General features: G+C 43.5%; 1 protein-coding gene across 1 annotated transcript; it reads right to left on the reverse strand.

Annotated features, from left to right (window-relative positions):
- Positions 1-196,249: 196,249 nt before the first annotated feature.
- Positions 196,250-484,175, reverse strand: XKR4 (XK related 4). The gene is made up of 3 exons (XM_040433401.1): positions 483,391-484,175; positions 286,291-286,490; positions 196,250-199,050 (listed from the first exon to the last, which is right to left on the reverse strand). The coding sequence occupies exons 1-3, from the start codon at positions 484,074-484,076 to the stop codon at positions 198,104-198,106; spliced, it is 1,833 nt and encodes a 610-aa protein (XP_040289335.1). The 5' UTR covers positions 484,077-484,175; the 3' UTR covers positions 196,250-198,103.
- Between the last annotated feature and the right edge of the window lie 3,412 nt (positions 484,176-487,587).

Consider the following 487,587-nt stretch of genomic DNA (forward strand, 5'->3'; position numbering starts at 1 on the left):
AAAGAAGACTGGGCCAAAATTCCTCCAGAACAACTTGAGAGACTGGTATGATTGTACAGAAAATTATTCCTTTAAGGTATTGCTGCTAAAGGTGATTCTACAAGCTATTGATTGGGGTGCACTTAGTTTATCACACAAGGACCCGATTTTTTTAAAATTATGTCCTGATGTGTAAAACCATAAAATTCGAAGAGGGTGAACTAAGCCAGTTTTCCTTTGCACCAGTTTTGATTAATCTCCCCCTATTTATATGTTTACTACAGAAGTGCAGCACAAAAACTGTGTATATCTATATACAGTGCCTTAAGTAGTATTCATACTTCATGAAGTTTTCCGCATTTTTTCATGTTACACCCATGACTAGGGATGAGCGAATCGACTTGGGATGAAACATCCAAAGTCTATTCTCATAATACTTTGTTTGAATACTGTATGGAACGAGCGCTCCGTACAGTATTAGAATGCATTGGCTCAGATGAGCCAAGGTACCACGAGTTCGGGAAATGTTTTTTTTTTACAGTAGAAATTAATTTATGACATTAATATGCAAAGTCTCGCGAGACTTCGCGAAGTACTAACTTCGGCTCATCTGAGCCAATACATTCTAATACTGTCTGGAGCGCCATATTCTTTTGCATTGTGCCGAACTTTGACCCATGACACATCCATCAGGTGGGACAGGACAGCCAATTGAGTCGTTTGAGCACATGGACACACCCCCGCCCTATAACAGAACCCGATCTGGCTGCCATATTACATTCTGTATTTTGTCAGTGTAGGGAGAGGTTGTCTTGTGGAGCAGGGACAGGCTGTTAGGGACACCAAATGCTAGGTAATAGGGCCACAAAAGTCCTTTTATATAGGTGTGCTATCGATAGGTGTGATATACAGAGGGGTGTGATATACTTATAATATACTTTCTAACATGGAAAGTATATTACAGGGGATTTGTACTGTGCAGCAGTTGTGTTCGGTTTTGCTGCGATACCGCAGCTATATAAAGGGACAAGCGCTATTGGAACAACTAATTGCAACGGATGTGATATACCAGTTGCTCCTCAAAAAAACTGATTGAGGCAGGGGTGTGATATACCTATAATATACTTTCTATATAGTGCATTTGAACTGTTCAGCAGTTGTGTGCGGTTCTGCTGCAATACCTCAGCTATATAGAGGGACAAGCGCTATTGGAACAACTAATTGCAACGGGTGTGATATACCAGTTGCCCCCTAAAAAAATTATTGAGGCAGGGGTGTGATATACCTATACTATACTTTCTATATAGTGCATTTGAACTGTGCAGCAGTTGTGTACGGTTCTGCTGCGATACCGCAGCTATATAGAGGGACAAACGCTATTGGAACAACTAATTGCAACGGGTGTGATATACCAGTTGCCCCCCCAAAAACTGATTGAGGCGGGGTGTGATATACCTATAATATACTTTCTATATAGTGCATTTGAACTGTGCAGCAGTTCTGTGCGGTTCTGCTGCAATACCGCAGCTATATAGAGGGACAAACTCTATTGGAACAACTAATTGAAACGGGTGTGATATACCAGTTGCCCCCCAAAAAAACTGATTCAGGTGTGTGTTATACCTGCTTCCACAAAAGACTGATTAAGGGGTTAGATATACAGTCAGGTCCATAAATATTGGGACATCGACACAATTCTAAATTTTTTGGCTCTATACACCACCACAATGGATTTGAAAGGAAACGAACAAGATGTACTTTAACTGCAGACTGTCAGCTTTAATTTGAGGGTAATTACATCCAAATCAGGTGAACGGTGTAGGAATTACAACAGTTTGCATATGTGCCTCCCACTTGTTAAGGGGCCAAAAGTAATGGGACAGAATAATAATCATAAATCAAACTTTCACTTTTTAATACTTGGTTGCAAATCCTTTGCAGTCAATTACAGCCTGAAGTCTGGAATGCATAGACATCACCAGACGCTGGTTTTCATCCCTGGTGATGCTCTGCCAGGCCTCTACTGCAACTGTCTTCCGTTCCTGCTTGTTCTTGGGGCATTTTCCCTTTAGTTTTGTCTTCAGCAAGTGAAATGCATGCTCAATCGGATTCAGGTCAGGTGATTGACTTGGCCATTGCATAACATTCTACTTCTTTCCCTTAAAAAACTCTTTGGTTGCTTTTGCAGTATGCTTTGGGTCATTGTCCATCTGCACTGTGAAGCGCCGTCCAATGAGTTCTGAAGCATTTGGCTGAATATGAGCAGATAATATTGCCCGAAACACTTCAGAATTCATCCTGCTGCTTTTGTCAGCAGTCACATCATCAATAAATATAAGAGAACCAGTTCCATTGGCAGCCATACATGCCCACGCCATGACACTACCACCCCCATGCTTCACTGATGAGGTGGTATGCTTAGGATCATGAGAAGTTCCTTTCCTTCTCCATACTCTTCTCTTCCCATCACTCTGGTACAAGTTGATCTTGGTCTCATCTGTCCATAGGATGTTGTTCCAGAACTGTGAAGGCTTTTTTAGATGTCGTTTGGCAAACTCTAATCTGACCTTCCTGTTTTTGAGGCTCACTAATGGTTTACATCTTGTGGTGAACCCTCTGTATTCACTCTGGTGAAGTCTTCTCTTGATTGTTGACTTTGACACACACACACCTACCTCCTGGAGAGTGTTCTTGATCTGGCCAACTGTTGTGAAGTGTGTTTTCTTCACCAGGGAAAGAATTCTTCGGTCATCCACCACAGTTGTTTTCCGTTGTCTTCATTCAGGGTCTTTTGGTGTTGCTGAGCTCACCGGTGCATTCCTTCTTTTTAAGAATGTTCCAAACAGTTGTTTTGGCCACGCCTAATGTTTTTGCTTTCTCTCTGATGGGTTTGTTTTAATTTTTCAGCCTAATGATGGCTTGCTTCACTGATAGTGACAGCTCTTTGGATCTCACCTTGAGAGTTGACAGCAACAGATTCCAAATGCAAATAGCACACTTGAAATGAATTTTGGACCTTTTATCTGCTCATTGTAATTGGGATAATGAGGGAATAACACACACCTGGCCATGGAACAGCTAAGAAGACAATTGTCCCATTACTTTTGGTTCCTTAACAAGTGGGAGGCACATATGCAAACTGTTGTAATTCCTACACTGTTCATCTGATTTGGCTGTAAATACCCTCAAATTAAAGCTGACAGTCTGCAGTTAAAGCACATCTTGTTTGTTTCATTTCAAAACCATTGTGGTGGTGTATAGAGCCAAAAATGTTAGAATTGTGTCCAGGTCCCAATATTTATGGACCTGACTGTACCTGCTTCCACCAAATATTGATTGAGACCTCCAATATACCTGCTTCCACAAATACTGCTCTTCTCTAGGGACTTAGGCACAGGGTCATTTTGAAAATGACAGGCAGAGGAAGAGGCAGGCTGTTCCGCAGGGGTGGTAGGGGTCGGGCAGGTTCACCAGGCCTGAGCCTAGGTGGGAAGTTGGAGAAGGCGCATGCAATTACTTCAAAGGACGCACCAGAGTTGGTTGAGTGGCTCACTAACCCTTCTGCTTCTGCACCCTCCTCATCCTCTGTATCTGCACCCTCCTCACTCTTAGCTGTGTGAACCCCCAAATCCACCACCACCATAGCCCCTCCACATTAGTTAGAGGAATTATTTTCCATCCATTCCCAGACCTTAGCGATGCGCAGCCATTCTTGAGATCGGATGAGGAAGAGGAGGAAGAGGAGGTAGCAACGGCCGCCACCCAGCGGTCTGACGACAGTACCCAGATCAGCCCAAGGAGCGAGGTCCCTGCTGTTGCTACCTACTATGAGATCGCTAATGTCAGTGGTGGTTAAGGTGAGGATGATGACGTGTCGATGGACGTCACGTGGGTGTCCACAAGAGAGGAAGAAGAGGGGAGTTCAGAGGCAGAAACGGAGCAATAGAGAGTGAGGAGAAGGAGGAGATGCAGGCACAGCTCGCAGTGCACAGGAGGCAAAAAGCAGACTGCAAATGTATCTGGAGCTAGCCATCCACCATGCACAGTCACTTCTGGCGCTTCCAGGACGCTGGCACATGGCTCCTGACAATAGTGTTACCATCTACAGCCTTTGCTGTCAACGCATAAGTCGCGGTAAGCCCAACACTCACCTAGGGACTACCGCCTTAATACGGCACCTGGCCTCCCATCACCGAGCCAATGGGAGCAACGCAGTCAGAACCCACAAAGCCACACTCCTGGCGCTCCACGTCCTGCCTCTTCTCCTTCTCCTCTCTCCTCCCATTTGTCCTCCACTCCACCTTCCACCGTGCCATCGCCGCGTTCACCTGGCATAAGGCAGGCTTCCGTGGCCCAAATGCTCGAGCGTAAAAAGATGATGACGCCGGATAAGCCTCTTGTCCAACGGCTGATCGCTGGCTTGTCGGAACTGCTAGCCTTCCAACTACTGCCATATAAACTGGTGGACTCGGAGACCTTTAGAAAATGTGTGGCCATTGGCACACCGCAATGGAAGGTCCCTGGAAGGAATATTTCTCCCAGAAGGGCATCCCAGAGCTGCCACAGACACGTGACCATACATCTGACCAGACACGTGGTCTAGCAAACACGGGCAGGGAAGGTACATAACTTTTACTGCCCACTTGGTTAACATTCTGACAGCCGTCAAGTTCTTTTGTGTCAGGTGAATGCCTAATTTTTGGGGCCTGTACTTCAGTGGCCTACAGTTCTATTTTTATCCAGTGACCACCTAATTTACCTCCAGCCACAGAATCACAAGTTATTTTGTGTCAGGTGAATGCCTAATTTTTTAGGCCAGTACTGGCCGACAGTTCTATTTTTATCCAGTGACCGCCTAATGTACCTCCAACCACATCATCACAAGTTCTTTTCTGTCAAGTGAATGCTTAATTTTTTGGGCCTGTACTGGCCGACAGTAAAATTTTTAGCCAGTGACCGCCTAATGTATCTCCAGCCATATAATCACAAGTTCTTTTATGTCAGGTGAATGTCTAATTTTTGGGGCCCGTACTCCCGTGGCCTAAAATAAACATTTTCTAGGCTCCAGCAGGGCACATTTTTGAGAGTTTCGCTTTAATATGCATAAAAATTGGCCCCTGATTAAAATACATATTTTTTGTGGGGATTTTTGCCCCTCTGGTACAGTATGTCACTGTCCATGTTGTGGGACTATTTGTGTACTTCTAGTAAGTGTTTGCTGGCTGCAAATATGACCTGAAGGTTTTTCAGGTTTGCCTACCATTAAAGTGAATGGGGCCCGCCGCGAACGCGCGGTTCGCGAATATTTGATCGCAAATGCGTGTTTGCGAATCGTTCTGGCCAATGTTAGTCCACCACTACCCACGACCTTCAATTTATTTTATTGGGATTTTATGTGATGGATCAACACAAAGTAGCAAGTTTGTGTGAAGTGAAAAGAAAATGGTACATGGTTTTCAAGATTTTTTATAAATAAAAATCTAGAAAGTGTGGCATACATTTGTATTCAGCCTCCCTGCGTCAGTACTTTGTAGGACCACCTTTCTGTGCAATTACAGCTGCAAGTCTTTTTAGGGTTGTACTTAGAGTTTTGCACATCTAGAGGCTGAAAATTTTGCCTGTTCTTCTTTGCAAAATAGCTCAAGTTCTGTCAGATTGAATAAAGATGGTCTGTGAACAGCAATTTTCTAGTCTTGCCACAGATTCTCAATGTGATTTAGGTCTGGACTTTGACTGGGCCATTCTAACACATCAATATACTTTGGTCTAAATTATTTCATTGTAGCTCTGGCTGTATGTTTAGGGTCGTTCTGGAAGGTAAACCTCTGCCCGATCTAAAATATTTTGCAGCCTCTAACAGGTTTTCCTCCAGGATTGCCAATTATTTAGCTCCATCCATGTTCCTATCAACTCTGACCAGCTTCCCTGTCCCTGTTGAAGAAAAGCATCCCAATGGCATGATGCCGCCACCACCATGTTTCATGGTTAGGATGGTGTATTCAGGGTGATGTGCGGTGTTAGTTTTCCACCAACTTTGGTCTCATCTGACCAGAGCACCTTCACATGTTTGCTGTGTCCCCTACAGGGTTACCAACCAGAATTTTTCTTTTTTGCGGACAACATATTAAAAAATCACAGATTTTTTACAGACAAATTGGAAAAAAGTAATTTATGATAAATATTATAAGTGATGCATGTCTATAACTCAATATACTGATAAGAACTCTTTACCAGTATTTACTGTAAACTATAAAATTATGATAATTACCACCAAAATAATCTAGTCAAGTACCGCCAGCCTCAAAAAAATCATGGACAGGTCTGTTTTTTTTCCCCATCTCCACAGGGAAAAAATCATCTATTTTTACAGACTGTCCAGAAATTTCTGGATGTTTGGCAACCCTGGTCCCCTAAATGGCTTGTGGTAAACAAGACTTCTTATGGTTTTCTTTCAAAAATGTTTTTCTTCTTGCCACTCTTCTGTAAAGGCCAGATTTATGGAGTACTCGACTAATATTTGTCTTGTGGACAGATTCTCCCACCTGAGCTGTGGATCTCTGCAGCTCCTCCAGAGTGACCATAGGTCTCTTGGCTGCTTCTCTAATTAGTGCTCTCCTTGCCTGGGCTATCAGTTTAGACAGATGGCCATGTCTTAGTAGATTTGCAGTTGTGCCACACTTGAACAGTGCTCCATGACATTTTATGCTTGGGATATTGTCTTATAACCTAACCCTGCTTTAAACTTCTCCACAACTTTAACCCTGACCTGTCTGGTGTGTTCCTTGGTTTTCATGATGCTGTTTGATCAATAATGTTCTCTAACAAACCTCTGAGACCTTCACAGAACAGCTGTAGTTATACTGAGAATAAATTAAACACAAGTGGATGCAATTTACCAAGTAGGTGTCACGGCTGAGGATGGGGAAAACCCTCAGCCGTGCGATGCCAGGAGATGTTAGTGGCTGCTCGGCCAGGACAACAGAATAAGGGAGCAGGTCACCTCCTAATGCATCCCTAATCTGACCCTAACTCCTAGCTGCATGAGCCGACCTTGAAGGTAGGAGGGCTCATGCTCAGGAACCTCGGATCCCTACTCACCCTCCGCCGATCCCTGAACTAGGAGCTGGGTAGACCACCTGTTCCTCCTGGATGCGGAGAAACAGGTGGTCTACCCAGCTCCTAGTTCAGGGATCGGCGGAGGGTGAGTAGGGATCCGAGGTTCCTGAGCATGAGCCCTCCTACCTTCAAGGTCGGCTCATGCAGCTAGGAGTTAGGGTCAGATTAGGGATGCATTAGGAGGTGACCTGCTCCCTTATTCTGTTGTCCTGGCCAAGCAGCCACTAACATCTCCTGGCATCACACGGCTGAGGGTTTTCCCCATCCTCAGCCATGACAGTATGACCACAATGGCTCCTCACGAGGCGGTTCCCTCGAAAGAGGGTGCAGCATGCTTCGCCATACGTTTGTGGGGTGCATGCGCGTTCTCCGGAGGGAGAGTGTTTTGGGGGTTTCGCCGCTGACGGCACGGTGAGTGGCTTTTCCCCGCCATTCCTTCACCGTTGTCTGTCTTGGCGTCCCCTTACCTTTATTTTCTGCACTGTTTGTTTGGTGTGCGGTTGCACACCTTCGAAAGAGGGTGCAGCATGCAGCGCCATCTGCTTTTGGCCTGCATGCGCATTCTCCGGAGGGAGAGCGTTGTGGGGATCCCCGTTAACGGCGCGGTTGGTGGCTTATTCCCCGCCACCTTACCTTCCGTGTTGGTGATCCCTCGTCCCTCTCCATGTTCCTATCTCTGGTCGTCTGCTGGCAGCATTCCGTTTGTGTTCCGGCTGTGTGCTGGTTGGAAGTGTCTGCTGGCAGCGACTGGAGTGGGGACGTGAGTGGAGAGTGGACGCAGTGTTAGTGCGCTCTCCCCGGGCTGTTTCTTTGCTGGTCTCCGGTTCCTGTGTGTTGCTCCGGAGCCTGGCAGTCGGCTCCTGGTTCCTGTGTGTTGCTCCAGGGGCCGGCAGCAGTCCTGGGGAGACGCATATTCGGACACTGATTCCCCTTCTCCTATCCCCTTGTATGGGTTCCTCTCTAGTTTTCCCTTTTTTTTGGTGGGGGAGGCTTTGAGGGGTGGGAGTGTCACGACCATGGTTATGGTCGTGACTCCTGATCCGCATGCTGTTGCCTACGGTTTGGTTTTGGTCAATCACATGGTGAGGGCGGCTGGATTGTTGCCTCACGTGTGGTTGCCGCTGGCAACATGTTTGTGCTTTGCAGCTTGCTGCAAGCTGCATGCGGTTACACCTGGCAACCTGCGTTTGTAGGTGTGCCTTTTTATATATCTGGTGTGCACGAAGTTTGGATGTGTGCACTGGGATGGTTTCCCTTCACTTGTGGCTGCCCGAGGTAACGTGGTGTTTTCTGTACATGTGGTGGCGGTGTCTCGGCCTTCTGGCTGACTCCCAGGACACGGTTGCCACTCATGTCGTTGCCTGCGGTAACAGCTGCAGAGTGATAAGGGTTTGTTCACTTCTCCTGTATGTGGCTGTTCTCCCTTCCCTGGTGTGAGAAGGGTTAATTCCCTTCTGTGTGTGTGAACACTGGGTGTGTCTGTGTAGGTGTGGCTACATGGGCTATAAAGCCTCAGTTGAGACCTGATGTCTGAGGGGTACTCCAGCCTTGTTTGTAAGCTGGAGGCACCCTCCTGGTCCCTTATTCTATCTGCCAGTGAGGGCCACCCTTGTGGTCATAAATTGTGATACACGATGTTATGAAGATGTGTTTGTGTTATGCTTATTTATTGCAGCGTATGGTTTCCTGGGTTCCTGTGTGGTGTGTGCTCTGTCTCTTGTGTTGTTGTGGACAGCAGCATTTATACTTGGGTTCCAGGCTCTGTGTCTGTGGCAGGTAGGTGTGGTACTAGTTGCACTTACCTGCCATTGCCATATGTCTGTTTCTGTTCCCTTTGCAGCCCGGCCAGTTTAGACTCCTGTTTCTCCGCATCCAGGAGGAACAGGTGGTCTACCCAGCTCCTAGTTCAGGGATCGGCGGAGGGTGAGTAGGGATCCGAGGTTCCTGAGCATGAGCCCTCCTACCTTCAAGGTTGGCTCATGCAGCTAGGAGTTAGGGTCAGATTAGGGATGCATTAGGAGGTGACCTGCTCCCTTATTCTGTTGTCCTGGCCGAGCAGCCACTAACATCTCCTGGCATCGCACGGCTGAGGGTTTTCCCCATCCTCAGCCGTGACAGTAGGTGACTTCTTAAGACAATTGGTCATTCTTGATTTTATTTAGAGATATCAGTACAGGGAGCTTAATAAAAATGCAGGCCACACTTTTTAGATTTTTATTTTTTTTAAATTTTGAAAACCATGTATCATTTTCTTTTCACTTCACACATACTTGCTACTTTGTGTTGGTCCATCACATAAATTCACAATAAAATACATTTAAGTTTGTGGGTATAATGTCAAAAAATTTAGTAAAGGGGTATGAATACTTTCTCAAGGCACTATATCTATAAATATATATACACACCGTATTTTTCAACCCCCATGAGATGCATTTTCCCCCCAAAAGTGGGGGTAAAATGTCCCTGCATCTTATGGGGTGAATACAAATGAGTGCTTCCATTATGGAAGCGCTCATTAGTACCGGAGGGCCGGGAAGCGGTAACGGCTCAGTACTCACCACTTCCTGGTCCTCTGGTGTCAGCTGTGCTGTGACTGCGCACAGCGCGAGGGCGCTCTGTGACCTCACGCTGTGCGTGTCGGTTCACAGCACAGACAACGGAAGGAAGAGCAGGAGGAGCGCTGAAGGTGAGGAGCAGCGGAGTCCGAGCAGGAGAGGTAAGTATTTTTTTTATTTTAATTGCTGTGAGGCTGTGGGCTGATCTGAGGACTTGAGGCAGGGGGCTCAGAGACCTCAAAATAGCTAATGTCTACTAAATTGCATCTAGAGGACTAAGTTAATGATTTTCATAGCTTACAATTACTGGTGGGTTGCCAGAAAGACATAATAGGGTATTGTAAGATGAAATTTTAGAGAGGATGGGGCCCATATTCAGTTCCTGCAAAGGGGTCGTCTGCTGTCTGTGTCTGACCCTGCTGTAGGGGATATACAGTACAGACCAAAAGTTTGGACACACCTTCTCATTCAAAGAGTTTTCTTTATTTTCATGACTATGAAAATCGTAGATTCACACCGAAGGCATCAAAACTATGAATTAACCGATGTGGAATTATATACATAACAAACAAGTGTGAAACAACTGAAAATATGTCATATTCTAGGTTCTTCAAAGTAGCCATCTTCTGCTTTGATTACTGCTTTGCACACTCTTGGCATTCTCTTGATGAGCTTTAAGAGGTTGTCCCCTGAAATGGTTTTCACTTCACAGGTGTGCCCTGTCAGGTTTAATAAGTGGGATTTCTTGCCTTATAAATGGGGTTGGGACCATCAGTTGCGTTGAGGAGAAGTCAGGTGGATACACAGCTAATAGTCCTACTGAATAGACTGTTAGAATTGGTATTATGGCAAGAAAAAAGCAGCTAAGTAAAGAAAAACGAGTGGCCATCATTACTTTAAGAAATGAAGGTCAGTCAGTGAGCCGAAAAATTGGGAAGACTTTGAAAGTAAGGGCTATTTGACCATGAAGGAGAGTGATGGGGTGCTGCGCCAGATGACCTGGCCTCCACAGTCACCGGACCTGAACCCAATCGAGATGGTTTAGGGTGAGCTGGACCGCAGAGTGAAGGCAAAAGGGCCAACAAGTGCTAAGCATCTCTGGGAACTCCTTCAAGACTGTTGGAAGACCATTTCAGGGGACTACCTCTTGAAGCTCATCAAGAGAATGCCAAGAGTGTGCAAAGCAGTAATCAAAGCAAAAGGTGGCTACTTTGAAGAACCTAGAATATGACATATTTTCAGTTGTTTCACACTTGTTTGTTATGTATATAATTCCACATGTGTTAATTCATAGTTTTGATGCCTTCATAGTCATGAAAATAAAGAAAACTCTTTGAATGAGAAGGTGTGTCCAAACTTTTGGTCTGTACTGTATATACCACATATTGTTCATATAGTGACTACAAGCCCTCCATCTATCCTATACTTACATAGACTTTCTTCCTATGTAGGGCAATGTTGTAGACAAGTTCTAAAATTATGGGGATACTGTTGCTCAGGATCATAACTATAAGGGGGTATAGAGGCAGTATTCACCCCAACCCTAGTGCCTATGCCACATAAGAAGACACCCTCGGCACTGTGGCTGATTCTGTAGTGGGAAGTGGGATTGGCTCATTGTGGAGTCAGAAGGTATGATAACATTGTGTTATATGGAAACTATGTGCTACTTGAACTATTTGTACAAGTATGCACATTATATGTCCTCTTTCCCATCTTCAAGGAACCACAAGATTGAACCAGTGGTTCCTAAATAGGTTATCCGAGATATTTTAATTGATGACCTGGCAAAGCTGCGGGAAGGCTATGGAGCTACTGCAAGCGCCGGTACATTCTCAAACAGCTTATCGGCGGGTGTCCCAGGTATCCTCAGGATAGGTCATCAGTTAAAATATCTCAGAAAACCCCTTTAACACTAAGCCCATTCCTAATATTCCCATAATTTTGTTCAGCTTTATACTGGGTTGTGACATGATGTTTTACTTTATTTCTCCTCGATCAATTTTATCTAGGCATAAAAGTACTTCAGAACTCACATATCAGTATATTATATTTTCCTCCTTTTTGACAGGAATATTTCTCTTACATGGGGATACATGGAAAGTATAACTACAGGCAAGGATTTGACTCACTAAAGAAGCAGTTTAATCAGATAGACAGTCTTTTGCTACTAGTGCCATTTAAGACTAAAACATACCGTTCAGAATTCACATTTAATTTTTGACTGCTAATAAAGTCTTTAGGTTTTGAACTCTGTCAACTAAATTACTATTGCTTAGTAATAACATTTATTATATCTTGTAAAGCTCAATACACTTGCAATAGAGAAAACCTCATAGACAAACAAATCAAAGCTAAACAAAATGGTTTCATATACTGCAGAACTACATTACCACCAATAAAGTAAATTTTTCAGGTTTAAGGAGAAGTTGGGGGAATTTTTTGTGAGTTTTTTTTTTTTAAAACATACTTTATTTTGTTTTCCAAATATATCAATAAGGCAAAAAAACAATCATTACATGTCCAATATGCGACATAGATATGAAGTTATACAAATTCTTCACGGTTTTAATAACACATAGTAAGATTTAAGGTAAGTACATTTAAAGACATTGATAATGATTATTCCGGTACATTCACAACAAACATCCCTGAACTTACCATTTCCCCCCCAGATGCTGATGCTGACACCTTTTCTCATCGAAGGAGTTTTGCTTTCCCAACATCGGTATACATACCCACAACAGACATAACCCTCCCTTTCCCTCCCGACCCATCCAGTCACCACGAGGCTCGCAGACGGAACCCTCCCCCAGCCCGACATCTTCGGCGAACGCTTCTTCCCCCCGACCATCCGATGATGGCAGCTCGACTCACCGGAGCCCTCAGGGTTCACCTCAGCACACAGAAACGGGTGAGAGCATGATGATTGGCAATAAGGGGGTTGGATCGGGGCGAGAGGTGCCTGCTTCAAGCAGCCGTGCGGGACAGAGTTCCCCTACTACGAGCCCGGCAAAGCAGAGGCCCAGGCTACAGGACCCGGCTGCAGAGGTCCACGAGACCAGCGAAGCCCAGGACCTTCCTTGCACTGGGACCCTTAAAGAGGTGCTTCTTAAGTTCCCAACGGACGACAGGCCAGAGTCCAGTGTTCTACTTAAGGACATGTTTTTAGCCTTGAACCACTCGGTCACCTCCCATATGTCACAGTTATTAAAGCCTCTATAACGGGACGTTACAGACCTGAAAAATAGAGTACACCATGTCGAACATAAGATAGGCGAATTTGCAGAATCGCACAATAGCCTCATAGATTCGTATGATGTACAGTCTGAAGAAATCGCATACCTCAAAGCGAAAGTGGCAGATTTAGAGGACCGTTCCCGCAGGAACAACCTGAAACTGCGGGGTGTACCAGAATCAGTTCCAGCATCGGATCTGCAGGCTTATATTAAAAGAAAAAATGTGGGGGATTGAGTCAGCACAACCTGTATGTAGGTGCACATCACTATGGCGAAATACATATACAAACGGAAAATACAAATGTGATAACACTCTGCATCCAGCATTCTGCCCTGCCTCCATGCTGGATGAGGCATTGGTGTACATTTTGGCCAAAGCGTAATAAGCCACTCACCACGTCAAGGTCGCCTCTATTGAGTGGTCCCTAACACTAGTTCCTACCTGTTCATGGGCCATGACAGCCACACAAAGTCCAGGGAATGCAGGTCAGCATGCACGCCAAGCACACTCTGCTTTTAACCCCGTCCGGTGCCATTACAGCTTTCATCGGATCCAGGGATGCAAGTACCAACATGCACGCTGAGCCCACCATATACTTCTCCTGGAGCCAAATGGCTACTGGTAGGTTCTATATAAGCAGACTCAGTTTTATGTTTCAAATGCTTTATTGAAAAGTAAAGTACCATCGAGTAAAAGCATCTTGACATAGCAATGTGGTATACATTTTAAATATACATAACATGTAAAAAAAATAAAATAGTAAGAACAATATCAATCGTCAAATGGAGATCTTATAGTGCAAAAGCGTTTGACATACGAACACATATAGTCAACATATTTAGAATATCCTTATACAATATTGCCATCATTATAATGATAGGCTTCGTTGTATGTTAGCGGAGTAGGAGGATGAAACCCAGGGTTCCCAAAGTTTTTCAAATGCTTCAAAAGTATCCATACGAATGGCTGAAAGCTTTTCATACAACAGAATCCTATTAATTCTATCTAAGACTGCTTGATAGCTTAATAAACTAGTCTTCCACTTGTACGCTATATGGATTCTGGCAGCCATTAAGATATAATGAGACAGCCTAAACTTGGCAAATGTCAACCAAGGGGGTTTATCTCCTAAGAGGCAATAAATGGGGTTTGGTAGTTACAATCTAGAACTGATGAAAGCAATCTACATACTTTAGACCATAATAACTGGACATGAGGGCACGTCCACCAGATATGATAGACTGTTCCGTTCTCAGCACATCCCCTAAAGCATAGTGGTGATACCTCTGGATAAATGTGGTGTAACCTATAAGGAACTAAATGAGTTCTATGAAGAACTTTCACAGAGGTTTCTGCCAGTGTGGTTTGCCAAGAACTTTTGGTTATAGTGTGGGAACGAAAGAACCAATCTGAAAGAGGGTATTGCAGACTCAGTTTTATACTGACTTTAAAACCAGCCTCCAGGACAGATTGACTGGTCAGGTGTGCATGACTCCAAGGAGATCGCCACGCCTCCAATATATACTACAAAGAAAAAATGTGGGGGATTGAGTCAGCACAACCTGTATGTAGGTGCACATCACTATGGCGAAATACATATACAAACGGAAAATACAAATGTGATAGCACTCTGCATCCAGCATTCTGCCCTGCAGAGTGCTATCACATTTGTATTTTCCGTTTGTATATGTATTTCGCCATAGTGATGTGCACCTACATACAGGTTGTGCTGACTCAATCCCCCACATTTTTTCTTTGTAGTATATATTGGAGGCGTGGCGATCTCCTTGGAGTCATGCACACCTGACCAGTCAATCTGTCCTGGAGGCTGGTTTTAAAGTCAGTATAAAACTGAGTCTGCTTATATAGAACCTACCAGTAGCCATTTGGCTCCAGGAGAAGTATATGGTGGGCTCAGCGTGCATGTTGGTACTTGCATCCCTGGATCCGATGAAAGCTGTAATGGCACCGGACGGGGTTAAAAGCAGAGTGTGCTTGGCGTGCATGCTGACCTGCATTCCCTGGACTTTGTGTGGCTGTCATGGCCCATGAACAGGTAGGAACTAGTGTTAGGGACCACTCAATAGAGGCGACCTTGACGTGGTGAGTGGCTTATTACGCTTTGGCCAAAATGTACACCAATGCCTCATCCAGCATGGAGGCAGGGCAGAATGGTGGATGCAGAGTGCTATCACATTTGTATTTTCCGTTTATATTAAAAGGCTAATTACAATTCTCCTACCTAACAGCACCGAACAAGACCTCATTATAGATCTGGCGCACAGAATTGCTAAACCGAAACATCTTCCTGATGATACACCTCGGGACGTTTTAGCCCGCATCCATTTTTTCCACATTAAAGAGGAAACCCTGATGGCAGCAAGGAAAGTTGATACCTTACCGGATCCGTACCAACAGGTGAAGCTGTTTGCGGATTTATCCATAGCAACCCTTCAGCTACGTCGCACGCTTGCGCCCATCACTGTGGCGCTGCAATCACATTCCATCTTATACAGGTGGGGATATCCAGTAAAGCTGCTAGTCCAGAAAAACGGGGTGCTAACTGTTATCCGCTCGGTGGAAGAAGGGAAAGTTGTGCTAGCCAACTGGAACATTTCAGTGGATGATGTCCCTCCGGTAAACCAACATCAGCGATTACCAGATGAAGGAGAGTGGCACCGGGTTGAAAGTCGTCGCCAGAAGAAACATCGCTGAGAGGTTCTTCACATACCCTGCTTTCAGCAGGAGCGGGGACATGTTCTACCTGTTAGGATTCTCCAGGTGGTAGGCATGACTGTTTTCCCCCAAAAAGAATCACAAGGAGTTTTGAGTTTTAACCCTTGTGCTACCTCATTCCTGCCCCATTATTTGGGCAGTAAGTTTTGGTTTATTAGGTTATTGTTTTTATCCTTTTATTACTATCTTATTTTTCCTAGGTCGGGTCATTTTTTCACATTACAGCTGAATGTTTTGCAATTGATGTTGTATGGTTCCCTCCATATTATCCGGGCATCTTTTTATAAGCATATTCTTACGTACCAAGATGGTGCTTAAGCTAGTCTCATTAAATGTCCGAGGCTTGAACAGCCCATATAAGAGGCGGATGATGTGGAGGGAAGCCCTCTTGACTAAATGTGATATATTTTGCGCACAGGAGACACACATTGTTGCAGCAGATAAAGAGAGGTTGAGACACCCAGCTTTCCCGACAATAATCCAATCTCATGGCTTGAGTAAAAAACGTGGTGTGATGTTAGCGATTAAAAATTCAGTTGCTCATAAGGAGAAAAAAACGGTGGTAGATGAAGGGGGTCGTTACATTATTCATGTATGCTGTATTAATAATATCCCTTACACACTGGTGGGAATATATGCCCCGAATGTTCTGCCCCTGAGGTTTTTGAATAGAGTTTTCAAAAAAGTTCAGTCCTTGAAAGAAGGCAGAGTTATAATTTGTGCAGACTTCAACATGGTTCTTGATCCGCTCCAAGACTCCTCCTCTGTCACAAGAAATAGCCCCGCCTCTCTTGCTTCGTCACTATTGGCTAACTCCTTGTTTGATATATGGCGTATTCACCATGCATCGGAGAAGGATTTTTCCTATTATTCGCCTGCACATAAATCCTACTCCCGCATTGATTTGATCTTAGTTGACAGAACCTCCTTGGAGGCATCTAAAGGTTCCTCCATAGGGACAATTACTTGGTCGGATCATGCCCCAGTATCTGTGGAATTGGCAGAATAATTCATTTCCCCTCCGAACCCTTTGTGGAGGGCTAATGAATTTATACTAGCTAATGACAAATATCATCTAGAGGTATCAGCTGCACTAGTAGAGTACTTCAAATTTAATGCTAACTCGGGACCAGACCCCTCGATAGTATGGACGGCCCATAAGGCATACATAAGAGGAATATTATTGAAAATAGGACATATACATAAGAAATTGAGAGAGAAACACCAGACCGACCTCATAGCACAAATTCAGTCTACAGAAACACAAAACAAGTCCTCTCCCTCAGTTGAACTCTCTGATAAGCTCAGACTCCTTAGACTTCATTCCTATGAGCTCTCGCTCAAAAAGACAAAGGCCAGGTATTATTCGCAGGCTACTAAGGCAGGGAAATTGTTGGCAAGCAGGGTAAAAGCAAGAGCCCTAAAATCAAAAATCCCATTCTTATGGGATTCCTCTAAGTCACACAAATTGTATGACCCAAAAACCATAGCTAATAGATTTATGTCTTATTACTCGCAACTATATAACTTGAAGGAAGAATCAGGTTTTATCCCCGCCTCCCCAGATGATATTGATAATTTTCTGAACACCTTAGCAATCCCCTCCTTAGATGAAGTTCATAAGGCCTCCCTCTCTGATCCTATCTCGCAAGAAGAGATCTCCAAAGTAATTAAAGGTCTGCCACATAACAAAAGCCCAGGGCCAGATGGTCTCCCAAACTCGTATTATAAACTATTCGTGGATAGTCTACTTCCTCATTTACATGCAGCCCTGTCTCGTGCCATGACAACCGGGAAAATGCCTAAAGAAATGCTGGAGGTGGTCATTGTTACTTTGCCCAAGCCAGGGAAGGAACCTTCAATTCCACAGAACTTCCGTCCTATCTCTTTGCTTAATACAGATCTGAAAATCTATGCAAAGATTTTAGCTCCCCACTCTGATAGGCCCAGATCAAGTAGGGTTTGTGAAAGGGCGTCAGATTACAGACAATTCCAGGAGAATATTGAATCTAGTTGATTTCGTGAACCGTACAAGAATCCCGATGGTATTGGTCACATTGGATGCCGAGAAGGCTTTCGACCGAGTTAACTGGTCGTTTGTCTTCTCGGTACTCCATAAAATGGGCTTCCCGGAGCCTATATTGCAAGCCATTTGAGTTCTGTACTCTAGCCCCTCGGCTCGTGTATTGGCTAATGGAGTGTTGTCTGATCCGTTTGCGCTGTCTAATGGCACGAGGCAGGGTTGCCCCCTATCACCACTGATATTCATATTATCCCTGGAACCCTTGGCACAGGCAATCCGCCAAGAGACAGAGGTGGCAGAGGTTAGTATTGGGGACAGGCAGCACTGTATATCCATGTATGCGGATGACATAATTTTATCATTAACAAATCCTAGGGTGTCTTTGATGAAAGTTATGAACATCATACGTTCTTACGGAGCCCTTTCATACTACAAAATAAATGAAAGTAAATCCCAGGCCCTCCCACTAGGGATCTCAGACACTATATTATCCCAAATGAAAAAATAATTTGCTTTAGATTGGCAAGAGTCTTCAGTTCAATATTTAGGTTTCAAAGTAACAGCCACTCCCCAAGAATTGTATAAGGCAAACTTCCCTCCTCTTCTGCAATCACTCCAACCTGAGCTTACCCATATGGCCAAGTCAGAGTTATCCTGGTTGGGACGTATCGCGGCGTTTCAACAACATACACTCCCGAAATTATTATATCTGTTCCGTACTATCCCCATTCTAGTTCCGGTGTCCTTTTTTAACTCAGCTAACAAAATGCTAAATGGATTCATCTGGAATAAGACTAGGCCGAGAATAGCGAGAAGTATTATGTATAGGCATAAAAAATCGGGGGGTTTAGGATTGCCCAATATTTATGATTATTTCCTAGCCTCTAGGATCAACCAACTTAAGGAGTGGTGGAAAGAAGATGAGGAGAAACATTGGGTGCATATTGAGCAGTCATAAATCCCAGGACGGAATTTGCGGGCCCTCCTCATGGCTGCACTACATGAAAGCTATTTGGGCATTCAACCTGCATATTATGTCTCCACTTCCATGGCTTTATGGAAAACATATCATGATAAAAGTACATCCACATCGATATCATTGGCGCACATTACCCCAATAGAATCTCTCCAATGCTTTTCCACTGATCTTAACTTGAGAGGATGGAAAGACAGAGGGATTAAAACAGTAGCAGACCTTGTGTCAGGATCAGCCTTAAAATCGTTTGACATTATCATGCAAATCTTTAATATTCCTCCTATAGAAGTCTTCTCGTATCTTAAAATTAGACATATTTTAGGGAATAACCCGGCCTTCAGTCTTAGAGGTCATACCCAGCTATTAATTAGATGGTCTGCAGCAAATTCAGTATACTCCGGAATCAGATTCCTATATATGTATTTAGGGGACAAGGACAAGTTTCTCAAAACGGCTCCACTATTGGCTTGGGAGGCTGATTTGAAGAAATCATTCACTCTAATACAATGGAAAGCTGCAAATAAAATCGCTACCTCAACCCTTAAATGCTCCTCACATCTGGAAGCTTACATTAAAACTACACTTAGATGGTACTTTACCCCAGTTAGGCTACATGTGTTTTTTCCCAATGTGAGTGTGCATTGTTGGAGGGGTTGTAGTTGTAAGGGGACATTACTACACATCCTGTGGTCCTGCCCGAGGATTTATGCTCTTTGGAAGCAGGTATTTACCAGGATCTCTGGGATCGTGGGTCATCAGATCTCTCCAGACCCAGCTCTAGCCTTACTTCTTATAGACTTAGACAAATTCTTGTCCAAATACAGGGTCATTGTAACCCATTTATTGATTGCTACCAAACTAGCAATCACAAGAAATTGGAAAAGTGATAACATCCCCGATATGCGTGAGATTATCGGAATGGTAGATACGACTAGATCATATGAGTATATGCTAGCGCATCAGACCTTCCAAGTGAAGCGTCACAATCAGGCATGGGAACCCTGGAGGGGTCTTGGCCCGGCGATATCAGAGAGATTGGGGATAGGTTAGTCTTTCTCAAAAGGAAGTGATGGCGATAAGGTTCTGATTAGCCGAACTCTGTGGGAGTAAGCTGAATTATGATACATTTAGTGTGCACATGTATTTTGATGTGACTGGAAGACTCGACTCTGAGTTTGTTTTGTTTTAATTTTTTGTATTATTTGCTGTTTTATATTATTTGCTGTTTCATTTATTTATTTACTTTATAGATCCATTCGAAATGGATATCCTCTCCAATATGACAATGGTTTGCAACGATTTTGTTTTCCCTTTCCTTTAAAGAAAATGTGGAGTTACTTGCTTGAATCTCATTGTAAGGTCTGGCAAATGTATATTTGTATTTTGAGCAAATACTCTGACAATAAATTTTTTTTATTGAAAGATAAAATGTGGTGTTGATGATTTCAACCAATTTTGCAATAAACATCTTTTTGCTGCTAATATGCTTATATGCGTTATTTGCGTGATATGTGTATTTCCTGGTTGATAGTGGAATAACATTAACTCCGGTGATAATGGAATCTTAGTCTTCAGTATGTCCTCAGACCATTTTATGAAAGTTTTCCAGTAAGAGACTGACTGCAGGCATACTCATAGTCCATGATATAGGTTTGTATTACTAGTGTTGCACTTTTTTGGGGGAGTTTTTATAATTCTTACCTACTGTATAATCAGCAGTCACTGCTGTCTTTTGTAGGTTTCTGAGTAGTAAAATATCGGACAGAATGTACTAGACTGTTGCACAGTAACTAGAGTGCATCTAAAATTTGGAAATTTAACCCAAATTTTTTCAAAAAGTTCTGATTGCACCAAACCCGAATTTTGTGTCATTTGGGAGAATGAAGGTGAGAGAGGGAGAGAGAGACTTTTCCACACATTCAGAGCACTTTCAGAATAAATTTGACCCAAAACAAATTGGACGGTCAAGTTGGCTGAATCGGACCTGAGTCAAATTTTCTGAAATCGCCCATCTCTAATGGTAAAAAATATTTTAAGCCCTGTGTATTCTGCTGTTGTCTCTGAATTTCCTCCAGGCTGAATCCTGTAGATGACGTAAGACTATTGTCAACCAATCATATTGGCCCCTGCTATGGTGTGGAGTGTGACATGAATGCTTCTGCACAAGGCACAGTCTGCAACCTCTTCTATGTATTTACCTGCTGTAACGGGGTGCCGAAGGCACACTCGGTCTCCCATCAGCCACAGACCTGCTGCTTAGCTTCGGGAGCGAGGATCTGTGTTTGACCTCATTCCCAGGGCGGCTTTGCTAGCTGGGAGGCTCCCTGCTCCTAGGTCTGCCTTGAGCGCCGAGCTGATCACTCGGTGCTCGACTGGTCGGTCTGTCGGTCATGTGACGCTGGCTACGTCACATGACCCTCACTCCCCAATATAAATACAGGCAGCCTGCTGGCCACAGGTTGCCTGTTAATTTAGGTTCCTGGCAGTTGTTGGATACCTGTGTACTTACCTGATCCTGTTCCCTGACGATCCTTTGCCTGCTCTTCCTGTACTGCGCATCCTTCCTGGTATATTGACCTCGGCTTCCACCTGACTATTCTTTGCGGACTCCTTTGGTACTTCTAGACTCTCCTGGTATTTATGACCCCGGCTTCTCCTGACCTTTCTTTGCTTATCCCTCTGTACTGCATTGTCCTCTTGGTTTTGACCCGGTCCGTTCACTATCCGTTATTTGTCTTGTCTGTCCTTCCCGCACGTATTCTAAGTTAGGGACTGCCGTCCAGTTGTCCCCTGTCATCAGGACTCGTGAGGCAAGTAGGCACGGCCAGGGGTGAGGGTGGAGCGCAGTGGTCACTATCCTCCCCCCTGTGTGTGTGTGTACGTGACCGTTACAGATTAACAGGCACAATAACCACTGTATAATCAATCCTCTGGTGACCTTGACTGACCATGTCTCTAATATGACGCAGATGGTGCAGGAGCTAGGGGAAAAACTCAGTTCTTTTGAGTTAGGGCAAGGTGCTTCCACTCCTCAGGCCTCCAGTCCGCATTTTGAGCCCCAGATTAAGCTCCCAGAACCCTTTTCTGGAGACCGGAAGAAGTTTCTCTCTTTTAAGGAGAGTTGCAGACTTTACTTCCGTTTGCGCCCCGTGTCCTCTGGCCCCGAGATTCAACGCGTGGGCATTATCATTTCCCGACTACAGGGTGATTCCCAGGACTGGGCGTTCTCTTTACCTGCTGGCGCCAGTTGTTTAACTTCTGTGGAGGGGTTCTTTCAGGCCCTGGGTACCCTCTATGATGAACCAGAGCCGAGACGGCTCTAAAGGCACTGGTTCATGGCAATCTACCTGCGGAGGATTATTGCACCCAATTCAGAAGGTGGTGTGTCCCCTCAGGATGCAACGAACCAGCCCTGAAGAGTCAGTTCAGGTCAGGTCTGTCTGATAATTTAAAGAATCTTCTGGTCAGTTATCAACTTCCAGAGACCTTAGAGGAGATGATGACCCTTGTTGTCCGACTTGACCGACGGGTTAGAGAGGAACAACAGTTCTCTTCCCAGATGGTGGTCCAGCCAGAGGCCTATCCCAGAGACAATGCTGAGGTCTCCACCGAGGAACCCATGCAGGTTGGCATGACCCGAGGGAATCTTCGCCGCAGACATGGAGAATGCCTTTACTGTGGAGATCCTGACCATTGGATCAACCAGTGTCCTAAGAAGGTCCTCTACGTCAAGTCTCCTAAGGCAAGGCAACCTAAAGACCAGGTACACCCTGATTTTTCTAAATGTAAGCCGGGTAAAGCCTTTATTGATTCTGCCTCAGAGGCCAGCTTTATTGACTCTGAGTACGCTGTAAGATTGGGTATTCCAATGTTTGCTTTACCAACTCCTATCCATGTCATGGCTATTGATGCTACTCCTCTTATTGGTTGTACGGTGAGCTCATGTACCTCAGAGATTTCTCTAACCGTGGGTGTGTGCCACTCAGAGAGATGTTCCCTTTTAGTCCTGCAGAACCTACCGGCTGAGGTGGTACTAGGGTTGCCTTGGCTCCGTCTACATAACCCCACTATAGATTGGTCCAAGGGGGAGTTGGTGAGATGGGGGCCTAAGTGTGACTCGTGCTTGTCCGTGGTACAGGCTGGGGTCTCAGTAAAGTCTGATACTTTACCCACTGTTAGGGAATATTCTCATGTATTCTCAACACCAACCCCGGAGGTTCTATTTCCCCCATAGACCTTATGATTGTACTATAGAGCTAGTAGAGGGGGCCAAGTTTCCTAAGGGGCGAATTTATAATCTTTCTAAGCCCGAATGCAAGGCCATGGAAGATTATATTAAGGAGAGCCTTGGTAAAGGACATATTAGACCTTCTGTCTCTCCTATGGGGGCGGGGTTTTTCTTTGTTAAGAAAAAAGATGGTGGTCTTAGGCCATGTATCGATTACCGGAGATTAAATAAAATCACTGTCCAGAATAGATACTCCCTCCCATTGATTCCGGATTTATTTAACCAGGTTCTGGGGGCAACCTGGTTTTCCAAGATTGACCTGAAAGGGGCATACAATCTAATCCGAATCAAGGAGGGAGACGAATGGAAGACGGCGTTAAATACTCCGGCAGGACACTTTGAATATCAGGTGATGCCTTTTGGACTCAGCAATGCCCCAGCTGTGTTCCAAAACTTCATGAATGACATTCTTAGGGAGTTCTTAGGTAAATTTGTTATTGTCTATCTTGACGACATTTTGATATTCTCTCCTGACTTCGAATCCCATGTGTCTCATGTTAAACAAGTATTAGAGATGTTGAGGGCAGAGCGTAGCAGTATGACGTAGCGGTGCAGCTACGTGGGCGCACCGCGCGTCCGCATGGGTACCGCCCCTTTACCCACCAGCCTCATCCTGGCGTCCTCTTCTCCCTGTTCTCTCCAGCGCGGCATGAGAAATGATACATTGGTGCTGCGCCGGAGTTGTCTGCAGCTGCCGCGATACTGGCAATACAGGGGACCTGCCTTAGGGGTGTTGAACCGGGTAGCGTGCAGTGCAAGGTGACCGAGTGAAGACCAAGGAGTGCTCCACGCATGTCGTTGGATAGAAGTCCCGTTATGGAATGACGAGAGACCCTCGCGCAGACTCGGTCCACTATTGCCTAAACCAGCAATCTGTACAGCTCATCAAACCTGGCCCCCTGAAAGCGCCCGAAGCCTGGATATACCAGGGGATCAACTGAGACCGCTGTATGCTGAGACTGCACACCTGAGACCGCACACTCTCCCCCGGCCGGTTAGCTGAAAATTGGTGAGACCGCTCCTTTTTGGTTTATTCACTGCCACCCCACTAACTAACCTATTTTACTAACCTTGCGTGGAAAGGGGGTTGCTGACCGGCTGCGGGCGTTGGTCGCTACATCAGTTGAGGTCGCATCTTTGGCGTGTCCCGTGGATGTGGCGCTGTGGGGATACCCTATAGCACCGCTGGAGGAATTGTTGGCCGAAATGTGAGGGCTTTTCTTCCTGGCTTGGTGGTGTGTGCGAGTTATGTGCCATGAGGGCCCCCCTCTTCAATCCCATCATCCCCTCTCTGCTATTAGCATATATATCGGCTATTTAGATGGGAAACTAAAATCATCACCATAGATCTGGAGCTCCAGGGGACTACTGTCCCCCAAACCCCCGCACCCCTATACCAAGCAAACAGGAAGATTATCACCATGATTAACTCTCATGCCCCACTTCCCAGACAAGAGGGCTGAAGACTGGCGGGACAGTGCTTGTCTGTGAGCGATATTGACACTTCAAGGGAGTATACAACTCACTGACTCCGTTAAATTGGTGGGTTAAACAGGCGCGGCACCAGATGAGGATCGCTACTTGACCGTTGCCCCCACCTGCATTAATTGCCGTGGGTGAATACTCATCATTTGACACTATCATGCTGTGCACGCAGTTACTGGACAGAGTACCGGTGCTCACCGGCCTATGTTGCATTTATATCTGTTTTTGATACTTGCATGTGTCTGTGGTTTTGGGGCTGTGGCCCGGCCAGGAGGGAGAGGCGATTTTTACCACAGGCCGGTGCAAGCATACCCCCTCCCTGACCGGTCTGGAAAAAACAATTCAAGGTGTATAAATAACCTCACTAAATTTACCAACTGATTGCAGTATGTCCTATTGGTGCGCAACGTTAGTTGGACAAAGAGTGGGAGACCCATATTTCGGGCTGTCTATGTTGGTAACATAATTTTGGGGTGATATTGTGATCTCTGCTGTCTTTTTCCCCTTATCCCTCTCTTATTATTAACACACTGTTGGCCTCTTTAGGTTAGAATTGATTATAACATGCCTCCTAAATATAGTAGGAAATCTGTGGGCACGGGATCTCCAAAAGCGGGTGGTGGAAGTAGTCCACAGGCTAGAATGGACAAATATCTGAAATCGCCCCCACCCAAGCATAGAGGGGGGGAAAAAAATGCCAGAGCCGGTGGAGTCGCAGGGGGACCTGCCGATACAGACGGAACAGTACACGAGACCTGATGTGGGTAGATTAGACACTATAGACAACAAGTTGGTGGACATATTGACGGTAGTACAGACCACTAACCAATCCGTCACAGACATTTCCACCATGGTAAAGACACTACAGGCGGAGTTAACTCTGATTAGAGACGATATGAATAAAATTAGGGCTAGTATTAAATATGTAGAAACAGGTCTATCGGAGGTTCAAACAGAACAGCGACAGATGATCACAAGAATAGATGACTTGGATAAGGAAAATAAACGGATCAATGCGAGATTAACAGATATGGAGGATAGAGCACGTCGGAACAACTTGAGAGTGGTGGGCTTCCCTGAGGGTATAGAGGGGGGGAACCCCGTGGAGTTCATACAAAAGTGGTTGACCGAGACGTTGGGAGCCCGAGGGGACGCCCCCGCGCTCTGCGTGGAGAGAGCGCACAGAATTCCCTTTAAAAAGCCTCCACCGGGTGGCCCTCCTCGATCCCTCCTGATCAGAATACTATCCTCGAGTGACAGAGACTGGGTGCTCGGCTTGGAGGGGGTGGGAACTGGCCAGGCTGCGGCTGCCTTTGGGGGGCGGCGGACGACTCCTTTATAGCTCCATAACATGATGAATGATAAAATAATAACATGGAATGTTCGTGGTTTGGGAGATAGAACAAAACGGGTTGTGGTCTTTGACCTGATTATTCGACATCTCCCAGCAATAGTCGCTTTATTGGAAACACATGCCACACCAGAGATCCCAGAATATCTAATAAAGAAATAGGCGGGGCATCAGTTCCACTCCGGATTCTCGACATACTCTCGAGGGATTAGTGTATACGTACATCAGAGCATTGATTTTATCCTCTTGGATCAGTCGATTGATAGAGACGGGAGATTCATTTTTCTTCATGCCCGATGGAATGGTAGAAAGTGTGTTTTAGCTTTCTTGTATATTCCCCCACCATTTGCAATGACAGTCCTTAACCAGTTGACGATTTTTATGTATAATAGAGAGCGGTGCCCGGTATTAATATGTGGTGACTTTAACTGCGTACTGGACCCCGCGCTGGATAGAATATCTACTGTGGGGAAAAGTGGGCAGGGAAAGAACTCCCTATTTCAAGGGTTCTGTGAGGAGATAGGACTAAAAGACGTCTGGCGATGGCTTTACGGTAACAAACAGGTGTTCTCCTGTTTTAGCAAAACATATAGTGCTCTGTCCAGAATTGATATTGCTTTGGCCAATAGCGAGATGCTTGACTCCATCTTAAAAATGAAATATGAGATTCACGGAATCTCTGACCACTCACCGATCTTACTGGTTATGAAGATTGGGCAACAATCTGTTATTGCTAGACCGTTTAGATTGAACGAGCACTGGTTAACCATACTAAACGATACCGAAGGGATTGATAAGGAACTCACACAATTCTGGCAAGAAAACATTGGTACAACGCATATCCACTTTGTGTGGGATGCCATGAAGGCATTTATGCGTGGGTTATATTATAGCAGAATTAAAAAAAACAAAAAACGAGTTCCTTAAAGAGGAAAAAAGCCTGGAAGTAAATAACGCATATCTGGAGGGTAGGATTCGAACAAATAATGACGTGAACATACGTGCTAAGTTAAAATCTCAGTGTACCTGTGTACTTACCTGATCCTGTTCCCTGACGATCCTTTGCCTGCTCCTCCTGTACTGCGCATCCTTCCTGGTATATTGACCTCGGCTTCCACCTGACTATTCTTTGTGGACTCCTTTGGTACTTCTAGACTCTCCTGGTATTTATGACCCCGGCTTCTCCTGACCTTTCTTTGCTTATCCCTCTGTACTGCATTGTCCTCTTGGTTTGACCCAGTCCGTTCACTATCCGTTATTTGTCTTGTCTGTCCTTCCCGCACGTTTACTAAGTTAGGGACTGCCGTCCAGTTGTCCCCTGTCATCAGGACTCGTGAGGCAAGTAGGCAGGGCCAGGGGTGAGGGTGGAGCGCAGTGGTCACTATCCTCCCCCCTGTATGTGTGTGTACGTGACCGTTACACCTGCACCTTAGACCAGAATCTGTGGTTCTGCAGTGTTCTGCTGACAGTTTCAAATTTTGAAAATAATGGTAGCTTTTCATGGTTCCAATATGTGATACCTAGGTAAGGCATTATGGGACATAAAGTTACCAAGGCTATTGTAGTGAGATCTACAATCAAGGTGGTAGAGAGAAGCTGGAATGCTATATATTACAATTAAGAAAAAATATAAAATAATTATTTGTGGGTATTTTGGGTTCAAACTCTACACCAATTTGTTAATAGAATTTGGTTGGAAATGGTTTGTAAACAATAATTATATACTGTTTTATAAAGATAAATTAGAAATAAACCCAAAGGCCAGTGTTTGAAGGTTAAAATGCAACATTCTTTGGAACCATTACATTTGGTGACGTTTCAGCATATTATCTCCTAAACATTTTGTATGCATCGATATTTCAATACCTTCATCCTGGAAGTGAAGGTATATGAGATTCTTGGTGAAACACGGAGCTATGATAAAAGAAAATATAACATCAATTTCATGTACTTTGCAAAAGATGAAGATAAGGCCATCAAAGGAAATATTTACTTCTCATTTTAAATATATGAAAATAAACCTACCGGTAGTTTTCACTATTCTGTGCCTCTTTCCAGCCTACAGTTTATGTATGCATTTTAAAATTATACTGAGAGCACAATATGTAAAGGATTTGGATGTTTAGCACAATTCTTCACACTAAGTAAGAGCAGGAGTTGGTTAATTTGCAAAAGTGAGAACTGTGAACAAAAACTTTTGTAAAGGGGTTCAGTGCATTCGAATTAGTGTAAAGGCAATAGAAGAGTAAATGTGTTATATATCTTTGTAATATAAACTATTTTACCTCTGAATGCATGTGGTGTTGGCTTATAGGGGTGTAGAGGTAGCAGTCATAATCAGGACCCTATTCCTGGGGTCCCAGATATGTCTCTGTTACATGCTATGTGCACGTTAACCAACTGTAGTGAGATGCAAGAGCTTTAATTTACTCCTTTACTTTTCTAACAGCTGATGTTATCAGTAGGATTGAATTTTTAACAGTTAAATATTTAAATTGTAAGAGCATCAGGGGATTTAAAGGCTACAGACACCTCTGACATGTTTACCTTGAGTAACAAAAGTTGCACAAAGTTTCGGTCATCAATCTTCATTCCGTTATTCATTTTCAGACCCCCTGATATTCAGTTTGCAACATGCTTCTTGTTTCAAGCTCTTCTCGTGTGGGTGTATCCCTCTTAGTAATACATACTGTGTGAGAGGTGTGTGTGTCCAGGATGCTGCTGTCTTCATTAGCTCTTAGCTTCAGTCCCGATTTCTCTTCCTTAAAGGGTTTCTGTCATGAGAAATAACGTTATTGTAGCTGACTGACGGCAATGTGCTAATGTCAGCAGTACATAACAGTATGCTTTATAGACGTTTAAAATATGCTAATGAGACTCTAGGTGCTATTAGGGCGTTGATTCAGCACCTAGAGGCTCGGTCTACGCACCGTTTGGCACGCCCAGGTCCAGTTGGTTGACTTTCGAGTTCTCCTCAGTGTCCCATAAATCCTGCACCTGCGTCATCCCATTTGGTATTCGGCGCAGGCGCAGTGAGTAAAGGACGCGCTCCTGCTGTCGGCTTCCTTCCTTTGGAGCAGGCGCAGTGAGGAAGCTGGCAGCAGGAGTGCGTCCTTCACTCACTGCGCCTGCGCCGAATACTAAACAGGATGGCGTGGGATTTACGGGTCACTGAGGAGAACTTGAAAGTCAATTAACTGGACCTGGGCATGCCAAAGGGTATGTAAACCGAGCCTCTAGGTGCTGAAGCGATGCATATTTTAAAAGTCTTTATTTTAAGAGAACGGCGGCAGGCAGGGAGTTATCAAGCGTACTGTTATCTACTGCTGACATTAGCACATCGCTAATGTCAGTCAGCTACATAACTTTATTTCTCATGACAGAAACCCTTTAACCCCTTATGGACCGGGTTCATTTTCACCTTAAGGACCAGGCCATTTTTTTGCAAATCTGACCAGTGTCACTTTAAGTGGTGATAACTTTAAAACGCTTTGACTTATCCAGGCCATTCTGAGATAGTTTTTTTTGTCACATATTGTACTTCATGACACTGGTAAAATGGAGTAAAAAAAATTCATTTTTATTTATAAATATGGAAAAATTTGCAAATATCCAAGTTTCAATTTCTCTACTTCTATAATACATAGTAATACCTACAAAAATAGTTATTACTTTACATTCCCCATATGTCTACTTCATGTTTGGATCATTTTGGGAATGACATTTTATTTTTTGGGGATGTTACAATGCTTAGAAGTTTACAAGCAAAACTTTGTGAGGCTTACATAATAGAAACCACCCAAAAATGACCCCATTCTAGAAACTACACCCCTCAAGGTATTCAAAACTGATTTTAAAAACTTTGTTAACCCTTTAGGTGTTCCACAAGAATTAATGGAAAATAGAGATACAATTTCAAAATTTCACTTTTTTGGCAGATTTTCCATTTTAATAATTTTTTTCCAGTTACAAAGCAAGGGATAACAGCCAAACAAAACTCAATATTTATGGCTCTGATTCTGTAGTTTACAGAAACACCCCATATGTGGTCGTAAACCGCTGTACAGGCACACGGCAGGGCGCAGAAGGAAAGGAATGCCATACTGTTTTTGGAAGGCAGATTTGGCTGGACTGGTTTTTTGACACCATGTCCCATTTGAAGCCCCCCTGATGCACCCCTAGAGTAGAAACTCCAAAAATGTGACCCCATTTTAGAAACTACGGGATAGGGTGGCAGTTTTGTTGGTACTATTTTAGGGTACATATGATTTTTGGTTGCTCTATATTACACTTTTTGTGAGGCAAGGTAACAAGAAATAGCTGTTTTGGCACCGTTTATATTTTTTGTTATTTACAACATTCATCTGACAGGTTAGATCATGTGATATTTTTATAGACCAGGTTGTCACGGACGCGGCGATACCTAATATGTATACTTTTTTTTATTTATGTAAGTTTTACACAATGATTTATTTTTTTAAACAAAAAAAATCATGTTTTAGTGTTTCCATAGTCTGAGAGCCATAGTTTTTTCAGTTTTTGGGCGATTATCTTGGGTAGGTTATGATTTTTGCGGGATGAGATGATGGTTTGATTGGCACTATTTTGGGGTGCGTATGACTTTTTGATCGCTTGCTATTACACTTTTTTTTTTTTTTTTACGATATTCACCTGAAGGGTTAGGTCATGTGATATTTTTATAGAGCCAGTCAATACGGATTCGGCGATACCTAATATGTATAATTTTTTTTATTTATGTACGTTTTACACAATAATATTTTTGAAACAAAAGAAAAATCATGTTTTAGTGTCTCCATATTCTGAGAGCCATAGTTTTTTCAGTTTTTGGGCGATTATCTTATGTAGGGTCTCATTTTTTGCGGGGTGAGTTGACTGTTTGATTGGCACTATTTTGGGGTGTATATGACTTTTTGATCACTTGCTATTACACTTTTTGTGATGGAAGGTGACAAAAAATGGTTTATTTAGCACAGTTTTTATTTTTTATTTTTTACGGTGTTCATCTGAGGGGTTAGGTCATGTGATATTTTTATAGAGCCGATCGATACGGACATGGTGATACCTAATATGTATACTTTTTTTTTATTTATGTAAGTTTTACACAATAACAGCTTTTTTAAAACAAAAAAAATTATGTTTTAGTGTCTCCATATTCTGAGCCATAGTTTTTAAATTTTTTGGGCGATTGTCTCAGTTAGGGGCTCATTTTTTGTGGGATGAGGTGACGGTTAGATTGGTCCTATTTTGGTGGGCATACGCCTTTTTGATCGCTTGCTATTACACTTTTTGTGATGGAAGGTGACAAAAAATTGTTTATTTAGCACAGTTTTTATTTTTTATTTTTTACGGTGTTCATCTGAGGGGTTAGGTCATGTGATATGTTTATAGAGCCTGTCGATACGGACGCGGCGATACCTAATATGTCTACCCCCCCTATTTTTTACCAATTTTTTTAAACTTTATTTGGGGAAAAGGATGTTTTTGTTTATTTTTACTTCACTTTAAAATTCACTTTATTTTTTGTCCCACTTTGGGACTTCAACTTTTGGGGGTCTAATCCTTTACAATGCATTCCAATACTTCTGTATTGGAATGCATTGGCTGTATGAGTAATACAGTGAGTATTACCCATACAGCTTCCGGCCTATGAGATCCAGGGGGCTGGATCTCACAGGCTCATCACCGGAAGGCAGCGCGATGCCTTCCTTAGGCATCGCGCTGCCTTCCATGCCATCGGGTCCCCCCTATAGCCGCATGGGGACCCGATGGCACCACGGACCGCCGCCACAACATAAAAAGCCGCAAACCGCAGGTCTGAATTGACCTGCGGTTTGCGGCGATCGCCGACACGAGGGGGTCACAGGATCCCCCTGGGCATTGATCACCGCCCGCTGGGCCGCGGTGATCGGAAATATACATGACGTACCGGTACGTCATGTGTCCTTAAGTACCGGGACAACATGCCGTACCGGTATGTCATGTGTCCTGAAGAGGTTAAGATACAATATTGTGAGCAAAATTCTGGCACAAAGTAAGTCAACTAATAGGTGGTATAAACAAACTAGGTCTAGATTAAACAAAATATTAATGGTTGTTTGAGGGATGTTCAGCCATGAATGAACCTGGGCACGCAAATCATCAAGGTCCGCTTCTGGCAGTCCAGAGACACTGCAGGCTATGGTAGCATGTTTAGGCCTCACAGACTGCTCATAATATCACTAGCAACATGTGGCTTGGCACTGTCCTGTTGAAATACGTCTCGCACTTTGAAGAAATGGCTTGACGAGGGTATTGGTTATCCATGTTCGCCTCAACCATTACTTTCATACCCACCTTACTCACCTCTAACCACCATTACACTTCCCCACCCCAGAGCCCTAATCCCAATAAAACTCGGACCACCAATTGGAAATGTAATGGCCACAGCAGCCGTTTATTAAATAACATTTACAACCATAACATAACATAATACAGTAAAACCCCAATGGGGGGAGGTCCTTGAAGCCCCAAAACATCGAGCTGTCAAACCGGGGTGAGCCATTCTTGCCTCCAGTCGTACCGCCCAGCTCAAAGGCACCATCGAATGACCCCCCCTCGATTCACCACAACCGCTCGGTCCACCTGGGAGTCCAGCCCCCACCGTGGGGCCCCCCCAATTGTCCTCAGATTCCACCGTGCCCAACTCCAAGGACCCCCCCACCGCCACAAGCCGCCGTGACAAAAAACCCACTCCCCACAAAAAATCCCAGCACCACAACCCCGATCCCCTCCATTCCAAACTGGCCAAAAAAGGGGAAGGGTGGGTGGGAGCTTTTTCTCTCTACCTAAAATGGCCCCTAGCCTTCCTCTTCCCTTCCTATTTAACCCCTTAACTCCACCCCCTCACACCACCTAACCTATCCTAACCTTTCTCCCTGCCAAAGCCCCCTCCCTCTCCCCTAGCCCGACCACTCCCCCCCCCCCAGCTCACTAAACCAAACCCCCGTCATGGGGGCCTCCCCTAAAGGGGGCTCCGCCCCCCCTCAGTCCGGCCACTGCTTGACGAGGGTATTGGTTATCCATGTTCGCCTCAACCATTACTTTCATACCCACCTTACTCACCTCTAACCACCATTACACTTCCCCACCCCAGAGCCCTAATCCCAATAAAACTCGGACCACCAATTGGAAATGTAATGGCCACAGCAGCCGTTTATTAAATAACATTTACAACCATAACATAACATAATACAGTAAAACCCCAATGGGGGGAGGTCCTTGAAGCCCCAAAACATCGAGCTGTCAAACCGGGGTGAGTCATTCTTGCCTCCAGCCGTACCGCCCAGCTCAAAGGCACCATCGAATGACCCCCCCTCGATTCACCACAACCGCTCGGTCCACCTGGGAGTCCAGCCCCCACCGTGGGGCCCCCCCAATTGTCCTCAGATTCCACCGCGCCCAACTCCAAGGACCCCCCCCCCACCGCCACCAACGACCGGACTTGACCACCTCAACTCCGGGCGTTCCTCCACAACCTCAGGGCCACCTCAATGCCTTCCTGCAACACCAAACTCCACATATCCAGCCCCACCGCATTCAAATGCACTCCGTCCGATCTCCAAAAAGCCCCCGTTCCAGCCTCCAAATCCCTATGCCTGACTACCACCGCCCCGTTCCTAGCCATAAAACGCCCCACTGCCCTGTTCACCTTTATCCTCGCCTTATTCACCGCATCCACAGACCTAGCCTCCCTCCACACCTGCCGGGGAACAATATCCGACCATACGGTCACCATATTCGGAAATAACGACCACAACCGTAAGAAATCCCACTTGATCTCCCTAATCAACTCCCGGATAGGCTTCGCCGCCAAATCATTGCCCCCCACATGTACCACCAACACCTCCGGTGCCCTATCCATTCTCACGAACCTATGAATTTCAGGCAGCACCCCTTTCCAAACCATACCCCGCCTCCCAATCCGCCTTACCACCGCAGACTCCCTGTCAAATCCTAGCTGTTGACCGTCCGGCCGAACCGCTGCCCGGACGGCCCCCCAGAAGACATAGGAATGCCCCACAATCCACACCAGAGCGGGCGCCGTATCTGTAACGAGAGAACAAAAAGAACAATACCGCAGCTTTGCACAAACACGATAAACCTAACACCAACCAACCCTCCTCACTTTACAAGCGATCCAAACGCACATAAGATTTAAACCTCGCCGATTCCAAACGGCCAATCCTCTTAATAACGTCTTCACCCATACCCCATCTAGCCGCTTCTGTCGCTGCCCCGATTCTAAAGGAGTGGCTAGAATACCCCACCTTATCCACCCCCACCCAGCTCAAACACCTCGAAAAAATAGCAGAAAACTAAAAGCGAGACAAAAAGGTGCCATCCGCATGAACCAACAACGGGGACCCATCCCCACCCCTTATCCCATAATCCCGCAAACATTGAACCGGGCACATGTCACAATCCTCCACCCGGAAAAGCACCACCTTCTTCCCTTTATCCAACGTATCCGTCTTTGACCGCCGTATAATAAACTCTACCCTATCATCAAACAACCCAACATCCCTCCTCAAAAGTCCCCCAACCCGACTCACCGACGGACAAACCAACTCCCCCACCCGCATAGCCCCAAAAAAGGCCAGCGAGAAAGCCAACCGAAACAACCTCGTTTCCCCCTCTGACCGACAAACCGTCCGCAACTGCCCCCCCAACTTAAGCAACAACCCAAACGAGACTGGCCTCCTCCCATCCACCCCAGCACCCATCCTCCTCTAACCTTTTAATGCCTGCACCACCAAAAATGACTGTCACATCCACCATCCACCGAGCCTTAAAACCAAAAGCCAACCCGGCCATGTAACTGTTTATCTTGCTAACCGACCAACCCTGCTCCCTACCATGACCCAAAAACATTAGCAAAACCAACTCCGGCTCCTCAATCCCTCCTCCCAAAGCGGCACACCAGTCCTCCCAAACCCTCCAAGCCCCCATATACGTATCCCACGTACCCGGAGCTAATGACGCCCGAATAAGCCCCATCACTGCTCCTCCAGCAGCTTCCACAGGCAACCCGGACACTCCAATCCAACCGCCTCCGCCTCCGGAGCCAACTGCCGAAAACGATTCCACTGCGAACGAGAAAGGGCGTCAGCAATACAATTGTCAACCCCTGGCACATGCACCGCTACAACCCAAGCATTAAGTGACAAGCACTCTAACACTAACCACTGCAGCAGCCGCACCACCAATGGCGACGATGCCGACAGCCCATTTATCGCTTGAACCACCCCCAAGTTGTCGCAGTGAAAACGAACCTTTCTGTCCCGGAACCGCTCTCCCACAACACAACCGCCAGCACAATAGGGAACAACTCCAACAAAGCCAGATTCTTCACCCAGCCCCGTTCCACCCAAACAGCTGGCCACACTCCAGCGCACCATTGACCTCCACAAAAAAAACCAAAACCTGAACCCCCCGCCGCATCCGTGAATAACTCAAAATCAAACGCCTCAACAATTCCCCCCATAAACGGCGAGCGACCGTTGTACTGGTCCAGAAAAGAACTCCAAACCTGCAAGTCCGCCCGCAGCTCCCTACCCAACCGAATATAATGATGCGGAGCCACCACCCCCCCGGTTGCCTGCGCCAACCGCCTACAGAACACTCGTCCCATGGACATTATCCGGCAAGCGAAATTAAGCTTCCCCAACAGCGACTGAAGCTCCCTCAACTGCAACTTTTTTGCCCGAATCGCCCTAGCCACCAAACCTTTCAGATCTACCAGCTTATCGCCCGGCAACCGACACTCCATCCTCACCGAGTCAATCACTATGCCAAGGAAACTCCATTCTGTTACCGGCCCCACCGTCTTACCTTCCGCCAGCGGGACCCCAAACCTCTCAAAAACCGAGCTCAACGTTGCCAACAATAATGCGCAAACCGGCGACCCCGCGGGGCCTATACACAAAAAATCATCCAGGTAATGAATTAGCGATTCACAACCCGACGAGTCCACAACTGCCCACTCCAAAAACGAGCTGAAAGTTTCAAAGTAAGCGCACGACAACGAACACTCCATGGGTAAACACCGATCCACAAAGAACCCCCCATCCCAAAAACATCCCAACAAATGCTGACATTCCGGATGAACCGGCAACAACCTAAACGCCGCCTCAATATCCGTTTTTGCCATCAACGCTCCCGCCCCAAAACGCCTCACCCAACCGACCGCCGCGTCAAACGATGTATATACTACAGAACAAACCGCCGGGTCAATACCATCATTGACCGAGGAGCCCCTCGGTAACGACAGATGATGAATCAGGCGAAACTTATTTGCCTCTTTCTTAGGTACAACCCCCAGCGGTGACACCCGCAAATTGTAAACCGGTGGCTCTAAAAACGGACCCGCCATCCGCCCCAGCATCACCTAATTCCCCAACTTCTCCCCCACCACCTCCGGATGCTCCCTAGCAGACCGCAAATTCTTCCTGAGCAACACCGCCTCACCCGGAACAAACGGAATTCGAAAACCTTCCGCAAAACCCAAAACCAACAAACCCGCCGCCTCCCTATTGGGGTACCTATCTAAGTACGGTTGCATCCTTTCCAGCCGAACCAGCGTCACCCCCTTTTCCAAAACCATCACCCCCTCTCTGCTTGCCTCCCTTAAAACACCGCGCTGCCCCGTGATTCCCTCCACAGCCTGAGCATTCGTGCTTAAATTTACATTTAGGCCCGAACCTACAGGTGCCTTCATTGAAGGCAAAACACAGTCCCCTCGCTGAGGCAACCGCTGTATTGCCCGACCCCCCACTACTACCTTCCCTATGAAAGGGCTGCCCCGAACGCACTGGGGCCGTAACATTCAGCTATAAGGCAATATCCTTATGGTCCCACTGCATCTCAGGGCGAACCGCCTTCCTCTGCCGGAACTGTTCATCGTACCGCAACCACGCCACTCCCCCATACACCCGATACGCTTCCCCGATTGCGTCCAAATAACAGAACAACCCCGAACAAGCCTCCGGGGTCTTCTCCCCAAACACACTCGCCAATATCGCGAACGCCTGCAACCAGTTTGCAAACGTCCTCGGTATTAACCTATACCGGCACTTCTCCTCCTCCTCCCGCTTACCATCTTCCCTTCGCACCCTATCCAGATTGAAGCGTTCCAAAGGAAGCAAGGAAAATATCTCCACATATTCCCCCTTCCAAATCCTCTCCCTCACCTCCGACTTCAAATGCGCCCCCAACGGACCCTCAAAGCAAACATAAACCTCCCCTTTTGCCTTATCATCAACCCGAACAGAATCCTCCTCCCCCTCCGTTCCCGCCTGCGTCTGTACTGACACCCCCACACACGGCAACCCCCGCTGCGGCTCCACCGACGACCCTGCGCTCGCAGCCAAACCTTGCACGCCCCAGGCCTGTAACGGCGTCCCCCCACTCAACTCCCAACTAGCAACCAACCCCGCCAGACCCCCCAACAATTGCCCCAGCCCCTTACTCAACTCTAACTGGAAGACACCCCCCATCCCAGCTCCCACACCCTGCACTACCTGCGCAAGTGGACCCCATGCAATCTCACCTGGCTGCCTGGGCGCTGTGTTCCCGTCAGCCGCAAGTCCTGACTCCTGAAGATCCCTCCTCTGCGTCACGCTGTCGCCGTCTCTCTGTCCCCTGGACCCGCTGGGACCAGGGACGTCCTCTCCCGGATAGACCATGCCGCTGGAACCTTCATCCTCACCCTGCCTCCTGGCAGGGCAGGAACGCGCGTTGCAACAGGATCCCTCCACGGTCCGGACCTCCTCACATCTCCTGGGCTCAGTCGACTCCTGTCCCCTGGCTCTATGCAAACCAGGGACGCCGGGGTTAACGATGTCATCATAACTGCTCCTGGGGGCGGAGCCTCTCGTGCTGCTTGCAACCTGGGGCCTGCTGCTACCACCGGATCCACATGCAGCAGTCCCGCGCTGAATGCCTGACCTCCCACGCCGAGGGGCCGCCCCTGTGCCAGGAGTTACAGGGGCGCCCTCAGTACCCGGTCCCGCTCCCACGCCGTCGCCGCTTGCAGGAGTGGATGGCTGGGCCCGGCCACCCACAAGGCTCCGCCTATAGTGAGGATTCCTCCCACGCCGGGGCCTAGAGGAAGCTGGTGTCGGCGGCACCCGACGTGGAGGGTCCCGGGAGGGGCTCCTAATACGGCGCTGAGCCTGAGGGGGGGAAGTCGATGGGGAAAGGCGCGCCGGCGGCCTGGCCCGCCGCGGCCGTAACATAGGTGAGTGAGGCAAGACGGACACCTCACTTGGCCCCCCCAGCAGCAGCTGGATCTGCTCCTGAGTCCACGCTGGGCCTCTCACCTCAGCCGCTGCCTGCAACTCGCCGATCATGGCCTCCAGACGCTCCATCTCTCCGGTGATGTACCAGCTTTTTCTCTCTACCTAAAATGGCCCCTAGTCTTCCTCTTCCCTTCCTATTTAACCCCTTAACTCCACCCCCTCACACCACCTAACCTATCCTAACCTTTCTCCCTGCCAAAGCCCCCTCCCTCTCCCCTAGCCCGACCCCCCCCCCCCCCAGCTCACTAAACCAAACCCCCGTCATGGGGGCCTCCCCTAAGGGGGCTCCGCCTCCCCTCAGTCCGGCCACTGCTGTATCATGGTTCCACAACCAAATCAATATACCACCAAGCTGTTAGTGTACCTGAAATGAAGACCAGAAGGTTCTGGGTACTGTACATTATGCCATCATACACCATAATCCAAGCGGTGGTGTGCAGTCAATGAAACACCTGTAGCTGGACTTTTTGCTTGTAGCCCAATGTAATGCAAACACCTTCTGATGGTTTGTGTAGACACTGTTTGCCACATTAGGATTGGGATGTAAAGTCCTATTTCACTTGCAGTATAGAATGGATCACTATGTGCTATTCTTCAAATTAGATGATCAGTCCACGCAGAGGTTCACCTCTGTGCACCTCTTGCTGTTATTCCAGTTCGTCATTGTTCTCTCCACCACCGGAACATGCAACGTTGCCTCGCCCCCACTTCAATACAAGAGGTTAACAAATAATTGACAATACTGGCGGAATAAGGGTTAAACACCAAGACTGTCACATAGGCGTTAGATAAAGTCAGGTAGTTTAGGGTGAGGCCGAGAAAAAACACGAGGAGAGGAGGAAACGAGGCACACAAGGGGTCCCGAGCAGGGGGGGACAGCCGGGATGGGTCTCACCAGTTGAGCGTCTCCTCAGGGTCTTCCAGTCTGGTTTCACCCTCCGCAAAAAACTCCAGGAGAGTCCCACAGGCGGACAAGAAATAGGGAGGGAGATCAGAGGGGGAAGAGAACAATCCACCAACGACCCAAATCAAAAAACAGCATGAGGAGTCCAACGGAACTTCGGCGTCTCTGCAGGCATGGAAGGAAGGAAACAAGTCGGAGCGAAGTCTCCACAGAGCAGCAGGAGGGAAAACGCGGCAGGCACCAGGCTGACAGGAATAGAGGAGATTGGAGCGCTTTCACCTCCCAGGCAGGGGAGCGGAGCAACAATCCTCCTGTCCCGCTGCCGTCACATAGCGGGAAATACAAACGGGGAGTCAGCGCCAGCGTCTCCAGGATCCACAGCCATCTCGGAGACAGCTGACACGGAGGTAAGCCGGTGAGAGAGGAGGGAGAGCGCAACGCTACGCTCACGTCATCACGTTTTGTGAACGCCGAAGTATTTTTGGTTTGCATTTTTGGGCACGGTTGTATGTCATTTATTAAACCAGCTAAATTCAAACCTGTGGTTCACGACAAAATGGAGGCTGTTGTGAAGGCCCTCATGGAGGCTAATTTGCAGCAGCGAGAGACCAACCTGCAGCAGCGAGAGACTAACAAGCAGCGGCAAGTGACCAACCAGTTGCTGCTAAAACACATTATGGCTTTGCAAACAGCAGGAGCAACCCCAAGCGTCCATGATGCCCGGAAAGCAGTCCGTGCAGCGATCCCTAAAATTACACCCACAGCTGACATTGAGACCTACCTGGCGATGTATGAGAAAGTGGCCACCATGGAAAGGCTGCCCCAGGACCAGTGGGCTGAGGTCGTTGCTCCTTTCCTGGCGTCAGAATCTCAGCAGGTGTATTTCGATTTGCTGAACAATCAAGCGGCCGACTACCCAAAGGTATAGGGGGAGATTTTGGCAAGACTGGTGGTGAATGTGCTGGTCCAGGCCCAGCGGGTGCTTTAGTGGGAGTTCAACCCGGCTGAGCCCGTGAGAACCCAGTATTATAACCTGCTCAACCTGTTGCAAGAGTGGCTACAACCTGACGTGCTGAACCCCACTGCTATGCTGGACCGGTTGTTAGCAGACAGGTTCCGGAGGGCTCTGCCACCCCCTCTCCAGCAATGGATTGGCCAGGTCTCTCCAGGTAATGCGCTGGAGATGGTCGACCTGGTGGAGCGCTATGAGGCTACCCGGAACTTACAGGGGGTTCTTTTGGGAGGGAGGCACTCAAATCCCGTATCCCTCCACCCCGGACCCGGCGACTGGTGCCCACTAAACCTGCCCCGGATGTAACCCCTGTGGACCCCGCTCCAATAATCTGCTTGCGGTGTCGGGAGCCTGGCCATGTTCGAGCAGACTGTCCACAGCAGGGGGAACCCATGGACACGAACTATGGCTTCTGTCATTAATTGTATGGCAGGAAACTGTGTGCCGTGGGTGCTCCGGAGTCTATGAACCACCTGTGCCAGGTGGAGGTGGGAGACACTCCAGCGGAGGCTCTGTTGGACTCATGGAGTCTGGTGACCCTGGTACGCTCCGCTGAGTACACCGGCCGTAAGGTCGGAGTCATGTGTATACATGGAGACTTAAAAGACTACCCCACTGCTATGGTGTCTCTGTCCACGGTTTCCGGCAGGTGGACCCACGAGGTGGCTATCACAACCAACCTTCACTATGAACTTATAATAGGGAGAGACTTCCCGGGATTCCTGGCACTGTGGCCAGCTACGAGAGTGACTGATACCCATGTGACAGGGGTAACCATAGAAGAGTGGCCCGGCTCAGGGGGGAGACCCGAACCCTGGGAACCTGAGTCCGAAGGGCCAGCGGTAGGGGTGACCGCCACTTCGGTGGAAGAGGGGGAAACCACCCCGCTAAGTGTAATGGTGGGAGACATGGAGAACTTGCCGCCGGGGCCTGAGCTGGCAGACCTCCATGTCTCCGGGGATAATTTTGCTACTGCACAACACCGGGATCCAACCTTATCCCGATCCTGGGAAAATGTACTAATAATAGATGATGAACCACAAAAACCAGGGGCAGAGTTGGTGTTCCCCCGTTTTGTGGTTCATCAGGATATGTTGTATCGGGTAAATCAGCTGCGAGGTGAATCTATTGAAAAGTTGCTGTTGCCCCAGGCTTATCGCAAACTCGTGTTAGAGTTAGCCCACCAGCATGTTCTCGGGGGTCATCTGGGAATGCAGAAAACACAGGACCGGATACTACAACGGTTTTACTGGCCCAGTGTGTTTAAAGAAGTGGAAGAGTTCTGTAAGTCTTGCCCGACCTGCCAGGCAACTAGCCCCCAGCACCTTTTTCGCAGTCCCTTGGTACCTCTCCCGATCATCAAGGTACCATTTGAGCGAATCGCTATGAACCTAGTAGGCCCATTACCAAAGTCCGCTAGGGGACACCAACACATCTTGTTTGTCCTTGATTACGCCACTCGGTACCCGGAGGCAGTGCCCCTGTGACATACATCGGTGAGACTTTTACTGTAGCTAAAGAGCTAATGGAAATGTAATCCCGAGTGGGGCTACCTAAAGAGGTCCTAATTGACCAGGGGACCCCTTTTATGTCCAAGGTTATGAGGGAACTCTGTAAGTTACTGTGTATTAAACAGTTATGGACGTCCGTGTACCATCCACAAACGGATGGACTGGTTGAAAGGTTTAACAAAACTCTAAAAACCATGTTAAAAAGGGTGGTGTGCAAAGATGGAAAGGATTGGGACCTTCTTCTGCCCTATCTCATGCTCGCAGTGCGAGAGGTGCCCCAGGCCTCTACTGGGTTCTCGCCCTTCGAACTGCTATATGGCAGACATCCTCGTGGTTTGTTGGACGTAGCCAAAGAGGCGTGGGAACAACAACCCACTCCACATAAAAGCGTCCTTGAATATGTTACCAAGATGCAACAGCGGATAGAGACCGTTTTTCCTCTTGTCAGGGTGCATATGGAGGCCGCTCAGTGAGCCCAGAGTCGGATCTATAATCGGAAGGCCCGGGTCCGGATCTTTAACCCGGGTGATTGGGTTTTGGTTCTGGTGCCGACCATGGACAGTAAGTTCCTAGCCAGGTGGCAGGGGCCCTACGAGGTACGTGAAAAAATTGGAGACGTAAATTACAAGGTACACCAGCCGGGGAGGCCAAAGCCGGAGCAGGTTTACCATGTTAATTTACTAAAACCTTGGAAGGATAGGGAAACCTGTACGGAAGACAGCTCGCGACCGGGTTTTCTAGGGGAAGAGGTTCCGGCTCCTCTGTCTGATGCAAGGGCAGCAGTTGCCACAATAAAAATTGCTGACAGCCTCTCCTCTAAACAGGCTCAGGAGACCAGGGAGTTTGTTAGTCGGAACACAGATGTGTTCTCGTTCCTCCCTGGACGCACTTCCGTAATCCAACATGACATTGTCACTGAGCCTCAGGCAAAAGTCCGCTTAAAGGGAACCTGTCATCAACTTTATGCTGACCTCACTGAGGGCAACATAAGTTAGTGACAGAAATGCTGATTTCAGTGGTGTGTCACACATCAGCTAAAAGTGAGTGGTTGCTGAGAACCAGCATTATAATCATTGCAGCTCAGGCCTGGAAAAGAGTCAAATCTACCTGAGAAGAGTCATGGTTATTCCTAATCTCCTGCTCTCTCACCCATCTGATGATGATTGGCAGTTCTCTCCTAGAGAGAAAGGGAGAAAACTAGGTAGAAGACTGTCAGTCAGCAGGTGGGCAGGAGAGCAGGAATTCATGAATAACCATGACTCTTCTCAGGTGGCCATGACTCTTTTCCAGGCCCAGTCTGCAATGATTGTGATGTTGGTTCTCGGCAGCCACTTACTTTTAACTAATAAATGACAGACCGCCGAAATAATCTCATCTGTCTCTACTTTATTCTGCCGTTAGTATGGACATCATAAAGTTCATGACAGGTTCCCTTTAAAGCCATAACGGGTGCCCGAGGCTCGGTGAAAAGCCATCTCGGAGGAAGTGCAGCTCATGCTGCGGCTAGATGTCATTGAGGAATCTAAAAGTGAGTGGGCCAGTCCTATAGTCTTAATTCCTAAGCCAGACGGGACGTTACGATTTTGTAACGATTTTAGGAAGTTGAACAAAATATCTAAATTCGATGCATATCCCATGCCTCGGGTAGATGAACTAATTGAAATGTTAGGCCAAGCCAGGTGTTTTTCTGTTTTGGACCTCACCAAAGGGTACTGGCAGGTATCCTTGACGGAGGCTGCCAAAGAGAAAACTGCCTTTGTCACACCAGAAGGGCTGTACCAATATAAGGTGTTACCCTTTGGCCTGCATGGCGCCCCCGCCACTTTTCAACGTCTAATGGATATTATACTTCGTCCACATCGGCGGTACCTCGGCTTACCTGGACGATATTATCATTCACAGTACCGACTGGGAAAGTCACCTGCCCAAAGTACAGGCCGTAGTGGACTCCCTTCAAAAGGCTGGACTAACAGCTAACCCAAAGAAATGTGCGATAGGGTTAGAGGAGACTAAATACCTGGGGGTATGTAATTGGGCGCGGAGTCAACAAACCCCAAGTAGACAAAATAGAGGTGATACAGAATTGGCTCCGACCTACCACCTCTAGACAAGTAAAGTCATTCCTGGGAATGGTGGGCTATTATATGAGGTTTGTCCCCCATTTTGCCACTTTAGCGGCTCCGTTGACAGGGCTCTTAAAGGGATGGAAGTCCGTGATAGTCCACTGGAATGACCAGGCGGAAGAGGCTTTCTCCGCTTTGAAGTCGGCCCTGTGTGGGTCCCCGGTTTTGGTGACGCCCGACTTCAAGAGGGAATTTGTGGTACAGACCGATGGCTCCGAAATAGGTCTCGGTGCGGTACTGTCTCAGGAAGTCAACGGGGAGGAGCATCCCATTATCTTCCTCAGCCGTAAGCTCACTCCAGCGGAGACCCGGTACAGTATAGTGGAGAGAGAGAGAGTGCCTGGCCATAAAGTGGGCACTCGAGTCTCTCCGCTATTATCTGCTGGGGAGGAAGTTCCGTCTGGTGACCGACCACTCCCCTCTCAAGTGGATGACCCAGGCCAAGGAGAGGAATGCTCGGGTCACCAGGTGGTCCTTGTCTCTGCGAAACTTTAAGTTCACAGTAGAACACAGGGCAGGCCGGTTACAGGGAAACGCAGATGCCCTATCCCGAGTACACTGTCTGGTGTGTGTTTACCCCCTCAGGGTTGAACAAAGGGGGGAGGTATTTAGGAAGGCGCAGGGGTCAGTCATTGATGGAAGGTACGTGTCACCGAGGTTCCTGGCCTCAGTTCTTACCGGTAATTTTGTGTGTCAGCGGCAGCTAGTGCTCGCTGACACTGTTGTACTTAGTATCGCTGTAAAGCCAATCCAGGCCGGTTCTTATTGGGAGCAGCCAAAGAGCAGGGTGGGTGACTGGTCCCCACGTCCAGGTCAGGTTTTGGGCTGGGGTTTAAAAACCCAGCCAGCAGCTCAGCTGGGTGTGGTGTGAGTCTCCAAGTGATACTGGAGCTGTGGAGACCCGCCACGCTGCCAGGCTGAGAGCCGCATGAGAGCAGCCTGCTGTGACCTGCCAGGTGATTTGTAGAATCTTGCTGTGTGAAATAACACCAAGACCCTGTAAAGTGTTGTTTTTCCTTTTCTGCTTGTTTTGGTGTGAATAAACACTGAACTTTTGTTATATAAAAAAAAGGAGAAAAGAAAAGAAATGAATCGCACATCCAGCTGCTATGCTTTGATCTCATGCTGAATGAGGCATTAGTGTACATTTTGATCAAAAAGCATAAGCCCACTCACCACGCCAAGGTTGCCTCTATGAGTGGGTCTTAACCTAAAATTGGCGCTGCGCTGCACGGCGACCACCGACGCTGTGGCGCCATCCCGGCCGGCGGCGGGACCCAGCAGCCAAACAGCACCCCTGCTGCCTGACTATGCCATACCTAGCACTGGGCCCCACCAACCAGCCAGAAAAACAGCACAGTGGCCCCCGTGCAGCACCGCACCATGTGAACAGTTGTCAAAGCTCACCTTACCTGAAGCTCTCAGGAACTCCAACTGAGAGCATGGTAGGTTAATTTAACCCCTACTGCAGAATACTTAGCTAATTAAAATCACCTGGCCCAACTTGTTACCCTGCCTACCAGAGCAAATCCCTACATTACCCTCACACTGCACACGCGCGGATTTTAAAATCTCCTTACCCTCACTACACAGCGCGCTTGAGGGTAAGGAGACTTTACAATCCGCCCGTGCGCAGTGTGAGGGTAAGGAGATCTGACGGTCTTTTGTCTTGTTAAATCTCCTCACCCTCACACTGCGCATGCGCGGATTGTAAAGTCTCCTTACCCTCAAGCACGCTGTGTAGTGAGGGTAAGGAGATTGTGTCCGTGCGCGCATCCATGACCCTGCCCTGGTATTGCGCTTGCACGGAGGGGCCGTGCCCTGGTACTGCACTTGCGCGGAGGCGCACACCCCCAGAAGTCACGTGGGGTAAGGGAATCTGACGAATTAAGGTTTTCTGACAGAACACCGGCATTCGTCAGGGACATTATCTACATTTAGCTTTCACAAGCATTTTAACTAAAGCACATACTCCAAACCAATTGACTTGAGTTACAGTATCTTTGTTTCATAAATTAAGGAAAATGTAATATTTTGGTTGTGTCAGACACGCCCCCAAAAGGAAGCGACGGCGAAACGTAAGTCGGGGTGGTGTGTCTCCTGATCGCTGGTTGGTATCCCCACATGTGTCCATTCATGTGTATGTTATTAGGCTGCTCAGGAGTAATATTGCGTTGGGGACTTGCTGTTAGCACTCCCGGTCGGGGGTGTAGGCACTTGTCTCCATTACACAGTTAGGCCCCTTTCACACAGGCGAGATTTCCGGGGCGGGTACAATGCGTGAGATGAACGCATTGCACCCGCACTGAATCCGGACCTATTCATTTCTATGGGGTTGTGCAGATGAGCGGTGATTTTCACGCATCACTTGTGCGTTGCGTGAAAATCGCAGCATGCTCCTCTTTGTGCTTTGTGAATGGGGCTGCGTGAAGATAGCAATCATCCGCAAGCAAGTGCGGATGCGGTGCGATTTTCACGCATGGTTTCTAGGAGACGATCGGGATGGGGACCCAATCATTATTATTTTCCCTTATAACATGGTTATAAGGGAAAATAATAGCATTCTTAATACAGAATGCATAGTACAATAGGGCTGGAGGGTTCAAAAAAATTTCATAAAAATGTAACTCACCTTAATCCACTTGTTCGCGCAACCCGGCTTCTCTTCTGTCTTCATCTTTGCTGTGCACAGGAAAAGGACCTTTGGTGACGCCACTACGCTCATCACATGGTCCGTCACATGATCCATCACCATGGTAAAAGATCATGTGATGGACCATGTGATGAGCCCAGTGACGCCATCAATGGTCCTATTCCTCAAAGAAGAAGACAGAAGAGAAGCCGGGCTGCGCGAACAAGTGGATTAAGGTGAGTTAAATTATTATTATTATTTTTTTAACCCCTCCAGCCCTATTGTACTATGCATTCTGTATTAAGAATGCTATTATTTTCCCTTATAACCATGTTATAAGGGAAAATAATACAATCTACACAACACCGAACCCAAACCCGAACTTCTGTGAAGAAGTTCGGGTTTGGGTACCAAACATGCCGATTTTTCTCATGTGCGTGCAAAACGCATTAGGCTACTTTCACACTAGCGTTCGGGTGTACGCTCGTGAGCTCCGTTTGAAGGGGCTCACGAGCGGCCCTGAACGCATCCGTCTGGCCCTAATGCATTCTCAGTGGAGGCGGATCCACTGAGAATGCATCCGCCTGCCAGCGCTCAGCCTCCGCTCCGCTCAGTGAGCGGACACCTGAACGCTGCTTGCAGCGTTCGGGTGTCCGCCTGGCCGTGCGGAGGCGAGCGGATCCATCCAGACTTATAATGGAAGTCAATGGGGACGGATCCGCTTGAAGATGACACTATATGGCTCAATCTTCAAGCGGATCCGTCCCCCATTGACTTTCAATGTAAAGTCTGAACGGATCCGCTCAGGCTACTTTCAGACTTAGAAATTTTTCTAAGTTATAATGCAGACGGATCCGTTCTGAACGGATGCAAACGTCTGCATTATAGGAGCGGACCCGCTCTGAACGCTAGTGTGAAAGTAGCCTTACAATGTTTTGCACTCGCACGGAAAAATCGCGCCTTTTCCCACGACGAACCCGCATCTTATCCGGGCCAAAAACATGACGCCCGTGTAAAAGAGGCCTTAGGCATTGTGCCCTCTGAGATGGATTGTTATTGATGGATGCTGGGTGGGTGTAGGACTTGGGCAGTGTTTGTTACTTAACCATGATGGTTATAATTTGTTGTTATTGCCTTTGTGTCCTTACCATTTCCGTGTAATCGGGGGACACATTTTTCCATATTCTCTCCTGCATAATCTGTTCTTTATGGGTTTTATTATGTCTACAATGTAATCATGGTATATAATAAAATTTTATATTTTGAATATGTGTGCTCTCAAATTCGTGTTTGCTGTATTATCACACATTATTGGCAGCGATTTGTTTAATGTTGAAGTTGTATGCCAAGATAACTATTTATTGCACGTACTACCAGTCTCGGACTGGCCCACAGGGTTACAGGTAAATCCCCCGGTGGGACCCTAATCTCCCACCCCCTGCACAAGTAGCACATAACACAGTAGACTTACTGCACTACATATATTCAATATACAGCACCTTAACCGGCCTGTGTTCATATAAAAAAAACTTGATAGATTATTAAAGAAACTCCCCAGTTTATTATTATAGACACAATCAGAGCTGAGATGACTTCTAGGTACAGGGGAAATCTGCCAGTATCTTCTTTTCCCCAGGACCTACATTCTCAAAATTTCTGCATCTTGCTGCTGTGTGTGCAGGCAATATTTCAATGTATGATGGGCCCCCAAAATAAATTTTACTGTTGGGCTTGTAACACCCCAGAGTGGTGTTACCACTTCTGCACCTTGCTACTGTCTTTATTGGTCTAACCTAATGTCATCTTATGCAGTTAATCCAGGTCCCCCACACTGTGCATTTCTAATGTTATGCAACTGTTCATGTAATGTGCCTGGTTCACCAGCAGGTGGCAGCAAACATGGCAGAGCTTCCATTCCATTCTAACTCCCCCTCTGGAGAGAGGTGGGTAAATCCTACTTTCTGCAGGAAGGGTGGGGACCAGAGTTTGTGAGTTCTAGCTTACCCCCTGCCAAGGGAGGATGTGCTGGGCACATCTCTGCTAGACATGCCCAACCCAAGCCAGCCAAAGCACCCTCAGCTCTGCTGGCCATGGAGGCCAAAGAATAAAGCCTCAGGAGTCAGGAGTATAGTTCCCTGGCATAACTTAAGAGACAGACTACAAAGAAAGAAAGTGCAGCAGACAGAAGAGTCTGAGTTATATAGCCAGCCTGTCAGTACAGCAGAGCCAGAGAGAAACAAGTGTAGCAGAGTTGAGTTTGCCTGCCAAGTTTTAATGCTAAAGACTGCTGGGACCAAGATAAAGCTTGAAGATTGTCTTGGATGAACATTTACTCAAGTAAAGCTGCTGTTCAACTTTATATAAGGTCTGGACTTGATTCTTTCTTCAATCCCTCAATTATTCCCACTATTTATTGCTTCAGAGCCAAGGCCTGGGGTCCTGCCCTATCCAAGTAGGAGCACCGTGACACATAAAGGGACATTTTAGGCCGCACTATACCAGCATTTCCTACGTCTGGGACGCGTTATATAGAGAGCCCTAGGGGGAGGCGCCCGTTGAAGGCCCTAGGCGCCCTAGTCCGACACTTCATACTATGATACTGTGTATGTCTCGTAAAGTAATCGTGCTTTTGTAGATTCTAAGCTCTTGGGCAGCATGGTGGCTCAGTGGTTAGCCCTGGTGCCTTGCAGTGCGGGGGTCCTGGGTTCAAATCTGACCAAGTTTATATGTTCTCACTGTGTTTGCGTGGATTTCCTCCCACACTCAATAGACATACTGATAAGGACCTTAGATTGTGAGCCCCATTGGGGACAGCGTGATACTAATGCCTGTACAGCACTATGGAATATAGTAGCACTATGTAAAATAAATAAAATATTAATCTGGGGGCAGGTCCTCTCCCCCTCTGTACCAGTCTGTTAATAGTTTCTTGTTCATTGTATTTGTATATTATGCTTGTGTAACCCCCCTCTTGATGTACAGCGCCATGGCTTTAAAATAAATAATGCTGAATAATGATGATGATAGTAAATATTACATGTATAGTTCTATGTATTTTCTTTGGTAGACAATCTAAATCTTTTTGCCTTGCACAGAATTGATCAGGATAGTATGTAACGGATGGATTATCATTGATCTCTTTAGAGCACCCTATAAGCCTTATGTGCAATTTATCAAGCAGAACGTCTTTACTCTTGTGCCTGCTAAATAGAACAAAACTAAAGTGCCTGACGATAATTACATTTCCGTAAAGGTTAATGCATTTCTAACGTGCTTCTGTACAGGTCACAGCCAACCAGAGAGGAGTTGGTATATACACTGTGCACACTATATGGCCATTCACTTAAATGCCATAACAGATACTGTTTCAATGGGGTTGTCCTTGTGCGCAGGAGAATAAAAAACTGCTATGTAAAGAGAAGATCTTTAAGGGGTATTCCAATTTCAGCAAATAAAGTTTATGCTATGTTTAATGAAATGTTTTACAATGTTATTATGTCCTTTCTGTGTCCATTCTCCATATTTTCAAGATCTCAGCTTGCAGTCATTGAATAGGAACTTTTATTGCTTACTTCCTCTCCTGGTCATGTGATGGGCACAGGTGCATGGATCATTACAAGACATAACTCTACTGTATCAGGTACAAGCAATGGGAGCTGCTCTTATTGTGGCTCCCTGTTCTGACTTACACTGCGTGCAGAATTATTAGGCAAATGAGTATTTTGACCACATCATCCTCTTTATGCATGTTGTCTTACTCCAAGCTGTATAGGCTCGAAAGCCTACTACCAATTAAGCATATTAGGTGATGTGCATTTCTGTAATGAGAAGGGGTGTGGTCTAATGACATCAACACCCTATATTAGGTGTGCATAATTATTAGGCAACTTCCTTTCCTTTGGCAAAATGGGTCAAAAGAAGGACTTGACAGGCTCAGAAAAGTCAAAAATAGTGAGATATCTTGCAGAGGGATGCAGCACTCTTAAAATTGCAAAGCTTCTGAAGCGTGATCATCGAACAATCAAGCGTTTCATTCAAAATAGTCAACAGGGTCGCAAGAAGCGTGTGGAAAAACCAAGGCGCAAAATAACTGCCCATGAACTGAGAAAAGTCAAGCGTGCAGCTGCCAAGATGCCACTTGCCACCAGTTTGGCCATATTTCAGAGCGGCAACATCACTGGAGTGCCCAAAAGCACAAGGTGTGCAATACTCAGAGACATGGCCAAGGTAAGAAAGGCTGAAAGACGACCACCACTGAACAAGACACACAAGCTGAAACGTCAAGACTGGGCCAAGAAATATCTCAAAACTGATTTTTCTAAGGTTTTATGGACTGATGAAATGAGAGTGAGTCTTGATGGGCCAGATGGATGGGCCCGTGGCTGGATTGGTAAAGGGCAGAGAGCTCCAGTCCGACTCAGACGCCAGCAAGGTGGAGGTGGAGTACTGGTTTGGGCTGGTATCATCAAAGATGAGCTTGTGGGGCCTTTTCAGGTTGAGGACGGAGTCAAGCTTAACTCCCAGTCCTACTGCCAGTTTCTGGAAGACACCTTCTTCAAGCAGTTGTACAGGAAGAAGTCTGCATCCTTCAAGAAAAACATGATTTTCATGCAGGACAATGCTCCATCACACGCGTCCAAGTACTCCACAGCGTGGCTGGCAAGAAAGGGTATAAAAGAAGAAAATCTAATGACATGGCCTCCTTGTTCACCTGATCTAAACCCCATTGAGAACCTGTGGTCCATCATCAAATGTGAGATTTACAAGGAGGGAAAACAGTACACCTCTCTGAACAGTGTCTGGGAGGCTGTGGTTGCTGCTGCACGCAATGTTGATGGTGAACAGATCAAAACACTGACAGAATCCATGGATGGCAGGCTTTTGAGTGTCCTTGCAAAGAAAGGTGGCTATATTGGTCACTGATTTGTTTTTGTTTTGTTTTTGAATGTCAGAAATGTATATTTGTGAATGTTGAGATGTTATATTGGTTTCACTGGTAAAAATAAATAATTGAAATGGGTATATATTTGTTTTTTGTTAAGTTGCCTAATAATTATGCACAGTAATAGTCACCTGCACACACAGATATCCCCCTAAAATAGCTAAAACTAAAAACAAACTAAAAACTACTTCCAAAAATATTCAGCTTTGATATTAATGAGTTTTTTGGGTTCATTGAGAACATGGTTGTTGTTCAATAATAAAATTAATTCTCAAAAATACAACTTGCCTAATAATTCTGCACTCCCTGTATAGAGGGTGGTCCTGAGTGGAGGATCCCCATATAGGCAGGGGTTGTACCCCTTTAAAAAGAGTACAATACTATGAACAATTGGGCATCAGAGAATGGGACTGGGATAGGACACACCTTCCTTTCCCAATTCGGCAAAGCGGTATACCGAGTAGTTGGGCATTTAGGGTGCATCTAAGGGTTGTAATACTGCAGTGATGCCTTAGTGTGTTAATTGCAATGACCTTCAATATAGGCAGATCACGCGACTGCTCGGGGGATTGGAAGGGGGGGGGGGGCTAACATGTGTGAAAACATTGCAGTTTCACATCACCACCACTACAAAGAGATTATTATAGCTGCTATAGTAGATGTATAAGTTCCTATTCACTGAGCTCCCCCTAGTGGTGGCTTGCATTGTAATAGAAGAAAAGCAGGAGATTTATCAATGTACTTGATTTTTATGGTGTAAATACATTGAGAAATAGGGTGATTTAAAAAGAAAACAAAAATTCATCAGGAATCTAGGGTGTTGCACATGTTCTGCATTCCCTGGGGTTGATTGATGCACATACACTGGGAAACTAGGTGCAGGGGTCCCATACTAAGTTTTGCTATGGGGCCCTATGAGATCTGTGTACACAAAGGGCCCCTGTGCAAGAATGTCTGGGCCCCCTCCCTTCAAAGGCAACCGATCTACACAAATCATATTCCAAACACATCAGGTCCTCACCAGACACTTAGGACATATGTTGAACACACATTAGTCACATGCCACACATACATTGCACATGTATACCACTCACATTCTGCACCTGCTGTACAAATGCCACATATACATTAGATATTTGCTGCACACAAATCTACACGTCACTCACATTAGAAATGTGGCACACATCACTCACACATTACATACATATCACTCACTACACACACTTGTCACTCACACATTACATACTTGCCACACACATACGTCAGTCAAAGTGCATATTTCTCTCATACACTAGTGAATATATATATAGTATATACTCATTTCACACACAAGACCACCCAAAAGCATCCGTTACCTTGCAGTAGTACCTACCTGCATTCTTTTGCAGTAAAGACACTGGCATAGTTTAATCAGCCCCGATACTGTAAGGCACCGCCCACCAGCCATACCGGCCATGCCCATTTCTTAGGTTAGGCCATGCCTCCATGTGGCTAGAAGGAAAATCTCCTAGGGATCACTGTGAGCATTTACTGCTCCCTCTCTGAACCTGCTGCATAGGCGGTATGTCCACCCCTGGATTAATCAACGTTCAGAATGTGGACAGCTCATCTAAGACAAGATAGATTAGCCTCATTCAGATGACTCTTTCAGAAAGTGACTTAAAGAACCAGGAAAAGGTCTCATAAATAGCTTGGTAAATCTTTACATCCCAAGAATGGATAAACGCGATCAATAATTTTACTTGATGCTAAAAGCTAATCAGTCATTTATAAAGGGCCCAAGCAAATAAAATATCTTAAATTTGACAACTATGGGGACATTTATTAAGTCTGCTATGCCAGTTTTGTGGCGTAAAAATGTCACAAGAGCAAAATTTGGTGCATATTTTTGTGACATATGGTCAAATTTTGTGATATTTGGTGGCCGTCTCCACATTTAGAAGTGGAGTGAAAAGTAGGTCAGGATTTCAGATGGGACACCTGTAAGTCTCATTTATGATGTGTGACTTTTTAAAAAGTAACATCTCCATGCCAGGCAATCCCCTGGTGTACTTTTACAGACATAGGCGTACACCACATGGCACTTACACCAAATACACTGCTCAAAAAAATTAAGGGAACACAAAAATAACACATCCTAGATCTGAATTAATTAAATATTCTTCTGAAATACTTTGTTCTTTACATAGTTGAATGTGCTGACAACAAAATCACACAAAAATTAAAAAATTTAAATCAAATTGGAGTCACACTCAAAATTAAAGTGGAAAAACACACTACACGCTGATCCAACTTTGATGTAATGTCCTTAAAACAAGTCAAAATAAAGCTCAGTAGTGTGTGTGGCCTCCACGTGCCTGTATGACCTCCCTACAACGCCTGTGCATGCTCCTGATGAGGTGGCCGACGGTCTCCTGAGGGATCTCCTCCCAGACCTGGACTAAAGCATCTGCCAACTCCTGGACAGTCTGGTGGAAAGAGCGAGACATGATGTCCCAGATGTGCTCAATTGGATTCAGGTCTGGGGAACGGGCGGGCCAGTCCATAGCATCAATGCCTTTGTCTTGCAGGAACTGCTAACACACTCCAGCCACATGAGGTCTAGCATTGTCTTGCATTAGGAGGAACCAAGGGCCAACCGCACCAGCATATGGTCTCACAAGGGGTCTGAGGATCTCATCTCGGTACCTAATGGCAGTCAGGCTACCTCTGGCGAGCACATGGAGGGCTGTGCGGCCCTCCAAAGAAATGCCACCCCACACCATTACTGACCCAATGCCAAACCGGTCATGCTGGAGGATGTTGCAGGCAGCAGAACGTTCTCCACGGCGTCTCAAGACTCTGTCACGTCTGTCACATGTGCTCAGTGTGAACCTGCTTTCATCTGTGAAGAGCACAGGGCGCCAGTGGCGAATTTGCCAATCTTGGTGTTCTCTGGCAAATGCCAAACGTCCTGCACGGTGTTGGGCTGTAAGCACAACCCCCACCTGTGGACGTCGGGCCCTCATATCACCCTCATGGAGTCTGTTTCTGACCGTTTGAGCAGACACATGCACATTTGTGGCCTGCTGGAGGTCATTTTGCAGGGCTCTGGCAGTGCTCCTCCTGTTCCTCCTTGCACAAAGGCAGAGGTAGCGGTCCTGCTGCTGGGTTGTTGCCCTCCTACGGCCTCCTCCACATCTCCTGATGTACTGGCCTGTCTCCTGGTAGCACCTCCATGCTCTGGACACTACGCTGACAGACACAGCAAACCTTCTTGCCACAGCTCGCATTGATGTGCCATCCTGGATAAGCTGCACTACCTGAGCCACTTGTGTGGGTTGCAGACTCCGTCTCATGCTACCACTAGAGTGAAAGCACCGCCAGCATTCAAAAGTGACCAAAACATCAGCCAGGAAGCATAGGAACTGAGAAGTGGTCTGTGGTGACCACCTGCAGAACCACTCCTTTATTGGGGGTGTCTTGCTAACTGCCTATAATTTCCACCTGTTGTCTATCCCATTTGCACAACAGCATGTGAAATTGATTGTCACTCAGTGTTGCTTCCTAAGTGGACAGTTTGTTTTCATAGAAGTGTGATTGACTTGGAGTTACATTGTGTTGTTTAAGTGTTCCCTTTATTTTTTGAGCAGTGTATATTATTTCTGTGTGCCACTTCATAAATTGCCCGATCCCCTAGACTGCCCGATCCCCTGAGGATGCCATGTATATGGCGAAACATGTCGGGGGGCAGCGTTTAAGATTTTAGGCTACAGCAGACCGAGATAGAGTGTGCAAGCTACTGAGTAGCGAGCAGGTAGCATAGCAAGTGACTGCGCCGCCATCAGAAGGTAGCATAGCAAGTGACTGCGCCGCTATCAGATTATAAATCGAACGAACTAATGAAAGCAGATAGGTAGCAGGCAGCCAGCGCAGCAAATGCACAACTACTAACACAAAAAAAGTTAGAATGTCACAATACAGTGTCCAAAGGCACTAACACTGTATAGCCTGCTGGCAATGTAGCAAGCAACTGCTACAAAACTAGCAGACACAAAGTATCTACTCAAGTAGACAGCATAATAAATAGCTAGCCAATTAAAGCAACAGTTGCTATTGCCAAACGGCTGTTATTAGAGAAAATACACCTAGCCAAGCACACCAAAGGTCCACTGCAGAGAGTTTTAAATTAATTTAAGTAGGTTAGTTATAAGTTTTCACCATTTATTAAATGTAGGCATAATAAAAGTTAATTTTTACAAAATAAATATCACAAAACAGAAAATGCACACGTCAAGAGCAGGCAACCAGTAGTCTCTGACTAAATGTAAAATACAATAATAAGTGCCTCTACGTGTGCAGGGTATACACAAGTGTAATATTGACCACTTCATAAATTTAGCACAACTTCACAAAGCAAAGACAGACTGAAAACTGACACCAAAACCACAGCAAATGATAAATTACCCCTTGAGGCCTCATGCACACAACGTGCCATTTTAAAAAACGGAAGCCGCGCGTGTGCCTTCCGCAATTTGCGGAACGGAACAGGCGGCCGTCAATATAATGCCTATTCTTGTCTGCAAAGCGCGGACAAGAATAGAACATGTTATATTTTTTTAGCGGGGCCGCGGAACAGAGCAACGGATGCGGACAGCACACGGAGTGCTGTCCGCATCTTTTGCGGCCCCATTGAAGTGAATGGGTCCGCATCCGAGCCGGCAAAACGGCGGCTCGGATGCGGACCCAAACAACGGTCGTGTGCATGAGGCCTTAGTCGTTGCTTTTAGTAGATTGTAAAATACTTTCGCACAGAAAACAAAAACCAGCTAGCTAAAGCCACTAGTATTGAAAAAAAGTCTATTTTATCTGAAGGGCTCCAATAGTAGGACATGGCCATCATGGAGGGTCCAATCATTGTCTAGACCTTTTGTAGCCGTAGATAAAGAGACTGTTTCTACAGAGAATCGGAGAAGAACTCTTTTCTCAGGAGCTGTATACGATTAATGTCAGCTTCAAATGACTAAAGAAGTCACCACCGGTTTGCAAGATTAAAATGCCAGCTAATTTCATTACATTCATATCATTCTGAGCTGAGCCTGACAAAAACAAGATGTTTCCTAAGCAAAGTGCACAAAGCAAAAAAGTAATCATGAGAACTGACAGGGAGAGCTGTAAAATCCAGGGCTTATATGTAATAGTTATATAGAGATGTACATTTGTGTCTGGGACTTGCACAGCTCATCAATTCCATGTCTTACTCTCAAGACATAATGTGAAATATTGTAATAACCAGGGTCTGTCCTTCTCACCAATGTCCTACATATACCTTTTTAGTTCTAAATCCTTATTTAAGGTGCACAGGGTTGTAGTTAAAGTCTCAATGGCCCTCAGCGTGGCCTCCAACCCTCTCCCCCTGAGCAACTTCTTCTAACGATGCCAGATGTGGCCCACCCCTAACTTTCAGCTGCATCACTGGTTCTCATAAGTGACCCATTGATGCACCACTGGCGAGTCAGTCAGCGTTAGTGTGGTAAGGGAGCCTCCGGCTAAGGTATGACCTTACAGCTACAGCTCAGAGCACTAATACTGTGAACTGTAATTTGAAGAGAAGTGCAGTCATAACAATCTGTACAATCTGTGGTTTTTGATTAAAATTTGAGAGATTTTGCCACATGCTTTTTGACCTATTGCCACATGTAAGGGGAAGCTAAGGCACGCTGTTCAATCTACTCCATTACTTTATTGGGGCTTTGGTGTTCTTCTAGCTTCCAAAAAAAAAAAATGGAAACTTTTTTTTGGCCACTGGAAAGAAGTCATCCATTTTCAGACTGTCCAGGAATTTATGGATGATGGCAACTCTTGTACATAAAGCCCTTTACATTTAGTCTACTACAAAAGTCCTATTAGCCGGAAATATAGTTCTTGTTCTCTGATGTATATATATACATTTAGATATATGTACGGTGCCTTCTCTAGTGTCGTGTTTATTCCATGGTAGACCAAGTTATGTTAGGTGAAGGACAGGAAGCTAACAATATGTGCAAATCACAAACTGGTGATGTCAGGTGACAATGGTTTCATTTTTGGTGTTCCACAATTGGTGCTTGGCTGATATCTTTGCACCCTTTCCAGGGCACTTACCATGAATGAAAACAGAGGTGGAGATGACAGAGCTATCTATAGCTAACAAAGGCAGTTTTTACATTCAAGCTTCTGCCATCCACCACAGCATTATACTTAGGTGCTGTAATAGTGAACAAAGTAAGTTATTCTTGATGTAGTCACAGTAGTTCCAATGACATCATCTTTGTAGAATCATTAGTGTTCACTGGTCGGTATTAGGGGCCATGGGTTTCTATCCAACCATGGCAAAATTGCATCTGTTTGCATAGTCCCTCTGTTTGTGTGGGTAGTTCTGCATTATCACACACCATAAAAAACAAAGTTTACCCTACTGTGTATGTGGGCACAACCCTAAGATTGCCTTGCAGCATTAAAATTATGCCTGCATCTGTAACATCCCAGAGTATATCACTAAAACTCTTTCTCCCCGCTGCATCATGTTAGGTGTATATGTATTGTCATCCTGTGTAATCTAACAATGCATTTTCTATAATGTGCATTATCCAGGCCTGTGTTATGTATTTTGCTGTAATTCAAATGTACACCAGCAGGTGGCAGCAATATGTTTAGGAGTCCAAAGCCAGTTTAGTATCTCTAGCCTGGAATAGTCCATTCCAGTCTAGTCTCCCCTGTGTGAGCAGAAGTGGGATGTTCCCATGTCCTGTCTCATGAGGAGGAGAAGGAAGTTAGTTAGTGTGTACCAGCCCCCTCCTTGGGGAAGGCTGTGTTAGTAGGAGCTCCCAGAAACAGGGATCCCAACCTAGGATCCAGACTCGGCTGAGGCCCAGGATCACTCCTCCCAGCCTGAGTCATCAACCTCAGTGCTGGTTGACAAAGCAAGCAGCCACCTCCAGATCTCCAGATCTCCAGGAAGCCATTACCTGCGAGCAGAACTGTGAGTGTTTAATCTAAAGACCAGGAGAAGCCAAATTCCTCCTTCAGCTAGTCAGGCCCATAGCAAGCAGACCACAGACAGAGCAGAAGATAGATGCCTGCCAGATCCTTTAGGCATATGACAAGAATGTGAGTGGCCCACAATGAAAGAGTGTGGGGAAATATCCTTATAAAATATAACCTTTATATGATATACATTAAAATATACACCTGAAGATGCATCACAATACAAAACATATAGTCAAGGGGTTCTGGGTGGATACCCCACTGCTGGTAGAGAAAAAAGACAAAACTTAGCACTGATACGCATAGGTGAATGCTAACAGTATAACCCAACCAACACAAGTATAACATGTATTGGGGTTCCAGGACGGATACCCCACTTCTGGTAGGACAAGAATATAAGATGTAACTGCTGCGCCGGTGTGGACACAGACAGTCTTACCTGACCGACCAGATGACTAGGATCAGCGTGGTAGGGGAGTCAGGCCTGACGGAAGGGAGTGTAGACAGGAAAAACAGTCATGAGAGTATGGATGCTGTGCCCTATATCACCCTATATACTTGGTAGGATTGGGGCCTGCTCCCATGCTGCCTGTCTACACAGAGCACTCGCCCTGAAAAGAGCGACCCCGTCCGGATACCTGTCCCTAGTTATGGACCTGAACCCTAGTCTAGTGAACAAACATAAAAAACACAAAGCGACTACAGGCCTCCCGACGTGGCACGTTTCTGTCGTGTCGACTCCTCAGGGGGATAAAATGCATGTAGAGACAAAACGAAAAATATACCGTCTATGACCGCAAGTAGCAGTCAAACATATGCTGCAGTTGGACGGTTACATGAAAGACTAGACCCAAGGTTCAGAGTCAAAGTCTAGGGGCAGGCATCCATGGTGCAGGATTGCCATGCTACAGAGGAATAAATGCTTCTCTGCTCCTTGGTGTGTAAGGATCTGGTGGTCCTCACTAAAGGTAGTATCCCTAATGTTAAGGGGGTTCATCAACCTATACCAGCCACACTGACACATACCTTCATGGTGTTTAAATAGATCCCCAGCGCGCCTCTTCCAGGGAGACCGCCCTGTCAGCATCGGCGTCGGCGTGTGACGTCACGCGCATGCGCCGTGACGCACCAGACGCCGCCGCCGGCACCACATGATTACGGCGACCAATCGGATCAGGAGGCGGAGGGAGAAAGCGGTTACCACGGAGAACATGTCAACACAAGGTAACCTCACAGTACGTCCCACGATGGAGGCGTCCGTGACAACGCTACAAAGCAAGATCGTAGCAAATTGAAACTGACATTTCTTGCAGGTTCGCAGCAACAAGAACTAGATAGAAAGAGCTGGACACAATATCAGGTTGTTTTGGAAAATTGTGAATTAGTAGTATGTCTCCTATATGTGCATCCCTTCCAGAGGAATAGGATGCCACCATAGGATTGAGCATTACTATTGTTGAGGAGTAAGCTTAACCAATATCTATATAAAGCACCCATAGTCCAGCCTTTCATTCAGGCCCAGGGGTGCAGATGTTTTAAGGTGGAATATCCATCGGGATTCTTGCTGAAGCAGACATTTGTCCCAGTTGCCCCCTCTCACAGGCGGTTTGACCACATCAAAACCGAGGAACTTCAGAGAGGCTCTACCATTGTGCACAGTATGGACGTGTTTAGAGATTGGGGTATCTCTTTTGTGTGAGATGTCCCCCAAGTGCTCCCCTATCCGCCTCCTGAATTCCCGTATCGTTTTACCTACATATTCAATCCCACATTCACACTGGATCCGATATATGACCCCTCTGGATTTACAGTTAATGAAATGCGGGATTGAATATGTCTTGCCTGTGACATTGCTCACAAATGACTTGCTAACCTGTATGCGTTTGCACGCTATACAATTTCCACATCTATAACAACCCACAGTTCTACATCGCAACCAGGTGGTCTTGGTGCGATCGGGTGCATAGTGACTATGCACTAGCTTATCACGTATGTTCGGCCCCCTACGATAGGTTATTTGTGGTTGGTCACCTAAAACGTCTTTTAAGTCAGGGTCCATTTTGAGGACTTGCCAATGGCGCCCCAAAATCTGCCTGACTTGTTTAGACCCCCTATCGAAATTGGTGATGATTCTCATGACCTTAGTGGGTGGAGTGGATAGTTGATTGGAAGTGAGCAGTGAGCATCTTGGTCGGGACAGGGCTTTCTGGAATGCCGATCTCAACACAAAGTCGGGGTATCCCCTGGACAAAAATCTCGTCCTCAGATCAGCTGCTTGGCGAATAAAATCATGCTTGTCTGAGCAGTTGCGTCTCAAACGCAAGTACTGACCTCTAGGAATTCCACTCCTGAGTGGGAGAGGATGGTTACTCTCCCACCTCAGGAGGGAATTCGTAGAGGTGGCCTTCCTATAGATCGACGTGTCCAGTTCACCCTTCGCGTTCCTGGAGATTTTAATATCCAGGAATGGCAAAGTCGTGGGGTGCGACTCACAGGTGAAGTGCATGCCAATATTGTTCTGATTGAGATGCTGGACGAAGGCTTCAAAGGTCCCCTGATCTCCATTCCAGAGTATGAAGATGTCATCGATGTATCGCGCCCACAAGCCAATTTCATAAGTGTCAAGAGCCTCGTCTTCCTTGAAAACGATGGTCTCCTCCCACCAGCCCAGGAATAGATTAGCGTACGATGGGGCGCAGGGACTCCCCATCGCAGTACCCCTGAGCTGGTGGTAGGTCCTCCCATCAAAGGTGAAGAAATTACGTGTTAACGTAAACTCAAGAAGACGCAGGACAAATTGGCTGTGGGCGCGATACTGACATCCCCGTGACCGAAGGAAATGTTCTACTGCCCTGAGGCCCAAATTATGTGGTATCGAGGAATAAAGGGCCTCAACGTCAATACTGGAAAGGAGACAGGTCTCCTCCAATGTCAGACCCTCCAAACGCTTAAGGAGGTCGGTGGTATCTCTGACATGGGAGGGGAGAGCCGTGACAAACGGTGCCAATATCCGGTCGATGTAAATACCCAGATTCTGGTTAAGATTGTCCACCCCCGAAACAATGGGTCTCCCCTTCAGAGGACTAACCCCCTTATGCACTTTGGGGAGACTGTAAAATGTAGATTTACGGGGATGCAGGGGAAAGAGAAAAGCAAATTCCTCAGCATTAATGATATTGGTAGCTTTCGCTTCATCCAAAATAATTTTAAGTTCACGCCTATATCCCTCGGTGGGGTCATTATACAGAACTTCATACGTCCCTGTGTCTGATAGTATATTCCTACACATATTCTCATATTGCGCCGCGTCCATGACCACGACATTCCCCCCCTTGTCAGCGGGTTTGATGACTATGTGGTGGTCATCAGCTAATGAAGAAATAGCAGTGGTCACGGACTCGGCGCAGTTGGAATGATGCGTGGACACTCTGAGGTCCTCTAGATCCCTGGTGACCATGTTTAGGAATACATCTATACAAGACACTTCGTTCGCAGTGGGTGGCATCTTGGTACTTTTCACTTTTAGATTAGTAAATGGACCGTTACCCTTGGTAGTGTCCTCATTGGAGTTCAAGGACTGTAGTAGTTGTACATCCTTAAGTAAGTCAGTAGGAATCCCCAATTCAAGACATTGGCGACGGTCCATTAATCTAAAGTGTTTATGCCACCTTAACTTGCGAATAAACAAATTAATATCTTTGACAGATGCAAATCTGTCAAATTTTGGGGTGGGTACAAACGTCAGGCCTAGTTCTAGGGCTTTAGTCTCATCGATACTGAGGACACGTGATGAAAGGTTTAAGACTTGTGGTCCCAAAGCTAATTCGGAGGTTTCTGTGTGCGACTGCGTAGCGGATATTCCATAGTTTGATTGAACTGGCCTAAAAAACGGTTATCCTGGCCTCTGTATGAGCCACGACCTTTACCCTTCCTGTACCTGCCCCTATTGGGGTGTTGACTCACTTTAGGGACAGTTTCTCTCTCCGAATCGGAGTGGTCAGTTTCAGTAGAAGATCTCTCAGAATTGCTTGGTACAGTATCTTTTCTTGTGTTACCAAGAGAGGAATATATACGGTTTTCTTTAAAATCTGAGAGATCTCTAATAAACTGCCGGTGTTTCCTTTCTTTTAGGTGATATTGATATTTTTCTAGGGTAAGTTGGAGCTGCTTTTCTTTGTTCTGGAATTCCGCTTCCTGTGAAAAAGTCTGTACAACCTCCGTGTATTCTATCAATTTCTGACTAAGGGTGGCTAGATTAGCTCTCTCCTCATCCAGCAGAAGCCTCATAAGCCTGAGGGAACTATTTGTGGCTTCCTGCTCCCACTTAGTTAAGAAGCCGGGATGTTGTCGTAGACGAGCCGCTGGGAGGAGAGAGATACGCAGCCCCCTTGGGACAATATTATTTTTAATGTAATTGTCCAGACTTTGCACCTCCCACCAGGACGTAATCTGTTCTTTGTAGACCTGGGTAAGATCTACAAAGGCGGTTTGAAAGGATGGTAAGTACTTTTTCTGATTGAACTGTTTATCAGAGAATATATCCTTGGCCTCATGTAACCAGTTCTCTGCATCAAATCCTGTCGTTAGGAATCCTGCCATATCAGTGGGGATGATAGATATCTGATTGAGACTATTTGTGACAACAATCCCATTGATATTTCAAGATTTCAAAGCTGTGAGTGGCCCACAATGAAAGAGTGTGGGGAAATATCCTTATAAAATATAACCTTTATATGATATACATTAAAATATACACCTGAAGATGCATCACAATACAAAACATATAGTCAAGGGGTTCTGGGTGGATACCCCACTGCTGGTAGAGAAAAAAGACAAAACTTAGCACTGATACGCATAGGTGAATGCTAACAGTATAACCCAACCAACACAAGTATAACATGTATTGGGGTTCCAGGACGGATACCCCACTTCTGGTAGGACAAGAATATAAGATGTAATTGCTGCGCCGGTGTGGACACAGACAGTCTTACCTGACCGACCAGATGACTAGGATCAGCGTGGTAGGGGAGTCAGGCCTGACGGAAGGGAGTGTAGACAGGAAAAACAGTCATGAGAGTATGGATGCTGTGCCCTATATCACCCTATATACTTGGTAGGATTGGGGCCTGCTCCCATGCTGCCTGTCTACACAGAGCACTCGCCCTGAAAAGAGCGACCCCGTCCGGATACCTGTCCCTAGTTATGGACCTGAACCCTAGTCTAGTGAACAAACATAAAAAACACAAAGCGACTACAGGCCTCCCGACGTGGCACGTTTCTGTCGTGTCGACTCCTCAGGGGGATAAAATGCATGTAGAGACAAAACGAAAAATATACCGTCTATGACCGCAAGTAGCAGTCAAACATATGCTGCAGTTGGACGGTTACATGAAAGACTAGACCCAAGGTTCAGAGTCAAAGTCTAGGGGCAGGCATCCATGGTGCAGGATTGCCATGCTACAGAGGAATAAATGCTTCTCTGCTCCTTGGTGTGTAAGGATCTGGTGGTCCTCACTAAAGGTAGTATCCCTAATGTTAAGGGGGTTCATCAACCTATACCAGCCACACTGACACATACCTTCATGGTGTTTAAATAGATCCCCAGCGCGCCTCTTCCAGGGAGACCGCCCTGTCAGCATCGGCGTCGGCGTGTGACGTCACGCGCATGCGCCGTGACGCACCAGACGCCGCCGCCGGCACCACATGATTACGGCGACCAATCGGATCAGGAGGCGGAGGGAGAAAGCGGTTACCACGGAGAACATGTCAACACAAGGTAACCTCACAGTACGTCCCACGATGGAGGCGTCCGTGACAACGCTACAAAGCAAGATCGTAGCAAATTGAAACTGACATTTCTTGCAGGTTCGCAGCAACAAGAACTAGATAGAAAGAGCTGGACACAATATCAGGTTGTTTTGGAAAATTGTGAATTAGTAGTATGTCTCCTATATGTGCATCCCTTCCAGAGGAATAGGATGCCACCATAGGATTGAGCATTACTATTGTTGAGGAGTAAGCTTAACCAATATCTATATAAAGCACCCATAGTCCAGCCTTTCATTCAGGCCCAGGGGTGCAGATGTTTTAAGGTGGAATATCCATCGGGATTCTTGCTGAAGCAGACATTTGTCCCAGTTGCCCCCTCTCACAGGCGGTTTGACCACATCAAAACCGAGGAACTTCAGAGAGGCTCTACCATTGTGCACAGTATGGACGTGTTTAGAGATTGGGGTATCTCTTTTGTGTGAGATGTCCCCCAAGTGCTCCCCTATCCGCCTCCTGAATTCCCGTATCGTTTTACCTACATATTCAATCCCACATTCACACTGGATCCGATATATGACCCCTCTGGATTTACAGTTAATGAAATGCGGGATTGAATATGTCTTGCCTGTGACATTGCTCACAAATGACTTGCTAACCTGTATGCGTTTGCACGCTATACAATTTCCACATCTATAACAACCCACAGTTCTACATCGCAACCAGGTGGTCTTGGTGCGATCGGGTGCATAGTGACTATGCACTAGCTTATCACGTATGTTCGGCCCCCTACGATAGGTTATTTGTGGTTGGTCACCTAAAACGTCTTTTAAGTCAGGGTCCATTTTGAGGACTTGCCAATGGCGCCCCAAAATCTGCCTGACTTGTTTAGACCCCCTATCGAAATTGGTGATGATTCTCATGACCTTAGTGGGTGGAGTGGATAGTTGATTGGAAGTGAGCAGTGAGCATCTTGGTCGGGACAGGGCTTTCTGGAATGCCGATCTCAACACAAAGTCGGGGTATCCCCTGGACAAAAATCTCGTCCTCAGATCATCTGCTTGGCGAATAAAATCATGCTTGTCTGAGCAGTTGCGTCTCAAACGCAAGTACTGACCTCTAGGAATTCCACTCCTGAGTGGGAGAGGATGGTTACTCTCCCACCTCAGGAGGGAATTCGTAGAGGTGGCCTTCCTATAGATCGACGTGTCCAGTTCACCCTTCGCGTTCCTGGAGATTTTAATATCCAGGAATGGCAAAGTCGTGGGGTGCGACTCACAGGTGAAGTGCATGCCAATATTGTTCTGATTGAGATGCTGGACGAAGGCTTCAAAGGTCCCCTGATCTCCATTCCAGAGTATGAAGATGTCATCGATGTATCGCGCCCACAAGCCAATTTCATAAGTGTCAAGAGCCTCGTCTTCCTTGAAAACGATGGTCTCCTCCCACCAGCCCAGGAATAGATTAGCGTACGATGGGGCGCAGGGACTCCCCATCGCAGTACCCCTAAGCTGGTGGTAGGTCCTCCCATCAAAGGTGAAGAAATTACGTGTTAACGTAAACTCAAGAAGACGCAGGACAAATTGGCTGTGGGCGCGATACTGACATCCCCGTGACCGAAGGAAATGTTCTACTGCCCTGAGGCCCAAATTATGTGGTATCGAGGAATAAAGGGCCTCAACGTCAATACTGGAAAGGAGACAGGTCTCCTCCAATGTCAGACCCTCCAAACGCTTAAGGAGGTCGGTGGTATCTCTGACATGGGAGGGGAGAGCCGTGACAAACGGTGCCAATATCCGGTCGATGTAAATACCCAGATTCTGGTTAAGATTGTCCACCCCCGAAACAATGGGTCTCCCCTTCAGAGGACTAACCCCCTTATGCACTTTGGGGAGACTGTAAAATGTAGATTTACGGGGATGCAGGGGAAAGAGAAAAGCAAATTCCTCAGCATTAATGATATTGGTAGCTTTCGCTTCATCCAAAATAATTTTAAGTTCACGCCTATATCCCTCGGTGGGGTCATTATACAGAACTTCATACGTCCCTGTGTCTGATAGTATATTCCTACACATATTCTCATATTGCGCCGCGTCCATGACCACGACATTCCCCCCCTTGTCAGCGGGTTTGATGACTATGTGGTGGTCATCAGCTAATGAAGAAATAGCAGTGGTCACGGACTCGGCGCAGTTGGAATGATGCGTGGACACTCTGAGGTCCTCTAGATCCCTGGTGACCATGTTTAGGAATACATCTATACAAGACACTTCGTTCGCAGTGGGTGGCATCTTGGTACTTTTCACTTTTAGATTAGTAAATGGACCGTTACCCTTGGTAGTGTCCTCATTGGAGTTCAAGGACTGTAGTAGTTGTACATCCTTAAGTAAGTCAGTAGGAATCCCCAATTCAAGACATTGGCGACGGTCCATTAATCTAAAGTGTTTATGCCACCTTAACTTGCGAATAAACAAATTAATATCTTTGACAGATGCAAATCTGTCAAATTTTGGGGTGGGTACAAACGTCAGGCCTAGTTCTAGGGCTTTAGTCTCATCGATACTGAGGACACGTGATGAAAGGTTTAAGACTTGTGGTCCCAAAGCTAATTCGGAGGTTTCTGTGTGCGACTGCGTAGCGGATATTCCATAGTTTGATTGAACTGGCCTAAAAAACGGTTATCCTGGCCTCTGTATGAGCCACGACCTTTACCCTTCCTGTACCTGCCCCTATTGGGGTGTTGACTCACTTTAGGGACAGTTTCTCTCTCCGAATCGGAGTGGTCAGTTTCAGTAGAAGATCTCTCAGAATTGCTTGGTACAGTATCTCTTCTTGTGTTACCAAGAGAGGAATATATACGGTTTTCTTTAAAATCTGAGAGATCTCTAATAAACTGCCGGTGTTTCCTTTCTTTTAGGTGATATTGATATTTTTCTAGGGTAAGTTGGAGCTGCTTTTCTTTGTTCTGGAATTCCGCTTCCTGTGAAAAAGTCTGTACAACCTCCGTGTATTCTATCAATTTCTGACTAAGGGTGGCTAGATTAGCTCTCTCCTCATCCAGCAGAAGCCTCATAAGCCTGAGGGAACTATTTGTGGCTTCCTGCTCCCACTTAGTTAAGAAGCCGGGATGTTGTCGTAGACGAGCCGCTGGGAGGAGAGAGATACGCAGCCCCCTTGGGACAATATTATTTTTAATGTAATTGTCCAGACTTTGCACCTCCCACCAGGACGTAATCTGTTCTTTGTAGACCTGGGTAAGATCTACAAAGGCGGTTTGAAAGGATGGTAAGTACTTTTTCTGATTGAACTGTTTATCAGAGAATATATCCTTGGCCTCATGTAACCAGTTCTCTGCATCAAATCCTGTCGTTAGGAATCCTGCCATATCAGTGGGGATGATAGATATCTGATTGAGACTATTTGTGACAACAATCCCATTGATATTTCAAGATTTCAAAGCTGTGAGTGGCCCACAATGAAAGAGTGTGGGGAAATATCCTTATAAAATATAACCTTTATATGATATACATTAAAATATACACCTGAAGATGCATCACAATACAAAACATATAGTCAAGGGGTTCTGGGTGGATACCCCACTGCTGGTAGAGAAAAAAGACAAAACTTAGCACTGATACGCATAGGTGAATGCTAACAGTATAACCCAACCAACACAAGTATAACATGTATTGGGGTTCCAGGACGGATACCCCACTTCTGGTAGGACAAGAATATAAGATGTAACTGCTGCGCCGGTGTGGACACAGACAGTCTTACCTGACCGACCAGATGACTAGGATCAGCGTGGTAGGGGAGTCAGGCCTGACGGAAGGGAGTGTAGACAGGAAAAACAGTCATGAGAGTATGGATGCTGTGCCCTATATCACCCTATATACTTGGTAGGATTGGGGCCTGCTCCCATGCTGCCTGTCTACACAGAGCACTCGCCCTGAAAAGAGCGACCCCGTCCGGATACCTGTCCCTAGTTATGGACCTGAACCCTAGTCTAGTGAACAAACATAAAAAACACAAAGCGACTACAGGCCTCCCGACGTGGCACGTTTCTGTCGTGTCGACTCCTCAGGGGGATAAAATGCATGTAGAGACAAAACGAAAAATATACCGTCTATGACCGCAAGTAGCAGTCAAACATATGCTGCAGTTGGACGGTTACATGAAAGACTAGACCCAAGGTTCAGAGTCAAAGTCTAGGGGCAGGCATCCATGGTGCAGGATTGCCATGCTACAGAGGAATAAATGCTTCTCTGCTCCTTGGTGTGTAAGGATCTGGTGGTCCTCACTAAAGGTAGTATCCCTAATGTTAAGGGGGTTCATCAACCTATACCAGCCACACTGACACATACCTTCATGGTGTTTAAATAGATCCCCAGCGCGCCTCTTCCAGGGAGACCGCCCTGTCAGCATCGGCGTCGGCGTGTGACGTCACGCGCATGCGCCGTGACGCACCAGACGCCGCCGCCGGCACCACATGATTACGGCGACCAATCGGATCAGGAGGCGGAGGGAGAAAGCGGTTACCACGGAGAACATGTCAACACAAGGTAACCTCACAGTACGTCCCACGATGGAGGCGTCCGTGACAACGCTACAAAGCAAGATCGTAGCAAATTGAAACTGACATTTCTTGCAGGTTCGCAGCAACAAGAACTAGATAGAAAGAGCTGGACACAATATCAGGTTGTTTTGGAAAATTGTGAATTAGTAGTATGTCTCCTATATGTGCATCCCTTCCAGAGGAATAGGATGCCACCATAGGATTGAGCATTACTATTGTTGAGGAGTAAGCTTAACCAATATCTATATAAAGCACCCATAGTCCAGCCTTTCATTCAGGCCCAGGGGTGCAGATGTTTTAAGGTGGAATATCCATCGGGATTCTTGCTGAAGCAGACATTTGTCCCAGTTGCCCCCTCTCACAGGCGGTTTGACCACATCAAAACCGAGGAACTTCAGAGAGGCTCTACCATTGTGCACAGTATGGACGTGTTTAGAGATTGGGGTATCTCTTTTGTGTGAGATGTCCCCCAAGTGCTCCCCTATCCGCCTCCTGAATTCCCGTATCGTTTTACCTACATATTCAATCCCACATTCACACTGGATCCGATATATGACCCCTCTGGATTTACAGTTAATGAAATGCGGGATTGAATATGTCTTGCCTGTGACATTGCTCACAAATGACTTGCTAACCTGTATGCGTTTGCACGCTATACAATTTCCACATCTATAACAACCCACAGTTCTACATCGCAACCAGGTGGTCTTGGTGCGATCGGGTGCATAGTGACTATGCACTAGCTTATCACGTATGTTCGGCCCCCTACGATAGGTTATTTGTGGTTGGTCACCTAAAACGTCTTTTAAGTCAGGGTCCATTTTGAGGACTTGCCAATGGCGCCCCAAAATCTGCCTGACTTGTTTAGACCCCCTATCGAAATTGGTGATGATTCTCATGACCTTAGTGGGTGGAGTGGATAGTTGATTGGAAGTGAGCAGTGAGCATCTTGGTCGGGACAGGGCTTTCTGGAATGCCGATCTCAACACAAAGTCGGGGTATCCCCTGGACAAAAATCTCGTCCTCAGATCAGCTGCTTGGCGAATAAAATCATGCTTGTCTGAGCAGTTGCGTCTCAAACGCAAGTACTGACCTCTAGGAATTCCACTCCTGAGTGGGAGAGGATGGTTACTCTCCCACCTCAGGAGGGAATTCGTAGAGGTGGCCTTCCTATAGATCGACGTGTCCAGTTCACCCTTCGCGTTCCTGGAGATTTTAATATCCAGGAATGGCAAAGTCGTGGGGTGCGACTCACAGGTGAAGTGCATGCCAATATTGTTCTGATTGAGATGCTGGACGAAGGCTTCAAAGGTCCCCTGATCTCCATTCCAGAGTATGAAGATGTCATCGATGTATCGCGCCCACAAGCCAATTTCATAAGTGTCAAGAGCCTCGTCTTCCTTGAAAACGATGGTCTCCTCCCACCAGCCCAGGAATAGATTAGCGTACGATGGGGCGCAGGGACTCCCCATCGCAGTACCCCTGAGCTGGTGGTAGGTCCTCCCATCAAAGGTGAAGAAATTACGTGTTAACGTAAACTCAAGAAGACGCAGGACAAATTGGCTGTGGGCGCGATACTGACATCCCCGTGACCGAAGGAAATGTTCTACTGCCCTGAGGCCCAAATTATGTGGTATCGAGGAATAAAGGGCCTCAACGTCAATACTGGAAAGGAGACAGGTCTCCTCCAATGTCAGACCCTCCAAACGCTTAAGGAGGTCGGTGGTATCTCTGACATGGGAGGGGAGAGCCGTGACAAACGGTGCCAATATCCGGTCGATGTAAATACCCAGATTCTGGTTAAGATTGTCCACCCCCGAAACAATGGGTCTCCCCTTCAGAGGACTAACCCCCTTATGCACTTTGGGGAGACTGTAAAATGTAGATTTACGGGGATGCAGGGGAAAGAGAAAAGCAAATTCCTCAGCATTAATGATATTGGTAGCTTTCGCTTCATCCAAAATAATTTTAAGTTCACGCCTATATCCCTCGGTGGGGTCATTATACAGAACTTCATACGTCCCTGTGTCTGATAGTATATTCCTACACATATTCTCATATTGCGCCGCGTCCATGACCACGACATTCCCCCCCTTGTCAGCGGGTTTGATGACTATGTGGTGGTCATCAGCTAATGAAGAAATAGCAGTGGTCACGGACTCGGCGCAGTTGGAATGATGCGTGGACACTCTGAGGTCCTCTAGATCCCTGGTGACCATGTTTAGGAATACATCTATACAAGACACTTCGTTCGCAGTGGGTGGCATCTTGGTACTTTTCACTTTTAGATTAGTAAATGGACCGTTACCCTTGGTAGTGTCCTCATTGGAGTTCAAGGACTGTAGTAGTTGTACATCCTTAAGTAAGTCAGTAGGAATCCCCAATTCAAGACATTGGCGACGGTCCATTAATCTAAAGTGTTTATGCCACCTTAACTTGCGAATAAACAAATTAATATCTTTGACAGATGCAAATCTGTCAAATTTTGGGGTGGGTACAAACGTCAGGCCTAGTTCTAGGGCTTTAGTCTCATCGATACTGAGGACACGTGATGAAAGGTTTAAGACTTGTGGTCCCAAAGCTAATTCGGAGGTTTCTGTGTGCGACTGCGTAGCGGATATTCCATAGTTTGATTGAACTGGCCTAAAAAACGGTTATCCTGGCCTCTGTATGAGCCACGACCTTTACCCTTCCTGTACCTGCCCCTATTGGGGTGTTGACTCACTTTAGGGACAGTTTCTCTCTCCGAATCGGAGTGGTCAGTTTCAGTAGAAGATCTCTCAGAATTGCTTGGTACAGTATCTCTTCTTGTGTTACCAAGAGAGGAATATATACGGTTTTCTTTAAAATCTGAGAGATCTCTAATAAACTGCCGGTGTTTCCTTTCTTTTAGGTGATATTGATATTTTTCTAGGGTAAGTTGGAGCTGCTTTTCTTTGTTCTGGAATTCCGCTTCCTGTGAAAAAGTCTGTACAACCTCCGTGTATTCTATCAATTTCTGACTAAGGGTGGCTAGATTAGCTCTCTCCTCATCCAGCAGAAGCCTCATAAGCCTGAGGGAACTATTTGTGGCTTCCTGCTCCCACTTAGTTAAGAAGCCGGGATGTTGTCGTAGACGAGCCGCTGGGAGGAGAGAGATACGCAGCCCCCTTGGGACAATATTATTTTTAATGTAATTGTCCAGACTTTGCACCTCCCACCAGGACGTAATCTGTTCTTTGTAGACCTGGGTAAGATCTACAAAGGCGGTTTGAAAGGATGGTAAGTACTTTTTCTGATTGAACTGTTTATCAGAGAATATATCCTTGGCCTCATGTAACCAGTTCTCTGCATCAAATCCTGTCGTTAGGAATCCTGCCATATCAGTGGGGATGATAGATATCTGATTGAGACTATTTGTGACAACAATCCCATTGATATTTCAAGATTTCAAAGCTGTGAGTGGCCCACAATGAAAGAGTGTGGGGAAATATCCTTATAAAATATAACCTTTATATGATATACATTAAAATATACACCTGAAGATGCATCACTCCTCCCAGCCTGAGTCATCAACCTCAGTGCTGGTTGACAAAGCAAGCAACCACCTCCAGATCTCCAGATCTCCAGGAAGCCATTACCTGCGAGCAGAACTGTGAGTGTTTAATCTAAAGACCAGGAGAAGCCAAATTCCTCCTTCAGCTAGTCAGGCCCATAGCAAGCAGACCACAGACAGAGCAGAAGATAGATACCTGCCAGATCCTTTAGGCATATGACAAGAAGCAGAATATATATAGATTCCTGCCACATATTGCCAATACCTGCTGGGACCCAAGACTATTGCTGTATCTTGTATGGATTCAAAGCTGCATTAAGTAAAGACAAGTTGGATTATATTTCCTGTCTGGATTGCATTTATTCCTCAATTACTCCTACTGACCACACTCAATTTTATTGCAAGTGAGCCAGGATCCAGGAGTCCAGCCGTACCAAGGTAGGAGACACCGTTGACACTACAATACCTACTATGCAGAGACATTTTCGCCCTCTGGCATTCCTCACCTGGTATGTGAGTTATAACATCTTAAAGGGCCCTGCTACAGTCCCTGCGCAAGCTGCAATTGGCGTCACAAACTACTACACATATATCCTGAACCACTGCATAGCTGACCCACTGCACCAGTGTCCTGCTCATTGCATTAAAGTGGCGTCACGAACAGGATACGGATTGAATTGTGTGTCCATCCCTAACAACAGAACCGGATCCAATTTTGTGTCCAAACGGACCTAATCGCATGTTTCACAGTATTATCAGGGCTGAAGATTGTGCAAAAACTGTAAAAATGGATCTTCTTACTTTTATTGCTGGACCAGAAAATGCTGAACTGTGCGCGTCGGCACTACAAGGGTTAATCGGCCATGTTTCCCTCATGGCGCAGCAGCTCATCCATGATTTCCAAGATGGCGAAGATAGCGAATCCACACCCCCTCAAGAGTGCGAAACTATCGAATACGCCCCCCAGAAGCAGGAAAACTCAGCAACTCCCCCTCAAAGGCGCGAAGATGTCGAATACGCCCCTCTGGAAGCGGGAAAAATAGAGACTGCCCCCAGTGAACTTTCTATTGCGAGCCGAGGGGATAAAGACTCCTCCCTCTGGGCTACACCCCAATAACTGGCAGTCTGCTGGATTGACGAGGTTGTCAAGATGGCATTTCCCCAACCCAAGTGGAGCCAGATGGCGTTCGGAGATGAGCCAGTCTACTCAGAGCACCCACCGGAGATCCATGCATCTCAAGTCACAAAGAAGAGTGGGCCCTCTGTATTTGGTACCATCCCGGAGGCTGTGGATTCCTCCCTGACCAAGACAGCCATGCCACCTACCTTGCCCAGCATCCCGGAGGTTCCGGAAAAGGCCGCTGCTGATGTCCCGGTGACTGATGTCAAGAGCCCGGATTTATAGAGTTCCCGGAGGCCGTGGATCCCTCCGCCAAGTCCAGCACCCCCGCGGAAGAAGATGTGCCTATAAAGATGGAGGTCGACGTCAAGCCAGTGCCCGCGGAGGACGTCGCTGACGCAGTAACCATCACCGCTGACGAGTCGCTGTCCGAGACAAGGATGGCACCCCCAGATGGCACCCAGGAGGCACCAGAACCGGACGCGAACCACAGGTAGGAGCTGCCGCGCTCCCTGAGGCCCAGGCCCGGTCCGTGTCCGCCCCTGCACCGCGTCCAGAGACCCCAGCACCTGTCACCAGGCCTAGGCCTGCACCGCCACAACCACCTACTGGTGCGGCGGAGGTGGCTGGTGATTCCACTCCGCCGCCCAGCTACGACAAGTTACGGAGCTTGAACCCCGATGTCCCACATGAGATAACTGCTTTTGCCCAGACCGCCTGGGAATACAAATCAGCGGTCGAGGAATGGGTGAAGCAGGTCATTGACGATCCCCAACCAGGAGACCCCAAGCTAACCAGAAGAACCGGGACTGTATTGTGGTTCTCTGTAGAACGAGGGGTGGGCTTCGTACAAGACAGCTATTCCGGTACCGAGGTCTTTGTGGGCCGACGGTCCGTTAAGAGGCACTACCTGCCTCAGGCCAGAGACAACCTCTATGCGAGGGACCAAATAGTGTATACCCCCATGCGGTCCATGCAAGGACTCTTTGCGGCCGGTGTTACATTGTTGGACAAACCGCTCACCCCAGAGACCTGGCAGGAGGATCCAGGCTCTGCGGGCAGGACCAGATGTCTCCAGGAAGCCCCGGATGGCCGCCTGCAATTTAAAGAAAAGCCTCAACCTGTACCACTGATACCCGATTTGTCACCACCACCAACCCTGAGGGTGGGGCAGATAAATAATTCTGTCTTGAACTTCAACCCCAAGATCCAGCCCTACCTCGGTCCACCATATTTGCTGCCCTGGAAGCAGCCCCAGGCAACTGCTTCCGTCCATCCTGAGCCCCTGCAGCCAGAAGTTCTCCCACCTCCTATACCGGCTGGAGATCCCGGGCTACGGCGAGTGACCGCCGCATTTTCTAAATTGACTGCGCTACAAGTCCCAGCAGGTACCAGTAGAGGGCAATGGCGCACTACGACCAATGCAACCCTAAGCTATCATCAGAGGCAGGAACAACCTCTGATGAGGTTCAGCAGCTCCAGCAGCGATGAGGAGCTGGATACCTTCCTGTAAGGTGTCCCCCTGATAGAGAAAAAAAAAAACCTTCAGTGACATTGTTCGGGAGCCACGCCATGGACTGAATTCCTGATGGGGGAGGACCTGTTTGGCCTTTGTGTGCAATGTTAATGTTTTATGTTCCAGGTTGCCAGTGTTGTCCTCATCCAGATGGTCATGTCAGTTAGGACTTCCCCCATCAGCACTTAACCCCCTCATGTCCAAGTTAACTGTTTTATCCCCTTTCTCAGGTTACCTGATAGCCTGCTGCTATTATATGACATTTTGACCCTTTGGATTACAATTAACTTTTAACCCTGTGGATTACAATGGACTTTTTATCAGTTTCCAGAGGATTCTACTACAAGCACTTCCAGGAATAAGGACTCAAGTTATTGTTGAGCCTATCCTTGCCTTAATAAATTGCACTTTATTCTATGGAATGTTTGCAACATAAAAGCTTCCACCTAATTTTCATGCCATTTAATAATTTTGCACTATTGTACCAGTTTACAAGTTTGTAACGTTCAAGATAACCTGCCCATTGTGTGTATTAACCTTCTAGGTGCCGCAATGTGAATGTATGCACTGTTTGTCATGATTGCCCTTAACCATTGCACTTAACAAAAATGTAGCAACTTACTTAAAGTGTGCCTTTTTACAGCTCTTGTTCTCTCCCCCCTTTATGCGGACTGTCTTCATACGGACGCTAAATACTAATGGCCTACACCCGGTGATGTATACCCATAGGTACCCAGGGTAGGACCAAGTGGTAAGTCCAGGCAGATCCAGTAACTTCCCAGGTACCCCTGCTGCTTCGGGAATCGTTAGAAGCCCTAGGCTGCTCCTGCTCCTTCCCGCTTGTTAAATGTTCAGGATTGCTCCCATCCTGAGGTGCCTTATTTCCTCGAGCGCACGGGATTAAAGGCCCTCCTCCTGTGACCTCCCCTTCTGAGCCTTTTGCCTAAGGTATGGTACCTCAAGCCTTAGAGCCACATATTTTAGCTTCCTCTTAGTCATCATAGTGATCGTGCTACAAGCCAAATTTCTTCAGGCTATGGTGCAGGGAAGGGAATACAGGATAAAGCCACCCTTTCATTTGCGGGCATTCCATTACATAATGGTGGGATTACGGAGTAAAGACACCCCCATGCTTTCTTTGATGTCAACAGCGCTAAAGACATACAAAGTCAGTCAGTAAAGGTTTTGATTTGTGCAGTATTTAGATTAGCTGGTTATACCAAGAGAAGGAAACTGTGTGTTGGACACCTTACTCTAGCGGGCAGGAACCTCGAGAAAGCCGTTTTATGTTTTGTCTATGTATGTTATTATATGTAATTCACGCAGCACTTTGTATTTATTGGGTACCCAGAGCTGATTCCTCCACCCTCCTAAGCATACGCCGAGGACGGCTTCACTTAAAGTAAGCGGGTATGTAACATCCCAGAGTATGTCACTAAAACTCTTTCTCCCCGCTGCATCATGTTAGGTGTATATGTATTGTCATTCTGTGTAATCTAACAATGCATTTTCTATAATGTGCATTATCCAGGCCTGTGTTATGTATTTTGCTGTAATTCAAATGTACACCAGCAGGTGGCAGCAATATGTTTAGCAGTCCAAAGCCAGTTTAGTATCTCTAGCCTGGAATAGTCCATTCCAGTCCAGTCTCCCCTGTGTGAGCAGAAGTGGGATGTTCCCATGTCCTGTCTCATGAGGAGGAGAAGGATGTTAGTTAGTGTGTACCAGTCCCCTCCTTGGGGAAGGCTGTGTTAGTAGGAGCTCCCAGAAACAGGGATCCCAACCTAGGATCCAGACTCGGCTGAGGCCCAGGATCACTCCTCCCAACCTGAGTCATCAACCTCAGTGCTGGTTGACAAAGCAAGCAGCCACCTCCAGATCTACAGATTTCCAGGAAGCCATTCCCTGCGAGCAGAACTGTGAGTGTTTAATCCAAAGACCAGGAGAAGCCAAATTCCTCCTTCAGCTAGTCAGGCCCATAGCAAGCAGACCACAGACAGAGCAGAAGATAGATACCTGCCAGATCCTTTAGGCATATGACAAGAAGCAGAATATATATAGATTCCTGCCACATATTGCCAATACCTGCTGTGACCCAAGACTATTGCTGTATCTTGTATGGATTCAAAGCTGCATTAAGTAAAGACAAGTTGGATTATATTTCCTGTCTGGATTACATTTATTCCTCAATTACTCCTACTGACCACACTCAATTTTATTGCAAGTGAGCCAGGATCCAGGAGTCCAGCCGTACCAAGGTAGGAGACACCGTTGACACTACAATACCTACTATACAGAGACATTGGAGAAATAGAAAGAATGCTCCAGCACCGCGATGGATAATGTGAAAATCCCGGTCTTTATTTCACCAAAATTCAGGTAGATACAGCAATCAAAACACTGGTACCCACCGGTTCCCAAGATCTACGCGTTTCGAACATTCATGTTCTTAGTCATGATCCTAAGTGTCTCACATGTTCCCAGCTAAAATACTATCCACCTCCATCATCTCCGCCCCCCAAGGAGGGGTATAGAGAGGTAGGGCGGGCAGCAAAATCAGCCAGGTCCATGTGAGACACCTGTGCAAGCCCAATCACATGTTACATAATTACATCCCCAATAGTGTTACAGACAAACATTACAAAATACATGAAAGAAGTTAAATATGTATATATGACTAACATAAAATCCCCTATAATCTCTCTCCCCACAAATTGTCAGAGTAATGCTCTTATTTCATACAGATCGCATTGTACGTATAACAGTAATATGATGAGAAAAGATAAAAAATGAGAATAAAAATAAAAATAAAAATAAATGACGAAGCAAATTTCATAGTAATATATTCATCCATTTCTTGTTTGCATCGTATTTTCTTGTGGTTCTGTATATCCGTATATTGGTTTCATCATTCACCTGATGTGTCAGCGTGGGATAGTTGCGTTATCTCCGCCACATTTGGAAATCGCATAGTGTGAAATGGGACTATGCTGAAAAAACCCATCAGACAAGATGCGGTCTAAAGTTAGTTATACAATATAGCTGCAATACACCATATATTCAGATATAATTTATTTAACAAATATACCATAGTCAGCAGTCGACAATTGTTATTCAGCATGATTTTTTTGAATATAATTGTACTCTACACACATTATGATATACAAAATATCCTCGGAATTAAGACGTACATATTCACAGTTACCTTTCTTTACTATTTCAGATTAAATTAAGTCTTCTTAATGCGGCAGTGAAATTAATCCAAAACATATCTATGATTGCAAACTATTGGCCGGTATTGTTCCTGCACATGTGGTTTATAGATTATTATATGTCTAAATATACTATTCACATATACTGGAGATCCATATACAGGATACAAAAACACACCATATTCATCATCCCTATGTACCACTGTTAGAGGATGGACAGAGTTTTTACATTTCGCAGTGCATAGACGGCAAGTGTGAATACCATAAAGCGCACATGTGTTTATATTGTATATGCTATTCACATGCACCAAGGATCATGCAAGATACAGAATATTCCACAATCTTCATCCTTATGTTTCAATGTTGAAAAGTGGACAGGGTTTATACACTACGCAATGTATAACCGGTAAATGTGAATACCATATATCGCATATGCGCTTTAGGCGGATCAAGTCTTTTCAGCACATGAACTTACATCAACTGATGAGAGCGGTGTTAATTCTCAGCTGCAGGAATTGGAGAGACTTTTAACACATGAGATTAAAATCTGGTGGGACCATACGACCCTGATAAAATATGTGGAAAAAGCAATGATACCACGGGGTCTGAGATTGAAGAAGGTCCCAACCACTGTTTTTTCCGACTCATTTGTCTCCAGCTGGAACAAAATACTAAGCACCTGCTCATTACAATTGATGTCCCTAATTATTGAGCATGAAGGTGAAAGACTTGTCAATATACATACAGAGATTGATATATGTAAAGATGCCCTGGGCAAATATAAATCATCTGAAGATTTTTACAAAAGAGAAGAGGAAATCATGATGTCCATTAAAACTATGGAGGATAGTATAATGGATATGAAACATCGTAAATTCCAAAGGGACCTCCATGACTACAAAAATAATCAAGTGTATGAATGGGGAAGAAGAGACAACCCGTACAGTACACCCAAATCCATTCTTAAAAAGAAATATAATAACAAAAAATATGCAAAGAACAAGAAAGTGAATAAACAGGATTTTCCACGTAGATTGAGTTTCAGCAATTCGGAACTAGAGACCTCAGAATCCTGCGAATCAGTGGGGGAAGAAGATAAAGGAGATTCATGCATCCAGAACCTACATCAGGTGAAACCCTCCTATTATCAAAGAAACAGAAATAACCTGGACAGTCAAAAAACGACACAGAAGGGGGGGCCGCAAACACAAAAAGACCCCATCAGATGTCCACCCGTTTACAGAACAAATGAGTGCAAGACATGGTAAAAATGTACAAATTTTGGACGTTGTGAACCTGTCTAGTCAGGAATTAACTATTGAACAGAAAGATGTACTTTCTCTAGGTTTAAACTTTGTACCTGTAAAATAACATATTAACACTTTTTTTTAGCAGGCTAGGGTTATTTCAAGGACCATGAGAGGTCAGCACTTGTGTTGAATGTCAATTTTTGACAGGTTGAGACGACAATAGCATTTGGGAAGATTAGGAATCCTCCTCCTCAGCATATTATTATTAGCTTTACAAATAAGGTATACTTAGAAAACCATGATGTAAGGGATTTTACTAGCTAACCATATATGTCTGTTAGAATGGTAAATTTAGGATACAATGTAACTCAATGGAGAGTTGGACTATAAAGAAGGCTTCATTCTTTGACTAGAGCAGAGCATTCTTTGACCAGACACCTGTTGCTCTCACACACACACACACACACAGACTTACACATACACGTTACTTTGGGGAAATAAGCTTTTTCACTTATTTTAATTGTTTAATTGCTTGCTTGTAACCTTTCAAGACTTATTGCTGTGCTATATTTTTCTCTTTCTAAACTTTGTAACTTTCTTTTTATGAGAATTAAATCCTTCTAATTTTTATCTTTCATCACGAACTTTGCACATTTTGTTGGGCTCCTTCTAAAGCATTTCTTGAAAAATAGAGAAATGCTGGACGTTATTCTACATTGGCGAGCCAGCGGATTTTTGTTGAATTCCTTCAGTTTGTAAAGAGGTGGGCCCAAGAGAGTAATTATTATTATTACAAGCTTCAGGAAAACAACAACAACGAACCCATAGAAGAAGAAAAGAGCCACACATCTGTTGCAAGTGTCACTTCCCAGACGTAATACAGACGAAGGTCTTTGAGGAAAGAATTTACTACACAGAGATCCTTCCATTGACTGTGGGAAGAAGACGTAAGAAGGGGACACTACAAAGAGATCCTTCCATTGACTGTGGGAAGAAGACGTAAGAAGGAGACATCACACGGTACCTGAGTAAGTAATGGAATTTCTTAATTCTTATGCAGATAAAAGTAAATTGGAGTTTAAAGTTGTAAGTAGTCATACTAATGCACAATTATGGGCAAGTTTATATAGTCAATGTGAAGAAGAAAACATAAGAATTGACAAAAAGTTGTTGTGTATGGATAAGTTGCTGAAGAAGCTCAGGAATGTATTACATATGGTGAAAATATTCAACACATTAGTTCTTGAAGACAGGCAGCCACAGACTCAGACACATAGTATATGTGTGAATAATAAGGACACACATGATACAGACACACAGGAACACATAGAAGAGGATGATTTTAATGATTGTCCAAAGTGTCAAATTTTGGCACAACACATTGAAGATCTGGAAGATCAGATGGAAACTAGGACACAGCTCATATCAAAATTATGCCATCGTACGAAAAAAGTTTCTATTATTACAAAAAGTGGCATAGATACGGGTGCGTCCTACATTCCAGACACTAGTCCAGCTGATGCAAATGAAGATATAGAGGCTGAGGAAGTCAGGAGGAGGAAATTACATGACAGGGCAGCCAAGTTAAATTTAAAAATACATGATCAGTTAATAAAAATTTGTAAAGATATCCCAGCTTATACTGAGAAGATGGATGCATTTCACAATGCGGATATCTTTGAATCTAATACTGATAAGTTCAATCTAAATAATGAACAGAAAAACAAAGTATTTAAATTATGGCTTCCCTCACATATGGCAAGGAGATTAGAGACGACACCAAGAGTAAATGATGAGCACGAAATAATACATAGTTCCACAGCAGATCGATTGAGGCAACTACTTTTATTTACTACTGGAGAATCTACTCCTACATTTGAAATCCTTGACATGTTAAAGCTCACTTTACAGGATGATCCATTTGCATTCTTGATAAAATTTGAACAGGCGTATAGAATGGTCATGGAAATTGAGGATGATTCTGAACCCACTGCAATGATAAAGTCATTTGTAAAACGGTTCAAATATCTTGATCCAGTCTCCAGGGAGTAAACACTAGGAAAGCCTACGTTACAGGAAGCGGCAACATTTATTGATCAAATAAGGAGATCGATAAAACAAAGTAGTATATGGGTCAAAGTTGCTGCAGTCCAAAAAAAGGATGAAAATCAGGTAACAAATTCAAATCGTCCTAAATCAAACCCTCCCATGAAAAGAGACCAATATAAACAGAAAGGAAAGGTGTCATTTCAAAGAGGACAAGTTACTTGTTATTATTGTGGAAAAATAGGACATTTAAAATGGCAATGTAGGAAATTCCTATATGAGACACAGAATGCAGGGAAAGAAAATGGTTTTGTGCCAACTCCTCCTCCAGAGCAGGATCAGTCACAATCACCATATGCACCTTTAATAAGACAAATTAGAGAATTAACATTGAATAATTCGTACAAGGGGAAATCTTATGGTAATAAAATTGAGGAGACAGCTGGTTTGTTACCTTCCCCTTGACTAGGACGAACTATGACCTCTCGTCCTTTGGAATTAGTAGCTCCAGTTTCATTAGATGACTGTGGGAGACCTTTTGTAAGGGGATCTTTACAGGGCAATGAGGTGACATTTCTCATTGACACAGGAGCTCAATTAAGTGTGACTAATCAGGATTTGCCTCTAACTCCAAATGCACCTGTTTGTACAATTGTTGGTTTTAGTGGAAAGAGCGGAACTAAAGCAACTTTAGCACAGAATTTTAAGTTGGCAATACCAGGCTATCTGAAAACTAAAATAGACATTTGGCATAGTACTAATTCTGAAAACATCATAGGAACTGACCTAATGAAAAAATGGGGTTGGGTCATTGACTTAGGAAATAAGGTGATCTGGAAAGATGTTGATGGATCTAAACCTGTAGTCATTGATCCCACTGAATACAGTCATGTTGGTACTGTTTGCCTAACCGAAGTTGTTTCTTCTGAACATTTGTGGCCAGAAACTGGTGATGATGAAGTTCTAAAAGGAATTGTACAATGGAATCCTTCTTTGTGAGCACAATTCAGGAATGATGTGGGCACAATGAAAGATATATTAGTCAATGTGGAGGGGAGAGACCCTCCTCCCCAAAAGCAGTACAAATTGCCACCTGAATCAATTGGTCCCATGTCTAAAATCATACAGGAACTGCTTGATCAAGGTGTCATTAGAAAAGCTAATTCAGTAACAAACAATCCACTGTGGTGTACTGTGAAGCCTGATGGTTCATACCGAATGTTATTGGACCTAAGATTGCTGAATAAGTATACCCCAAATGTGGCACCCATTGTTGCAGATACTCATGACATAATGGCACGACTGAATGCTAAGGCAAAGTTTTTCTCTGTTTTAGACATCAGTAATGGTTTTTTCAGCATTCCTCTTGCAAAGAGCTGTCAATACAAGTTTGCATTTTGTTTCATGGATGAACAATATGTATTTTGCAGATTACCTCAAGGAGCACATTTATCATCTAGCATATTTCATCAGGCAGTTGCAAAAGTATTGTCCAAATTTTCAAGACCCGATTGTCTGTTGCAATATGTTGATGATATTCTTTTAGCCACTGAGGATAGAGAGTTGCATTTGTCTCTCTTAGCAGAATTATTTTCGTTGATGTATGAAGCAGGTTTGAAATTGAACACCAAGAAAGTCAATCTGTTGCAAAATGAAGTGAGATATCTTGGAGTGTTAATCAGTCATGGAAAGAGACAGCCGCTTCAAGAAATGGTTGAGGCTATTGCTTCTCTTCCCATTCCAACATCACACAAGGCTCTGAGACATTTCTTGGGTCTGGTAAACTTTTCCAGAGAATTCATAGAAGGCTTTGCAGAAAAAGCTAAACCTCTTTATGATCTCTTAAAAATAATGATGATGACTCTTTTGGACCATGGGAAGAGGAACAACAGAAGGCATTTGAACTTCTAAAGAGAGATATGCAAAAGTCTCCAGCATTGTCAACAGCTATGACTCAGGCACCTTTTGCTTTGCAGGTTCACACCTCAGACACGGCTGTGTCAGCAGTACTCTTGCAGTTGCAAGGGGGAGAATGGCGGATTTTGGGCTATTTCTCTAAGCTTCTCACACCTGTGGAAAAAGGGTTTGAAATTTGTGCAAAACATTTGGTGGGTGTTTATTTTGCTGTTAAGGCAACAGAACACATTGTTGGATTTAACAAAATCATTCTGCAGACTCCTCACTCCACACTAAAACTTCTCCTTGAGAAAAACCTCCCAGGTGTGTCAAATCAAAGATTTGCACATTGGTTGTTGTCCTTATCATCAAAACAAATTGAGATTGATCACAAGGCCAAGTATGTACTTCCTCAATTAATGCAGTATGAAGGGAAAACTCATGAATGTTCAGAAACATTTTATGAATCATATCCTAGCTTGTTTAGGAAAGATGCAGAGAACAGTGATGAACCAGTATTTGTTGATGGTTCAAGATATTGTTCAGGGGGAAAGTATTATACAGGTTATGCTATCTGGTATCCTGATAGAGGATATGCAGTTCAGCATAGACTGCCAGGACATTATTCAGCTCAGAGAGCAGAGTTAGAAGCAGTCAAGACTGTACTGACAATTGATGAGAAAGAAAACAAGAATCCATTGGTCATTTATAGTGACAGCTCATATGTCGTGAGATCACTGACAGACTATTTACCAGTGTGGGAGAGGAGAGGATTTGTAGATTCCTCTAACAAGGTCCTGGTTCATAGTGATACACTCAAGGACATATTCAAAATAGCTTCAAAAAATCCTAATAGCTATGCTATAGTCAAAGTCCCAGCACATAAGAAAGGCGATCATGAGTTAGTTATTGGAAACAACACTGTAGACACATTGGCTAAGGAAGCAGCTATGACAGGAGAGTTGAAGGAAGAAATTGAATCTTTGAAAGCTTTACCAGTGAGGAAAACAGACACGCATTTTCCTTCTTTTGCAGAAGAACAAGCGAAGGATTCGTCCCTTGCAGCTTCTCAGGTTGATCCAAAACCTCCCTTTGTTTGTGAAAACGGGGTTTTGTGTCATGACTGTCAGGGGGAATTGCGTCCTGTTGTCCCAAAACATTTACAAATGGAATTCACCAAATACAATCATGAGAGTTTAGGTCATTTGGGTCAGGAAAAATTGTTAGGAGTTCTCAAAGAGAAATTTTATTGGGACAAAATGGAGAAGACTGTCCAAGATGTTGTTCAGTCATGTCTCATTTGTGCTCAAGTCAACCCACGACCTAAAGGACAAAAACCTCCACTTTTACGAATTGCACCTGCTGATGGTCCTTGGTCTACATTACAGATAGACTACATTGGTCCTCTACCTTCAGGTAAACATGGACTCAGGTATGCATTAGTGGTGGTGGATGTATTTTCAAAATGGGTAGAGATCTTACCTGTCAGGAAAGATGATGCTCTGTCTACAGCGAGGGCATTGGTAAATCATGTGTTTTGTACTTGGGGGATCCCAAGAATGATTACCTCTGACAGAGGAAGTCATTTTACAGGAAAAATCATGCGGACAGTTCGTGCTATTTTAGGATTACAGCAACAGTTCCATGTATCATATCACCCACAATCTGCAGGCATTGTGGAAAGAATGAACCGAACAATTAAGACAAGAATTGCAAAAATGTTATTAGACAAAGGAAATACATGGGTTGATGCAGTACCCTTTGTTCTTATGAGTATAAGAGGAACCGTTTCTTCTACAACACAGTATACTCCATTTGAATTAATGACGGGAAGAACAATGCCATTAATATTCCCAAACAAACCATTCTTGTCTACACCTCAAGAAGATGCAATAGCAAGGTCCAAGTGGTTACAGTTATTGCAGGAGAATTTAAGTACAATTCTTCCATATGCTGCATCTAAAATGCAACGCATGATACCACCTCACTCTTCTAAATTTGTAAAAGGTGCTTTTGTAATGATTAAGACCTTCAGGAAGAGTGGACCTTGGGAAAGCAATTGGGAAGGTCCCTTCGAAATAATTGACACTAAGGGAAAAGTAATGATTTTGGTTCAAAGAGCACCAAATGCTTCAAAGAATACTCGCAGACAACAAAAACTGTGGGTACATGTTGATCAGTGTAAATTGTATGTACCAAAATAATGATACTGCTTTTCTTCACAGGGAATGAAACTCTTTACGTTATACACAATCCACAACAAACAAGGATGTCTTCGGAAAAGCTGTTTCATGATGGGAATGTCATTGTTGATGATGATATTTACAACTGCTACGTTCGCAGAATTCCTTGATGATAAAAAGAATAATCATGACAAAGAGACTTCAATCCTTGCACGAAGAAGAAGAGGATTTCGTCTTGAGGATTTTCTAGAAGAACAAATTCACGACAATTCCAGAGACATTTCCGGAAGTCTTTGTATGGGTTTTGGTGCTAGCTGTTGTATTGAAATACACTTCAGACATGATACACACATTGAATTACATGTAACAGCAGGACCCAAACCAAAGTTCACACAATTACAAGGAACATTCATACATAACAATAGAACTGGTTCATGGCAATGTACATCAATAGATGTATTATACTGGAGTATTGTGATAAAAGGAAATGAGCCAGCTACATGGTCCGGAGATCTCACAAATGATAAGATAGCATTAGGAAAAGTGGGAAAATCTCGAGAGGAAATTTGGTTTCAAACCCAGAACTATGTAAAAATAATGGATCCATCAATTCTTCCCATAACAGGAAAGGTTGATGAAGATTGGGTGAAAAATTGGAGATTCCAAATAATTAGGGAACCTGTTGTAGTTAACATAACCATTAACTTCATAGGAACAAATGTTATTAATCATGTATGGAAATCCAAATAGAATATTCTACGAATTTAAAAATAATGGCTCAGGCTTTACAAAGTGGAATTACTCCACTTGGTTTATTGGAAAATTTACCTATGGAATATAATTATAGTATGAGACACATAGATTTATGGGTAAATAAGTGGTTAGGATGTAATAAGAACACATGTATAGCTACCTCATTGATTCCAGTAGCTGGAAGAGAACAAATGGTAGTTCCAGTAACTGTTTTAGGAGTTCCCGTGAGTGAAACACAGTTGATTTTTTATCAATTGCAATATACGGAATTTGCATATGATGGTTCTCATATAGAACAATTGGATCTTTCTTCATGTTTACACTTTGTTTCTAAAATAATCTGTTTACCGGAACAAGATAAGGAGATTTATCATTCTTGTTTCCATAATCAAACTTCTTGCCATGCACGGATTGAGAATGTATACTCAATTCATGATTTGGTAACTCAAGTTGGTCCAAACAAAGTTTGTGTACAAGTGATGTCTGAGAAAGAAAAGGTTGTAGCATTCTTTTCTTCTTGTGTACATCACGAGAATTTAACCAAGGGTTTATATTGTTTGGAAGGAGACTGGAGAGCAATCTCTATGAATTTAGGAAGACTCAATATTTCTTCCATAAATACAACCCAATTGAAAATCCTTCCAATGAAATTTAATCTCACTCAAATTGACAAATTTCCGTGGGGTGAGTGGACAAAAGAAATTAAAAAAGATAAAGGTCTTTTAAAAATATTAAGTGAACAAATAAAAGAAGCAGAAATTGCATTTAATCATAAACAAGGACAATTATCAGAAATAGAACATGAATGGAATATCATGTCTGGAACATCTTGGTGGGGAAAATTGAAGAAATCTGTAAATATGTGGTCAAAATCTTCTACACAAACAGCAGTTGAGAATACGTTATCCCATCCTATTATTATTATATTTATTATTATATTTTTGTGTATTATATATCAAGTTTTTGTTATGTATAGGATTAAGAAAACATATAGTAATATAAAGAAGGAAATTAACAAAGGAGATAACATTTTGAAAGAAATGTTAAAAAGAACTCAGTATACCAATTCTATATGGAATACTGAATCAAAAATTGATCAAACAACCAAGAGCTATAACATGGTCAATGAGTGAATGTGATACGAATGAGATACGAATGATGAGTAATTGCGTTAGATTAGGAGGTTATGATTGAAGATTTATATTTCAAATCATAATCAGGGGGAAATGTAAAATAACATATTAACACTTTTTTTTAGCAGGCTAGGGTTATTTCAAGGACCATGAGAGTTCAGCACTTGTGTTGAATGTCAATTTTTGACAGGTTGAGACGACAATAGCATTTGGGAAGATTAGGAATCCTCCTCCTCAGCATATTATTATTAGCTTTACAAATAAGGTATACTTAGAAAACCATGATGTAAGGGATTTTACTAGCTAACCATATATGTCTGTTAGAATGGTAAATTTAGGATACAATGTAACTCAATGGAGAGTTAGACTATAAAGAAGGCTTCATTCTTTGACTAGAGCAGAGCATTCTTTGACCAGACACCTGTTGCTCTCACACACACACACACACACACAGACTCACACATACACGTTACTTTGGGGAAATAAGCTTTTTCACTTATTTTAATTGTTTAATTGCTTGCTTGTAACCTTTCAAGACTTATTGCTGTGCTATATTTTTCTCTTTCTAAACTTTGTAACTTTCTTTTTATGAGAATTAAATCCTTCTAATTTTTATCTTTCATCACGAACTTTGCACATTTTGTTGGGCTCCTTCTAAAGCATTTCTTGAAAAATAGAGAAATGCTGGACGTTATTCTACAGTACCCAGTACTAACTTTGACCCTTTTTCAACCATTTTGCAGGTCAACAAATTTGTTAGGAACCTCACATTGAGAAGATGTTTTCATGACTCCCCCTTGCCACAGGGAGATCCGGCTATTAACAGATATAGACCAATTCATGACAACCTTTATAGTGATCTGTCGTTCAAAGAACAACAGTCTCTTTTATGTCTTACGGATCTCCACATGACTAACGGGGAGCCTTGTGAACAAATTACACAACATAACTTTGTGACCTCCAATAGGAATTATTATCCTATTAAATTTCGCACAAATAGCATGGATATATTTCAAGAGGCAGTTGAAGGGGAATTACTTAAGGTGCAGGGTACGGTTTTTACAGCTAGAGAATGTAACTTGAATATTATACAGAAAACTGCATTAAAACAGTTGGAGAACAAAAAAGACCTCATGTTCAAGATGGCGGACAAAGGAGGTTCTGTGGTGGTACTTGACAAAGAAAGTTATCACTCCCAGATGCTTGGGGTCTTGTCTGATACCACCACTTACAATATTCTTAGGGGCAACCCTCTTGTAATTTACAAACAAAAATTGTCCCTCATCTTGAATAAGGGTCTGGAGAAGGGTCATATAACACAAAAACAGGTGGATTTTTTAAATGTACAACATCCTATAACTCCTATAATCCATGCCCTCCCAAAGATACACAAAGGGGTTAATCCCCCTCCCCTACGGCCTATAGTCTCAGGCATTGGATCTCTGAATGAGAAATTAAGTGAATGGCTGGATTCAGTGCTGCAGCCTCTGGTGAAAAGATTACCTGCGATCTGCAGCGTCAGTGTTTTGCGGTCCGGACCGCAAAACACTACAGACGTCAGAATGGACCCTAAGACGCCCAAACATAACTGCTCCTTCACAGGTATGATTGTACAAAGAAGCATAGCCATTATGTAAATTATTTTTTAAACTCAGGTACATTTTAAGGAAGTGTTTTCCCACAAACCCAGGGCTTTGTGCCATCTTTCATAACCGCTTCTGGCTTCATAGATGGACCCTCCCTATCCCATTCTATGCCAAGCCTCTATTTGGACTATTCAAATATGGATGCGATGCACACAGTAGGAACCTTTTCTTACATAAGACTAATCTTGTTTTGTCACTGAATATATGCCTTAAAGGGGTATTCTGGTTATATGAAGTTTTCACGAAAGAGTGGACAAAGAAATAGTGCACTACAATGGTGAATGCAATTGACAATACACTCACCTAAAGAATTATTAGCAACACCTGTTCTATTTCTCATTAATGCAATTATCTAGTCAACCAATCACATGGCAGTTGCTTCAATGCATTTAGGGGGGTGGTCCTGGTCAAGACAATCTCCTGAACTCCAAACTGAATGTCAGAATGGGAAAGAAAGGTGATTTAAGCAATTTTGAGCGTGGCATGGTTGTTGGTGCCAGATGGGCCGGTCTGAGTATTTCACAATCTGCTCAGTTACTGGGATTTTCACGCACAACCATTTCTAGGGTTTACAAAGAATGGTGTGAAAAGGGAAAAACATCCAGTATGCGGCAGTCCTGTTTGCAAAAATGCCTTGTGGATGCTAGAGGTCAGAGGAGAATGGGCCGACTGATTCAAGCTGATAGAAGATCAATGTTGACTGAAATAACCACTCGTTACAACCGAGGTATGCAGCAAAGAATTTGTGAAGCCACAACACACACAACCTTGAGGCGGATGGGCTACTACAGCAGAAGAACCCACCGGGTACCACTCATCTCCACTACAAATAGGAAAAAGAGGCTACAATTTGCACAAGCTCACCAAAATTGGACTGTTGAAGACTGGAAAAATGTTGCCTGGTCTGATGAGTCTCGATTTCTGTTGAGACATTCAAATGGTAGAGTCCGAATTTGGCGTAAACAGAATGAGAACATGTATCCATCCTCTGATGGCTACTTCCAGCAGGATAATGCACCATGTCACAAAGCTCGAATCATTTCAAATTGGTTTCTTGAACATGACAATGAGTTCACTGTACTAAAATGACCCCCACAGTCACCAGATCTCAACCCAATAGAGCATCTTTGGGATGTGGTGGAACGGGAGCTTCGTGCCCTGGATGTGCATCCCTCAAATCTCCATCAAATGCAAGATGCTATCCTATCAATATGGGCCAACATTTCTAAAGAATGCTATCAGCACCTTGTTGAATCAATGCCATGTAGAATTAAGGCAGTTCTGAAGGCAAAAGGGGGTCCAACACCGTATTAGTATGGTGTTCCTAATAATTCTTTAGGTGAGTGTATATGTCTAAACCCTCACACTGATATTAAAATTAGATTTTCACCAATATATTCTTATATCAATAACATACCGGAGCCCGCGCACCTCGTCAAAGTCTCTCAAAGGACCTAACGCTAACCTACCTATGCCATTTGGGCAATTATTGATAGGGGCATAGAGTCCGACACACAGCCAACTAACCCCCAGTTACCTCCAGTGTGAAATCACACATACCTTGGGAGGAGGCTGTGAGTCCCACCTATCACTGATTCATGTGATGCAGGCCAAACAGGTGTACCTGAGTGTTACCCATAGATCAAAATCAGGCATATTCAGACCTAAAGTTGCCACACCTCCAGTCATACATATATAAACAAATTCACAGAATAAAGTGGTCTTACAAAGCAGGAGATGCTCCAAACCCCCTATGCTGTAGCTCACTTCTATCCGGGGGAGCATATCCTGCACATGTGATCCGTTGCTAATGGCAATCCCCATTTCGAGGTGCGCGGGCTCCGGTATGTTCTTGATATAAAAATATATTGGTGAAAATCTCTTTTAATATCAGTGTGAGGGTTTAGCCATATATTGTCAATTGCATTCACCATTGTAGTGCACTATTTCTTTGTCCACTCTTTTTTTTTATTTAATTGTTTACATCCGCACATTAGGCTATCCTGTTCAGGATGTCCTTTTAGTAAATGTGGTCCACTGCGGGCATCCCCCATTGTATGCAGAACAAAATTGCTGGGGATTGCTGTTAGCAGCGGGCCACATGTGTAGGATTTGCTCCCCCGGTTAAGAATGCGCAACAGCATTTGGGGTTTGAGCATTTTTCTGCCTTTCTAGACCACTCTTTTGTGTAGGATGTCTTTTGTGGCATATGTGATTCGTTGCGGGCATCCTCCAAATGGGGATTGCCGTTAGCAACGGATCACATGTGCAGGATATGCTCCCCCAGATAGAAGTGCGCTACAGCATAGGGGGTTTGGAGCATCTCCTGCCTTGTAAGACCACTTTATTCTGTGAATTTGTTTATATCAAGTTATCCCCTATTCACATAATAACTATTAGATAGGTGGGAGTCTGACTGCTGGGACCCCCAAGATCACTAGAACAGGGGCGCCGTACCCTCCAAAAGGAGCAGCAGGTTGAGCAGGCACACTGCTCTTCCAATTACCTCTGTGGGACTGCTGGAGACAGCTGAGTACAGTCCCAGTGGGGGTCTGACAGATGGGCCCCTTCTGATCATTAGAATAAGGCCCTCATACCCCGAAAACAGAGCAGCAGTTTGAGCATGCCCACTGGTGCTCCATTCACCTCTATGGGATTGCTGTGGGATACTATGGGAGTGTTTAGCTTTTTCCGCTAGTCTGATAAAGATACTTGGAGCGGCAGTGCGGATGCTTAATTGGCAGTTCCATTGATTTCAGGGGTCCTGGCGTAGTAAGAAGCCCTGGTTCTTCTTATCTTTAGTTGTATTTAGTCTAGACCTCCACAGATCAAACATCGATGGCCATTAATATTTTATTATATTATATTAAAAATTCATTGCTGATTAATTTCACTACATAACTCTATATGAGGTCTCTGTTTTTGTACTTTTATAATATATACTCATTGACAAAAAAAAATTATGCAAGAGAAGGAGTTGTTGGAATTAAGTAAAACTTTCTATGTGTAAATGTAATGATGATATACAGTATCTCATAAAAGTGAGTCCACCCCTCACATTTTTGTCAATATTTTATTATATCTTTTCATGGGACAACACTGAAGATTTGACACTTTGATACAATGTAAAGTAGTCAGTGTACAGCTTGTATATCAGTGTAAATTTGGTGCGCCCTCAAAATAACTCAACACATAGCCATTAATTTCTAAACTGCTGGCAACAAAAGTACACCCCTAAGTGAAAACGGCCAAATTGTGCCATATGTGTCAATATATTGTGTGGTCACTATTATTTTCCAGCACTGCCTTAACTCTCTTGGGCATGGAGTTCGCTAGAGCTTCACAGGTTGCCACTGGAATCCTCTTCCACTCCTCCAAGACAACATCATGGAGCTTGTGGATGTTAGAGACCTTGCACTACTCCACCTTCCATTTGAGGATGCCCCACAGATGCTCAATAGGGTTTAGGTCTGGAGACATGCTTGGTCAGTCCAGCACCTTTACCCTCAGTTTCTTATACATGGCAGTGGTCGTCTTGGAGGTGTGTTTGGGGTCATTTTTATGTTGGAATACTGCCCTGCGCCCAGTTTCTGAAGGGAGGGGATCATGCTCTGCTTCAGTATATAACAGGACATGTTGAGATTCATGGTTCCCTCAATGAACTGTAGCTCCCCATAGCCAGCAGCACTCATGCAGCCCCAAACCATGACACTGCCACCACCATGCTTTACTGTAGGCAAGACACACTTGTCTTTGTACTCCTCACCTGGTTGCCGCCACACACGCTTGACACCATCTGAACCAAATAAGTTTATCATGGTCTCATGAGACCACAGGACATCGTTCCAGTAATCCATATCTTTAGTCTGATCTTATTCAGAAAACTGTTTGTGGGCTTTCTTGTGCATCCTCTTTAGAAGAGGCTTCCTTCTGGGACGACAGCCATGCAGACCAATTTGATGCAGTGTGCGGCGTATGGTCTGAGCACTGACAGGCTGACCCCCCACCCCTTTAACCTCTGCAGCAATGCTGGCAGCACTCATACGTCTTTTTTGAAAAGAAGACCTCTGGATATGACGCTGAGCACGTGTATTCAGCTTCTTTGGTTGACCATGGTGAGACGTGTTGTGAGTGGAACCTGTCTTGTTAAGCCGCTGTATGGTCTTGGCCACCGCGCTGCAGCTCAGTTTCAGGGTGTTGGCAATCTTCTTATAGCCTAGGCCATCTTTATGTAGAGTAACAATTCTTTTTTTCAGATTCTCAGAGTTCTTTGCAATGAGGAGCCATGTTGAACTTCCAGTGATCAGTGAGTGCGAGAGCGATAATACCAAATTTAACACGCCTGCTCCCCATTCACACCTGAGACCTTGTAACACTAATGAGTCACATGACACCGAAGAGGGAGAATGGTTAATTGGGCACAATTTGTCAGTTTTCACTTAGGGGTCTACTCACTTTTGTTGCCAGCGGTTTGAACATTAACCCCTTAGTGACCACCCATACGTGTTTTTACGGCGGTCACTAAGGGGCCTTGGGCTGGAGCGCCGCCTTTTTACGGCGACACTTCAGCCCAAGTTAGCGCTAAAATTATGCGCTGTAGCTCCATGCCCACAGCTAATGGAGGTAGCTGAGGGCTCGGGGCAGTGATCAGAGACCGTGACAAGCGGTCTCTGATCACGTGATCGCTGTGATACCATGTATCACGGCGATCACTGAAAAATTTCTCCCTCCTCTCATTTAAGAGAGGAGGGAGAAAACCTCCGGTGCAGTGATCGGGACCCCAGGCTTCCCCATAAGGGAAAGCTAGGTCCCGATCCTCACCCGCCGCCTCAAGAAAGATGGCGGTGGCGGCCCGATCGGGTTCCGCAGCACCCCGATTGGGGCAATATGGCCCCCAATGCATTTAATAAAGGGCAGGAGCCCCCCCCCCCCCCGTAAAAAACAACAAAAAACAAAATGGCGCAGACATGCGCACTGGTTACTGTGCTGAAGATCTGCCTTCAGCACAGTAATCATCAAGGACCAATAATAATGGTCCCTGATCATGTGGTCTCCATGATAAACCTATCATGGAGACCACATCCATTATTTTTACTAAACACAGCCAGGACATGGGCTGTGTTTCTTTCTCCCCTCAGTGCAGTTGTTATGTGAGGAGAGAGCGAGATCAGACTTCTGTCCTGGCTGTGCGATTTGTGCGATTTACTGTGAAAAAAAATATTTCAGTGGGTGTCCGCCATTAGGCGTCCGTCAGTGACGGTCAATTATTTTCATTATGGACCCTGTGACCCTCACTTTTACTGGCGGTCAGTGGGTGTCTGTCAGTGGGTGTCTGTCAGTGGGCGTCCGTCATTAGGCGTCCGTCATTAGGTGTCTATTAGTGACGGTCAATTATTTTCATTAGGGACCCTGAGTCTGTCTGTTACTGGCGGTCAGTGGGTGTCCATGAGTGGGTGTCCGTCATTTGTCTATTAGGGACGGTCAGTTATTTTCATTTTTTTCTGAGCTTTTTAGAAAAAAAAAAAATATATAAATGGCCCAGAGATTATTCAGTGCAGAGCAGGCATATGAATTTCTCTGCTCTGACCACTCTAAATCCGACACCGCTTCAGAGGCGGAAATAACTTCAGATAGTGGGGACTCTAGTTCCGCTTCCATCCCCAGACCCCATAGCCCTATGGTGGTAGAAGTCGCCACCTCATCTTATTCTCCAGTGGTCCCGTCCCTTCTACTACGTGGGTTCCTGCCACTTAATTTTCCCCCCAAGTACCCAATTTTTTTCTACTCCCCAAATTTATGTGGACGTCACCAGTTTTACCCCTTATGATTTTTATCATTTATTTGTGGACGATAAAGTTCTGGAATTAATTGTGCAGCAAACTAATCTATACGCCACACAGTTTGCTGTACAAAAGGCCCCTTGTATCTGAAATTTAAAAAAAATTGGGGCTTACCCTGGACATGGGCATTGTAAAAAACCATCTGTCCGATCGTATTGGGTTGCGAGTACTGTCCACTCAACCCCTGTGTTTGCAGCAATTATGTCCCGAAACCGCTATGAAGCCCTAATGCGGTTTATGCATTTTTCGGACAATTCCCAAGTCCCCCCTAAGAACTGACTCAGCCTACGACCGCTTAAATAAATTGAGACCCCTTATTTCCCTCCTTACAGATTTATTCTTTCAATTATATACCCCTGAAAAAAATCATTCCGTCGATGAATCCCTTATTAGTTTTAAAGGCCGCCTTTCCTTCCGTCAGTTTATTTCCTCCAAACGTGCCAGATATGGGGTAAACTTATATAAGGTGTGCGAGAGCACAACCGGCTACACCTGCGGTATGTCTGTATTTGAGAGCAGAGACTCCCAACTTAACCCCCCAGGCTGCCCCGAAAATATTGGGACATCGGGAAAAATTGTGTGGAATCTATTGGCGCCATTCCTGCACAAAGGGTACCACGTGTACACCGATAATTTTTACACTAGTATACCCCTTTATAAATCCCTCTATGCTGCAAACACAGGGGCTTGTGGGAACAGTCCTTAAAAATAGAGTGGGATACCCACAACCGTTGGTGTCCAAGCATTTGGAGAAAGGAGCATCCTTCGCCCTTGCAAGTGACCAGCTGCTTGCAGTGAAGTGGAAGGACAGGAAGGATGTCTACATGCTCACCACCGTGCACGGAGTAGCAGTTACGGAGAGGGGGGCTACTGCTGACAGCACAAACCGGTCTGTGTGACAGACTACAATAAATTTATTGGAGGTGTAGACCTCTCTGACCAAGCGCTTCAACCCTACCTGGTGAAGTGAAAAAAGAGGGCCTGGTATAAAAAGGTAGCAATCTACCTCATTCAGATTGCTACCTATAATAGTTTTGTTTTATTTAAAAAGGCCCAAGGAACCCTCAACTTCTTTGAGTTCCAGAAGGTGGTTGAGAGTCTCCTGTTTGAGTCCCCGGCACCTGGGTAAGCCTTTGAATCTGAGGATGTTCGAAGGCTTTCAGAATGCCACTTCCCTCACCCCGTCCCTGCCACTACCAGCAAGACATATCCTCAGAAACATTGCCCAGTGTGTAGCAAACACGGAAGGAGGAGGGACACCCGAATTTACTGTCCCATTTGCCCATCACAACCAGGCCTCTGCAATTACCCGTTTTGAAACGTACCATACAGTTGCTAATTATTAATTTTATTTAATACAAAAAAGGGTGGGTGGGGGGGTGTTTTCAGGAAGTCAGTTTATTCTCATTTTCTGTTTAGTTTGTGGGCTTTCCAGGGAGGGATCCTTTTGGGATGGGTTGTGGAGCTAATTATTTTTCCCCTCACTCATGACGGCACCCCATGCGACCAGGGACCTCCCATCCGGGACAGGAAACCTGAGAAGATAAAAGGTTCACACCCCCACCAAGCACCAGTTAAGGTTTCCTGTCCTCCGGATAGGAGGTTCCTGGGAAGATTGAAGATGATTCTCACCTGCAGCTGGGGGGAGGCCCAGGTTCTGATCCGGTGTGCAGCCTTCCCCAGGCGGCTGAAATCTCTCTGAGAGCTGCTGCCTAAAGCCTGCCTTCCCCTGCATTCCGGTGTCGATCCCGAGGGAGCCGCTGTGGCGTGCTCAGGCGGCTTCCCTCATGCTGTATGGCGTTTTGCCCAGTTCCTGCCGGGCGTCGGTGGAGGCGTCTGTGCATGCGCGCACCTCCGGTGCGCGGTTTAAGGGGACGGGGCTTATACCCGGAAGCCAGGAAAAGCGCCGGGATAGCCTAGGCGCGTCTTTTAAATATAAATGGGGCTGCGGGGGAATTCAGCCAGCTGATGTAGCACACAGTGCTTTACTGAAGAGGCTCCATTCCTCCAGAGATGACAGAGCCAGCAGATGGACGCGCCGAACCCCTGGAACCCTCGAGGCCCGCTAGTCCGGTACCGGTCCTGAGGAGTGGGGACAAAGATCTGTTTGGTGAGATTGATCCTTTTTTATTAATGGGGTGTTGTTTGACTTGTTTTAGGTTGCAAAGACCCCCAAAAAATGCGGCTTCAAAAACAAAGCATAAAGAGTTTGCGGGATGTAGAGTGGCCCTAGCATCTTCTTATTCTAAGCCGTTATGCATGCCGTGTATTGATAAACTGGTGGCGGAGGAGTCTCAGAGCCTCTCCAGAAATATGAGGTCCTTAATATGATCCGAGGTCAGGGCCTCCTTAAAATCATTTAATAAGGGCCGCCCTAGGTCACCAGACAAGTCCCCGGATGTTAGGGATTCTGATGTAGACCTCTCGGACGTGGAAGAAAGGAAAGCGGGTCAGTTATTTTCTAACGACGCTACATCATCAGAAGATGAGGAGGCAGGTAGTTGCCTATTTCCACCTGAGGACACTCAACACCTACTTAAAGCTGTCAGAGCGACAATGCAACTTGAGGATGTGAAACAGCCTAAGTCAATAGCAGACCTAGCTTTTCAGGGATTAGGCCCCAGGAAACACAGGGTCTTCTTCACCATTCACGAAAATCTTCAAGCGTTAATTAAAAAGGAATGGAAAAATCCTGACAGGAAATTTTTTATCCCAAATTCAGTTAAAAGAAAATATCCCTTTGAAGAAAAAGTAAAAGCTATTTGGGACAAGGCCCCTACAGTAGACGCCCCGGTAGCAAAGATCGCCAAGAAATCTGCATTGCCATTTGATGATTTGGGTAGCCTGTCAGACCCATTAGATAAAAAAGCTGATATTTATTTAAAACGGGCGTGGGAATCGACCTCTGCTTGCCTGAGACCAGCAGTCGCAGCCTCCTGGGTTTCAAGATCACTGCATATCTGGTTAGATCAGTTAGAGCAGCATCTCAGGGAAAAAAAAGCCAAGAGAGGATCTTTTAGCTTCCCTTCCTACTTATGCTAAAGCCGCTGACTTCTCAGCAGATGCCTCCACAGATATGATTAGATTTTCGGCCAGATCGTCCGCCATGTCTAATGCGGCAAGGAGAGCTATCTGGCTGAAGTCCTGGAAAGCGGATCACGGCTCAAAGGCCAGACTCTGCTCCATCCCTTGTGAAGGTGACAGACTTTTTGGGTCATCTCTTGACGACCTACTTGAAAGAGCCTCAGATAAAAAGAAGGGCTTTCCGGTTCCCCAACGCCCCCCCTTTTTTCGTAAATACCAGAGTAAAAAACAGAGGGGTAGACAGTACGATAGAAGGGAAAGGGATAGATTTCCTAAGAAATCCGGAGGTTTCCTTTTTAAGCCCCAGGACCCAAGATCTAAGGACAAGCAATGACGCCGAGTCCCAGGTGGGGGGAAGATTATCTCTTTTTCTCCCAGCCTGGAAAACGGTAACCAAAAACGGTTGGATCCTGGGGGGGATTGGAGAAGGTTTCCACCTGGAATTTCTTACCCTTCCCCGGGATTCATTCGTTCAAACAGACTGCCCCAAAGACCAGATCAAAAGACAGGCCCTAGAGTCAGAGATCTTACTTCTTCTGCGCAAGGGGGTGGTAGTCCCGGTTCCACAGGCAGAGAGGTGCAAGGGATTTTACTCTCCTCTTTTTTTAGTGAGGAAACCCAATGGCTCCTTCCGAGTAATCCTAAATGTAAAGAAACTAAACAAGTTTCTCAAATACAAGAAGTTTCGTATGGAGACCATAAGATCAACCATAGAGCTTCTATCAAGAGATTGCTGGATGGCGACTCTGGACTTAGAGGACGCATATTACCATGTGCCAATTCATGCGTCCTCCCAAAAATTTTTAAGAACGGCAGTCTGGGTTCAGGTAGAGTGTCTACACCTGCAGTACAAAGCCCTGCCATTTGGGGTTTCGCAAGCCCCCAGAATCTTTACGAAAGTGATTGCGGAGGTGGCTTCCTTTCTAAGATTGTAAGGGGTTCCGTTACTGCCATATCTAGACAATTTCCTGTTTATTTCCCAAACAAAAGAAAAATTAAACCAAAACATCAGTGTTTCCTGCTCCCTGTTAAAGAACCTGGGCTGGAAAATAAATTGGGAAAAGTCTTGCCTGTCACCATCTCAGACCTGTGTGTTTTTAGGCATCCTCTTAGAATCCCGGGTAGAAAAACCGTTCCTTCCATCTACCAAGATAATTTCCATCAGGGAACACGTTTGGGATCTCTTCAGGTCTTACCTCTGCTCTTTCAGAAAGGCGATGGCAGTACTGGGCCACCTGACAGCAACAATTCCGGCGGTCCCATATGCGCAGGCCCATACGAGAAAACTACAGTCCTGCATCCTTCATCAATGGGACGGTTGCCAACACAGTCGTTAGATCGGACCTTCCATTTATCCTCGGAAGCAAGGATGTCTCTCCTTTGGTGGACAGTGCCAGAGAATCTTTCGGCAGGAGTACCCTGTTCCTTTTAGGATCAGATACTAATAACTAAGGATGCCAGCCCATGGGGGTGGGGGGCTCACTCCAAGAACAAAGGCTGGCAGGGGAGGTGGGATTTGAACACCAGGAAAGCCACCTCAAACTTCAAAGAGCTAAAGGCAGTGGAAATGGCGTTAAAATCAGTAGTTCTGGGCATATCCCACAAGAAAATAATCCTATACTCGGACAACTCAACAACAGTCACATATGTCAACCATCAAGGGGGAACTAGGGTACCCTCGCTGGCAAGACTTTGTGAGCAGATTTTCAAGCTGGCAGAACAGAAACATCTGTTACTGTCGGCAGTCCACATAAAAGGGAAGGAGAAAATAGTAGCCGATTTTCTGAGCTGCGTCCAGCTAAAAAAAGGAGATTGGTGTCTAAACCCAGAGGTATTCTCCCAGTTAGCTAAAAAATTTGGCCTCCCACGGTAGATCTCTTTGCCTCCAGGAAGAACAAAAAAGTAGAGAGATTCTTCTCCCTGAACCGTTCAGACAATCCAACAGCCCTAGATGGATTGGCGCAGGATTGGTCACAGGAGCAAGGTTATGCCTTCCCTCCTTTTTCCCTAATTCCGCAAGTCCTAAAGGAAGTCCAGAAGGAAAAAGCTACAATTACCCTGATTGCCCCAGTATGGCCGAAAAGATCCTGGTACTCCAACCTGCTAAACTTAGCGATAGCCCACCCTGGATTCTGCCTCCTCGGGAGGATCTATTGTATCAAGGCCCGATTCTGCATCCCAATCCAAAAATCTTGCACCTGGCAGTGTGGAGACTAAAAGGGGGATCTGGTTAAGTCGAGGTTTTTCCCAGTCGGTACTTTACCACCATTTTGGGTAGTAGGAAATCCACTACGGCTAGGAAATACAATAAGATCTGGAAAGTCTTCTCCTCTTTCCTAGGTATTAGTCCTGACCCTTTCTCTCCTCCAGATGTTTCAAAGGTCCTAGACTTTTTACAAGCTGGTCTGGAAAAAGGGCTTAAGGCTTCCACCCTGAGAGTTCAGGTGGCAGCTTTGAGTTACTTTTTTGATGTGCAGCTGGCTCTTCATCCTTGGGTAAAAATGTTTCTATCAGCGGCCTCCAGGATCCGCCCTTCGATAAGATCTTTGTCCCCTCCTTGGGACTTAAACACGGTTTTGACGGCCCTGTCACAGAAACCCTTTGAACCTCTGTCAGAGATCCCCATAGACATGCTCTCCTTTAAAATGTCCTTTTTACTGGCCATTACATCGCTAGAAGGATTTCAGAGATACAAGCCTTCTCGGCTTTTCCACCATATACCCAGATCTTAGATGACAAGGCTATCATCAGGCCACTCCCGTCCTTTCAGCCAAAAGTGGTTACGGACTTCCACAGAAGTCAGGATGTTATCCTTCCATCCTTTTGCACAAATCCTTCCAATAATTTAGAAAGGGAGTATCTTTGCCTTGACGTTAAAAGATTTTTGCTAACTTATCTGGAGTCTACTTCGGCCTGGAGGTTAGAAGAAAACCTCCTTATTCAGTTTTGGGGTAAGAATAAGGGGCGAAAAGTGTCCACGGCAGTCATTGCTAGATGGGTCAAAAGGGTCATTTCCAAGGCCTACCTAGCACAGGGTCTCTCTCCCCCTTCAGGGTTTGGAGCTCACTCCACCCGATCGGGGGCTACGTCCTGGGCCGAGAAGGCGGATGCCTCTCTGGCTCAAATTTGTAGAGCAGCAACATAGAGTTCCCCACATACTTTCTTAAAGCATTACAGGCTCCAACTTCATGCGGATACCGCCTTTGGTAGGAAGGTGCTTCAGGCGGAGGTCCCCCCCTAATTTCCTCATTAATAGTCTATCTCGCATGGGGTGCCGTCATGGGTGAGGGGAAAACAACATTGCTTACCGGTAATCGTTTTTCTCGATACCCATGATGGCACCCCCAAAATTTTTCCCTACCTCAAAAAAATAAATAAAAATAAATAAATAACTATATATATATATATATTTATATTTCCCTTAATAGGTTTAATACGGAGTAGCCTTCTACTCCTCGGTAAAGTTCTTAGGGAATTTCCCTGATGAACAGTCTAAATCAGAAGAGATATAATTTACCGTATTGGATCTCACTCTTTCTTTTTCTTAAGTGTGTTCACCTCCGGAGTACTGATTATTACTATCACTGGTGCTTGGTGGGGGTGTGAACCTTTTATCTTCTCAGGTTTCCTGTCGCGGATGGGAGGTCCCTGGTTGCATGGGGTGCCGTCATGGGTATCGAGAAAAACGATTACCGGTAAGCAATGTTGTTTTTTCAGACATTGGAACAAATTTTACCTTTTCTGATTTGTTTTCTTAATTTTCCTAATTTCATTTTTTATGACTATGTCCTGCCACACAAAACTGTTAATTCCATTCACATTACTGTATCATGATATTGGCATGATATTTTTTCATTTGGAGGATCTCTACTGATTGAGTTGTTCCTCATCAGTACACTAAGGCCCCTTTCACACGGGCGAGTATTCCGCGCGGATGCGATGCGTGAGGTGAACGCATTGCACCCGCACTGAATACCGACCCATTCATTTCTATGGGGCTGTTCACATGAGCGATGATTTTCACGCATCACTTGTGCGTTGCGTGAAAATTGCATCATGCTCTATATTCTGCGTTTTTCATGCAACGCAGGCCCCATAGAAGTGAATGGGGTTGCGTGAAAATCGCAAGCATCCGCAAGCAAGTGCGGATGCGGTGCGATTTTCACGCATGGTTGCTAGGTGACAGTCTATTCACTGTATTATTTTCCCTTATAACATGGTTATAAGGGAAAATAATAGCATTCTGAATACAGAATGCTTAGTAGGTGATCAATTGAGGGTTAAAAAAAATAAAATAAAATTAACTCACCTTCTCCTCTTGTTCGTGTAGTTCCCGGTCTCTTCTTTACTTCTTTAATGATGAACTACCGGCTAGGACCTGTGGTGACGTCAGATCACATGCTCCAATCACATGGTCCATCACCACGGTGATGGACCATGTGATTGGAGCAAGTGATCTGACGTCACCAAAGGTCCTTTAGCCCACAGCTCATCATTAAAGAAGTAAAGAAGAGACCGGGAACTACGCGAACAAGAGGAGAAGGTGAGTTAATTTTTATTTATTTTTTTAACCCTCAATTGATCACCTATTAAGCATTCTGTATTCAGAATGCTATTATTTTCCCTTATACCATGTTATAAGGGAAAATAATACAATCTACAGAACACCAATCCCAATCCCGAACTTCTGTGAAGAAGTTCGGGTTTGGTTACCAAACATGCGAGATTTTTCTCACGCGAGTGCAAAACGCATTAAAATGTTTTGCACTTGCGCGGAAAAATCGCGGGTGTTCCCGCAACGCACCCGGACCTTTTCCCGCAACGCCCGTGTGAAAGAGGCCTATGGGCTTGTATACTAAGGAATGTCTAGAAATCCTGACATCATTTTGGGAATTAGTGATCCATTACTGTTCCTACAGACGGTTCTGGGCACTGTCCTTTTACACATTCTGTAGGTGACTGGTTGATTGTGTGCATAGCGGTTTCTACCTTGCCGGGCAGGGGCCTGTTATGGTGCACCGCGTTACTTAGCACGTTCGTCTCTCAGATGGGACTAAAGAGACGTTGTACGACCAGTCACTGTCCTTGAATGCCAGCTTGTCATTATAGCCCTGACGGAGTTCTTTCATCTTGTGAACAAACTGGAATTTGCAACATAGTTGGAGACATTTTGCTCCGTTTTCTTGGACTTGTTGCCTTTCACTACAGTTCAGTTTTTTCCTTTCTTTTCAGTTTGGCGAGACATAGTCATATGTACAGGCAAAAGCCTTTTTAGAAATCTACCTCCCTTATAAGTGCACAGCTTCACTTCTCATCTGTAAGCGCCGCAAAGATAAGAATGTGGCGGATTTCTAAGACAGTAACAGGGTTACCCATCTAAAAATACTCTTTCTCCAATTTCCTGTGAAAATGTTATTAGCAATTTGAATAAAACCATATATACTCATTATTTCATCCTATAATAATTTTGCACTCAGCATGCTTACTACACCACTAGATGCATGCTTTAAGGGATCTAGTTTTTAAAATGGGGTAACTTATAATGGTTTTCTATCATTTTGGCAGCTCAACGCCATTACATGTGTGCAATAGGGCCTGAACCATTTTCAGTTTATTATCTGCAAGGCCCAAGTGCTCCTTTATGTTTGGGCCCTGCCGTGTGAAGACATAACAATAGGGCCACAATGGGGATATTTCTGAAGACAGGAGAAACGGGGTGATACCTTTTGGGGTGTACTTCTTCATTTTCATGTGCTCTGTAGAAAAAAAAAATCTGTCTTTAAATTGACACTTTTGTGTAAAAAATTAAAAAATTATTAGTTTTTGCCTGCTTAGCATTCATTTCTACAAAAAAACTAGGGGGTCTAAAAGCTCACTACACCCCTAGATGAATACCTTAGGGGGTCTAGTTTTCAAAATGGGGTCATTTATGGGGGTTTCTATAATTTTGGCAGCTCAACGCCATTACATGTGTGCAATAGGGACTGAACCATTTTCAATTTATTATCTGAAAGCCACTGGGTGTTCCTTTATGTTTGGGCCCTGCCGTTTGTCAAGACATAAGATTAGGGCCACAATGGGGGTATTTCTAAAGACAGGAGAAATGGGGTGATACATTTTGGGGTGTACTTCTTTATTTTCATGTTCTCTGTAGAAAGAAATCTGTCTTTAAATCGACACTTTTGTGTAAAAAATTAAAAATATATATTTTTTGCCTGCTTAGCATTCATTTCTACAAAAAACTAGGGGGTCTAAAAGCTCACTACACCCCTATATGAATACCTTAGGGGGTCTAGTTTTCAAAATGGGGTCCATTATGGGGGTTTTCTATTGTTTTGGCAGCTCAACACCATTACAAGTGTGCAATGGGGCCTAAAACATTTTCAAGCTAATTTTGTATTCTGAAAGTTAATGGGTGCTCCTTTATGTTTTGGCCCTGCCGTTTGTCAAAACATAAGATTAGGGCCACAATGGGGGTATTTCTGAAGACAGGAGAAATGGGGTGATACATTTTAGGGTGTACTTCTTCTTTTTTATGTGCTCTGTAGAAAAAAATCTGTCTTTAAATTGACACTTTTGTGTAAAAAAAAATTTTTTATTTTATTTAGCCTGCTTAGCATTAATTTCTGCAAAAAACTAGGGGGTCTAAAAGCTCACTACACCCCTATATGAATACCTTAGGGGGTCTAGTTTTCAAAATGGGGTCCATTATGGGGGTTTTCTATTGTTTTGGCAGCTCAACACCATTACAAGTGTGTAATGGGGCCTAAAACATTTTCAAGCTAATTTTGTATTCTGAAAGTTAATGGGTGCTCCTTTATGTTTTGGCCCTGCCGTTTGTCAAAACATAAGATTAGGGCCACAATGGGGGTATTTCTGAAGACAGGAGAAATGGGGTGATACATTTTAGGGTGTACTTCTTCATTTTCATGTGCTCTGTAGAAAAAAATCTGTCTTTAAATTGACACTTTTGTGTAAAAAATTTTTTTTTATTTTATTTAGCCTGCTTAGCATTAATTTCTGCAAAAAACTAGGGGGTCTAAAAGCTCACTACACCCATAGATGAATACCTTAGGGGGTCTAGTTTTCAAAATGGGGTCCATTATGGGAGTTTTCTATTGTTTTGGCAGCTCAAAGCCATTACAAGTGTGCAATGGGGCCTAAAACATTTTCAAGCAAATTTTGTGTTCTGAAAGCCACTGGGTGCTCCTTTATGTTTGGGCCCTGGCGTGTGTCAAGCCATAAGATTAGGGCCACAATGGCGATATTTCTGAGGAAAGGAGTAATGGGGTGATACATTTTGGGGTGTACTTCTTCATTTTCATGTGTTTTGTAGAAAAAAAATCTGTGTTTAAATTGACACTTTTGTGTAAAAAATTTTTTTTTTCTTCACCTTCTTAGCATTAAAGGGATTCTGTCATCAGAAATTAGTCCTATAAGCTAAACATATGGCGATGTCCCTTGTAAAACACTGAATCCTAAAGTGAGTTTATCAAATGCCCCTGTGGCTGTATATTCATAAAAAAGAGGTTTATATCATAAAAAAGAGGTTTATATCACCTGTCAATCACTTCAAAATGTGTCCAAGGGGACGTCTAATGGTGAAAGGTGCCCGGCTGCAGCCATCTCGTTTAGGTGCCCAGCGCCGCCTTCTGAGCTGAAATCGCCGCCCTCCCTTTCATTCGATCCGCCTACCTCAGGTGACTAACCTTCCTTGTGCCAAGCCGTGCCCAGTCACGCCCGCCTGTGAAGGAGCCCAGCACCGCCTATGTCTCCTCCTTTCATCAACGATAGCTAGCCGTAATCTCGCTATGCGCGAGCTCGCGCAAGCGCAGTTCTTGAGGCTGATGCCAGCACAGGGAAGGAACACTATACTGGCACTATATGAATACCTTAGGGGGTCTAGTTTTCAAAATGGGGTCCATTATGGGGGTTTTCTATTGTTTTGGCAGCTCAACACCATTACAAGTGTGCAATGGGGCCTAAAACATTTTCAAGCTAATTTTGTATTCTGAAAGTTAATGGGTGCTCCTTTATGTTTTGGCCCTGCCGTTTGTCAAAACATAAGATTAGGGCCACAATGGGGGTATTTCTGAAGACAGGAGAAATGGGGTGATACATTCCCTGTGCTGACTACCTCTTGAAGCTCATCAAGAGAATGCCAAGAGTGTGCAAAGCAGTAATCAAAGCAAAAGGTGGCTACTTTGAAGAACCTAGAATATGACATATTTTCAGTTGTTTCACACTTGTTTGTTATATATATATAATTACACATGTGTTAATTCATAATTTTGATGCCTTCAGTGTGAATCTACAATTTTCATAGTCATGAAAATAAAGAAAACTCTTTGAATGAGAAGGTGTGTCCAAACTTTTGGTCTGTACTGTATTTCTGATAAAATTTATGTATGTGAAATATTGCAGTTGAAAATAGGAAAATATGGCAATTTTTAAAAATTTTCAGAGATTTTTAAGTTTTTTAACAAAGATATGCATATTTTATCGGCAAAATTTTACCACCTATGTAAAGTACAATATGTGACGAGAAAACAATGTCAGAATTACTTTGATGTGCAAAACCTTTACAAAGTTATTTTCTGCCAAAGTAAAACATGTCAGATTTCCAGGCCCAAACAGGCTTGGTCACTAAGGGGTTAATGGCTGTGTGTTGAGTTATTTTGAGGGTGCACCAAATTTGGGGCTCGTTCACATGAACGTTTTTTGCGTTCCGTATACGGGACATTTATTGCGTTCCGTATACGGAACCATTAATTTCAATGGGTCCGCAAAAAAACCCGAATGTTTTCGTATGTCCGCATTTCTGTTCCGCTACATTTTGAGTCTTGTCCTATTATTGTCCGCAAATCACGTTCCGTGGCTCTATTCAAGTCAATGGGTCCGCAAAAAAAGGAACATATACGGAAATGCATCCGTATGTCTTCCATATCCATTCCGTTTTTGCGGAACCATCTATTGAAAATTTTATGCCCAGCCCAATTTTTTCTATGTAATCACTGTATACTGTATATACCATATGGAAAAACTGAACAACGGAACAGAAACGGAAACACAACGGAAACAAAAAACGGAACAACGGATCCGTGAAAAACGGTCCGCAAAACACTGAAAAAGCCATACGGTCGTGTGAACAAGCCCTTACACTGTTATACAAGCTATACACTGACTACTTTACATTGTATCAAAGCGTCATATCCTGAATAGATAGAATAAAATATTTACAAATATGTGAGCAGTGTACTCACTTTTGTGAGATACTGTATGTAAGTGATTACAAATACTGTACAATTGAAGGGAGGCTCTAGTGACCTGTTGGGCCACCGCTATCCTGGATACAAGATGAGATACGTTTGGGCATGGAGGCATGCAGGTTCCGTATGGTATCCTGCGGGACATTTACACACAAATTTTGCAGCTGGGCCTGTAGATCCTGCCCACTCATGGGTTGCTGAAGCTGGCTTTCCAGCTGGTCCCATAATTGCTTGATTGGCGATAAATCTGGCAGGCCACATAAGTGTCACAATCTGGTAGAGACGTTCTTAGGAAACCCTTGCTGTGTTATCCTATAAAAAAATGCCATGAGCGCCAACACGGTATGTGCTGTTATTGTCCCTCATATCACCACTAGGGGTGACCGACTGTCGTATGCGACTGTCGTATTCAGGAAAGTGACAAGGCCGGCAGAGAAATGGCACTTGCACAAAAAGTTTTGTATAAGTGTTGAAAAAAAAAGTCGCAAACGTGCAGTTTGATAGATCTGCCCCATAATGGTCAAAGGAGTATTGCAGCTTATAAAAACATATAAACTTATAAAAATGTATTTTTTTCTTTGCATATTCTGACTCCAGTAACTTTTTTTACAGAGAGCAGCCCCAGATGCTGTGGTCACAATTAACCACAGAATCTAAGTCGTTAAATGTCTGTAATCGACGTTATTGCCAATCGTAGACATTGGTCCCGGGTATCTGCTGTGTGAAACCCGGCAACTATGGCTTCCATTCTGTTTCAGAGTGGGCAGCATCTTTAACCCCTTAGGGATGCATGACGTACCGGTACGGCATGTTTCCCGAGTCCTTAAGGACCCATGAAGTACCGGTACGTCATGGGTTTAAAACCCGATTGCGGCGCAGCGGGGATTAATCGGAACAGGATGCCCGCTGAAATCATTCAGCAAGCATCCTGTAACAATGCCGGGGGGTCATGTGACCCCCCCGTATCGGCGATCGCAGAAAACCGCCGGTCAATTCAGACCGTTTGCTGCGTTTCCGGTCCATTTGGGTCTCCGGTGAACCGATGAACCGGAAAAAGACTGTGATCGGTGGTGTGATTACACACCACCAATCACAGTCCGAGCATTTGGGAGAGGCAGTGCTGGCCGTGGTGCTGAATGCCGCTGTCCAGGGTGCTGATTGGTGCAGGGAGAGAGGCGCGAGATTCAAACTTCCAGCGCTCCTCTCTCCCCTCCTTTTTCTGTTCAGCACCTGCACCGTCCAGCACCGTCCTCACCAGGCTCCTGCGATCCCCCCCATTGGCACCCATCACCCTCCTGCACCCATCACCCTCCAGGTAGGTTAGGGTCAGTGAGGGAGAGGCACCGTTAGGCAGGGATAGAAGGGAAAAGTTAGTTAGAAAAAAAAAAAAAAAACACTTTATCTAAACGTATTATTTTCTAGCTTTGAGACCCTAGACCCCCCCTGCCACTTGCCTCCGACTCCGAGAGCCCCAGTGAGGATGAGGATGACCCCACGTTCTTCTTGTCATCCGCATCCTCCTCATCATCATCTGATGACGATGAGCCCCCAAGGCGGCGGAGACGCCGCCAGGCGGAGCCAGGGACCCCACATGCTAGGGACCCTGTGGCCCACCCTAGTACGAGCCCCAAATAAGCCCACCGGAGCCCCCTGCCGGTGAACTTAGCTGATGTCCCCCAGTGGATTTTGAGCCCGAGATTCCGGATTTTGTTGGCAATCCAGGAATCCAGATTCCCACAGTGGGGGAATGGACTGTTTTAGTTTTTTTTTTCAGTGACCCATTTGTGAATCTGATGGTGGAGCAGACGAACCTGTACGCCCAACAGTTCGTTGCTCAGCACCCGGGCTCCTTTTTGGCTAGACCCGGTGGCTGGACGCCGGTCAGTGCAGCCGAGATGAGGACATTTTGGGGCCTCGTGCTGCACATGGGTCTAGTGCAAAAACCCAGCGTCAGGCAATAATACTGGAGTAGGGACATCCTCTACCAGACCCCACTCTACAGTATGGTCATGACACGTCCCCGGTTTGAGGCCATCCGGAAATGTCTGCATTATTCAGATAATGCAGCATGTCCCCCCCGAGGTGATCCTGCCTATGACCGTCTGTATAAGATACGGCTGGTCATCGATCACTTCAATTTGCTCAGGCCTACGTACCTGGAATGGAGGCCGCAGTTGATGAGTCTCTCGTTGCGTTCAAGGGGAGACTCAGTTTCCGCCAATACATTCCCTCTAAGCGGGCGAGGTATGGCGTGAAGCTGTACAAGAGTACCTCAGGGTACACTTACAAATTTTGTGTGTACGAGGGGCGAAATTCCCGTATTCAACCCCCAGAATGTCCCCCCACTCTGGGTGTTAGCGGGAAACTCGTGTGGGACCTTATGTACCCACTGCTAGATAAGGGTTACAATTTGTACGTGGATAACTTTTATACTAGCATTCCCTTGTTCAGGTCCCTTGCCGCCAGATCCACGTTCGCTTGTGGGACCGTGCGGAAAAATCAGCGCGTAAAAAAAAAACGTGTAAAAAAAATGCCATTTTTTGTCACCTAACATCACAAAAAGTGTAATAGCGAGCGATCAAAATGTCATATGCAATTAGTGCCAATAAAACTGCCATCTCATCCCGCAAAAAATGAGCCCCTACATTAGATAGTCGCCCAACAAAAAAAAAAAAACTGTAGCTCCCAGGTTATGGAGATAGTAAAATATTTTTTTTTGGTTCCTAAAATGATAATATAGTGTAAAATCTAAATAAATTTTAAAATGTAGACATATTAGGTATCGCCGCGTCCGTAAGAATCTGCCCTATAAAAATAACATTTGACCAAACCCCTCGGATGAACAGCATTAAAAATATAAAATAAAAACGGTGGCAAAATTTCCATTTGAATCCTTTTTTTCCGGTAATAAAGCAAGGGTTAACAGCCAAACAAAACTAAATATTTATTGCCCTGATTCTGTAGTTTGCAGAAACACCCCATATGTGGTCGTAAATGGCTATATAGCCACACGGCAGGGCAGAACGAAGGGAACGCCATATGGTTTCTGGACGGCAGATTTTGATGGACTGGTTTATTTACACCATGTCCCATTAGAAGCCCCCCCTGATGTAGCCTAGACTAGAAACTCCAAAAAAGTGACCCCATCTAAGAAACTACACCCCTCAAGGTATTCAAAAGTTACTTAACAAACTTTGTTAACCCTTCAGGTGTTCCACAAAACTAAATAGCGAATGTAGAAACAATTTTAGAATTTCAATTTTTTGTTACCTTGCCTCAAAAAAGTGTAATGTAGAGCAACCAAAAATCATATTTACCCTAAAATAGTCCCAAAACAACAACCACCTTATCCCGTAGTTTCCTAGATGGGGTCACTTTTATGGAGTTTCTACTCAAGGGGTGCATCAGGGGGCTTGGTGTAAATAAACCAGTCCAGCAAAATCTGCCTTCCAAAAACCATATGGCGTTCCCCTTCTTCTATGTCCTGTCGTTTAGCCAAATAGTAGTTTACAACCACATATGGGGTGTTTCTGCAAACTACAGAATCAGGGCAACCCATTTTGAGTTTTGTTTGGCTGTTAACCCATTTTTTCCAGTAATAAAGTAAGGGTTAAAATGGAAAATTTTCCAAAAAATAGAAATTCCAAAATTGTTTCTCCATCTGCCATTAACTCTTGTGGAACACCTAAAGGGTTAACAAAGTTTGTAAACCCAGTTTTGAATACCTTGAGGGGTGTATTTTCTTAGATGGAGTCACTTTTTTGGAATTTCTATTCTAGGGGTGCAACGGGGGGCTTGAAATAGGGCCTGGTATAAACAAAACCAGTCCTGCAAAATCTGCCTTCCAAAACCCATATGGTGTTCCCCTCTTTCAATGTCCTCCCGTTTGGCCAAACAGTAGTTTAGGACCACATATGGGGTGTTTTTGCAAACTACAGAATCAGGGCAACCCATATTGAGATTTGTTTGGCAGTTAACCCTTACTTTATTACTGGAAAAAATGGGTTAAAATGGAAAATTTTCCAAAAAATAGAAATTCCAAAATTGTTCCTCCATCTGCCATTAACTCTTGTGGAACACCTAAAGGGTTAACAAAGTTTGTAAACCCAGTCTTGAATACCTTGAGAGGTGTACTTTCTTAGATGGAGTCACTTTTTTGGAATTCTATTCTAGGGGTGCAACGGGGGGCTTGAAATGGGACATGGTATAAACAAAACCAGTCCTGCAAAATCTGCCTTCCAAAACCCATATGGCGTTCCCCTCTTTCTATGTCCTCCCGTTTGGCCAAACAGTAGATTAGGACCACATATGGGGTGTTTCTGCAAACTACAGAATCAGGGCAACCCCTATTGAGTTTTGTTTGGCAGTTAACCCTTGCTTTGTTCCTGGAAAAAATTGATTATATTGGAAAATTTTCCAAAAAATTGAAATTCTTAAATTTTATGTCCATTTGCCATGAAGTCTTGTTTAAGACCTAAAGGGTTAACAAAGTTTGCAAAATCAGTTTTGAATACCTTGAGGGATGTAGTTTCTAAAATGGGGTCATTTTTGGATGGTTTCTATTACGTAAGCCTCACAAAGTGACTTCAGACCTGAACTGGTCTATAAAAAGTGGGATTTGGAAAATTTCTGAAAAATTTCGAAATTTGCTTCTAAACTTCTAAAATATGTAACATCCCCAAAAAATAAAATATCATTCCCAAAATGATACAAACGTGAAGTAGACATATGGGGAATGTAAAGTCATCACAATTTTTGGGGGTATTACTATGTATTACAGAAGCAGAGAAACTGAAACTTTGAAATTTGCTAATTTTTCAAAATTTTTGGTAAATTTGGTATTTTTTTAATGCAAAAAAATTAACTTTTTTGACCCACTTTTAGCAGTGTCATGAAGTACAATATGTGACGAAAAAACTATCTCAGAACGGCCTAGGTAAGTAAAAGCGTTTTAAAGTTATCAGCACTTAAAGTGACACTGGTCAGATTTGGAAAAAATGGCCAAGTCCTTAAAGAGGACCTTTCACTAGAATAGAAAATTTAAACTAAGTATACAGACATGGAGAGCGGCGCCCAGGGATCCCCCTGCACTTACTATTATCCCTGGGCGCCGCTCCGTTCTCCCGGTATAGGCTCCGGTATCTTCATATGTTAGGCTCCACCCAGTGGAGCATGCCGGCGTCTCTTTCTCCCATGCTGTAGCGCTGGCCAATCGCAGCGCTCAGCTCATAGCCTGAGAGAAAAAAAAACCTACAGCATGGGAGAAGGAGACGCCGGCAGGCTCCACTGGGTGGAGCCTAACATATGAAGATACCGGAGCCTATACCGGGAGAACGGAGCGGCGCCCAGGGATAATAGTAAGTGCAGGGAGATCCCTGGGCGCCGCTCTACATGTCTGTATACTTTAGATTTATTATTCTAGTGAAAGGTCCTCTTTAAGGTGAAATAGGGCTGAGTCCTTAAGGGGTTAAAGAGAGACATCTGCAGTAAATGTAAGAGATATTCTCATTTCAAACATTTATGGCATATCCACAAGATATGCTATAATTAGTAGATGTAGGTCCCACTTCTGCGACCCTAACCTACCTCTACAACGGACCTCATTCCAACAAGCTATGGCAGCCAGACATTGCTAGAACTATGGAAACAGCCAAGTGGGCTGTGCTCTGCTAATTCCATAGCTCCTATTCAAGTGAAGGGGATTTATGAAATGTATTTCATAGTACCTTCAACCTCTGGCTGGATCAGCACAGTAAAATATTGCCATCTGATTGCCTTGCCCTGACTTCAGGATAATCTATCTTGGGCAGGCTCGGACTGGCCCACCAGGGAGGCGGGGGATTCCTCAATAGGCCCCCAGGCTCCTGCGCCCGGAGATAAGAGGGAGGAGTAATTATTTCTCTTGTTTCTCAGCAGAGATAATTATTGTAGCCACTAGGTGGCAGTATCACACAGTGATGCAGCCTCCTACTGGTGTAAATTGGACAGCAGGCCCCGCAGTATCTTCTAAGCTTCCCAGGCTGCTGGCAGTGAAAGAGGAGAGAACATGTCTGGCCATCCTTCTGCCCTCCCTGCTGTCAGAAAACTGTGGTTGCTGGAGAGGACTCCTCTGCGGTGCTGGGATGATTTCTCATGTGTGTGATAGTAGTGAGCTGTAGGAGACTGTAAAGCCCCTTGCAGACGAGCGTGTCCGGATTAGGTCTGGATGCATCCCGGTGCATTGCGGCAAACCCGCGCGAGTAGGTTTCCCAATTGCAGTCAGTTTTCACTGCGATTGCGTTCCGTTGTTCAGTTTTTATCGCGCGGGTGCAATGCATTTTGCACGCGCGTGATAAAAAACTGAATGTGGTACCCAGACCCAAACTTCTTCACGGAAGTTCAGGTTTGGGTTTAAGGTTGTGTAGATTGTATTATTTTCCCTTATAACATGGTTATAAGGGAAAATAATAGCATTCTGAATACAGAATGCATAGTACAATAGGGCTGGAGGGGTTAAAATAAATAAATAAATAATTTAACTCTCCTAAATCCACTTGTTCGCGCAGCCGGCATCTCTTTTGTCTTCTTTTGTGAGGAATAAGACCTTTGATGACGTCACTACGCTCATCACATGGTCCATCACATGATCTTTTACCATGGTGATGGATCATGTGACGGACCATGTTATGAACGTAGTGACGTCATCAAAGGTCCTATTCCTCACAAAAGAAGACAGAAGAAATGCCGGCTGCGCGAACAAGTGGATTAAGGTGAGTTAAAAATTTATTTTATTTTTTTAAACCCTCCAGCCCTATTGTACTATGCATTCTGTATTCAGAATGCTATTATTTTCCCTTATAACCTTGTTATAAGGGAAAATAATAATGATCGGGTCCCCATCCCGATCGTCACCTAGCAACCGTGCGTGAAAATCGCACCGCATCCGCACTTGCTTGCGGATGCTTGCGATTTTCACGCAACCCCATTCATTTCTATGGGGCCTGCATTACGGGAAAAACGCACAAAGAGGAGCATGCTGCGATTTTCACGCAACGCACAAGTGATGCGTGAAAATCACCGCTCATGTGCACAGCCCCATAGAAATGAATGGGTCCGGATTCAGTGCGGGTGCAAAGCGTTCACTCACCTCACGCATCGCATCCGCGAGGAAATCTCGCCCGTGTGAAAAGGGCCTAAGGGGAAATAGGGAATTTGTTTATAGTAGACTCAGATCTGTGCATGTGTGCTGCTCTCTGCAGAGTTTAGAGTAGTATTGGGGGGACTCTGTCCTAGGTCCCCCCAATACTTCTGCTTTAGGTGCACCCCCATTAGTGCCACAGATCCAGATGCCCCCCAATGCCCCCACTCTAAATGCACCCCTAATATTACCTCTTCTCCAGTTGCCCCCCTAATACCTTTGCTTTAGGTGCACCCCCATAAATGCCCCAGATGCCTCTTCTCTTCCTCTTCTCTTACCCCTGCTCCAGGATCCCCACTATTACCCTGCCTCAGGTGACCCTAATGTCTCTTCAGTTATGACCCTCCGTTTGTGCCCTTTGTTCACATTGCTCCTCTAGCACCTTTGCTTGGGCTTTGTTAAAGGTTATGACTTAAAGGGGGTTGGACTTATGACTGAAAAATTCTGCACAGTGCGTCACATTCTCCAGTATTGACACGTATGGTTTACATGGCGGCAGTGATGATATTCCGTATTTACAGGCATCACTGCTGCCATGTAAAGAGATACTGGTGGTGGAGTGGTGGAGGATTTAAAGGGGTTGTGCAGGTTTTCAAGTTATCCTCTCCACACTATGGGGCATAACTAAATGATTAGTGGGGTCAGATTCTGCACCCCCCACTGACCCAGGAATTGGTCCTGTTCCCCCTTTTTATGGTGTGACAGGCTACAAATACGCCCTGCTTCTCCATTTATTCTTTTTGTGACCACTGAAAATAGCCAGCGCTGTACTCCGCCATCTCCAGCGACCCCACAGAGAATGGATGGAGAGGGAGGGCACTTAGTTATCCCCGATCCTGTGGATAGTAGATAGTAGATATTTTGGGCCAGATTTTTATTTAATTTATATTTTTTTACACTTAAAGAAAACCTTTAAGGATAGGGAATGTGAAAAGGTCCAACAGCTATGACACAACAGGTGATAAGTGTCTGATTGATGAGGGTCTGACTGCTGGGACCCCCCATGATCAAGGGAACGTGGTCTTAAGACCCTTGTGTACATAGATTGGCAGTAATGTAATTGAATGTCCCAGGACCCCTTTTTTCATGATCAGTGGATGTTCCAGCAGTCAGACCCCAGCAATCTGATGTTTATCACCTATCCTGTAGATAGGCAATAGGTCATTATGGTAGGACAACCCTTTTAATTATACTGTAGATTATGTACAATATGATGAGGTTAAGATTTGGTCAATTTCATGCCAGACATTAATGCTTAAAGGGGTTAAAGGGTTTGTCTCACTTCAGTAAATGGCATTTATCATGCAGTTAATACAAGTCACTTACTAATGTATTGTGATTGTGCATATTGCCTCCTTTCCATCACATTATACACAGCACGTATCCGTGGTAATTACCACTGTGTAATCCAGCAGTGGTGGCCGTGCTTACACACTATAGGGAAAGGCTGGAAGTGCTCATAGGCCAACACCTTTACCTATAGTGTGCAAGCACGGCCACCGCTGCAGGATTACACGGTGGTAATAACCACGGGTACGTGCTGTGTATAATGTGATGGAAAGGAGGCAATATGGAGTATCACAATACATTAGTAAGTGCCTTGTATTAACTTTCTCTTCATGATAAATGCCAATTGCTGAAGTAAGACAATCCCTTTAACCCCTTTAAGTGTGCTACACTTAATAGGGTTAGGCATAAATGTCTTGGTGTGTGCATTGTGTGTTTCCTATGTGTGATTGGTGTTTGCTATATATGTTCTATGTATCAGTGGTGTATGTGCAGCATGTGACATATGTATCAGTGCCATGTGAGCCATGTATACGTTTCTTGTGCCACATGTGTCCAATGAGTGATTGGTGAGCGCTGCATGTGTCTTGTTTCTCCTGACTTAAGTGCAGGATATCCATATATGTGTAAATTCTGCCACATGTATGTTTGTGCATTTTGCCGTGAATGTCTGCCATCATACTTCGTCTTTAATATTTCTGTTATCATTGTAAGTGCTCATGAACACGACCGTTGGTTGTTTTGCAGTCTGCAAATTGCGGATCCGCAAAATATGGATACCGGGTATGTGCATTCTACATTATGCGGAACAGAACAGCCGTCCTCTAATAGAACAGTCCTATCCTTGTCTGTAATGCCGACAATAATAGGACATGTTCTATCGTTTTGCAGAACGGCGATGCGGACATACAGACACAGAATGCATACCGAGTCATTTAAAAAATATTTTTGCGTCCCCATTGAAGTAAAGTGAATGGTACAGACATGGAAAAAAAAATAAGTTAGTGTGCAGGAGCCCTAAGGTGGACCCCCAGAATCTGTTACACTGGTGGGCCCTAAGTACCCCAGTCTGACACTGATCTTGGGTACTTGGATATTACATTTCAGATATTTAACTCTTTGGGAATTCGGCTGGTTAAAACAATTACAATATGCTAAAGGACTCCCCTGAGCAAACCATTTATTTTTGCCTTTAATTGGCACTCCCTATAACCTGCAGTGCATGTGTGAAATAAGGTAAGCTGTCTAAAAAACAACTTTACTGAGAGCTCGGAGGGTCCATTTATCTAATGGCTTTAAAGCAGATAATTGCCTGTGATGGTATGTGCTCAAAGCTTCCAAGGATTCCAATATCCAGGTTGCAAATGCAGTTGCTTCAACCTCCTGGCCAAGAGCCTGAGGATGTAATGCAATGTTTGCATTTATATATCCTGACAGTTTGATATATTAACATTGTAAGGTTCCGGCATAAAAAAGCTTCCAATGACTCCTCTGCCTTAGAGGAATCTGCAGCCTACTGCTGTATGAATGAAGGTACAGTCCTGATCAAAAGTTTAAGACCACTTGAAAAATGGCAAAAAAAAATCATATTTAGCATGGCTGGATCTGAACAAGGTTCCAAGTAGAGCTTCAACATGCAACAAGATGAAATGGGAGTGAGACAAAACATTTTTTGAGCATTCAATTTAATGAAAACAACGAATAAACTGAAACAGGCTGTTTTTCAGCTGATCAAAAGTTTAGGACCACACCTCCAAAAAAAAAAACTAAACCCCCCCAAAACAGAAATCCAACTTCCAAACATGAACTCAGTAATGAGTAGCTCCGCCGTTATTGTTTATCACTTCCAAAATTAGTTTCGGCATGCTTGATGCAAGCGTTTCCATGAGGTGAGTGGGAACATTTCTCCAAGTGGTAAAGACGGCCGCACGAAGGCCATCTACTGTCTGGAACTGTTGTCCATTTTTGTAAACTTCCCTTGCCATCCATCCCCAAAGGTTCTCAATTAGATTTAGATCAGGGGAACACGCAGGATGGGCCAAAAGAGTGATGTTATTCTCCTGGAAGAAGTCCCTTGTCCATCGAGCATTGTGTACTGTAGCGTTGTCCTGTTGAAAAACCCAGTCGTTACCACACAGACGAGGGCCCTCAGTCATGAGGAATGCTCTCTGATACATCTGGACATAGCCAGCGGCCGTTTGACGCCCCTGCACTTCCTGAAGCTCCATTGTTCCACTGAAGGAAAAAGCACCCCAGACCATTATGGCGCCCCCTCCACTGTGGCGCGTAGAAAACATCTCAGGTGGGATCTGCTTGTCATGCTAGTAACGTTGGAAACCATCAGGACCATCAAGGTTAACTTTTCTCCTCAGAGAATAAAACTTTCTTCCCCCTTTGAATGTCCCATGTTTGGTGCTCTCTTGCAAAGTCCAAACGAGCAGTTCTGTGGCGTTCAAGGAGACAAGGTCTTTGAAGATGTTTTTTGTTTTTGAAGCCCTTCAGTCTCAGATGCTGTCTGATGGTTATGGGGCTGCAGTCAGCACCAGTAAGGGCCTTAAATTGGGTCGAGGATCGTCCAGTGTCTTGACGGACAGCCAATTGAATCCTCCGGCTCAGTGCTGATGACATTTTTTTGGGTCTTCCACTTGACTTTTTGGTTCCATAACCCTCAGGATCATTTAAGAAATTCCAAATGACTGTCTTACTGCGTCCCACCTCAGCAGCGATGGCGCGCTGTGAGAGACCCTGCTTATGCAGTTCAACAACCCGACCACATTCAAAAAGGGAGAGTTTCTTTTGCCTTTGCTATCACAACGTGTGACTACCTGACAGAAAATGACAATGAATCCACATCTTTGCACAGATTTAGCCTTTTAAAGGCATGTGGTCCTAAAATTTGGATCAGCTGAAAAACAGCCTGTTTCAGTTTAATCGTTATTTTCAATTAATTGAATGCTCAAAAAATGTTTTGTCTCACTCTCATTTCTTCTTGTTGCATGTTGAAGCTCTACTTGGAACCTTGTTAAGATCCAAAAATGTAAAATATGATTTTTTGCCATTTTTCAAGTGGTCTTAAACTTTTGATCAGGACTGTATCAGCCTACAGCAATAGCATACTGGCTTCAGAGCATCTAGATGAAATATTCTTATTAAGCATCATAAACATATAGAGCCTTCTGATAATCGGATCCTTTGAGGTTTCTTCTCAAAGGACTTAGATAAAATGTGGAAAACGTGTGAATTGAAAAAACGTGTTTGGTTCACAATAATGTAATACAAAATGAAGATATAAAAGGCACATGTCTACCTTAAATTCACATTCCCTTTCTTGTTTTTCAGTAGTTTCCTTAATCATTGTCTTTAGGGCTCATGCACACGAACGTATTTTCTTTCCGTGTCCGTTCCATTTTTATTTTTTTTGCGGACCGTATGCGGAACCATTCATTTTAATAGGTCCACATAAAGAACGGAAGTTACTCCGTGTGCATTCAGTTTCCGTATGTCCGTATTTCCATTCTACAAAAAAATAGAACATGTCCTATTATTGTCTGCATTACGGACAAGGATAGGAGAGTTCTATTAGGGGCCAGCTGTTCCATTCCGCAAAATATGGAATGCACACAGATGTCATTCGTATTTTTTGCGGTAACATTTTTTGAGGACCGCAAAATACATACGGTCGTGTGCATGAGGCCTTAATCTGAGTATTTTCCTTTACAAAGTCTGTCTTACATTAACTTAAAGACAACTATCCTTCTTGTTCTGTTACACTTAAAGCGGTTAACTGGGATTTTGATATTGATGGCCTATCCTCAGAACTGCATACAACTTACCAAGCACAGCGCCATACACATAAATGGGACTGAGTTGCGCCTAGGCCATGTGACCAGTGTACGGTGACATTACTGCCCTAGAAAGAGGCCTAAGTGCTGATTGGGAGTCGGATCCCTGCAGATCTGATATTGATGACCTAACCTGAGGATAAGCCATCAATATCTAAATCCCGGATCACCCCGGAACATCATTTATCTAAACCATTACTAAAATGGGTCAGACAGTATTTTTAAGGCCTCTTGCACACAAACTTTTTTTTTTCCGTTTTTTGCGTTCCCTATATGGAACTATTCATTTCAATGGATCCTCAAAAAAAAACGGAAGGTACTCTGTTTGCCTTCCGTTTTCGTATTTCCGTTCCATTCAAAGATAGAACATGTCCTATTATTGTCCGCATAACGGACAACGATAGTTCTGTTCTATTAGGGGCCAGCTGTTCCGTTCCACAAAAAATGTCATCCCTATTTTTTGTGGATCCGTTTTTTGCGGACCGCAAAATACTGAAAAAGCCATACGGTCATGTGCAAGAGGCCTAATATTCATAGCGTAAGTGAAAACTTCCAATAGAAGTAGGTCACATAAACATCGGTATCTACACTGCTCAAAAAAATAAAGGGAACACTTAAACAACACAATGTAACTCCAAGTCAATCACACTTCTGTGAAATCAAACTGTCCACTTAGGAAGAAACACGGAAATATAGTGGCAATTCTGGAGGAGCTGCTTAGCCCCTAACACTGTGGCGTGTCTTTCATTGGGGGAGCAGCCCGACCGCATGTGGACCGCAGTAATCGACTATCCCCAGCAAAATATGCATACAATGGAGGATGTCGGCGCGGTCCACATGCACCACAAGAGCAAACTACACAGAATGTAGAAAATAATCATATGAAACACAGGGAGAGAATGCACCAAACAGAAATGCTACTGACTATACTGGGAAGTCATAAATGCAGGTATTAAAAGCTGAGACTTTCGCCAATATATTCCTGTCAGGAAAATATCGGAGCCCATCATGCACCACGTCACGGTCACTCAGCATGGCAGAGGGTCCTAACCGCTGCTCTAACTATGGTGTGAACAAGGTCTGGGGGTGATATAATTCAGCTCACAGCCAAGCTTCCACACAAAATCCCAGCATGAATACTGCGGTAGTACAATGTGAACAAAGCCGGACTGTGAGCCACACCTATACCAGACCATGTGATGGAGGTTACCAGGTGCAACAGAGTGTTTGAATGCCAAATAAAGGCACACACACTCAAATCTAACAAGACAAGACAGAAACACGGAAATATAGTGGCAATTCTGGAGGAGCTGCTCAGCCCCTAACACTGTGGCGTGTCTTTCATTGGGGGAGCAGCCCGACCGCATGTGGACCGCAGTAATCGACTATCCCCAGCAAAATATGCATACAATGGAGGATGTCGGCGCGGTCCACATGCACCACAAGTGCAAACTACACAGAATGTAGCAAATAATCATATGAAACTGTTAAAGCAGCCCTAAATTAGGGCATTTTAGATACACTCTGGTGTTCCAGATCAATGTACCCCCCCAGGGGTTAATATCCACGCGTGGCTGAGAGACTGAACACTGACACAGAAGTTGGTCAAAGCAATCTCTAACTTTATTTAAATCAGGTAAGCCGTATTATACATCTTCAGAAGAGGGCAGTTCTCTCTGAGGCTTAAACATTGTTTCATTGGTCAAAAAGGAAGAAGAGATAAGAGAGAGGCGATAACACACCTGCATCTGCGCACTGGGCCCTACTTTGGAATGTGAACTAATGTAAACATCTCGTTACCATCGCCATTTTGTAATGGCTTCTATTCTAACAATAATGCTGCATACGTCATATGTGACACTTCAAAGAGGTGCTTCTCTATAGGCAGTGAATAATATATTTCATCAAGCCATATGATTGGCTTACGCATCTCCACCACACTCTATGGGACACCTTCAAAAAGATGAGAAATCAGACACTGCCCGCAGCACTTTGCCCCCCCCCCCCTCTCTTCTACAGTCTTGAAACAAAGAGAGGGGTGGGAGGCACTTGGAGAAGAAAAAGTTTAACTCATTACAGTCCTAGATATACAAAATATAGAATAAAATTCACACATCTTTAACAGTCCCCCCTTGAATTTCATTCTCTCCCTAAACCTAACCATCTGTCCCAATGCTCCGCCTCCTTTTCACCAGCTTCCACGACAAGCCATACCTAGCGAACAGCCTCCCGTGACACTGGACTTGAGCACGGGGAAGTCAGATGATCTTTCCCTAACCAGCGTTGACATTATATGGGGGGACTGGAGGTCATCAGTGCTTCTGATTTTCTGGATCGATGTTTTCATACAATTTTTACATATTCTTTTGAGTCATGAACAACAGTCAAACAAGGGAAAACCAGTCTCAACACTTCCTTGAAATCAATCCAATTATGCTTTTCTTTGAGCTTCACTGTGCTTGTGGTCAACAACACTCGGAATGGACCATTAAACCAGGGTTTTAGGACTTTTCTAACGTCTTTTTCTACCACCCTAAGTGGGTGGGTTCCTGGTACTTTATCAAAACCTGGAAGTGAAGCAAAAACTCGAAAATGTACTTTAGTCAAATGCTTGTACAAAACTGATCACATAATCTGCCAGACAACCATGTTGCATCTGAAGCTGCTGTGGGAAATAAAATCCTATCCTAGGGCCTGACCCAAAAAGGACCTTATAGGGACAAAGGCCTGTCTCACGGTTAGGCGTATACCTTACTAAAAGAAGGCTACCAGCAGGCACTCTAAGGCTTTTGAATCTTTAACTTAGTGTCCCGTTCTGTTCCTTTTCCCTACTCTACTGCTGCTTTGTGGATGGTACGAAGCATGTAAGGCCTGTCCTACACCCAAAACCTTCATCATCTCCTGCATCACTTCACCTGTGAAGTGAACACCTGTGTCACTTTCAATGATCTAAGGTACCCCATACCTGCACATAACTTCGGCCATAATCTTTTTTACTTCTTTGGGTACGGTTTTGGCCATCCTGAAAACAAGTCACATATCAATACATACTCATACATGCCCACCTTGTGTAGTTGAAGGTAGTCTGTAAACGTTGAAACAGATACAAAAAGCAAGACGTGTTTCTTGGGTACCTTAACCACCTTGTCCACGTTGTTGTGGGCACAACCGTTTATCCTTGAGTATGTCTGACTGTTACAGTGCTGAACCCTGGGGCGTACCATATGCTACGTACTAAATCACACATAGCAGTTTTGTCTGGTGCGTCACTCCATGGGTTGCCTGTGCCATCGTGGATTAGAGGGACCTGGGAAGGCAAAGTTTCCCTTCTTATTTGTAGTCCCCCCTTTTCCATCCACCAGTCCCTTTCCTCCTTCCCCATCTGGTTCTGTAAGGTCTTAAGAACTTTCGGGAGACAGGAGGAGTTATTTCAGGGACCTGAACTGTGGCCACTTAAGACAGGGGTCTGCTTAGGTAATTTGGCAGCCATTTTTGCCGCCTGATCTGCCGTGGCTTTCCCCTTTGCCTCCTCTGCATCTGTTTACAGTGGCCTTTCGTTGCTATCATCACCTCTCATGTTAGTGACAAGAGGGCTTCCATCAGAGACCTCACTGCTTCCCCATTTTCGATGGGTTTACCTGAAGCGATCAAGGAGTCTCTGGCTTTCCATATGGGCCCATAGTCATGGGCTATCCCAAAAGCACACGTGGAATCAGTGTAAATGTTGGCTGTTTTTCCATCTGCATATCTGCAAGCCATCTTCAGAGTCTTTTAGCTCCACTTCTTGAGCAGACATGTGTGGTAGTTCACGTTTAATCACCACTGCCCAACCTGTGTAGTACCTGCCATCCTGGCCATACCTTGATCCATCCACAAAGAGCACATGATCTAGATTACCTAATGGCTGATTTACCAAATCCCACTACCTCTTGTGACATCATCTGCAAACAGTCAGGAGCCTCTTTCTTTGAATCTGGAGGAAAAGTTTAAAGTGCGGTGCCCTAACTCTTCCCTCCCCCCTTGGTCCAGAGGCAACAGGGTGGCTGGGTCCAAAGTATTACACCTTTGGAGAGCAACATTGTCAGGCAACAAAATGGAACACTGCATTCTCAAATAACCGGCAACAAAACAATCATTTAGATTGTACGTTCATGAGGATAGATGTAATATCACCATCACTTTGTGGTTCAGAACTATCTCAGAGCTTTCATCAAGCATAGCTATTACAACTACTACAGCTCTGATGCAGAAAGGGGCACCTCTGACCACGGGATCAAGTCTGACTGAATAATATGCTACGGGGCGTTATTGATGACCATGCAGTTGGGTGAGGACAGCTAAGTCATGGCCACTCACTTCATAACAATAAAATCTAAATGTAATAATCTGATAGGCCCAGTGTGGGGGAACACAAAATTGCCAGTTCTAGGCATAAAAAGCATCTACCACCTCATCTGTGAGGCGGTAGGGACTAAAGGACAGATCAATCACAGTGGAGTGAGTAGGGGTAATGGGAACCTGAGCCAACAAGGTGTGTGCATTGGACACGATGTGGGTGTTAGAAACTGTGACTTCATTAACGGCATGTAGGTCATGTACCATCCAATGGTGAGTGGTTTTGCTTTTTTCAGCTTCTGGGAGTACTGATACAAACATGGACCAGAGAATTTTATCACCAATGGCCAACAAACAAAGTTCCTGGTCGTTGAGGGCACCTGTAAGCTTCACAGTGCCGTCCTCCTGATGTGAGATACCAGCATGTACTTTTGCAAGCAAATCTGCACGTAGGAGGCAACAAAGGGTGTTACCACTGACCAGCAAATGGGCAAGCGCATCTTGGTTAGGGGCAAATCTAATATGGATGGTTTCTGTTGAAAAAGAGCGTACTACTTTCCCATCCACTTCTACCCAAAGACTGGTGTGCTTGGAGAGTAAATCAGGGGAGGCCATGTTTGCTGTGCACAACTGTCTTGGCTGCTCCAGTATCAATAAAAAAGGGACTACTTCTTTATCACCCAGAGTAAGGGATATCATTGGGCCAGACTGAATCTGCTTAAAATGTTTAAAAGTAGAGCCAATACTGGATTTCCTGTTTCCTAATCTTGATCTAACTCCCCCCCTCCCTGTCTTTGTGTTCTCCTTATGACAACAAAACATGGGTGTCTGTGGGGACGGACAGTGATCCGGGCATGGTCAACATAGAATACAATCCTCTCGTGTGGTGTGGACGAGGAGTACCACACACAGCACAACACTCTGTCTTCTGGGATCTGGGTCCCACAGACTCTGCAGGCCCATCACAGGGTGGCAGACTTACTTTTTCCTCACTTCAATGAGGCGTTTGGCATCAGGGCTGAAGCAATACCAAAGGAACACTACCTATGGTTGGCACCACTGAACCACCCAATGCCGCTTGATGTTACTCTGCATTTTGGCTTACAGAAGTATCCAACTTTCCCTATCGCAGAATTAATAGACTGGAAAACAAAACAGGACTTCTCATCTTCCATGGGAGTGTCTTATAACTAGGGGATGGGCACAAGGGCTGTCGTTGTCTGTAACGTCCACCCCTATCCTCCTCCCTCCGCTCTGAGTCATCTAAGTCCACCCCCTTCAGTCGAACGCTGTGGTCCCCCTTTTGTTTGTCAGTAATGTGGCAGCTATCCATCAGAACAGAGCTCTGATGTTTAGCACAACACTTAACATGTAACACGTAACTTCAAACATTGAAACAAACAGATCTGACAATACAGACATGAACACACAAAGGGCCCATAAGAAACTTTTCATTGACTTCGATATAAAAAAAATGTACAGCTTGATCAATGCTGTTGGCACCAATAAAAACCCCAAAACTTCCAAGAAAAAATAAAATAAAATCCTCAATGCCCATATTATTTAAAAAAACAAATACCGTACTCCATACGCATTCATATACATTTTCATTAACAGCTCATAATCAGTCTTCACACATATTCGCCTCAATTACAACTCAAAGCCACACCCATTCACATTCCACTGAATCATTCATGTCTTCCAACCCACATTGTTTCATCCCAAAACTTGCAGCACAGACAAACACAGCTTTCCTGGAAACAGATAGCCACACCACACCCAGAATTGCTGATGGTCTGTCGCTGTAAGACAATATACATGTTATATAATCATACAGTCATTTTGATAAAAGCCGGATTCCCACATTACACTGCTTGGGAAAGAAGAAAGAAAATTATTGAACAGTTCTTTGTCTTCTATAATAATAATATTACACATATAACATCACTTACTCAATACGATTCTCTGCCCCCATTTTTCCCTCCCCCCAATTTTCCTGCTCCTCTTATCTCAGGAATGTTTCTGTGTGAAGGGGGGGGGAAAGTGAATATCTCTATTTCACAGTTCCTGACTGTCTTTTTGTCCCTCCAGTTGCTGCACCTAATAATCATTCCGCTTTCTCCGGCATTGCTCTGTTTTCTCACTCGTTAAAACTCCCCCTTCAACATCACCGGAGTTCTGATGCCCTCAGTCTGTAAGCTCTAACTTCAGTTTCTTACAGATTTTCATCCGTGTTGCCAGCCAGGCGACCTTCTGTCCAGGGCCACACTTTCTCTAACATTCTTTGTCACATTTTAACTTTCAATTCTCCATATCACATCCTATAATCTCCCTCTTTATAATATTGGGACTGACCCATCTTAACAACAGTATTACAAACTGACACACACACAAAACAGAGGAGTGATCAGCACCTTTAACCCTTTCCTCCGCAGACAAAGGATTCACCCTCCCCACTGGTTTGCTCAAATCTGACTATCACGTCTGACTAGTCAGCCGGGACTCCCCGCACGTCTTCCCCAAAACCAGGGGTCAGGCCGGGCTCCGTCGCATCTTCCTGGGGGTCAGGTCAGGTAGAGAATATCACCGCAGTCTTCCATTAGATCAAAAAGGTCATGAGAGGTTCTACCATCTTCCTAGGGTCAGGTCAGGTAGTCTCCGCAGTCTTCCATTTAGATCAAAAAGGTCATACGGCTCTACGCATCTTCCTGGTCAGGTCAGCCGGAGTTTCTTTGTCCCACACCTCGGCGCTACAGCGCCCCCTTCCAAACCAGCAGGTTACTGTCCCCTCCCTTTGTCTGTGGTTTTACCGTCTCTGCTCAACTCACTCCTCACAAATATCACACACAAAACATACACACACCAGAGTGATCTATGATTTCAGACTATGGTTCTATGGACCCCAGGCTTTCAGCATTACAGCCGACTACTATACTTACATCAGTACCACCCCACAGCGGACTGAGCTCTCTGAGCATGACGAAGTAAATAGCAGAAAGGCAGATGAGATAAAAAGTTTTCTCACCTTTCTTTGAGGTTGCAATCCTCTCCCCTCTGCCGTTCATCAAGCTCAGGGGCCCGTCTTGTCAGCTGTTTGACGCTACATTCGCCTTGGGGCCCCACGTTGGGGGCCATTTGTTAAAGCAGCCCTAAATTAGGGCATTTTAGATACACTCTGGTGTTCCAGATCAATGTACCCCCCCAGGGGTTAATATCCACGCGTGGCTGAGAGACTGAACACTGACACAGAAGTTGGTCAAAGCAATCTCTAACTTTATTTAAATCAGGTAAGCCGTATTATACATCTTCAGAAGAGGGCAGTCCTCTCTGAGGCTTAAACATTGTTTCATTGGTCAAAAAGGAAGAAGAGATAAGAGAGAGGCGATAATACACCTGCATCTGCGCACTGGGCCCTACTTTGGAATGTGAACTAATGTAAACATCTCGTTATCATCGCCATTTTGTAATGGCTTCTATTCTAACAATAATGCTGCATACGTCATATGTGACACTTCAAAGAGGTGCTTCTCTATAGGCAGTGAATAATATATATCATCAAGCCATATGATTGGCTTACGCATCTCCACCACACTCTATGGGACACCTTCAAAAAGATGAGAAATCAGACACTGCCCGCAGCACTTTGCCCCCCCCCCCCCTCTCTTCTACAGTCTTGAAACAAAGAGAGGGGTGGGAGGCACTTGGAGAAGAAAAAGTTTAACTCATTACAGTCCTAGATATACAAAATATAGAATAAAATTCACACATCTTTAACAAAACACAGGGAGAGAATGCACCAAACAGATATGCTACTGACTATACTGGGAAGTCATAAATGCAGGTATTAAAAGCTGAGACTTTCGCCAATATATTCCTGTCAGGAAAATATCGGAGCCCATCATGCACGACGTCACGGTCACTCAGCATGGCAGAGGGTCCTAACCGCTGCGGTTAGGACCCTCTGCAATGCTGAGTGACCGTGACGTGGTGCATGATGGGCTCCGATATTTTCCTGACAGGAATATATTGGCGAAAGTCTCTGCTTTTAATACCTGCATTTATGACTTCCCAGTATAGTCAGTAGCATATCTGTTTGGTGCATTCTCTCCCTGTGTTTCATATGTCCACTTAGGAAGCAACACTGAGTGACAATCAATTTCACATGCTGTTGTGCAAATGGGATAGACAACAGGTGGAAATTATAGGCAATTAGCAAGACACCCCCAATAAAGGAGTGGTTTTGCAGGTGGTAACCACAGACCACTTCTCAGTTCCTATGCTTCCTGGCTAAAGTTTTGGTCACTTTTGAATGCTGGCAGTGCTTTCACTCTAGTGGTAGCATGAGACGGAGTCTACAACCCACACAAGTGGCTCAGGTAGTGCAGCTTATCCAGGATGGCACATCAATGCGAGCTGTGGCAAGAAGGTTTGCTGTGTCTGTCAGTGTAGTGTCCAGAGCATGGAGGCGCTATCAGGAGACAGGCCAGTACATCAGGAGACGTGGAGGAGGCCGTAGGAGGGCAACAACCCAGCAGCAGGACCGCTACCTCCGCCTTTGTGCAAGGAGGAACAGGAGGAGCACTGCCAGAGCCATGCAAAATGACCTCCAGCAGGCCACAAATGTGCATGTGTCTGCTCAAACGGTCATAAACAGACTCCATGAGGGTGATATGAGGGCCCGACGTCCACAGGTGGGGGTTGTGCTTACAGCCCAACACCGTGCAGGACGTTTGGCATTTGCCAGAGAACACCAAGATTGGCAAATTCGCCACTGGCGCCCTGTGCTCTTCACAGATGAAAGCAGGTTCACACTGAGCACATGTGACAGATGTGACAGAGTCTGGAGACGCCGTGGAGAATGTTCGGCTGGCTGCAACATCCTCCAGCATGACCGGTTTGGCATTGGGTCAGTAATGGTGTGGGGTGGCATTTCTTTGGAGGGCCGCACAGCCCTCCATGTGCTCGCCAGAGGTAGCCTGACTGCCATTAGGTACCGAGATGAGATCCTCAGACCCCTTGTGAGACCATATGCTGGTGCGGTTGGCCCTGGGTTCCTCCTAATGCAAGACAATGCTAGACCACATGTGGCTGGAGTGTGTCAGCAGTTCCTGCAAGACGAAGGCATTGATGCTATGGACTGGCCCGCACGTTCCCCAGACCTGAATCCAATTGAGCACATCTGGGACATCATGTCTCGCTCTATCCACCAACGTCACGTTGCACCACAGACTGTCCAGGAGTTGGCAGATGCTTTAGTCCAGGTCTGGGAGGAGATCCCTCAGGAGACCGTCCGCCACCTCATCAGGAGCATGCGCAGGCGTTGTAGGGAGGTCATACAGGCACGTGGAGGCCACACACACTACTGAGCCTCATTTTGACTTGTTTTAAGGACATTACATCAAAGTTGGATCAGCCTGTAGTGTGCTTTTCCACTTTAATTTTGAGTGTGACTCCAAATCCAGACCTCCATGGGTTAAAAAATTTGATTTCCATTTTTTAATTTTTGTGTGATTTGTTGTCAGCACATTCAACTATGTAAAGAACAAAGTATTTCAGAGGAATATTTAATTAATTCAGATCTAGGATGTGTTATTTTTGTGTTCCCTTTATTTTTTTGAGCAGTGTATATATCTATTCGCTATTAAGGCCTCATGCACACGACCGTTGTTGTGTTCCGTTCCGCAAAATGGGGTTCCGTTGTTCCGTGATCCGTTTCCGTTTTTGTTTCCGTGTGTCTTCCTTTATTTTTGGAGGATCACCAGACATGAAGGAAAGAAAAAAAAATCTAAGACAGGTTTGCCATGCAAATGATAGGAAAAAAAACGGACGAGGACGCGCGGACGCGGATGACAATCTTGTGTTTCCGTGTTTTTTAGCGGTCCCATTGACTTGAATGGGTCCGCGAACCGTTTTCCGCGAAAATAATAGGACAGGTTATATTTTTTGGACGGACTGGAACCACGGATCACGGATGCGGATGACAAACGGTGCATTAGCCGAGTTTTCAACGGACCCATTGAAAGTTAATGGGTCCGCAGAAAATCACGAAAAAATGACACAACGGACACGGAATAAAACAACGGTCGTGTGCATGAAGCCTAATATTGTACCATGTATTAATATTTAAAGCCGTATTGTTTTCCTGCTGCTTAAATCCCAAGAAGAAATATGAGTGAAATCAGGAGTTGCTTCTTCCCGAGCTGCAATTACTAGTTGGCATGTCTTCACCATAACCATTACAACTAATGTACAGTTTTAGCAGTATGTGGTTTTTTACTACATATTTTATATTATGATTCTGTCATATTCAGCGAGAGAGTATTTCTTTTATACACAGGGCAAATTCACATTGTGGAGGCAGTGTCCTATTGCTGTGGCACTGGGAATGTTCCTGGTCGTTCCTATTAAATTTTGAGACAGCACGCCAAAGAGTTGACGTTCAAATATTCAGTTTTTATTCATTCAAATTTCAACACCAGTGGTACATTCTTAACACTTATTGCAATGTTTCGGGCCCAATTTTGGTGCCCTTCTTCAAGCTGTACATGAGGGAGTCTGAATCCAGGGGCCTGGATGTATTTCTAGAGTGTAATAATATTACAGGCTATAGCATTAGCTACTAGAGAGGGGTCGTTGATCCAGGGAGTTATTAGTCTGATTGCCTGATTGGAGTCAGGAAGGAATTTTTTATTCCCCTAAAGTGGGGAACATTGGCTTCTACCTCACAGGTTTTTTTTTTGCCTTCCTCTGGATCAACTTGCAGGATGACAGGCCGAACTGGATGGACAAATGTCTTTTTTTCGGCCTTATAAACTATGTTACTATGTTATAGGCGTCTATTAAGCCAAAGGAGGCCAAAAGAGTGTCCTTGTGGCTCTGTAGGCCTGGTATATGTAGGTGAAAACTTTTTTCTTTTGTGTGGAATAGCTCACTTCGCTGTGCCATTCCATACGGAGGCATCCCACTAAAGAACTGTACACCGCAAGACTACACAGCGCCATACATCGGGGAACAGTGCAAATGTATACGTCCGATTTACACCTAACAGCTGACTAGTTCTGTCTTGCCTTTTGAAAGCAGATCAGAGAAATCCTTATGATTTCCCCAGGATTACAGTGCCTCAGGGCTCATGCATGCAACCATTATGGTTCTGAGTTGTAATAGGTCACTTCTATGGGGCCCTATAGCCAACAATATTTCCAACTGGCTAATTATTGACTTTTAACAAATATATTGAACCAGCTGGAGCTACGTACTCGTACTAGTTTTCTAACACAATTTATCAGATCACTATATGTAACATAGGTTTTAAGGCTGAAAAAAGACATTTGTCCATCTACTGTAGGTCAGCCTGTTATCCTGCACGGTTGATCCAGAGGAAGCCTATTGTCCTTATGTTAGGGAGAAAGTTCCTTTCAAACCTCAATCAGAATAACTCCCTGGATCAACGACATCTCCAGAAATCGAATAACTATAACCTGTAATATTATTACACTCCAGAAATACATCCAGGCCCCTCTTAAACTCTTTTAGTAAACTCACCATCACCGCCTCCTCAGGCAGAGAGTTCCATAGTCTCACTGCTCTTACTGTAAAGAATCCTTTATGTAGAAACCTTCTTTCCTCCAGACGCAGAGGATGTCCCTTCGTCACAGTCACAGTCCTGGGGATAAATAGATGATGGGAGAGATCTCTGTACTGACCCCTGATATATTTATATGTAGTTATTAGATCTCCCCTCAGTCGTCTTTTTTTCTAAACTGAATAACTCTAATTTTGATAATCTTTCAGGGTACTGTAGTCCACCCATTGCAGTTATTACTTTAGTTGCCCTCCTCTGGACCCTCTCCAGCTCTGCTATGTCTGCCTTATTCACAGGAGCCCAAAACTGTACACAGTACTCCATGTGTGGTCTGACTAGAGATTTGTAAAGTGGTAGGACTATGTTCTCAAAAAAAATAGAGAGAGGAGCTAGAGGCAAAATTTATGATAAGGCTAAAGAAAGGTAGGAAAAGTTTACCATTGGAAATGAAGGGGAATGTAATTGAAAATTATGTATAAAAATATACAAGTTGTGAGAACACCCACTAGGAAGATAAAGTGAGATATATGAGATATTTGCCCAAAATATTCGGTTGAGGGGTTAATTTGATGGGTAATATTGTGTCAGACATCTATGGCATATCCACAGGACCCCCACCTCCATCGTAGGTGTCTGCTGGCAAAACGATGGACAGGTGGCCAAGTATCTGTTCTATGAGAGCCAAGAAACAGCCAAGCAAGCATTTGGCCACTACACCATTTTTTCTTTGACCACTTCATGAGGTGGGGCAGGGCCAGGGGACCATCATTCTCAGCATAGGTGTGGGTTCCATCTTGTGCCTTTGCCAGAAATGTTGAGATGGGAATAACCAATCTAATATCGGAAAAACTTTGGAAGGAGATTCAAGTAGCTAGCATATAACAGGATAATGTAAATGTGTATATTCTATATAGCTGAAAGACATAAAGAAAGAAAATGATATGGTCCATTTAATATTGTTAGCATCAAAAATGCTATTTAAACTGGGTTTCTCTCGATCCTCCATTGATAAAACAAATGCTATGGTTGTTAATAAAAAATTAATAATAATAGATCTGAGCGATTTTTCACAAAGGAGAGGGAAAATAGAAAAGTTAAATTCATGGGGGAAAAAAAATCAAAGCAAACTTCTCTCAGGAGATAAATGATCTAAATGAGGATTTCAATATTAAGAGGTATCACAGTCTGTAGGGGGAGGGGGTGAATTGAATTAACACAATGAATAAATAGTATACTGGATCCAGGAGAAGGGAGAATTATCCTTTCAAACATTGTCTACAGTCGTGGCCAAAAGTTTTGAGAATGACACAAATATTAGTTTTCACAAAGTTTGCTGCTGAACTGCTTTTAGATCTTTGTTTCAGTTGTTTCTGTGATGTAGTGAAATATAATTACACGCACTTCATACGTTTCAAAGGCTTTTATCGACAATTACATGACATTTATGCAAAGAGTCAGTATTTGCAGTGTTGGCCCTTCTTTTTCAGGACCTCTGCAATTCGACTGGGCATGCTCTCAATCAACTTCTGGGCCAATTCCTGACTGATAACAACCCATTCTTTCATAATCACTTCTTGGAGTTTGTCAGAATTAGTGGGTTTTTGTTTGTCCACCCGCCTCTTGAGGATTGACCACAAGTTCTCAATGGGATTAAGATCTGGGGAGTTTCCAGGCCATGGACCCAAAATGTCAACGTTTTGGTCCCCGAGCCACTTAGTTATCACTTTTGCCTTATGGCACGGTGCTCCATCGTGCTGGAAAATGCATTGTTCTTCACCAAACTGTTGTTGGATTGTTGGAAGAAGTTGCTGTTGGAGGCAATCGACTAGTCAGTCGATTGCCCTGATGGGATTAATCATTAAGAGAAGAACAGAGATACTGGGGGACTTAAACATAAAAATTGGGAAGTTAAGGGAACACATAGATAAATATCCAAAGAAAACAGAATTTAATATGTGGCAGGATAGACTATGCAAAAGCATAGATAGGTTAGAGGTAGATATTATTAATAGAAAAAGCAAAAAATATATAGAAGTCTATAAAAATAAACAACAGGTGAGACCAGTAGAGACTCAGGAAGATGAGAACAATTCTCACCAGGGACTGATAGATATGGAGCTGGGAAGAGAGGAAAGGACTAGCACCTATAATGTACCAGTTAGCAATAGGTACGAATAATTGGCAGGACAACTTTTTTTAGATCTTACCCCGGCACATCACAGGACACGCACGAGACACAGAGATCAGACACCACCACGACACAGATCACCATACAATCTGAGACACATGAACACCAGACACCAACAATCAACAGGAAAGTATCCTCAGTCAAATCATCAAACACGAAACCAGCACATGCACTATCACAACAACACAAATCACCAACAGCACTATCATTTAGGAAAAGAAAGACAAGGAAAAGCAAAAGAAAGGGAACCACGGCACCGGAGATATTCACAAACCCAGAGATGGGATTGATAATTAATTTGAGTTCTAAGACTCTCACTACTTCACAAATTAATTTATTAAATATAAGGGGTTGAAATTTGCCCCGTCCAATACTATGGATAAATTTTCAACTTACATAGGTGTTCAAAAATTTATTAGAAACCTTTGCCTTAAAAAATATTATATAAAAAATCCCCAGATCAGGGATTGTCCCGATATGAAACCAATAGAGTCAATTAAATATACCTCTCTAAAAAATAAATCTAAAATGTTCCCGCGGAACGAGATTAGCAGGGAAATTGCCACATTTCAGAAGTGTGTAGAAGATGACCTTAGAAAGATCAAAGTTAGACCTCCCAATAATAACAATCTAACGAAACGGGAGATTCAGGCCATCAAAACACTCCAGAAAGATAACAGTGTCACTATACGCCCGGCCGACAAGGGCGGTGCGACAGTAGTGTTAGACACAGATCAATACAATAAAGAGTGTTTGAGGCAACTGGTGGATCAGAAAACATATATGAAGCTCAAAGGTGACCCAATACAAAAGTTTAACCAGGGTTTGGAGGACCTGTGTAAGAAAGGGTTGGAACAAGGGATTCTCCTGAAACAGAAATCAGAATTCATTTTGGGGACAGAAGGTAGACTACCTACCTTCTACTGTTTACCGAAGGTCCATAAAAGTTTGATAGATCCCCCGGGACGCCCTATAGTGTCCGGGATAGGATCTATTACATCCAACCTATCGAGATATATAGATACTCAATTACAACCTCTGGTTAAAAACATCAAGTCCTATTTGAGGGATACCACACAGATTATTCAGATCCTGGAAGGACTAGTGATTGAACCAGGTTGGATTATAGGGACTTTAGATTTCCAATCCCTATATACAGTTATAGACCATCAACAGGGATTGGAGGCGGTTAAACAGCAATTGATAAAAAGTGGCACATTTGAAGACCCTCAAATTCAATTAATATTGGAAGGGATCCAATATATTTTGCGACATAATTCTTTTTATTTTGAGGGGGAATACTTTCTGCAGCAGTGTGGCACCGCCATGGGGATCAGGTTTGCCCCAAGTTACGCCAATTTATTTTTGGCAGAATGGGAATCTATTGCCATTGAGCCCAGACTTGGGGCGGACCTGGTCCCATGGCGTCGCTACATTGACGATGTAATATTTATTTGGAGGAAGGGAGAGACAGAACTGCTTGAATTTTTGAAAGGGATTAATAAGAATGATTTGAACTTAGTTTTCACATCTAATATTAAGGAGGAAACAGAATTTTTGGATATATTAATAAAAAGAGAGGAGGACCGCTATTTGTGCAGCACATACCAAAAACCGTCTGCCAAGAATGGTTTTATTCTCTTTAATAGCTGCCATCTACCCAGGTGGTTACTAAATGTTCCTCTGGGTCAATTCCGGAGGATTAAAAGGAATTGTACGAACTTGGATAGATTTGAGGAAGAGGCAGCCAAAATGAAACTCCAATTTTTGGACAAACAATATCCAGTTAGTGTTTTGGATGATTCTTTAAATAAAGTGAGGGAATTAGAAAGAAAATCCTTTTTTGAAGATAAAGGGGCAAGTGGAATATCTGAAGACCCCAAGATGGACATTAAGATGATCCTTCCTTTCAACAGCAATTATAAAAAGATTAAAAATATTATAAGCAAACACTGGTATCATATATTGAGTGACAAAGTAATAGGTCCACAATTACCCAACCTGCCCAAGATAGTATACACTAGGGCCCCAAGTTTGAAACTTAGAGTAGCCCCGTCGGTAAAAGAAAAAAGAACCACAACAAATTTAGGTTCTTTTCTGAATCTGAAAGGGTTCTTTAAATGTGGGAGGTGCATGGGATGTAGGATGAGCCTACAAGAAAGAAAAATAGATACAATACACTCAGCACATAACTCTTTTACTTGGGAGATTAATGATTGCCTTACGTGTAACTCATCTGGAGTCATTTATCTGATACAGTGCCCTTGCAAACGCCAGTATATTGGCAGAACAAAAAGACTGCTAAAAATTAGGATCAGCGAACATATTTCGAACATCAAAAAGGGATATGTGAAACATTCACTCTCTAAGCATTATGATGAGGTACATGGCAGGGACCCGTCTAAATTATTTTTTTTAGCGCTAGAAAAAATTAACAAACACTGGAGAGGGGGTGATTTTATTAAGAGGATGTCCAGAGCTGAATCGAAACATATACATGAATTTGGCTGCTTACTGCCAGCAGGCCTGAATTCAGATCTGGAGATTTTTGGTTTTCTATAGGGTGGTGTTCCCGTCTTTGATGGAGGATCCCATGTTTTGCCGTTCTCTGGCACTGGGATCCCCCCTCGGAGTAGGGATCACCACCCATGACATCTGAATCCCACTATCTGTCCCGATTCTCCCTATCAACTTGCAGTTACAAATTCATCAAATAGGAATAGAGATTCCCCAGCCAAGGGATCATAAGGGAATGTTTTAACATATAATGAAGATTGATGTGTATTTATATTTTTAATATTTTTAACATATTTGAGATTTTATGTATTAAAATGAGATATTTTTTAACTTGTTATAGTGTGATATTTAATTCTGTAATATGCCAGTTGTAATTTTAGAAAAAATGCAATTGAGTTGAAAAACCGCAACTATACCGCATTATAACCGCAATGGTGAAAATTGCACCAAAATAAATCCAGGATCCGGAGTTTTTGGATCACTTAATGGACTATAAAAGGTGGAGAGGTATGAGTGGCGCTTCAACCACTGAGGAAGGGGTGTAGACGCCCCGAAACGCGTCTGGTGTTAAGAGGAGAAGCGCCCACCTAATCTTTTGGATCTCCATTGCATGGCCATGCTATAACAATTCAAAAAGGAGAAATATCTTTGCAGTTACAAGGACCGCTTCAGCATACAACTACGGATACTACGATGAAGGTACTAGCCCTGCCTGTCTAATCCCGCGATAGTGTGACGTCATCAGTGCGAGACGGCTGACGCGAGACGCCGAAGCAGCCGGCACAGCTCGCCTCTCGTGGAGGACTCTGAGACGCGACAGCGGGAGTGAATATCAGGAATCAGGTAGGAACTTTTACCTCCGAGTTGGATACAAAGTAATTTCAATATATTGCTATGAGCGGCCGCATTGTTATCAACAAATAACTACGGAGTGGTCTATAGGACCTCAAATACATTAGGTCTCTATAGACTATTTGCAAGTGACCTGCTGAGGGTACCTTTTGGACACGGTCATCTGAGAAGCGGTTTGCGGCAACATAAGGTCTATAGGTGGCCTTTTTTCATCCTTTGGACACTTTCTGACCTAGTTTGTGGTACTATAAGTACCAGGAGTGGACTTTAGCAATTTAAGTGCTCCATATATGATTATTTTCAGATATCAACTGTTTCAATTACTGTATTTTTCCACCCCTTGCCAGGATACTTATTATTGGTACCAATAATTTTTATTTTTTAGTTATTTTTAGTGATTTTATATGTATGTTATTGGATTTAACAGGTCCGAATAAATATCCTATTGATCCTGATATCCTGTGGTCCGAGTGTTGTGAGTGCTCACTCCCTTTTTCTGTTTCTATTGACTACTTTTTTGGGTCGGGCACCCAAGTCGAGTTAGTAGCACCCGTCATAGCCACTAGGTGTGAGCCAACCACTCATCTATAGTTCTTTATTCATGTCTGTGTTTTTGGGCAAAATTGTGAATGAGCCCACTCCCTTGGATGAGAAGCAACCCCACACATGAATCGTCTCAGGATGCTTTACTGTTGGCATGACACAGGACTGATGGTAGCGCTCACCTTTTCTTCTCTGGACAAGCCTTTTTCCAGATGCCCCAAACAATCGGAAAGAGGCTTCATTGGAGAATATGACTTTGCCCCAGTCCTCAGCAGTCCATTCACCATACTTTCTGCAGAAGATCAATCTGTCCCTGATGTTTTTTTTGGAGAGAAGTGGCTTCTTTGCTGCCCTTCTTGACACCAGGCCATCTTCCAAAAGTCTTTGCCTCACTGTGCGTGCAGATGCGCTCACACCTGCCTGCTGCCATTCCTGAGCAAGCTCTGCACTGGTGGCACTCTGATCCCGCAGCTGAATCCTCTTTAGGAGACGATCCTGGCGCTTGCTGGACTTTCTTGGACGCCCTGAAGCCTTCTTAACAAGAATTGAACCTCTTTCCTTGAAGTTCTTGATGATCCTATAAATTGTTGATTGAGATGCAATCTTAGTAGCCACAATATCCTTGCCTGTGAAGCCATTTTTATGCAACGCAATGATGGCTACATGCGTTTCTTTGCAGGTCACCATGGTTAACAATGGAAGAACAATGATTTCAAGCATCACCCTCCTTTTAACATGTCAAGTCTGCCATTTTAACCCAATCAGCCTGACATAATGATCTTCAGCCTTGTGCTCGTCAACATTCTCACCTGAGTTAACAAGACGATTACTTAAATGCTCTCAGCAGGTCCTTTAATGACAGCAATGAAATGCAGTGAAAAGTTTTTTTTTTGGGATTAAGTTCATTTTCATGGCAAAGAAGGACTATGCAATTCATCTGATCACTCTTCATAACATTCTGGAGTATATGCAAATTGCTATTATAAAAACTTAAGCAGCAACTTTTCCAATTTCCAATATTTATGTAATTCTCAAAACTTTTGGCCACGACTGTACATACTTTGAAAAGTAAAGATGACATATCTTGGAATAAAATGTAAGAATATAAAAGTAAGAAACTATAATAATAAAAAAACAATACAATGTGATTAAAGTAAAAAAATAAACACATTAGAAATGGTAGTAAGTCATTAGTATATGCCATTATTTCCTGATTGGTGAGAACCCACAGCAATTTTCAGTATGAAGGTGCTGTAATTCATTAAAGGGGTTGACCCATCTCAGACATTGGTGGCATATTGCTAGAATATACCATCAATCTTAGATAGGTGCGGGTACCACCGCGCAAGCGTGGCCACCACTCCATTCAGTGCTATGGGACTGCCAGAAATAGCTGAGGTGGCACTTGACTATTTTCGGAAATCCCATAGCGGTCAAAAAAGGTTGGCTGTACATGCATGGCTGCCCTGTATTCACCTCAGGGCCCCTGTTCTGGAGATAGGAATAGGTCCCCGGGGTTGTAACCTGAACCTCCACTCACCTAAAGAATTCTTAGGAACACCATACTAATACGGTGTTGGACCCCCTTTTGCCTTCAGAACTGCTTTAATTCTACGTGACATTGATTCAACAAGGTGCTGATAGCATTCTTTAGAAATGTTGGCCCATATTGATAGGATAGCATATTGCAGTTGATGGAGATTTGAGGGATTCACATCCAGGGCACGAAGCTCCCGTTCCACCACATCCCAAAGATGCTCTATTGGGTTGAGATCTGGTTACTGTGGGGGCCATTTTAGTACAGTGAACTCATTGTCATGTTCAAGAAACCAATTTGAAATGATTCTAGCTTTGTGACATGGTGCATTATCCTGCTGGAAGTAGCCATCAGAGGATGGGTACATGGTGGTCATGAAGGGATGGACATGGTCAGAAACAATGCTCAGGTAGCCCGTGGCATTTAAACGATGCCCAATTGGCACTAAGGGGCCTAAAGTGTGCCCAGAAAACATCCCCCACACCATTACACCACCACCACCAGCCTGCACAGTGCTAACAAGGCATGATGGATACATTTTCTCATTCTGTTTACGCCAAATTCGGACTCTACCATTTGAATGTCTCAACAGAAATCGAGACTTATCAGACCAGGCAACATTTTTCCAGTCTTCAACAGTCCAATTTTGGTTAGCTCGTGCAAATTGTAGCCTCTTTTTCCTATTTGTAGTGGAGATGAGTGGTACCCGGTGGGGTCTTCTGCTGTTGTAGCCAATCTGCCTCAAGGTTGTGCGTGTTGTGGCTTCACAAATGCTTTGCTGCATACCTCGGTTGTAACGAGTGGTTATTTCAGTCAACATTGCTCTTCTATCAGCTTAAATCAGTCGATTCAGGCCCATTCTCCTCTGACCTCTAGCATCCACAAGGCATTTTTGCCCACAGGACTGCCGCATACTGGATGTTTTTCCCTTTTCACACCATTCTTTGTAAACCCTAGAAATGGTTGTGCGTGAAAATCCCAGTAACTGAGCAGATTGTGAAATACTCAGACCGGCCCGTCTGGTACCAACAACCATGACACGCTCAAAATTGCTTAAATCACCTTTCTTTCCCATTCTGACATTCAGTTTGGAGTTCAGGAGATTGTCTTGACCAGGACCACCCCCCTAAATGCATTGAGCAACTGCCATGTGATTGGTTGACTAGATAATTGCATTAATGAGAAATAGAACAGGTGTTCCTAATAATTCTTTAGGTGAGTGTATATGACATTGATGCCATATCCTAGCAATATGCCACCAATGTCTGAGATGGGCCAATTCCTTTAAGCTCTGCGATTCCTTCATGTTTTATCCTGCACAGTGACACTACCGTCCACCCACTGTGTAGCCAAATGCAACAGCCTAGTGAATGGAGCTGTTCTATTGTGCATGTCATTGGATCTTTATTCTCAAGGTTAGTAAGAGTGCCAGAAGTCAGACCCCCACAGTCATAATATTATAGTACTGTATATCTTACCAATATGGTGATACATATATAAGATGGGAACATACCTTTAACTCCTTAAGGACATAGCCTTATTTCACCTTAAAGGGTTTCTACCACCTCATTTTGACCTAATTATCTCTCAGACACTAGCGATCTGCTATTGTCTGATCTACCTAACAATGCTATTCTCAGACCTGTGTGTGGATCCGTTTCACAAAAAAACAAACTTTTATTAATATGCTAATGCGCAGTGAATGTCTGACCGCTGGCTGCACAGACATCTCGGTCATCGTCGCAGGCGCAGTGGAGATGTCTGTGCAGGGAACGGTCAGACATTCACTGCGCCTGCGCCGAATACAGACGCGCACGGCTCAGGCGTGAGAATTCGTCCGCTGGCTCAGATGGAGGATGGTATTCAAGAGGAGATGGGCGGGCTTAACGGACGAGCGGGGCGGCATACAATGTGAGTAGACTGAGCCTCTAGGTGCTGAAAAGACGCCCCCATAGCACCTGGAGGCTCATTAGCATATTAATAAAAGTTCGTTTTTTAGTGAAACGGATCCACACACAGGTCTGAGAATAGCATTGTTAGGTAGATCAGACACTAGCAGATCGCTAGTGTCTGAGAGCTAATTAGGTCAAAATGAGGTGGTAGAAACCCTTTAAGGACCAGGCCATTTTTTGCAAATCTGACCAGTGACACTTTAAGTGGTGATAACTTTAAAACGCTTTGAATTATCCAGGCCATTCTGAGATTGTTTTTTCGTCACATATTGTACTTCATGACACTGGTAAAATGATGTAAAAAAAATTCAAAATTTCCAAGTTTCAATTTCTCTACTTCTATAATACATAGTAATACCTCCAAAAATAGTTATTACTTTACATTCCCCATATGTCTACTTCATGTTTGGATCATTTTGGGAATGATATTTTATTTTTTGGGGATGTTACAAGGCTTGGAAATTTAGAAGCATATCTTGAAATTTTTCAGAATTTTTCAAAAACCCAATTTTTAGGGACCAGTTCAGGTCTGAAGTCACTTTGTGAGGCTTATATAATAGAAACCACCCAAAAAAAAAAAACCATTCTAGAAACTACACCCCTTAAGGTATTTAAAACTGATTTTACAAACGTAGTTAACCCTTTAGGTCTTCACAAGAGTTAATAGCAAATGGAGATAACATTTCAGAATTGAGATTTTTTTGGCAAATTTTCCATTTTAATCCATTTTTTCCAGTAACAAAGCAAGGGTTAACAGCCAAACAAAATGCTATATTTATTGCCCCGATTCTGTAGTTTGCAGAAACACCCAAAATGTGGCCGTAAACTACTGTACGGGCACACAGTAGGGCATAGAGGGAAATGTGCGCTGTATGGTTTTTGGAAGGAAGATTTTGCTGGACTGGTTTATTTACACCATGATCCATTTGAAGCCCCTCTGATGCACCCCTAGAGTAGAAACTCCATAAAAGTGACCCCATCTAAGAAACTACACCCCTCAAGGTATTGAAAACTGATTTTCCAAACTTTTTTTTAACCCTTTAGGTGTTGCACAAGAGTTATTGGCAAATGGAGATGGAAAAGTTGCCAAAAAATGTAAATTCTCAAATTTCATTTTAATCAATTTTTTCCAGTAACAAAGCAAGGGTTAACAGCCAAACAAAATGCTATATTTATTGCCCCAATTCTGTAGTTTGCAGAAACACCCCATATGTGGCCGTAAACTACTGTACGGGCACACAGTAGGGCGTAGAGGGAAAGGTGCGCCGTATGGTTTTTGGAAGGCAGATTTTGCTGGACTGGTTTATTTACACCATGTCTCATTTGAAGCCCCCCTGATGCACCCCTAGAGTAGAAACTCCATAAAAGAGACCCCATCTAAGAAACTACACCCCTCAAGGTATTCAAAACTGATTTTACAAACTTTGTTAACCCTTTAGGTGTTGCACAAGAGTTATTGGCAAATGGTGATGAAATTTAAAAAATTAAATTTTTTGGCAAATTTTCAATTTTAATCCATTTTTTCCAGTAACAAAGCAAGGGTTAACAGCCAAACAAAATGCTATATTTATTGCCCCGATTCTGTAGTTTGCAGAAACACCCCATATGTGGCCGTAAACTACTGTACGGGCACACAGTAGGGCGTAGAGGGAAAGGTGCGCCGTATAGTTTTTGGAAGGCAGATTTTGCTGGACTGGTTTATTTACACCATGTCTCATTTGAAGCCCCCCTGATGCACCCCTAGAGTAGAAACTCCAAAGAAGGGACCCCATCTAAGAAACTACACCCCTCAAGGTATTCAAAACTGATTTTACAAACTTTGTTAACCCTTTAGGTGTTGCACAAGAGTTATTGGCAAATGGGGATGAAATTTGAGAGTTTCAATTTTTTGGCAAATTTTCAATTTTTATCCATTTTTTCCAGTAACAAAGCAAGGGTTAACAGCCAAACAAAATGCTATATTTATTGCCCCGATTCTGTAGTTTGCAGAAACACCCCATATGTGGCCGTAAACTACTGTACGGGCACACAGTAGGGCGTAGAGGGAAAGGTGCGCCGTGTGGTTTTTGGAAGGTAGATTTTGCTGGACTGGTTAATTTACACCATTTCCCATTTGAAGCCCCCCGATGCACCCCTAGAGTAGAAACTCCATAAAAGTGACCCCATTTTGGAAACTACGGGATAAGGTGGAAGTTTTGTTGGGACTATTTTTAGGGTACATATGATTTTTGGTTTATCTATATTACATTTTTGTGAGGCAAGGTTAACAGAAATATAAATTCTGAAATTTCATCTCCATTTGCCAATAACTCTTGTGGAACACACTGAAAATGCAAATGTGATCGCACTCTACATCCAGCATTCTGCCCTGCCTCCATGCTGGATGAGACATTGGTGTACATTTTGGCCAAAGCGTAGTAAGCCACTCACCACGTCAAGGTCGCCTCATTTGAGTGGTCCCTAACACTAGCACCGGATGGGGTTAAAAGCAGAGTGTGCTTGGCTTGCATGCTGACCTACATTCCCTGGACTTTGTGTGGCTGTCATGGCCCATAAACAGGTAGGAACTAGTGTTAGGGACCACTCAAATGAGGCGACCTTGACGTGGTGAGTGGCTTACTAGGCTTTGGCCAAAATGTACACCAATGTCTCATCCAGCATGGAGGCAGGGCAGAATGCTGGATGTAGAGTGCGATCACATTTGCATTTTCCGTTTGTATATGTATTTCGCCATAGTGATGTGGACCTACATACAGGTTGTGCTGACCCAATCCCCCACATTTTTTCTTTGTAGTATATATTGGAGGCCTGGCGATCTCCTTTGAGTCATGCACACCTGACCAGTCAATCTGTCCTGGAGGCTGGTTTTAAAGTCAGTATAAAACTGAGTCTGCTTATATAGAACCTACCAGTAGCCATTTGGCTCCAGGAGAAGTATATGGTGGGCTCAGCGTGCATGTTGGTACTTGCATCCCTGGATCCGATGAAAGCTGTAATGGCACCGGACGGGGATAAAAGCAGAGTGTGCTTGGCTTGCATGCTGACCTGCATTCCCTGGACTTTGTGTGGCTGTCATGGCCCATAAACAGGTAGGAACTAGTGTTAGGGACCACTCAAATGAGGCGACCTTGACGTGGTGAGTGGCTTACTACGCTTTGGCCAAAATGTACACCAATGTCTCATCCAGCATGGAGGCAGGGCAGAATGCTGGATGTAGAGTGCGATCACATTTGCATTTTCCGTTTGTATATGTATTTCGCCATAGTGATGTGCACCTACATACAGGTTGTGCTGACCTAATCCCCCAAATATTAAGTTTTGTTTGACTGTTAACCCTTACTTTGTTATTGGAAAAAAACGGATTTAAATGGAAAATTTTCCCAAAAATAGCTTTTTTGGCACCCTTTTTATTTTTTATCATGTTCATCTGAGGGGTTAGGGGGAGTATTTTGATAGAGCAGATTCTAACGGATGCGGCGATACCTAATATGTCAACTTTTTTTTTATTTTTTTATGTTTTACACTATATTATCTTTTTATAAACAAAAAAAAAACATTTTGGTATCTCCATAGTCTGAGTCATTTTTTTTAGTTTTTAGCCGATTATCTTAGGTAGGGGCTCATTTTTTGCGGGATGAGAGGACGGTTTTATTGGCACTATTTTGGGGGGCATATGACTTTTTGATCGCTTGCTATTACAATTTTTGTGATGTAATGTGGCAAAAAAATACCTTTTTTTGCACTTTTTTTTTTTACCGTGTTCATCTGAGGGGTTTGGGGGTATTTTTATAGAGCATATTCTTACGGATGCGGCGATACCTAATATGTCTACTTTTTTAATTTATTTTAGTTTTACTAAATAATATTTTTGAAATTTTTTTTGTTTTTGTTTTAGTGTCTCAAGTCTGAGAACCAGTTTTTGATCCGATTGTCAGTGGCTAAATTGGGATATAAATTTAGTACTCCATGGAAGTGTGGTACTCCCTGAAGCAACCAATAATGCAGAGGCCCGGATGATCGGGGCACGTGTCACACTGAGTAGTGGTGTCCTTCCATATCCCCCTCCTGTGACACACTTTGCACTTTTTTTGGGTCCGTCCCTTCTTTTCAGTATGGGGGACCACACCTGGAAAGTGTTGGCCAGGGACAATCCGGGTGCCTACAGTTCCCGAGGTACTCCGGCCTGCTCTTTCCCGGTCAGAAAAGATCAGGGCCTTGAGGACTGCCTCATAGAACTAAAGGAATGTGTTGCCAGCGCTCCGGGACAGCACAAAAGAGTTGTACAAGGTAACCTGTACCAAGTACACCGCAACTTTTTTGTACCATGCCCGGGTTTTGCGCATGGCGTTATATGGCTTGAGGACTTGATCAGAGAGATCAACTTCTCCCATATACCGATTGTAGTCGATGATACAATCGGGCTTGAGGACCGTTTCCCGCGGTACCTCGCACAGGGACAGGGGTGATGCCGTTACCATGAATTGTGGACAGTACAAGGACATCCCTCTTGTCCTTATATCTGACCAGAAACAGGTTTCCAGCGGTAAGGGCACGGGTCTCACCCCTGGGGATAGGTACCTGGAGGGGGTAGGTAGGGAGGCCGCGTTGATTTTTCCGCACGGTCCCACAAGCGGACGTGGATCTGGCGGCGAGGGACTGGAACAAGGGGATACTAGTATAAAAGTTATCCACGTACAGGTGGTAACCCTTATCTAGCAGTGGGTACATAAGGCCCCACACAAGTTTCCCGCTAACACCCAGAGTGGGGGGACATTCTAGGGGTTGAATACGGGAATCTCGCCCCTCGTACACACAAAACTTGTAAGTGTACCCTGAGGTACTCTCACAAAGTTTGTACAGCTTCACGCCATACCTTGCCAGCTTAGAGGGAACATACTGGCGGAAAAGGAGTCTCCCCTTGAACGCAATGAGAGACTCATCAACTGCGACCTCCCTTCCAGGTACATAGGCCTGTACAAATTTGGCCCCAAAGGGATCGATGACCGGCCTGATTTTGTACAGGCGGTCATAGGCAGAATCACCTTGGGGGGGACATGCTGCATTATCTGAATAATGCAGGCATTTCCGGATGGCCTCAAACCGGGAGCGTGTCATGGCCGTACTGTAAAATGGGGCCTGGTAGAGGACGTCCCCACTCCAGTAATGCCTGACACTAGGTTTCTTGACTAGGCCCATATGCAGCACGAGGCTCCAAAATTTCCTCATCTCGGCTGCACTGACCGGCGTCCAGCCACCGGGCCTAGCCAAAAAGGAGCCCGGGTGTTGAGCAACAAACAGTTGGGCGTACAGGTTTGTTTGCTCCACCATTAGATTTACAAAGTGGTCACTGAAAAAAAGACTAAAAAAGTCATATTCAGTGAAGCCCACTGTTGAAATCTGGATTCCTGGTTGGCCTTCAAAATCAGGAATCACGGGCTCATAACGCTATGGGGTACACCAGACAAGTTCACCGGCAGGGGGCTCCGGTGGATTTAACTGGTGGGCCGGAAAACTAGTACGAGCCCCAGAGCTGCTCGTACTAGGGTGGGCCACAGGGTCCCTAGCATGGCGGTCCTCTTGCTCCGCCTGGCGGCGTCTCCGCCTGGCGGCGTCTCCGCCGCCTTGGGGGCTCATCTTCATCACTAGATGATGAGGAGGACGAGGATGACAACAGGAAAGTGGGGTCATCCTCGTCCTCACTGGGACTCTTGGACTCGGAGGCAAGCTGGGCGTATGCCTCCACGGCCGAGAACATCCGACAGGCCATAGGGGAGTGTGTGTCTGTGTGTGTGCGTGTAAATCTTTATTTGGTGTGCGTGTGTGTGGGGGCACGGGTGTTTGCGAACTCACCCTAAACCTAACAGATAAAATAAAATAAAGAGTAACTAAAAATAGGGGAAAAAAATGAATTAAAAAAAAAAAAAAATTGAAAATCGCTGATCAACGTCCGAAGTTGATAAGCGGCTGGGTGTGCGATGCGCTAACAGTGGCCGGACGCTAAGAGTGTCGGCCACAGTCAGCGTACGCACACAAAAAAAAAACTGCCTGCACCCCAAAAAAGTTTTTTGTGGTGGGGAGGGTGGGTCAGGGGTGCAAGCTGCAGCACCCCTGGGGGGTCTAGGGTCACACAGCTGTGCTGTGGACCCCAGACACCCAATTTAGGGTGATGCAACCAAAACAGTTTTTTTTTTTTCTTCAACTAACTTTCCCTAAATATCCCTGCCTAATCTAACTTGTCCCTAGCCTTTCCCTAAATACCTGGGGGTGCTGGGGCACAAATGGGGTGCTGGATCCTGGGCTCTGAACAGATGGGGGTGCTGGTTCTGAGACACGATGCAGCGCTCCTCTCTCCTCGGGCTCCGGACTGAAAAGGAGGAGGAGAGGAGCGCTGCGATCATTTTAATGAACCGCCCGCCCAGCCGACCAATGAGAGCGATCCTGAGAGGGGATGTCACCATCTCCTCTTAGGATCTAAGGATGGTGATTGGTGGTGTATTATCACACCACCGATCACCATCCTGTTCCGGGTTATCGGGTCCCCAGAGGCCCGAATAACCCGGAAACGCATCAAACCGCAGGTCTGAATTGACCTGCGGTTTGCTGCAATCGCCTACACGGTCATTTAGCCAAGATGCCTGCTCAATGATTTGAGCAGGCACCAGGTTCCGATCACCGCCTGCCGAGCGGCGGTGATCGGAAATACATAGGACGTACCGGTATGCCCTGTGTCCTTAACGATCGGGAAATCAGGGCGTACCGGTATGCTCTATGTCCGGAACAGGTTAAGTAATTAATATGAAAAGATAAATAATTAATTAAAGGTGTCACAATGGACATTTATCATCAATCCACAGGCTAGGCAATGGATGTGTTAAGGCTGAGGGCCCCACTCCTGGAACCCCTACTGATTATTACAACACGAGTCTGTTGAGTCTCCCTGTTCCTCCTCACTTCATGTTTGTTACAATGGAGTGGAGGTTAAACAATTGCTCTGCCCCTCCATTCAATGTCTACGGGACTGATGGAAACAGGAGAGTACAACGTTCCCAATGATCAGACATTTGTCATCTATCCTGTCTGTTTTGGCACAACCTCTTTAAACAAGATAGGTCATCAATGTCTGATTGGTGGGGGTCCTGCATGAATCAACTGTTTGAAGAGGTCACAGTGCTCCACTGAGAGCTGTGGCCTCTTCATGACATACCAAGCATAGCGCCATCCATTTGATAGCGGCTGTGCTTGGTAATACAGTCCAGGCCCATTTACCTATTAATAAATTTTTGCAAAATACCTGTCAAAGTGCTCACTACCTCCCTTGGTAAATACTGTGAGAGATGTCGTTTCTAAAATTGTGTGACTTCTTGGGGGTTTCTTTTCTTTTCATTTAACCTCAGAGCCTCTGTAGTTTTTGGCTAGTGCAGTGTAAATCCCAAAACTAGGCCTCAAATGCACATAGTGCTCTTTCTCCTTTGAAACCTGCAGTGTACCCAAACAGAAGTCTATGTAGAAGTCTATGAAGTTCTCTAAAACACCTGTGGGGTGAAAGAGCTCATTATACCCCTCAATAAATTCCTTGAGGGGTATAGTTTCCAAAATGGGGTAACTTTTTTGAGATTTCCACTGTAGGAGTACCTCAGGGTGTCTTTAAATGTGACATGGCACCCAAAAACCATTCCAGCAAAATCTGCTCTCCAAAAACCATATGTTGCTCCTTCTCTTCTGAGCCCTGCCATGTGCCCATACAACAGTTTACAACCACATATGGGGTGTTTCTGTATACTTCCGAATCAGTATGATAGAATTTGAGGTTTATATTGCTGTTAACACTTGCTGTGTTACAGAAAATAATGGATTAGAACTGAAAATCTGCAAAAAAAGTCTTCTAATTTTAACATACTAAAAACATAAAATGAAATTTTTAAAACGCTGCCACCATCAAGTAGACTTATGGTGAATGTTAAGTAATAACTATTTTATGAGGTGTTACTATTCGTCTTAAAAGAAGAGAAATAAAAATGTTGAAAATTGAGAATTTTTCCAAATTTTTCATATATTTTTATAAATAAAAGTAAAATATATTGACTCAAATTTACCATTAACATGGAGTAAGATATTTTGCAAGAAAACGGTCTCCTATCGGTTGGATAGGTAAGAGAATTCCAAATTTATTAACACATAAAGTGACACGTCAGATTTGCAAAAATAGGCTCAGGAAGGTGAAAAGGTGACTGTGTCAGGAAGGGGTTAAAGGTATGACTAATAACACCACGTTTCAGAAAACCCACATTATAGCAAAAAGTCACTATATTGTTATTTCCCACAAAAAAGGTAAAATGTTCTTGCACCTGATCCAGACTGCGGACCCCATGAAGTCAGTGGTTACGCCAAAAAATGTGGATGGCACACGGACCGCACCAATATTTTTGCAGGTCATGAAAATGGATACGGTCATGTGCCTGAGGCCTTAAGGCAAGTGTAGCAATAGGGATAAGCCAGTGACATAACAGTTTTCCTAAGATGTAAGATGGCTCTTGTAAAATGTTATTACAGGTGTGTATTCGGTTGCATGCAATTTATACCATTTAGCCTTCTGCTGAGAGAGGAGGATTCGTGTGAGCTAGCCTAATTGCAACAATGAGCAAAATTAAATGGCTCATTGTGTTTTTATACAATTCCACCCACATTCTCTTTCATTTTACCATTGAATTAGTAATTACAGTGTTGAGACTTCTAATCTGCGGATTTGCTTTGTGATCACTTCCAGGCACTGTTTTTAATGCTGAACGAATAAGCAATAGCTTATTGAGGCATTACTGTGAGGTCACGTCCAGTGGTTCAAAGAAGCCACTCAGCTGCCTATTCTCGAGGCCATCTACAGATGATGCATTGTGCATGTAACAATGAAATACTAGTATCAATGAGAGATGCAAAGCTTGAGTATTACGGTAATATCTGAAAGCACTTTAGCTGTAAAGTGTAGGACATGTTTGGTATTATATGAATAAATGATAATAGTTCTTATAATAACAGCAATAATGGAGCAGATAAATGTACCTATTCTGTATACCCTGCTTTCCAACTATTATCTTTGTAAATACAAAGGATTATTGTAATTTATACTCTCACCAGAATACAATGAGGACACCTTCGGACACCCCCGTCTATCAAACGCTCAACCACAAGCACTCACTCTTTTACGTTATGTACTAGCAGAGGGACCCGGCTTCGCAAGGGTATATTTCATCTATTTCATTTAATGTTTGTGTGTGTCGTTAAAAGATATTGACAGTATCCCCCATAACAGTGACCTCTACAGCACCCCGCCCCTTTAACAGTGAACTCCACAGTCCCCCACCCGTTAACACTGACCCCCCCCACTTTAAATTTGACCTCCACAGCAGCCCATCCCCTTAACTTTGACATTCACAACAGCCAGCACCTTTAAGGCTACTTTCACACTAGCGTTTTTCTTTTCCGGTGCTGAGTTCCGTCCTAGGGGCTCAAATCCGGAAAAGAACTGATCAGTTTTATCCCCATGCATTCTAAATGGAGAGTAATCCTTTCAGGATGCATCAGGATTAGTGATGAGCGGCAGGTGCCATATTCGATAGAATATTCGTTTTATATTCGTTGAAATCGAATATTCGTCATTATTCTTGTTATCGCGATTAAAATGCGATTTAAATAATCGCGTATTGCGATTTTAACTTAAAGGCTACTCTCCTATTGAAATAGCAATGCGATTAATTCAAGTTATAATAATCGAATTTCGATTTTAACTTAGCACTGCTATATTCCATATTCGTTAATTCTAGCCTAATATGGAATATAGCAGTGCTAAGTTAAAATTGAAATTCGATTATTATAACTTGAATTAATCAAATTGCGATTTCAACTTGGACCTGGTTTACTATGGTTGGCTTGGTAGAATTAGCGAATATGACGAATGTATTCGTCATATTCCACAAAACGAATATAACGAATGTATTCGTCATATTCCACAAAACGAAGATAACAAAGTATTCTGCATCTTCGTTTTAGCTACCTATTCATCAACTTTGCTAATTCTAGCAATCATATAGGAAAGTTTACTATAGAGACAGCTAAGTTTAATTTGCTATGCGATTATATCACTTTGCTTTTTTTTATAAATAGAATAATTATAATAATTATCAGGTATTATAATTATTCTATTTATTTTTTTTAAAAAGCAGTCATATAATTGCATAGCGAATTAAACTTAGCTGTCTCTATAGTAAACTTTCCTATATGATTGCTAGAATTAGCGAAGTTGATGAATAGGTAGCTAAAACGAAGATGCAGAATACTTTGTTATCTTCGTTTTGTGGAATATGACGAATACATTCGTTATATTCGTTTTGTGGAATATGACGAATACATTCGTCATATTCGCTAATTCTACCAAGCCAACCATAGTAAACCAGGTCCAAGTTGAAATCGCAATTCGATTAATTCAAGTTATAATAATCGAATTTCGATTTTAACTTAGCACTGCTATATTCCATATTAGGCTAGAATTAACGAATATGGAATATAGCAGTGCTAAGTTAAAATCGAAATTCAATTATTATAACTTGAAATAATCGAATTGCGATTTCAACGTAATTCTCAAATCCGACAGTACATTCTAGTATATGGAGACGTTCCCATGGTGATGGGGACGCTCCATGAGCACGGAAGTCGGCAGAAGCGGCAACGGGCACTGACTGGAGCAGCCAGGAAGCCAGGAATCCAAAGGACAGGTAAGAACAACTTTAGGGAAGTGGGAAAGAAAAAAATATAACAATTAAAAAAAAACAAAAAAAAAAAGAATATTCGAAATATCGAATTTATATCACTATATTCGAAATATTTGCGAATTAGCGAAGTGCCGATATTCGCGAAAAAAATTCGATATTCGAATATTCGCGCTCAACACTAATCAGGATGTCTTCAGTTCAGTCTTTTTGACTGATCAGGCTTTTCAGAAAACCGTAGTATGCTGTATTTTTACCTCCGGCCAAAAATCCGGAACACTTTTACTGAACACCGGATCCGGCCTTTTTCCCATTGACTTGCATTAACGCCGGATCCTGTGCCGTGTGTTCCGTCAAACCGGATCCGGCTTTTGCATGTTAAACCCGAAAAATGTGAAAAAAAAGTTAAAGTCCATAAATGGCGGATCCGTTTTTTCCAATGCATTTTTTCATTGTGATAAAAATCCTGATCAGGATTCAAATGTAATCAGTTTTCACACGTTTTTCTGGATCCGGCGGGCAGTTCCGGTGACGGAATTGAACGCCGGATTCAAACAACGCTAGTGTGAAAGTAGCCTAACAGTGAGTTTCACAGCACCTCTCACTCACTTGACACTCCCCCTCCTTAGGGGCCTGCCCCCTAAACAGTGACCTCCACAGTACCCCGCTGCCTTAACAGTGACCTCACAGTACCCTTCTGCCATAAAGAGTACCTTTCATGGGTCAAGACATTATAAACTAAGTATCAGGATACATAGGGCATAGTGCAGGGCTCTAACTGCACTTGCTATTTTTCTGGGCGCTGCTCCGTTCGCCCGCTGTGGCCCCCGTTGTATTGTCCCACCTGGTATGCTAATTTTAGCATTGGAACAATGAGGAAGAGACTTAGTCTTTCTCCGTGGGCGTCTCCTTCTCCCTGGCTGTAGCACTGTCCAATCGCAGCGGAGAGCGTCACAGTCAGGAAAAAGGTGATTTTTTTTTTGCTACCTGGCTGTGACTCTCTCTGCTGCGCTTGGACAGCGCTACAGCCAGGGAGAAGGAGACACCCACGGAGAAAGACTCAGTCTCCTCCTCATTGTTCCGATGCAAAAATTTGCGTACCAGGCGGGAGAATACAACGGGGGCCACAGCGGGCGAACAGAGCGGCGCCCACAAAAAATAGTTAGTGCAGTTAGACAACAGTTGCCCCTTTAATAGTGGCCCCTGCCCCCTTAACCGTGACCACCACAGTGTCCGCCCCTTTAACAGTGACCTCCACAGCAGCCTGCCCTCTTAACAGTAACATCCACAGTGAACGCCTCTTTAACAGTGACCTCCACAGTGCCCTCCCCTTTAACAGTGATCTCCACAGCGCCCTGCCCCTTTAATGCTAGGGCTACACGACAATATTCGAAATATTCGCGAATTAGCGAAGTGCCGATATTCGCGAAAAAAATTCGATATTCGAATATTCGCGCTCAACACTAATCAGGATGTCTTCAGTTCAGTCTTTTTGACTGATCAGGCTTTTCAGAAAACCGTAGTATGCTGTATTTTTACCTCCGGCCAAAAATCCGGAACACTTTTACTGAACACCGGATCCGGCCTTTTTCCCATTGACTTGCATTAACGCCGGATCCTGTGCCGTGTGTTCCGTCAAACCGGATCCGGCTTTTGCATGTTAAACCCGAAAAATGTGAAAAAAAAGTTAAAGTCCATAAATGGCGGATCCGTTTTTTCCAATGCATTTTTTCATTGTGATAAAAATCCTGATCAGGATTCAAATGTAATCAGTTTTCACACGTTTTTCTGGATCCGGCGGGCAGTTCCGGTGACGGAATTGAACGCCGGATTCAAACAACGCTAGTGTGAAAGTAGCCTAACAGTGAGTTTCACAGCACCTCTCACTCACTTGACACTCCCCCTCCTTAGGGGCCTGCCCCCTAAACAGTGACCTCCACAGTACCCCGCTGCCTTAACAGTGACCTCACAGTACCCTGCTGCCATAAAGAGTACCTTTCATGGGTCAAGACATTATAAACTAAGTATCAGGATACATAGGGCATAGTGCAGGGCTCTAACTGCACTTGCTATTTTTTCTGGGCGCTGCTCCGTTCGCCCGCTGTGGCCCCCGTTGTATTGTCCCACCTGGTATGCTAATTTTAGCATCGGAACAATGAGGAAGAGACTTAGTCTTTCTCCGTGGGCGTCTCCTTCTCCCTGGCTGTAGCACTGTCCAATCGCAGCGGAGAGCGTCACAGTCAGGAAAAAAGTGATTTTTTTTTTTGCTACCTGGCTGTGACTCTCTCTGCTGCGCTTGGACAGCGCTACAGCCAGGGAGAAGGAGACACCCACGGAGAAAGACTCAGTCTCCTCCTCATTGTTCCGATGCAAAAATTTGCGTACCAGGCGGGAGAATACAACGGGGGCCACAGCGGGCGAACAGAGCGGCGCCCACAAAAAATAGTTAGTGCAGTTAGACAACAGTTGCCCCTTTAATAGTGGCCCCTGCCCCCTTAACCGTGACCACCACAGTGTCCGCCCCTTTAACAGTGACCTCCACAGCAGCCTGCCCTCTTAACAGTAACATCCACAGTGAACGCCTCTTTAACAGTGACCTCCACAGTGCCCGCCCCTTTAACAGTGATCTCTACAGCGCCCTGCCCCTTTAATGCTAGGGCTACACGACGACATGTGTCGTGCGACATTGGTGCGACATCAATGTTGCGCGACACATGTAGAAGTGTAGTTGTGCCCTATGTGTTGTGCGACTTATTGTCGTCGTGTAGCCCTAGCCTAAAGCTGACCTACAGCAGTGAAGAAAAATGGCTGGGTTGTTATGGAAACCTGGAGTAAAACTGTGTGTATGTGGAGACTAAGGGCCTGCGAGCTTCTATTGGCTGATAAGGGACATGTGACTGTGTGTATGGCAGTTGGGATATGAAAAGAAAGACCTTGCAAGCTTGTATTGGCTAATACAGGTCATTTTTTTCGGAATATCTCAGGAATGGTACATGCTAGAGAGATGTGACCCCCATAAGATTTATTTTCCGGTAACAAGGGATGTGTATACCAAGCTTCGTTAAAATCGATGGTTGCGTTTTTGAGTCATCGTGGAATATACATGCATCCTTCTTTATATACTGTATATACACTCACCTAAAGAATTATTAGGAACACCATACTAATACGGTGTTGGACCCCCTTTTGCCTTCAGAACGGCCCTAATTCTACGTGGCATTGATTCAACAAGGTGCTGATAGCATTCTTTAGAAATGTTGGCCCATATTGATAGGATAGCATCTTGCAGTTGATGGAGATTTGAGGGATGCACATCCAGGGCACGAAGCTCCCGTTCCACCACATCCCAAAGATGCTCTATTGGGTTGAGATCTGGTGACTGTGGGGGCCATTTTAGTACAGTGAACTCATTGTCATGTTCAAGAAACCATTTTTCCAGTCTTCAACAGTCCAATTTTGGTGAGCTCGTGCAAATTGTAGCCTCTTTTTCCTATTTGTAGTGGAGATGAGTGGTACCCGGTGGGGTCTTCTGCTGTTGTAGCCCATCCGCCTCAAGGTTGTGCGTGTTGTGGCTTCACAAATGCTTTGCTGCATACCTCGGTTGTAACGAGTGGTTATTTCAGTCAACGTTGCTCTTCTATCAGCTTGAATCAGTTGGCCCATTCTCCTCTGACCTCTAGCATCCACAAGGCATTTTTGCCCACAGGACTGCCGCATACTGGATGTTTTTTCTTTTTCACACCATTCTTTGTAAACCCCAGAAATGGTTGTGCGTGAAAATCCCAGTAACTGAGCAGATTGTGAAATACTCAGACCGGCCCGTCTGGCACCAACAACCATGCCACGCTCAAAATTGCTTAAATCACCTTTCTTTCCCATCCTGACATTCAGTTTGGAGTTCAGGAGATTGTCTTGACCAGGACCACAACCCTAAATGCATTGAAGCAACTGCCATGTGATTGGTCGACTAGATCAGTGTTTCCCAACCAGTGTGCCTCCAGCTGTTGCAAAACTACAACTCCCAGCATGCCCGGACAGCCTTTGGCTGTGCGGGCATGCTGGGAGTTGTAGTTTTGCAACAGCTGGATGCAAACTGGTTGGGAAACACTGGACTAGATAATCGCATTAATGAGAAATAGAACAGGTGTTCCTAATAATTCTTTAGGTGAGTGTAGATCTCAGGTCCAAACAAAATATTAACATAGGCGTTCTATTATGGTTCTAGCTTACTCCATTCTATTGCTTGGTTGGAGTTTATATACAGGTATATATACGTTAAAAACGACAAAACTGTGAGTCTTTCTAATCTATAGCATTTTTACAAAATACCACCACATAACTATACAAAATAGTTGCTACATTTTTAATTTGTCCTCAAGTTGCTTTATTGTAAAGTTGAATACTTATGTGGTCATTCCACCTTTCACTCTTTCACTTGGGGATAGGGGCCCCAGCAGGGCATTCTCCCTGCCATCCCATTAATTTCTATGGGAATTCTGAAGATGGCTAAATATAGCTCCTGGCTATCTAAAGAAACTCCTATAGAACTGAATGGAGCAACAGCGCACATGCCCGACCGGCCACTCTGTTCATTTCAGGGGGCTCGACAGAGTACGGGGCCCTCATTCTCTTGATTGGTGGGGATCCCAGTGGTTGAACCCCTACTGATCTAATAGCATCCACTGGATAGGGAATAACTTGTAACAACTGGAATACCGTAAATGTAATGTGTAGGTGTCCTTATAGTATATATTCTTTTCTCTTGACCAGTTCCATTGCTGATCAGTAGCTATTTCTATTGATTTCCAGTAGATTTTGATGTGACACAATGCATTGTGGGACAGATGGCTTTATCTGCCGTTGTAAGGGCATTTGTACCAACTGAAAAATGTAAAACCTATAATTTTTATAGTTTCCTCCAATGATTTATAGTCTTATTGGGTCATTTATCAAACTACTGTAAAGTAGAACTGGCTTAGTTGCCCATAGCAACCAATCAGATTCCATCTTTCGTTTTTGACAGCTCTTTTGGAAAATGAGTTGGGCAACTAAGCCAGTTCTACTTTACACCAGCTTGATAAATGACCCTATTAGTTTCACATCAGATATGTATGTTTTTGTGTCAGACTGGGACACCAGAGGAAATTATTCTTAAGGTCCAACCTCTAGATCATCAATAAAGTCTAACAGGTTGTGAATCAAACAATAGACCCTTGTGACAACTGATTGGCTCCAAAGGCAGTCATCTTTCTAGTATCAGAGCCTGGGCCCACAGAGGATCCTCTGGTACTTTGGTGGGCCAGTCCAACCCTGGAAAATACTGTCTTGTACAGATTTGTTTTGTACAATTTCCGACAAGATAAACTTTTATATTATTTTTGGTGCAAAATATCATATGACTTTTCCATCAAAGATTACCTTTTTCAAGTTGGATCTGGTCCAATGTGCAGAGGAACATGGTGGTGGATCACCAACTTAAAAAAGATCTTGTTTGACCAAAATATGCGACAATATTGCCTGGATCTAGTAATTCCAAGTGCTCTAATTCTTGGAAGAAGCATACATGAATATTCTTTGTCTGAAAAATGGGTTTAATAAAATATTAAATTTGTACTAAAAACAGTGTGCTGTGGTTTTCTAGATTGATGTTCTACGGATTGAATTACCCTTCTGTAAAAGAAAATGGTGTGTGGTACCATTTAGTTTGTTGTGTTGTACAACTGATCTCCATGTGTCCTATAAAACCAGCAGCTAGAAGTGTCCTTCTATCGGAACTAGGGATGAGCAAATTTTTCAAAAATTTTATTTGGCCGGCTCGCCGAATTTTCTGAATTTATTTACTGCAAATCGCGTTAAAAAACGCTGCAGAGAGCCTTTATAGTGGTGTAGAACACTGACTTGCAGTAACACGCATAGGGAGTCTGCTTTGGTAGTGAAATAATACTGTGAGTCAGTATGACATGCAGATGACAGGTGTCGCTCTTAGAATCACTATACACTTCACTTATTTGGGCAACCACGGGGCCAAAACTGACCAAATAACTCAAGTATGAACTCAGCCTTACAGGTCGATGTTAGCGCCAAGAAGAAGCGCACTCCTTTTACACCGTCGTCAGCTGATTCCACTTAGATACCTACAGAACCAGTCCTATTAAACAATTATACAAATACAGCCCCCCGACAGAGTGGAGAGGGTGTCAGCAGTAAGTTTGTGTCAACGTCACTGAACAATAACCCCCCAAAAACGGATCCTGTCTGTTGAGCATCTGCCTCGGTCAGCATTTGGTCAGTAATCCATCAGTATTGCTAATGCCAAAAAAAAACAGGAGTGGATCTAAAACAGAGATGACACGTAAATGCGATATTTGCATGTCTTCTGTGTTTTGTACCCACTCCTGCTTTTGGCTACCAAATCAAAAGCCAATTTTGATGGGACCATACAGGCCTTACAGCTGCTACACAGACAGGATCCGTTGTGCGTCTCATTTTTCCTTCCTTCTGACAGATCAGAAGGGTCAAAAAAATGATGATGTCAGCCAGGCCGAAAGGCAAAATAGTGGCCGAGTCATGAAGTGGGGAGGGTTGGAACAGCATGAGAAGTCAACAGGGTGGCCCTATGACAAAGTGGTGAGGTGGAAGCAGCATGAGGAGGCCACAGAGTGGCACAATGACAGTGTGGAGAGTGTCGGCAGCAGCAGCATCAGGAGGAGGCCACAGAGTGGCACAATGACAGTGTGAAAGTGGCGGCAGCAACAGGAGGCCACAGAGTGGCAAGGTGACATATTGTGGAGGTGGCAGCAGTATCAGGATATTACAGTGTGGCAAGGTGACATAGTGTGGAGATGGCAGCAACATCAGGAGACCACAGAGTGGCAAGGTGACATAGTGTGGAGGTGGCAGCAGCATGAGGAGGCCACAGAGTGGCAAGGTGACATAGTGTGGAGGTGGGTGGCAATACCAGTACCAGCTGAAGATGGTGGGTGAAAGAAGGAGCACTTGGCATCAGATGTGTGGCATCAGGCGGGTGGCAGCATCAGAAAAGTAGTTGAGGCAGGTAGCCAGAGTAAACCGGTTTCTTTTGTCAAAGTGTTGGTGTGGCACCATGGATGATCTAGTCTGATGCATCAGGCATTGGTGGCCATGAGATCTTGGCACCATGTCTCCAGTCCCCTGATCAGCCAGATTTACCAGCATCTGTTCCAGGACATGAAGCAGTGGTATGACATCGTTCATCCCGTAGTCCTGGCAACTGACAAATAACGTTGCCTCCTCAAAGGGCCTGAGTAAACGGCAGGTGTCACGCATGAGCTGCCACTGGCTGACATAGAAGTTACACAGGGGAGTACTCCTGTCCGCTTGGATCATCAAGAAATCATTTATAGCCTTTCTCTGTTCATACAGTCGGTCCAACATATGGAGGGTGGAATTACAAATGTCGAATATCAGCCGCTGCAGCTCAAGGAGGGTGTGCTTTGTGGTGTACAAGTGGCTGAAGTGCATGCAAAGTTTCCTGGCCATTTTTAGGATGTCTTGCAGATGAGTGGAAGACTTCAGGAACCGCTTGACAACCAGATTGAACATGTGTGTCATGGAGGGCACATGGCTCAGCCCTCCTTGACGCAGCGTCGACACCATGTTCTTCCCGTTGTCGGTCCCATGGTTCTGATTTTGAGTTGTCGCTGAGAACGCCAGAATTCAATTTTTTGATGAAGGACACGGAGCAGTTCCTCCCCTGTGTGACTCCATTCGTCCAGGCAAACGAGGTGTAGAATAGCCTGACACCACCGTGCCCTGCACATGTGGTATGCTGGAGGAGCACTGTGAATAGTCCCTGCAGTGGAGGCTGAGGACACGGTAGAGAATGAGGAGGCAGAGGCGGACATTGTCGCAGGACCAACCGCGTGAGAACGTGGAGGCGGAAGCGGCGTCACAAGGCCAAGTTGCTGGTGTGGCTGGCCAGGAACCATATTTACCCAGTGGGTCATATATTGTCCTTGACTACAGTTACAGCTACCGACCAATTTTCCCAAAAAAGGCTGTTTACAAAAAAATGTCACCACTGAATGGCTAACTGACGTAATTCGGCCCGTACAGCAAAAGGAAATCTACAATCACCCATCAATTTCCCCAAAACAGGCTGTATGACAAAAAAAATTCACCACTGAATGGCTAATCGACGTAATTCGATCTGTACAGCAAAAGGCAGTCCAGTCTACAATCACCCATCAATTTTCCCAAAAAAGGCTGTATCACAAACAAATATCACCACTGAATGGCTAATCGACGTAATTCGGTCTGTACAGCAAAAGGCAGTCTACAATCATCCATAAATTTTCACAAAAAAGGCTGTATCACAAAAAAATTTCACCACTGAATGGCTAATCAATGTAATTCGGTCTGTACAGCAAAAGGCAGTCTACGATCACCCATCAATTTTCCAAAAAAGGCTATTTCACAAAAAATGGCACCACTGAGTGGCTAATCGACGTAATTCGGTCCATACAGCAAAAGGAAGTCTACAATCACCCATCAATTTTCCCGTATTCTTTTTCCTATTAATACACCCCTAAAAAATAAATACAGAAATCACAATTCACCACAGAACGGCTAATAGGACGCAAGTATCTATTCTATTAATACACCCTGTAAATGGCTATAGTACAATTTTCTCACTTCACCACAAATGGCTAATAGGCCCTTTTTCTTTTTCCCCACTAATACATGCCAAAAAGGGCTGTAGAACATATAACTGCACCGCTGAACGGCAAATACTTTTTTTGTGCCAGTAATACACGCAAAAAAGGGCTTTACAACATATAACTGCACCACTGAACGGCAAATATATTTTTATTTTGCCACTATTACACGACAAAAAGGGCTTTAGAACATATAACTGCACTGCTGAACGGTAAATATATATTTTTCTTTTTCCACTAATACACGCCACAAAAGGCTTTATAACATATAACTGCACCGCTGAACGGCAAATATATATTTTCTTTTTCCACTAATACATGCCACAAAAGGCTTTAGAACATATAACTTCACTGCAGAACAGCAAATATATTTTTATTTTGCCTCTAATACACGCCACAAAAGGCTTTAGAACATATAACTGCACCGCTGAACGGCAAATATATATTTTCTTTTTCCACTAATACACACCACAAAAGGCTTTAGAAAATATAACTGCACCACTGAACGGCAAATATACACTCACCTAAAGAATTATTAGGAACACCTGTTCTATTTCTCATTAATGCAATTATCTAGTCAACCAATCACATGGGTGATCTCGCCTTCCCAGATTTCCTTGCTCCATGTCCTCACACGTACAGCAGCCATTTTATGAAAAAATGGTGCGAATTGCATTTTTCCAGAAACTCGGATCGAATTCCACTTCGTCAGCTTCGATTCGCTCATCTCTAATCCAAACCTTCTCCTAAAGTTCAGGGAGCTCATACTAAAAGTAGATCTACTCCTTGCATTGGCTTTCTACTCTGTCTTTTAGGAGAAGATCCTATTTTCTGAAGGTTTCCAAAAGTCCATGCATTACATGGACAGTTCATTGATTCCACAGACCTTCATGTAATGTATGCTTTATCCTGTAATGTTGAATGTTTGCGCCAGCAATAACAGCTCTTCAGCTGGAAAGATCTTTTTTATTTTAAGGAGTTGCCCTGGCGGACATGCCCTCCAATGGGTTAAGCATATTATGTCTTTGTGAAACACCTGATTGTACAGAACTGGTATAAAGTGTTTGTAGGCTTCTGTGAGGCACCACCAACTGTATAGAATCCGACAAAAAGAAAAGCCATACTACCAAGATATTTGCCACTAAAAGCATTAGCGTAATGAACTGCAAAAATATAAACATAGTGCAATAACATCAAGGATCTTTGTTAGAGTTGATAAAGTTCCTCAATGAACCTTTCACAGTGTATCAGCAATGTCAAATCTTCATGTATTCCACAAACCACCCAACTCGAGTTTTACCTCTCCTTTGTCTGGGGAATGGAAGAAGCCAAAACTGAGGTGGAACTCGAATAGGGCGGTTCAACTTGATTTGAAACATTTCTTGTTAGTATATACAGTATAAAGGCACTTTCTTTGAACATTGCATGCTGATATTTACACTGATCGAAAATTTTAATGCAACACTTTCGGTTTTGCTCCCATTTTGCATGAGCTGAACTCAAAGATCTGAAATATTTTCTACATACACAAAAGACCCATTACTCTCACATATTGTTCACAAATCTGTCTAAACCTGTGTTAGTGAGCACTTCTCCTTTGCCGAGATAATCCATCCCACCTCACAGTTGTGGCATATCAAGGTGCTGATTAGACAGCATGAATATTGTACAGGTGTGCCTTAGACTGCCCACAATAAAAAGCCACGCGGAAATGTGCAGTTTGATGATCACACAGCACAATGCCACAGATGTCGCAACGTTTAAGGGAGAGTGCAATTGGCATGCTGACTGCAGGAATGTCTACCAGAGCTGTTGTCCATGCAATGAATGTTCATTTCTCTACCATAAGCCGACTCCAAAGGCGTTTCAGAGAATTACATCCAACCGGCCTCACAACCGCAGACCACGTGTAACCACACCAGCCCAGGACCTCCACATCCAGCATGTTCACCTCCATGATCGTCTGAGACCAGCCACCCGGACAGCTGCAGTAACAATCGGTTTGCATAACCAAAGAATTTCTGCACAAACTGTCAGAAACCGTCTCAGGGAAGCTCATCTGCATGCTCGTCGTCCTCATTGGGGTCTGGACCTGACTGCAGTTCGTCATCGTAACCGACTTGAGTGGCAAATGCTCACATTTGATGGCGTCTGGCACGTTAGATAGGCGGTTTTCACTGTTCAGGGCAGATGGCAGACAGCGTGTGTGGCGTCGTGTGGGTGAGTGGTTTGCTGACGTCAACATTGTGAATCGAGTAGCCCATGGTGAAGGTGGGGTTATGGTATGGGCAGGCGTATTTTATGGACAACGAACACAGGTGCATTTTTTTTTTTATTGGCATTTTGAATGCACTGAGATACCGTGACAAGATCCTGAGGCCCATTGTTGTGCCATTCATCCACGACCATCACCTCATGTTGCAGCATGATAATGCACGGCCCCATATTGCAAGGATCTGTACACAATTCCTGGAAGCTGAAAACATCCCAGTTCTTGCATGGCCAGTAGAGATGGCCTTGCGGTTCGCCCGGCGGTTGTTTTGCATGTTCGCGATTCGTCGAACATATGGAGATATTCGCGCCCGCCATATTCTTTTACATTGTGAAGAACTTTGACCCATGACACATCCATCAGGTGGTACAGGACAGCCAATTGAGACATTTCAGCACATGGACATACCCCCTACCTTATAAATAAACCTGATCTGGCCACCATTTTACATTCAGTGTTTTGCCAGTGTAGGGAGAGGTTGCTGTGTGGAGCAGGGACAGGCTGTTAGGAACACCAAACGCTAGCTAATAGGGCCACAAAAGTCTGGTATAGGTGTGCTATTGATAGGTGTGATACACAGAGGGGTGCGATATACTTATAATATACTTTTATAATGAGTCAAAAACACATAGATCTATATAGTGATCACCTGGAAGTCAGGGGCCTAGGGGCTTACTAGGGCCATTTTTATATAGGGTAAGGTTCCGGACGGGGTCGCTCTTATCAGGGCGGGTGGTCTGTGGTTAGGCTATCAGGGCTAGAATAGCACCCCCCTGTAGAGCAATATCAGGAACAGTTCTTTGCCCACCCTGTCCTTCAATACCACATCATCATCTAGCCCAGGGATAGATGTTTTTTGCTTTCCCTCCAGGATTCATGGATGTGCACTGGAAAAGTGTGGGAACTCACCCAAGATCCACTGAAACCCCCCCCCCCCCCAAAAAAAAAATATATATTTAGCTGAAAATTCAGTGCAACATTTATTGTAAAGTGTTTTTTGTTGAAAAGTAGGCACTGTCTGTGGCAGCATAGTGACTTCTGTGTTACAGGGGGCTGTCCTCGCTGCCAAAGAATATCCCCCTGCCACTTGATTGACAGGGACGGATATCTCGCCGTACCAGGACAATTGCACGCCTGCGCTGCTGCTCTGAGTAGTGGCGCATGTGCTCAGATTTAGAGACTGTGCATTCACTGCAACCCAGAAGTAGCAGCACATGTACTCTGCTCTTCTACCATTGTAGCAGCAGTGCAGGAGGGAGACTTTCAGGGCCCCACAACATGTCCAGAGACTCCAGCCTCCAGCCCTATCAGTCAAGAGGCAGGGACAGATGAGATTCCTCATCTGCAGCAGCCAGCAGGGACAGTCACAGACTGAGGGTGGGGGTGGGGGGGTTAGTTTATCACACCGCCAGTTAATACATATTACATCCCTTATGTATTAACTGACCAATAACATGGAGATCCCAGTGCCAGCTGCCTTGCTGGTGGACGATTGGCATATACTTCTGCTGTGGCCCACAGCAGAAGTATATGCCAATCGTTCACCAGCAAGGCAGCTGGCACTGGGATCACCATGTTATTGGTCAGTTAATACATCAGGGACCCCCTGGCATGGGGCCTGGGCATAGCTAAGTGCAAACTGGGTGATCCATAGGCAGGAGTGGGTGGCTGCCCTCATCCACCAGCCCGTCCCTAATGCCACTCAATACCCCCTTAGGAAATCTCTCATCAGATGTGAGAGCAGCAGCGATCGATCAGCCAGGATTAATGTGCACAGTGGGAGGCCTCCCTTAGACAAGTGACAAACTGCCCCCCTCATTCTTAGGCAAGTGACAAACTCAGCTCTGCTACATCTACAATGAGCAACTACAACAAATGTAATGCCAAACTGCAGTTCCTCTATGTGATGCCTTGGATAGCTTCCACTGGACCCACAGGCTGGAAGCTATCCAAGGCATCACAATCACAGCAGTTGGCATTACATTTGTTGTAGTTGCTCATTGTAGATGTAGCAGAGCTGGGTTTGTCACTTGCCTAAGATTGAGGAGGGGGGGGCAGTTTGTCACTTGCCTAAGGCCAGGGTAAGGGGGGCCTCCCACCCAGGCTGTGCACATTAATCCTGGCTGATCGATCGCTTCTGGCCTGCTGCTGTGCTGCCTGCAGTCACATCTGATGAGAGTACTGACTGAGATTTGTTTCCTAAAGGAGGGGGTATTGACTGGTCTGGGGCTGCTGGGCTTAAGTTATCACTATGTCACCACCACCGGCGCTCCCACCAGGCGGGTTAGGGCCCCCGGACTCACTCAGGGACAGTCACAGACACTTAGACTGGTCTGGACCGGACCACCAGGACCCCGGTCCGGTCGGATGGTCCAGCCACGCTCACCTCAGCAGACAGTCAGGCAGTGGCACTCGTCGCAGGCTCAGGATAGGAGAAGGGGCGCTCTCAGCCAGGAGAGGAATCAGTCAGACAGTGAGTCACTCGCAGCCAGCACCGCTGCACACAGCTTCCTCTTCCGTCCTCAACTGAAGCCGCTCCCCCTCCCTCCTCACTTAGCCTGCCCTCCCTCCCTCCTCACTTAGCCTGCCCTGCACAGTGCGTGTCACGCAGGGCCTCGCCTCCGCTCCGCCTCCTGTGAATCTGATTTCACTCAGTTATCAGCTTGCCCTGAAAGGGAACGGCGTTCCTGCCATGAAAAAAGTGCAGGAACGCCGTTCCCACGCGTTCCCCCTCGACTCGGCCCCTGCCAGTCGCCCCCCCCAAAAAACTGATTGAAGCGGGGTGTTATATACCAATATACTTTCTTTATAGTGCATTTGGGTACTGTATAGTGCATTTGCGCATGCGCGTACGCGAAAATTATATTGCCGATATTTCGCATTGAAAAAAAATTATGAATGGAGATCGCAAATTCGAATAATACATCTGGTATGTTACTGTCCATGTTGTGGGATTATTTGTGCACTTCTAGTAATTATTTCTTGGCTGCAAATATGAGCTGAAGGTTTTTCTGGTTCGCGTGCAATTAAAATGAAAATGAATAGGACCCGCCGCGAACTTGCGGTTCGTGAACATTTGATCGCGATCGCGTTCGTGAACTGTCCCGGCAGATGTTCGTCCATCACTAATGGCCAACATACTCACCGGACATGTCACCCAATGAGCATGTTTGGGATGCTCTAGATCGGAGTATACGACAGCGTGTTCCAGTTCCTGCCAATATTCTGCAACTTCGCACAGCTATTGAAGAGGAGTGGACCAACATTCCTCAGGCCACTATCAACAACCTGATCAACTCTATGCGACGGAGATGTGTTGCACTGCGTGAGGCAAATGGTGGCCACACCAGATACTGACTGGTTTTCTGACCCCCCCCCCCCCAGTAAGTCAAAACTGTGCACATTTCCGAGTGCGCTTTTATTGTGGGCAGTCTAAGGCACACCTGTGCAATATTCATGCTGTCTAATCAGTACCTTGATATGCCACACCTGTGAGGTGGGATGGATTATCTCGGCAAAGGAGAAGTGCTCAGTAACACAGATTTAGACAGATTTGTGAACAATATTTCAGAGTAATGGGTCTTTTGTGTATGTAGAAAATATTTCAGATCTTTGAGTTCAGCTCATGCAAAATGGGAGCAAAACCGAAAGTGTTGCGTTTATATTTTTGGTCAGTGTAATTGTACGATAATGCTTGCTGAGGACAATGCTGTATATTATTTTAGCAGTTTATTCCTATACTCTGTGCTCTGTAGCATTTTTTAGGTTGTGTGAAAGTAGGCAACATATGGCACTGTTAATTAGGCACCATAGTACGGTTTAGTTTTTTCTACAACTTATGACAGTATACCATATGAGGGCAGCGCCAACAGAAAGGTCAGGGACACACAAATAATAAGACGACCCAGAAAAAGTATCAGTTGTTTTATACATTACCTGAAGATGTTAAACACTCTTCTTGCTAGTCGCAGATGACCTGATATTTTACTTAAAAGTGGGGAGAAGATCATCCAGCACATCCATAAAGATAAAAACTGTTCTTTATTTATCACAATCGTTAAAAAGTACTGTAGCACACAAGGTCCAGGTAAACTTCTTAGGATTAGTTCACATCTGCGTCGGAGGCTCTGCTCGGGGCCTTCATCTGCATACAAGATTTTTTTGTCTGCTAAAAAAACAGAACACAAACTGAAAGGGCTGCAACCCCTTTAACCCCTTCCTGATGGGGTGATTTTCATTTTTTTCCCTGCCTTCCTGGAGCCATAACTTTATTTTTCTGTTCACATAGACGTATGAGGACTTGTTTTTTGTAGAACAAGTTGTACTTTCTAATGGCATCATTTAATATTGCAATGTTATGATGAAGTGGAAAGCTGGAAAAAAAAAGAGTTGTTTACTTCTACAGAGTTGTGTGAGGGCTAATTTTTTATGGGGCGATCAGTAGTTTTATCGATACTATTCTGGGCTGTGTATGACTTTTTGATCACCTTTTTTAATCTTTTTGGGAGGTAAAGCAACGAATAAACTTTGAATTGGCCTTTTTTTCTCAAGGTGTTCACTGTAGGGATGAACTAGGTTTATATTTTATCAGTACATGCATTTTGGGACATGGCGGTGCTAATGATCTTTATTTTTTTATAGTTTATTTTTAAGATGGGGAAAGGGGGTGATATTTTTATATATATTTTTTTTTTCTAGGGGTCTTTAACATGTGATCCTCAGATTGCTTCTCCCATAGACTTCAATTATATTATCATTGCAATCTATGAGTGATTCATTATGTTCCTATAGAGCCCTGCCACAGGCATGGATCCATAGGAATATAGCTATGGCAGGGCTTGGAGCTTTCAGAAATCCTGAGGCTGCCACAACAACCGAACAGCTCCCCTGATCTCAGTGTGGGGAAGCGCAGCACTCCCAGGGAAAAACCTGTCAGATGCCATGGTCACAATTGAGCACATGAGGGGTTAAAAGACTTTGCCTATGGGTGTCTACTGTGTAAGGGGTGAATGCTAAGAGAGTTTTCCAGCTTTTTATTCAATTCCCCACCAATCAACTGTACCTGTGGAGAAATGCATACTCACCTGCTCCCCACCCACCACTCAGTTCTATAATGTCTTGGTATGTTGGGAGAATTAAACCTAACCTTTTTAACAAGTTTATTAAAAACTATTCTAAAAGCCATATACTTTATTTCATTTTTGTAATATATTTTTTTTACTGTTTTACTTAGAAAGTAGACACCCCAAGTTCTGGTTTCTATAGCACTTTGGAATCTCTATACTTGTGCACTGCTCACAGGTCAGTTTTGTACAGGTGTACGGATTCCACTGCAGTGGCTGCTGTACTGGCAGGAGCACACATCGCTGCCCCAGCTCTGCTAAAGCCTGGCATAGCACATCAGATGGGAGAACGGAGATGCGGCGAGGAACAGAGGTGCAGATCGGAAGCCCACAGAAGCACTTAGGAGCGCTTCCATGGGTTTTCTGTCCATGCCACCGCACCACAAAAAAGTAGTGCATGCACTACTATTTTGCAGTGCGGACAGTCGGGAGGCGGATCGCAGACCCCATTCAAGTGAATTGGTCTGAAATACGCATGCGGTGGCCCCACGGTCGGGGCCCGTGCATTGCGGTTCGTGTGCATCAGGCCTTTAGCAGAGCTTGCGCAGGTAGGAGCAGTGATGAATGCTCCTGCCAGTACAGCTCCCACTGCAGCCCCTATGTCTTCAGTACAGTGGAATCTGATACCCATGCACCGCTGACATGTCAGAGGCGTATTAGTGTATAGATTCCAAAACGCTATAGAGACCTGAACTTTGTGTGCTTATTTTGTAAGTAAAATGGTAAAAAAAATAAAGTGTATGACAAAAATTGAATTATATGATATTTAGAATAGTTTTTAATACACTTGTTCAAAAGTTTAGGTAAACATTAAGATTTCCCTTCACTGAAACTAAGGGGCCTAGGCAAATCCCTGAAAAACAACCGCGCAGCATTATCCCTCCTCCTCCAAACTTTACACAATACAGTTAGACAGGTAACTTTCTCCTGGCATTTACCAGACTCATCCATCAGGCCACCAGATAAAGTGTGATTAATCGCTCCCCAGAGCATGTTTCCTCTGGTCCTGAGTCCAGTGGCATCGTGCTTTATATTACTCTATCCGACACTTGGCATTGTGCTTGGCGATATAAGGTTTGCATGCAACTGCTAAGCCCTGGAAACCCATGCCATGCAGATCCCAATGCACAGTTTCTGTGGTGATGTTAATGTTAGAGGAGGTTTGGAGCTCTGCAGTTATTGAGTCAGAGAAGAAAAGCGTTGGTAAGGTGGTCTCATGGCTGAGTTGCTGTGGTTCCTTAACACTTCCCCTTTGCACTGACTTGGAATGGTGGTATCCCATTACAGTACCATGCTTGAATTCAGTGAGCTCCTTAGAATGACCCATTATTTCACAAATGTTTGTATAGGCAGACTGCATGGCTAGGGGCTGGATTTTATACACCTGCAGCAATGGGACTAAAGGAAATGTCTAAATTTTATTACTAAAAAAAACATCAATATGGAGCCGCACTCGCCAGATTTTACGGTCATCCGGAATGCAGCAGCCTACCTGGAGCCCTAGATCCATAGAGGCTCCTAAATGTAGAATCCAATAAGTGATAACGGAGGCAGCATGTCCGGTGAAAATCCCTTTATTGGGAACTGCTTACATGCAAAACGTGTTTAAAAGATTGCTACGTTTCGGCTATAGCATAGCCTTTGTCAAGCACCAAGTGATCCCCAAATGATCCTGTTTAAAAAGTGTAAGCCACATCTCCCCATACGGACGTGGCCAATTACATAATACAATGATTATCCACAGTGAATCCAAGTGTGTACATATAAATTCGCTTACCATATACAGGTCCTTTTAAAAAAATTAGCATATTGTGATAAAGTTCATTATTTTCTGTAATGTACTGATAAACATTAGACTTTCATATATTTTAGATTCATTACACACAACTGAAGTAGTTCAAGCCTTTTCTTGTTTTAATATTGATGATTTTGGCATACAGCTCATGAAAACCCAAAATTCCTATCTCAAAAAATTAGCATATTTCATCCGACCAATAAAATAAAAGTGTTTTTAATACAAAAAAAGTCAACCTTCAAATAATTAAGTTCAGTTATGCACTCAATACTTGGTCGGGAATCCTTTTGCAGAAATGACTGCTTCAATGCGGCGTGGCATGGAGGCAATCAGCCTGTGGCACTGCTGAGGTGTTATGGAGGCCCAGGATGCTTCGATAGCGGCCTTAAGCTCATCCAGAGTGTTGGGTCTTGCGTCTCTCAACTTTCTCTTCCCAATATCCCACAGATTCTCTATGGGGTTCAGGTCAGGAGAGTTGGCAGGCCAATTGAGCACAGTAATACCATGGTCAGTAAACCATTTACCAGTGGTTTTGGCACTGTGAGCAGGTGCCAGGTTGTGCTGAAAAATGAAATCTTCATCTCCATAAAGCTTTTCAGCAGATGGAAGCATGAAGTGCTCCAAAATCTCCTGATAGCTAGCTGCATTGACCCTGCCCTTGATAAAACACAGTGGACCAACACCAGCAGCAGACCATCACTGACTGTGGGTACTTGACACTGGACTTCAGGCATTTTGGCATTTCCCTCTCCCCAGTCTTCCTCCAGACTCTGGCACCTTGATTTCTGAATGACATGCAAAATTTGCTTTCATCCGAAAAAAGTACTTTGGACCACTGAGCAACAGTCCAGTGCTGCTTCTCTGTAGTCCAGGTCAGGCGCTTCTGCCGCTGTTTCTGGTTCGAAAGTGGCTTGACCTGGGGAATGCGGCACCTGTAGCCCATTTCCTGCACACGCCTGTACACGGTGGCTCTGGATGTTTCTACTCCAGACTCAGTCCACTGCTTCCGCAGGTCCCCCAAGGTCTGGAATCGGTCCTTCTCCACAATCTTCCTCAGGGTCCGGTCACCTCTTCTCGTTGTGCAGCGTTTTCTGCCACACTTTTTCCTTCCCACAGGCTTCCCACTGAGGTGCCTTGATACAGCACTCTGGGAACAGCCTATTCGTTCAGAAATTTCTTTCTGTGTCTTACCCTCTTGCTTGAGGGTGTCAATGATGGCCTTCTGGACAGCAGTCAGGTCGGCAGTCTTACCCATGATTGCGGTTTTGAGTAATGAACCAGGCTGGGAGTTTTTAAAAGCCTCAGGAATCTTTTGCAGGTGTTTAGAGTTAATTAGTTGATTCAGATGATTAGGTTAATAGCTCGTTTAGAGAACCTTTTCATGATATGCAAATTTTTTGAGATAGGAATTTTGGGTTTTCATGAGCTGTATGCCAAAATCATCAATATTAAAACAAGAAAAGGCTTGAACTACTTCAGTTGTGTGTAATGAATCTAAAATATATGAAAGTCTAATGTTTATCAGTACATTACAGAAAATAATGAACTTTATCTCAATATGCTAATTTTTTTAAAAGGACCTGTATATAAGTGTCCTCCCATATGGAGAGTGAAGCGCAATGGAACACATACCTCCGTGATGCACGCTTCCAGCGCGTCCCTCAGCAACCAGTGCGCATGTCCGGGGAGGAGGAGTCGTTCACTCACGTGTCCGTCACTGACCACATGATCGCAGACTAACCCGTCCTAGCGATCATCAGTGCCGCCAAGCCACCTTTCACTCCTCACCCAGGCAGCGCTCCGTTGCTAGGGACTCACAGCGAACCGCCCACCCCTCGTTAGTGACGCTGGCAAAAGCATCGTATTCCTAAGAACCAGCGATCGTATATTCACTCTCACTTAAGGAGGGGGGCAAGTTCCTCCATCAGGTGGGTCACGAGGCAGTGTTCAATGTGTAAAACAAAGTGAGCATAAGTGAATATAACATTAATGTAAAAAACAGGTACATATTAAAAATCACTATACAGAGTACAAATTCGTCATAGCATCACATGGATAACCTATATGTTCCCCACACAGAACTCAATATATCTTTTAAACACGTTTTGCATGTAAGTAGTTCCCAATAAAGGGATTTTCACCAGACATGCTGCCTCCGTTATCACTTATTGGATTCTACATTCAGGAGCCTCTATGGATCTAGGGCTCCAGGTAGGCTGCTGCATTCCGGATGACCGTAAGATCTGGCGAGTGCGACTCCATATTGATGTTTTTTTCATGACTTGGATCCAAAGAGTTGGCACCGGGGTTTGAAACTTCAAAGATGGAAGAACCCTCAGGATCTGGTAAGGTCAGCGATACTGCTAATGTGAATACATGCTTATATACAGAGGAACAAATTCAGAGACTCATTAATGGTGACAGCGGGGATGTATCTTTTTTAAGCACCCCATCTGTAGACCTGCTCAAGAGAAAATTTCAAGTCCAAGAAATTGGTCACCATGGACTTACACCTGAACACCCTAAGGGAATATTACTGCTCACAGCGGATACCTCGGGGATTGAGATCCCATCTCAGACCGACTCTATTCCCAAATAATGAAGAATTCTGTAAAAAATTTGAAATGATTAATAACAAACATGCATTTGAACTGATGCTGCTGAACATAGACTTCCTCGGCCAGGGAGTCAAAAAATCCATGATCGCCTTAGAAACACAAATTCAGGGATTACTGAGTAATGAGGAAGCTACGGCTTTCATCTAGAAAATCAAAAGTTACACACAGCGGCATAAGACACAGGTGGAGAAAATCAAGAGGGATAAATGGCACCGTGATTTGGAGGACTATCAGGTGGGCCAGGTATATAATTGGCAGCAACAAACACAGAATAGACCACGCAGAAAGAAGGGAAGGATGTTTGACCAGAGTCGGTTTGGCTTCACTACTGGCGATCCCGATTCATCCTACTCGGCACAAGCGACGGTGCCGTGGGGGGGAAGGAAACCTCACAGACCAAAGAAAGAGTCTAGCTCCACCATATCAGAAAGCCAACAGGGGAACAAGGGGGAGGACGACGAGACGCAACCAGCTGTAGTGAATAATCTGGTTGTAAATATTTCAGCAAATGTACTGACCAGTGATCAACTGAAAGTATTGGGACGTGGTTTGTCCTTTTGTCCTGGACAGGGGAGAAACTGGTTCGATTTGGAACTCGATTTACATCGCTTTTATCGATTATTGAGACTTAAAGCTTTCTTTTCTACCAAGGGGGAGAATGTGGTGGGACCGGTATCTGACACAGGAGATGGTGTTGATTTTGCATTAAAAACATTGGATTTAAGTGTTAAGATTGATTTTGCACCTCCCCGCAACAATCATGTATATAGTCAATCAATCATATAGATATTGTCACACCAAATTGACCGATTGAGGGAAGGTAGTGGGATGGGTGCCTCTGTGAACCTGACGAGGGGAGAGAGGGAGGCACTGAAACAATTGGAACAGAATAAGACCCTGACCATTAAACCGGCTGACAAGGAAGGGGCGGTGGTGGTGATGGACACGATTGACTATGAACGGGAGGTGCATAGACAGCTGAGTGACCTAGAGGTGTACATAGAGCTACAGAAATATCCCAAGTGGGACATTATGAGTATCCTGGAGAGCATCATCGGCGATGCCCTAGTGGAGGGCATCATCGACAAGGATGTTAGTGAATTCCTTAGGATTAAGCATCCGGTCACTCCCCTGTTCTATGTACTCCCAAAATTCATAAGAGCCTTGTCGATCCCCCTGGCCGACCGATTGTTTCGGGCAGGGGGTCGATTTTCAGTAACACGGCTGTATTTCTTGACAGGGTGCTACGTGTCCATGCCACCAGCGCCCCTTCCTATATTAGGGATACCAGCCACTTTTTGTTGAAATTCAGGGATCTGAGTTTGCCCGCCCACCCTCTTCTCGTCAGCTTTGATGTGGTCTCACTCTACACTTCTATTGAGCATGCATTTGGATTGGATGTCGTCGATGTGGCCCTGGCCGGCATTGGGCTCTCCCTAGGTGGCCGTAGGTTTGTCCTCCAACTCCTCGAGGTGGTCCTGAGGCGGAATTACTTCCGCTTTGGGGACACCTTTTACCAACAACAACGTGGTGTGGCCATGGGGTCCAATGTGGCACCCACTTATGCCAACATGTTCATGGCGGAGGTGGAGGACAAATTTATATATAGGTCAACCTTGTTTGGGGGAGCTCGGTGTTGGTGGCGCTACATCGACGACATCTTTGTGATCTGGGGTGGTACCCGAGATGAATTGCAATTATTTTTTCAGCACCTCAACAATATGGTACCTGGTCTAGAGTTTACCATGACGGTCTCTCCAGTCGAATTACAATTCTTAGATGTGATGGTATATATCAAGGATGGGGCAATTGCAACAGATATCTATCACAAGCCTACTGATACGAATAATTTGCTCAAATTTGATAGTAACCATCCCCGTCGGATGATGGAGTCACTCCCTTGGAGAAAATTGTTGAGAGTGAGACGGGTGGTATCTGGAGAGGAACGGTTTGATGCAAGAGTCGACGAGATGGGGAGGAAATTCCTAGATTGGGGTTATCCGCATAAACTAGTGGAGAAAATGATACAAAAGGTGGGGGCCATTGACCGTGAGTCCACGCTCCAAGGCAAGAAGAGGGGCAGGGATCAGAAACTTATTCCCTTTGTGTCCACTTATGGTGCCCTTAGTGGGGAGATTGCATGCATTATACGCAAGGAGTGGCATATCCTACAGAAAGGGTTACCTACAATAGGTGAATTTGAGAATTTCCCCATGATGGCGTACAAAAGAGGCGCTAACTTACGGGATAAGTTGGTGAAGACGGAAATTGGGGATGCCCGAGGGGATGGACAAAGGTATCTGGCGCCAAGGAGGTTGGGATGTTATCCCTGCTTTGGCTGCTGCAACTGTGGCAATATGGTGAAAAGAGATACCTTTGCCCACCCCTATAGTGGTAAAACCTATAAAATAAAAGAATTTTTCACATGTAGATCTCGTGACGTGGTGTATATGATCACGTGCCCTTGTGGCCTCATCTATATAGGTGAGACCACGATGGAGGCCCGTGAACGGATTAACTCCCATAAGAACAACATTAGAAGGGCCCAAGTGGATAAGCCTGTAGCGAAGCATTTTGTAGAGCGTGGACACTCGGTCAGTCAGCTACGGTTCCGGATTATTGACTCAGTTGGTAGAATGAGACGTGGGGGTGACAGGGATCGAATCCTACGTAGGAAGGAACTGAAGTGGATTTTTGAATTGAAGGCACTCCAACCGTTTGGGATGAATATTGAGTTCTGTGTGGGGAACATATAGGTTATCCATGTGATGCTATGACGAATTTTTACTCTGTATAGTGATTTTTAATATGTACCTGTTTTTTTACATTAATGTTATATTCACTTATGCTCACTTTGTTTTACACATTGAAAACTGCCTCGTGACCCACCTGATGGAGGAACTTGCCCCCCTCCTTAAGTGAGAGTGAATATAAGATCGCTGGTTCTTAGGAATACAATGCTTTTGCCAGCGTCACTAACGAGGGGTGGGCGGTTCGCTGTGAGTCCCTAGCAACAGAGCGCTGCCTGGGTGAGGAGTGGGAGGTGGCTCGGCGGCACTGATGATCGCTAGGACGGGTTAGTCTGCGATCATGTGGTCAATGACAGACACGTGAGTGAACGACTCCTCCTCCCCGAAAATGCGCACTGGTTGCTGAGGGACGCGCTGGAAGCGTGCATCACGGAGGTATGTGTTCCATTGCACTTCACTCTCCATATGGGAGGACACTTATATATATGGTAAGCAAATTTATATGTACACACTTGGATGCACTGTGGATAATCATTGTATTATGTAATCATGTAATTGGCCACGTCCGTATGGTCAGATGTGGCTTACACTTTTTAAACAGGATCATTTGGGGATCACTTGGTGCTTGACAAAGGCTATGCTATAGCTGAAACGTAGCAATCTTTTAAACACGTTTTGCATGTAAGCAGTTCCCAATAAAGGGATTTTCACCGGACATGCTGCCTCTGTTATCACTTATTGGATTCTAAATTTAATTACTAAAAGCTGTGTTGCAATACTGTTGTCTGTACATATACTGTAAAATAAATAATATATATATATACTGTATATATACTAAACAGTTCTTTTTTAGGCAGGTGTAGAAAAAATAGAGAAGTTAATAGTTTATTTTTATGTACTAACAAAATACAAAGTGGACAAAAAAATAACCTAAATCAAATCTATATTTGGTGTAACCAGCCTTTGCCTTCAAAACAGCATCAATTCTTCTAGGTACACTTGTATACAGTTTTTAAAGGATCTCAGTAGATAGATTGTTCAAAACATCTCTGTCACGGGGCGCCAAAGGCGCACTCGGTCTCCCATCAGCCGCAGACCTGCTGCTTAGCTTCGGGAGCGAGGATCTGTGTTTGGCCTCGTTCCCAGGGCGGCTTTGCTAGCTGGGAGGCTCCCTGCTCCTAGGTCTGCCTTGAGCGCCGAGCTGATCACTCGGTGCTCGATTGGTCTGTCGGTCATGTGACGCTGGCCACGTCACATGACCCTCACTCCCCACTATAAATACAGGCAGCCTACTGGCCACAGGTTGCCTGATAATATTAGGTATCTGGTGATTGTTTTGTTCCTGCATACTTACCTGATCCTGTGTTCCCTGACGATTCTCTGCCTGCTCCTCCTGTACTGCGCATCTCTCCTGGTATCCTGACCCCGGGTTCCACCTGACGATTCTTTGCGGACTCCTGTTGTACTTCGTTTCTGTCACGAGGGTGTCAAGAGCCACGCCTGACTCCGTTATACCCGGGGTCAGGAAGTCGCAGCGGGTGGCTGCGCGCTCTATGTAGAAAGATTGTGCTGTTTCTTTATGGTAGCTTTCTGGGTTTGCCTTGCAACCCTTTTTGGCTCACTCAGGGATCCGTAGCTCCTTCTCCTCAGCTGTTTCTTGTCCAGCACTCCCAACCTCCTTATATTCCCCTCTCACACTTCTCTGGTTGCCAGATATAGAGCTTCCTGCCTGGACTTCTATACTGACCCACTGGAGCTGTGTAACTGTGTTCCCTGGTTGTTGTTCCAGAACGTTACCCTCCGGATCCCTGTTGGGCCTTCTTGGTCTGCTGTTGTCGCCCACCTGGGATTATATGTTTGTCTGTATTGTCTGTCCTCTCCTTGGTGTTTTCCTCTTAGTGTCAGTGGTGCGGACTAGTGATCCCACCGCCCCGTTCACTACATAGGGCTCATCTTAGGGAAAGCCAGGGTTTAGGCACGTGATCTGCGTACGGGTGAGGAACCCGTCTAGGGACGTCAGGGCAGTCAGGTGCCAGCCGCAAGGTGAGTCAGGGGTCACCACCTTTCCCTCTCCCTTGGATAGGGCCTTCCCATTTCCCTCCCTTTGCGTGACGCCGGTCATTACATTATATCTGGCCCTTATTTTGTGTAGGTAAAAAAATAAAAAAAAATTTCTTTCTACCTACTTAGAATCCAGTATGGATCCAATTGCTGCTTTGTCAAAGCAACTTCAAGGCATGTCTTTGGAGGTGGCAGGATTGAAGGCGTCGGTCCTCCAGCAACAGCAGCAATTGCAACAGACCGCAAGCCCAGCAGTTGCTACAGGCAACCAGGTTGTTGCGGAACCCAAGGTGGCTCTTCCTGACAGATTTTCTGGAGGAAGGGATAAATTTGTGACATTCCGTGAGGCCTGTAAATTATATTTTAAGTTGCGCCCTTACTCCTCTGGTAATGAAGAACAGCGGGTGGGGGTTGTTATTTCCCTGCTGCAGGGGGACCCGCAATCCTGGGCGTTCTCTTTACCCGCTGATTCCCAGGCTCTCCGGTCAGTGGATGAATTTTTTGGGGCCTTGGGTCTCATATATGACGACCCTGACCGAGTCGCGCTGGCTGAATTAAAATTACGGAGACTCCTACAGGGAGAGCGGCCAGTAGAGGAGTATTGCTCAGAGTTCCGTAGGTGGGCTACGGATACCCAGTGGAACGACCCGGCTCTCAGGAGTCAGTTCTGCTCTGGGTTATCCGAAAGGATTAAGGATGCGCTTGCGCTGTATGAGACTCCCTTTTCCCTTGATGCGGTTATGTCCCTTGCTATCAGAATAGATAGACGTGTTAGGGACAGATTGAAAAAACCGGAGCAATTGGTAACCCCTCCCAAGCAGCAGTTAGTCTGTACGGACTTAGACGAGCCTATGCAGCTAGGAGGAACTACTCGTCAGGTCCGTCCTCCTGAGGCTCGCCGCAGGCAGGGGGTTTGTTTTTTCTGTGGGGAGAGGGGTCATTTTATTAATGTCTGTCCTTCCTTCCTCAAAAACAAAAGACCGTCGGAAAACTACTAACCCCAGGCTGTGTGGAGGATGTCAGCCGGGGGGTATACGTTTCCTCCATACGAACATCGCAATTTGTGTTGCCAGCGGTTGTTGTTTTTGGCGTTAAGATGGAGACTATTTCTTTTTTTCTAGATAGTGGAGCAGGAGTAAATTTGATAGATGCCCATTTTGCTCACACTATGGGTTTGTCTCTCTGTACGCTACAGAGACCTATTCCCATATTCGCTATTGATTCTGCTCCTCTGTCTCAGAGAAACCTCACTCACATTGTCCATAACTTACACCTTCGGGTAGGGGACCACCATAACGAGTTGCTTTCATGTTATGTTCTGGAGGGGCTTCCCACTCCGGTGGTGTTGGGTCTTCCCTGGTTGGTAGCGCACAATCCAGTGGTGGATTGGCAGGCCAGGGAGATATTGGAGTGGAGTGAGCATTGCAGAGAAAATTGCTTAAATAGCAATTGCTTAGTAGCCTCCATAGCTACCCTACCTACATTTGTTTCGGACTTTGAGGACGTTTTTTCTGAAAAGGGTTGTCAGAAGTTACCACCTCACCGTCCTTATGATTGCCAGGTTAACCTGATTCCCGGTGCAAAATTACCCAAGACCAGGTTATATAATCTTTCGGGTCCTGAGAGACAAGCCATGAAAAATTATATCTCCGAGAGCTTGGCTAAGGGACACATCAGACCCTCTTCTGCACCCCGTGGCTGCAGGGTTTTTCTTTGTTAAAAAGAAAGATGGGGGCCTGCGTCCTTGCCTAGATTTTCGCGAATTAAACTGGATAACCATCCGAGACCCATACCCTCTTCCTCTCATTCCTGACCTGTTTAATCAGATTGCGGGTGCTAGGTGGTTCTCCAAACTTGATCTTAGGGGGGCCTACAATCTGATTCGTATTAAGGAAGGGGATGAGTGGAAGACAGCTTTTATCACCCCTGAGGGGCATTATGAAAATCTAGTCATGCCTTTCGGTCTGACCAATGCTCCTGCTGTCTTCCAACATTTCGTTAATGACATTTTTAGTCATCTTATCGGCAGGTTTGTGGTGATATACCTAGATGATATTTTAATTTATTCGTCTGATCTGAAAACACATGAGGTGCATGTCAGACAGGTACTGCAGGTCCTACGGACGAATAAATTATATGCTAAAATTGAAAAGTGTGTCTTCGCCGTTCAGGAAATACAGTTCCTGGGATATTTATTTTCTGCTTCAGGTTTCCGTATGGATCCTAGGAAGGTCCAGGCAATTTTAGATTGGGATCTTCCTGAGAACCTCAAAGCACTGCAACGGTTCTTGGGCTTCGCAAATTTTTATAGAAAATTCATTAAAAATTATTCGGTGATTGTAAAACCCCTTACTGACATGACTAGGAAGGGGACTGATTTTTCTAAATGGTCTGACGCCGCTAAAATTGCTTTTTCGTCTCTAAAAGAGAGGTTTACCTCGGCACCTGTACTAATCCAACCTGATGTCTCCCAGCCTTTTATTGTTGAAGTCGATGCGTCAGAGGTGGGAGTGGGGGCTGTGCTGTCTCAGGGTCCGTCTCCTGGCAAATGGCGTCCTTGTGCTTTCTTTTCTAAAAAACTATCTGCAGCAGAAAAGAACTATGATATTAGCAATAGGGAACTATTAGCTATTAAACTAGCATTTGAAGAATGGCGTCACTTTTTAGAGGGGGCAATCCACCCCGTCACAGTGATTACGGACCACAAAAACCTTCTGTACCTCGAATCAGCTAAGCATCTCACCCCTAGACAAGCTAGGTGGTCGCTATTTTTTACCAGGTTTAACTTTGTTATTACCCATCGTCCTGGGGCAAAAAATACCAAGGCAGATGCATTATCTCGTTGTTTCCCTGGAGGGGGTAATGTGAGTGATCCGGTACCCATTCTACAAAGAGGAGTGGTTGTCTCTGCGGTACACTCTGTTCTGGAGGGGGAGGTGTTAGAGGCCCAGGGGGACGCCCCGGTCTCTTGCCCCTCAGAGAAATTGTTTGTACCGTTGAACCTGTGTCTCGAATTATTAAAGGAACATCATAATTCGGCACTTGCTGGGCACCCGGGTAGTAAAGCAACCTTGGAGCTATTGTCTCGTCGTTTTTGGTGGCCAAGGTTGCGTCAGGATGTAATGGATTTTGTGTCTTCTTGTTCTACTTGTGCGCGCGCGAAAGTCTCTCATACACGTCCTGCAGGGTCCTTATTGCCACTTGTCATTCCCAATAGGCCATGGACACATCTGTCAATGAATTTTATCACTGACTTACCTTTGTCTGCGGGTAAAACAGTTATCTTGGTAGTAGTGGACAGGTTTAGCAAAATGGTACACTTCATTGCGTTACCCGCACTACCTAATGCTAAGACTCTTGCTCAGGTATTCATCAGTGAAATCGTGAAGCTTCACGGGGTCCCTTCCGATGTTGTTTCGGATCGGGGAACCCAGTTTATTTCTAAGTTTTGGAAAGCTTTTTATTCCCGTTTGGGGGTACACTTGTCCTTTTCCTCAGCTTTCCTTCCTCAGTCGAATGGACAGACTGAGCGTACCAACCAAAACCTTGAGACATATCTAAGATGTTTTGTGTCTGAAAACCAAGAGGTGTCATCATATTTACCGTTAGCCGAGTTTGCCATAAATAATCGCCGTCAGGAATCTACTGGTAAGTCACCATTTCTTGGTGCATATGGTTTTCATCCCCAATTCTGTACTTTCAAAGAGGGGGGGTCTTCTGGGGTTCCCAAAGAGGAACGGTTTTCATCATCTCTTTCATCGGTATGGCAGAAGGTGCAAGCTACTTGAAAAATATGGGAAGTAAATATAAATGCATGGCTGATAAGAGACGGTCGCCAGGTCCGGACCTAGGAGTGAATGACTATGTGTGGTTGTCTACTAGGAATATTAAATTAAAGGTTCCCTCTTGGAAACTGGGTCCTAGGTTCATTGGCCCTTACAAAATAGTAGCCATCATTAACCCCGTGGCTTTTCGCCTGGAGCTACCTCAGACTTTTAAAATCCATAACGTCTTCCATAAGTCGTTACTCAAGAAATATGTTCCACCTCTAGAACCATCACCGCTGCCACCCCCTCCTGTTGTTGTGGATGGTAATCTAGAGTTTCAAATATCCAAAATTGTTGATTCTCGTCGTGTCCGCCGCTCTCTTCAATATCTGGTGCATTGGAGGGGTTACGGTCCCGAGGAAAGAATGTGGGTTCCAGCGTCTGAGGTAAACGCCGACAGGTTAGTTCAGGCTTTTCATGCCTCTCATCTAGGGCTGTCGAATATAATCGATGCAGCGATGCATCGCGATTCGACCCCCGGCGATTCTTCATCGATGCGGTTGCTTTAAATAATCGATGCATGTTGATGACGTCAGCGTCGCGTCCGCCGTGCAGAGCCGAGTCGGAAAAAAAAGTTTTTTGGCGCCTTCTTTCCCGCCTCCCGCTGACGTGACGACAGTGACACCCCCCTCCCCCTGTGTAAATCTTTATTGGATCACACGAACCAAAAAAAAAAAAAAAAAAACACACCTACCTGACCTCATGTTGTCTGTGGCTGTGCCTGTCTGTCTGACCTGCTGTGGCCTGCCCTTTACCAATCATTATCCAGTGTCATGTGTGTGTTTTCTTTTTTTTTTGGTATTCTGTGGTGACTGTTTGTGATCCCATAAAGATTTGTCCAAGGTTTTCAGATTCAGTTGCCAATTTTTTCGGTCAAGGATTTTCCAGCTTCCTCTAATGGTGGCGTGGCTTGGCTTCAGTTGGTGTATGCGACTATGCGTGGTAGAGTGCAGGTAAAATTTTCTGTTAAGTCACTGTGTGACGACAAGCTTTTCAATTTCTAGCACTGGGGAGAATGGTATTATTTTTTAAGATTGTGTCGGACACAATCTTCAAAAATGTGTCCATTCCATTGAATTTTCTAACTTGATGTACTGTCTATCTTTTGAATGTCAATTTTTAGGGGGGCTCAACTTAAAACCTCAGCCAAATATTCTAAAAGTGTATTTATTTGATTAAAGACAACTGATGCCCGCCAAGCCACCAGAGGAAGGCAAATCATTGAAAGAATAAATTGAAACTTAAAACCTGCAGTAAATCTTTATTGGATCACACAAATACACATTCACACAAACCAAAAAAACACACACCGACCTTCTGACATCATGTCTGACTATGGTGGCTGTGCCACATTGCCCGTCCTGTGGCCTGCCCTTTACCATTATGATTCAGTGAGGAGGATGTGTGTTTATTTTTTTTCTGGTATTCTGTGGTGTGTGTTTGTGATCCCATAAAGATTTGTCCAAGGTTTTCAGATTCAGTTGAAAATGTATTCTGTCAAGGATTTTCCAGCTTCCTCTAATGGTGGCATGGCTTGGCTTCAGTTGATGTATCGTGGTAGAGTGCTTGCTGAGTGCTCAGTGCAGGTAACGTTTTCTGTAAAGTGACAACTCTGAGAGCTTATAGCACTGATCTAGACGTACTACCCATCTGGTGCTGGTGCTGGTGGTGGTGGTGCTGGTGCTGCTCCTGCTGCCAAAACAATCATGGTGAACCAGGAAGTTCTGCAACACAGACAACTTGAACACACTGTGTGACAGACAGTTCCTGACTGGCAAACATCACAGTGAGTGAACCTATAACACAGTCACTGACTGTGTTATAGGTTCACTGACTCACTGTGATGTTTTACAGTCAGGAACTGAAGTGCTCCTTTTTTTGTAGGTACTGTTTAATATTATATAATATATAATATATATTATATGGTAAAACTATTGTAAAACTTATAAACTAACTGCACCAGCCAGGCCAGCACAACAGTTTAATGTTACAGAGACACTGACAGTACTGTTTTAAATAAATACTGTTGTCTGCTGCACTGTTTTGTTCATTCAGACTTTGCTATATGATATGCAGGGAACTTGGTATGATTTGTTTAAATAGCAGATACAAATAAATATTTTTGTGCAATTTCTGACTGATTGAATTAATTTTTTGATGTAAAATTGAAAAACAAGGGGACTTGGGTAATAATCTTGATGCATCGTGATGCATCGCCGAATCGAATCGTGGACTTGATAATCGTAATCGCATCGAATCGTGAGACGAGTGAAGATGCGCAGCCCTACTCTCATCCTGAGAGACCTAGTCCTGAGTGTCCGGAGGCCCCTCGTAGAGAGGGGGGTACTGTCACGAGGGTGTCAAGAGCCACGCCTGACTCCGTTATACCCGGGGTCAGGAAGTCGCAGCGGGTGGCTGCGCGCTCTGTGTAGAAAGATTGTGCTGTTTCTTCATGGTAGCTTTCTGGGTTTGCCTTGCAACCCTTTTTGGCTCACTCAGGGATCCGTAGCTCCTTCTCCTCAGCTGTTTCTTGTCCAGCACTCCCAACCTCCTTATATTCCCCTCTCACACTTCTCTGGGTGCCAGATATAGAGCTTCCTGCCTGGACTTCTATACTGACCCACTGGAGCTGTGTAACTGTGTTCCCTGGTTGTTGTTCCAGAACGTTACCCTCCGGATCCCTGTTGGGCCTTCTTGGTCTGCTGTTGTCGCCCACCTGGGATTATATGTTTGTCTGTATTGTCTGTCCTCTCCTTGGTGTTTTCCTCTTAGTGTCAGTGGTGCGGACTAGTGATCCCACCGCCCCGTTCACTACATAGGGCTCATTTTAGGGAAAGCCAGGGTTTAGGCACGTGATCGGCGTACGGGTGAGGAACCCGTCTAGGGACGTCAGGGCAGTCAGGTGCCAGCCGCAAGGTGAGTCAGGGGTCACCACCTTTCCCTCTCCCTTGGACAAGGCCTTCCCATTTCCCTCCCTTTGCGTGACGCCGGTCATTACAGTTTCTTTCCTGGTATTTGACCTCAGCTTTTCCTGACTTTTCTCTGCTCATTCCTTAGTACTGCGTAGCTCTCTAGGTATTGACCCGGTCCATTCACGTTCCGTTATTTGTCTTGTCTGTCTTCCCAGCACGTATCCTAAGTTAGGGACTGCCGTCTAGTTGTCCCCTGTCATTAGGACTTGCGGGGCAAGTAGGCAGGGTGAGGGTGGAGCGCAGTAGTCACTATCCTCCCCCTGTGTGTAGTGAACGTTACCGTCACAGATTAACAGGCCGTAACCTAACCACTGTATTATGAATCCTCTGGTGACCCTGACTGACCATGTCTCTAACCTGACGCAGATGGTGCAGGAGCTAGGGGAAAAACTCTGTTCTTTTGAGCTAGGGCAAGGGACTTCCATCCCTCAGGCTTCCAGTCAACATTTAGAGCCCCAGATTAAGCTTCCTAAACCCTTTTCTGGAGATCAGAAGAAGTTTCTTTCCTTTAAAGAAAATTGTAAACTTTTTTTTCCGTTTGCGCCTCGTATCCTCTGGCCCCGAGAGTCAATGCGTGGGCATTGTCATTTCCCGGTTACAGGGTGATCCCCAGGACTGGGCATTTTCTTTACCTGCTGACGCCAGTTGTTTAACATGAGTGGAGGGGTTTTTTCAGGCCCTGGGTACCCTGTATGATAAACCAGACAGGACACTGGTAGCCGAGACTGCTCTAAAGGTTCTGGTTCAGGGCGATCTACCTGCGGAGGAGTATTGCACCCAATTCAGAAGGTGGTGTGTTCTCTCAGGATGGAATGAACCAGCACTTAAGAGTCAGTTTAGGTCAGGTCTGTCTGATAACTTAAAGGATCTTCTAGTGAGTTATCAGCTTCCAGAGACTCTAGAGGAGATGATGACCCTTGTAGTCCGACGGGTTAGAGAGAGACGACAGGAACGACAGTTCTCTTCTCAGATGGTGGTCCAGCCTGAGGTCTATCCCAGAAACAACGCTGAGGTCTCTATAGAAGAACCCATGCAGTTCGGCATGACTCAAGGGAATCTGCGCTGCAGACGTGGAGTGTGTTTTTACTGCGGAGATCCTGACCATTGGATCCGTTGAGTCTCCCAAGGCAAGGCAACCTAAAGACCAGGTACACCCTGATATTACGAAATGTAAGCTTTTGGTACCTATAACAATATCTCTGGGGGTTAATAAATGGCCGGGTAAGGCCTTTATTGACTCTGGTTCAGCGGCCAGCTTTATTGACTCTGAGTACGCCATTAGACTGGGTATTCCAATTTTTTCTCTTCCTACACCTATCCATGTCATGGCTATTGATGCCACTCCCCTGGTAGGTGGTATGGTGAGGTCATGTACCTCAGATATTTCTTTAACCGTTGGGGTGTGCCACTCTGAGAAATGTTCACTCTTAGTCCTGGAGTACATACCGGTCGAGATGGTACTAGGGTTGCCTTGGATCCGATTACACAACCCCACTATTGATTGGTCCAGGGGGAAGTTGGTGAAATGGGGACCTAAGTGTGACTCGTGCTTGTCTGTGGTACAAGCTGGGGTCTCAGTAGAATCTGATATATTACCCACGGTCATTAGGGAATATTTTGATGTGTTCTCATCACCTACCCCGGAGGTTCTACCACCCCATAGACCTTATGATTGCGCCATAGAGTTAGTAGAAGGTGCCAGGTTTCCTAAGGGGCGTATTTATAATCTCTCTAAGCCCGAACGCAAGGCCATGGAGGATTATATTAAGGAAAGCCTCGGTAAGGGGCACATTAGACCTTCTGTCTCTCCTATGGGAGCAGGGTTTTTCTTCATTAAGAAGAAGGATGGTGGTCTTAGGCCTTGTATCGATTACCGGAAATTGAATAAGATCACTATCCAGAATAGATACTCTCTCCCATTCATTCCGGATTTATTTAACCAGGTTCTGGGGGCAACCTGGTTTTCTAAGATTGACCTGAAAGGGGCATATAATCTAATCCGAATCAAGGAGGGAGACGAATGGAAGACGGCGTTCAATACTCCGGCAGGGCACTTTGAATATCAGGTTATGCCTTTTGGACTCAACAATGCCCCAGCTGTGTTCCAAAACTTTATGAATCATATTCTCAGAGAGTTTTTAGGTAAATTTGTCATTGTCTATCTTGACAACATTTTGATATTTTCTCCTGATTTCAAATCTCATGTGTCTCATGTTAGACAAGTATTAGAGGTGTTAAAGGAGAAACAGTTGTCCGCTAAACAAGAGAAATGTGTCTTTGGTGTACAGGAGATACTGTTTCTAGGGCATGTCCTGACCCCTCACGCCTTCAAGATGGATCCTGGTACTAGCTATTAAGGAATGGGGAAGGCCTTCATCCTTAAAGGCCTTACAACGGTTCTTATGTTTTGCCAATTACTACCGTAAATTTATTAAGAATTTTTCAGTAATTGCTAAACCGTTGACCGACCTTACTAATAAAGGGGCGGATTTGGAGAACTGGTCTACTGAGGCCATTACTTCGTCTGAAACACTAAAAAAGGCATTCAGTAGCGCTCCCATTCTGATCCAGCCAGATCAGGAGAGACCTTTTATTGTGGAGGTTAATGCGTCTGAGGACGGCGCAGGAGCAGTCCTTTCACAAGGTCCTGCTAGTCTAACTAACCTGAGACCGTGTGCATTATTTTCCAGAAAATTTTCTTTTACCGAGAGAAACTACGACATAGGGAATCGGGAGTTGCTGGCCATTAAGTGGGCATTTGAGGAGTGGAGGCATTTTCTGGAGGGGGCAAGGCATTGTGTAACTGTTGTCACTGACCATAAGAACCTTATGTTTCTTGAATCTGCTAAGAGGTTGAATCCCCGTCAGGCTAGATGGACACTGTTCTTTACTCGTTTTGAATTCTCCATTACTTTCAGGCCTGGAAGTAAAAACGTGAAGGCTGATGCATTATCTCGGAGATTCCATGCTTTTCAGCCTACAGAGGCACCGCCTGAATCCATCCTACCAGCAAATATCTTCGTAGCAGCCTTAACCCAAGATATCTCGGCTCTCATTAAGGCTGAACAACATCTGGCACCGGCAACCACCCCAACAGATAAGTTGTTTGTTCCCGTACAATTTCGTCTCCAGCTGTTGGGTGAGTGTCATGATTCTGCCTTTTGTGGACATCCTGGTTTTGAGGGCACTAGAGAGCTGGCTTCTAGATCCTATTGGTGGCCCACTCTATTTAGGGATGTCAAGTCCTACGTGTCAGCCTGTGAGGTTTGTGCTAGGTCTAAGACACCTAGGACTCACCCTGCTGGTAACCTATGACCCCTACCCATTCCCAGTAGACCCTGGTCCCATATCTTGATGGACTTTATTACTGACCTGCCGCCGGCAGAGGGTAAGACTGTGGTTTGGGTAGTGGTCGATAGGTTTAGCAAGATGGTTGATTTCCTTCCTCTGTCTAAACTCCCGAATGCCAAGACCCTGGTGTCTATTTTTGTGAAAGAAATTTTACGGTTACATGGTATCCCGGAAAATATTGTACCTGACAGGGGTGTGCAGTTTGTGTCCAAATTTTGGAGGGCTTTCTGTCAAAGATATCAGATTTCGTTGTCTTTTTCCTCCGCCTACCACCCTGAGATTAATGGGCAGACTGAACGCCTTAATCAGTCTGTGGAACAATTCCTGAGGTCGTATGTTGCTGATGACCAGCAATTATGGGTTAAATACCTTCCGTTGGCTGAATTTGCTTTGAATAACCGTGTTAATTCTACTGCTGGGGTCTCCCCTTTCTTTTGTAACCATGGTTTTCATCCCCGTTTTCATTCTGAGTCACCCGTCTCCTCCTCTAATCCTGAGGCGGATAGGCTCTCTTCTAAACTGTGCACAGTTTGGGCCCAGGTTCAAATGAACCCAGAAAAGGCTCAAAGTTCTGAAAGCCAATAGGAAACGTTCAAGGGGCACAAATTTTCTGGTTGGGGATAAGGTGTGGTTATCCTCCAAGAATCTCTCTCTCAAGGTAGATTCTAAAAAATTTGCTCCTCGTTTTATTGGACCATATAAGATCATGGAGGTGATTAACTCAGTATCGTTTAGGTTGGAGCTGCCCGAGTCATTCCACATTTATAATGTGTTCCATAAATCTCTACTTAAAAGATATGTTGAACCAGTAGTACCATCAAAAGCCTCGCCTTTGCCGGTTTTTGTTAATGATTCTGTCGAGTATGTGGTGTCTAAAATAGTGGATGTCAGGAAGGTGCGTAATTCCTTGCAGTACCTGATTCACTGGAAGGGGTATGGACCTGAAGAGAGATCTTGGGTACCTGCCAGGGAGGTTCATGCTCCTAGACTTGTTCGAAAATTTCATTTAGAACACCCTTAAAGGCCATCGCCTGAAATCTTGGGTCCGATGGCCCCTCGTAAAAGGGGGGGGTACTGTCACGGGGCGCCAAAGGCGCACTCGGTCTCCCGTCAGCCGCAGACCTGCTGCTTAGCTTCGGGAGCGAGGATCTGTGTTTGGCCTCGTTCCCAGGGCGGCTTTGCTAGCTGGGAGGCTCCCTGCTCCTAGGTCTGCCTTGAGCGCCGAGCTGGTCACTCGGTGCTCGATTTGTCTGTCTGTCATGTGACGCTGGCCACGTCAAATGACCCTCACTCCCCACTATAAATACAGGCAGCCTGCTGGCCACAGGTTGCCTGTTAATTTTAGGTATCTGGTGATTGTTTTGTTCCTGCATACTTACCTGATCCTGTGTTCCCTGACGATTCTCTGCCTTCTCCTCCTGTACTGCGCATCTCTCCTGGTATCCTGACCCCGGGTTCCACCTGACGATTCTTTGCGGACTCCTGTTGTACTTCGTTTCTCTACTGGTATTTGACCTCGGCTTTTCCTGACTATTCTCTGCTCATTCCTTAGTACTGCGTAGCTCTCTAGGTATTGACCCGGTCCGTTCACGTTCCGTTATTTGTCTTGTCTGTCTTCCCAGCACGTATCCTAAGTTAGGGACTGCCGTCTAGTTGTCCCCTGTCATTAGGACTTGCGAGGCAAGTAGGCAAGGCCAGGGGTGAGGGTGGAGCGCAGTGGTCACTATCCTCCCCCCTGTGTGTAGTGTACGTTACTGTCACAATCTCGGAGAGCTAACCACAGGTGTTTTGTGGATGTAGGCTAGCTCAAATCCTTCTGTCTCTCCATGTAATACCAGACAGAATCAATGGTGTTGAGATATCATTACTTTCATGACTCTTTATTCTTCTTTACGCTGAAGATAGTTCTATGTTTGGGGTTGTTGTCCTGTTGCAAAATGGATTTGGAGCCTATCGGATGCCTGCCTGATGGTATTGCATGAGGGATAACTTTCTGCCTGTATTTCTGAGCATTGAGGGCACCATTAATCACACCAAATCCTCAATTCTATTGGCTAAATGCTTACTTCCCTTTAAAATGAGATGGTGTCCAGCAGTACCATCAGCTCAAAACTGGCAGAAATCAGTGAGATCCACACATATCTACTGTTCGGAGAAGTCTAGCCAGAAGTGGCCTTAATGTGGCCAAAAAGCAATACCTTCAACATGAAAACAAGGCCAAGCGACTCAACTATGTATAGAAATATAGGAACTGGGGGACAGAAAAATGGCAGCAGGTTCTTTGGGCTGATGAGTCAAAATATTAAATTTTGGCTGTAACAGAAGACAATTTTTTCGCTGAAGGGCTGGAGAGCAGTCTTCAAGCAATAGTGAAGAATGGTGGAGGTTCCTTTCAAGTTTTGAGGCTGCAGTTTAGTAAATGGAGTTGGGATTTGGTCAGTATTAATGGTACCCTCAATGCTGAGAAATACAGGCAGATACTTATCTCTAATGCATTACATCAAAATGTATTCTGGAACAGAACAACAAATGCCATTGAGAACTATCTTCAGTGTAAGAACAACAAGGAGTCCTGGAAGTGATGATATGCCCCCATAGAGCCCTGATCTCAACATCAGCAAGTAAGTCTGTCTGAGATTATTTGCAGCATTATCAACTGGTTAAATATTTCTGATAAAATCTCAAGGATGTGGGATTGTTGGAATTTTGCAGTAAATACATTTATTTCACATAATGTTATATACCAGATGTTGAGATGATCTTACCTTTAAAAGACACTTCCATCTTGGAAACATGGACACGACTCTGGGGATAAAAATGGATGTCCAAGAAAATACGTCTACTGATTTTTCTGAAACAGCGCCACATCTGTCCATTAGTTGTGTATGGTATTGTACTGTACCTCTTTCCACTTGCAGTTAAATAAGCACTCCCACAAAATTTTTTATTCTCTGACCTGTTAGAAAGATACATGATGTAAACTATAGAGAAGGTAATCTTCTTACTGGTGACTGTACGGTATTTGTGAATTATAATATCTCTTCTGATCCTCAGATGTGTCATGTGACCAACACTCTGATCTCCAACTGACACAGGACAGTTAGTCAGTGTTCTATTTATCCCTATAAGACTGACATTGAGGCTCCATAGGAATACATAGAGAAACTGGTTTCCTGTCCACAAATAAGATGCTGTGTTATTTGGAAAGGCAGTGTTGGACATAACTGAGGATCAGAAGGGAGGAGATAACTCCCAAATACAGCCACTGGTAAGAAAATTACCTTCACAACAATTTACATCATGTACCTTTCTAACAGGTCAGAGAATAACATTTTTCGTGGGAGTGCTTCTTTAATGGAGATGAACTGCAATACCAGATACAGCCCATGGGCAGGTTTGGAACTTATATCTGCGATAAAAAAAATAGATTTCTAATCCTGGACAATGTCTTAAAAATGGCATGAAACAAAGTAGTAGATAAGGTAGCATATTGACTATATAAAAGGGAATGGCTCATCTGGTGGCAGGTAACAGTGTTGAGGACATGTTTTCATCTAGCTGACACTATGTTATCCATCGTGATTTGCTGCCCCACAACTATAGACATACAGTATATTGTCTGTTTTCCCTTTTGAGCTGTGAAATCCTGTCAGGGGTTAACACATCAGGCATTTTAGACCTCCTAGATCTTTCTTAGACATTCTGTTGATGTTTTCACACCAAAAATTATCATTGTTCTGTGACTATCTCTGACATGGTATATAATTTTGGTGCAGCCATCATTAGATTAGAAATTTTAATGGAAAACCTGACTAACATTTAATGGCCAATATTCAAGCAATCCTGTTGATACTTAGAAGATACACCAAAGTAATCACATTAGAAAGTATTTAATGAGTACACCTTTAATACTTATTTTCATTTAGTTATAAAAATGGACTCTAAAATATTCTAATATTCATTTATTTAAAGAGGACCTTTCATGGGTTTGTATTAAGTGAGATAAATATCTGTACCTGCGTTCCCCCCCGCTGTGCTGCCACCCTGCCTGTTTTTTGAAAAAAGTGCTCCTGCGCCCCATTATGGCCCCCCGTAAATTTTGCGCTTAGTATGCTAATACTGAGCATCAGAGCAATGGGGAGGAGACGCAGTCTTTCTCTGTGGGCATCTCCTTCTCCCCTGGCTGTAACGCTGTCCAATCGCAGCACAGAGCGTCACAGCGAGGGAGAAAAAACCTTCCTGGCTGTGACGCTCTGCGCTGCGATTGGACAGCGTTACAGCCAGGGGAGAAGAAGACGCCCACAGAGAAAGACTACGTCTCCTCCCCATTGCTCAGAATTATCTTACTGCTGAGTATACTGCTCAGTATTAGCATACTGAGCGCAAAATTTGCGGGGGGCCATAACAGGGCGCAGGAGCGCTATTTAAAAGAAAACAGGCAGGGTAGCAGCACAGGGTGGCAGGTACAGATATTTATCTCACTTACTACAAACCAATGAAAGGTCCTCTTTAAAATTCTGCCCAAGCATCTTTTTCATTTCAGTGTAGTAGACCTCTGTCAACTGAATGGTATGGCCCATGAATGGAGTCTTGTGAAATGCATCCATGAGCTGTCACATAAACCTATAAAATATAACTAACAAAATACATTCAATGAGAAACAGAATAACTCATCCACTTACATTTCTATTATTCAAGTACTAGTTTTCTTGTTTTATTGTAAAATACACTGTTGAATTTCACAAATTAAAAGTAGAAGAGTCTGAATGACAACATAACTGAGGGGTCCTATAGAATGGAGTTTTCAGAACTCTGTTGACATGTAGCAGATTTGGCATGCTGTGGTATTTTTAAAGAGGTTGTCTGAGATTTTGGTATTGATGACCTGAGGGTAGGTCATCATTATCAGATCGGCACGGGTCTGACTCCTAGCACCCTGCTGTTTAGCTGTTTGAAGAGGCTGGTGAGTGCTGCAGCCTCTTCCTAGGCCAGTAACATGACGTTCATCAATCACGTGACATAAGTGCAGCTCAGTCCCATTCAAGAGAATGGGGCTGAGCTGCGATACCAAGCATAGGCGCTATCCAATGGAAGACACTGTGCTTGGTTAACAGTGAGGCAGCTGTGGCACTCTCCATAGCATCGTGGCCTCCTCAAACAGCTGATCAACGAAGGCCTCAGGTGTTGGACCCCGCCAACCTGATAATGATGACCTATCCTGAGGATAGGTCATCAATATCAGAATCTCAGAAATTCCCTTTAAATATTCCTATTATATTGTGGGTTTGCACTAGATTTTCACATGTTGATTATGCCACAGATAAGTAGCAAAATCTGAGCCACATTTCCCCCCCCCCCCCCAGGTCTGTACTCATCCGTATTGTGATCAATAGTGTTCAATTCTGCCCTTGTGTTATGAATGAGTGTCCTGGCCCAACCATGGTTTCACTGACCCGAACTCACAGCATTATAAGGAGTCTGTAGACAAGCCAGGACACTCGTCTGTAATATAGACCTATGATAAATTATATCATGTATCATTTTAAATATTGTTTTGTGTAATAACCACAGAACACATGTACGGAGACCATTCTGAGAGTTTTCTCATAAGCACCAGATATTGAATCTAGCAGAATCATTTAGTTTGCCAATGTCTCTCCACGGTAAATTAATCTTAGCAACAACATGGTAAAGCACAACTAATGTTCAGATATTCGGTAATGATGAAGAACTAATGAATACTGTAATCCCACTTGGTTGTGTGTTCCATTACTGCAGTGAAAAAAAAATGAAACATGAAAATAATGACACTGGTGAAAAGCCAACTATATTTTGTCAATCAACTTGATAACTTACATTTTTACCTTATTAACTTTACCGATGATAAATAATTTCATAACAAAAGATTCCTTTTAAGTAAATGAAATTTTTACAGCACCAAAGTTTGCATTGATTTGCACACACACATACGCACAAATATATTTTACCATTTTCCTATGAGTCAAGAATTCACAATTTATTTCCTTGGCATGCTTATTCTTATGTGACATTTGTTTCCAATATCAGCGTACTTATTTTTTTTTTGTGACAGGTGGCAACAAATGACTGATTATCCTATAAAGATACTTTATAACCAGAGACAGCACATGACTTGAAAACATTTAAATCGAATTTATCTCAGAGAATATTCTTTGGTTATTTTTTTTATTTTATTTTGGGGACTGAGAAAACAATAAAGTACTCAATACAAAATTAGGACAGACTTGCTTATAAGATAAATCCATGCTCGGTTGGCTGAGGTTTCTCCTTTCGGTCTTTCATTATCACTGTAATGAATTAGAACCAACACTGGTTCTGAAAGTGGCATGCAATCCAGGTCAGAAATTTTTGTGAAAATGTTTTTGCTGATATAACATCTAATAAAATATGTGTAGGGCTTAGAGGAGTTTTTGTAGTCATGTGATATGTTCCAAGGGAAGAGACACCAACTGGCCCCCCAAACCACTGGCAAATGGTTGACACATTGAATGAGTTGACAAATTTACAGTAAAGGGGGCATAAAATGGGCAAATATTTTTTAATCACTACATTCATTTTATTGTCTTTATGTTGTGGTTAGCCGCCAACAATGGGGCCAACGGTCTCCTTGTCCATGTGATGCCACTGCATAGAATGAAGCCAAGATGGAGGTGTCGAGCACCTGCAAAACATGAAGCCTAGCCTGAACAGGAGAATGAGGCGCGACCAAACATCCTCCAGCTCTGGCACTTCTCTATGACATCACATGTACAAGGAGACCACAAGTGTCCAATGTTTGTGTCGGCACCAGTGGTATTGAAAGTGGAATCATTTTTTATAGCCTTTTAGCTCTTTTTACTGTAAAATGGACAACCCCACCTAAAGATAAACCTGGAGATAAACCTGACCGACGGGTTTGCCGCTGTCACATGTTAGTCATTGATAACACCAGTCTTGAGATCACCCGTAGGCTCTAAAACTGTTTAAGATAAATCCACTATGGCTAGATTTTCCTAGCCGTTAAAAGATACCTTCATTGAGATCGTAGTCCTTGTTGATATCTGTTAAATATTAATGGTAATTTTAAAAAAAGAACAAGCCTTTCCTAAATAAAATAAATAAAATATGTAATTTCCCATAAAATGTATGTCGCTATATACAGATACAGAGGTTTTGTGTGTTTTACTCATGAGTTGGGAAGTTATAAGGTAAAAGTTTATACAGTGGGGTTTCCGCAAACAAAAATGTGAGGTGCCATTAATGTCACACACTGTTTCTTCATGAACCCCCAATATACAGGTCATAATAAGTGTTTATTCAACTTAACTTCTCTGTGACTTCTAATGAATTACAGTATTTAGAAAGTGATTTACATTAGACTGTAACAATAATTCTCCATTTAATATAAAACACTTTGATGGGAGTAACATATAACATGAATAGACTGACTTGGTGCTGAGTCATTGCACTGAGAATCGTTTGCATTTGCTGCAGGCTTTGACGTGTTATGGACGAGCAGGTCAAGGACATCCACAATTATTACTTGTTCTGCAGGTTAGCATCTACTTTTAATTTCTCATATAGGTTTAGCAGTCTCTAGTGACCTCACTATCCATAGACACATAGCTGTGGTTCACCTGATTAAAATGCAGTTTTTCTTTTGTTGATCCGAGGCTCTGTTCCTGAATTATGATGCTTTTTCTTAATATGCAAATTTGGCCTTTGGTGCAATGAAGGCATCACCGTTGCTCTTGCTGTAAGCAAGCTCTGCTCCTTTCTGTGGCCATCCCCTGCACCAAAGGCCTAATTTGCATATTAAGAAAAAGTATCATAACTCGGGAATGTAGCCTCTGATTAACAAAAGAAAAACAGCGTTTTAATCAGGTGAACCACAGCTATGTGTCTATGGATTGGAAGGTCAATAGTAACAGATTCCCTTTAAAGGTGTTGTCCATTAATTTTATACCGATGGCCTATCCTCAAGATCGGCCATTAATACCTGATCTGTGGGGATCCAACAACCCACACCCCTGTTGATCAGCTGTTCCGAATTAGCTTTGGATCAGGAAGTGGGAGCCGAAACTACACAGCTCAGTCCATTGTGTAGTGGATGGTTACTGCAGTGCACATCTCCCCATCTCCTACACAATGAACAGAGCTGTGTAGTTCTGGCGCTAACTTATGGCGCCGGAGCTACTGTGGAACAGCTGATTGGCAGGGGTGTGGAGTATCAGACATCCGCCGATCAAATATTGATGGCTTATCCTGAGGATAGGCCATCAATATAAAAATCCTGGGCAATTTTAAGTCCTGTGTAAACATTCAAGTCTAGCACTTCAAGTTCTGATTTTAAGACTACTTAAAACTGAACACTGGGTCTAAATTATCAAAGCTATCTAATAGTAAAACTTTCTTTGCTGCCCAAAGGAACAAATAAGAACTCAGATGTTATTTCCTCAAGGGCATGGCAACTTTATCCCTTTCAATCCTAATGTCAATTATATGGCACTTACTCATACTTCTTTATTTCAATATCTGGGATTATTAGTCATGCCTTCTCCCTCCCTCAACTCAGACAGTCTACAGTGCCATTTGGATGGTGCTCCAACCCATAAGATGACTAAAGATGGAGGGGTATGTCACCAAACACCTCATCATCACTCCTCCACTAAACACTAGATGTCTAAGCACCTGTGTAGATGGAAGGTGAACTGTGTTCCAATGGAGGAGGCATAATGACCTGTTTGGTCACCTCCATGTGCAGCCATCCTATGGAATGGGAGTGTATGTGGACATACAAGTAGACTGACTTTGGTGCAAGAGGATCGGATGTGACATAAAAAATCTAAAAGAAAGAAATAAAGAAAGAAGTGCCATCTAATCAACGTTAGGATTGAGAAGGTGGATGCGCCATATACCACCAAATATAATCTAACCTATTGTCTGCCCTAAGAACCCTTACCACTTATGCTGTTGACTTGAATATCATGGGAAATGTAGTTGAGCAGCAGAAGTTTTGGAAGTTTTTGTCTGTATTTGACCATGGGGACAGACCGCATACATTGAACAATCCTATTTAACATTACATTGGACTACTTGATCATTTCACAGTTGCAAGGTATGAATTCACACAAACATCACATAGACCCCAACCCATTTAAGGTACAGCACCTCTTGGTGAATACTGCATGAACCTGAATGGATCCGATGTATTTTTCATCTGCTATGTTTGTATACTGTTCCGTGAATGCTTTCAGTTAGTTTGTGACCTCAAAGTATGAACCGTTAACCAAAAAGATCAGCATTGCAAAGTGCCGAGCGCCAGAGAAAGCATTCCATTAATATGAGGTCGGCTGTAGCCCCTGATCTGATCATCCTCAATGTACCGCGTATAACATCTGATTGAAGACTCTGCCTCTCTAACCAGTAACTCTACTGACGAGATGTTAGACCAGACTTCGGCTCTACCAACCTGCATTAACACAGTTGATCTATGGATATAGGTTGTAGGGTGATATGAAAACCCCACAGTCCATAAAAATAATACCTTGAGTAAACCAGTAAAAATGAGAATTAACTCTGCGGTTTTGCAATGAGATTGCATCTTGCCCTTACAACTAAAAGCACCATTTGTTATATACTCTCTTTTTATGATATTTTTTGTGTAGGCCGAACCTAAAGAACTGCAGCAAGAAACCACTGTCTTACAAATGTTTCTGTGTGGTTCTCTATTAATATGGAAACAAGTCTGGACTAGGACCAGTATGATCTTCCACAAATGTAATTTATTCTACGCCACTGTGTATACTTACTAGTAGACGACCCAGAAGGCTCTAAAAGTCATCATTTTTCTCGGTTATAGATACAAAAGGTGAGCTGTCTGTACATATGGAGAACTGATATACACCTTCTGGCTTCATACTCTTGTACGGCTCATCATGCCACATGTTCTGTGTTCATCAGGCAACAAGAGCAATCATATACACTATGTAATGTTTGGCACTAGGAGGGTACGGCTTCAGTTCATTTCTGTGTAGTTATCATACCTGCATAAATCACATGGAGCCATGCATTCAGAGTCCTGAATCTCATCCTCTGTATAGTACAATGAACTAATTGCTTTTTTTCGCCTTAAAAAGTTCCACTAACATTTTACACATTTAGTCTACACACGTTTTTTTTTGCCAACTGGGTATATCATCATGATTATCATTTTACGTCTTTTATGGCATCAAAGGTTTTATCATTTATTCTTCCCACAACGACAACTTAACCAACTACATTGCTGTTCACCACGTCTGCTGGTACACTTGATCAACTAGAGTTATATTTAATAGACCACATAGAGATGACTTATGACACAGGGCTATGCTTTTGATAAAGCACTTGAACCTTTAAATTTAACTGTGGGCATTTGCTACCGATTTTTATTGCACTTACTGTAGAATACGGGATTTAAAAAACACACCCTAGGAGGGACATCTATCGTACTTTTTCCACATGTAACTTTGGCGTGCAAAGACCTGAAGCATAGAGGTTGCCTGTTGTCCTATCATAACTTCTTTGAGGTTTTACATAAAGCATCTTGTAGACGTTACAATTCTTAAGACATTTATGATACCTATATGAAGGCTCGTTAACACATTACTAGACAACACATTGCCTACACTACCTAGATTTACTGCCCTTGGTTTTCATGTTCTCTTTACATACTGTTGAAATTCACCTATTCAACCGTCATGGAATGCACCATCAGCAATTGTTCTTCACTTATCATAATTTTAAAAGAATGATAATCATGATGAATAGCCACTTAAAATGGTCTCCATGACATCATTAGCCATGGCTTGTAGATCAGTTCTGGTAGAGACTATGCAATTGACTCCTAGCCACCAAAGGGCTGTCAAGTTTAAGATTTCCGATTACGTTTGCAACTTTTTAAGGTCCCCGACGTTTGTTTGCTGTTCGATCCTCTTTTTGTTGTCGTTGTTACAACGTTGTTTCATACTCCAGACGTTCCTGAATAAGTGCATCGTCTTTATACTGCAACCGAGGGGGAGAAGGTGAACATTCAAAAGCTAAAATTGCCTTACGTAGACTTCTGTCCAAAACGTGTCTTTCCCAAGCTGGATACCTGTTTCTAAACAGGTCAATTTTAATAACAGATTCTTCAATCCTTGGAGGCCTGGAGGATGGAGTTGAAGGGGCTGTTGGCCTCACCTGAAAAACTGGCATGCAGCCGTCTCTTTCGGAAAACTTTTGATCTCGGTCACTGGTAACACTCCGGTTATTGGACATAGATCTTAGAGTGCTCGAAGCCACTTCAGGGGGCAAGGGAAAGGCAGTTACAGGGTCTTCACAAGCACAGCTTGGTGACTGCCCAAATCTAGGTCCATTAGGATGAAAGAAGGCATAGTACATGAGCATAAAAACAATACCAGTTAAAAAGCTGCTAAACACTACACACAGTGCTGGGATAGCAAATGCATCCAGGAATTTGGGGGCCTTATTTATATACCACAGGGTACTCAAGGCAGTGTTCTCCAGAAGGATGACAAAGTAATAAATGAACAGCCTGCACCGTGTCCTTCCTTCCTTGACGTTAAACCAGCTAAAGATATAAATTATTCCGACCACCATGTCGAACACAATCTCCTCCCATTTAGTTATACAGAATTCCGTTTCACAATGCACAATCCAGAAGGTCATGATGCACCAGTGAAGGACGATAAATATTCCAAAATAGAGTTGGAAAACTGAGGCAAAGAGAGCAAATGTTATAACTCTTGCTGCGATGGTAAAGAAATGCCAACAGAACTGGATGATTACCGCTATGTAACTGATGGGCTTCTTGTCATCTCTTGAATCCCGTAATGCCTTCTGGTATGACGCCAGGGCCCAAGCCAAGGATACAAGGGAGGCGGCAGCGGTTAGACCTAAAACGTGAACAAAAGAAGGCTCAGAAACACAGCAGATACTGAAACATCTAAGATACTGAAATTTCATAGGTTAAATAAAACACTACTACCACTGTAGACTGTCAACCTCATTACCTCAATGGAGCTCTCAATTTATTTAACCTTTCCCCAGCGGCAGCCACAGGGGCGTGCAAACTGTGCCGTGACCCAAGACACATCAGTCACCCCTACTAAAGGAGGCACTACGGAAGACCAAGCATTTAAACGGGTTGTCCCAAGATTAAATGTTATTTTAATGTAATTCAGCATGGAAAACTAATTTGTAATTTATTATCTGTTACACGATGCTTCAGTTGCGAGATATTCCCTTTACTTCATTAAACCCCCCCCCCTTGTGTTTAGGCCCCATTCACACGTCCATAGCGTGTTTTGCGGATCCACAAAACACGGACACCGGTAATGTGCGTTCCGCATTTTGCGCACCTAACATTGCCGCCACTAATAGAATATGCCTATTCTTGTCCGCAATTGCGGACAAGAATAGGACATGTTCAATTTTTTTCGGGAACGGAAATGAGGACCCGGAAGTCCGGGTCCGCATTTCCGGAGCTGGGCCGCACATCGGAATGAATGGGTTCGCACATAGAAATGAATGGGTTCGCAATTCCGTTCCGCAAAATGTGGAACGAAATTGCGGACGTGTGAATGGGGCCTTAATCTACTGTATATAGTACTGTTTACATCCTGTTTACTGGGCTAAATGAGCAGGTCAGAAACGTTCAGTTCCATCCTTCAACTGCCACCAGCAGAGCTTTTAGAAGTTGTGACAATTACAGGCAGAAAGTGCTTCACATATAACTTATACACAAGTGCTTCACACATAACTTATATACAAGTGCGTCACACATAACATACACAAGTGCTTCACATATAACTTATACACAAATGCTTCACACAAAACTTATATACAAGTGATCCACACATAACTTATACACAAGTGCGTCACACATAACATACACAAGTGCGTCACACATAACATACACAAGTGCTTCACATATAACTTAAACACAAGTGCTTCACACAAAAGTTATATACAAGTGATCCACACATAACTTATACACAAGTGCTTCACACATAACTTATACACAAGTGATTCACACATAACGTATACACAGGTGTTTCACACATAACTTACACACAGGTGTTTCACATATAACTTACACACAAGTGATTCACACATAACTTATACACAAGTGCTTCACACATAACTTATACACAAGTGCTTCACACATAACTTATACACAAGTGCTTCACACATAACTTATACACAAGTGCTTCACACATAACCTATACACAAGTGCTTCACACATAACTTATACACAAGTGCTTCACACATACCTTATACACAAGTGCTTCACACATAACTTATACACAAGTGCTTCACACACAACATACCCAAGTGCTTCACATATAACTTATACACAAGTGGTTCACACATAACTTATACACAAGTGCTTCACACATAACTTATACACAAGTGCTTCACACACAACATACCTAAGTGCTTCACATATAACTTATACACAAGTGGTTCACACATACCTTATACACAAGTCCTTCACACATAACTTATACACAAGTGCTTAACACATAACTTATACACAAGTGCTTCACAGAATTCTTAAATACCATAACATAACAGAATAAATTGCCTTTCAAATATTCATCATTCTTTTCATCTAGCACAGTTTGTTAGACTATTGATTTCTAGAGGATGTTAGATTCTGGAAGGTTATGGTAATATCAAAATAATGTAATATCTGTTTTCTGCCAGACAATTAAATTTCCAAATGTTACAGAGTAAAGATGTCCCACTCCTAAGCAAACCGAAATTCACTTTATCTACTTTTATTCATTTATTTGCATGTGAAAATGTTTAGTTTTGATGTTTGTTCCTTTGACTCATCATTGTTCTGAACACAATATTAATTTATACAAAATAAATCAATTACAAATGCGTGCTACAACTGCTAACACTACGCACACTGACAGATCATTTAAAGCATATGTATATTTCTGCATCCATTTTCCTATGGTTCCAATGTATCTAAAATAAAATAAAAAATAACCTTATAAGCTTATAAAGTGAAATATCACTAGAATATTAATTCACTGTGGGGGTGTGACCTCTGGGACTCCTACTGATCATGAGAATGAGGAGACCACGGTGTAGATTTACTGATGCACCCCTCCCTGAGATTTTGCTGTATATCTGTGCTCCCGACCTGACTGAATGCACATTGTACCTCACTGTGTACATTCACCTAGGTCTGTGTCCAATGAAGTGCGGTAAAATGTATCCATATAGTGATACATAAAAATGACAATGTGACAACAACGTCTGTGAACTGGAAATGATAAAGTTCTTGTTTTGCTATAATTTCCAAGCTTTTTGGTACATGTTCTGCACAGGGGTCATTTTCAGAAGATGCAGAACAAAACGCTTGATTCATTTCGGCCCTGGTTATCTGAACATTTCAAGATCCTTCAAAGACCAACACTTCTGCAACTGTAATTAGAAGGACTGATAATCAATTAACAGACACAACGGTTATTGATCCACATTGTGTTCTGGATTAGAGCCAATCAGTGAGTAGTAATTGAAGCCGGGACTGTGGGTGAATTTCTTTTTTCTGAGCTTATTGTTTACCCAAATATTTGATGTAAACATAATCAGACCACACATGGAGTACTGTGTACAGTTTTGGGCTCCTGTGAACAAGGCAGACATAGCAGAGCTGGAGAAGGTTCAGTGGAGGGCAACTAAAGTAATAACTGGAATGGGGCAACTACAGTACTCTGAAAGATTATCAAAATTAGGGTTATTCACATTAGAAAAAAGACGACTGAGGGGAGATCTAATTACTATGTATAAATATATCAGGGGTCAGTACAGAGATCTATCCCATCATCTATTTAACCCCAGGACTGTGACTGTGACGAGGGGACATCCTCTGCGTCTGGAGGAAATAAGGTTTGTACACAAACATAGAAGAGGATTCTTTACGGTAAGAGCAGTGAGACTATGGAACTCTCTGCCTGAGGAGGTGGTGATGGTGAGTACAATAAAGGAATTCAAGAGGGGCCTGGATGTGTTTCTGTGTACAAACCTTATTTCCTCCAGACGCAGAGGAAATAAACTGAATAACCCTAATTTTGATAATCTTTAAGGGTACTGTAGTCCACCTATTCCAGTTATTACTTTAGTTGCCCTCCTCTGAACCCTCTCTAGCTCTGCTATGTCTGCCTTGTTCACAGGAGCCCAAACCTGTACACAGTACTCCATGTGTGGTCTGACTACTGATTTGTAAAGTGGAAGGACTATGTTCTCATCACGGGCACCTATAACCCTTTGATGCATCCCAGATCTTATTAGCCTTGGCAGCTGCTGCCTGACACTGGTTGCTACAATTACTGTCAATAATATTCCTAAGACCTTTTCCATATCAGTTTTATGTTGCATTTTCCCAATGTGACCAGGGATCAGCAACCTCCGGCACTCTACTTGTTCTGAAACTACAACTCCCAGAATCCTACTTTCACTTCTGTGGGAGTTACAAGAACAGCCAAGTTAAGTGTGCATGCTGGGAGTTGTAGTCTCCCAGCAGCTGGCGTGCTGGTCTAGAGGAAAGTTTCTATAAAAACATAAAAGAGGATTATTTACAGCCATGCAACAGAATGCTTAAAAATGGCTGCATTGAGCAGCTGCAACGTTGCTGGCATTGGGTGAATTAAACTTCTGCCTTCTCCTTGTACATTTACCTAGTAACCCACTACTTCAACAATGTACCCAGAGGACTTCTCATCCTGCCAGTACAGCGAAACTATAATATGGGCCTAGGAACACTTTGTATGTACTATGACCACATTACATCAAGCGGACTGGTATGTTGCCAAATTTGCCAATGTTTGCATTGTATGTCATTTAAGGGGATACTTCCATCAGAAAGGGATATTTTTTTTAATCAATTTTCAAAGAAAACTATAAAAAAAAAAGATTTATTGGGTCTTTCTTTTTTCATTATGGCTGTACTGTGCTACTGAAAATAAAATATTGGCCCTTTGTAGCCTTCAGCACAGAGGCAGGCATCTCACTGTCAGGCCTCATGCACACGGCCGTTGTTTGGGTCCGCATCCGAGCCGCCGTTTTGGCGGCTCGGATGCGGACCCATTCACTTCAATGGGGCCGCAAAAGATGCGGACAGCACTCCGTGTGCTGTCCGCATCCGTTGCTCCGTTCCGCGGCCCCGCAAATTTTTTTTTAACATGTCCTATTCTTGTCCGCAAAACGGACAAGAATAGGCAGTTATATCAATGGCCGCCCGTTCCGTTCCGCAAATTGCGGAAGGCACACGGGCGGATTCCGTTTTTTGCGGATCCGCGGTTTGCGGACCGCAAAAAACGGCACAGTCATGTGCATGTAGCCTTAGGCCTCTTGCACACGACAGTGTTTTATCACTGTCAGTGATTTGGCTTCAGTGGTCCGTGTCCGATTTTTCTTCAGTTGTGTTTCCTTGTGTCTTCCTTTTTTTTTGTCTGACAGGGGGGAAAAAAGGAAGGTTAATGAAAAGTGTAATTTTATTGCACCATGGTCTTGTAGAAAAAAACGGACATGGACGCGGACACGGATGACATACCAGTTGTACATCCGTTTTTTTTGACGGACCCATTGACTTGAATGGGTCCGTCCTCCGTTTTCCACTGACAAGAATAGGACAGGTTATATTTTTTTGATGGACTGGAATCACGGATCACGGACGCGGAGAAAAAACTGAGGACTTCATTTTTTTTTCACAGCTCCATAGAAATAAATGGGACCTCCGCTAAACAGCGAAAAATGACGGAACGGATGCGGATGCACACAACGGTCGTGTGCATGAGGCCTTACACTATGCTCCTATGGGGCCCTGCCACAGACAGACTCTCCATAGGAACTAATGTGCGGCAGCCTTGTATCACTCCTGAGAACAGAGGCTGCTGCACACACCATCCGGCTCCACCGATTCTCTCTAGGGGAGCTGGTATATGGCCGGAGAGCGTGCTCCTGGTCTTTAACCTTCCAGATGCCGTGGTCCCATTTGACATCGGCATCTGAGGGGTTAAATGTATGCAATCAATGTTATCATCAATTGTATACATTAGTTCCAGGCACCCGACCGCTATGTACATGACAATAACTGGAACCAGCCCTGTACCTCACATGGATTCTGGTAATCCCACCTTCATTGCTACAATTGCTCTGCTAGATTCTCTCCTGGCTGGCAGCAGAGGTGTGTCCTTTCTCATGGTGTGTGTCCTTTCTCAGGGGGTGTCCTTTCTCAGGGGGTGTCCTTTCTCAGAGGGTGTCCTTTCTCATGGTGTGTGTCCTTTCTCAGGGGGTGTCCTTTCTCAGAGGGTGTCCTTTCTCATGGTGTGTGTCCTTTCTCAGGGGGTGTCCTTTCTCATGGTGTGTGTCCTTTCTCAGGGGGTGTCCTTTCTCATGGTGTGTGTCCTTTCTCAGGGGGTGTCCTTTCTCATGGTGTGTGTCCTTTCTCAGGGGGTGTCCTTTCTCAGGGGGTGTCCTTTCTCATGGTGTGTGTCCTTTCTCAGGGGGTGTCCTTTCTCAGGGGGTGTCCTTTCTCAGAGGGTGTCCTTTCTCATGGTGTGTGTCCTTTCTCAGAGGGTGTCCTTTCTCATGGTGTGTGTCCTTTCTCAGGGGGTGTCCTTTCTCAGGGGGTGTCCTTTCTCAGAGGGTGTCCTTTCTCATGGTGTGTGTCCTTTCTCAGGGGGTGTCCTTTCTCAGGGGGTGTCCTTTCTCAGAGGGTGTCCTTTCTCATGGTGTGTGTCCTTTCTCAGGGGGTGTCCTTTCTCATGGTGTGTGTCCTTTCTCAGGGGGTGTCCTTTCTCATGGTGTGTGTCCTTTCTCAGGGGGTGTCCTTTCTCAGGGGGTGTCCTTTCTCATGGTGTGTGTCCTTTCTCAGGGGGTGTCCTTTCTCATGGTGTGTGTCCTTTCTCAGGGGGTGTCCTTTCTCATGGTGTGTGTCCTTTCTCAGGGGGTGTCCTTTCTCAGGGGGTGTCCTTTCTCATGGTGTGTGTCCTTTCTCAGGGGGTGTCCTTTCTCGGGGGGTGTCCTTTCTCATGGTGTGTGCCCTTTCTCAGAAGGTGTGTCCTTTCTCATGGTGTGTGTCCTTTCTCATGGTGTGTGTCCTTTCTCAGGGGGTGTCCTTTCTCATGGTGTGTGTCCTTTCTCATGGTGTGTGTCCTTTCTCATGGTGTGTGCCCTTTCTCGGAGCGTTTGTCCTTTCTCATGGTATGTGCCCTTTCTCAGAGGGTGTGTCCTTTCTCATGGTGTGTGTCCTTTCTCAGGGGGTGTCCTTTCTCATGGTGTGTGCCCTTTCTCATGGTGTGTGCCCTTTCTCGGAGCGTTTGTCCTTTCTCATGGTATGTGCCCTTTCTCAGAGGGTGTGTCCTTTCTCATGGTGTGTGCCCTTTCTCAGAGGGTGTGTCTTTTCTGCACCAGCTCTTTCCCTCTCTATCACAGCTCAGTAGATATAGCTGGTAGCAGTTGGAGGATGGCATTGAGTATGTGCGACCACCTCAGTAGGTGTACGTGCACATTACTATACAAACCAGGGGCACCATTATAATGACGAGAATATCTCATAACTGGAGCATTGTTGTACCAGAAAATAAATTACAAAAGTAAATTGTTTTTAATGCAGAGTTATATTTAAGGGGTTTTACAGGATTTTAATATTGATGACCAATTCTCTGAATAGGTCATCATTATCAGATCAGTGGCGGTCTGACACCCGGCATCCAATCGGCTGGTTGAAGAGAAGGCCGTGCTCCGTGCCAGCGCAGCCTTCTCTTCATTTTTTACCTGCTCGCTATCTCAGCGTTTCCCATTACAACAGGTAACATATGCAGTGCCATGTCCGGAATGAAGGAGGTGTGATCCTTGGGGTCCACACTGATCATTAGAATAAAGGGGCTGTGGCCATATAAAAGCAACAGGCCCATTTGGATCTTTTTCTGCAGAGTGCCACTCACAGCTCTGGACTAGGCACATACATGCAACCCCAAAACCGGACAGGAGCAGTTATTTGCAGGGAAATGCCTAAAGAGGACCTTTCATGGGTCCAGGCATTATGAAATAAGTAGGGGTGTTGTGTAGGGCAAAATTCATGGATGTAATATCGTTTACTAGTGTGTCTGTCTGGCGCTCCGTTTGCCCACTGTGCCCCCGTTCACTTTGCCCGCCTGATATGCTAATGAATAGCATCAGTACAGGGAGGAGGAGACTGCCTTGTTTCTCAATGGGCGTCTTCTTCTCCCCTGGCTGTAGCGCGGTCCAATCACAGCGCAGAGCGTCACAGCCAGGGAGAAGGGGAGTTTTTTTTTCTCCCTGGCTGTGACGCTCTCCTTTGCGATTTGATCGCGCTACAGCCAGGAAGGAGGAGACGCCCATTAAGTAACAGGGCAGTCTCCTCCTCCCTGTACCGATGCTATTCATTAGCATATCAGCAGGAAAACTGCAGGGGGGCACAGCGGGCGAACAGAGCAGCACCCAGACAAATTAGTAAGCAGTATTACATCAGTGCACAGTGCCCTACATATCCTGCTAGTTATTTCATAATGTCTGGACCCATGAAAGGTCCTCTTTAAGAGGCTGGAGCCTCTAGGGATCCTAGCAGTCATTCTCCCAATTGTCACTAAGTTACAGGGCAGTGTGATGGCGGCATTAATGTGCTTGGCTCATGTATTCCCTTCCCAAAGGCTGCATACAGGGAGGAAACAGTTAACTGGCAGCCCTTCGTAACAGTCGCTGGGTTCGGGCTGCTCCCACCCCTGTAGGGTAGAGCTAGTTGGAAGCTCCCAGTGGAGAGTTGAGGAGCTTCTGCTGGAGAATGAACTTCTTAGAGAGAGAAACTGAATTTAACTGAAGTTAAGTGGCCACTGCAAAGGGTGAGTATCTGTTAGAGAAGGTATACTTTGGCTACAGACTTTCCTGCATTTTTGTTGGGGCGATAAACTTCAGGTCCTCTATCGTATTGAAAGTACAGACTGGCCATCTGTTTGGAGTACTCCCCTTCACTGAGGGTGCTGTAGAAATACTGATATAGAGAGAAAGGCTGCACCCCTTGAATTGAGAATATTGCACAGGTTATCTGGAGAGAAGCTCAGAGGGAGACTATGGACTATGTACACCCCTATACACAGACTTATCAAAGCTGCCTATACAATGTGTGTGATAGGAACAATGTCTATCACTGCCAGTTTGTGAACTGTTGAAGTTTCCAGTAAAATGGTCCATCTGTTACCTCCAAAAACAGCCTCATCATTGCATGCACTAACACCTGCATTGCTGCAATATTGTATTGTCTGCCATCATTCGGGACCCTGCTTCGCACACCAAAACTCATCAACATCTAAGGCACCCCAAACCACCGCCAGGCAGGAGAACCCCAAAAGGCAGGGTGTGCCCTCCCATCACTGTACAGCCTAGGGAGCACAAGAGTGAGGACTGCCTCTGTGAGTACTACTCCTCCTATCATTGCCACCACTACCACTCCCATTCTCTTCCTCTCCCCTACCAGCATATCCTAGTACTATGCTAATAACAGATTTCTGGAAAGCAGCGCACCATGAACCAGTAATGACTGGTTTAATTCTCATTGTAATATTTCACTCCTGAAATGTTTACTAGCACATATCATTGATCTTACATCATCATTCATTTGTTTCCATTATATTATTATACTTTACTTTCATAGGAATTAAGACCCAATTACCGAGGTTTCTCCACTGAATATAGTAATCACCCTCGTTTTAACTATTTTTGAATTGGTTCTTAATTTTGTCGTTTTAGTTCACTATGCAGTCAATTTGTTTGTATTCAACGTATTTGAATTAGGAACAATAATGAAGAAAGAAACTATTAAACCTAATTACTCACCTACGCGTGATGTGTAAGCAATAATGTCACCGCAATACAATTTGTACGAAGCCAAGCTGCGCTATAGCAGTCCATGTTCAGAAATAAATCCTGACTGTACAATGACAGGAACTCAGATTCCTCAGGTACAGGAAACCTGCTCCTGACCTACTCTGAACAGTTAGGCCTCGTCCACACGGGTGGCATCTGCGGTGCGACCATTTTTCACAAAAGACAGAGATAGGAAAGGGTCTTTAAATTCAATTTCAGATGAGCAGGGTCTGTGGATTACGGATGACACGAAGAGTAAAAACAGACACACCGACTATCCACGGATCCTTCACAGATTAAATAAGGATGCATACGTAATACTGTCACGGAAATGTGAATGAAGCCTTAGGCCTCTTTCACACGAGTGTGTCCGGATAAGGTCCGGATGTGTTTCGGCAAACCCGCGCAAGTAGGTACCCAATTGCAGTCAGTTTTGACTGCGATTGCGTTCCGTTGTTCAGTTTTTATCGCGCGGGTGCAATGTGTTTTGCACGCGCGTGATAAAAAACTGAATGTGGTACCCAGACCCGGACTTCTTCACAGAAGTTCAGGTTTGCGTTCAAGGTTGTGTAGATTGTAGTATTTTCCCTTATAACATGGTTATAAGGGAAAATAATAGCATTCTAAATACAGAATGCATAGTACAAAAGGGCTGGAGGGGTCCGGATTCAGTGCGGGTGCAATGCGTTCACTTCACGCATTGCACCCGCGCGGAAAACTCGACCGTGTGAAAGGGGCCTTAAGGCTGGGTTCAGACCTGAGCGTCTTTGATATGCGCGTTTAACGCGCGTTTTTGACGCGCGTTTTTTGCAATAGTAAACGCGCGTTTGATGCGCGTTTGTGTGATTGACTGCAATGTCCTATGGCCAAAAACGCGCGTCAAAACGCCCCAAAGAAGCTCAAGTACTTGTTTGAGCGTAGGGCGTTTTACAGCGCGTTTTTCAGCGCTGTAAAACGCTCAAGTGAGAACCAGGGCCATAGGGAAGCATTGGTTTTCATGTGTTGAGCGTTTTACAGCGCTGAAAAACGCGCTGTAAAACGCTCAAGTGTGAACCCAGCCTAAGGGGAATCTGTCACCAGGTTTATGCTGCCCAGTCTGAGGAATAATATAAACTAGTAATACTGATCCCTGATCGGTCTGATATATAATGTACTGGATGGCTTGGGTTCGTTTTGATAAAACAGCCATTTAGCAGGCGCAGCTGACGCCAAGAAAAGTGGTCTGCACAATGATGGCTCCATGTGGCGTACAGGGCTGGTTCTAGCTTTATTAGAAATAGGTTGTCATGTGCTATATGATTTTCATTTTTTACATGAATCATGGCGTAGCCCCCGTTTTTCACTCCCTGCCTTTCCGGGGCCATACATTTTTTATTTTTCTGTTCACATAGACCAGGGGTGGGGAACCTTCGGCCCGCGGTCAGATCATCTCATGTAGCTCCAGGCTCCCTGCTAGAACACATAATGAAAATGCTAATGACCGCTTCCATTTTTTTAAATTGAACCACAATTTATGTAACCTACTAAGTCAATTATGTTAGACCAAATATAGCAGTCACATTTGTAAGTTGAGAATTTTGTATGGCCCGCGCCCTCAGCAGCAAAAAGGTTCCCCACCCCTGACATAGACGTATTAGGGCTTGTTTTTTGTGGGACAAGTTGCACTTTCTAATTCCACTATTTAATATTGCATACGAAGCCTCTCTGCTGAGGCCAGTGATTGGCTGCAGTGGTGACCTTTGTGCGCAGAACATCACTGCTGCAGCCAGAAAAACAAAGAGCAGCAGTGAGGACCAGAGTGCAACACAGGAAGTTGTCAGTATTCATCCATTTGTTATTTTAGGCCGATTTTTATATATCTTTGACAACCCCTTTAAAAGCAAATTCAATGTCAATAGATTGGAGCCACCATTTATGCAGTTACCCAGGTTATTTATAGAGCCCCTTATAATAAACTGTTAGGCCTCTTGCACACGACCATATGGCTTTTTCACCATTTTGCGGTCCGTTTTTAACGGATCCGTTTTTCCGGGTTTTTGTTTCAGTAGTGTTTCAGTTTCCGTTCTTCCGTTTGCTTTCTCTTTGTGAACAGTTTTTGCTGATTGCAAACTGAAACGGTAGCATACAATAATGTTTACACAGTGAGTACATAAAAAAATTGGGCTGGGCATAAAATTTTCAATAGATGGTTCTGCAAAAACGGAACGAATACGGAAGACATACAGATGCATTCCGTATGCATTCAGTTTTTTTTTTAAGAGCCATTGACATGAATGCAAGCCACGGAATGTGATTTGCGGGCAATAATAGGAAATACAGAAACGGAATGCATAAGGAGTATCTTACGTTGTTTTTGCGGAGCCATTGAAGTGAATGGTTCCGCATACGGACCGCAAACGGACCCAAAAAAAAAAAGGAACGGGAAGGGAAAAAAAATATGTTCGTGTACAAGAGCCCTAATCTGCTGCAGGCAGAGCCAACACTTCAGGTAAGGCACTTCACATCTTTAGGCCTCATGCACACGGACGTTTTTTGGTCCGCATCTGAGCTGCAGTTTTTGCGGCTCGACTGCGGACCCATTCACTTCAATGGGGCCACAAAAGATGCGGACAGCACTCCGTGTGCTGTCAGCATCCGTTGCTTCGTTCCGTGGCTCCGCAAAAAAAATATAACCTGTCCTATTCTTGTCCGTTTTGCGGACAAGAATAGGCAGTTATATCAATGGCTGTCCGTGCCGTTCCGCAAATTGCGGAACGCATACAGATGCCATCCGTGTTTTGTGAATCCGCTATTTGCGGACCGCAAAACACACAACGGTCGTGTGCATGTAGCCTTATTTGCAGGAATCTCCAGCTGATCTTGGCTTCCTCCAGTTCCTTCCTACCAATAACATAAGTATGTGATAAGACTTGACAACCTGACACTCCAGACACTGAACACAATTACCCCTTACACAATGCATGGGCAGGGCCGGCCTTTGGGGTGTGCGGGCTGTGCGGCCGCACAGGGCGCCATAGCAACAGGGGCGCTGGGCGGCCGACAGCTCGCAATGTAATATGCGGCAGCAGGCGAGGCTGCACTTGTGTTCTCCCTCGGGGCGCCCCCTCTATCTCCCCCTCCCCTGTCTGACCTGCCTGCTGCCCCCGCCGCTGCCAATAAGAAGAGAGACGGGAGGAGGAGGGGAGGGGCCGTGGCCACTACGCCACCAACGTTTCTTATAAAGTTATACAAATACAGGAGGAAGTGGTGCTGGAATCAAATAGCCGGCACCCGACCTCTGTGACAGGGAGCTGCGATCAGCGGCAGTTGAGTTAACCCTTCAGGTGCGGTACCTGAGGCGTTAACTGCCGCTGGTCGCAGCCCCCTGTCACAGAGGTCGGGTGCCGGCTATTTGATTCCGGCACCGCCTCCTGTATTTGTATAACTTTATAAGAAACGTTGGTGGCACAGTGCGGCCCCCCCCCCCCCCCCAACACCCCAGTATAAGAAACGTTGGTGGCACAGTGCGGGCCGGCCCCCCCCCCCCCCCAACACCCCAGTATAAGAAACGTTGGTGGCACAGTGCAGCCCCCCCCCCCCCCCAACACCCCAGTATAAGAAACGTTGGTGGCACAGTGCGCCCCCCTCCCCCCCCCAACACCCCAGTATAAGAAACGTTGGTGGCACAGTGCAGCCCCCCCCCCCCCCCAACACCCCAGTATAAGAAACGTTGGTGGCACAGTGCGCCCCCCTCCCCTCCCCAACACCCCAGTATAAGAAACGTTGGTGGCACAGTGCAGCCCCCCCCCCCCCCCAACACCCCAGTATAAGAAACGTTGGTGGCACAGTGCGCCCCCCTCCCCTCCCCAACACCCCAGTATAAGAAACGTTGGTGGCACAGTGCGGCCCCCCCCCCCCCCAACACCCCAGTATAAGAAACGTTGGTGGCACAGTGCGGGCCGGGCCCCCCCCCCCCCCCCCCCAACACCCCAGTATAAGAAACGTTGGTGGCACAGGGCGCCCCCCCCCAAACACCCCAGTATAAGAAACGTTGGTGGCACAGTGCAGCCCCCCCCCCCCCAACACCCCAGTATAAGAAACGTTGGTGGCACAGTGCGCCCCCCTCCCCTCCCCAACACCCCAGTATAAGAAACGTTGGTGGCACAGTGCGCCCCCCTCCCCTCCCCAACACCCCAGTATAAGAAACGTTGGTGGCACAGTGCAGCCCCCCCCCCCCCAACACCCCAGTATAAGAAACGTTGGTGGCACAGTGCGCCCCCCTCCCCTCCCCAACACCCCAGTATAAGAAACGTTGGTGGCACAGTGCGGGCCGGGCCCCCCCCCCCCCCCCCCAGTATAAGAAACGTTGGTGGCACAGTGCAGCCCCCCCCCCCCAACACCCCAGTATAAGAAACGTTGGTGGCACAGTGCGGCCCCCCCCCCCCCCCCCCAACACCCCAGTATAAGAAACGTTGGTGGCACAGTGGGAAGTGCCAATGAGGGTTAAAAAATAATTTAAAAAAATTAACTCACCTCCTCCAGCTGATCGCGTAGCTGCCGGTCTCCTGTTCTTTCTTCAGGACCTGTGGTGACGTCACTGAGCTCATCACATAGTCCATTACCATGGTGATGGATCATGTGATGAGAACAGTGATGTCACCACAGGTCCTTTGACAGGTCATGAAGAAAGAACAGGAAACGATCAATTGGAGGAGGTGAGTTAATTATTTTTTATTTTTTTTTAACCCTCATTGGCACTGCCCACTGCACCACCAATGTTTATTATATGGGGGGGCGCACTGCACCACCAATGTTTATTATACTGGGGTGTTGGGGGGGGGCGCACTGCGCCACCAATGTTTATCATACTGGGGTGTTGGGGGGGGCGCACTGCGCCACCAATGTTTATTATACTGGGGTGTTGGGGGGGCGCACTGCGCCACCAATGTTTATTATACTGGGGTGTTGGGGGGGGGGCGCACTGCGCCACCAATGTTTATTATACTGGGGTGTTGGGGGGCCCACTGCGCCACCAATGTTTATTATACTGGGGTGTTGGGGGGGGCACACTGCGCCACCAATGTTTATCATACTGGGGTGTTGGGGGGGCCCACTGCGCCACCAATGTTTATTATACTGGGGTGTTGGGGGGGCCCACTGCGCCACCAATGTTTATTATACTGGGGTATTGGGGGGGGCACACTATGGGCCAGTGCACAGGTGCGGTGATCGGATGGATGTTCTCAGCTGGACACCGGCCAACACTGCGCATGCACCGGGAGCCTCACCAGCGGTTAGGGTAGGGAAAAAGCACTGGCCCGTACGTAATTTTTCCCTTCCCTAACCGCTGGTGAGGCTCCCGGTGTATGCGCAGTGTCGGCCGGTGTCCAGCTGAGAACATCCATCCGATCACTGCGCCTGCACACTGGCCCATAGTTTTTCCCTACCCTAACCGCCGGCGAGGCTCCCGGCGCATGCGCACTCTGCTGTGAAATTTCCCTAACCTGTCGTTGTGCGCCTGCGCGGCGCTGCACACCTCCTCGCGTCATGTCCGGTGCGACCGGAAGTGACGAGGGTAGGGAAATCTCACGAAGTAGGGAAGTATAACATTACACCGGCCTTTGGGGTGTGTGGGCTGGTAACTACTTGGTTGGATAGTCAGCCAGCCTATGCAACAAGCAGTGTTTTTTTTTTTTTTTTTATGGGGGGGGGGGGGGGGCGCCACAAGGTTAGCTCGCACAGGGCGCCTGGACACCTAAGGCCGGCCCTGTGCATGGGGATTATTAACCGCTGACTAATGTATCACTCTCATAGATCCTGCTAGTTCAGGGGTGCACAACCTGCAGCCCAGGGGCCACAAGTGCTCCTCAGTGCCACTCCACAACCATCTGGTCAGTGGCTTGCTTAGTGGCTGCTTGCATGTATTTCCCATGTCACCGAGGAGTTTCACATAGTATGGAAAAGCGAAAGGTAAGCACTGAAGGCTCATGTACACGGCCATTGCCCGGCCGTGGCCGTATTGCGGCCCGCATACACTTGAATTGAATGGGTCTGCAATCTGGGAGATGCGGTGCGGAACGGAAGCACGGATCGGAAGCCCACGGAAGCACTACGGAGTGCTTCCGTAGTGTTTCTGTCTGTGCCTCCTCACCACAAAAAAATAGAACATGTTCTATTTTTTTACGGTAAGGACGGATCACGGACCCATTCAAGCTGAATGCATCTCGATCCGTCCCGGCCGCTGCACCAATGTTGCCCGTGCATTGGGGACCGCAAAATGTGGTCCCCAATGCACGGAACGGCCGCACAACGGCCGTGTGCATGAGCTCTAAGGGTGCACTATGGAACTATCAATGGAGATCTTCTGATCCCTGTGTATCCCTCTAGTATGGTGCAGATGAGGTGGCCATGCATGGGTGCTGCTATCTTCATTGGAGTTTATCGGAGCAGTGAAACCCTCAGACGTTTCAGCAACTGATATAAACTAAATTGAAAAAACATGCATTCTGTAGTGTGAACTGGGCAGAAGGCGACCCCCTATTTTCCTGATTGGTTGGATTCATGTAGGTAGAACTGCCACCTATCAGACATTTATTATACCTTCGATATGCCACAAGTATCTCATATGGTAAAACCAGTTTAAGTTAAATAGTTAAATTAGTTATCCAAGACATTAAAAATGTCCCCCATATGCCGGGCACCTCACACTGAATATACTTACCTGGCTCCCCGCTCCTGGTCCCCACACCACCGCTGCAGCTTCTCCCCATGCGCGGATGAAAACATCTGGTGTCGGGGAGGGGGGGGGGTGAGAGCAGCCAATGGCAGGTGGGGATGAGCCTCCCTATTGTCACCCGTAATGCTAGGGAGGCTCGTCCCTATCCCCGCCTGCATTGAGTGCTCCCCCTCTCCCGACACCGAATGTTTTCATCCACGCACAGGGAGAAGCTGCAGCGGCGGTGCGGGGACCAGGAGCAGCACAGGGAGCGGGAGCCAGGTAAGTATATTTAGTGTGAGGGGCCCTGCATATGGGGGACATTTTTATAGTCTTGGATAACCCCTTTAATTCTAACTCTTTAGATTGGTTTAGTCTGACAACGTGGCCCTTGGACCAGAGTTTAGTTAAAGGGGTTGTCCGAGTTCAGAGCAGAACCCAGACATATCCCCTTCTTCCCCCCACTCAGCCCCTCTGACATGAGCATCGGAGCATTTTATGGCAAGGGCTTATTCTGGAGATCTGGTGACGTACTGAGCTCTCCAAGGGGAAGCTAGGCAGAGGCTTCCACCTAGCAGTGAGCTCGGTGATGTCACCGGCACAAATGGGCGGGCTTTAGCGCTGCCCTAGCCTGTAAAACAGCTAGGGCAGCGCTAAAGCCCACCCATCAGAGTCGGTGACCTCACCGGAAACACTGCTAGGCAGAAGCCTCCACCTAGCAGTGTAAAAATATAAGGCCCCTTCACACGAGTGAGTTTTCCCGCGTGGTTGCAATGCGTGACGTGAATGCATAGCACCTGCACTGAATCCTGACCCATTCATTTCAATGGGTCTGTGTACATGAGTTTTTTTTTCAAGTTCTGCGTTGCGTAAAAAAACGCAGCATGTTCTATATTCTGTGTTTTTCACGCAGCCCTGGCCCCATAGAAGTGAATAGGGCTTCAGTGAAAAACCCATTGAATCTGGAAGCAAGTGCGGATGCGTTTTTCACTTATGGTTGCTAGGAGATGTTGTTTGTAAACCTTCAGTTTTTTAGCACACGCGAAAAACGCGTCAAAAGGCATTGCACCCGCGCTGAGAAAACTGAGCAACTGAACACAATTGCAGACAAAACTGACTGAACCTGCTGACTGATTGCACCCTGTACGCATCCGGAGCCAATCTGTATCGTTCGTGTGAAAGAGGCCTAAATAAACAGCCCTTGCCCTGCACAATACATCAGAGGGGCTGAGTGGGGGAAGAAGGGGATATGTCCGGGTTCAGAGCTTAGTTCCAACTTTCCTAACTGCAATAGAATAATGAAAGGAAAGGTGGACTCACAGTGATGGACAACAAGGTCATAATTCCTGTGAGAAAGGCCTAACACTACATAGTAGGGCTGCTTTCGCACTGTCAGTGTTTGATCAGTGATTCTAATCAGTGATTGTGAGCCGCAACTGGGAATGTGGCCTACATGGAGATAAGGTATAATGGAAAGATCTGCACCTGTTTTGTGTTTCTGTCCCGATCCTGGTTCTATCTCACAATGGCCTCATGCACACGACCGTTGTTGTGGTCCGCATCCGAGCCGCATTTTTTGCGGCTCGGGTGCGGACCCATTCACTTCAACGTGTGCTGTCCGCATCCGTTGCTCCGTTCCGTGGCCCCGAAAAAAAAATATAGCATGTCCTATTCTTGTCCGTTTTGCGGACAAGAATAGGCATTTCTACAATGGGCCGCCCGTTCCGCAAGTTGCGGAAGGCACTCGGGCCGCTTCCGTTTTTTGCGGATACGCGTTTTGCGGACCGCAAAAAACGGAATGGTCGTGTGCATGAGGCCAATCACTGATGAAAGTCACTGATCAAACATTGACCAAACACTGACTATGTGAAAGCAGCCAAAAAGTAGCATGTCTTTATTGTCCGGAAAGTTATTATTTTGTGGATATGACAAATATTTCACTGTTTCTTGCATTTAATATAAATCTACAATCTAATTATTACTGCTTCTACTTAAAAAATCATGGAAAGACTAGACTAATACAAAGAGCCAATTAGATATAATTGGGTCCCAAAGGTATATTTGTGCTTATCATCTTCACATCACTATTACACATTTGTGCTTGTTCACAATGAACCTATAAATATTAGATTTCACGGATAAAAGTGACGGACCAAAGTGCACCTCCCGTATGAAGTAAAATATACCATAAAGTAATGTCCTCCATTAACCTTCTGTGACCTCTTAATTCAACAGAGCTGGCGGATCATACAGCCCCCCACAGCGCCCATCAATCTCCGTACTTGTGCTGCGTCCTCAGTTCCTGTACTCTGTATCAGAAATCATTGACTTGACCCCAATCAGTTACCTCTTATGAGATGCCCTCCTACACTGGCCGGAGCGCTTTTTTTTTAAATATAGAGCTTTAATTCCTCTGCATAGATATTGAGTCAAATGATGAATTCTGGCTGCATGCAGCCACCACTAGGGGGAGCTTAGGCTCATCCTGCCTGCTGTTTCATCATTAACCCCTTAGTGATTAGCCCTAAAAAGGCCTGAATGCCCAGACACTTTTTTTTTGTGATTTAGCGCACATAACAATTTAACGGTTGTAACTTTTTTTATACGTTGCACTACTAAAATAATTTTTGCAACACTTTTTATGTGACACATTTTTTTTTCTTCTTGTTATACTGCAAAATGCAAAAAAACATTTTAAATCTTTTTTTTTTTTAAACTCTTGCTCTTTATTCTTTAGATATGCAGACACCAAAATAACTTATTAAAATGGATTAAGGCCTTATTCACACGTCCGTTGTTTCTTTCCTGATCTGTTCCGTTTTTTGCGGAACAGATCTGGACCAGATCTGGACCCATTCATTTTCAATGGGTCCTGAAAAAAAATCTGACATGGAGCTGTCCGTTTTTTTTCAGGACCCATTGAAAATGAATGGGTCCAGATCTGGTCCAGATCTGTTCCGCAAAAAACGGAACAGATCAGGAAAGAAACAACGGACGTGTGAATGGACCCTAACTGTTTTGTGTCAGTCATTTTGATATATAATATGTATAGTTTTGCGTGAATGTGGGCGATAAAGGCAACAACTTCAGTAGCCTTGAATGTCTGTATATTTTTTCCATTTTATTTGTATTTTATTATATTTTTTGCTTATTTTTTTTTATTTATTTTTTGGCACATAACATGTCACACTTATAGTTATTTTATTTTTATTTTTTTGCATTATTTCCACTGTAAGTGGGGGTATCCAAATAAGCCCCAGTTACAGGCAAAACAGCCTCCCTGTGGGTGGCATTGTACACAGGTATCAGGGTCTGCTTAGACCCTGCAGCTCTCCTATGTACAAAACACCTGACGAACACATTTTCGATGTGTCCAATAAAGGAAGCAGCATAGCCATTGAACGCTATGCACCAAGGAAAGGCGAAGACAGAAACACTAAGAAAATGCTTCTGTCTTCTCCTCAGGGTCCAGACCGTCTTCTGCTAGGTTGCAGGAGCAGTAACTTTAACCCCACACTGTACATGTGCAGGATTTTGGATTGAAGCCCAACACCAAGCACTGTACATGGGGTTAAAGAGGACCTATCACCTCTCCTGACATGTCTGTTCTAGGAAATACTTGCATTCCCCATAATATAACCATTCTGGAATAATTCTGGGTCACCTTTTAACTCTATGTTATACTGTTCCTCTGTTATTCTTCCCAAAAATGTATGAATACAGTTGGGTGTTACCAGTTGGGGGTGTGACACTACACATTCTTATGCCTTAGGCCTCTTGCACATGAACAATTGTTTCTTCCGTTTCAGTTCCGTTTTTTGAGTTCCGTATACGGACCGTATACGGAACTATTCATTTCAATGGATCCGCAAAAAAAAAAAAAGAAGGTACTCTGTGTGCATTCCGTATTTCCGTTCCGTTCAAAGATAGAACATGTCCTATTATTGTCTGCATTATGGACAAGGATAGGACTGTTCTATCAGGGGCCAGCTGTTCCGTTCCGCAAAAAACAGAATGCACACGGATGTCATCCATATTTTTTGCGTATCCGTTTTTTGCGGACCGCAAAATACTGAAAAAGCCATACGGTCGTGTGCAATAGGCCTCATTCACACAGTCAGTGTTCGGTCAGTGATTTCCATCAGTGATTTTAAGCCAAAACCAGGTGCAGCTCTAAACACAGAACAGGTGCAGATCTTTCCCTTATACCTCAGGACTGGGTAGTCTACACTCCTGGTTTTGGCTCACAGTCACTGATGGAAATCACTGATCGAACACTGACGTGTGAATGAGGCATTACACTGTCCAATCACTGCTCACAGGGCACAACCGTGTAGAAATACAGCCACCCTGGTTAACAATGGAAAGGTTACACCCAGTTGTCAATTTATTCATACATTTCTAGGAAGAATAACAGAGGAACAGCTCATTGTAAAGACATCCGGAAAAAATACTGCAGAAACGTTATTTTAAAGTCAATGCAAGTATTTACTAAAGGAGACATGTCAGGAGTGAGGACAGATCCCCTTAAACTTTAATGTATTACCAGAAGGCAGTAAGCACAGAATTCGGGATCCACTTAGATGCAAAGAATGGTGTTCATCCTCCTCAAATATGCTACACTTTCCAGCATTTATGGGTTTTCAGCTTATTAAAGAAAATATTATTAGGTTTATATGCGATAGATTAGGGTGAATGCTCTCATTAGTGTTGAGAAAATCGAGCTTCAATCACAAATTCGTTCGAACACTTTGGGCTCATGCCCACGAACGTAAGGGCTCCGTGCCCGTGTTGCGAACCGCATACGGCGGTTCCACAATACACGGATCACCAGCCGTGTGCATTCTGCATCACGGATGTGGACCCATTCACTTGAATGGGTCCGCAAATCCGGAGATGCGGTGCGGAAGCACGGATCGGAACCCCACGGAAGCACTACCAAGTGCATCCGTGGTGTTTCTGGCCGTGCCTCCGCACCGCAAAAAAGTAGTGCATGCGCCGTCGGATGCGGATCACAAACCCCATTTATTCTAGACCGCAATTTGTGGTCCACAGCACGGGCACGGAGCCTTTACATTCGTGGGCATGAGCCCTTTGGGTGAGATTTATCAAACTGGTGTAAAGGAGCTGTGAAAAATGAAAGGTGGAATCTGATTGGTTGCTATGGGCAACCAAGCCAGTTCTACTTTACACCAGTTTGATAAATCTCCCCCTTTGCTTTAATGCTGTCCGGAGACCTGTCTCCGGTACAGCATTAAAATGTGTTGCCTCTGTGGAGGCAAAATCCGTTTCAACCGAAGTCGCGCAAGACTTTGGTCAATGAATTCGGTAATCACTTCTACGTCTTTAAAACATTTTAAAATAGAAATCTGAAGTCGGGTTTGGTACCGAGGTACAACTCCCAGGGTGCACCATTCACTTCTATGGAAGTTCTGAGAACTGTAGAGCAAGTGTGAATGCTGGGTGTTATAGTTTTGCAACAGCTGGGGTCCGGTGTCATCAAGCAAAACGGATCCAGTAATTATTTTTTTCACATTTTATGAATACCGGATCCGTCAATGCGGCAATTTGAATGCCGGATCTGGCACTAATTTATTCCTATGGAAATAAAGCATTCAGCCAAGTGTTCAGCTTTTTTGGCCGGAGATAAAACCGTAGCATGCTGCGGTATTACCTCCGTCCTGAAAAGTCAAAAAGACTGAACTGAAGACATCCTGATGCATCCTGAGCGGATTGCTCTCCATTCAGAATGCATGGGGATATACCTGATCAGTTATTTTCCTGTATTGAGCCCCTGTGACGGAACTCTATGCCGGAAAAGAAAGCGCTAGTGTGAAAGTACCCTTACATAACAACCACTCCCAATAAGCTCAGGCGGTCAGCATGCTGAGGATTGAGGTTTCACAACATCTGGAGAGACGAGAAAGACGGCACATAAGTAATACACATACAGTACATACTGCACCACCAAAGTTAGCAGCGGGCTGAGTTTTTTAGTTCCCTTGTGTCACCATCATGCACACAAACGTATTTTTCTTCCGTTTCTGTTTTTTTTTTTTACAGTTCCATAGGCAGAACCACAGGACAAGGAAAGGCATTGTTACAATGGATCCGCAAGAAAAAAAAACAAAAAACGGTTGCAACATGGACGTCATCCTTTTTTAAAATTTTTTGCAAATACGTCTTTTGCGGACTGCAAAATACATACGGGCGTGTGCATTAGCCCTTAGGAAAATGAGCTTGAGTATTTTTTAGTACCTGGCATGAAATAACCCTGCCCAGCTATACACTGCACTGTGAGAGCTTTCCTGACCTTCATACTATATACGTATATAGGAGCTACATAAAGAATGCATACTGGCCCGGGATTCACTGCTTTTTACCATAGTCATTGCACGTTCTCTTCGTAGCCAGATTGCTGGCATGTATGTAATCTGTACACCCAGATCAATATCCACTACAGCGGGTGAATCACACAGTTTACCAGATCCTGCTGCGTTGCTGACTACAAAGATGCGCGCACAATTAATAAGTCGAGCTCTGGCTTCTGAAATGTCAGCACGTTCCAGTTCATTGCCATAATAGACAAACGCCGCAAAGTTCACGGTACTGTACATAGAACAGGAAAAAGCAGAAGGTCTCCCGAGTGCAGCAAGCTTCAGACCAAAGTGTGTAGATTATTCATCAATATCTCATTATATGGCCGTGTGGATCGTCTTTGGCTGTTTGGATGCTTTTACTGCAATGGTTACTGCCCCCGAATCGCTTTGCAAATTTTTGGCAAAATGTAAAATATGTTTTCCTATGGGCGGGTGTGCAGCAGCATTCGTAATTCCTTTATACTGTTCTGTTATAACAGGGTTATGACGGAATTTAAGGACGGAAAGCAAAACCGAACCCTTTAGGCCCCTTTCACACGGGCGAGTTTTCCGCGCGGGTGCAATGCATGAGTTGAATGCATTGCACCCACACTAAATCCGGACCCATTCATTTCTATGGGGCTGTGCACATGAGCGGTGATTTTCACGCATCACTTGTGCGTTGCGTGAAAATCGCAGCATGCTCTATTTTGTGCGTTTTTCATGCAACGCAGGCCCCATAGAAGTGAAAGGGGCTGCGTGAAAATCGCAAGCATCCGCAAGCAAGTGCGGATGCGGTGCGATTTTCACGCACGGTTGCTAGGAGACGATTGGGATGGGGACCCGATCATTATTATTTTCCCATATAACATGGTTATAAGGGAAAATAATAGCATTCTTAATACAGAATGCTTAGTACAATAGGGCTGGAGGGGTTAAAAAAATAAAAGAAAATTTAACTCACATTAATCAACTTGTTCACGCAGCCGGCATCTCTTTTGTCTTCATCTGTGAGGAAAAGGACCTTTGATGACGTCACTGCGATCAACACATGGTCCGTCACATGATCCATCACCATGGTAAAAGATCATGTGATGGACCATGTGATGAGCACAGTGACGTCATCAAAGGTCCTTTTCCTCACAGATGAAGACAGAAGAGATGCCGGCTGCGCGAACAAGTGGATTAAGGTGAGTTAAATTATTTTTTATTTTTTTTAACCCCTCCAGCCCTATTGTACTATGCATTCTGTATTCAGAATGCTATTATTTTTCCTTATAACCATGTTATATGGGAAAATAATAATGATCGGGTCCCCATCCCAATCGTCTCCTAGCAACCGTGCGTGAAAATCGCACGGATGCTTGCGATTTTCACGCAGCCCCATTCGCATCTATGGGGCCTGCGTTGCGTGAAAAACGCACAAAATAGAAAAGAACCTCCCAGGCTGTGAGCTCTGCGCTGCGATTGGCCAGCGCTACAGCAGAACAAGGGCAGACTCCGCTACCATAACTTAGTGACCGAAATCTCCGCCTACCATAACTTAGTGACCGAAGATACCGGAGGGCATAGCGGGAGAACGGAGCGGCGCCCAGGGATAATAGTAAGTGCAGTGAGATCCCCCGGCGCCGCTCTCCATGTCTGTATACTTAGTTCACAATGTCAGGATCGGTGAAAGGTCCTCTTTAAGTCCCTCTGCGCCTGGAGGAAGCACCAAAGTTATGTGGAAGGACAGGCCTCTACATAAGTTTGGCACTTCCATGCGACAGACAAATCTGGCAAAAATCGGCGTGGAGAATGATAAATGAGCTGGGCCTCCTTGCCAACCTACTTCCCAGCCGCCTTTTCTCAGCACTCAGGAAAAGCGGCGTGAGCAGGGAAAAGTCACAGATTTTTCCGCAAAAATACCATGCTTTAAAATCTTCCACTTAAAGTGGTTATCCAATACTATAAACTGCCCCCCCATATGCCGGGCCCCTCAGAGGGAATATACTTACCCCGCTCCTCACACCGCTGCTGCTGCTTCTCCCCGTGCGTGGATGGAAACATCCGGTGTCGGGGGGGAGCAGCCAATGGCAGTTGGGGAGAAGCCTCCCTAGTGTCACCCGCATCGATAGGGAGGCTCCCCCCCGTCCCCACCTGCCATTGGCTGCTCCCCCCCGACACCGGATGTTTCCATCCACGCACGGGGAAGAAGTAGCAGCGGTGGTGCGGGGACCAGGAGCGGGGTAAGTATGTTGAGGGGCCCGACATATAGGGGGGCAGTTTATAGCATTGGATAACCCCTTTAAATACAACAAAAAGTGGTGTAGATAAGTTAATAAATGCCCCCATAAAGAGTATCTTTAGATTTAGGCTCCATTCACACGTCCGCAATTTTCCTTCCGCATCTGTTCCGCAATTTTGCGGAACGGGTGCGGATCCATTCATTTCAATGGGGGAGTAAAAGATGCGGATTTGCTGTCCGCATCCGCACTTCCGTGATGCGGTTCCGCCAAAAAAATGAAGCATGTCTTACTTTTGGCCGCAAATTGTGGTCCGCGGTCCATTGTACTCAATGGGTCCGAAAAAATGCGGATGACATGCGGAAAGACACCAAATGTCTTCTGCATGTCATCCGCATATCATCCGCAATTCACACGTCCGCAATTGAAGATCCACAGGAAGTTGAAAAAAATTAGCACATCCTCCTGTCCTGTCGTGACTTTCTGAGCCAGAGAAAGTTGTGTGGCAGAAGAGAAGAATAGGAGAATGTCAGAAACCAATGTGGAAAAACGAATTGTTCTGACTCAAGAGCGCCCTGCACTATGGGATACACGTGCAGAGGTGTATCCTGAACGTCTAGAAAAAGACCGCTCTTGGGAGGAAATTGCAAAGGAATTGTTGCCGACAGCATGGTCTGCTGCATCCACAGCAAAAAAGGAGAAAATCAGTGAGAATTAAAAATTGATAGTATCTGTATTTAAATTGTCTGTGAAAACCCGGCCAACAGTGGAGGTGAGTGCAGGAGCACACGGCGTCATTGGTTGCTATAAGGCCGTGCTCTCCTGCACTCAGCAGCATGGCAGGCCGTGTGACAGTGACATGGTGCAGCAGGTGCCAAGGTGACATTACACTGCATGTGGCCACGTCACCTTGGCACCTGCTGCACCATGTCACTGTCAGGAAAACAGGGCCTGCCATGCTGCTGAGTGCAGGATTGCACGGCGTCATTTGTTGCTATGCATCATTTGTGTGCACCCAAAAATATATACAATCTAACCGTCAACTCATCCCACAAAAAATGAGCTCCTACATGAGACAGTTGCCAAAAAAATGAATCCATAAAAAGTGGCTTTATAAAAAAGATTTCAAAGATGCTTTCTTATTTAAAAAAAAGGCTCTATAAAAATTACACATAATCTAACCTGTCAGATGAGCGTTGTAAATACAAAAAAACAAAAATGGTGTGAAAACAGCTAATTTTGGGCATTTTTACATTTTTTATCAATTTTATACTGTAACAAAGCAAGGGTTAACAGCCAAATAAAACTCCGTAAATTTCCCTGATTCAGTAAATTGCTGTGTGGCCGAACAGCAGGGCACTAAAGTAAATGAACGCCATATTGTTTTTGGAATTCAGATTTTGCTGGACTGGTTTTATGACACCTTGTCACATTTTAAGCCCCTCTGATGCAGCCCTACAGTAAAAACTTCAGAAAAGTGACTCCATTTTGGAATTTACGGGATGAGGTTGCAATTTTGCAGGTACTATTTTTGGTTGCTCTATATTACACTTTATTTGAGGCAAGGTATAAAAAAGAAATGTAATAAATATCATTGCCTTTGGACTTTCAATACATATGTTGTTTTGTAAATGTGGGTTCACACTAGGGTTGGACGATATCAAAAATATTCAGACGATAACGATATTAAAAAATTTATCGCGATAACGATATATATCGCGATAAATACCCGTTTAAAAGAAAAAAAAACACAAGGAGACGTTATACTGTATGGGGGGCCACAAGGAGACGTTATACTGTATGGGGGGCCACAAGGAGACGTTATACTGTATGGGGGGCCACAAGGAGACGTTATACTGTATGGGGGCAGCCACAAGGAGACGTTATACTGTATGGGGGGGCCACAAGGAGACATTATACTGTATGGGGCAGCCACAAGGAGACGTTATACTGTATGGGGGGGCCACAAGGAGACATTATACTGTATGGGGGCAGCCACAAGGAGACGTTATACTGTATGGGGGGCCACAAGTAGATGTTATACTGTATGGGGGGCCACAAGTAGACGTTATACTGTATGGGGGCAGCCACAAGGAGACGTTACACTGTATGGGGGCAGCCACAAGGAGACGTTACACTGTATGGGGACAGCCACAAGGAGGCGTTACACTGTATGGGGGGGCCACAAGGAGGCGTTACACTGTATGGGGGCAGCCACAAGGAGGCGTTACACTGTATGGGGGGGCCACAAGGAGGCGTTACACTGTATGGGGGGGCCACAAGGAGGCGTTACACTGTATGGGGACAGCCACAAGGAGGCGTTACACTGTATGGGGGGGCCACAAGGAGGCATTACACTGTATGGGGGGGCCACAAGGAGGCATTACACTGTATGGGGGGGCCACAAGGAGGCGTTACACTGTATGGGGGGCCACAAGGAGGCGTTACACTGTATGGGGGGCCACAAGGAGGCGTTACACTGTATGGGGGGCCACAAGGAGGCGTTACACTGTATGGGGGGCCACAAGGAGGCGTTACACTGTATGGGGGGCCACAAGGAGGCGTTACACTGTATGGGGGGCCACAAGGAGGTGTTATAATAAGGTCTTGTGGCCACAGGCCACCATACATGCAGTAATACTTTGCGATATACCTTTCCCGCGGCTGCCTCGCTTGTGTGCTCTGATTCTGACATCAGATGCCGGTGGGCAGAGATTTGAATATGGGAGCAAGGAGGAGGGAGAGCCGGGGCGGCCGCTGCGGGAAGTAGTAAGTTTATAATTTCGTCACCAGAGCACACACTAGTGAGGCAGCTGCAGGAAAAGTCTCTCCAGAGACACCAGTACTCACACAGGGGATCGATTCGCCATCGCCACATATACAATAGAGCCGGTGGGTGACGACGGTGATGATGTCAGATGGTGGGTGGAGACTTGACTAAGGGAGGCGGAGCAAGAAGGAGCCAGGCCAGGAGCGAGAGGAAGTAATGTTACTCAGCGGCAGCGCTATGCAAGGTGCAGCGGCGGGCGGGCGCACGTTTAGAAGCGGTCAGCGCACAATGTGAGCTGACCGCTTTGATGACGTCACAAAATACCGCGGTATTTTGGAAACAGCGATATCGCCATATCGCCGTTTTTTTAATACCGCGGTATATCGTGATACCGGTATATCGCCCAACCCTAGTTCACACTAGCGTTAGGGATTCCGTTATGGCTTTCCGTTATAGAATAACGGAATGCCCACACAGAATGCCAAACGGAAGCCTTTAAAAGGCATTCCATTTGCTTTTGGTCCTAATAGAAGTCTATGGGAAAGCATAACAGATCCATCAACAGCTTTCCCATAGACTTCTTTAAGATGGAAAGCAAATGGAATGTCTTTTAAAGGCTTCTGTTTTGCATTCTGTGTGGGAATTCCGTTATTTTCCGTTATTCTTTAACGGAAAGCCATAACGGAATCCCTAACGCTAGTGTGAACCCACACTTAAATGTAATATATTTTTTTAATTTATAATATATCTATAGATTTTTTTATAGTACAGCAACTTAAAAAGCGGTGGAACACCAGCCGGGACCAATACCGGTGAGAAATAAATGCGAAACAATAGAGTGGAGAAGGTTTAAAAATCAAGAAACCATACATATATACCGGACTTATTGCATTTTTAAAGCCAATAATGGAAATGAGAGCGTAAGTAAAGTTTATTTATGAATTTTAAACATTACATAAAAAGGGCTTGTCCACACGACTGTGTGAAGCCCGTGCCCGTGCTGTGGACCGCAAATTGCGTTTCCACAATGCACGGGCACCTTCCGTGGCCCAGCCGCATGGGGATTGCAGACCCATTCCCTTGAATAGCTTCCCTATCCCTCAACTCCGCCAAAATATAGAGCATGTTCTATCTTTTTGCGGTGCGGAGGCACAGAACGGAACCCCAGAATTCACTTTGTACCGCTTCTGTAGGGTTCCGTTCCGTGCTTCCGTTCCGCATCTCCAGATTTGCAGACCCATTGAAATTAATAGGTCCACATCCATGATGCGAAGCAACACGGTGCCCGTGTATTGCGGATCCGCAAATGCTATCTGCAATACGGGAACGGGACAACAACGGTCGTGTGAATGAGCCCTAAAAATTGAAATATAAAATTTATTAATTATAATATTTTCTAAACAGAACCGTGGACAATCTTTCCCAAGCTCCAAGATCTCATCAAGCAGTGTCAGAAGCTCCGGGATCTGAATCTCAGTCAAAACCTCATGGATCACAAGCTCTTGCAGAATCTCAAGCTCTGTCAGAAGCACACAGATCCGAACAAATGTCTGCCGAGATGGAGGTAATAATTCAAGCGGATAACCAGGAGGCTACAGAACAAGATCCACCACTGCAGCCTTCTGTAGTAATTGAGGAAAGACCAGAAGAAATTCCTCGTCCAGAACAAGTAACTCCTGTAGCAGCTAATGCTCCAGTGTGTCGTTCTTCTGGCAGACGACAGCGACAGAATGATCCCGGTGTAGATCTTCGAACCCAGGTGGATACAATGGTGATGGAATATCTATCCCGGAATCGCTCTGAAGCAAAAGAGGAAACTTTGTTAAATGGCCTAGGTTACCTCTTGCGTCTTGTGCCAGAAGAACGACATGCACGGTGCATTTCTGCTATGGCTCAAGTTCTTGATCGGTTCGCTGCCCCCCAGGAGCCACATCACCTGGAAGAATATCTAAATACAATTAATCTTCCTTCCCGTCATCGCCCTGATCTCCCAATTGTGCAAGCACCGGGCCCTTTTATGAGGGAATTGTATGACCTTTAAAAAAATTATTATTGTTAATAATAAAAAAAAATTATACTTTTAATCTTTTATTACAAATTATTAATAAAAAAAAGTTCTAATTTTTAAATTTTAAATTATGTTTGTTTTTAATTTTGATTACATATTATGTAATTAGGTCATTATTATTAAATAAGGCCTAATGCACAAGAAAGTTGTGAATCTGTTCCGTGTATGGGGGACCACAATTTCCGGTCCTCAATACACGGAACGGCCGCACAATATATGAAAAATGTTAATTGATGTAATTAAAAATTATGTATTATAAGGTATTTACACCAAATAAAAATTAAAAAAAAGGATTTTACACAATACCTCAGCCCACAAGCCCACGTCAAGGGTTTTCAATCTCTTGTGAGTCCCTAATCTAAACTAACTATTTTGGTTTCACAATCCGCATGCGACTCTCCCACAGTCGGTGCCGATGCATTGTGGACCATGTTCAAGAGCCTTAACATCTTATTTTTTTTGGTGGTACCCTAGCAACATCTATTCCTCCTTCCTTTTTACATCATTTTTTTTTTTGGTGGTACCCTAGCAGCATGTATTCTTCCTTCCTTTTTTATTTCTGCGGAAACACGGAACGGATGTGGATGCACTTTTGTAAAAAAAAACGGAAGGACCGTAAGGAAAATTGCGAACGTGTGAATAGGGCCTTAGTTGTGCAATGTTTCAGTCTAATTTAAGACATTTTCAAGACAAATCTGTGTGAGAATAACAAGGATATACTGTATATATATATATATATATATATATATATATATATACGCACACACTTACCTGTTATACTCACACAGTTTTGGCTTGAACATTTTTTTAAATTAAAATTAAATGTTTCACAACTAAATCTGGAGATACTCTTTGGGGGAGATTTATCAAACTGGTGTAAAGTAGAACTGGCTTAGTTGCCCATAGCAACCAATCAGATTCCACCTTTCATTTTTCAGAGTGCATCTGGAAAATGAAAGGTGGAATCTGATTGGTTGCATTGGGCAACTCAGCTAGTTTTCCTTTACACCTTTGTGTTTTTATGCTGTTACATGTTACATTTCATATGGTCTAATTTAATAAAATGTCACCTATTGTGCACTGCAGGAAGTGTGCCGTGATTTTCTACAGTCATCACATAGTCATTAGAGGGTGATTAATGACGACTCTGTTGCACTGCCAGAAGCTCTTTCCTGTTCCAGCATTATTGTGCATGACAAAGTGAAGTCCGCAAAGATATGACTTGATGACATTAGGTCTGTAGGAAATTGAGACACCTACATACTGTAGAGTCAGGACTGTAACCTCACTGAACATATTTGAGATAAACTGGAATGCAGATAGTGAACCAGACCACTATGTCCAGCATCGCTGCCTGACCTCACAGATGTTCTTTCGGCTTAGTCTAGTTGCACACTATCGGCAGAACTGCCTGCCACATCTCTATGCACTCCCGCATTGCTGGAAGTTTGTACTGGGGACCAGCGGAGATCTGGCTGCATTCCCGAAAATATGCAGAGAATTGGCCGAAAAAAAACCCTGCCGCAACAGCTTGCCGGACCACTAGTGTGCAACTAGTCTAAACTGGCAAAATTTGATATAAAAAACAGAAAAGGGAGGCCAAATCCATATTAACACCCATGGCTTTGGAATGGGAGGTCCATTAAGCTCACATATAGTAAAGTAGCTGTGACAGTCAGGTGTCCACATACGTACTCCTATGCATGTCGTTGAAGGCCTAGTTCACATCACATTTTTTCATCTTCTTGAAATGTCTTGTGTTTTTATCATGTAAAAAAATGGATATCAAATAGGACTCCTATCCTGTAGCACCCTGGAGATGTAGACTTTTATGGTACAAACCCCTTCCCTCCGTGCAGTTTGCATAATGGCTGTGCTTCTTTGTACAGTACAATCATAACTGTGAAGGAACAGTTATGTTTGGGCTTCCCTAATGTCTCTTTCAGATATATTATTTCCTGTTTGAGCTGCACAGATAGATGCATTTCTCTCACAAGCAGTGTGCCTCTCCCTTCTCTTCAATGTGCCAGTACTGTATGCAGTGACCTCGCTTCCCTTACTTACTGGAGCTCACAGAACAGATAAAGAGGGAGAGATCACACTTAATCTTCAAAAGCTGTGTAGAAACAGTTGTTTTATCAGGCTCAGGATCTCAGCTAGCTCTGACGTCCCCATTTACTGTGAGCCATCTTATGACTCTGTTACCAGGGATGGATCTTGCTTCACAAATGGCAGTGGACTGAAACTTACGGTAGGTGGAAGTGAGACCCATAGTGACCATGACTTTACAGCTTTTTTCAGGTGCACACAGGCAATTCTCTATAAAATGAAATGAAATTGTGTGAAGGTACAGTGATTTCTTTTTAATGGAGACCAATGAACACTTTTAAACAAACCCTGTTGAAAACCTATGACTCTAAGGATCCATTCACGTGTCCATTTTGCAGACATGTGAATGGACCCTTAAAGGATTCCTTGGAACTCTGGGTAAATAGAGGGTAGAGAATTTCCTTATATAAAAAGTTAAACCAGGCTAAATTATCTGAGATAATTATGTTATCAAGACTTGCTCTGCTATTTCTCTATCATAGGGAAATGTCATTATTATGAAAAAGAGGGTTTTCTGCCCCGCACATTCTAAGAATAGGCTCGCAGAAAGAGAGTCTCTATTAACTTCTAGTGAAGACTGGTGATTAACTTGAATTATTAGCCTCCATCAATGCATGAGTGTCAAGGGAGCTGAATATTCAACAACCGGATTAATTAGATTTTAAACAATGAAATATACATTGACAGCTCAAATCCTGACCACGCGCACTAGGCAGTGTTACTTTATGCAAGGTTGTTAATACTGCCAGACATTTTCCCAGGGCACTTTGCTGTTGGCCAGGTGCATTTAAGTCAATCATACTGAACTCCTCTTAGAACAGTTTGATCATGCAACACAATTCATACAGTCAATAATTTCTGAATAAACTTCAAGATCACCATATCAGGTACAAAAAGTTCTAGAAAGTAATGGCACAGGACAGATGGGAATTACTAATTACCCCAGGCAGATTAGGCTTAGCAGTTAATCAAAGCTCATTCCGTCACAGTCTTGATCCAGCATCACATTAGGCCATGTTCACAAGTTGTGTTTTCACAGGAATTTTGCTTCTGGGGCATTTAGCACATTATGCACCAAGTATGGTATAGGGAAAATCTGCAGTAATGTAAGAGGCTTGTAGATCCATACGTGAGGCCTTTGACGTGTAGCTCCGATAGAAACAAGGTCTTAAAAGGGTTGTCCAGAGTCTTACTATTCAATGCTTTCCTTAGGATAGGCCATCAATATCTGATTGGTGAGGGTCTCACATTTTGTAACCATGCCTATCAGCTGTTCTTGTGTAGCTCTGGCGCCGGAAGCTGGTGCCGGAACTACACCGATCTGTCCACTGTGTAGCGGACAGAGCTGGTTAGTCAATGAGAGCAGCGCTGCAGTAACCAGCTCCATCTGCTATACAATAAACAGAGCTGTGTATTTCCTGAGACGACTTCCAGCTACCCCGGAACAGCTGATAGATGTGGACATAGGGTGTCAGACCCTTTCCAATCAGATATTGATGGCCTAACCTAAGAATGGGCCTTCAAGAGTAAAATCCTGGACAACCCCTTTAAGGGCCCAAGGATTCATAATGCAACACCCCTAGCCTGCTTTGGACCAAGAATGTACCTCTGTCTTTTCTTATTGATTCATGGCAAGGCATATTACAGAGGTATTCTCCCCTAGAAGCATCAAATGGTAGCGCACTAACTGCTATAGAGCCATCATAGAGGGTCCATGAACTGTCCAGGTTTAGATCCACTACAGGTTTAAAGGTTATGGACACCTTTGTGCATGAAAATTCAATAAACACATAGGTTACTAAATTGCTGTAGAAAAAATATGTGCCCTTATCTATTTTTTGCATTGAGCTATCCTTTCTATGCACGTAGCAACTATTATCGAATAGCTCCCCTGCACTGAGATCAAGGAAGCCATTCAGTTGTTCTGGCATTCTCAAACCTTCTGAAAGCTCTGGGGTCCTTTTATAGTAAAGTTCCTAAACAGACTGATTAACCCATAAACTGCAATGGTAAATCATTGGAGTCTATGGGAAAATGTGAACGTTCCCTAGGGAACTAAAAATAAGTGTAAAAATTTTTTTTTTCAAAAATATATAAAAATTTAAATCACATTCATTTTTAAGAATAAAAAAAAAAAAAAAAATAAAGATTAATATACCTATTATCTATTAAAATATAAGTGTATTTACCCCTTTACGATGAACAGAACAGAACAAAAAAATCTAAATGGCCAATTTAATGTTTTTTTGGTCCCTTCATCTCACCAAAAAAATTGAATAAAAAGTCATGAAAAAGATAATACACAGTATATCACTATATCATATGCAATATTAAATGGTGACATTAGAAAATAGAACTTGTCCCAAAAAAAACAAGCCCTTAAACAGCTATGTGAATGGCTCCAGAAAGGCAGGGAGTAAAAACTGAAAACCAGGAAATGGCTGCAGCAGAAAGGGGTTATTAATCCACTAAGGTTTGTCTTGAATCCACACCTGTTAATTTCCCTTTTCTGTTCCCTAAATGAGCTCTGCAGCAGACACTGCCCACACTTTTACCTGGCACTATGGTGAATCAAGCTGTTTCTTGATGAAAACGTAATTTAAAACCAATCATCACCAATATGCCCGTCTGCTCGGATGCTTATTAAAAAAAGATGTTTCTCCGATGTTGAGTACTAAGAGATCTAAATTCCAAAAATGTCCAATAATTTCACATGATAATTTAGGAAGCAGCTGTGCGCAATTTCTCTGACAATGCAGCAGAGATTAGCACTATTATTAAAAACCTTATGTGCATTTTGTTAGTTGGTTTGTTTCCTTTAAGAGCTTTCAAAGTGTTTTCACAATGGCTATGCTTCTTTGTGCAATCATAACTGTGAAGTATCACGTCTTTTTTGGGCTTCCCTGATGTGTTTTTCAGCCATGCTATTCTCTGTTTCAGATGCACAGCTAGATGCATTTCACTCAGAAGCAGGAGACGTCTCCCTTCTGTGGATTCTGCCAGCACTATACTCCTGTCACGTCCTTTATTTTACTATGTTTTGTTCTGTAAATGTGAGGGGGGAAATCACACTTACAGACACAAAGGAGCCTCCTATAATCTTCAAAAGCTGTGTGGAAGCAGTTCTTTAATCAGACTCAGAAGCTCATCTAGCTCTGACACTGCCCTATTTACTGTGAACCCTCTTCAGTGTCTGTTACTAGGGATGGATCGTGCCTGGCAAATTAGGTGAGTGAGTCGCTTAGTCGCCATGTCTTTACAGCTTTTTTTCTTGTAAATAAAGTGATTTAGAAGTTTGCAAGTTATACCTTTCTCTATTAAATGAAGTGACACTGTGTGAAAGTACAGTGACTCTTTAAGTGTAGTTAGATACACAGATTTTTTTTGGGGAAGGGGGTGTTTCTTGGAGATTTCACTCTTTTTTTGGGCATTTTTTTTAATGTGTCCAGATGTTTCTATAAACTTTATTCTGAAATACACTAAAGACAAAATATTTTTCGCCTCACTGATCTCCCATCACTAGTGTTCTGATGCTTATCGAAAACTGCACAATTTTTGGAATTTTATCTTGAAGGGCGTCTATCAACAGATTTGTACCTATGAAACTGGCTGCTGATTGTGTGCTTGGCAGCTGAAGGCATCTGTGTTGGTCCCATGTTCCTATGTGCCCGCATTGCTGAGAAAAATGAATATTTAATATATGCAAATGAGCCTCTAGGAGCAACGGGGCTGTTGCCGTTACACCTAGAGGCTCAGCTTTCTCTGCATTTGCCATGCCCTCTGCACTTTGATTGACAGGACCAGACAGTGAAAACTCCATCACGACTGCCCCTGTCAATCTAAGTGGAGACGGTGCAGCAGTTGCAGAGAGAGCAGAATCTCTAGGTGTAATGGCAACACCCCCGTTGCTCCTAGAGGTTCATTTGCATATATTAAAACTTAATTTTTCTCAGCAAAGTGGGCACATATGAACATGGGACCAACACAGAGGCCTTCAGCTGCCAAGCGCACATACAGCAGCCAGTTTCATCGGTACAAATCTGCTGACAGATGCCCTTTAAGTATAGACACAGTGACATGGAAAATAAAAAATTAAAAAATCACCCACAATTGTAAAAAATATAGGTTTTACAAAAAATGGTGATTTAAACAATATGTCATTTTCTGATAACACATTGCCTTTAACTTATAATTAAGACAATAGTTGTTTTAGTCCTCCTCACTGCGTTCCTCGAAATGAACCTTGGGCATTCTTCTTGGATCTTCTTGGTCCAAAAAAAACCAAAAACTGCCTAATGACCCCTAAAGAAACAGATCCCCATTGTCCCAAATGAACCTTAGATGACAGTGCAGAGAACTATCTATTGTTCAATGCCTAAATCTATTCTTCTTTAGCAGTTTTCATGTATGTACAGTAATTCACAAGGCATAAAAAAGCCATAAACTGAAACTAATTTCTGATACACAAAACTACTAAAATATTCTGATTACTTCTACTTTCAAGAACCACAGCATACTGCTGTAATACATTGGAGTATTTCCCTGCAAGCAGTATAGATACAGAGCGTATCGGCCTCGCTGCTGTATACTCTGTGAGCCAAACCATTTACTTGATGCATTATTATTTATTTTACATCATTAGTAGACTTGTATCCTAAAGTACATTAGTGTTTTTGCAGTTCACTGGTGTGCTAGCGTGGTACGATGTTACTGGCAGGCTGCCCAGCCAAGGGACCTTGCCTTTGTCATTCATAATAAGTAAATCAGTGTGGTTCCTGCCGGCTCGGTGGAATACAGAGGAGATCTCTCCAATTTACACCTGCTGAAAGGGCTTTAATTATGTGCATTGTAAAGCTGTTACATTACAAGGAGTTTAGCACTGTGTATTCACACCCCATCGCACTTAGTGGGTACAAAAATTTCCAAGCCTAGCTTGTAATGAAGCTTGTTGTATATCACTCCAAAGTTCTGTGCTCATTAATCAATTGTCCATGGCTTCTGTGTGAAAAATATCCATTCTGAATAGGATATCTGACCGCTATCGTGAAACTTCATTAACTAATTGATGAGTAAATTCTGCACCAGGAGAATAAACTTTTCAAAAAAGGTCTCTGATAAGAATGGACAAGCATGGATTTTGGGAAAAAAATATTAATGGGGTTATAGGGAAGTACGCTATGTGTGTGTGTGTGTGTGCGTGGGGTTATTTCTCAAAGCTATAGCAAGGGAAAACTGGAGAAACCAATAAAGGTTCTTGCTTAGGGTACTTTCACACTTGCGGCAGAGAATTCCGGCAGGATCTGTCAAAACGTATGCAAACTGATGGTATTGATGGCATTGTCCATGGCAAATGCATTTAAATACCGGATCCGTCTCTCCGGTGTCATCGGGAAAAACAGACCCGGCATTTATTTTTTTTCTCATTTTTTGGTACCATGATGTGGGCTATGGGTCTGTGAAATCCACTGGCAGAACATGGATAGCATTTGGGCTAACCATTAGTAGAAGATGCTCTGGAAATCCAATTTTTTAGCCTAGCAGTGTATGTGGAATACAGATGGCCCACGAAGGGCAAATATGGACACAAAAAAAAATAAATACAATCAGCTCACTGCCTTTGCCTGTCCTCGGTATGCAGATCCTTAGGAGAAGCAAACAAAGTAGCGGGTCCCGCACTCGGGCCTAGGATAAAACCATAGATTTTTTATTTCAAATATCTTTTTTTTTTAAGTCCAAAATGTCACACAGCATTTTTTAAAGATATTTGAAATAAAAAATGTATTGTTTTATCCAAGACCCAAGTGCTGGACCCGCTACTTTGTTTCTAAAATATGGACACATGGACCACCCCTTCACAGACATCTTCACAGATGAAACACCAACCATCTTGTCGTGGACGTCATCACTGACACAAACGTATGAAAGAGACCTCAGGGTACGGCCACGTGGTGAGGTTTCTGCATGCAGTTTTGGAAGTCAAAACAGGGAGTGAATTCAAAATACAGGAAAAGTCGTATCTGTCCTGTATACTTACTCTTCTTTTATGATCCCCTCCAAATTTTGGCTTCTAAAACTGCATCAGGAAATAACTGTGTGGCCGTACCCTTACACATATTCTTGCACCCTAAACTAGTGGGTGACATTTATGAAGAGGGGTGTAATATAGACACCTGCTTCCCATGAAAAGCAACGAGGGTAGTAGGCCAATTCCTGAACATGCATTGGAATAATGGTAGCTGGAAGGGCTTTGTCGGCATTGGCAACATCTCTCGCTTTCCACTAATTCTATAAGTAAGCTGCAAGATGTGTCCCTTCCACCCTCCGGCAAGTCTATTAGGAATATGTAGCATATGTTAACCATGTTGTTTCCATTCAAAGCAAATACTACTGCAGCACTTCATTGTATATGTCATCCCTAATATATTGGCTTACATTTCTATCTACAGCGCCGGTAAATACAATTTTTTTTAAGGGGAACCTGTCATCAAATTTATGCTGACCTCACTGAGGGCAGCATAAATTAGTGACAGAAATGCTGATCTCAGCGGTTTGTCACACATCAGCTAAAAGTAAGTGGTTGCTGAGAACCAGCATCATAATCATTACAGCCCAGGCCTGGAAAAGAGTCAAATCTACCTGAGAAGAGTCCTGGTTATTATAATCTCCTGCACTCTCACCCATCTGCTGATGATTGACAGTTCTCTCCTAGAGAGAAAGGGAGAAAACTAGGTAGAAGACTGTCAGTCATCAGCAGGAATTCATGAATAACCATGACTCTTCTCAGGTGGTTGTGACTCTTTTCCAGGCCCAGTCTGCAATGATTGTGATGTTGGTTCTCGGCAACAACTTACTTTTAACTTATAAATGACAGAGCGCTGAAATCAACTCGCCTGTCTCTACTTTATACTGCTGTTAGTATGGGCAGCATAAAGTTAGTTGATGACAGGTTCCCTTTAGGGTCCATTCACACATCCGTGGTGATTTGCGGATCCGCAATACACCCGGCCGGCAGCCCCATAGAAATGCCTATTCTTGTCCGCAATTGCGGACAAGAATAGAACATGTTCTATTTTTTTCGGGAGCCGCGGACCGGAAGATCAGGGGCACGCTCCGGAAATGCGGAGAGCACATAGTGTTGAATGGGTCCGCACCCATTCCGCAATTTGCGGAACGGATACGGACCCATTATTACGGATGTGTGAATAGAGCCTTAAGGAGACAATTCTGTACAGTTGCCTGTCTCTGAAAGAACCACACTATATTACATTTTTCTTTTCGCTCTTGCACACATGAATGTAAGCCTTTAGTGGAAATGTTAAAAAGAATAGAGGGGAAAAAAATGTGTTTTCATATCTCTGTGCTCCATGGTGTTATTCAGTCGTGTACATAATAGGAAGTTATACAACTATATATTTTGTTCAGCTGCAGACATAACACAGACAATTCATAAAGAAATGCAGTGAATGGAGACACAGTGGTTAGCAATGCTGCCTCGTAGCATCGGGGCAACGGGTGAACTATTCCGAACATACTAGATGATCGTCCTTGTGTATTCCGATTGTTCTCTTTTACTTCTAGTGCCAAGGCCTTGGCCCTTTGAACTTCGATTGGCATCTGCTGCTTTTTTTTATTTTTATAAAATAACAAATTCTCTATGGTGGAAGACAACAAGAACATAGAAAAATATTTCCAATATCCTCACCTAGAGTTTTACCAAATGGGGCATGTTGTAGCCATCTATTGAGAAGGACAGAAAACATGAGCTCTGTTCAAACATAGACTGCATGTATGTGAAATAGAAATGTGCTAACTCAATCAGACAGGGCATCACGTTGTGTTTCTATAAGATTTGGTGGACTAAAGGGGTTATAACATGATTGTGTCATGAAAGGGTAGGGAACAGTACAGTCAAGTGCTCCACCTGAATTACTGTCCCTACCTACTTGCACGATCCGTCCTAAGTGACGGCCCACAACTGGACGACAGTCCCTTCTTAGCAAAGTGGGAAAAGAGCAGTAGGACAGAAAGGCATGAAAACCAGGCAGGCAAAACCAGGACCGGATCAGGATTCAAAATTTAGATAAACATACAAATCAAAGTGAAACATGGAGATAATGACAGAGACAAAGTCAGCAGGCAAAGGCAAGGTCAAAGTCAAATACCAGGAGATCACGTTAAAAGCAAAAAAATCTGTAATCAGAAGCAATGTCAAAGTCAGCAGCAAAAGTCAGTGATTCAGAGTAGCAAACACACAGCTAACTAGTGAGGCTTAGAAAACCAATCACAGGCACCTATGGCCAGCAGCTGCCTGTTTAAATAGCCCGCCTCAGTAGACATGTGAGGCCCGCACAAAGCCTGATTAGTCCAGCATCCTAGCTCCCTGATAGGTCGAGAAGCCCCAATGGCAGTGGAGCCAGTTGTAGCAACAGAGCAGCGCCTGCGACACCACCATATTGCTTCTGGACTCACTTCGGAAGCACAGACAGGTAAGTGTGTGACAGACTGATGTACAAAAATGAATATCAGACATCATATAGTATGTGGCAATCCCTAAAAGGCTAGAACCATCCCTGTACCTCACATGGATCCAGAGGTCTGTTCAGTTGGTGGCAGTTGAAAGATGGAACTGAGCATGTATGACCATGATCATCCAGCTCAGTAGGTGGACATTCACATTACTATACAGATTAAATACCAATATAATAAAGTAAAGAGGGTATTTTTGTAAGAGAAAGTTTTTTTTACGGCTTTTTTTAACCAATGGGTGTTCAGTACAAAGCTGAATTGTCAGCGTGAGGTTTGTTGAAGCATATCTGCTTGGAAAATGCATGGACGTATATGAAGCTGTATTTTTCAGCACTGATTCTGCCCCAAGATAGGGCATGCTGCTTCTTTTTTCCACATGCAAAAAAAGAAGCAAGTGCTGCTCTCCCATGTCCCATTTATAGCACATTCCATTACCCATATTTTATATATATATATATATATATATATATATATATATATATACTGTATACGCTCACCTAAAAAATTATTAGGAACACCTGTTCTATTTCTCATTAATGCAATTATCTAGTCAACCAATCACATGCTTCAATGCATTTAGGGGGATGGTCCTGGTCAAGACAATCTCCTGAACTCCAAACTGAATGTCAGAATGGGAAAGAAAGGTGATTTAAGCAATTTTGAGCGTGGCATGGTTGTTGGTGCCAGACGGGCCGGTCTGAGTATTTCACAATCTGCTCAGTTACTGGGATTTTCACGCACAACCATTTCTAGGGTTTACAAAGAATGGTGTGAAAAGGGAAAAACATCCAGTATGCGGCAGTCCTGTGGGCAAAAATGCCTTGTGGATGCTAGAGGTCAGAGGAGAATGGGCCGACTGATTCAAGCTGATAGAAGAGCAACGTTGACTGAAATAACCACTCGTTACAACCGAGGTATGCAGAAAAGCATTTGTGAAGCCACAACACGCACAACCTTGAGGCGGATGGGCTACAACAGCAGAAGACCCCACCGGGTACCACTCATCTCCACTACAAATAGGAAAAAGAGGCTACAATTTGCACAAGCTCACCAAAATTGGACTGTTGAAGACTGGAAAAATGTTGCCTGGTCTGATGAGTCTCAATTTCTGTTGAGACATTCAAATGGTAGAGTCCGAATTTAGCGTAAACAGAATGAGAACATGTATCCATCCTCTGATGGCTACTTCCAGCAGGATAATGCACCATGTCACAAAGCTCGAATCATTTCAAATTGGTTTCTTGAACATGACAATGAGTTCACTGTACTAAAATGGCCCCCACAGTCACCAGATCTCAACCCAATAGAGCATCTTTGGGATGTGGTGGAGCGGGAGCTTCGTGCCCTGGATGTGCATCCCTCAAATTTCAGTCAACTGCAAGATGCTATCCTATCAATATGGGCCAACATTTCTAAAGAATGCTATCAGCACCTTGTTGAATCAATGCCACGTAGAATTAAGGCAGTTCTGAAGGCAAAAGGGGGTCCAACACCGTATTAGTATGGTGTTCCTAATAATTCTTTAGGTAAGTGTATATTACACATACTTGTATGCAGCACTGTATGTACAGCAGTGTACTGTACAGTATATACAGCAGTGTACTGAAATGTATATATATCTACTATACCCACTGAATTTATTATATGTATATCTGTTTATTATACGGTATATATATATATATATATATATACAGAGTAGTGTACTGATGTAAGAAGTACAAGGTATAAGAAATATGTGGTCAGTTATGGACAGTGTGTGTGAGGTACATGAGGTAGTGGTGAAGTATTATAAAAACATTGTAGGTGTGTGTGTGTGTGTGTGGGGGGGGTGGCAGGGGGCAAATGTAGAGAAAAGTAGAGAACCTTCTCTTAATACTCCATTCCAGTCTGGATGGATCAATGCAGAGCACATTGTGCACTTCTAATCAGGGCCGGCTCCAGTTTCATGTGGGCCCTTGGGTGTCACTGCCTGCCCTGTGACAGATCTGAGAAGATCGGATAAACTTGCAGCACGTGAGTCTATCTGACAGGTCTTTCTGTGTCTCCTTTCTGTTTGTGGTTGTGGGCAGGATCCCACCTCTCCACAGGTTCTACTCGTTAGATGTTTTAGAGGCTCTATTTAAGTCTGCCTCTTACTGCTGACTTTGCGGTTGATATTTTCCTTTAGGAGTTCTATACTGGTTGTTTGTGGATCCTCTACTACCCGCTCGTCTCAAGTTAAGTCATCCCGTTTTCTCCTTTGTGCGTGTGTTTCTTCTAGGTCTCAGGGAGACGCTGGTCCCTTCACGGTGGAAGGTATCGGCTGTCTCATTCCCCGCTCCCTAAGTTAGGGTTTGTGACAATGTCAGCAGGGCTTAGGTTCCAGTGTATGAGTTCGTTCACCATTAGGACTTGCTCATACTGTCAGCAGTCAGGGAGAGGCTCAGGGATTGTTAGGAGGTTACCATTCCCTCCTCCCTAACTTTGGGGCCTAGTCTGTTTACCTGTTGCTGTTTGTTTACTTGGTGTTCCTCTTATCCCCATCTGCCGTAACATTGGGTGATAAATCTTAGTGGGCCCCTTTGTGGCATTTTTTTAATGGGGGAGCGGGGTTTCTGTTAGGGTTGCTACTTTCCCAACAAAAAGTACTCGTTACACAAATTAAAAAGGTTGGCATGTGTATTTAAATTTTATTTAGCTTCTATTTTTTAAATGATTCTGCTGGGATTTGAACTCACAGACATCTACATTAAAGTCAAGCACCGTAACTACTAAGCTCTAGAACTTCATGATAACCTGCAGTTGCTAAAAACCTACTGTAAATATATTATGGCTAAAAACATCAGTAGTAGTTTCCCACATATTATGCATTCATATATATCAGAAATATATATATATATATATATATATATATATATATATATACATATATATACAGTACAGACCAAAAGTTTGGACACACCTTCTCATTCAAAGAGTTTTCTTTATTTTCATGACTATGAAAATTGTAGATTCACACTGAAGGCATCAAAACTATGAATTAACACATGTGGAATTATATACATAACAAACAAGTGTGAAACAACTGAAAATATGTCATATTCTAGGTTCTTCAAAGTAGCCACCTTTTGCTTTGATTACTGCTTTGCACACTCTTGGCATTCTCTTGATGAGCTTCAAGAGGTAGTCCCTTGAAATGGTTTTCACTTCACAGGTGTGCCAGGTTTAATAAGTGGGATTTCTTGCCTTATAAATGGGGTTGAGACCATCAGTTGCGTTGAGGAGAAGTCAGGTGGATACACAGCTGATAGTCCTACTGAATAGACTGTTAGAATTTGTATTATGGCAAGAAAAAAGCAGCTAAGTAAAGAAAAACGAGTGGCCATCATTACTTTAAGAAATGAAGGTCAGTCAGTCAGCCGAAAAATTGGGAAAACTTTGAAAGTAAGGGCTATTTGATCATGAAGGAGAGTGATGGGGTGCTGCGCCAGATGACCTGGCCTCCACAGTCACCGGACCTGAACCCAATCGAGATGGTTTGGGGTGAGCTGGACCGCAGAGTGAAGGCAAAAGGGCCAACAAGTGCTAAGCATCTCTGGGAACTCCTTCAAGACTGTTGGAAGACCATTTCAGGGGACTACCTCTTGAAGCTCATTAAGAGAATGCCAAGAGTGTGCAAAGCAGTAATCAAAGCAAAAGGTGGCTACTTTGAAGAACCTAGAATATGACATATTTTCAGTTGTTTCACACTTGTTTGTTATGTATATAATTCCACATGTGTTAATTCATAGTTTTGATGCCTTCATAGTCATGGAAATAAAGAAAACTATTTGAATGAGAAGGTGTGTCCAAACTTTTGGTCTGTACTGTATATATATGATTTTTTTTTTTGTAATTACACATTTATTCTGTTCCATACATTTTTTTTACAATTACAAAAAAGAAATATAAGATGTATAAATTTAATTCAGCATCTATTTCTGAAAAATTTGTGCCAGGATTTGAACTCACAACCTTTTACATTAGAAGCAAGATCCTTAACCATGGAGTTATAGAGCTTCATTTTAACCCACAGTTAAAAATAAATATATAAAATGATACTTCTGCTGTACAGGACTACTTCATACATGAGAAACTACTATGAGGTTTTTCTAGGTCAGTTTATTATTGAGCTCTATAGCCAAGTGGTTAAGGTTCTTGCCTCTAATGTAGAAAGCTTTGAGTTCAAATACCAGCAGAAACATTTTAGAAATAGTGGCTACATTTTATTTAAATATATATATATTTTTAGGTTTTTAGCCCAAATATATTTACATATATTATAATATATTATATATTTATAATATATTACAATATATGTAAATATGTTATGGCTAGAAACCTCAGCAGTAGTTTCCACATAATATGCATTCATATATCAGAAGTGTGATTATATATATATATATATATATATATATATATATACAGTACAGACCAAAAGTTTGGACACACCTTCTCATTCAAAGAGCTTTCTTTATTTTCATGACTATAAAGGCATCAAAACTATGAATTAACGCATATGGAATTATATACATAACAAACAAGTGTGAAACAACTGAAAATATGTCATATTCTAGGTTCTTCAAAGTAGCCACCTTTTGCTTTGATTACTGCTTTGCACACTCTTGGCATTCTCTTGATGAGCTTCAAGAGGTAGTCCCCTGAAATGGTCTTCCAACAGTCTTGAAGGAGTTCCCAGAGATGCTTAGCACTTGGCCCTTTTGCCTTCACTCTGCGGTCTAGCTCACCCCAAACCATCTCGATTGGGTTCAGGTCCGGTGACTGTGGAGGCCAGGTCATCTGGCGCAGCACCCCATCACTCTCCTTCATGGTCAAATAGCCCTTACTTTCAAAGTTTTCCCAATTTTTCGGCTGACTGACTGACCTTCATTTCTTAAAGTAATGATGGCCACTCGTTTTTCTTTACTTAGCTGCTTTTTTCTTGCCATAATACAAATTTTAACAGTCTATTCAGTAGGACTATCAGCTGTGTATCCACCTGACTTCCCCTCAACGCAACTAATGGTCCCAACCCCATTTATAAGGCAAGAACTCTCACTTATTAAACCTGACAGGGCACACCTGTGAAGTGAAAACCATTTCAGGGGACTACCTCTTGAAGCTCATCAAGAGAATGCCAAGAGTGTGCAAAGCAGTAATCAAAGCAAAAGGTGGCTACTTTGAAGAACCTAGAATATGACATATTTTCAGTTGTTTCACACTTGTTTGTTATGTATATAATTCCACATGTGTTAATTCATAGTTTTGATGCCTTCAGTGTGAATCTACAATTTTCATAGTCATGAAAATAAAGAAAACTCTTTGAATGAGAAAGTGTGTCCAAACTTTTGGTCTGTACTGTGTGCTGTCCGCATTTTTGCGGACCCATTGAAATGAATGGGTCCTCATCCTACCCGCAAAAAAAATTGAACGAATGCGGAAATAAACAACGTTCGTGTGCATGAGGCCTTAAGATGGGCAGAAGTCCGTATTGAAGGTAATTAGGGAGTGGGGCCTATGCCCCACTGCGGGCCCCCTTTCCTATGGGGCCCCATAGCAGCTGCGTGGTCTGCCTCTATGGGTCCGCCACTGATGGGAGGTTGTTTTGAGGCATTTTTTGTAGCTGATTTTGAGGCAGAAAAGCTCCAAAATCAGCTCCAAAAAACTCAGTGTGAACTGGCCTTTATAGATTAATACTGTGTACATATGATACATAGTATTATTTTTGATAAAGGGTGTTAACCAATCATATTCAATGGACATTCAAGTCTGTGTCAGTTGTTGAGGTGCCTTTTTTAGCTTGGTAATGTTTGAACCTACAGAACCTGCTGCAAATGTGAAGTAATTCTCAGATTAAATGTAAAGATACAAACAGGTCAAGGGGTTGTCTGGGCTATGCAAATTAGTTTCAAAAGAACGATCTAAAATACATCAGGAATCTTGGTCCCCTGCTAATCTCTATTTCCTGGCGCCTCTTGATACACAGGAAATTCTAGCTCGCCCAATCACTGGCCACAATTGCTGAGCGGACATTTCTTGTGCATCAAGAGGCTCTAGGAAGTAGAGCGCGGCAATAGAAATCTATCAGCTCTAAGACTTTTGCTAATAATTTATATTGTTCAGACAATGCCTATAAGACCATTCATTACATTACAGCATTTATAAAGTTTTATAGCCTAATAATACATCAGGGGTATATCAAGAAGATCAGGGAGGAGTACATCAAGGGGAACAAGGGGCTGGTAGGGTAATTGCCTTAGGTTTAGGGGAGAAGGAGTTAATAATGATTGAAGTGTAACTGTTATTTCAAGTCATGCGGACATGTGGGTGTATAGGAGGAATAACACTATTTTTGGCCATTATATAACTTGTATCCTGCATTTTAACAGTTCCTCAGCAACCTGTCTTTAAAGGGATTCTGTCACCAGGTTTCACCCCCTCCAGATAAAAATATGGTTATGTTCAGGGAGCTTTCACGATTCCTAATGTGGTCTTATAAATGTAATCTGTAGGCTCATTTTGCTAAAAAAAACGCTATTACTAACCTGTCATTCAACAAAATAAGGTGCCCAAGGGGATGTAAATGGATCCAAGCTGCCGCCCGCACCCGCCGCCGTTCGTGCCTAGCTCCGCCTTTCCCGACCTCAGCGCCGCCTCATAATCCTGTGTGACGCCTCCGGCTCTCCCTCCCTCCCCCCTCCTTCTGCTCTAACATCTCGCGCGTGCGCACAGGGCTCTGCCTGATGCGCCCGTGCGGACTTCTCCAGTTGGCTTCATAGAGCGAAGTGCGCATGTCCCGGCACTTCGCTCAACCTCTCGATGACCTGCACACTGGCAGAGCCCTGAGATGGTGGATGGAAATTAGCTATTTTCTTGGAAAACGGGATCCTGCTCTCTGACCTTGAAGCACAACCTCAGAAGCAGCAGCAGCAGTAATGGAGGACATTATACAGCAGAACTAAGAAGTTAATATGTAAACTCAGCAGTTAAGTAAGATAGTATATCACTTACAACCCAGCAGCGGTCTTTCTATCAGTCTCTCTAACTCTGTCTGTCTCCAGCCACCCCTTCCTTCTCCTCTCCCCACCCATCTGCATAGATTGCTATGTAAACTGATCCTTCAGTGAGCAGGCGGCCCGCCTTCACTAAAGACAGATTAGACCAGTGAATTGAGAGTTAGCAGGCAAGCAGAAGAGGTGCCTGGTAAGAGAAGAAGGAAGCCTCTTTCTTCAATACTTACTCTTTAACCTTTATATGCACCTGTACGTCATGGTGCAGTGTAAGTCTACGGATGGGGCTCATGGCCCCAGTAACTGGCATCAGGGATAACATTGTTCTTGGTCATTTAACCCCTCAGATGCCATGGTCAATAGCAACCGAGGCACCTGAGCAGTTAGATATAGGGAGGGGCTTCCTCTATCCTCTTGTCGGAGCCCCTGCGGTGAAATTGTGGGGGTCCAATCAGTTGCCATGACAGCCTGGGACCATGTGAAGGTTCCCAGGCCAATCATGGATAATTGCCTGAAAAGCTGTGCCCGAGATCACATGTTCAAATCCTCTTAGGTGACCAAAAAGTACAATAAAAAAGTTAAAAAAAAGTTTTTTTTAATGTAAAAACACAAAAATATAAAAAATTCTAATCACCCCATTTCCCAATTTTACACATAAAAATTAATAATTGTATCATCTGAAAATTTCAAAATTTGAACTGAACAAAAAATAAATAAAAATCTAAGATTTGCAGTTTTTTGGTCACCTCACTTTCCCAAATAATTGAATAAAAAGTGATCAAAAAGTCATATCTACCCCAAAACCAGTAAAAACTAGAGCTCACTCCACAAAAAACAAGCCCTCAAACAGTTCTGTAGAGTGTAGACAGCAATTTAAGAAAGTTATGGCATTGAAGAAGAAATAAAAATAATTACCAAAACATGTTGGAACCCTTTTGGTCCTAGCAGCTACTTGTAGTGTGTGTGACTTCACCAGGTGCTTAATTGTGGAGCCCTGATTTTGTTTTTTGGAGTTCTTGCGCCAGCCGGGTCACGCTCCATCTAGCAATATATGCCTTAACATCGCCTGTATTTAGTGCCCTAAACTCTTATAATTGGTCAAGCCATTGAGGGAACATGGAGAGCTTGGACATTTCGGCATAGGGGATCCTTCCAGCTCTGTTAGGTACTCAGGTGTCCTAGCCAGTTATTTATTTATTTTTAATCTGAGGTGTTGGAGAAAGCGGCTCACTATGGTATGTTTTGGTGTGTTGTGCATTTGTAGTTAGTGCAGACCTCCCCACACAATTCTACCATGTTTTTTTTTTGCTTTTGATATTATGGCATTCACTGTTTGCTGAAACTGACATGAGGTCTGTATTCTGCTAGTTAGTACGATTACGGCAATACTAATTTTGTATAGTTTTTACTTTTTACTACTTGAAAAAAAAAAATTGGGGGAAAAAAAGAAAAAGATATATATTTTCATCTACAGAGCTGTATGAGGGCTTGTTTTTTCTGGGACAAACAGATTTTTTTTATCACATTTATTCAATTTTTGGGGGGATAAAGGTGAGCAAAAAATGGCGAATCGTGGATTTATATTTTTTTCACTGAAGACAGATTAGAGCAGTGAATTGAGAGTTTGTGAAGAGGAGGGGGAACAGGAGAAGAACGTTCACTGCACAGGAAAAATATTTTTATATTTTAATAGTTGGGGCATGATTATACCTATTATGTTATTTTTTTTAAATTTATTTTTATATGTAAAATTGGGAAAGGGGTGATTATAATTTTTTTTATATTTTTAAACCTTTTTTTTTTTTACTTTTTACACACTAACTAACTAAATTGCTTGTCCCATTCCCCATATCCCAGTCCATAGGCACAGCTTTTCAGGCAGTTAGCAAAGACAAGCCAGGGAAAATCTCCAAGGCCACAGGCTGTCATGGCGACCGATCAGAGCCCCACAGGATTGGCATCATCATCTCAGCTCGCTCTATACGTCCCCTTATCGCTGATCACGCACATGTACGTGATTTTGTGTTAAGGGGTTAAAGGTTTTTATTTTTTTAATAGTAAAACATAATAAAAACAATATCAATTTGATATCGCTGTAATCATACTGACCCGCAGAATAAGGTCGTCATGTCAATTCTAGCTTACAGTGAACGTCGTAAAAACCAAACCCAAAAATCTTTGATGGAATTGCACCAATTTTCCAATACAAATTATGGTAAAATAAACTGTGTTATCACTGAAAATAACCCTAATCTAAAAATATTTTTTAGATTAGGGTTATTTTCAGTGATAATATAGTTAATACATGCCCTGACATCCTTTCTGTAAACTTCCAGTGACTTACTTTTTTTAAATAAACAGTGCCATTAAAAAAAACAACTCATCTCACGAAAAACGAGACCCATACGGCCATGTGAACACAAAATGAAAAAATGTCTCCCAATGGCTATTGGGAGGATAGGAAGGAAAAATAAAAAAAATTAAAATAGACCTTGGCCTGAAAGAGTTAAATAATGCTGTGAATAGATGCTAGTTTGGCAATAGACCAGCTTTCCATGGTGGAGGAGAGAAGGGTATCACCCAACAGCAGTAGTGTCAGGGCAGTCATCAAGTGATGACTCTGAGAATTAGTACATTAGATTGCTTCATCATTGGCTACATTTAAGATTGCAGCCTATGGGAAATTCAATATATTCCTGTGGAGCACTGCCACCTTCAGACCTCCATAGGAATATACCTGTGGTAGGCATGATAGCCTCCAGCAAGCTTCATGCCACCACCACCACCAATGAACGGCTTCCCCGATCTCAGCACAGGGAAGCCATTCGGGCCCAAAACCGCCTCAGCTGCAAAAGTCACAACTTACCACAGCATCTGGTAGGGTTAAAACTCTGTGATCTGAGCTATCACCAATCGTAGTCATAAGCCCAGGGCACCTGCTTTTCAGGGATTATGATCCTGTCTCCTCATGAATTCCATTCCTACAGAGATTCAGATGATCATATATTCAGGATCATAATACCTGACAAGTAGGAGAGAGGAGGATGAAGCAGCTCTTTAGCTCAGTGTTATGAAGTAACTTCCCCTGCTGTGTGATTAGGACAGGTTCTATGTGTACTAATAGGACGTCTGTCATTTTATTTCCCCTGATTGCTCCCCAGACAGAACGAGCCATTCTAACTAATGAAAAGTATTTGGGAATACATTTATAACAAAGTAATATTTAAGTATTTTTATTTTCTTAATTTCCGGAGAACCCGTTTAAGGATCACACACATTGACCATGTTATGTAAGCATGTAATATATTATTTTGACATATTGTAGAATGATTGTTTGGATGTGTGCGTTGAATGTCAGAGATATTTTGAGTCCCTGTATAGCTATGAGATGCTGCAGAAAAATAGCATTTGAGTAAAGGATAATATCATGAAGATAAATGCAAATAAGTTGAGAAAACCCAAACAAAACACTTCGGGCAAGAATTTTTCAAGCCATAAATGCATTTGGTTGATGATTTGTAACAGGCAAATATCCCACAGGGAATGTACGCTCAGCACTCTCAGATTATGAGACCTTTTCAGGTACAGGATGCTGTGACTTGAATTCCAACAAAATCATAATCAAATTGGTATATGCAAATTTCTGCAAGAACGTTAAATGAGAACACTTTTTGGTTCCTCAGTCATCTCACAAAATCCACATCGGCTCTTTAAATGAGTGACACTTAATGAAAAAATTTCATATATTTCCCAAGTGAAATATTGTGGGGTGTGATGTAATATGTGCTCCTGTGAGCCAAGGGTGCAACAATATTTTGATGCAAATTGGTGCAAAATCGACCAATATGTGACCTAAAGTCAGACAAGAAGAGAAGCACTACATTCATCATCCAGCATGAGCCAGCTTGATAAATCCGGGCCCCTCTTTAGACTGTCTAGGTCAGGCTTGGCTAACCTGCGGCTCTCCAGCTTTTATAAAACTACAACTCCCACCATGCCCTGCTGTAGACTAATAGCTGTAGATAGTCTGGGCATGCTGGGAGTTGTAGTTTTGCAACAGCTGGAGAGCCTCAGGTTGGCCATCCCTGGTCTAGGTTAACCTTATCTGAATATTAAGATTAGTAGATCTGCCCCTGAAAGTGAGACACATAGCAAAATTCTGAAATTCCAGCCTCCTCAGGACCACCAATGTTTGTTGGATTTTCACACATACATCATGAACACACACATGTACATACAAACACAAGTGTCAGCATGTATACACTCACCTAAAGAATTATTAGGAACACCTGTTCTATTTCTCATTAATGCAATTATCTAGTCAACCAATCACATGGCAGTTGCTTCAATGCATTTAGGGGTGTGGTCCTGGTCAAGACAATCTCCTGAACTCCAAACTGAATGTCAGAATGGGAAAGAAAGGTGATTTAGGCAATTTTGAGCGTGGCATGGTTGCTGGTGCCAGACGGGCCGGTCTGAGTATTTCACAATCTGCTCAGTTACTGGGATTTTCACGCACAACCATTTCTAGGGTTTACAAAGAATGGTGTGAAAAGGGAAAAACATCCAGTATGCGGCAGTCCTGTGGGCAAAAATGCCTTGTGGATGCTAGAGGTCAGAGGAGAATGGGCCGTCTGATTCAAGCTGATAGAAGAGCAACGTTGACTGAAATAACCACTTGCTACAACCGAGGTATGCAGCAAAGCATTTGTGAAGCCACAACACGCACAACCTTGAGGCGGATGGGCTACAACAGCAGAAGACCCCACCGGGTACCACTCATCTCCACTACAAATAGGAAAAAGAGGCTACAATTTGCACGAGCTCACTAAAATTGGACTGTTGAAGACTGGAAAAATGTTGCCTGGTCTGATGAGTCTCGATTTCTGTTGAGACATTCAAATGATAGAGTCCGAATTTGGCGTAAACAGAATGAGAACATGTATCCATCCTCTGATGGCTACTTCCAGCAGGATAATGCACCATGTCACAAAGCTCCAATCATTTCAAATTGGTTTCTTGAACATGACAATGAGTTCACTGTACTAAAATGGCCCCCACAGTCACCAGATCTCAACCCAATAGAGCATCTTTGGGATGTGGTGGAACGGGAGCTTCGTGCCCTGGATGTGCATCCCTCAAATCTCCATCAACTGCAAGATGCAATCCTATCAATATGGGCCAACATTTCTAAAGAATGCTATCAGCACCTTGTTGAATCAATACCACGTAGAATTAAGGCAGTTCTGAAGGCAAAAGGGGGTCCAACACCATATTAGTATGGTGTTCCTAATAATTCTTTAGGTGAGTGTATATGTACAGTATATACAAACATACATGCATATGGTATACACTAACTTAGTGGTGTAACTAGAAATGACTGGGCCCCACAGCAAATTTTTGAACAGGCCACCCCCCCTCTCCCCAGCAACTTCTTCGCAACCTCCTCCTCCCGTGCAACCCCCACTCCTGTGGGTAGTCAAGATTGCGCTCTCAAACGAGGCCCCTCCGTTTTCTACAGTGTCTCTGCATATAATGTCATTTTATTAGGCCGCGTACACACGGCCGCAATTGCGGTCCCCAATGCATGGGCAACATCCGTCCAGCGGTCCGGACCCATTCAACTTGAATGAGTCCATGGTCTGTCAGCACCGCAAAAAAAACAGAAACATAGAATGTGTCGGCAGATAAGAACCATTTGGCCCATCTAGTCTGCCCAATATACTATACAGGGAGTGCAGAATTATTAGGCAAGTTGTATTTTTGAGGATTAATTTTATTATTGAACAACAACCATGTTCTCAATGAACCCAAAAAACTCATTAATATCAAAGCTGAATATTTTTGGAAGTAGTTTTTAGTTTGTTTTTAGTTTTAGCTATTTTAGGGGGATATCTGTGTGTGCAGGTGACTATTACTGTGCATAATTATTAGGCAACTTAACAAAAAACAAATATATACCCATTTCAATTATTTATTTTTACCAGTGAAACCAATATAACATCTCAACATTCACAAATATACATTTCTGACATTCAAAAACAAAACAAAAACAAATCAGTGACCAATATAGCCACCTTTCTTTGCAAGGACACTCAAAAGCCTGCCATCCATGGATTCTGTCAGTGTTTTGATCTGTTCACCATCAACATTGCGTGCAGCAGCAACCACAGCCTCCCAGACACTGTTCAGAGAGGTGTACTGTTTTCCCTCCTTGTAAATCTCACATTTGATGATGGACCACAGGTTCTGAATGGGGTTCAGATCAGGTGAACAAGGAGGCCATGTCATTAGATTTTCTTCTTTTATACCCTTTCTTGCCAGCCACGCTGTGGAGTACTTGGACGCGTGTGATGGAGCATTGTCCTGCATGAAAATCATGTTTTTCTTGAAGGATGCAGACTTCTTCCTGTACCACTGGTTTAAGAAGGTGTCTTCCAGAAACTGGCAGTAGGACTGGGAGTTGAGCTTGACTCCATCCTCAACCCGAAAAGGCCCCACAAGCTCATCTTTGATGATACCAGCCCAAACCAGTACTCCACCTCCACCTTGCTGTCGTCTGAGTCGGACTGGAGCTCTCTGCCCTTTACCAATCCAGCCACGGGCCCATCCATCTGGCCCATCAAGACTCACTCTCATTTCATCAGTCCATAAAACCTTAGAAAAATCAGTCTTGAGATATTTCTTGGCCCAATCTTGACGTTTCAGCTTGTGTGTCTTGTTCAGTGGTGGTCGTCTTTCAGCCTTTCTTACCTTGGCCATGTCTCTGAGTATTGCACACCTTGTGCTTTTGGGCACTCCAGTGATGTTGCAGCTCTGAAATATGGCCAAACTGGTGGCAAGTGGCATCTTGGCAGCTGCACGCTTGACTTTTCTCAGTTCATGGGCAGTTATTTTGCGCCTTGGTTTTTCCACACGCTTCTTGCGACCCTGTTGACTATTTTGAATGAAACGCTTGATTGTTCGATGATCACGCTTCAGAAGCTTTGCAATTTTAAGAGTGCTGCATCCCTCTGCAAGATATCTCACTATTTTTGACTTTTCTGAGCCTGTCAAGTCCTTCTTTTGACCCATTTTGCCAAAGGAAAGGAAGTTGCCTAATAGTTATGCACACCTAATATAGGGTGTTGATGTCATTAGACCACACCCCTTCTCATTACAGAGATGCACATCACCTAATATGCTTAATTGGTAGTAGGCTTTCGAGCCTATACAGCTTGGAGTAAGACAACATGCATAAAGAGGATGATGTGGTCAAAATACTCATTTGCTTAATAATTCTGCACGCAGTGTATACTATGGATAGCCCCTGGCCCTATCTTATATGAAGGATAGCCTTATGTCTATCCCATGCATGCTTAAACTCCTTCACTGTATTTGCAGCTACCACTTCTGCAGGAAGGCTTTCCATGCATCCACTACTCTCTCAGTAAAGTAATACTTCCTGATATTACTTTTAAACCTTTGCCCCTCTAATTTAAAACTGTGTCCTCTTGTAGCAGTTTTTCTTCTTTTAAATATTCTCTCCTCTTTTATCTTGTTGATTCCCTTTATGTATTTAAAAGTTTCTATCATATCCCCTCTGTCTCATCTTTCTTCCAAGCTATACATGTTAAGGTCCTTTAATCTTTCCTGGTAAGTTTTATACTGCAATCCATGTACCAGTTTAGTAGCTCTTCTCTGAACTCTCTCCAAAGTATCAATATCCTTCTGGAGATATGGTCTCCAGTACTGAGCACAATACTCCAAATGAGGTCTCACTAGTGATCTGTAGAGCGGCATGAGCACCTCCCTCTTTCTACTGGTAATGCCTCTCCCTATACACCCAAGCATTCTGCTAGCATTTCCTGCTGCTCAGGACATGTCAAATTAATTTTCGGTGCGATATAACGGAAAGAAACACCAGGGAAGCACTCCGTAGTGCTTCCGGTGTTCCGTTCCGCATATCCGGAATTGCGGACCCATTCAAGTGAATGGGTCCACATCCGTCATGCGTGGTGCACACGGCCGGCGGCCGTGGATTGCCGACGCGCCATACGGCCACGGTCGCCCATCGGCCGTGTGCATGAGGCCAAATTCTGTTGGTGGGGACCCTAATAATAAAATCTTTGAGTCCTCATCCTATGTGGGCCCCTTCTGAGTTCAGGCCCCAAAGCAGTCGTTTCCCCTATAGCTACGCACCTGCACTAACTTATTCTGGATAGCGGCGGACTGAGAACGTAAAGTGGCACTAGAAAAAAACTACATGTGCTCCCCATGTGGTAGGTCGGTCCAAATTGATAGATGGTGGGGCAGCACAAGTAGGCAATTCCAACACAAGTAGGCGGGGTCAGAAATACCATAGTGCAGCAGAAAATACCGCCCCAGCAGAACTTAATACGACAGTGCACACTAGATACCAATAGCTACACGTTCTGTCCTCCAGTTGTCTCTAATTGAGATATGGAGCCACCGGTCCCGCTGCAGTATCAGTATCACCGTCCTGAGGACAGCCATATAACTGAATTCAGGAGGGCACCTGCAGCCGCCGGCCAGGTACATGAGTACCTGATGATCACAGAGTCAATTATCGCCAAGAGCATCAGAACATTATGTACTTGCCCAGTGACAGTAAGAGGGGCTTGGGTGGACCCCTGAGCCTCAGCCCAATGGTAAATTTCCCTGTAGGTCCTATGGCCAGTCTGCCCTTGATCCTGGAACTGGAAGGTGGTGGCAATGGCTTAACACTGCTAGAGCCAGTTTCCCCGTGCCAGCACAAGTAATGTATGCCTACAACAGGTGTTATAAATGCCCAAATCTATATCTGAGGACCACAGTGTCCCTTCTGCATGTATAGTTCAGATCACCACTGCTGTTATGTTGAGACTATTCTTACGACCTGCTGGATTAATGGGATTTCTGTATCAGATTTTTCTGAATTTTACTGAATATGGCCACACTTGGTCACACTTCGGAAATTATATCATGTTCTTTGGAGAGGATGAGTCATAGGCAAAGCTATATTTCTTCTGCTAGGATACAGACATTATTACTAGTCGCTCCAGTGTCAGGTTCTCCACTGCAGAAGTCATGTTATCAAGTGTTACTTTAAGGCAGCTCTACCTTTCATTACAATTTTTCTCTCGAATGCTTAAATAATTCAGAGCATTTTCCTTATGTACTTGATAGGGCTATAATGCTCCATTTATTTAGCACAGAGCACTATTCACTTATTCTCCCACACTTAAAGTGTCGGCTGCCTTATATATTGACAGGAATATGAGAAAACAGACGGTACAATAGCTTGTATGCATTGTTGATTTACTATGCGTGGTGTGTGCTACGTCGATGCTAGATTACTCATTTATTTACATGCATATATTTATTTGTTTATTTAATTTTTTCAAACTATAGTTATTTGTCTTTTAAATATGCAAATTGACACCAAATTACAATATTAAAATGTGTGCCTTATTTTGATAAATAATATGCACAGTTTCGCATGAAAGAGGCAATAATAGCGATGATTTGTTTTGTGTATTTTTTATTTATTTCTATTTTAGTATATTTGTTGCTTATTATTTAATTTATTTTTGGCACATAAAATATCCCCCAAGAGGAGAGGTTATTAAAAGACCTTCAGAGGACAGTGACACTTTTTTTCAGCATTTTTCACCTTCAGGTTTCCAAAGGATCCCTAGTTACAGGGGAAAACTGCCCCCTGTTGGGATCATTGTACACAGCCTGACCTGATCAGGGTCTGCTAAGAACCTGCAGCATTCCTATGCCCCCGAGACACCTGGCAATCACATGATCACCGGGTCCTAAAGAGGAAGCGGCACAGCTGCTTCCTCTATTCATTGCACTCATTGCATTGAGCACTATACACTGAGTGTAGGAGAAGGCAGAAGCCAAAGAAACCACTTCTGATGTGTCCTCAGGTCCAATTCCCAGAACCCCTGCCAATCAGCGGTTTGAAGAGTCCACATCGCTCCAGTAAGTGCCACGCGGTCGATTCCTAAAGCAGTGACTTTCATCAGTCACTTTGCATAGGTGCAGCACAGTCCTATTCAAGTGAATGGGCCTGGGCTTCAATATCAAGCATAGCTGCTATCTAACGTATGGTGCTGTGCTTGGTAAGATGTGATACGGCTGTAATGCTCACCGGAGCGCCACTTCAAACCGCTGATTGGTTGGGTTGCCAGATATCAGACCCCTATCAACCAGACACTGATTACCTATCGTGACCATCAATATTTTACGCCCAGAAAACCTCTAATATTTTATTGGCATTTTGAATCCATTTGTAAATAGCGCAGGTGACAAAAGGTAGAGCAGATGCCTACAGTAATGCCGGGGGAAAAAGTACAACAGCAACAAAACTGATTGGGGGCATGGCGACTCTTAATTATGAGAACTAATTACATTTTTTTGGTCGAAAAGAGACGTTTAAAGGGAATATTTTAAATTTGTACCAATATAGATACAAAAGATACAATAAAAACCTGCTTATATATAGTCTCAAAAGACAAGGTGACATCTGTCCAGCTGGTTAAATTTTTACAAACAGCAAGAATTCTTTACTGTAAGAGTTGTGCAGATGTGGAATAGTTACTTGAGGACCTGCTATTCGTAAAGAAAACAGATGACTGCTTTAAGAAAGGCTTAGATGATTTTTTAAAGGGGTTGTCCAAGTTATTTTTATTGATGACCTATCCTAAGGATAGGTCATCAATATCAGATTGGCGGGGGTCCGACAGCCGGCACCTTAGCCAATCAACTGTTTGAAGAGGAGCGGCTTAGGTGCAATCACACCTGCTCACTGCTGCAGATGTGATGGCGAGCAGGCAAACAATGAAGAGGAGGCGGCACTGGCACGGGGTGCGCCTCCTCTTCAAACAGCTGATGACACCCGGCACCCCCCGCAGATCTGATATTGATGACCTATCCTGAGGATAGGTCATCAATAAAAATGACTTGGTCAATCCCTTTAAACAAAAATTACATCGATGTGCAAAAACTCTCAGGGAGAAAGTCGCAAGAATGGCGCACCTACCATTCTTGCGACTTTCTCCCTGAGAGTTTTTGCACATCGATGTCGGCTGTTATCCAGGCTTCGAGCTGTCTATGAAGATTTTTTAAGATCCTATACACGCACCTGACAAGTGAAGCTCTGTGAGTACAATCTGTTTGCAGGCGTATAAGGTGTTGTGACATACTACACTATAGTTCTCTTTTTCCAGCAGAGTTCTATTTTGATACCATCAATATTTCTACACGCCTTCACTAATCAGGAATCTTGTGAGTATAACCTATTCACATGGTGCGTTAGATGCTTGGAACCTGCTACACCATAGTGCGTTTTCTCATTACCCACAGGTTTCCATACTAATGCTGGATTGTAAGGTTGGCATGTGATCCCATTAGCTGAAGATTTAAGAAGTGAATTTTTATGCACAAAGAAGATTTTTCTCTTGCAGCGCAATCTTTTTTATATATTTTCTTCAAGTAATAGACTTTTCCCACATTGTCTTTAGATTTGCAGCGCTTGAGGGGACAAGTATATTTTTACAGAGACTTTATTTATCTATTTTTTGAATCCTTTGAATTCTTGTACGATTGTTGACCTACTATCACTGCCAGCTGGAGAAGCTAAAGGATCTGATACCATTATAGGGCAGATTGCCTAATGTATTATGGGGGTTACGCCTTCCTCTGGACCAATAGGGCAAAAACTAAGGGGGTAATTTACTATCAGATATATGCCAGGCTGGTGCCTCTTCATAACTTCGGTGGATCCACCACCAGATATACAGGTTATTAAGATCGACGTCTAAAACGCCGGTCTTAATAAATGACCACCAAGTGGTTTAAAAGAATCTGAAAACAAGCTGAATGGGCACACAGTCCACGCCGTGCTATTATCAGACATGTACCTTTCAGCTTACCTGAGCTGCTTGTCATAAGGCCCTCAGCTATGCAAACATGCCACCACTGCAGGTTCTGCATCTGTGGGACACAAAAACGGTGTTGGTCACATGACTTAATCATGTGACTGCTTTCATACCTGTCCATGGCCGCATCCTCTTCTGTGCAGGCGCTGGATCGGTCAAAGTACTGTCCGGCACCAGTGCAGAAGAGGAATCGGTCGTGGAAAGGTAAAAAAAAAAAGAAAAGAGGTCACATGATTAAACTATGTGTCCAACGCCATTTTGGTTCTCATGAATGCATCAGCCAAAACGGTGGGATGCTTGTGACATACAGTTGAGGTGAGCTAAAAGGTACATGTCTGATTACTGTGGCAGAGCATGGACTGTGCACCCATACAGCTTGGATTCTTCTAAAGTGGACAACCCCTTAAAGATTTACCCTCCCCTTACTTACATGCATGTCCTTTTCCCCTCTGATGAATTTAATGAACATATGATTTTTTTTTTCAAACATATACATTATGTAACTATGTAATGTACCGTAGATGACTTTATACACTATATCTAGGATCTGATTGATAATTGCAGGCTACAGCTCTGTTTATTGGCTGCATTAGTTTTCATCCAGGTCAAGCAGTGAGTAATAGCAGACTTCATTACAGAGAAATACACTTCAGTATCTTCAGGGCGTACTTAATTTGTACAGTTACCAAGTAACAATTCTGTAAAGGTACTTTCACACTTGCGGCAGAGGATTCCGGCAGGCAGTTCTGTGCCTGCCGCATCCGGCAATCCGGACGCAAACGGACGGCATTTGTCAGACGGATCCAGATGCGGATCTGTCTGACAAATGCATTGAAATACTGGATCCGTCTCTCCGGTGTCATCTGGAAAAACTGATCTGGTATATTTATTTTTATTTTTTTACAGATTTAAAGGTCTGTGCATACGTGGACCGGAAGAACGGATCCATCAATGCGGCACTAATACATTTCAATGGAAATTAATGCTGGATCCGGCATTCCAGCAAGTGTTCAGGATTTTTGACCGGAAAGAAAAATCCAGCATGCTGCGGTATTTTCTCCGGTCAAAAAACGTAAGAGGGACTGAACTAATGCATACTGAACGGAATGCTCTCCATTCAGAATGCATTAGGATAAAACTGATCAGAAAGAAAAATGCTAGTGTGAAAGTACCCTTAGCCATACCCAGGGGGGGCCAGAGGGGGCCACGGCCCCCCCCTACATCATGCTGTGCCCCCCCAACTAAAATGCCCCCCCCCCCCAAGTGAGCCGCCGCAGTCGGGCACAGGGAGATGAGCGCTTCCATTGCGCTCATCTCCATAGTCATCTGCCTGTGCTGTGCTGCGGCAGGGGAGGGAGAGGCGTGTCCCTTCCCCTTCCTCTGATAGGCTGCAGGCACTAGGCCAGCAGCCTATCAGAGGCCGCCTGAGCCATACAGGGCGGGACACAGGCCGGAAGAGGCCTGCATCGCTGCCAAGGAGGTAGGTATAAGTGTTTTTTTTTTTTACAATAGTTTTACAGGCACATTAGGGGGGCTCTTGTTACTGGCACATTGGGGGAGCTTATTACTGGCACATTGGGGGGGGCTTATTACTGGCACATGATGGGGGGCTTATTACTGGCACATTGGGGGGGGCTTATTACTGGCACATGATGGGGGGCTTATTACTGGCACATGATGAGGGGCTTATTACTGGCACATGATGAGGGGCTTATTACTGGCACATGATGAGGGGCTTATTACTGGCACATGATGGTGGGGCTTATTACTGGCACATGATGGGGGGGCTTATTACTGGCACATGATGGGGGGCTTATTTCTGGCACATGATGGGGGGCTTATTACTGGCACATGATGGGGGGCTTATTACTGGCACATGATGGGGGGCTTATTACTGGCACTTGATGGGGGCTTATTACTGGCACATGATAAGGGGCTTATTGCTGGCACGTGATGGGGGCTTATTACTGGCACGTGATGGGGGGCTTATTACTGGCACGTGATGGGGGGCTTATTACTGGCACGTGATGGGGGCTTATTACTGGCACGTGATGGGGGCTTATTACTGGCACATGATGGGGGGCTTATTACTGTCACCTGATGGGGGGCTTATTACTGGCACGTGATGGGGGGCTTATTACTGGCACGTGATGGGGGGCTTATTACTGGCACGTGATGGGGGGCTTATTACTGGCACATGATGGGGGGCTTATTACTGGCACATGATAGGGGGCTTATTACTGGCACATGATGGGGGGCTTATTACTGGCACATAATGGGGGGCTTATTACTGGCACATGATGGGGGGGCTTATTACTGGCAGTTGATGGGGGGCTAATTACTGGCACGTGATGGGGGCTTATTACTGGCACGTGATGGGGGCTTATTACTGGCACGTGATGGGGGTTTATTACTGGCACGTGATGGGGGCTTATTACTGGCACGTGATGGGGGTTTATTACTGGCACGTGATGGGGGGCTTATTACTGGCACATGGTGGGGGCTTATTACTGGCACATGATGGGGGGCTTATTACTGGCACATGATAGGGGGCTTATTACTGGCACATGATGGGGGGCTTATTACTGGCACATAATGGGGGGCTTATTACTGGCACATGATGGGGGGGATTATTACTGGCAGTTGATGGGGGGCAAATTACTGGCACGTGATGGGGGCTTATTACTGGCACGTGATGGGGGCTTATTACTGGCACGTGATGGGGGCTTATTACTGGCACGTGATGGGGGTTTATTACTGGCACGTGATGGGGGGCTTATTACTGGCACATGGTGGGGGCTTATTACTGGCACATGATGGGGGGATTATTACTGGCACATGATGGGGGGCTTATTACTGGCACATGATGGGGGGCTTATTACTGGCACATGATGGGGGGCTTATTACTGGCACATGATGGGGGGCTTATTACTGGCACATGATGGGGGGCTTATTACTGGCACATAATGGGGGGCTTATTACTGGCACATGATGGGGGGGATTATTACTGGCAGTTGATGGGGGGCAAATTACTGGCACGTGATGGGGGCTTATTACTGGCACGTGATGGGGGCTTATTACTGGCACGTGATAGGGGGCTTATTACTGGCACGTGATGGGGGTTTATTACTGGCACGTGATGGGGGGCTTATTACTGGCACGTGATGGGGGCTTATTACTGGCACATGGTGGGGGCTTATTACTGGCACATGATGGGGGGATTATTACTGGCACATGATGGGGGGCTTATTACTGGCACATGATGGGGGGCTTATTACTGGCACATGATGGGGGGCTTATTACTGGCACATGATGGGGGGCTTATTACTGGCACATGATGGGGGGCTCTTGTTACTGGAACATTGGGGGGGCTCTTATTACTGGCACGTGATGGGGGGCTGGGCTCTTATTACTGGCACATTGGGGGGCTCTTGTTACTGGCACGTGATGGGGGGCTCTTGTTACTGGCACGTTATTGGGGGCACTTATTACTGGCACGTTATTGGGGGCACTTATTACTGGCACGTTATTGAGGGCACTTATTACTGGCACATTATTGGTGGGCACTATAGGGGCATCTACTGAGGCCACAAAGAAGGGGTATTTTATATGGGGGGCTCTGTACAGTAGCATTTTATACTGGGACACATTATGGTGGGTACTATGGGGAAGGGGGGAGAGGAGTACTATGGAGTTATCTATGGGGGGCACTAAGAAGGGGTATTTTATACTTGCAAATTATGGGGGACACTGAGGGCATCTACTGGGGCACGATATATGGGGCATTTTATACTGGTACATTATGGGGGGCACTAGGAGGAAGGGGGGAGAGGAGCACTATGGGGGCATTTACTGGAGGCACTATATAGGGGTATTTTATACTGGCATATTATGAGGGACATTAGCTCAACTGGGGGCGTTACAAGGGGGTATTTTTTGCATTGTCACATTATAAGGAGAATTATTTCTACTGGGGGGGCATTATGGTGGGCTTTATTACTCCCCCATGGTATGACCCCCTAGTAGCAGCACCAGCCTCTCCCTGCTCTGCTATCCCTCTGCCCCTTCTCCAAATCCTTATTATGAAATCTTTCTCATTAGGATAAAACACAACATCAGCTCCGCCGAGCCCCCGGCCAAAGTGTTGAAGTGGCGTCCGAGATCCCCAAGAACCAAGCCAAGTAATTGTAAGTTTTCATGTGAAATATGTTTATGTTATACACATATAGCATACACTGTGCCACACAATATAAAGTATACCTCTACACTGTGCCACACAATGTACAGTATACCTCTACACTGTGCCACACAAGGTACAGTATACCTCTACACTGTGTAGTCTGTTCTATAAGCACCCTTGTTCTGTGGCGGCGGACAGAAAATAATCTGGAAGTGCCCCTCCCGAGACCAGGCTCTGGATCCGCCACTGGTCTGGACCACTCACAGGAGTGTACATTTCTTCTAAACTGTAATGCGTATGCTCTGACCTGCAGAAATCAGCACTCGCTCGGTAACAACTAACAGGCAGTGCCTGTAGGCTTGTAAACCTACAAAACCTCTCTGTCTAAACTTGACAGCACAACATTCCACCTGGAAAAACATCCAATATCATAGCAAAAAAGCAAGTGGAGATCATATAACCAAGATAATATCAATTTATTATATTAAATATGTAGAAAAAAAGGGCAAGATGGAAAACAGTATACAGAGAAGCGTAGGGCAAAATATACACAGCTGAACTCTCATATATCTCCACAAGGTAATTCAGCACTTAGTGGGTACTAGGTCAGATACTGTGACTGTAGGCTGTAGCCTGGCCCTGTTACCGAAGCTAGCCGAGTGGTGTAAGGTTAAGGTACTAGTAGAGATGAGCGGCTGCTTAATCCTGATTTAAAGTTAAAGTTACTGCAGGATATGAATTACAGTTTAGAAATGTCAAATGTACACTCCTGTGAGTGGCGGGGAGGGAGATCTGTGGATGACACTGTTATAGGGAGGGGGATCTGTTGATGACACTGTTATAGGGAGGGGGATCTGTGGATGACACTGTTATAGGGAGGGGGATCTGTGGATGATACTGTTATAGGGAGGGGGGTCTGTGGATGACACTGTTATAGGGAGGGGGATCTGTGAATGACACTGTTATAGGGAGGGTGATCTGTGGATGACACTGTTATAGGGAGGGGGATCTGTGGATGACACTGTTATGGAGGGGGAAATTGGGAAGACACTGTCATGGGGTGGATCTGTGGATGACACATATAGCATAAGATGCTATATACGGTATGTGTCATCCACAGATCCCCCTCCCTATAAAAGTGTCATCCACAGGCAACTAGGACATTTTGAAATCTGAGTGATTGTTTTTTTTTTTAAAACCACAGACAGCATGACTTTTCTTCCCTGTTGCGGTTTTAGGTATTGGGTAAAGTATCGCAGCATTTCTAAGCGTACTTGTGTAAATGTATCGTTGTTATAGCTGCCCCCCCCTACTTTTGTCCTGGCCCCCAGTGTGCCCCCTCAAAATTTGAAAGCTAGAGACGCCACTGGCCATACCATCCAGGAACTTTTTACCACTATAATAAAAAGATCCATCCTATGTGCACTCCTATGGTCCCAGCTGCTAGAGTGGTCATTCTTTTGTCTATAGTGTGCCAGCATGGCCACCACTGATGGATTGCAGGGTGGTCATAACAATGGAAATGAGCAGTGTATAATGTGATGGAAAAATTAACCAAGCCAGGAAAGGAGACAATATGGACAATTACAATAGATTAGTAAGTGGCTTGCATTAACTTTTTGTACAAGATCAATGCCACTTCCTGAAGTGAGACAACCCCTTTAAGCAATCATGAAGATAACTTGTATCAGTGGCTTCTTATATAGCTATAATTCAAATCTGCTAATCAGTAGATTTCAGAATTTAGAAGTGTCCATGTGTACAGCATCATAGGCCTCTATATAGTACTAAATTTACATCTCAGGAGCTTGTAGGCACAGACTTTCTGGCTCCTTAAAGTGGCTCTGTCACAAGGAACATCCCTAGTAAACCAGAAATACTGCCAGGAAGGGCTCATCATGCTGATTAAAATCATACCTTTTTTTTGTCTGTATGCTAAACAGCTGCAGATATACACTCACCTAAAGAATTATTAGGAACACCATACTAATACGGTGTTGGACCCCCTTTTGCCTTCAGAACTGCTTTAATTCTACGTGGCATTGATTCAACAAGGTGCTGATAGCATTCTTTAGAAATGTTGGCCCATATTGATAGGATAGCATCTTGCAGTTGATGGAGATTTGAGCGATGCACATCCAGGGCACGAAGCTCCCGTTCCACCACATCCCAAAGATGCTCTATTGGGTTGAGATCTGGTGACTGTGGGGGCCATTTTAGTACAGTGAACTCATTGTCATGTTCAAGAAACCAATTTGAAATGATTCGAGCTTTTGTGACATGGTTGCATTATCCTGCTGGAAGTAGCCATCAGAGGATGGATACATGTTCTCATTCTGTTTACGCCAAATTCGGACTCTACCATTTGAATGTCTCAACAGAAATCGAGAATCATCAGACCAGGCAACATTTTTCCAGTCTTCAACAGTCCAATTTTGGTGAGCTCGTGCAAATTGTAGCCTCTTTTTCCTATTTGTAGTGGAGATGAGTGGTACCCGGTGGGGTCTTCTGCTGTTGTAGCCCATCCGCCTCAAGGTTGTGCGTGTTGTGGCTTCACAAATGCTTTGCTGCATAACTCGGTTGTAACGAGTGGTTATTTCAGTCAACGTTGCTCTTCTATCAGCTTGAATCAGTCGGCCCATTCTCCTCTGACCTCTAGCATCCACAAGGCATTTTTTCCCACAGGACTGCCGCATACTGGATGTTTTTCCCTTTTCACGCCATTCTTTGTAAACCCTAGAAATGGTTGTGGGTGAAAATCCCAGTAACTGAGCAGATTGTGAAATACTCAGACCGGCCCATCTGGCACCAACAACCATGCCACGCTCAAAATTGCCTAAATCACCTTTCTTTCCCATTCTGACATTCAGTTTGGAGTTCAGGAGATTGTCTTGACCAGGACCACACCCCTAAATGCATTGAAGCAACTGCCATGTGATTGGTTGACTAGATAATTGCATTAATGAGAAATAGAACAGGTGTTCCTAATAATTCTTTAGGTGAGTGTATCTGTATTTTAGTCATATGCAAATGAGAAGTTTGAGCACCAGGAGGCGGGGCTGAATAATTTGAGCACTGCTTTGTAACACCCCCTGTGCTCTGCACACTCTCCTCTTCCCTTGATCGACAGGGCTAGACATGTAAGGGCAGAGCTGTGTCCTAGCATCTACATATCATATACACTATGTACTATAGCTTCACCATATTGAGATCTGCTCAGAAAGCTAATATACATATTAATGCTTTATCCACAGACAGAATATATGATTATAATATAAGACACCAGTAATATGTGTTAGCTTATAAACATAGAAAAAACATGCATTGCTATGTGTTAATGCTATAGCTTTGTGATAAGTGCATGTAGAGATCCCATGTTTGAATCCTGGAAGAGACTTACATCAACAGTTTTTCTGTTATTTTTTTTTCTTTCTCTCATTTAAAGGGGTTTTCCACGATTTTGATACTCATGACCCCTCCTCAGGATAGGTCATTAGTATCTGATCGGTGGGGGTCCAACTCCTAGGATCCCCGCCAATCACCTGTTTAAGAAGGCAGCAGTGCTCCTGTGAGCGCAGCGGCCTTCTCGCAGCTTTGCTAGGACAGTAACGACACATTTATTGGTCATGTGGTAATAGACGTAGCTCAACCCCATTCAAGTCTGTGGCTAAGCTGCGATACCAAGCACAGCCGCTATACAATGTATGGTGCTGTGCTTGGTAAGCTGCGAGAGGGTCACGGCGCTCACAGGAGTACGCTACCTTTTCAAACAGCTGATCAGCAAGGGTCCTGGGTGTCAGACACCCACTGATCAGATACTGCTGACCTATCCTGAGGATAGGTCATCAGTATTAAAATCCTGTAAAGGCCTCTTTCACACGAACGTGTGCGCTCCGTGGCCGTATTGCGGACCGCATTTGCGGATCCGCAATAAACGGGCACCGTTCCGTGTGCATTCCGCATCACGGATGCGGCCCATTCACCAAATCCAGAGATGTGGAATGGTGCGGAACGGAAGCACGGAACGGAACCCTACGGAGTGCTTCCGTGGGGTTTCGTCCTGTACTTCCGTTCTACAAAAAGATAGAACATGTCTTTTTGTGCTCAGAAACATAAAATCGATTCATAGTTGTTCTACTATAGGTTTCTGCAGATTACTGTATGACTTTGAATATGTGTTCTGTTGACACTGTTACCTTTGTCTATTTGCTCAATGTTTTTAACAAGAATATGTCATTGCTTCTCTTATTATTTTCTATACAAAAAATTACAACACTATTGTATTGTATTTCATAAACAATAATAAAAACACAATTAACAAAAAAAATAACAATTACTGGTTTATTCACAGGCACGATATACTGTATGATTATAAAGAAACCAGTAATATTTATTAGCTTGATAACAATATGATAGGGATATAGACTTTTACTGTGGGTGGAAGAAAAAAAACTGGAAGTCTCTCCCAGAATTCAAACCTGGGATCTCTAAATGCAAAATCATGGACTTTTCAAAAAGCTATGCTTATGAGTTAACACATATAACTGGTGTCTTTATAATTATATATTGTGCTTGTGGATAAAGCAGTAATATGTATATTAGCTTTCTGAGCAGATCTCAGTATGGTGAAGCTATAGTATATAGTGTATATGATATGTACATGCTAGGACACAGCTCTGTCCTCAGCAGGTCTAGCTGTGTCAATCAAGGGCAGGGGGAGTGTGCAGAGCACAGGGGTATTACATGGTAGTGCTCACATTTTTCAGCCCCGCCTCCTGTTGCTTGAACATCTCATTTGCATAGGTATAAAAACACAGAGTTCTCTGCAGCTGCTTATCGTACATACAAAAGAAAGGTACTGTTTTAATCAGCATGATGAGCCCTACCAGGTAGTATGTCTGGTTTAATAGGGTTGATCCTAATGACAGAGCCTCTTTAAGGCCCCTTTACAAAGGCTGACTGAGCAGTGAATTATTGGGAAAAAACTGTTCATTCTCATAACTGCCTGCTCATCAGTAGAGGTGAGAACTGCATTTACATGCTGTAATTACCTTCACTGTATGGGGATGAGGGATCGATCCTGCGATGGCTCGTGCCCATAGAAAAGCATTGTTTTTGCTGTTTAAACAGAGATCTGCTGAACCTTTCACACAGAGCAATTGTCAGGAACAAGAGTTCCTAGGAATGCCTCTTCCAGATAATTGCCCTAATGACTGGCCTGTGTAAAGGGACCTATAGACTTCACTAGAAGACCACACATTAAATCATGTATGAATTTTGATGTTTGTATACTCTACTCCTTAAAGATTCAAGAAAATGATACAGTGGACTTTTCACAATTTCTTGTCCTTTCTTGGGAGGCCTCCTCTCTTTGCACCAGGACTACAGATGAATCTGTAGAATGGAAGTCTCACCCTAGGTCTCTCTGTCACTGCCATTCACATCCCTATAATAAAGAAAATCAGGAAAAACCTGCAAACAGACCTTGAGCTTATATTGATTTCAAGTGAACAGCAACTTGTAATTCTCCTCTCTAAATGAGAAGAAAGGAGAATGGGGGGGGGGGGGGATTTATAATAGACTAGCATCTATGATATCCCTTGCGCTGCCAGAGGATGCGTCTAATTTATGACGAGGCACGCGCCTCGTCATAAATTAGGTGCATCCTCCTGCAGTCCGTGCGCTCCTGGCTTGAGTAGATTTAAGTCTTCTTTTACACCAGAAAACTGGCATAAAAGAAGATAAATATGCCAGGTCAGCTGGCCTGTCCTCTCCCTCGCCATAACCCCTTTTTGGGAAACTGTCGAGGGCGGTGAGGAAATGCCACTTGCAACAAAATCTGTTGGAAGTGGCGTTTAAAAAGCTGTAATAATTCTGTTTGTGACATTTTATGCCAGAAAACTGGCATTGGGGATATGTATTTTACCACTTTAGTGTGTGCCTTTAAAACGCTTGTGTTCAAAGTGTTGTGAAGTAGTTTACCTTCTCATTATAACTCATTGTGGCACTTCTATCCATTCATTCTGCATTTTGATTAATAATCCACCAAAAAAATTCACCCTGAACTATACAGCTATTTGGTGATTTCACTTTCCTATCTCTGCTCAGGAAGAGAAAACACCCAGATTAGGATAAGTTTTACTCAGGCTCCTTTCATACGAGCGAGTTCCACAATCCGGACTCACAATATGAGTATGCGGCAGCACCCGCCCTGACCTCCCAACAATGACGGGGTCGCATAACATTATATTAATTTATGATGCTATGTAACCCTTACAGTTCTGGAATGTATTGGATAACACTGACGGCATGATGTCAGTGTTATACAATACATTTCAGAACTGTAAGGTTTACATAGCATCATAAATCAATATGATGCTATGCGAACCCTTCAGTGCTGGGATTTCAGGAAGGGTGCTCTCCCTGACACACGCTGTGAGTCCAATGTGTGGAATTAGTTCGTGTGAAACCAAAAAAGCTGCAACGATGAGTAACTGCTTGTAGCGGGCTGGCTCCTGGCAAACAGCAGAGGGAAGTATTGTCCAGCCACAAATTTCTCTATAGAGGATGCTTCAAATGAATTGGTAACCATGTGACCGACGAGTGTCAGAGAAGGAGCGGTTCCTTGTAGTGGCTCTCCAAATATGTACTTAATATGCATTTATTAAAAGTCACCACTTAAAATGCATATTAATTACTCTGCTCATTCTTTGTTTCTATAGTGTGTAACAGTATTAAGCCTCACTCACATGTCAGTAATTCATGGACATGTGCTGTACATGTTTTCCATGGACAGCACACATACCCATTCATGTTAATGTGTGTGTAGCATGGTTCGTGGTTTTAGAATGGAAGTATAAGCTAAAGAAGCTAAACAGTGTCCAAAAATTGCCATATATGCCTACGTAGAGCATTATTGTGTCCACTTAGGGTAACATACTTTGCTTATATAGATCCAAACAGTGTCCTTACTAAAGTGTGCCAACATAGTATCAAATGGGGTCTATATTGTGCAAACCAGTCCATATAAAGCCATATTCTTCCAAACTAGAATGCTGTGGATGTGGATGATTATACCTGACTGAGGACTCTCTTTGCCCCATGATTACTTGTTACATCAAAGAAGACAATAGTAGAAGTCTATGATATTATATATCTTCTGGGAATTCTCCATGCATGAAAATTTTAATTTCAAGCTTAAAGGGGTTGTGTCACGAAATACATTCTACATCTGTGGCAGTTAGAGGGAGGGAGAGAGAGAGCTACAGCAGAAAGGACATGCCCCCTGAGATGCTAAGCTGAAGATAATCTAGCAGAGCAACTGGAGCAGAGAATATGGAGATCTCTGGGTCCATGTGAGATACAGGGCTGGTTCTAACTTTGTTAGAAAGGTATTGTGTGTACTATATGATGTTTGATTTTCATTTTTTACATCACTTAACCCCTCTAAATGGCTATTCCTATCTGGACATCTATGGCTTATGCCATAAATATCCGATAGGTGCAGGTCCAACCTCTGGGATCTGCCCTGACATGGATGCAGATGCCCTGATTTCTCCATTCAGTGCTATGTGACTTCTAAAAATAGCTGAGAGCATTCTTCATTAATGGGGGGGTCCCATTCTTGAGACAGCAGCGGGTTTCAGAGGTCCTCTGGATATGCTATATACGTCCAGATGGGATAACCCCTTTAACCCCTTAGGGACCGGGCTCATTTTCACCTTAAAAGGAACCTGTCATGCTGATATTTGATTATAATCTAACTAATTATATACAATTATTAACTACTAAAAAGTACCTTAGATGTATTCACTTACTGGTGTGACAGATGGTTACCTCATAATATACACACAAAGATGCCACATGCCGCATGCTAATGAGCTGATTTGAGTCCAGCGTGATGTCAGTGAGTCCAGCGTTTTTTTAATTCAGAGCTATAGCCACTCCCCTGCCCATTTGCTGCTGATTCATATGGAAAATTGTTTAAGTTTAGAAGCAAATCTTGAAATTTTTCAGAAATCTTCAAAAACCCACTTTCCAAGGACCAGTTCAGGTCTGAAGTCACTTTGTGAGGCTTACATAATAGAAACCACCCAAAAATGACCCCATTCTAGAAACTACACCCCTCAAGGTATTCAAAACTAATTTTACAAACTTTGTTAAGCCTTTAGGTGTTCTACAAGAATTAATGGAAAATAGAGATACAATTTCAAAATTTCACTTTTTGGGCAGATTTTTCATTTTAATAATTTTTTTCCAGTTACAAAGCAAGGGTTAACAGCTAAACAAAACTCAATATTTATGGCTCTGATTCTGTAGTTTATAGAAACACCCCATATGTGGTTGTAAACCGCTGTACGGGGACACTGTAGGGTGCAGAAGGAAAGGCATGCCATACGGTTTTTGGAAGGCAAATTTTGCTGGACTGTTTTTTTGACACCATGTCCCATTTGCAGCCCCCCTGATGCACCCCTAGAGTAGAAATTGCAAAAAAGTGACCCCATTCTAGAAACTACACCCCTCAAGGTATTCAAAACTGATTTTACAAACTTTGTTAACCCTTTAGGTGTTCCACAAGAATTAATGGGAAATAGAGATACAATTTCAAAATTTCACTTTTTTGGCAGATTTTCCATAATCTTTTTTTCCCCAGTTACATAGCAAGGGTTAACAGATAAACAAAACTCAATATTTATGGCTCTGATTCTGTAGTTTACAGAAACACCCCATATGTGGTCGTAAACCGCTGTACGGGCACACGGCAGGGCGCAGAAGGAAAGGAATGCAGTACGGTTTTTGGAAGGCAGATTTTGCTGGACTGTTTTTGACACCATGTCCCATTTGAAGCCCCCCTGATGCACCCCTAGAGTAGAAACTTCAAAAAAGTGACCCCATTTTAGAAACTACGAGATAGGGTGGCAGTTTTGTTGGTACTATTTTAGGGTACATATGATTTTTGGTTGCTCTATATTAGGGGTGGGCGGTATAGGCGATATAGGCGATATGCTACAGGGAGTGCAGAATTATTAGGCAAGTTGTATTTTTGAGGATTAATTTTATTATTGAACAACAACCATGTTCTCAATGAACCCAAAAAACTCATTAATATCAAAGCTTAATATTTTTGGAAGTAGTTTTTAGTTTGTTTTAGTTTTAGCTATTTTAGGGGGATATCTGTGTGTGCAGGTGACTATTACTGTGCATAATTATTAGGCAACTTAACAAAAAACAAATATATACCCATTTCAATTATTTATTTTTACCAGTGAAACCAATATAACATCTCAACATTCACAAATATACATTTCTGACATTCAAAAACAAAACAAAAACAAATCAGTGACCAATATAGCCACCTTTCTTTGCAAGGGCACTCAAAGCCTGCCATCCATGGATTCTGTCAGTGTTTTGATCTGTTCACCATCAACATTGCGTGCAGCAGCAACCACAGCCTCCCAGACACTGTTCAGAGAGGTGTACTGTTTTTCCCTCCTTGTAAATCTCACATTTGATGATGGACCACAGGTTCTCAATGGGGTTCAGATCAGGTGAACAAGGAGGCCATGTCATTAGATTTTCTTCTTTTATACCCTTTCTTGCCAGCCACGCTGTGGAGTACTTGGACGCGTGTGATGGAGCATTGTCCTGCATGAAAATCATGTTTTTCTTGAAGGATGCAGACTTCTTCCTGTACCACTGCTTGAAGAAGGTGTCTTCCAGAAACTGGCAGTAGGACTGGGAGTTGAGCTTGACTTCATCCTCAACCCGAAAAGGCCCCACAAGCTCATCTTTGATGATACCAGCCCAAACCAGTACTCCACCTCTACCTTGCTGGCGTCTGAGTCGGACTGGAGCTCTCTGCCCTTTACCAATCCAGCCACGGGTCCATCCATCTGGCCCATCAAGACTCACTCTCATTTCATCAGTCCATAAAACCTTAGAAAAATCAGTCTTGAGATATTTCTTGGCCCAGTCTTGACGTTTCAGCTTGTGTGTCTTGTTCAGTGGTGGTCGTCTTTCAGCCTTTCTTACCTTGGCCATGTCTCTGAGTATTGCACACCTTGTGCTTTTGGGCACTCCAGTGATGTTGCAGCTCTGAAATATGGCCAAACTGATGGCAAGTGGCATCTTGGCAGCTGCACGCTTGACTTTTCTCAGTTCATGGGCAGTTATTTTGCGCCTTGGTTTTTCCACACGCTTCTTGCGACCCTGTTGACTATTTTGAATGAAACGCTTGATTGTTCGATGATCACGCTTCAGAAGCTTTGCAATTTTAAGAGTGCTGCATCCCTCTGCAAGATATCTCACTATTTTTGACTTTTCTGAGCCTGTCATGTCCTTCTTTTGACCCATTTTGCCAAAGGAAAGGAAGTTGCCTAATAATTATGCACACCTAATATAGGGTGTTGATGTCATTAGACCACACCCCTTCTCATTACAGAGATGCACATCACCTAATATGCTTAATTGGTAGTAGGCTTTCGAGCCTATACAGCTTGGAGTAAGACAACATGCATAAAGAGGATGATGTGGTCAAAATACTCATTTGCCTAATAATTCTGCACGCAGTGTATAAATTTGGGCCACGATATGGATTTTCGCCATATCGCCTATATCGCCGGACCGCGATATGATCGCGCTCTCTGCGCGCACCATTTTCTCCTGATGAGCCGGCCGGCACAGTGGAGGGAGAAGGAGTGAGTCCCTCCCTCCCCACTGTGCGCGGCTGCCGCTAAACACCAATGAGGACAGAGTAGGAGGAGGAGGGGAGGGACTGTGGCCACTGCACCACCAATGAATGTGCCGGCCATATCCCACAGGGTCCCCCTCCCCCCCCCCCATCATTAGTGGCAGTGGGCAGTTCCGATCGGAGTCCCAGCAGTGTAATGCTGGGGCTCCGATCGGTTACCATGGCAGCCAGGAGTCACGCTACTGAAGTCCTGGCTGCGATGGTATGTTAGTGAGCAGCATTATACTCATGTGCGCCGTGGCCGCCGGGCGCTCCTTCTTCTGTCTGTGCGGCGGATTGCTAATGCTTATAGCATTAGCAATGCGCCGCACAGACCTATGAGAAGGAGCGACCCTTGAGTATAATGCCGCTCACTAACATACCATCGCAGCCAGGACTTCAGTAGCGTCCTGGCTGCCATGGTAACCGATCGGAGCCCACTGCCCACTGCCACCAATGATGGGGGGGGGGGAGGGGGGCCCTGTGGCCACTGCCACCAATGATTAATACTGGGGAGGGTGGGAGGGGGGTGGGTTTGAGTTACCAGAGGGGGCGGATCAGATGCTGGGGGGGCAGATCAGAGGCTGGGGGGTTGCAGATCAGAGGCTGGGGGGAGCAGATCAGAGGCTGGGGGGAGCAGATCAGAGGCTGGGGGGAGCAGATCAGAGGCTGGGGGAGCACATCAGAGGCTGGGGGGAGCACATCAGAGGCTGGGGGGGCACATCAGAGGCTGGAGGGGCACATCAGAGGCTGGGGGAGCACATCAGAGGCTGGGGGAGCACATCAGAGGCTGGGGGGGCACATCAGAGGCTGGGGGGGCACATCAGAGGCTGGCTGCCATGGTCAGCTCCCTTCTGTTGTGTGCACAAAGCACAGGGCAGCAGGGAGAGTGTAAAGTCCTATTCACCCTGATAGAGCTCTATTAGGGTGAATATGACAAGGGTTCTAGCCCTTAAGGAGGCTAATAGTTATTAAATAAAAAGTAAAAAAAAAAAGTTTAAACCCCCCCCCAAATATAGAAAACAATATATCGCATATCGCACATGCTTAAAATTATATCGCAATATAGATTTTAGGACATATCGCCCACCCCTACTCTATATTACACTTTTTGTGAGGCAAGGTAACAAAAAATAGCTGTTTTGGCACCGTTTTTATTTTTTATTTTTTACGGTGTTCATCTGAGGGGTTAGGTTATGTGATATGTTTAAAGAGCCGGTCGATACGGACGCGGCGATACCTAATAATTCCCCCCCCTATTTTTTACCAATTTTTTTTTACTTTATTTGGGGAAAATGCTGTTTTTGTTTATTTTTACTTGAAACTTTAAATTTTTTGGGGGGAAAACTTTATTTTTTTTTACTATTTTTTTCACTTTATTTTTTGTCCCACTTTGGGACTTCAACTTTTGGGGGTCTAATCCTTTACAATGCATTCCAATACTTCTGTATTGGAATGCATTGGCTGTATGAGTAAAACTGTGTGTATTACTCATACAGCTTTTGGCCTGTGAGATCCAGGGGGCTGGATCTCACAGGCACGTCACAGGAAGGCAGCGGCGATGCCTCAGGAAGGCATCGCGCTGCCTTCCATGCCATCGGGTCCCCTCTACAGCCCCATGGGGACCCGATAGCATCACCGCCCGCCGCTGCTGCACTTAAAAAGTCGCAAACCGCAGGTCTGAATTGACCTGCGGTTTGCGGCGATCGCCGACACGGGGGGGTCACAGGACCCCCCCCCCCCCCGTGCATTTAGCCAAGGTGCCTGCTCAACGATTTGAGCAGGCACCTTGTTCTGATCACCGCCCGCCGGGCGGCAGTGATCGGAAATACACATGACGTACCGGTACGTCATGTGTCCTTAAGTACCGGACAACATGCCGTACCGGTACATCATGTGTCCTAAAGAGGTTAAAGAGTAACTACACTTTTTTTTTATTTTTGATATGTCATAGGGACATTTCAGAAGTGTTAATCAGTGGGGGTCCCAGCTCTGAGACCCCCACCGATCGCTAGGACGAGGGGTCAAAAGAGCTCAACCAAGCACAGCTTCTCCTCAATGCTGAGCTCAAGACTCTAGACAAACTCATAGACTTTCTATTGCGTTCGTCTACAGTCTCACACTCAGCAGTAAAGAGAAGCTGCGCTCAGCTGAGCTCTTCTGACCCCTCTTTCTAGCGATCGGTGGAGGTCTCAGAGCTGGGACCCCCGCAGATCAACACTTCTGATATGTCCCTATGACGTATCAAAAATGGAAAAAAAGCGTCGTTACTCTTTAAGGTAATTTCCTGTGAGTCAAGAGGGACCAGGAAGTAGAGACCATTGGGGACCAAGGAAGCAACGGAACGGGAGCGGCGGGGGATCAGTCACTTAAGTTTTTTTTTTTTCATGCCATTCGAACACCCAGACAACCCCTTTAAGAATTTCGTAAAACCTTTCAATAAATGCAAAGCTGAGCCAGCAAACCATGCCTGTACTGCTAGCCCCAGCATGTGCGGCTGGTGATTTAGTGCTCCGCTTTACACCAGACATAATGTGATATAGTTCTCTATTTGGAGACTCATCGCCTCATAGGACTTAATCCATTAGGGCAATTTGTGTTTGCAAATGTGAAATGAACATGAATCATTACTGTTGCATTTAAAAAGTTGTCCTTCATCCTGTCCTACCTGCTCGTACATTTAACCACCACCATTAATAGTAGGCATGAAGGGGACAGGTACTTTTTTTTCCGTTACAATGCGGGGAGAACTGATGACAAGCTGTCCGATTGCCATTGTGATGTCATATTGTAGTAAGGCATTAAATTGCTCACGCCGTACGTATTGCATTACTTAGTTTTAATGGTTGACAGGTGCAAATTTCTGTGCATTACAATGGCTGATAAGGTCTTTTGTCAACCACCTTTGAATGCGTGACTAGCTCGATAGGTGTCGATTTCCCTCTAATAAAATTCAGCCGATCAGGAGATATTTTCCATGTGACCCCAACGCTGCACTAAATAATTCAGTCAATTAATTCCTCGTCATTATAATTTTATCAAAGACCTGCTTTGGTGTAAAACGCTTATAATCAGTGCTTTGTGAGGTGAGCTAATCACTGTGCATAAAAATAAAATTGATGAACCAAAAATCCCATTCAACCCCTATGCAGGCGGCAGGGAAAGTCAGCGTGGCTGCATTTGATGTTTATTGAGCTGAATTATGAATTGCTGATGTAAACTAGAGTCTTTCTAGGAAGAGACCCCAGAGATTAGACATAAATACATTTACTCTCTAGACTGTCTGACGGGTTATTCTCTACAAACGGAAGGAAATGCTGAAAATGCAACAGTTTATAATACAACGTTCCATGACCCGTATTATAAACTCTGCCTAACCCATCTCCATGTTAAACATATTTCTTTTATATATAATTTTTACACATTTTTTATGTCATTATTATCTACATTGAAAAATATTCAGCATGATGGCTCAGTGGTTAGCACTATTTCTTCGCAACAGTGGGCTTGACTCGACCATGGGCAACATCTGTATGTTCTCCTTATGTTTGTGTGATTTCCTCCATGTACCCTGATTTCCCCCCCACTTTGCAAACATACTGATAGGTTAATTTGGACTGATGGGAGTAATGCCAATCTTTGTACAGCACTGTGGAATATGTTGGCACTAAATAAATGAATTAAATAATAATCCCAAAATATTTCAGTTTTCACACTGGCCGCTGAGCCTGTTCTGTACTACTCAGCAGTCATATCATCATCATCACCACAGGCAGGATTATAATGATAAGTATGTGCTCTGAAGCAGACAAAACAGGATCCACCACTAACAATACGTGATGATCACAGCTCACCTCCTCCCCTGCACAATGTACAGGTCACAACATGCACACAAAACCCTCCTATAGAAGTCAAAAACCTAATGATACATCTAAGTGGCTGCTGTAAAGAATATCTCTGAACTGCTGTTAACTGGTTTTCTGGGCTTTTAATATTAATGGGACTCTTCGCAGCCTAGCAAGCACAGTGCTGTCCACCGGATAGTGGCTGTGCTTGGTATTCACTTGACTGGGACTGAGCTGCGCCTAGATCATGTGACCGATTATTGTGACGTCACTGGCCTAGGAAGAGGTTGCGGTGGTCACAGCTGATTGGCAGGGGTGCCGGGAGCCAGACCCTCGCGGATCTAATATTGATGATCTATCCTGAGGATAAGCCATCAATATCAAAAACTCGAACAAAAGACCTCAGGCAACATGGCTGCCCATAATCATGTACAACGAGAAAGTAAAGTAGAAAAGAGAATTTGCTTCAGTATATTATTTTATTTAATAAAAAAAAGTGATACAATGCAGATGATATGATTCCATCTTCCACATGTACCAGAACTGTAGAATATCCACTTTATTTGCACTGTAGAACATGTAAGTAATAAAATCTGAGAATATTTATGATTTAACAACAACCCAAAGATGCAAGTGATTGACTCCAAAGTAGGGATCTATAGCCAGTGCCGACCACAGGATCTTCTGGTGGGCCAGTCCAACCCTGGGTGGGTCTTAAATAACCCTATTAACAGAGAGTCATTTTTTTCTGTCCCAGCAGCAGAAACTTGATGACCAAGTTTTCAGAGCTGAACTAGAGAAGTAAAAGCAGCCAACAAAAGTATAGAGGAACATTTATCAAGACTTGATCATTTCCATACGCCAGTCTTGTTACGAACATGTAGGCAATTCAGATGTCTCTTAGTAAATTAGTCACATCTCTGCATGCGCCAATTTCTGGTGCAAGTTACAGTAAATCTAGTGGTCTGCAAAAACTCTACCCCCTCCCTCTCCATTAGAATAGTGGCAAAAGCTGAAAAAGTTGCAAATTATGGTGCAAACATTTTTATAAATGTCCTTTTTAGTATTTACAAGAACTCTTTTAAGACTGGTGGGGAAACCAGGGCTACCTTATGACATCTAGTTGTGGGACAACTGTCTGAGACCAAGTTTGGCTATTTTAAAGAATAAGTTATGATATGACATGGGTTCTTAGATTTTCCCCATTTTATAGATTTTATATGTATGCCTGTAAAGTATTTAAACGTTTGACTCCTGGCTATAATTGTAGCCTTTTATTTTACAGAGTCCTGTGAACAGTCATTGAACAGTCAGGGCAGTAACCTTTTGAGATGACTTAACCCAAACTGTCAAGTAAACCGAGCAAATGCCACTAGGGTCAGAAGCACTGTCAAAACACACATCTTTATGATCCCCTAAAACTATCATTATATGTGCCTACCTGTTATGTGCTCCACTTTTATTCAGTACACGAATGTGAAAGAATATCGCTAATTAGATATGTTCCTAGTGTATTGTTCTAAATTCCTCTTGCATGCTAAACTCTTGTCAGTCAATATCAGACTGCTGAGGTGCTGATTAATAAAGTCAGTCAGATCCCTACAGGAATATCCTAAAAGAATTAAAGAGGAGACTGAATCACACAATCTACTCTGCTGTTCTTGCTGAAGAATATTAAAAAATAAAACAATTTCACCGTCCCTTTGCTTTGAGTCCCTTGTATGAGAATAGCGTCCTTACAACTTTTTGTTGTCACCATTGTCACTATAATTGTATAGACAAGTTCATGTATTGTGTCCTTCTAGTTTGTACTAATATACACTTTTATACACCTTTTAACATTTCAGAGAGCTTTGTTACGGTGGCCGTACACATGAGATGGAAGTTGGTTGATGGTTGAAGAGCAGGTAAACAAACAATCATCTGGTGAGCGTTCATTTCGGAGACATGACCATGCACGTTTTAGTCCAGCCGTTACAGTTGTTCAAACTGGCCATGAACAGTCAATGAAACTGGGCGACGGACCAAAGATCTTACTGGGAACGTTCTTTCAAAAAAACGATTGTTTGTTCGAAAGATATGGCACAACTCGGTTATGAGAAAAGATGTTCCAGAATTGTCAAGGGGAATACAAGTAGACATGTCAGGAGTGATGATGACGAAGTTGATAAAATGCAAATATGCCATAGAAATAACAATAGGAAATCTAGTGTAAGATGTTCCATTCAAGACCAAGAAAAAGACATGACATAAGCCACACGTTCCAACAAAAAGCTGCTGCCTTGTTGTTACACAAGAAGCCTCATCTGGATAAAATACTTCACAAAAACCAGGAAAAAGGGACTCACATGGGTGCTGTTATCCAAGTAAGTGTTTTAAGGACAAGTGTCACATCATGTCTATTTACTGAATGCGCAAGGACAACTCATTTCGGGACTGGACTAGTCCCTTCCTCAGGTCAATACACAGTGAAGTCTGAGGAAGGGACAATTCCATTCCAGAAACAAGTTGTCCTTACACATTCAATAAATGCACTTGATGCAACACCCTTCCTTGGAACACATATTTGTAAAGCAGCTCTCGTGTCAGTCCCCTTTTCTTGTTTTTTTGGACAATGACACTTTCCAACATGGTCACTAGATGGGCAGGACACTGATCTGTTCAGCTCCCGTTATGATCATGAGGGTCTTTTATTTATCCTGTTGCGGTAACAAATCATTTCATGACATCTCAGAACCTCGTAGATCTTTGCAATGTGATAACCACTATTTATAGGGGCTCCGGGGGATGATGTTCTCATTTGTATAACATCGTTGGAGCTCCATCGTAGTGTTTAGAAAATCATAAATCAAGAATAATTATTAGAATACAATAAAGTGCTGTACATAAACAGAAATAACTTTGGACCATCTCAAGGAGGCAACATTGAATTAGTTTTTTTCTGGAGATGTCATAAAATGACTGAATCCATGGCAACATAGAGACTGGAGAGCACCCAAATTACACAATACCGTACACCGAGCTTCTTCCTAGACATGTCAGGGAAGATGTAATACTACTGAACAAGTCTCTAAATCATGACTACAGAAGAAGCCAATTAGCTGTGTCACGAATGCCTTGCTGGGTTTTGTAATATCATCTTGAAAAGCCATAAAAGCGAAAAACAAAATGTCTTATCAATAACTTCATCATTCCCTTTTCTCTTCTTTTTCAAACTACTTACTCTATTTTATGGGACAGTAAAAATTCTGTTTCAAAATGTCATGTTAGCTTATTTCTTCCCATTCAACTAACAGAAAGTTTCAACCAGAGACGACGTATTCTAATTCAACACCAAAATATATGACAAAGAAGTAAATTACTTTGATGGTTTAGGTCTTATTATAACAGCACATATAGTGAAAAGTTCATATTTTGATAATTTACATTTATAAGAATAAATAAATGTAATGATATCTAACAATGTAAAAGTTTATAAGAGAAGTAGTATAGTCAGTATAATATAGTATGATGTATCTAGTCTCTTTCAAATATGAGTTGATGTAATCGAGGGATATTATAGTTTAGATCAGGGATCCGCAACTTTCGGCACTCCTGCTTTCTATCATGTCTTTCTATTGTATGCAGACCTTTAGCAATACAAACTCTAGAAGGACATTTTGGAGAAGACCTTAAAGTGGATGCTGGTAAAAAAACAACTTTTTTATATTAGGGCATATGGACCTCATAGGCCTTTTTCAGATGAGCGTATCCAGTGCAGGAAACACGCTCCATGAGGGAGCATGATTTCCTGTTATGGACACTGCTCCTTTCACACCGCAAGGCATTACTGTAGGCCTCATGCAAATGACGGTATGTATTTTGCGGATCCACAAAGTACGGATACTGTCTGTGTTGCATCCTCATTTTCTGCAGACCCCATAACTTCATTTTGCAGCCAAGTATAGGACATGTTCTATCTTTTTGTGGAACAGACATAAGGATGCTGAAAGTCCACGGATCATCTGTGTGCTTTCCACACCCTTATATCCGTTGCGCAAAAAGATAGAATTATGTCTGAAAAATGCGAACCAGAGACCCATTGAAGTCAATGGGTCTGCAAAGAAATATGCTGAGGGCACACAGACCGAATCCATATTTTGTGGATCCGCAGTGTGCAGACCGCAAAACGGACATGGTCGTGTGCATAAGGCCTTATCATGATTTATAATGCTGAGTGTCTCTGTCTGACCTTGCATATACTGAATTATACTGACGGCTTTATGTCAGTATAATTCTGTCGAAGAAAGGTCAGGCAGAGACACACAGCAATATTAATCATTATAATGCCTTGAGCTCCTGTGAAACGAGCAGTGTCCATAATGAGAAACCACTCTTCTACATGGAGCATGTTTTACAAACTGGATACGCTTGTCTGAAAGAGACCATAGGTAGAGCCAGGTTGGAGAGCTGCTGATTATCAGTGGTTACCGCATATATGATGGCTGCCAGGGGCTGTATAGGAATACTTACTACATGACAAACTATTATGAGGTTTTTCTGACATAGTTTATCATTCAGCTTTATAGCTGAGTGGTTGTGCGTTCAAATCCCGGCAGAAACTTTTCAGAAATAGAGGCTAAATTTGATTTAAATACACTGGGTGTCCCCAAGCAATGACTCCATATATGGACATAGCTATATATGGAGTCAGAGCAGGGACTCCTAAGAAGCCACGGACTCACACTGGGGGATTCCCTCACTGTAGAGCGATCTTCTGCATAGACCTCAGTGGGACCCGGCACCTTCCCCTCTTCAGAACTGGGGGTGCCTGGTTTAATGCTCGGTTTCTCCCATTGACTTCAATTGTGCTTGGGTGCTCTGTAGAGCACCCGAGCATTGCAAAGTGTTCTACTCGAGCACCCAAGCACTTGGGTGCTCGATCAACACTAGTAGGAAATAGAGGAGGTGGCTGCCAGGCCTGGCCTTAGAGAGCGATCTTGACTAGTCACAGAAGTGGGGGTTGCACAGGAGTTGGAAGTAGTTACTGGGGGAGGAGGGCCCTTTCAAAAATTTGTGGTGGGGCCTGGTCATTTCTAGTTACATCACTGACAGCTGCTGTAAAATATATGACTGGCTACATCATTAAAATAAGGACTTTAAAGAGGCTCTTTCTTTTAGACAGCCCCTGTTCATATGTTCTGAACATACAGTAGCGATGTGGTCCACCTTCTTGGTTAGGCGAAAGGCATATGTAAGGGGCAGCAAACTGTCGCTGGAGGATGCAAAGGCCTGGAGAAAGAAGGGCCAGCGTGAGGGATACAGAAGAATATGAAATACCTAAGAATAGTATACTTAAAGGGGTTGGGCCAAGATAGAAATGTATCCACTATCCAAAGGACAGTATCTACAGAATAGTATCTACAGGAGAAAGGGAAAAGTATCACAAGAATGGTTGTCCTGTGCCCCTGTATAAATGGAGCAGCGGTTCAAACATGTGGACTGTTGCTTCATTCAGTCTGTAAGGGATTGCTAGAGACAGCTAGACCACCACTACATTCACATACGGGCACAGAACCCCACACTAAATATCATTACACCTGACCCTGTCCAAAAAAAGTGGAGAGGGCGTGGCAGTTGTAGAGAGAGCTGAGCCTCTAGGTGTAACGACAACGCCCCGTTGCTCCTAGAGGCTCATTTGCATATATTAAAACCACATTTTTCTCAGTAATGTGGGCACATATGAACATGGGACCAACACAGATGCTTTCAGCTGCCAAATCCTGATGTAACAGGTCAGCCAGGTAGAAATCTGCTGACAGATGCCCTTTAAAATGTAAATTCAACGATTTTTTTTTTGTTACACATTTGATAATCCAGAAAGTCTGCTAATCCAGAAAAAATTCAATATTCTGGAAAAAAAAGACCGATGCAAGATAATCTATTGGAAAATATGCTTTTATAAAAAAAAAAAAGAGCTGTTAGCATTTCATTTTGAGATTTTGTCCTAAAGTTTTCTGTGACTATCCAATAATCCAAAAGATTTCATAATCTGGTCCGAATGAAAGAAATTTTGAAGTGCTTGTAGCAGAATATAGAACATTTCTCAAATGTTTTAAATTAAAGAATACATAATGTAACCCAACATCAAGCATACAAACATAATATCCATTACTTTTTAGGCTACTTTCACATTTGCGGCACCGTCGCCGGAACTGCCTGCCGCATCTGGCAAAACATATGCCAACTGATGGCATTTGTAAGACTGATCAGGATCCTGAAATGCCGGATCCGTCTTTCCGATGTCATCCGGCAAAACGGATTCGGCATTTATTTTTTTCACCTTTTTTTCGGCATTCCGGTATTTTGAATGCGCCCTTTTGACGGAACTCAGTGCCGGAAAAGAAAAACGCTAGTGTAACAGTGCCCTTAGGTAAATAGCCTTTGATTCTATTGACATCGGATGGGGACATTCAGTTAGCAGTTTGTGCATTATTTTGTACATTTTCTTCATTTTTAGTTATTCAAATGATAATTCCTTCAGAATTTCCAATCTCCTCCCGTGGTGACATTTATAAACTGATTTGGAGAACATAAAACGATATCTTGTAACCCTGCAGTTTTTATGTTGAGGTAATGGGTACATCTGAATGTCTCAGAAATTAACACACAATCTGTACACTTGGCCAAGTTGGTGCCCTGCAGGTTTCAGAAGGCTTCAGAAAGTGGTCAGTCAGAGCTGTAGTAACACCTCAGGGTATAGGGAACTGTCAAGAATTCTTCATATTATTCCGTGTGACTATGAATCGGGCTTTGATGGACAGTTTAGCCTCCCTGCAACAACCAATGTTTTCTGAACAAGCTGAGCAGCTGCACTGGTCCATGAATAGGATTATCAGCAGGCCTTGATCGATCCATTCAATGTTCTGCTTACAATTTGTGTGCTTTTTGTTACCCTAAAGGGCTCATGCACAAGGCCATTGCCATTTAGCAGTCCGCAAACCGCGGATCTGCAAAATATGGATACCTGCCATCTGCATTTGGCACTTTCCACGGGTCCTATTGTAGAAATGCCTATTCTTGTCTGCAAAATGGACAAGAATAGGACATACTCTATACTTTGCAGTGCTTGTATGCCTGTAAGCTATTGCTCCGTTCTACTATGGCCATGACCACGGACCAGGACGGACCGAAAAACTGGTGTCGACCCCGTATTTGTACGTCTTGGAGCACCTTAATAAAGAAATATTGTGGTTTTCCTTATTACTATTGGCAGACTTTTCCCTACCACACAGCACTGGCTAACAGAGTGCTGCCCGTTATTGATTCGCCCTTGAAATTTAAAGCAGTAATAACCAATTGTTTATATAAAGTTTTTTTTAATGAAAAATATATTTTTTTGAGAATTTGTAATGATTTTTAAGATTTTATGCATTAAAAAAAAAATCCTTAAAGGGAGTCTGTCACCACCATATGGCCATATACAGCCCTTACATGGCTCTGTAGCACACCTATACAGGATTGGAACGGTACGGTACCTTTGTTCTTTTCTTTAGACTTGCAAAAGCAGGAAAAACAAAGTTTAATTCATATGCAAATGAGCACTCGCAAGTGCCCCGGGGCGGCGTTCAGTGTGTAGGTGCCCAGGCTGAACGCTGGGCAGACAAGGTGCCAACGGCTACAGAAGCGATCCAACATCCAGATCAATATAAAAATAATAAATTCCACGGCACTTCCAAAACTAAATAGTGTGTTTATTACACCAGATGCGACGTTTCGGTCCTCTCTATGGAACCTTGAAAAAGGTTCCATAGAGAGGACCGAAACGTCGCATCTGATGTAATAAACACTATTTATTTTTTAAAGTGCCGTGGAATTTATTATTTTTATATATATACAGTATATATATAGTGACATGGAAGGTTAAAACAAAAATCACTAAAAATAAAAATAAAAATCAGTTCAAAATCTGATTTAAAGAATCGGTCATTTTTTTTAACTGTCGTTTAAATATCTATTGGCCAATTATTTTCTCAATAAATTCTGCTGTCTTCAGTTTTTATGTCAAGGTTCCTTTAAGATGCCGTTGGATACTTTTCGTTCTTTGTATTGTGTTTAATATTGCTACAACGATTTATGTGGGTGATAATGTAAACCAGTGCCAGCTGGCAGAACCGATGATATCATCCTTGGCTGTATATGTTTGTAAAAGAGCCACGGTTTTGTTTGCTAAACTAGCAAGTCACACGCTTAACACTTTCTGTTGATTTTCAGCAAAAGATGAAGGCAATTTTTTTCCCCCCAAGAAAAATGACAGTGGTGGATAGGAGAGTGAATAGAGCCTTGACAAAACCCCTCTGATTAAAATGAAACTCCCAAGTTGGTCTTCATTGAGAATCTCCAATTAAGAAATGTATAATGAACAAATGCTGATCAGTATTTGCAATGATAATATTCTTTTGGCAGGAGACAACTGGAATCTGTTCATGTTTATTAGATTCTGAACAGAAGAAAATGAATGCTCATCCATTTTATTCTCTGAAAGTAATTTGTCAACACAATACCGCAGCCAGGAATACTGGGTAATGGCATTCAGATGAGCCCGCATATGCGTCATAGTCCTGCCTCTTACTTCCTTGCTAAAGACAAAGTTGATTATTCCCTAAAAGACACAAAAGACTCTACTGAGTTTTGAAGGTCATAGGATTTGGTTGCCTGTGTGAATCTATAAAAAATCATAACCCATGGCAATCACAAAATCACTTCCGTTTTCCATCTAGAGGTGTTGAATATCCTGTGCCTCAAAATGAAATCTGTAACAGGTCCCCCAATTATTCAGCTTTATTTATACACTAATCAGTCATAACATTAAAGGGGTTATGTTAAAGACAATGGTGGCATATCACTAGGGTTCCACCCCTGGGAGCTGCACCTATCTCCTATGTGCACGCGCAGCAGCCCTCCATTTATTTCTATGGGGCCACCAAAAATAGACAAGCACTGGCTCAGCTATTTCCGTTGGGCCTATAAAAGTGAATGGGAGCAGTGGCCGGTCATGCGTGGGGCGCTCCCATTTGCTTCTCTGGGGAGAGCGCTTGGTGGTGGCCAGACAGGAGTCCTCCAGCCACCACTTTGGCCATTATAAGGTCCCAGCAGTGGAACCCACACCTATAAGACAATGGGGGCATATCCTAACAATATGCCCCCATTGTCTTAGATGAGATAATTCCTTTAAAATCGCCTGTCTAATATTGTGTAGGCTAACGTTAACTGGTCTGACCGATTGAGGCATGGACTCCACAAGGCCTATCAAGGTGTCCTGTCCTCTGGTACCAAGACTTTGGTAAGTTATGAGGTAGTCTATCCATCACCGTTCGGCCTTTGTCAAAATCACTCAGATCCTTACTAGAGATGAGCGAATTAACGATTCAATCTGTCTCATCAGCTGGACTTCTTCTCCTGCAAGAGGCTGTCCGCGCAGGTGAAGAAGCACCACGTGCGGCATCATTGACAGGGCCTGACATTTAGCCTGACCCTGACAATTTCATATACGCACCGCTACCCTGATTGGCAGAGCAAGGGTACAGGCTCTGCTTTGGAGCAGCTTATGCACAAGCAGATGCTTCTCCGTAGCCGAAGCAGAGCAGTGTCCGGCTCTCAAGTCCTCTTTAGAGAACCCTTGTCACATACTGACTTCACCTTGTCACATAATTTGGCAATTTACTAAATTTACCTCTGTATACAGATATCCCCCCCCCCCCCACAAAAAAAAATATGCTTCTTACCTTGAACGGCCTGTATGCTTTGACTCTGCACGACAATGCAGAGCTGCAGGACAAGTTGGGGAGCGCTTTCCAGAAATGTCGCAAGCAAATGCAACATACTCACATCTGCGTACTCGTACACCATCTTCCAGTAAAATCTCCACCTGTCATTCTCTCCACTCCGTCTGCTGCGAATCCCCAAATATATTGTATGGAAATACCTGAGATGAAGAAAAGGCATGTAACTATAGGAACACATAGACAAGGAGTCTGAGAACACTTAGGATTAAAGAGGTTCTCCAGGATTTAACAACTGAAGACTTATCCCCACCATAGGTCATCAGTATCAGATTGTCAGGGGTCTGACACCTCGCATCCCGGAGATCAACTGTTCGGGAGTAGCTCCTGCACTGGACCTACACGGGTGTCAATTGTGTAGTGGACGGACCTGGTTACTACTGCACTGCCTCCATTCACTTCAATAGGAGCAGCAATGCAGTAACCCGTTCTGTCCACTAAACAGTTTTTGGAGCTGTGACGCTTATTTCCGGCACTCGACCTACTGGAGAATAGCTGATCGGCGTGGATTCAGGGTGTCGGACCCCCGACAATCTGATACTGATGACCTATGGTAAGAATAAGTCATCAATTGTTAAATCCTGGGGAACCCATTTACAGATCCTACTGCTAGAAATTATAAACCATTTAGTTGGACTATGTGGAAATCACCAAGGATCTCATCCTCTCTCATCAGTAATCTGATCAAAATCATCAAAGATCCATTCATAATGGGCTTGTTGTAATAGGTGTCGTATGTGACATCACTTTTTACCATGGACTGCACTATTTCCTTAGCCTTAGCTCAACAGACACTGACATATATACTGTGTATTAATTTATTTCCTATGTAAATAGACTATAACATTGTTAAAAGATATTGGCTCTTTGAAAATTCCCAACACAGCTGCTATAATGTGTATATCTGGGGTTAGCGATAAAACATATGCCATGTCCTCCCTTATAGGAGCTGCAGCCTGGAATCTCCTCTGTGAGGTTATTCTCTATATAAAACAGACATCTGGAGGATGCAGTCCTGTGGGTCTCACCGAATTTCTTATCTCACATATACTGCTGCTTCAAGCTCATTTCCAACCGAGACTGGAATTGCTTTTCAACTGGTTTTGAAATACGTTTGATGATCACAGCACAATGCACGTTAGCAAACGCCATTATTTTGTGCCTACTAAATCTAGGTCTTGTATTAGGCCTAATCAAGTATTTTTAGCGAAAGCATAGAAGGTTTTCCTTTGGTGTTCATATGCTTCCTCGTTTGAACATTCTTATTTTTTAAACATTAGGTTTTTGCTCCATAAAAATTACTTTTCTAGTAAGCGTGATGTCATAACCTTACTGCAACCTACTGTGCATTTCATTGGCTATGCCTGTTTCTCCACATATGGTCCCTAGAAAATATTATGTTACAAATTCTTCTTCTTAAATAGCTCATCTCATGAAGACAACCATTTTTCAAATTGTAGACAGCTTAACATTCAACTGAGCACCATGGATCCAGATTGATAAACCCCTGCCAATACCATTTTCACCAATGGAAGCTGCAACCAGCCACACCCAAGCAGTGGAAATGTAATCCTACACGCTGGCCATTCATAAATAACCTCCTATGAATGACTAGATACACAAGAAACATGCTTAGTGAGAAGCTCTCCACTCTGTCTCATTGAACGAGGTCCCATATGAGTCCCTTGCCTACATAACCTTACAGATCCAAAAGAATGGGTTGTCTTCATAAAAGAACCCCTTCAATTGAGTTCAATATATACCACCAGTATCCATAATCAAACTCTCTTTAACCAGGACCACTTTGAATGGTTTTTGCCAATCGAAGTACAGATGTGTCCACACAGATACGGAAAGAGATGTGTCCACCCTTGACTTTCCTCAACATGGGTCCTTCCTAATGTTTCCTCTTAGTTCAATACCAGGAGATGAGTGGTTAAAGATGACCAGGTTTGGAACAAAAAAATATCTGCACTGTCCACAATTTTTTTTCCATACCTGCTTATCTTGCACCATACATTTTGTGACCTCCTAAGCCAAGAGGATAGGAAAAAAAGGAAACATAAGAGGGAAGATAAGAAAGGATAGATCTGCATATAAGAGTATATTAGAGACCAAGTGTATCACCCATATACCCACCTCTGAAAAGGTTTCAAATTCCTATTTGTTAGAAACTAGAACAGGTTCCCTGCCTAAAGTTCATTAGACTACATAAACTGTGATCTTGCAACAAGGCTACCAATGAATGGGAAAATTTATGATGGACATTTTATTAGACGATGAGCAATGATAAAGACTTGGCAGACTTTAAAACTTTACAGCTGGGTTTCTAAGTAATAGCACATCTTCTGACCTCCATGAATGACTAAGAGAGCACAAGCCTATAACTGAATTGCATTTGTTTTTCTTTTGTGTTAAGTAAGATAATTATTATTGCCAAGACATAATAAAATGTTACATTGCTGATAGATTCTACATTCTAAGCCCAATCCCAAACGTGCAATATCCAAGAAACAAAAGGAATGCGGAACAAAAGGCTCAATATTCATTTGATATTTTTCAAGAGAACAATTTCTAAAAGTTGGAAACGTAAAGATATGAAACAAATGCTCTTCCCTGAAGCAGGTGCCTGGCAAAAGGTTACATTTTACTTGGCTACTGTCAGAACTCACTCTGTTGTACCTGAAGTCACGTAATTTATATAAAGTTGCACAAAACAGAAAGCAAAAGAAAGCAAATTGGGGACTGTTACATTAAATAGTAATGTATATAATGAAGAATTACGTAGGAATTACATTCCGTGCAAACTGTATAATGGGCTGTTATCACCCAGTTTTTCAGGTCTCCTGAACAACAAATTAGTTGAATCAGTCCAGGCAAATCTTTGGTTCTTCCAAATTCAGGTCATTAGAATCTGTATTGTGTTTATTCATTTGTTGGTTTAGTTTTTGTAGCTATTCTTTTTATTTTGCATTATTTTCATGAATAATACACAGTTGAAGGAAGTTATGCAACATGATGGTTTGAAAAAGATGGACACCACTGACCATATTTCACAGTCATGACTATTTAAAAACAAAAACAACCCTAGACAACAATTCCAGATTAAGGATGGGACCCCCATCATCATGCATTAATGCGATATCCTAAGAACTGACCATTGATGTAATATCCCAGAAACACCTTTAACTGACTGTACTCCTATTTCTTCTATCACATCCTATTAATGTCCAGATACGTTGAGATGACTTGACTGCCACTGCCTTGGAGTTGCAATGCAATATGAGACGTACGAGGTCTACATCTCAGAAGCCTGCAGGCACAACACATCTCAACAAATTTTCTTCACTTCAGAATTCAGAGTGCTATATTGATATATATAGAAGATTTCTGTAACATTCTTACCTATTCCCGCGGACGTGCTCCGCAGCATGCAGCGCTGCCGAGTCCAGTTCCTAGGGAAACCTTGCTGGTCCTCCGTGTGTAGGAGCACTGACCAATCAGAATTGATGCTGGGACATCCAGCGTCATGATGTCATCACTGGTGTCCAGTTTCCAAGGCAACCAAGCCAGGCCCCAGTCTGCAAGACCACCAGCCAATCAGGAGTGTTGCCAGTGTTATGACATCATAGGCAGGGCCTTCTTTAATATTGATTGGACGATGGGCAAGAATTTACTTGGGCCCCCTGGATCCCGCCTTCCCACACCCTAGCATGCAATCACACCCTCCACCACAACACACACACACAAAATACACACACACCTCATAGAGTAGTAAACTTTAATAATGTAAACATAAAAAACTGGTTCACAAATACGCAAAGGGCAGGGGAGGTCGGGAGGAGGAGCAAGCAAGTACCATATTTTTCGCGCCATAAGACGCACCGGCCCATAAGATGCACCTAGGTTTTAGAGGAGGAAAATAGGAAAAAAATATTTTTCATTACACCTCAGGTCAGACCACCAATCAGACCCCCAATATTAATCAGACTTCAGCTCACAGCCCCAATCAGATCTCCAATGTTAATAAGACCTCAGATCAGAGCCCAATATAAAGAAGACCCCCAATCAGACCTCAGATGAGACCCCTATGCCTCATATCAGTCCACCATGCCTCATAACAGCCCCCAGCCATATGTAATCAGCCCCCAGCCATATGTAATCAGTCCCCAGCCATATGTAATCAGCCCCCAGCCATATGTAATCAGCCCCAAGCCATATGTAATGCAGCCCACAGCCATAATTGAGCCCCATCCATAATGCAGCCCCCAGCCATATATAATCAGCCCCCAGCCATAATTCAGCCCCCAGACATATATAATCAGCCCCAGCCATAATGCAGCCCCCAGCCATATATAATCAGCCCCTAGCCATAATTCAGCCCCCAGCCATATATAATCAGCCCCCAGCCATAATGCAGCCCCCAGCCTCAGATCACACAAAAATATAAAGCACTTACCTCTCCTGCTCCTGGACGCCATCGCTCCTCACCGCCCGCGATCTTCTTCCTCCCGCTGTCGGCTGTGCTCTGTAAATAGGCGCACACAGCATGAGGTCCCAGTGCACCCTCACACTGTGCGCAGCCTTCACAGCCAACAGCGGAGGACCAGGAAGCAGTGAGTACAGAGCTTTCACTGCTTTTTGTTCCTCCAGTACTAATGAGCGCTTCCATAATGGAAGCGCTCATTAGTATTCACCCCATAAGATATGGGGCAGTGGCCAGCATGGCTCAAGAGGCAGCTGCCTTGGGCCCCCAGGAGCAACTGGGGCCAGGGCAGCTGCCCCTTTTGCCCCACGTTAAAGACAGCCCTGATCATAGGTATCATCTAACTTGGGCATCCCATGTGACTGATCGGGCTCCCTATTTAGACAGGCAACTACTGGCCACAGTTGCCTGTGATTTGGTGTCTTCACCAAACTCGCTTTTTCTGTAGTCATGAAAATATATCTAAAGTTTAACCCCCTAGTGACCTGCCTGTTTTGGGTCTTAGTGACCAAGAATTTTTTTTTCATTTTCGCATTCCAAGACTTATAATGTTTTTATTTTTCATGTAGCCGTATGAGAGCTTTTTTTTGTGGGATTTAATGGAGCCATTTTGCGGTACACCTAACTTAAAGGGGTTGTCCGGGTTCAGAGCTGAACCTGGACATATCCCCATTTTTACCCAGGCAGCCCCCCTGACTTGATCATCGGAGCAGTTCATGCTCCGATGCTCTCCTTTGCCCTGTGATAAATCGGGCAAAGGCATTTTCTGGCGTTCCGGTGACGGATCTCCATAGGGCTGCCAGGCTGAGGCTTTCGCCCAGCAGTGAGCCCGGTGACGTCACCGGCACTGATGGAGGGGCTTTAGCGCTGCCCTAGCCTGTAAAACGGCTAGGGCAGTGCTAAAGCCCGTCCATCAGAGCCGATGACGTCACCGAACACACTGCTGGGCGGAAGCCACCGCCCGGCAGTGTGTTATTGTAAATAAAAGAGCCCTTGCCCTGTGCGATCCAGCGCAGGGCAAAGGAAAACATCTGGGCATTTCATATCAGGGGGGCTGCCTGGGTGAAATTATGGGTATGTCCGGGTTCAGCTCTGAACCAAGACAACCCCTTTAATATTAACTTGTATTAACTCTTTCTGGGGGGATGGGAAAAACAGCAATCCTGCTACTGAGTTTTTATGAGCTATTGCTGCTTTCATTTTAAAAAAAATAAATACCGTAATATGATAACTTTACTTTCTGGATCAGTATGATTACAGTTATATCAAATACATATAATTCTTTAAAAAATGTTTTACTACTTTTGCACAATAAAAACCCTTTTTTTAAAAGAAGAAAATGTTTTTGCATTTCCGCATCCCACGACCCATAACTTTTTATTTTTTATTTCTACGGAACAATGTGAGGCCTTGATTTATGTGGGACAACTTGTACTTTTCATTGGTATCATTTTGGGGTACATAACACTTTTTGATTGCTTAGTATTTTGTTTTTGATGGCAAATAAGTAAAAAACAGCAATTCTGGCAGTGTTTTATTTTTACCCACGTTCACCGTACGGGATACATTACATGATAATTATGTGGTTTGGGTCATTACAGACAGGTCGATACCAAATTGCATTCCCCATATAATAACAATTCTGGAGCACCCTTTCATATAGTTCTATGTTGCACCATTCCTCTATTATTCATACTAGAAGTTATGAATGAATTGCTAAAAGTCTTCAATAGGTCCAACCAGTTGAGGGTGTGCCCCTGTGCAGTCTGACTACAATGGCACTAATAGAGATATAAAAAATGAAACCCGCCCTTAGCTGCACCTCACAGACATCCTCCTCCTGAGTGCACTCTGTACATAAAACTAGAAATGCTAGGAGCACTCTGGTGCATTTTAATTTCTTCGTTTTGTATCTGGATCAGAAAGCAGGGGAAATTATTTGAATGGAACAAACAAGTCCCTGTTATCATATGGACATTGTCTGGATTCAAATCACCATTCACATATTGTACATACACATGTAGCATAAAAGTAAGTGCTCTAGGCATAAATATAGCCTGGTATTTGTGGAGGGAACATTGACCAGCCTTCGGTATGTCCAGAACATTGTGGAACCAGTACTACTGCCTTTTTTGACTCAGGAGACTAGTTGTTCCAACAATATAATGCCCACCCACACGCTGTCCGTGCTACACAACATGCTCTTCAGGGTGTCCTGCAACAGGGCCACTTTAAAGGGGTCATCCCATGATTGATGTTAAAAATTAAAATCAGACATCATATAGAACATGACAATCTCTTTCTAACAAAGCTAGATCCAGCCCTGTACCTCACATGGATCCAGAGATCTCCCCATTCATTGCTCTGCTAGATTTATATCAAGCTGAAAGCTCAAGGGAAGTGTCTTTTCTGTTGCAGCTAAGGGGGCGTGTCGCAGCTCTCCCTATCACAGCTCAGGGGGCGTGTCCATGCTCTCCCTATCACAGCTCAGGAGGCAGTTAAAGTATGAATCTGAGCATGTGCGGCCTTCTCAGTGAGCAGGTCAAAGAAATAAGAAAAAGAACAAACAGCAGGTGGCTCTATACAGATAGATTTTATTGAATAACTCAGTGGCTATACACTGCGTGCAGAATTATTAGGCAAATGAGTATTTTGACCACATCATCCTCTTTATGCATGTTGTCTTACTCCAAGCTGTATAGGCTCGAAAGCCTACTACCAATTAAGCATATTAGGTGATGTGCATCTCTGTAATGAGAAGGGGTGTGGTCTAATGACATCAACACCCTATATCAGGTGTGCATAATTATTAGGCAACTTCCTTTCCTTTGGCAAAATGGGTCAAAAGAAGGACTTGACAGGCTCAGAAAAGTCAAAAATAGTGAGATATCTTGCAGAGGGATGCAGCACTCTTAAAATTGCAAAGCTTCTGAAGCGTGATCATCGAACAATCAAGCGTTTCATTCAAAATAGTCAACAGGGTCGCAAGAAGCGTGTGGAAAAACCAAGGCGCAAAATAACTGCCCATGAACTGAGAAAAGTCAAGCGTGCAGCTGCCAAGATGCCACTTGCCACCAGTTTGGCCATATTTCAGAGCTGCAACATCACTGGAGTGCCCAAAAGCACAAGGTGTGCAATACTCAGAGACATGGCCAAGGTAAGAAAGGCTGAAAGACGACCACCACTGAACAAGACACACAAGCTGAAACGTCAAGACTGGGCCAAGAAATATCTCAAGACTGATTTTTCTAAGGTTTTATGGACTGATGAAATGAGAGTGAGTCTTGATGGGCCAGATGGATGGGCCCGTGGCTGGATTGGTAAAGGGCAGAGAGCTCCAGTCCGACTCAGACGCCAGCAAGGTGGAGGTGGAGTACTGGTTTGGGCTGGTATCATCAAAGATGAGCTTGTGGGGCCTTTTCGGGTTGAGGATGGAGTCAAGCTCAACTCCCAGTCCTACTGACAGTTTCTGGAAGACACCTTCTTCAAGCAGTGGTACAGGAAGAAGTCTGCATCCTTCAAGAAAAACATGATTTTCATGCAGGACAATGCTCCATCACACGCGTCCAAGTACTCCACAGCGTGGCTGGCAAGAAAGGGTATAAAAGAAGAAAATCTAATGACATGGCCTCCTTGTTCACCTGATCTGAACCCCATTGAGAACCTGTGGTCCATCATCAAATGTGAGATTTACAAGGAGGGAAAACAGTACACCTCTCTGAACAGTGTCTGGGAGGCTGTGGTTGCTGCTGCACGCAATGTTGATGGTGAACAGATCAAAACACTGACAGAATCCATGGATGGCAGGCTTTTAAGTGTCCTTGCAAAGAAAGGTGGCTATATTGGTCACTGATTTGTTTTTGTTTTGTTTTTGAATGTCAGAAATGTATATTTGTGAATGTTGAGATGTTATATTGGTTTCACTGGTATAAATAAATAATTGAAATAGGTATATATTTGTTTTTTGTTAAGTTGCCTAATAATTATGCACAGTAATAGTCACCTGCACACACAGATATCCCACTAAAATAGCTAAAACTAAAAACAAACTAAAAACTACTTCCAAAAATATTCAGCTTTGATATTAATGAGTTTTTTGGGTTCATTGAGAACATGGTTGTTGTTCAATAATAAAATTAATCCTCAAAAATACAACTTGCCTAATAATTCTGCACTCCCTGTACTAAATTTTTAATTACATGTAATCACAAAGGTATTCAGATCCAGGTGATCGTTTAAAAACTGTAGAATATTTTTCATGGGACAACCCCTTTAAGTTACCAGTCCGCCCCTGTCAGGAGCATATAATCAAGCATCTGTATGTCAGAGTGGCTGCCTGTATCGCAGCAAGGAGAGATCCCACCCAGTATCCCACCCCTGCCTCAACATATACCTTGCTGCAGAATCCAAAATAAAGGGGCACCACTTTGGTTGTGTGATCATCGACCAAGCACCACTAGCTTTTTATACTTTGTCAATCTCAGCTCAATCACATTAAGTTTCCTAGGTGTTTTCATTTTCCAGTACAGTTCTTGTAAAATTTTCTAGAAGTGGAAATACATATTTAGAAACAGATTAGAAATGACTTTATATACAGTCTATTGCTGTGAATATATTGTAATAGATGATAAAACACCAATATTTAATTTTATACATGCCCTTTATTTCATAAATCAAGCACAAAAAAATGACTTAATTTGCTCCAAATCCCATGTATCTTTTAATCTGGCATGAAGCTGTCTGTGTACTTGTTACAATCCCATTTTATCAAAGGGCAGCCTGCTTGGGCAAAACAAACCTGACTACTTGACATTAATTTACAATAGCTGTCACTGCCTATAAAATACAAGACTAAAGTGTCACTTTTTATGCATACTCGATGTCATGTTCATGGCTCTCTTGTTGAAAATTTTGAGGAAGGAAAAAGAGAAGTTTCTTATATGAGAAATGTGTGTTCCGATTGAAATGAGATGACCATTATTCCCCTTTAAGGAGAATCGGTTGCCAGGTGTATGCTGCCCTATCTAAGGGCAGGATTTCTGCTGCCCAATCCTAAATAATGAAAGCTGTATACAATCAATATCTGCTTCTGTACATGAAAAATTACCTACAAACTACAAAGAGACACATACGGGCTGTGGTGTGTCCAGACTCGGTCTTAGCCTCATCTTCTGCGCCTCTTCCCCCTGGTGAAATCTTTCGTTGTTCAGCATTCGCCGCAGGCGCGGTGAGGGAAAGACACTCGCAGGCTGCCAGCTTCCTCACCGCGCCTGCGCCGAATACTGAACGGCACGAGATTTCACCAGAGCACAGGGCTGGCAGACAGATGTGAGCGCTGCCTGGCCCTGTCAATCAGGACTTGGAGGGAGGCGACAAAGGTGGGAGAACGGAGCCTCTAGGAGCAGGAACAACGCCCCCCCCTGCTCTTAGAGGCTAATTAGAATATTATAAAAGTTATATTTCCAGAGTAACGGGGGCATAGATAAAAGTAGGAATAGGCTAGTTAGGTTTAGCTGACATTAGCACATCTTTAATGTCAGCTAGCTTAATAGGGTTAAATTTGGTGACAGAAACCCTTTAAAGGGTTTGTCCCTCCAAACAATTCTACTTTTTCAAACCAGCACCTGGATCTGAATACTTTTGTAATTTCATGTAACTAAAAATTGTAGTATAGCCACTGAGTTATTCAATAAAATGTATCTGTATAGCGCCACCTGCTGTTTGTTCTTCACCTTATTTCTCCACCTTATTTGTGGTTGCACATACTCAGTTTAGATCGTTAACCGTGACCAGCCATCTGTTAGAAGCCGTGGCAGCTACAGGGAGTGAGCTGCAGCAGAAAGGACCTACCCCCTGAGAAAGGATACCCCCCGAACTGTGATAGGGAGAGAGCTACAGCAGAAAAGACATGCCCCTGAGAAAGGACATGCCCTTCTGAGCTGCCAGCCTAAAACAAAATCTAGAAATAATAATGTAAATTATTACTATCAATTATTTAGGTCACAAGAAACCTTTCCTTGCTTATGGTAAGTTCATTTACACTAGAGTCACTTATAGAGAAGGATTTGGGTGTCCTTGATGATCACAATATACAGGATGCAATGTCAATCAGCTGCTTCTAAGGGTGCTGCCACATGTTAACGTTTTTAAAGCCTAAATCAGGAGTGGATTGAAAAAAGTGGAGAAGTTGTATCTGTCCCTAATACTTTTTCTCCTATTTTGATCCATGTCTGAAGTTGGCTTCAAAAGCTGCACCAAAAAGCCTTAACGACAGCAGAAGACTGTCATGTATTAAACCAGGCATGGACTCACGGGGCAGGGATGTAATATTACCACTTTACAAAGTTTTGGTGCAGTCTCATCTGGATATGCAGTTCAGTTCTAGGCACCAGTCCATAGAAAGGATGCTCTGGAGCTGGAGAGAGTACAAAGGAGAGCGACTAACCTGATAAGGGGCATGGAGAGTCTTAGTTATGTAGATGCTTCAAAGAATTACATTTATTTTGTTGTGAAAAGACACGTGTAGGGGCATTATTAACCTGTAGTAATATACAAATGGCCTCTACAAAAAAATAATATGGCGAAATGCTGTAAAATCCCCACAAAACACAGGGGGTACACTGCCTCCATCTGGAGAAGAAAAAGTTCAGTCTCTAGAGGTGGCAAAGTTTCTTCACCATGAGAGAAGTGAATCTGTGGTCTGCCTTTCTTGAGCTACTCTGCGCTTTATGGGGTGGTATAATGCAAGCATTTAGATGATGAACAATAAGTAAGAACCTAAGAAGATGAAGAGTGCATTTCTTACCAGAAGCTTACCTTCAATTTATGTAGCTAATAGCTCTGTAAATCAAGCCTTATCATTAAGCACTAGCATCACATTGTTGTGCCTCTGGAATAGCTGCAATTCAAGCTCAGCTCAGTGTTGAAAGAGAAATTTGAAGATGCTTGGTTTTTCCTCTATGAGCTCTCTAAATCTCACAAAACGCATTGGCCCTGTCTACCATCAAGGATTGGATTCATAATCCATTTTTTAGTCTTTAGTCTTGGCATAGAGGACCCTTATCCATGAACCACAGAGGTCATTCATTCACTCATAAGTCATTACTGCAAATTTTGGATCCATTGACACTATTTGTTTGGGTAATCAGTGGGGAGAAAGGGGGTTGGTCCATGAAAGAACAGTCATCCATGATCTATTCTAAGGAAAGGCCATCTATGTATACGCCTCAAAAACCTTCTGATGCAAATTTATTGATCTAGTCAAAAAATATGGACATTTTAAGGGGGGGGCAAAGGATTTTCCGAGATTTTCTACCTGATGACCTATCCTCTGGATAGGTCATCAGTGTCTGTTCAGTGTGGGTCCGACACCCGGGACCCCCACCGATCAGCTGGTCGAAAAGGCACTGACGCTCCTGTGAGCCCCACTGTCTTCTCACAGCCTACAAAGCACAGTTCTGCACACTGTATAGTGGCTTTGCTTGGTATAGAGCTCAGCCCCATTCACTTAAATGGGGCCGAGCTGCGCCTAGGCCACGTGACCGATGAACATGTCGTCAGTGGCCTAGGGTAAGCTGAGAGAAGGCTGTGGCATTGCTGCCCCCCACTGATCAGATACTAGTGACCTATCCAGACAATATGTCTTCAGTATTAAAATCTCAGAAAACCCCTTTAAGTCAAAACTAGGGACTATTTCTTTAAGAGAGATACAATTGGGACACATAACGTAGGGTAACATTTCTACTTTCCCACTCAAACACCCTATTAGAATTGTTCTGTCTTTGTGTAAAATAAGGGTATTTCACACTTGCGACAGAGGATTCCGTCGCCTCCTGCATCCGTCAAAATGTATGCAAACTGATGGCATTTGTCAGACGGATCAGGATCCTGAACCGTATGACAAATGCATTGAAATGATCCGTCTCTCCGGTGTCATCCAGAAAAACGGGTCCGGCATTTTTTTTTTCCACATTTTTTGCATTCTGAGCATACGCAGACCGCAAAAACTGATCCGTTTTGCCGGAACACTCGGGGCCGGATCCGGCATTAATGCAGTTCAATTGGAAAAAATGTCGGATGCGGCATCCCGGCAAGTGTTCCGGAATTTTGGACGGAGATAAAACCGCAGCATGCTCCGTCCTGAAAAGGCAAAAAGACTGAACTGATGCATCCTGAACGGATTGCTCTCCATTCAGAATGCATTAGGATAAAACTGATCAGTTCTTTTCCGGTATTGAGCCCCTAGGACGGAACTCAATACCGGAACAGAATAACACTAGTGTGAAAGTACCCTAAAAGATCTTTCCAACATTTTTATTACAATATTCACATTAACAATTTTAAAAATGAACCAGCATCACAATTATTAGTGAACAGATTTTTGGCCTTAGGATATTAGTTTGTATAATTGCTTCTACTTATATTTGATTAATGAGATCCAAGAATCAGACGTTACACTATACAGTACTTTAACGATTAGAGTTTAACAGCTACATTTAAATACACCCATCCAGATATGCATCTGCTATGTTCTATATATTTCCACGATGTAAGCAAATTGAACCAATTTTTATTTGATATAAACTTTCTTAGAATATTCCAAACCCTGAAGTGAATTTAAAGGGGCACGCAGGTTTCAGTAAGTAATGTTAAACAATCTTTTAATATAACGTCTTAACTCATTTTTCATAGTTTTAAAAATCTCTATTTTCAGTCATTCATTATTTATTCCCAGTGAATACAAATCTACCCTGGTCATGTGATGCAACACCAACCAAATTGGGCTCATTGTTATTTAAAGTAAAAAAAACTTGTATAGCCACTGCTAGAACGACCAAAATGAACAAAAAATACACCTAAAAAAAGATAATATTATGAACACAGCTTAATTGACACCTAACATGATAAAGAGTATACATAAAACACAGCAGACATCCGTCGAGGAGGACACAAGAGAGCAACATAACACTGAGGAGTAAAGTAGTAAAATAGTCCAGGAGTGCATGAAAAATAGTATTAGGGCCCTTTCACACTTGCGTTCTTTTCTTCCGTCATAGAGTTCCGTCGTCGGGGCTCTATGCCGGAAGAATCCTGATCAGTTTTATCCTAATGCATTCTGAATGGAGAGAAATCCGTTCAGGATGCATCAGGATGTCTTCAGTTCCGGAACGGAACGTTTTTTGGCCGGAGAAAATACCGCAGCATGCTGCGCTTTTTGCTCCGGCCAAAAATCCTGAACACTTGCCGCAAGGCCGGATCCGGAATTAATGCCCATTGAAAGGCATTAATCCGAATCCGGCCTTAAGCTAAACGTCGTTTCGGCGCATTGCCGGACCCGACGTTTAGCTTTTTCTGAATGGTTACCATGGCTGCCAAGACGCTAAAGTCCTGGCAGCCATGGTAAGTGTAGTGGGGAGCGGGGGAGCAGTATACTTACCGTCCGTGCGGCTCCCCGGGCGCTCCAGAGTGACGTCAGGGCGCCCCAGGCGCATGGATGACGTGATGACGTCATTCTGGAGCGCCCGGGGAGCCGCACGGACTGTAAGTATACCGCTCCCCCGCTCCCCACTACTACTATGGCAACCAGGACTTTAATAGCGTCCTGACTGCCATAGTAATACTGTACGCATTTTGAAGACGGATACGTCTTCAAATGCTTTCAGTTCACTTGCGTTTTTCCGGATCCGGCGTGTAATTCCGGCAAGTGGAGTACACGCCGGATCCGGACAACACAAGTGTGAAAGAGCCCTAATAAGCCTTAAGAATGATCACAATAAAAAAAACAATACTGAAACTGAATGGAAAACCAAAAAGACAAGCATAAAGCACAGCGGCAAACAGTAACAATACTGACCAAGTGTGTAACACCTTCAACCAAACGCCGTTTCGCCCAGAGGCTTCTTCCGGAAGGTGTATTTTTTGTTCATTTTGGTTCTGGTCATGTGATGGCCACATAGGTGCTTGGTGTATAAGACAAAGCTCCGATAACTGTACAGTAACGGTCACATGACCAGGACAGATCTACTGAAATAAATAATGAGGTTTGTATTTGATAACTGCAAGCAGAGATCTTAATGAATTGATACAGAAAGTATATTAGAACAAATTTTATTTCAAAAACTGAACTGTAAAAACCCTTTTAACCATTTCTTGCCATGGCAATTTTCACTTAAAACATGCCCCTTTACACACATTTTCTAAAAGTAGACACCTTGTTTATTGAGAAAATGCCACCGAGCACTTGTGCTATGTGGCCTTCACGCTAGTTTGCATAAATAAATCCAGAAAAACACCTCCAAAACATAAAAGTTCAAGATGTGCAGCATTACTAAGATGTCCATAACCATCTGACAAATGTTCTGATTAGACACAAAGGGTGATTAGATGTTATCTCACAACTTTAGTAAATTAAATAAAAAAGAACCAAACTCGCATCCTCTAAACGTGATAATCTGACTGATAAGAGGGATGATAGCATGAAGAAAAGCTCCCGCATCTTTCCCAGGTGTCAATGGAGACTGTACAGAGGGAAAAGATGACAGTAACAGCGTGTGATTGATAAGCGGGATGGCAACATGAAGAAAAGTGCATGCTCTCCGCTCCCCTGGGGTCACTTGGGTCTGTACAGGGGGAGAGATGACAGTAACAGCAAGTGATTGGTAAGAGGGGTGATAGCATGAAGAAAAGTTTCCAGATTCCTCTCCCCTGGGGTCTGTACAAGGGGAGAATGTGATATTTCTTCCTGACTCCACTTGCACTTCCAACCCACCCTTACACACAACCAGGATGTAAAACATTTCATCCTATTCCCCAATTCCAAATGAGTGCTGTTCTTCACAAATGCAGACCAAATAGTGAGACTGGAATCTTTTAAAAGCTAAAAGTCTGGGCTTTAATATGATCTAAGCCCTGAGCTCTACATTTTAACTGCGCCAAGCATTTAAAGTTGAGACATAATACTGCTATCCTTTGCAGTAAAAGGGTTAAATTTTCAGTTTCACTTTTTAATACTTTTCCAGCGTCTGACATCTTCAAATTCTCATGCCTATAGAAAAGAAAAAAATATTTCTAATGCCCAAGTAAACTGGCTCATCAAGGGAGAACTTGTTCTTTCTCCATTACTTCCAAACCGCCAGGGAGCATGACGGGACGCCTTTAACAGTCGGAACAATTAACGAGACTTTCATATGCCACGTGCATTTCATACATATGACTATTAATACATCAAACCTAGTATAAATCCCAATGGGCAATGTGTTGTACTGTATATCTATCACCCGTGTCTTACAGGAGGGTCCACAGAAATCTAAGATGTAAAATAGTTACTTAAAGAGATATGCCCATTTCAGACTCTGATGGCATATCGCTAGGATATCATGTCATATAAGCGTTCCTGTCTTCAGAATGGGACCCCCAAAGTGAACAGAGAATTCCGAGGTGGCCACGGATGCTCTCTCCATTCATGGCCACGTGACCTCCGGAAATAGCTGAGCTATTTTCAGAACTCCCATAGCAGTGAATGGAGAGCATAGTGTAGATCCCCATTCTGGAGAGAAGAGCAGGTGCCAAAATGGGACCTGCACCTATCTGACATTGATGGCACATCCTAGTGATAGCCCACCAATTTCTAAGATGGAATACCCCTTTAAACGATAACTACAGACGAGCAAAATACCATGGCTCGGTTTAAGTGAATTTCTTTTTATTCTAGCCACAGCCAAGTAGCTGTAAAAAATAACAGGAAATACTTTGTGGAGTAATATGTGGCTTGGATTTCAGAACAACATAACCTCCAGGAGAAATCTGTCAGTTCTGACAGCCAGGGAGAAGATGGATTTTACAGTGGGAAAGCTCCAGACTTCAGACAGTTTACAAAATTGGCTTTTGTTACTTTTCTTTATTTTGTGCTGAATAGTTCTGTGACAGGATTGATAAATCAGGCTGGTAAAGTCAGACCTCTGGCAGCGGTAGAAGAACGAGTATATAAGGTGCTCGGCATTATGTATATACAGTATATATATATATATACATAGCTACATTAGTATGGATGGACATTACTTCATGCAGAATAGAGATAGTGGTAGATTTCAGAACTTGAGGCTAAGGTGATACTGACAATACTCAAAAGATTATTATTACAGGCTGTTAGATGGAGTAGTGCCTCACTATATGCCCATCTAAGAGCTGGGGTTGTGTCAGGGCACAGGATCACAGCTAGGACAAGAGGTAGGCAGAAGAGGCAGCTGTCTATGGCGCAGGTGCCTCCCCTGACTAAGAGGGTATATCTCAATGCCCCTCTTTCACAAAGCACTACTGTCAAACAGAAAGAAAGTGGTATCCCTCTGACAATGAGGAGGCGAACAGACTGATGTCCCTGGATGGTAGCATCAGTGCAGGAGCAGTAGATCACGCAGCGTCCCACATCAGTGTGTAAATGGGACACAGCAAAACCCATCCCAAATCGCCAGCGGTACCTTCAAGTAGCCGGCAGTGAGATTCGAATGATGATTTTCTTACTGCATTCTGATGAGGCAGAAGTATGAAAAACGTTATTTTATCCGTCCGCGCTATTTTCCAGTCAGGCTTGAAGTCTAGGGGGCAGCGGCCTCTTTTTATCAAGTCAAGGTAACCGTGCCCACTTCCCTGCCCCTTCTCCTGTGACTGACAGCCGGCTTTATAGCTGTGTATAATAATCAAAAGGTTGTCTTGTTCTTAACTCGCAGCTGAAGGTGACCATAGTGGCAAATAAATGTAATTTATTGCTAACCATGGTTTCCTCTTACCATGGTTATGTGTACATAGTCTACTCACTGTGTGATCATGATGGATCTTACCTAATCAAAACAGAATTTTTGGGATCTATTATGGATGAGAAACGGGATGATAAAGAAATGGGATGTGAAAAGTACTGATGCCTATGGGTTTTGATGTTGTTGAAAATATTGTAGATGACAAAGAAATCCGACAACTGACCAAATTAGGACCTACCTTCCAAATGAGGTCTTGAAACAAAAGCCACTGAAAAGCAATTGAAGGTGTTCGCTTAACGCATTTAGTTTAGATAACTGGGTCTCATAAAGCATGTGTGTTAACTCTACTACATCGTAGGCCGTGTGACTGATGAACAGTGATGGTCAGTTCTCAGTGTTCACCAGCGAACACATGCGGGCTGCCATCTTTAGTAAGGTAGACTCACTCGTCCGGCGATGAACAGGTAAGCCTTTACCTGTGCCTGTGCCGGGAGCCGGTCTGAAATCAAATGTAGTCACCGGGAGCAGGCAGTGCCGATAACAGCCGCCGGGGGCCTTCATCAGGCTGTTCTCGGAACTGCCTGCTCCCGGTGACTGCATTTGATTTCAGACCGGCTCCCCGCACAGGTAAGGGCTTACCTGTGCATCGCCGAACGGGTGAGTCTACCTTACTAAAGATGGCAGCCCGCATGTGTTCGCTGGTGAACACTGCGAACTGACCATCACTGCTGATGAACATGACGTCACTGACCTAAGAAGTGACAGCTGATCGGCAGGGGTGCTGGGAGTTAGATCCCCACCGATCAGATATCGGTGACCTATCCTGAAGATAGGTTATCAATACTGAAATCCTGGACATCCCCTTTAAGCTGCTACACCCATCTATCCTTGCTTAGGTGTAGAAGAGCTGAGATTGTTAGAAAGCAGTGATATTGTGCTGTTACTCCCAGAATTTTACATCTTTCAAAAGTGCAGAATTTCCTCACTATTGAATCCAATACAATTTTGTGTTCACCTTTCGATGTCTCTTTATCACACCGCGCATTCATTATGTTGCCCAAGTATCGCAATTAATTTATCACTTGTACTAAAAGTACTTGTGTTTCATCCACGCGTAATACCATTCAGTGACATTCAATTTCATCATCTAATATGAGAAATGTAATGTCTGTGAATCCAGCCTTCATCCAGACTGCAGCAGTTTCCAATTACTGTATCACATTGTTGACTTTTTAATTAAATGGCATGACTGTGATATCTGCTTCACTGCACGTCTGTAATAAATATCAGCCGAAGTGAGAAGGAGCCAATGAAGATGGAATCTAATTATTTCCTTATTTATTAGGAGGAAAACACGTTACATTAATTTAGTAATTTTTTTTTCATTGTCTATGAAACAGACCAAGTGGTGACATGACATTTACTTCTGAAAACGCACGACTATGTAAGGTATAAGGATATTTTATTGTGGTGACCCTATTCAAGCGGTAAAGCATCTTGTCAAAGTCGTAGAGTGTAAGGGATTGGATCTGACTGCATCGCATACGTAAAGCCGAAAAGAAGACGCCACCGTTTAAACATGAATGATCATCTTCTATTTTGGGTTTGATAACAAGCCTTATGAAATGAATTGCCATATAATGTCATTAAGCCAACTGTTTAACATTGAACATGGACACGCAACACAAATGTGCATTACTGCACTCATGGTAATTGTAAGTTTGAGAACCCTTGAGAATTTTTGATATTTCTCCATACATTTCACCTAAAACTACATCAGGTTTTCACTCAAGTCCTAAAAGTAGATAAAGATGACCACATCAAACAAATGAGTCAAAAATAGGATGAGCAGATAAATGTAAGGTGAAATTAGAGTCAGGTGTTTTCTATCAATGGGGTGACAATCAGGTGTGAGGGGACGACATGCTTTATTTAAAGAACATCACTGTATCAAAGTCTGATCTTGACGACAGGTTTCTGCAAGCATATTATGTCACAAACAAAGAAGATTTCTGATGACCTCAGAAGAAGAGTTGTTGATGCTCATCAGGCTGCAATAGTTACAAGACCATCTCTAATGAGTATGGACTCCATCCATTCATCCATCCACAGTCAGACAGATTATGTACAAATCAAGGAAATTCATATCCAGATGTCTCCCTGTACCAGACAGAAAAAACTTCACATGCAGCCTTTTTCTTCACAGCTATGGACACAAATGATACAGGTGAACCCAGCAGTAATTTCTTAAGTAGCTTCAATATGATCAAGGGGTGCTAGGTAACATAGGCGGTAGGTCACAGCAACTATTCTCTCAGCAGTTGTAGAGATCTGTTATGCACATTGACAAGAAATGCTAGACCTGTATTTTCAGGTGCTACCGTCACTTGTAGTCCTGAATACCAGGGATAAGAAGATAGCAGCTAGGACCCAGTAACGGAGAACCCTTTTAATGAAGTCTTAATGATAATCTGATTGCTATGGATCCAATTGGTTGTTATCCCTGAAGAAAGCTGTGAGCAGTAACTCAATTACCCTAGGGTAAGGCCACACATTCAGTTTTTTTTAATGTGGTTTTTGAAGCCAAAACCAGGAGTGGGCTCAAAAAAAGAGTCAAAGTCATACTTTCTCTCCTTTTATGGTCCACACCTGATTTTAGCTTCAAAAACAGCATCAAAAGATCTGAACATGTGGCTGCACCCAAACAGGTCTTCGTCCTAGTTCAGGGTGCCCACAGATGTAGCATTTTTCTGCAGTAACCAGTTTTTATGTGTTCGTTCGTTAGTACCTACTGTGAAACTGGCCTGAATGACATGTGTTTTAGCTATGAGATAATTACCAAGACATAACTACTCTGTAGGGTGTAGGCATAAGGACCAGTGTTGTGTAGTACAATATACCTGTGTTTTCTACATCTCGTAAGGGGTTAGAGCAGAACATACCTTTGCCTAAGGGTACCTGCCCGCAATGCGGATTATGTGCCTTTTTTCTACAGTACCAGTACCAGCAAAGTAAATGAAATCTGACAAATCTCAAGCACACTTTGCTTTTTTCTTCCGTGCGGAAATTGACCTATTGTGCGGATTTTTAAATCTGCAGCATGTCAGTAGTTTGTGCGTTTCCGCACCCTCTGTAGGATGTTTTTCCACATAGACTTCAATTGGACTGTTAACACAAGCAGCAAACCCACACCAACTGCATAACTGCATAAAAACCACAATAACTAGTGCAGATTTATGTGTTTTTTTGTGTGGTTTTGGTGCGGATCTCATATCTGCACTGTGTGCAGGTACCCTAAAAGGATCTGTGGTACAGAATGTTTGCACTGCTCTCTGCACTGTCAAAACTGAACTGCTGTCCTATAGGGAGTTCCTTGAATACTTGAATGAACAGGAAAGCGCCAACTGCTTGACAATCCCTTTATACAAATGTGACTTTTTTGATCTTTTTGATTGATGGGTTGTTTTGATATTATCTGGCATCGTCTGATTGAGGCAGCCTTGTTACAGCTATCACAGTCTACAGATAAAATTATTTTAGTCATATTTTATACTTATGCTTTTTGCTATATTTGTACATGAGAATAATATTTGAACACACGGATGTTGTGATGGTCTTAAAGGGAACCTGTCACCATAAAAATGCAGTGTGATCTGCAGGCAGAAGGTTATAGAGCGGGAGGAGCTGAGCAGATTGATATATATTTTATGAATTTATATTCCTGCTCTTTCTGGGCTTTGAAGTCAAGGAGGCGGTGCTACCAGTGATTGACAGCCTTCCCTCTATACCGAGATAGCTGTCAATCACTGATAGGACCGCCTCCTTGACTTCAAAGCCCAGAACGAGCAGAAATTGAAATGAATGAAATACAAGTTATACAGAATTTTTTCCCACAAAACCATATATCAATTTGCTCAGCTTCTCCTGCTCTATAACACGCTGCCTGTCATTCAGACACAATGTTCAATGCGACGAGTTCTCTTTACAAGTGGCTCTATACAAGTGGTCACCAGAGTAGATATAGTTCAATTTTATTACTCCTTAAAGGGACACTACCATCAATTTTTTGTTATCACATATTGACAGCCTATATGTAAATATTCCATGTGATTTATTATAATTTTTATTTATTTTTTTTACAAAAAATAGGTGGATAGTTCTGTGGATATAATTTCTTGAAGTCACTCCATGTATTCTACTTCCTGTTCTTGCACTTAACTTCCTCCTCTGTTTGGACTTTCAGCACAGCAGACAGCCTCGCTTGACTTTCCCAGCCAGAGGGAATGGGGATGAGTGACTCAATTAGAGCATCACACAATACACTGATAACGGCAATGCTCTTTTGTGGACATCATTATCTAGGCCTATAAAGAGAACAATAGAGCTGTCATACCGTTATCCTAATTCTACTAATCTACAAATAGGTATCTTTCCCTTACAGCAGCAGTAAACTGACAATGGGTTAATTATCTATTTAAGGGTTTTATCTCTTTGTTCTGACTGCTTAAAGATGGACCACATTTTGTATTTACTGTGTGGACTGCTGAAGTCAAAAAGAAAAACAGCCGACAATTCTGTAAAAACAGTTTTCTATGGAATAAAAAAATACCCCTTTCTGACAGAGGTGTCCCTTTAAAGAAAAGCTGGCAAAACACGTAGCATAACTTGCGAACCACAGTGCCTACATGAGAGTGACATCTCCAGCACTCCCAAAACAGTATCAGACACAACGGACCCCTAACAGTCCCAACTATAGAGGCCCCGGAACCGTCCCAACCACAGTGCCCCCACATTAAGTCACAGTGCTAGTAACAAAGATTCCGAAAAAATCTCTGCCATAGATCCATAACAGTACTTACCCCTTCATACCGCCACCCACACAAATAACACGCCAAAATAACACAACATATTGTGCTGACTGACGTATTTGAAGCTAATCACTGACCTCACTCCAAACCCGTAAAAAAGCTGTTTTCCTCTCCAATCCGCCAGCAGCTTCAAAGCTGATCATGCAGGTCTAGCGTACAGGCCAGTAATTTACCTTTCGCTCCTAAAGTCACGTACAACATCCCCTGCTGACTGCTTCTCAGAAGTGGTGATAAACTGGATAAAACGTATAGCGACAAAGCCTGAAGTTCAGGGCATAAAGGGCCGGTGAACAATGCTACCGTAACCATATTAAGATTTTAGAAAATGTAAATACTTTTTGGTTATGATATTTACTTCAGATCAAGAAAGGGAGATGTGGGAAACCTGAACAGAGACAGCAGAACGTCCCTCTGCAAATACAGTATATGGCCCCTTCCTCTCCAATAGTTTAATACTACTAATAGTAAATGTATGCTATAAAAATAATCCTTACATCAGGAGTACAACAAGAAACTATGGGGTCCCATTGCAAAAATTATAGCCCCTCTCAACCATGACTACTTGTAGCATCACATTCAGAATGTAAAAAGTTTATGATTACGGTAGTTTGGTTTCCATAACAAACAGGGATAACGCCTTATTACAGGGACAACAAGCATAAGTAACCTCAAAGTGCAGGGATAATGCAAACAGTGATATCATCAAAGTGGGATAATTAGCATAGTGATGTCACAGTATGGGGGTAACGCATGCAGTGTTATCATCATAGTGGGACCATTAGTATAGTGATGTCACACAACAGGGATAACGCACACAGTGATATCATCATAGTGAGGTAATTAGCATAGTAATGTCACAGTACAGGGATAATGCACACAGTGATTACATCATAGTGAGATTATTCAGAACAGTGATGTCACAGTATGGGGGTAACGCGCATACTGGTATCCTAGTGGGATAATTAGCATAGTGAACAGTACTGGGTTAATACACAGAGTGATATCATCAACATGGGATAGTTAGCACAGTGATGTCACAGTACAGGGATAACGCACAAAGAGATATCATCCCAGTGGTGTAATTAATAGTGATGTCATCATTGTGCCATAATTTGCATAGTGATGTCACAGCGCAGAGATAAAGCACACAGAAATAATATAAAAATGAATGTCCCCTTCCAACGTCCATAGTGATACTAATTACACCTTATGTCTGAGGGGAGATGGGCCCCTTAGCCGTAGGGTCTATGATAGCTGCTATGTCTCCGACGCTGGTAGTTACGCCAGTGCCTTACGTTAAAACGAATGGACAATTTACCCCATCACTTTCATAGAAACATAGTGAAGCCAGTAGGGTTATTTGTACTATAGCTAAAAACACAAGCCATATTTCATCTCTATCCAGGAGATTTTGGAGGATGAGGAGAAATCTTAGTTGTGTTAAATGGATTAACCTTTCCCATGTAAACCTAACTAGAGGTGACTGTGAACAGTTTGCAGATAATAGGGGATGACAGAGATGAAATGTCCTATTATGAACACCGTAATACTTCATTTACGGCAATACTGCAAACACAGTGGCTGGATTGTCATCAATTAGTAGTTATGTATTCAATAATTGCATCGGCACAGTAATGATCGAGCTGTCAGCCCTCATCATCCCAGAGTTACTTGGGCAGAAGGACCTGCAGGACATGACTACAAACTGCACCTAGCGCTCTATCGACCATTTTAATTAGCAAATTACCTGTTATGCTTTTTATACCTTTGGCCTGACCTTTTATTATCTTGCCTATATTCTGAGCCGCGCTCTCATGTCAGTTTTTAGCAGTTTGCTGTCTACAATGATCAGCTCATAAATGTTCCCTCGTTCTGGTTGCCCTGACCCCTGCTTGTTGTTAAATGCTTTTGCTTTGACTTCTAGTATTCCGAGCTGAAGCTTGTGAAAGATTTTCTCAAGCAAATAGTGTTTCCACCATCTGCTGCCCCTGATAGCTTGACCCATTTTATGAAAAGGCCCCTGGCAGCCAGCGGAAACCTCAGTTCATTAGAACATTATATTAATAAAGTATACAGCAAATAATGGCCAAATAATATATGACACTGAATACGTTACTCAATGGTAGCATCACCCTTGGCTTCAGAAGATTGCATCTGTCCATGGCAGAAGTATGGCCTCTTTCACACGTCCATGATGACATTCTTGAGAAGACAGTCAGTGGTTTATTCATGAAGATGTCGTGAAGAATTTGTTTTTGGTTCATGTGTCTGTTTTTTGCCCTCTGTGCGTCATCCAGACACTGCTAGGATGAAAATTGGTTTCCAGAGCATCTCCTAGCAATGATCTGTGAAAACCACAGACCAAATCATTATAGTCCATTGTGGAACATTCAGAACGAGCCACAATTTGACCACAATGCCAATCTGAGACAACTGGTTTCAACGGGCTGTGTAACTGTTCTCCTACTGCCTCAATGGCAGCGTAAATCCTGATTTTTGAGTAATTATTTGTTTAGTATTACTCCAGCCACATTGTGAATGTTGCCAGTGAGGGGGGATATATGTCTAGAGCAGGGTTTCTCAACTCCGGTCCTCGGGACCCACCTACCAGTCATGTTTTTAGGATTATCTTAATATTGAGCAGGTAATATAATAAGGGTACTTTCACAGTAGCGTTATTCTTTTACGGCATTGAGTTCCGTCACAGGGGCTCAATACCGGAAAATAACTGATCAGTTTTATCCTAATGCATTCTGAATGGAGAACAATCTGTTCAGGATGCATCAGGATGTCTTTAGTTCAGTATTTTTGACTTTTCAGGACGGAGATAATATCGCAGCATGCTGTGGTTTTATCTCTGTCCAAAATTCCGGAACACTTGCTGGAATGCCGGATCCAGCATTTTTTCCCATTGAAATGCATTAATGCTGGATCTGGCCCCGAGTGTTCCGGCAAAACGGATCCGGCATTGCGGTCTGTGCATGCTCAGACAGGAAAAAATGTGAAAAAAAATAAACGCCGGATCCGTTTTTCCAGATGACACCGGAGAGACGGATCCGGCATTTCAATGCATTTGTCATACGGATCAGGATCCTGATCCGTCTGACAAATGCCATCAGTTTGCATATGTTTTGATCCTCTGCCGCAAGTGTGAAAGTACCCTTTGTGTCCATGTCTTACCACAGGTATACATTCTGTGGAATATTCTCAAATCCTGACTGGTAGGTGGGTCCCAAGGACCGGAGTTGAGAAACCCTGGTCTAGAGTGTGTGTATTCATGTGAGCAGTGTGTAAGGACTGGTGGTGCAGGAATACTTTGTATGTACTGTGTATATAAGCAGTGCATGTGTGCATTAGGGTTGTTGCGGGTATCGAAATTTCGATACCCAATCGATACTTTTGTCCCGGTATCGATACGATACCGGGATTTCCGTTTTTTCGATACTGGGCTGCGCTTCTGCGCAGTCTAGTATCTCTGAACATGAGCGCGCTGCTATCGGCGCGCTCATGTTCTCTCTCAGCAGCACGGGGAGAAGGAAGCTGTCCTCCCTCCCCCTGTGCTGCTGCCGCTGCCACCAATGAGGAGAGAGGGGCGGAGGAGGGGCGGCAATGAGAAGAGAGGGGCGGAGGAGGGGCGGCAATGAGAAGAGAGGGGGTGGAGGAGGGGCGGCAATGAGAAGAGAGGGGCGGAGGAGGGGCGGGCGCACTGCGCCACCAATGATAGGATTACTATCGGAGCGATGGGAGGAGACATCAGCTTCACTAGTGGGCGTTCCTTCTTCCTGCGCTGCGATTGGACAGCGCTACAGCCAGGGAGAAGGAACGCCCACTAGTGAAGCTGATGTCTCCTCCCATCGCTCCGATAGTAATCAGCAGCATGTGGAGCAGGAGAGGAGACAGTAATGGGGCACTGCGGGCGAACGGAGCGGCGCCCAGGACTAATGGTGAGTGCTGAGACATCGCTGGGCGCCGCTCTGTGTGGCCTAATAGTGAAAGTCTGGACTCATATACAGTAGTCTTTAACACATACAGGAGGCGGGTGCCGGCAGCAGAATCGCATTGCCGGCACCCTGCCCCTGACAGGGAGCTGCGATCAGCGGCAGTTAACTGCCGCTGATCTGCTAGTACCCGCCTCCTGTATAAAGGGGTAAAATCATTGGTGGTGCAGTGTGCCCCCCCCCTCAATCCCCCCATCCCATTAAAATCATTGGTGGCACAGTGCGCCGGCCCCTCTCAGCCCTCCAGTATTAAAATCATTGGTGGCAGTGGCCACAGGGACCTCTCCACTCCCCCTCATTGGTGGTGCAATGGCAGCTTCTGATCGGAGCCCCAGCTGTGTAAGCCTGGGGCTCCGATCGGTTACCATGGCAGCCAGGAAGCCCTGGTTGCCATGGTAACATCCCTGATGCTGTGTGCACAAAGCACAGAGCAGCAGGGACAGTGTGGAGTCCTATTCACCCTGATAGAGATCTATCAGGGTGAATAGGAAAAGGGATGAAAGATCCCAGGTTCTAGCCCCTAAGGGGGGAAATAGTTATTAAATAAAAAGTGAAAAAAAAACAAACACTAAAATATGAAGTATAAATCACCCCCAATTTCACATATAAAATATATAAATAAACATATTACATCGCCACGTCAGAAAAGTCCAAACTATTAAAATATAAAAAAAAAATCTAGGTGGTGAATGCCGGAACAGAAAAAATAAAATAAAAACTGCGCGATTCGCCATTTTTAAAAATGAGGAATGCACGTGGCTTTTTTTGTTTATTTTTTTCGCGTGGTATCGAATGGTATCGAGTATCGCAATACTTTTTCATGGTATCGAAACCGAATCAAAAATTTGGTATCGCAACAACTCTAGTGTGCATACGTGGTGAGAAAGCCAGGCAAGATTTGTTTTGTTTGAAGTTCGCTGAATTGTTTTAAAAATTTAGTGAGTAAGTGAGTGAGCCTAGTACACAAATGTACGTTTCTCAAATATATGTGCGTTGTCTAACGGGTACTCACATTATGGAGAGCCCATGGTATGCCGAGTATGCATGCGTGGTATTGTAGGCAGGCGATGCCCCTAGTATGCCGAGTACATGTGAGCGGTATTGTAGGCAGGCGATGCCCCTAGTATGCCGAGTACGTGTGCGTAGTATTGTAGGCAGGCGATGCCCCCAGTATGCCAAATACGTGTTTGTGGTATTGTAGGCCAGGAGATGCGCTCCTAAACATATCTGATGCCAACAGATGTTGCATTTGCATTTCTCTCTCTTTAATTCTCTCTCGCGCAAATCACAAAAAATTTGACTCATCTTAATCTGAACTTTTTAAAAAGTTCGGACCGAATCCCGAACCGATATAACCGGTTTTCTCATCCTTAGTGTGTATATTTGTCAACTATGCCCTTTGCAGCTTTTTCTCCATGCCCTACCACTCCACTGCCCCCTTTTGCTCATATGTGCCATGTTGTTTTGTAGACCGTAAAGACCTTTGGCATAGCTGCACAAGGAAATTTTACAGAGCTTTTATATCGCTACAGTGTCGAATGATACCATTTACGAGCAAACAGATAAATGAGCACGAGGGTGACTGCGAGCGTGCGTGAATAAATGGGTGATTGGTGGGTAAGCAAGTGAATGGACTTCTTAGTAAGAGAGGGAAAGCTACAGTGGGAAGGTGAGAACTCTATGTAGCAGTGTCATTTTCCTTCTGTAAGTAGTTTATAGCGCTATTGTTTTCATCATTCTGGTTCTTTGTAAAACTATTTTTCAGGTGCTATATAGCAGTATTATTTGAGCACTGCATGACACTATTATTTATGTTTAGCATGACATTTTTATTTGTATTCTGAACAGAGCTTTTATCATATGTTTGGTTACCACATGGTATACTGTGCACTGTAGCACAAGTAGTGTAAGGCAAGAATTGGTACTTTGGTACTGTTTGGCACAACTATGTTATGTTATGTATAAAAAATCTTGGGGCACATTTATTAAGACCATCCAGCGCCGATTCCAAATGTAAGCCAGTTTCCAAGCTGTCTTACATTTAGACCATTTTCTACGCCTAAACCACGCCCACCCCACATTTTTAGACCTACCGTGAGGGGGGAAGAAGTCGCAGATTCTGCAGCACCATGGCGTGCAATAGAATCTGCGCCAGATATACGCCACAAAAGTGGCGTATATCTGGTGATAAATGAACCTCCTTGTTCGTAAGCTGTGTACACAATATTTAAGAAGTGTTTGTATGATAGAGCCAAAGCCTTTAAAAATAGCAAATTATCTATGCACTGTCTGGGACTATTAGTGGGGGCGGCAGACAGAAAAGAGTAAAAGTGGAGCATAGAGTGGACAGCACTGGTGTGGAGCAGCTTAGAGAGGCTTTCTGATAATTGTATGCTCTGTCCAAGTAAAAACTAGGTGCAGTCAGTCACAGAGAACCTATGGTAACACGCTACATGTGTTAGAACATGTAACATTTAGGCTACTTTCACACTAGCGTTGTTTAAATCCGGCGTTCAATTCCGACACCGGAACTGCCCGCCGGATCCGGAAAAACGTGTGAAAACGGATTACATTTGAATCCTGATCAGGATTTTGATCACAATGAAAAAATGCATTGGAAAAAACGGATCCGTCCATTTATGAACTTTAACTTTTTTTCCACATTTTTCGGGTTTAACATGCAAAAGCCGGATCCGGTTTGACTGAACACACGGGGCCGGATCCGGCGTTAATGCAAGTCAATGGGAAAAAGACCAGTCAAAGTGTTCAGGAGAAAAATACAACATGCTACGGTTTTCTGAAAAGCCTGATCAGTCAAAAAGACTGAACTGAAGACATCCTGATGCATCCTGAACGGATTACTCTCCATTCAGAATGCATTAGGATAAAACTGATCAGTTCTTTTCCGGATTTGAGCCCCTAGGACGGAACTCAGCGCCGGAAAAGAAAAACGCTAGTGTGAAAGTACCCCAAGGCCTCTTTCACACTTGCGTTGTTGGGATCCGGCATGCACTTCCGTTGCCGGAGGTGCCCGCCGGATCCGGAAAAACGCAAGTGTACTGAAAGCATTTGAAGACGGAACCGTCTTCCAAATGCTTTCAGTGTTACTATGGCACCCAGGACGCTATTAAAGTCCTGGTTGCCATAGTAGGAGCGGGGAGCGGGGGAGCGGTATACTTACAGTCCGTGCGGCTCCCGGGGCACTCCAGAATGACGTCAGAGCGCCCCATGCGCATGGATGACGTTATCCATGCGATCACGTGATCCATGCGCTTGGGGCGCCCTTACGTCACTCTGGAGCGCCCGGGGAGCCGCACGGACGGTAAGTACACTGCTCCCCCGCTCCCCGCTACACTTTACCATGGCTGTCAGGACTTTAGCGTCCCGGCAGCCATGGTAACCACTCTGAAAAAGCTAAATGTCGGCTCCGGCAATGCGCCGAAACGACGTTTAGCTTAAGGCCGGATCCGGATCAATGCCTTTCAATGGGCATTAATTCCGGATCCGGCCTTGCGGCAAGTGCTCCGGATTTTTGGCCGGAGCAAAAAGCGCAGCATGCTGCGGTATTTTCTCCGGCCAACAAACGTTCCGTTCCGGAACTGAAGACATCCTGATGCATCCTGAACGGATTTCACTCCATTCAGAATGCATTAGGATAAAACTGATCAGGATTCTTCCGGCATAGAGCCCCGACGACGGAACTCTATGCCGGAAGACAAGAACGCAAGTGTGAAAGAGCCCTTAGATAGGTATTCGGGTATGTTCTTAGTACTATAGCTCTTTACTACTGTATTTTAGATTTTGTGCATTCATTTGATAATAGTAACGTATACACTCAAGCAATACTGCTTTATTTACTGTGCAGCTGATTTATGCCGTTTGCATTACATCTGAAATGTAATAAATGCCAAAAGTATCATATAGATAGATCTTTCATGGTACACTACCCTTATTATCTGACTTTCAAACATGCATTCATATTGCACTAGCTCATTCAATACATTTTACAATATTAGCCTCCCTTGGCAGCTGTACAATGGCGCTTTCATTAAGCAGTTACGGAGCCAGAACTATTCAATGTGCACAAAGTAGTTATATAACAGCGGTGATTGTTAAATGAATATTTCTCGCTAAGATGACTCCGGGCTAACACAATTATAAAAATCTGTTGTGTTGCTCCTATTTGTTGATACATTAACGGTATTGCACCAGAAGAAAAAAACATAATGTTCAATCTTAGCCCTGTTTAGCAAACTGACTTCATAATCTATTGTATAAAATTAAATTCCTCATACTCATATGATAGGAAGCAAAAAATTAAGAAATTGCAACACACGAAAGAGCTTCATGTCCTGCTGGGCAGTGATGGCCAGTTCTCAGTATTCGCCGACGAACACATGCGATCTGCCATCTTTATTACCAAGTCCGGCGATGCAGAGGTAAGTCCTTACCTGTGCCTGCGCCGCTCGCCGCTCTGAAACACATGCGGTCCCTGGGAGCAGGCAGTTCTGATAACAGCCTTAATCGGGCTGTTCTCGGAACTGCCTGCTCCCGGTGACCGCATGTGTTTCAGAGTGGCGAGCGGCGCAGGCACAGGTAAGGACTAACCTCTGCATCGCCGGACTTGGGAATAAAGATGGCAGATCGCATGTGTTCGTCGGCGAATACTGAGAACTGGCCATCACTGCTGCTGGGGCGATTCTTTCTTGAAGAGTTCTAAATAAGGCAAACATAACCAAGTGTCATATCGGTGGCCCATGTCTCTGCTCTCCAGGGTGGGCACGGATGCCGCTCCACTTACCCTCCTGCTTCACCTCCGGCAGCCTGCCAGTCTTCCTCAGCCTCCTTGAGGCAGATACGGCCAATGGAGTCTTCTAACTCGTCTCCCCTGGCAGGCCGCAGCCTCTCCTTGTCGGAAAGGCCTTTCCCCTCTGCCTGTAGAGTGCGTGCACACTCCGTCCAGCTTTTAAAAGGCCAGTGTGCATCATAATTTACACAGCCTATTCCTGTCCACCTTTGGGTACTTAAAGGGCTTCTGTCACCCCACTAAAGTATTTATTTTTTTGTTGGCTACTTATAATCCCTATACTGCGATATATCAATACATAATGTTATTAATCATTTTGCCTCAGTAGTTAATTAAAAAAACAGACTTTTATCATATGCAAATTACCTGTCTACCAGCAAGTAGGGCGGTACTTGCTGGTAGCAGCCGCATCCTCCTTTCATAAAGACCCCCCCTCCGCATGTTGATTGACAGGGCCAGCGAACTGGATCTTTCTCTGCTGGCCCTGTCTGCATTCAAAATCTGGCGCTTGCGCCGTACCTGTCTTCAGTCGGCGCAGGCGCACTGAGAGGAGGACGCTCGCTCGGCCGCTCCTTCCTCAGTGCGCCTGCGCCGGGTGTAGATGTGACGTCATTGGCGCAGGCGCATTGAGGATGGAGCGGCCGAGCGAGCCTCCTCCCCTCAGTGTGACTGCGCCGACTGAAGACAGGTACGGCGCAGGCACCAGATTTTGAATGCAGACAGGGCCAGCCAGAGAACGAGCGCGTTCGCTGGCCCTGTCAATCAACATGCGGAGGGGGGGTCTTTATGAAAGGAGGATGCGGCTGCTACCAGCAAGTACCGCCCTACTTGCTGGTAGACAGGTAATTTGCATATGATAAAAGTCTGTTTTTTTAATTAACTACTGAAGCAAAATGATTAATGACATTATGTATTGATATATCGCAGTATAGGGATTATAAGAAGCCAAAAATAAAATAAAAAGACTTTAGTGGGGTGACAGAAGCCCTTTAAGACACCTTCCCTTATGGGAGGATGCCTGAGAAATAGCCTAGCTTCCTAGTTTGCAAAGGTGTACTGTGTTCATTTGTCTGCCTGTGTACCGACTTCTGCCTGATGTCTGGATTCTGACCCTCTGCTGCCCGACCTTTACAGTACTGACCTTTCGATGCCTGCCCTGACCTTGGACTGTTTATCAGATTCCTCATACTCTGCTTGCCCTGACCTCAGCCTGTCCCTGACTATGGTTTTGTCTGTTAACTCAGTGCCCGGCAACGATGTCTCTGAGTCCTGTGAATTCGCTGTCAATCACAAAAGTCTTATCTCATAGGTAGCAGCCTGGTGGTTCCCCTGCAGTGAAGTCCAGATCCCTGTAAAGGGGTTAAAGTGTGAATACCAGGGGACTGCCAGGATAATGCCCTTAGGTTTTGCCCACAGTCAAATCTATTGGTTAATACAGTGGTTCCACACCCACTGCTGTAACACCAAGTATATGTAATGCTGTAGTTTACTAACATATTTCATTACATTTGGTCATAAATAGCTGATAAACCTAAAAATAGACAAATTTATGACATATTACCTCTACAACAGAAAGATGCTGACATAGCTTTGGTCCCTAGTCTGAACTGCCGCCTGACTGCCTTGTAAGGGCTGTCAATCGGCGGGCCAGACTACATAGAGTTCTATGTAACAATGAATGGTATATATATATATTTTTTTTACTTCAATACTCAGGCCTAATGCACAAGGCAGGAGACTGTAAAGAACTGCATGCACTCCATGTGCTCATACTGTAAGGTGCCATACGGCATCATATTAGGGAATTCGTCTAATGGATTGTATTGTAAGGGTATTTCTTAAGTAGTGATTGGTTCTGTTCCTTTAATTCTGTTCCCTTTTATTATTAATATTCTATAGAATAAAGTTTCCCTTGTAATGTAGTGGTTTAGAGGAGTACCCATCCCCCATTGTGCTGATAAAACCACATTCCCGAGTGATCTCAGAGATATGCATACTGCACACTGGAGGGGGAGGGGGGGCTAAAAGATTTAAAATCTGTGACACACATACATTCAGGAGACTCTACCAAGAACTTCATCCTAGGTAGGATGTAAGTATTGATTTGCCTTATCTTTTGTGCACTCTGGGGTGTCGGTCATGTGTTATAGCATGATCGACAGAGTCTCTACCCTATTTAGGCTAGTGATGTATTTACTTTCGATTATGTGATTTGTTTGTGCTATCGTATATTTAATCACACTTAGTAAATATATTTATTCACTTAGCCTGAGTAAGCTTATTCATTCTCAAATCTTTTGAATTCACGTTCCGTTACAGGGATATATCTCTTTATAATATGGTATCCATTGGAGCATGCCACAATTCTCTTTCTGCTGGATTCTTTTGATAGCAAACAGAAAAGTGTACAGTAAATAGGGTCCTGTACAAATCTACTGGTACTGTACTACGATTCTGCTGCACACATAATTCATTACCTGAGAAGTCTTCTTCTGTTCAAATAAAGCTCAAGTCTTAATATCTGTATACAGATTTAGGTTTACTAGGTATTTATGAGCTGTAATTTTTAATGTGAATGTACACTGTAAAATCACCTTAGATATCTCCAGAACATTTCTACTATCATTTAATTGATCTTTATGAGATCCACTTCTCCACAGAAACACAATTACTTTCAGTATCTCCACTTCTTTGCCCACACATAAATATATATTTAATGCCTATATTGATTGTGCACAGCAGAAATCTCAATGAATTATTTTTAAAGGGCCGAAAATAATGAGACCTCGAATGAATGAGATCAAACAAATATTCCTTACTTAATGTCGCTAAAATATTATCTCCCTGCTAAAGCTGTAATACTCCAATTGCGAATGAAATACACGGGATTAACGGGGTGTTAAGAAAATCTTTCTTAACGCATTTCAGTCTTATCAGCTTTATTGAATACAAATCACTATGCAGCCTAACCCAAATCAAAGTGTCTAGGACTGCAATGTCAGCGCCTTGTTTATGACAAGGTTGCCCTCATATCTACCCTTGATCTCCTTGGCTGAACATGTCCATTTTACTGTATGTATCAGACTGCAGCTCAAACTCTTATCTGTTACATTTGTTCTTTTTACACGCCAGCGAAGATCCTGCCGTCTCAGCAGTGAACGTTCACATTTCCAATTGCTTAAAAGTTTAGTCCTATTAGCTTGTCACAAAGGATTTATGTATAGATATAGACTTGCCAAACTGTGCTATTAACCCTAGTAAAACCTGCGTCTTTTCCAGGCTTCAGAACAAGTTAGCTTTTTCATTCAGAAAAGAAATGAACAGAAGGATCACTTAATCGTGAAAGGGTTTTCAATACCGTAAAATACATTTGTAGAATATTCACCGCTTTGAGCTGTCAAAAACGTTTCCACCCATTGAAAGAAACTGACCCTAAATGAAAGTTATTCTTCCACTAGAAGCACCAATTAGATCAGGGTATCCCAAGCCTTTTCTACTTGCCAGCAAGAATATGGTGGTGTCTGGGTCTTATGGTCAAAATCCACGCCAAGAGGACTTGTCGCCTCCTCCAACAACCTGACTGTAACCTCCGCTCCTCAGATTTATAGTGGCCCCCCCATACCCAATCAATCAGTGTTGTCACCAATATGTCATTGATCAGACAGTGTCAGAGTCCTCTGGTTTACTCCTCACTGAGAATCAGTGCCAATGACCACCACCCTTCTTGACACTGCATGGCCTCAGTAGCATCAGTTGCTTGGGAATGGTGGGGTTATTAAAAATCTGTGGAGCACCCTCTACAGATAAAGACAGCTGTCAATGAAGGACGCGAAAGATCCCCTATAAATCCAGTGAAACAATAAGGTTAGAACAAAAGGAGTCAATATGATCAGCGAAAGATCACTCCCAAGCTGTGCCTCGACAGCAACCAATGGCATTTCAAAGGGGAGGAATGCTTCTCATCTTCTGAAGCCATGGACAGACCAGAAGCCAATACGATTCAACTCATTAGAAACACCATTTTAATGGTGTGAAAAACCTAATTTGCACCAGAACTTTAAAGGGGTTGTTCAGGATTTTTATAACGATGGTCTATCCTCAGGATCTGATTGGCGGGAGTCTGACACCCAGAGGTTCTGAAATAGCTCCGGCTTTCGTGTAGTGGTCAGAGCTGGTTACTGCAGTGCTACTGCCTCTAAAGCAGGCGGCCATAGTATTTGTATAATTAGACAGCACTCCGTTTGATTGATGTGATGATAAGTAATTTTATTCAGCCGGACATAATGATGCACAATGTACAGTTATTGCAACGTTTCGGGCTAAATGAAAGCCCTTCATCAGGCCCAAATCAGGCCACACATGAAACGCCGGCGCTGAAAGCAGGGGGCCGTGTGGTCCTTAATATCATTCTGTGCGACCCCCAACCATCTGGTGACAGACATGTATTACCATGTCTTTTGGCTGCTCACATGCATTTTTCATGTATTCTTCCATTAGATGGGAATCCTGGAGGTGTAACCAGACATTTATAGTGTATACTCTATGTACAACATGCCATAAATACTGTACTTCAGTCGGTAATAACCCTTTAACTTTTATTTCCACTCCTTTGGATTCCTTCAGTCTGACAATATGGCCCCCAACCAGAAAAGGTTGTGCACCCCTGCTCTAAAGTGAATGGAAGCAGCAGTGCAGTAACCAGCTCCGTCCACTACGCAACGGATGGAGCTGTGTAGGTCCACCACACTACTCCAGAAGAACTGGCGGGCAGAAGTGCGGGGTGTTGGACTCCTGCCGATCTGATATTGATTTGAAAATCCTGGACAGTGCAAAAATGCACAATCGACCACTTGGAAAGGTCACTCATTACTTATATTTCTACAGGGGAAAATTAAAATGATGGCATGATCATAGTGATACCACGATTGGCAGGTGAAGTATATACTATATACATCTTCTGTTATACAAGATAGGGTTAATTCCCCTCCAGGGAGCACCCTCCCCTGTCTGCAATACTCTATGGAAACCCTTCAAATGAGGCCGAAAATGGCTAAAATATATACAGGTTTATATTGTTGTAAAATCCAGTGTGCAATTCCCACGACTGACATCTCACTCCGGCAGGCCGCTTTTCTCACTTCACTCCCCTGGCAGAAATAATTTGTGCCTTTCTTTCTAAAAGGCTGATAACAAATTGAGTGTGTAGCTTACATTTTAGGAGCTCTTTCTTTAGGAGAAATGTCAAAAAAAATGAAGAAAGAAAAAAAGATTTGTTAAATGGGTCACATATTGCGTGGGCTGGAAAACAAGTCTAGCAAAACAGCTTTTTATTTGTCACTTCCAGGAATGAGAACGGATTTCGGAAGTCTCTGCGTTCCACAAATTAGTGCGATGATAACTGTAGACAACACACATGAATTATGTTCTGGATATTGACAGGTGGCAACGTCATGGCTTGTACTGGGTTGGCTACTTCTTAAGGGGGTTGTCTCACCTCAGCAAATGGCATTTATTATGTAGAGGAAGTTCATACGAGACACTTACTGATATATTGTTATTATTAGTCTATTGTTATTACTAGCTATTCTCCATATTGCTTCCTTTGCTGGCTGGATTCATTTTTCCATCACATTATACACTTCTCGTTTCCATGATTATGACCACCCTGCAATCCATCAGCAGTGGCTGTGCTTGCACACTACAGGCAAAGCACGACCACCAATGATGAATTACAGGGTGGTCATAACCATGGAAACGAGCAGTGGGGCTAGACCTGTTCCTTGGTGCACTGAAGACCTTATTAGCATATGGCATAATTTCAGGACTATACTGACAGATACATGTATAAGTAGAACCCATGCTGTACTAGGCAGGGTTATCTGGGAAGGGTTTGTGATGTCATACCTAATCTCCAGGCTACTGTTAGGGCCAATCAGTAAAAATCATTCTGGGGGCCCAATTTACAGCTACATGCAAATATTACCTGCTCACACAGTGGCAGGCAGCAGCAAGATGCTCAAGATGATTGATTATTGGGTTCCGGCCACGACTTTGAGAAGGCAGGTCCCTAGGGAAATAGGATCCTGGCTGGCCTGCCTCTATGTCTAGAAGTCTTCTCCACCACCTCATGCATCTACAGTATAATAATAAACTGGGTCGTCTCTTCAATAACCTAACCTGTCGGCCGGTACACACTATGGATCAGGCCATTTATTGGGAATGAACGTTTGTATGAACACTGCCATCAGATAAGTGTCCTATGTAAAAGTGCCACCGATTACCTGACAAGCAAATTATTGGCCTGGCATCGCCCATCTAATAGCACATTAAAGGGGATTTGTCACTTCAGCAAGTGGCATTTATCATGTACAGAAATTAATACAAGGCACTTACTAATGTATTGTTATTATCCATATTGCACATTTTGCTGGCTGGATTCATTTTTCCATCACATTATACACTGCTCGTTTCCACGGTTACGACCATCCTGCAATCCAGCACTGGTGGCCGTGATTGCACACTTTAGGAAAAAATGTTGTCCTCTCTGGTGGCTGGGACCGTGGGAAAACACATAGGCTGGCGCTTTTTCCTATAGTGTACAAGCACGGCCACCGCTGTTGGATTACAGGGTGGTCGTAACCATGGAAACGAGCGCTGTATCATGTGATGGGAAAATGAATCAAGCCAGCAGAGGAAGCAATATGGATAATAATACATTAGTAAGTGCCTTGTATTAACTTTCTCTACATAATAAACGCTGTTTGCTGAAGTGACAAAATCTGCTCACTTACATTTATGTCAGCTCCTAATCTTCTCACACACAGAACGGAGAGGTGCGCAAGGAGATTATGGTTTTACTAACAGTATTTTATAAATTCCATATCATTTCACAGTGATTTAATGTCATATTTCACAGTCAAATATAAACCAGTGGCACAGTCTGTGGGAAATCTGTTTTATGTGCTTGTTTTATTGTTTATTTTCCAACTTGTCCAATGCTGTTTGAGCTGAATGTTGCTGACATGCCATTTAAAAAGGTCATGGAGCTGAACTATGACTTTTTATAAAATAGAAATTGTAATAACTCTTGCAAAAAAATAAAGTATATTTGCCCAATGGGTACAGCGAGGCTAGACTACATTCAGTATGCTGTACGTCAACATACAGTAAAAATAGCCTCCATTGCAATTCTAAGGAGTGGATCACAAAAAAGTTATGAGTAGCATCATGTTACAGTTTAACAGAACAGTATAAAGCATGCAGTGTACAAATAAGAATTTAAAAAGAATATATGTGTGCAATGTACAAATAATACTGCTCAATCAATAAATTATGGAACGATGCTGCCTCCTGTGCAGTTCATTGGTTCAGACTAGAGATGAGCAAACCTTCTAGGATTCAGTTTGTTTCAGGTTTCCTGAAACATGTGTTGCCTGGGGTGTGCTCTCTTTCTCATTACGGAGAGCGTGTAATACATGTGTGGGGTAGCTTATATCAGGGACGCCCCTTTGGGTTTCTGGTAAAGATATTCAAATTAGCTTTTCTAAGCCTATCTGATGCCAGCATATTTTTCCCAGAAACCCAGAGGAACGTTGACTGGCTTACAATATTCTGATACTCCTCATGTATACTCGGCATCCTCCCTAAAAATAAATAGTACCCCAACCAAGGCCTCTCAGGCAGCCAAGCAAATTTTCTTTGCTCTGCTCTGTTAAAGGGTAGTTACCCAGAAAGAGCTGGGTTCCTAGTATAAGACACTCTATAAGACAGATAGTCTTAGGAAAGCTAATTTGAATATCTTTCCCTGAAACCCAGACTGGCATTGCCTGATATACGCTACTCCACACATGTATTATACGCTCTCCGTAATGAGAAAGAGAACCCCCCCCCAACGCCAGACAATGCAAATATATTACCGAGAAACCCAGAGTAGCATACTATGATCTCTCTCCCTCCCTCCTCCTCCTCCTCCTCCTCCTCTCGCTCTCTCATTCCCAGAAATGTGTTTGGCTCCAAAGGGGTTGTCTCATGAAAAATATTCTATATTTTTCAAACCAGTACCTGGATCTGAATGCTTTTGGAATTATATGTAATTAAAAATGTTACAAATTCACTTATTATTCAATAAAATGTATGTGTACAGCGCCACCTGTTGTCTGTTCTTTCCCTTATTCCTTATCTATCTGTCCAGTTCACTGAGGTGGATGCACATGCTCAGTTCCATCAGCTTTATCTGCTGCTAGAAGCTGTGACAGTTACAGGGAGAGAGCTGCAGCAGAGAGGGCACCCCCCTGAGCTGTGATAGCAGTGCAGCAGAAGGGGCACGGCCCCCGAGATGCCAGTTTCAAATAAATCTGGCAGAGAAATTGGAGCAATAAATGGGGAAATCTCATGTGAGGTACAGGGATGGTTCAGGCTTTGTGGGAAAGACATTGTCATGTACTATACCATGTCTGGCTTACAAGTTTTACATTAATCATGGGATAACCCCTATAACAACATCCCTGCATGTCTCTGGAAAAAGAAAACCTAACATCAGAAACACCATTCCGAGCATAAGAGGGAAGGGGGGAACAGGGAATCAGGCCTGAGAACTAGGGAAAACCCTAACCAAAATTAGACTGACTACCAGTATGAACAAACCCCAAAGGTAGGTACCCCATACGCAGGAATACCTAGAGTCCTTTCTAGCCCTATAGGACCCTGGTACTAATGGCAGGGACGAGACTACCTGTTCCTCCAAAAGAAAGGACGAACAGGAGTCTACTTCAGGCCTAATACAAACAATGTGGAAATGCAACACACAGAAGCTAAACAAAATACAAAAAGGGAAAGGAAAGACAACTTCAAAGGGGCTATGGAAGCACCAGGAACTCCGCCGAGATCCGCACACCAGCAATCCACAACTGATACTGAAGCAATAAACCGCACAGCATTGTGGGAGAAGTAACACTAAATAAGGAGGGTTAAATGACCACATTAGCACCTGAGGCAAGGGGTGTGGGCATTACCAGAAACAACACAGACGCCTATTGATCCACAAGGAAAACCTGTCAGATCAAACCACGTGTTGCCAGTCTCATTGATCTCCTGCCACCTGTCGCAGGAACGTCCGTGACAAGGGCTGAGCCTTGAGTATGATAAGGGCCCCCAAACAAATCTTTCCTTGTGGACCCAGAAATTCAAAATCCGCTCCTGGAAATGTCTAACCTGAGCAGTGTAGTTATGACGACTCATATGTCTTCAGACTCATGATTACTACAATTGATTTCCCTTGAAGATTTTACTATATCGCAGTTTTCATAAAAAATAAGACCTTCAACACATTATGCACCATCCATTGTGTGTCCGGCCATGAATATTGTTACTAGAGGACAGTATTAAATTAAACTTCCTATTCCATTGCTATAGTTAAAGGGGTTGCCCAGGAATAGAAAAACAGGTAGACAGATATGGTGCAGTTTTTGGAAGAAAGCAGCCATATTTTCTGATCTTGGACAACCCCATAGTTCCAGCAGAAATCTAAGTCCAGTATTGAGCATTCAATGACATCTCCTATACAAGGATGTGATTACTGCAGACTTATACACGACAGACTAGATGGGCCAAATGGTTCTTATCTGCCGACACATTCTATATTTCTAAGGCCACACATGAACACCATCTATTACATTATCTCCATACCGAGCCGCTCCTAGTCTGTCTTCAGGATGGAGGTACCAACAAGTCTCCAGATGAAGGTCCTAATGGAATTTTAATGATAAGTAATGTCGTCAGGCCTGTGTAATACCGCCTTAATCTTTCTTTGCCCTGGGGTTCTCTTCCCCTATCTTTCAATAATGGTAACCTATCAAATGTCCATAACAAACGGCAACATAAGGATGGAAGGCAATTTTATCTAATGACTTTGATGTCATGCAATTATCTAATATTGGATGGTCATCAATGATTAATAATGGCAGAGCTGTGACATATGGCGCAGTCGTGCTTTCACCTCATGAAACTATATCAGCGTGATTACTGTACTGTGTCTCCCATTCACATCCGGCCAGCAAAGCTTTTAAAGACCTTGCGTTGGGTAAGGTCAAACAGATCTATAAGCAGTTTTGAACAGGCATGTTGTAATTACAGGCTGTGCATTAGTGAATTTGAACAGCTGCCAAAGGTCAAGCCAACAACGAGGGCTTCATTCTTACCATGTGAGGGTGATCTTCCAAATTCGAAGCTCTTTCCATCATATCAGAATCCAGTCTCCAGCACACTGACCCAATGATACAGGGTCACACTGGAAAGTGTTTTTTTACAGTTCAAACACAATGCCCTCACCTACTGTGACCGGTGGGTGGCCTATTCCTTTCAATGCAAAGCAACATGTGTGGCCACCTCTCTACCCTGATAGGAAACTGCGGTGTACCCAGATGAGTAATCTGGGGGTCCAATCAATAAAATTCCCATCGACCACACTTTTATGTTATGTCTAGCTGATATGACCCGTTCGGGTATATTCAGATGTATCAGAATGGTTGCAGAAATGTCTGTGACTGTTACAAACATCTGAATGAAGCTTGTAGGAATCCATTCAGATCAGGGTGGGCAACCAGAATTTTTCTTTTTCTGGACAACTTATCCCAAAATCACGGACAGCCAACATTTTTTACGGATAAGTTTGAAAACTATAATGAATGATAAAGATTACGGGGGTCATTTATTAAGACCAGCGTTTTAGATGCCGGTCTTAATAAAGCCCAGCACTGGCGGTGGATCTGCTCCATAATATCGGCGGTTTTATTACACTTAGACCATTTTCGAAGCCTAAAACAGGCGTAGAAAATGGTAAATGAAACAGCCCGTCCTCTTCCCCACTAACGCCGCGTCCACTTTTTTAGACCTGGCATGAGCGGGGAGAACTTGCAGATTATGGAGTAAAGGACCTTTGCGCCGTAATCTGCGCCAGAAATACGCCTAATTTAAGCGTATTTCTGTTTAATAAATAGAAACACATGTCTATAGCTCCATATACTGCTAAGAACTGTTCATATCTGCCTGCATTGCTGAGAATTATGAAGCTTTAATATATGCAAATGATGCTCCGATGCTCTCCTTTGCCCTGCGCTAAAATCGCGCAGGGCAAAGGCATTTTTTTGAGATCCGGTGATGTACCAGGGCTTTCCATGGGGCTGCCAGGAAGCCCGGTGACGTCACCAGCACTAATGGGTGGGATTTAGCGCTGCCCTTGCCAGTAAAACGGCTGGGGCAGCGCTAAAGCCCGCCCATCAGAGCCAGTGACGTCACTGAACACACTGCCGGGCGGAAGTTTCCGCCCAGCAGTGTGTTGTTGAAAACAAAAGAGCCCGTGCCCTGCGCGATCTAGTGCAGGGCGAGGGAGCGCATCGGAGCATGAGATGCTCCGATGATAGCCTCAGGGGGGCTGCCTGGGTGATATTAAGGGTATGTCCGGGTTCAGCTCTGAACCCAGACAACCCCTTTAACAGTTCCATCCACTACACAATGGACAGAGATTCTGGTAATAACATCTGGCACAGAAGTCACTCTGAAACAGTTAATTGTATGGGGTGCGGGGTGTCGGACCCCTGCCAGTCAAATATTGATGGCCTATCCCAATCCTGGAATACCCCTTTAACGAATAATGACAAGCCTAAAAACGTTCTGCACTTTGTCTTGACGAGTCATTTGTAATATGCTTGAACCTGAATACATGAATTTCCTACCTTTCCTGCAAGCACATTTTTTATCAGCACGTACAGCCTTATGGCGGATATACAGTATTTAATAAGAAGTCCTATTTCCCCTATAATCTGGATTTCCACACTTTCATTAATATAGCCACTACTAATTAAAATGTCTGCTGCCGGTCTGCCGTCAAATAATACATTAAACTTGCTTCAGTTTTAGGTTTAATAAATAGGTTTTCATTTTTCGGTGAGATTTGGCATCAGGATGGCGGCTAAGCCTTTCTCTCTTGAGTTTAATAGCTCAGCATTGGAAAAGAATGAAAATCAAACACATTCCGAGTAGAGTCATTTGTACAGATAAGGCGGCCTTACCTAACAAAGCAGACGAGCAGAATCATTTATTTCCCCCTTTTTATTTTCAGACTTATGATTAACAATGGCCTCTAGTAATTGTATTGTGCGATTCACTGCTCGGGATGCTTACTGCTACAAATATGGTTTTTCTTTTGTCACTGGGGATTCAACATGAGAGAAATTCAGTCTACTCCATTATTGCCTGACTACGTGGTTTTTGTTTTTGACAGATAGATTTATGCACAAAGTCTGCAGGTTAGGTAGTTTTTGCTAAAGCCAACAAAACGGGATAAACACTTTTGTTTATAGATTTATGTTTTAAGGAGATTTAACAGGTTATACACAGTACTCATATTTTTTGCTCCAGAAGACACACTTTTCCCCCCCCCAAAAGCAAGGGAAAAATGGGAGTATGTCTTATGTAGCAAATCAGTATGCAGGAGGCACGGGGAGTGGTGAGAATAGCGCTGCGCTGGATGTACTCACTGCTCCCGAGTCTTCTTCCGAGCACCGCGCTACACATGACTGTGTACAGTGCCAGGACGTAGTGCACATAGGCGCACACTACGGCCTGACCCTGTGCAATGTCAAGTCTCAGTGCAGCAATAGTCCAACAGAAGACCAGGAAGTGGTCAGTTTCAGTGCAATCTGCAGCAGGAGAGGTAAGTTAATAAAAAAAAAATTGTCTGATGGAACCTGGGGGTCTGATCTGAGGAGGAATGGGGTTATGATGGGAGTCTAAATTAAGGTCTGAGGAGGAATGGATGTTTGACTGGGTACTGATACAGAGGTCTAGGGATCGACCGATTATCGGAAGTACCGATATTATCGGCCGATATTAAGGATTTTGCACGTTATCGTTATCTTGCCGATATGCCGATAATGCGTATAAAGCGAATACTAGTGAGCGCTTATGAAAGCGCGCACTAGTATGCATCGGGTGTTGGGAGCAGGGAAGAAGCGCAGAAAGCGCTTTTGATACTCACCCTCCCTGGTCTTCTTTGATGGGGCCCGCGCTGCACTGTCCTGACCCCGTACAGCGGAGAACACACTTTTGAAATATACTTTAATTACTGAAATCGCACATTTCTATTAGAAAAATAGCTCTAAAGTGGCCCATTTTGAGCAACGCTCCTCTGTCTTCTGCCTATATAACACAGTCAGTGTTAGCAAGTCTCCAAAGTTATGTAAACAGAAGACAGAGGAGCGTTGCTAAGGCTCAAAATGGGCCACTTTAGAGCTATTTTTCTAATAGAAATGTGCGATTTCAGTAATCAAAGTACATTACAAAAATGGTCAGTATCAAAAAGAATGACAGTTACACTTTAAAGACTTCTCTTTTCAATACATTTTTTTCAGCTGACCGGATTCTGGGACTCTCATTAACATCCTAAATGAAGCATTATATTTTATCGTAAATGAAGCATTTCAATTTTAGTTATCTAGACTCCACGGGTCAATTTCTACATCAGTCTGAAGCAGCACGTGATATAAAGGCCATGCATTGATTCGATGGCGTATGCACTGAGCCATTCAGCATGTGGCTTTGGGGAGTTATCGGACCTGCAAGAATAACAGTGAGGCCCTCACTGAGACGTGTCCTCAGTGATTACACACCGGATAGGTTGGCTCACACAAGATCAAGCTCATCAAGAGCTGTTATGATTCTTCTTATGCATCGGCTACTGTCAGACCTATTTGGGAACTGAAGGTATTCTATACGGAAACGTATAAAACTTGATTTAAACAATAGGTCATTTTCAGATGACACATTCCCTTTAAAAGATCCTAATAGTTGAAATAAATAAAATAAATATATAATACTGCTTCTTTCCCTGAAACGTTCCCTACCTACAGATACCTCCAGGAAAAAAGAGAGTATAGACAACATTTGACATTGAATTTTAAATGTATCCAGGAATATTATAATAATTTAAATAGCGCAATGTGACTTATTTAAACTCATAAAAGGATTCATAGAAATATGTTTAAATCCTACACTGTATATAGATAACTGCATGCCTGTCTTAATTTTCCAATTTCTAGTCCCCACAGGTATCAGATGTGTGTGACTCCAATGAGATATTTAGTTGACCATGGAAAAACTTACTTTATAACATAAATAAGCTTCCCCTCCCAGCGCTTGATAATTCCCCTTTGAAAATAAACTTCACTATCAGACGTATTAAAATATGGAACATGAATCACCTTTGGACATTTTGCTAAGAAACTTAAAGGCTAGTTATTGTCATACTTGGCAATTCAAGTGGCAGCTGATCTTCACTTGCAGCCTTGGAAAAGAGACATTTGGTGTTTCAGTAAATTTGCAAGAACTTAAGGAAAGGACATGATGAATAATATGTAATATTAATAACTCTAAGTCTCGGTCTAGGATAAAAGGTTCTCATATTCCTCGACTTCCCTGGTAATACATTGGAATATTATTAGATCAGAATGACTTTGGCACCCAACTGTGTTTCCTGATTATCAGATGTCCAGCATTTCTTAGAGCCTGATTACGAATTTGCAAAGTTAATCTGTGCTTTCTAAATCTGAATGAACACTTCACATCTAATCAGAACATAACTTGTGTTATTCACAAACATTGCCAATGACGTATCAACCTGATTATTAATGCCACAGCAATACAGAAAATCTATTTTCTTGGAAGTGGGGTCCACAGAGTAGAGAAGACCCATAGCAAATCAGGCCCCTTCTGTTGCTGGTTTTCAGTACCACAACTACCCATAAGGGTCATGAAAATCCCAGTGGTTGTCTGCCCCCAAGCATGACCCCTTGGATACTTTGCTGTTAGGGGTCCCAGTGGGGAGTAACCTTGATTAGGTTGTCAGCATCTATTTGGAACAAGGATGGGTTCAATATAAATTGGGTCATCTTTAGCAGTCCTAGAGCTGTTTCTATGTTATGTACATCTCAGGATCTTTCTGAGGAACAGTGGATACTGAAGGTCTAGTCTTTCATCTAACTTGCATACACATCATAGTGGCAGTACTTAGGTTGAAAAAAGACAAAATTCTATCAAGTTCAACCTTTCTCAGAGCAGTTATACAAATGATGTCACACTGGCAGTCCATGTCCGCCGCTGTCTTGCTGTCCTAGTCAGGGATGGATGTCGCTCTACTCTCCCTGTGTGAACTGGGACTTGTCCTTCAGCACTGCAAGAGTTATTCCTTTCCTTGTGCTCTCAGCCCAGCTACTGATTAAGGAGCTGATTAACCTCCCTATTTAGCTTGGCTGTGGTTCCATCTCCTGACCTAAGCATTGAGTTTATCTAGTCTCTAGTAACCAGCGAAGGTGATCTGTTGTCTGAATACCTTGGTACTACACCCTGCCTGTCTACTGATTCTGCTCCTTGCCACCTGCCTCGACCTTGGAACTGTGACCTGAACTACGCACGTACTCTGCATGCCCCGACCTTGGAATTGCTATTTGAAATATTCAAGTACTCAGCCTGCCCTGACTTTGGACTGTACGCTTTTTACCTGAGTCCTTGGTGCTTCACACTGATGTTTCTGAGACCCGTGGGTCAGCAGCCAACTACACCAGGACTACCCCAGGACATAGTGGCTTGGCTGGTTCCCTGCGGCGAAGTCCAGATCCCTGTATAAGGGTTAAAGGGTGAATACCAGCGAACCGCCAGGACAACGCCCGTAAGTTTAACTGGTTAACAGTTGACCAAAGTCAAACTGGTTAGTTGGCACAGTGGGTCCACACCCACTGCCGGTTACAAATTATTAGTTATAACTATCAATTCTATTTGCTATAACATAAGCATGTAACCTAATTTTTAAGATGTTGACATAGTATCTGCCTATACTACCTCTTGAGATACGGCAATCCATAGTTTGACTACTTTAACTGTAAAGACCCCTTTCCTTTATTGATGTCAAAATCACCTTCCCTCCACACGTAATGAATGTCCACTAGTCTTTTGTAAAGTCCTTGTAATGAATAAATCCCGCGCCAGTTCTTTGTATTGATCCCACAGATTTAGGCTACATACACATGGCCATATCCGGTCCGCAAAATGTATAGTTTCACCCAAAATGGACAGTAATAGCACATGCTCTATAATTTGTGGCACAGCCACACGGATGCGGACAGCACACAGATGACATCTGTGTGCTGACCGCATTTTTTGAGGCCCCACAGAAATGAATGGGTACACATGCGATCTGCAAAAAATACAGGTGAGTCAATGAAGCTTTAGAAACATGAATGACATCACCTAAGGCATCTTTATTTCCAAGCTGAACAAGCCAAATGTAACGAGGGGCAGGGACGTAGCTTGCGTCCTCGTCTCCATGACAGCAGGCGAGCTGCAGGAGAGCCGAGCGCCAATAATGATGATCGGTGGTCGGGTGAGTTGGGCTGCTGTGAGTCACGTGACGCTGGCCACGTCATGTGACTCACCAGTCAGGACTATTTAAACAGGCAGCCTGATGGCCACAGGTTGCCTGTGAATAAGGTCTTTTCAATTACCAAGTTCTCTGTATTGGTTTGCATTGTACCTTGACCTCGGCTCTGTTTCCTTGACCCCGCTTCTGCTGTTTCCTCTGTATTGACGTGACCTCCTGGCATTCGGAACTCGGCTTGAGTTTGTTGTGATTTGGTTATTCCTTTGTACTGACATGACCTCCTGGTACTGACCTCGGCTTGTTTTGACCTTGCTTACTCTTTTATATGTATCTTTCGACCTGTATTTTGACCGCTGCTTATATTTGCATTGTTTGTGTATTTACCCCTCCGTGCCTGCCTGTCACTTTGTTTATTATTTTCTCCAGTTTCATTGTTCCTTTTAAGGCCCAGCACGTACTCAGTTTAGGGAACATCGTCCAGTTGTACACCGTCTCCTAGGGCGGACCGTGCAAGTAGGCAGGGACAGAGGTGTGGGTTGAGCTCAGGGCTGTGCACGCTCTCCCCTTTCGTGACACCAAATTTCTCATTATGAGAGACCTTTCCTTCCATTTCTGATCTTAAATCTTTAAATCCTTTCTAACTCCCCCATGTCAGTCAGAATGTGGAGCCAAAAACTGAATCCCATATTCAAGATGTGACCTTACAATGGATTTATAGAATGGGTAATATTACATTGGGATCATAGGCTTTTATCTCTCTGTTTATACACCTAAAATTTTATTTGCTTTTGCAGCTCCTTCTTGACAATGAATACTAAATATAAAGCATTTTTGCTTAGTATTCATTGAACCAATAAAATAATACAAATATAAAATATCTAACCTTAAAAGAAAAACCTGAGTTTCCCATTCAAAAAATTGAAACCTCTCCAGAAGGTCACCCCAATCCTACTGTATGTATATCGGTCTCTATTTTTGAGAAGACCACTCCTCCAATTTTCCACCCAATTTTGGGTGGTCATCTCAAAGAGGTTTTACTGTAATTTATTAGGGAGTTTTTCAGAAACATCAACATATTGTCAAGAATGCAGAGCTGGATTGTGAATTTCCTGGATTTCCATGGTCAGGGTAGGTTTTGAAAGACAGACTGCTAAGTGGAAAAAAGTTTCAACATGAAGTGTATACACATGGCTATAAATAAAGATTTCGAGTATAAAAAGTAGAAAATAGTAAGTAAAAAACTTTCTAGATGGTTGTAGAGCTGTAGATTCTGGGAAAGAAAGCAAAAACAAGTGGGTTATGTTAGGTAAATTGCATCTTTTTGTCATATATTGTGAGCAAAGTATTCAGTGTAACCTCAGCCTCAGGTACATATATATTAAAGCATTTTTTATTCATTGGAGCACTTAGTTTTAAGTCGTGGTCTTGGCAAACATCACTGCATGAACTGGACTCATTGTCTTGCCTCGTACTATATTTGTTCTGCCTATAGTTGTCACCCTTAGGCCCCTTTCACACGAGCGAGTATTCCGCGCGGATGCGATGCGGGAGGTGACCGCATTGCACCCGCACTGAATACCGACCCATTCATTTCTATGGGGCTGTGCACACGAGCGGTGATTTTCACGCATCACTTTTGCGTTGCGTGAAAATCGCAGCATGCTCCTCTTTGTGCGTTTTTCACGTAACGCAGGCCCCATAGAAATGAATGGGGTTGCGTGAAAATCGCAAGCATCCGCAAGCAAGTGCGGATGCGGTGCGATTTTCACGCACGGTTGCTAGGAGACGATCGGGATGGAGACCCGAACCTTATTATTTTCCCTTATAACATGGTTATAAGGGAAAATAATAGCATTCTGAATACTGAATGCTAAGTAAAACAGGGCTGGAGGGGGTTAAAAAAAATAAAAATCATTTAACTCACCTTAATCCACTTGCTCGCGATGCGGGCATCTCCGTCTGACTCTTTTACTGTATAGGACCTGTGGAGAGCATTAACTATAGTTTAAGGACCTGGGATGACGTCACTCCGGTCATCACATGGTACGTCACATGATCTTTTACCATGGTGATTCACCATGGTAAAAGATCATGTGACGTACCATGTGATGACCGGAGTGACGTCATCGAAGGTCCTTTAGCCAGGTCCTAAAGAAAAGAATACAGAAGCAGATGCCGGCTGCGCTATCAAGTGGATTAAGGTGAGTTAAATTATTTTTTATTTTGTTTAACCCCTCCAGTGCTATTTTACTTTTCATTCTGTATTCAGAATGCTATTATTTTCCCTTATAACCATGTTATAAGGGAAAATAATACAATCCACAGAACACCGATCCCAAGGCCGAACTTCTGTGAAGAAGTTCGGGTTTGGGTACCAAACACGCACGATTTTTCTCACGCGAGTGCAAAACGCATTACAATGTATTGCACTCGCGCGGAAAAATCGCGGGTGTTCCCGCAACGCACCCGCGCATTTTTCAGCAACGCCCGTGTGAAAGAGGCCTTACTGTTCCTTTTGTCTCCTGTCCTTTGTTATAATAATTTTTTCACAGAATGATTGGAATAAAAAAGTTTTTCCGACCAGTTCACAGATACTTTCTCCTTAGATGAAATAATAAAATAAATCTAAAACACTTTCTTAAGTAGCTTGCGGTGCTATTCTTTATCTCAAAAATATCTACACTTAATTGACCCCGTTAGAAGTCAACTGGATCCTTTCTAAACAGCTGTCATGGCTCTGCTAGAAATGGTCCTAGTGTGAATACAGCCTAAATTATTTTGATCAACCTGTTACATTCACTTAAAGTGCAAAAACACAAGGGTGCAGATACCAATGTGGACATCATGTATGAAAAAGAAAAGTCCTCTTGTATCGGGATGGTAATTGGCATGAACCAGCCACAGGAAGCGTGTCCCATGCTGATTTTGGCTACAGGGATGTCCACACGTTGGCATGAACTAGCCATGGAAAGTGGGCCCTATGCTTTTTTTGGGCTACGGGGATGCTCTATGCTTTGGCATGAACGAGCCATGGAAGCGGACACAATGCTTTTATTGGCTACAGGTATGCTCAAAATTTTGGCATGAACCAGCCATAGGAAGCAGCCCCCATGCTGATTTAGGCTGCAGGGATGCTCTACACTTCTGCATGAACCTGCCACGGAAGCGGGCCCAATGCTTTTATTGGCTACAGAGATGCTCTAAACTTTGGTACGAACCAGCCATGGGAAGAAGCCCCCATGCTGATTTAGGCTGCAGGGATGCTCTACACTTCTGCATGAACCTGCCACGGAAGCGGGCCCAATGCTTTTATTGGCTACAGAGATGCTCTAAACTTTGGTACGAACCAGCCATGGGAAGAAGCCCCCATGCTTATTTTGGCTGTGGGGATGCTCTACACTTCGGCATGAACTAGCCACGGGAAGTGGGCCCCATGCTGATTTTGGCTACGGGGATGCTCTACACTTCGGCATGAACTAGCCACGGAAGCGGGCCCAATGCTTTTATTGGCTACAGTCATGCTCTAAACTTTGGCATGAACCAGCCATGGGAAGCAGCCCCCATGCTTATTTTGGCGGTGGGGATGCTCTATGCTTTGGCATGAACTAGCAATAGGAAGCCAGCCCCATGCCGATTTTGGCTATGGGGATGCTTTACACTTTGTAAACATCCCTGAAAAGTAAATTCCCCTTTGTCGTGGTTTACTCTTAAGTCTTCTTAACTGGGATTTGTGGCAATCAAGGTATGGGCATTAAAAAGTTGTCCACCTTTTATTAAGTGATAGCCTATCCTCGGGATAGGCCATCACTAACTGATCGTTGGGGGTCATATAGCTCTGCAGTAAAAGCTTGGTCCACTACAAAGCTGACGGAGCTGTCTGCTTCCAAAGCTAGAGCTGTTGCCAAACAGCTGATTGGCAGGGGATTGGCGTGTCAGACCTCTGCCAATCAGCTATTAATTGATCTATCCTGAGGATAGGCATGAGTAAGGGGGAGTGTCCCCCGAATTGTCACATGTGATGAGGACACGCTGATGACCCGCCATTCTCTGTGATTGCTATCCATCCATATTCTATTTAAAATATTTTGGATCTTTGACAATAAAAGAAGCCATTGTTATACCGAAGGGAATGTCAGTATTATTTGATTGCTCATTCTGATACACTATAAGCTGGCTACTGATCTTCACGCTTCTGTGAAAGGACTTGTGTTGCGGGGTGAGATGAAGCTCCGGTGCAGCAGCCAATTTCTAACGTGGTTTCCCATTTCATTGTGGTCTATCCTGAGGATACACCACCACTTAAAAAAAAGGTGGACAGCCCCTTTAAGAAACAAGTTCTGTGGTAGGACCTTGATTTTAACCCTGTGCTTGCATACAACTACTGACATTGACTGATATGCTATGAGAAGGATGTGACATTTTTGATACTATTTCTCTCAACATATGAAAGTTGTATTATAATGTGTAAATTATTGCAGATTATGGTGCCTGAAGTGATCTGTAATGTCACATCTGTTTTAGAACTGGCGACTGATGTGCGAGTCTCGGAATCTCACTCTACACATATAAACATGGTGGGAGCGTCTTTCTCATATAATAGCGTGCTTACAGATGTCTCTCCTTGTTTTCTCATTTCCATACGCTAAATTGCTGCCAGTCTGGATTATAGAGCCCAGTGTCACTCACAAGCCTTTCAGCTGGCGCAAGCTGAAAATGACATTTTCTATTTCCTTCGTTTTGGGCTTCGTGTTGTTATTCTGCAGCGTTACTATTTCACAGCTTCTGTCAAAGAAAAGCATTATTTTAAGTCGTAAACAATAGTTGTTTCTGAAGAGTCAGGTTTTGCTTTCTTATAGGAAATAGCTGAGTACCGTACTTGAATGAAGAAAACAGAAGACAATGCTAGCCTAGGGAAGGGTGCAAATCATCTCTAGAATGAAATAGATTACGTGTGGAAATATATAGTGTTGCCTTTATGAAGAATCGTGATATGCAAGAAACTCCTGCTCCTAACATTAGATGTTAGATGTTTCCATGTTCTAAATAATGTTAGTAGAAAACAGGGTGGATTTGATTTAAATCAAAATGATTTAAATCACGATTTAAATCACTAGTCAGAAAGGCTTGATTTAAATCATAGTTTTCTACATAAAGACTAATTCTTGCTGGTATAACTTATAATATGCAAGTAGATGAAGATTTTTAGAATAACAACTTTTCATATCAGTTTGATTAGGTTGATTCTGCATTCATAGGTTTGTAGAAGTTAGGATTAAGGTATTTTTCTCAACTCTGTTCATGTTATAACATTTTTGCTGTGAAGAAGAGGCATGTGATCTCTGCTGAGTCCAATTCAGTTTTGAGAACTGCAAAAGTAAACCAAGCATCTGTGATACTATCTTGTAGGCAGAGAAACTGCCCAATAATCTTACAAAAACCTCTGGAAGAGCATGACATTGTGAATGGATTAATGGAATTTATTTACCAAAAAAATTACACATATAGAAACATAGAATGTGTCGGCAGATAAGAACCATTCGGCCCATCTAGTCTGCCCAATATACTGAATACTATGAATAGCCCCTGGCCCTATCTTATATGAAGGATGGCCTTATGCCTATCCCATGCATGCTTGAACTCACTGTATTTGCAGCTACCACTTCTGCAGGAAGGCTATTCCATGCATCCACTACTCTCTCAGTAAAGTAATACTTCCTGATACTACTTTTAAACCTTTGCCCCTCTAATTTAAAACTATGTCCTCTTGTACCAGTTTTTCTTCTTTTAAATATTTTCTCCTCTTGTTGATTCCCTTTATGTATTTAAAAGTTTCTATCATATCCCCTCTGTCTCATCTTTCTTCCAAGCTTTACATGTTAAGGTCCTTTAATCTTTCCTGGTAAGTTTTATCCTGCAATCCATTTACCAGTTTAGTAGCTCTTCTCTGAACTCTCTCCAAAGTATCAATGTCCTTCTGGAGATATGGTCTCCAGTACTGAGCACAATACTCTGTAGAGCGGCATGAGCACCTCCCTCTTTCTACTGGTAATGCCTCTCCCTATACACCCAAGCATTCTGCTAGTATTTCCTGCTGCTCTATGACATTGTCTGCCTACCTTTAAGTCTTCTGAAATAATGACCCCTAAATCCCTTTCCTCAGATACTGAGGTTAGGACTGTATCACTGATTTTATATTCTGCTCTTGGGTTTTTACGCCCCAGGTGCATTATCTTGCACTTATCAACATTACATTTTAGTTGCCAGATTTTTGACCATTCCTCTAGTTTTCCTAAGTCCTTTTCCATTTGGTGTATCCCTCCAGGAACATCAACCCTGTTACAAATCTTTGTGTCATCAGCAAAAAGACACACCTTACCATCGAAGCCTTCTGCAATTTCGCTGATAAAGATATTAAACAATATGGGTCCCAGAACAGATCCCTGAGGTACCCCACTGGTAACAAGACCATGGTCTGAATATACTCCATTGACTACAACCCTCTGTTGTCTGTCCCTCAGCCACTGCCTAATCCATTCAACAAAATGGGAGTCCACGTACCGCCTTATTCTACATAATTAAAAATGAATCTTTATTTCATGATGGAATAACCTTTGGATGGTAATATATTTTCCTCAAAAAGCAATTTATATCAAAAAATCTGATTGAAATTTAAAAAAATCAGATTTTTTTGATTTTTTTTTTTAAATCATAGATTTTTATCCACCCTGGTAGAAAATACAATCCGGATCTGCGTCTGGGTGGTTGCCACACACCTTCAGCAGTAGTCTTTGTAAGCGCCCATTCACACGTCCGTGTGACCCATTGACTTGAATTGGTCCGTGATCTGCAAGATCCGGCAAAAGGTAGGACATGTCCTATCTTTTGCAGTCCAGAGGCACCCTAAGGCCCCTTGCAGACGAGCGTGTCCGGATTAGGTCCGGATGCGTTGCGTCTGCGCTCAGTGAAAACTGAGCGAGTTCGCAGGCAAAGTCATTCAGTTTATCCACCCTGGTAGAAAATACAATCCGGATCTGCGTCTGGGTGGTTGCCACACACCTTCAGCAGTAGTCTTTGTAAGCGTCCATTCACACGTCCGTGTGACCCATTGACTTGAATTGGTCCGTGATCTGCAAGATCCGGCAAAAGGTAGGACGTGTCCTATCTTTTGCAGTCCAGAGGCACCCTAAGGCCCCTTGCAGACGAGCATGTCCGGATTAGGTCCGGATGCGTTGCGTCTGCGTTCAGAGAAAACTGAGCGAGTTCGCAGGCAAAGTCATTCAGTTTTGCCTGCGGTCACCGTAAGTTGTTCAGTTTTTAATGCGCGGGTGCAATGCGTTTTGATAAAAAACTGAATGTGGTACCCAGACCCGAACCCGGATTTCTTCACTGAAGTTCGGGTTTGGTGTTCTGTAGATTTTATTATTTTCCATTATAACATGGTTATAATGGAAAATAATAGCATTCTTTAACACAGAATGCTAAGTATAATGTCCATAGAGGGTTAAAAAAATAAAAATATAATTACTCACCTCTTCCACTTGATTGCGCACTCATTAGCTTCTTCTTGCTTCTTCCTTCAGGACCTGCAAAAGGACCTTTGATGACGTAATTGCGCTTACCACGTGGTGAGTGCGATGACGTCAGCGCAGGTCCTTTTGCAGGTCCTGAAAGAAGAAGAAAGAAGAAGATAACGGCTGCGCGATCAAGTGGATGAGGTGAGTAATAATTTTTTTTTTTAACCCTCTATGCACATTATACTTAGCATTCTGAGTTAAAGAATGCTATTATTTTCCATTATAACCATGTTATAATGGAAAATAATAAAATCTACAGAACACCAAACCCGAACTTCAGAATGGTCCATGTGCAATGCATGGTGTTTACCATGCTGGGCTGCATTGCATGGATGGAGATACACTAGAGTGGCGGCAAAGGTGGATTCACTGTATGATTTCATCCTAATACAGTAAATTATGCAATGGGCGCAATCCTTTATAGGCGCCAAAAGCACTTAGTATGTCCAAAGAAGAGAACCGTCTGGCTGGAGGCACCTTTTGGACGTGGCGACCTACAAGTCAAAGTCTTTTTAACAGACATTCGGACATGACAGGGGATCAAAGTCAAGCCAAATATCCATCCGCAGACAGCTGTTTCGGGGTGGTTGCCCTTTCTTATCATGAAGTAGGATTCTGGCTGTCTGAGTGAGACGGTTCTCTTTCACTGGGCAATATAACTTTGCATATTATTTTCCCATGAAGCATTGCCACCGTCTCCATACACAGCTGGTCTCCTTAAGGAGAGACAATGCCACTCCCTAAACTGACAGCACAAGAGAAAAATATCCCGGGTGCAGCAGACAAGCTGTTGTGCTAAAAATACAAAGGTGCTAATTTCCATTGCCACTTGCAAAGCTAGGATTTCCAGCAGTGAAGTTATCAGATGACTGCAGTTTACAATTCATGAGCTTACCTTTAAATAAATGCTGAGATAAGACACAATACTTACACCATAAATGGTAGCTTTTGCCAAAAGGAGTTATGAAAGGATATTAATTATAACCCGCTGGTATCTGACTAAGGCCTCTTTCACACGGGCGTCACGGATTCGTGCCGGATAGGATGCGGGTGTGTCGCAGGAAAATGCGCGAATATAACCATGTTATAAGGGAAAATAATAAAGATCGGGTCCCCATCCCGATTGTCTCCTAGCAACCATGCGTGAAAATCGCACCTCATCTGCACTTGCTTGCAGATGCTTGCGATTTTCACGCAGCCCCATTCACTTCTATGGGGCCTGCGTTGCATGAAAATCGGACCAAATAGAGCATGCTGCGCAACGCACAAGTGATGCGTGAAAATCACCGCTCATGTGCACAGCCCCATAGAAATGAATGGGTCCGGATTCAGTGCTGGTGCTATGCATTCACCTCAGGCATTGCACCCGCGCGGAAATCTCGCCCGTGTGAAAGAGGCCTAAGGGTACGGCCACATGGTCAATTTCCTGGTGAAGTTTTGGAAGGCAAAAACAAGGAGTGAATAAAAAAAAAAGAGCTCTTGTCTTTTATACTTTCTCTCCTTTTATGATCCACTCCTGATTTTGGCTTCCAAAACTGCATCAGGAAACCTGACTGTGTGGCCGTTCCCTAAATGTAGATTTGTTGCTTACATTTTTATATGTTCCTGATATCTATGGTATGTTAGAATACGTATAAATGTTTTCATGGAATTTCTTTTGCTTTGTATATTATTCTGAAACCTCTGAGAGTAGTTTACTGTAACAAAAGAAATCATACTACCAGCTGTTTCGGAGTGAATGGCTTCCTTTAAAAAGAATCTGTCACAACCATTCTGGACTACTACCTGCAGTAGTACTGCACATAAGGAGTCCAGATCGCAATTTATTTATTTTTCTACTTCCCCCTTCACCTGCTGTCTGCTCTCAAAGCTGTATTGATATATACAGCCAGGACTGCTGTGCTGTGCTAACATAATAGAGCGCATGCACAGCAGTCCTGACAACGTATTTCTGTGCAGATTTAAACCCTGACTACAGGGGGCAGTAGGAAAATAGGAAATGTACCGTATTTTTTGGAAATAAGACGCACTTTGTTAGCAGTGCATCTTACAGTCTGAAAGCTAATGACCACTTCCATTATGGAATCAGTCATTAGCATGTGGGAGGCACAGGGAGGCGACAGCAACGCTGCACTAGCTGTATTTACCTCCCCTGGTCCTCTTCCGGGTTATACTGTGGTGTCCTGCCCGCGCACAGTGGCAGGACTTGGCAGGACGTAGTGCGCGTCAGGTCACAGTACGCAGCAGCACCCAGAAAAAGCGACGGAGCAGTGAGTCCTGCATATGCGGCACCGTCCTGAGCAAGCAAGGTAAGTTAAATTCTTATTTTTTTTTAAACGTTTGATCTAAGGTCTGATGAGGGCCGTCTGAGTGGGGCTGGGGGGGGTCTGATCTAAGGGCTAATATGGTCTGATTGGGGGTCTGATCTGAGTCTGATGGGGGCTGTGGGGTCCTATCTGAGGCTTATGGGGACTGGGGGGTCCAATGTGAGTCTGAATGGGGGTCTGATCTGAGTCCCATGGGAGCTAGGGGTGTGATGGGGGGCTGAGGATGGCCTGGTGTCAAGAAAGGCAGCAAAGAAGCCACTTCTCTCCAAGAAAAATATGACAGACATATTCTGGAGGAAGTACAGTGATTGGACTGCAGAGGAATGGGGTAAAGTTATTTTCTCTGATGAAGCCCCTTTAAGTCTGTTTGGGACAGCTGGAAAAATAATTGCAGAAGAAAAGGTGAGCGCTACCATGAGTACTGTGTCATGCCAACCGTAAAGCATCCTGAGATTATTAATTTGTGGGGTTGCTTTTCAACCAAGTGAGTGGGCATCCTCCAAGAGCAACTACTCACAACGATCCAGGAGCAATCTGGTGATGACCAATGATTTTTCTAGCATGATGAAGAGCCATGTCACAAGGCAAAAGTGATAACTCAGTGGCTTGGTAAACAAAATGACCAGGAAACTCCACAGACCTCAATCCCATTGAGAACTTGTGGTCAATTGTGATAAACTCCAAACACCGATTAGGTAAGTATCAGTTGCCATGAGTCAGGATTTGGCCCAGAGCTTGATATTCAGCATGCCAGGGAGAATTTCAGAATACTTAAAAAAAAAAAAATACCTAAAATTTATTGATTTTTTTAAAAGGGTCAACAAAGTGAATATTGAGTCTTTGCATAGATTTTCGTCAATAAAAGTTAAACTTTTGAAATGCTTATAATTATACTTCAGTATACCACAGAAATATCTGACAAAAAGATCTGAAAACAGTGAAGCAGAAAACTTTGCAAAAACCTAAATTTGTGTCAGTCAGGCCAAGTCTGTAGATCCGCTGCTGGAACCTTGAGCAATCCACTGTAATCTAAGAGCAAGTTCTCATTGAAATTAATGGGCTGTCTAATGCACGGACATGCTGGTGTCACGGATCAGAGTGGGGGTAACTCTAATCTGTGGGATGTCAATATGAAAGATAGCTGCTAGGCCAGGACAGGAATCAGGGAGCAGGTCACCTTCTATTACATCCCTAATTCTGACCCTGTCTCCTAGCCGTATGAGCCGACCCTGATGGTAGGAGGGCTCATACGCAGGAACCTAAGATCCCTACTAGCCTTTAGGGTTGCCCTGAACTAGGAGCAGAGTAAGACGACCTGTTCCTCCACATCACGGATGAACAGGAGTCTCAGTGGCCAGGCTGCAAGGAAAGGGGCACATGTACAGCATATGGCAATGGCAGGTAAGTAAACTAGTATTACACGTACCTGCCACAGACACACAGCCTGGAACCCATGCACGAGAGCTGCTGTCCACAAGAACACAAACGGACACAGCCCACACCACACATCACACAGGAACCCAGGACCATAAGCTGCAATAAAGATAAAGACACCACTAGACATATAACAATACAAGGACAATAATGTCTAACATAACTTATGACCACAAGGGTGGCCCTCACTGGCAGATGGTATATAACCAGGAGGATGACTCCAGCTAACCATGGCTGAAGTACCCCTCAGATACAGGCATCCAGCGGAAGCTAAAAGCCCAAGTAGCCACACCCTCACACAGAGACACCCAGTGTTCACACACTAAGAAGGGAGTTAACCCTTCCTACACCAGGCAAGGGAAGAAAGCCACTTAAAGGAGAAGTGTACAATCAACTATCACACTGCAGCTGTTACCGCAGGCAACGACATGCGTGGCAACCATGTCCTGGGAAATAGCCAGAAGGCCGAGACACTGCCATCACATGTACACAACACCACACGTTGCCACGGGCAGCCACAAGTGAAGGGAAGTGTCACAGTGCACACATACATAAACCTCGTGCACACCAGACAGAGAAAGTGCATACATACACACACACATAGCCAAAGGCAACCGCACGCATCAACAGTGAGATGCCTAGCAACCAGCTCAGGCTGCTACACTGCCAACAAACACCTGTTGTCCACGGCAACCGCACTTGAGGCAAACTACTAACAGCCCCCAGCTGCGGTTGACAAAACACCCAGACCGCGGGCAACTGCATGCGGCTCCCAAGGAGTCACGACCATGCACATGGGCGTGACAGCTGGGTCTTCGAGAGAGAGAGAGAGAGAGAGAGAGAGAGAGAAAGAGAGACATTCTTGTAGACATTTTCCACTTTGGATTATAAATAAAGTGTCACAGTAGGGAAGAGTGAGGCTTGTACTCCTGCTTAGCACTGTCCCTACCTAATTGCATGATCCACCCTAAACGGAAGGCCACAACTGGATGGCAGTCCCTCTATAAATAAGTGCAAGGCCCAAATCAGGAAAGGGAAAGCCGGGAGACAAAATAACAGACGAATAGTGACAGAATGGCACAGTGGACAGAAGACCGAACCAAAAACATACCAAGCTGAGGTCAATACCAGAAGAGTCCAAACCAGAATCAGAACGAGTAGTGTAAAACTAGGGGTAGCCAGAGATAAAACCATCAAATCCAAAGGGCTCAAACACAGGTCCGAGTCAGAGTCAGGGAACAGGCAGAGGACAGGAATCCAGTAGTAAGTTCACAAAAAAAATGCTTGTGTGGTAATGTGGCCAGCAGGTTGCCTGTTTAAGTATGCTGTACTTCTGTGTCATGTGATGTGGCCAGTGTCACATGACCTGTGACATCAGTACACCTAGCAAGCGAGCGCCTCCCCTAATTTGTCGCCACTCCTTCTCTTGGATACCAACCCATCCCCTAGCAATCAGCCGCTGGCTATGCTGTGGGGAAGCACCACGCCAGCAAAGGAACGTGAAAGTAAGGCTCCTATATTGGGGACAATCACTCTCTATAAACTCAGAAATTCATAATAAGAGAAAGCAAGATCTCTTTTCTTAACCAAACAACCCTTTTAATGAGGAAAGCTGCTATTCAGGTAATCTTCCAATATGATGGCCTCAAACCATGTCCAGATTGTACCAAGCTCTTCCTTTAGCAGAAGCATGGAATCAGTGACAGTCTTCCATAGAGAAGGCTGCAACATTTTTATTGTCCCTGCCTTCTCTATGGCGCTGATCCTAGCGGATATGTGATTGCAGGATGAGAGGAGACTGCATGAGCTGCTGGATCTTAGCAGACCAGGATCAGCTCTGCAGTGAGGCCCAACAGCCTTACTGAAACCTCAGGGGACTGTATTCCCCCCTTGACTGAGGCTATTATAAAAACAATAAATATAATGCCCCCTAAAGGTCTTGTATGACTGTATGTTCGGAAAAAATAAACTGTAAAGTAAAAGAAAAAAAATAAACACAAAAATTTATGCCTGGTATAAAAAAATAAAAACAAAAAAACAAAATACTGTAATAATAATAAATGGCCTGGTTTGCAGTTTCTTTTAAAATCATAAACAGGGTTAAAAACAAAAACAGAGGATGAGGATTTTTTTTTTAATCCTCCCCTCAAGATACTGTAGAGCTAGAAAAAAGTACAGAGCATCAACACAGTTAAGAAAAAGGTCCCGTCTTTTATATCAAAGCACAGCATTACTACTATTCAGCACACTTTTACAAATCAAATTACACTGGTTGAAAAAATCCATAAATTGCTCCCCATAGTTGGGTGGCTATGTTACCAAATAAGCAATGGGGCTCAAGAGCTTCAAATTACAGCTACGATTGTCAAACTCCTACTGCATATTAACATATCATAAAATAACTGCCTTTAGAAGCAGTCTGGACACTCGTACCGATGAAATTCATAATTTTGAAGAAGAATTTTCTAGCTACAGTGCCTTTTGAATTTTGTTGACCGGTTATGACCGAGGAAAGAAGCAGATGTAGCTATAACCTGTCCTGGCAATGTGACCTTTGGCAGGACTCGGCTGGTGTTCTGGAGTCGATCCAAGTAGATTAATTATCTGTCCCTCTTCTCTAGCAAATGTTAAAAAGATAGAATTTATTGACCCCTTGCGACAACTATGATAATGCTGAGAAGGAAAGGGTACAGTCAGAAATATAGAAAATCATTAGTTCCATATCTGCTGCTTTCTGTTACTTTTGTTAGTTATTTCTTTAGACATCAGAACGTTTCCGGCTTACCAGCTAATAACTCATTAACATTGCTCTAGAAGACTAATCAATAATGTGCATTTAGATTACAGATATGGAGATGTCACCGCCACTCTTTAATTAAATGTGTTGTTGTACTTTATGTCACATTGGAAGGAATGGATTTCTCAGATCACAAGGCTTCATGTACCGACATCCTTGTCATTTCAATGTAGATATACGGACTGAAAATAAGGATTGATGAACATTACCCAAAACTGAGAATGGTCAAATCTGACATTCAAGACTGGTGGACGTGGTACGATACGCATGAGCTGCTATCCTCAAATGTCAACCACGGGAAGTGGGACATTTCATTTTTTTTCTGTAATTAACTTTTTATAAAACAAAAATAAATCTCATTCACTGAAAGGCCATTTTACAATGAGCAGGCAATTATCAGGAATAAACAGTTTGTTCCCGATAACTGTCTGATTGTGGTCAGAGGTGAGAGCTGCATTTACTTGCAGCAATCATCTCTCCTCTATTGGTCACAATCACTCGTCACCATAAAGAGTAAATGTTTTCGGGTAGCAGATCCCTGCTCACACAGCACAATCTGCTGCCCAGAAATAATGATTTTTGGTGTCTACATCAACAATGCTTTCATCCATGAGTGTTTTCTCGTCCATCAGATGATCACCGGACAGTGATTGAGAACAAGTGAACACTCATTGGGCCGTGTTAAAGGACCTTAACTTAGCTAAATATCATAATATCTTACTGACGCATGAAGTATTGACCACTGAATGGAATTATACCGCATTTTGCATTTTTGCTACTTACTGGATTTCATCTTTACAGAACAGAAACATGCATCGCATTTCATATTGAGGTGTATTACCAAAAATGTACCAGACGGCATACTTCAGACGGAGGAACACTGCTTCGACTACTGGGCATACTCAGAGGTCAGCAGCACATGCGCAGTCAGGTAACAGTAGCAGATCTTCTGCCCTGAAGCAACGGCGCAGGTGTGAGATCAAAGGAGCCAGAAGTCTGTGTGTTGGGGGGACGGGGGGCCTCTTGGTGCCCCAGGAGCCTCATTTTGAACCAATTTGATTTCAAATTTGTTACATCTATCCAGCTACAGAATTCTTTTTCAGCACTGATCTATCAGCCTTCACACTCCTAATGTAGTGAGGAAATAGTAACATAGTAACATAGTACATAAGGCCGAAAAAATACATTTGTCCATCCAGTTCGGCCTGTCATCCTACAAGTTGATCCAGAGGAAGGCAAAAAAAACCCTGTGAGGTAGAAGCCAATTTTCCTCACTTTAGGGGAATAAAAAATTCCTTCCCGACTCCAATCAGGCAATCAGAATAACTCCCTGGATCAACGACCCCTCTCTAGTAGCTATAGCCTGTAATATTATTACACTCCAGAAATACATCCAGGCCCCTCTTGAATTCCTTTATTGTACTCACCATCACCACCTCCTCAGGCAGAGAGTTCCATAGTCTCACTGCTCTTACCGTAAAGAATCCTTTTCTATGTTTGTGTACAAACCTTCTTTCCTCCAGACGCAGAGGATGTCCCCTCGTCACAGTCACAGTCCTGGGGATAAATAGATGATGGGATAGATCTCTGTACTGCCCCCTCATATATTTATACATAGTAATTAGATCTCCCCTCAGTCGTCTTTTTTCTAACGTGAATAACCCTAATTTTGATAATCTTTCAGGGTACTGTAGTTGCCCCATTCCAGTTATTACTTTAGTTGCCCTCCTCTGGACCCTCTCCAGCTCTGCTATGTCTGCCTTGTTTACAGGAGCCCAGAACTGTACACAGTACTCCATGTGTGGTTTGACCAGTGATTTGTAAAGTAGTAGGAATATGTTCTCATCACGGGCATCTATGCCCCTTTTGATGCAACCCATTATCTTATTGGCCTTGGCAGCAGCTGCCTGACACTGTTTTTTGCAGCTTAGTTTGCTGTTTATTAAAATTCCTAGATCCTTTTCCATGTCAGTGTTACCGAGTGTTTTACCATTTAGTATGTATGGGTGACTTGCATTATTCCTTCCCATGTGCATAACTTTACATTTGTCAGTGTTAAACCTCATCTGCCACTTATCTGCCCAAGCCTCCAGTCTATCCAGATCCCTCTGTAGTAGTATACTGTCCTCTTCAGTGTTAATTACTTTACACAGTTTAGTGTCATCTGCGAAAATTGATATTTTACTATGCAAGCCTTCTACAAGATCATTAATAAATATATTGAAGAGAATAGGGCGCAATACTGACCCCTGAGGTACTCCACTAGTGACAGTGACCCAATCTGAGTATGTACCGTTAATAACCACCCTCTGTTTTCTATCATTGAGCCAGTTACTTACCCACTTACAGACGTTTTCTCCGAGTCCGAGCATTCTCATTTTATATACTAATCTTTTATGTGGTACAGTGTCAAATGCTTTGGAGAAGTCCAGATACACGACATCCATTGATTCGCCGCTGTCAAGTCTAGAACTTACCTCCTCATAGAAACTGATTAAATTAGTTTGACATGACCGATCCCTTACGAAGCCATGCTGATATGGCGTTATTTGCTTATTTCCGTTAAGATGTTCTAACATAGCATCTCTCAGAAAACCTTCAAACAGTTTACCCACAACAGATGTTAAACTTACCGGCCTATAGTTTCCAGGCTCTGTTTTTGGACCCTTTTTGAATATTGGCACCACATTTGCCATGCGCCAATCCTGTGGGACATTCCCTGTCAGTATAGAGTCTGCAAATATCAGAAATAAGGGTCTGGCTATGACATTACATAATTCCCTTAGGATACGGGGGTGTATGCCCTCCGGTCCTGGCGATTTGTCTATTTTGATCTTTTTAAGTCGCTGTTGTACTTCTTCCTGGGTCAGACAGGACACTTTTTTAATGGGGAATTTATTTCAACATTCAGCATTTCATCTGACAGTTTATTTTCCTCAGTGAATACACTGGAGAAAAAATTATTTAACAGCTTTGCTTTCTCCTCGTCGCTCTCTGCGACTCCCCCCTCATTACTCTTTAAAGGGCCGACACCTTCAGATTTATACTTTTTAACATTTATATAATTGAAGAACATTTTAGGGTTAGTTTTACTCTCTTTGGCAATTAATCTCTCGGTCTCTAGTTTGGCCGCTTTTATTTGTTTTTTACATGTTCTGTTTTTTTCCTTATAGTTTTTCAGTGCTTCCGTGCTACCCTCCTGTTTTAGTGTTTTATATGCTTTCTTTTTGTCATTTATTGCTTTCTTTACAGTTCTGTTTATCCACATTGGTTTCTTTTTGTTCCTTAACCTTTTATTCCCATACGGTATGTACCTCTCACAATGAGATTTTAGGATGTTTTTAAAGATATCCCATTTTTTGGCTGTATTTTTATTTTTGAGGACTTTGTCCCATTTAGTTTGGCCTAAGGCCTCTCTTAGTTGGCTAAATTTAGCTTTTTTGAATTTTGGTATTTTTGTTCCTCCCTGTAGAAACGCTCTTTTGAATGATAATTGGAAGGTTATTACTTTATGGTCACTATTTCCCAGGTGTCCCCCAACCTGCACGTCTGTTGTTCTGTCAGGTCTATTGGTTAATATTAAGTCCAGTATGGCCGTCCCTCTAGTCGGGTCCTGAACCAGTTGGGAGAGATAATTGTCTTTGGTTATTGCCAAGAATCTGTTTCCTTTATGCGATATACAAGTTTCAGTTTCCCAGTCTATATCTGGGTAGTTGAAGTGCCCCATAATAACCACCTCATTATGATTTGCCACCTTGTCTATCTCGTTCAGTAGTAGATTTTCTGTGGACTCTGGTATATTAGGTGGTTTATAGTAGACTCCTATTAGTAATTTATTGTTGTTTTTAGCTCCATGTATCTCTACCCACAGTGACTCCACATGTTCATGGCCCTCACTTATATCTTTACGGAGTGTGGGCTTTAGACAAGACTTTACATAAAGGCAGACCCCCCCACCTCTCCGGTTTTGACGATCCTTTCTAAACAGACTGTAACCTTGTACATTAACTGCCCAGTCATAGCTATCATCCAGCCATGTCTCAGTTATTCCCACTATGTCATAGTCCTCCTCACACATCACTAATTCCAGTTCACCAGTTTTATTAGTCAGGCTTCTGGCATTAGTATACATACATTTGAGAGGCTTATGTATATTTTTTACCCTACACCTTTCCTTCTGAACTGTTCTAGTCCCTCCTTCCATTCCTCCCCCAGTCCCACTACCTTGCCCCCGGTCTCTATCTGCACTATCTTCCCCTTCTATAGCATAATTACCCCCCCCCCCCCAGTGCCTAGTTTAAACACTCCTCCAACCTTCTAGCCATCTTCTTCCCCAACACAGCTGCCCCTTCCCCATTGAAGTGCAGCCCGTCCCTACGATAGAGCCTGTAGCCGACAGAGAAGTCGGCCCAGTTCTTCAGGAACCCAAACCCCTCCATCCTACACCAGTTCTTGAGCCACTTGTTAATTTCCCTAATCTCCCGCTGCCTTTCTTGTGTGGCCCGTGGTACAGGTAGTATTTCGGAAAATACTACCTTTGAGGTCCTTGCCCTAAGCTTTTGACCTAAATCCCTGAAATCATTTTTAAGGACTCTCCACCTACCCCTAACTTTGTCATTGGTTCCGATATGGACCATGACCGCTGGATCTTCTCCAGCCCCTCCCAGTAATCTGTCAACCCGATCCGCGATGTGTCGAACTCTAGCGCCTAGTTTTTCTAAAAACCTTTCAGATCCTTTACATATACTGTATATCTCCTCCTCCACCTTGATGGCTGCAATGACCCTCAAAACTAGCAAAGGTCATCAAATGTTAACATACTCTGTGTATTTTATACAGGTTTTAAAGGGGTTGTGTCACTTCAGCAGATGGCATTTATCATGTAGAGAAAGTTATTACAAGACACTTACTAATGTATTGTTATTATCCACATTGCTTCCTTTTCTAGCTAGATTCATTTTTCCATCCCATTATACACACCTCGTTTCCATGATTACGACCACCCTGCAATCCATCAGCAGTGGTCGTGCTTGCACAGTATCGAAAAAGGTGCGGAACTATAAGCACTCACACAGTCCTACCCACCTGAGAGGCTTACATTTTTTCCTATAGTATGCAATCATGGCCACCGCTGATGGATTGCAGGGTGGTATGTCACCATCGAAATGAGCTGTGTATAATGTGATGGAAAAATGAATCCAGCCAGTAAAGGAGGCAATATGGACAATCACAATACATTAGTAAGTGCCTTGTATTAACTTTCTCTAAATGAAGAATACAATTTGGTGAAGCGTGATAACCCCTTTAAGTCTGCAGACTTGTAAATGCCTTTTTATGGAGAAGTAGAAGGGACAATTGAAAATCCATAAGGTCTACCCCATTCAGTTTGATGGTACTGATATTATTTGCTTTCACTGCACCTAATGGTTAATTTATCAAACAATATGATGCCCCGTACATAAAATGATATATGTATACTGTTTTAGACAGTTGTCACTGTTAGAGGGGTTGTCTGGGCTTTTAATATTGATGGTCTATCCTCAGAATAGGTCTTCAATATCAGATCGGAGGGAGTCCGACACCCCTGCCGATCAGCTGTATGAGGAGACGGCGCTCACAGTGCGCACATGTCGTCTCCCGTCTCTCTTCCTGTCCTCTGCTGTGTATGGTCTTTGTCATAGACAGCATGTGCGCACTGTGAGCGCTGTCTCCTCATACAGCTGATCGGCAGGGGTGTCGGACCCCCTCCGATCTGATATTGATGACCTATTCTGAGGATAGGCCATCAATATTAAAAGCTGGAAGAACCCCTTTAAGTAATGCTGCAGCCTCAGCACACAATTTTGTGTAGGCCTGTTGAAAAAAAATTGGCAGTATTTTAGGACAAAAGAGTCCATGACACTTGTCTTCGATGCATACTGATAAAAGGCATTCAAGGGGTTAAAAGCAGCAGTATTTCCGAAAAAATCCGCACTTCATGAACTCAAATGCCTTTGTGATGCTGATCTTATGTAATGGAGATGTATGAAGCGATTCTTTTCAGCTCTTAAGAACATCTATCCGTTTGCCTACGTTTTTTCATGTCTGCAGTCGCTTCACCTTTGCTTTGTCTCGCATGTTCTCTGCTTCCATATTTCATCTTCTATAATCCATACAAGGTCTATGCACTCATTTTCCCTTTCTCATTAAATCTTTCAAACACCTTTCCTTCCTTTTCCAGCAGCAGTATCCGTGACTGACTCCCACCTTACACATTCCTAATAATTTGCAAACACCTGTCATCTTTCTCATTCGCTTAAATGATGCTCTTTACCACTAGCATGTATAATCCTTCAGAATGTCACTCACATTTTTTCCTGTCAGCGTATATATCACGTTTGACAATATGTTATAGACTGAAATAGTAATATTAGGTCCATTCTGCATGGTTAACTGTTTGGTGTTTACACCGAGTCCATTGGGAACCTAGTACTTTAGTAGGGTGATCTCGCATATCAGATACTGGAGAGCAGAGCTTAAAGGGAACCTGTCACCAGTTTTATGGTGTCCTAACTAAGCGCAACATAAATAAGTGATTGATTCTCTTAGCAAAATGCTGGCTCACTTTCTTTAATTGACCCAGTCAATCTGCCAACATCTTGCATTGAAAAGCTCCAGCTGATAATGATGAGTCATGAATATTTATGAGCTCCTGACTCTCCCCGCCCACCTGCTGCTGATTGACAGTTTTTTTCCATATGAATCAGCAGCAGGTGGGCAGGGGAGTGGCTATATCGCTGAATTAAATATACGCTGGACTCAGTGACATCACGCTGGACTCAAATCAGCTCATTAGCATGCGGCATGTGGCATCTTTGTGTGTATATTATGAGGTAACCATCTGTCACACCAGTAAGTGAATACATCTAGGGTACTTTTTAGTAGTTAATGATTGTATATAATTAGTTAGATTATAATCAAATATCCACATGACAGGTTCCATTTAAAGGGGCATTCCAGTATAGGGATTTACTATTAGATCAGTGAGGTCCTACCACTATGACTCCCACCTTTCACAAGAATGGGTACCCCATAAACCTCGGCGCCCCCCAAATTGAATGGAGCAGCAGGTTGGTCACTGTGCTTCATTCAACTCTATAGGAATTCCAGAAATAGTAGAACTCCGTACTCGGCTGTCTTTGAAACTCCCATTCATTTCAGGGGGCTACAAAATGTATGGGGTCCCTATTCTCATGATCGGTGGGGGTCCCTGTGGTAGGACTTTAACTGTTCTAATAGTTATCCCCTATCATGCGGATCAGGCCTCATGCACACAACAGTTTTTGCGGCTCGGGTGCGGACCCATTCACTTCAATGGGGCCGCAAAAGATGCTGTCCACATCCGTTGCTCTGTTCTGAGGCCCCGGAAACGGGCGTTTACAATCATGCCGCGGAGACAAGCGAACGCCCATTGTCCCGGAAGTCTATGTACGGGAACGCGCAACACTACGCCCCAAAGAAGCTCCTGTAAAACGCCCAGGTGAGAACCATGCCGATAGGGAAGCATTGGTTTCTCCTTGTTGAGCGTTTTACAGCGATCACCCTACTTTTACATTATTCATAATCTCCTGCTCTCTCACCCATCTGATGATGATTGGCAGTTCTCTCCTAGAGAGAAAGGGAGAAAACTAGGTATAAGACTGTCAGTCATCAGCAGGAGAGCATGAATAACCAGGACTCTTCTCAGGTAGATTTGACTCTTTTCAAGGCCCAGGCTGTAATGATTATGATACTGGTTCTCAGCAACCACTTACTATTAGTTCATGAGTGACACATCGCTGAGATCAGCATTTCTGTCACTCTTTCATGCTGCCCTCAGTGAGGTCAGCATAAAGTTGATGACAGGTTCCCTTTAAGCATTGACCACTGGATAGAACTATACTGTATTCTATAATTCCGCTACTTACTGGATTTAATTTCTACAGAACAGATACATGAATCACATTTCATACTGAGGTGTATTACCCGAAATGTACCAGATGGCGGCTTCAGATGGAGGAGCACTGCCTTGACTACTGGGCATACTCAGACGTCAGCAGCGCATGCGCAGTCAGGTAGCAGCAGCAGATCTTCTGCAATTCCGCAGGTGTGATATCAAATAGGCCAGAAGTGTCTGGGGGGGTGGTCTCTCGAGCAGCAGGGCCAGCCCCTTGGTGCTCCAGGAGCCTGATTTTGAACCAATTTGATTTGTTAAAAGTGATTCGCTCATCTCTAATTGTGATATCAGAATGGATCATGCAAAATGCCAAACTCAACTTTGTTACATCTCTCCATAGTTACATAATTCTTTTTCATCACCCATCAATCAACCTTCACACACCTAATTTAGTGAGGAAATTGTTTTTCTAAAAAACTCTCAGACTTGACCTTTACATATAAATCCCCTCTTCCACCTTGATGGCTGCAATGACCTTCACATAGCAAAGATCATCAAATGTTAACATAATCTGTGTTTTTTTTGTACAGGTTTTAAGCCTGCAGACTTGTGAATGCCTTTTATGGATGTTAAAGACCAGGTGTCGCGTCGGGGAGTGGGGAAAACCCCCACCGTACGATGACTGGGGGATAAGGAAAACAACTAGGCCTGAACACAAGGATAAGGGAGCAGGTCACCTCCTAATGCATCCCTATACCTAGCCCTAACTCCTCACCGTATCAGCGGATCTGGCTGGTAGGACGGCTCATACCCTGGATACCTAAGGCCCTGAGTCGCCCTGAGAATCCCTCACAAAGGAGCTGAGGAGAGGCGCCCTGTTCTTCCAGGACACGGAAGAACAGGAGTCTCAAAAGGCCTAGAAGCAGGGAAAGGAAAAGACCATATGCAGCAAGAGAATCGGCAGGTAAGAAAACAAGACAACACACTTACCTGCCGCTGCCACCACGACTGGAACCCGTGAAAACGTACCGGAGCCCTAACACCAAACAGGACACCGTACCAGCAACTCACACAGGTATCCAGCACACCAGACTCCGCCAGGACCCCCATGCAGCAAGGTGCATGGCAGCCCCAGGCGGCACTGCATACAGACTAGGAAGTCAAGCAACCATGCTGGAAGATATCACCAAACATACCAGACAAGGAACACCAAGCTAGACATTACAACACACCAAATCATAACCCCACACCAAACATACAACACATGTAAGGGAGGGAAGACATCGCTGAAGACCTCCATGTCCCTCTAGGAGGCCCTCACTCTGGGAGATGGAACATGAAGACCAGGAGCATAACTCCAACACACACCATGGCTGGAGTACCACAGACTCCTGGCCACTAGCCACAGGTAAGATGAAGCACCTAGTGACCACACCCAACAAGGTGGTTAACCCCTCCAGCACCGGACAGAGGAGGAAACAACTGAAAGGGGAAGTGCACACACCAGCATAAAAAGCTACACATTGCCGCAGGCAACAACATGCAAGGCAACCATGTCACGGCACATACCACAAAGGCCATGACACTGCCCCCGCATGCTGAAACAGCAACACGTTGCCACAGGCAACAGCAAGCGTGGCATAAGTGTCACAGCGCACAACAAAGGCCGTGACACCAGGCCATTGAGAAATCTGAAGACCTAAGTAGAACATGGGACAACTGGAAATCCATAAGGTCTACCGAATTCAATGTGATGGTACTGATATAATATAATGTGCTTTCACTGCACCTAATCGTTAAATTTATCAAACAATATAATGCCCCGTATATAAAATGATATATGTATACTGTTTTAGACTGTTAGTCATTGTTAGGTAATAATGCATCCTCAACACACAATTGTTCTATAAGGGGGTCTGCTGATCAAGACTCAGATTGGAATAATATTGGTTCAGATATATCAAGCTCTTTAAGCCATGTTTGTGGCATAAAAAAGTTTAAAAATATGCTCAAAAGTGGCAAGAAAAGTTAACGTGTCTTAGTGGGAGAGGTGCAGCCTTCCACAACCCATACCATTTATACCAGAAATTGGCATGTACTGCCAAAGGATGCAGCAAATTTTAGAGGCTTGTGCCTCTTAATAAATGTGGCACATTTTTTACATCAATGGACATTTCACTTAGACTGACATATTAGCATGTTAGCATATCTGCCCCACTACCTCTCCACTTCATTTATGGTAATTCTATATTTAAGTTGTACACATATGGCCATACAAAACGGGATGGCTGCGTTCAGAGATCAAGTTATCTTCTTCATTCCACCCCTTTAATGTACAAAAAAGCAAAAAAGGAGCGCTTTCCAATCAATGGATTACCATGAAGTTTTCTAAGCATCTCAGACCCACCACAAAAATTTTAAAGATGCCACCACCCCTGATACGAGACCAACAGTGCTAAAGGGTTGGTGTTTATAAGATATGAGGCCTGGTAAACTGCTATGGTGCTGGGTGTTTCTAAATCTGGGGCCATATTCATATGAAATGGCTCAGATAATAGACGTATATTTTGGAACTGCTATCTGTAAAACCATACTTCAGTATTTTAAAGTCCTGCCTATCGAACTTTTTAGATCTAGTTTTCATATCACTTGCATATGTTGCTTTAATACTGTTTATTACGTTCTTCCACAATACATTTTACAGTGATCCAGAATTTAGCAGACATCACCATTAAAATTTAAAGTGGATTTTTTGGACCAATTTCACAGATAAGTTAAGCTTGATGAGGACATAAATATCTTTGTACATAAATTTGTATATTTTAATTAATGACTCTTTATAGATAGTGACAGCAGTGCTAATTGTCACGAACTGCCTTCTGTATCCATACAGATAAAATGTGCTCAGCTTTCACATTGTCATCTTGTGATATCCCCTGTTTCCTACCACGGCCACAAACTGCCCTTGACCCGTTGTTGTTCACTTTGCACAAAACATCAGACATTTGTACTTTCAGCATAGGGAATTAAAACGGAGGCAGCAAAGCAAGGCTCAAAGTGTTACAAAGACGACCATATATGAATTCGAAAATAAATTAGTCTAAGCCTTGAAGATCGGCAATCACCCCCTTTGTTCTTTCATTAGAGCAAAGAATTGGCAGCGGATAGAGAAAATTCTGGCAGCAATTCATCTCCAGTCTATCCAATTATGGGATGAGAAATGAAAATGGGAAGAATAAAGTAGTAATTTTTTGATAACATCTGTGTCCCATAGGATTTTCTTCTCGAAGACCTTATTGTCAGAGCGGGGGAGGTGATGTAAAGTTCCTCACATTTCCTTTCCTGTGAATTGGTCTTCACAAGCTGATATTTCTGTGAATATGAAAGTTCACAACGCCCACTAGTAAATCAAGGTTGTGAGGAAGAATAGCCAGATGGGAGCATATTGTAGATTCATGGAAGTGCTCACACCCTAAAACATGGTAACGAGGTTCTGATGCATTAATATTGCAAAAACAATCTAAACTTCTCCATCCACTGTTTTACGAGGAGGTATGAACTGAACAGTCTGTATTTTCCACCTTACATCAAGCTTTATTTTCTTAGGCTACCCATATTTTTGCTGTTTAAAGGGTTAATCGGGTTGTGACAAGTTATCCTCAATCCGGAGGACAGGGGATAACTATTAGACCGGTGGGCGTCCTACCATGGGGACCCCACTGATTGTGAGAACAGGGACCTATTTCCAGAACTCCCATATAGATGAATGGACCAGCAGTACATATACCCTGTCTGCCACTCTGACCATTTTGGAGGACCCTGAAGTACCCATTGTCGTGTTTGGTGAGGGTCCCAACAGTATAACCCCCCACCGTTCTAATAGCTATCCTCTGGATAGGGAATAACTTGTCACAACTGGAATATCCCTTTAAACTTCCATATGGAAGGTCCTCAGGCTAGGTCATCAATATCTGATCACTGGGAGTCCGACACCCGTCACCCCTACCGATCAGCTGTTTGAAGAGATGTCGTTCCATGTGAGGGCTGCTTCCTCTTCATTACACTGCGCGTCATCGCCCTTGCAGTGCCAGCACTGTGTAATTACAAGTACTCATTCTATTCAAGTAAATGGAACGAATACTTGTCATTACACTGTACCTCTGGGACGATGGGCAGTGCTCGCATGGAGCGCCACCTCCTCTCCAAACAGCTGATCAGCGGGTGTGCCAGGTGTTGGACCCCCACAGATCAAATACTGATGACCTGTCCTGAGGATAGGTCATCACTTTATACTGCCTGCACAACCCCTTTAATGTTTGCTATGCCAACTAATAGTTATGTAGTTAGTAGGCTGCAAAAGACCTAAGGGGTTGTCCCTTTACAAAATGTATTGCTCGGATATCCCACAAATGTCAGATAGGTACGGGCCCTGCTACTATCTCCAGAATGAGAGCACGCTGCGCATACGATGCATCGTCTCCATTCACTGCTATGGGATTTCCAAAACTCCCACAGCGGTAAATGGAGAGGATGCTGCGTAAACGTAACTGCTCTCCTTTTCCTTCAAGGAGATGTGGAGATAGAAGCAGGTGCCAGAGGTAGGACCCGCACCCATCTGACATTTCTGGCATATTTTGGCAATATGCCATAAATGTGGAGTTGGCATAACCCACTTAAGTCTCTATCAGGATTAACGCTTTACATTTACGATCCCAAATGATCCAAAGAAATGCAAAAGTCACTTTTGAAAGTGGAACAAAAACCCTTCCCGATCACTACCGTCAATCAGACAGATCCCAGACATCAATACTCTGTACGTTATGTAGGACGCTACAAAGCTCTGTGTCTTCTACAAACGCAAGGAAATATGAAGTCCAACTTCTGCACAATTTATGAAAGGGGTTTAGCTGTAATGGTCCTAGACACCTGAGGTACTCCACTACATTAGCCCAGTTTGAATCTGACTATTCTATGACTACTCTTTGAATTTTTTTAAAGGGTGCTGTCACTTTTATGGGTTTTTTTTTTTACTTTTTATGGCTTGTAAAAACTGCCAAGAATGTCATGCATTTTTAGCCACACATATTTGTTGTTTTTTTCAGACTTCCTATGGAGAAAGATATGGCAAAATGCCTAAAAATTCCACCCCAAGATCATGCTGCGATTTGAAAAAACAAAACAAAAACAATGGACAAAAAAGGAAGCTGTGTTAAGATATCACAAAAAATGCAATATTTGTAGGGTGCTTTATATTTTACCACTGGTCAACAAACTACAGTAAGTCAGTTTTGCATCCAATCACAAACGGTACCAGAGGCAGACATAGACAGCAGAGGGCTCTGAGCAAACAGTAGACGGGCCCCACGCCTATCAATAGCTTATGGTAGAGCACTCCTCCGCTCTTCTCTAGTCTTCACTAGTATCTATGAGCCATGTAATCTGGTAGTTTCTTCCCACGTAGGGTTGTCAAGATACCAAAATTTTGATTTGATTTCAATACTATAAAAAAGTATTGCGGTACTTGATACCATTCGATACCACGCGAAAAAAAGAAAACACCAAAAAAGCTGCATGCATTACCCATTTTATGGAACGTCCGGCCCATAATCAAACAGTCCTATGCTATTATTTGGGGGGTCAAGGTGACAAAAAAATGGTGAGTTACGGGTTCACCGCATAGGAGATATTTTTTTGACTTTTTGGGCGTGGCGATATGTAATATGTTTATTTATTTATTGTTTATATATTTTATATGTAAAATTGGGAAAGGGGGTGATTTATACTTAATATTTTTTTTTATTTTTTATCGCAGCTGCCTGTCATAGAGGTCGGGTGCCGGCTATGTGATTCTGCCGCCGGGACCCGCCTCCTGTATGTCACAGTCGTTACCTCTGACTGTGACCTTCCATCCTTGCTCGTTCGGCGCTCCTCGCTGAAGTTTCGTTCCTGTGTTATTTGTGGTTCTGTATGGGTTAACTCCCCTGTGTGCCTATTTGGAGTTAATCCTCTGTCTGCTCCATGGGTGTGGCCTCTCTGCTGCACCCATGGAACCTGTATATAAGGCTGAGGTTTCCTCAGTTCTGGGTCAGCTCTCCTGGTGTGTGTTGTCTTGTCCTGCTCCTGTTTGTACTCACTCTCCCATGCTGCTGACCCATGGGATCCGTGTCTGTCTGTCTGTGCTCTGTGGGTTTCCTACTTGTTTCCCGTCCTCTTTGATGTCCTCTTTCCTGTGTTTCTGTTATCTGTTCTGTCAGTTATGTTTTAGTTACCTTGTGTGTATTCATGTCTCTGTTCAGCAAGCCCTTGCTGCATCTTTCTTTGCAGCAGAGTGCAATGCGCAAGGCCATGCAGTTTACTACTGGTGGAGCAAGTCCTTCTCTGCTCATTGTCACTCCTGTTTCCTTGCTATGTATTTCTGCTTGTGTTATTAGTTGCCCTGTTTTGTATTTGCCTGTCTGTTATGTTTGCCTATGTGCCGTCGGTACCTTCTGGTAGCTGTTGTCCATTCGTTCCTGCTGTCACTGTCTAGTTCACGCTCCAAAGTGGACCCTGGCAACTTCCTGCGGCAAAGCCTAACCCTACCTTCTGGGGCCCTAGTGAATACCAGGAGTTGCTTAGTCATGCCCCTCTGGAGTATTACTAGACAGTGGAGCAGTGGGGGTTTTCTCCCACTGTGATGACGGTACATAGAGCTCATGTTTTGTCTGTGCTGCCTTCCCTGGTTTTTGTTTGTGCAATAAACTCTTATGTGTCTGTACCTGATTTCTGTTTGTTTATTGCTTGACGACGCGGTGGTCTCTCCTGGGACCTCCAACTCGTGACACTGTATTTGTATTATTGGTTTAGTTATCATCATTGGTGGCGCAGTGGCCACAGCCCCTCCCCTCCTCCGCCCCTCTCTCTCCTTATTGGTGTCAGCGGCAGCAGCGGCACAGGGGGGAGGGAGAGAGTGACTCCTTCTCCCCTGTGCTGCTGAGGTAACATGGAGCGCGCTGAGAGCAGCACGCTCCATGTTCTCTGATACTGCGCAGCCTAGTATCGGTAAATGGCAAATCCCGGAACAGAATCGATACCGGTACAAAAGTATTGATTGGGTATCGATAATTTGATACCCGGTGCAACCCTAGTCCTATGTATGCAAGATATTCCGGCACAAAATGACGGGTATTGTCAGGATAAAAACCGTTGCATGCAGCATTTTTTGTCCAATCCCGGCCAATTTCTGGCTCTCAGCCAGACATTATTATAGTCAATGGGACTGGCAGGCATTCTGGTAACATCCTGCAATGCTGGATTTGGAGAACACTGGCAGCCTGTTCCGGCAGAGAAGAGAGGTGTGCCGGAGATGTGAAACTAGCCTAAGAAGCTGCTTTGAAATTGGCAATAGGCCCCCAAGACTACTAGACCCCTGTGCAGCTGCGCAGGTTGCACATATGGTATGTCTGCCCCTGGACTATACTAAACCAGTAGAACTTGTGCAATGCTTTATAAAACTGATGGCTCCTGTCTGAGTTCCTGACTACTACCTCATAAAAAGCAGGGGTGAGATTTATCAAAACTGGTGTAAAGAAATACTGGCTTAGTTGCCCATAGCAACCAATCAGATTCCACCTTCCAAAGGAGCTCCAAAGGAGGAATCTGATTGGTTGCTATGGGAAGCTAAGCCAGTTTTTCTTTACTCTGGTTTTGATAAATCTGCCCCCCATGTTTTTTGTCAAAACAAGCCCTTTTATATGGTTTTTATACAGCCATGCTGTTTGCTGCTAACTGTATCATTATCTAAAACATACTGTTCAATATGACTAAACTTTCAACAGCATAATGATGCCAATTATGTGCACATGTAGAAGAACGTTACTTCAGAAATGCCAGATCTCACAGAACTGAAACCACATGAGAGCTATTAGTATACAGGTTCCCCAACAGCTCATGACACCTGATGCTGGGGCACTGCCAGGACAGCCTGCGTTACCGGTGCCACCTGCCTTACCGGTGCCGGATGCCTGGAGAGGGCATTTTCACTTGTTTCCCCAAGGGTCACTGTAAAGGGGTTTTCTGGGATTACTGTGGTATTTAACATATATACTCATGTAGTTCCTTTCCATATGTACATTTTCCCCATGCTTTTTTCAATTTGGACTCCTGATCCTTTCACCATGTAAACAAATCACTCTGTTATCCAACCAAACCCATGATGCACTTCTCCTTTCTCTGCCACAGCTCCAGCACCGTCCCCAACAATGCCCAGTTAGTTTATAGCTCCTCCCTCCCAGCTAGTGACATAGACACTCCCCTATCACTGCCCCGCCCATGGACATGACATCACAGAAAATAAGAAAACTGACTGCAATTGCGTACCTACTCGCGCGGGTTTTCCGCAACGCATCCGGACCTTATCCGGATGAGCTCGTTTGAAAGAGGCCTAAGGGTTACCCCTGCCGTGCTGGGTGTCTGATACACTGCCAGTCTCGAGCGTGAAACTCACTTGTGTGAAACCAGCCTTAGGGCTCATGCACACGACCGAATGTATATTGTGGTCCGCAAAACATGGATCCACAAAAAAATAAACGGATGACATCCGTGTGACGTCTGTTTTACATCCGTTTTTTTTTTTTTTTGCGGATCCATTGTAACAATGCCTGTCTGAAGTGTGAATATGAATATGTCTGTGATCATTTGGAATCCATTGGGTCTGATAAAATTATTCTCTGAATTGAAGACTGTTTGGCTTGAATAGTTAAACTGTGTCCTTGTTATTTGTCTTAACTGTTTATTTGAGACCTTATATATTTCTGTTGGATGAAATGAAACTGGTCTGGAAATGTTTGTGGAAGGGTTTGTTCATTCTACCTGATAGACTGAACAAAGAAGACAGGTCGGAAATGTGCACCAGGTATTTTCTCATTTAGTAGAAGACCTCTAAATGAACAGGGACTTGGTTGTAAATGTGTGCACAAGAGAGTTTTTTTATTTTTATTTATAAATATATTTATTTTGTTTTCTTCATGATACATATATATATATATAATAAAAATATATACATATAAGGCCCTATTCACATCAGCGTTCAGCCATTCCGTTCTCTTGCTCCGTTATAGGAGCAGGAAAACGGAAAAGGACGGATTCGGCTCATAACTGCAGGACTTTTGTCTCCGCTCCAAAATCATCTTCTGAGCGGAAACCTAACGGACCCCATTATAGTCTATGGGGGTCTATGAGGTCCGTAGGCTCTGTTCGGCTCAGTTATGAGCCGAATCCGTCCTTTCCGTTTTCCTGCTCCTATAACGGAGCAAGAGAACGGAAAGGCTGAACGCTGATGTGAACATAGCCTATAAGAAAAACAGCCAATACAGGGTAGGCACTAAACAGCGGTAGCCAACTATCCTACAACATATAACAAGAACCTACAAGAATTATAAATTCACAGTTACTACCTACAATAATACTATATCCACCCACCCCTTCCCACCCTATTGGTTGTCGTCACTTCAACTCTAATAGAAACCAACACAGTTTCACTAATAACTATATCTGAACAGTCCTACGTGCCGCTTTCCGTTTCCTTTCCATATCCTCATAAACTTTGACTTGTTAGAGGTATAGACGCCATTCATTTAACGGAGGTGGGGAGACAGAACCCCAATATCTAACTAAAATAACTTTTGCCACCCTCATCCAGATCTGTCTAACCCGGGTCGGAACTTCCATATCTAGAGCATAATCTCCCAGCAGCACTGTCACCATCCCAGGGCTATACCTCGAGGAGGCCTCCTTTTGTAGGGCTTGAAAAACTTGTTCCCAATACCTTTTTATTTTGCTACATTCCCAAAGTAAATGCCTGAAATCCGCGTTCACATACCCACATTTCGGGCAGCAGCCGTCTCGGCCTTTATTTTGGGAGAATTTCGCTTGGGTTTTTGGCGTATAGTACAACCGATGGAGGATCTTAAATTGGATTAATCTATGGGCATTAGAGAGTGTAGCCTTTCTTACATTCCTGTAAATACTAGACCATTGTAATGGTGAGCAATGCAACTCTTGCTCCCATTTACTTGAGCTTTTATATAGTTACAGTTGCTAGTGCTGTTCGAAGTTTGTTATATAAACTAGCTATCTTAACCCTTTCATCTGTCTGGGCATAACAAAAATCAAAAAATAAATTCTCCCGTGGACAAATATACCCTTTATTCCTAGAGGCCTCATAGGCGTGTTTTAATCGTGAATACATAAACACATCTAATAATGTATTATCAGTAAGGCCTCTTTCACACTTGCGTTGTCCGGATCCGGCGTGTACTCCACTTGCCGGAATTACACGCCGGATCCGGAAAAAACGCAAGTGTACTGAAAGCATTTGAAGACGGAACCGTCTTCCAAATGCGTTCAGTGTTACTATGGCACCCAGGACGCTATTAAAGTCCTGGTTGCCATAGTAGTAGTGGGGAGCGGGGGAGCGGTATACTTACAGTCCGTGCGGCTCCCGGGGCGCTCCAGAATGACGTCAGAGCGCCCCATGCGCATGGATGACGTGATCCATGTGATCACATGATCCATGCGCTTGGGGCGCCCTGACGTCACTCTGGAGCGCCCGGGGAGCCGCACGGACGGTAAGTATGCTGCTCCCCCGCTCCCCGCTACACTTTACCATGGCTGCCAGGACTTTAGCGTCTTGGCAGCCATGGTAACAACTCTGAAAAAGCTAAATGTCGGCTCCGGCAATGCGCCGAAACGACGTTTAGCTTAAGGCCGGATCCGGATCAATGCCTTTCAATGGGCATTAATTCCGGATCCGGCCTTGCGGCAAGTGTTCCGGATTTTTGGCCGGAGCAAAAAGCGCAGCATGCTGCGGTATTTTCTCCGGCCAAAAAACGTTCCGTTCCGGAACTGAAGACATCCTGATGCATCCTGAACGGATTTCTCTCCATTCAGAATGCATTAGGATAATCCTGATCAGGATTCTTCCGGCATAGAGCCCCGACGACGGAACTCTATGCCGGAAGACAAGAACGCAAGTGTGAAAGAGCCCTAAGATTAGAATCAGAATAGGATTTAAAGTGTCCACATACAAAAAGATGACACACATTAACCACCCCCCTGCGTGACCAGTAAACAAAATCTGTGATTTTAAAGAATTCCGTCACATTCCTGTTCTCCCACAAAGGGGTGAAAGCAAAAGGGGAGGAAACTTTCAAAATCCTCTTAAGCTTATTCCAAACCATTTGTAGGGACCAAGGGATCAATAGGGACTTCCGCACCCCAAATAACCAGACTCCAAACATGTAAAAATATTCTCTATTGGTTTTTCCAAGACCTGGGACAAATATTGTGCTAATAAACTATCTGTAAAACTACAACACCGCTGAACCTGTGCACATAAATAATACCCCTGAAAGAAAGAGAATGATACCCCACCATCTAATTCCGACAACCATAGATATCTTTGCTTTATCCTGACCCTCTTCCTTCCCCATATTAGATCGTTAATAAGAGTCTCCAATCACAATAGGAAGGATAATCATCTTAACCAGCGCTAATCGATCCATCTGTGCCAGAGTCAGTTTCTGCCAGGTTCATAATAATACCAGAAAACCAAGATACGCACAGTGATAATTATGGATTGCGTAATCTAGCTAAGGGGGTGAAGCTCTTTGGTTAAGGCCTCATGCACACGACCGTATTTTGTTTCCGTGTCCGTTCCTTTGCGGATATGATGCGGACCCATTCATTTCAATGGGTCCGCAAAAAATGCAGACAGCACATCGTGTGCTGTCCGCATCAGTATGTTCATTCCGTTGCTCTGCAAAAAAAATATTGCGGACAAGGATAGGCATTATTACAATGGATCCGCAAAAAAAACGAATCCGCAAAAAAAACGGATGCCATACGGAATGTCATCCGTTCTTTTTGCAGATCCGCAATTTGCGGACCGCAAAACACATACGGTTGTGTGCATGTAGCCTAAGGCTCCATTCACACGTCCGTGGTGTGTTGCGGACCCGCAAATTGCGGATCCGCAACACACCCGCCCGGCACCCCTATAGAAATGCCTATTCTTGTCCGCAAGCTGCGGACAAGAATAGGACATGTTCTATCTTTTGCGGAGCTGCGGACCTGAAGATCGGGGCCACGCTCCGCAAATGCGGATGCTGACAGCACACTGTGTGCTGTCCGCATCCATTCCGTCCCCATAGAAAATGAATGGGTCCGCACCCGTTCCGCAAAATTGCGGAACGAATGCGGACCCATTTGCGGACGTGTGAATGGAGCCTAAAACAGTATAAAAACTTGGAGTTCATCTATGAGATAGGCCTCATGCACACGACAGTGTTTTTTCACTGTCAGTGATTTGGCTTCAGTGGTCCGTGTCCGATTTTGCTTCAGTTGTGTTTCCTTGTGTCTTCCTTTTTTTTTGTCTGACAGGGGAAAAAAAGGAAGGTTAATGAAAAGTGTAATTTTATTGCACCAAGGTCTTGTAGAAAAAAACGGACACGGACGCTGACATGGATGACATACCAGTTGTGCATCAGTTTTTTTTGACGGACCCATTGACTTGAATGGGTCTGTCCTCCGTTTTCCACTGACAAGAATAGGACAGGTTATATTTTTTTGACGGAATGGAATCACGGATCACGGACGAAAAAACGGAGGACTATCAGTTTTTTTTCACAGCTCCATAGAAATGAATGGGACCTCCACTAAACTGTGAAAAATGACGGAACGGACATAGATGCACACAACGGTCGTGTGCATGAGGCCATAGACGTAGAAAATGGTTGTTCTCAAGCGAGTCTCTGATAGTCTGGCTGACCGGGCTCCTCAGCTGATGTGTGTTGCTATCAGATGATGCTAACTCAATTGGTGATGTAAGTACCTTCATTCTGGATGTAGTTAGGACTCTAGATGAAGTGTGGTTATAAGTATCTAATTAGTAGCTGTGTTATTCTTTGTCTAACCCCTTATTGTTTGTAAGTGTTGGTGTATTTACCTAATTTTGCCAAAAAACAACAACATATATTTGCCTGATATAAAAATATTCCACGGTTTTCAAACCAGCAGCAGGATCTGAATACTTTATTAAAAATTTAGCATAGCCACTGAGTTATTCAATACAATCAATCTGTATAGAGCCACCTGCTGTTTGTTCTTTTTCTTATTTCTTTGTCCTGCTCACTGAGATGGCCGCACATGCTCAGATTCATCCTTCAACTGCCTCCTGAGCTGTGATAGAGAGAGCATGGACACGCCTCCTGAGCTGTGATAGGGAGAGAATGGACACGCCCCCTGAGCTGTGATAGGGAGAGCTGAGACACGCCCCTTAGCTGCAGCAGAATAAACACTCCCCTTGAGCTTTCAGCTTGATATAAATCTAGCAGAGCAATGAATGTGAAGATCTCTGGATCCATGTGAGGAACAGGGCTGGTTCTAGCTTTGTTAGAAAGAGATTGTTATCTACTGTATGATCTCTGATCTTAATTTTTTACATTACTCATGGGATAACCCCTTTAATTATTTTACTATTCTTAAAGTGGTGTCGGTTGTCTCTCTTTAAAGAGTATCTGAACTTAAAGAGGACCTTTCACCAGAATAAAGCATCTAAACTAACTATACAGACATGGAGAGCGGCGCCCAGGGATCTCCCTGCACTTACTGTTATACCTGGGCGCCGCTCCGTTCTCCCGGTATAGGCTTCGGTATCTTCATATGTTCGGCTCAACTGGGTGGAGCCTGCCGTCGTCTCCTTCTCCCAGGCTGTAGCGCTGGCCAATCGCAGCGCTCAGCTCATAGCCTGAGAGAAGAAAATAACTCTCAGGTGATTGGCCAGCGCTACAGCCTGGGAGAATGAGACGCCGGCAGGCTCCACCCAGTTGAGCCGAACATATAAAGATACCAGAGCCTATACCGGGAGAACGGAGAGGCGCCCAGGGATAACAGTAAGTGCAGGGGGATCCCTGGGCGCCGCTCTCCATGTCTGCATGCTTAGTTTACATTTTTTATTCTAGTGAAAGGTCCTCTTTAAAATTGTGTATTTGTTAGCAAATTACCTAATTTGTTAGCAATACACTGTCCTTGTCCGCATAAGGACATGTTCTATTTTTTTGTGGAACAGACTTGCGGACATATTAATCCGGAATGCACACGGAGTCATTTCCGTTTTTTTGGCCACATTAAAAAAAGTAGTTGCACATACGGGACGCAAAAATAACCAGAACGGACACACAGTCACCTGCTAATTAAAAACACCTGGGCCGAATGGGAGGGGCGCTGATATCATGAGAGAATGCAAAGCACTAAGAAAATGACTAATCGATAATAAGAGAGGTCCAGTGTGAACAGGGCTCAGTCTGACAGTCGGGGGCGCTGGGTCACGCCACCAGCAGGCGATGTGTTGCGGTGGCGGCACATCAAATTAGAAGCAACCTTGACTTGGTGAGTAGGCTTATGCATTTTCATCAAAACCTATACAAATGCCTCATGTACAGTTTAATAATTAAGGCGCTGTATACTATTAATTATGCTGGGAAGCAATAGATCAAAATGCATAGCCTGTGGATGTGCAATTCATGTTTTATTACATTTTTTTTTCAATTGTTACCAAAACTGCCAACCTTGGAAAAACATTTTTTTTTAAAGGGTTACACATTTGTTTTTTTTCTGAATAAATGTAATTTATCTAAGCATTAAATGTGCTCTAACTTTCTCCTGTATATATTATATAGAAATTGATCCCCCAGCTTGGATCTGAAGGACGGTGGCCGCAGGCAAGCACAGTCTTTATGCTCCATAATACATGCATATTGCAGTATTCATGAGCAGGCGTCACACCGCCACACATAGGAAATACTAATAAAAAAATATTACAGTTTGCCGGCAACAATTGCCTAGAAGTATCATTTCATTTTAAAATCTTTTGTTTTTATATATCTTTTTATCACTCCAATAACTGGTGACGGTCACCGATTATAATGTTTCTCTCTATTAGAAAAAATGATCTTTTGGGAGCCTGTGGCAAGTGAAACAATGTATGCGTATGGCAAACGGCCTGCTGGTGAGCTTGTTTAATTAAGCAAGAGTCTCCAAACAAATCTGAAGCAACGCAGCAAACGAGAGCTGAAAATCCAGCCAGCCGCCTGAACTTGGCTAATGAGCCTCCACCGTCAGGTTGCCATAAGCTGTGCCTGATGTTTTGGGTGGACACCAAAGCAAATGTGAAATATGGCATTTTTTAGATGCTTCATTTTATGTTGCTTAATTTCTCAAACATGTTCATTTAGAACAAGAAATAATCTAGTGACATTATAGAGAAGACACAATTTTGTTACTACGTGTATGACCAAACGTTCATAAAAAAAAAAAAAAAAAAAGAGAGGAGAGGTTGTATCTGTCCTTAAAGGGCTTCTGTCACCCCACTAAACCTTTTTTTTTTTGCTTACTTATAATCCCCACACTGCGATTTATGCCTACATAATCAAATTAATCATTTTGGTCCTGTAGATTTTGTTTAAAACATGCTTTTAAAATATGCAAATTACCTTGCTACCAGCAAGTAGGGCGGCTACTTGCTGGTAGCAGCCGCATCCTCCGATCCTAAAGACGCCCCCCCCCCGGCATTGTGATTGACAGGGCCAGCGGACGGGATCTTTCTCTGCTGGCTTTGCCTGTTAGCATTCAAAATCTGGCGCCTGCGCCGCGGCCGTACCTGTCTTCAATCGGCGCAGGCGCACTGAGAGGCGGCCGCTTGCTCGGCCGCTCCATCCTCAATGCGCCTGCGCCGGGTGTAGAGCGGATTAAAAAAAACTGCAGAACCCCTTTAACATTTGGTTCTTGATCTTAAATCAAACGCATTTTACGATTTGTGGTCTCATAAATATAGAAAATTAGTTGGAAGTGAACAGTCTTCTCGAGCACGGCCATACTGACAAAACACATCTGCTTTTCCGTCTTCCACTGTTGAATTGAGTCTGGAAAATTCTGAGCTCAATGCACATTTATTAATTTACTTTAATTGCTTATATAGAACCAATATATTCCACAGCACGTTGTTCTTGGTTGGATTTGAATCTAGGACCTCAGACCTGTCAGCAGATTTGTACCTATGACACTGTCTGACCTGTTACATGTGCACTTGACAGCTGAAGGCATCTGTGTTGGCCCCATGTTCATATGTCTCCACACTCCACAGATTTTTAAAAAAATATATGCAAATGAGCCTCTAAGAGCAACAGGGGCGTTGCTGTTACTCCTAGAGGTTCTGCTTTCTCAGTAACTGCTGAGCTCTCTCTTTGATTGACAGGGCAAGGAAGTGTAAACTTATTTGAAAATTTGGGTCAAATTTCTGAATTTTAGACTGGATTTGTTCATCTCTAATAAACATGCATTGTCATGTATTTTTCAAACAAAATATTGTGCTTCGATAGAATTTTGCCTCAAGTTACCTACGCGTGTCAAGTGCTGGGGGGCATTTATACAATGTGATAAGCTGTCTACTTTCAGAAATGATATGGGTATGGGAAGTAATATCTATTTTACAATTCAAATTTTGTGTTCGGTAAATGTGAAAATTGTCCTCTCAGCGAAAGGGTAAAGGTAGGGCGCCTTTCATAGAGCATGCTTGAAATCATTTAAAGGGGTTCACTACTTTCTGTTGACCAATGTGTATGTAAGATGACTACATGGCACATATACACTAATATAACCTTTGTTGATATTCTCTGCCATTTTATAATCCTTGTTAGGCAAACCTTTTGTGCTATCAGCACAGAGGTCCTGTCCATAAGATGGCCGCTGATGGAGGATCATGTGACCAGACACATGGCTCAGCCTCCTCCATTTAGTGCACCTGCACTACACTCCCAACAGTGCAACTTCAGATGGCACGTGCAGTGTATTTTAATACAGAATAAAGTGATGTGTCTGGTCACATGACCCTCCATCAGCGGCCATCTTATGGATAGGACCAATGTGTGGACAGCACAAGAAAATTTGCCCAACAATGGGACATGGCTCATGAAATATAGCAAATGTCACAGAATATCAACAAAGGCTATATTAGTAAGTGCCATATAGTCATCTTACCTACACATTGATCAGCAGTAACCAGAAAGTGACAACCCCTTTTAATATGCTATTATCACAGTTTCTTTTAAAGAGGGCTTCCAATAAGAAAAATTAATATTGCAGTCTGACATGGGTAATGGAAAACTCGAGAGGTTTTCCCCTTTTCTGCTGCCAAAACTGTGCCAATGCGGCCTACCAATGTTGTTTTGGCTGGCATCGGCTGTGCAGTTTTCTGCTACTAAACCTGTGAGATTCCAGCCCATTGAAATTCTGAACACAAACTAGTGTGAGTTGCTAATCCAATGATTTCAGTGATTGTTTATTTTATAGAAAAGTAATGGACTGAATCCCTACTAGAGATTCCTGATGATGGCAAATCTTACCGAGGGTTTTGGTGAGACATATATCATCCATGGTTAGTTTAACACTTCCCAAACGTTCTGAGGCCCAAAAGAGCGAAGTTTGTTGGAGACAGGGGCAGATTTAGGCAGGAGGCAGTGTTAGGAACAGTTGCCCAACCTTGACCATTCAACCACACTTGCGCCACCTCTCCTGTCTTTGATTTCAATTCCATCTCCACCCTGAATCTCTAAATATATTAGCTGGGTTGACTCTAGTAGACGCAAGGAAGACTTACCAAGTTCAGTAGACCACTGCTTGGTGGCTCATCTGTGATGCAGATGGTGCTGTGACATCATCGCACCGCTTGCATCATCCTGAAGAAGCCAGCCATATGTGTCCTGGTATGCCAGGACCTGAGTGGCTTGAGTGGGACAGAAGTGGTGACATTGGAATTTACTGTGTAATAATAGAATTCACAACCAGATACGTATAAGGACTGTTTCACATTTGTGGCAGGAGTACCGGCAGAGAAGAGCCTGCCTCTCTGGGTCCGGCATTGGAGGATGTTACAGGAATGTCCGCAGGACCCCATTATAGTCAGTGGGGCCGGGATTCGACGGACAAATACCGCTGCACACAAATGTAAAAAAGGCCTAAGCTGAACAAACCTATTTTTCTTCTTTCAGTACCACTGTAGGACTCTGGGAAAACCATATCCTAAATAATATAGCACTGGCAAATAATAAAGCATCAAGGGATCACCTTCTGTTTCATACCTCCCGGTCATCATAGTTCAGTACAGTCAAACTTTTTCTGTAGGTATAAATCTAATTTACCTTCCTTACCTCCAAGGAGACTGCACTGAGCAGCTAACTTTAGGAGAGAAAATCTACAAATTCCAGATGGCAGATTTGAAAACTTGCCCAAACTCTGAGTTACCGCTGAGACGAAAGCGTTCAGAATTAGGTATTATTTTGTTGTTCTGCGGTCACAGGAGTCGTGCACTAAAAGCTTCATTTAATCCATTATATTCTCGACACATTCTTGGTATTAAAAAATCTTACTGGTGAAAACTGTTATGTATTGTACTGCTTTATTCATGACCATGATGAACAGGAACACACACATAATAGACATTAATAAGGACTAGGAAAAGTCCATTGTTTCCTATATTCTTGGTGCCACTTATGATTCTATGGATTTTACGGATTGCACCAGTTCTAGTAGGAAACCAGCAACTTTTAGGTTTGCTATTGAACTTTGCTGTTCTGTGATTAAAGCTGAACTGTTACTCTTTATGCATACCTTTCTTCCCACCACAGGCATTCATGGTACGGTGGTCTCTCAAGATACAATGGCCTCAGGACACAATATTTTCAACATACAATAGTCTTTTCTGACCCATCATAAGTTGAAACTAGACTCAATATATGATGTCTCAGACTCAGACCCAACCAATTAAGGCCACTTCTCTAGTAAAACAGCTGGATTAGTTGCTAGTTAGCAGCTATTCCTGACTGTTATATGAAAAACTTGTTTTATCTGTGTTAGTTATCTGCTTATTTTTCTCTTATCTTAGATGACATTTTGGGGCTTTGGAACCAATTACTCAAGTTACAATGGTTTCAACATACAGTGGTCGTCCTGGACCTCAATGTTCTAGCTTGAGGGACTACTTTGTATATGCATACGATATGCCATAAATATCTAACAGATGTATAGGCCAACTTTTGGACCCTCTCCCATTGGTCTGATAAGCCTCCATTTGCCATTTCCCAGCCCCTGTACTTTCTACACAATTCAATGGAGAGGTGGCCTCATTCAGCTCTCTATAAATCCCATAGACGTGATTGAGGAGGGCAGGACATAAGCATGGCCACCTCTACAGTGAAATGTATGCAGCACCAGGACGGTTCTCTGCCAAGAGTTAAAGGGGCTGTGTCACGAAAAATAATATACATTTTTCAAACCTGCACATGGATCTAAAGACTTTTGTAACTGCGTGTAATAAAAAATTTAGTATAGCCACTGAACTATAAATAAAGAATGAATCTGTATAGCGCCACCAGCTGTTTGTTCTTTTCCTTATTTTTCCGTCCACCTCACTGAGGTGGTCGCACACTCTTAGTTTAAATTTTCAACTGCCACCACCCGTATCTTCCGTTAGAAGCTGTGGTAGTTACAGGGAGATAAATAGAAAAAATAGGATCCAGCGTGTGAATAAAATCCCAAAAGTTTTTGAAGTAAATCTATTAAAAAAACTCATCCGCTCCTGTACATCCCTGTACAGGTTTCTACCGATTGTAGTCAGATGCTATGACTAAGACCGCTACAGTCAGTAGAAACATGTCAGTAATCAAGATCATCACTGTGATGGTGTCCAGGTGGTGGACAACAGCTTGGTGGAAGGAATCCGGATGCCAGGTTCCCTTTAAAATTTTTGCCTATACTTTAATGGAGACGGACTCTTAAAACGGTAAGAAGCAGCTGCACAGATTTCTTGCTTTAGCTGCTGTATTCATGTTTCATTTCACCGGAATCAATTATTTTTGAGAGGTAAATGAAAAGAGAAGAGATAAAGCTTCATGTTAGTTATACAGCTTTGTGCGGACACGATCAGGCAGTCCTCGACGTTCTGTCGGTAACAGCATGCAGTGCAACAATACAGTGCATGACGCAGCTCGCAACCCCCATGCTGCGGAATTTGCTCATTTACAGTAAGCGGTCTTTGAAGAGCTATATATTGTTTTCACGCATTTTTCTTTGCATGTCTCCAATCGAGAAGATAATAGGGTAAGAACTTTTGGTGGGATCTTTGGAAATGACATAAGCATCTCTACATTCTGTGTATCTAATAGGGACATTATTGCTGCGGGGAGTAAGCACTGATCTCAAGTGACATTAATATCACTGCATGGGAACAGCGGACGGCAGGGGATCTCCATTGTATGATAGCAAAATAATATTTTACTTTGAAGAATCTTTAGAAAGACTGCCCTTAACAGGAATTATGTTATTGGAAATGTTATCTTTTTAGGGCACATACATTGGATCTGGCCAAAATCTACCAACCCAAAAACGGCCAGAAATGGCAAAAGATTGCAGCAGGACTGCCACTGTTTTAAAGTTTTTCATTGGTACTACTACCTCTGTCCGTTTTCATTGTTACCGATACAAGGGGGTTCAGAATAAAGGCCCATTCACACATTCAGGATCTGCTAACCAATGCAAAGGAAAGGTGAACCAGAAAACAATCTGCACAGATAAGACCGTAAAAAAAAAAATCCTTAAAGGGAACCTGTCACCAGGATTTTGTGCATAGAGCTGAGGACATGGGTTGCTAGATGGCTGCTAGCACATCCGCAATACCCAGTCCCCATAGCTCTGTGTGCTTTTATTGTGTATAAAAAACGATTTGATACATATGCAAATTAACCTGAGATGAGTCAGAGCTTGAAAATATGACTCTTCTCTGGTCACACAAGTAAGATATGACTCTTTTATGTTAATTTGCATATGTTTAAAATGTTTTATTTTTACACAATAAAAGCACACAGAGCTATAGGGACTGGGTATTGCGGATGTGCTCGCGGCCATCTAGCAACCCATGTCCTCAGCTCTATACACAAAATCCCGGTGACAGGTTCCCTTTAAGAAGAGTAAGCAAACTCATTCCACATGAAAAGCTATGGATTATCCCGAGCAGATTAGCCCCACCGAATGGAGCTAATCCTCCTCGGGGTCCCATGGCACATCTGCCTCAGATTTTTGTTGCAGATACTTTTATAAATGCCTGCCTGCTTCGTAAGAGGCAAATCCGTTACATGATAATGAACCCTAAGTCAGAATGGACCGAAAAATGATCACAAGACGCAATCTCACCAAGCCCTGGACTTCTGGTGATCCAGCAAAAGATATTGAGATTTTAAAGAGGTTGAGCCATGATTGATGTAAAAAATAAAAAAAAATGACATCATATAGTACATGACAATGTCTTTGTAACAAAGCTAGAACCAGCCCTGTACCTCACATGGATCCAGAGATCTCCACATTCATGACTCTGAATGCTCTGCCAGGTTATCTTCAACCTGGCAGATCGGTGGATGTGTCCTTTCTGCTGCAGCTCTCACCCTGTAGCTGCCACAGAACATATGTCTGGTGGCAGTGGAAGATTAAAACGGAGCACGCTCGTGCAGCTCAGTGAGATGGACAAAAAATAAGCAAAAGAACAAACAGCAGGTGGCGCTATACAGATACATTTTATTGAATAACTCACTAGCTATACTACATTTTTAATTACATGCAATTACAAAAGTAGTCAGATCCAGGTGCTGGTTTGAAAAATGTAGACTATGTTTCGTGACACAGCTCCTTGTGGTTGTCCAAATTTGCTTCAAAAGGCAGCACTCCTGAACCTGCAATCTTCCCTGCCACTGCAGTGATGATGTGCCTGTAAACGACATGTGACCACTGTAGCCAATCAATGGCCTCAGCAGTATACGGTAAGAGACCACTGAGACCACTGATTGGCTGAGAGGTCCTGTGTGGTATACAGACACATTACCACTGCATTCATGAAAACAAAGCAAAGCTGGAATGGAGGGGGTTAGGAACAGTGAGTATAACTTTTTATTTTTATTATTATTCTAACACCTTCTCTGTCTTACATTGTGTTACAATTTCTTAATTTATAGAAAAATGGATAGGAGAAGGGCACTCGCTATATGGGAATATATAGAATTTATTACACGGATGTCCACTTAAATACAGGAATGTCACACAATAATACAATTAAAATATCAAAAATAAAATCACATAAAATGAGATAAATGCCAATCTTGGCATTTATCTCATTTTATGTGATTTTATTTTTGATATTTTAATTGTATTATTGCGTGACATTCCTGTATTTAAGTGGACATCCGTGTAATAAATTCCATATATTCCCATATAGCGAGTGCCCTTCTCCTATCCATTTTTCTATTTATTCCATAGGACAGGCGAGTCTAATTGACGTGTGCACCCATTTTATTGTGTTCTATTGGTGAGCCACCTACTACACTCTATAATTTCTTAATTTAGATAACCTCCTTAAGGTAATGCTACCTAACGATTTTGCCTGAAAGAAATGATCAGTGACTTGATCAACCAACCATAACACTGAAATCTGAGTGGATAATTAATAGATGTCAGTAAGATGTCAAAAACATTAGGTTTAATGAGGTTGTCCGACCATAAAAAATGTGGCCAAATGCAGGCAAGGTTATAAAAGAACTAAAGAAGCAATCCTCACTTGTTAGATTCTCTAATAGGTACTTGCTGCCCTTCAGTGTCACATGGCTGCAGCAGCCACTAATTGGCTGCAGTGGTCACATGTGTAAACAAGGATGTTATCTCTCCATGTAAATAAGACTGGCGGGGAGCACCAGAGCGATGGAGAATCTAGCAAGAGTATTGGTTCTGTGATTTTATCACCAATGCAACTACTTTTAATGGTGTGTGGTATGTTTACCTTTACACACCATTTACAGTTGATATATGCTCGAAGTATATACTATCTCTCTCTCTCTCGATCTCTAAATATATATATATATTATATATTATATATATATATATATATATACTGTGTATATATATATAATATACTGTATATATAAATCAGGGCTGTGGAACTGCAGTTGGAAGAAATGTACTGACTTAGGCCTCATGCACACGATAGTTGTTTTTTTGCGTCCGCAAATTGTGCGTCCGTTAAAAAAAACTGATGCGGCATCCGCAAATGCCTATTCTTGTCTGCAAATGTGAAAAAAGTAGGACATTCACTATTTTTTTTGCTGAAGGGAAACACGGACAACGGACGCGGAACACAAACGCATGAACTATCAGCATTTTTTTGCTGACCCATTGAAATTAATGGGTCCCCATCCTTTCCGCAAAAAAAAACGGAACGGAGGCCGAGAAAAACATGAGGTCTTAAAGGGGTATGAGGCCTTAAAGGGGTATTCCCATCACAGACAATGGGGGCATATCGCTAGGACCTCTGGGACCTGCACCTACAACGAGAACGCAGAGAGTTCTGGCTGGGGGACCCCGGATTTCCCGGGGTCCGCCCACCACCAAGCGCTGCTCCCATATAATGAATGGGAGCGCACCGCGCATGTGTGGCCGCCGCTCCCATTCATCTCTATGGGGGCGACGGAAATAGCTAAGCCAGCACTCAGCTTCAGGGGCCCCATAGAAATGAATGGAGGGCGGTAGCGCATGCGCAGTGTGCCCTCCACTACTTTCCCCACTCCATTCTCCATGTAGGTGCGGGTCCCAGAGGTGGGAACCGTACCTATCAGACAATGGGGCATATCCTAGCGATATACCCCCATTGTCTGTGATGGCAAAACCCCTTTAAACTCTGAATCAGCTTAAGAAATATTATTAATTAATATTGTGTAATTAATTTATTAACTTTTATATACATTTTAATTTGAAAATGTTATTCATATTTTATGTTCTATCAATCTAAGGGCCTTATTTATAAAAAAAAAAGTGATAAGCAGGGTGTTCTAGTGGTGATAAATAATCAGTTCTCACCTCACCTGTGTTCTCCCCTGTCCTTATACTATAAACAGTGATACGCAGGTTGTTCTAGTGGTGATAAATAATCAGTTCTCATTTCACCTGTGTTCTCCCCTGTCCCTTATACTATAAACAGTGATACAAAGGGTGTTCTAGTGGTGATAGATGATCAGTTCTTACCTCTCAATTATACTATAAACAGTGATAAGCAGGGTGTCCTAGTGGTGATATATAATCAGTTCTCATCTCTCCTGTTCCTTATACTATAAACAGTGATAAGCAGGATGTTCTAATGGTGATAGATAACCAGTCCTCACCTCTCCTGTGTTCTCCCCTGTCCCTTATACTATAAACAGTGATACAAAGGGTGTTCTAGTGGTGATAGATAATCAGTTCTTACCTCTCCCTTATACTATAAACAGTGATAAGCAGGATGTTCTAATGGTGATAGATAACCAGTCCTCACCTCTCCTGTGTTCTCCCCGTCCCTTATACTATAAACAGTAATAATCAGGGTGTTCTAATGGTGATATATAATAATTTCTTACCTCTCTTGTGTTCTCCCCTGTCCTTATACTATAAACAGTGATAACAGAAGGCAGGGCTCCAGATGGCGACCAAAATAGTCGCCAATGCGACTTAGAATTGCAAAATGGCGACAAGACTTTGTAGTCTTGTCGCCATTTGCGCCTAGACCCTCCGCTGCTCTGCCTCTTTCACACACGAGTTGAACTGACATGGGACGCACTGCTGTCAGCGCGTGCCATGTTCTCCTCAACAGCACAGGGGAGAAGGAGGCAGTCCCTCCCCCTGTGCCGCTGCCACCAATGGACTGATAGCAGGGAAGAGGGGAGGGGCTGTGGCCACTGTGCCACTAATGAATATAGTTTATGCCTGAATACAAACGCAGGCTGCGGGTGACGGCCAAATCCCATACCCGGCACCCAGCCTCTATGACTGCGTGCTGCGATCCGCTGCAATTAACCCCTCAAGTGCCGCATCTGTGTGAACTATTAAAATCATTAAAAATATCTCCTTTGCGGTGAACGCCTTAACAGGAAAAAAAAACTTGCAATTTGCAATTTTTTAGTCACCTTGTCCCGACAAAAATCGGACTGTTCTATTATGGCCCAGACGTTCCAAAAAAATGTGGAATGCACACAGCTTTTTTGGTGTTTTTTTTTTCGCGTGGTATCGAGTATCGCAATACTTTTTTATGGTATTGAAATCGAAACAAAATTTTGGTATTGTGACAACCCTAGGTAAGACATGTGTTTTTTTTTTTATTTTTTATTATTATTATATATTTATTTGATCTTGTAGAAGGCTTGCATAGTAAAATATCAATTTTCGCAGATGACACTAAACTGTGTAAAGTAATTTACACTGAAGAGGACAGTATACTACTACAGAGGGATCTGGATAGATTGCAGGCTTGGGCAGATAAGTGGCAGATGAAGTTTAACACTGACAAATGTAAAGTTATGCACATGGGAAGGAATAATGCAAGTCACCCGTACATACTAAATGGTAAAACACTCGGTAACACTGACATGGAAAAGGATCTAGGAATTTTAATAAACAACCAACTAAGCTGCAAAAAAACAGTGTCAGGCAGCTGCTGCCAAGGCCAATAAGATAATGGGTTGCATCAAAAGGGGCATAGATGCCCGTGATGAGAACATATTCCTACTACTTTACAAATCATTAGTCAGACCACACATGGAGTACTGTGTACAGTTCTGGGCTCCAGTGAACAAGGCAGACATAGCAGAGCTAGAGAGGGTCCAGAGGAGGGCAACTAAAGTAATAACTGGAATGGGGCAACTACAGTACCCAGAAAGATTATCAAAATTAGGGTTATTCACGTTAGAAAAAAGACGACTGAGGGGAGATCTAATTACTATGTATAAATATATCAGGGGGCAGTACAGAGATCTATCCCATCATCTATTTATCCCCAGGACTGTGACTGTGACGAGGGGATATCCTCTGCGTTTGGAGGAAAGAAGGTTTGTACACAAACATAGAAAAGGATTCTTTACGGTAAGAGCAGTGAGACTATGGAACTCTCTGCCTGAGGAGGTGGTGATGGTGAGTACAATAAAGGAATTCAAGAGGGGCCTGGATGTATTTCTGGAGTGTAATAATATTACAGGCTATAGCTACTAGAGAGGGGTAGTTGATCCAGGGAGTTATTCTGATTGCCTGATTGGAGTCGGGAAGGAATTTTTTATTCCCCTAAAGTGAGGAAAATTGGCTTCTACCTCACAGGTTTTTTTTGCCTTCCTCTGGATCAACTTGCAGGATAACAGGCCTAACTGGATGGACAAATGTCTTTTTTCGGCCTTATGTACTATGTACTATGTTACTATGTTACCGTAATTATATGTATTTTAAATTTGGCAACTAAAAATTTAATTTGGCTCCTAAATTTCAGTCTGGAGCACTGGTAGAGTGTTCTAGTGGTGATAGATAATCATTTCTTACCTCTCTTGTGTTCTCCCCCGTCCTTATACTATAAACAGTGATAAGCAAGGTATTCTAGTGGTGATAGATAATCAGTTCTCACTTCTGTGTTCTCTCCTGTTCCTTATACTATAAACAGTAATAAGCAGGGTGTTCTAATGGTGATGAATAATGGGTTCTCACCTGTCCTTTTTTCTCTCCTGTCCCTTATACTATAAGCTGTGATAAGCAGGGTGTTCTAATGGTGATAAATAATCAGTTCTCACTTCTCTTGTGTTCTCCCCTTTCCTTATTCTATAAACAGTGATAAGCAGGGTGTTCTAATGGTGATAAATAATCAGTTCTCACCTCTCCTATGTTCTCACCTTTCCTTTATACTAGGTATCTTCATGCTCCAAGGCTCTTAGTTACAATATCTGAAAACTGTGCTGCACATGCTGCTAACTAGTAAGTTTTAAAAACCAGAGAAGGAAGTTCACTACTGGGCATGCCTGCAGTCATCTTAGAACTGCTAGACAGAACGGAATGACAGCATTAAAGGGGTTGCCCGGAAATAAGTAACTTTTCACAGGTGCCCGCAGCCTGTTTCTGCTATGGAAAGATTCATACTTACCTACTCTCTAGTGCCTGCATGTCGGCTCTCGTGTGTCCTTTATCTAGTATGCGGCTTTTTGAATTCATCCTTGGCATGGACATGATCATCTACTCCACTGAAGCCAATAACTAGCATCTGCAGTGATGTTTTCTCTACTGGATGCGTCACCGTTGAATCCAGTCACTGACTGCAGTGGAGCAGATGATCATGCCCATACTGGGGTCGAATTAAACAAGCCATGGTCTAGAAGATGGACACATGAGAGCCGGAGAGGAAGTACGCTGCAGACCAGACACATGAGAGCACGCAAGCAGGACTGGAATGGCAGATAGCAGGTAAGTATGGATCTTTCCATAGCAGAGTCATAGCGGAGGCAGACTGTGGCACTTGTGAAAAGTTATTTATTCCCAGGCAACCCTTTTATGGCAGCCCTGAATATAGCAGCTGCACTTTTTACATGTTTATTTTAATACCATTTAGACTTGCACATGATTCTCTGCATTTCCAGGATATAAATATAGATATTTTAAAAAATTTTGTGAGGACAAATTCATAGATTTCTTACAATTATTAAGGCCACAAAATGCGGACCATGGACCTACTGAAGTCAATGGGTCTTCAAAAAAATAAAAATGAATGCGACATGGACGTCACCCATATTTTGCGGATCCGCGGTTTGCCTACTGCAAAATACATACATTGTGCATGAGGCCTTAATTGGTGTTCAGCAGTGGACTGGTGGATTTATGCTTTATTCCAGTATTTTACTATTGATGACCTATCCTCAGGATAGGCCTTAAATATCTGCTCAGGGGGTATGACCTTTTGCACCTCCACAGATCTGCTGTTCTGCAGTGGCTTCCGTGCCAGAACTACACAGCTCCATGCATTGTGTAGTGTACGGACTGGTAATTCCCATTCACTTCAATGGTGGCAGTGCTGCATTCACTACACAATGGGCGGAGCGGTGTAGTTCAGGTGCTGACATCTGGTGACAGAGCTACTGACCCCCTGATCAGATATTGAAGGCCTATTATGAGGATAGGCCATCAACAGTAAAATCTTGGACAATCCCTTTATAGTCTTATTATACTATTGCTTTATTATATTTTGCTGTCTGCTGCATATTTACTCTAGTTTTTTTTAGGAATTTCTTACCAAAGAGCTAACCATGACTTGAAGAGGACTAAAAGCGGCTCTGTAAGACCTGGCCCATCCATGCATTACATGGCTGGTCATTCCTCTGAGTGGCTGACATGTATTACCGCGTTTTCCCTGCAGTAGAAATGTACAGCTTGATGTGGCTTTCCTTGGTGACATCTGATCACTGGGTTACATTAGTTTCGTACTAGCGTTTTGTGAGATCCACAGCAGCACAGTGGTATTTGTACAGCCGATTCTCGGCTTCCTGTATTTATTAGCGGTGCGACCGGAAGTTAGGAGGTAGGGAAATCTCACGAAGTAGGGTAATGTAACGTTACACCGGATCTCTGCAGGTTCCTATTATAGTTATTGGGGCAGAAGGGCATCCATGTAGCTTCCAGCAATGCCAGATACATAGAGATCTTGTAGACTGCTCCCTGCCAGAACAGCCTGCTGGATCTCATGGACGCTGCTGCCCCGGCTTCTGTTTAAATGTGTTGTCTGTGAAAGGTGTGGTTGGGGCTGTCAAAATTGGGCTTTTCATTGTCAATTTTTGTTTTTGCAGATTCAGAAGTTGAAGAGCGACTACACACATGTAACTTTGATCATCTTGTAATTGGTTTATTCCCTGCCTGGTAAAGATTTCATTTATTTAGGTAGGTTCACTATTAGGCGGTGTTCTGTTATATAGCGGTGATATCTCATGAAGTGTGCACCGCTATTAATAGTCCCTTCATTGCAGCCGGTACACTTGTACTGTTCCCCCGTCATTTTCTTTCATGTGCTTCGTGCTAATTTCTTTCTTCTTGAGTCGTAATCTCTTGTGTTTAACTTCTCTCGCAACTAAATCCCGAAATGTTTCTTTTTTTTTGTTGTTCAAATATATTCAGAAATACTGAATAATCCAAGCTTTGTTTCACAGAAAAGAATTAATCTGTCTTGTTCTGAGACAATACCAATGAATTTGCGCAGGAATAAGAGTAATGGAAATGACTGTCCGGTAATAAGAGCTTAAGCGCCACACCTCACTTCTGGTGATAGGCCACGGGTGGTGCTCTTTGTGGTTGGCAATTACATCCAGCGCTATATCCCATGTCTAAGTCTATTGGGGCGCCAAATAATATGCAATGATGGTGAGAAGGCATTACTACTGGATGTAACTTGGACTTCTAAAAACAGACAACGTCTAACAATCTGCATCAGAGGAACTTTTTGGCGCCTCCATAGCTTCTTTTCCAGGCCCTGGAGGAACTTTGTAGAAAACCAATGATTTGCAGAAATCTGCTTTTCACAGGAAGGATCCAGAACGCAAAGCCTTGAGAAAGAAGCTCAATAAACATCGGCGGCTTTACTGCTGACTCGCTTGCAGATGTTGAGGCTATTGACAGTCTGTAACCAGTCATTAAAGTTTTTTGCATTTGAATTCCTACTTCCATTCTGTAAAATAATCTGTGCCTGATTACGGCACACATCCGCTGTTCACGTTCGTGGATCCTGGCTCTCATTCTTCTTTATAAATTCCTATTCAGTGCATTTTTTTGCTACAAAATATAACTAGCACTTTTTGACAGATAGCTTAATGTCGGCTGCATCTGTTTGCTATTCGCGCTGCTCTTTAAGCAGCATACATTTTTTAATCATTTTAATTTTCACTGAAGCAATTTAAGATTTTTTGTTTTTCAAGTGGGAGTTCTACATAATGACACATTATTTTGATCTGACCAACTGTTCATGTTTTTTTTTTTTAAACTTCTAAATAAGAAAAAGTAGAAAACATGGCTGAATAGTCAATCACCAATTGTCGTGCTTTGCAGATGCTTAGAAAAAAAGTTTTCTAAAGAAAAAAAAAGAAATCATAAAAACTTAGACTATGTTCCAGAACAATCTCTTGAATATGCAACAGAAGATGCTTTAGTCAAATATATTCTGAAACCATGAATACTCTGGTGCCGAAATATAGTTTATTGGCTTAGGTTTTACATGTCTGCAGAATTGTGCGCTTATTTCTTATCCCATTGCTGCTATAGGGAAAACATATTCAGCAGCGCAGTACTGAATCTGCCACCATTAACGTCTGTCCTTGTCCCAGTGGGACGGACAGTGTGATTGACACTCAAGGTCTCCATACATATTGGTGTACCGTCGGCTGAACCCTCCATGAACGGCAGGTTCGGCCGACAGTCTACAGTAATGTGTATGGGGATCTCCCGACTTTTCCCCCCAATGATCTCAGGGTAGAAAAGGATCGGGCAAAGTGAATATTTTTGTTCTCCCAGGAGATAAGCCGCCACTAGGAGTATCTGACAGTGGATTTCTTATCTCTCCCCGCTGACCACACATACAGGCTCAGCCAAACCGAATGTGTATGTTTATGGGGGAGTTGGGAGCAAAAGCAATTGGATGCTTAGGACATGCCCACTGAATGTGCATGGCCAGATTTACAAACTGGAGATAATTTCTTAGCAAGCCAATAAACTAGTGTTGGAGGAAACAGGAGAACCCGAGGGAAACATATGAACTCCATGCAGATGTTTCTCAGAACCCTTTGCCCTGAAAGACAGCAGTGCTAACCACTGAGCCATTGCACTGCCATTCGCTTCTGAATAACTGTAGTGTTTGGATCCGTAAAATCTATTATTATGAGCAATAAACATAAAAAACCTAATCAGGATTGGATTATTTTGGCCCAGAGACAAATTGTGCCCTTATATTCAGTGACAGGTCTTTACCAAGAAATGTCACACAGTCGTGAATGGTAGGGACCGGGTATCAACAAATGTCCTTTCTACTGTAGCTGGTGGTAGTTGAAAGATGGAACTGAGCATGTATGTCAACCTCAGTGTGCTGGACAAAGAATTTCGAAAAAGGGCAAACAGCAGGTGGCGCCATACAGATAAAGTTTAGTGAATGGTTATACAAAATTTTTAATTACGGTACATTCAATTACAAAAGTATTCAGATTGGTTATACTGTTTAAACCCTTGCCACATATGGACGTTAGCTGTGCATCCAATTTAGCAGTGCCTTCCCACAAAGTTAAATCCACAGAAAGGCTTCTGTGCTCATGCTATCTGCAGCCGGTGCCAGTTGTGACATAAAACTGACATCCTGCCTCAAGGGCTGGGATCAGAGACAACTCCAGTCCTGGCTACTCAACCCCTAGATGTTGCAGTCACTAAAGAGCACAGCATCTAGGGCGGTTAGGCAGAGGGAGGGAGCTCCCCCATTGGCAACGGGCACTGCCTCATTGATTGCCTGTCAGTTGACTACTGTTGTATACTGAGTATATCACAGCTTTATCAGTGATTAAATGATTGCACTGTAAAGTTCCTCAGTGGGACTAAAAAAAATTCAATAAAGTTACATAAAGTTTATTAAAAAGGTGCACGATACAAAAAAGTTGTTTTTACATAAAAAGTTATTTTTTGTAAAATTGAAAAAAAAAACACCACATATATGGTATTGCTGCAGTCGTATCAATCCAAAGAATAGTTAACTTAACTTGGATCCGGTGACACAAAGATAAAAAAAATGAAACGTATGCATTTGGCATCACTATAATCGTACTGACCTGAGAAATAAAGGTAATATTTAAGCCACAAGGTGAATGATTAAAAATTTTAAATGCAGAAAACCATTATTAGAGTCCATTCACACGTCTGTAGTGTATTGCGGATCTGAAAATTGCGGATTGGCAAAACACCCTGCCGGCACCCCCATAGAACTGCCTATTCTTGTCCGCAATTGGGTGATTATTCTAAACTAACAAAATACACATGGTTGAGCTCCATGCATGGAGCCTGTATGGCAGTGCCCGGAAATGTATGGCTTCCTAGTAGCCGCCAGTCTTTGTGATGTCGTATATGTGGACATATTCTACCCTAGGAAAAATGCTTCTTGGGAGAGTACCAGCATACAGATGCACAGTAGAAGCCACATTCGAGTCAATGGGAGTCCTATTAACTCCATATAACAAGAAGCCACATTGCCCATGTGTGTATGAGCCTTACAGTTCAATATGCAGATCAAGCAAGTTTATGTATGTCATGGAGGAACAACTAATTTCATAAACCCAAGCAAATTTTACAGAATTGTTTGGTTTTTGGTTTATAGCATTCTGAAAGCCTCGATTAGTTTAGGAGTCAAGTCTAGGGCCTGGATTAACATTGCAGTCTCATCTGATGTTTGAATGTATTTGGAGGACTCGTCTGGGGTCTAAATTAATATAGTGGTAAGAATTTATTTAGGGGTCGGAATTTATTTAGGGATCTAGTTTGAGGGTCTGCATTTATTTGTGTTATTATGGAGAGTATGGATGCCAGTATGTGAGGTGTCAGAGATGTCTTGGCAGAAAACATTGCAGTCATCAGGAGATCATGGCGGTCCACGCCAGATGGAGAAGAAAAGAACATGGAAAGCTTCTACATTCTGAGATGTGACCTGTAAGTCACCTTTTTCTGACATATTTGTTAAAGGGGTCTTCTGAGATTTTTTAACTGGTGACCTATCCTTTGGAACAAACATATGGATGTGGACGACAAACATAGTGTGCTGTCTACATCTGTTGCGGCCCCACTGAAATGCATGGGTCCACATCTGATCTGCAAGGAGCAAAATATGGTTGTGTGAATGGGGCCTTACACTGAGTTTCTTGACTACTGTATGTCTTATACCATGAAGAAGGAACTTTATAATTAATACATTAAATTACATGCAGCGATCTCCTCCACAGCATGGGGAGGAACGATCGTTATACCATTGCTCGTATCTATGCTGTCCAGTTGTTTGCAAGCAGCAGATTGTGATTAGACACTACGATCTGCCGCCAGCAAGCAATCATTTTTAAACCTGTCAAAACATTTGGATTGCCTGACGAATCATCGGGTAATCGGTGGCAGTATAACACTGCCAGATCATTGCTAACGAGTGTTTAAACAAATGCTCGTTATTGAAGATTGGCCCGACAATTGCCTGGTGTAATACGGACTTTAGACTTCTTTCACCCTTGTGGTATCAATTTCCATTGTTTTGCTCCGTTATAGGAGCAGAACAACAAAACCATTAGTACTTAACGAAACAGAACGGAGCCGAAAAGACCCCACTGACTATAATAGTGTCCGTTCGGTTTCCACTTGGGAGTCTGCTCATTTAGCGGAAAAAAAGTCTTGCATGGCAGAAGACTGAAACAGAGCCGACGCAGATGTGAACTAAGTGGCTGAAAATGCAAATAGTCATTCTGCCATATTATAGCTTAGGCCTCTTTCACACTTGCGTTGTCCGGATCCGGCGTGTACTCCACTTGCCGGAATTACACGCCGGATCCGGAAAAACGCAAGTGTACTGAAAGCATTTGAAGACGGAACCGTCTTCCAAATGCTTTCAGTGTTACTATGGCACCCAGGACGCTATTAAAGTCCTGGTTGCCATAGTAGGAGCGGGGAGCGGGGGAGCAGTATACTTACAGTCCGTGCGGCTCCCGGGGCGCTCCAGAATGACGTCAGAGCGCCCCATGCGCATGGATGACGTGTCCATGTGATCACATGATCCATGCGCTTGTGGCGCCCTGACGTCACTCTGAAGCGCCCCGGGAGCCGCACAGACGGTAAGTATACTGCTCCCCCGCTCCCCGCTACACTTACCATGGCTGTCAGGACTTTAGCGTCCCGGCAGCCATGGTAACCACTCTGAAAAAGCTAAATGTCGGCTCCGGCAATGCGCCGAAACGACGTTTAGCTTAAGGCCGGATCCGGATCAATGCCTTTCAATGGGCATTAATTCCGGATCCAGCCTTGCGGCAAGTGTTCCGGATTTTTGGCCGGAGCAAAAAGCGCAGCATGCTGCGGTATTTTCTCCGGCCAAAAAACGTTCCGTTCCGGAACTGAAGACATCCTGATGCATCCTGAACGGATTTCTCTCCATTCAGAATGCATTAGGATAATCCTGATCAGGATTCTTCCGGCATAGAGCCCCGACGACGGAACTCTATGCCGGAAGACAAGAACGCAAGTGTGAAAGAGCCCTTAGAGTTTGAAATAATTGCATCCGAACCTGATTCCAGATTGATACATTGAAGCACAGTGTATAGTAATATATTTACATAACACAGGCTGGTAATGGAAAAACAAATAATAAAACCCAAACATGATTAGGACTTGCAGTTTAGTAAATAGGGACATTTTACACTGTCTTAACGTGAGAGGGAATAGTTTTAGCAGTAAAGTACCATAATCCTCCAGAGACTATAGCCACTAGCAATATACTAACTGACCTAAAGATGCACTTCCTGGAACAGTATAAAATCAAAGGTTTAACCCTTTAGCTTACAAAACAGAACATGCGGCAACTGTACATCCAATTTAGGAGCAGTATTCACTAGATGAGGGCAAATTATTAAAATGGATGTTTTAATGAAGCCAATTCTAATTCTGGAGAGAATTACAGTAGTTTAATCGGACTTTCAATGAGTGTCAAATCTAAGCACTACTATGTGACCCCCAGCACTGAACGCTCCCCTAAGGCACAGCAAATTGGTACTGCTATAGCTGCAGGAAGGATGAGTCAGAATCCATCTGTCAGTATGTCAGTATTTATCATACAGCAACTCCTTAAAGACAGGTGCCAAAAGTTAATGGCTGCTCCCTGAATCATAACAAAATCTGTGTTTGTCTCTGAAATACATTCTGCGTCCATATGTCCTATTGGGGCGTATGGGCGTCATGACCACCCCTATATGAGCCACAGCAGGGAGTATGAGCAGCACCTGCACACCCGGACCTGGGGTCAATCATTCAGTGGTTGACCGGTAAATGGTCTGCAGGCAACTCTGGGCAGCTAGAACCCCTTGAAATTAGGGTGCGTACACACTATTACTGTAGCACATTTGTGTATGTGCTGGGGAAAATTAAACATATCCATAGCCCCACATTGATCTGGCAGAGCCAGCAGTGTGTCTTTTCAGCCTCCATCGGGTCACTATACATCTGTGTACCTTTTATTGCTGTATAGAATAGCATAGTTAACCAACATCTATACCAGGAGACCAGTCAGGGGAGTAAGTACTGGTGTAGTAGGGGCTCGCACCAAACGGGGAATCAGCCTGGAAGTCAGAAGGGTTAACCATAAAAAATTTACATATAGGGCCCACCATCTGCAGAAGAAGGAGGCCCGGGCACAGCATACCACAATCTGATTCCTCTGTCCAGTGCTGCGTTAGACAGAGGAGTCTCTAGATAATTGCAAAAGCCAGCCAGCAGTCAGGCCAGGCCCACAGGCTCCCTCCCATCTTCACTGAGGCTCCTATCACCTACCCCTTACTCGGCTGCTCTTGTAACTCCCATAGAAGTGAAAGGAAGATTCTAGGAGTTGTAGTTTCAGAACAGCTGGAGTGCCGGAGGTTGCTGATGCCTGTTGTAGGCCATCAATACTGATCATGGGATGGTTGTACCTCTGTCCAAGGGTCTCCCTTGGCACGCTTATGCCAGGAGGCTGGTTTTGAGGATGTTTGGATGTGTTTAGGGCATGGAAGAAGAGTTTACTCATGTATAAGTAAATCTGGTAAATCCATGTCTAGAATAGATCTTGCCCTAATGAATATAAAATATATGAGTTATGTAAAACAGAAAAAATACGAGACACGATCTCTTTCGGACCATGTGCCTTTGTCCCTTGAGCTCTGTATGGCTTATGATAGGAGTACAGGGAGACCCCCATTTACATTAAATCCATATTGAATGTCGGTAATGAAGAATCATGAAATAATACAACAGGAGATGGAGTGCTTTTGGGATATTAATTATAATTCTGGTAAAGTTCAGATAGTCTGGGATACCTTTAAGGCCTTTATGAGGGGAATTTTTGTTTGTAATATTGCTAATTTAAGGAAAGGGTATGCCATCAATGAGAAAAAGTTCAAAGTCAAAAGTAGCGGTATTATCTACACATTCTTTCTATAGGAATAAGACAGAAGAAAATAGGATAGCTATGCAGAATGCTAGTCAAGACTATTCTAATCTTTTATTGGAGAAGGCTCAACAGAGGCTGTTCTTTAAGGGTCAAAAATATTTCACAGAGTCAGGGCGTCCGGGAAAATTGTTGTCCAGATTTTAAATCAAGAGAAAAAAAAAAACAGATAGATAATATTCGCCTAACCAATGGTAAAATAGTTAATGGACAGGATCTTATAAAGAGAATCTTTTTTTCAGATCTATTTAAAGCAGATATTAATATTGCCGACAAAATGATGGTGTGAGGAATATGGATTATTATTTCATTCCTGCCATATGCTCCAGGAGTGGGCAGAGGAAATCATACTCCACAGGAGGGCCCTGCTTCAATGCGCAGCCAGATAAGAGGTCAGAGAACTCCACAAGAGGTACTGGCTAAGCAGGCCACTTGCGTACAATTTCTCACCTCCATTCAGACAGCACGTGAAAACCTCTCTGCAGGGAATCTAAGCCATTCACCACTTCAATCAAATTTATCAGACATCATGGAACCGGCGATTCATAAGGAATTATGAATTGCCTGGCCATCACTGGCATAAACCAGATACATATTTGTGTCCCTGTGGCCATGATGAACAGGCCCATGGTCGTAGTTTGGGGGTGGGATGCCAGGGAGAGGATATATACATATCTGCCACAGAAACCAAATAATGGTACCATGCTTGGACTCTACTGGTAGCCAGAACCCAGGCGGATCCATTGGTCCCAGAACCACCTCCCTGCGTCATTCTGGTCTGAAGCCATGAGCCCCAATCGGTTTTGTGACTCATTTGCTGCCAGCCCCAGAAGAGGGGGAGTGGACTCCTCCCAGAGGCCGGGAGGGGAGGGGCTGGCTACAGGTCAAAAGGCTTGTGCCAGCAAGCGGGCATGTCTTTTTTTATGAAGGGGGTCACATCGTGCCATGTGTTTAGAGGGACCTGCAAACTGCTGTCATCACTGCCACCCATGTGACTACAGCTAAGAACTCATCACAACCCAAAGGACTAATCCATCTGGTAAACTGACTTTTTGCTCTGTTTAATCCTGTTTGTACTATACTATCTGTATTTGCAACCTCAGACCACTGTATATAGTCTTTGTGTGTATAGTGTTATTTCTAGTGAGCCCTTAAGGCGATGAAATATATAATTTAATCTTGTGCTGTCTTGTATATCGATCACGAATCCCCAAATTCGTGTTTTGGCCTAGTTATACGCTACTGCGGGTTGGTTTCTCACCCTATATAATCCAGTTAGCGGACCGGGCTTATATCAAACGAGAAGCTGGTGGCAGTCTTCCCAGGCTGAGGAAGCGCTGTTTCACTGGGGCAGTGAAAAGGCTCTGTCAGCTTGTTGCCTCTCTGTGCCCGTGTGAACAGGAGGAGTCTGTGACCACTGTACCAAGCTGACCTTACCTGCTCCTCAGGGACGGCATAACGTCACGCCTTGATAACCAGTGACTATACCGTATCTCGCTGGCTCTACGTATTTGACGTCCGGTGGCAGTGAGGTGTGGTATTCATCACAGATGGATTCCTATTTGGATGCCATCTCCTTTTCAATAATTACTGACGTTCAAAGGGAAGCATTTGAGGTGGATTTCTCTATGCAGGAACTGGAATTGGCAAAAAAAAAGCTTGTTCTGGCAATTCCTCTCCTGGATTAGATGGATTCCCATATGAATTTTATCGTAATTATTCTTCCTAGGCTTTTGATGGTATTTGTTTAATCGTTGAAGGATGGGAGTCTACCAGAATCAATGACAGAAGCTGTAATAATATTATTTCCCAAAAAAAGGTAAGGAGCTCTTAGATTTGGGATCATACAGACCTATATCTTTATTAAATACGGATGTAAAGCTTCTTTCAAGAATTCTGGCTATAAGCCTCTCCAAGGTTATCCCTTCTATTATTCATCCAGATCAGAATGGTTTTATTCCAAATAAGGCTACCCATTATAATCTCCATCGGTTGTTTATTAACATTCAGTCCCCTGGGGGGATCTCTCGCTCCATCCTGTCTTTGGATGTCTCTAAGGCCTTTGACAGGGTGGAGTGGAGATTCCTCTGGAAGGTTTTGGGTAGGATGGGTTTTGGAGATAGTTTAATCATATCTATAAATCTATTATATAAATCTCCTTCGGTGAGGCTGAATATTAATGGGATCTTGACATCTAGCTTTGACTTAATTAGGCTGCCCACTATCTCCATTGCTATTTGATATTTATATCGAGCCTTTGGCTCTGGCCATTAGACAGGATGTAAAAATCTGAGGGTTTGGAACATTAGGGATGGAAGATCGTATCTCCTTATATGTGGATGATGTCCTATGTTTTATAGAGCATACAAGTACAACTCTTCCAAGAATCATCCGAATGGTTAATCTCTTCGGCGGGGTTTCAGGTTTAGATATAAATTGGTCAAAACTACTCTTATGCCATTGGACTTTGTACCCTCTAATGAGGGTTTTTTGACTATAGGGTGAATGTTTCCGATTCTTTTCATTATTTAGGCATGACTATATCCCCTAAGATTGAGGACTTTTTACAGCTTAATTTGATTCCATTGGTAACTACATTGAGGTAAAAAATCGGGATATGGCTTTGATTTCCCTTATCTAGAGCTGATAGAGTATCCCTGGTTCAGATGGTGAATTTACCCGACTCCTTTATATTTTTAGGAATTCACCAATATGGATAGAGGACAAGCTTTTGAAACTTATGGAGAGAATTAATAACAATGTGTTGTGGGGGAAGAAAGCGTGTAAGGCTTAAACTGGAATATTTATATAAACCATTGGAGCAGGGGGGCTTGAACCTCCCCTATTTCAAGGGTTATTTTATTGCTGGCCAGTTATGGTTGTATCGTGAATGGCAGAAAAGTGCAATTCTTTATGACTTTGGTGAGGCGATCCTCCTATAACAACATATTTACCCTACTAGAATCTGGCCAATTGAGTAATCGGGAACAGGACTATAGAGAGGCTAAAACGTTATTATCCAAGTCTTGGGATACTATTAGATTATGGTTGGGGGTAAAGGGATCACTTCAATGCACTCCTCTTTGGTATAACTCTTATTTGCATGTTTTAGGTGGAATAGCCGGGGATCAGTTTTGGCAATAGAGTGGTAGTTTATATCTCACACAGGTGGTGAAGAATAGAGAGATATTGCCGTTCTTAAATCTAGCACAAAGGGCGGATAATTTATCGTGGTTTAGATATTTTCATTTGCGAACTGCACTTTCTAGTTTAAAGGACAAATCACTTTTAGAGATAGATACTTCTACCTTTTTAAATGAGATGATAGAAAATTCAGTGCAGAGTTTGAAGATTTCTCATATTTATAAACTCGTTCTTAAGGCTCGATTTTCTAAAATACAATCACCAGGACAAAGGGCCTGGGAAGTTGGCTGTCCTAGCATTCAGTCAGAGGGATGGGGAAATATTTTTTTTATTACAAATTTATTATCTCACAACTTTAATCACATTTTGGTACAATTTTATATTTTTCATAGATTATATGTCACGCCTTTATGGCTTAATAAATGTGGGTTAAGGGATAGTTCTAGATGTCCACGGTGTGATCTACCAGGTGCGTATCACCGACACATGTTTTGGTCCTGTCCAGAACTAAATCAATATTGGAACCGTATTAATAATTTTCTTATTCATAAATTAAAGCTACAGATTTCTTTTAGGGTAGAATGTTTTATATTGAGTGATCTTTCTAAGTTAAGCAGCTATAAATATAAAGAGATTTTTCTAGGTAGAATATTATTTCTGGCCAGACTCTTGATTACCCGGGTCTGGTTTTCACAATATAGTCCAGATGTGAACACATGGATAAATTTGGTTAACAAGGTTAAAAACTATGAGAACATTCTATATTAGCAAAGAAATGCTCAAGAGAAGTGGACCAAGATATGGGAAGCCTGGAGTTTTCAAATTTTGACTATCTGTCCTCACAGAGTTATCACTATGTTTGTTACCTGTGGTGTTACATGGAACTGCGGGGGACATCTATACTTTATCTGTACTCACAGAGTAATCATCGTTTACCTGTGGTGTTACATGGGAATGTGGGTGACATCTACTACATTATCTATATCTATTCAGAATCAGCAAGTACAGTCCTTTTGTAAGGGAATTAGGTTTTGAACTAACTCCTTTTAGAAACAGGGTAAAGACTATATGGCAGATTTACCATGGATTTCGAACATTGTAATACAATCTGTACAGGTGGATTTTACCATTGATTCGGGGGTGGATTTTGAGGCTTATTCCATGGCATATGTTTTCTACCTTGTCTGAACTTAGCCGAAAAATGGAATTTAAGTAAAATTGAAGCCTTCTATCGTAATCCTGTAGGCTTCCTAATCAATAGTTTATTGCTGAGCCATTTGCAAAGTAGCATCTGACTATATATTGGCCATAGCTTGGCTATGGATGGTGTAATTCAGTGAAGTTTCTCCTGTTTTTATCACTCATTACTCTGAGGCCAGTGTAGTCCAAAACCGTAAATTGACTTGTATGCAATTGTGTGCACTGCAGGTGTAGCTCAATAGTTAAACTCAATTGAACATGCTAAAAAAAAGTCTAGGTGTAGCTCCCAACCTAAAAAAAAAAAGATGGGCGCCAGTGATGTGTTGGATATAGGAGTCCTAATGACATAATTTTTTTCTTTGTGGTGCAGAATCATAGACAGGATGCAGGGAATTTTTCGTCTAATGGCACATTTACATTAGCTCATAGGGAAATGATCAGGAGTGAACTGTTTGGTCCCAATCATTGCTCTTGTATGAGTGGTATTTACATGCAGCAGTCATCGCTGCTGTATGGGAATGAATGATCGTTACTATGAATCTTCATCCCTATACAGATTCATTAGTTGTCGACATCATATCTGTTTACACACAGCTACACTCACCTAAAGAATTATTAGGAACACCTGTTCTATTTCTCATTAATGCAATTATCTAGTCAACCAATCACATGGCAGTTGCTTCAATGCATTTTGGGGGGTGGTCCTGGTCAAGACAATCTCCTGAACTCCAAACTGAATGTCAGAATGGGAAAGAAAGGTGATTTAAGCAATTTTGAGCGTGGCATGGTTGTTGGTGCCAGATGGGCCGGTCTGAGTATTTCACAATCTGCTCAGTTACTGGGATTTTCACGCACAACCATTTCTAGGGTTTACAAAAAAAGGTGTGAAAAGGGAAAAACATCCAGTATGCGGCAGTCCTGTGGGCAAAAATGCCTTGTGGATGCTAGAGGTCAGAGGAGAATGGGTCGACTGATTCAAGCTGATAGAAGAGCAACGTTGACTGAAATAACCACTCGTTACAACCGAGGTATGCAGCAAAGCATTTGTGAAGCCACAACACACACAACCTTGAGGCGGATGGGCTACAACAGTAGAAGACCCCACCGGGTATCACTCATCTCCACTACAAATAGGAAAAAGAGGCTACAATTTGCACAAGCTCACCAAAATTGGACTGTTGAAGACTGGAAAAATGTTGCCTGGTCTGATGAGTCTCGATTTCTGTTGAGACATTCAAATGGTAGAGTCCGAATTTGGCGTAAACAGAATGAGAACATGTATCCATCCTCTGATGGCTACTTCCAGCAGGATAATGCACCATGTCACAAAGCTCGAATCATTTCAAATTGGTTTCTTGAACATGACAATGAGTTCACTGTACTAAAATGGCCCCCACAGTCACCAGATCTCAACTCAATAGAGCATCTTTGGGATGTGGTGGAACGGGAGCTTCGTGCCCTGGATGTGCATCCCTCAAATCTCCATCATCTGCAAGATGCTATCCTATCAATATGGGCCAACATTTCTAAAGAATGCTATCAGCACCTTGTTGAATCAATGCCACGTAGAATTAAGGCCGTTCTGAAGGCAAAAGGGGGTCCAACACCGTATTAGTATGGTGTTCCTAATAATTCTTTAGGTGAGTGTATGTGCTGCCAACAATGATTTTATATGCTGCATAAACAGCTGGGTCATCTGACAAATGAGCATTTTGCTCGTTTTCTGGGTGATTATTAGCTCATTTACACAGGACATTTTTTGAGGACAAGTGTTCATAAGAGCGTTCGTTCCCAATAATTGTTTGTATTCTTAGCTCATGTAAAAGGGCCTCAATTGCTGGCAATTTTGGTAACCAATATAGCTCATTCCTACAGGGTTTTGTTTTGAATGATAGAAATTCAGTTATATAAATTCAAACAAAAATTAAATAATATTAATATCTAATCTTCCACAAGGATCCTCTATATCTAACATATTTCAGCTAGAGATTGGGACAGCTTTACTAATCACAATACATTCAGTGCAATCTGCAGGTAGCATGTTATAGAGCAAGAGGAGCTGAGCAGACTGATATACAGTTTTATTGGAAGTATTCAGTAAAACTAGTAATTTATACATTAAAGTCTCTGCTCTTTCTGAGCTGAGTTGTAGAAAGGGGCCATCTTTTTAACACTTGACAGCTATGTATGCACACATATACAGGGAATGCTATCAATCACTAATGAGCCACCCTCTTGTACAAGTGAGCTCAGAAAGAGCACAGACTAAAATGTATACATTACATGTTTGCTGAAACTTTTCCCAAAAACTGTATATCAATCTGCTCAGCTCCTCCTGCTCTATAACATTCTGCTTACAGATTGCACTGTATTTGGTTGTGACAGATTTTCTTTAAAAGTATATATAAGTATAGATGTAGCAGAGCTGAGTTCTTTATGTGGCTGTACTCACTGCAATATCACAATGTGGCTATCTGTTAAAATTAAGTGTATGTATGTGTATCTGCACACAGATCACAACTGAACAATTTATTGTAACCTTCTCACTATAAATGTGTTGCAATCCATCTATTTCATTGCATCATGATAGTAAATCAACAGCATTTTACGCTCCTGCTAACTCATTGTAACATGAGAAATATTTGATTTAAAAATGGTCAAAAGAATAACATTAAATGGAGTCTGTCACCACATTTTCCCAATGTAATCCGCTCCTGGTGCCCTGTAGATCACACTTACTGTATCCCAGACATATCTTTTTGGATATATTGATCTTTGTTTACACCCAAAAAGATCTTTATTCTGATATGCAAATGAGCAAAAAAGAATACCCAATTGGGTATCGAAGCCCATCCACTCCCATTATATTGAAGACCTCAAATGAGGTGTGCATGCGCTGGAAGGGTTGATGACGCCAATGCCACAGAAGGGAACAGGCGGCACAGGGGCAAACAGATGGGTGATATGCACCAGCGTAGATTTCGAGCACTGGGTATCTGACTTCAGGAGTGGAGGGAGATACAGAGAAGATAAACATGGGAGGAGAAGGTCTTAATATAATGGGAGTGGATGGACTCCGATTCCCAAGGGTACTGCCCCCTTGGGCTCTTTTCTGCTCATTTGAATATCAGAATATAGATTTTTTTCTGGAGGAAACAAAGATCGATATGTCAACAAAAAGGTATGTCTGGAATACAGTAAGTGTGATCTACAGGGCACCAGGAGAAGTTTATAATGGAAAAAGGTGGTGACAGACTCCCTTTAAATTAATATAATGATACATGTCAATGCAGAGCAGCACTTTTGTTACTGAATCATGACATGAATCCAGAGTCTTGTAATTTTACAGATCATCCAATGGGAAAAGCCTGTTCTGTAAAGTAGGTCAACAAGGTGTTTAAACACTGAATGTCTTGGGACAATAAGACAGTGATGAATAGATGAGCTTCTCTACTTCAATGACTTCAAGGTCAAAACTGTTTTCACCAAGCAACCATGCTATGCTCCACCATGTCAGGAGGTGTGCAGAATATGAAATTCCTCAATGTACCGGATAAAGACGATCACGACTCTGACATCACGCACAGACAGTCTTCGTCTTTAACCTTTTGACGACCACAGGCTCTTGTAAACTGCTGCCCTGTATGTGCGGTGTAGGCTGCTCTGGGATCAAGGGGATTACAAAGATGATCTTTTGGCTTTATAATCTCTGGGATTTCCTCTTTACGTCTACTGTACATTGGGTGCCTTTGTCAATCAGACGTCTGTGTTAATCACATCTGCAAGTAATCTGTTACCACTTTCAGTAAAGGGCAGGGTTAGATCATGGCCAGCCTGGAGTAATCAACATAAATTTTATCCTGCCTTGGCATAATCTGTTGACACAAGGTGGGCAATCACACTGACGTGCCCATAAAATAAAATAAAATAAAGCAATGAGTATGAAAATACCTTGAGCGATGAACAAAGTAGTTGTGAAGGCACAACTGGTCACTATCCTTTCAACAAACCTTGCATAAATCAATAGTGCAGGTGAATAAAAGAAATTTTGCAATATATCTTATCAGAGAAAATGCCTCTTTTTCCCACTAGCAACTCCCTCCTCTCCCATAGTCTTCTATAGGCAGCTGTAATGTGATCCTTCAGTGAGCTGACAGTTGAAGACGGACTTAGCAGAGAATGTTAGTTAAGGAGGGACAGAAAGAAGCATTTTTCTGTTAAGTTGTTACAAAGTTTCTCATAGTCACCTGTTCTAATGATTTATGCAACGTTGGATAAATGGTAAGTGACCATTTAACATTTTCCCTGTGCTGAAGCAGAAGATCCTAATCAACCAGCTTGTGTTGGAATTGGGAGAAAAATTTAGTATATAATAAAAAAGAAAAATAATAAAACTGTACCGGTCCCTTTATCATGTAAAAAAACACATAAAACACAAGAATGGATGAATGGACCAGTACAGTCACGAAATCCGTTGTGTGAATTAGCACAATAATAATCAATACAATAAATCTATTCTTCCATGAATCCTTGGTGACCGGTGAGATCAGTTTTGTTTTATTATATCCTCTACTTTTGCAAGCTAGAATTGTATAGGGTGAGGGGAATGATATAAATCAATTTGAAGGGGTAGTCCAGGAATAAAAAAACATAGCTGCCCTTAGGTTGTGTGTGGAATTGTAGATCAGCAATACCAGACGCAACCATGGACGGGTGTGGCACTGTTTCTGAAACAGAGTACCCCTGTTTTGCAGGTCCTACACTACTCTTTCAGGTGTGGGCCACCTTTGAAGGACCTGAACTTTGTAATTATGTAATGTTACACAAAGCATTGCAAAGGTTGAACTGTGTACAAATTTTGCTACATTATAATCATGCTCTGGGTTTTTAAATCTCCAGTTACAAAATCTTCTATATGTGAACGGGGTTTTGAAGCTGGGGCAGATTTACTACTGCTGTCTAAAATTTTGACTGTATTTCTCATAGTGGCTGAGGTTAAATTATACATTTGGTGCATTATGGCATACACTGTCACAACGTAAAGGGGTTATCCCATGAATAATGTAAAAAATTAAAATCATATAGTACATGACAATCTCTTTCTAACAAAGCAAGAACCAGCCCTGTACCACACATGGATCCAGAGATCTCCCCATTCATTGCTCTGCTAGATTTATATCAAGCTGACAGCTCAAGGGGAGTGTCTTTTCTGCTGCAGCTAAGGGGGCGTGTCCATGCTCTCCCTATCACAGCCCAGGAGATGTGTCCATGCTCTCCCTATCACAGCTCAGGGGGCGTGTCCATGCTCTCCCTATCACAGCTCAGGGGGCGTGTCCATGCTCTCCCTATCACAGCTCAGGAGGCAGTTGAAAGAGAAACTAAGGCCTTCCTAATGAGCAGGTCAAAGAAATAATAAACTAAGTGGCACTATACAGATACATTTTATTCAATAACTCAGTAGCTATACAAAATTTTTAATTACATGCAATTAAGAAAGTATTCAGATCCAGATGCTGGTTTGAAAACTGTAAATAATTTTTCATGGGACAACCCCTTTAAGCCACAGCCTGTTACCATAAAGCCACACCCTCTTGTCAAAGAAGCTTAAAGGGTTTCTGTCACCCCGCAAAACTCATTTTTTTTTTTTTGGATAGTTAGAAATCCGCCCCCTCGCGTCATTCGGCGCAGGCGCTCTGAGATGAGGAGGCTCGTATCCTCAGCACTCCCTCAGTGCGCCTGCGCCGATGACATCTTCTCTTTCGGTGATGTCATCGGCGCAGGCGCACTGAGGGAGTGCTGAGGATACGAGCCTCCTCATCTCAGAGCGCCTGCGCCGAATGACGCGAGGCGCGCGATTTTTGAATTACTGACAGGGCCGGCCGGAGGAGGAGATCACGGCTGGCCCTGTCAATTAACACGGCGAGGGGGCGGATTTCTGCAGCAGCTACCAGCAAGTAGACGCCCTACTTGCTGGTAGAGCCCTCATTTACATATTATAAAAGTTCGTTTTATAAAGAATCGGCCGCATGAAAGTAAGTAAGAGCATTATATTCTGCTATATCGCACTATGAGCAATCTAACTATCCAAAAAAAAAAAAAAGAGTTTTGCAGGGTGACAGAAACCCTTTAAACAAGTGTCAAAAACACCTGTAGGCCATTTTTTGGCACAAACTTCACCAGAATTTTAGCACAAATCTCCTCCTGTCAATTAAAGCAGTGAGGGAGGGGCTGGCCACAGAAATGAGTGAAGCTTGTGTGCAACAAGAGCAATAGTGATGCCCTCGGTGCACTTAATTTGCATATTAAGAAAAAGCAACATAACTCGAGAATGGAGCCTCGGATAATCAAAAGAAAAGCAGCGTTTTAACCCGGTGAACCACAGCTATGAGTCTGTGTAAACCCTTGGATAGGGAGGTCACTGGTGACAGATTCACTATAAACATATCTACAATCCCCATCATGATAAGGTTAAAGAGTCTCAGTAAAATGCAGTTTTGCTTCTTTAATGGTTGCACTTTATGCATATTAACTAAAAAAAACTTGAGCTGTCATGAACTAAGCATACAACGGGGGTGGGGGTTCATGCAGTATCTCTATATTATGTGGGAACATCTGAAAAATAGACATTTACAGAAGAAATCTCAGAGGTCATTATTGAACACACATAGAAGGTTACATCAGTGTGCCGAGACTCCCACAGACCACTTGAATGAAGGGGGGTCAATAGCTCATTAAAACATTTCCAGAAAGAGCTGCTGCTAGCTAAAGACAGCATGATAGACTAAGCATTGGCCATCTTCTGCTAACCCCTTACATTTTGGAAAAGAGGTTGAAGTTGCAGACAGGGGCACAGCATGAACCTGAGTGTTTTGCCTCTTCATTTTAATGCTCAATGGCGTCTCAGTACACAGAGTCCCTTTAACCTGAATCTCCACCTTAAGAGCCAGTATTGGCATTGAGTTTGATCACTGGTGTCAATAACTAAACATCACCATTTTCCAGCTGATGAGGAACCAAGTTTGACAGGCCTTGTATTAGGGTAGTACATAACAAACCTAAGAGCATTTCGTCTCCAACATACCACCACTGAATAGACCACCCCATTATCCAGCCCAGATTTTCAGTTCCACTACATATTAGCATACTGTCCGTCTCCTTTGTGAAGACCACGTTTTGATGCAACTTTAAGTGGTAGTTCAAAGAGGTTTCACTGTACATTCACTTGTTGCAGTAAATGTTGCATCTGTTCTAATTATTGGAATGGGGTTTGTAAAATTGTATGTATATGCTGCAGAAACATCCTCATTCACATATATAGAAGAATTTTGCAATGTGTAATCCCTTACTCGAATCCCTATGAGGCCAGCAGCCAGGGAAATCAAAATTTGGCACAACTGTTCTCCTTACACCTACGCCATAACACTGTCACCATTTAAAGGGAATGTGTCAACAGAAAATGGGTTATTGTCTAAATCATCTTTTTATGTTAAAAGGGTTATCCAATACTATAAATTGCCCCCCCCCCCACATATGTCGGGCCCCTCACAGGGAATATACTTACCATGCTCCCTGTGCCGCTCCTGGTCTCGGCACCGCCGCTACTGCTTCTCCCCTTGCGTGGATGAAAACATCCGAAATAGGGGGGGTGGCCAATGGCAGGCGGGGACGGGGACGAGCCTCCCTAGCATCTTGGGCGGCATGTATATTTAAAAAAAAAAAAATCAACAAAAAAATGTAAAATGTATGTTTAACACAAAACCATGATTTAAACAATAGTTCATCTTCTGATGACACATGTCATGACAAAATTACCAATCATTTAATTAAAGTTTTATGTTATACATATTTGTTAAGAATTTTTGGTGATTTGAGTTGTCCGTGTTTTTTGTCTTCAGGATAGGCCATCACTAGCTGATCGGCGGGGCTCAGACACCCCACACCTGTGTTGATCATCTGGTCTGCGTAGCTCCGTTTGATGAAAGTCAGCACTGGAGCTACACAACACTGCTGACATAGTAGTGTTACTAAAGTAATACTCCCTTTTACTGAAATAGGAGCAGAGCTGTAGTAGGGATCTCCTGCCGCTACAATGTTGCCAGCCTATCCTGAGGATAGTCCATCGCTTAAAAAAGCCTGTACAACCCCTTTAATTTTTCATTTCACTATATAAAAATAAAAATAATCCCCAAATCCTGCAGTTTTCACACTGACCTCTAAGCCTAATCATTGGCTGACACTTTCTGCTCTGTAGTAATAACTTTTCAGCAGTCATATTATTATAATCACAGGCAAGATTATGGCAGATAAAACTTTTAGAGATAGCTCAGGTGCCACCACTCACAACAGGTGATGGTCATAACTCATCTCCTCCCCCTCCCTGCATGATGACTTCTGCACAAGTCACAGAGCATATCTATAAAACTCTCCCACAGAAGTCAGTGAGGTCCCATCCTGTCTACTGAATTTATGGCCCATGGTGGCTGCTGTAAAGAACATTTCTAAATGCTGTCAGCAGCTCGTGCAAGATGGCTGTTCAGGAAATAGAATTTAAAAAAATAAAGTCCAGGTTCTTTGAATGCATCAATCTTCAGGACAGTCGTGATTATGATCCATTAGTAAATTGCTACAGGACTTTTTGGTCTTTGAATTACCTGTTCTAAAAAAGCAACAGCTTATAAAAAAAAGTTATTTATGTGGTAGGTAATTGGTATAATAATAATTTAGTATTTCCTATATAGAAGTGTAGATTCCCATAAGTTGTCCATGAAAATTGGCCATTTTAAGCCACTATGGAGATGTCTGGGAGATTCGGAAACAACCTGGGATCTGTTTGGAGACCTCAAATTGTACGTTTTCTTCTGAAGCTACTATGTGCCAAGGAGACACAAGATAATGGATTGAAGAACTATCCAGATGATGTAGAGTAAATAATCTTATCATGAATACCATACTGTACTAGGCCTCATTTACTGCACTCTATGGAATTACTACCAGTGCTCCACTTATTTAATAATTCCCTATGACAAGCCATTTTCCTGCTTTCCTTCCTGAGTTGATTCAAGGCCCTCTAAACAGGCGAAATGAGACAAATTATGAAAATGAATGAATCATTTTGCTCATCTCTACACGGCAGCTAGAGTCTTTATGAATGTGATCAAACCCTTGTGACACAGTAGAATATGTCTAAGGGCACAAAAGGTTCCTTTTGCATAACTTGAAATATTTTGTGCTGGCAAATCAAATTTTGCATGACATTTATTTATTTTGGCTTTCCCCCCCCTCTTTGCTGTAGCTTGCAAATCATTTCCTTGTACATCTGGAGTGCTGCCAAGTGAAAGGCATGATTAGCCCTTAGTCACACGTGGCCTGGATTGATTCTCCAGGCATGTACAGAGCGAAGAGCATGAAAAGCTCTTGGTACATATTTTTAAAATGTCAAGATGTTGACCTGCTAAGTGCTAACCTGCAAAGCCACAAGTTACTAAATAAGATTCTTACTGTTAATGAATGTCTTTCAGGGGAAGGATGTACATAATTTACAGCATGTGGGAAATGACAGAAAATTGTAAACCGTCTCATCCTGCATTAATTCAAAGAAAGAAGAAAACACATCTGCATTGTTTCAAGGATATCTCATTCATAAAAACTCAGCGGCTGTATTCCTGCTGCGAGAGAAACCAGTTATCTAAATTAGTCAAGTTAAAGTACTGTTGTAGCCCCCCGTGCTGGTTATGGCTTATTTTATGTTGGAGTCCCTTTTTAAAAAAATCTACCCCTACTCTACTTATTAGGACAGAGCAAAATGGAATGCTTCTTAAAGGTTTCCGTTTTGCATTTTGTCCTAAAATTCTGTTATATTCCGTTATAACTCTGTTATAAAGAAACACTAGAACGGAATTAGGAACGCTAATGCGAACCCGCCCTAACATGTATAGCAACATCCCATGGGACACAAGGTGACCGTTTGTTCTATTCTCGGGTTCCGCTGGTGGCTACCATGTTGAAAAGCCAATAAATCCATCTGCCTATGCAATGATTTAAAGGAAAACTGTCTTTTTTTTTTATTTGCTAGTTTATTACAGCTAGGCATGTATACCTGAGTTAGTCTGTCAATGATTGTCAAAAGATCTATAATCACCTTATAATAACAGCTTTCATTAATGTCAGCTGTCCCTTTCCACTGCTCCCTTAAAAGACTGTTGCTATGGCTTGTCTGTCTTCCTTTTAGTATAAACAGAAGACAGAGGGGCATGCCTGCATTAGACTTCAGAGTGAGGAGGCGTGTCTTTCAGTAATCCAATCTTATTGGCTGGCAGGGAGCTGCTGGCTACAGCAAGTGTGTATGGGAAGTGAGGGAAAGCAGTTTTGGCCTCAGAGAACTGGAAGAGGAGCATCTTGAGAAGGTCCTCATATTGTAAATGTTTTAATAGTCGTAACTAATGGAAAAACTCAAGGAAAACAGAAAGATTGCTTTATGCATAATGCTGCTGCAGCAGTAACATATGCAAAAATTGATTTGATTCTGATATTGTTGCACTATCTTCAGGTCTGACATCCGGGACCCCAGCCGATCAGCCGTTTGATGAGGTTGAACTGCTCAGGTCAGCGCGGCCTCCTTGCAGCTTACCAAGAACAGTGACGTCCATTGGAAAGCAGCTGTGCTTAGTATTGCAGCTCAGCCCCACTCACTTGAACTGGAAGGAGCAGTGCCTAGGCCATGTGACCGATGAGCGTGATGTCCTAGGCCTAGGAAGAGGCCGCCTCTTCAAACAGGGAGTCGGACTTATATTGATCAGATAATAATGAGGATAGGTCATCAATATCAAAAATATCGAAGAAACTTTTAAGCAGGGATACAATTTTCTCTTGGTTTCCTTAAAGAGGTATTAGTATTTTAGGACCGGACTGTTATTTTGAAAGCAACACATTGTCCCATAAACACCATTTATGTACTGTACTTATATTACTAAAAGCCCCCCTTTTTTGAGCACTCACTAGTGGTGCCATGACTTGGGAAGCACTATTGTGACCCAACTCTGCTTACGGCAAGTCTACAGGTCACCTCCTTAGCACTGCCCTGTTGTCACGGTGACAGAGGTTAGAAGATCTGAGAGACTGACTGCACGTGAGGTTAACTGACAGTCTCTTGATTCTCAGTGTTGTGGTTTGGTAATGACCACACTTCTTGTCAGGTGCAGCCCGTGGTCATTACTGCATTCCCTTAGTTTGGTCTCACACTTCATACCATGCGGTTGATATTCTCTGCTTGGATTTGGAAGTGAGTTGGCGTGTGGACCTTACCTGTTTTCCTGCTCATCCATTTTCTAAAAGATAAGTTGTTCTGCTCTTTGTATTTGGTCGTTTCCCTGTGCTTGTTGTTACTAGGCCTCAGGGAGACGCTGGTTTGTTCACCTGGGAAGGAACTAGTAGTCCTATTGCCTGCCACTACCTAGGGCATTTCAGGGCTCCTAGGGTCTAGGTTCCAGCATATGTATTTTCCCACCTTCAGGGTATATACATACTGACAGGAGTCAGGGCCAGGTTTAGGGGCTTCCTAAGAGGTGACATTTTCCCTCTTTCTAGCCTTGAGGCCTAGTTCTGTGTCCCTCCCCTCCCCTGTATTCGTGACACCTGTTGAAGTCATCAATGATAAGACATTTTGGAGAGTGGCATTGTGGTGTCGGTTACTCCCTTGGGCTAGATTGATGGGTGACAACAGGGTGTGATGCCTACTGGGAAATGTAGTTTCAGCATGGAGCTGAAACCACTGACAGGCCGCACCACTGCAATGTGGGAATCTAAATAACATGTGTACATGTGAGCACAGGAAGGTCTTGCACATATGGGGTCATTTATCAAACTGGTGTAAAGTAGAACTGGCTTAGTTGCCCACAGCAACCAGTCAGATCCCACGTTACATTTTTGACTGCTCCTTTAGAAAATGAAATTTGGAATCTGATTGGTTGTTAAGCCAGTTCTACTTAACAACAGTTTGATAAATGACCCCAATAGTTTTTAACAAGTGGAAAAGAGACTTTTAGAATAGAAGGTACAGTGCAGACCAAAAGTTTGGACACACCTTCTCATTCAAAGAGTTTTCTTTATTTTCATGACTATGAAAATTGTAGATTCACACTGAAGGCATCAAAGCTATGAATGAACACATGTGGAATTATATACATAACAAACAAGTGTGAAACAACTGAAAATATGTCATATTCTAGGTTCTTCAAAGTAGCCACCTTTTTGCTTTGATTACTGCTTTGCACACTCTTGGCATTCTCTTGATGAGCTTCAAGAAGTAGTCCCCTGAAATGGTTTTCACTTCACAGGTGTGCCCTGTCAGGTTTAATAAGTGGGATTTCTTGCCTTAAAAATGGGGTTGGGACCATCAGTTGCGTTGAGGAGAAGTCAGGTGGATACACAGCTGAGAGTCCTACTGAATAGACTGTTAGAATTTGTATTATGGCAAGAAAAAAGCAGCTAAGTAAAGAAAAACGAGTGGCCATCATTACTTTAAGAAATTAAGGTCAGTCAGTCAGCTGAAAAATTGGGAAAACTTTGAAAGTAAGGGCTATTTGACCATGAAGGAGAGTGATGGGGTGCTGCGCCAGATGACCTCCCCTCCACAGTCACCGGACCTGAACCCAATCGAGATGGTTTGGGGTGAGCTGGACCGCAGAGTGAAGGCAAAAGGGCCAACAAGTGCTAAGCATCTCTGAGAACTCCTTCAAGACTGTTGGAAGACCATTTCAGGGGACTACTGTCACGGCTGAGGATGGGGGAAACCCTCAGCCGTGTGCCGAAGGATGATGGTCGCTGCTTGACCAGGAAGACAGGATTAGGGAGCAGGTCACCTCCTACAGCATCCCTAACCTGACCCTAACTCCTATCTGCATGGGCCGACCTTAAAGGTAGGAGGACCCATGCGCAGGAACCTCGGAGCCCTAACTTACCCTCTGACCGGTCCCTGGGCTAGGAGTCAGAGTAAGACATCCTGTTCCTTCTGGATACGGAGGAACAGGAGTCTCACTGGCCAAGCTGCAAGTAAGGGGAAACAAATGCAACCTATGGCAATGGCAGGTACTTGCCACAAACATAGCAGAGACCTACCACAGACAACCAAGCCTGGAACCCATGTGGATGTACTGCCCACAGACAGCAGGACTCAGCACACAAACACACAACACACGGGAACCCAGGACCACAGGTGCAATAAAGAAACATAAAACCAAACATATCTTCCAGACACCAAAGGACATATATATTTGCTTATGACCAGAAGGGTGGCCCCCACTGGCAGTTGGTAAGCAACCAGGAGGATGTCTACAGCCAGCATGGCTGAAACACCCTCTCTGGCTACTGCCTACAACTGAGGCTTTATAGGGCCAAGAGGCCACACCCAACAATCAGACACACCCCGTGACTCACACACACTGAAAGGGAGTTAACCCTTCCAAAACCACAGAAGGGAAAACATAACTTAAAGGGGAAGTGTCTAAACAACAAACACACTGTGGCTGTTGCCGCAGGCAACGACATGGGTGGCAAGCGTGTCCTGGGAGTCAGCCCGAAGGCCGGGACACTGCCACCACATGTACATAATACAACCAAACGTTGCCACGGACTGCCACAGTGATGGGAAAATGTCAGTGCACGCCAAACATAAACAAAGTGCACACAGACATACAAAAGTGCTTACAAACGCGCACACAACTCCGAGGGAACCGCACACATAGCTGTTGTCCGCGGCAACCGCACTTGAGGCTAACAACCTTATGCCTCAAGCTGCGGTTGACACTACAACCCAAAACCGCGGGCAACAGTATGCGGCTCCCAAGGAGTCACGGCCAAAACCGTGGCCGTGACAAATACCTCTTGAAGCTCATCAAAAGAATGCCAAGAGTGTGCAAAGCAGTAATCAAAGAAAAAGGTGGCTACTTTGAAGAACCTAGAATATGACATATTTTCAGTTGTTTCACACTTGTTTGTTATGTATATAATTCCACATGTGTTAATTCATAGTTTTGATGCCTTCATAGTCATGAAAATAAAGAAAACTCTTTGAATGAGAAGGTGTGTCCAAACTTTTGGTCTGTACTGTATGTGTGCGTCTTTTAAGCCAAAACTTGCCCTGTGTCCCTAGAATTCAAAATCCTACACAATTACTATGAGCTCTTAGGTATGCAGTTATTCACAGCTCATGAGGAAAGTGTGAACATGACTTCAGTAAAGGTCCCTTAACACGGGGCGATGTACATGCAGATTGTCGGGAAAGAAGCGTTCCTTCACGACAATCTGTTGATCGCTAGTGGAGGAGACTGCTGCATTTACACGCATCAATCTTCTCTAAAAGTATGGGGGGGGGAGCGATCACTAATGCCATCACTGTTCCCCATACTGACTCATTGTTTTCCGGCAGCAGATCATGTTTACTCAGCACAATCTGCCACTGGGAAACAAGGATTTTCACGTATTCATCGGGTAATAGGCAGTGCATGTACACCGCCAGATTTCGCTAACAAGCTTTTTTATGAATGTTTGTTAGCGATAATTTCTTCAATTCTCTGCCCGTGTAAAGGGCCCTTTAGTCACACAGCAGTTCCAAGATATGCTTTACGGCAGCCGTGCAGTGGGTAGAGATATGCTGTGATAGACCAATGAATGAGTAAATGAAGAAAATCTAATGGCCCATATAAGAAAAGTTGAAGTACGAAGTGAAAATGACTGAAACTTGGCAAGTATAACCTGGGAAATACAATCACAAAAAAAAACAACGTCCCCCAGATAGAAATGTCAGATGCTGTTATGTCTCAGACAGATATGTAAATAACTACAGGTGTGGTCTGATTAGTTACTCAGCCTTGCCTGAAGAGTGAGTGAAAGTTCTTCCCCAATACCCTCTAAAAAAAAGCTCTCAGAGGCCACTTTTGGGTAGTGTACTTCTGGGTGATTGATCGCTTACTGCTAGAAACTCCTCTATGACACACTCAAAGACATTTTGCACAGTTGACAGACTTTCAGAGCATCATTAGACTGAGAGGCAGGATGGTAGCTTCGATGAATTGCTAGCCATCCAGGCCTAGTTGTTAGGAGATGTTGGGAGAAGTGGTTATGTGAGGGCATACAAACACGGTGAACTGGCTCTGGAAGGCCCACCAGTAGAATGGATCCTTTTCATCCACAGACAAGCATGAGCAGCTCAGTCGTTGTCCACCATCCAGACACAGTTGACATCTTCATCTTCTGTCAAGATCATTTCCAGGTGCTTAGCAGAAGGAAACCTGGTGTCATGGTGCCCATTACATGTCCTGCCATTGAGAGACAGCTATCATTGCCCACATTTGCAGGGGTGTCATGAATGAGAAACCTAAACTGCTATGGATTGGACATGTATCATCTTTTCAGTGACAAATCCAAGTTCTGTTTGTGATCTGATAATGGTTGGGTTTAAGTATGGAGGCCTCGTTAAAAACGCTTCAATCCTGCCTTTGTTGTGGGGAAACTCACTCCCCCAACTACTGGTGTCATGATCTAGGGAACCATCACATATGACAGTCGGTCACCCCTAGTAGCGATTCAAGGGGCACTAACAGCTCAGAGATGCATGCAGCGATCTCCTCCAGAGTATGGGGAAGAGCGATCACTAATGCCATCATTCTTCCCCATAAGGACTCGTTTGCCGGCAGGAGGTCCTGTTTACACGGCAAAGATCACTTTTGTGTGCACACAAACGACTGGATTAACCGATGAACGAGCGTTTCACTCGTTCATCAGGTAATCGGTGGTACATTAACACTGCCTGATCATCGTTAACGAGCGTTACAATGAACGCTCTTTAGCGATAATCTGTGCAATTCTCGGCCCGTGTAAAGGGCCCTCAAGAAAAAGTCGGACAACCTCTTTAAGGAGTTCAGTTTTTTGGGTTTTTAGAGTAATTGTCATTTTATTACACTTAACGGGTATCTATAATTTTTAAAAAGTGAGATGTCATACATTTTGATATGTTGTTGTCAAGGAACTGAGATACAATTTCTATAACAATAGGGCAGAAGTGCTCAGCTAAGCACTTGCCCCTGAGCTGTGTCCCTCATTTAGCTCTGTCTGGCTTTTAAAGGGAGCAGTATACTGATTCATAAAAAGTCTGTAGACTTTGTACAAATTTATACTATGACAGGTTAAAAGTGATAAATAGCTTACAGTGCTCAGATTGTTGTATTTTCTTACTCTCCTCCTGGGCTTAACAGAGGCATCCAATGTATAGCATACTAGGTCATATTCAGCTAGCCAAAACATTTTCCAATAAAAGTTAGAAAATTCTGTCAGGAGCCAAAAGGACATAATACATTGTTCTTCTCATTTTGCTTAGTCAAGCTCCTCAATTCTGGGCAGGAATTACATTTAACAGAAAGAAGCTTGCAACAAGATGGATGAATACTATCACAGATATCATGAAGACCCTAAAGTCTTGAAGGTCCCATCAGAAGAGAAACTGGAGAAGCGCTGATCATTAGTTGTATCATTTTGAAAGCCACTCTTTTTATGAAAATTCGTGGAGTGGTTGCCCACTTACAGCCTTCATTTGCAGAGTCAACAATACTATCCAAGCCCTTAGTCAATAGATCCATAGCTACAGATGATGAAATAGATGTGGGTCATTTTATTATTATACTATAGTATAGACCTGAAGCAAAAATTAACTTTTCATGGCCTTCTCTACAAATCAGGCATTTCTACTTTTTGTAGTTTGTGCTCCGTCTTTCTTGGCAATATAAATATTTTATCCCTGTCATCCAACCTCAATTAAATAGGTTCGTCTGACAGGTAAAAGGAATTTGTATGCCATCTTTCTCAATAGCGCTTGCTTCTTGCAGTTCTTTCATTCTTTCCTTCATTTGACATTAGCTTGTTTCTGCCGGCGTTTGGTTAAAAGCCAGAAATGATTTATTATTCTTTTGTTGGAATAGCTGTGACTGGCGATTTTGTAGCAATGTAATAAAATGATAGTGATTGTGAATTCATGAAAAAAGTTGTCTTTTTAATGACGGATTCTGGAGAAATTACAGCAGTAACCATTGATCAATCTCTCCTGCAAGCTAAAAATGTTATTGACCATTGAACTATTTCAGACACTGAGGGGAAGAAAGCAGGTTTACCGCTATTGCATAGCATTAGTAAATCTTCTTCATGCTCTCCACTGTGAAAGGGACATAGTGGGCTATAATACCATAGAAAGACCTGGTACCAATCATATGAGGCCCATTATCTACTCTTATTTCCCACCTATGCTGTAGATCGACTAAACACTTGCAGATTTCAGAAAATGTCCAAAACCCAGCAGCATAGTTACAGTCTACATAGACTTACCACAGGTGCCATATAATGTGCCGTCATCAAGCTGAAAAGGACATTGGGGAGGAACACCGTGAGAAGCTCCTCCCAAAGGTCCTTCTCGGTTAGATACTGGGCACACAGTGCATTTTTTAATTGATGCCGATCTAAACCAGATAGATGGGGATCCGACAACCCGCATTCCTGTCGATCAGCTGTTTCGTTGTAGCTCCGGCGCCAGAGTGAATTGTAGTGAATTAGAGTAGCTCCATCCATTACACACTGGAGCTGTGTAGTTCCAGCATCTACTTCCAGGCCAGGAGTGTTTGACACCCAACAGTCTGATATTGATGGCCTATCCTGAGGGTAAGCTATCAATATCAAAATCGTGGACAACTACACTAAAGGAATTCTCCACTTTGCATAATACTGACTTGTTAGAAAGGGTTCCTTGACAACATGAAAGCTCATAAAAGTTTTAGGTCAGCCCATTAATTTTATAAAATGTACAGGTAATAGGATTTTCGAGGGATTCCCATCCTGACCATGTGTCTGCTAGTTAGAGAAGCATGTCTCATTTATACTGACAATACTGCTAAGGTTTCTTTGTACAAGAGGAAAAACTGTTTGCTTCTTGCAGCTCTTTTAGAACATGACATTGTCATAGCAACAAGGTTCACATTCTCCTTTCGTTGTTCATGTGTCATTTACCATGAGAGAAGAAAAGAGGAAGTAGAGCCATTGCATGCACCGCCGTGATTTACAATGGGCGTGGAAGTGTCTTTCCATTTATCGTCCTTTTATCTATACATTGGACTCAAAAAGCATTCCATAAAGAACCCAAGTATTATTATCATCTATTACGTATGCAAAACCTCACGTTTCATACATAAGTCTTAAACCATACTTCATTAGAGTAAAATGCACCAAATTTATCTTTTCTGACTTCACTAACAATAAATCTGATGGAAAGCTGGATGGCGTTGCCTCTTCCTAGTTAAGCTCACCCACGTTTCTCGACACTTTTCAAGATGGGAAAGAGGCAAAAAAAAGTTGCAACTGTGTTAATAAATTCCCTCCATTAATTTGTATTTAGAAACGGATCTCCAAGATCTGTATAGATCTTCAAATAAACACTGTTGGCTTCTAAAACTTTGCTTATGGATGTCAAGCTTATGGAAGTTAAGCAGGGGACGTCTATCATGGAACAAGGGTTATCGTAATGGGACAGCCCCTGTAAAGATGACCTGTAACAGGTGAGGTCACATTACGTCACCAGAGATGGCCATTGCTGGATAGGTCTGAGGCATAACAAGGGGCTTATCTTAAATTCCCCAAATTTGTCTATGAAAGTGTTGATGTCCTAGATTGACACCAATCTATTGTAGATGTGAGATGTCCTAGACTGGTGTACAACCCCTCTATCACAAGCCCCAAGATTACTGCAGGGTACCAGACTACAGTAGATGTGAGATGTCCTAGACCAATGGTGGTGAACCTATGGCATGGGTGCCACAGGTGGCACTCAGAGCATCTATGTGGGCACCCACGCCCTGAATAAAGTCTATGGTGTACCAATATGCCTTAGACTTTTCCTGCCATTCCTCAGCCCAGGGCACACTATGAACAGCACAGGCAGCGCACTGAATGTAGGCAGGCTATTATAGCTAAATGATAAAGTACATGGAAGATATACTATATTGGACTGTAGTATTCAGGTTAAATTGCCGTGGCACTTTGCAATAAATATGTGGGTTTTGGGTTTCAGTGTGGGCACTCAGTCTCTAAAAGCTTCGCCATCACTGTCCAAAACTGATGTACAACCCTTCTCTCACAAGCCTCAAGATTACTGCAGGGCAGCAGACTGTGGAAGTCCATGTCACGTGAACGTTGAGGTCCCAAAAGCTGTCTATGAATCAACTTTTGGAGGTTGTGGATTCCGTGCAAAAATTCCACCAGAGGCCGCATGTCCACCTCCCATTGTTCGCCAGTGGTTTAGAGGTGCGACAGAGCCAAGAAGTGACATGTCCCTTCCTGGCGTGGTATTCAAACAGATGCCGCTGGAAGCAGTGGCGGGTATCTGCTTGCAGTTTAGCTCCACTCGATGGCGCTTAACTGAGAGTGGGTCTGCGGCATTCATTTTATGATGCAGAAACCCCTTAATGTCCTTTGGATTCAAGCACACAGCAAAGTCCTGTAGGACAGTGTATGAAGCCTGTTCAGTTCCCATGTATGAAGCCATAGAGGTTCCATCAAACTTGAATTTGTAGATATTCTCCCTTAAAAATAATAGAGTCCAATGGAGCATGGCTTATGAAAATGGAGGCATAGAAAGAAACAGTAGACAGCTCTATGGAAGCTCAGTAACACCCCTGTTCAAAATGGAGTCGCAACCAGCTGTGAATTAACCCTAAAACTGATTTGACTTCAGTTCCTTCAGTAAAGGGTTCAATAACATCTTTCATATACTTTTGTTAACACTTCTCAACACCACATACTTGATATGATAGTGGCTCTTGAGTTTAAAATGATGAAGTCCCTAGTCTTATGAACTCTTCTAACTTATCATGCTATTATGATCAAACTTGGGTCTACAATTCTTACAAAAAACGGCATGAACAGATTCCTAAATCATGCTAAAAATATAAGAACATTCTGTACCTATGGGCTGCTGCTATGGACTGATCATAAAATGTGCAGATAACAGTAAAGTCCCTTTGAAAGAGCACATCAAAAATCCTCTTTCCTGGCTTAAAGCTAGCAGTCATTGGGAGGGGAGATGAGTCAATCCTGAAATGCTGATAATCTAACATTTTTCATAATATTAGGTTTCACATCAAAAGTATACTTATTGTACATTCTTCGACATTATCTGTTCCTGTGCGGCAGCTTTCCAGCCTTCTTCTATTTGCTATTTTGTTCTGGTAAGAGATGAAGGCACTTTTAACAAAACTAGACAAAAATGAAAACCTTCTCTTGCTCCTTGGATACAGAAATGTCAGCCGCTCAGGCAGCGGTCATGATTATATCAGAAGCATTGTTGCACAACCATGTTAACAGTTCAATATTCTGATTCCTGCACAGTAAGTCCCTTTACTCCTTTCTTCTGCTGGTCAAAGCAAGTACAATAGACAGAGTTAAACACATTCATTTTCTTGAAATGCTCAGATAATAAAGAATAAGAGCAATCACAGCATTCTCTCTCAGCTAAATAATATAAAAATCCACAGCCTACTATGAAATCTGATACATTTGTCTTCACAACACAAGCCGGAAAAGGATACACATTCATATGATGCCCTTTAAAAGCTTAACTAATGGGTGAGATAGTTCCCCCGTAATTTCACATAAAGTGACAATCTTGGGGAAAGGAGAAGTGATCACAGTGATCACTTATTTAAAAAATGTATACAGTTAAAGTGTAAGTATTGTCTACTAGGAGGTCTACTAGGCTAGGTTGTCATCTGCATCAGAAGTTCCACTAATACGATTTGATAAAAATCACATCTTTTGAGAGCAACCCAGGAGGGGAAACCTATTGGTCCCACTCACCTTGTGCCATTGTGCACCCAAAAAGCTGTAAGTATAATGGGGTATGGCTGCTGCCTAGTGGTTCCACCAGAGGAAGATCCAGACTTGAAATACTTGTGAATGGTCGAAAAAGGGACCTTGCACTGGAAACGATCTCAGTAGATTGGCACTATTCCCTTCCTTAGGTAATACACACTAGGTTTATTATCTGAGGAAGAGACCAGTCCAGTCCCGAAACGCGCCGTCTTTATACACAGTCAATAAATGCAATTGATGTTATGCCAGCCTTCTGAGATCTTTTGTGGTACAGCAGCGCCAGTACAAGGTCCCCTTTTCTACTGTTCACAGGATGTTCTACTAGGAAGAGTCTGTCAAATATGCCCAGAAAAAACAGTGCAGCACGCAACACTATTTTTACCGGGAAAATGACTTTAAGGCTGAGTTCACATCACCTGCTTTCCGTTCTTCTGAGCCGTCAGAAGAAGAGAGAGGAAAAAAATGGATCCTGTTGCATCAGTTGTCATCCGTTTGAGACATTTCTGTCTGAGAGCAGGGGGTTTTTCAGACGGGAAAAAAAAGTACTGCATGCAGGATTTTTTTTCCTGCATACAGTACCAACTGCTGACAAACTATTTGAGAAGGCACCGGCTTTCCTGTGAGCACTGTGGCCTTCTCTGCTTACCAAGCGCAGTGCTGTACAATGTATAGCGGGCGTGCTTGGTATCGCGCTCAGCCCCATTCACTTCTATGGGGTGAGCTGCTCTAGGCCATGTAACAAATGAATGTGTCGTCACTGGACTAGGAAAAGATAAGAGAAGGCCGCCACTACTCTGAGCACCACTGCCTTCTCATACAGCTGATCGGCGGGGGGCCTGGGTGTCAGACCCCCACTGATCAGATAATGATGACCTATCCTGAGGTTTCACCCGGCCCACATGCCATAGGAGCATTGTGGATGTGCCTATAGTTTCAATAATGACCCTAATTTAAATGGTTGTCTCTGAGTAAGGTATATAGAAAGAGAACAAATGGAACTGGTATACCTGCCAACAGAAATTAAGTCCCAGCTGAGAACCAAGTAGCGCCATTACAGGAAGGAGCCATGCGCTAGCATAAAACAAATAGAATAAGTGAACCCTGCATGTTGAAAAGGTTATATTTAAGTGCACCCCAGGCACCTGAGCACAATGGAGAAAATCCCACTAGGAATCCAAAAACCATGAATAAATCAATCTCTTCTAGAAAATCAGTAATCTGAGAGCTAAAGTCATTTCCAGAGAACAGAGCGAGCCAGCTGTGGATTTATCTTACTGTATGAAATCTCAAGTATCTGCGCTAAGCGCCTCCTCATGAGTAACTTCTGTTTCACTTCATATGCTCTGTCACTGTGACGGACGGCATATGGGAATCTTTTTGACTGCAAAAGGACTTCTGGAGTAATGTGACATAAATGACATTTCACTTTTTTAATTAACCAACATGCAACATTCATGAAGTAGCTCTACCCAGGACATGGAAAAAAGCCTGCTCCATCTACTGCTCCTCAGAAATATTCAGCCGCAGACAGTTATATCAGTTTTTTACTATGCCTTTCTCTCCCTTAAGATTCAGGATCTGAGTTCACCTAAAGTAAGCTATTTTTCCTTTGTCGATACTCTAGGGAAAAACATGACTATTTCCCCGGAGAAGATGAGATCATGGCTACCAAGCAGCATTTGTGTAGTGCCCGTCGAGAAATAAATCATTCTTTATTTTTTTTTGTCCTCGTATGAACTTAAGATTATTCACAAAACAAGAAAACAACTTGTTGATTACTCAAGATGGTCACAAATAGGTACATGTTGACGTATCGTATTCCAAGATGTCCCTTTTTTTTTGGCCTACCCTCTTCTGGGAAAGGCTTTCCATTAGAATTTGGACCATGGCTGTTTGCATCCATTTTGCCACAAATACTTTAGTGTGGTTGGCACTGATACTGGATGATAATTATAAGACCTGGATTGGTGATGACAATTCATCCTCCTGGTTTTAGTTCTATCACATCTAGACTATTTGTCCATGACGGTATCTATAAGAAACAAAAAAGGATCTTCTACATTGTGTTGCTTAAAAATTGGAAGCACATTATAGTCTACATTTCCATAGTATGGCATTGAAGAGGTTATCCAACATTATATCAGACCTCATAAAATGGCCGAACTGCAGTGGTCATCATGTTTAATTGGTCCCTGGAGCTGGGTTCCGTCTCTATAATTTCATGGCCAACAAATGGTCATGTGACATAAGAGGGAGCAGGTTACTGTGTGGCCAGCAATTGGCTACAGCCAGCACTCACGTGCCCCCATGCCCCCCCACTGTCAACAGGATGTTGATATCAGCACACCATGGAGATGAAGAGCTGGCCATGGAGTGATAGAGACTGAACCCAGAGGCGTGTACTAGGTAAGTATGATCACCACGGAAGTTGGCCACTCTGTGAGGTCTGATATATTGTTGGAAAACCCCTTTAAAGGGGTCGGAATACATGCAGGTAACAAAGCTGATCTATACATGAATGAAGTGAGCCAAATATAACTTACTCATGTTTTTTCCAGTATAACAATACCTTCATATCTTTATTTATTTGTTTTGCGTGTGATGAGGAAGTCTGGAAGACTTGTAAGAAGAATCTTGATTAAGGCTAGTTCTGGCAGGGAACAGCCTACATTCTGTCACGCAATGGTTTTCTTCCATCCGATTCTCGGCTTATTTTTGCCGGAATGTGGCCATCTCCACTGGTCCCCATTATAGTTAAACTTCCGCCAATGCTGCAATGCAAAGAGATCTGGCAGGCAGTTCCCTGCCTGAACAGCCTGCAGGATGTATAGCACTAGTGTAAAACTATCCTTAATTACAATTGGTTCACTTCATTCATTTATGGATCGTCTCCATTACCTGCATGTATTTAGACTGTGGAATTAAAGAGGACCTTTCACCTCTCCTGACATGTCTGTTTTAATAGCTTCATGCATTCCCCATGTAATAATTCTGGAGCATCTATTCTTATGTCTCTATGTTGTGTCATTCCTTTATTATTCCTACTAGACGTTATGAAAGAATTGCTAGCAGTCTGCTTTAAAGGTACCCGGTTTGGGATGTGTTCCTGCACAGACTCACTCAAGACAATCACTGCTGCCATTTTCAGACTGTGCAGGTACACCCCCCCCCCCCCCAACTGGTTACCTCCCCTCTGTACCCTTAGTGCAGACTGCTAGCAATTCATTCATAACTTCTAGTAGAAATAATAAAGGAATGGCACAACATAGAGCCATAAGAATAGATGCTCCAGAATTATTATTATATGGGGAATGAGTGAGGCTAATGAAACAGGCATGTCAGGAGAGGGGACAGGTCGTCATTAAGAATGGTGAAGCTCTAGGGCAGGGTGCATTCAACTATATAGTAGAGTGTATATAGAACTTTACTGAGATAAAAGGGGTTGGCCCATAAACAACATTCATCAATGATCCACTGTCCACTTGTGTGCACCACTCCATTCACTGTCTATGAGACTGTGAATACATGCTTTGCTATCTCTGTCAGTCCCACAGTAAGTGAATACAGCTGTCATTGTGCCTCTGCATGAACAACACAGGCCAAATTTCATCTTCATGGAGGACAATGCGCCAGCTCATCAAGGTTGCATCATTAGGGAACAGCTGATGGAGACTGGGGTTCCTCAAATGGAGAGGCCTGCACTTTCTCTAGACCTGAATCCTATTGAAAACCTATGGGATCAGCTGAGTCGCCGTTTAGAGGCTCGTAACACTGCTCGTAACCTTAATGACCTGAGGGCCACCCTTCAAGAAGAGTGGCATGCCATGCCTTAGCAGACAGTAAGTCGAATTGTGTGCAGCATGAGACGTTGTTGTCAAGCTGTAATTGATGCTCAAGGCCACATGTCAAGTTATTGAGATACTGACATTTATTGTGGGGGTATACCCACCAATGTTGTTTCAATAAAATGTTAGAGATGAGGAAATCCCCATTGCATGCTTCTACTTAAAGGGTTTCTGTCACCCCGCAAAACTAATTTTTTTTTTTTTGGATAGTTAGATTCCTCATAGTGCGATATAGCAGAATATAATGCTCTTACTTACTTTCATGCGGCCGATTCTTTATAAAACGAACTTTTATAATATGTAAATGAGGGCTCTACCAGCAAGTAGGGCGTCTACTTGCTGGTAGCTGCTGCAGAAATCCGCCCCCTCGCCGTGTTGATTGACAGGGCCAGCCGTGATCTCCTCCTCCGGCCGGCCCTGTCAGTAATTCAAAAATCGCGCGCCTCGCGTCATTCGGCGCAGGCGCTCTGAGATGAGGAGGCTCGTCTCCTCAGCACTCCCTCAGTGCGCCTGCGCCGATGACGTGTGCTGTTACCTGTAGTTCTACTCATTCCAGGGAACTTAGATTGTAAGCCCCATTGGGGACAGCCCGATGCTAATGTCTATAAAGGGCTGCAGAATATAGTAGCGCTATATACTGTAAGTGCATTAAATAAATAAATAATTCCCAGTGGTCAGGGAAAATTGACACACCGACAGAACAAGGATGCCAGCCATTTGTGCCAGGGGTTTTCACGAACCCATAGACTTCCATAGGCATGTTTGAGGCTGAGCCACATCATGCACCAAAGTGGTGCATGTCTCTGTGGTTTTCCCAATGACCTACGGTCAGTGGGAAATCAATGAAGTGTACGCATACACATTACAATCAACGGGTACATGCGCTGTTAGTGGAGAACATGGACAACACACGTACGTGATTCAATGAAGTGTGAAAGACCCTACAAGTGACAGTAAGAAATGATGAGTCTGAGGGTCACTAACACTTTAAACAATGAAAATAAAACTTGCATGAAGTCGCTGCAGACTTATATCTGTAAATTATGTAGTTTACAGTACCACAGCACAGAAACATCCCAATACTTACAAACGGGCATAATAAAAGATAAGTGACAAGAAAATGGGTTTTGACAGACTTCTGCTCAGTGGCCCATGGCCAACTGTGACTGTCCATCTGTTTCGATAACCTGGCAGTCACTTTAAGATTTATAACAGTTGGAAATGTAACTTGAAATTAGTACACAAATGTTGCCTTATAAAACCGTATATAGAATATATTTTACACTCTCCTATCATGTAGGCTTTCTTGAAGGAGGTAGTGCTTGATCGAGTCTTACTTTATCATATAAACTCTCTCTTTGAGAGAAGATATCCTTATTGCACATTACATATTGTACCCAAGCCAACGCTGTAAGAAGGTTATTGAGACAGTAAATACAACACATATTTGCCATGGATTTGTAGTCTGAATACTAAAAGTACTGAAGATCCAACCGAGAATTAGCCCCAATTAATTGTTTGCGGCTAATCCAGGTGTGGACACCTGCCACGGCTGCCACAAGCCCTCCTGTCGCAGAAAAAACAAAAGCTATATGAACGACAGCAGATTACCACTGAAAACCCACTGAGGAGCATTTACTAACGTATTTACCCCACTACTGTGCTGTAGAACATATTTGCGAAGACCATATTTGCGACATTTTACACTTCTTGACACTTTTCTAAAATAAGGTGGGGCTTAGCTGCAGGGACGGGCTTCGCATGACCCTTTGGATTTACTATAACTTACGCCAGAAACTGACAAGGACTAAACCAACCTCTAGCTGGCGTAGACTTGAGTTTCTGCTGTACAGACTGCCAGAGATGCATCGAATGCTGGCATATGGGAACGCCAGCCTTGATAAAGTCCCTCACTGTGTGAACGTGCCCTTAAATCCTGGCGATTAAAGTGCTCCAGATATTGTTCCAGATTCACTATGGACTCTGTGCCTCACGTTTTAGACAGTTGTTTCGTCGCACTCGACAAGGGATTGTGGTTTAGCAGGAAAAAAAGTAAGAAAACTCATGGTTGGCTCAAACTTTTGGACAGGCAGTCTATAGATGTGACAGATTTATCGTATAACCTGACACACATATGTCTGCCCTGTCTAACTCATAGTTACAGCCCAATTAGACTGCCTGATATTTGGGCAGGAGGACCGCCGTTCAACGATAATTATCTCTATCAATTGCATCGGAACGCTGTGAACGTGGGAGGAATGATCGCACCGATAGTCGCGCCTCCCTCATTTGGCTCTATTATCGGCAGAACATCCCTTATGACACAGGGAGATGTGCTGCTGATAATTGTGCATCTGTCTTCCTGATGAAAGATGCAAATCAGCCGACAAACGAGCATTTGCTCATTTATTGGCTGATATACCGGCCGATTAGCATGAATGCGAGTTGCTAAGAACGCTGGTTCCAATAATTGGCCTGAAAATCGTTCAGTCTAACGGCTAACATCATGCCCATAGCCGCAAATCATGGATCTGCAAAACACGGATTCTGGCATGTCCCCATTTATTTTTTACCTTCTGTAGAAATGTCCTATCTTTGTTCACAAAACGGACAACAATAGGACATGTTTTATTTTTATTTTTTTGGCAGGGCCGTGGAACGGACGTACGGAATCGGACAATGCATGGTGTGCTGTCCGCATCTTTTGCAACCCCATTGAAATGAATGGGTCTGCATCGAATATGCAAACCATGTGGATGGTATGCGGACAGAAACTACAGTCGTGTGCAATAGGGTCTATTGAGTTAGGCCTAGCACAAAGCCTGGGGGAGGTCTCTTTGGTGGTCATGCAGCCATAGTACTCAATAATACATAATTTATATTATAGAGTAGACTGCAGACGTGTATATAGATCATGCTGTAGGAGCACAGTCTGTCACTCAGCAGGTTACTATCTTTTTAATATCAGATATCATATGGCGCTGTCATTGCGACTTTCTTCTTTGGGGGCCAATAAACTGCTACCAAATTCTAATAAAATGCAATATCTGTCACCAGGAAATCCACTGTTGTAGAGCTAGCTTATCTGAATGTAATGATTCCTCCACTTAGTGATCTGTTGCTTTATTACTCTAAAGTAAAAGTACTATTAATCCATATGCAAATTAGCAATTAAGTGCACCCAAGCCACTCTGTGCACCCTTGCTGTTTCCTATGCCAGCCCCTCCCGATCCTTCCTGATTGACAAAGGCAGGTTTCTTCACAGTCATCTCGTCTGGCCCTGTCAATCAAGAATGAGGGGGGCTTGCAGAAGAAGCAAGGGTGCACAGAGTGGCTTGGCCCACCCTCAGAGCACTTAACTGCTAATTTGCATATGAATTAACAGTACTTTTCCTGTATAATTGTTAGATTATTGAAAGTGAAAGGTATCAGGACATGCAGCAGAGCTAGCCCTACAAGGTATTGTACCTGGTTTAATTTTTGAATAAGTTCAGAGTTTCATAAATGTTTAAATATAATCGTTATAATAAATATAATCTATATGTACAGTATAACTATACAGCTTATATCACACTTAGGGCGCCTTCACACCTGGAGTTAGCTCCATTTACCTGAATGGGGCTTGAAATCCATGTGCTTCCCACCTAAACAACCCCATGCAACTGAATGAAACTGATTTCCAGTTGCAGAACTTTCTTCAGCACAATCTGCTGTGTGTTAAAGGGCTTCTGTCACCCCCCAAAAGTCATTTTTCATTTTTGGGCTAATTAAAATCCTTATAGTGCGATTATTCAATATATAGTGCTCTTACCTTATGTTAATTACCTTGCTACCAGCAGGTAGGGCGGTTACTTGCTGGTAGCCGCCGCATCCTCTTTTCAAAAAAACGTCCCCTCCTCCTGTTGATTGACAGGGCCAGCGAGCGCTCTCCTCCTCTGGCTGGCTCTGTCTGCAAATCAAATCCCGCGCCTGCGCCGAATAAAGACACGTAAGGCGCAGGATTTGAAATGCTGACAGGGCCAGCCGGAGGAGGAGAGCGCTCGCTGGCCCTGTCAATCAACAGGAGGAGGGGGGCGTTTTTTTGAAAGGAGGATGCGGCGGCTACCAGCAAGTAACTGCCCTACTTGCTGGTAGCAAGGTAATTCATATTATAAAAGTGCGGTTTTTAAAGAAACTGGAAAGTTCTGCAACTGGAATAAATGTAAAAAAAAAAAAAAAAAAACTGACATCATATAGTACCTGACAATCTCTTTCTAACAAAGCTAGAACCAGCCCTGTACCTCACATGGATCCAGAGATCTTCCCATTCATTATAATTATTCCACTTGCTCTGCTAGATTTGTTTCATACTGTCAGCTCAGGAATGTGTCCTTTTTGCTGCAGCTGGTGGCAGTTGAAGGATGGACCTGAGCATGTGCTTCCGTCTCAGTGAGCAGGACAGAGAAATTAGTAAAAGAGCAAACAACAGGTGGCGCTATACAGATAGATTTCAATGAATAACTCAGTAGCTATAATAAATGTTTTTTTAGATGCAATTATAAAAGTATTCAGAACCAGGAGCTGGTTTCAAAATACGTGTATTCTTAAAAGGGAGATGGCAAAAAAGACCCTACCAAACACTACTGACGGTGGCTTATCTTCCCTGGGAACAAAAGTATTGGGCGTTAAAATTCAACATGCTTGATCCTTCATTTGGGAGGGCTTAATTCCCATAGTTGGATGTTCCAGCCAACTATTCTCTCCTGAATGTAGATGCCCAATGGCATAGGTAGGTATAGAGTAGGACCTGCCTGACTAAGACCACCTTGGCGCGGGTAGGCGGGCACAAATGTGTTTTGATCAAAATATATTGGTGGAGAGTCTTAGATTTTATGTCAGGGTGAGGGCTTAGTCCATATATAATGTTTGCATCTATTGTTTTAGCGCATTATTTTCTGTGATTTCCAGCCAAAGGTTTAGCCAGCTTTGCTGCAATTTCCCAACAAAAATCCACAATAATCCGCTGTACAATACAAGTGAATGTGAGTTCAGAAAACTACAGTCACATGCAATGATAGACATCTGAAGGCGTTTTATATTACGGTTAATTCTCGGTCCTGCTGCCGATTTGTTTCAGGTGTGCACTGGATTTCACCTACCCTATTGTAAAACATGCAGATGAAATGTGGATTATAAAGGGTCCCATTGCGGACTTTGTCCACATCTATTATACACAATGGGCCGATTTACATGTCGAATTTTCCAACGGAACCATGGGTCCAGGCAGAGAAGATTGAGCATGCACTATTTTGGTCCAATTTTCGTTTTAAGAATCGACCATTTAAGTCGATGGGCGTGCGGTAAAAACGGCGAGCATACAGATGCCATCTATATCCGCTTTTTTGGTGGCCACAACAGAGACGAGTTCAGCATTGCTCGCCTGAGTGTATATAAGTGTCCAGTACGCTGCATTTCATTTCACTAACAGTGTACTTGAAAAGGAATCACTCCTGCGTTAAAATAAAAGCTCTGACTAGAATTATCTCCAAGATATTAAATGTAACATAGCAGTGAATGGCTTTGAAATTAATAACTCCTCGCATAAAATGTGCCCAAGGACATTTCACATATCAGAAAAGATGATCCCTTGTAGAAGTTCAGTGTTTAACGCGTTCTATGAAAAGCTGGCCAGATCTGAGACAGGCTATAAATGAAAGACTGCATAGAGTATAGGAAGCGGATAAAAAGGTAATAAACTCGTCTTCTGGACTTACATTAAGGACTAGCCCACAAACAATGTATAAAAGGGTGCCAGCCTGTAACATTTCTTATTTAAAGATGGAGGTCCCTAATAGAGCCTCCAACGCAGATGTGAACCTGGACTTAGATAGCTGTCCCTATCTCGCTCAAACCTCTTTGGCCAAGTGTCCACGTGTTCTCAATAGAGATAGGAGGGTAACGTAATGCCAGACACCTCCGTGGCATATCTCCCATGAGAACCAAATGATGGGGCATGTTAACATCTAACAGCCCAATCCTTCTTTCTCACAACCATTGTTGTCAAGGGAAGTTGGGACACCCCAGCTTTCTGATTTGGTTTCAGATTGGATTCTCCTGGTACTGACTTTGGCTTGTGCTATATTCCGTTTGGTTCTATTCTGATTTTCCGACCCATCCAGTCAGTTACGTACCTGCCCTGCGCATCTGTCACTATGTTTATTATTTCGGCTCTGCTTTTTTTCCCTGTAGGTCCCTGCACTTAGTAAGGAAGAGACAGCTGTCCAGTTGTGGGCCGTCATTTAGGGTGGATCATGCAGACAAGGTAAGGCCTCACTGATCCCTAACGTGACAGATAGTCAGACAGAAATACATAGACAGATAGAGATAGTCACCAATAAAGCACATGGGGTCATTTGCTAAATGTATATAAAAACTGCCTTAAAAAAGTTGTACATTTTGAATGTAAACGGCACTTTGGCGTAGGTTTTATATTTTTGCCGCACAGACGTACTAGATGTGACACCTTTTTTAAGAGCCTCTTAATAACCTGGTCGCATATTTCAGCAGGCTTATTACTAAAACTGGCATGCGAAACGCCAGTCTTTAGTAAATGCCCCCACACAATTTCCTGCAGACATGATCTGCTCTTTCACAGCTCTCCTGGCATTGACAAAAGTCTTGAAAATTAACCAGAAACATCTAGGGAGTTTTTTATACTACTAATAATAACTGGTATTAAATCCCTTGTATGAAGCAGCTGCTGAAGCCAGTTTCCCAAACCTATGGCGTTATCACAAGTCGAGAATTGCCAGTTTTCTAACTAATGACAAAGCTTTAACATATTTATATTTTTAACCTTTTCTTACAAGCAGTGTAAATGTAATATCATTAAAACATCATTTACAATTCTGCACGAAAAAGACTATAAATGAAGCGCACAAGCACTACAATTTAGGCACCCCGTAAGACTAGCGTTTTTTACAACTTGTACTTGGATGTGACAAGTTGATCATTACATGGTCTCTCTATCCTGTAATTAGAAAACTCATTAATTAAAGCTGTTAGCATTAACTAAATGAGCAATAGTTTGTATATTTTAATGCAAATGGACAGCATGACAATTTGGGAGGGGAGAAGCTTTCAATTTCTAGAATAAATGGAGGAAACCCTCTCCCATGAGAGGGAATATCTGCAGCCGGAGTCCTCCTACTCAGACAAAGCCTGTCATGTCTTTCATAGCTCCCATAGAAACTAATTAAGGGTTAATAAATTAGTTTTGCAAGTAAATAAAATGTGAGCATATCCTAGTAGTAGAGAAGAGGCATTATTACAAATGACCGTAGGTGTCCCTAGTGCCAAGATTATAATATGTCAACAAGTGTTGTGGCTGAATAAAAGGGCATTGCAGTGCTGTTTGCCGCAGCCTTTGCGTATGTATGTTGTATGTTGCATGTTTGAACCCTGTTGAAGTAATGCTCCTGTTAGTGCTCCTGATGAGCCATTATCGGCGAAACGCGTCGAGAAGAGCAACTTGAGCAGTCAGGGCGTCATATGTGTCCAAACAGGTTACCAAGTTGATTCGTGCCCGTATCACAGCTACTGCCTGCACGTGTCTATACAGTGGACACGCGCTCTGTGTTGGTAGGCTGTTAGACATGGGCAGATGTTTATCAACTTGAGCTTCATGTACACAAATAGTTAGTTTTATCAAGTTGATTTGTGCCCGTATCATAACCACTGCCTTATACTGTTGGCATGCCCTTTTGAATTGGCAGGCTGATTGACATGGGCAGATGTTTATCAACTTGAGTTAGTTGGGGTGCTACCTGTACCTGTTTCTTTCATCTCTGAGTACTAAGCTTTGGGTGCACTAAGCCCATCATTTTTGATGAATTAGTCTGCACCACCGTTTCCGCGCAGCGTGATAGCGCTACAGTGGACCGGTGCGCTCTTCAATATTGGTCACTGAGTGGTGTGTGCAGATTTATATTCATTGTAAGGGTGTATTTTGGGGAAGTTTTTCCTTTTTTTCTCTGTCTTCCCTTAGATTTTAAGGTATATCTCAAGAAAGGTTAGTTTTATTCATAGCGTCCCTTCAGTGAATGGTATTGATAGTGGGAGGCAATTACGTTTTTGTCCACTCAGTGAAATCAGTTTGAATAAAAGTGCACCCTAAAGCAATAATAATGGTAAAGCTCCCAAATGCATACAAATTAAACAAACAAAAAACATGGAGCTCATAGGATACCCATAAAAATATATCTTTAATAGCGTATCAATAAATTACAAACATATTACCGTTAAAAAATGAAGGTGACAGAGAAAAGACACCATCCCATCTTTACACAGACCGCATAAATTAATAAATACAATAACAAACTAATCTAAATAGTAGAACAATATCACGATGGGTCAGCAATGTCAGGTTCATGGAACAGTAAATCAGACGGACACGTCATCATGGACCGCTTCATTTTTTGGGCGCGGTACATTGATGACGTTTTTATGATCTGGCAGGGCACTGCACGAGTTTTTTGAGATCCTTAATAACAACACTCGTAACATCAAGCTTTCCTATGTGTACCATAGAGATAGAATTGATTTCTTGGATGTGTCGGTGATCCGTACTGCAGGAGGCCATATACAAACTGATGTTTATCGAAAAAACACGGCTGTAAATGCATATTTACATGCATCTTCCCCTCATCCTAGGAACACCATAAATGCCATACCTTTTGGCCAATTTCTTCGTATACGGCGGATTTGCTCAGATGATAAAACCTTCGAGAGACAAGCTATTGATCTAAAGGATCGGTTTGTGAGAGGAGGCTACAGTCGTCGATCGATCAAGAAGGCATATCTAAGAGCTAGGGCACAGAAACAAATAGAACTACTCAATCCAAGGAAGAATTGAATTGTGGATAACAAAATTAGGTATGTGACTACTTACCACTCACGGTGGGAGGAAATGAGAAGATCCATAGCCAAACATTGGTCTGTTCTTCTAATGGATCCAAGTTTGGAAAAACTTTTACCGCCACATCCGTCTATCACTGCTCAGCGAGCAAATATGTTACGGGACAGTTTAGTCAGGAGTTATCTGGAGCCAACACCTCTCCAGGTTTTTCCTGGAGTAGGTAGACAACAGGTGGGTTTTAAACCCTGTGGTGGATGTGTTGCGTGTCCTAATATGCAGCGAGCATCTGATTTTGTAGATGCATCAGGACAAAGAACATTCCAAATCAAACATTATCTCACTTGTTCCAGTTCCAAAGTGATCTATTATGCCTCCTGTCCATGTCCGAAAATATACGTGGGACTAACTACCCGAGAACTCAAAGTCCGAGTGCGCGAACATGTGAAAGATATAATCTCTGCAAAAGATATCGAAAAGAGCAATGATTTGAAACTGGTTGCCAGACATTTCAAGGATTTTCACGCTTAAAGGTGAGGGCAATTGACTGTACTAAGGTTGATTTGAGGGCTGGTAATATACCCAAAAAATTGGCCCAAAAAGAAAGTTGGTGGATTTGGACCCTTGGGACTTTACGTCCCGGTGGTCTGAATGAGAATTTGGGCTTCTCGTGGTTCCTTTAACCACCCAGGCTACGACTGTGGATCTGGTATATGGTTTTCTATATGGTTTTATTGTTTCATTTTATTCATTATTTTTTCCTTCTCTCCAACAGGATGCTGTGCATTGTCAGAACAAGCTCTCTAGCAGATCCCTTTTAGGATGTTTTGGAGTTGATGGCCTTTTTTGCTCTGGAAACATTTTAATAGTTTTGCTGTATTTATTATATTCATTGCACATTATTATCTCACACAACATGCACCATTCAGTGTTGTTTTGTTTTTTTACCTGATAAAACAGGCACATAACACATCTCACCAAACATTTTTCCTTTTCACACTACTTTTCACTTTATTTGGTCACTTCTGTGACATTCAGCACACGGTTTCTATTTATTCTTCTCTGTTTGCATATTTTTTATTTTTATCATTCTTTAATTCTTGCTTTTTTTATTTTTTTTTACACTTATTTGCATTTATCTACATTTTTCATCACCTTAATTTACACCAGGTATATTATTTATGAATTGTATTGTATCCCTTGTGTGGGTTTACGGATTTTTTTATGTTTTAATCATGTTCATTTTTTTGGATGTTTATTTATTATCTAATATTAATGCATTTAGCAATATATACAATCACGTTTATTTATCTATTTATTTATAATAGTATAGTACATAATTTAATAATAATGTATTTAGCAGCACAATATAATCATGTTTTCTATTTATAATAGTATAGCATACAATTGTTTTGATACGTGATTATAATAGGTCACTGATCAACTATGTTTTTTTGCTGTGCTATGTAATGGCCACTTATGGACTGCAGAGGGAGCCAATTTCTAGTACTCTTGGGCGATCTCCTTTTCCTGGGATGGGAAGTGCCGCGCCTCTCACCTGTGCGTCTCTACGTCTCTCTGCGCTCCCGCATCACGTGACCTGCCGGGTAGGAGGAGGACAGCAGTGGCGGCATTTCGCGCATCCTGCGCCCACAAACATCTACAGGTGAATGAGATTTGTCATTATCTGGGCGCAGCATTCCATTGGGGGTTGTGGGTTTTAAATAGGTGATCCTACAGTGATGGCGTTACCCCCGGACACTAGCATGCCGAAACGCGCATCGGGGTAGAGCCATCCTGGTTCTCACAGGCTTGCTTGTTTAGGTGGGTCGGCTTCATGTTTAATTGCATAGGCGATTATGCTCTTACTTTGATAGGGCTTATTTGCACAGAGCTGCGGTTGGTTATGGGTGACTATAATTACTGTTCCATGATCCTGACATTGCTGACCCATCGTGATATTGTCCTATTTAGATTAGTTGTTGTTATTGCATTTATTAATTTATGCGGTCTGTGTAAAGCTGGGATGGTGTCTTTTCTCTGTCACCTTCATTTTGTTCATGGTAATATGTTTGTAATTTATTGATACGCTATTAAAGATATATTTTTATGGGTATCCTGTGAGCTCCATGTTTTTTGTTTGTTTAATTAGTAGAAAAGAGGACATTAGTCGTAGAGAACATAAGACATGACAATATTCATATTTGAACAGTGAGGTCAAATTATTGTCTTGCTTACATGGTTAGTACAGTTGAAAATTAGACATATATCCATCAAGTAAAACCCAAGGATCGAAGAATATGTGAAGAAGGGGAATGCTTAAACTTTAGAAAATTGATTCTCCCTATTGATTCAGAGGACGTTAGGAAACTCATATACAGTATGTATGAATCAATATGTCCTAAAAGGCAAAAATTTCCTTCCCAACCCAAAGTGGTGATCAGACAGTATCAATGTTCAAAACAAGAACTCTAAACTTTTCTACAAGCGCAAATGTTATATTTTTTTTTTAAGAAGTCTTCTGAGCTTTTTTTTAAGTCATCCACTGTTCCTGATGAGACCAGCTTTTGAGGTGACTATTCCACAGATCCACAGCTCCAATGGAGAAGAAGCCTTGAAGAAGTGATTGGACGGGTTACAGTAGATGTACCCCTTAAATCGAAGGCAAGTCCTAGTAATATTCCATGATTGTCTCTTGTGACAACCCTTTTAAATTATTCTGGGATCTTGCTCCCTATACTTCAACAAATACATTTAAAAATATTTGAATACATCACATAAAAACATTCAGATGACTGTGATGTAAAATATCAGAATGGCTTAAAAGCCTTGGAGCCAACAACCGCTGCGGTCCTCCTCTGCACCCCTGAAAGTTAAAAAAGCGACTCTGCTGAACATTACATCACTGCTGTATGAAAGCGGAGACCTGGAATTGGCTGAATCGATCACGGCACCCAGCCACTTCCTGGTCTCACAGCTCCAAGGCTGGACAACCCCTTTAAAAAAATTAAATGTCATATCTCACTCATTTCCCACTGCTTCCATTCTGAAGCCTCTCAAGTCTCCTGCTGGTCTCAGTTGGAGCGTAAACTGAGCACTGTATGAGTCCTCTGTATTCATGAGCATCTGACTTCAAATTTCCAGCCTGCCTCTGATTGACAGCTTTCTCCCTATGCACTGCGGGATAGTGGTTGGACCCCGCCACTCATAAATATGAGGACTCCAGGCTTACATAGCACTAGGCCCATGCTGCACCTGTTAAACTGTGACTTTATTAAACTACTGCATACTGACAAGTGACAAACTGCTATAATGGATATCTTCCCTCAGACGGATCTGGTGACAGATTATCTTAAGGTAGCTCCTCCAATACATACAGTCCTGATCAAAAGTTTAAGACCACTTGAAAAATGGCAAAAAATCATATTTAGCATGGCTGGATCTTAACAAAGTTCCAAGTAGAGCTTCAACATGCAACAAGAAGAAATGAGAGTAAGACAAAACATTTTTTGAGCATTCAATTTAAGGAAAACAACGAATAAACTGAAACAGGCTGTTTTTCAGCTGATCAAAAGTTTAGGACCACTTGCCTTTAAAAGGCCAAATCTGTGCAAAGATGTGGATTCATTGTCATTTTCTGTCAGGTAGTCACACATTGTGATGGCAAAGGCAAAAAAACTCTCCCTTTTTGAACGTGGTCAGGTTGTTGAACTGCATAAGCAGGGTCTCTCACAGCGCGCCGTCGCTGCTGAGGTGGGACGCAGTAAGACAGTCATTTGGAATTTCTTAAATTCTTAAATGATCCTGAGGGTTATGTAACAAAAAAGTCAAGTGGAAGACCCAAAAAAATTTAATCAGCACTGAGCCGGAGGATCCAATTGGCTGTCCGTCAAGACACTGAACGATCCTCGACCCAAATTAAGGCCCTTACTGATGCTGACTGCAGCCCCATAACCATCAGACGGCATCTGAGACTGAAAGGCTTCAAAAACAAAAAACGTCTTCAAAGACCTCGTCTCCTTGAACGCCACAGAACTGCTCATTTGGACTTTGCAAGAGAGCACCAAACATGGGACATTCAAAGGTGGAAGAAAGTTTTATTCTCTGATGAGAAAAAATTTAACCTTGATGGTCCTGATGGTTTCCAACGTTACTGGCATGACAAGCAGATCCCACCTGAGATGTTTTCTACGCGCCACAGTGGAGGGGGCGCCATAATGGTCTGGGGTGCTTTTTCCTTCAGTGGAACATTGGAGCTTCAGGAAGTGCAGGGGCGTCAAATGGCCGCTGGCTATGTCCAGATGTAGCAGAGAGCATTCCTCATGACTGAGGGCCCTCGTTTGTGTGGTAACGACTGGGACAAGGCTACAATACACAATGCCCGCAGGACAAGGGACTTCTTCCAGGAGAATAACATCACTCTTTTGGCCCATCCTGCGTGTTCCCCTGATCTAAATCCAATTGAGAACCTTTGGGGATGGATGCCAAAGGAAGTTTACAAAAATGGACAACCGTTCCAGACAGTAGATGGCCTTCGTGTGGCCGTCTTCACCACTTGGAGAAATGTTCCCACTCACCTCATGGAAACGCTTGCAACAAGCATGCCGAAACAAATTTTTGAAGTGATAAACAATAACGGCGGAGCTACTTATTACTGAGTTCATGTTTGGAAGTTGGATTTCTGTTTTGGGGGGGGGTTTAGTTTTTTTTTGGAGGTGTGGTCCTAAACTTTTGATCAGCTGAAAAACAGCCTGTTTCAGTTTATTCGTTGTTTTCATTAAATTGAATGCTCAAAAAATGTTTTGTCTCACTCCCATTTCTTCTTGTTGCATGTTGAAGCTCTACTTGGAACCTTGTTAAGATCCAGCCATGCTAAATATGATTTTTTGCCACTTTTCATGTGGTCTTAAACTTTTGATCAGGACTGTATCTCTCGCAGACAATGTCTGGTTCTCAGTAGACCTATTATTACTTAGGTCTGAGAACCAGGAAGCGCCTCCCCAAACTAGGACAATCTATTGTAAACTGTGACTTCTTTGAAATCCACTTCATACTATATAGCCTCTTATAAATGGTCAAGCCCCATACAGGTTTATAATCTAATATTATCTACAATGACATACACACTCACTAGCTTTCATTTCTGTGGAAACTGTGCAATGGCATAAGAAAGAAGTGAAGCTTGTGGGAGAAGGTCTGCAACATCTGACAAGCTGGGATGTGACATGTATGAAATGGAGCCAATATAAAAATCTTAAGGAGAGAATTGGGTTCAAGAGAAACAATATACAAGATTATAGGTGTTCATGGTAAAAGAGTGCATATTTCTTAAACGATAAACCACATAGTTGTACGCACTGATCAACATGAAATATCTTTCTGCTGAAATGTATGTACCTACAAACTAATAACCAAATTGAACTATTACACTTGAAAAGACCTGTTTCTCCATTAGTGATAATATAAAAAATATGGTGACCTGGTGCCTGAGTACCATATCTTATTAGGTTCTCTGAAGCACAGTTTAACGTTGTATTACATATGAGATATCATGTATTGACATAGTACAGGTAGTTTCTATATGTGACAGTTTGTGTGGAATAACCATATGCAAAATTGTGCAGTCAATTAGCACACTAGTTTAAAAGCACAGCCTGTGGGCATGGTTTTGACCGCATCTGAAGACCACAGCATCTAAGTCAGATTAGGTAATTTGCTTTCTTAATCTAAGCTTAAAAACAAGTTGTTGAGCTCTAAACTCACTGATTTCAGTATCGTCAAAACTGTTAGTAATTGTGCTGGTCCATCAGGAGTACGGAAGCATATTTCTCACAGACCACGTCTGGTTCTCAGCAGGCTCCATGGTCTAAGAACCAGGAAGCTCCTCCACATGGTGCTGGTCCACCAGGAGCATAGAACTGGAAGCACTACAATGATACATAAGAATGGGCAGAAAACAGTACTTATAGTTAAAGAAAGCTGTAAGACCCCTTTAATACATGGAGGTGGTTTTCTAGACAAAAGTAGCAACACAGAATCTGGTGTACGAATCCAGTAGGAATTCTTTGCCATTTTCATTGTCATATGATCTTGGACTTCCCAGCTTGACCTCTGGGGTTGAAATATTGTCACACAAAATTGAGATATTTAGAATCTGAAATACAGTTTCTTGCTAGAAAAAAACCCCTGAAAAGTGGTCATCGATTTCTACCAGGCAAGGTGAAAATAGGTCAAACTTCAGAAAACATAAAGTGTGATTTTTTTCTTCTATGTGCTCCAGTGAACTCCTCCATACTGCTCCCGCTATAGTTAACGTGTGAAGATGCCAATGTCAATGCTGACTGTGACAGAAAACACTAGGCTACAAAAAGTTATTGTAAAAAAAAACTCTACACAGATATAATATTGATAATATCCGTAGGATATAGGGGAACTAAATCCTGTCAGAGGACTCTGGTATACATCAGGAGTTGGTTTCTCTGAAGAGAGTTCTCTACATATAACGATTTGTATACATACAGTTACATGCATTTAAGTTTTTAAAAGAATGGTTAAAAGGGGTTAAAACAAAAAAAAGGAGCATTACTCGCCTCCAATGCCGCTTTGGCCCTGTTCTCCACTCTCTATCCCAGCTCAACACACCAAAATGCCAGGAAAGGCCAGTCACTGTGTGAGGTGGGTCATCATTAAGACCATCACATCTTATACTCTCATACTTGTGCTGGTGTCCTAGGTCGACCAATCAATCCAACGCTTGATGTATGAAAGCCAAAAAAGTCTCCAGAAATCAGATCATTAGAACTTAACACAAATGAAAAACAGTAATGATAACAATAGGAAACCCTAGGTGCCCAACAAAAGTACTACCACTCAAAATATGGAATACAATATGCTGCTATACTGTGTCACTCCGAAGCATCATCTACCTCCCTGCAGTTCTAGAGATCTAAAAGTGCATCACACCATCAGTCTAGGTCAGTCACAATCATGATCGGTTTTCTTACAGAATTCATCTTGATTTTTTTAATGAGATCAATGGGTGAGGGATTGAAAAACTAATGGAAATTGATAGTGTGTCATCAGTTTTTTTCAATTAGGTTAGATCAGATAAAGCATAGAAAACAAAAAAAATTAAAATTACAGAGGGAATCCAGCCTTAGATAAAAAAAGGAACAAAAGGTACAGTGAAAAGTATTATATAACATATTGGTGTTCTATATTGGTGATACCAGTGAAGTTTTGTCTATTTAAAGGGATACTTCTAATATTTTTAACACATATTAACATCCTGTCCTACTTAACATTCTTTGTCAGACCATCAGTCAGACCATGGAAGAGTGAGCGTTGGTGACTCAATTAGAGCACCCCCCCCCCCCCCCCCACTATGCTATCCAAGTAGTTTGGCTGGTCAGGGCTGTTTGCATGTTTATCCAGGCCTATCAAGAAAACCACAGAGCTATCATTCCAGTCTACTTATTATTCAAATGAGGATCACCTTGCAGATACACCCTTCCCTGTTTAAAAGTGTCATCAACTGAGTTTACTTCTCTCCCATTGAGAACTTTTATTTCTCTGTGATCGCAGCTACAGAAGGAAAATATTCTGTATTTAATTTTCATAGTAGTGGTGAACATCCTTTTGAAAATATAGTATATCTTTCCATAAATCTAATGGTCATCTGAGCTTTGGGTGTTCCCCTCTATGGAGCTCCTATTGTGAGCAACTATTAACTGTAGCTGACCTGTTATCGTTAGCGTTTCTATATGTTGTGCAAAAAATTGACGCAATATGGATGCTCCCACTACAAATTAGATGATCCTGGACGACCACTGCTCCATTCAAAGTCTGTTGGACCCTGCCATACTCGGCTATCTTTGTCAGTGCCACATACTTTGAATGAAGTGGCAGTGCACTATGATATGACCTTATAGCGTACCTCTGGCTAAAAACTAAAACATTCCGGCTCGCCTGAATCCTCAAGTGAGGTAATTATGTGAAGTCTTTCTCTTCAAAGCTCAGCTATAGCTTAGCTATGTAGACTCATATCGAAGATCTTGATGGAATGACTTTACAGGCTTGACCAGAGGTGCTTTGATTGTGGCAACACAGAGCAAACATACTGCTAAACTGTAACATCACTGTATGAAAGGCCCTGGAGGGGCTATAGTGTAGCTTCTCCTATTACAGTATTTGCAAAAACGGATGGATCATTGAGCAACTCTAACCAAGCAAACAGCATTTTTATTATATGTACTGTATGTGGTTTTTGTTTCTTGTAGTCATTGGAATTGAGTAGAGAAGATCTATCAGGTCTACCAACTACCAGAGGAAGGACGAGATAAGAGAGTAATCTGCCTCTTTAGGCTAGATTAACACAGGGCATTTATCTTCATGTTTTTCTTTTTTTTCTTTTAATTACTGCTGCAGCTATTTATGCATTATTAGTATTGATTAAAATGACAAATGGTGTACGTGTCCGGTGATAGATTTATTATGTGGTTTAGACTTGTTGTGCATCACTAGAGTCTCTAGAAAAGGGGCATATCTTCTAAAAAGGGGATGTGAAGTAATAAATGCCAAATTGTGCTAAATACTTACGGGGTCATTTATCAAACTGGTGGAAATGGCTTAGTTGCCCATAGCAACCGGATTCCTCCTTTTATTTTGGACAGCTTCTTTGGAAAATATAAGGTGGAATCTGATTGGTTGCTGTGGGCAACTAAGACAGTTCTACTTTACACCAGTTTGATAAATGACCCCCTTAGGAGCTAAATATCTGTCCAAAGTAAGCTAACCAAGAAGTGTCTAGAAAGTCAAGCAAGATGCACCAAATGCAGTACACAACTGATAAATCTGGCATATATTCAGTGTGCCTGTTCTACATGTATGACAGTATTAATAAATCTGTCCCATTGTGTGCTATGCTGCACAGTGCCGCTATGTGGTGGCAAATGGCACAATATTTACCCTCCAAATTAACGCTTCTTAGGCCTCGTGCACACAACTGTATTTTTCTTCAGCGCAGTATCTATTTTTAAAACGGACACCACATACGAGTCAATGGACTAGTCGCACATCCGTATTTTTTTTTTTTTACAGATCTGTGTGCCCGATCCGAGAATCTGAGCACAGGTCCCAGCCTAGTTAATTTTTGCAGATCAGAAGAGACTGTTCTATTGATGTAAGAAAGAACGGAATACACAAGATATATTTTTTGCAGACCAAAAATCTGATACAGCCTGTGCATGAGGCCTCCCTAATATAGCATGCGAAGAAAAACGCCACAATCCTCTGTCTTCCTGTATGAAACTGGTGGCATGTGAATGTACTATATTCTACAAGTAAGGGCTCATGCCCACGAACGTAAGGGCTCCGTGTCCGTGCCGTCTGCTTTCCGTGCTGCGGATGCGGACCCATTGACTTAAATGGGTCCACGATCCACAAGATGTGGCAAAAGGTAAGACATGTCTTATCTTTTGCAGTGCGGAGGCACGGACCTGAAAGCCCACAGAAGCGCTTCCTAGTGTTTCTGTGGGCTTCCGATCCATGCTTCCGTTCCACAAAAGGTAGGACATGTTTGCAGTCTACAATACGGGCTCGGAGCAATTGCATTCGTGGGCATGAGCCATACCTGTGCATATATCCATACGGCTCACTCCCACTGGCAGGCATGTACGTATATTGCTTTTTGGGGACCCAGATCCACTGTAGGGCACCATTGTAGGGCAACTTTATTATTTTTTGATGTGTGGTCCATTGACCTTAAGGGAGGTGGTGGGATGTTAATGTCTTTCCTCCCCTCTCAGCCCCCTTATGCATACTTTATTTTGCTAGCGCTTTACCCTAACTAGCCTTATACTACTTGTATTCCATATATTTGAAGCATACCCTATTTTGTGTATTTCCCCTGACGAGTTAATTAACGAAATGTGGCACGTTGGGAACCATCTTTTAGGGTTTACTAGGGGAGTTTGCCCGGGTATAGGGTCAGGTATCCGGACGGGGTCGCCCCTTTTGGGGCGAGTGCTCTGTATAGATAGGAAGGGAATTCCTAGCTCCTTTCCTTCAACTAGGGTTTTCTAGGGTTAGCTGTTCCCGTTGTCCTATCTATACCAGAGCTGAAGAGCCACCCGACTGCATCCTTTCATACATACCATGACGCTATAAGGACTTTGAGAAACCTCCTGACAGCTATTGGAATATGTGCCTGTTTCCCGCTTACAAAGTACATCAAGCATCAAGGTAACCTCAACACTGGTGAAATTATTCCAATGTTCTCTTCTTTTCTTCTCGATAGTGTTTAATGGTCCGTGATTTGCCTTTTTGGTATTGCTGCAATCCAGGTGGCTCTATACTATTGTATGCTGCTTAATCATATTTTGTGTTTGTATGTCTAATTGGTGTACTCTTTTTTAACCACTTAAGGACCACAGGTTTATACCCCCCTAAAGACCAGGCCCTTTTTTACAAATCGGCACTCCACAACTTTAGCGGTTTATTGCTCGGTCATGCAACTTACCACCCAAATGAATTTTACCTCCTTTTCTTATCACTAATAGAGCTTTCATTTGGTGGTATTTCATTGCTGCTGACATTTTTACTTTTTTTGTTATTAATCGAAATTTAACGATTTTTTTGCAAAAAAATGACATTTTTCACTTTCAGTTGTAAAATTTTGCAAAAAAAACTACATCCATATATAAATTTTGCTCTAAATTTTTTGTTCTACATGTCTTTGATAAAAAAAAAATGTTTGGGTAAAAAAAAAATGGTTTGGGTAAAAGTTATAGCGTTTACAAACTATGGTACAAAAATGTGAATTTCCGCTTTTTGAAGCAGCTCTGACTTTGTGAGCACCTGTCATGTTTCCTGAGGTTCTACAATGCCCAGACAGTACAAACACCCCACAAATGACCCCATTTCGGAAAGTAGACACCCTAAGGTATTCGCTGATGGGCATAGTGAGTTCATAGAACTTTTTATTTTTTGTCACAAGTTAGCGGAAAATGATGATTTTTTTTTTTTTCTTACAAAGTCTCATATTCCACTAACTTGTGACAAAAAATAAAAAGTTCTATGAACTCACTATGCCCATCACGAAATACCTTGGGGTCTCTTCTTTTCAAAATGGGGTCACTTGTGGGGTAGTTCTACTGCCCTGGCATTCTAGGGGCCCAAATGTGTGGTAAGGAGTTTGAAATCAAATTCTGTAAAAACTGACCAGTGAAATCCGAAAGGTGCTCTTTGGAATATGGGCCCCTTTGCCCACCTAGGCTGCAAAAAAGTGTCACACATCTGGTATCTCTGTATTCAGGAGAAGTTGAGGAATGTGTTTTGGGGTGTCTTTTTACATATACCCATGCTGGGTGAGATAAATATCTTGGTCAAATGCCAACTTTGTATAAAAAAAATGGGAAAAGTTGTCATTTGCCAAGATATTTCTCTCACCCAGCATAGGTATATGTAAAATGACACCCCAAAACACATTCCCCAACTTCTCCTGAGTACGGAGATACCAGATGTGTGACACTTTTTTGCAGCCTAGGTGGGCAAAGGGGCCCATATTCCAAAGAGCACCTTTCGGATTTCACTGGTCATTTTTTACAGAATTTGATTTCAAACTCCTTACCACACATTTGGGCCCCTAGAATGCCAGGGCAGTATAACTACCCCACAAGTGACGCAATTTTGGAAAGAAGAGACCCCAAGGTATTCGCTGATGGGCATAGTGAGTTCATGGAAGTTTTAATTTTTTGTCACAAGTTAGTGGAATATGAGACTTTGCATGAAAAAAAAAAAAAAAAAATCATCATTTTCCACTAACTTGTGACAAAAAATAAAAAATTCTAGGAACTCGCCATGCCCCTCACGGAATACCTTGGGGTGTCTTCTTTCCAAAATGGGGTCACTTGTGGGGTAGTTATACTGCCCTGGCATTTTCCAGGGACCCTAATTTGTGGTAAGTAGGTAAATGACCTGTGAAATCCTAAAGGTGCTCTTTGGAATATGGGCCCCTTTGCCCACCTAGGCTGCAAAAAAGTGTCACACATCTGGTATCTCCGTACTCAGGATAAGTTGGGGAATGTGTTTTGCGGTGTCATTTTACATATACCCATGCTGGGTGAGAGAAATATCTTGGCAAAAGACAACTTTTCCCATTTTTTTATACAAAGTTGGCATTTGACCAAGATATTTCTCTCACCCAGCATGGGTATATGTAAAATGACACCCCAAAACACATTCCCCAACTTCTCCTGAGTACGGCGATACCAGATGTGTGACACTTTTTTGCAGCCTAGATGCGCAAAGGTGCCCAAATTCCTTTTAGGAGGGCATTTTTAGACATTTGGATACCAGACTTCTTCTCATGCTTTGGGGCCCCTAGAATGCCAGGGCAGTATAAATACCCCACATGTGACCCCATTTTGGAAAGAAGACACCCCAAGGTATTCAATGAGGGGCATGGCGAGTTCATAGAAATTTTGTTTTTTGGCACAAGTTAGCGGAAATTGATATTTTTTATTTTTTTCTCACAAAGTCTCCCTTTCCGCTAACTTGGGACAAAAATTTCAATCTTTCATGGACTCAATATGCCCCTCACGGAATACCTGGGGGTGTCTTCTTTCCGAAATGGGGTCACATGTGGGGTATTTATACTGCCCTGGCATTCTAGGGGCCCTAAAGCGTGAGAAGAAGTCTGGAATATAAAAATTTTACGCATTTGGATTCCGTGAGGGGTATGGTGAGTTCATGTGAGATTTTATTTTTTGACACAAGTTAGTGGAATATGAGACTTTGTAAGAAAAAAAAATAATAATTCCGCTAACTTGGGCCAAAAAAATGTCTGAATGGAGCCTTACAGGGGGGTGATCAATGACAGGGGGGTGATCAATGACAGGGGGGTGATCAATGACAGGGGGGTGATCAGGGAGTCTATATGGGGTGATCACCCCCCTGTCATTGATCACCCCCCTATAAGGCTCCATTCAGATGTCCGTATGTGTTTTGCGGATCCGATCCATGTATCCGTGGATCCGTAAAAATCATACAGACATCTGAATGCAGCCTGACAGGGGGGGTGATCAATGACAGGGGGGTGATCAGGGAGTCTATATGGGGTGATCACCCCCCCTGGAAGGCTCCAGGGAGACGCCTGTATGTGTTTTGCGGATCCGATCCATCTATCAGTGGATCCGTAAAAATCATGCGGACGTCTGAATGGAGCTTTACAGGGGGGTGATCAATGACAGGGGGGTAATCAATGACAGGGGGGTGATCAGGGAGTCTATATGGGGTGATCACCACAGTCATTGATCATGCCCCTGTAAGGCTCCATTCAGACGTCCGTATGCGTTTTGCGGATCCGATCCATCTATCAGTGGATCCGTAAAAATCATGCGGACGTCTGAATGGAGCTTTACAGGGGGTTATCAATGACAGGGGGGTGATCAGGGAGTCTATATGGGGTGATCACCACAGTCATTGATCACGCCCCTGTAAGGCTCCATTCAGACGTCCGTATGCATTTTGCGGATCCGATCCATCTATCAGTGGATCCGTAAAAATCATGCGGACGTCTGAATGGAGCTTTACAGGGGTGTGATCAATGACAGGGGGGTGATCAATGACAGGGGGGGTGATCAATGACAGGGGGGGTGATCAAGGAGTCTATATGGGGTGATCACCACAGTCATTGATCATGCCCCTGTAAGGCTCCATTCAGATGTCCGTATGTGTTTTGCGGATCTGATCCATGTATCCGTGGATCCGTAAAAATCATACGGACATCTGAATGCAGCCTGACAGGGGGGGTGATCAATGACAGGGGGGTGATCAGGGAGTCTATATGGGGTGATCACCCCCCCTGGAAGGCTCCAAGGAGACGCCTGTATGTGTTTTGCGGATCCGATCCATCTATCAGTGGATCCGTAAAAATCATGCGGACGTCTGAATGGAGCTTTACAGGGGTGTGATCAATGACAGGGGTGTAATCAATGACAGGGGGTGATCAGGGAGTCTATATGGGGTGATCACCACAGTCATTGATCACGCCCCTGTAAGGCTCCATTCAGACGTCCGTGTGCGTTTTGCGGATCCGATCCATCTATCAGTGGATCCGTAAAAATCATGCGGACATCTGAATGGAGCTTTACAGGGGGGTAATCAATGACAGGGGAGTGATCAGGGAGTCTATATGGGGTGATCAGGGGTGATCAGGGGCTAATAAGGGGTTAATAAGTGACGGGGGGGGGTGTAGTGTAGTGTAGTGGTGCTTGGTGCTACTTTACTGAGCTACCTGTGTCCTCTGGTGGTCGATCCAAACAAAGGGGACCACCAGAGGACCAGGTAGCAGGTATATTAGACGCTGTTATCAAAACAGCGTCTAATATACCTGTTAGGGGTTAAAAAAAATCACATCTCCAGCCTGCCAGCGAACGATCGCCGCTGGCAGGCTGGAGATCAACTCTCTTACCTTCCGTTCCTGTGAGCGCGCGCGCCTGTGTGCGCGCGTTCACAGGAAATCTCGGCTCACGCGAGATGACGCCAATCGGCGTTAGTGTGACCTGGGAGCGCCGCAGAAATGACGCCTTTCGGCGTTAGCGTGACGGTAAGTGGTTAATATGTATTCTAAGTAAAAGTTACGTTTTACCTCCCTTGCCCCCTCTGGGTTTTTTGTTAGTGCTAATTGACTCGGGGTGCTTTTTGAGAGGTTTTACATACTTCTCTATCAGCGTTTTCATTTCTACTGAACGCTTGTTTCATTCCAGCCATTAGAAATGTATTAGGCTGACAGCAGTACAATGGTAGTGACGTATTACAGTCATTTTTTCATTTTAGTAATTGTAGTAATATTCAGGAAAACCTCACAAGCCTGGAATTTGTCAAACTACATATGTTAATAACAATGCAAAAACAGATATTTTTGGAAATTTCAGTGGCTTTTATCATGTGTTACAACAAACCATATTACAAAGCTATTTATATTTATGTGACAGCATGCCACTAGCTGCAGCAAAAACAGAGAAGTGCTTAAGGGGGCTCGCCAAGATTTAATCAATGATGAAATAAAGTATCAGTACTGAAAGGGGTTGTCCTGCCATGTATATTGATAACCTATCAATATCTGGGTGTCAGGCGCCCACCGATCAGCTGTTTGAAGAGGAGGCGGTGCTCCATGCGAAGGCTGCATCCTGCTCATGACACTGCATGTCTAAAATATTAGGGCGAAAACGGATACAAAATGAGCATAACGGATGCTCAAAATAAAGGATACATTTTATTTTTTATTTTTTTGTTTTCTGTCCTGATGGATCAGAAGAATGGAAAATGAAACAGTGATGTGAACAGGGCTAAAGGAGTTCTCTGAGGCCTAGTGTGTCCCACAAACCAACCTGAATTACAAATGAACCCACTCCTGAATCCACTTTATCTGCGTATGCACCAGGGAGAGGAACAGTTCTGGTCCCATTTATAGCAACTATGACATCTTGTCTATAGCCCAGGCTGGAAACTTGGTAAAGGGTGTGACTTAGGTAGGATTTTCAGGAAAACAGCGTCATGTCATATAGTTCCCGAGCGGGCGATCCATGCAACTTTGGGACAGTGAGTATTTTACAAACTTTCATCTACAGCGAATATGTAATTAAAGCCTATGTACACCTTTGAAGGCAATCTTTTATTACTGCATTGTACTCGTTTTGAGCTAAAAATCATTTTTTCAATTGGTCTTTATTAAAAATGTGCAGCTCTTTTCTCTGTACAGGGCTGAGTTTCTCTAGTAGCAGGATCAATATTTTCACTCTGTTCCGTCAGGGAGCTCAGCTGCCGGCTCTTTATCTCTGACTTTATAAACACTTATTATAGATCAATTCTTATCTTACTGATAAGAATGTAGCTTAAATAAGTGTTTATGACCTTTTAGTAATTTAGAGATAAGGTTTATTCGATGACGAGCACAATGTGAAAGTAAAAAGTACGATTCACACAAGTAGAAATGCGATCATTAAAAAAAATTGCCCCCGAAGGTGGACATTGCATGGGTTTGAGGGAACCTCTGAGTCCTGGAAATCCCCTTTAGATGACAAAGTTTTGGCTACCTACATCCACTAATAGATCTATACAATGAACTCAAAAACAAAGCAATATAAACTTAGGGGCTCATTTATGGACTTATATACGCCACTTTTGCAGATTTTGTAGCACATCATTTTGTCGCACGACGGGTCGAGAAAAGTGGGCGTGGGAGGGGAAGAGAGTGGGCCAGCAGGCATGTATTATTCATAATTTTCTATGCCAGTTTTTGCAGTAGAAAATGGCTTAAATCTATGCCAGCAAGGGAGCTGGTGAAGTTTTAAGTCTATCACATGGCCTCCTGGAGGAAAATTTAAACTGATGGAGAGGCATTCGCCTCCACATAACTTTGGCGCTTCTTCCAGCGTTACAGAGACACTTAAGAGCAGTGTTGAAAACGCTGGTCTTAGTAAATTAGCCCCTTAGCTCCTAAGTTCCCACTAGTGGGGGCTGCAAGAAGTTACAATACTGTCACTTAAAGGGGTTATGTCACAATTGACGCAAAAAATGAAAATCAGACATCATATACTACATAACAATCGCTTTCTAACAAATAAGTCTTGTACCTCACATTGATCCAGATCTCCCCTTTAATTGCTCTGCTAGATTCTCTAAGGCTGACAGCTCAGGGGGTGTGTCCTTTCTCAGGAGGCATGTTATTTCTGCGGCAGCTCGCTCCCTATCACATCTCAGGGGGCATGTCCTTCCTGCTGCAGCATTCTCCCTGTAACAGCTTCTAACAGTAGATATGACTGTTGGGAGTTGACGGATGGAACTGAGTTTAAGCGACCACCTCTTTATACAAATTAAACACCAGGGGGTACCATTATAATGAAGCAAACATTATATCTCACAATTGGAGCATTTTATTAACAGACAGCAGATTACAAAAGCGTCTGATTTTTCACGCTGAATTATATTAGAATAACATTTAATGATGACACATCCCTTTATGAATAAACTGCAGATTTGGAGGTCTATATAAGAAAAAAACATGAAAGCTATAAAGACAGCTATGAAATTAATCCAAACAGAATTTTGGATCAAATTAAATCAGACGTGAATTAATGGGAGCTGACAGGTTAATGCTCCTCCACAGAAACGGATAACCTGAACGTGGCATATATTTGGCTATAAGACCATCCCTATAACACAACAGGGACACAGGGACGTGAACAGGGGCGTAGCTATAGGGGGTGCAGAGGTAGCAGTCGCTACTGGGCCCAGGACCTTGAGGGGGCCCAAAGGCCCTTGTGCCACATAAGAAGACACTGGTATTATAGAAAGTGATTGCTGGTCAAGTTACACCTCTGGCTGGAGGGAAGGGGTTAGGTCAAGAATTTGGCATGGGGGGGGCTGCCATTTCAATTTCTGCTTCAGGCAGCACAAAGCCTATGTGCTCCCCTGCCCCGACCACAAAGCACCGAGAGAAGGGGGCCCAAGCCGAACTCTTGCACCAGGGTATGCCCTTTAGCTATGCCCCTGGTCGTGAATACATATTTTTCCACATTTACCTGACTCCTGTCAAAGAAACAAAACAGCAAAAACCTTAGAAAGCCAATTAGATTAGTAGTGAGAACTTTACTAATTAGATGCTTCAATTTAACTTTCTCATCTAAATCCTGGTGAACCCCATACATTACATTATACAAATACATGGAAAGGCATAAAAAATACAAGAAAAAAAAATAAGTGTGGAATTTCCAACCCAATTCCAGGATGACATTTCCAGACAACAAAATCGTAAAATTCTAATACGAAACAGCAGTAGATGTAATAATTCAGAGCACACATAATAAGTGCCTGCTAATAGTAATAGGCTCAGGTATTTTACACACCACAATGCCATCTCTTATTAGTAGTGGCCGAGGTGCAGCAAACATATAAAGATTTAGCAGCAACAGAGTACCGTAAGAATTAGCATATTTATACCGCTTGTTCCAATCAATGCTTATCGAACTAATGTCTAGACTTTTCTTCACTACCGGGATAGATTACTTACATTAAACTGAGTATACTGGAACTGCAGGCAGACATCTTTCTTTTCATAGTCTTCCTTTAGACCTTAAAGGGGTATTCCCATTTTGCAACGTGATGGCATATCGCTAGGATGGGCCATCACTCGATGATCATGGATGTCCAACCATGAATGAAGGGGCTGTAGTGCTGGTATAAGTGCAGAGTCCCCTTCAGTGGCGCTGTAGTGAATGGCATCAACTGCCGGTCCCTGCACAGCCCGTAGCCGGTAACATCGCTGTTCAGAGGCACATTACTGAATCAGTGCTGTGGACTCTGTATTCTCAGGATTAGCGAGTTCTGTCTAGGGTAGTGGTGGCGAACCTATGGCACGGGCGCCAGGCACGGCACTCTCTGTGGGCACCTGCACCCTGGCAAAAGTCTATGCTGTACCAATATGCCTTAGACTTTTCCTGACATTCATCAGCGCAGGGCGCACTATGAACAGCACAGGCACCGCACTGAATGTAGGCATAGCTAAGTGATAAAGTAGATGTAAGATATACTATATGGGTATTCAGCAGGGTGGATTTGATTTAAATGAAAATGATTTAAATCACGATTTAAATCACTAGTCAGTAAGGTTTGATTTAAATCATAGTTTTCTACATAAAGACTAATTCTTGCTGGTATAATTTATAATATGCAAGTAGATGAAGATTTTTAGAATAACAACTTTTCATATCAGTTTGATTAGGTTGATTCTGTATTCATAGGTTTGTAGAAGTAGGATTTAAGGTATTTTTCTCAACTCTGTTCATGTTATAACGTTTTTGCTGTGAAGAAGAGGCATGTGATCTCTGCTGAGTCCAATTCAGTTTTGAGAACTGCAAAAGTAAACCAAGCATCTGTGATAATATCTTGTAGGCAGAGAAACTGCCCAATAATCTTACAAAAACCTCTGGAAGAGCATGACATTGTGAATGGATTAATGGAATTTATTTATTTACCAAAAAAATTACACATATAGAAACATAGAAACATAGAATGTGTCGGCAGATAAGAACCATTTGGCCCATCTAGTCTGCCCAATATACTGAATACTATGAATAGCCCTTGGCTCTATCTTATATGAAGGATGGCCTTATGCCTATCCCATGCATGCTTAAACTCCTTCACTGTATTTGCAGCTACCACTTCTGCAGGAAGGCTATTCCATGCATCCACTACTCTCTCAGTAAAGTAATACTTCCTGATATTACTTTTAAACCTTTGCCCCTTTAATTAAAAACTATGTCCTCTTGTAGCAGTTTTTCTTCTTTTAAATATTCTCTCCTCTTTTACCTTGTTGATTTATGTATTTAAAAGTTTCTATCATATCCCCTCTGTCTCGTCTTTCTTCCAAGCTATACAGGTTAAGGTCCTTTAATCTTTCCTGGTAAGTTTTATCCTGCAATCCATGTACTAGTTTAGTAGCTTTTCTCTGAACTCTCTCCAAAGTATCAATATCATTCTGGAGATATGGTCTCCAGTACTGAGCACAATACTCCAAATGAGGTCTCACTAGTGCTCTGTAGAGCGGCATGAGCACCTCCCTCTTTCTACTGGTAATGCCTCTCCCTATACACCCAAGCATTCTGCTAGCATTTCTTGCTGCTCTATGACATTGTCTGCCTACCTTTAAGGCTCCATTCACACGTCCGTAAAAGGGTCCACACCCGTTCCGCAATTTTGCGGAACGGGTGCGGACCCATTCATTCTCTATGGGCCCGGACGTGAAGCGGAGAGCACACTATGTGCTCTCCGCTTCCGCATTTGCGGAGCGCGGCCCCGAACTTCCGGTCCGCAGCTCCGCAAAAGATAGAACATGTTCTGCGGACAAGAATAGGCATTTCTATAGGGGGTGCCGGCCGGGTGTGTTGCAGATCCGCAATTTGCGGGTCCGCAACACACCATGGACGTGTGAATGGACCCTTAGTCTTCTGAAATAATGACCCCTAAATCCCTTTCCTCAGACACTGAGGTTAGGACTGTATCACTGATTTTATATTCTGCTCTTGGGTTTTTACGCCCCAGGTGCATTATCTTGCACTTATCAACATTAAATTTTGGTTGCCAGATTTTTGACCATTCCTCTAGTTTTCCAAAATCCTTTTCCATTTGGTGTATCCCTCCAGGAACATCAACCCTGTTACAAATCTTTGTGTCATCAGAAAAAAGACACACCTTACCATCGAGGCCTTCTGCAATTTCGCTGATAAAGATATTAAACAATATGGGTCCCAGATCAGATCCCTGAGGTACCCCACTGGTAACAAGACCATGGTCGGAATATACTCCATTGACTACAACCCTCTGTTGTCTGTCCCTCAGCCACTGCCTAATCTATTCAACAATATGGGAGTCCACGTACAGCCTTATTCTACATAATTAAAAAACTAATCTTTATTTCATGATGGAATAACCTTTGGATAGTAATATATTCTCCTCAAAAAGCATTTTATATTAAAAAAAAATCAAATTTAAATTAAAAAAATCCAATAAAATTTTTTATCATAGATTTTTATCCACCCTGGTATTCAGGTGAAATTGCTGTGTTGGCACTTTGGGATGATCGTAAAAAGTCAAATTACAATAAGCCTGTAGTAACAGTCTGGGGGTCATCACTCACTTGATTGGATATGCAACCCTTCTAATTTGTATGGGGGTCACAATACTCAGCCTCGATGGCAGATGTGAAGGGGCATAAAGTTTTCAACATGGTAGAGAGGGTAAGAAAACAGCTTAGCTTAGTCTCCTCATTGAAGCAAGCATTCACACTTGGTTCAACATATTTATGAGGGAACAGGAAGAAATCCACTGAGCACTTAAAGACATTGTCCACTGACCAAAAAAGATGTTGCAGGGTTTCTTCAGGATTGAAGCAACTGTCCCACAGGAATCAGTTTTAAAATATGTGCATGGACACTGCTCTGCCCCCCCCCCCCCTCCCGTTCATAACAGCCAACCATTAGGGCTACTCTCCGGGTGGCCCCTGCCCTGGAATGAGCTAGCCATCATTTCTGCATGTCCAGGCTCGCTGTATCTATCTGTATCCCTCACATGATGAACAAATGGGGTGGGAAGATGAGAGATGGAGCTGGACACAGTGAGCTTGCACTTGAAGAACCAGTTGTCCAGCTTGTTCCATCTGAGGGCGGACTATGCGGAGTGTAGTCCATGTGATCAGCAGAAGAAACGTCATGCCACTGTAGGGAGCACCAAATAGTACTTGTCACAAGACTGAAGGACAGAGCAGTCCTCACTCCTATGGGTGAGTGGCTGCAAACACTCAAACTTCCTTTTTGGTGAGCAATCCCTATAAAATGCGTGGTCACCTGACCATTCTTCTCAATAGTAAAGCAGATAATAAAACGACTATCCTATATCACTATTCCTATACACTATGGGGACTACATATCAATGTGCTCATTTCTATAGCCAGCTGTTATCTTAGGCACACTCCAAGTCATAAATTTCAACTTGACCTGGGAGAAAGACAGTATATGACAGACCTAGTGCGAATATTTGGATTATATACTTGTACAAATAATTCATATCTTGAGATGATGTACAAGTTGAAAGATTAGGGCTGATGGGACAATTATTGAGAACATTTAAAGGGTTTTTCTGAGATTTTCCTCAGGATAAGTCATCAGTATGTGATCGGTGGGGGTCCAACTCCTGTGAGCGATGCAGCCTTCTCTCTTCTTTTCCTAGGCCAGTGACGACACGTTCATGTGTCACGTGGCCTAGGAGCAGCTCAGCCCCATTGAAGTGAATGGGGCTTAGCGCGATACTAAGCACAGCCGCTGTACAATGCATGGCACTGTGCTTGGGGAGCACGGGGAAGGCTGCGGTTCTCACCGATCACATACTGATGACCTATCCTGACTCACTTAAAGGTTACATATGTCCACTTTTTGCAACCAATTTTATTTATTGCATCAGTGCATATTAAATGAAAAAATAAGGAACTTTGCAGATTGTTTCACTGAAATAGATTTGTGTCTACAGCTTCCATACAGGCTATGTTTCCAATGGTGACAGACAACAAATAATGACTGTGCAGTCTGATTCTGCAGTCAGATTGTCTTCCATCTGTTCTCTAACTCTCATGAACATATAATTGATAGGCAAACAAGAAACAGGGGGATCAAAGGGAATCAAATTGGAGGATGATCAGACTACGCTGGGTTTGCTCGTTGCAGGTTACAATGGCAACATATAGGCCAGTACAGGAGATGTATACACGAAACAGTAGGAAATGTTTCTTGCAAAATTGTCTCATTTTTATTTTCAAAGTGGTACTGAAAGACATGTGAGTCTATAAGCTGCCCCAGACCAAAGGTGTAGATTGAGAAGAGGTCCTACGACAAAGCCTTGAGGGACACCAACAGAGAGGGGACGAGACAAGGAGATGGTGTGCGAGACATTATATGTCTGGATTGTGAAGTATGAGGTGATGAGAGAGTATGTAAGCAAATCATGAACTGTGTCAAAGGCAGAGGACAGGACAGGAGGACTGTTGTTTGATTTTGGCAGTTAGCAGACCCTTGGTGACTTTGGTTAGGGTGGTTTCAGTTGAGTGGTGGGGTCAGAAGCCAGACTGCAGCCAGATGAAGAGGGAGTAAGATAAGAGGTAGGGGGACAATTCAAGGTGGACTTGTTGTTCAAGGAGTTTTGAGGCAAAGAGGAGAAATGGTATGTGATGATGGCTGGACACAGAGGACGGGTCAAGGGAAGTGTTTTAAGGATGGGTGTAATGCTTGCATGCTTATAAGAGGAGGAGAAGATGCCAGTGGTTTGTGATAGGTTGAAGAGATGGGTTAGGGCTGGGATATGTGGTGAGGCTGAGGATGTAAAGCTGTGGAGCTCACCACACTTCAAATTAACCCCTTAAGGACACAGCCTTTTTACACCTTAGGACCAGGCCATTTTTTGCAAATCTGACCAGAGTCCCTTTAAGTGCTGATAACTTTAAAACGCTTTGACTTATCAAGGCCGTTCTGAGATTGTTTTTTCGTCACATATTGTACTTCATGACACTGGTAAAATGAAGTCAAAAAAATTATTTTTTTTTGCACCAAAAAATACCTAATTTAACAAAACAACTGTAATACATAGTAATACCCCCAAAAAATGTGATGACTTTACATTCCCCATATGTCTACTTCATGTTTGAATTGTTTTGGGAATGATATTTTATTTTTTGGGATGTTATAAGGCTTAGAAGTTTAGAAGCAAATCTTGAAATTTTTCCGAAATTTACAAAAACTCAATTTTTAGGGACCAGTTCAGGTCTCAAGTCACTTTGCGAGGCTTACATAATAGAAACCACCCAAAAATGACCCCATCTAAGAAACTACACCCCTCAAGGTATTCAAAACTGATTTTGCATACGTTGTTAACCCTTTAGGTGTTGCACACGCGTTATTGGCAAATGGGGAGGAAATTTGAGAATTTCATTTTTTTGTCTAATTTTTCATTTTAACCCATTTTTTCCACTAACAAAGCAAGGGTTAACAGCCAAACAAGACTGTATCTTAATTGCCCTGACTCTGCCGTTTACAGAAACACTCAATATGTGGCCGTAAACTACTGTACGGCCACACAGCGGGGCGGAGAGTGAAAGGTGCGCCGTTTGGTTTTTGGAAGGCAGATTTTTATGGACTGGTTTATTTACACCATGTCCCATTTGAGGCCCCCCTGATGCACCCCTAGAGGAGAAACTCCCTAAAAGTGACCCCATCTAAGAAACTACACCCCTCAAGGTATTCAAAACTGATTTTACATACGTCGTTAACCCTTTAGGTGTTGCACAAGAGTTATTGGCAAATGGCGATGAAATTTGAGAATTTAATTTTTTTGCCTAATTTTCCATTTTAACCCATTTTTTCCACTAACAAATCAAGGGTTAACAGCCAAACAAGACTGTATCTTTATTGCCCTGACTCTGCCGTTTACAGAAACACCCCATATGTGGCCGTAAACTACTGTACGGCCACACAGCGGGGCGTAGAGGGAAAGGTGCGCCGTTTGGTTTTTGGAGGGCTGATTTTGCTGGACTGTTTTTTTGACACCATGTCCCATTTGAAGCCCCCTGATGCACCCCTAGATTATAAACTCCATAAAAGTGACCCCATCTAAGAAACTACACCCCTCAAGGTATTCAAAACTGATTTTACAAACTTTGTTAACCCTTTAGGTGTTGCACAAGATTTAATGAAAAATAGAGATACAATTTCTAAATTTCACTTTTTTGGCAGATTTTCCATTTTAATATTTTTTTTCCAGTTACAAAGCAAGGGTTAACAGCCAAACAAAACTCATTATTTATGGCCCTGATTCTGTAGTTTACAGAAACACCCCATATGTGGTCGTAAACAGCTGTACGGGCACACGGCAGGGCGCAGAAGGAAAGGAATGCCATACGGTTTTTGGAAGGCAGGTTTTGCTGGACTGTTTTTTTTGACACCATGTCCCATTTGAAGCCCCCCTGATGCACCCCTAGAGTAGAAACTCCAAAAAAGTGACCCCATTTTAGAAACTACGGGATAGGGTGGCAGTTTTGTTGGTACTAGTTTAGGGTACATATGATTTTTGGTTGCTCTATATTACACTTTTTGTGCGGCAAGGTAACAAGAAATAGCTTTTTTGGCACCGTTTTTTTTTTTTTGTTATTTACAACATTCATCTGACAGGTTAGATCATGTGGTAATTTTATAGAGCACGTTGTCACGGACGCGGCGATACCTAATATGTATACAATTTTTTTTATTTATGTAAGTTTTACACAATGATTTCATTTTTAAAACAAAAAAATGTTTTAGTGTCTCCATAGTCTAAGAGCCATAGTTTTTTCAGTTTTTGGGCGATTATCTTAAGTAGGGTCTCATTTTTTGCGGGATGAGATGACGGTTTGATTGGCATCTATTTTGGGGTGCATATGACTTTTTGATTGCTTGCTATTACACTTTTTGTGACGTAAGATGACAAAAAATGGCTTTTTTTACACCGTTTTTATTTTTATTTTTTTAAGGTGGTCATCTGAGGGGTTAGATCATGTGATATTTTTATAGAGCCGGTCGATACGGACGCGGCGATACCTAATATGTATACTTTTTTTTTATTTATGTAAGTTTTACACAATGATTTCATTTTTGAAACAAAACAAATCATGTTTTAGTGTTTCCATAGTCTAAGAGCCATAGTTTTTTCAGTTTTTGGGCGATTATCTTGAGTAGGGTATGATTTTTGCGGGATGAGATGACGGTTTGATTGTTATAATTTTGGCGTACATGCAACTTTTTTGATCACTTTTATTACCTTTTTTGGGAAGTAAGGTGGGCAAAATTTCAATTTCATCATAGTTTTTTTTTTTTTTTTTTTATGGCGTTCACCATTCGGGTAAAGTAACATGACCGTTTTATAGATCAGGTCGTTACGGACGCGGCGATACCAAACATGTGTAGGGAATTTTTTTTTTTTCATTTTTAATCAGTGATAAATGTGTTTTTTGATTTTTACTTTTTTTTCACTTTTATTCACTTTTTTTTTGACCCAGACCCACTTGGTTCTTGAAGATCCAGTGGGTCTGATGTCTGTATAATACAGTACAGTACAATATATATTGTACTGTACTGTATTTTACACTTTGTCTGAACAGATCTATGCCTTTTAGCACAGATCTGTTCAGCACCATGGACAGCAGGACGCCTGAGACGGCGTCCTGTTGCCATGGGAACCTTCCCCGTCTGCTCAGTACTGCTCAGAACTGCGCAGACGGGAAAGGGTAAGGAGGGGATCTGTCGGGGGGCTGTCTGGGGGCTCTCTCCCTCCCCATCGGGGGGCTGCAAAGGCACAGCAGCCCCCCGATGGGAGAGGGAGGGAGCTCCCTGTGCTGTTAACCTTTTCTATACAGCGGTCCGTACGGACCGCTGTATGGAAAGGGTTAAACGGCTGACATCGCATCGCAGATGTCAGCCGTTTATACCAGGGTGCCAGCAATGTGCTGGCACCCTGGTATACCCACTAGAAGCCAACGATCATACAAGGGGAGGCGGGCGGGGGATCGCGATCCCGCCTGCCGCACCGCCCGCCTCCCGCACCGCCCCCACCCCTCCCCCTGCACCTCCCGCCACCATAAAATCATTCGGGGGTGCAGGGGGGGGGGTGAATAAAACGTTATTTTAGGCAAATAAAGTTTCTGATCCGCGGGGATCAGAAAATGCAGAAATCGCAGCAAACCGCAGGTCTGAATTGACCTGCGGTTTGCCGCGATCGCCGACATGGGGGGGTCACGGGACCCCCCCGCGCATTTAGCCTAGGTGCCTGCTCAATGATTTGAGCAGGCACCGGGTTCCAATCACCGCCGGCCGGGCGGCAGTGATCGGAACAACACATGACGTACCGGTACGTCATGTGTCCTTAAGAGGTTAATAAGTGGCCATCAAAGGCTTGTCACTCACCTAATATATAGAAGATTAATAAAACAACCTTGTTTTCAAAAACATTTCTATGTTACATGGTTTTCTGGGTCATGAAACATCCATTAGGACAAAGTTTAAGGTTACAATAGAAAACCTGTTTTTCGTTGTCTGTGTTGAGTCAAACATTAGAAAAAAATAGGATTCTGCATTGGAGCTGCTGTATCATCGATTTTACAAGGAGATCCACAAACAGTACTACTGGAGCTCCTCCATATGTGCAAGAGTATCTTGAACAGAAAATTTTAACATCATTTTTGTAGCAGTCAGAATAAAGCAGGTGAGTTTACACGGGTTCACGGATCTGTTACCCTTGAGGCTAAGACAAGAAAGAAGCATGTCAGGTGCTAAATATAGATTTCCTACTTAGCCGAAATCAAAGCTAATTCTGGGAGATGAGGGATGGCTGTTCATATTTTACATTGTTTCCATGAAATTAATACACCTTAGGCTCAGATAATGTGCAGTCTGCATTTTTAATTGGTTTATGACATTAACCCCTTTGATTGTGGCTTATGGTGGGTTTACACGGCCCAATAGTTGGGCAGATGCGAGTGCTCGTTCCCGACAATCTGCCCGTCTAAAGGTGCAGCTGATCACCTGATGAACGCTCGTCGTTCGTGCAGAAAAGTGAGTGATCATTTCTGGGGAGCATATCGCGTTCTCTAAACAGCAGCTATATGAGGATGAGCGATCCTAAAAACTGTGCAGTTGATTGATGCATGTATATGCAGAGCTACACCCCCACTGAACGAGCAGCCAATTGTTGGGAAGAAACGTTTTCATCCCGATAATCGGCTGCAGGACCGGAACACCAGAGCTCCGTACACTTAGTGACCATTCTTACATACTGGTCATGTTCCGGCTCTGTACGTTGTTGCTGCTCGGCAGTTGATTGTGGGGGTGCTAGATGTTGGACTCAACTAGTCTCAAAATGATGACCTATCCTATGGTCCGGGAATACCTCTTTAATATGAACAAATGACACATGATAATAACAGTCATAGACGTTATACTTATACTATTGAGCTACAAGATCAAATTGTAAGGTCGCTAAGATTTTAGTCTAAAGTTTCTTTTACACAGGCCGATTTCAACCTGAAATGAGCACCAGTTGTCAATATAACATATCAATCACCACTAGTTTAAAGGGCTTCTGTCACCCCATTAAACCGTTTTTTTTTTTTTCTTTACTAATAATCCCTACACTGCGATCTCAGCATACATAAGCTAATTAATGATTTTCGTTCAGTAGAATTTGCTAAAAATCGATTTTTATAATATGTAAATTACCTTGCTACCAGCAAGTAGGGCGGCTACTTGCTGGTAGCAGCCGCATCCTCCGATCGTAATGACGCCCCCTCTGCTTGTTGATTGACAGGGCCAGGGAACGGAATCGTTCTCTGCTGGCCCTGCCTGTTTTCATTCAATATCTGGCGCCTGCGCCGCGGCCGTACCTATCTTCAATCTGCGCAGGCGCACTGAGAGGCGGCCACTCACTCGGCCGCTCCATCCTCAATGCGCCTGCGCCGAACACCCGTCGCAGGCGCATTGAGGATGGAGCGGCCGAGTGAGTGGCCGCCTCTCAGTGCGCCTGCGCAGATTGAAGATAGGTACGGCCGCGGCGCAGGCGCCAGATATTGAATGAAAACAGGATTCAGTAAAACTTGCAATTTATACATTTATATCTTAGTTCTTTCTGACTTCAACTGTATATGGCGGAGGTGTTATCAGTGATTGATAGCATTTTCTGGATAAGTGTACATAAATAGATAGCTGTCAGTCACTAATAGCTGTACACGGGGAGGTATTATCAGTGATTGATATTATTCTCTGTGTAAGTGTGTATACAGAGATAGATGTCATCTCACAGGCTGGAAGCTGTATGAGTAATACACACAGTATTACTCATACAGCTAATGCATTCCAATACAGAAGTATTGGAATGCATTGTAAAAGGGATTAGACCCCCAAAAGTTCAAGTCCCAAAGTGGGACAAAAAAAGTGAAAAAAAAGTTGAAAAAATTTAGTTTTCCCCCAAAAAATTAAAAGTTTCAAGTAAAAATAAACAAAAACATTATTTTCCTCAAATAAAGTTAAAAAAAAATTGGTAAAAAATAGGGGAGAAAAAAAAGTATACATATTAGGTATCGCCGCGTCCGTTTCGACCGGCTCTATAAACATATCACATGACCTAACCCCTCAGATGAACACCGTAAAAAATAAAAAATAAAAACTGTGCTAAATAAACCATTTTTTTGTCACCCCACATCACAAAAAGTACAACAGCAAGCGATCAAAAAGGCGTTTGCCCACCAAAATAGTACCAATCTAACCGTCACCTCATCCAGCAAAAAATGAGCCCCTACCTGAGACAATCGCATAAAAAAAAAAAAACTATGGATCAGAATATGGAGACACTAAAACATCATTTATTTATTTTTTTAAACTGTTATTGTGTAAAACTTACATAAATAAAAAAAATATACAAATTTGGTATCGCCGCGTTCGTATCGACCAGCTCTATAAAAATATCACATGACCTAAACCCTCAGATGAACACCGTAAAATTTTTTAAATAAAAACTGTGCTAAATAAACCATTTTTTGTCACCTTACATCACAAAAAGTGTAATAGCAAGCGATCAAAAAGTCACACGCACCCCAAAATAGTGCCAATAAAACCGTCATGTCATCCCGCAAAAATCGTACCCTACCCAATTATGGCTCTCAGACTAATTATGGCTCTCAGACTATGGAAACACTAAAACATGATTTTTTTTTGCTTCAAAAAAGAAATCATTGTGTAAAACTTACATAAATAAAAAAAAAGTATACATATTAGGTATCGCCGCGTCCGTGACAACCTGGTCTATAAAAATATCACATGACTTAACCTGTCAGATGAATGTTGTAAATAACAAAAAATAAAAACGGTGCCAAAACAGCTATTTCTTGTTATCTTGCCTCACAAAAAGTGTAATATAGAGCAACCAAAAATCATATGTACCCTAAACTAGTACCAACAATACTGCCACCCTATCCCGTAGTTTCTAAAATGGGGCCACTTTTTTGGAGTTTCTACTCTAGGGGTGCATCAGGGGGGCTTCAAATGGGACATGGTGTAAAGAAAAACAGTCCAGCAAAATCTGCCTTCCAAAAACCGTATGGCATTCCTTTCCTTCTGCGCCCTGCCGTGTGCCCGTACAGTAGTTTATGACCACATATGGGGTGTTTCTGTAAACTACAGAATCAGGGCCATAAATATTGAGTTTGGTTTGGCTGTTAACCCTTGCTTTGTAACTGGAAAAAAATTATTAAAATGAAAAATCTGCCAAAAAAGGGAAATTTTGAGATTGTATCTCTATTTTCCATTAATTCTTGTGGAACACCTAAAGGGTTAACAAAGTTAGTAAAATCAGTTTTGAATACCTTGAGGGGTGTAGTTTATAGAATGGGGTCATTTTTGGGTGGTTTCTATTATGTAAGCCTCGCAAAGTGACTTCAGACATGAACTGGTCCCTAACAATTGGGTTTTTGAAAATTTCTGAAAAACTTCAAGATTTGCTTCTAAACTTCTAAGCCTTGTAACATCCCCAAAAAATAAAATATCATTCCCAAAATGATCCAAACATGAAGTAGACATATGGGGAATGTAAAGTAATAACTATTTTTGGAGGTATTACTATGTATTATAGAAGTAGAGAAATTGAAACTTGGAAATTTGCGATTTTTTAAATTTATTGGTAAATTTGGTATTTTTTTATAAATAAAAATTCATTTTTTTTACTTCATTTTACCAGTGTCATGAAGTACAAAATGTGACGAAAAAGCTATCTCAGAATGGCCTGGATAAGTCAAAGCGTTTTAAAGTTATCACCACTTAAAGTGACACTGGTCAGATTTGAAAAAAAATGGCCAAGTCCTTAAGGTGAAATAGGGCCGAGTCCTTAAGGGGTTAATTGACAGCTGCTGCTTTAAGAGCATTTATAGCATCTGACTGCATTTTGTACATATTTTCACATGACTCTTTATGATTGATGTTACCAACCATAAAGCCAGGCATATTGCACCGTTTCTGAAAACATGGTTAACGTGTGAGAAGTCGTTTCATTATTCTTTATAGCGGTAACAGCCTTGTGTGTTCCCTTTAGAAAGTCAAAGCTGTGATATTTGGCGCCATAATGCCAAAAATACATATTATTATGAAGTGGCAAGGACAGTCTTAGTATCTGATCCATCTGTAGGTATTATTACAGATTATTTATTACATATCACTAGTCCCTTTAACGGGAAATGATGTCCCTGTAAAACGTGTTCCAACAATAATCTGGAGGTTTATTCCACAAAATAGTTATCCTCAATAAGAAGATTATATGCTTAATGTTGTATTGGAAGTACTTACTGCATTTATATATTCACATTATTACCTCCAAAGTCAAGGATTTCTGCACGGGACTAGATCGGCAGGAATTCCCCCCATTATCCTACGGTATGACATCGCTCTATGGTAATGACATTAACACTTCTGGCAATTGTTTGCATGTGGTTTGATTCTGTAAATGTTTCATCATGTTCCAACTTTTATCTTGCAATTTTCTGGACCCTTTACGTCCCTTCAGATACATTTTTTTAATCCATGGAAAATCTGTAGGCACCAGGGCCCAGGACTGCCACTTCTCCAGACGGGTGGCTGAAAGCAGTCCATCAGAATATTCCCCCATATCTGAGAGACAGAGCATTTTTTTTAAATGTTACGTGCCTTTTTTATGGCATTATTCTGAAGTGTTTTTACAAATAGTGGGGAAGATATACTAAAACTGCCATTACATACACCAGTCTCAGTATAAAGTTCAACGGCTTAATATGCGCCAAATTTATTAAGAGGCACAGGCTTAGTAAATTTGGCACATATGACAGCAGTCTGTGCACCACAAGAGCTAACAGCTGGCACAAGTTTGAACTATAACTTATGCAACTTTCAATGTAAATCATAGTAAATCTTACAGGCCCAGTGAGGCCATGCCCCTCCCGCTAAGACCCACTCACTTTTCTCACCACTTCTGTAGTGTGCCAAGAGTCGTGAACAAAATTATGCTGTAATATATATAATATATATTTAAATATATATATTTTATAGTGTTTTATGTTCAGGTCCCAGAGTGTCTATATGCGACGCTGCATAGACATAGTCACCTGCTCCGCTGCAACCAATAATTGGCTTCAGCGATGATGTGGCCACAAGCAGCACGTCACCGCAGAAGCCAGTCATTGGCAGCAGAGAAGCATGTGACCGTGCCCATGCATCACCCGATGTAAACACTTCGGGGACCGGAACATGTACACAGCGGAGTCAGCACAGAGGACGGGAGAGGTGCGGGAGCAGGTAAGTATGAATTTTCTGCTTCAGGCAAGCAATTAGTACTAGAAAGTCTTAAGTGCTTCACTAATTGGTGAATTGTCTATAAAGGATCTTGGTTTGCTGCATATGGAGGGAGAAATATAGATAGATGTCTCAAGATTTCAACCTCCACTGACTTATAAGTGAGACCTCTAATGACAAACTTTCTTTTGAGGTAATGACTTGCTCAATTGACCATCAAGTGATTGAATTATTTTGTGGAGCTTGTAACCAGCTGATATGACTGACTTTAGCGGGGATTTCTAAAGGAAGAATAAAGAGAAATTTTTCAAGAGCATATGGAATTTCTGGGTATGGCTTGCGAGCTCGTCCATGAAGATGGCGAGCTCAAATTTGGACTAAAGTACTAAAACGACATTCTAAGATTGTTATCAAGGAACAGCTGCTGACTACTGATGAAAGGTTCTTAAAGGAACACTAAACACAGAAAAGGCACAAAAATATCCTTAACTCTTATTCTATTAGTCATATTGCAATTTTACTAAGAAATGTATAAAGAAATCTGTGTTCCAGAAGCTTAGTCATGTTTCCCCTCCTCCTCCTTACTTTCCTGACTGAAAAACAGTCCTCTGTCTTGTCTACAGTAGGACAAAACCATAGTTAAGTTCAGCTTGTCCACAGCTGGAAATGGAACAGATCAGTAGGACATCAACCCCTGTGTACACCTCTACAGTAGACTGACAAGATTATTTCCTGATCACTTCCGTCACTTATTTCTAGGTTTATCGTTCCTTTAAATCCCCTTGTTGCTTTTGACCAAGTTCATCCATATCAAACGAGGAAGTTTGTGGTAAAGTGAAACGTTTCTTTCATAGGGGTAACATGGATTTGGTGAACAGATGGTAAGATGGTGTTCCTCTGTGGAGATGACTCCCTGATACTTGCTCATCAATTCTTAAAGTTCAGAATAGGTTTGATGGCTAGTGAGTCTAGAAGTTCTTCTAGCACCATCTAGGAGCCCCGAGGCACTGCTTGTGTGAAAACGTGAGATCTTACAACTTGTAATGAACCCACCAACAGCGGCACACATGCCAACATGAATTATATTATGTTACTGCACTCAAGGTTTCTTCGACTGACATGTATGCTGGTCCCGTTAGCCTTAAAGGAGGGTGACTCGTTAACTTCCTCATGTAGTATGGCTATGATAATGAACATCCTTGCAAATGTTTTACACTGCATGTGAAGAGGCTTGTGGAAACCTCATTCACTTGCATGGTGGTGGTGGTGGGAATCGGAGCAAGGATATGATATGGATTTCAGTATGGACTCTGCACAGAAATCTTGTCATGGGGAAAATTAGTTTTACAGTTGTATATTCTATTGAAAGGACCACACAACATGGCTAGTCAATGATTGGAAAGCCCTGTTTCCCTAACCTTCCGATTACAGACCGGTAGTTACTCCAGTTATAGTATTTTCCTAAATTTCTGAACCGATTTCTCAAGAGAAGGAAATGTCTAGAATTTCCAGCGTGTGAGAATGATTAAACAAGCCACTCTTATCATGTGACTTATCAAAGCCATCTGCTTTTCAGGAATCCCTTTAGGAGAAATAGAAGAAGATCTTCTCTCATGAATTATCTGCGATATTATTAACAGTGTATTTTTCCCTGAAATCAGGGGCCGTCTTACATTCACATGAAATGTGGGTCACTGTTTCTGTTAGGGAAACACAATATTCTGTGCCCCTCGTTGAGATTATATGAAAGGTATAAGCGACTTTATACCATTTTAATTACATTTTATAATTTCATTCCTGAGTTTTAGGGACATGTTGGTTTTGGTCATATAGAAATATTATAACTATTGCTGCACTGAAAATAATGTAATTCTTGCTCCTAGTATATTAATGGATTTTACTATTAAAGTGGTTGTCCAAGAGTTAGACAGACCTCCTAGAGTGGCTGACCCACGGTGGAGATCATACTTACCTGGTCTCCACTGCTGGGTTTGATATCTCCCGAACGCTTCCCGGACAGATTTTTCTCTCCTTGCCGCACTGAGCTCAATGTCTATTGACAGGAGGACATGTGACCGCTGAAGCCAATCACAGGCCACAGAGGTGACCTGCTCCTCTTTCTTCATGACAACTGGTTACATGATGCAAGGAGACCAGGTCACCTGTGTAGCCTGTGATTGGATGCAGTGTTCACAAATCTGTGTGTGTGTCCAACGTCGACGGATGATGATCTCAGTGTGGCAGGGAGAGGAGGAGCCGGCCGAGGAGTGGTGGGGACAAGGTAAGTATGATCTCCACCATGGGTCGGCCACTCTGGGAAGTCTGTATAACTCTTGGATAACCCCATTTTGGCATGATATGTTATAAATCGGAATAAGTAAAGGGAATGTCCAGGCTACAGATATTGATGACCTATCCTCAGGACAGGACATCGATATCCGATCAGTGGGCGTCCAGCACCCATAACCCCCATAGGTCAGCTATTTCGATCAGCCGTGGTGCTGGAAACAATATGGATCTGTGCACTGGGAAGTTTACAGTACCAGAGTACCCATCATGGCCACTACACTGTCCATGGAGGTGTACTCCATATACAGTATAGTTCCCTGGGCCGTGGCTGTCTGAAACAGCTGATAGGTGGGGGTGTTAGGCGTCGGACCCTCACCGATATAATACTATGACCTATTCTGATGAAAAGCCCACCAATATCTGAAGACATACAACATCCTTAACCACTTCCGCCCATATGATATAAATGTCCTATGGGTGGATGTTTAGCTCTAAATGGACGTCCTGGAATGTCCATTTAGAGATGGCAGCTGAATGCTAATTATGCAGCTGCCGAGGGGGATTCCCTCTGTCAGTGACAGCAGGGCACCTCAGGGAGAAGGCAGGGACAGTTCCCAGGTGTCCCTGCTTTCTAGTGCTGTGTATACAGATCAGGAAATACGTTGTATTCTGCTGTACAGCCTCTCTGGGGGCTGTATTTCCCCTGTAACTGGGGCTACTATGTCAGCCTCAGTTACAGGAGAAATCAATAGTGAAAAAAAGTGAAGTTAAATGTCCCCCAGAGGTCTTGTATGACCTTATGGGGGACGCAATGTGTAAAAAAAAAAAAAAAAGTTTCACATGTAAGTAATTAAAAAGAATGTAAAAATAGAAAACGACCGGCTCTATAAATATATCACATGATCTACCACGTCCGATAAACACCATAAAAAAAATAAAAAACTGTGTCAAAAAAGCCATTTTTGTCACCTTACATCACAAAAAGTGCAACTCCAAGTTATCAAAAAGGCGTATGTCCCACAAAATGGTACCAATAAAACCATCACCTCATCCCGCAAAAAATGAGCCCCTACATAAGAAAATCACTCAAAAAATAAAAAAAAACTATAGCTCTCAGAACATGGAGACATTAAAACATGATTTTTTTTGTTTAAAAAAAGCTATTATTGTGTTAAAGTGAAATAAATAAAAAAAAGTATACATATTAGGCATCGACGCGTCCGTAACAACCAGCTCTATAAAATTATCACACGACCTAACCCCTCAGGTGAACACTGTAAAAAAATAAAAATAAAAACTGTGGCAAAAAAAGCCATTTTTTGTCACCTTACATCACAAAAATTGCAAAACCAAGCGATCAAAAGTGCGTATGCCCCCCAAAATAGTACGTGCGTCACCTCATCTCGCAAAAAATTTGACCCTACCTAAGACAATCGTTCAAAAAAATAAAAAAGCTATGGCTCTCAGACTATGGAGACACTAAAACATCATTTTATTGATTTCAAAAATGCTATTATTGTGTAAAACGTATATAAATAAGAAAAAGTATACATATTAGGTATTGCCACGTCCGTAATGATCTGTTCGATAAAAATGTCACATGACCTAACCACACAGGTGAACGCTGTAAAAATAAATAAATAAAAACTGCTAAAACAACCAATTTTTTTTGTCACCTTGCCCTGTAAAGTGCAATAGTAAATGATCAAAAAATCATAAGTACCGAAAAATGGTACCAATAAAAACATCAACTCTTCCTGCAAAAAACGAGCTCCTGTACAAGACGATCGGCAGAAAAATAAAAAAAATATGGCGTTCAGAAAATGGAGACACAAAAACATAATTTTTTTTTAATGCTTTATTATGTAAAACTGAAACAAACAAACAAAGTAGACATATTTGATATCATTGTGTCCATAACATCCTGCTGTATAAAAATAGCACATGATCTACCCTGTCAGATGAATGTTGTAAAAAATAAAAACAGTGCCAAAACCTTGGTTACCTTGCCTCACAAAACGTAATATAGAGCAATTAAAAATCATATGTACCCCAAAATAGTACCAATAAAACTGGCACCTTATCCCATAGTTTCCAATATGGGGTTTCTTTTTGGGAGTTTCTACTGTAAGGGTGCATCGGGGGGCTTTAAATGGGACATGGCATCTAAAAACCAGTTCAGCAAAATCTGCCTTCCAAAAACCATAAGGCATTCCTTTTCTTCTGTGTGCCTTTGTGTTGCACCCTAACCAAAAGTCTGAACATGGTCCTAATCAGCAGAAACATTTACAATACTGTTATCTTTATTTTGACATTGGAAAGTTTTAAATGTTAGGGTATTTTTTCAATTTTCCAATATATTGGTGTCACGACAGAGGGTAGGGATAAGTGCAGCCCTAAACTCCACCCCACCTCTGTCCCTGTCTACTAGCACGGCCCGTCCTAACCGACGGCGTACAACTTGGTGGCAGTCCTTCTCTTAGATATGTGCAGGGGCCTAAGAAGATAACAGAAGTACAGTAACAGAGTCAGGCAAGCCAAAGTCAAAGACAGGAGGTCACGCAGGTACACAGGGAGCAATCCGATAACAAAGTCAAAACACAATCCGGAATCTGAAGCCAAGAGGTCACGTCAATTCCAGGGAGGTCACAAGGTCGAGGTCAAAAACAGAGCCGAGGTCCAAAACACACAGAAGGCACAATACGAAAATGCTGGTGAGGGTAGCAAAACCATTCACAGGCAACCTGTGGCCAGCAGGCTGCCTGTTTAAATAGCAGAACAAGTGGGTCACATGACATGGCCAGCGTCACATGACCCAAGTCCAGCCCAAACCATCTGAGTGCCAATAAATTGAGTACCTCTTTCAGCTAGGAGGATGGGTCCTAGGAGGACGCAGGCCGCGTGCTCGCTCCTGCACAGATGCCGGCGGCAACGCAAGGAGGAAGGCGTCGCCGGCTCCCCATTACAGTACCCCCCCTTCCACGAGGGGCCACCGGACCCATAATTACCTCCTCAGCGCAGCCGGGTCCTCCCCACCCCCTGGTCCCCATGGAGACGAGGACGCAGGCCGTGTCCTCGCTCCTGCACAGACGTAGGATGCCGGCGCCGGCGCAAGGAGGAAGCGCTTCGCTGGCTCCCTGTTCCAATTGGTGAGTCAAAAGTGCTTCATCACATTCTTCACGGTGGCTCCAGCTCTATTCACATTTACCGGGCATGCATTCTGCCTATGGAGGACGTCATTCTTCTCTGCCTGCTCTTGATTTTCATTGAATTCCTCAATACATTCAACAAGGGTAAGCCTACAAGACCCTATTAATAATGAATGATACCAGTAATATGTGGGGCTGCATTAAGCTGTGTGCGTGGAGCCGGTATGGGGGAGTGTTCCTGTGCACCAGATGTTGGAACGCTGGTATAAAAGCAGACGGAGATGCATTAGGGACCTATAGACCTCTTCGGGTGATATTTTAATGGCTCTGTACAGCTCGGAGATTGCATGGTACGTAATACGGACACGTGCATCTGCCCTCTAAACCTCTTCATCTTTTACATGAATCATTTGTAGATGTTTCTAGTAATAGAGTATATATTTTACTGCCATATAATTAGTGCTTTAGGGTTGCCCTTGTGAAAGCTTGATGACATGGCAATAGGGGAACTATATATGAGTGGCAATTCAACCTATATACCGCAATGTCAATGCTACTGTATGTCAATACCATCTTTATTATGTTTTATATGTGTTTCGGAAAAACACACAGAACATATTTTTATGTTATAACAAATTATTGAAATTATTCTTTGTTGACCAGACAGTGGGTTCACATCACGTTTTTCCCATCCGTTTAACCTCTACAAAAAAACGTATAAGTTAAACGGATGCTTCAGATTGAGGCCATACAGTGGCATCCGTTCATCATAGAGTTCCACTGTAAAAAAAAAAACGGAAGTGCTTTTTTTTACCGGACTCTGCAGAATACAAGAACGTGGTGTGCTGCGTTTTTGTATCCTTTTTTTTTTCTAATGTATATGTCAAACAGAGGCATGAAACGTGATGTGAACCCAGCCTTAGCATGCAGAAGTTTAGTGGAAAATTTATCAAATTATTGCAAGGGAGCATACACTGCACAGACAGTGAGGGGGGCCACGTGTGGACCTAAAGAAGAACAGAGGACAAGGTAAAATACAAAAGCTCAGGACACCCCTGAAATGAAGCATTTTAGTCCTACAATATGAAATGAATTCCAGGTTAAATTATAGCTGAATAATGTAATCTGAAGGTAAATGTCATTTTTAATCATTAAAGGCGTTTAGCCCATGAACAACACTGATCACCTACCTACAGCATAGATGATAGACGTATGAATGCTGGGAGTCTGACTGCTGGGACCACCACCAATCACAAGAACTTTGGAGCAGTGGGGCGGGGGGGGCGCACTGACTACTGCTCCTTTCACTGTCTATGGAACCACTGAGTACAGGACAGGTTGATCTCTGGTAGTCTCATAGAAGCTAATGCAGTGGTGGTCGCGCATGCACACCGTCGCCACTGCGTAGACTACACTAGAGGTCCTCCACTAGATACCTTAATTCTTTTTATGGATAACAGTTGTGTGGTACAGCATGTGGTGTAATGGATACACAGAATTTAATGGACACAGACAGAAAATATGGCCATGTGCACGGGGTCTTCAGCTGTCCTTGACTTTGACTCACAGGTGGACAACTGCTAAATTCCAACATTTCTATCTCTGCTTAAAGGCGTTGTGCCGTGACTGATGCAAAACATGAAAACCAGACATCATATAGTACATGACAATCTCTTTCTAAGAAAGCTAGAACCAGTCCTGTCCATCACATGGATCCAGAGATCTCCCCGTACATTACTCCAAATGATCTGCTAGATTCTCCTCAGGCTGGCAGCTCAGGGAGAGTGTCCTTTATCACAGGGTGTGTCATTTCTGCTGCAACTCTCTTCTCATCAGAGTTCGAAGGGAGGGTCGGAGGGGGTGTCTTTCTGCTGCAGCTCTCTCCTGTTAACTGTCACAGCGTCTAACAGAAGAAAGGGCTGAGGGCAGTTGAAGGAACCAAGCATGTGCGACCACCTCAGTAGGTGGACATGCACATTACTATACAGATTAAACACCAGAGGCAGTTAAGAGAATATCTCACAGCTGGGGCATTTTAAAATGACAAAGGTAACTAGTTTTCTGGTGGAATTATATTAAAATAACATTTAATTTTGGCACAATCCCTCTAATCATCTACAGCTTACGTTGTGACCACTTCACTGAATGCACTGTAATGGATTTTTACTATGGTTGGTCATACATATTAGATGAATGTCGGCTCTTTCACACTTGCGTTGTCCGGATACGTTGTGTACTCCATTTGCCGGAGGTGCCCGCCGGATCCGTAACACCGCAAGTGAACTGAAAGCATTTGAAAACGGATCCGTCTTCAAAATGCTTTCAGTGTTACTATGACACCCAGGACGCTATCAAAGTCCTGGTTGCCATAGTAGTAGTGGGGAGCGGGGGAGCGGTATACTTACAGTCCGTGCGGCTCCCGGGGCGCTCCAGAATGACGTCAGAGCGCCCCATGCGCATGGATGACGTGATCCATGCGATCACGTCATCCATGCACGTGTTGCTCCCTGACGTCCCTCTGAAGCGCCCCGGGAGCCGCACGGACGGTAAGTATACTGCTCCCTCGCTCCCCACTACACTTTACCATGGCAAACAGGACTTTAGCGTCCCGGCAGCCATGGTAACCATTCAGAAAAAGCTAAACGTCGGATCCAGTAATTCGCCGAAACGACGTTTAGCTTAAGGCCGGATCCGGATTAATGCCTTTCAATGGGCATTAATTCCGGATCCGGCCTTGCGGCAAGTGTTCAGGGATTTTGGCCGGAGCAAAAAGCGCAGCATGCTGCAGTATTTTCTCCGGCCAAAAAACGTTTCGGTCCTGAACTGAAGACATCCTGATGCATCCTGAACGGATTTCTCTCCATTCAGAATGCATTAGGATAAAACTGATCAGGATTTTTCCGGCATAGAGCCCCGACGACGGAACTCTATGCCGGAAGAAAAGAACGCAAGTGTGAAAGAGCCCTAAGGCTCTTCTTGTGTCAATGTCTTCATCCTCTGTCCCCATTGAGAACACGTCGGGAGGAATAGCTGGCAGCTATCTAATGGACATGGCTAGCCTTAGGCCTCGTGCACACGACCAGTATTTTGCGGTCCACAAAAAACAGATCCACAAAAAATACGGATGACGTCCGTGTGCATTCCGTTTTTTGCAGAACGAAACAGCTGGCCACTGATAGAACAGTCCTGTCCTTGTCCGTTATGCGGACAATAATAGGACATGTTCTATCTTTGAACGGAATAACGGAAATACGGAAACGGAAGGCATACGGAGTACCTTCAGGTTTTTTTGCGGATCCATTGAAATGAATGGTTCCATATACGGTCCGTATACGGAACACAAAAAATGGAACGTAAACAAAAAAAATAAACGTTCGTGTGCAAGAGGCCTAAGGCTAAGTTCACATCTCCATTTAGCTTTCCGTTCTTCTGATCCATCAGAAGAACAGAGAGAGAGAAAAAAAAGGACCCTATAAAAAAAAATACGGATCCTGTTGCATCAGTTGTCATCCGTTTGAGCTATTTCCGTCTAAAGTCCTGTGTCTAAAAAATGGATCTCAGACGGAAATGGCTCAAACGGAAGACAACTGATGCAACAGGATCCGTTTTTTTTCTTTACAGGACCCTGTTTTGTTTTTTTCCCTCTTCTTCTGACGGATCAGAAAAAAACGGAAAGCTAAACTGAGATGTGAACTCGGCCCTAGGGCTCATGCACACGAACGTATTTTCTTTCCGTGTCTGTCCTGTTGTTTTTTGCGGACAATATGTGGAATTATCCATTTCAAAGGGTCCGCAAAAAAATAAACGAAGTTACTCTGTGTGCATTGCGTTTCCGTATGTCGGTTCCGCAAGAAAACAAACATGTCCTACTATTGTCTGCATTACGGACAAGGATAGGACTGTTCTATTAGGGGCCAGCTGTTCTGTTCCGCAAAATACGGAATGCACGCGGACCTCATCCATATTTTTTGCGGATCCGTGTTTTGCACGGTCGTGTGCATGAGCCCTTAGAGGTAAATTTGTTCAGTTCAGACAGAATAATCAGCACCATGGAGAGCGCAGACAGCAGCAAACAGGCTGCACGAGAAAGAGATGGGTATAATGAACCTCCAATGAGCCGCGATTTCTATTACATGCAATGGAGGCAGCTTTAGATTCAAAAGAATTCCCAAGGACAAAAGATTGACTAAAGATCTGCTCATAAATAGTATATTTCCTTTGGTATGGCAGACTCTCATGGGATTAATATTCCAGAGTCTCGTCATGAATAATGGGTGAGCCCTCCTTTGCTCTCCCCCATCGCCTGTTAGTGATGATGAGCCATTTCTACAGCAATCTATGACCTTCATCTGTGGCATTAATGGAATCTAGAAAAACGCAGTCTATATACCTAAATACAATGACATCAGCAGCGCGCTTTGCATTTTCCAACGCGCTACACTTCGGCGCGTCCTCCTGCGCGTGCCTTATGGCGACTGATCAGACCGGAATTCTGTCTTACAGCCTTCTGAAATGAATACTGTATGTTATATGGCGTAAAGCTGTGTCTAACAATATGGAGCAATGAAATGAGATTCCCCTAGCAGAACGTAATGACAAATTCTATCCCGTGCGCGTTCGTTTTTTTTTTTTTTCTTTCTTTCTGAGGAACAGGGGAAAAAAAATTAGATTTGCTAAAAAGGCAAAGAAGCATTACTATGGCTCTGTCAAAATATATGTATGTTTCAGGATGATTACTGACAGGCGATATGCTCGAATGAACCCCAAGGGTTGTGTCTGCTCCAGTAGGCAAGGAATAAGACAAGGCATCTCCCCACAGAAAACCATGACTGCCCTTTGCATATTCTGGATTTAAAGCAAATGTGCAATTTAGTGTGCTATTCTTGTAAAAGAAAATGTAAAATAGAATAAGTGATATTTACATAATTGCTACATAAAAATGGGTTTGGGAAAAAGTATAGACAAAATATTATAATTTTTCCAACTAAAACTAATTTTGAGAGACAGGAACAGAAATCCTGAATCTACATTATAATATACAGATTAATGCTATGGTAAAATATCTTAGAATTTTTCCTTGGCTGGGACATTCCTAACAATTCGTTTTTTGGGCAAATCTTACACACAGCTCTATCCATCTATAATCTCTCCATCTATAATCTATCTATCTATCTAAAAGTGAGGGAAAAGTGGCAGTGCGTCTTATAGTCCAAATGGTAATGACTGCTTCCATTATAGAAGCGGTTATTAGCATGCGGGAAACACAGGGAGCGATGAGGGAAGCGCTGCCCTAGGTGTACTCACCCTCCCTGGTCTTCTTCCAGGTCCCCCTGTGCACTGCTTCCAGACAGGATGTAGTGCACACAGGGGCACAATATGACCCGACGCTGTGCGACCTCAGGTCACAGAGCATAGCGGGCCAGAAGAAGACCAGGGAGTGGCGAGCGAGTGGCAGCACTGTCCATAGCAAGTGAGCTAAGTTTATTTATTTATTTTTTAACATATGATCTGAGGTCTGATGGGGGTCCAATCTGAGGCTGACGGGGGTCGGATCTGAGGCTGATGGGGGTCTGATTTGAGGTCAGATGGGGGGGCTGATCTGAGGATGATGGAGGATGGGGAGGTCTGATGTGAGGCTGATGGAGCTTGAGGGTCTGAGGTTCTGATGTGAGGCTGATGGAGCTGGGGGTCTGATGAGGGTCTAATGGATCTTAGGGGTCTGATCTGAGATCTGATAAAGAATGGTGGTCTGATTTGGGGGTCTGATGAAAAATATTTTTTTATTTTTTTCCTCCTCCAAATCCTAGTTGAGTCTTATACCGTAGTACAATGCATCTTATAGTCCAAAAAATATGGTATGTATCTAATCTATCTATGTAGTGGGACTGTGCTTATGTAATTTGACATTGAATCCAACGTATTATTTCCCAATGCATAGAAAGAAGGTTGTGATCTATAGCACGGTAAAGGCATACCATGGCATACATCTCCTATAGTGTCTCAATATAAACCCATGCAGTAGACACTTTTTAACTGGATGTAGTCAACGCTATTCAACACAGAAAAAACAAGATGCATTCCCCCATGATGTACGCCAAAAGGACCCTCTTTTTCTGCTCTATTGATATGTTTTGAGCATGCTTTAGGAGATTTTACAGTTCATACGCCGAGCGCTGTACTAGGCAGTCCCATAGAAGTGAATGGAGCGGGGGTCACACCTGTGCACCACCTCTCCATTCTTATTGGGGACTCTGGGAACTCTGTGTCATTCCTGTGGATAGGAGATGTTGTTAGTTGGAAAACCCCTTGCTATCATGATGCACAGTGAAACATCTTAAGGCCGGGTTCATCTCATCATTTTCTATTCTTCTGATCCGTCAGACGAAATCAGCTCTGCTAAATCCTCTCTTTACGCATTTTGCGGGACATTTATTAAGAATGGCGATTGATACGCCGGTCTTAATCACTGTGCACGGCCGGTGGAGGCGCCTAAGTTATGTCATTTTCCACGTCGGCCCTCCCTCTTCACCACCCACGTTTCGCCCCATTTTTCCGCCCCCGTGAGCGGGTTAAAGTCACAGATTTTGTCGCAAAACACCTTTGCGACCAAATCTGCACCCTAATTACGACAAAAAGTGGCGTAAAACAAACAACAAATGACCGCCTTTGTCTTTGAGTTCACAGTTTTACTTTCTCGAGGATATTCTTAGGAGTCTAAAACCAGACACTTCCTAAACGTGACTTATTTTATTCTGTGCTTCGAGAACGGACAGGAGGAGAAGCGTCCCTTCATTTTCTATGCGGTACAAATGGCGAATGTGCATTTCACAGTTTAAACTCCTGGGTCCTTGAGCCGTTTAGATAAACCTGCCTGTGTAATGGATAGCTGGGGCTGAAATGCCACTTTTGAAAAATGACTCTTCTTTTACAAATTAATTCAACTGTTTTGAAAGTTCTGGCGCAGATTGGAGCTGGAAAGGTCAGATATGCATAGTAAAGTCCTTACAGGGAATCTTTTTTACTTGACTCGAGAGCAACACTTAATCATTTGGATGTTTTAATGCAATAAAAAAATACATATTAAAAAACACAACCTTCTTAAAGAGAATGGTATGGGGCGGAGGTGTAGTGTGTGGGTATCGAGAGCATTCATTGTAAGATACTGTGCGTGTGACATGAGCGATAAATGCTGAAATCACAATGCCGTGCAATGGGCGGTAGGACGGACGCATGAAGAACTCGGTCTGTACACCACTCATATAACTCAGCACCAGACTGGGAGCAGGGATTTCCATCCACTCATTGGCTATGGAAGCGTTGCTCAGCAAAAAGGTAGGTACTGTGGACTCACTGAATTGTCAGGGAGTCAACAATTCGTATACGTGGAGATCTTCCACACGCCACTATTAAATAACAGACTGGTCTGATGGGCATAGCCCTGTACCGCACACAGATCCAGAGATCTCCCCATTCATTGCTCCAATTGCTCGGCTAGCTTTATTCCAAGCTGGCAGCTCAGGGGTGTGTCCTTTCTCAGGGGTGTGTCCTTTCTCAGGGGTGTGTGCTTTCACAAGGGTGTGTCCTTTCTCAGGGGTGTGTCCTTTCACATGGGCGTGTCCTTTCTGCTACAGCTGGTGGCAGTTGAAGGATGGAACTGAGCATGTGCTTCCATCTCAGTGAGCAGAGCACAGAATTTTCAAAAAGAGCAAACAGCAGGTGGCGCTATACAGATACATTTTATTGAATAACTCACTGGCTATACTAAATTCATAATTACATGCAATTACAAATGTATTCAGATCCAGGTGCCGGTTTGAAAAATGTAGAATATTTTGTGTGGGACAACTCCATTAAAAAGCATCTGGTACCAGGACTAACTATATTAAACCAAGCACAATGCCCGGTAGAGCTGCCCCAGTAAAAGAATACCTTTCTCCCCCAATCACTGCAACGTGCAAACATTTACTGGTTTAACAATATGCTTAAAAATCATCTTTTTATACACCTCAGTGTTGTGCCATTCTTCCGTTATTTCTTCTAGAAGTTTGTGAACAAATTGCCAGCAGTTTGCAATGAAGGTCCAGCTGGGTGTTACCAGTTGGGGAAGTGTCCCTGCACAATCTGACACTATCCAATCAGAGCTGCCAGTGTCAGACTGTGCAGGAACACCCCCCCCCCCCCCCCCAACTGGTAAGGGCTTGGACTGTGCGACTCAAGGGACTACTTTTACAGTCTATTGTTACTTTCTGTGATTAGGAAAATACATATTAATATCACAGCCACTGCAACATTCATAGCGAGAGTAAGAAAAGGATAAAAGATTGAAAACCCATTTGCACTGGGACACGTAAAGGGTCACCGAGTTTTCAATAAACTTTCGATATTTCATACGACATAACAAAAGTTTGGATCTGTGGGGGCTGCTGAGACCTCCACAGATCCCTAGAACGAGGAGAGTAAAGTGCTCACATATCGCTCTCTCTCCTCGCTGCAGAGGACGGAATCGAGATGGGCCCATAGACTTCTATTGAGCCCGTCTCCTGCAGCGAGGAGAGATCGTGATATGCAGGGGCTTCTCCCTCCTCATTCTAGAGATCGGCGGGGGGCTCAGCACTCGGACTCCCACCAAACAAAACTTTTGATATGTCCCTATGACATATCAAAAGTTTTTGGAAAACTCAGTGACCCTTTAAATGATTTGACACATACAATCCACCGTGCCACCAACCTTTGGGAACGCCCCTTTAAGTCATTACGCAGCAGCGTGATGACCTCTGTCCTGCTCGAATATGATCAAACCTTAGCACACCTCAGACAGATACATATGCCGCTCTATATTCACGGAGGGAGATTTATGAAGCAAAATACGCCAGAATTTTTTCACCAAAGAAACAGAAGTCCCTCAGTTTCCGGTTTATACGTATTCGCCTTTATGCACCTAGCGTGATAATCTTGAGAGATGATAAGGCACGGAAACAGTTACCACACCGCATGCGCCATTTCGATCAATTTGGTGCAACATTTCCACCATTTTGTTAATTCATGCCCCCATTTTTAGTTTTATTTTCAGAAAATCTGATCTCCAAATCCAGCCTGGTATTCCAGATACATCTGCTCCACGAGTACAAAAAGTTTTACCTCCGTGCTTGGGGACATAAGAAGCGCTTCTTTCCTGCGCGCAGCCTTCGTTCTGGATGTGTGTGTTTCTCTATAATTGTTTCACTTATCTGCGGTAATTGCCAAGATTGAAAAAGAGGAGCAGAAGCTTTATTTTGCATGAGCGAATTAAGGATGACTTTTGATGCTATTATGTATACTGCTCTTTTCAGAAGCTATGTTAATGAGTTTTGGAGTACGGGCAAGTATATGCGCTGTGTCAAGGGAAAACTCAGCGATTATCATGATGTGGTTGGCTGGCCGGCCATATTCTTACAGTGCTATTTAAATTTCATATAAAGCCTCCATAATTTACATTTATCTCTGCTTGCTTCCTAGGAGGAACCCTAAATCAAGAAATCTCTTAACTAGGTGCACTGAGAGCTGTATACATCGCTTTATTACAGATAATGCTGGTGTGTTCTGAATTAAATTGGGTTTCCTATCTGATCAGTGGGGGTCCGACTCCTGGCACCCCTGCCGATCAACTGTTTGAAGAGGCCGCAGCGCTCCAGCGGGCGCCATGGCCTCCCTACTTGCAGCTTACCGATCACAGCGCTGCACATTGTATAGTGGTTGTGCTTGGTATTGCAGCTCGGTCGCATTCACTTAAAGGTGATATTACTGGTCTAGCTGGAGGCTGCGGCGCTCACTGGCGCTAATCGACGGGGTTGCTGAGGATCAGGCCCAGCCGATAAGGTGCTGATGAGCTATCCTGAGAATAGTCATCATTATAAAACACTCGGACCGCCCCTTTAAAATGTAGAAGAAATCAAATCTGGAATTCTGGAGACCAGTAATGAGGCTTAAGGGGTGCTTAACTTTTTCATGACTAGAACAAAATATCATCCGACTTTACAGTGTCATACAGGGGTTCTGTGGACCCACCAAAGGAGATTATTATTATTATTATTACATCCTCCATCTAGACAGAACATGTGGAGATCCACTTCTTTCTTCTTTCTTCTGATGAGCCTTTGGGCACTAGAGATAACCCAATCAATGTGTTCATCATAACGAGTTCTTCACCTGCGAGGGGCTGTCGCCGCTGCCACCTGTGCCTTCTCGCAGCTCACCAAGCACAGTTCCGCACATTGTTTAGAGGCTGTCCTTGGTATTGCAGCTCAGCCCCATTCACTTAAATGGGGCTGACCTGCGACTAGGCCACGTGACCGATGAATGTGACGTCACATGGCCTAGCAAAAGCTGGAGAAGGCCACGGCGCTGGTCGGTGAGGATCCTCGGTGTCGGACCCCCACAGGTCAGATACTGATGACCTATACAGAAGGTAGGTCATCAGTTAAATTATCCTGGAAAACCCCTTTAAGGTATATTTGAAAATGACAATAGAGGAACTACAGTGCATTACAAACAGTCCAGGGAGGTGACAGATTCATTTTAGGATTTATTTGCATAAAGCAAGAAACTATGGGGGAGATTTATCAAACTGGTGTAAAGTGGAAATGGCTTTGTTGCCCATAGCAACCAATCAGATTCCACCTTTCATTTTTCACAGCTCCTTTGGAAAATGAAAGGGGAAATCTGATTGGTTGCTATGGGCAACTAAGCCAGTTCTACTTTACACCAGTTTGATAAATCTCCCCCACTGTCTTCTTACTTTATATTATTACTAGAGATGAGCGTATCGACTTCGGATGAAACATCCGAAGTCGATTCGCATAAAACTTCGTTCTAATACTGTACGGAGCAGGAGCTCAGTACAGTATTAGAATGTATTGGCTCTGATGAGCCAAAGTTATTCCTTTGTGAAATCTCGCGAGACTTCGGGTAATATCTTCATAAATTAATTTGTACTTTTGTACTGTAAAAAAACATTTCCCGAACTTGGGCTCGGTTCCAAGTGGTACCTTGGAACCGAACCTGAGTTCGGGAAATTTTTTTTACAGTACAAATTAATTTATGAAGTTATTACCCGAAGTCTCGCTAGACTTTGCGAAGCAATAACTTCGGCTCATCGGAGCCAATACATTCTAATACTGTACTGAGCTCCTGCTCCGTACAGTATTGGAACAAAGTTTTATGCGAATCGACTTTGAATGTTTCATCCGAAGTCGATTCGCTCATCCCTAATTATTACTTTCGTTTTATGTTATGACTGTTCTTTTTTTACATGGGTAAATGATGCTGTAGTATACATGTAACAGGAAAGCTTCCAAGTATTTTTTAGATTACTGTAAATGATTAATACTGTATTAAGGTGCTTACAATAAAAATGAATGTGATACATATATACAGTATATATATATATATATATATATATATATATATATACGGTATAATGCCGCTACAGCCGCTACAAGTTATTCAGGAATGGCATCTCTAGTTCCACTGGATAAGTCAAGATCAAGTATAAGAGTAATACGTTGAGCTTCAATACTTCTGCCTCACTACAGCTTGACCTCACTTTCTCAGATAAAAGCCTGTCATGTAAAACTCTCTGAAGGAAAATGTGTACGTTTCCGTACAATCACCAGCATTGAGTATCCAGCATATAGATCAGTAGATTCTGCCAGGGAACACACTTACACCTCTTCACTTCACCATCTTTCACACTGTGTGTCAAAAAGTAAACAGAATAGTAAATCCACTACAACTCAAAGCATTGCAAAAATGATATTTCCACCGGTCCTTGCCAGGGCGTGATACACTGTCCACGGTCACCGCACACCCCTGCACCTATGCTTCACTCAGGCTGGACAAGGCTCTCATGACTTGGTATTCACATGAATGGGACTGAACTGCCTTTGGGTCACGTGTCCAATTCTGTCTACATGTTTCTCCTGGGCTTTTGGCCTACAAAATTTCGTGGCAATGTAGAATCCACCTATGGGATACTCTGATTAAAAGCCCTGGGCAGATGGGTTGTGATCCAAAAGGGGGCATCCACTCCCCCAAATGTACAATGCAAAATACAAGTAGGTGCACGCTACCATGGCTGCAATGCAAAAGCAAACAAGAACTACAAGTGAAATTTTGTGGGCCAAAAGCCCAGAAGATGCAAGTCTGTCTGTGTAGGTCCCGTCTGGTGGAAGCCACCTTGACACAATTTTGATCAAAAATGTGCTCAAAGAGCTTGTATAGTATAGTAGAGTATAGTAGTGTTGCAGTTTGTTGCCTTGTTTGTTCCTGGGTTCCCATTATAGTCTGAGGGGTCCGGCGGGCACGTGGCACTATCTGGCTATGCTAAATCCAGAGGACTCCAGCAGGCTGTTGTCTGCCGGGACAGCCTGCTGTGTTGCATGTGTGAAACTAGCCTATGTCATGGACATGATGGCTCCTCCAAAGAGAGATGCTCTTTGCAGACATGTTCTACTATAACTAAGGATCCCTGTACAAGGACAGATTTCTAAGGGGCACCAATCAGTCATACACACAACTCATTAAAGGGATTTTCCAACTTTTTTATACTGATGACTTATCCTCTGGATAGGTCATCAGTATCTGATTGGTGGGGCTCTACACCCAGGATTCCTGCCGATTAGCTGTTTGAGGAGGCTGAGGAGCTCCTTTCAGCACCCCGGCCTTCTCGCAACTTACCCTTGACCATGTGGCCTGTCCTGAAGATAGGTCATCAATATTAAAAAGTCAGAAGTGTCCATTACATGCGGCAGTTATCATGGGATTATGGGGACGAATGAAGTTAATACGATCATTCATCCCGTTTCAGTTTTCATTTGTCGACAGCACATCCGCATTTTACATATGGCACTGCACTGCCGACAAACAGCGCAGCATAAAAGGTGCGATCAGCCAGTAAACAAGTGTTTGCTTATTTGTCAGGTATCGATATTTACATGGGGCAATGATTGGGAATGAGTAATAAATGGTTCTTGATCATCGCCGTGTGAAATGGTCCTAACTAATGAATGAAAGTCCTCCTCATTCACTCTCAGTGTAGTCATTTGCTCTAATGCTCCTGTACATTGACATCTTACATGAGGAAAGGGTGAAGACTTTTTGAGTCACGGGAACGCACACTTAATCAGATGAAGTGTCCCTCCTTGACTCAAGTTCTTGAATGAAGAAACATCTCAACGAGTTTTATGATCACGTCATTCATTGTGAAGTAGACAGTGAATGTCACAGACTGTCATGGTAGACATGTAGATCAACATATGGAAGCCTACCAAGAGTCACCTGTAAGATCAGATGGGACAGATCACAGAACACATTGCTGGTGACCTGCGTACATGAGCCCGGTGGCTTTAGTTATTCAGTCTATTACGAGATAATTTGACGCTAAGCGGACACAGCAGGACTCCCATTCTCTTTACAGTATTAAAGCTTCTGCCAGCTGAAGCCTAGAGCTTCTCGAAAGCTGCATCCTTAGAAAGAGTAAAGGCAGATAAATTCTGTGGAGTCACTACTATCCTCAACACCAAAAATATACCTGCAAACCAATCAGATGTCATAGCACAGAAGACCCCACTGCATCCTACAGCATCAATGTGCAACGCCAAACCGTGCAACCCCCTGACATATTGTAAGAACCTAGATATTCCCAGCATGATGTAGACACAAGTTGTGGGCACCACAATCCATGACCAGGCAGGTGTCTACCGGTGACTGTATTCTCACAGCCTCATGACGTCACGTGTAGTCCCTTCACCCATTACAGGTCTCCCATGCATGTTATAGGACCTGCGGTATATGCAGCTGCTGGAGGGTTGTCCTAACCGTGAAGGAAAAATCATCATATTGTATGCTGGTCGCTCGGACACGTGACCACTGTATATCCATATGTAACAATAAGAACCATTATCATGTCATCACAATCCCATCACAAGTGAGCTGATCCAATAAACCATCCCTATCAGTCTACTTAAAGGGGAACTCCACATTTGTAAACTTTACATTGTAAACTTTGCTAAAGCTCCATATATTCCCAGGACACATCTTGGAATTAATAGTTGGGGGGGCATGGTCAAACCTTATGCATTATGTACCCAAAGATCACGTGCAGATAAAGGAGCACCCAATTAATCCACAATGGCAAGCACATATATATAAGTTCTACAGACCCCACAATAAACAGGGGTGAGCACATGTCTATAGGTAATACAGACCCTTCCCATGCACAGGCGTGAATATGTCTATTGGTTCTATAGACCCCATAAAATACAGCGGCAAGATTCTGTACACACACCCCACACACACAATATATAGGGGTTAACATGTTCTACAGGTTCTATAGACCAATATCCCCATACACAAGGCTTAACATGTTTATAGGTTCTAAAGACCCCCTTATAAAGGAGTGAACACATCTATAAGTCCTACAGACCCCCCATATATAGGAGTGAACACTTCTATAGGTTCTATAGACCTCCACATATAGGGGTGAACAACATGTCTATAGGATCTTTAGACCATCCATATACAGGTGTGAGCACATGCATATAGGTTCTATAGACCTCCACATTTAGGTGTGAGAACATGTGTGTAGGCGGTACTATAGATCCCGGTATACAGGTGTGAACACATGCATATAGGTTCTATAGACCTTCACATTTAGGTGTGAGAACATGTGTGTAGGCGGTACTATAGATCCCGGTATACAGGTGTGAACACATGCATATAGGTTCTATAGACCTTCACATTCAGGTGTGAGCACATGTGTGTAGGCAGTACTATAGATCCCGGTATACAGGTGTGAACACATGCATATAGGTTCTATAGACCTTCACATTCAGGTGTGAGCACATGTGTGTAGGCAGTACTATAGATCCCGGTATACAGGTGTGAACACATGCATATAGGTTCTATAGACCTTCACATTTAGGTGTGAGAACATGTGTGTAGGCGGTACTATAGATCCCGGTATACAGGTGTGAACACATGCATATAGGTTCTATAGACTCCACATATACAGGTGTGAACACACGAGTGTAGGTTCCATAGATCCGCATCCACTGGGATGAGCACAGGTTCTATAGAATCCCCACATATATGTGTGAGCACATGTGGTAGGTTATACACAGTAGATCCCAATATACATAAGTAAGCACATGTCTATAGGTTCTAAAGAAGCACCTAGCCATATACAGGGGTGAGCACATGTCTACAGGTTCTAAAGACCTCCATGTAGCAGTGGTGAGCACATGTGTTGAGGTTCTATGGATCCCCATGGGGTGAACACCTTTCTAGATCCCCATGTAACAGAGGTAAGTACATGTGCAGGTTCTATGATCCCCATGGGGTGAGCCCCTCTCCAGTCCTATGTAACAGAGGTAAGTACATGTGTGTAGGTTCTATGAGGTGGTATGAGTCCCTCTCTAGTCCCCATGTAACAGAGGTAAGTACATGTATAGGTTCTAAGAGCTCTATGGAGCAAGCACCTCTCAACAACCCCGTGTAACATAGGTAAGTACATGTGTAGGTTCTATGAGCTCCATGGAGCAAGCACCTCTCTAGCCCCATGTACCAGAGGTAAGTACATGTATAGGTTCTAAGAGCTCCATGGAGCAAGCACCTCTCTACAACCCCATGTAACATAGGTAAGTACATGTGTAGGTTCTATAGACCCCCATGGGGTGAGCACCTCTCTAGCCCCATGTACCAGAGGTAAGTACATGTGTGTAAGTTCTGTAAAACCCCATAAGCAGTGGTAAGTACATGTGTAGGTTCTATAGACCCCCATGGGGTGAGCACCTCTCTAGCCCCATGTACCAGAGGTAAGTACATGTGCGTAGGTTCTGTAGAACTCCATATACAGTGGTAAGTACATGTGTAGGCTCTATAGACCCCCATGGGGTGAGCACCAGAGGTAAGTACATGTGCGTAGGTTCTGTAGAACTCCATATACAGTGGTAAGTACATGTGTAGGTTCTATAATCCCCATGGGGTGAGCACCTCTCTAGCTCCATGTACCAGAGGTAAGTACATGTGTAGGTTCCATAGCCCCCATACACAGGGCGGGCTGAGCACCTGTGTGTACTTCCACACTCCCCCGCCCCGTGTAGAGGCGGTAAGTTCCGTGCCCACACCGTGCACTTACCTCCAGAGCTGTCCTAGCTGCAGGATATGGATGAATGACTGCAGGAACCAGATGCAGCAGGAGCACGAAGCGGACCTGGGGCTGGCTGCCCGGGTGCTGCTGCCGACCCCGGCCGGGTTGTTGGCTTTGTGGCTGGCGGTAGACGCCTGTCTCTGCGGGGTGGAGGGTCGCACGTCCACCTCCCCCGGCGCCGCCGCCGTCTTGCCGTCCACCGGAGAGCACTGGGCGCTGTTCTCGGTGCTGAAATCGTGGACGAACCACCTGAAGCTGAAGAGCTGCACGGACAGAGAGCCCAGCACCACGAAGAACAGCGTGAGCCCGAACCACCAGCGCTGGCCCCGCAGGTAGTAGTCCACGGACAGCCAGATGTCACTGCCCACGTCGGCGAAGTACACGGCCATCGCCGCCAGGATCCACAGACAATCCCACACCGAGTAGCGCTGCTGCTCCCGGGCCAGGCGCAGGCACAGCGCCGGGGACCCACCGCCTCCCCCGGCGCCACCGGCCACTCTACTGCAGCAGCACCGGGAGCCGCCGTCCGAGCAGCCCCCGTCTCCTGCACCCGAACCCGGGTGAGACCCCGACACCAAGCCCTGCACGGAGCCCGAGTGATCCGAGTTCTGCAGGGGGGTGAAGGCGACGTCGCTCTTCTTCATCTTCAGCATCCCGTCTGACTTCGCCGCCATGATGGGGAGCAGGGGAAAAAATAAAAAAGAATAAAAAAATGTAGCGATGAATCGCGGGGAGAACGGAGGAGCAGGTCCCTCCTTTATTATGTGACAGCGGCGCGGGCCGGCCTCCTCTGCCTCACAGAGTAGTGGTGGGCCGGCCTCCTCTGCCTCACAGAGTAGTGGTGGGCCGGCCTCCTCTGCCTCATAGAGTAGTGGTGGGCGGGCCTCCTCTGCCTCATAGAGTAGTGGAGGGCGGGCCTCCTCTGCCTCATAGAGTAGTGGTGGGCGGGCCTACTCTGCCTCATAGAGTAGTGGTGGGCGGGCCTCCTCTGCCTCATAGAGTAGTGGTGGGCCGGCCTCCTCTGCCTCATAGAGTAGTGGTGGGCCGGCCGGAGGAGAGCGCCGCCTGTCTGCGTGAGACGGCCTCACCCTGCAGCCTCCCCGCCTGGACCACAGCCCTCCCTCCTCCCCTGCCTCACAGGCGGATGATGGGATGAGGTCATCCCTTCCCTCTCCTTTACCTCCCCCTGTCTCCTCCACGAGCAGTGCAGGGGGAGGAGGGATGCAGCAAGGCGGAGAGAGGGGTGAAGCGAGGATAGACCCACAAAGCGGCGGCAGAGCACGCTCAGCATCTCCGATAGGACGCTCATCATCCACTGTGACATTCAGCATCCCCTATAGAAAGTTTAAGATCCACTATGACATTCATCACCTCCTATAGGACTCTCATCATCCACTGTGACATTCAGCAACCCCTATAGGACACTAATCATCCACTATGACAATCAGCATCCCCTATATGACGCTCATCATCCACTGTGACTTTCAGGAACCCTCACATGACACCCATCATCCACTAAGGCATTCATCATCCCCTATAGAAAGTTTAAGATCCATGACATTCATCACCTCCTATAGGACTCTCATCATCCACTGTGAGATTCAGCATCCCCTACAGGACGCTCACAATCCACTATGATATTCAGTAAGCCCTATAGGACACTCATCATCCGCAATGACATTCAGCAACCCCTGTAGCACTCTCATCATCCACTGTGAGATTCAGCATCCCCTATAGGACGCTCATCTTCCACTATGACAATCAGCATCCCCTTTAGGATGTCATTATCCATTATTATAGGGATGTTCAACCTGCGGCCCTCCAGTTGTTGCAAAACTACGACTCACAACATGCTCTAATACCTGTAGGCTGTGCAGGCATGCTGGGAATTGTAGTTTTGCAATAGCTGGAGGGGAGCAGGTTGGGTATCCCTGCATTATGACATTCAGCATCCCCTATAGGACGCTCATCGTCCACTATGACATTCAGGAACCCCTATAGGATGTTTCTCATCCGTTATGACTTTTAGCACCTCCTATAGGACACTCATCCATTATAGGACACATCATTTAGTATGATGTTTAGCAACCCATTATAGGACGCTCATCATTCAGCACTCCCTATAAGATATTCAATATTCATTACGCCAGTCTGCACCCCTTATATGACCCTTATGCATTGTAACATTTAACATCTCTTAGGACACTCTTCATCCCATGTGATATTTAGATACCCTATAGGGTGTTCATTATCCATAAATTACAGTATGCGCATCATCCCTATAAGGACACTCATCTTACATTATAAGACATACAGCAGCCCTATGGGACACTCATCATCCATTATGAAATTCAGTATCCTCTATAGGACACTCATCATTCAACACTCCCTATAGGACGCTCATTATTCAGTATCCCCTATAGGATACCTATCATCCGTTAGGACATTCTGTACCCCATCATAATGCATTATAGGTCTACAGCATCCCCATATAGAAAGCTTATTATCTATTCAGCATTCTCTATATCATCCATCATATAATGATAATCATGTAATAATAAGGCTAGTCATCCATTAAAGGATACACAGCATAACCTAAAGGATGCACATCATCCATTATCTGACATACTGTACATCATCTCCTATAGGACTCTCATCATCTATTATATGACTTTCAGCATCCCCTAAAGAACGCTCAGCATCCCCTATATGGTATTCAGCATCTCCTGTAGGGTGCTAATCATTTTTTTCTATGTATGACATTCAGTATCCAACATAGGATGCTCAGGAGCCAGTATATGACATGGAGGCAAATGACCCACTCCTCCTCAACCATATGTGATTAAGATAAATAAAAACACTGACAACTTTTTCTTAATGGAATAGAAATGGCCGAAGTGCTTTATTAAGGGTAACCAAAATTAAAACCAATAAATAATTTAATAAATTAAGTAATAATTAAAACTATAAACCATAACAATAAATACCAATTTAAAACCATCCATATAGACCAAGATCCACTCAGCATCAGCTGAGCGATACAGCCCCTCTAATAAAGCACAGCGACAGATAGCACAAAATTAAGGGAGGGCGGGCGCTGGACGACTGCCCTGAGGTAGCGCCGAACCTGGGAATATAAAGGGGACAAATTTCCCGCCTTGCGGGCAGGGACAAATCACGGAGGTGGAAATCTCCCCCAGCAACAGGGCAGCAACCAATTAGAAGCTCCGCTTCAGTTGCCATGCAGAATTTCCAACATAAACAGAACCAGCTCCAACCGCATTCAACTTCTTGAGGTAAATTTACCTGAAAAATAAGAGCGGGAAAGAGAAAGAAGGGAAGGGGTAGAGAACACAAACTGCTTAGTAACTCTGCCATAAAATATGGGGGTCATTGCCCCCATGTGTCCCCCAAGCTAATCGCTCTGGTGGGCACTTACATTCAGCATCCTCTATAGGACACTCAGCATCATCTGTACAATGTTCAACAATGTAATATGATGCTCAGCAATACTTACTGTATATGAACTATAGAATCCCCTACAGGACGTCTGTAACACACCACAGTCTCTGCATCACCTGTTTAGAAGAAAGAGGGATCACAGCAGCATATCCGGTGTATCTTTTATTGGAAGCCTTGAGTGCGCAAAAAAGCAAAATACGACGTTTCGGCTACGCAGGAGCCTTTATCAAGCCTATATACAATAGAAATAGCAACCTTAAATACTCATAAATAACCCCTCCTACATCGCAATGGAGCCAATCACCTACAAGCTCCACCTCCTAAACACATGTGCGTAATTAAAAGCAGCCCAAAGTGTGATCAGACTGTCTGTGACTCATTATTATCAAATGTGCACCTTATATGTATTAAATAGCGTCCGGCCGTGCCGCATGTGTTAGTGCTCTATGTCGGCGTCCCACTGACTGTACTGCGCATGTCAATGACGTCACAGCGCTGCGACGTCAGAGGAATGCACGTACGTCTCCTACTCTACTGTGCGGGAACCCGCCCCTTGACGGAGGTTGTATGTACATAGTGTACGTCACCAAGCCAACCCCCGATCACATGACCATCACATGACAAAAACAAGGTCCTGCAAGTGTCATGCAAATATGGTCATCTATTAAAGCATATATATGGGAACCACCAGTAGCCGTATATGCACAAATTGGGACAAAACAA

This window comes from Bufo bufo, chromosome 5 (genome assembly GCF_905171765.1).
Source record: "Bufo bufo chromosome 5, aBufBuf1.1, whole genome shotgun sequence".
Taxonomy (NCBI): domain Eukaryota; kingdom Metazoa; phylum Chordata; class Amphibia; order Anura; family Bufonidae; genus Bufo; species Bufo bufo.

What these genes read in the sequence shown, in the direction of transcription:
- XKR4 (XM_040433401.1), bottom strand. Translation starts at nt 484,076, where the DNA reads ATGGCGGCGAAGTCAGACGGGATGCTGAAGATGAAGAAGAGCGACGTC. An exon ending in CAGCTAGGACAGCTCTGGAG is followed by an intron (nt 286,491 to 483,390) that starts GTAAGTGCACGG and finishes TCTTCATCTCAG; the next exon opens with GTATTTCCATACAATATATT. An exon ending in AAGCATACAGGCCGTTCAAG is followed by an intron (nt 199,051 to 286,290) that starts GTAAGAAGCATA and finishes TTCACGTTTTAG; the next exon opens with GTCTAACCGCTGCCGCCTCC.